The sequence below is a fragment of the Lissotriton vulgaris genome, chromosome 8 (assembly GCF_964263255.1).
Source record: "Lissotriton vulgaris chromosome 8, aLisVul1.2, whole genome shotgun sequence".
In the NCBI taxonomy this organism is placed as follows: domain Eukaryota; kingdom Metazoa; phylum Chordata; class Amphibia; order Caudata; family Salamandridae; genus Lissotriton; species Lissotriton vulgaris.
Window position 1 is genome coordinate 1368547720 of NC_141696.1, and position 548392 is coordinate 1369096111.

At 44.7% G+C, this 548392-nt stretch overlaps 2 protein-coding genes across 3 annotated transcripts in view; both read left to right on the top strand.

Annotated features, from left to right (window-relative positions):
* Window positions 1–51480, top strand: part of IL10RB (interleukin 10 receptor subunit beta) — a 432261-nt gene extending 380781 nt beyond the window's left edge. The window contains exon 8 of the mRNA XM_086935323.1: window positions 51188–51480. Within this exon, the coding sequence (XP_086791449.1) occupies window positions 51188–51379 (192 nt within the window). The 3' untranslated portion in view covers window positions 51380–51480. The remainder of the gene's footprint in view (window positions 1–51187) is intronic.
* A 49002-nt stretch (window positions 51481–100482) lies between these two features.
* On the top strand, window positions 100483–346439 carry IFNAR1 (interferon alpha and beta receptor subunit 1). Of its 2 annotated transcripts, none has more exons than XM_086935324.1 (11): window positions 100483–100689; window positions 173986–174118; window positions 183100–183281; window positions 195632–195786; window positions 233621–233765; window positions 254539–254656; window positions 274788–274984; window positions 298038–298195; window positions 308069–308213; window positions 333774–333931; window positions 345704–346439. In XM_086935324.1, exons 1-11 carry the CDS (start codon window positions 100590–100592, stop codon window positions 345899–345901), a joined length of 1689 nt encoding a protein of 562 aa, XP_086791450.1. In that variant the 5' UTR covers window positions 100483–100589; the 3' UTR covers window positions 345902–346439. The 2 variants fall into 2 exon arrangements, with proteins under 2 accessions (XP_086791450.1, XP_086791451.1); XM_086935325.1 differs by having other exon boundaries at window positions 100494–100689; window positions 333774–333970; window positions 345613–346439.
* The last annotated feature ends 201953 nt before the right edge of the window (window positions 346440–548392 follow it).

Sequence of the window (548392 nt, forward strand, 5' to 3'; positions counted from 1 at the left end):
GCCACCAGGACCCCGCACACAATTCAGCGAAGACATCACTGACTTCATCAGCCCACACGCCCTCCCCTCCGATGACTACATTCTACTGGGAGACCTCAACTTCCACCTGGAAAAGAAAAACGACAGCAACACCACCACCGTTCTGGACAACCTGGCCAACCTCGGACTCAAACAACTTGTTGATACCCCCACCCACTAGGCCGGGCACACGCTCGACCCAATCTTCACCTCCAGCAAGCACATCTCCTTCAACCACACCACAGCTCTCCATTGGAACGACCACAGCTGCATTCACTTCAACTACAAAAAGACCACGACCCACAACCTCCCACAACCAATTCCCCGAAGAAACTGAAACAAAATCACCACCGACCAGCTCTTCACACCGCTTCACCAAAACCCTCCTGCCAAATCATCGGACCCAAACCAAGCAGCCACCAACCTCACACAATGGATCACCCACAGCGGCGACGAACTAGCACCCTTGAAAAACCATCAAATCAAGCAAGGTAGCAAAAAAGCCCCCTGGTTCAACGATGACCTCAAGAAATCCAAGAAGTTCTGACGCAACCTCGAGAAAGCCTGGAGAAAAAACCCAACCACTGACAACCTGACCACCTTCAAGAACGCCACCCGCAAACACCACTAACTGATCCGATCCACCAAGAAATCAGCATTCAAGGATAGACTTGACAACAACGCCCACAACAGCAAGGAACTATTCAACATCGTCAAAGAATTTACCAACCCCACCGCCGGCACCAACGACATCACTCCCTCCCAAGACCTCTGCGACTCCCTAGCCTCATTCTTACACAACAAAATCGCCGACATACATAACAGCTTTGAAAACCAGTCCGGAGACCAGTCCACTCCACCCACCTCCGAACCAAAACCCCCCTCTAACAACCTTTGCGCCTGGAACCCAATCACCACTGAAGACACCATCTGCCTGATGAACTCCATCCACTGAGGATCGCTAACCGACCCATGTCCCCACCACATTTTCAACAAAGCAGACTCCATTATCGCACCCCATCTCCGAGACGTCATCAACTGCTCCCTCAACTCCGCTACCTTCCCGGAAAGCTGGAAACATGCGGAACTCAGCGCCCTTCTGAAGAAACCCACAGCAGACCCCACTGAACTTAAGAACTACCGCCCCATTTCGCTGCTCCCATTCCCTGCCAAAGTCATTGAGAAAGCCGTCAACAGTCAGCTCGCCCCCTTACTCGAATCCAACAAATCCCTCGACCCCTCACAGTCTGGCTTCCGAGCCAAACACAGCACCGAAACCGCCCTCATCGCAGCAACCGACGACATTCGAACACTACTGGACAACGGAGAAACAGTTGCCCTCATCCTAATTGACCTCTCCGCAGCCTTCGACACAGTCTGTCATAGCACCCACATACAACGCCTCAGCAACGTCGGAATACAAGGAAAGGTATTGGACTGGATCATCTCAATCCTCGCCGGAAGAACCCAGAGAGTCCGCCTCCCCCCCTTTAGATCAGAGACCACCGAAGTCATCTGAGGCGTACCACAAGGATCATCACTCAGTCCCACCCTCTTCAAGGTATACATGAGTCCCCTCGCATCCATTGCGCGCCAACACAACCTCAACATCATCTCCTACGCAGACGACACCCAGCTGATCCTCTCCCTCACCAAAGACCCAAACACCGCCAAAACCAACTTACGCGAAGGAATGAAAGATGTAGCCGAGTGGATGAAGAACAGCCGTTTAAAACTGAACTCAGACATAACGGAAGTCCTCATCTTAGGCTCATCCCCCTCTGCTTGAGACGACTCATGGTGGCCACCGGCCCTAGGAGCCGCACCCATACCAACGGACCACACACGTAACCTGGGCTTCATCCTGGACTCCTCCCTCTCGATGACCAGACAAGTCAACGTTGTCTCATCATCATGCTTCAACATCCTACGCATGCTCAAAAAAATCTTCCGTTGGATCCCCACGAAACAAGAAAAACGGTCACCCACGCACTGGTCACAAGCCGACTGGATTACGGAAACACCCTTTACGCCGGAACCACAGCCAAACTACAGCAAAAACTCCAACGCATCCAAAACGCCTCAGCCAGACTCATACTAGACATCCCCTGCCAAGCTCACATTTCCGGTCACCTGGCTCCCCGTCAACAAGAGAATAACGTTCCGTCTCCTCACCCACGCACACAAAGCCCTCTACGACCTAGCACCCGAATGCCTCAACACGCGCCTGTCCTTTTACACCCCCACCAGCCAACTACGATTGTCCAATGAAGCCCTCGCCGCAATTCCGAGCATCCATAGATCCACCATGGGGGGAAGATCCTTCTCCTACTTAGCGGCCAAAACCTGGAATTCTCTCCCCACCCACCTCCGCCTTACACAGAACCACCTCTCCTTCAGAAAGCAACTAAAAACTTGGATATTCGATAAGTAAAGTACCCCCCCCCCCCTCCCTCAAGCGCCTTGAGACCCTCTGGGTGAGTAGTGCGCTATACAAATTTTGAACTTGAACTATGAAGAAGAGGCCGGGCTCATTCACATGTTATGGTCGTGCCCGCGACTCCGAGGGTACTGGATGGAAGTGTGCCGGACGCTGAGGACGGTCACGACCCTCCCAGTGGAAGAGGCACAATGCTGCCTCTTGGGGTTGCGCAGAAGGCGGAAACAACTGAAGGCACAGCTGAAATTACTAGATATGGCACTGCTGCTAGCAATTAGAACGATTACCATGAGGTGGAAATCACGTAGACCGCCTGGTTCACACCTCTGGCACTCAGAAGTACTCAGGTGGGGGCGGGTTGAGGGGACAACACTTAGTAGGGAAGAATCAAGAGGCCTTAGGAAGTTCCCTATTTCCTTGGAATGGGAGGCTATGCTCGTTACACTGGAGGGAGAAGACCAAACAATGATAGGAGATAACGGGCGGGAGAATTAGATGGGATTAGTTCCGCCACGTCTGGCACACACAACAGTATGCCCTGGCCCCACTCGCATTCACCTATGTTAACCATTACCACACGACAAAGCGACCCATGTACTGGCACATATTAGCACCTATGCTTACTGGGAAGGGGCCCATTTTCAACTTTCCTTGTAGATGATTGCCCCTGACGGATGGCCAGGAGACGGCCAGTTCTAGGATGGAAGAGGGTGGGGGGAGGTGGGTGGACGGGGGGTTGTTCGTTTGATGTTATTACATTACCTCGTGCAGTGAATATCGTGACATTCTGAGACGATTGTTTATGTAACATTGTGGTGCACTATATGAATGTCACTGCTATAAGAGATGGAGATTTGAGTTGGGGAGAAAATATAAAACCCGGCTGTAGCACTAGGAATACTCAATGTACTATTATGCTTGATGCCAACCAGCTGTGAATAAAGTTTTTAAAAAAAACATTGCAACAAATCAAAGTAGCACAATAATATCTGTTTCATTTGCCAGTAAGTACAATGACTAAATTGGAGCCATTATGAACAGCCAAGTCAACATGTGGCACACGCCAAGTCAACATGTGAAACAAGCCAAAGTCAACATGTGGCACAACACAAGGTCAGCTTCCTCTAATTTGCTGTTAAGGTTCTTGCACAAAATGGCCAGTACCTTTTACATATATCCCTGCAAGCACCAACTCCTCATTGACAATCATTCCACTTGCAATAATTGGATATTCAGTGTTCACTGAAGCATCAGCAATGTTTAGGCAAGTTAACGTCTCCAAGTACATCTTGGTCGATGTTGATGACCTTAATTTATCAAGTTGCACAGGTACAGGTGTCGAATTTTTGATGCTGGCAAGGTCAATTGTTCCACTTGTAGACATTTGTCTGATTCTCTAACATTCTTTGACACATACTTCAAGATAACTGGCAAAGACAATGTGCAGTTCTTGCAAGGTGGCTTTGATATCTGTAGAACAGTCTGAACAACCTCTCCGATGTTTTGCATGGATTAAATCTTGACCATTTGCAATTTTGACAAATAATCTACAACAACAGCAGTTTTCAATTAGGACACCTTTTCAAATTGAAATTCTTCAGGTGGGAATTTTCTTTTATGGAGCTCTTGTACGAGTTTGTGCTTCACTGGTTTGGTTACAGCATCTCCATCAAATAATGCATTTGTTTGAAGATCATATGACAGAATGGCCTTGATAAATTCACCCCTTCGTTTTGCTACATCCATCTCTATATGTGCTTGCGAAAGTTGTTTTTTTGTAACCTGTTTTGTATCCATGTTCCAGGACATCTAGTAAACATGTCTTTTTATTGTTACCCACATATTGTTTGGTCACGAAGTTGCATAGTTGCACATGTTCAGTCATTTTTAAAGGGGTTTCCTTGCTGCTGCATGAAATGAAGAAGGCTGTCAACATTTTTATCAATGCTTTCCCACCAGTTCGTGGTGAGGAACAGTTTCACATTGGTCCAGTAATTTTCATTTGTCATCTCTCTAAAAACATTGCAAATGAAAAGGACTTCATGGTAAACTACTTGCCATTGAGCAACATATTCACTTTTATGTGTCTGACCCACAATTCTTTGGAGCTTTTCTGTGAGCTTTTCTGTCATCCCTGGATAGTTTCATATCTGGAGCCACAGCATTGGTACAGTCTTGAAAAAGCACAATGGTAGTATCATGTGTGCTGGATATTCCAGACAAAGAAGAGCTGCCTTTAAAATCAAAACTATCAAGAGCAGCAATTGTAAATCCTTTCCTGGTAAAGGGACTTGGAAGTGGTGTGCTGTGGGATTCACACGATTTTACAGCATGAGCTGCTAACAAGTTCCTGCTCCGTACTCTATTATTATAACTTGTTGATACACCAGTCCTATTCATTGAAGTGATTGGCTCTCTACTTTTTCACGTCATAGATTGCTGGGGCAGTCATCTTATGTAGCAGAGTTTACTTTTTGCTGTGATGTAATTCATAAAACATGATAACTTTATTTTGTAACAGTTTTTCTTTGCTGATATTAACCAATGATGTAAAAAATGTCAGGTACTCTTGTTGACTCCCATGATTTGTGGAGCTCTGGGGCGTCACAAGATTTGGTATAAAGTCCCAAATCAAAATTTTAAGGATGTTTCTTAAAATGGTTCCTGCTGATTTAACTGCATCCTGTAATCCTATTTTGGCAGGAAGAACTTCAGGAGTCAAATCAGCTGAACACACCATAAGTGGCTCATTCTTTTTGTTAGACTTTCAAAAACAAATGTTGATTTTGTACATTCTCACCAGAAAAACCTTAATTTCATTATTATGGATCAATACAGTTTCATCAATATTGACCATTATTTCTCTGATCTCCCTGAGTGTGAACCCATAGCCAGCACCCAAGAATGGCTTTGAAACGTCATTTGCTTTTTCAAAGAGTTTGAAATTAACTGAAGGCTGGCGGTTACATTGCTCCTGGGAGCTCAATGCGCATTCATATTTTTGAATGTATGCGCACATGCATTTTGGGTGGGCATACAAATCCACAGCAGGTACATTCACCTCTTTGTTTAGATCAGCTACTTGGCTGGAAACATCAACTTGGAAGAAAGATGGGCATACAAATCCACTGCAGGTACATTCCTCTCGTTGTTTAGATCAACTACTTGGCTGGAAACTTCGTCTTGGAAGAAGCTAGCTGCAGATCAAAACATGTTTGCCCTTTGAGACTCACATATTCTGTACTTTGTTCTTTCATCAGTCCTATTGGCCTTTGTTGCTAAACAACAGATAACACATTGAAATTCCTCTGCTTTCTGATCCGTTGTTGGAGGTGGACGAGGGGTAGCCACTGATCTTCTTAATGGATGGGCATTGGGTTTGGTTGTTTGTCGCTTTCTCAGAAGGCTCACATTCTTGTTGTGATTCACTAGTTTCTGCTATTTTTTTACACATTTTTTCCAGGCTTTTTTCGATTGTATACGACTTGTAGAACTTGTTGATCACTGATAACATTTTTGATTCTCTTTATTCTTTTGTGATGACCTAGCGCTTCATATGTACTCTTTTGTGAACTTTGTCTGGCCGTATTCTGCAGCATCTCGAACTCTCTTCTGTCACCGCAGTTGATGTTAGCTTTTCTTTTGGATTAGTTTGCCAGATGACACATTTTTCTTTGTTGAAGTAGTCCTTAGATTTTGTAGTTAGCAACACTCTGTCAGGAGATAAAGATCCTCTGCTGCCACCTGCTTCACTTGTGTTTATGAATTTGAATCAACGGAAAAGCTGAAACAAAAACAAGCATTGGAAATGCAATAAGGCTCGCATTAGGAAAGTTTGAGCTATTGGTCTTATAAATGACATTTTTTTTATTTATGTGTTATTTTTTAAAATAGCTAAATTAATAGCTTTGTCATTTACAATGCCAATGGTTATAACTTTCGCAAATGTGACACCTATAGCATTTGTAATGCAACATGTTTTGTATTTACGTGACTTAGATGTATTGATATAACAAATAACAAGTGCATTTGACATTGCATGTATCTGGATTTTAATTCTAGAAAGCACAACCCATGGCCACGGTCTTGTCGATGCACACATTACGCAACCATAATACATTGGAGAAAAGAAGTCCTAAGGCAACATTTTCAATCTTCTCTGCTAAGTTATAACATGGGGTCACAGCCTGTCGCTATCGAAAGGCATCGAGTTGAACCCAACCTTGCTTATTATTACTTTGAGGCACTCCATGCTCTTTTAGGATATTTGAGAGGGTAGAACACGTGAGGGACTGGCCGGGTAGCACTTTTGGATACATGACCAGAAGAGGTTTTCAGAATCTGACTAAAAGAAGAAAAAAACAATTCTCCTACGAGTACAACCATTGTAATAATACAGTATTTTAACCGAATAGTTTGGCGCGGTAGCGAAGGTTAAATAAAAGTGTCCATGAAACTAATTACCACTGTGCTGTCTTAAAATAATCCAAGCGTGTATTGGATTAGCTTGCAACATATATATATTTACCTTCACAAAGACTGTGCTGTTCCATTTACTGATTAGAACGACATTACCCAAGTCAGCTTGCTAGGGTAGGAATCGAGTGAGCATCAACGCTAAATCGAACCACTGCTGTAAACTCGGCGCTCGGTCGAGCCTTGCAACCAGCGGTGTAAGAAGCTCTGGCCCCCATCCAAGAAGGTCTTTCTTTCCAGTGTTTGACACACAGCTGAAGAGTTGCAATACAATAAATGGGCAAGGTTCCAAGGAGAATGGAAAGGGGCGACCACTCGGTCCCCCCGAACGAATGGTTGGGTGCCCCGATCCCCCGGGAAACCATTTTGGGCGGGAGGCGTGGCTCGGCTGGTATGTCCGAAGTGGCGTAGCCGGGGCGCGCCTTTTCCCACCCAGGAGGGGTTGTTCTAGACACCCGCAACGAAGACCACGCCCAGGAGGCGTACCGGAGGAGGGTCCCTGCCCTCCCGTAGAAGGATAAAAGAGCGGGAATCTGAAGAAGCGTCCTCTTGTTCCTGTGCTCTGAAAGCTGCACCCACTCGTTGCTCGTGAGCCCTCGACGGAACAAGCGGCAAATTTGAGAACTTGTAATCTTGTTGTTTCTCTTTCAGTGATTTGGAGTACGAAGGATCCAGGACCTCGTTGATCAACTAGAGCAGAGTACTCGAAGCCATGGCCGGCAAGAAAGCAGGAAAGGGCTCCGAGATGGAGAAGGTATTGCGCCATTTGTCGAACCGAAGGGCGAACATGGACCGAAAGCTCGGAAAAGTCGACTCAATCGGCCGGGGTTTGGCCGAAGTTAAGAAACAGCTAGCGGCCCAGAACAGGTCAGGCCGCCCTAAAAAGGTAACAGGCCCGGCCTTGCCGGGAGTAGTCCCTGAGGGTAGGGGGAAGCGTGTGAAGAGGAGGGCGGTTTCTGGGGAAGATCCGGTTCCCGAGGTACCCCCAGTCGCCCCCATTACACCGGCGGTCAGCCCGGTACCGAACCCAGATATAGGTTTACCAATCCCGGTTGTAATTACCCCTGTTAATGACGAGGAGATGCCCCCGGAGCTGGCCATACAGTTAGTGGCAGTGCTGCCCTGGCTCAAGAAGAAAGCGGGGGGCAGTGGCCGCGGGAGACCCGGCCGAGGAAGCTAGGCTAATAATCGAGCAGTTACGGCAGTCGAGAGAGGCCGCGACGGCGAATGTTCCTTCTGTTCCTCCACAGGTGGCGCCGGGAGGACCTGCAGGTAGCCGGGAAAAGGCGGCAGACACGACGGTCGAACCTGGTAAGCACACATTGCCAATGGCAGGGGAGGGTTCATTACCTTCAAGACGTGAAAGGGTGGCCCAGCACATCCCTGCGGCCACGAAGGAACTAATATGGGGGGAGAAATATGTCAATATGTTTTCCTTGTTGACTGACCATCGCAAGATGGAATATGCAAAATCCCAGAAGGATTTATGGCACCCCAGTGTATGGCGGGCCAAGATGGCGGAATTTAGGGTCGATGAGACTGTAACAAATTGGGTCAAGGCCTTTTCGATATTTACGGCAGTCATGGGGGAACGCAAACCAGAAGTTATGACCAAGTTGACCTGTTATCAGAATAGGATTATGGATTTTTATTCCATGTATGAGGGGAATGAGTGGAAAGGATATGATATGAAATTCCGAAAAGCGAAAGAGTTTGATGCGACTTTGACCTGGGATTGCCTCGACTCGGTGTCATGGCACAAGCAGCTCTTGCCTGGGGCAGCAGGTACGTCCTCGCCGGGCGGGAGCGGGTCAGGGTCAGTCCGCCAAAAACCTGCGGTGCCCTTTCGAGCGGGCGCCGGTGGGGAATATCAGCCCAAGACCGGCGGGAATGGCGGCAAGCGGGGGGTTTGTTGGAGCTTCAATAGAGGCAACTGTAGCAAGCCCCAGGGAACATGTAGGTTCCGGCATGCGTGTGCGGGCTGTGGGAACTCCTCACACCCGGAGAGTAGCTGCAGATCTAAAAACAGCGGAACGGGCGGAAAAGGGGGGTCTAAGCAGGAGTGAGGTGGTACTTTGTACACGGTTGCCTACACCTGTCTATATCATGGCACTGACTCCCTGGTTGAACAAATACCCTGATCATGTGTCCGCCGGGGTGTTGAGGAATGGATTCCGATATGGCTTCAACATCCTGGCGGGGGATTTTCGGGGTGACTCTTTTTGTAAAAATCAGTTATCTGTCCAACATAACCCGAGTGTAGCTGCAAGGAAAATCTCCAAGGAAGTCAGCTTGGGGCGGGTGGCGGGGCCTTTTCATCGCCCGGCGGTGGCGGATTTTGTGTGTTCTCCACTAGGGGTGGTCCCAAAGAAAGACCCGGGGGAGTTTAGACTCATTCACAACTTGTCTGCCCCAAAAGGTTCTTCGGTGAACGAAGCCATCGACCCGGATATTTGTTCAGTGCGGAACGCATCGTTCGACGATGCCGTGGCCATGTTAAATCACCTGGGCCCCGGAGCGCTGATGGAGAAATCAGACATCGAATCGGCGTTCCGGTTGCTCTCGGTACACCTGCGAGATCAGCAATTGCTAGGTTTTGCTTTTCAGGGGAATAATTACATGGATAAATGCATGCCTATGGGTTGCTCTATTTCTTGTGCCTATTTTGAAATGTTCAGCTGTTTTTTGGAGTGGGCATTCACTGAGGCCACAGGGCATAGGCATGTTATGCACTATCTGGATGACTTCCTGTTCTTGGGAGCAGCCGGCGATACGAAATGTGCGCAGGCGCGGCAGGACTTCTGCATCCTCATGCGGGAGTTCGGAGTCCCATTGGCACCTGGGAAGACGGTCGGATCATCTACTTCACTGGAGTTTCTGGGAATTGAGCTCGATTCTGTGGAGGGATGTTTCCGTTTACCGACCGAAAAGGTGGCCAAGTTTAGGGCTTCCTTGACACAATGCCTGGGCAAGGAGAAGGTGACCCTGCATCAGTTACAGCAAACAGTGGTTCAGCTTAACTTTGCCTTGAGGGTGATACCAATGGCCCGCCCCTTCTCACGCTCGATTGCACAAGCTATGGTTGGTCTCAGGGAGGGACACCACCGTACGAGACTGTCGGCAGAGGTTCGCCAGGATATGCGCATTTGGTTGGCATTTCTGGCGGACTTCAACGGTCGAGTTGTGTGGAACAAGCCACCAGCGTCTTCAGAAGAACTAGGTCTGTGGACTGACTCAGCTGGGAGCGTGGGATTTGGCGCCATCTTTGGTAACCGATGGTCGGCGCAAGTATGGCCAACGTGGTGGCACTCCAGCGGTCTGACAGGTAACATTGGGTTCTTGGAACTGTTCCCCATTTGGGTTGCTCTGATGGCATGGCCAGACCATTTCAGGGACCGCTCAGTGGTGTTTTGGTCTGATAATATGACTGTGGTTGAGTGCATTAACCAGCAGGCAACCCGCTGCAAGTGGATCTTGAGATTGTTGAAAGAAATTGTACTACTTTGCATGAGATTGAATGTACAGTTCAGGGCAAAACATGTGCCAGGCGTACTGAATCATGTAGCTGATGCAGTCTCTCGTTCACATATGCAGGCGTTCAGGGGCTATCTGCCCACAGCGGACCTAGTGGCGGCACCGTTCCCCAAAGCACTATGGCTAATCGGTGCCCCGGATTACAAGACCTCGTGGCAGCCAGTTTAGCCCCCAGGACAAGGAAGGCATACGAAGGAGCATTTCGTTCCTACTGCACATTTTTGGGTCCAACAGGGAGACAGAACTGGGGTCAGGAGGAATCCTTCCTGGGGTTCCTGGTAGCGCTGCACAGAGAAGGCCGATCAGCGGCAACGGCCAATAGGCATAGGGCGGCCATTTCATTCATGGCGCAGGTGCATGGCATAAGAGACCCGACGGGTTCCTTTTTGGTTAAGAAGGCGCTCCGCGGTTGGCAACGCCTCGAGGGTCACAAGCAGGATGCGAGGCGCCCGAATGGTTTAGACAGGTTGTCTCTGCTTGTAGCAAAACTGGATGAGACGTGCTCCTCCCCTTTCGAAGCAGTTCTGTTCCGGGCAGCTTTCGCTTTGGCATTCCATGGGGCTATGCGGGTGAGCGAACTCGTCGCAAGGAACAAGAAAGATATGGAGGGAGGTTTGTGCAGGGATCACGTCCAAATAAGGGGTGATTCGATGGTGATCTCGATAGCCAGGTCCAAGACTGACCAGGGAGCTATGGGAAATAGTGTTGTCGTGCAGCGCGCGCGAGGGTCCCCCACGTGCCCGATAAAGTGTTTAGAGGAATATTTGGCACTAAGGGCGGCTACATGGGGGGGGGAGTTTGCTTAGGCACAAGGATGGCACCCCACTGACAAGATTTCAGTTTCAGAGGGTGCTAGCACTGTCAATTGCTGCCGCGGGTATGGACCCGTGCGATTTTGGGACCCACTCCTTTAGGATAGGGGCTGCTACTGAAGCTACAGCCAGGGGTCAGAGTGCGGAGGAAGTAAAACAGCTGGGCCGTTGGTCCTCGAATTGCTTCAAAAGGTATGTGCGATTGCACATGTTGTAAAGATCAACTGACATGCACTCACGCTTCTTGTCTTTTGTTTGAATTACAGTTTCGCGAGCCTGTCACGCGGGGCGGAATTTGAAGTCGACCCAACATCAGGAGACCAGCGGTCAAGGATCACCGACTGGAGAAAGAGTGGTGTGGGTCGTGGGCCACTCATATGTGAGGCGCGCCGGGGACGTATTCAAGGCAGGTGACGCGACTCACGCATCTGGGGAATACGGGTACAGAGTGACCTTCCATGGGAAGGGCGGGCTCTGTTTTGACCAATTCCAATCGTTTTTTGAGGGTCTTTTAGGGCGGCAAAGGTCACCGCCATCTGTAGTCATAGTACACCTCGGGGGCAATGACTTGGTGACACTGGGTAGACGAGTGTTATTAGAACACATCCTGTCGGCTGTTAGCTGGTTAGCTAAAAAAGTCCCGGGGTGCACGATTGCCTGGTCCCACATGATCCCCAGGAAGATATGGCGGGGGGGCATTTCGGTGTCAGCGCTGAACCACTCAGTGAAAAGGGTTAACAATAAAATTGGTAAATTGTTTCGCTCTTCGCAGTTGCATAGCATTCCTCATGGGTGTATTCGGGGTGATCACATGTATCTGAATGATGGGGTTCACCTGTCCAGGGAGGGGAATGACTTAATCATAGGAGACTTCATAGCATGGCTAAGGGGTTTGAGGAAGCATGACCTTTAGGAGGAGTAGGGGGGGCCGGATAGTCGGTCAACTATCCGGCCTGTGGCGGTAAGGTCATGATCGGTGAGCAGTAATTTCAAGGTCCCTAGAGGGGGGCGCCACCCAGAATGGATGGGAGCGCCCGGGGGGAGGCGGCACCCACTAAGGATGGGTTGCCTAGGGGGAGACGGCCATAGGCCCCTCCCAGGGGGGAGGCGGCTAGATGCCCCTCCTACGAATTTCCCGGGGGCCGGATAGCCGCGACGGCGGATAGAGAGTGTGGGGATGGGGGGAGTCCACGCTGTCCTTCCTACAGATACCTCACACGGGAACTCGGACGACCTTTAAGATGGCGTCGAGTGAAAAGGGGGCCCCACGAAAAGGGAAGTTACAGTTGGCAATGAGGGTAAAGTCCTCTGCGCATGCGCCACTCACACCGTGAGGGCGGGATTTTGGTAGTAGGGAGCTGACACTGGTTAAGACCTTGCCGTTGGCCCTTAATGCTAGGATGTACAATTTTAATTTAGAACGTATGCATTGTCAGGATGCTAGACTCGGCTAGGAAACCTTTGTATTAGAGATCTGTTAAGGTTAGCCAAAGAACATGTCTTCATCGAAATGTAATAAATGTAAAATTGTACATAATTCATGAAACTTTTATTTAATGTTTTAAATTTTGTTTCATATTTTAATAAATACGGCCGGGGGGATAACTCCCCCCCGCCTTCCAAAAGTTCAAACCTGTGTCCGACTTCTCCCATTCATTGGGGATTGGTTTTGGGAGGGGGTGGCGGGCATCCCGGCCATATGGAAAGGGGCGACCACTCGGTCCCCCCGAACGTATGGTTGGGTGCCCCGATCCCCCCGGGAAACCATTTTGGGCGGGAGGCGTGGCTCGGCTGGTATGCCCGAAGTGGCGTAGCCGGGGCGCACCTTTTCCCGCCCAGGAGGTGTTGTCCTAGACACCCGCACGGAAGACCACGCCCAGGAGGCGTACCGAGGAGGGTCCCAGCCCTCCCGTAGAAGGATAAAAGAGCGGGAATCCGAAGAAGCGTCCTCTTGTTCCTGTGCTCTGAAGGCTGCACCCACTCGTTGCTCGTGAGCCCTCGACGGAACAAGCGGCAAATTTGACCCACCCACCAGCCCCTTATGGCAATGTTTGTTTAAATAAAGTTTTGATTAGTGAGAAATGTATAGGCCTTTTTTCCTTTGTAGAGAAGTAAAGGAATGTTTGAGATAACGATGTGATTTCTGCCTTTAGGATAATGTTTTCCCTTTGTAGGTGAGAGCAGTTGATGACACATCAAGGCTATGTCAGAATTTTTTCTTCCCTTAGTAGGTAAACAACTGTCGTATTTATTTTTTGGTCGGGCGGTAAGGTCATGATCGGTGAGCAGTAATTTCAAGGTCCCTAGAGGGGGGCGCCACCCAGAATGGATGGGAGCGCCCGGGAGGAGGCGGCCATTGGCCCCTTCCACGGGGAGGCGGCACCCACTAAGGATGGGTCGCCTAGGGGGAGACGGCCATAGGCCCCTCCCAGGGGGGAGGCAGCTAGATGCCCCTCCTACGAATTTCCCGGGGGCCGGATATCCGCGACGGCGGATAGATAGTGTGGGGATGGGGGGGAGTCCACGCTGTCCTTCCTACAGATACCTCACACGGGAACTCGGACAACCTTTAAGATGGCGTCGAGTGAAAAGGGGGCCCCCACGACAAGGGAAGTTACAGTTGGCAATGAGGGTAAAGTCCTCTGCGCATGCGCCACTCACACCGTGAGGGCGTGATTTTGGTAGTATGGATCTGACACCGGTTAAGACCTTGCCGTTGGCCCTTAATGCTAGGATGTACAATTTTAATTTAGAATTTATGCATTTTCAGGATGCTAGACTCGGCTAGGAAACCTTTGTATTGGAGATCTGTTAAGGTTAGCCAAAGAACATGTCTTCATCGAAATGTAATAAATGTAAAATTGTACATAATTCATGAAACTTTTATTTAATGTTTTAAATTTTGTTTCATATTTTAATAAATACGGCCGGGGGGGTAACTCCCCCCCGCCTTCCAAAAGTTCAAACCTGTGTCCGACTTCTCCCATTCATTGGGGATTGGTGTTGGGAGGGGGTGGCGGGCATCCCGGCCATAAGGGGGTAATGTGGAGAGAAGGGGGCGGGGAGGTTTGAGCGAGCCCACTGTTAAAATAAATAAAATGTAAAGCTACACATGAAATAAAATAGAAAGAAAGTCTTTCTGCAGCTGACTGGCTGCAGCTTGCAAACGAGCTCAATATGTTTGTAAGCCCAACACATCGCCCCGCTCACCCCACTGCATGGAAACCGAAGGCCCTGAATGGGCGCAGGGCAGGTCAGCTGAAAGGCCGGCGCATGACACGGGTGATGTGCTGACACAAGTCTGTATTTATTGCTATTGCAGCTATCTGCTTGCCCGACCACAATGCACACGACAACAGCAGCATAATATGGGGAGGAGAAATGCCGGCCTGAGGCAGAGCACACGCTGAGAAGCTTGTGAGAGGGGGGCTGGGCTGCCTTTGATGTGGTAATGCGAGGCAGGCAGGCAGGCGGCTGGTGGCATTGTGCACGCGCTTTTTAAGGCTTGCGCTTGCGCAATGACCTAAAAAGCACATGCACTGCGTGGAATCGCCAGTGGAATCGTGCTTGGTTAAACGCTGTTTAAGCCCCTATAGAGCTTCGCCAGCTGGCGAGCCCTAATAATAGTAAAATAAATTACTAATATTATGGCTAAATCATTATAGGTTGCTCCGAGGAGTAATTCTCTGTCTCTATAAGAATACTTGATCCCCAAAACCTATGTTTTGACACTCATTTTTTTCAGAGGGAACCATTTCTGTAAAAATTGCTTCATGCATCACTCGTAATGGATTTCTATCCTTTAGGCCACATTTTTCATAGGTCTGTAGATGTCATCCCTCATATGGTGCATTGCGAGCAACCATAGCAAGTGAGCTTGACCGCTAAAAGAGCTGTTTGGGGTGGTACCCACCACAGAAATTTGGGAAAAAAGGGACAAAAATGGTGCATCCTAGAACACATTTTTTTATTAAACACAGTAAAAGACCATTTTGAGGTATGTTAGCATCCTCCACCCAAATAAATGGCACGGCAGGAGAGGTTTTAGCACTGGTAGGGCTTGGTGTGACAATATGTTTGGGGCCACTCCCCCAAACCCCCATGATCTCCTCCTCCATAGATTCCCTCACTTTCACTCTTCAACAGTTCCCCTCAACTCTCCATAGCCCCTCTCTCATATATATTTAATTTGTTTTATAGCTCCTTTTAAACCAGTGTAGAGTGTCAGAGAACTATAAATCACACACACATACAGAGACAATGAATCATATGTGTAAATCAGTGTATAGAAAATGTTACACAAGACCCAGATGACTACAAGGTGTAGGATTCAAATATCTATATTATTAGGCATTTTTTAAGAGTGTTTGGTCTAGAGAAGCACAAACTCAGGATTCAAAACACAGCACAGTGATTAGTGTTGGGTTTACTAATAATTAATAATTTCTACCCAAACAAACCCTTTTAAGCAAAATTACGACAATGAAATACTCGGAAAAACATAACTTCCTAGCCTGCATCGTGCATTTTGCATGCTGCTCTTTGATTGCAGTTCATAGCTCACTGTGCTATATCACAATTGTAACTTATGGACTGCAAGTAACAAAAGTATCTTTATGACAAAAGAAATAACTCACTGAGCTATTCACATAAAATACAGTTCTGTGATCTGCATGATACACATTCTTTGCAGCAGGCATGTTAAACCACTGAGCTACGTTAAATGAGTCAAAACTGCCGCTAGACAAAACTCCAATCTCTCTGCAGCAAGAACATTGATCTCTAGAATTATCATAATATTTTTATTGCTGCCTGAAAACTTCTAAATATGAAAGGAACTCTGCAGCTGAGGCGCTTTTAAATTCATAACAATTTGCAGTACACAGTGCCCCCAGCTGAGTGATAATCCGGCGCACGGTAACAAAACCGGCCACCAGGAACAAAACCAGCCCCCCACATCCCCCTTCTAGGCTCCTGGGACTACACCAGGTGGGTGGTACGTTCAGTCCAGCCTTGTTTCAAGCCCCTTATTGAGAGGCATGTACAGTGCGTCAGGCAGCGAATGGGACCTCTCTGTATTAGGGTTACCAACTGGCAAGGTGCAAATTCAGGATGGTGAGTGTAAAAATTCAGGACAAAGGGACAAAATTCAGGACAAAAATTCAGGACAAAAAGTCAAAATTCAGGACAAAACTTCGGGACAAAAGGTACGTTTTACAGACACGTCTGAGGGGAGGTCGCACAATAGTTTAGTTTAGTTTAAGCTTTATTTCGATATGGTACATATCATAAAAGCAATACAAAACATCAATAGGAACAGTTCAACAATACACATTATAAAATACCCTACGGGATCATAGTAAGAAAAGCAGTAAAACATTTATGAATAAGTAAAAATACAATACAAGTAGGGAGCACATTACTGGATCAGAAGCTTCTTTGTGGATCTTATTCCCCATGCCCAGCCTAGGAATTTTGCCATACAACATGCAAAAAAGGGGTGGGCATCTGAGCGCAATATGCGTAAGGCTTCTGAATGTGATCTCGTTCCCAGGCTCCTACATAATGGCTTTAGCCATTTCGATCTTGGTGCTGCGTAGGCATTACACTCAAACAGTAGGTGGGCGACAGACTCGACCCTTGAGACACAGAAAGGGCAATGGGGAACAGTTTGTAGTGGTGGATTCCAGGTGGAAGTTAATAGTCCTAAAGGGAGTACACCCACCCTAAATTTGAAGTACAATGATCTGTTGCCCGAGTTGTGGATTAAATCTAGATAAGGTTCCCTGTAGGGGAACTCCTTAACTAGCAAAAACTGGGCAACAGATTTACAATGGTTTGAATTGCACATTCTCTTATTATCTACCCATGACCAATAGGTCTTCTTTAGGAGTTGTTTAGGCGGCGCTGATTTATTGACCCAAGCGTCTCCTAAACCCAACTCATAGAGAAGTCGTTTGACCTCCCTGAGCCAGGATATCTTGCAGCAACCAGGAAGGGACAACAGTTCATTTAGGGCGTCTGCATAACTACGCAGTTCAGGGACATTCCATATCCGGGACCATAGTAACAGGGGACGCAGTTTTGCTTGCTCACATATTGGGCGGGTGCCTGTGTCTAGCAGGAGGGGGATTGTAGGAGTACTGTGGGGTAGCCTCATAAGATCTTTGTGAAAGTTGTTTTCAAGATGGGCCAAGGTGTCAACTCTCTGGGTGCCCCACAGTTCTGCACCATACAATGCTGCACTCACAACCCTTGCCCTATAGATGTCTAACAGTGCCCCAATTGGTTTTATGGTTGAGGCACGTTGTTCCTTGAGCAAGGCTCCTGCGACCCTTTTATGAGTCAGAAACACCTTTTGGTGGTGTGCCTTCCAACTCATTGTGTCACAGAGACGTATTCCCAGATAGTCGAATTCCTTGACTCTTTCGAGAGGGATAGAGTCTAAGACAGGAGGGGCAACGGATTTCTTAGGGGGGTTAAGGACAAGGAATTTGGTCTTGCCTATATTTATAGCCAAACCCTTGGTGTCACAAAAGGTTTTAAAGCTCGAAAGCAATTTCTGGATGCCCGCTGGTGATTTCGAGATCAGGAGGGTGTCATCCGCAAATAGGAGCGTCTGAACTTTTCTTCCCGCCAGGGAAGGTGCATCCGAAGGATGTTGAAGGAGATGCTCCACCACTCCGTTACCATAAAGAGAAAACAGAGTGGGGGCAAGCACACACCCCTGGCGGATGCCCCTATCTACAGGGATACGAGATGTTTTTTCCCCCTGGACACCCTATCTGATCTGGGCGAAATTGTTTTCGTGGAGTTTTATAAGCAAGAACAGCAAATAGGGGGGAAGACCTAACCCATCAAGGACGTTCCATAATAGGGCTCGTGGGACCAGGTCGAATGCTGTTCGCAAGTCTATAAAGATTAAATACATACTACCCCCTCCCAGCACCACCACTTTCCAATATAACATTAGGAGGCGGAATGTCTGCTCGATGGTGCCTGTCCCTGTTCTGAAACCTGCCTGAAAGTCTGACAGGATATTTTCCTCGTTGACCCACTGCAAAATCCTACCCAGTACCACTTTACCTGCAACCTTTTGGGTTGAGTCCAGCAAACTGATAGGGCGATAATTGGCTGGGTCGTCCCTGCTGCCTTTCTTAAAAATAGGGACGACTTCAGCGCCCCTCCATGAGTCAGGGAAAGAGCCTCCCAGCAAAACCTCATTTAGAAGTGAAGCAATTAATCTGCTCCACGATGCTGGGTAGGTCTTCAGCAAGTCACCCGGGATGCCATCAGGACCTGGAGCCTTATTGGAAATGATACACCCAATTGCCCTTTCTACTTCCTGGCTAGTGAAGGGGCCGTCGCTGGTAAGAAAATCAACTCTAGGGCTGGGCAAGAAACCCAGACATAAATGTGGCGACCCCATTGGAACAGAATATAGCTTGAGGAAGTGGGCAAACCAAGCGTCACCAGGAATGTTGCAGGTTAACTGTTGGTCAATGGGCTTATTCCTTGCTCTCAATAAATCCCAGAACCCCTTTGAATCCTTCCTGGTACTTGCCTCTACTAGCTCCCGCCAAAAATTAGATTTGTGAGCCTCCTTTGCCTCAGCCACAGTTTTTTTATAAAATTTCCTTGCGGATCTGATAATAACTGGGTCCCTGTTCTTTACTGCAATAATGAGTTCCCTCTTAGCAGCTCGGCATTTAGGGGAATACCATTTATCTCTAACCTTGGGAACGCTATTCTGTGCAACCCTGGCATTGGATTGGGAAACAGTAAAAAGTTCACTCAGTGCTGCTACAGTCTCTATAAATATCGGTAAAACATTTTTACTACATGGACTTAATACGTCAAGCCGAGGCTCCACCACAGACAAGATGGTCCCGGCTTGCGCCAACCTTGCCTCGTCCGCTTTTACTTTTGCCCACTTCAGACGCCTGCCACAGTTTGACGGAACAATTACATGGGATGATTTCCAGTTGTGGACAGTCTTGTCTTGTTTCCCCAGCTGCCAAGGGGGAATAAGGGTTAAGGAAAGGGGGTTATGGTCGCTATCGCAAGACACTATAACCTCCATGTCTTGATGGAATGGCCAGAGATTATAATTCAACATGATGAAGTCAATTCTGGAGGTGTGACCCGTCCTGTTGTATGTATGAGCACCCATAAGATCCGATTTTGATCGACCATTTGTTGATCTCAAGTTATGTTCCATGCAAAGAGCATTGATGTCTATCGCACTTTGCGTCCATTTGGGAATCGGGTCGAGGGTCAGGATTGGAATACCTCTTCTTGTGTCCTCATCAAAAGTATCCAAAATGTCCTCCCTGGCCAGTGGCTCAAAGCAACAGTTAAAGTCGCCTGCAAGAAGTACGTAAGAGTCAATCTTGCAAGCAGCCAGGTCATTGCTTAGTCCTGTTGAAGATAGACATGATGCCCCGCCCCTTGAACCCCTCAGATAGAGGTTGAAAACTTCCAAGTTCCTTCCCCCTTGACAGTGAATTGTTATCCTCTGGAGGTCAGGGGATTGGGTGATCCTTTGGCTCACTTTTAAACCCAGAGCAATGTTGACCCATATGAGAAGGCCGCCAGACGGGCGACCCTTAGAACCACTTAATTGGCCAGCTGGAACAAAGTAGGTTGAGAAGCCTACTCTATGTCTAGGTTCTTGAGACCAGGTTTCTTGTAGAATACAGATGTTATAAGGCTCTAAGAACGCGTTCCATTCTGGGTTATCAAGATTGCGAGCAAGCCCTGCCACATTCCAGCTTACAATCTTTAGCAGGGGTTCATCTGGGGTAGACTGCCTAGGAGAATAGATAGGTACAGATGGATTTAACACAGCCACTCTAGATCGCCTTTGTGAATGCTCAATCTGAGGCGATTTAGGAGCCATAGTTACCCCGGGCAGGTTTCCCTTTAATGAAGTAACCTGAATAGGTGACAGGGGTAGGATATAGGATATAGGCAATGCATGTCCCAATAGATAATGGGCAGGATGCCTGGAGAGTCAATCTACCTCCTCTAGGCCTCCAAATCTATTTGAAGTTGGAAAGCCATTCCAGTGTGAGAAGGAATCCACATGGTTATTAGGGCGGCTTCTCCATGAATGGTGGTGAACCAATGACCAGTCATCCATTTGGTTATGTCTGGGGCGTGGCGGGTAAAAAAAGGACAGTGGCCTAGGAATAACAGAGGACCCTTCACTACAGGGCCATGAACATATATGCTGTGCCGTATGTGGGTCGTTAAAGGTTACCACTATACAATCTCCAGGATTGGTTTTCCTTGTTGGGCCCACCCAGGGAGTTCTACGAACCATCAGGACTCTACTTCTGCGGCCATTAGGGATAGGTCTATTGACATTAAGCCAGTGCATTATCTTATTTTTGAGAGACCAGTGGTTCTCGTGTTGGCCAATACCAATCTGGGGGACGCCCGTCAGCACAACCACAAAATCATTGGCCTCTGGGTGGAGATCAATGTAACCCCCTCTAAAGTTATTCTTTGTAGAGGGGTCCTGAGTAGGCTGGTGAGCCACTTCACTAGGATGGAGTCTGAGAGTGGCTCCAGGGTTGGAGTTAGCTGGTTGGTGTGTAGAAGCCCGTTTGGGAATCTTAGATTTTGTGGCAGTGGAAATTTGATCCACAGCCATGGTCCTCGGTTTGGGAACCGGCCGTGCCGTAGATTGTATTGTGGGGGGAAGTTGTGGGGCCTGTGGTATAGGAGCTAATGGTGTTGAGTCAACTACAGGGAGACCCTGGTTCTCAAGACTTCTCAGGCCGAGAGTGGCCAGAGCAATAATGCTCTTTTCCATCTCGAGTAGGTTGTTTTCAATCCGTGAGAGTCTGAGGTCTAAGGGGGAAAGGAGTTTTTTAAGCGTTTCCCAAACCAGATCTATGAATTCCCTCTCGGTTTTGCCCAACCCTTCTGCCTGAGAGCTCTCAGCCTCTAGGGAAATGGTAGGCGGTGCAACAGTTATCCCATCCCCCCCTCCCTCCATAAAAGGCTGCTTCCTAGGGGTGCGCTCTCCTTTAACGGTAGGTGCCGAACCTCTCGTCAGTGCCAGATGTTGTGTCACCGCAATTTTCGCCTTCTTGCGGGAGTAGGCAGAGCGGGAGTGGCGTTTCCGTTTAGGTTGTGCATCACTAGTGGCGTTAAATAACACCGGGGGGAAAGGGTTTGGGGTAGCATTCTGAGTGCAAGAAGCAACAGATACACTCACTTCATCTAATTTAGATGATTGAACAAGGGGCGGGGAAGGGGCGGATGAGAGCGGGGTCAGGTGGACATCAGCCTGTGTGACTACACAATGGGAGGTAGCAGGACGCTCCGGGGTAACCGCAGCGGCTATGTGGCCTAGGGAAGATTTTTTAGAAGTAGCTATAACCTGGGACAATCTTCTAGCAGCTGCCAGTTCTAAGGATACCCGGGTTTGGAGCTTAGATATTTCTTGATCTATAGCTATGTTGGTACGGGTAATGAAGTCATCCATGGGGCCACTAATTGGTTGGCCACCTTTGGAAGCCTTACTCCTAGTTATCCTAGTACACATATCTTACTATCAGAGGGAAAGCCAATCTAGCAGTGGAAGTGAGATAGTACTCAAGTGGGTTTACCTTTTGGCCTCAGTAAAGGGTGGGTAAAGAAAATATGACGAAAGAGGGTGGTCCAGTCCAGTCCGCTCAGTCCTCGAACGGCCTCAAACGGCCCGCTCTTTGCACGGTCTTCGCCCCGGTCGCTCCCGCGCAGCGGATGCGCAGCCCTAAGAAATAGGATAGGGCAGTGGGCGTTGCCGGCAGGGAGAGCGGCCACAGGTGTTGCACGCAGGGACTCCTGGGCAATGGAGGCCCTGCTCGCCTGCTCGCAGCCCTGCCGGTGACCAAGATGCCTGATGGATTGGGGCTCCCCTTGAGCTCCCCGCAGAGTGTCCTTCTCCGCAGCGGGACCTGCGCAGCGGGTCCGGCAAGTCATATTCTGTTACTGGCGGTGAAGGCAAAGGGAAAGAGTCGCCACCTTCAATGCTCCACAGTCCGTAGTCTGGTAAGGTTTCCCACTTCAGCAGGAGAAACGCTGTGGTTTTGAGCCGCTGTCAGGGGGCGTTGCCGGCAGGGAGAGCGGCCACAGGTGTTGCACGCAGGGACTCCTGGGCAATGGAGTCCCTGCTCGCCTGCTCGCAGCCCTGCCGGTGACCAAGATGCCTGATGGATTGGGGCTCCCCTTGAGCTCCCCGCAGAGTGTCCTTCTCCGCAGCGGGACCCGCGCAGCGGGTCCGGCAAGTCGTAGGCTGTTACTGGCGGTGAAGGCAAAGGGAAAGAGTCGCCACCTTCAATGCTCCGCAGTCCGTAGTCTGGTAAGGTTTCGCACAATAGTATGTAAGTAAGTAAATAGACAACTACCTAAGTACATGTCAAAATAAGTTTATATTAGGTTGACACAATCGCGCACTTCACGGTTTTAGGTCTGGGCCTGCGTAGGCTGCGCTTGCGCAGTCTCGCCGGTGAGATCTTATGTCTCTTAGTGTGGGGCTTGAACCCGCCCCTCTTCTCCATTGGCTGGCTTCCTAAACGGAGGCCAGCCATTGGAGAAGAGGGGCGTCTGTCAGTTTAAGCCCGCCCTTCGTCTGTGCACATTACCCTCCCTCCCTGCATCTGTGCACTTTGCCCTCCCTCCCGCCGTTCGTCAGTGCACTTTACCCTGCCTCCCACCTGTCATCTGTGCTCTTTGCCCTTCCGCCTACCCTTCCGTGCGATTTGAACTCCCGCCCGCCCTTCTTCCATACGATTTGCCCTCCCGCCCGCCCTTCTTCCGTGCGATTTGCCCTCCCTCCGGCCCTACATCTGTGCAATTTGCCCTCCCATCCGCCCTTCTTCTGTGCGATTTGCCCTCCCGCCCGCCCTTCTTCCGTGCGATTTGCCCTCCCTTCTTCCGTGCGATTTGCCCTCCCACCTGCCCTTCTTCCGTGCGGTTTGCCCTCCCACCGGCCCATCTTCCGTGTGTTTTGCCCTCCCACCCGCCATTCTTCCGTGTGCTCTGCCCTCCCGCCCGCCCTTCTCCCGTGTGCTTTGCCCTCCAGCCCGCCCTTCTTCCATGTGCTTGCCCTCCCGCCCGCCCTTCTTCGATGTGCTTTGCCCTCCCGCCCGCCCTTCTTCCGTGTGCTTTGCCCTCCCATCCCCCTTCTTCCGTGTACTATGCTCTCCCGCCCGCCCTTGGTCTGTGCCCTATGTCCTCCTGTCTGCCTTTCGTCCATGCCCTATGCTGTCCCGCCTGCCCTTTGTCTCTGCCCCATGCCCTCCTGCCCGCCCTTCATCTTTACTCTTTGCCCTCTTGCCCGCCCTTCGTCTGTGCTCTTTACCCTCCTGCCCGCTGTTCTGCGTGTGATTTTTCCTCCCGCCTGCCCTTCTTCCGTGTGCTTTGCCCTCCCGCCTGCCCTTCTTCCGTGCGATTTGCCCTCCCGCCTGCCCTTCTTCCGTGCAATTTGCCCTCCCGTCCGCCCTTCTTCCGTGTGCTTTGCCCTCACGCCTGCCCTTCTTCTGTGCGCTCTGCCCTCCCGTCGCCCTTCTTCCGTGTGCTATGCTCTCCCGCCCGCCCTTTGCCTATGCCCTATGTCCTCCTGCCTGCCATTCATCCGTGCCCTATGCTGTCCCGCCCTCCCTTTATCTGTGCCCTATGCCCTCTTGCCCGCCCTTCGTCTATGCTCTTTGCCCTCTTGCCCGCCCCTCGTCTGTGCTCTTTGCCCTCCTGCCCGCTGTTCTTCCGTGTGTTTTGCCCTACCGACCGCCCTTCTTCCGTGCAATTTGCCCGCCCACCCTTCTTCTGTGTGCTCTGCCCTCCCGCCCGCCCTTCTTCTGTGCGCTTTGCCCTAAGCCCGGGAGCTTTGCTCTCTCGCCCGCCCTTTGTCTGTGCCCTATGTCTTCCTGCCCGCCCTTTGTCTGTGCCCTATGCCCTCTTGCCTGCCCTTCATCCGTGCACTTTGCCCTCCCGCACGCCGTTAGCAAGTGGACTTTACCCTCCCTCCCACCTGTCATCTGTGCACTTCAGTGTGATTTGCACTCCCGCCTGCCCTTCTTCCGTGTGCTTTGCCCTTCCGCCCGCCCTTTTTCTGTGCACTTTGCCCTCCCACCCTCCCTTCTTCCGTGCACTTTGCCCTCCCGCCCGCCCTTCTTCCATGTGCTTTGCCCTCCCGCCCGCCCTTCTTCCGTGTGCTTTGCCCTCCCGCCCTTCTTCCATGTGCTTTGCCCTCCCGCCCTTCTTCTGTGTGCTTTGCCCTCCAGCCTGCCCTTCTTCTGTGTGCTTTGCCCTCCCGCCTGCCCTTCTTCAGTGCGCTTTGCCCTTCCGTCGCCCTTCTTCCGTGTGCTCTGTCCTCCCGTCGCCCTTCTTCTGTGTGCTTTGCTCTCCCGCCCGTCCTTTGTCCGTGCCCTATATCCTCCTGCCTGCCTTACGTCCGTGCCCTATGCTGTCCTGCCCGCCCTTTGTCTGTGCCCTATGCCTCTATGTCTGTGCCCTATGTCCGTGCACTTTGCCCTGTTGCCCGCCCTTCGTCTGTGCTCTTTGCCCTCCTGCCCGCTGTTCTTCCGTGTGCTTTGCCCTCCCTCCCGCCCTTCTTCCTTGCGCTTTCCCCTCCCGCCCGTCCTTCGTCCGTGCACTTTGCCCTCCCGCCCGCCCTTCGTCCGTGCACTTTGCCCTCCCGCCGCCCTTCTTCTGTACACTTTGCCCTCCTGCCTGCCCTTCGTCCGTGCACTTTGCCCTCTCGCCCGCCCTTCGTCCGTGCACATTGCCCTCCCACCCCTCCCTTCGTCCGAGCACATTGCCCTCCCTCCTTTCAACCGTGCACTTTGACCTCCCTCCCGCCGTTCGTCAGTGCATTTTACCCTCCGTTCCACCTGTCATCTGTGCACTTTGCCCTTCCTCCTGCCCTTCTTCCGTGTGATTTGCCCTCCCACCCGCCCTTCTTCCGTGCGATTCGCCCTCCCGCCCGCCCTTTTTCCGTGCGATTTGCCCTCCCGCCCGCCCTTCTTACGTGCGATTTGCCCTCCCACCCATCCTTCTTCCGTGCATTTTGCCCTCCCGCCTGCCCTTCTTCTGTGTGATTTGCCCATCCGCCTGCCCTTCTTCTGTGCGCTCTGCCCTAAGCCCGGGAGCTTTGCTCTCCCGCCCGTCCTTTGTCTGTGCCCTATGCCCTCTTGCCCGCCCTTCGTCTGTGCTCTTTGCCCTCCCGCCCGCTGTTTTTCCGTGTGCTTTGCCCTCCCGCCTGCTGTTCTTCCGTGTGATTTGCCCTCCCGCCTGCCCTTTTTCCGTGTGCTTTGCTCTCCCGCCCGCCCTTCTTCCGTGTGATTTGCCCTCCCGCCTGCCCTTCTTCTGTGCGCTTTGCCCTCCCGCCTGCCCTTCGTCCGTGTACATTTCCCTCCCTCCCTTCATCCTTGCACTTTGCCCTCCCTCCCGCCGTTCGTCAGTGCACTTTACCCTCCCTCCCACCTGTCATCTGTGCACTTTGCCCTTCCTCCTGCCCTTCTTCCGTGTGATTTGCCCTCCCTCCCGCCCTTCTTCCTTGCGATTTGCCTTCCCGCCTGCCCTTCTCCCGTGCGATTTGCCCTCCCGCCTGCCCTTCGTCAGTGCACTTTGCCCTCCCGCCCGTCTTTCGTCAGTGCACTTTGCCTTCCCTTGTTGTGCTTGCTTTCCTGCTCCCTGTTTCCTTGTTGTGCTTGCTTTTCTGCCCCCTGTTCCCTCGTGCTTGCTTTTCTGCCCCCTGTTCCCTCATTGTGCTTGCTTTTCTGTTCCCTCATTGTGCTTGCTTTTCTGTTCCCTCATTGTGCTTGCTTTTCTGCACCCTGTTCCCTCGTTGTGCTTGCTTTTCTGCCCCCTGTTCCCTTGTTGTGCTTGCTTTTCTGTTCCCTCGTTGTGCTTGCTTTTCTGCCCCCTGTTCCCTTGTTGTGCTTGCTTTTCTGCCCCCGTTCCCTTGTTGTGCTTGCTTTTCTGCCCCCTGTTCCCTCGTTGTGCTTGCTTTTTCTGCCCCCTGTTCCCTCGTTGTGCTTGCTTTTTCTGGCCTCTGTTCCCTCGTTGTGATCGTTTTTTCTGAATTCTGTTCCCTCGTTGTGATAGTTTTTTCTGGACTCTGTTCCCTGTGTGTGACTCTGTGTGTGTCTCTCTGAGTGTGGCTCTGTGTGTGTGTGGCTCTGTGTGTGTGTGGGGGGGCTCTGTGTGTGTGTGTGTGTTTGTGTGTGGCTCTGTGTGTGTGTGCGGCTCTGTGTGTGTGTGTGGCTCTGTGCGTGTTGGGCTCTGTGTGTGTTGGGCTCTGTGTGTGTGGCTCTGTGTGTGTGGCTCTGTCTGTCTGTGTGGCTCTGTCTGTCTGTGTGTGTGGCTCTGTGTGGCTCTGTCTGTGTGTGTGGCTCTGTGTGGCTCTTCGTGTGTGGCTCTGTGTGTGTGTGTGGCTCTGTGTGTGTAGCTTATTTTTTTGTAGGTGGCTCTATGTGTGGGTGGCTCTGTGTGTGTGTAGGTGGCTCTGTGTGGGTGGCTCTGTGTGTGTGGGTGGCTCTATGTGAATGACTCTGTGTGGTTGGCTGTGTGTGTGTGTGGGTGGCTCTATGTGAATGACTCTGTGTGTGTGGGTGGCTTTGCATGTGTGGCTCTGTGTGGGTGCAAATGCAATAGGTCTCGCATTTGCGAGCAATGAAGCTATTGGCATTGTAAGTGACAATGCCATTTATTTATATGTTTTAAAAACCAAAAAATAAATAAAAATGTCATGAGCAATGCCAATAGCTCTAACTTTAACAATGCCAAAACCATTGCATTGTAAATGCTTGTTCAATATGCCCGCAGCTCGCTACCTTAGACGATTCAAAATTCGCATTTCGATCCAGCAGGTACATTAGTTACCAGACAACGGTTAACCACACCTGAATATAAGTGAGGCCGCTTTTATTGTCGATTGAAAACTACTGGCTATACAAGGAACTTTGCAGTGCCAGCCCCCCAGTAATGAAACAGCCCCCCCCCCCCTGCTTTCCAGCCTCCCAGGGAAACACCCAGCGGCGGTGCGATCATTGGGGCGTTCGGGCGTTGCCCCACCAACCAATGCGCACCGCCATCAGAAACTTCACCGGCCGCACCAGATAACGGGTTGTTGTGAGCGTGCGTGCTCACGCTGCTCAGCAGTGCTACTGGCGCTGGCGCGCATGTTTGCTTTCGGGCTGCTCATTTTTCTGACCAGCTCGAACATGCGCAGTAGCCTCCCCCTTGGGAGACCGAGGGTTGCCTCATGCCGCAGCCCCCGGTCTCCGAATGGGGCAGGGAGTTACACTGCTCCACAGCCAATCCTGGATCTTCCGTCAAAGACTGCCTCAGTGCTGGGAGGAATGAGCACAGAAGCATGTTGATGCCTAGCTACTGTTAAACAAACTGTGTGATCGGTGGCACACCCTCAGATGTACCTCGGTTCCCCATTTAGCCAAAATTTGGAGCGCTTAGCAGAGACAACTCTGGACAAAGAAACCAGATGTACTTCCTCCTGATCTGAGGAAGGCTTCGACCTGCGAGCATGGCAGACATGTGTGTCTCGGGATTCGTGTCTCTGCCCCCAATGCTGGTGAAATAAACCCCCACAAGCCAGTAACTTGGAAATTATCTTGACTTCGAGTAGATCATTTGCATAAATGTAGAACAGATGTTTCCTAGGGGGTTACGCTTTAATTGTGGATGTTACCCTTATTGCTTGTGGGAAGCTGGACCCTCGGGGAATAATTCGTTGCTACGAACCATGGGTACTAGCAAACGTTTTCCCAGGGGCCACAACATTTGGTCTGTGGTGTCACCGAGTCAGTGGCGGATTCAAGTAAGCTGACCTCAATAAACATCCTAAAGAATACAAAAAAGTGATGGATGGAATTCTTGAATTCATCAGGTGATTACACAGGCTGCATTCCAATTTGTTGTTTTTGTGCACAGTGCAAACCATGTCACCTTAATTTGGTCCCAGCTATACGCAAACCAGTCTTCACCCTGCTCCAATCGGAACAGTTCAGCATGAACGGCCAAGCCAGTTCATGCATAAAGACATTTTTTTCGGGGGTGGGGAGTGGACGGGGTTTGTTCGGGTTCGCGCGCTACGCCACACCACTTTCAAATGTCACCAGCCGCCACTGGAAACACCCGATGCCCGGTCCGGCCACTCCTGCCTTACTACCACCCTAAAATGGTGCCCCTCATCTTCACTTTGACCGTCTTCATGTGCATATCCTAAGTATGTAGGGCAGGGTGTTGGAGTGCATTACATCACACACACATTACATAGAGACAATGACTCATATTAACATGAATGTCAATGTATAGGAAATGTTATTTAAAATAATGGGTGCTACAAGGTGTAATCCTTCTATTATCTACCATTCAGTCTATCACCATTCATTCTGTCCTTCCATCTGTGTGCACATCTATATCCAAACATATTCAACCATTTGCAAACCTATCCACCATATATCCTTCCATCCACCCCTTCACTCATCCATCCATTATTCATCTACCCACCCTTTCACCCCATTCAACCATACAGTCATCTATCCACTCTTCCACCCATCCATCTATTCACTCATCCATCCAGCCATTTACCCTTTCACCCATCCATTCACTTACTCATCCATCCACCCAGTCACTTATCCTTCCACCCAGTCACCCTTTCAGTCATTCATCCTTCCTTTCTCTCTCCATCCCCCTTTCACTTATCCATCCATCCACCCACCCATCTACTCATCCATTTATGAATCCATCCATTGATCCTATTACTCATTCTTCCTTTCACTCATCCATCTGTTCTCTCATCCATCCACCCTTTCAATTTTTCACTCATCTATCCACCCTTTTGTCCATCTACCCCCTTTCACTCACTCATCAATCCTTACATCCACCCTTTCACTCATCCATTCACCCTTTCACATATCAATTCATCAATCCATCCATCCTTTCACTCATCCATCTACCCATTCACTTGCCCATCGTCTACCCTTCCACTCATCCATCCATCCATCCATCCTTTCACACACCCATCCACCCTTTTACCCATCCATCTGCACTTCCACCCATACATCCATCTATTTACCTGTTCTCTCATCCATACTTCCACTCATTCACTCACCCATCCATCCTTTCTTTCATTATCTATCCATTCACCCTTTCATCCTTTCAGTAATCCATCCAGCCATTCACACATTCCTAAAACTTATTTACTCACCCACCTTTTCACATTGTGAGCTGAGCCTTTGTCTGCAGAGTTGCAGACAGAAGAGGCCCGCCAAGAACTTCACCCCTGCTGCAGTTCCTAAAGCAAGGGGTGGGGTGTGGTGGGGTGGGGTAGAGTTCACTATGCCCCTGCACATAGGCAATTTGAAAACGTAGAAGTCATGCATGATGCACAGTGCCAGGATGTGAGGTGACTGTGACATGGTGTTGTTTCCAGGGCCTTAAGTGGGGTTAAAAAAACTGGGGGGTCTCTTCAAAGGGGGTATTCGATATAATTAAGGGGGTGTCTTAAAACACCTATAGTAAAAATCTGAGCTTAGCATAGTATCCCCTACCCCCACACTGGTATTATGTTGTTTCTGTCATTGCATCAAGATATATAATACAGCAAGTATCATTACACCAACAACAAGGCAGGACTATTGGCTTTGTCAATGGTTGTTAGTTGCTTAAAATAAAAAAGCAGCAACCATGGTTTTGTTGAATATAATATTGAAAATACTTCAGTTTTAAAATGATGAGACTGAAAGAACGATAACCCTTCTTTTTCTTTTATTTTTCAAACATATTTTTATTGGCATTTCAGTTCAGTTCAGTAAATCTTTATTTCGATGATTAAAAAAGATCATAAAAATTCATTTATACAAAATCATCATTTACATTTCTGAACCTAAATACATTAAGACAAATGTTATACAATTAAAACATATGGGGCCCGATGAAGGTCGGTCGGTAACGGCCGAAAATCGGTATTTTCGGCCGTTACCGATCGGTAAATAGGTAAATGGTATGTAGGGGGCTTTATTTTACCGAATCGGTAAAATTACCGAATCGGTAATTTTACCGATTCTGTAAAATAAAAAATCAGTAAATGTACCGATCCTGAGCCACCCATATGTAGGTGGGACTCTTCAGAGTCCCAGGAGCCTTAACGAATCGGTATTTTACCATCAAATCCAATTTGATGGTAAAATACCGATTCCGGTGTGCATGTACCTGTGTGCATGCACACCTATGCCATGTGACAGGAAGACCTGCCCTTAGGGCATGTATGCCTGCCACATGGCACCCGAGCCTGTTTTGGGGGTGCCAGAGGGTGTCAAAGTGACACCCCCTGCACCCTTGTGTAAATCGGTATTTACCGATTCGGTAAATTCCGAATCGGTAATGCCCATTCATTCCTATGGGCTTCAAAGCCCATAGGAATGAATGGGCATTACCGATTCGGTATTTACTTAACCCTTTCGATGCTGATGACGAGCTCAGCTCGTCATCACCCACGGGTGTTGTGTGCTGATGACGAGCTCAGCTCGTCATGGAAACAGCAAAATGGTAATTCCCAGCACAGGAGGGGGAAAACGCCTAGCAGCCAAGGTGTTAATCGGTAAATACCGAAATCATGGGGGCGCTAGAGGGCGCACTGCGGCATGGCTGGCTAGCGAGTCAGCTCCGCCGGACGGTCGTGCTCTTCACGAAATCCGACCCGCAAAAACCCCGCCGGACTGCACGCAAAATATAGAATCGTGCATCGGAATGTGGGGCTGACGTCCTCAGACCCGGTGCCACGTCCAGCTGTGCTGTAAGAAGGAGAAACATCCGAAAAACCGGAGCCCCAGCGGACGCCGCACAAAATGGCCGCCCAGAAGGCTCGATGACCCGAGGTAATTGATGGCCCCTAGCACAAGTGGACCGCTGCGGACACCCGGCGCGGATGGATGTGCGGCTGCCTCGCACCCCCTAAGACTCGGGGAGCCTCCGCTGTCCCCCTGAACTCAGCGCCACACACAAACGGCGTGCGTTCCACTGAGGGCAAGATGGCGGCGCCCGTGGAACGCACAACACCGGCGGCATCTACAGACAATCCTGCAGGCTGGGGCACATCGCAAGCTGGTGGGGACACCAGCGCATGAGGCGAGGCGAGGCGGAGGCGCGTGGAACCAGCACAGGGTCTCCCCGACCAGAAAGCGAGCGCATGTGGAGCACTCGACATCGCGGAAATTCCGAGCACTCTGAGTGAGTACTGCCACACCACAACGGAGGCTTGCAGGAGAAATACGCGGAGACACCCAGCGTCCAAGCGGCCTCACAGCGCTCATTACAACGACAGCTCGAGGGCGACCACTCACACAGTGGGGAGTGTGGATGAGGACCCGTACCCCCCACAGTGCCACAACCAAGTCCAGCACAGTGAGGCTCCTACAGCACCCAACGTCCAAGGCCTTGCATAGGGCCTACATATCAACGAGTGAGCCCGTTGTTGTCCACGCACGGAGCAAGAGGGGGGGACTGAGACACCGGTGACCTGTGCTGATTGCACCTCGAGCCCATTATAGAGCAGCGGCCCCAGCTCTACTGAGTGACACCAAGCAAAGCGACGTCTCAGAATGGGGAAGCCCGACCGGAACCAGCCCAAGCTCCAATTCGAAAGGAGAAACCAAGGGAAAAACAACCCTGCGGAATCGGAGGCGGAAGGGGGCCGGGAATTACCAGAGGGCACGGGCATGGAATCGGTGCTGAGGGCGATACAGCAGAGTTTACAAGACATGAACGGCAAGCTGGATAACGTGGTGCAGAGGGTCGACAACATGGCGGCGAAAATTGAGCAGCACGAAGGGCGCCACGCGGAAGCAGAACAGCGAATCTCGAAGCTCGAGGACGAACAGAGCACCACAGCCAAGACATGCGAAGCCCTGGTGAAAACGGTGGAGGTCCTGAGAGCGAGGGTGGAAGACCAGGAAGCTAGGTCCAGGCGGAACAACGTTCGAATTTCTGGCCTTCCGGAGTCCACGAACACAGGGAAAATGGAGACCTACGTAGAAAACCTACTCAAGGAGCTGTTCGGGGCAGATCATCTTTCTCCAGTGTTCCTAGTGGAGCGAGCACACCGATCCCTGGCCCCAGTGCCGAAACCCGGAGCCACCCCGCGAATGGTCATCGCACGTATGCTGAATTACAGGGACAGGGACACGGTCCTGCGGATGGCGAGAGAGCGGGGGACAATCACACATCAGGGGAACACTCTGGAGTTTTACCCGGACCACACCATGGCGGTACAGCTGGCTCGAAAAGAATTTGCCCCCGTCAAGAAAAAGCTGAGAGATTTGGGCATGGAATATGCCATGCTGTATCCAGCAAAACTCAAAGTCCTTACTGGCGGGAAACCTGTCATACTGCCTACGGTACAAGCGGCGCAAGACTTCATCAAGCTACAAGGAAAGCGGAGGAAACAACAAGACCGCAATGAACCGACCAGCGATGTGGAATGAGGGCATTGGAACATTTGCGGGCTGGCGACAAGTTGGTACTACGTATACGCGGAACGGATTTTTCTATGCACGGACACCTGCGGATAACCGCATAGACAGTGAATGCAACGTGGGTGGTGGCAAATGGACCGGAAAAGCACTTACGGACATGCAGTGAGTGATATCCCTGAGTATGGGAAGCCGCGATGGTGCTGTTCCGGCCGTGAGTATGAGCAGTGCGCTTGCGGGCAGGTTGGGCTGGCTACTGAACTGAGCGGCGGGGGTGGGTGGCCGTGCCCTTGACCGGCCTCTTGCTTGACTAATGGCGGTGAAGGGTACACTGCATACTTTGCTGGGTGTCGCCTCGAGTTCGAACTAGGACTAGAGACAAAGGGGATGACAGCGTAACGGATATCGGATGCTTAAGCAAAGCCGGACAGGCCGGCGGGAGAAACGGGGTTGGTAGAAATCGCAAGTAAACTATTCACTAGTATAGCACACATGTGACCGTCCACATCCACTATGTGGATGGAGATGTGTGAACCTGGTGACACCCCCAGGAGGGTGTACCCCGAACTATGTTGGATGACGACAGTTCTGTTGAAGTTTATGTTAATACAGGGATGGCTTTGGCAAAGTTTGGGCGCTAAAGTGGGTGGGGGGAAATTGAGACAACTAAGTTCTAATAGACTGAAACCTCTGTGTCTGAGATGCATGGCGAACTCCTTTGGGGCGCACAGTCCGATGAACACTGTTCCATGTATGTGCTTAGCGTTGTCAATTCCACATGTTGCAAGGCACGGCGATGCATGCATGCGATTCAGCAGGCACGCAAGGTATTCGTTGTGGTTAATACATTTCCTTACGCGTATATATGTCTAGTAGGGGCACGCTTAAACTGATCACTTGGAATGTGAGGGGGCTGGGCAACCCGAAAAAGATCAGGCGGCTATTTGCGTATTTTGACAGACTGCACATTGATATTGTTTTTTTACAGGAAACGCACCTAGAGCGGGATGGATCCTCAACACTGGGGTCACGTTGGGCCGAAACAGTGGTTCACTCTGGCTATTCGACATATTCCAGGGGCGTTAGTATAATGGTCAGGAAGGGTACGGGCCTGGAGGTTACAGACATACAGCGAGACACTGCAGGGAGATGCGTAATGCTGGCCGGAAGGCTCAGGCGCCAACAGATCCTACTGGTGAACACTTATGGCCCTAATGTGGACGACCCGGGGTTTTACAGCAAAGTATGGCACAATATTGCAAGCATGACAACACCTCAAATACTGTGGGGAGGGGATTTCAATGTCACACTACAATACGCACTAGATAGAGCAGCGCACACATTAGAACAACATGGGAATGCTAGGACGGTGGTGGGGGACGCTATGGACGACCTACATTTGGTGGACTTCTGGAGAGTTCGTAACCCCGGGGCGACCGCAGCGACACACGTAAATGCGGCGAACAATAGTTGGTCCAGGATCGACTACTGGCTGGGCTCACAAGATATACTCCCATGGGTGACAGATGTTACACACTTACCACGCACACTCTCAGATCACAGTCCGGTGCTGTTAGAAATAGACATCCCCCACTACGATCCACCCCCCTTCACCTGGCGCTTTCAGGCGTCTGCACTGAGAGACCCGGTATATGTCGACACCATACATAAGGCAATAAGGGAATACTTTGATATTAACAGTCCGACGACGGAGGACCCAGGCCTGCTGTGGGAGGCCTTCAAGGCTACCATCCGGGGAGTATGCATCAGCACAGCGTCTGGAATCCTCAAAGACATTAGGCAACAACTACGCACACGTGAACGGGCCATACAAACCCTAGAGCAGGCATACACACAAACAGGAGACACTAAACTCTTGGGGGATATCCAAGTGCTACTAACGGAACATGCCAGCTTTGCGACAGACGAATTGAACTATGTGACCAAACGAGCAACCGCAAGGAGGTATGGCGAAGGGGGTAGACCGGGCAGGGAGCTGGCCGCTAAGATATGCGCAGGCAGAACTCCACAAAATGTCACAACCATCACCACCAACACCGGGGAGGTAATCACTGACACTAAAGGCAGCCTGAGAGAATTCATGAACACATATGGCACACTATATGAAGCACACCCCTCACCGTCACAGACGGACCTATTGAAATACATGGAGGACATAGAGATGGCTTGGCTAGCAGATGGACATAGAAAGTATCTGGAGCGCCCAATCACAATTGAGGAAGTCACGGACACCATCGGACGATTACCAAATAACAAAGCACCTGGGCCAGATGGATTTGTGGCGGAATTCTATAAGGCATACGCTGACACACTTGCACCGCACTTAGTACAGATGTACGGAACAGCACACGAAGCCCAGACTCTGCCGGCGTCTCTAAGAGAGGCCCTGCTCATCACGCTATTAAAGCCTGGCAAGGACGCAGATAAATGCGACTCCTACCGTCCGCTGTCTTTGTTAAACGTAGACACCAAAATCATAGCTAGTCTATTGGCGGACAGGCTAAAACCTCTCATGCCTATGTTAATCCGACCAGACCAGTCGGGATTTATCCCGGACAGGGCCACCACACACAACACCCGCACGCTGTTCGCGCTCGCGCACTATCTGGCACCAGAGACGAAAGCAGTGGCCGTCCTGTTAGACGCGGCCAAAGCGTTCGACACCATCGGCTGGCCGTTTATCCGCGCGGTGCTGGTGCGCATGGGATTCCCATGGATATTTCAGGGATGGATAGCGATGCTCTACACAAACCTGACGGCACGCATCAGAGTAAACAGATATATATCGGAACCCATACCTATCTGCAGAGGCACGAGACAAGGATGCCCGCTTTCTCCAATGCTTTTTGCTTTGGTGCTGGAGCCTCTAGCCTGCAAAATTCGACAACACTATCATCATTCGGCGATACAAATGCCCTCCCGTCCCATACACATTTCGCTATACGCGGACGACATGGTGCTGTATGTCAAAAACCCTGACCAACACCTGAATCCTCTCCTGAGGGAATATATCAAATTTGGTCAACAGGCCGGCTTACAAATTAACTGGGATAAATCCATGATATTAGCGCTCACAGACAGCACGCAACCGACTCCCCTGGATTATCCATTAGAGTGGCAAGAGGAACCCACAAAATATCTGGGTATATGGTTCCACAGAGACCCAGAGGTAGTCGTCAGAACAAATTATGGGCGGACAGTAGCATCCCTAGAGGATAAAATCAAAAAATGGAACAGACTCCCTCTATCATTGGCTGACAGGGCGGCGATAGTGAAAATGGTACTCTTACCGAAATTTCTCTATCTCTTCAACAACATCCCCATAAAACCACCCGCTGCTGTCTTCCGTAACATCAAGACGCTTGTGCTCAGCTTGCTATGGGCGGGCAAACAAGCAAGAATGGACCTGCGCACCATGACCTTGCCATACGCTAGAGGAGGGTTCAAAGTGCCAGACTTTTATCTCTATTATTTATGTGCGCAGGCACAATACGCACACTTCTGGTATCATGAAGTGCCATTTCTGACACACGTTGCGGTAGAGAAGGGCGACGCCGACCCAATTCCTCTGACTAGTATGCTCACGCACAAACGCACCAAACTACATGAACGTGACATTAACACAGTAGACGCAACGGTGGAAGCGTGGAGGCTCCTAGGCAAGGAAGCGAACTGTCTGCCCATATATGCACCTACTCTACCACTGGCGCACCACCCAGCCCTCTCGGTGACGCAGGAACAGGTGGGAATGGATCTGTTCAGGCGGGCCGGAATAGACGCATTGGGGGACCTATACAGGGATGGTGAATTCCAAACACTCGATAAACTGCACTACATCACAAACCCCTCTCAGCTGTTTACTTTCAACTTTTACAGGCTACATAGAGCAATACGTGAACACTACCCGTCATATCCGGAGGAGCCACCTACGCTTGCACCTTTACAGCTACTCCTAACCACTCCCAAGGCGTCTCACATGGTATCTAAACTCTATGCTAGTGCGCAAGGGGCAGTGGGGCACAACACAATCAAGGCAAGGGACAGGTGGAGCGCGGGGCTCGTTGAACCTCTGACGGAGGAGGAATGGGACTCCGCATGCATGTTGACGGGCATGCTCACCCCTAACGGGAACTTGAAAATAATCCATTACAAGTATCTACATCAGGTATACCACACCCCACACAGACTACACAAACACGGGTTACGAGAAGACTCCAACTGCTGCAGATGCAACCAGGCAGGGGCCGACTTCATGCATCTAGCCTGGCACTGTAGAAAGGTAGCGGGATACTGGGAACAAGTTGTGCAGGTCATGAACGAAATGCTGGGGGTAGACATGTCATGTGATGTAAAGATCTGCCTGTTGGGTATCACTCCGCACCTGCGTGCATTGAAGCGTAAATTCTGTGCGGTCGCACTCCTGTTGGCTAAAAGAAGAGTGTCAATCCACTGGAACAGTAAGAAGGCACCAGAGGTGAAACGCTGGATTGAGGACATGGTGTACTGCCGAGACACGCTTAATACATATGAGGAAGAACTGCCGATCGGCTCTAGGCCCAAAGATTACTGGGGATACCTGCGAGACTACTTACTTATACATGGCGCAGACAATTCTGTGGCGTGAGCTATATGAATGAATACATGTGGATGACAACAAAAGACAAACAGTTATACAGTGCAGGCCCCTGGGGGGGAGGATGCTGTGATGCAGAGGAAGGGGTATAGAGGTGAAACTACAAGTTGGGGACTGTATAGTTACGTTAAAGTTTTAGTTGACTATACAAAAAAAACCGAGAAAAGTAAGATTATTGATGTATAAGGTCGCGACCATAGCACTGATACGCGACGGACTTCTATCTACCAATACGCCGCCGGTCCGCTGGATGTCGGCTGATGGGCTGTGTAGTTCGGGAACAGTTGCTCGTAACCATGGTTGCAGGGGGCCGGCCCGATGTGGTTGTAGGCGAGTGCACCATGGATGGTAAACGATTTATATTCTGTATGTTAAAAAAGTGCAATAAAATTCTTACACCAAAAAAAAAAAAAAAAAAAAAAAAAATACCGAAATCATCCGATTCGGTATTCCAGCACATCTGGAATACCTACATGTCGCCACCATAGATTTACCGATTTTCAATTACCGAATCGGTAAAATTTGGTAATTTAAAATCGGTAAATCTATCCTACCTACATCTAGCCCAAGGTATTCTAAACAGCGTTACTCAACCGCTCGTATTTCTTAATTTTACTGCAACTTTTAAAAAGCTTATAATAGAGGATAAAGTGTGCATGTCATTTGCTCTTTGCAGAAAAAGTAATGCAGTCTTAGCATGGCAGAATTTTAACTCTTTCAAAATATCCACAAGAAATCTACGTCGAGGGATTCGATAAAATGAACATAAAAGTACAAAATGAAGGGTGTCTTGCGGAGACCTATTGTCGCAGCCGCAGGCACCCTTCTGCTCAATTGTTAAGGTAAAACCAGAGGGATAAGCTAAAATATTAGGTAACAAATTGAGCCTAAAACGACACGTTAAAATCTATCTTGCTGATTGTACATCAGAAATAAATAAGGTTCCATACCTTCCCCATTGCTTACTAAGCGATGTGCTACTACTGATTTTTTTAGTGAGTCAGTGTTTGATCTGCCCCGTTCATATTTTTCTAATAGCCGTTTTTTTATCTGGTGTTTGCAAGAGGTGGTGATCAGAATCGGGTCCCTGAAAAGTGTATGCTGGTCTATAATGTCTCCTTGACATAATTTAACCATGGGATACGAAGGCACTTATCTTTTTGTAAACAGTCTTTGACTATTATCCTGCTTAGTTCCGCCTCCGGGTTTACCCAGATATGGAGCCACGTCAGGATAGGTCTCACCTTTACCTGATCGGTAATATATGGCATCCCTAGCTCAGTGTGTACAATTTCTGCTGGGATACTCTGTGGTGTCTTAAGAATCCTCCGGAGGAATTTGTCTTCCTCTACTTGTAATTGTTTTACCTCCCTAAAACCCCAGACCTCTGCCCCATAGATAGCCTTTGCAGTGCTTATGCCGCTGTATAAGGTCATTATTTGTTCTGGTGACCAGCGACCCAGCCTATGGGCAGAGTTTAATATTACACCGTTTACAGAAGCCAATTTTCTACACCTTTCCTTAATTAAGGAATCAAACTTAATCTCCCCATCGAATGGAAGACCTAAATAAGAAAAGGTGATTACGGTTTCTAGGATGTGGGCCCCCATTTTAAATACATATTTCTTAGAGGGTTTTTTGACTGCCACCATCACAAAGGATTTGCTCAAGTTCACGGTCAGATCTAAATTGTCCATGAACTTCACGAATCCATCAACCAGATATTGCAAGCTCAATGCTGTTCGTGCCAGCAGGACTGCGTCATCCGCGCACAACAGTATTGGAATGTGACGCGTTCCTGCTTTGGGGCAATCAGTATTCAGGGCAACCAATGTTCTTTCTAGGTCATTTATGTACAATGAGAATAAAAAGGGAGCAAGGATACACCCCTGCCTCACTCCGCTAGTGCACGGGAAGGGATCAGTGCTCCCCCCCCCCCCGCGCTATAGCGGACCTTAGCAGTGGTGTTCCAATGTAATTCTTTTAAGATGTTTATAAGACCGGGATCAATCCCCAGGTTGCTCATCAGGGCCCAGAGTTTATTCCTGTTCACGTTATCAAAGGCAGCGGCCAAGTCCATAAATCCCATGTAAACTGTTCCATTGCTAGCTTTTGTGTATTTAGCAACTAGTAGATAGATGTTGAGGCATTGATCGCTGGTTGATTTACCCGATCTGAATCCATATTGTGTGTCTGCCAGGGTATGATGTTCTTCTGTCCATGATGTAAGGCGTTTTAAAACCGTCCTGCCTAATAATTTGGCTGATACTTCAAAGAGCGATATTAGTCTATAGCATTGAGGATTGTCCCTACTCCCCTTCTTGAAGATAGGGACAATTAGTGCTGTAGACCAAGATCGTGGGAGTCCGGATTTTATGGCTATATTTAGTACCCTGGTCATGATGGGAGCCCAGAGATCAATGTTACTTAGGTAGAGGTCTGGTGGCGTGCCATCAGGCCCTGGGGCCTTATTTCGCGTCAGACCTTGAATGGCCTCGGTGATTTCTTGTAAAGAAAATTCTAGTTCCGTAGGCCGAACCCCTTCCCAACCTCTACCGGAACTGTGTCGCAGGGGTGATTATAAAGGCCCTTGAAATGGGTCACCCACTGCTCGGGAAGTATATTAGTACTAATTGCAGGTGCACTGCTGTCTTGAAAGCACGGCCTATTGATACATTTCCAAAATTTATTGTAATCCCTGTTTTCGCCTGCTTCCCTCAGATCAGCCCATACTTTTATTTGGAGCGTGGTCTTCCTTTGTTTGACCTTAGTTTTGTAAATGTGTCTGCAGAGGGCTATTTTCTGCTTGTCTCTCGGAACAGTTTTAAGACAGCATTTTAGGTCTCTCAGTGCCCGAGAGCAACTAGTGTCAAACCATCAAGGTTGTGTTGAATTCTTTGTGGGTCCTTTAGTTTTCAGTAAAGTATTAACCAGAATGGTTAAGGACTCAAACGCTGAGACCACCTCACTTCCCTCCACTGTGGGTTCTAAGCAATCTTGAATCTGATTATTGCCTTTTACTATTAGGGTTCTATAGAATTCCTGGGTATTGATTTTTGACCACTCTAATCGTCTCCCCTGATCCGTTGGCCGCACCTCGGTGTCTGCCAGATCATTCCTTACTGAGAGACCATTGTATATAATTTCGAGAATTAGGGGGTTGTGGTCACTAAAAGGACTCCAGTCCGTTCTCACCTCTTTAACCTGTTCCTTAGCAAAAGTAGATATTATCATAAAATCTATAATAGAAGAACAACCTCTGCCTTTAAATGTAGGTATGAGAGTACCATCTTGTCCCAAGACCACCAAATCTATTGTATGTGTGAGGGCATAGGTGTCTAGTAGCTTCATTAATGAAGTGCCCTCCTTATTATGAACAAAATGTGGTCCACTTTCTATCGGGCAGGATGACCAGTCCGGGCTTACAGGGAAAAGTTTTAGACAAAGGTGACAGTTAAAATCCCCCATAACCTGGACAATTGGTTCCCCACCCCCTTTCCTTTCCTTGGTTTCTTGGTTTAATCTACACTCTAGTTCCTGAATAACTATGTTATTTCCATCTACAGGCCCTTAGTTGTAGAAATGTAATATCAACAACCTCAGTCCTTGCCCTTGAAATAGCGCTGCCTGGAGAGTATGTGAGGTCCAGGGTGGTTGTGTCCATGTTCCTTTTAAGTCAAGATCTACATACAAGGCTAACCCTCCCTTTGCTCTGCCCGATCTGCCCTCTTAGGCTGGGACAAAAAAACATTTATAACCTTCTAACTGGTAGGGTGAGGAATCAATCGCCCACGTCTCCTGTAGAGTTATTATGTGGAAGCCGCAGATGTACTTCCTCCAATCCTCATTTTCAAATTTCCCCCCCAGTCCCGCTATATTCCAAGACAGTAGAAGAAGCCCTGCCCTAGTTGATTTTCCTCCATTGGGATCTCATTTAGCCTGGGTTCAGACTTCCTTAGCTGAGTCACCCCATAGTCGCCCTCCCCTCCCGTTGTTATTTGGGGTTCTTCCGTTCTATCTACATCGAGAATTTCCCTGGTCCCCTTTTCATTGTGTTCAGTTTCCACCCTTGTACCCACCCTTTCTGGGCTATTTCCTAGTGGGGGTAGTCAGTCGTTTTCCTCTAGAGATTGTAACAGACTGAATCTGTTTGCCCACTGGGGGTAATCTAGGTTGGGTGTAAACTGACCTATTTGGTCATGCAATCTGACCCAATGTCTGGCTGGTGCCCTTCCTATGCTACGGTTAGAGTAGATCTAAGTATGAAAGAACCATCTGGTTGGATAGAAATATCCCAATGGTAAGGTGCGTATGGTACTGGTCTGATTCCTGTTTGGATTACCTAGAATATATTCCACTAGATTGGTGTCCCTAAAATTCACCACAATACAGTCCCCTGTGATGTCTTTTCTTCTACCACCTAGCCAATTAGCTAGTCTTACATGAAGAATCTCCCCACATTCCCCACCTTTCAAAAGACCTATGTATATTCAGCCATTTGATGATCTTGTTTTTCAGTTGTGAGTGTGATTCTTTCTCAGCAGCCCTAAGTTCAGGTACCCCAACAAAGACAATAACATAAGGGCATGTTTCAGGGGGCAGGTTTATGTGTGGTGGGAAGTTTTCTGGTCTATCATTCGGTGGGTGGTCTATTTGATTTGTTTCAGACAGATCTTGGGTTATGGAAATCCCTGTTTGCCCCGGTTGCGTACATATATGTTGTTGAGCCTTATCTATGTTCTTATTGATCTCCTTTTGATTATTCCCCCTCTCTGGAAAATCATGTACTTGTGCAATGGTACAATTGTTTTTACCCACCCTTTGACCAACTGGCGTAGCGGTTGATTGAATAGGGTCTGGGATGACCTTACTACTTGTGGGACCCTTTGACTTTCCCTGTTTAATCAGTTCATTTACAATTTTATCAAGCCTGCTAATAATTGGTTTTAGCTGGCTTATGATAAGGGATTCGAGGTGTTTTTTTAGGTCTCCGATTACCTTGTCCATCCATCCTGGTGGGCCGGAGTGGAGTGGTGCTACTTCGACAGTACTCACATCATTATTGTCTTTTAGACGATGTGCATTTGCGGTTGATTTGATTTTTCGAGGTTAGCCCTTTCTACCGCCCCGCTGTTTGGGAGTTTTGCGTGTGACTGTATTACTGTCCCTAGTAGTGTCTGTCCCTGTCTCTACTACCAACTGGGCACAGGGGATACCCTCAGTTGAGTTTCCCAGTATCTCAGTTTAAGAGATTTCTGATGTATTTGGATCCCTGGGTTGTGTGGGTGTGACTAGGATAGGTATTGGGGAGGTGGACAAGCTCCTTTCCATAAGCTCAATCTACCCTGAGACTTTCCTCAGCATCAAGTCAATGGCAGTGGGTTTTAATTTACGAGACAGGACTACATTTGGCTCTAAGCCTACGGAATCAGGTGTACAAGGTAAGTGTGCTTTACTTGTTGCCGAGAGCATTTTCGGTGGTTTAGACATAGTAACAATCAGAGGGGATGCAAGTATTTACACTTACTACACTATCCCCTGGCGCTGGCCTTCCACGGGGAAGCTAGTATATGGGCTCTCCCTGTTGTGGATCACAGTATACAAGCAAATTAGTTCCTTCAATTCTCACCAATACATAAAAGTCTGTGGTCTAAATTTCGAATCGTACTAGACAGTCAAATCAGCAATTAGTGGGGTCATGGTATCAATCCAGTAGGAAAAGTTCAATGCAAAGTACCTTTTCAGAGGAGTCAAGGGGTGTGGCCCAGCCCGGCCTCCTCTGGCCTCGGATGGCCGCAGATGGACCCGCCCTTGACCCGGCTTCACCCGGCTGCTCCCGCGCGCGACTCGCGGGCGAGAGCGTTTCGCACTTTTCAGGTGCCTCCGGGCACAGTGCTGGCATCAGAGACGCGACCTGGCCGCCGGGGCACCTGGGAGTTGTAGTTTCAGGCCCCCGCGGTGGTTGTGGGCGGTGTGGGCGGTGTTCCCGAGCTGCCGTTCCCCTCACGGCGCCTGCTGGGACCCGCTGATGCAAGGATGCACGAGCCGTTGCCCTCATGGCGGGATAGGGTGAGTCAAGTGTCTCAGTGAGCGCTCGGCGCTCCGTGCTTTTCAGGCGCCTCCGGGTGCAGTGCTGACATCAGAGACGCGACCTGACCGCCGGGGCACCTGGGAGTTGTAGTTTCAGGCCCACGCGGTGGTTGTGGTCGGTGTGGGCGGTGTTCCCAAGCTGCCGTTCCCCTCACGGCGCCTGCTGGGACCCACTGATGCAAGGATGCACGAGCCGTTGCCCTCACGGCGGGATAGGGTGAGTCAAGTGTCCCAGTGAGCGCTCGGCGCTCCGCGCTTTTCAGGCGCCTCCGGGCGCAGTGCTGACGCCAGAGACGCGACCTGGCCGCCGGGGCACCTGGGAGTTGTAGTTTCAGGCCCCCGTGGTGGTGTGGGCGGTGTTCCCGAGCTGCCGTTCCCCTCACGGCGCCTGCTGGGACCCGCTGATGCAAGGATGCACGAGCCGTTGCCCTCACGGCGGGATAGGGTGAGTCAAGTGTCGGCATTTAGTTCAATATCCATCAGGAGCCTTAACATTGATCAGTGAATATCATAGCCCAAAGGAAAAACCCATCCAAAGCATATTTAATCGTTTGCTTGCTACTGTCCATTCCTTTATACCATACCCCCTTTCAAATAACAGAGCTGCACAGGAACTGTATATGCGTTAGATTCATGCTATCCTACGGCTCACTTTTGCTTTTCTTAGTATATTGTTGGGGAGGAGCCTGTCATATGTCACATGAAGGGTGTCTTCAAATATGCGGTGGCGTCGAGGCTCTGCAGTCTTGCCATTGATGCAGATTGATGGCCCGGGGTACGTGGAGTTTAGGGTTGGCAGGGGCGGGCAGAGGTCAGCTGACTCAGCCATTGCTGCACTCCAATCGTATGCTATTATAGCGGAGGGGGGGGGAGTGGGAGGGGGGATAATGATATGTAGGGGCAGTACCCACGTGTAGCCTTTGTCTTTCAGAAGGGGTTACATAATAAGAAGAAAATGTAAGACCCTTCCCCAAAGTGTCTTTTCATGCCATAGGTATCAAGGTACACTATTTAGATTCAACGATGGATTCTTTATTGCCTAGGTAATATGCTTGAGGAAAAACTACATTTGCATCCATATCTAAAAGAAAATCAATTTTCTTCAATACTGAAACTACAGACTATCCAGAAAAATTATGAATTCAGAAATTGGGAAATGTATAGGGAAGTGGCAGATGAGAGAATGGGTGCGTTTGCAATCGAGCGGAATAATTTTGCATAAACTAGACTTGAAGGTGATCAGTAAGATAGACCTATCATATTTAGACTCTTCCAGTGTCTTCATCCTTCGTAGTATTGAGATACTTAAAATGAGTTACAGTTACTTCCATGGTTATTACAGAACTTTTGTTTCACAGGCTTCTTTATATGAACTGTATTCTCACATTGCAGCATGGGCGTTTTACCTTTTATCTAACAGAATGCCCTGCTGTACACAGAGGTACGAGGAGGCCGCCACATGCTGTCACACCCCAGACTGCCCCATTAACATTCTGTATGTGGCAATTAGCTGGCATACAGGATGACAATGGGCGGGTGGGGCTGCTCTTGTGCCCCAGGAGGAGTGCGAGGTGGCCCCATCAGGGGAGGGTGAGGGCTCTCACAGGGGAGTAGTGCTGCTCCCTCTGATGGCCAAAATTAGGGACAAAAGGCGTCCGTAAAAGGGATCCTCACGGACAACGGACGTGAGGACCAAATTACGGACGGTCCGTGAAATTTACGGACTGTTGGTCACCCAACTCTGTATTCCTTTTCCAAGCATTACTGTGTAGTTAAAAATAAAGAGAGTTCGATCCTAATTTGTACCAGCAGCATTCCCGATGCTTAAATGTGTAATTTATCATTTGTATTTTTTGATTTGGAAATAATCCAAGCAGTCTGACAAATACAAACATTGAACAGACAATAATACGTTCAGCAATTCATTAGAGAAGGACAAACTAAACAGAAGCCAAGGAGAGGAAAACTGAGGGAAGAAAATCAAGGCGAAAATAGTTGCCACTTTTATACCTTCATATCACAGTATATTATAAACTAGCAGCCCGTCCCGACCTTGTCCGGTAGCAATCAGGCTTCCCCGACCCCCGCCTGCCCCGACATTGGCCATCAGCCCGGGCCCCCGTCCGCCCTGAGCCCCGCCTGCCCTGACATTGTCCTCCGGAGGCTTACCTCATACAATTATGCCAGAGGCCCAGTGTTGCAGTGGTGGCCAGCAGCAGCGCCTGAGGCACTGGGGAGCTTTCTGGGTAAGTGGGGCTCTGGCACTCTGTTTGCAGGGAGGCGAGGATGAGCAGAGATTGCAGGGATAAGAGTAGGAGTTTACAGAGTATGGAGCGGCCAGCGGGAGCCGGGAGCTTGAGCACAATTATGCCAGAGGGTCCCCCGCCTGTCCCGACCCACGCTTGTCCCGACCCCCGCCTGCCCTGACATGTCCCCCGGAGCCTTTTTGTTGTAACTCCCCGTCCCCCGTGTGCCCCGACCCCCGCCTGCCCCAACAGTGTCCCCCGGAGCCTTACCTCAGCCGCCGCTCCTCAGTTCAGCGCTCCTCGCCGCTCCGCCGGTCCGCTGCTGCTCACCGCCTGTGTGCCACTCGTCAGTGCTCCTCCCCCACGCCATGTCCGCCGCTCAGCCGCCACTCCTCAGTTCAGTGCTCCTCGCTGCTCCGCCGGTCTGCTGCTGCTCACCGCCTGTGTGCCGCTCGTCAGTGCTCCTCCCCCGCGCCATGTCCCCCGCTCCTCCTCGCGTTCCTCGCGCTCCTGGACGACGTCAGCACGCAGGTCGCGGCCGGCTCTACTTCGAGTGGACTACTTTTTTTTAAATGTACATTTTTTAAATAATACGTATTTTTTAAATTTATAAAGCCTATTTCCATCTGCACACCCTGAGGATTCCAACGATGTATCGGGTGTGTGGATTGGCGCTGGGGGTCCCGAGTTTACCCGCCTCAATGCCTCAAATTTCTTCCTTTATAATAGTAGTATAGATTGCCTATCGCCTTTCAGCAGCCAAAGAATGCTCGATAAGATAAAATCAGGGATTGATCAAGTAGAATTAGACAGCGAAAGACAACCAGGTAGTGAACAAATAAAGATCGGGGCCCGAAGCTTGCCTATGACTCCGGCATCTTTATTCACTCACTTGTAACCAAAGGATTGCTACCTCTATCTCATATATCTAGCCAAATAATGTCAAACAATGGTGTACTGTGGGGGGCATCGACATCGCTCAATCTCTCACATTAAATATTGTGCTATTTCAATAGCAATAGAGACAATCCAAGAGTTACACCTATCTGCAATCTGTTCATGACCCAGCATGATATCCCTAATATTAAGTTGCAGATCACATTGTAATTGCTGTGAAATAAAGCGTGCAATGCCACCCCAGAGTTGTGAGATACTAATGATATCTGCAGCAGGGAGCCCACATCAAGATCAGCTTTTCCTACTCCCATTATAAACTTTGATCCTCTTCCTAATTGCATATTTTCTCGAGGGTGTAATACAACATGGATAGAGTTTTAAATTCTTGCAGTTTCAAATGTACCGAGGTCACACAAGAATAGACAACTTGAAAAGTACCCTATAAATCAGACTCCTGAAACTCTGCCCCTATTATAAGACTCCAATTGCTCTACAATCAGCCTAGATCATCTCCTTTATGCTAAGTCAATATACGATAGAGTTCACGAATATTTAGTTTACGATCACTATATATATCTATATATATATACTAGCAGCCCGTCCCAACGTTGTCCGGGTATGAATTGCTGCCGGCCAGTAGTATATTGTTTTGTAGGATTTAGTTTTGATAGCATTTCTTATCTGTGACAGGCCTGTGAAACGCTCAGATTCACAGTGCACTGCTGATGCACTTAAGAGTGCGCGTTCAGTAGTGTGTGAACTCGAGTTTCTCTACATTATTTTTCCTTGCAATATTATATGGCACGAACTCAACAACATGGCATGAGCACAATTTACATTACAGAAGAACACATTCATTTGTGGTAGGCATGGGGAGACAAAGCGATTTGCCTGGAATCACAGGATGTTGAGTTGATGCCGAGATTCGAACGTAGCTCCCCAGCTCTAAAGTTCGCAATTCTAGAACTTGTGGCGGGAGGTGTGCCTAAAAGTGTATGTCAGTGCTGGCCATCAATGAGAGAGACCTGTGCATTTTTCAAATCGGTAGTGAAAAAATATGGGTATGTTGCTGGAGATGTGGGCCGCCGTGCCACCAATGTACTTACAGGGGAAGGGTAAACACCCATTATTACGCAACTTTCTTTCCGCATACCATCACTCCGCATACTTTCATTACGAAAGTACCATGACTCCGCAATGCCATTATAATGCATGGCATTACATTTTATATGCTTTTACCACGAAATTCGTTGTAAATGCATGAATGGTAAAAGCATGTTTTTTTTAAATGTTTGGATGAGGTAAGTATGGGTATAGGGGTATATGTTTTGGGGTACTGAGGTATATGTTTTGGGGTGTTTGGGTATTTTAAGGGTTCAGATATAGTTTTGGGGTATGGGGTACAGGGGTAGTTTTAGGGTTTAGGCCTTTCCTCATCCTAAGAAACATCCTGTTGGCCCCTGCCCATGCGACAGGTATTCAAAACAAAGCACACTGCACTTTATGTTAATTTGTACCTTATTCTTGAATCTCAGGTTGGTTTATCCTAAACCAATGTTTATAAAATATGGAATCTACAATGTTGATGAGGCCATGAAATTGATTTATAATGCGAATTCGCCGGATATATGTATTTTAACTGCTACTTCTATATGTAAATCTATTTATTATTGGAAAAGTATGATGTTTTAACTCCGTTCTTTTATCTGTATATTATAATGCATTGTTTTTCTTGCCTGTATGCTTTCATGGTCATTTGTATAATATGAACCGAATAAAGCTTCATGAAATGAAATGATGGGTTCAGGGCTAGGTTTGGGTTTTGGGGTACAGGGGTATTTTTAGGGTTCAGGGCTAGGTTTTGGTTTTGGGGTACAGAGGTATTTTAGGGTTCAGAGCTAGGTTTGGGTTTTGGGGTACAGGGTTATTTTTATGGTTCAGGGCTAGGTTTGGGTTTTGGAGTACAGGGGTATTTTTAGGGTTCAGGGGTAGGTTTGGGTTTTGGGTTACAGGGGTATTTTAAGGGTTCAGGGCTAGGTTTGGGTTTTGGGGTACAGGGGTATTTTAGGGTTCAGGGTAGGTTGGGGTTTTGGGGTACAAGGGTATTTCTAGGGTTCAGGGCTAGGTTTGGGTTTTGGGGTACAGGGGTATTTTTAGGGTTTAGGGATAGGTTTGGGTTTTGGGGTGCAGGGTATATTTATAGGGTTAAGATGGGTTAGTGTTTAAGGGAGTTACCTGAGGATCCTCCAATCACCCTTGCCCCACCCACCCCGTACTTCCCCCACAACCTCTTTCGGCAGTGAGTGGTCACCAAGCATGGGGGAAGAATGGCCCGCCACACCGGCAAGTGGGGGAGAGCGGGGAGTAGGGAGCTAATAGCACATTTTACATTGCATTTATCTGCGTGCCTGTGCTTATTTGCTGGTAGCCTCCTCCATGCAACGCAGCATGGGCCCCCCAATCAGGGAGGAGGAGCGTCGCCCCCTGTTGCCAGTACAACAACGGTGAAAAAGAAAATGGTAATAAAATGAATTACCATTTTACTCTTCAGTGCTCCCTGTCCGAGCAGTCTGAGGGCAGGCCACTGCTGCTGACTGGCAGCAGGCGAGTGGTGCTCATTCCAGTTTAAAGTGTGCATGTCATTTTGGCCGGCTGTCTTGCAATGTCCAGCCTGAAATGCACACTTTGAAATTCTCCTCCCTGCTATCTTAGACAGATGGGGATAGCAGGCACAGGCCCAGTGCCTGTTGGAGTGTCGAGGCAGCCCATTCAAACCAATCCTGTCGCTGCTGTCATGCTGCTCATCTGCAGCATGAGAGCAGCATCGGGATTTGGAGAGGCGAGTTGGCTGAGGCTCCATGAGGTTGCGTCACGCCGTCGTCATTCATTAAGAAAACACAGAGGACGATGAAACGTGGGTGAGTATATTTTTTAATTTTTTAAAAATCTCAACCTCAACTCCAGAGCTCTCAGCCACAGCTTGTTATAAACACCAATCTGTTGAGGAGCCATGCGTGAGAGCTTTATTATATGAGCCTAAAGGCATTATGATGTGATGCAATGCCTGTCACTGGGTTTGGCTGTCAGTCGTCTCAACGCCCCTCCACTGTTCAGAGTCATCAGCCGCCACTGTTCAAATTAAAGGCATCCAAGCTTTTTGGTTTTGGTCTCATCCCAATGTAATTCCTTCCTATCCATCTTTGGTCCCCAATTGAAATTCTGATATTTTGGAACCATCTAAAAATTGAAACTGTTGTCCTCCATCTTTAACCGAGGACTGTCATAGATTTTCATTCCTCCTAGAAACCTTAACATGTGCGTGCCCACTGCATGCAAGCTCTAGTTATAAAAATGTTATTGATGATTTAGCATAATGTAATATTAATTTGCATTTCAGTAGTGCAGTACCACGTCTAATGTGGCATCATAGCATTATTCAGGGATTTGGAGCTACTGATGGATGGAGTGTTGGTTATTGTCACTAATGTGTATTATAGGGTGATACATGTCGAATAAGATATGTGCAGCAGTCTTGACTGGAAAGAAGTTTCGCAAGAAGAACTTAGGCGGGAGGCTGACAGCAGGAAGCTTGTGTGGAAAGCTGCCAACACTTGAGTGTGAGATTGAGGAAGTGGTTGATATGGGCGGCTAGAGATGCGTAGGGTTGATCAAGCTGGGACTCATACCAGAGTTAAACACGGTCGCATGGTCCAGAGAGCGCACTGTGATAAAGGAAGTTATGCGCATAGGAACAAAAGGTTCTTGATAGCTGTGGAAAGCAAGTAAGGGTGAGTATTCCCAACGTGGCCTGCAAGGGAATTGAAGAGATTTGATGACGAATATTGAGCGTTCTACCTAGATTTGTTGAATCTGGGTTGTTTATCTGAGGTTGGATCTCTGAGTAGAGACTTCCTCTTAGTTGTATTGTGTTACATCATGATAGGTAAGAACGTGGTTGGCAATACTGCATGGTCCAGTCAATCACAATGATAGCTGTTGTTATGTGCATTTGGACAACCAGATTTTGAGGGTCCTGTGGAAGCCGATGTGACCGGGAATACTCCAGATGCAGGCTAAATGGACCCACTGGCTTAAGTGATCCATGACCCAATGCCTCCATGATATTGCATTTGGCCATCACATCCCCAGGGCCCCTGGATTGTGCCCTAAAGGCTAGCACATTCATATCACCTGAAAACGGTATGAGGCAGGATCAAGGACATCCTCTGTCAGGGAGGTAGACATGAGCCTTAAAGGGACTCAATACTCACTCAGATGGAAAAATCTTGTTTGCGCTTATTTTCCAGAGTTCTAATGCAGTTAAAGCCATGTTGACCAATATATTCACTATATATATTAGGATGTATACATTTTTGGACAAAGTGTGTGACTCTTTTGAACTTTGTGAAATTTCGAGGCATGCCATAATTAAGAAATAAATTACTTTATTTACATGCAGTGTCTTCATATTTACAATATTTAAAGTCCTAAACAGTGGATTCACCCTCACATTTTCCCTTTTTTGTCAGTTTCTCAGCCAGCCTGTCTACGACATACCATTCCCACCAGTCAATTCTAAGGATGAAGTGGATGAATTGTGCATTGCAGTAACTGTCCTTTCAGAAGAATGTGAAAGCAAGCGACTGAGTGAAGAGAGCGCAGACAAAGGTGCTAGGACAGCTGAGCGGGATCTGGATGCCCACAAACCCTTTCTTTCCTGATAGCACCTGTGAATGCCATTACCATTATATTGCACTAAGTGGATCCAAGACACCAGCTAGGGACAGATGGAACTCAATAACCCTACTTATTTTACTGACTCCAAGCTGAAGTACAGAAGTAAATACAAGGGTGCCTGCTTTCAAACCACATTGAAGGTCGCCTTATCCTGAGTATGCCCCATGCCAGAAGACAGAAGAACAACTCTGCAAAACCATGCACTACATTTGTTGACCAACTTGTATTTTTTCCTTTGCATGTCCGTAATTTCTAAATATTTTTCTCATCTTAGTGCTAATGAACATATGATTTATTATTGGACTCCGTGAAGCTTATCCTTTGTGTACACCTTCGCCCAAAATGTTCTTGCAAGCGAGAAACAGGCCCAAGTTGTTTTTGAAAAACCTTCAATGATGTGATGCGCTTACTTCATAAAGCATTTTTTTCATGTGGAATTGTGTCGTTTGCCTGGAAATTCATGAAAAAGTTGCACTCAAATTGAAAGCAATTGCTTTTCAGCCAAATATAGTGTTCTACTTCTCCATGTTTGGGTCCATTTCACCTCCTGTTTTGCATTTCGAATATCCAACGTTGGGTCCCCATAGGTGTGGATCCAGGTCTCATTGTCAGGATAATCATCAGCTGAGTTAATGAGATCCGCTGCAATTTATTTTGTGTAAATCAATATATCCAGTGTGGTTATCATGAAACCCTGGAATAGATCTTGCCTTCCTGGACTAATGTTCATCATGTCTGTCATAAGTATTTATGTTAAGCAGATTGTAAGGTAATATCTCGAGTGTTAAAAATGTTCTATGTAGAACAAATGACAAATTATGTATTTTAATGGTTTGCAGTGTGTTTTGATATCCCATGCATCGTCTGTAAGCCAGTGTGGAGGTGGGTGTGAATGGCAATTGCAATATATTTGGTTTTCCGAGTGATTTAATTTCTGACAGCCTTGGAGTTTGTCTGAAGCAAATGTGGGACACATCTGTCTGGATGCTTAGTGAGGCCTACACAATGCTCGGCTAACATGGACATTTTACAAGTGTGCCTTGAACGCTGTGGCTATTTCCTCTTCTGCTTCTAGCTAATAAAGTCTAACACTGCCGATTTAGCAATAGCTTTAGTCAAGCATCCCTTGCGGTGATAGAAGAGGAATTTGTGCCATTCAAGGCAATGATTAAATGCAGTCAAGTTTTGTTGGTGAGTTGTTATCCTACCTCGTTACATGTTGGGGACCCCCAGTGAGGTAATGCATCCACACATGGGTTCAGTGTTTGACCTGTGTCACACATTTAAATCCCGTTGGGCCCATCCAGCCTTCCATCCTTCTGAGGTTGATAAAACGATTACAGCTGAGCCGGGTAACAATAAACATCTGTTATTTCAGCAGCAAGAAACTCAACACTTCGGTGAACATGGGTGTACATGCACTTTACAAATACACATGTAATGTTATTTTAGATTAAGGCAGTTGATTTAGAAGGGATTGCACAAATCGTATACATTGCAAAATATTGGCATAGACAGCAAAATAGCTTGCAATTAAAAGTCGCTGGGGAGGTTAGTAGGCCTCCTACCAGGCACACCAGTGTCAACTGCAAAGTCTAAGTCAAGTTTGTTGAAGGTCCAGCAAAGGGAATTATTAACTACCTCAAAATGTACAATCTATCGAAGATAGAGAGAAATAAAATCCCTGTTACGAAAGACTCCAAAAACGAATTGCTAAATGAAAGAAAATAACAAGCATTTGCAATGCAATTGGTCTCGCAATTGCAAGATTTTGAGCAATTGGCATTGTAAATGACAATGCATTTTATTTGTGTTTAAAAAACCTTCAGTAATAAAAGGCATTGTCATTAACAATACCAGTAGGTCAAAGGTTATAAAATGCAAGACCTACGGACTGAAAATGCTTGTTGTTTACAAGCGTCCCATGCTGCGCTTTCACGTTAACAGAGGCTACGCCCCTCTCTAAAGAAAGGTTTGCGGCCACTATTAAAGTTAAAGCGCGGTATGGGGCGCTTTTACCAAAAAAGTATTTGTTTGTCAAGTTGACAAACAAATGCTGTTTTTGTAAAAATGCCCCGTGTAAGCGTGCAATGCGCGCTGAATGCACTGAATGTTGCAGGAAAGCATATAGTGCCGGCAGTAGGAGAAACCATTAAAGGAAATAGTGCTTACATAGTAAATAAGACGTACAGTGTAACAACCGAAGTAAAAGGACAAGTCCTCATGGGAGGTTACAAATGAAGACAAGGCAGTACTAAGGAGGGACTAACACACCTATTTACCAATCAGAAGCCAGCATTTCACAAAGGACAATGACATAAGCCAATGACAAATATGGGTGGAGAGTGGGCGGGGCTTGAAGTCCATACTTCAATACAGCCCAGCTCGCAGAAGTGATGAAGGTGCCCCCTACAAATACACATTTTATATTAAGGAAGCCAAGAATGCTCACCATCTGCCCCAAGAGAAATGATAACTGCATAAACCTCTCCGCGCTTTAGCTCAGTTGCAAGGCCCAAATCAAAATCCTCAAACTCTTACAAATATCTGGAAGCAGAGGTGTCCCCATATACATTTCTCCCTTTTACACCTGACTGCTGCGACATAATCTTACCATACTTACGACTTTTGAGTCGGAAGGCAATCATTTTAGTGTCTATGCCCCAACTCGCACACTCTAGCAGCCATGTTGTCTCTCGAGACCTCCGGTTGGGCCTAAAAAGTGTGCATCTTCAAACTGGGCAGTCAGCCCCATGCAAATGGAGCCTACTAAGTCGACTTGAGACTGCAGTGTCTGGATATGCTATAACCTGGGACACTGGAATAATTGAATTATGTGGCTGTGCTGTTTTCCGCATCATTATGCATCGGCTGATTTTGCCACATAATCCATCACCTGCTGCATAATCTGTGGGTTTTAACAAAACAAATTTCATTTCTAGCACAAACGCATCAGAAGTTACTAAAAACGCAGCTACGCTTGCACTTTTCTGTTGCTCATTGCTATATTTGGGTGTGAAACTTGTACTAATGAGGGGAAACCTTTGCCAAGAAGTGTTAGCAAGGGTAAAAATGTCGAAATAATGAAGTAAAACTATCACAAAATGTGCCACATCACGCATCATAATTAGCTTTTTCTTGCTACAAGATTTAATCAACCCCGCATCACAACTTCACAACTTGGTCCTCTTCTGCCGCATAATTCCAGAGGCCCTGGCAAAATAACTCCTAACGTGCGCCATAGTAATAAACTGACCGGTGACTGTGTGCCACGAATGGATGTTGTTGTGCATACGTCAATATGCCCTGTTAGCTACAATGCCCCTGCGGTCGCCTGGCCGCTGTGCCAGTGGCAGGCTCCCCAGGGCCTTGCGCACTGCCCTGTGGCTGCCACCGGTGACAGCCTTAAGGCTCCTCTGAGCGCCGTCAGCCCTGTGTGTCAAAGATTTGATTAATTGATTCAGCGGGTGTATGGAAGGGCAGGAAGAGGAAGAAGGGGTGAAGAGACTTCTATCAACTCGAAGTCAGTCAATGAAAGATGGCACGGTCCCGCGGGGAGTGCTGAACTTCCAAAAACTTACTGCGCACTTCAAGGTACGGCTCCGAGCGATGCTGAGGAGACGCAATGGATGCCCGTGACAGAGCACTGACAAGAAACGGGGTGAGGAAATGTCAGACTATTAGAGAAGGGAAAGAGAAAATAAAGAAAATAAACTGAAGGTCATGCTGGTTGGAAAGGCTGAAGGATATATAAAATTGATGACAGAAGAAAACATTAAAACTGCTACTGACATTTGGAATATGTATGTTTTCAGAAAGAGCGACACGTTTTTTGATTTTACAATTTACGCTGTTATATATGTTAATAAAAAGAATACAGCTTGTTTATGTTTACTTGGATAACTTTTGATAATATGTGAAATATGATGATAACACTGCAGTAAATAAAACGTGGATTGAAGTTTGTTGATGGGGAATTTCTGAGCTTCCACCACCATTTTCTGCCTGTAGCCCAGATAATACAAAAGCTACAAACATAGCTGTATACCCAGGTTCTGAGGGACACAGGGTAACCCCATTATATTTAATGGCAGAGAACACAAAAGGAATATTACGAAAACAATGTACCAGTGCAAAAATGCAGAGCAAGTATATTTGGACAATTTTTGATGCTTGTGTGATTTGGAATGCGTTAAACTGATTTAGATCTAGTCCACATTAGAGAATGGGTTTTTCTACAGGGCAAAAATGGAGAAAACTAATTGTAAACCATATTTATCATATACATCATTACAAATGAAAAACAGATGTTTTAATATATAGCAAGCTTTTTTTTCACTATTTATATCTATAACAAGCTGTGGTTATCAAAGCCAGTCGGCCTGGCCTTTCACATGCCTACAGTTATCTCAAATAATTACCAGATCTCCTTTTCGAGTCAGAAAAAACTGTGTAATGTCTTTTAAAAAACTGCAGCCCTTCAGAACTTTATTAGATGTCCCTCTCAAGTCAAAAGCAAGTGCTCAACAATTCTGTCACAAAACTGCAATAACTCAGGCTGTTACTAAATGTCCCTCTTGAGTAGGATACAACTACTTAAAATGTCTTTCACCAAGTTAAGGGGTTGTGGCTTCAACATAAAAATGCACATATCCACTTTTGGTGCTCTAATGATATGGCCTGGATACCCGTCACCCCCTCCCAACACAATCCCCAAGAATGGGAAGACGGATACAGTTCTTGAGCTTTTGGAAGGCGGGAGGGAGTTACCCTCCCGGCCGTATTTATTAAAATATGAAACAAAATTAAAACATTAAAATAACAGTTTCATATCATGTACAATTTCATTTATACATTACGATGTTTATTGGCTAACCTTAACATATCTCTAATACAAAGGTTCTCCTAGCCGATTCTAAAACATCCTGTAAATGCATTTCTCAAAATTCAAATTATACATCCTAACATTACGGGCCAACGGCAAGGTCGTAACCGGTGTCAGATCCCTAATACCAGAACTCCCCCCCTTACTTGTGAGGGGCGGGCGCACAGAGGACTGTACCTCTGTGCCAACTTCCAATTTCCCTTGTCTTAACGGGGGCCCATACTTACTCGACGCCATCTTGGTGGTCGTCCGAGGACTCGTGTGAGGTGTCTAGAAGGTAGCGTAGACCCCCCTCCCACCCCACACTGCTTACCACATCCGCCGTTGCGGATGTCCTGGCCCCGGGAAATTCCAAGGAGGGGACCCGTAGCCCCTCCTCCCCAGGGAGGGGTCTTGACCGCCTTCCCTTTCGGCGGTCCCATCCTTAGAAGGGTACCGCCTCCCCGTGTGAGGGGCCAATGGCCGCCTCCCCCCGGCCGCTCCCATCCATAATGGGTGGCGCCCCACCTCTAGGGATCTTCCAATTACTGCTCACCGATCATGACCTTACCGCCCGACCAAAAAATAAATACGACATTGTTTAATCTACTGAGAACGAAATATACAGTTATACTAGCATTTCAAGTATAAACTTTTATCTCTACAATACACTTCTTTCATCACAGCTGCGATACTCGCCTGAGTTCATGCTAAAAGAGCAACCATTTATTGTATATCAAAACATCAAACTTTATTAGAAACAACCTGAAAAAGAGATAATATCATCATCAATCGACTTTATAGCAATACAAAACGCTGTCATCAGGGGCTGGTGGGTGGGTCAAAATTGGCTCTTGTTCCGTCAAGGGCTCACGTGCAACGAAGAGGTGCAGCTTCCAAGCACAGGAACAAGAGGATGCTTCCTTGGATTGCAGCTCCTTTTATTCTTCTCCGGGAGGGCGTGGACCCTCCTCCGACCGCCTACAAGGCGTGGCCAAAGGTGTAGGTGTCTAGGACAACCCCTCTTTGGCGGGAAAAGGCGCGCCCCGGCTACGCCGCTTCGGGCATACCAGCCGTGACACGCCTCCCGCCCAAAATGGCTTCCCGGGGGGATCGGGGCACCCGACCATACGTTCGGGGGGACCGAGTGGTCGCCCCTTTCCATATGGCCTGGATACCCGTCACCCCCTCCCAACACAATCCCCAAGAATGGGAAGACGGATACAGTTCTTGAGCTTTTGGAAGGCGGGAGGGAGTTACCCTCCCGGCCGTATTTATTAAAATATGAAACAAAATTAAAACATTAAAATAACAGTTTCATATCATGTACAATTTCATTTATACATTACAATGTTTATTGGCTAACCTTAACATATCTCTAATACAAAGGTTCTCCTAGCCGATTCTAAAACATCCTGTAAATGCATTTCTCAAAATTCAAATTGTACATCCTAACATTACGGGCCAACGGCAAGGTCGTAACCGGTGTCAGATCCCTAATACCAGAACTCCCCCCCTTACTTGTGAGGGGCGGGCGCACAGAGGACTGTACCTCTGTGCCAACTTCCAATTTCCCTTGTCTTAACGGGGGCCCATACTTACTCGACGCCATCTTGGTGGTCGTCCGAGGACTCGTGTGAGGTGTCTAGAAGGTAGCGTAGACCCCCCTCCCACCCCACACTGCTTACCACATCCGCCGTCGCGGATGTCCTGGCCCCGGGAAATTCCAAGGAGGGGACCCGTAGCCCCTCCTCCCCAGGGAGGGGTCTTGACCGCCTTCCCTTTCGGCGGTCCCATCCTTAGAAGGGTACCGCCTCCCCGTGTGAGGGGCCAATGGCCGCCTCCCCCCGGGCGCTCCCATCCATAATGGGTGGCGCCCCACCTCTAGGGATCTTCCAATTACTGCTCACCGATCATGACCTTACCGCCACAGGCCGGATAGTTGACCGGCTATCCGGACCCCCCCACAAAGCTCCTACTAAAGGTCATGGTTACGTAAACTCTTTAACCAAGCTAAGAAGTCTCCTATGAGTAAGACATTTCCCTCCCGGGACAAATGGACCCCATCCGCCAAATACATATGGTCCCCCCGGATACACCCGTGTGGAATACACTGCAATTTACCTGTACGGAACAACCTACTCAATTTGTTATTAACCTTCTTTACTGACTGGTTCAAAGCTGGCACAGAGAGGGCCCCCCGCCACACCTTCCGAGGAATCATGTGTGACCATGCGATTGTGCACCCCGAAACCCTTCTTGCCAACCAACTTACTGTGGACAAAATTAACTCGAGAAGCACTCGTCGACCAATGGTCACCAAATCATTGCCCCCAAGATGCACTATGATTACAGATGGCGGTGACCTCGTCCGCCCTAACAGTCCCTCAATGAAACTTTGAAACTGGTCAATACAGAGCCCGCCCCTTCCGTGGAAGGTCACCCTGTACCCGTATTCCCCAGCCACGTGAATCATGTCACCTGCTTTGAATACGTCTGCGGCGCGCCTCACGTATGAGTGGCCAACAACCCACACCACTCTTTCCTCAGCCGGTGATCTTTGACCGCTGGTCCCCAGGTGTCGGATCAACTGCACAGTCCGCCCCGCAAAGCCTGCTCGCGAAACTGTAAACCAAACAGAAAACAAGAAGCGTGAGTGCATGACATTAGCTTCACAACATGTGCAAACGCACATACCTTTTATAACAGTTTGAGGACCAACGCCCCAACCGCTTCACTTTTTCAACACTCAGACCCCTGGCTGTAGCCTCTGTAGCAGCCCCTATCCGGAAGGAATGGGTCCCAAAATCGCTCGGGTTCAAGCCCGCCGCCGCGATTGCCATTGTTAACACCCGCTGAAACTGAAACCTCGTCAGTGGGGTGGCATCGGTGTGCCTCAGCAAGCTTCCCCCCCATGCTGCCGCCCTCAGCGCTAAGTACTCTTCAACGCATTTAACCGGGCACATGGGGGATCCCGGAATGCGCTGGACTACCACACTGTCCCCGATTGCTCCCTGATCGGTCTTGGACCTGGCTATCGAGATCACCATTGTCTCGCCCTTAATTTGAATGTGTTCTCGACACAGTCCTCCCCCCGTGTCCTGCTTGTTCCTAGCTACCAGTTCGCTTACCCGCATAGCCCCATGGAATGCTAATGCAAAAAGCGGCCCGGAACAGCACCGTCTCGGATTGAGATGAACATATCGCAGGAAGTACGGACATTAAAAGGGACAATCTTTCCAAACCTATCGGGTGCCTTTCATCCACTCTACGACCCTCAAGGCGTTGCCACCCACGCAGCGCCTTCTGTACCAGAAAGGACGATGTGGGGTCCTGGATGCCATGACCCCGCGCCATGAAGGAAATGGCGGCCCGGTGCCTATTGGCCGTAGCCACTGATCTGCCTGCCTGATGTAGTGATACCAGAAATTTCAGAACATACTCCTCCTGCCCCCAGTGCTCCCCCCTAGCTGAACCCAAAAAGGACCAATAGGAACTGAACGCCCCTTCATATGCCTTCCTTGTCCTGGGTGCTAGACTCTCTCCCACGAGGTTTTGTAATCCGGGGCACCGAGAGACCAGAGAGCTTTGGGAAATGGTGCCGCCACCGAGTCCGCTGAGGGCAGAAAACCCCGGAAGGCCTGCATATGGGAACGAGAGAGTGCATCAGCTGCCTGGTTTAATACCCCTGGCACGTGTCTTGCCCTAAAGTGGACGTTTAGTCTCATACATAGCAGGACAATTTCCTTCAGCAATCTCAAAATCCATTTGCAGCGTGCTGCCTGATTATTGATGCACTCAACCACGGTCATATTATCAGACCAGAACACCACAGAGCGATCACGAAACCCCTCTGGCCAAGTTTTCAAGGCCACCAGAATGGGGAACAGCTCCAGAAACCCAATGTTACTAGTGAGTCCATTATCATGCCACCACACAGGCCAGGTTCACGCCGACCATTGATTGCCAAATATGGCGCCAAAACCTACACTCCCTGCCGAGTCGGTCCACAACCCCAGTTCTTCCGAGGAAACTGGTGGCTCGGTCCACACGACACAACCGTTGAAATCCGCCAGAAATGCCAGCCATATGCGCATATCCTGGCGAACCTCTGCTGACAGTCTTGTGCGGTGGTGCCCTTCCTTGAGGCCCACCATGGCTTGTGCGATAGAACGGGAAAAGGGGCGAGCCATCGGTATTACTCTCAGGGCAAAGTTAAGCTGACCCACAGCCTGTTGTAACTGATGGAGAGTTACTTTTCTCTCACCGAGACACATTTCGAGCGAGGCCCTGAATTTCATTACCTTCTCTTTGGGCAAGCGGAAGCACCCCTCTACAGAATCGAGCTCAATTCCCAGAAACTCGAGTGTAGTAGATGGTCCTACCGTCTTACCTGGTGCCAGTGGCACGCCAAATTCCTTCATAAGAGTACAGAATTCCCTCAAAGCCTGTGCACATTCCGTGTCCCCGGCTGCCCCCAGAAACAGAAAATCATCAAGGTAATGCATAACCTGTGTAAAGCCCGTAGCTCTTGTGAACGCCCATTGCAAAAAACTACTGAATTTCTCAAAATACGCACAAGAGATGGAGCAACCCATTGGCATACATTTATCCATGTAATAGCGTCCTTGAAACATAAAACCTAGGAGACGCTGATCATCTGGGTGCACCGGGAGCAACCCGAACGCTGACTCGATGTCTGATTTAGCCATCAGCGCTCCGGGCCCCAGGCGATTCAAAATGGCGACGGCCTCATCAAAGGAAGCGTACCGCACCGAACAAACTCCCGGGTCAATCGCATCGTTCACCGAAAGACCCCTAGGAGCTGACAAATTGTGTATTAACCTGAACTCACCTGGGTCCTTCTTGGGGACCACTCCCAACGGTGAACAAACAAAATCGCCAACTGGTGGCATGCCATATGGTCCAGCAACCCGACCTCGGGCCACTTCCTTCCCAATCTTTGCCTGCACAACCGCCGTATTTTGTTGAACCGATAGTTGGTTCTAACATTGTGCCTCCCCCCGAAAATCCCCCGCCGGGATGCGGAAACCATATGAGAAACCGTCTCGCAACACCCCGGCGGAGATATGATCAGGGTATTCGTTCAGCCAAGGGATCAGTGCCATGATATCAACAGGAGTAGGTAATGGTGCCCCTCGGTCGATTTTAGACCTGTTTGGCGCCTCCTCTACCTCCCGTATCACCATTCTTGGCTCTGCACGAACTTTCGGGGTGTGAGGACTGTCCGCACCCTGCACACTCATGCCTGAACTTGCATGTCCCCTGTGGCCTAGTGCACTTGCCTCTGTTAAAGTTCCAACAGACCCCTTTCCTACCCAAGTTCCCATTATTCTTCGCGTTCTGATCACTGCTTGTGCCCGCTCGAAAGGGCGCCCCCAAAGAATGGCGGGAAGGCTCAACCCCGTTCCCGCCCAAAGAAGGCGACTTCGCCGTGTTTGACCTCTCAAGTTTCTGCCAGGAAATGGAGTCGAAACAATCCCACGTCAGGGATGAGTCGTGCTCCTTGGACTTACGAAATGTGCTATCATAACAACACCATTTATTGCCCCCATACGATTCATAGAATTCCATGATACGTGTCTGATAAACGGCTAGTTCCAACAATAATTCGGGCCTACGTTCCCCCATAATTGCAGTGAACATTCCAAACGCCCTGGCCCAATTGGCGATCGTTTCATCTACTCTGAAACCCGCCATCTTTGCACGCCATACACTAGGATGCAACAACTCTTTCTGATTTTTCACATGCTCAATCTCATAGTGATCGGTTAACAAGGAAAACATGTTCACATATTTATCTGCCCAAATCCTTTCTTTCACTTCCATCGGGATATGTTGCACAACTTTTTCCCTCCTTGAGGGCAACGACCCCTCCCCCGCCATCGGCAATGGCTGCTTACCCGAACCAGTAGCTGTGACCGTTGTCGCTGCCGAACCAACGCCCGATACTGGTTGCTCCACTGGAACCTGCGGGGAAACAAGAGGACAAGGTGCCTTCGCAGCATCTTTCGATTGCCGCAACTGCTTCATTATCGGCCTGGCTTCATCAGCCGTGGCCCCCTCGTTCTCTCTGCCCAACCATGCCGCCAACTGGGCAGCCAGCTCAGGAGGCATATCCCCCTCGTTCACGGGAGTGACCACCACAGGGATCGGTTGTCCCGTGTTCAGGACCGGAACTGGGGCCTCGATCAGAGTGACCGGGCTCGCTGGAGGTGATTCGGGAACCGGAGCCTCCCCACCTGATGCCCCCTTCCTGGCCCTTCTACCTCTCCCGTTAGGGATTACTCCCGGCAATGCTGGTCCGATGACTCTCTTTGGTCCACCCGCACCATTCATTGCCGCCATCTGCTTCTTCATGTCCGCCATGTCCTTCACCAGCATACGAAGCATCTGGTCGGTTCCGACCTTTTTTCCGACCTTCTTGCCAGGCATCGTTCACGGATATTCCTCGAGGTCCTAAGTCAAGAAGCTTCGAAATCGCTGAAAGAAGAAACACAAAATTAAAAGTTCTCAAAATTGGCTCTTGTTCCGTCAAGGGCTCACGTGCAACGAAGAGGTGCAGCTTCCAAGCACAGGAACAAGAGGATGCTTCCTTGGATTGCTGCTCCTTTTATTCTTCTCCGGGAGGGCGTGGACCCTCCTCCGACCGCCTACAAGGCGTGGCCAACGGTGTAGGTGTCTAGGACAACCCCTCTTGGGCGGGAAAAGGCGCGCCCCGGCTACGCCGCTTCCGGCATACCAGCCGTGACACGCCTCCCGCCCAAAATGGCTTCCCGGGGGGATCGGGGCACCCGACCATACGTTCGGGGGGACCGAGTGGTCGCCCCTTTCCAATTGCGCTTTATTTTAAAAATATAAGTAAACATGCCAATGAATATATATATAAGGCACTCCTCTCTGGATTGAGAAGAAGCCCACACTCACATTCAGTGGAATAAATCCTGTTTAATAACTGGCAGCACTTGTTCAAAATAACAAGTGTTTAAAAATTACAGGAACGCATTTCGGCTGTCCTGCAGCCTTTCTCAACCTTGAAATACACCATGTATTTCCAAATTTTAAAGCTGCTCACAGGTGTTGCTGTTTACTTCAAACTGACAACATTTAAAGGCACATTTCCATCTGCATGCAAACACCAGTGGTAAACCGAAAATGTGTTTTCTTGTTTCAGCAGTTTCCAAGAAATGCAAAACATAAATGTTTTGTATCTTAGATTTCATTCTTTGTCATGATGCACGCTGCATTCTCAGCAAACTTTACCATTAATATTATGCCCTCTTCGCTGCTTATTAAAGTGCTTACAGGTATTATTGTGTGCAATTTGTTGAATTTTACAGGTAAGTATTACCTCAATGTCTTAACAGACATGTACATTTCAACAAATGCATTATACAATATTATATTATATATTATATTGTTGTGTTATGGTAGCCCTCTACCAAGATCGTGTTGACCACTGGTTCAGTGGTTCTCTCATTTAATGCCCCAATTACATTGCCTGTGTCCTATATTTTTGTAGTGCAATGTGCCCCTTCTAATGTACCATGGTATGGTATGCAAATTGTAAAGTGTCCTCGAAACCTATGAGCAAATAACATAAAGAAGCAAAAGAATGGAATAACCAGCCAATGCCTGAAAATCAAACTCCATCCTTAGGGGATTAGGGGCCTGCTGTGGGTTACAGACCCTATCATCCATGATAGGAAAGGTAGTCCATATCCTACCTTGCAGACCTGTTCATAATACAGTGCCGGTCAAGCACGTGTCATAACAATCTAACCCCAGTGGGTGCAGTGTTGCACAAGGTAATAATCATACTGGTGTATAGTGAAAACATTCTCACCAGTTTCAGCGACATGATTCAGTATGTGACTTTGTCAGAAAACAGTCCCAACGGCATGGTTCAACGTGAGATTCTAATGTACACCAATATCACTATCTTCAACTTGAGTGATTGGTTCTCAGCTCTGCACCTCATGACTTAAGCTCTATATAAGATACATTGCAGCACAAAGGAAAGAAAAAGTGAAGAGAACAACAGGGGTAAACATACAGAGTGAAGAAGAGAAAAACAAACAAGATAACCATTAAAATATGGTAAAATTCAAGCTGTTTCAGAAGGTTCTACCATCAATTGCTAGACATGATCTTGTATACGGGGCAGAATGTTTTCTGTACATATCACAGTACCGAAGGTACCACCTAAACACTTCAGCCCAAATGCACATTCATTTCCTCATCCATGTTCAGACCCATCGGTATCATGGTATTTAGTTCCAGGATATAAATTTGGCTCTAACATCCCTATGGCTATTTCTCTAGCTCCACCTCTAGCTGTAGAGTTTATTCTATTCATGGCAAAAATACTCAGAAGTCTAGTATCACTTTATTGGAATTTAGCTAAATGTTGTGCTACAGGGTAGTGCATGGTTGATGGCCCTCAGACCTTCCAAGACTCTTTTGCGTACTGAGTGGATTGTGCAAATATATGACATTAGTTGGCATGCGATACATCCCATGCCATTACAACATGGTTGTTACAATGACCGCGTTGTTACATCGCATACGATTACATCTCAAGTCATTACAACTATAAACTGTAGGGGGCGCGCTTGACTTAGGAATAGTATAATTTACTATTGCTACTCCAGTTTATGCAACAGCAGAGAAGGTGTTGGATTTACAATCCAACACCTTCTGCCCCCAAAAGCAAGTCGTTGTAACGACTTGCGATGTAATCGTATATGATGTAACAACACGGTCGTTGTAACACTGCGTTGTAATGGTATGTGATGTATCGCATGCGAACTAAAAGCTGTCTCCCGGATGGTGCTCCTACATACCATTTATTGCATGGGAATATGAGCACATATACTGTGAAATCTGCGTTATAAGTCAGATATTTATTGATATTCCATTCTTCATCTAGAAGAGGTGGAAGAAATGTACTTACTTCCTGACTGTTCTTACAGGCTTTACATTTCATGCACACAAAGAAACCATTTCTCATATTGGACATCCATGTGGTTTTACTCTGGACGGTACTTGTACAAAGCCTGCCTTTCAGACTCACCCCTCTTCTGTATGTAATCATGGGGTGATCACGTATCACGTTGTTAAGACATTTTTTGCTGCGTAAAATCTGCAAGTTCTTCCCCAGGATCTGTCTCACATGTTCCGATTTATTATTGAAAGGTGTGATGAATCTTATGTTGCCACTGTCATTGACAGTGTCACCTGTTCTTTTGGGGATAAAAATTTCCTGTCTAGTTATCGAGTTAGCTTTATCTAGTGCTGTGCTCAGTGCGGAATCAAAGTATCCCCTTTCACTGAACCTCCTCAACATGGTTCTACTCTCCAGTTGGAAATCTTCCTCAATACTGCAATTGTGCCTAGCTCTTCATATGGCATACTATGGATCAGGGGTTTGAGGTGACTGCTCGGAGCTTGCAATGGTGTGTTCCTGTAGTGGATTTTCTGTATAAACTCATAGTTAAACTATGATTAACAATTTTCACAATGCTATCTAAGAAATCAATGAATGTTTTACTCCTTTTACCCATGAATTTTAAATTCAGTTCATTCTCCTTCAGTAGACTCACTAAGTCCTCAGCTTCATCACTTTCAGCCTTCCATATTATAAAGAGGTTGTTGATGAACCCAATCCGTAAGACCACATGAGAGTTAAATGCATCAAGGCAGCCCACTATTTGTTCTTCCCACCAACCCAAAAACAGGTTAGCAAAACTGGGGGCAAAACAAGTACCCATAGCTGTTCCCTGTTTCTGTCTAATCTCTTCCGTGCTCATGATGGCCCCCGGCTGTCATGAGTCATGGTGAGAGTGTGCCCACGACGGCCTGGGGCCGTCTGCGCCACGCCTGAGATTGGAATGTCCCAGCACTGCGGCAAAATTCTTGCCGCAACAAAGGTGTTAAAGTAATTGTCATCAAATACAAAAAAGCTGTTCTTGAGGCAAAACTCAATCATTTCGAGAATCAATTCTGTTTGAAAAATGTAAGAAAATTGTCTGAATTTCAGAAAGTGCCTACAAGTCAGTGTTCCTGTCTTGTGGTCTTTGCTGGTGTATAGACCCCTACATCAAGAGGGACCAGCCCCAAATCTGGTTCCCAATGCATGCCATCAATACGGGTCAAAAAGTCTTCGGTGCCTTGTATGCATGAAGCGAGTGCGAGGATAAATAGGCATAGAAAAAAGTCAACATCTTTGGAGGTATTCTCCAGCACTTAACCCATAGAGGATACAATAGGTCTTCCCATAGAGTTGGTCTCATTCTTGTTGATCTTCAGAAGTATGTATAAAATGGGAATATGGGAATGTTTTCAAGCTGAAAATGTATATTCTTCCCATTGTATAAGACCTCTCTTTCTCCATTCACTCAATGCCTCAAAGTAGACATGAAAAGCTGTCAAGATCTCACTTTTTTGTACATTTTCATAACAGTCCTTAACACTCAATTATTTGAAACACTCCTTCAGATACATCTCTTTTGGCAGGATGACAACCTTGCCCTCTTTGTGCGCCTATCTGATGACAGTACTGCTGGCAGACTGCAAACTCTTTACAGATGCTCTTTCTTTTATGTCAAGAATGCCACCCTTCCACCTATGTCTCCTTCTGTTGGCTACAGCTAATTACTTCAGTTGCTGTGTGGTCACTGCTTCAAAGGTATTTATTGCATCGAATTCTAAGGTAGGCATGAAGGTGGGTTTGGCCTTAAACCTACTTGGACAACTCACCGCCAAGTCAATGTCCATATTGGTCGTTATTTTGAAATGTATCCCCTTTTGATTGCTCGCAAGGTCACGTTCAGCATCAGTTTGAAGCAAATTGATATCACTGATAGTTAAATTGCTAGGTTTCAGCTTAGTTATCAACATAGGAGAAGACAGTTTCTTGAGCGAGTACCACTTATGGAATTTTAACCTCCTGGTACATTTTTGTAAGTCAATGCGAGATTGAGCATAGTTGAAAGAGTTGGTGGGACAAAAAGAGAAGCCTAGTTTGAAAACTCTAAGCTCTTCATTAGAAAGTGTATGATTAGATACATTTACCGTGCTGTATTGTTTCATCATTGTCTTGACGTCTGGTCCCTCGTTGTGATTCCAATGGCGTCTATTGTCTTTGTTATGTTGTCCTATCCTTGGTTTTTCCTCCACGTCCTCTTCCTCCATCTTGTCATGTGGCCGATGGGTATATTGTCAACATCACTAAGTTAGCATGAGCCCTGCAGCCATGATGCAGCTTTTACGCACGTTACTATATGGCTTTATTTTTGCAAGACTTTGTTTATGCCTTTCACATGAGAACCGTCTGTTGTGTTCGTTCTCTGCCTGTTCCTAGAGTTTAGTATGAAAATTGTGAGCAAGGTCGATAAACAATGCCCCTTGTTATTCTGTTCTGGTCAGGCCCTAGCACCTAGACAAAACACACTAACTCAGCTGCTGCAGGAGGCTCGTACTTTGATTACGAGGATGCATGTTTACATAGTACACACTTGGTGAGGGACCTTTCCAGGGAGAAGAGCAACACGCAACTACGATGTAGAAATACCACCTACAGTCTAAGGTATAGGGTCTGCTGAAAAAAAACAGAGATCGTCTATAATATAATAACACTACTTCTTACCAGGGGGGCAGAGGTTAGGCACTATAGTCCTTTCTCCATTGTCTTTAAATGATGACTTCTCACTTCATGATTTATGGCCTAGCTTCAATGTTAACTATATTGGTGTTATGCATTTTTCTGCTTGTTGAGGCATGTATACTGCATGTTAGAGCATGATAGTTAAAATAAACATTTTAAACAATATTTGTGTCTCAGTCAGATCTTATTGTGGACAGGTACGAGAGTGTAAGCAAAAAGGTTTGTCTTGTTACCGCGATTCCTGAGAGATCCTGGAGTGTTGTGTTCTGGGGTGTCTAATCATTTGCTTCTCCATGAGAGTGTAGGAGATCGAATGAGACACTAAAACTAGTAGGTCCTGGGCTCGTGGTTACTAAGGTGGTAGAAAGGTATAGTCCCTATACATCGAGCTCCCATAATCCTGAGCATAGTTGTGTCTATGTGCAGAATCCCTGCAACAGTCTTTTCCCTATCACATGCCGAGTGGTGTTGTAGTCTCATTGATTTTATTATTTTTACACTAAATGTAATGCCCATTTATTCAATTTACCTGCACTATTGCAATATACGTATTATTCAAAGCCACAAAATAAAATGGATGCCATGGCAGAATGCCTAATTAATAATTATGTTAGCCCTTCTTTTTTGTTTATGTGCAGCAATGCATGCTCACACAATCTTTAAAAGATATAAGGAGGCGGCAACCACCCACCTGTGACTAAGGCGACTAGCTTGCCAGAATGCATTGGGTGAGGTTTGTGCCTTCGATGCACACTTTCCATGGTGAATTATTTGCTGAATAAATGTTTTGCAAGTATAATGGAGTGCATGTTTTCCTTGCTGAAGACACCTTATTTTTTATAAATATGTATATATATATATTCCTTGGAACTCACTCAGAGCCTAAAAATAACTTTATTTGAACCTAAAGACTCGAACCCGACTCTGCATGGCTAAACTACACGCCCCACAACACCCCGAGTGTCAAACACCTGATAAATGGAGGCGGGGCTGAGGTGAAATAAAAAACGCAATTGAATGCAGATCTTGGTGTTCGTGTGTTCATGCCCAGGAAGAAGGGGCCTGGAGCCCCGAAACGCGTTGGCGAAATATTATAAAGAACCAGGAAACCAAGATGCAAGCAGCACATTTATCCTGGAAGGTGGGGTATGGCGTGTGACTTCTCAATGCTTGGGGCATTTGGTATTTGATTAACGCACGGCGGCCCGGCCGTGGAGAAGAGCACCGCTGACAACTGAGGGAAACGCCTACCATCGGCTGTCGGAGCTGAAGCTTGGAACTGTTCCGAACTTACACAGTGCCATGTCCCTAGTGCACAATGGGCTTGCACCACCGTTTCCTTGGAACTCACTCAGAGCCTAAAAATAACTTTATTTGAACCTAAAGACTCGAACCCGACTCTGCATGGCTAAACTACACGCCCCACAACACCCCGAGTGTCAAACACCTGATAAATGGAGGCGGGGCTGAGGTGAAATAAAAAACGCAATTGAATGCAGATCTTGGTGTTCGTGTGTTCATGCCCAGGAAGAAGGGGCCTGGAGCCCCGAAACGCGTTGGCGAAATATTATAAAGAACCAGGAAACCAAGATGCAAGCAGCACATTTATCCTGGAAGGTGGGGTATGGCGTGTGACTTCTCAATGCTTGGGGCATTTGGTATTTGATTAACGCACGGCGGCCCGGCCGTGGAGAAGAGCACCGCTGACAACTGAGGGAAACGCCTACCATCGGCTGTCGGAGCTGAAGCTTGGAACTGTTCCGAACTTACACAGTGCCATGTCCCTAGTGCACAATGGGCTTGCACCACCGTTTCCTTGGAACTCACTCAGAGCCTAAAAATAACTTTATTTGAACCTAAAGACTCGAACCCGACTCTGCATGGCTAAACTACACGCCCCACAACACCCCGAGTGTCAAACACCTGATAAATGGAGGCGGGGCTGAGGTGAAATAAAAAACGCAATTGAATGCAGATCTTGGTGTTCGTGTGTTCATGCCCAGGAAGAAGGGGCCTGGAGCCCCGAAACGCGTTGGCGAAATATTATAAAGAACCAGGAAACCAAGATGCAAGCAGCACATTTATCCTGGAAGGTGGGGTATGGCGTGTGACTTCTCAATGCTTGGGGCATTTGGTATTTGATATATATATATATATATATATATATATATATATATATATATATATATATATATCCTTTAGAAACGGCGTTCCCTAGCGAGCACTCGGGCGTCATTAAAAAAAACCACAGTCCACGTACCAGTCCGCAAAAGTTGAATTTATTACTCCATAAATCAACGTGACGCGTTTCGCACTCCACAGAGCGCTTGATCAAGCGCTCTGTGGAGTACGAAACGCGTCACGTTGAGTTATGGAGTAATAAATTCAACTTTTGCGGACCGGTACGTGGACTGTGGTTTTGTTTAATGACACCCGAGTGCTCGCTAAGGAATGCCGTTTCTAAAGGATATTGCAAGCCGGTGGCTCCGCCGGAATGAGCCACCCCAGCTAAAGGCGAGGGGTTGTCAGAAGGAGCATTGTTGTGGATAATATATATATATATATATGTATATATATATATATATATATAATATATATATATATATATATATATATATATATATATATATATATTTATATACATATATATGAATTCGCAACTTGCCTCGTCGCAGGGGGAGCACATTAGAGCTGGTGCCAGCAACAGGACCAAGGCAGGATCCCGTATTTCTATCACCACAAAGTTCAAAAATGATGGCACTCCACTCGGGAAACTTTTCAACAGCATTTATTTCTTGGCTGCGATGACCTATGCGTTTCGAACGTTACATTCTTGATCACGGTAACATTTCCAACAATAAGTCCCTTTTCACTTTTGCATTATATACATATTTCTCAAGCAATGCATTGCGGGCATTGTAGTTAAATTAACATCATTTAACTGAATCAGGATTTCCTACTTAGTTTGTTAAAATATGTGGAAATAATTATGATAATCATAAGTCATATATGTTTTTGTCATTGTTTAACGGACTAAGTGCCCTTAATATGCCATGCATATGGTGTTGATGTTAACATATAGTGTATCAGTGAGACTTGGTTCCAGCCATGTGTGGTCTAGCGGTGAAGAATTAAACCTATGTGCTCATTTAAATCTACAGTGTATTCCGGTGAATTAATTCACTTTTAAAATATCAACTACTGTGATTCAGCAAGAAAGGAATGTTATTCTGTGTTTCTAGGGCTGAGTGCCCTGACCACCGCTACTATTTACCACTAATAGCTGGACAAGTGTTGCTGTGTGTTGTTCTAATCAAAATCATGAGAAAGCAATTTCTATTCATCGAATTTTAAGCATCAGTTCCATTATAAATGTACATGAAGTTCTGCATCTGTATTAAGTCCCATCGGTTGTGAGGTCTTGAACTTCATAATTAATTTAGATTCTAGTCTCCTTAGTTGCATTTTCCTGTCACCTCCACGTTCATTTGGAAGTATTGCAGCTAGACCGGAATATGTCATGTTTGTCCATGTATAACCAGGCTGATTGGTCATGTGCTTGGCCATTGCATAGGCAAGGTCCTTTTTCTGTATTGCCCTTGTGTGTTCCAAGATACGTTTTTTTAAGGGGCATGTCGTGCTCCCAATGTATCTTTTTCCGCACTGACATTGGAGCAGATATACCACGAAAGGAGTTTCACACGTGATTTGTTGTTTTATTTCAAATTTTCTACCCGATGGTTCCAGCAGCAAATTCGGTGCACCGAATCTGGCAGATCATTTGCTGCACAGTCATTTCGAACTGCGAAAAGACAAAGATTGGCTGGGATCCAAACAAACAGGATTCACAAAATGCCTAATATGTAAGGCGTGTAAGATTGAAAAAAATCTTAAAAATCTGCTGGAACCATCGGGTAGAAAATTCGAAATAATGAGAAATAAATATCACTGGTAAATTGGCCCACTAGAGGGCGAAACCCGATAAAATTACAATGGTAACCCGGAACTCGGACAATGAATGACTAAATGTATGACCAATTGGGGAATGTGTCAGGGTAAAAATAACCAGGACCTCATAACATCCAAATGACATCAGTAACATTGTGATAATATGATGCGCAATAATGTTTGCATGAGTAGATAACAATGTGTTTGTAAATATAATGCGTTGTACATATGAAATGAACTACGAAACCAATAATTCTTAGCTGTAATGACAGGAAGTCACGTAATAATCAGGTGGCTTTGTGTAACCACTCCTTAAAGGAAGTTAGTGGGTAGACTGAATATTGACCGTGATCAAGCCGTCAGTTGGCGGCGAAACGCGTTGGTAATTGAATTGACATTGAGAACTATGGATAAATAAAGAAATTGGAAAGCGAGATCCTGACAAGTGCGTGTTCATTTCCTGGAAAAGGGAGGAGTGGACGATTGAATTCGGCGGGGCTCTGCCGAGCAACTCGCACCGATAAGAGACGCGCCAGGGGTCAACCAAAAACGAGCCAAGTTGTTGTGATATATATATATATATATATATATATATATATATATATATATATATATATATATATATGTTCGCAGAAAAAAACATAGGTTTCACACCAGTTATAGTTAGGAATTAGCATTTAAAAAACCTATGAAATTCACGGAAAAAACATACGTTTCACACCAGTTATAGTTAGCTGGAAATTTTACTGACATAAAACCATTGAAATTCACACGTTATAGTTAGTTGGACTCACTATAACTTGCGCGTGTAATGCACTGCTGATGACATCACATATTACATCACTCATGACATGGTCAGTGACATCACTCATGACATCACTGATGACACCATCCAGCGAATGTGTGTCTTTCTGAAAAATAAACATGTTTTATATATGTATATGTAAAGGTCGATGGAAGAATAAATGTTTCAATAAGTGTCTTAATGGATGTTTTTTAAAAATAAAATTGATTGGTTAACTGGCTTATTAAGTGTATCATAGTGAATACATATATTAGCGAGTATTGTTTAAATATTTAAATGTTTGTATCAGTGTTTCACTTTGTGTATAAGTGGCTGCATGGGTTGGTGAGTAGCTACATGTGTGTGTATATGGGTCATTAGATGGGTTTTTTTAGTATCAGTATAAGTGTCTGTATGATTTGGTGGGGGTGTTACTTAGCACATAGATGCATCAATGACTGACTCACTGTTTGTATGTGTTTTGAAGACAGCATATGTGCCGGACTGTATGGGTGAATGAGTGTGTATATGTATGTGTTAGTAAGTGAATGACTGTCTTACTAGTGTCTTTATCAGTAACTGCATATGTTTTAATGTAGTATATGTGAGTATTGATGTATATAAGTGAGTATATGTGAGAGTGAGAGATTGAAAGAGTTCTTGTTTTAATAAGTATGTGTTTCTATAAGTGATTGTTTAAGAGAGTAAGTATGTGTAAGTTTCCTTAGAAGTAAGGTGGTAGTGTGTGTATAGCTGTATATGCAAAAAAATGGATGTTCAATAGTTTATTTGCATGTGTAAGTATGTGTGTGAGCAAGTTTTGGAAGACTGTCGGTGTGTTAACGGATGTATAGGTGTCTCACTACATATGATGAGTGAGTATATGTATGAATGACTATATAGAACTGTTGGTGAATGAGTGGATGTGTATATAAATGGTGGAATTACTGAATTGGTTGTTGTAACTGGTATAGGTATCTCCACTTTTTTGAAAATGTTAGTTTCTATTTTTGAATATGTGTTTCAAGGGTTACTTTACAGTGAAAGGAGGTCAGTCACTCTGTCACAAGGATGGTGTCATCAGTGATGTCATGAGTGATGTCACTGACCATGTCATGAGTGATGTATATGTGATGTCATCAGCAGTGCATTACACGTGCAAGTTATAGTGAGTCCAACTAACTATAAGGTGGGAATTTCAATGGTTTTAAATCAGTAAAATTTCCAGCTAACTATAACTGGTGTGAAACCTATGGTTTTTTCAGTGAATGTAATAGGTTTTTTAAATGCTAATTCCTAACTATAACTGGTGTGAAACCTATGTTTTTTTCAGTGAATTTCATAGGTTTTTTAAATGCTAATTCCTAACTATAACTGGTGTGAAACCTATGGTTTTTTTCTGTGAATTTCATAGGTTTTTTAACTTCTACTTCCTAACTTTATATAGGGCCTCATACCTATGTGTTTTTTAGTGAATTTCTAAGGTTATTTATTAGCAAATATCTATAGCTTAGAAAGGTATGTTTTTCTAAAAATGAATCCTATATTGTATATTAATATAATATATTTTTTTTAAAGTATATTCATTTTTTTTTTTATATTTCACTCTGGAGCGCTCCTGGTGCGCGTATCGGTGTGTGCCCCAGTGCGCGTACCGGGGCGCGTTCCATCAGTGCACCCAAAAAAAAAAAAAAATAATAAAATAATGAAGGAGTGAGCATGAGGAATCGGGACAAAGAGAGTGGTGTAAAGAGAAAGAGAGATAGACGGAGAAACACAGAGGGACTGTGTAATAGATAGTAAAACAGAGAAAAGGTATAAGAGGAAGTAACTGAGAAAAGGAAAATGAATAAGGGAGCAAAAGAAGAGAAGAAAGAGGAAGAAGACTAAAGCAGAGGTTCTGGGAGAATGTGAATGGGTGATGAAAGTAAAAGGAAGGAAAGTAAAGGATGGGGAATGACGGGTAGTGACGGAACCAGAGAAAAGGAACAGCGGTCACGGAGGGAAAGAAAAGAGCAGTGAGTGTAAGTAAAGGAAGTGAAAGAGAGTGGATAAAAGTGAATAAGGGAAATAAACATGGAGGATAAGAATAAGTGAGGGAAGCAGATTAAGGAAACAGGGGTGAGGTAGGGTGAGAGAAAAGTAGTGAGGTTAAAGCAAAGGGTGATGACAAACTACATTTTGTAGTCACACTTACCATATAATTAATGAAAACTTGCTTGCATGTTTAAACTACACTTTGTATCTGTGAAATACAAAAGAAAAAACAAGTTATAATTAGTAAAATATATATTTTAAAATAGAAGAAACAGGTCAAGACTAAGAGGTAAAAAATCTAAAAAAGTGTACTAAGAAATAAAGCAAGAGTGAAGGATACAAAAACAGAAATAAAGTAATGTAGAAAGACAAAAAAGAGGGAAAAAGAAATAGAAGGAGAACAAATTACTGAAGATAAGTAAGATACTAAAAGAATGTGAGATACCAAAATGAAATCAGGAAAGAGAAGAAAGTAAAAGGAAAATGAGTGAAAGGGAAAGGAGTCTAAATGAGGATCAATTAATAAGAAAGAGGAATGGAAGATGACTGAGAGTGAGTGAAGGGGAGTCACAGAGTGAAAGAATGAAAGGAATGAGGTTAATATAGAACGATAGAGGAAAAAGGAGTGAGAAAGTAAGTACACAGAAAGACAAAGGGAAGGACTAAGTGAACTGCAGTACAATGAGTGCAGAAAGGAAAAAGAGTAAAGGAGCAAAAGAAGGAAAGAGAGGGGAAGAGAACTAAAGCAGTGGTACTGAGAGAATGTGAGAAAGCTGAAAAGTGGTGCAAGGGAGAGAGGAAATGCAGACAGTTGAAATTGGATTGAGGAGTTGTGAAAGAAGTGGAGTAAAGGAACAGCGATGAAACAAAGTGAAAGAAAAGCAGTGTAAGTGAGTAAAGAGAGCTGAATAAGGGTGGAAAAAGGAAAATGAGTGTGAGACAATGGGAATACAATATAATTTACACAATGCAAACTATCGAATGACTTATACAATATGTTACATTGTTTATTTTTGCTGTTCTCAAAATATATTCAATTTCACTTAAAACAGTGAGTTCAAACTCTTCATCATATAACAGCGGGGAAAAAAACACAATCTAAAAGATTGTGTTTAAAAAAACCATATAAACTTACAAATCATATATGTACACTAATCTTTGATTCACTTACTTTTCCTTGAGGCCAAATAGTAGATAGTGAAGATCCTTTTGGTGGAAAAAAAGTCTGCTGTTCTCTAAAACTTCCATTTCATCGACTTCCTATGAAAAAAGATCTAAGAACATCATACTTTACACTTTCCTTATGGCCAAATAGTGTCAGATATATGAGTATATTTTTACATTTCTCTAATTAAACTCTGAAATTACTGTTTACGCGAAGTTTTCAAAGAAAAGCTCATATAACATTTTCACAATTTTTAAATATTCATATTCCCTTTTTTGATCACTCATGTTCAACATTTTCTATAAAACTGATCTCACTTACTATGACATCCACTTACAGTACCTATATGAGATAAATAATTTTAAACATTAGACTAACTAACTAACTAACTTTTATTAACTACTCCCGTCTTCAAAGGCCAATTACCTTTACTAAAACTTTGGTTTTAAAAACACTAGGTTTTTGATACAAGTTGTCAATTTAGTTCCATCAGGTCTACATCGTTGGAAAAATAAAATGATATACTGACCATAACTTTGTATAAATAATGTGGAAAACATTGGACACTTACATTGGGTACACACCATATTATGATCTGCTGCTTTAACTAGATTATTAAATGACACTGATTTACAGTCGGGTAAAGTCAAATATATAAATCTTCCAGTGTCTATTCTAGTAATACTTAATGAACTACAGTTGTGGCAGTCATGCTGCCATTGATAAGAAAGGCTAAAAAGATTATCTACATCTACACCTTCATCTTCCAAAACACCAAACATATACATTAAAAATACCTGACAATCCTGCTGAATGTTCTGTGAAAATATATCTTGACCAGAACACATATCTAAAATATTTCGAATTTCTGTTACACTTTCGATTTTTGCTCTATCACTGCTACATTTCTCAAACACAGAATTCAATAAACCACACAATCTTTGATCCCGATTTCCAACAATCTGTTCTTGTAAAGTTTGAAGAAAAAAAACAACATTAACCACTACATTAGCATAGCAGTTGACACCAGAACTGTTTTCAAACTGAAATCCAACAACATTTTCATCAGAATCCTTTTTCTTTCTGTTTTGAATTACATTTTCATCTACTTTTTGTCTTTTTGCTACTACCTCACTGTAATTATTCTCATTTCTTCTTTTTCGGCCTACCACACGTTTTTCAAACAGAGGATATTGAGGCAAATGTGGAGCATACTCTCTTCTTAACCTATTGTATTCTTTAACACAATCTAGATCTGCACACATCTTTGTCTCATCACACTCAATCAAGTACAATCCTGATAAAGTTCTGACTCATGATAATGCCACATATGCCATACCCTCTTTAAACACAGATCTTCCAATGTTCACCAAAGCACTATCTACACTTAAACTTTGAGATTTATGAATTGTCACCGCATATGCCAAACAAACAGGAAACTGTTTTTGGCGAACATATAAGTCTTTTACAAGCAAAAATCTAGCAGAACAACAACTGATTTGTTGTACTTGCTCAATGCCATCAAATTTTATTTTTAAAAATTCAATTCCATCTCTATTTCTATAATTCACAAAATCAACAACATAACCCATTGCTCCATTTACCAGACCTCTTTCAACATTTAAATTCCTTCTCAAAATGATACGACAATTTAAACACACATTCAGAGTCTTTTCAAAACCAGCTGTTTTAGAAATACTTTTCTCTAATGAATCCAATTTTGTTTTCAAATTTTCTGACAAAACAATTGTTTCACCCATTTGCTCTATTTTATCTATTGCTTCCAGTTTCACAATTTCTTCATTTTCTAACTTTAACATTTTGTTGTTGAAGATGAAACATTCTTGCAGAGTTGGCATCAAACATATCCCAGATTTCTTCTCAGTCATTTTTTTAAAAATATTCTCTGGAAGAATGTTTTCATTTGGATACAAATTTGAAATTAATCGAGCATGTAAAGCTTCTTTCCCAAGCTCACTTACTTTTCCGATTCTTACATCTTGTAGAATATTTTTATAATCTTCATCCTTTGCCTGTCGCATATTTTGAAGCAGTTTAGCATATTTAAAATTTAACCATATATTAACGTTTCCAATGCTTCCAAGGGACTTCCTAGTATCTTCATGCGTAAGCATTTTAAACACTGGTTGTCCTTTTACTGGAGTCAACTGCAGTAGATCTCCAAAAACAATAATGTGTTTTCCTCCAAATAACACATCATACTCTGTTCTAAGAATTTCTTGCATTCTCAAATGCACGAAAGCAAGCATTAGATTTGAGACCATGCTTACTTCATCAATGATAAGAAGTTTCATTTTCTTCAAGACTCTGGAAACTTCAGAACACGCATCTCCAGATAGCTTGTTGTAATGCAATTTATTATCATGCTCAACTGGCAGCATCAGTAAACGATGTAGAGTAATCCCTTTAATGTTATGTGCTGCCAGTCCAGTTGGAGCGGTTACAACGCAAGACAGCGGTGATTCAGTCCTTTTCTGCAAATAGGTTGCAATGGCTTTAATCAGAAAACTTTTTCCTGTTCCCGCTTCTCCACTTACGTATAGTCGAACAGGCTTAAATGATGTACATGAGCACACTTTTTTCTCATGTCTGAATCCATGTTCAATCTGTTCTGTGACTTCGTCATATATCTTTTTCTGCTCAACGTTTAGTTGCTTTACCAAATCTTTTAAGTTAACTACATCCTCTTGAGCTTGTTCCATAGCTCTTTCCACCTCATCCATGGCAGTTGCAGCTTTCATTTTAGATAGTTTAGTGCGATTAGACTTGAGCTAAAATCAGACGACAACTGTCACCAGTGAAATATTTGGATGAAGTCTAACGTAGGGATCTTGATATTATTATCCCCTATATTTAGATGTGGAAGTTGGACCAGCCCTGACGTGGGTCATGTTCACTAAAATTTACCAAGGTGCTACTACTTTGTTTGACTTGACTAATTCCCAACGATTTTAGTGAGTATTAAGAATGATGTATAATACAACGGAGATGAGCGTGTTTTAGACACTAGGAAATCGTACTACTCGTTAGTAAAACATCCCTTTTTTTTATCTATTTGCCACAGAACTTATAAACAATGTCGCTGTAATGAGCGAGCCAGTGGTAAATTGCGTATCTCGAACAGATAAACTGGTGAGCAATGAGATTTCCATATGCATGCAATATTTTATGCTTGCATTTTGGAGTTTTTAGGGTTTGGAGGTTAAGGGCTTTTCATATTTATCTTTATTCAATGCACTTAGATTAATACGCTTTTCACAATCTGATTTGATCACAAATAGCATTTGGCTTTTCACTTTGGTGGCTGGAATGAGGGCCTTTGAGATTGTCTTTGCACTTCTTTGGAATAGAAAACTGGGTCTTGTTTGGTGGTACTTATACACTGGAAAGTGATTTTATGATTCTTAATGAGCTCCTGTCATTAGTAGCAATATCACTATGATGATGCTCACAGTACAACTTGACGTTGCATTATTTTGGTTGTAAATATGTAATATACAATATATTTAATTTGTAAATTACTGTTTTTATTACATACTCTAGCCCTGATGAAGTCTAATTGCATAGACTGCTGTAAATAGACGAAACACGTGTTGGCTAGTGATCTGAAGAGATGCTTGTGATTTGAAAAGAACATTAAAGAAGAAGATTGATATCAAGTTTTGGAAAACGTTACTTTATTCAGCTGCTGTTTTGTACACGATTCAGATATGCTCGGGATATATTGTGTATTAATGTATAATTTCTTGCTTAGACTCTTTTCATGTGAAATGTCCTCCCACATTTCCTTCAGTTCTGTCTTTTCTTTTTTTGTGATGTAAGATGTCACATATCGAGCCACAGCAATAGAGTTGTCAGCAACGAACTGAATATCCATGTTAGCATTCCACATGGACAAAATCACTGGGTTGTAGTCGTTGATGTACTTGGACTCTTCGTTTCTTTTTAAATTATATGTATTTTTGGGTGATTTCCTCGTCACAGTATGTCGTAGAGATGACATCAAATTATTTACTCTTCCCTTAGAAATCACTGGTCGTGGAAACGTAAAACGATATTTCGTGTAGTACTTTTCCTTGTTTTTGAATTTTCGACGACAGTACTTTCCACAACGATGAGATTGAAAACGTAAAACTTGTTGCCTTAAACTGTTTTCTTCAGTAGTTTTCGGAACAGCACATGTTGAATATTCTTCAATGAAACTCATAACTGTGTCATCTGAATCAGTTCCAAATTTGGGTGTACGTTTAATCCATAACAACATATGTATATGATGAGCACCTCTCGCTTGATATTCCTTCCTCCAAAAGAAATCCAAAACCTCTCCAAGGGAAGGATTTTTTTTGTTGGTAATAAAAGACATCATAGCTTCAAATCTATGATTAAAATATCTGCAAACATTCACTGGATCCAAAGAACACAGTTCTCCAGGTGTTTTCAATTCTATATTTTGTATGTTTCCATTTGCCTCTCGTAGAAATTGAAGTAAGTCGTCCCATGCATACTCAGCACAGCTAAGAGTGAGGAACCATGTAGGAGTTCCTAAGTTTCCTAGCATACATTTCAATTCCCCATGACAACGGAACCAATACTCGTTTGTTCCACACTGACATGCCATGAGATTCATTAGCTGAGATTCCAAAATACTGTCTTGCAGATTGACTTTCTCCATAAAGTCCCTCGCCGAAACATTTTGCAGATGAGCTCCACTTTTCAGTATATGATTAACTTCATAAGAAAGCCCAGACAAATCACTTTCATACAGTAGATGAAACAAATACGGAATGCATTGACGAAACCTTGGATCTTCAGCATATAATCTTAAAGTCCGGTATTCAGCTGCAGGAATTTGAACTGGTCGATCGTCATATCGTCCACCTCGACCTGTTGGAAATAACTGTGGAAAACAACGAGCTTCCAAACTTTCTTCCCATACACTAATAGGACTTCCTTTTACTGCTTTCATTTGAAACAAGTCAATTGCATTCCCCATTACTTCTTTGGAATGCAAAGAATGAACGGTATAATGTTCATATATTTCTTCACTTCTAGACACATCAACTTTTTCAATTTGGCCAACTGAACAATCACTGTCTTCTTCTGTAGCTGTTTCCTCTGCTCCAACACTTACATCTTTATAGTACTCATTGTTTCTGACCAAATACAACGTTGCCTTTTTGACTTTCCTAATATCCACTAAATCTTGCCAGATTTTCTTACTCTTTGTCGGAACCCCATTAACTAGAATAACCAGGGGATCCTCTTCTACTCTTTCTACACCAATTGTATCAATATTTTTCTTGACATCTAGAGGCAAATAAACAACTCTTCCCTTTAATCCTCTTAGTAAATCTGTAGGAGGTAATTTCCCTATCTTAGGCTCCATGCGAACAATAGCTTGAAAAGGATGGACACATTGAATCAAAATTGATTCATAAGTATTTAAATCCATCAATTCAGAAGGAATATCTATCAACTGAAGATTATTATGAGCAGCTCTAGCAGGCATTCTATTTTCATTTAATTTATTCAAACAATAATTACAAATACGCTGATCAAAACTCAAATCAAAAGAATTCTCCACCAACAAATAACTTACAAAATCCTTCCATTCACTATTATTTTCCAATTCACATTTTGCATATAAATCAACTAACCTAGTCTGAATCTTATAATGAGTCCGTCGACAACCCACACAAGTTAAATTAGGCCTTTCACTTGATTTCACCTTAAACTTGGTAATTTCTGTACTTGAAATCTGTACATTGTCTTCCACATTACCATCCATTACTATATCCATTTCTACAATGTCCTTTGTTCCCAAAATAACAAAACTCAATTTCTTCACAAATAGTCTTCACATCTACTTCAGATCCATGCAAAAGAGCACTGTTTAACTGTTTAAGCTTAAGTGCTGGACTTTTTGCATAATACAACCTTCTCACTAATTTCCTCACCTTCTTATGATGCACTGCTAACATCCTAAAATGATGAAAAACACTCTGACATACTTTTCTAGAAAGACAAGCCAGTGAATGCCCATGCAACCCTGTGTTTTCTCTCACTCTGCAAAGATCTAACTCTTGCAAGATCTTCACTTTCTGTTTTACACTTTTCTTACTATATGTACGTAAGAAATTTCGAAGCAAATTGATTGAATCCTGTCGCACACTACAAATACTACTGCACTTCCATGTGTACACTGGACCCTTAGTACGTCTCCCTAAAACTTCATCAGCTAACACCTCTTCTGCATCTCTAGACACAAGTTTCTCTTTTTCCATCACACAACCATCTTTCACCTCATATGCTCGACCACTGGTGTCAACTGCATGCACCAAATCATTTTCCTGAAAGTAACTCTCCTCATTAAAAAATGGCTCAGAACTTGAACTATGCATCCATTCTCCAGAAAATACTTCACAAAAATGAGTCCGATTAATTATTCTTTTCCATCTACTGTTCGATTTGAAAACATCAATTGCCTTATTAAGTATCCTAATTCTATTGATTACTAAAATAAATAATTTTTTCTTAACTTCAAAAGCCTGATCAACAATCTTCTCTACACTTTTCTTTTTCTTGTAAAAAGCAGCTCTTTGTTTACCTTTCTTTTCATTTTTTAGCAAATTTAAAACTACCCTATTGTGAAACATTCGTCTACGAATGTCCCTAAATTGATTTAACCTTCTATTGCTATCCATATTCTTCTCTCCTGCTCCAATAGAGACATTTTTTGAGGGCCTCTCCTTCCTTTTCAAATTTGCTCTCTCCTTCTTGATCTTCACATTACCGTTAACATTTGTTTTTGTTTTACATATGTTGCGAAAAAAAGACTTAGTTGTCTTACCAGGACCTTTTTGGGTGTTTTTTGAAGTACTTGTTGTAGAGGATTCCTTTACTTCCGTTGCTAATTTTGTAATTTTCCGTATGGTATTTTTTCTTCTCCTTTGCCTTGACGGCGTTTTTGCTTACTTTTTAAATGTTGATTTCAATCTGTGGTAAAGAAAAAAATAACACATTATAGACCACTATTAGCAAACAACAAAGCAATCACAATAAGCAAACGATATAAACACTAATTTGCAACATATCTAAGTTTATACAAAGCAACTATATAACTAGGAGTAAGACAAAGAAAAACAGCTAGAGGGAGTAACACAAAAACACAGAGAGACTCAGACAAAGAAACAGGTAGAGGGAGTAAAACATACAAAAGGACTAAGACAAAGAGAGTGTATAATATGTTGAAAGACAGAAAAAGAATGTAATAGGGAAAGGAAGTAAGTAAAAAAAGGGAGTAAATCAGAAAAAGGATTTAACAGGGTATAAAACAGAGAAAGGGTGTAACAGGAACTAACACAGAGAGAGGGTGTTAGAAGAGAAAAGGTTGTAAAAGAGACTAAAACAGAGAGAGCCTGTAAAGGAAGAGACAGAGAGTAAGTTTCAGAGAGGGTGTAAGAGGAAGTAAATCAGAGACAGGATGTTACAAGAAATAGGACAGACAGAGGGTGTAACAGGAAGAGAGAAAAAAAGCCAGAAAGAGAAAGAGAAACGGTATAAAACAGACAAAAGGTGTAATAGAGAGTAACTCAAGACTAGAATATTACAAAGAAAAAGGTTGATTAGATAGTATCTGCATGATTCAAGAAATATATTAACACATTTCACAATCATGTCATCTATGTTTCCTCAGATTACTCATATTTTTGCATAATGCTTGGTTAAAACATTTTGCTGCATAGAGAAATTATCTTTTTAGAAACACAGCACAGGACCTGTGTACAAGCATTCAATTTCACTACTGAAACCTCACTGTTTCACAAAATACAAATCCCCTATCTTGCAAATGTTCATAGCAAGCATTATCAAAAAGCAAGACACAAACCAACAGCAAAGAAACTCAGGGCCTTATTTATGAAGGCCTTGCGCCACCGGTGCATCACTTCTTTCCCATGTTAAAAGTGACGCACTGGCGCCACAAGGCAATCATAAATAAGGTCCAAATGTAAATACCATTGATTTGCCACCAAAATCGTTTTTGGAATAACATTTAAGAAACACAGCACAGGACCTATGTACAAGCATTCAATTTCACTACTGAAACCTCACTGTTTCACAAAATACAAATCTACTATCTTGCAAATGTTCATACCAAGCATTATCAAAAAGCAAGACACAAACCAACAGCAAAGAAAATCAGGGCCTTATTTATGAAGGCCTTGCGCCACCGGTGCGTCACTTTTTTCCCATGTTAAAAGTGACGCACCGGCGCCAAAAGGCAATCATAAATAAGGCCCAAATGTAAATACCATTGATTTGCCACCAAAATCGTTTTTTGAATAACATTTTAGAAACACAGCGCAGGACCTATGTACAAGCATTCAATTTCACTACTGAAACCTCAGTGTTTCACAAAATACAAATCCCCTATCTTGCAAATGTTCATAACAAGCATTATCAAAAAGCAAGACACAAACCAACAGCAAAGAAACTCAGGGCCTTATTTATGAAGGCCTTGCGCCACCGGTGCGTCACTTTTTTCCCATGTTAAAAGTGACGCACCGGTGCCACAAGGCAATCATAAATAAGGTCCAAATGTAAATACCATTGATTTGCCACCAAAATCGTTTTTGGAATAACATTTAAAAAACACAACACAGGACCTATGTACAAGCATTCAATTTCACTACTGAAACCTCACTGTTTCACAAAATACAAATCCCCTATCTTACAAATGTTCATAGCAAGCATTATCAAAAAGCAAGACACAAACCAACAGCAAAGAAACTCAGGGTCTTATTTATGGAGGCCTTGCGCCACCGGTGCGTCACTTTTGTCCCATGTTAAAAGTGACGCACCGGTGCCACAAGGCAATCATAAATAACACCCAAATGTAAATACCATTGATTTGCCCCCAAAATCGTTTTTTAAATAACATTTTAGAAACACAGCGCAGGACCTATGTACAAGCATTCAATTTCACTACTGAAACCTCACTGTTTCACAAAATACAAATCCCCTATCTTACAAATTTTCATAGCAAGCATTATCAAAAAGCAAGGCAGAAACCAACAGCAAAGAAACTCAGGGCCTTATTTATGAAGGCCTTGCACCACCGGTGCGTCACTTTTTTCCCATGTTAAAAGTGACGCACCGGCGCCACAAGGCAATCATAAATAACACCCAAATGTAAAAACTATTGATTTGCCCCAAAAATCGTTTTTTGAATAACATTTTACAAACACAGCGCAGGTCCTATGTACAAGCATTTCATTTCACTACTGAACCTCACTGTTTCACAAAAGACAATTCCTCCATCTTGCATATTTTAATATCAAACATTTCCAAAAAACATGCCACAAACCAACAAGAAAAAATCTCAATCTGCTTCCTAATTTGAGGTAACGCAGGTGACATAATTCTAAAACATTCAAATATATTTCTTTACAGAGGCAGACACTATTAATTGCTTCTCAAAAAAATAAAAGCCATTCTTTTACCCCAAAATCGTTTTTTAAATAACTTTTTACAAACATAGCACAAGTCCTATGTACAAGCATTCAATTTTACTACTGAAACTTCACTATCTGCTTTCAAATCTTCTCCATAGAGCAAATAAGTCTATATCTAAATTAAATGAATCATTACTTACCTTTACAAATGCTTTGGGAGATTAAGAACAGTGTCAGACACACACACCAATTTTTCTTTAGCAGAGCAAAAGGTGTGCACTCAATACACTGAAACCAAGACTGGCAGAGAAAACCTCTAATTCTACACACATATGCCTCATTTCAACCAATCAAAACTCTTCCCTCACTTTTTTCAAACCAACACCCTTCCCCCTCTCAGACCTTTCTATCTGTTACCATAGCAACTCCCTCCTAACTGAACTCTTAGGTTCAAAAGTTTATTCTACAATGTTGCAAATTAAGTCAGCAAGAATGTTTGACCTCTCAATGCACCAGCTTATCCAGGGCATTATTGCTTTTAGTGACTTTTTCTTAACCATTCAAATTGTTTCTTTCACACAACACAACCATGCACCCTAACTTTCAGTTTTCAACTATCTGAATCCACCAATCATTGCTTGTGATTCAAGAGCAGAGAAACTCCAAAATTATTTTTTTGTAAACTCCTACTATTCCAACTGCCATTTCATTCCCACACTTCATCTGACTGCACCAGATGCTTCTCTCATCATGTATTCTTTGTGGATTATTGGACATAGCTACATCCACTGCGCTCAAAGGTATGCAGCTAGCACAAATTTTCACAAACTTGATTTATCAAATGTGGAAATCAAGTGGATTGGCCAGAGAGGATTGAGATGTCACCAATTGATACCATTGGTGAAAACCTTTTTGCATCTGCCAAATCCTGACCTCTTAATAGTGCACTGTGGTGGAAATGACTTGGGCACTATGACTGGGGTTGGTCTGGAAATGCTTTTAAAGGACACCTTTGATCAATTGATGATACTTTTTCCACAAACTGCCTTGGTATATTCCAATATATGCCAAAGAAAGAAATGGAACTGGTCCAACCAATTTTGTCCACAATTTGAGAAAGCACGGAAACATGTGAATAAATCTGTTTCTGCTTCCATGAGAGACTATGGAATGGGTTCAATATACAACAATAACTTGCATTACAACATGCCTGACATCTATAGAGGAGATGGTGTGCACTTCTCAGATGAGGGGAATAGAATAGAATATTCCTCCTGAATTTAAGACTGTGCATTGGAACCTACTTGTAGGAACTTCCACAGAACCCAAAGCTCTTTTCAGGGCTACCCTACCTCTGATCACTCATAATGTTTTTCACTATTTTTCACCAAAGTACGCTCCCCGGTACGCTCCCCGGTACGCTCCCCGGTGCGTGTACCGGGCGCTCACCCCGTGGAAAATGTAAAAATGTTTTTTTTGGGGGGGGGACATAAATGGGCCTTCTAAACCCCCCTCAGAAAACCTAGAGGGTCAGGAAGTGTCTACCGTGCCCCCTTCTACCCATTCCCAACGTTGTTTGTCCTCCATCTTGTGTCTCAATTGTACCGAAACACAAAATGGCGGACTCCCGTAACGCTGCTGGTGCGCGTACCGGGGCGCGCACCGGTAAGCGCTCCCTAATAAAAGGTGGGAAAGTAATTTACAGAAAAACCACTGGAGACACTTTCACCAAATATAGAATAGGCCCTACTACATAGCAGTCCCTACCATTTACCCAAATTTGGTGGAATTCCATTGAGACATTTAGGCTGTAGGCCGGTCTAAATATCCTGAGGTAAATTACATGACAAAAACACATATGAAGTGTTAGAATTTACAACCAATTAAAAAGTTACTTTCCTTTTCTACTATTATTTCCTGACATTTGATTGGTTATGTACATGAATATATATAAAAAAAAAGAGAGGGAAACACAGCCATTTTGACTACTACTTCCTGAAGTACATTTGAAAAGGAATTACACTGAGAACTTCAACTGCTTTCTCAAAGGTAAGTTGTTATTTTGGAAAGTGAAGTATGTTGTGCACTTTAAGTTAATTTGAGAAAAAATATTCTGATAGTTATATACTATCCCTCTGTATGCTCCTACCTGTGTTGTCCTCGCTGGGCATTTGTTTGTTGGCCGATCCCCCAAGGCCATAGGCCACGCCCACTTTTTCTAGCCACGCCCCCCGCCGAAGGCACTTAACAGCGCTGATAACGAGCGCTTGCCAGAGGCTTTTACACCTCCTGAGGCGCAGCCGGGAGAATGCTTTGTTAAAAACCGAACTTGTGCTTTTAAAACTGTTTGCCACTTGTGTGAGCGCTCTAGCGCTCATTTGCAACACAGGTGAGCCCTACTTAAAGCTCGCCTCCTGCGCGCAGCGGTGACGCGCAGCGGGAGCGCCGGACTCTCGCCGGAGTCAAGCCAGAGTCCTGCCCGTCTGCGCCCGTCCGCGTCCCGGAGGCGGGCGGAGCGGCGGTTGGGACTCCTTCTACAGGGATGTGTCCTCCTGGGACCCTCGTCTTGCGCTATTCCCCTAGCGAACTTCGCTCTTTCTTTCCTCGTGGCTCTGGCTGTCACACTGTATTCCCTGGTCGTTACCATGGGAAATCCCGTTGCCCGGGTTGTGGCTGGCGCCCGACCCGCTCGCTCTTTTTGCGGCCGAGCAACAACATCTCTAGTATGGGCTTCGGGTGCATGCTATTGAACACCAGGTCAGCTTGCAAACATGCGCAGGACATCTATGAGCTTCTCGATGTAGATAAACCACTATGCCTCATGCTTACTGAGACATGGTGGGGTGACTCTTCTAACCCTGACGTCGCTTTGGCAATCCCGCCCGATTACAACATCTTCAGAAAGGACAGAGCCAACGGAAGGGGAGGTGGAGTAGCGCTAGTGGTCCGGAAAGGAACCCCCTGCGAGATCCTGCCAGCTATTGACATCCGAGGCTCGGAGACCCTAGCCTTCTCTATCACTCTTTCGCCCCACCAATCCTTTAAGGGACTGCTTGTATATAGGCCACCTGGTTCTCCCGGCACCTTCTTTGAAGATCTGGATATGGTGCTGGTGGAGTTGGCCCTGAAAGCCGAACACTTCATCGTGGCTGGCGATTTCAACTTCCGGATGGATGATTCATCCGACCCGGCTGCCGCCAAACTCTCGGAGGCGCTGACCCCGCTGGGGCTCATCCCCTACTTTCAGGAGCCCACGCATGAGAAGGGACACACCCTCGACCAGGTCTTCTCGTCTGTCCCTCTCGAGGGTATAGAGATCATTCCTGTCTTATGGTCTGATCACTTTCTCGCCAAATTTGTGATCAAGGGCATAGTTAAATCAGTGCCTATCCCGGCACATCAACAGGGTCGTGTCCATAGGGCTTTCCATCGTGTAACCCCGGAGATGCTGGCCCAGGCAGCTGAGGCCCACCCCTGCCTTCTTTCAGGTGATCTAGACAGGGATCTGCAGACCATGCAAGACTGGTTATTGGATAGGCTAAACGATCTTGCCCCGGAAGTAACATCTCGCCCGACACCGAAACGGGTCTCTGCGCCTTGGTTTACCGCTGCACTGTCGGCTACGCGGCAGCAGTGCAAGGTAGCCGAAAGAGCCTGGCGGGCACAATATGACACTGTTGCCAAGTTGACATACAAAACGGTGGTTAAGGCTTATCACCGGGACATCCGCCTGGAAAAGAAAGCTTATCTAGCCAGGAGAATTGATGCTGCTTCCAACTCCTGCAAGGAGATTTTCTCCATTGTGAGAGAATTCACCTCACCTTGGTCTAATACCTCGGACCAAAAACCATCTGGTACCTGGGCCACGGACCTTGCTGACTTTTTTACGAGCAAGATCCAACGCATTCAGGAGTCATTCCTGGTACCAGTGTCTGCGGGCCAGACTGAACCTGACATCACCACACTGCCACAGGCCGGGCCAGGGGCGACGTTGAGTGTGTTTCCTCCAATCTCTGCTCCGGACTCCCTGGCTCTTATGGGCAATTTAAAATCGGGTTCTCCCCTTGACCCATGCCCTGCCAAGTTTCTGGCGAAAGTCGCGGAGGTGATCAACCCGTTGGCTAATCCGCTCTTAAATCTTTCGCTGAGGCTCGGTGTGGTCCCGCATACCTGGAAGCAGGCGATGGTGATTCCCTTGCTCAAAAAACCTGGTCTAGATCCGAAGGCCCCGGTCAATTATAGGCCCATCTCTCTGCTGCCGGCCCTCACGAAGATTCTGGAAAAGCACGTCCAAGGCGTGCTCTCCAACTTTCTTGAATCTAATGAGATCCTGCACGCCACCCAATCGGGCTTTCGTCCCCATCTCAGTACTGAGACAGCGCTCCTGGAGGTCTCGGAAACCATTAAAGGGGTTCTGGACTCTGGGGGCAAAGTCATGCTGGTGATGTTAGACCTGTCGGCGGCGTTCGACACCGTTCCCCATGATGGTCTTCTCGCTAGACTTTTCGAGATAGGCCTACGGGGGACGGTGTTCGACTGGTTTTCCTCTTTCCTAGCCGGCCGCCGGCAGTCGATCTGGGCCCCGCCTGATTCCGCCGTGATGCCGCCTCTGGGAGTCGGGGTCCCTCAGGGCTCTATTTTGAGCCCGACCCTCTTTAACATCATTATGACCCCATTGGCGGCGTTGGTGGAGGCGCATGGTGCCCAGATCGTATCCTATGCGGACGACACCCAGCTCCTCTTCTCTTGTAAGAGAGGAGGTGACTTTGATGGGGAGAGTATTCGGGATTGCCTTGGGGCTGTCTTTCACTGGTTCCATCTAAACAGCCTTAAGTGCAATTCCGACAAGTCCGAAGTACTCTTCTTTGGGTGCGACACAGAGCCAGATTGGCAGACCTGGTGGCCACGGGATATGTTCCCTCCGTCCTGCTCCTCTCAGGTTGCTAAGAATCTGGGGGTGAAGATGGATAACAGGCTTACCTTGAAATCCCAGATCCTGGGGGTGTCGGGCATTTGCTTTGGCATCCTCAGGATGCTGTGGAGGTTCCTTCCTCTGTTATCCGTGGAACATAGGACGCTGACAGTCCAGGCTCTGATTGGGTCCAGGTTGGATTATTCCAACGTTCTTTACCTGGGCCTTCCAGAGTACTTGCTGCAGCGGCTTCAAGTGGTACAGAACGCCGCTGCCAGGGCAATCTTTGGCCTCAGTAGGCGCTCCAGGGCCTCGGGCTTGCTGGCAACTTTACACTGGCTTCCTATCCGCAAGAGGATCGCCTTTAAGGCGCTGACCCTGGCCTACAAAGCTCTCCACAAGGAGGGAGCCAAGTACCTCCAAAAGAGACTGGTCTTTTATCATCCGACCAGGTCTCTGAGGTCGGAAGCCCTGCACCTTGCTGTTGTCCCCCGGGTAAAGAAAGCGCGCCTCGGAGGCCGCTCCTTTGGACTGCTGGCTTCTCAGCTATGGAACTCTTTACCACTGGCCCTGCGGGGAGCCACCAGCCTACTGGCTTTTAGGAAAGGCCTTAAAACTTGGCTGTTCACTCAGTAGCCGGTCTTCCGTGAATCTCTGGCCCACTCTTCTGTTAGTTTTTTATCTGGTGTTATGTTTGTATGTTGCAGTTTTGTCTCTTTCTCCAATAAAGCGCCGGGACACTCTTTTTGAGTAGCCGCGCGCTATAGAAATAAACAAATAACATAACATAACATAACATAATAGTTTTAGATTGAGATAGGCTTCTCTGTTATAGTTATGGATTGAGTTAGGCTTCTCTTGTATAATTATAAATTTACTTAGGCTTTATCACATACACTTTTTTATATTTCTAATTCCAGCCTGATACCATACACTGCCCAAAGATAACTTCACTGTTAAAAAATCAAAACTACCTGTCTGAACTTAAACCCAACAGTGCCCTATCTCTACTGATATATTTATTTTTTATGCAATTTACAGCAACAAAATGGAAGGAGAACAGAATATGTCTTTCGAAATTGTTTTGGACAACAACCCTGAAGAAAAAATTGCTGAGAATTATAACTTTGATTTTATGGATGAGTCTCTGGACATCAATTAGTTCAGTGTGTGGAATCAATAGAATCACAGAATGAAATGCGGACATTCCAGACAATATATTGTTAGAAGTTTTATTAAATTTTGAAAAAGAATCAGAAAAATAAATTTATATTTAATAATCAAAAATTGTTCGAGACATTATTCATTTTTATATGTAATTCATCAAGTAGTTCCAAAATGTTTATAATATAAAGTGAGACTTATAGTATACTGTGCAACTTTTTTGTGTTACATAGTAAGTTTGCTCATAGTTACTTCCTTTCTCCCACTATATTATCTCCAATGTGTATTTAACATCTCTTTATCATCTCCTGCCTCCATGTTGTTTCTGCTTCCTGACAGACTATGGTATGAATTCCATATACCACAATAACTTCTGTAACAACATGCAAGATATCTACAAAGGAGACAGTGTATATTAAATTTTAGACTCTGCATTGGTACCAACATGTTGGTACTTAATAAAAAAAACAACAACAAAAAGAGCAATTAATAAACATACAATTTTTGAAAAGTCTGTCATTCTTTTTTCCCCATGGTACGCTCCCTGGTGCGCTCCCCGGTGCGCGTACCGGGCGCTCCCCCCGCGCAAAACGAAAAAAAAAATGTTGCCCCGCGAGGCCCTTTTATAGCCCCCACATCAAACCTAGGGGTCAGGGGGGTCTACCCTGCCCCCTTATGGTCATTTCCCCCTTTGTTTTGGCCACCTCTTGTGTCTCGATCCTACGAGACACAAGATGGCGACCGCTCCGGACTGTTTTGAATGTTTACAGACACCCGAGAGCCAATCAGCTTTCCGTGCGCACCTCACGTAGCGCGCCCGGTACGCGCCCCAGTGCTCGTACCGGGGAGCTGACATAGATATATATTTTTTTTAACCTAAATTACTCAAAATCCACTGGAGCACATATCTTGAGACATAGCAAAGGCACATCGGGCTACCAGTCCCTACAATTTTGCCAAGTTTGGTGGTAATCCATTCAGCCGTTCGGGCTAAAAGTGAGTTCGACCACCCTATGGAAATTAACATGGGGAAAACACGTTTTGGGACCCCTCTTTTATCTCGGCCCCCGCTTCACGAATCCCCCAGGTCGGAGCTCGACGAGGCAAATTTGAGGAAGTTTTCAGGCAGATTCGTCAACCGACGCATAAGTTATTCACAATAGAATTTTGAGATTTTGCATTGAAAAAAATCCTAACCATAACTACCTACTGGCGACCGCCAGTAGGTAATATATATATATATATATATATAGATATATAGATATATATATATATATATATATATATATATATCCTGATTCCACTCTCGACGCCGATATCACCACTGCGTCCACAAACAATGAGAGAGACGGACTATATATATACTCTCAAACCTGCAAATCCTTAAGTTGTTACTAGCGGTCACTCTCGAGTCAAATGTTAAATCTTCATAATTCTTTTACTGAGCAGCAGTTCCTCAAGGTGTTACTAGAGCTCGTCTTGAGTCAGATGCAAAAGCATTTCATAAAGCTGCAGGTCCCCTAGTCCTTACTATGTATCCATTTCAAGTCAAAAGCAAACACAAGTCGTTACTAGGTCTCCTTTACAAGTCAAATGCAAAAGTATTGAAATTCTTACATGAAGCTGCAGTTCTCCTAGTCATTAGTAGGTGTCCCTATTAGACAGATGCAAATGCATTAAAATGCTTACATGAAGCTGCAGTTCCACTAGTGGTTACTAGGTGTCCCTCACAAGTCAAGTGCAAAAACACTGACATTCTTTTGTGAAGGTGCAGTTCCACAAATTGTTACTAGGTGTCCCTCACAAGTCAAATCAAAACAAAAAGAAAACTCAAATCAGAAGCAACTGCTTCAAATGCCAGAAGCAACTACTTCAAATGCCCTGTACTAAGTTGTGGGGGTCTGCTTTGGTATATAAATGTGCATACACACTTTTGCTATTTTGATCATTTGTGCTTGTTAACTATAGGACTAATTATTTGACAAAGATATTTCATAATAATGAGTCTAAATACAGATGTCAATACATGTATTGATTTTATATGTTTGTGATCACACCCTGAGATTCCTAGAAACTTTACAAATACCATTAGATAACATATTTTGGGTGTTTATATTTTGGTAAGCTTTGTCTTTGATTTGAATGGCATGTTTTCTGCATACTGACGGTGCTCTTACCGCACTCCATTAAAGGGAGATGCAGTTCCACAAGTAGTTAATATAGGGCTCTCTCAAGTCAGATACAAGTGGTTGAAATGTCAATCACAATCCTGTGGGGGTTATGGCGTCAACCTAAAAATCTGCATATACTCTCTAGCTTTCATATACTTTCTGTTGTTTTTAATGTGTTATGTTATTGTGAATTAGTTCTCCTTACCCAAAGCGCCGGGACACTCTTTTTGAGTAACCGTTGCGCTATACAAAAGTATAAATAACATAACATAACATAACATAGCTACTCTTATGACGTGCTAATTTTTAGCAGGATAAGTAAATACACCATATCTGGTTTATAGTGAGGAGTGAACATTGTAATTTACAACAAATCTCTTGGGAGTTATGAAAATAGTTGATGTAAGCCTACTTTACATAGAAACTATCAGTAATTGGGAAGTGCAATTGTCTAACAGTTTCTATTTTTCTATTTTGGGAATCTATTTTTTAAGTTTATGTGCAAGGAGCAAGACACTCAGAATGAAGGCATCCAATGACTGGAGTGGGCTGGTCTGTTGATGTGTACCTTCTGGTGAGATGGGAGGGAAATGTCAACAGGCCAATGGTCAAAAAGTGTTGATTGGGATCCCCTACATATGTATGTATTTTTGTATGATTGTATTATTATTTAGATAACATTAGGTTGGCAACACAGCTAAAGCTATTCTTAGGCTAGACCTAACAAAAAATGGAAACAATTACTTACACATAGTTCCATGTGTCTCACTTTTAGAAAGTGGCAATACTCTATTTTCCCTAATCATGTTTATGTAAATATAGCAAAACAAATGTTGAATCGTGTTAGCACAGGCACAGATGAAATGTGCTCCATTACAATTACCTGAGCAGAAACAATTTTGCAAATAGATTCATCATTGGGGTTTTTGTACTAGTGCAAAAAATGTGATATTGCACCAACCGTCATACCTCCTGCGGTCCTTTAAAATTCTCCTGCATTTTGGGAACAGATGTGGATAAATTCCAGAAACTGAACAAGGGGCAAGATTGTGCTTCTGATTCTGAGGAAATGGGCTAAATTAAAATAAGGTTATTTGTGGGAATGTTGTTTCAGCATTTTCCATGTAAATGCAATTTGAATGTAATTACACTTGAATGCAATGTTGGGGTCATTATAAATACACTATCATTTAAAAAGCAATTTATATCTTCCAAATAAAAAAATTCATTTTTTTCAATTTATTTAATGGAAAGAAATATATAATTGCTCCCACCCACAGAAAGTCTTGTGGCTAACTCAAGAAAGTTATTATTATGTGTAGTGTAGCAACAGCAGGAAATAAGACAGATAAAGTCATTTGAAAAGCCATTGCAACTCCTGCTGCTTTGAAAGTGAACTTTATGTGACTTATTCACTCCCTAACTGGTGGGCACACAGGCGAGAATGAAAATGCTGCTTCAAAGCAAGTGACCTTCTATTGTACATCAAAGAATGCACAGTCAAATGAGTAGTGGAAGCCACAGTGGAAACAAGAATAAACTATCTCAGGAGAAGCTGTGCAACAGCCATCAATGGGTATTTTTATTTTTTATAAAAATTGTTTTTAGTTTTATCGACCATCAGTGCTGAAAGACTGCATTAAAAGTGTGGTCGCCCCTAGGTAGTTAATAGTTAGGTCAGCTGTTCTTTAGGAAAAGCGTTTTTTGTGTTACTAACAACTTTGGCACCGTTTGACGAATCTCCACAAAACTTTTCATAAAGGTGCTACTTTTTAACTAGTTTGTGCATGGAAAGTTTCGGGGTGATCTGTCAAGTGGCGGCAGAGAACAAAGGGGGTACCAAAAACGCAAAATACCCATGCATTTTCCATAGCCTTTTTTAGACAAGGCTACAGCAAAAACTGCTGAATAGAATTTCACCAAATTTGTCAGGAACTAGATCGTGGTCTGCAGGTTGCGCTAGTTATGATTTGGTGCAAATCGGTTTAGCAGTTTTTGAGAATTTAAGGTTGAAAAATAATTGTGTATCTGGATGGTAGAGCCGCAAGAGGAGCGCTCTAATTGTCCCAGGGAGCTTTATTTCCCCAGAGCCATCTCACTCCAGAGAGAGTGAACACTCTGATTGGCTGTGAGTAACATGAGAAAAAGGTTGGTGGCAGCCATTACAGGACTCGGAGACTTAGCATCCAGTCCTGAAGTTATAAAAAAGAATAATAATATAAGGTGGCAAGGTAGAGATACCGTGATCCCCTAGGCCTCATGGGAGGGACCCAGAGGGTCCTCCTAGGGGCCAAAAAGAACAATTGGCAATTGGCTGCACAGCCTCCCTCCCCAAGCCATTAAAGGTTCTGGAAAACCCACCATAGAGGCCAATTTGGTAAAGAGATAAGGGGGGCCACATGACCTCTCCAAGCCCCTAAGCCTGGAAGCCCAGCCCAGGGCCGAAATTTTTAAAAATGGGGAGATTGACCACAGGTCCCCCCTCCCCAAACCTCTAAAGGCCCCTCACTGAGCCATTATTAGCCCTGGGGCATGGACTGCCTCAGTAGCTTTTTCCTAGAGAGCCCACCCTGGAACATAGCTGTTTCACTTCCCACACGAGCCTGGGCAGAGAATCCTGTGTTTGCTCTCAGTTGGCGGGCGCATATTTGAATTTCCTTCCAAGCAGGAGCAAACACCAAGTCCAATTCCCAGCAAGCGGAAGCTTTACAAAAGCTCCCGCCCACTGGGTGAGGACTTTTGATCTGTTTACATGTTTGCACTGAGGAGGTAGTGAAACAGATCAGAATATTGCTCCCACCTGGAGAGACCAGCATTAGGAGCTGCTCCCTCAGGATGAGAGCAATGCCGGCACCCGCTGCATGCAGGATAACGGCTGGGGCCGCGGGAGTTCTTGGGCCCCCCCCCCACAGACCCCAGCAACTATATGGTGAGTGACTTGGATGGGCAACAGGGCACCGAGCTTTGAGTGTTCCGGGCCCTTGGGGATTGGATCCGCTGGGCCGATAACAGCACGGGGTTGGGACTGCATGGCCCCCCTCACCTTTAATTAAATAAATGACCCCAGGGGATGGAATCCCTGGGACTGGTAACGGCTGGGGGAGGGTGGGCATGTGGCCCCCCTCCCCTTTATCTTTACAGATGGACATGGGGGTGGGTTCCCCAGGGCCTAAAGAGGCTCTTAACTTATATGTACAGCCCTGGGGAATGCAGTCCACAGGGCCTAAAGAGGCTTGGAGGAGCCCACGGCTTCCTTCATCCCGTTCATATAATAAGGTTCTGGGTATGAGGTCCCCAGGGCCTACTAAGACTCGGGAGGGATGGGCTATGCAGTCCTCTCGCGTTTAAGTAAAATAAAAATGTCCCTGGAAAATAGGGTCCCGAGGGCCTAATAAGGGTTAGATGGGGGGCCGCTGGCCACTCTCCCCTTCAAAAAAAAATAAAGCCCTGCCCCCAGGGCTTAATGGGTTCAATTAGGCTCAGGGAGCAAGTGGCCCCACTTACCTTTAAATAAGGTCTTGTGGCCAACCCCAAGCTACGCACTGCCAACGGTGGAGGGAAGGTTGGCTTTATAGGCAATAAAATATAACTTCACATAAAAAAACTATAAATTTACTGAAAAAAACACAAAGTTTAAAGCACAAAGGCTCCGACCCGATCTGCCCAGTCGGCTATTCATATGCAAAAGAAACAATTGATGGACGGAATGCTGGACAATGCAAACATTCACCCCCAGTCACAAGGGTCTGGGTTTAATCCATCATTCTTTTGCTCACCTTATAGGAACATAGTTCTGCATTCTGTCCATCAATTGTTCTTTTTGCATTTGACACCCGAGTGGGACGGGTATGCCCCGACGTGGGTCCTGTGCTCTCCATGCCACTGGAGTCAAGCTATCCTGGCTGATGAGGGCTGAAAGCTCGAAACCGGTCCTAGGATGCTTGTTTCCAGTCTGGGGTGAATGTATGACATTGTTCTGCATTCTGTCCATCAATTGTTCTTTTTGCAGTGGGTTCTTCATGGCACCCCTTGCCCGCTGCATATGAAGGTGTCGGCTTATCGCCCATGGACTACAGCTCACTCAGCACGGCAATCCGTACACGGCAACCCCACCTGGCATACAGGGTCGCCGGCTTACCTCAACATGCGGTCTACAGCCCCCTCTTCACAGCAATCTCTTCACAGCAGTCCTACATGGCATACGGGTTTGTCCACTTCTCATTGCACACGGGCAGTGACCTGATCGGTGCAGTGATGACCAGGGCTCACTGCACAGCAGCCCTCCTCTGGCATACGAGGGTCACCAGCATTCCTTGCACACAGGCAACTATCCGATTGGTGCAGCAGCCATCTCCTGACACCGCACTAAGGGGATCCACTCGCCAGGAGTCCCCACTGGACCTTGCTCCCTACAATGCTCTCCTCTTCCTCCCAGACCAAACTGGTCTGGGGCAGCAGGCTGGCACTGGTGCTCCAGGCTCCAGGGCAGAAGGTCTTGGATTTCCTGGATGATGTCCCCTCACCCAGCAGGGATACTAGCAGGCCTTAGCCCCAGTCCTGGTCACAGGCAGAAGTCTTGCAGAGCTTCTCCTCATCACACAGCCCGGCTCGCCCCTTGACAGTTGACAATTTCGGAGGTCTCAAGCGCCCTTTCTTGTTGTCTATTTCCAGACACCAAACGCGATTTACAGTCTGAGTCTTTGAAGTTTATTTAGGGGGTCTGTTTTTTTAATTGTCCACTTCTCCGCCCTCTCTTCCTTCTGAAGCAGTCTGTCACAGCAGTAGCGACTCCAAATCAGATAGCCCCACAACGCAGGCCATGGGAGTAACTAGAGCTTCACCACTGTGATATGTGTATCAAACGGTTAGCACCGGGCCTCAGTCCTACTTTTTATGATTAACTTATCAGCCCCATCTAGTTCCCAGGCTCCTTCCTTGTGACCTCTTTATGAATAGAAGAGTACCCTTTGAAGTGTACTGCAGAGCCTGGCTCTGTGTTCCTCCAGTGTGTCCTGCCTAGCTTACTTGAATTCAGCAATACACAAATCTTTCTGGGCGGATTCCTCTAACTCCTCATATTTCTCTTTTCAGCCGTGGGTCTCCCAAAATGGAACCCAGAGTCTGCCATGTATTACACCATTCACAGGCACACATTCACCCAGCACAAGTATACATCATACATGCATTGCACAGCATTAACTCCTTTGTGTATTGTACAATTCACAGGCACATATACACCTAGCACATGAATATATAAAATACACGCACTGCACAGCACAACATCTTTACTGTATTGTACCACTCTCAAACAGAAATACACCCAGCCCATGCATATAACGTACATGCACTGTACTACACCAAACCTATGTAGGCCAAGGGCCAACAAGGCAGAAAGCAGGCGGCTCCTATAAAAAGAAATCAACACGTTTTACAAATCCCCCCCACCGCTCCCCCCAGCAGCAGTTGTGCAATGAAGTTTGAGTAGATATGCATTTGGGGAGAAAGCTGCACGATAAAATCCAGTGAGATGAATAGAGAGTTTCATGTTTGGAAAAACAAAACTATGTGGAGACACAAACACTGAAAATAATAACTGGAGTGCATTTGACTGATTGAGTTACCGTTGCAATTATATACTTTGGCTATCAATTAATGCATACCTGACAGGATTTATTTATGCTTACATACCTAATGAGAGCCAGTGACTAAAACTGTCAGGCACTGACACATATCAGGAATTGACCAGTTTCTCTAGTCAATGCTCGTCGAATGGTCTGAGATCCGATGCTGTTTGTTGGCCAGTGTCTAGAGACCCATTATGGGAATTTGTGCACGTTCTAAATGCACTGAACCATCAGTCAGAGTAGCAAGGGGTAGTAGGATATCCCACGGTATCAGGATGGCCTGCTTTCAGTACTGAGTAGTGGTATACAACCTACCCACTTTACCATCCTGACACTGCAGCCCTACTCCTAAAAGTTTTGTTGAGCTGTCTTGCAGTCACTTCTACCTAATACTTGAATCTGTCGTTCTAATTAAGTGGTGGGAGTTGCATTGGCTGGTATTTTTTCAAGCAAAGGTGGCAACCTTAAATCCAGGTAGGGTGACTTTGGGGCTATTGCTAACACCACTCCCTTCTAGGATGCTCAACAGTATGTCTGTCCATCGGTGGCTCCGAGCATCAGGTGACTGATGTACCTACTTAATGTGACTACTGCAAAATGCCCTGTTTATGTGCCTACTGCCAAGCACAGCGCACGGCATGCAGTTTACAGTTTATTATTTTAAGTAGGTAGCTCAGTGGGTTACTGCTTTTGCTGCAGATATCCTTGTGGTTCCTGCGGGTCAGACATTATAATCCTTGTAATATAGTTTAGGGAGTTAACCAGTTTCTAGGAACCTTGTATTTGTACTTAATCTATCTAATGCTAAGGTCCCTAAGAAGATTTGCTTTGAGTGGTAATAAACACCCATTAGCCAGTGCAGAATCCCTTTACCTTTCATTGGCTGATAAATGCAAGTTTTTAATATTTATATACGACGAACTGTATGAATGTTTACTCAATACTGCAATGTATTTATTATACAAACCAAAGAAAAAAAACTATTTTGACTTGTGTCACTTATGCATGCTTGTCTCATTTGTAAATGTTTACAACCTCTCTCGCTCCTCCTTGAAGCCTTTCTTAGCCCCTTGCCGCCTCTTCCTCTACCCCTCTCTGCCTCCACAACAGTCCCCAGTTCTCGGATTCAGGTGACCGCAGGCGGTACAGGTAGTTCAAAGGCCGGACGCGCCCTGCGATAAGTTTTGCTTCCTCTCCCAGTCCTCAGATCGCCCCTCCCCTGACAGCCCCATCACGCCTCGGCTGACACCGCGGTCACGAGCACAGCTGGGCTGAGCGTCGGAGCTGCGCGTGCGCTCGCGCCTGCCTCCTGACGTGCGGTCGCACTCTGGCTTTGGAACGCAAGCTTCCCATTGCAGGCATGGAGCGGGCTCCATGTTGCCGTTCTCAGGTAGTGCTGGCTGCCGCCCTGCTCCTGCTGCTGGACAGTTCCTGGAGAGCGGCGGAGTGCGACGCCTCAGGTGAGACCAGTGCAGCTCCTGCCCGGTCTGTGGCAAGCTGCCTCCCCCTTCCTGGACTGTACCCAGAGTCCCAGACCCATCGCTGTAGTGTTGTTGTTCTCAGGTTTCTTCGAGCAGAGTGGGGTTTGGAACCCAAGGATTGACTTTCATACAGGCTCACAGGGTTGAGTTTTGGTGCAGAGTTGTAACTGTCTGTTTGTGGTGCCTTGTCGTTGTTCAGTTATGCCACATCGAAGCAGCAGCCTTTCATTTATTTATGTCTGGTTTATTTTCGCACCTTTAGACGAAAAAGACTTTCACTTTCTCTTTCTGTACAGCGAGGTTCTTCGTGCTCCCTGGGTCTTCCCAGTGTTATTTCATCCTATGCTTCGGGAGGAGGCTATAGTCATCCTGCATCTGTTAGCCTTTTCGTTTCTCCTCTCTGCATGCCTATGTTTAACATGGTGAGCTCGTGCTCACCATGCGTTGTTTTACTTTGTATATTTGATTTTGCTTTGGCAATTATGTTTCCTTTATAATAAACGGTTTTATGGATGCAATGCCATTATGTATTTTTTATAATCTTTAGGTATTTACGTTGATGACTGACACATTTTAATGCAACATTTATGTTTTAGGGTTTGTTTACATTATACAGCATTTATGTGTTAAGTGTTTCTGTGGCATGTGGTGCCAGAGAGGGGTGGACTTCGACCCGGGTGGGAGTCTCGTCTATAGGGATATGCTGGTATATGAGAGGGAGAGAATTTATGCCGGAATATTCTCGGACTAAAGGATTAGTCTTCAGACAATGGCGAGAGGCAGGAAAGTGTGGTATCCCGCTGCTTCGGACAGGAGAGCTATTACTCCAGCAGATGTGCCAAGTGCCATATTTTCAAGGCATTACTTTTTTTTAGGTCACATGGATGCCTTATTTTTAATGCGTAAACAATGATTTGCTCCTTGCAGTGCTTTAAATGGGCCGGTACTGTCCGGTATTGAATACAGGCTCTTTTTTATTTTATTTTTAAAGGGAGAGTACTGGCACTTCTCAAGAGAAATGATATATTTTTAATGTGTGAGTACCGGCACTTCTCAGAAACAAGCAGGTACTCTAGTACATAGAATCTGCACTTCTATTTTTCCATTCAAGCACTGCTCCCGCAGATTAAACATATGTTATGTGGTCTGCTTTTACACCACGTGGCTCTCCTTACAGTATGAAAAGGATATAGTTGGACGCACTGCGTGGTTGGTGGGAATATTGAAGTTTGTTAGGAGCACTGGAGTATCTCCCTCCGACCAGGGAATGATAAAATGCTGTGGTAGCACTGCTCGATTTGAGGAGTGTCCTCCGGGCTCACCACAAGTCCTTTTATTAAGGTTTCATCAATTTAAACAATCAATTCAATTTATTTATCCATATCTGTTTTTATTGTTGTGATTTCATCTTGTTATATTCACAAGAGACTCTTTGGTTCAGAGGAATCTCACAATATTACGAAGCGCACTCAAATAAATCCCAATGCATTTCGGCATGTAATGCCTTTTTCCAGGGGATAAATCTCTGTCAATGAAGAGAATAAAGTGTGTGTAAGAAAACGAAAACAACTATAACCTTAGTCAAGTGCAAGTTAAAAAACGAGTGCTTAAAGAAAAAGAAAAAAATTAAGTGAGAAGCTGTGCTCAAACAGGCGTATACCGATGATACAACAAAATGCTTCCATGCCGAGAGTAGTAAACGATAATAGAATATGAACCCCGAGGTGCAGATTGCCAAATAAATACGTGTGTAAAACATGCGCGTATTAAACGTGTGGGAAAGCGGTGAACTGAAATGCAGCAAACATGCTGTGCTTCCTACAAAAAGAAAGAACGTTAAACGTTAGTTAAAAACGGGCTCACCGTGGCGTGCTGATAGACAGTTTTTGTAGGAAGCACAGCATGTTTGCTGCATTTCAGTTCACCGCTTTCCCACACGTTTAATACGCGCATGTTGTACACACGTATTTATTTGGCAATCTGCACCTCGGGGTTCATATTCTATTATCGTTTACTACTCTCGGCATGGAAGCATTTTGTTGTATCATCGGTATACGCCTGTTTGAGCACAGCTTCTCACTTAATTTTTTTCTTTTTCTTTAAGCACTCGTTTTTTAACTTGCACTTGACTAAGGTTATAGTTGTTTTCGTTTTCTTATACACACTTTATTCACTCTCCTTACAGTATCACATCTCAGCCATTTAGAAAAGCTCCGTGGACTAATCTATCCATTTGTAGAGCTCGGTGTGTAACCTGACGATCACACCTGTGCGCGAGTCTTCCATCCTTCAGAGCAGTGCCTACTTTGTGCCGGTGGTTGTCGGTGGCCAGCACCAGCGCTCATTTTTATGGACCGGGACTTATTCAAATTATTGATTCCTTCTGCAGACCCCTGTGCTTAATTTGTGCCAACCCTGAGTTCTGGCACTTGCATACAACAGTGGATGGTGCAGCCCTATTATGCACACTTTGCTAAATTTTCATCAACTATATGCACAATGGATTATTACTTAAACAGGCCTGCTAAAAAAGGTTTCTGTTCTTGTGAGGAAGGAGAACCCTTGTGTGCTGCTTTTCCCCCGCTGGACTGCCTTTCTTTGCTGGGAGACTTCGCGGAACCTGCTGCGCGGATCCCGCTTCGCCTGTGTGTCAGGGCGCTTCCCTGAGGATTTTACCATCGGACACCGTGGGCAGGAGGAGGAAGCACAGGGCTGCGAGCGCCAGGCGAGGGACAGGGACTACATTGCCCAGGAGTCCCTGCGCTGTAATCACCTCCACCTGGTCGCTCTCCCTGTTTGCCCCGCCCTTGAACACCTCCCCTGCATATAAGGAGTAGTCCTTGCCGCTGCGCGGGAGCGCGCGCGAGAAGCCTGGGAGAAGGGTGGGACCATCTGTGGCCGTCGGAGGCCGGGCTGGGCCACCCAATTGACGAGTAGGACCAATATTTTTCTTGCTACTTAGGTGGACTACACTGACTCATTTAAATTTGTGCCCTATTGTGATCAAATATTTGTAGTTTTTTGTGGGGGGCTTTTAAGTAATGTCTCTTACGCAAAATAGCACCACCTTGGCACCCTCTTAGGCTGAGGGTGGACCAACCATCCTTGGCCCTTTAGACAAATTTTTTAATCGTGTTGTCCAAGATATTGATAAGGAGATCTCCTTAGCAGAAAAACGAGCCGAGCGTAGGCTGTCTATTGAGCTCCTTAAAAATTCTACAGAAAAACGCCTGCCGCAAGCCTTCCCGGCATTGGTTACCCCTTTGTCCTCCATAAGCCTGCCTGCTGTGTTTGAAATACCAAATGTTTCCCCTTCAATCATGGAGCCTGAGGGTGGTTCGCCACCGAGATTGGATATTACCACCCTGTCCACAACTCCATCTGTAAATCCCATAGACTCCCCATCTAGTATAGTTGAAGCTAGTGTGTCTGATTCAAAACCATGCGCAAAAAGAAAAAGGAGTACTGCTCCGAGGAAATGTTACTCCTCAAAACCCCCTAACAAGGTTAGGAAAGTCGCAAAAAAACCCTTACCTACCCAAAAGGAGAATAGTGGGATTAGCGAAAGTGGTGACCTATCAAATGAGGGGGGAAATGTGGATTTGGCAAGCTTCTTCTAATGATTCCCAGGGGAAGGGGTTGGCTGTGAATGCCCTTTCGACAGATCTACTGATACCCGAGTTGGAAAAGCTATTAAGGTCGCTTTTGACACCCATAGAGGTTCAAGTTAACAAGCTAGTCAACCATTTGGATCATTTTGAGCAGGCCACCTTAGACAATTTTTTCCACATAAAGTCATTAATCAAAACACAACCTAGATTAATTGAGACTAGCATGGTTCAGGAAACCACGGGAAAGACAAAAAACCCGCCTATTCTAGAATCAAAACCCCGGTCAGGCAGAACTACAAACGTGTCTCAGAAAAAGGGACCAAGTCAATCGCCCAACCCTGTAGTGCTAGCCTGTACGGGTACTAGTATAGGAGAAAAAGTAACTAAGGTCGCAGACCCGGTGCCACATGGCAATAATAAAGAGTGCCCGCAAAGTAGTACCACTGTTCCAAATAAACCCCAGCCCCACCAAGCACTCTTAAACCCCACCCTAATGCTGGAGCGGGGGGTATCAACGGTTCCAGGCCAAGTAATGCTGTACCCACTAACTCCCAGCGAACATCAAATATCCCTATTCCCAGCCCCAATGTCCCAGCAACCAGACATTCACCAACTTATCCAGCGAAGCGACCTCAAAGGATACCTCCTGTGAATCTTACCCCGGACTCCCATCCCTACGTCGCGGTCCTCACCAATGTACCACCTCTTTTGGCTGGACAAAGAGAAACCTTCCAGATGCTTAAAAATAAAGTAATGCACTGGTTAAGGGTAAATAGACCATTACCGGGGTAAGTGGATGGGTTGATAATAGGGGTAAGGAGGATTGACTGGATTGGCTACACTCTTAAAAATCTGGGGGGGGACTGTATTGTTATTAATTTTCAAGACCCCAGGGTGGCTGGTTGGATAACGAGGCAGGGTTGGGGTACAAGTAGTGGTGGAATTGGCATTGTGGACCTCTCCTTTTTTTACCCAAGGCAAATATGTGCCAAAGTAGGAGGGCCTAGGAACCCAAACAGCTCTAACAACCCCCCGATGGTAAGGATTGCTCCACCATCCATTACCCCACTGCAATGGCAAACCCACAGTAATGGTCTAAACTACAACTATCTGGAAGGCATGCAATGTTTGAATTGGGGTTGTTGACCAAAGTTTGACTATTGGAACAATAGGGGAGGTACATCTTGTTGGAAGTCTTGTTGGAATCCTGATGTCCCTGCATTGAATACTGATGTTGTGTCAAATGAAACAAATGATGGTGAAAGGACTGTACTTGAGGAGGAAGCTGTCGGGGGGTTAATGCATAACTCGGGGAGTGGGGAACCATTTGTTTTAAGCACTACTGTTTCTCAAGGAGTTGAACAAAACACCACGGGTGACGACCAAAACTGGGGAGAGCAGGGTGGTAGTCCAATGAACTCCCCTAGATTGCCCATTACAAGAACAGTATGCAGGGATGGATCTGCTCCAGGGAGTTTTATATCTTGGAATATTGCAGGACTGGGGAGTAAGCTGATGTCACAATCATGGATTGATTTTATTAATGGGTTTGAACTATGCCTTCTACAGGAAACATGGGCTTGTGATCCTATTTTTCTCCCAGGTTATTTAAATTTTTCGATTCCAGCAAGTAGAGGTGTCAGGGGTAGACCTATGGGAGGCCTCACAGTCTGGATTAGGCAGAACCTTGATACCACTGTGAAAATGTGGGATCTGGGTTGTAGAGACATTTTAATGTTGCGAATTTCATCAGCAAAGTGGGGTGTGGTAGATCTGTATAATGTCTATGCCAGAGGCTCCAATACTGGGAGTTCCCCCACTTTAGAGGCCTTATCTAATTCTCTGCAAACCAAGTCCCTTGGAAATCGAATAATAGTGGCTGGGGACCTAAATAGGACCTCCAAACCCTTAGATAGTACTGAAGATCCATTGGGGCAGGAGGAGGACAATCTATGGGAGTCCCTTATCTGAATCTAGCTCCTGTTAAACGCTGGACAAAGGATATACTTCTCCTAAATACTATGTGCTTGGAACATGGGATGAGAGCCCTCAATGGAAGAACAAAGGGAGACAAGGAGGGTGTGTGTACATACGATAATGGTCACAACAGAAGTAGGATAGACTACGTTATATGTAGTCTTAACCTCTGGCAGGGGGTTTGTGAAATGGAAATCAAGGGCAGGATAGAAAGTGATCACAACCCCCTTTGTGTGACCCATACCTGGTGGAAGTTACCACAGCCCAATCTCCAAGCAAGGGATGGGTTGCTCCCAGACATGGCAAATGATATGCGCAGACTTAAATGGCCATGTGTGTTGGCGAATGCAGCATCTATGGACTCTATCGCTTCCGAGGTGGATAACGCAATTGTCTCCATGGAACTAGCAAGCTCTACAGTCCCAGGATCTAGTACAATTACTGATATACATAACAATCTCTTCTCCCTTTTAAAACCCCATTTTGTGAGAGCATGTAAGGGAAATCGTACAGTACCCACCAAACCAGCTAGGTGGTTCAATCGAGAGTGTAGGGCAGCCAGATTAACCTTGGGAAATGCTATTAGAAATGGGGACAGGGCAGCAATTATAGCAGCAAGGAAACAATACAATACAAGCATTTCCATGGCAAAGAAAACGTGGGATGAGAAGTATTGGGATGAACTAAAAGAGGCCTCTAGAGCCAAGGATTCCAGGCTTTTCTGGAAGATAGTGAAGTGGGGCAGAGGCGGTACCCCAAACAAACCAGATAATAATGTTGCAGAGTCCGCTTGGGTGAACTATTTCAGGCCCCAATATGCAGAGACAAATGAGATGGTGGGAGGGGATGCAATTTCAGCTGTATTTCCCAAAGACAATTTGTTTTCCCCCAAAGAAGTTGAACTTGCAATAAGTTCCACACAAGGGGGTAGGGCCCCCAGTTTAGATGGGATACCCTCTGATGTTTTTAAAAATGACAAAAACAGGTGGGTTAGGTATGTGTTTTTATTGGGGAATGCCATCGCAAAAGGTGCGCTAGTCCCAGACCAATGGAGGGGAGCTATTATCATACCGATCCATAAAAAAGAGATCGATGCCTTCCGGCTAATTATAGGCCAATAAGTTTGATTGCCACTATCCAAAAAGTAATTGGGAAGATGGTGGTAAACAAACTTATGGAATGGGTGGACCATTGACCAGGTGTTTCGTTTTACTATGCTGCGGTGGGGGACGGTACTTCTTGGCAAGGGCAGCCTGTATGTCGCTTTTGTCGACTTGCAGGCTGCCTTTGATTTAGATCCAAGAAGTAAGCTCTGGACAGTTTTAAATCGGATAGGCATTCCAGCGGAATTGCTCACTCTAATTATGAGGTTGCACGAGTGCAATTTTGCTAAAGTCCAGTGGGGGTTGAATGGCCAAACCTCCATCGAGTTTCCAGTGGAAAGAGGGGTTCGTCAAGGCTGTGCCATGGCACCCTTGCTTTTTACATTATATATTAATGGGATAGTTGGCAGAATGCTGGACGCTAGTGTGGATGCACCTTCGTTGGCAGGCATCAGGGTTCCAATCCTGATGTTCGCCGACGATACGTTATTAATGTCCAAGACCCCGGCTGGGCTACAGCGTGCCTTGAATATTTTTGATGAGTTCTGTATAGAGCATGGCCTTGAAGTAAACATAGGCAAGACCAAGTTGATGGCTTTCTCCCGAGGATGTAAACCTCGCCCTAGGATACACATGAATAACATCGGGCTTGAGGTAGTAAGGGAGTTTACCTACCTGGGGGTACAAATAGCAGATAATCACGGCTGGTCCCACCACATAGAAAAAGCTGTTTTGAAACATCAGCAAATTTCGGGGGCACTACGGGTGGAGCACAAAAGATCAAAAACAAAGCCCATAAAACCTGTCCTTGCTGTATATGATGCATGGGCAATCGGGTCGGCCCTATATGGGGCTGAGCTGTGGGGTTTTACTAAGTTCACTTCCCTACAGATAGCAGAGAACAGGTTCCTTAGGGGAATTACGGGACTCCCCCAGAGCACCCCACTAATCCCTCTTAGTCTTGACCTGGGGAGAAGATCTGTCAGTGATCGAGCTAGATTGCATCCTATTTTATATTGGAGACGACTTTGGTCCACTCCCGAGATCAAGCATTATGCAGATGGGTTTCTGGCAATAATTAAAACGGACACCTTCCATAAAATACCATGGTTGAAAAACTTAAGGGTAATGTTAGGTGAACTGGGTCTTTCCAACCTCTATGATAATCCCGCGGGGGAAGTTTTCCCAAGCATGGTAGGCTTTGGAGGGGGGTAAAATCTGATTCGATGGGTGGTCGTTTCTTGGAAAGCAAAATGTGTCCCGTATTAGAACAGTATTGGGACAGCATAACTGTCCCTATGGACAGGAAGTTGTTTTTCCAGCTAAGATCTGGCTCCCTCCCCTGAGACATTTAACAGGAAGGTGGAAGAGTCTGAATACCTTGTGCTGCCCATCATGTGGCGCAATTAATGAAAGTGTGGGTCACTTCCTATTTGCTTGTAACGCCTATGCCACCCCAAGAAGGGTATGATTAGCCCCAGTTTGTAAGAACCTTGGGACATCCAGTGCTGTTGAGGCTCAGAGAATTATCTGTACCACCACGGAGGAGCCTATTGTCATGGGGATAGCTAAGTATTTGGGGTGGGCCTGGTCCATTAGGCGGAGAGCCCTCTCTTCAAATGTATTTTGATTATTGTTTTAAATTTGTGCTAATTTTTATATTGATCAAACTTGCACAACTGTTTTATAAATATGTATCTGACTAAATGTTTTATTATTAATTGTGGAGTTTTAACCCCTTGCGTGCGGGGCGTATTTTCCGCCTGTGCTGACTCCGCCTTGCGCGGGCGGAGTCATGACGGAACGGTTCCGTCATCAGCACAGCTCAACCCATGCTGATGACTGAACCGTTCTGTCATCAGCACGCAAGGGGTTAAAATATATGTTGTGCTTTTATGAGTATGCAACTCGAATAAAGCTTTCCTACACACACAGTAAAAGGTTTTGTTATTACTCGGCTGGGCTCCTCCGACACGCAGACTTCAAGCGCATCGTTCGATTTACTGCCTGTATTGCGTTAGAAACCCCTCACTTCACAACCTGTGTTTATTTAGCGGGCTCTTACTCTTAAAAAAATGTATACAGGCCATTAAGCTCTCAAATATACAGAAGAAAAAAAATGGTGCCGAATCCAGGCGCAGGAGATTACTGTTACATGTATACAAGTAAACCCGAAAAATGACCGCAAGGAATAAGAAAACTGTACAATAATCAGGAAAAAATGCACACCTGCACTAAAACAAAACACAGAAATTCGATGATTGTGTGTAATTACTTAACTAGTGGCCTTCCCACCAAGACGACTAGAGCTATCATTTATTTGCAAGAGGGGCAGGACCCGCATAAGTGGTGTATGTGGAAGAGGCCATTTAAATGGACAAATTAAGCACGGTTTCAGAGGTCAATAAAACGAGTACCATTAAGTTTGATAAAGAAGGGATACATAAAACAGCAGGCTCTGAGTTTATACAGCAGACCCGTCCTCCGAGACCAAAAGTGCTCCGTTTGTGACTTTAAACAACTAGATCAAAGCTCTTCTGGCTCAGCTTTTAGGCAGCAAGGCTCTTTATCAGGTCACACAGATGTCACTATGGCGTGATAAAATACCCCTCCTCTTGGTACTTAGATGTTAGCAGGCCCAGTTTTCATGCAGCAGATATACTCCTAAGGTTACACAAAGTTACAGGCTACCTCTTCATATAGCATGGACATCCTCGAATAGCACTCATTACAGGCTCGGCTTTAGGCAGCAGAGCTGTCCCCCAGGCACCAGTGCTGTCTAGGCCCAGGCTTTGGACATGAGCTGTGGGTAAGTGCCCCGAGCAGGGTCCTGAATCTTGTACGAAATAAATAGATGCAGCACAGGTGACATCACAGGGAGCGCCTTCTCCCGACGTCTCATCCAATGACGTCACAGAAAACGGTGTAAATATTGTGAATATTGTTTCAGGGGCTTATTGCAAGGTAGGAGCCGGGCCCCTGCACAGTTGGTGTTGCCAAGCATAGCGCCCACCACACTAGCCGTGGCCGAGCTGTTTACTTTGAGGCTATGCACCCTCTCGACAAACATTTTCCCGTTACCGTTTACATGGTACGTAACGTTGCTTGTTTATTTATCAAGCCCACATACGCTATAGCTCCTTGACGCCATGTGAATCCTGTCGAGAGCATATTTATCATAAAAATTGACAGAATTTGAAGGAGATAAAACAGTGAGCCAGAAAAAGACAGTGTGTCAAGAAGTAAGAACTTCTACTTGAAAAGAAAAAAAAACTATTGGAACTATTCAAACCTAAGATTTGAGCTTTCTGTGAAACTTAAGTAAAGAAGATTCTTGGCATAAGGACAGTAGCTTTGGCAATGCAGGGGGACGTTTCAGGAGCTAAGGGTGTGGCGGCAGGTCTGCACAGCCATGCCAGCCTAGCGTACCTGCCGTGATCCCTGAAGCTAGATACTTAAGGGGGCGCCTCTTGTTATAAATAAATGAATGCCCCTCTCCCACTGGCAGGTGTCTTACAGTATGGGGTGGGGGAAATTTTTAGGATGTTTCTATTTATTTATTTTATGCGATTTTTAAAGCGCGCAAATACCCTTACGGGTGTCTCGGCGCTAGCGTAGCAGAACTCTCTCTTGTGAAGAAAAAATGGTAATTTATGCTGAAAACAACCAAGTCTTAAGTTTCTTTCTGAAATTAAGAAGCGTGGGAGCGGTTTTAATATGGAGTGGTAACGTATTCCAAAGTTTGGCTGTCGATATGGTAAAACATCTGTCTCCCCAATTGGTCTTTCTTGTGCGTGGAACCTTCAACAGATGGGCTGTTGATGAGCGTAAAGTTCTTGAATGCTCAAGCGGGCAGAAAGCTGTTTTTAGGAATAGTGGGCCTAGATTATTGATGGCTTTGTAGGCTATGCATAAAGCCTTGAACTTGATCCGACTCCTAACTGGGAGCCAATGCAACTGTCTGATGTAGGGGGAAGTGGATGTGAATTTGGGAATGGTTAGTAGAATCCTGGCCGAGGCGTTTTGCACCATCTGTAGTCTATTGAGGACCTTTTCTTGGGCGTTCAGTAGGAGAGCGTTGCAATAGTCTGTTCTCGAGAACACCAGGGTGCTAATTAGAGTTTTACCCACAGACGGCGGTAGGTATGGAAGTAGTTTTTTAATCCTTTTTAGAATATAAAAGGATGAGGATACCACTGAGTTGGCATGTTGGAGGAAGGTCATCTTGTTGTCAAATATGACTCCCAGATTACGTACTTTGACTACCGGTTGGGGAGGCGCTCCCATCTGAGGTGGCCACCACTGGAGGGACCAGTTAGGTTGCAAGTTCCCGAATGTCATCACCTCTGTCTTATCAGAGTTTAGTTTCAGACAGTTAGATGACATCCAGGAACTTATTGCCTTCATTCCCTCTTGGAAGTTGGCCGCGACTGAGATGCCGTCGTTGTATACCCATAACACCAGTTGGGTGTCGTCCGCATAGGTTGTTAGGGCAATTCCATAAGATTTTATAACCCTCGCTAAGTCCGAAACATAAATGTTAAAAAGCGTCGGACTTAGCGAGGAGCCCTGTGGTACTCCGCAAGGTAGAGAAAAGGTCTGGGAGGTGTAATTGCCCAGCTTAACTGTCTGAGGACGATTGGCTAAGAACGAGGCAAGGAGTTCTTTAGCTTTGCTTTTTATTCCTAAGGCCGAGACACGGTCGATCAAGGTGACATGATCGACCGTGTCAAAAGCTGCGGAGAGATCCAAAAGTATTAATACCGCAGATCCTCCCCTATCCATTGTGGTCCTTATCTCATCTGCTGCTTTGAGTAGCGCTGTCTCCGTTCCGTGACCTTGTCTAAACCCAAATTGGGTGTCGTCAAGTAGATTGTTGTCATTAATAAATTTCGAAAGTTGCGTGTTCATGATTTTTTCGAAAATCTTTGCTGGGAAGGGAAGACGGGCAATAGGTCTGTAGCTGGCGGGAAGAAGAGGGTCCAGAGTGGGCTTTTTTAAAAGTGGCTTGATAATAGCCTCCTTCCAAACAGATGGATAGGTGCCTGTTAGGAACATTGCATTACAGATTGTGGTCAGAACAGGAGAAATAGCTTCCGGGATGAGATTCAGGATAGCAGGAGGACACGGGTCAAGGGGAGACCCCGATTTGGTACAGGTAACAAGATGTTGAATATGTTCCTGAGTGGTCGCTTCGAAGACTAAAAAGTTTGGTGAGTTATTAATAGGGGGTGCCTTAGGGATAGGAGAAGGAGAGGAATGAGAAAAGGTCGAAAAGATGGAACTAACTTTATCCTCGAAGAATTTGGCCAAAGAATCCGAGAGAGACTGAGATCCTTCTAAGCGCGGAGCAGGGGGGTTGGACAAATGAGTGACCACCTGAAATAATTCCCCTACCGAGTTTTTCGCCTGGTTGATTTGGGAAGTGTAATAAAAGGGTTTTTTCTGATGCAATGAGTTTTTTATAGTTGGAGAGGGCGCTTTTGTAAATCATTTTATCGGCATTGCTGAAATGGCGGCGCCACTGCCTTTCCAGGTTCCTGCAGTATTGTCTCTGTTTTCGTAAGGGTTCCGTGAACCACTGGGCTGAGGGGAGTTTTCTACTGCGGTGGGAAGTTTTGATCGGAGCTAACTTATTACAGGCTGTGTTTAGATTGCTCAGATAATTGGAGGACGCTAATGCAGGATCCTGTTCGTTAGGGATAGTACTATCATGCATCATCTCCGCTAGATGGTCAAGGTTGATATGTTTCCAATCTCTAAAAGAGACTGGGGTCGAAGATGTGGAAGAGAGTTTGATGGAGTTAATTTTGATAGAGAAGCAGACAGCTGCATGATCCGTCCAGATCAGGGGAATTACCTGGGTAACAGATATATGCGGGTTGCTGGTGAATAGTCCATCTAAGGTGTGTCCCGCTTGATGAGTAGGTTCTTTTACCATTTGCAGAAGACCGGCTGCAGCTAAATCGTTAATTAACAGTGATGTATCAGGGTCATTGAGAGCTTCAAGGTGAAAATTAAAATCTCCTAATAAGGTGAAATGTGGGGATCCTACCGAGGCCTCAATCAGATTGCCTATATTCATAAGGAACTTCGATCTAGACCCAGGAGGGCGATAGATTAACATACAATTGAATGATATTTTACCAGAGAGGCCAATGGTGAAGAGAAAAGCCTCACACTCAGAATATTTTGATTCAGCAATTGTGAGTTTAAGGTGGTCTTTATAAATGATTGCTATACCTCCCCCCCTCTATCTTTGACCCAAGTAGCATACATGGCGATTCCACACAGTAGAGATGCCTGCAGAGGGCCACCCTGACATTGTTCGGCCTCTCAATGGCAATGCCTCCATTGCCTTCACTGCTGTTTCCTCTTAGGAATCATTGCATTCCTTCTCAAACTAAACGAAATGGGTGAACAGAGAGGAGGGAATGTCTGCCTTTTTTGGTGGATGTCATATTGGTACCCTCCTCCTAAATGAGGTATAAGTTGCTAAATATGTCACTCTCACCTACCTGGCAGCAGCCAGACACAATCTTCCTGTGATCAGGAAAGTCATTGTACCGTAACCCCCCTATAAAGCGGTGCCCCCCAGAGCCCTTATTTAGAGGTCAGTTCTTTAATGCAGATCAACGCTGCCAACATTGGCTTTTCGATTTCCCCACTCCATTTCTGCTGAGCCTGTAACCTCAGGGACTACTCCACGTTTATACGGTTAAACTACCAGTGAATGATAAGCAACTCTCGATGGCTTTGTGAGCTGAGGGCGCACTGCTGGCCACGAGATATCTGCTGGCAAAGAGACCTCAGTTTCTTATCCTTCTCAGGTCGATTAAATTGAGTAAGAGTAACACAACAGAAAATTATACATGCGCCTTGATAGCGGTTCAGATGGGCTACATTTCTTGAGAAAAACCAAAGTCATCATCCCCTTTTGTATCACATTTCTTGAGAAGGCACTCACTGGAGAATGAAGAAATGTTCATTTTTATATGTATTTTAGGCTGCGCAGAATATGAAATAAAAACGCGAAAAACTATTTACACGCTGTTGCTTTCTTCTAGAGTCATGCAGTTCTTCTCGGAATTTGTTGGAAGTGATTTCTAGCTGTGAAAGCTGCATATTTTCAACATCGGCAGGATTAGTTTTCAGAATGAAGTTCACCTCCACCGCCCCTGAGCCACTCCTCTTGACCTCACCCCCACAGACTGTAGCCGCCCACTCTTTCTTCACTCAGCTCTTATTTCCTCATCTCCTCACTCTCTGCCATTCAGAACATTCTCTGCCCCTCTTCACTCTCGCCCCCTCATCCAACTCTATATAACCCAGCCCTCCTTGTCCTCATATTACATCTGTATCACTTCATTTTTCTCTCATTCTCAATTACTGAATTATTGCTTCCGCCTACTTCCGCCTACCTTTCATTCCCCCAGCCGTTCTTCTCCTCTGGGGTCCTCCTGCTCAGCGCCACCCCCTCTTCTTATCTTTCTGCCCAGTTGTTCCTTTATCGTAGCAAAGGGTGCAGCAGACTTCTTCTTACGATGGGCGTGCACCTTCAATATCATAAAGATGAATGCCAAAGGAAAGACAGCATACTTGTAATGATGTAGTAAAAGTTAACTACCACACTGTATTCCTTTGCAATAATGAAACTCAGGATGCATGTTAGGTTAGGACTGCACCACCCTCGAGGTGTAAGCAAAGGAGTATTAAACAATATCAGAACTTCTGAGTGGCCTATCAACTTGTAAGGGTCTCCAATGTTACCTTTGGCTGTCCAGTGATTAGAGGGTGTTAAAGAAAGTCTACCCGCATGCCAATTCGAAATCAGCACAGTGTTTGTTAAAAATTAAAATATATCTGTGAATCGCAGAGACAGGCGGCACCCCAAATGACCATAAGATGCACAAGCAGAGATAAGACTCAGTTGTGTACATGGCTCCTATGGTTCATGGGATTCAAATACAAGAACAGCATTCAGGTAAGAGAAGAACTGTAAGCTGTCGTTGCTGAGCAAGCTACTGAACTTTCTGGCTTCATGTGCCAGGCATGGAAAGGAGACATTGCATGTCATAGATAAACATAACTTGAATGCATGGTTAGGATGAGCAGGAAGATGGCTACAGAGGTGCACTGAGGCAGCGAGCTTAACATTGAAAACAGACTCTCGAGTATCTTGGACTAGATAACATAAACTCTGTTTTCCACAATTATGTCTGTAATAGGCTGTTGTCCCTTTTCAAGAATGGCATTTGTAAATCAGGAAAAGGAATGGCCACCATATTGAATGCTGTCTTGAAAAAGGTCATATTATTGATCATGATCAATAAATGTTAAAGGTTTTAACTGCACAACATATGTGGAATACTGTCATTATTTTCTAGTAGTAGAGGTTTTGTGTGTGTGTCTGTGTATTTATATCAGTCAGTCAGTCAGTCAAAATTTCTTTATTCGGCTTATTTAAAAACCATACAAAGAGATGAACAATAAAATACATTTCATCTAACATTTATCATAATACACATGATACAGAAATCTAGCAACAATTTTAAGATTTATAATAAACAGTTAAAAAAGTGTGTTTGACATTAATAACTAATCTTGGCAGACAGCTTTCGCCCTTGAGGCGGCTACCAGGAATTTAGCAACGCAAAAAGTAATGTGGGGGTTAGGTAGCAGTTGTATTTATATAAAATATTGATTGAGGAACCTGTCTGTCATGGCCGGGCTTGGCTCCGCCGCAACGCGCAGCACCAACAGCTAAGGTCCGGGCCTTGCTCTGCCTGCATCCCGGCCGGGCTTGCTCTGCCGGGGCCCTCCCACCAGTGACGCAGCAACAGCGCCAGGAGGCGCATCAAGGCAACGTCAGCCCCTCGTCCCGCAGGACGCGCCGGGCTAAGCCCGGGCAAAGGGCGGGCCCTCTGTGGCCCTCAGAGGCCTGAGGAGACTGGACTAGGCCAGGGACCTTATATCTTTTTAACTGGACTACTACTGTGTATTAATCACGTGAGACTTTATTTCATATTTTGTTATATTTCATATGAGTAAGTAGTGGTTTTACCGGAGTTTATACTTTGCTCCACAGTTATCTAATATGTCTAAATCCAAAAGCGATAAACCAGTATTGGGTCCCGCTACCTTGGATAACTATTTGGTTAAGAAAGTTAATCAGATAAATAATGAAAGACGCGCCTCTTTAGGGAAGGGCACTCTGATAGTGGACCTGCCAGAACTGTCTCCCACTAGAATGACTATAGACGCTGAGGCAAATACGAGTGGTGTTACCATAGCAGAACCACCAATGCCCATTACAGTGAGTGTCGAGGTTAATTCAGAACAACACGCCCTGCTAAGCGAGGAAATAGGTGTAATAAATGAAGCTCCACCTGTTATCAGGCCGATGCGAACCTGTAGGACAGCACATCAAAAACGGGGGGGGGGAGGCACAACGCTAATGCTAACGGTAAAAAAAAAGATAGGAAAGAAGCTCACTGCCCTGCCATAACCCCTTTTGTGTTTACAGGAAATAATGACATTGGTCTCAATCTGAATTCTGATCAGTTTGCTTCTCTCATTAAAAATCTAGAAGCAAAACTAACAATGAAGATAGAGGAGTTAATTAAACCACTAACCAACAAGATTGAGACCCTGGTCACGGAAGTGGCCAGGCTGGGCGGCCTGTTATCTACACACCTGACTGCACCAATTAATGGTAGCGCTAAGGTGGGTGGAAAAGGGCAGGATGTGGTGAAAGCTAAAGACCATTTGAACACGGGGAATACTGTTGCAGCAGCTGCCACTGGGAATTAAGTATTAAATATACCAGTCGCCCCAGTGGCAGCTGTTCCATTGACACAACCCAATATAGCCCCACGAACTGGTACAGCCCCTAGACCCCCCAGGTATAATCGATACCTGAATCTACCACCTGATTGTGCACCGTTTGTGGCAGTATTGACCAATGTTTCATCTTGTGATACCCACCCCGCCTCACCTTATGATGAATCTCATGCATCATTGAAAAATAAGACAGTGGCGTGGCTTAATAAAAATTGTGGTTTTCCCATTTCTTATTCAGAACAGATAATGGCAGTAAGGCGGGTGAACTGGGTAGGACCTTCTAAAAAGACAGGCAGTGGGGATTGCATTGTTGTAAATTTTAAACATCCCCAGCATGTGGCAACTGTCCTTTTGAGAGCTTCCTCACTAGTTTATAACGAGAACAGTATTTGTGTGCGCCCACTGGGATACTTCTACGCACATTTGTGCAAACCCACACCCCAACAAAGGCTAACTAGGCGGGTGTTTGAACCACAGACACCAGTTAGGGACACACAATTCATATATAACATCACCAATCCCTGTGGCTCTGGTAGTATGAATGATACTTATAACAGGATTAATAGTGTTGGACGCTATCAGTATGGGTCTACTGTTAACACACAGAACAGGTACAAAGTTCTGTCTGGACTTGAGATGTGTGATTGACGGGAGGTACCTGCGGCTCAGGGCACTGTGGCTTCAGGTGAACCTATACACACAGAGAACCCACAGGTCATAGCATCTGGATGTTATGTTGTTTGTTGGAATATTGCAGGCCTGGCTGCCAAAATGTCTGATGAAAATTGGGTTAACTACATAAAGCAATTTAAGATCATCTGCCTACAAGAAACGTGGGTGGTGGGGTGTGATCTCTTTCTGGAAGGGTACAAGGCCTTCTATGTGCCAGCCACACCATCGATAAGGGGCAGGCCAAAGGGGGGACTTGTAATTTTTGTTTCCATTTCAATATCATGTAAGGTACGTAGAATTGAATCACAGCATACAGGCGTGATGGGCCTAGTTCTAGCTGGAGAAAATTGTCGGGTTGGTTTGGTGAATTTTTATAATGCTATTCATGATAGTGCAGGCACTAATCAAATTTCTATACTAAATTCTTTTGTTACTGCTTTCTCAAAAGATCTTGGCTATAACCTCATGATTATGGGGGATTTTAATGTGCACCCTTGTGGTGATCCACTGAAGAAATGCTTAACAGAGTTGCATTGTGAACGTATGGGAGGTCTCCACATGGAACATACTGAGGAGGGGGAACTGTGTAATGACCTGTTGAATAACTTTGACCTCTCATTGGCTATGACACTCAGGGACCCGTTAAAATGTTTTGATATTCCTACTTTCAGAGGGCATGGTAGGGGCGCCTTCATAGATCATATGCTAGTCTCTCTGACGATGCAGACCTTCTTAGATTCGTTCAGCATTGTCTTAAGTGAATTCAGTGACCATAATCCTCTAACAATCTGCTTAAAAGGATCCTGGGTAAAAAAGGCAAACCAGTGCAGCAGCATAGGTAGGCTGGGAACAACAGATGGGAGGAGGCGACTCAAATGGTCAATGGTCTCCCCGGATATTCTCTATAAAAACATTGCTGAAAGTTGCACTGAGGATATCAAAAACTGTACTCTTGAGGGGGGAGATCCCAGGCAGGTTCTAGTTGCTTATCAAAACTTATCGGAGAAGGTGTCAGAATTACTAACTGTCCCCTACAAGAACCGGGTGTAAGTGGGTCCGAGGTGGTTTAGCCACGATTGTACTAAATCTGCACGCAAACTTAGGTCTGCTTTGTCAGCTACCCCGAGGAATCAGGAGGATGTAAAACTGTGCAGAAAGGAATATAAGGTTGTCATTGCATCCCGCAAGGAGTTCTTAAGAAGAGAGGCCTGGGATGAAATACTTGACCCATCCACCTTGAACTGCAGCACCAAATTCTGGGCACTAGTTAAAAAACCTTTCCTGGCAGAAGATCCAGGTGACGGACTTGACTGCTGCATAACTAAGGAAGAGTGGGAACTTCACTTTAAAAAACTGGACTATTCAGCGGATCCTGTAACAGTTGACGCTGTTCCCTATGCCAGGGGAGGCAATATTAAATTTGATAAAAGCGAGGTATTGGATGCCATAGAGGGTCTAACAGCAAAGAAAGCCCCCGGACCTGATGGAATTCCACCGGATCTTTATAAATCAGATCCAGATTTTTGGGCACCCATTCTGGTAGCTGTATTTAATGCTGCCGCTATATTGGGCTGTCCCGTGTCCTGGGGTTTGTCAACTATTGTCCCTGTCTTCAAGAAAAGAGACAAGGGCAGTTCTCTCTGCTATCGTCCAATATCACTAATAGATTCTATGGTCAAGATTATGGGGAGAATCTTATTGCAGCGTTTAACAAGTTGGACTGCTGATAACAACATTATGTCAAATTCCCAATACGGCTTCTGTGAAGACCGTTCTACTATAACACAGTGCCTTAACCTGTTTCTCATATTGAGTAAATATACTGTTGTACAGAAGGGAGCCGTCCACCTCGCCTTCATGGATCTGTCATCGGCTTTCGACTGTGTTAACAGGGGAAGGCTGTGGCAGACCATGAGGGAGAAAGGTGTAGACAGAGGGATTGTGGACTTTTTGGTGGATTTGCACAGTGATACCAGAGCTAATGTTAGGTTCTCGTCCAACGGGGAAACCACTGGAAATTTTAACATTAAAAAGGGAGTGCGTCAGGGCTCCATCCTGGCCCCATTTCTTTTTAATTTTTACATTAATGATTTAGATGCCGTACTACAGGAGGTAAAATCAGATTGTCCTAGAGTCGGAAGGCGGGGTATTCCTGTACTTTTATACGCAGATGATGCGGTTTTAATTTCAAGAACGGAAAAGGGTCTCCAGGCACTCTTGAATGCTTTCAATAACTTTATGACTAATAGGGACCTTCTGGTCAACAACTCTAAATCTTATATAATGCATGTTGGCCGTCAATCAAAAAAGAATTTTATTTTTAAACTAGATGATGTCCTGATCCCCATTACTCATACATTTTCATATCTTGGTGTCTTATTTGACACAAAGCTCAGTTGGGCCCCACATGTGGCAAGAAAGAAGGGGGAAATGACAAGGGTAAATGCCTCTATCTTTAATTTTGCCACCAAACTGGGGAAAAAGCCAAACACCGCCATGATGAAACTCTATAATGCTAAATCGATAGCTACCGTAGTCTATGGCAGTGAGATATGGGGCTATGTTAGTGGCGAACAGTTACAGGTTACTGAAAATAACTTTTTAAAGCGCCTGCTCTGTGTCCCAGCCAGTACATCGAATCTGGCGGTACACAAAGAGCTGGGAAGTCAGTACCTATCCGATATAGTTGGGTTAAAACCACTGACATGTTGGGTAAAATTATGGTTAAATCATGACATTCCGTTAACCCACTTGATAGTGAAAGACCTTGTATCTCATGATAACTCAATGTGTGTGCCCTGGCTTAAATATCTGAAGTCTCATTTTCTGAAGCTTGGACGTTTGAATCTGTTTGAAAACCCGAGTGAGATAGTAAAGGGTGATGTGGCAGCAATTAAGCGGGCTTTTTATATGGACAGAAGGTCCCAAAGAGAAGAGGTTGAGCTCATGAAACCTAATGTTAGGAAATATGCCATGTTAAGAACTTGTGATACTATGGAATTATACCTAACATGCTCCTTTAAATCTCATGAAAAATTTCTGCTGACGAGGTTCAGGTATAATATCTTTCATCACCTTTTAATCAGACCAAAGTCGGACATTTTTAACAAACTGGGGATGCGCTAGCTGGGGGATACCTGTTGGTTCTTTGTCCCCCGCCCTGGTCACAGCCGTGAGGGAAACGGCTTGGAGTGCGAACTTACCTGCATCCTGTCACGCAGCCTGAGCACTGCTCTGCTTCTGGACACCTCCCGCTTTCCTGCACCCTCGCGCCCACAGCCCCAGCACTACCACTACCAGGGGGCTGTGCGCGGCGCCCGCTGCAGCCGTCATCAGGAGGTGCCGGGGGCCTTGAAAATCATCCCGGTCCTCCCGCAGCGTGGGACGCGCTAGCTGGGGGATACCTGTTGGTTCTTTGCCCCCCGCCCTGGTCACAGCCGTGAGGGAAACGGCTTGGAGTGCGAACTTACCTGCATCCTGTCACGCAGCCCGAGCGCTGCTCTGCTTCTGGACACCTCCCGCTTTCCTGCATCCTCGCGCCCACAGCCCCAGCACTACCACTACCAGGGGGCTGTGCGCGGCGCCCGCTGCAGCCGTCATCAGGAGGTGCCGGGGGCCTTGAAAATCGGCCCGGTCCTCCCTCAGCGCGGGACGCGCTAGCTGGGGGATACCTGTTGGTTCTTTGCCCCCCGCCCTGGTCACAGCCGTGAGGGAAACTGCTTGGAGTGCGAACTTACCTGCATCCTGTCACGCAGCCCGAGCGCTGCTCTGCTTCTGGACACCTACCTCTTTCCTGCACCCTCGCGCCCACAGCCCCAGCACTACCACTCCCAGGGGGCTGTGCGCGGCACCCGCTGCAGCCGTCATCAGGAGGTGCCAGGGGCCTTGAAAATCGGCCCGGTCCTCCCGCAGCGCCTCCCGATCGGACGGAAGCCCAGAGGGCGCTAGAGTGCAGCCACAGTGAGCACAGTGAGCACAGTGAGCAGCAGCGGGAGCGGTGGCAGAGGGAGACGGAGAGCGCTGTGGAAGACGGAGAGCGCCGTGGTGTGCGGCGTGCAGCAAGTGCGGCAAGTGGCGCGCGGCAAGCAGGAGCCGCCTCCGCCTGGGACTAAGACCTGAAAAGGCCGATTGAAAAGGCCGCAACCCGGTGTGTCGGACTCCGGGCTTCAGGACCCCCACGCCACCCCAGTCATCGTCGCAACAGCCACACAGCGGCGGCGAGAAGAACGTGAACGAGGAGAACGCGGCGGCGGCGGTGGCAGCACGCGGTAATGCAGGGATGCACTAAGCGGTAAGCGGAGATCTGCACCCCCACCGCACTGCACTGCACCCGTCTGCTCCGTACCGCTAAACACCACGCCAACAACCATATTCACCTATATATCACTCGCCCCCCCCCCCCCGGCGTCAAGTGAAGAGAGCTGCCACCAGCGTTGCACATCAGCACCCCCTGCTACCTACAGTGCTGAAGATAGCCAGCTGCAGAGCAACAGAGCAACAGAGCAACAGCAGAGCAACAGCAAATAGTAGATAGTAGTTAACAAGTGCAGCAGCAGCAAGTAAGCGTGCGGCCAAGCAGCGAGCAGCCAACCAATCCACCAATCCACCAACCCTCCAGCTTAAAACGTTCAAGCAGCCAAGGAGTAATTCGGCGCTAGGTGCAAAGCGCGAGGACCCCTCTTGTAGCCGGCTGAAAAGTGAGCAGCAAAAAGCAAGAAGCAAGAGGCGACGCCAAGAAGCGCAACGCAGCCCCCTCACCACCAGCATCCTTCTGAGCAGACTTTGCACAGGTCCTCGCCTTGGCTTCCTCCAATCGAGCAGCAGCAATACAGGAGCCGGGAAATCACCGGCAAATCACCTAAGCCACCCAGGCCAACCGTAAAATGAGGACCAGAAATTCAACTCTAATCCAACCTCAGGAGAAGCCCCGGCCGCACAGCTCCGCCAAGAGAAGGAAGGCGAAGCTATTTTATCCTCCAGTACTTGAGCTAGGGGGACCTTGCCAAGTCCCAGGGCCCTGGGACGAGGAACATGCAGGGAGAGCGGGAGCGACTGGAGCAACCCCAACCTTCCCAGGACAAGACATCGATTTCATCATGGAACTGCCGGCTCCTTCCCTCCCAGCCCACTCCTCATCTGACTTCAGGGTGAAACCTCCCAGCACCCGAGCCCAAACTTGCACAAGCCCAGGCTCAGCACTAAAGACCGCTCAAACTGCCCTGCTGGGAACAGAGACATAAGAAGTTTTTTGAATCCTAAAACATCGTCTACTCCCACTTGTTCTAGCGCTTCGGACAGCTTTTTCGCTATTAAAGCAACAGAGGAAGAAGAGTTGAACTTAACAATGGCAAGCCCTCGGGCAAACAGGATACCTCTCTCGCCAACAATACTTACTCTCCAGAGTGGCACGTGCCACAAACTTTCGACACCGGATAAGGTGGCTCTTGGGCCCACCCATCCAAACATTACAGCCCAGACTCTTTCCCCTTCAGCGCACTGTCCGCAGAGCAGTCCTCCTGCAGCTACAGCGAGTATACATGTCATTTCAGACAGCTCCCTTGCCGACAAGAGAGGAGGCACAACTCTCCCCACCACACCAATGCACACAGAACCGTCCCATGACCCCCCGGCCATTGAGGAAGGTGTAACCCGCCAATCACTCGACAGGACCCCAAAACACCTACTGATCTTATCCAGACCAGGCCTCCAGGAAGATGATAAAACGGCATCTTCCCCGCCATCGGATAGCGGCCTTGTAAACCCTGATCATCTATCATCAATCAGTGAAGCCCTTGTCTCAATGACCGGAGCAGCGATAATGCACGCAGACAAGCTTGACGTGCAGATCAACATTCTACAATTAGTGGCAAATCTGATATCGGGAATAGACTCAAAACTGGACAGCTTGAACGCCCTGATACGTAGAGCGCAGGACAACACGCAATTCAAACAAGAGTCATGCAGTTGCAGCCCGATTCTGCAGAGCCTAGAAAAACTCCCAAATATTATGTCCACTCTAATAGAGGACCTCAAGGGTGAAGCATATAAAAAAAACGGTTTGAAGAGTATGCCTTCATTCACACAGGGACCCACCATGGCACACCCTACGGATAACAGCCCGTCCACCCCCTGCCCAAGTAGCTCGGAAATGCCAGCACCCTTGACTTCGCCCTCTGCTGGCAGTACAAGACCAACCCTGACGAAGGCTGAAAGTCAGGACCACCAACCAACATTCAAGCCGTCCAGCCCAGAGTTACAAAACCTGTCAAGGAAAAACAGGAAAAAACTAAGAAAACTCAACAAGGAGAAGAAAAATAATGCATACGCCACCAGCGTCATTCACAATTGGCTACGACCGAATAAGCAGCCTACCCCGGCAGCCCCCACGCAGACAGAAGAAGCCATAGGATCATCGACCGAAAACTTACACACCTTCACTTTAGTTCAGGACCCAAGCTCGCTAGCGCCGCCCAGGGCCTCTCAATCCGCGACAGCGCCAATAACACAAAAACATGCGCATGAATCACAGGCATCCACCCATGAGGAAGCCAAGCAAAACCTGCAGGAGCCTTGCCAATCCAGCTCTGATAACCCAGCGCAAATCAAGTTCACAATGAGCGAAGCAATAGCCTCCGATAACTCAAAAACTATTAATGTCACCATCGGAGACTCTCAGAGCGCCCCCTATGGGCTAATACCCTTTAAACCGGAGCAAGCAGTTGACAGGCTACGGAATAAGAACTGCTCCCCTAGCACAACGCCCATGGAAGCACCCCAAGCGACAATAGGGCCAAACCAGCAGACAAACTCTCACCTGCCTGGCTTGAGGATGACACCCCTAATTAAAACCCAGGACAAAATCTGGCTTAAAGAGGCCATTCCAAGCCAAGCAAATGCAGAGGACCGGAAAATCCTGCTATATCCAGAATACACCTCGCAAGGCAAATGGGATATCCTGAACCGAAGCAATCTCTTAATACTCTGCGCAAACCTGCCGGGATTGGAAGGTACAAAAACCAAAGACATCGAAACCATCTCTTTCCTGCCCCCCGATGCAGAAGAAAAAAATGAAACAACGGAACTAACCTTCACCAGACTAGACCTGGCGGAGGCACTGAGGAGTCAACAACCATTACTAGAAAGTTGGGGCATAAAGATAAAGGCAAAGCCGCCCCAAAAATACCCCTTAATTTTAAAAGCATCAATCTTACACTCTAAGCCAGACAATCAGGCACAGGGCATGTTTGTCTCCACACTCAGCTGGACAGCTCGTGAGGCTTGAAAGAGGTATCCTAACGGGAGGTCCCTCATAAGGAATCATTTGAAAACGACACTACACAGGTCGTATACCAGTGTCCTCCCAAACCGGGGGATGCTAGCAATCATATGAGCACAAGGTCCTGATGAATCGCCCTTAGGGCGTGAAACATGTTGACCGTTTTCACAACAAGGGTTGAATAAAGGTTTGGTCTCATTGTTCACCACTCCTTAATACCCCTTTACCATTTTAACAAAGCAGTGAGCCTGATCATTAAATATTTTCTCCACTTAGGACTCTACTGACTTTTTTTAAACACCCCACCACGCTCACTATTGCACCCCTTATAGGCCCCTCACACCCACACACCCGTTGGCTCGGAATAGAAGATCTCCGCTAAAGTGCAGCTTCACCCGCTGCCCGACGGGCATTGCACCGCCAGCCTGCCGTAGGAGCAGGATACCAATGATGACGCTGGACGGTCATTGGCTGGGACAACAGTTGTGGTCCTGCCATGAGCCTGTGTGAGGTATCCTTAAATTCTGAATAGGGTCTACACTCATGCACTAAAACCCCCACTTTTCACTGAGTGAGAGAGAAGAGAGGCTGAGAAATAAAGTTTCTTCTTGGCTCTCCCCTGGGGAACTCTGTACAACACCGTTGGTTGCTGTCTCCACACTCACAAATGCTCCATCCACCCATTGGCGAAAAACTGAGTCTGTCCTCCAGGGGTGCAAAGGTAGCATAAACAACAGCCCAATCGACGGTACCCCAATTAAGATCACAACAAACCTTACCCAAGGAAAACGATTGTGCGCAACCAGGGGACACCCCTGCAACGACTGGTCCTGGCTGTCATCTGCACTAAATCCCAGCTCCTAATACAGCCCGCCCCGCAAACTCAGCCCGAACACTTCAACACGCTGCTAGCGAGCGAGAAAAAAATCTAAAGAAAAAAGAGAAATCCACCAAGAGTATAAAAATATTAACGTGGAATGTCTCAGGACTCAAAAAGCTGCTATTAAGCCCAGCTGCTGTGAAATTCCCGTTGAAAGCAGACATTATTTGCACACAGGAAACCTGGCTGACTCAACCACTCTCGCTAAGAGGATATGCAGAATGCAGTCAAGCGGCTAAAAAGACCAACATATTCGCAAGACCATCAGGTGGAAAGTGCGTCTACATAAAACATGCCTTGAACATAGAATTCTTGGAACTATATAATCTACCAGACACTTTACAGGCGGGTATTCTGAAATTCCCCAACTCCATCAACGGAACCCCACCAATATTACTGATCAATATCTACCACAATTCGCAGGAGAACACATCCAACTCGCTCAAACTCGCAAATCAATTAGAAACTTTACTGCTAGGCTATCCACTATTAGACTGCATTATCCTTGGCGACTTCAATATTCATAACATAGGGGTTTCAACCAAGCAAAAACAACACCGCGGGGGACCGAAGCACTGAATGATTTCTTAAACTCCCACAAACTGGCGACGGCCCACACATTGCTCTTAAAGAACACCCCGGGAGCCTTGATCGGTCACACGTATAACAACCAAACGACGATCGATTACATCATCTTAAGCGATAACCTGCAAGACAAAATGATAAACTTCAAGGTTCACCAACGTAATGATAGCGATCACACTGCCCTAACAATAACCTTGAACTTATCGGTGCAATCACGACATCAGCCGATATGCGTGGGGGCATCGGACGGCCAAGAATTAACAAAACTGCCAAGAAGAATAAAATGGGGGCAGGCAGCCACAGCAACCTTTAACAACTGGGCAAACACGTGGGCAGGCTGGCCCCCGTGCAAACATAACCAGGAGACAATAGCAACATGGGAAGGAATCACCTTGTCCCTAGCGGCAGAACTTAGGGGAGGTGGAGACAAACCAAGGGCAATCCGCTGGCACCCTCCGACCAAACTCGGATTCAACGCAGAAATTAAAACTAGTGCAAAGGACTTAAACAAAAAACGTAAAGCTTACAGTAAGAAGCGCACAATCAAAAACAAAATCCAACTGCAAGAGGCCGCAAAGAGCCACTCTATAAAAGTGTGGGCTGCAAAGCGCAATCATTGCGAGGCACAGTGGCTGAAAATCTTCGATCTATTGAGCCCTGGAAAAACACAAGAGTTCTGGAGTTATATTAGTCACCTCGGTCGAGGCACAAATCATAGAGAAAACTCCCTTGAGGCATCTGTCTGGGTCTGCCATGTAAAAGCGCTTTACAAGGAAGAAGGATTAACCACCAAGCCTCACAACATGACATCACAAAAACTGGACCCGACCTCAACCACTAACACAACATCCCCTCCCGGAAAAGCACTAGTGTCCAAAATATTAAAAAAAATCAGAGCAAACGGCGCACCGGGCCCCAATGGCCTACCAGGCCACTTATTCAAATCAAACATCGAATTCTGGTCCAAAAACCTGACCCACCTATTCTCTGACTGTTGGCTGTCGGGGGTTGTGCCTGACTCATGGCGAGGGTCGCTCCTGCACCCAATTCATAAAAAAGGGCCCAAATCAGACCCAACAAACTACCGCATGATCGCCCTGTTGGATATCGAGGGTAAAGCTTACGCAAGTGCCATTCTGAAAGACCTCACAGACTGGGCAAGCGAAGAAAATCTCCTGCCACTCTGCCAAACCGGTTTCAGACCTGGGTCCTCCACCGTGGATAATATCACGCCACTCTCTTACCTAATCAATCGAGCACGGCTGCGCAAAAGCCTCCCTTTATTTGCCTGTTTCATCGACTACTCCGCCGCGTTCGACGGGGTAGACCGTACCATCTTATGGAGAAAGCTGGTCCACTGGAACATTGACCCTTCCCTGTTAAGAGCGATACAATCCCTGTATGAAAACACCTGGGTAAGAATCAAACTTTCAAACGACTCCGCAACTGACAAGATAGCCACGAACCGCGGTTTAAAACAAGGGTGCGTGTTGGCGCCCCTACTGTTCAACTTATATACAGCAGACATGGAGACAGCCCTGCTGGGGGCCACCTTAGTAACACCAAAGATCGGGGCAACCAAAATACATCTCATGCAGTATGCGGATGATCTCGTAATTCTGGACCACACAAAAACAGGACTCCAAAAAGCACTCACCGCTCTGGCTATATATAACAACAAAAACAGGCTGGTAGCAAACCCGACCAAATCAAAAATAGTCATCTTTGGGCACTACCCCAAAAAACAAAGAGTAAAATGGAGTCTCGGCCATTTAACCCTGGACAGCACCCAGAAATACCTATACTTAGGGGTCTCCTTCCACGAATCAGGGTTGTGCGGCACCCACTTAAAGAAAATTCAGGGTAAAGGTAAATCCATCACCTTTGCCCTATGTAAACTACAAGCCCTTATACACAGCCCTTCAGCAACGGCCATTCAAAGAGTCCTCAAGGCCAAGTTAATGCCTGCCCTTAACTACGCACAACAGGCGTACCCAGGCAAATTAAATAAGGAGCTGGAAAAAATCCAATGTGGGGCATACAAGAGACTGTATCACCTGCCGAAATGCACAAGAAACACTCTAATCCGCCTGGAATTCGCCCTTAACCAACAAAGCCTGGAAGAGATGGCAGCCCTAAGTAAATAATACTACCTCACAACAGCGGCACGCGACAACACACTAAAGGCCGTTCTGAAACACATTTTTACTGAACCAGGGAACCCCTGGTCAACAACCATCGAAGCTGCCACGACGCAATTGAACCTGGCGATCGAGTCATAGAACCCAGATCTTGTCAACTACACGACCATCAAACACGTGATAAAGAGGCAAGTGCGCGCATGTTCCCGGGAACTGGACTTGGAGTCCCTCAAGAAAAGAGCCTTCCATGAGTCTTTACGCCTGCCACACACCGTGCACAACCCCCGAAACCAACTCACGCAGGCCGTGGGCCTCCCAGCCCTCCACAAAATTCTCGCCTACAGATTGCATCCCTTGCCGCTCAATGAACTATATCATCCGGAAAATGTAGGCACAGGAGTTCGGTATTGCAGACTCTGCAATTACAAACGAGAGTCACTGGCCCACTTACTGTTTTGCTGCCCCGCTCTACGCGCTCCCCGCACCCTCTACCTTAGGCCCATTCTTAGGGACGCTGGGACACGCACAGCCAAGGAAGCAATTCATCACCTATATACCCTGAGCGTAGTAAAACAGATGGCCTCATTCGGAAAATTTATACATCAGACTCGGCTGGAGTTGATAGCCGCAAAGGCCACGCAGGAATAGAGACCTTGCCGTAGGACCCCCGGTGGCCCTCAAAGGCATTTGACCGCGTGTGCCCGCATGAACTTTGGGAACTGCCTATAAACGCTTGTCATCAAAAATTCTGTGGTTTTTCGTCCCTATGAACTTTGGGAACTTTTTTAACAAACGCCTGCTTACAGAAATTTTGTGGCTTTTTAACTTTCGTAATTTTATACCTTGGTCTTAATGTAATGGTTTTAAGTAACCACACAATAAAGATTCATTCATTCATTCATTCCTCCCGCAGCGCGGGACGCGCTAGCTGGGGGATACCTGTTGGTTCTTTTCCCCCCGCCCTGGTCACAGCTGTGAGGGAAACCGCTTGGAGTGCGAACTTACCTGCATCCTGTCACGCAGCCCGAGCGCTGCTCTGCTTCTGGACACCTCCCGCTTTCCTGCACCCTCGCGCCCACAGCCCCAGCACTACCATTCCCAGGGGGCTGTGCGCGGCACCCGCTGCAGCCATCATCAGGATGTGCCGGGGGCCTTGAAAATCGGCCCGGTCCTCCCGCAGTGCGGGACGCGCGTGGGCTAAGCCCGGGCAAAGGGCGGGCCCTCTACGGCCCTCAGAGGACCAGAAGAGGCCGGGACGGGCCACCCCACTTGACTTTTTCACAGGAGCAGGTACTAAGATGCTTCTAACCTATTGACAATTTTGGCGTTTCCATTACTATCTTAGTTATTATGTCCATCTGGGAGGAGCTCAAAGCCTTGTGTGGCACAAAGTACGTCCCTGATGCTTTAACCCCCCCTATTATGGGCACTAACTCTGATATTTCTAATGGCTTTCCACGGGACCTAGCTTCACCTGCAAATAAAGACCTAATTCAAGTATACGCGCTGCCCCTGGATCTTAATATTAAAGGGAAGCTTGTCAGTGAAACGGTCAATGAGAACCACGCAAGAACACAAAATTTGTGCACCAGCCCAATATCATCCCCCTCTAACCTAACAACATCAATGGAGGATATGTATCCTGCGGACAAATTAGACGACCCTGTATTGCCCCCCCCAATTGACTTTACTGGCCCTAATTGAGCAACTGTTATTATCTGTCATTTCACCTTTGGTCATAAAAATTAACGACTTGGGGGACAGGTTGACTACCATTGAGGAATTAATTAAAAAGAATTCTCCTCCAACCAATATAATGGCAACATCTGTCTGCCCTAATCCTCCCATTGCCCCCGAAAAGCTTAAGTCTGTTATTTGTAAGAATGGTGAAATTTTATTACATCCTCTCAATATACCTACCCCAACAGGCCCTAAAGTAATTTAAAAACCTGCGCTAAAAACTCACACAGCGGCTAGAGCCGCTCCAGTAAGAATGCCACGTATAAACTTACCTCCTGAAGCCGCCCCATATGTGACTGTCCTCTCTGGGGTCCCTGCACTCAGTCAGGGAATACACGAATCACATCAGGACCTGCTAAATAAGGTCATCTTCTGGCTACAAAAAAAATAGACCTTTGCCACCTGAGCTAGGTGGTGGAATCCTGAGTGTTAGGAGGGTGGGGTGGTTAGGTACGCTGCCCAAAGACATCGCTGGGGACCTGGTGCTAATTAAAATTTAAAAACAGGAATATCGTCCCCTACCTACGATTTTGTCAGCCCAAAGAAAGATATGGCCCCATTTGCATTTGGGACTTGCATGATTTTTACCCGAGCCTCCCACACATCCCGTTACAAAGGCCAACAGTAAAGAAATACTACTCCTGGGGAAGGGGATCTTGTGCCCTTAGCGCAACTAACATTCTAGCCTCCAATGGATTTGAACTTTTGCCCAAAAATTGTATTTTTAAGTCCCCACCACAAAGAGGCCACTCATCGAGTTCGAGTCTAATTGACAGGGTAGTATGTAACTAATAAGTAAATTACTGATAGAGGTTTGCCTGATGTTCTTCCCCGGCTCCTTAGGTTGTATGTATGACTCTTTTGTCCTTAGAGTTGTCTTATTGATATTGAAATGTTTTTATATTGATTAGCTGATCCGTCATACCTATTTAATCTTGTATTTTTTAAAAAAAAATTTAATAGCTGATATTAACTTTGTAATGAAATGTGAAGGTGTTTTTGTTTTGTTGTTGCTTTTATGATTTTAAACTAAAATCGAATAAAGCTAATCTGAACAAAACTGCTGCTCCCTGTGGCTGCGACGGGAAGTCTCCACAGGATATGCTGCATTTTATATTTTTATGTAGGTTTCATGAATACCCTCGAAAACGTTATCTTGTTACCCTTTTAAAGAAACTAAATTTTAATCAAATAAGACCTGCACTCATGTATTTACAGCTTTTGCACAATGACAGTGTTCTTCAGGTGATAGAATTTCTAAAATTAACTGTGAATATAAGAAAGTGCCTAGACGAGTGACTATATATCTCTGAAGGATGACGAACTTACGCACTTTGTTGTAAATTCGGTACCACTTGCACTTTAATTATGATTTCGCCTACTTACTCACTAATGAAATTTGTACCATCTGTTTTTTAATGAAATTTGTACTATTTGTCCTCAAGAAACTGTGATTTTAACTATGAAATGTTTATTGAATTTTTGTGCTTTTATGGATTGAAATATATCCGAAATTAAGTCTTATATTTAAGTATATAAAATGTAGTCACTGAAATTAAATGAGAAGAGATACGTTATAGTTTCTTCTCACTTTAACATACGATTGAAGAGTCAGAAAGTCCCTCAATAACGACATTGGTGTAAAATAAATAAATAAAAACCTACTATTCTCAGTTAAGTACCTGGCATGAAAAACATTTGGGATTTGTGCAGTTTTATTGGAATGTTGCGTGCAACTTTGTCAAATAACACCAATGTTAAAAAAAACAAAGTAAGCAAGCATCAGCAAAGCAAAAAGGTCAACACTTGCAATTGTGATCATGCACAAATCTATTTCCATGCTTCAGCTCCTATAAAGGCAGACCTGTTGGGTTTGCCAATGTTTGTTGGTGGCTGTGGTATTGGTGGATATGATAATAGTGGTGGCATTGGTTTTGTGAGGATGTATCGATAGTGTTAGTTTTGTCCGTGGCAGTTAGTGTTGGTAGTGATGGGATTTCTATTTATTTACGATTTTCTGTAGGGATGCTATACCTGGGAAGGTGTGAAGTGCACTTTACAAATAAGCAGATAAATGCAATGCTGGAATGAGAATTTGGGAGGAACCCAGAACACAAAAGATAAAGTGGGGCACCCGTAGCGCTTTGCAAAAAAAAACAGTTATGGTGGAGCGGGGACAAGTACATTTTTCATAGTTTCCTGAAGGTAAACGGATCTGAATAGAATCTTAAGAGATACTGGAAGGCAATTTTAGAGATTGGATGCAGCAATCATAAAGGACTAATTCTCTGATGCAGGGGGAGTCAATCCTTGATAATTTTTCTCTTTTCCGTAGATGTTGAGGGGTGCTAGTAGGAAGGGCAATCACAGTGAAATGTCTTGTGCATCAGACAGTCAATTTTGAACTGTTTTCTGGCATCAATGTGCAGCCAGTGAAGTGGTGGTGGTACTGATGGTTTTATTGGTGTTGATTGTATTGGTGGTTCTGTGTAGTTGTGGTATAGGTGGTGGTGGTCTGGTGTTAGTGGCGATGGTGATACTGTTGGTAGTATTGATATTGGTGGTGAGAGAGAAATATGCAAAGCCAACTATGTATAGTAAAGGAATTGGGAAGAAAGGATGAGCAGGACGGCTAACACTGTCTGCAGCCATACCTAAAAACGAGTTTCCTGTAGAAGAAAACCTAAAATTGACTAGGTTGTGCATAGCATGTATGCAAGTCTGCATAGTTTATTATCATTTTGCACAGGCTTTGGAATTTTCTGGTCTATTTGGAATGACTTGTAGGATCTACCAAAAGGTCGTTACTTGCTGATTATGCTGAAATGTTCTTTCTTTCAAACAAAACAGCCATTTGAATATCTTTGTCTTCACATCCTCCTGATTTTCATAAATTTAGTAATCCTAGAACATAGCATATCATTAGATTCAGCCGTACACAAATAAGCTGCTTCCAAAATATTATTATTAGCATTAAAAAGACTAGATTTTTTATTTATAAAGTAATCTTGTAATTAAACTAATTTAATGTGATTGATGTTTCTTTGCGTAAGTATGACACCTGCAGGTCTTTTTAACGGATTGGGGTTATACCCCCAAAAAAATAAATTTCCTAACTGAAAGTAAGATAAAATGTTGTCCCAGAAACTAATCTTGTATATAACAAGACAGAGTGCTCATTAGTTATCTCTACAGAGATAAAACAGTCTAACTTTTTAAGACAAAGGTACCAATTAGCAAACACAAATCTTCAGAAAGAGATCACTGCGCTTGTAGATTTGCGTTGTGTCGGTGAGAGAATGTCTGCCTAAACGCAATTCGGCAACTCTTGGTCAAGATTTATGCTTATTAGTAGGAGTACGTGCCCCCCTCTCCGTACACAGGTGTGTGGGATGTGCCGAACTCAAAATACGATTGTAGAGTTGCTACTTGTAACTTTAGGGGTATATTTTAGGTATAAATCCTCCATTGGTATTTTTACATAGTCTAGGCAGAAATACCCAAATTAAACAGAATAGGGATTCACCATAGGAAATTAATGCTCACCTGACATTCGTTTTAAGGGGAAGCAGAAAAATACAGCTCACACTCCAATCTCTGCCCTGTTTCTCTCGTGCCGTGAGATGTCGAGGAGCTTTGTGCGTCTGTTTGTTTGGGACATGCAGCTGTCTTTGAGTATGTCTAGAGTATTGTTATGGTAGATGAGTCATGCTTATTTCTTTTATAATTCATTAACAATTTACGTTTGTAATTTTCTAAGTATGTCCACCTGTTATTTTTATATTTGTACATTGATTTTTGTGTAGGTATATGTTGTGTCGAAGGTTGGGTGGCCATTTGTAAATGAATTTTATTTTTTGATATAGTTTTTCATTTCTACGACGTGGTTCCTATGGGTGTTTGCGAAGAGTTGTTTCCTTTAGGGATTCCAATTTTACTCTGTAGCTGTATCTTAAACGCTGTATACTGTCAGATATCAGTGGAACTCCAGGAAGATGCACACGGAGGCATATACTTTTCTTCCTGTTGCTAGGGCAATCCTAGTTCATTGCCATTGAATCTACATTTTCATCACGACATAATGCATTTGCATATATGATAAGCCCTTGCCATGTAACATTCATTTATTAAAGTTCCTGATGCTCCCTAGACACTCTTAGCTGCTTAAATACAAAAATAAAATGCTTTAGGCACTAACTTTGTTTCCTAATTACTTCATCCATTTTAGGATAATATATTTATCATATGATTGTGAGGGAGGACTTGTTACGAATATTTATATAAAAGCCATTCACACTCGGTCTGCCCTGGTCATTCATCAAAGAAGAAGAAAAATCCTTCAGATTCCCGCCTTTGCCTTTCACTCACTCCCTACACTACTCTCCACAAAAATTGATGCCAGTTTCTTAACCCCCTTGATTTTGTAATTTGCGTCATGTTACCTATGACCAAAGAGTAGTAGGTTACCTAGTAAGATGTCTAGTTTTGCTTTGAATTGGCAGCAGGCGTGGTCCAAAAAACATTGCCTGCTTTGCTGTGCTCTAATCAACACGAATCCCCGTGCACATTGGACTAAATTTGCAGAAGAAGACATCTGCATGCCACTGGTTTGGTTTACTGTGCTCCTGAGTTTTAATACAATTGATTCAGGATAGAGCCAAGATAGAAGGCGTCTGGAACCGTTTTTTACAAGTCATTTGCTATCACCTGTTAGCAACCAGTTCATTGATAATCTTTTTGAAGCCATTGCAGGCGTTTTCCTTTTTAGGTCTGACTTCTTTAGCTATCTGGATTACCTCATGTCACTATTTCTTAAAAAATGTAGTAAGCATATTAGTAGAACAGGGAGAGAGTGGTCTTTGATTAGCCCCCTTAAGCTAGTGGCCTTCATAGATTGTTCATGGGTTGCATTTGCTTGGATTAGCTGTCTGTCAAAGCTCTGGCATTTTGTGTCTGGTTACATTGTCCTGTTTTGGGTTTCCATCAGGTTTTGCTAATGGGGCATCAAGTAGTCCTTATCTTAAACTGCAGGTGCAACATGACATGTAGCTTGTATTTGAGATCTTCTTTGATGTATTTATTTTGCAAACGCATCAACATTTTAATTGTTTATTTTTTGTTTTTGCATTTGGTGTTGTTTGGATATCTTAGTCTGACATCAAGACACTGTTGTTTATTTCTTTTACTCCGCAGTTGTGAAAAATGTTGGATTTTTTGTTTCCAAGTAAAGATGTATGCTCAGCTAAGCTTTTTCAACAATGCAACAAACATAATGGCCTTATGTCAGGGTATCTGCTATGCAATATTTTGCTTGATGTGCCTTTTAATTTCACTATTTACAAAATAAACTTAATACATCAAAAAAGTCTTTATTGCTATTATTCATCATAAATGACAGAAAAGATTAATAAAATGCAAAATACAGCTGTGGGCAGTCATAAATACACATAACATTTATCGTTGCAAGTTACCGTTACAAATATAAATATCTGTAAAAAGATAAACTTCATTAAAACAGAATTAAATATATTCATACGCAAAAGACTTTTACAAATGTCTACAAGACAATAGATAAAAACCCATAAAAATTCCAATTTAAACATGCCAAGCCCGGGAGTGTCAGGACTAAGTAATAAAGCCTCCATTTTTCTCCCGAATGGCCCAAGAACAGCTCAGAAACTTAGCTACCCCTATCACTACGGTATCATTACAACTAGTTTTCAATAGCCTTTTAGCAGTTAGCGCAGAACTAGTTCCCAGGGATATACATAGGGGTTTGAGCCACGTGCTTAGCAGTTGTTGGTATGCAGGGCAAACATATAGTAGGTGGTCAATGTCTTCTGTGCACTCCAGGCGGAAAGGGTATTTATCACCAGTAACAGGTTTCCATTTACATGTAAACTCCCTAAGCGGAAGCGTCTCAACTCCGAACTGGTGGTAAAGCTTGCGATCTCTAGGTTTCGCTATAACATCCCAATAGCCTTCCAAACATGTTTCATCTTTGAATTCCCAGAAAACACTAGACAGGGATGGACTAGTCAAAGTGGAAAATCTCCTAACTTTAATATGATTCCAATAAGCTGCTCTATAGATTGCTTTTGGTTGGAAATCGACGGACACTGGGCTGTCCCACAGGTTCTTTATCCCCATGTCAAAGAGCAAAGCTTTGATGCTATTTAACCATGGAATCTTATTTGAGCTGTCCAATCCCCTTACTTCAGTCAGTCCCCTTGCGAATAGATGTAATTCTTGGGTTGTCCAAAGCCTTCTCCAGAAGACCAACATCCTATACCGTGCAATATCCTCAATTGCATGGCATCCAAGATCTAACAGTAGAGGGATACGGCGAGTGGATTTGAGGAGGTCCACAAGTGATCTTAGGAATTTATTCTGGGCTGAGGCTAAATGGGTTAGATTACTAGATCCCCAAATCTCAGCGCCGTATAAAATTGCCAGAGTGATTTTCGAGGAATATATTTGGACTGCGGGGGCTATAGGCTTAGTTTGTGACAGCCTGTGTTCCTTTATAAGTGCTCCCGCAAGCTGTGCATGTTTCAGCGCAAGTAACTTCACATGAGGGGTCCAGCTCAGTTTTTCACCAAAGGTGACACCTAGATAAGTAAAGACATTGGTCTGCTCCAAGAGCTTCCCGCTCATGAAAACTCTTGATTTAACAGACCTGGTCCGTGGAGTACCATACATTTAGTCTTTTCCACGTTGACCACTAGTTCATGGTCACAGCAGAACTCCTCAAAACGGGACAAAAAATGTAGTATGTATATTAGTAGAACAGGGAGAGAGTGGTCTTTGATTAGCCCCCTTAAGCTAGTGGCCTTCATAGATTGTTCATGGGTTGCATTTGCTTGGATTAGCTGTCTGTCAAAGCTCTGGCATTTTGTGGCTGGTTACATTGTCCTGTTTTGGGTTTCCATCAGGTTTTGCTAATGGGGCATCAAGTAGTCCTTATCTTAAACTGCAGGTGCAACATGACATGTAGCTTGTATTTGAGATGTTCTTTGATGTATTTATTTTGCAAACGCATCAACATTTTAATTGTTTATTTTTTGTTTTTGCATTTGGTGTTGTTTGGATATCTTAGTCTGTTATCAAGACACTGTTATTTATTTCTTTTACTCTGCAGTTGTGAAAAATGTTGGATTTTTTGTTTCCAAGTAAAGATGTATGCTCAGCTAAGCTTTCTCAACAATGCAACAAACATAATGGCCTTATGTCAGGGTATCTGCTATGCAATATTTTTCTTGATGTGCCTTTTAATTTCACTATTTACAAAATAAACTTAATATTCTCACTCATTTTCACAATACTCTTGGATGGTACTTAAAAATAAATTGCAGTTTATCAAGTTTTATTTCATATTATATCTTTATTACGTCTATGACCTATCAGTTGTTGATAGAGCAATGATTTTTAGGAATTACATTTTGTAAAAACATCAACATTTTTCTCCTACCAGACCAGTCCATTTCACTACTCTTCACTCTTCATTGGGAGCAGGTCCTTTTAGACTTGACACCAGTGCTTTTGTTTGAAGTGGTCTTGTTTTGCTGTACTACCACATGCAGAATCCTCTATATAATTTCCCTTCGTTGACACCTAGTCATCCTTTTCGGTTACCCTACATTTAATGTGTGTGATCTCAGGAGCATGCTATTATATTTTACTTTGTAGTGTCTCAGGCATTATATTTGAACACTTTTTTTTGTCACCAGGGAGTTTTATTTTAAGTTGGATGCTAATACCAGTATGATGGTTTTCCATTTGTCATGTCACATGCCCTTGTCTGTTAACCTTTGTTTCCTTTCAGTAGCTGTCACGTCTGCTTCGGCCTATTTCTTAACATAATTTAGCCATCATTTAATGTTTGAGGGGCTGCTTGCCTTCCATGCATTGCTAGATTTCTTTTCACTATCTAGCTAATGCAAAATCCACAGAATTGCAGGTTTGTTTAGCATTAGCACTCTTTGCTCTACGCCCTAGTCCCAATAAACCTATGTAAAGGAGTCATTTTTAATCTTTTATCAATTGCTTGTGAGATTTTTGCAGTTATTTCCTTCCAAGTATTGTTTTAGCTGTTACTTTTGAGATTATTGCAGGTATGGCCACCATTACTGTTTAAACCAAATTGCTGCTAAGCCATTTCCTCCTAGAATGGTAAGTCCTTTTGTGATATTTGAGGCTCTTCCCCCTTACGCCTTCCTATCTTTAATTCCAAAAAGTTGTTCTGGCCAAATTTGCGTTCTTTCTCACATCTTGGGGATTATAAAGGGATCCAGGATTTCTAGATTCCCCTTATGGGAACAGAGAAAATAGCCAAAATGTAGCAGAAGGTTAATGTTTATTGGTTAAATAAGGATAAAAGTGATGTGGAAGAAAACCTATTTCTTTTTTTTTTCTAAATTTGGCATTAACAAAAGTTTTGCTGAGCAAAGATCGCCCTCTTCCCAGTTTTCAAGAACAAACAGACTTGTAGAAAAAAAAGACAATTTTATCATAGTTATTGCAATTTTCTAAGCGGTAGTCTATTTTTCCTAATATTTGTGGTTTCAAACAACTAAGTGTGTTGTGAGAATTGGTGTGAAACCCAAGGGTGTTTCAGGAAAGGTATACATTTCTGGAAACCAGACAACATTTCAAATTTAGTAAGGGAGATGGCAAATTTAGTAAGGGGTGATTTGTGTAGATTGCTCATGCTTTTCCCAAAGAAACAAATGGTTGAAATAAATGCTCATGCTTTTCCCAAAGAAACAAATGGTTGAAATAAAAATAAAAATAATGTAAATAAGTAGGAAAAAATGCCAATCGGCAACACAGTTTTAATCTGCGACCTTTTTTTAGCCCTGATGGCCAATTTACAAAATTAACATTTCGTAATGCTTGTCGGCCCTTCAGGTCGGAGGCATGTATAGTGTTTGTTGGTTGCCCAAAAACATGCGATATTCAAAGCCATTAACTGAGCTGCAGCTTATGAAGATTTTTCTAATGAATGAAAAATGGGTATGAAGGAAACCTATGCATTTTTGAAATACACATAAGATTCTGAATTTAGGAGCAATGGTTATTTGTACACCTTTGTTTTCGAGGTAACTCATACTAACATGTGCTGCAAAACGTGTTCTTTCTTGTACACTGGCTTATATTTGGAAGCCACAAATAGAGAGCAATCCATTTGGTAATAACAAATATTCTATTATTCTTTGTTCCTATACTTTCCCCAATCTAGCTCTACAAAATGCTCTGTGGTTAGACACGGTTTAGGGATTGGGCATAGGAATTCCAGATATTCAGTGTTTTGTTCTGCTGACTCTGTTGTGGGGGCTGTGTATAAGTCAGTATAAAATTTGGTGAAAGTGTTATTTATTTCCAACTGTTTGTTCTATGTATTGCCCGCCTTTAAGACGATTGTGCAAAGGTGTTTTCTTGTGGTTTCTCCGTTTTGCAGAAAAGCTAGCAGCCAGCCCGCCCTGTCCCCGTCACTGTTCCTTGCTACATCCTCTCTGTAATTCACTCTTTTTAGGTGGCAGACCCGAGTATTATATTGATTTCTCGCAGATCACATGCACACTTTTGTTCAGTTATGGCCTTGAGTTATAACATACAAATGTTTTGTACTGCTGTCTGAATTGCTCTCTCTGTTGAATGTTATTCTCTTTTCTGTTTTGATGCATTTGCCTCTAATCATAACCTTAAAGGAGTCCCATTCAGTGGTTTAAATATTTGAAGTGCAAAACAAATATCAAAGAGCTGTGCTTGTGTGGTTTTAAATGTGACATCTAGCAGCACTTACTTTTTTAGTGGCCATGTTGCTATTGCAGGGAGAGTTGTGCCCTGTTCATTTGACATTAGCAGGGAGTTATTATCAGTCTTTGTTTGACCGAAGTACTCTATAATGCTGATTATCCCTTTACCTCCATGGGGCATGCCCAATCTGGTGTGCACTCTGTGTACTGTTGAATAAAAGGTGTCCTCCAGCACACCAAGGTGCATTTCCCACAATATGACTGACAGTTGCCATTGCAGTGTCCAAAAGTTAAACCTCTAGCTGATATTTGGGTTTCCTCTTCTAGAGTACCCTCCAGTATCATGATTTTGCCGACATTGTCTTCCTTTTTTTGTTTTATTCTAATATGCGATTCCTGGAACTAATCAAATTAGTGTGTATCTGTTTATGCCTACTTTGGCCCTAGCAAGGTGCGTTTCTTGCAGCCATGCTATATACACTGTTCTCCACTTCACAAATGCATGTCATTTATAATGTTAAGTGGGTGTGTCAGTCCCCTAATGTTCCATGTAAAGCAGTTATACTTATTCAACATATATATATATATATATATATATATATATATATATATATATATATATATATATATATATATATATATATATATATATATATATATATATATATATATATATAGAGAGAGAGAGTAATTATTACTATCTAGTGTTGCAATGTCCAGTCCTGCATCACTCACAAATGAATTTGTAGGGAGTTTCTGTCTTTTCGGTGCACTGGTGGTAGTGTATGACCGCTTTTGAAACAAGCTATCTTTGGACACCTGTCAAGGCTTTCTGTTGTAGCTTTGTATCCCTGTCTTGGTCTGGTTAACTGAATTCCCTACTCCATAGCCAAAGTGTGCCTAACCTCTTCACTATAGTATCTTGTATCCTCAACATCAAGCTTTAGTTCATCCCTCTGGATACATGAAACCTTTCTAGGTGGGTTCAAATGTGAGCTGCTACCCCAGGCATGTCCCCAATCCTCAGGCTTGTAGACAATTCAATTTTCACCTCCCATCACTCATTCACTCTGTAAAATAAACCACAGTACTCGGGAAGCTCACAAGTCTAACATGCGTTTAATGCAAAGTAGTCAATATGGTAGCAATAAGTGAAAGTTGTCATTTCAGTGGACCAGAGTATCCACTCGAAATCTAGTTGGAGGTTATCATGTAAAAATATACATGTTTCTCTCAATACAAGGTCAATGGAAATGTGGAAACGTGATTTCAACTGTTACTTCAACAAAACTATCTAATGAGCAGAAGGCAGAACCTCCTCACAAGCAAGAATGACCTTCAGGAGAAATCTATATAGCCAAATGTTGAATTTACTAGTTTTATGAAACTCATGCATCTCTCTGCCAACCCTCATAACGATGCTACAGTTAGTATAACATGCAAGAAAAGTTGCAGTTGTATAAAAATGAATAACATGCCTTCAATGCCTCAGAAGTGCATGGAACTTTGCTCACATGCTAAAGCTAATGTGCTCTTCAGGTTAATAAATAAACAATATTGAGATTTGGGCATATAACATAAAAGTGCATATTAAGGTATACACGTGTAATGATGTGTTCATAATAAAGCAGCTCGTATAAAGGCACAAAATATGTGAGTCTGCTTTCTTACCTCCATTAAGTATAATTTCTTACCTTTCCATCCCTCTGTTCACATGTTACTAATGTGGTGTCATCGGCAGTCACGGAGGTAACCTCCATGCCATCTCCCAGGGTTTCATTCAGATCTTTGAAGCCTGACTCTTCTTCTCTTCCTGTTGTTCCCTGTCGGCTCTCAGACCCGGTTCCTAATGAGTTTGTGTTTCTAAAATCATCTTCCACTAGCCAGGCTCTCTTATTTGCTAATTGTTATTTGGTTGGCTTCCTGGGAACAGTCTTTTTACAATAGCTTCAGTTTCTTTGTCTAGAGCTGTTCTTCTCTTGTGCCTGATGGGCACCTCCCTGCTATCAAGCCATCTCCATACTTTCTTAGGGCTTTGTAAGATGAACGTTATGTTTTATGGACTTCGGCTGAAATATCAAGGCATATTGGATGCCATGTTGTCATAGTTTCTTTTTGACACCCAGAAAGGATGACTTTTCCTCTTCCCTGTGGTGGTGTAGTATGGGAAAAGATATAATTTGCTCTCCACGACTGTGCATGGACAGTGTTGTCTTCCTGCTTGTGGTATATGATCTCTATCCCTGAAGTTTAGTAGTTGTGACACTATAGGTCAAGGCAGGTACTGGCAGTCATCCAAGGACCCTGCATGGCCTTTCTAAGTTGAAGAACTTGGAGGGAATGTTAGCGTATATGTTATCCATCCGCAACTCCACAGGGAATAGTTCAGCACTTTGTCCCTCTATCCTCTCTGGTAGCCCCACATCCCATATATTGTTACATCTTGATCTGTCTTCGGCACCTTCTGCTTTTCTTGCAGGTATTGCACAGTGCACTTTAGTGTCCTCATTTGCTCCTTCAGTCTTCCACAGTGGGTCTCGTTGCATACAGCATAGATTCAATTTCTGTCATTCTTTCAACTAATTTCTTGTGGACCTTTCAAGATGGACTTACATCAGTCTCCACTAAGTTTGTTTTGTTTCAATAGTACTTTTAGTCTCTAGTATTTCACCAAATTTTCAGTGTGCCCTTCAGTGCTAGTCTTCATGTTCTACAGTGGGTCTCCAGCATCCTTTGCTATGGTCATATGTGTTGTGGGATGCTCTTTGTTGTCCTGCATTGTAGTGCCTTTGTGTTCACCATACTGCACACATAGTACAGTGCAATACTATTATTCTCTGTTTTGTCATGCAGCTGCCCAGCACTGGGGTGGATTGCTGTTTTCACAGAGATTTGGCTTTTGCATTTAAAGGGTTTCCCCCACCACCAGCTGGCAAATGTCCACCAAAGTCTGGTTATAGGGTAAGGGGTTATGGGCCAGTAATTTGTGAAGTGTAAGGTGAAACGGGTGAGATGGCTAAGGGGTGCAAGTAAGGAGGTTGAAGTTAAGGGTTAAATATAAGGGGCTAAGTGTAAATGTAAGTGGTTAATGGTAAGGAGCAAGGGGTTAAGGATAAAGGTTAAAGGGTCAAGGTTGTGAAAGGTAATGCTGTAAGGGATTAGAGTAAGAGTAAAAGCTGAAACGTTTATGGATTAAAGGTGAGGGGGTTAGTGGAAGGGGTTAAGTCTGGGGATTATCAGTAAGATTAAGAGCAAAAATGTCTTATTTTTAGGTAATGGTATCAGTATTAAAGTATATTAATTCTTTCTTATCAAAGTGATAGAGTAAGTCTCCAGAGAAATGAACAAACATTGAGATGTGATGGTGAAATAGTAAAAAAAACATAGGTTGACAAGGAAATGTAGATGAAGAAAAAGCTTTGGGGAGATGGCAGACATACAGCAGGCGAGGAAACAGTTTGTATCTTTCTGTGGATGCCTTTCCAAACTGGCTTCAAGGTATGTGACCTGGGTCTGAATACGTTTGTGCCAATATCAAGATCCATTGGTCAGTGAAGTTTGGCAACTTGTGATGCTCAAACTGATGTGAAAGAGATGCGTGAGTGGAGAGGTCCTTTGTGAGAAATATTTGGTATGACACATGAGGGCAAAAAATGCATTGCGAAACGATCGTAATATCACAGGTATGGCACTGTTCATAGGTTGTTAGATATGTATGTGTTGGGGGGCTGTCCTATATGGTTACAGTTGGGTGTGACACTCGAGCCAGAGATGCACTCTGAGTTTGCTTCTGTGAGCCAGTTGATGCAGTTAAGCATGTGAGTGTGGCAGAGAAGTATAAATGAAATCATAGTGGCCCTCATACATAGCACAGAACTTATTGCCATAAGTGTATCATCTGGAATACTGTGTTACAGAACTTGGCCCTTCTGTTGAGTTGAATGTAAATAGCACAGAGGGAAGCATCTGTAGTTAAGTACACTCATTGGAAGTTGCACCCGTATATCCTTCATGGACAGATTTTTGAACCCTCTATGGGGATAAGTCAGGTTTTGCGTACTCTCTAGAATGGCAGGTGGCTCTGCCACACATCCAATTGTAATGACGAGTGCAAAAATTATCTAGGTCAAATTTGTGTCCAATTTTTCCCATATCTCGGGGATTCTAAAGGTATCAAGAAAATGTGAATTCCCCTGGAGGGAACCAAGATAATAACTAAAACAATTGCACATTTGGGTTTTTTGTTGCCAAATTGGGAAAAATTGGTGTGCAAGAAAACCCATGGTGTTCTTTACTAAAAATAACATCAGGAAAAGGTTTGCTGTGCTGAGATCACCATCTTCCCATTTTTTCAGGAGCAGGAAGAATTGTATAAGAAGGGGGGCGTGGCTTGGCTGGCTGTAAAATGGCCACACTCTGAGTGGGCTCTGCCGGCCAAGCTTCATAATCCGTCACCATCCTGCAGACAATTTGATAAAATCTGGCTTCAACCAGCATTTCCTGACTTGCTGTCTCTGGCGTAACCGTTTTCTCCCACTCCGGTCTCCTGGCGGCAACTAGAGACTGAGAAACATCGCCCGACGTCAGCGCCAACTCTGAGTGCTGGGGCCAACTGGGGCCGGCACACCCCCATTGTCCCCGAGCATGGCTCTCGGAGCTCCCTGCGGCCTGAAAGACAACGGGGGACCCTGTGTCGTGAGGCCCGATAAGTGACACCGTCGTGGTGGAGGTCTCTGGCGGGCCGCTGTGGCAGAGGCGCCATTTTCCACTTAACCCGGCATCACTACAAAGCGGTCGCGCGCGCCTAAGCGGAGTGACGGGACCGGTGAGCCCCCCATGTCTCCCTGCTGGTGAGGCCCCGAATCGGTGCGCATCCCCTGGCCTCCCACCTGCTGATGTGCGCGTGGTGCCCTCACCTCTATTATGCCCTTGCTCATTCCATCTGCAGCCCGAGAGTCATGAGCCATTTCATCACCGGAGGCCGCCCACCCTTTGCTGCTTGGAATTGCTGGGCTCTGGGCCCCCACCTGATTTGCTTCCTGACCTGCCCTGGTGGATCCATTTTTCGTTGTGGCGCTGCTTCGGCTCCTTTAGCCAGATCGTGACTCGGGTCGGCGCCCTGGGAGCCTTCTCTGCTACGCCGCTCAGCGGCCCACCTGGCCTGCCGCTCTTGTGCCCCCGCCGCTGGTGCCTGCCACAGTTGTTGCTCCTGACATTGCGCCGGCCTGGCACCTCATCAGCCGCCTTCCCCCGGAGAGGGACTTGCTCATTTATGTTAGCTGCACCTGTTCTGCCTGTGGCCCGGGCTGCATCTGCCAGCACCTCTGCACATTGTGGTCTCGCTCCAGCAGCCCTTCGCTAAAGCGCCTGTCTATCTCCATTTCACGCCCGGCGCTTACGCGGGAGGCTTTTGCTGCACAGAAGAACCATCCTGCACTCCTTCCTGACCCTCAGCCACCCGCACAACCCTGCTACCACTGGCTCTGAGGGGTGGTTTCCATTCTGAGGGATCACCTTGTCTCATTGTGGTGTTTTGTGCGCCTGCCTGCCCCCCTCTGTGTCATCTGCTCCGGTGAGGCGCTGCGTTGGAGAGGCATCTACTGTCATCACTGCTCCTAGAGGCCCCAAGTGTCAAAGGCCTCACCCTTTGACACTTCTACCGCCTCTCCTGGTCTCGCTCATACCTGTGGTGGGGGTGGGGCCTGCCTGCCGTACTCCCATCTGCAGCGCACCTAGGTAGCCCTACCTCTCCTCTGCTACTTGGTGTGGCCTGTCGTCTGGTTTGCATTATCATGGGGAGGACTGATCCAAAGCAGCCCAAAAGTGCATTTGAACAACGCAGGTCGACTCGCCAGGACGGCGCCAGCTCGCGATGATGACCTAAAGGCAATCATGCTTGATGTTAAATCAACGGTCACCGGCATTGCAACCCAACTGGACCTACTCTCCGCCCGCCTGGACTCTGTAAAGGCTCGGGTTGACTCCCACGACAATCGTCTCCTCCATGTCGGGTCTAGGGTCTCGGATGTCGCCACACAAGATCACTAGAAACTGTTGCTGATGAACAAAATTCTAGCAGTCATTCGTGAGAAAAATTAGGATTTGGAGGCGCGCTCTCGTCTGAGCATTCTCCGCTTAACTGGCATTCCAGAATCTACCAATATCTCTCGCATGGAGGACTTTGTGGAGCAACTTGTCCAGGAACTTTTCAGCGACGTTCTCTCCTCAGTTTTTATTGTTGAATGCGCACATCATTCCCTTTGTTCTCGACCTGGTCCCGGGTTTCTGCCTCGCCCCATCATCGCAAAAATCCTAAATTTTAGAGATCAGGACGCCATTCTCCGTGCAGCACGCGACATGGGCAAAATCATGCACCAAGGTAACTCCCTTTCTTTTTACCCGTATTACACTCTTACTGTGCAGGCTGCCCGGCGTGAGTTCCTCCCCGCGAACCGGATCCTTCAAAAACATGAGGTCCCCTATTCACTGGCCTATCCAGCAAAGTTGAGAGTCCGGCAGGGCGCAAAAACGCTTGTGTTGCCGGACCCCAGGGATGCCCTAGCCTTTGCCAAGAAACTCAACAAATCATCGCGCTCTTCTCCTTCTAGCTCTCCGCTCGCAGCTACTGGACACCTTAGTGATAATGATTGAAATGCTGTATCATGTACACCGTTTGTTCTCCTAAACGTTGTCTGATGTTCTTCAAGCTTGGCCACCCTGCTTCACTGCAGCGGTGTACGCTGAGCTCTGCCATTCCCTCACAGGATAATTCCCTCTCTTAATATTGTTACCTCTCTTCCCAGTTTTGGGTTCCTGGGGTGGGTTGGGGTGGTATCTCAGCCTGTTTGGGGAGTTGGAGTGTGTGCGGGGTTGGAGGTCCTTTTGGCATTGTTTTTTGGGTTGTTGGGGTCGGGTTGCTGGGTGGTGGTTGGGTCATTCGAAAAGCTACAATTGTCTGCACTTTACCTACCCTTACTTAGGCGGATTTTGAATCCTAGATCGATGAAGGTTCGGCGGAGTGGGTGGGGTTGGGCAGGGGGCTGCTGTAAGTTTGCCCTGCGTTTAATTGGGGTTGGGGTTTTGATGTTTTGTCTTCATTGGTCCTTTATAATCAGTTTGCATCACTTTATTGCTACTACTGTTTTACTTTGCAGCAAGTTGTTGCACAACATTCTCCTCTGTCCGAATGACACTGCTTCCCCCCTTTTTATTTCCTCTCCGGTATTTGCCCACTGGGGGTCTCCTTTATAATTTGACCTGCTCATGCTGCTAGTTTTCAACTTGTCCAACTATTTGCTAAGGGCGACCATCCTCCTTCTCTTTCGGGTAGAACCATTATGTTGCAGCACACCAACTGGTTTTACCCGATGCCTGCCCTATTAGCTTTGCGCCTCACTTCACCAAGGTATAGTACAACATGACTGAGGCCATTTGTTGGACCTGGAACATCTGTTGTCTTAACAATCACCGAAAATCCAGGCTCATCCATTCTCACCTGCAGCAACACAAGGTAGACATTTGTCTCCTACAGGAGACACACCTATGCCTGAGACCTCCTCCAGACTCCAATCGCGCTATTGGGGAGAATCACAGTCCTCGTATTATTCTTCTTTAGCCAGGGGGGTTTCCATTCTGGTACATAGCGGTCTCCCCTGTCAAACTCTTCAGGTACTTACGGATCCTGACGGTAGATACGTGATTCTACATGGCTCCTTGTTGTCTCAACCCATGATGATCACTGCTGTGTACGGCCCCCACTCGGACGATCCCAACCTTTTTACCCATATATGGCATCGTATCTCTTCCCTTGGCCCGGCGGCTCTTCTCTGGGGGGGGATTTTAATGTTACTCTCTCAGCAGCATTTGACCGTTCTGGCCCCCATTCTTTCCATCCTCACGCTGGCACTTTACTTCAGTCCATACTTACGGATAACTTGCTGTATGATGCCTGGCGTTGTAGCAGAGATTCTGCTCATACACAGAACTGTGCATAGAGACTTGGAACCTCAGTGAACTAGGGTGTGCCAAAACTCACCTTAGTATCCAAAATCCCCTACCAGACTAGCAATCAGTGTCTCATTGGTTCTTCCATACCCCCAATGATTAGACAACCCAGAACATGGAACTTAGAATACCTCAGGCAACGTAAAACACATGAACACTCTTTCGTTATACTCTCATATCAGTCCAAAACAGGGAGTAAATGAGGACACATGCAAGTTTTAAATATTTATTTCTAATGCCCTGTTCTCAGGCACAGTATCTTAGTTAATACAAGCAAACATATTATAAGCAACAAGATTATCAGCATAGTTACTATTCCATAAAATACAAAGGGAGAAAGCATGTTTAAATGCTAAATGGAAATAGGCTAGATTACACCGAGATATCACCCTCCATTGCTAGTAGGTTATTTTATATCTAAAGAAGGTCTCTTGGGATTACAAGGGCGGCCCCATACCTCTGGTCCTAGTAGAAATGGATCACATCATTTTCTACACCTGCTCTCTGCATGCGAATGTTCTCCAAGTGTGTGTGAGCATGCCTGCGCATTGCATTATTAAATGTGCCAAAATCAGAGGTGGCCACAGCTGCATATATGTTATGTCTAGAACGTGCGCTGATCAGTCCGAACAACAACCACTGTGTTGAAATAACCTTGAAAGCCTCGGCACTCACTGTTCAGACAAAGCTTATCAAGCAAGGCTGCTAGTATAGAAAAACATATTATTCTCATGTGAAGGAAAACACTCTGCTAGACTCTAAACATTTATAATAATGTGTGCCGTGTGCAAAGGCAGCAGGAAGGAAAAATGGCGTTTAAACTTCTAATAAGCTCATGCCAACTCAACACAGTGTAAATGCAAGGCTCATCTCCATGACACCCTCCCTTGATCCGAGCACGGATAAGACAACGGGCAAATTTAGAAAGCAGAGTTCAAGAACGACAGTCAGAACTAATTTCAAATTGCCTTAGGTAAAAAAAGTGAACAAAATGTCATAATTTTAACGTACTTCAAATCAAGTAATTTTAACCATGAACATTGTAAAGTCAATAGGTCTAGGTAGAAAAAAAAACGAGAAAAAAATATATATATAAAAAAAAGCCGATGTCCAATTTGCGACCTCGGTCATGGAAGAGAGAGAAGCGATGGCACATCTCAATCCAACAATGTATATGCAAAATATGCAGCAACAGCCTCCAATAGGAAGTCAGTGTTCTCATCAGAAAACATGTCAGCCATCCAATTCATCAAAGGGAAAGAACATACAAGTTCCTGAATTACCGGAGCCTCTAGCACCATCAGAGGACAACTCGGTGTTTCTGCACCATCAGGATTCAAGCAAGCCGGGCCGAAGACGGCTGAAATGCCAGAAACCGGTCCCCGGTAGCTTGTCTCCTTTCTGGTGAAGAATTGGCTTGGTAGTTTAGTCTGCCCTGTTCCCATGATGCACTGGGCCAGGGACAGACTGATTTGCATATAGCCAGGTTCTGAGCTGGGATGGTGCAGTGAGATAAATAACGGTGATGGATCAAGCCCTGATCTTTGGACTGGGTAAGAGTGGTCTGCTTAATTCAGACACTCTGTTCATCACCACCCCCTTTTCTGAATCGTTTTTGGCCACTACAGGTGTGGCAGGGTATACTCAGACATGAGTCCCTTTCTCACTGCACCATCAGGATTCAAGCAAGCCGGGCCGAAGACGGCTGAAATGCCAGAAACCGGTCCCCGGTAGCTTGTCTCCTTTCTGGTGAAGAATTGGCTTGGTAGTTTAGACTGCCCTGTTCCCATGATGCACTGGGCCAGGGACAGACTGATTTGCATATAGCCAGGTTCTGAGCTGGGATGGTGCAGTGAGATAAATAACGGTGATGGATCAAGCGCTGATCTTTGGACTGGGTAAGAGTGGTCTGCTTAATTCAGACACTCTGTTCATCACCACCCCCTTTTCTGAATCGTTTTTGGCCACTACAGGTGTGGCAGGGTATACTCAGACATGAGTCCCTTTCTCACTGCACCATCAGGATTCAAGCAAGCCGGGCCGAAGACGGCTGAAATGCCAGAAACCGGTCCCCGGTAGCTTGTCTCCTTTCTGGTGAAGAATTGGCTTGGTAGTTTAGTCTGCCCTGTTCCCATGATGCACTGGGCCAGGGACAGACTGATTTGCATATAGCCAGGTTCTGAGCTGGGATGGTGCAGTGAGATAAATAACGGTGATGGATCAAGCCCTGATCTTTGGACTGGGTAAGAGTGGTCTGCTTAATTCAGACACTCTGTTCATCACCACCCCCTTTTCTGAATCAAGATATATTGCGCCGCTGCAAAAACATACCAACCTCCCAAGACTCCATGCATTGCTGCAAAGGCCATAATCCCTTCGCCAGAACAAAGCAATTCATGAGCAACTAAGGGGCTCATAAGCTGATCATAATCCACATTGGGAGACACCGTATTGCAGAGACACAAATCCAGGGCCCAGTCGAAATCTCAACTCAGGTAATGAAAGACAGGCTGGACGCATGTGAAAAAGGAAAATCGAAACGATAATCCATAGGCTGCATTCAACGTAGCAAGAGGCAGTGCTCCATAGTATTCAAGCATTCGGGTGCAGAGCAGCAACAGTCGTGACAGATCGTCTCGCAACACAGGACGTGCATCCATTTTGAAATAAACAAAATAACAGAAGTATGCCCGTGACCAGAGCCAGCATTAAGGGCAATCCACCAAACAGGCTGGGAAAAAATGGAATGAAAGAATGCCGGGAACACAACAAATATAGTTTGAAAAGAAGTCACAAGGCCGCTGCTAACAACTTTAAAAAAAGTGAGCCAGCCCTGTGGTGGAGGATGCATTAAAGATAGTGTGAATTAATTCACCGAAATGCAAGGGCAAATCCGTATTTAATAAAGCATGCGGTGTTTGCCACGTGAAGGACAAATGTTTCACGAGCAGATGTGAGGGCAACTTTTTTCTAGGACAATAGAGCTCTTATACGACTCATCTTGTTGAACTCTGCTTTCAAGGTTGGAATCGTTGGCCAGATGGAAACATCAAGCTTCCAATGCGGAGAAGAAAACATTACATTTTTACAACAAACCACACGCTCACTAACCGTCACCACGTAAGGAATACCGGCTACCATCCCACAACAATCTTCATTATTTAAAAGTAAATAACTCCAGTTTGCCAGTAATGTGAATGTGGGTATGATAGCAGGTGCTGGTGTACCTTTCAAAATACAGGCTAAATTCGGCTCATTCTGGTTACAAGAGCCATGTAATTGGATATTCCTACACATTAATGAGTGATCTGGTGTTGTAGTGCAATCCTCACAGTTCAAGTAAACCTCTTTTCCCTCCCTGAGGCACCTATAGGTAAATGGTAGTGACCAAGCTTCATGAAGATAAGCGGTGCCCAAAGGTTCATATCTGCCAATTGCATAGTACTTCATACATGCCTCGAACTTGAAAAGGGGGAAAGGTAAAGTTATCAATCCGTGGATAAGCCACGTTGCCGAATTGGTTTCAGCCACAGAAAATGGTAGCGGTTCTAACTTTTCAATGTGTAACATAGAAAAAGTTGCATCTTTCATAGACATAAAACTTTGCTTTTCAGTCAAATTAAACGGGGCAAATAATGATGAAGTATTCATGTAGTGCCAAGGCACTTTCCCAGATTTTAAGATCTGCAATGTCCAAGCAAACTGCATAATAGAACGCAATTGATTTTGACCAAGGTACAAAACAGACACAATATCAACAACAGATGAGACAATATTATCTAATGTGTAAATGCGGAAAGAAAGCGTGTTAATGCTGTTATCTACAACTGCAAGCACTTTTTCTAAATTTGCTTGATCTATAGCTCTAATGCGGGAAGCTGCCTCAATCTGGGACAGTTTCCAGACTTCGTTGTAAATAGCATATATCCATCTTTTAGATCTGCCGGATGCCGGGCCTTTCACAGAATCATTCAGATCAACATCGTCAGTCAATTTAGATAAATGCATCTTAACTGACGCCAAAGTGGAATGTTTGAGCCAACTCTGACATAATTTGCCTACTGAATAGGTAGTCACAGAATGGCCACTTTCAAAACGGGGATCCACCCTGACCTGTGTGTAGCCTGGAGCCAAACCCAGAAAACGATGCTGGCAAGAATCAGCACTTTTGTGCCACAGCAACCAACCCTTAGGATCCAAACTGGAAATGTTAAAGGTAGAATTCAGTAATAGAGTCTGTAATTCTCTGATGGAAAACTTGGTATTATTATCCCAAACAGAATATTCTTCTAAATCGGGAAAAGATGGAGCATTTAATTTTTTAGTAGTTGCCAATCAAAAGCAAGTTGCCTGTGGAACTGTAGAATTCAAAAACAACATATGGTTCGGGATGAGGCATGCACATTGCAAAGCCTCAGTGCCTTGCACTTGCCAATCTTTAGAACCCCAACCAGTTTTAAGATCAATAGCATCTTTCCACAGCTCGTAGCCTCCAACAGCCAATTGGTCTAAAAAGAACTTCGAATACAATAATTTTGTGTGGGTAAGTCTAACCTTGGAAGTGGACTTTTCAGTCTTTTTAAAATAAAATGCATTGGGATTTGACTGATTAAAATCAGTAAAATAAGTTAATCTTTTTAAAAGGCAAGCGGAACTGCCTTGTACAGGAGCTGGACAATGTTTCCATTGCGTATAATTAACAGTATTTCTCCTGGTATTTGCTTTATGCAGGTAGTGATTGCCAAAGTGTTGGTAACAAAACAAATCACAATAATTTGCAGAATCTAAATACAAATCTTCCGCATCAAAGGCAGCATAATATTTCAAATCCGAAAACAAAGCTTTTACGGCCTGAACATCCCAATCCTCAGAACGTATATTTTGTTTAACCACATCTCCCATAGAAACCATTAGGACATTTGAGACATTTATAACCTCTGTGGGTCTGTGGATTTGAAATTTAATAGCATCCCACACAATCCTATCTATGACGGGCCAAGCAGTGATGTTAACAAAGCCAGGTCCCTCTTCAATCTGTGTGATGAGGAATGGGGAGCCAATGTTCCATTAATATGTTGAATGCATGTTCTCTCTTCAACATAGTGTCCGTTGACAAGGCGAAAAAAATACACCACAAATCCAATAGACATGAACAGGTAAATTGAAAAAAGTACCAACCAAATGTAGGTCCAAGGAGGAATCAAAAAATTTTTTTTAAACAATGTTGCAAAAACAGAAAGTTTTGAAGGCGTTTTCGACGTGTGAGAGTCAGTGTCAAATGAAAATCTGTATTCTGTAGCCTAACAAGTTTGCAAATCAGGCATCGATAAGTCAGTGGGGTAGGTATATTCAGTCTCATCAGGGCGAGCACCAGGTAGTGACTCAATAAAGGACTTGAAACTGCAGGCATCTTGAGGGCAACATCAGGTCTGTGGTTAGGAGCCGGGCCGAAAACAGAATTTCTCAAAATAGATGGACATGAGACTGCCGGAGTCATACTAAGAAAAATCGGCCACTCTGTGTAGTTTGGCATTGTCAATGGAGATGTACCTTTGTTCTTTACGACCTGGAAGTGGTGGTAAAATTACTGTTCTTGTGCCCTTCACTCCAAGCACTGGAACTGGCGCTCGATATGAGGGACCAAATTCTTTCTGGTTTTCGATCTTCTCTCGAACCAGTTCACCAACTTGGTTTAGCCAGCCAACTACCGGAATCTGCAACGCAGCGTCAGATGCGGAGGGCAAGTGTTCCCTTGCAAGACTGTCTCTCGTCTTTTGTAGATCCTGTAAAAATTGCAATGTTCATCTACGTCAAAGGAGGCAGCGACTGCCGCCTGGTCTAGACCGTCAAGGTCCGGTACAAACATCTTGAATACCAAAGAGCATTTCGTATAGGGTCCGCCCACCCAGAGACCTTCTAGGGAGATTATTAAGGGCACGCTGCATGCTACTGAGGTGGGCCAGCCAGTTCCTGCCAGTGCCTATAATCCTAGCTGTCAAAGACTGCTTTAAATCTCGGTTCATTCGTTCCACAACACTATTACCCTCAGGTCTGTATTAGAGACGAAAACTTGACTTGGACCCCCAACGAAGCCATGGCATCCTTGTACTCCTTAGAGGCGAAAGCAGGACCCTGATCCGAATGGAAGGTACCACAGGCAAAAATCCCTACAAAGACACGCAAGTCTCTTATGACAGTTCACGAATCAGCGCTGCGATGTGGCCACACCCACACAAAGCGTGTGCATGAATCAACTGCTACTAAGATATACTTATACGCAGTATCAGAGGAAAAAGGACCGCAGTGATCTAAATGAAAACAACCAAGTGGTTTATTAGAAATGTACAACTTTGTCTGGGGCGTACGCGCAGCAGTCGAAGGTTTAATCTGCTGGCAAATGTCACATTGAAGGACATAATCACGCGTCTGTTTGTACAGTCGCCGCCACCAGAAACGTTGCTGTAACTGAGATACAGTAGCGGAAACGCCCGCATGGGCAGACGCAACACCTTCATGGGCAGCTGTAATCAGTGTGGACCTGTGGTCCACGTTGGGAATTAATCTTTCACCAACGTCCGGTATTTTCACATATGGAACTTTATCAGGACTTAAGTGGTATGAATACTTTGAAGGGAACCCCTTAGGATATTTACTTCCCTTCTCAGTCGCAGCAACAGCCGCCAAGATATCATCATCAATCTTACTTTAGGAATGTGTAACTGCTGCAACCAAATACGTTGATACTGCTGATTTAGAGGCCTCATCGGCCAAACTCTTGCCAACAGCGTGTACTCTCACACGCTGATGACAGAGAGAGTGAATTACATACACGAGTGGCAACTGCTCTTTAAGCTCAGCTACTCGGACCCAGATCATTTTATGTTTGACTGTGCTACCCTTGGAGTCAGGAAAATCATTCTGAACCCAAAAGAACAGGTTTTCATTGTTAGACTGGACACAGTAGTGAGAATCACTCACAATAAGAGTCGTCACACTAGGATCAGCGTATTCCAATGCAAGCATTCGAGCACAAAACTCTGCCAATTGTGCGGTACAGTCCCCTAAAGTCTGCGTGTGCACAACTTTGGACTTTAATTAATCATTCGCCATGGTACCTACCACAATGGCACAAGCTGAGACGTATGAGTGTTTAGACCCATGCCAACTTGCGCTGAACCATCAGAGTAAATGATACAATGGAAATCCTCCAAAGGCCGCATAGCCAATGGTGCAGGATGAACAAACTCATACTGCAAAAACTCTTGTGACTGTAAGGAGGCATCAAAAATAAACGTGACATCCCGAGACGTCAAAGATGAAGCTGCCCATTGTATCCACTGTGGGTGCAAAGCTTTAGAATTTGGTACACTGGCCTTCGTTACTGCCTCTAGTGCAGGATACGGGGTAACAACCAACATGCGTTTTCCCTGCGACAGTGCACGTTCCTTGAGAATCGCCATTTGCACTGCTGTCAAAACTTTTTCCACAGTGGAAAATCGCATTTCAGCCGAAGTGTACAAGTGTGACTTGTAAGCAATAGTTACTGTGTCTCCTTCGTTAAAAGTAAGGGAAGTGAAACCCACCGCCCCAGGGATGATTCTTATCACCAGGTTGGTGTGGTTATCACAAGTCAGTAAGAATTTAGGGGCACATGCATCAAGCGATTTTGGAGTTGCAAACGGTGCGAATCGCAAAATTCGGCCGTTTGCGATTCCAAAATCACTTTTTGGAATGCAGTAAACAATTTTTTAGAAATCGAATTTTTTGCGATTTCTAAAAATGCGATTGCATTTAAGGAATCGCATTTTTGCGATTCCTTAAATGCAATGCATAAATGTTTTTAAAAATGCGAATTCGCAAATAGGGGGAGCAAATTAGCACGAGGGTGAACCTCGTGTTAATTTGCGAAATCTTTAAAAAATGCTCCAAAAAGCATTTTTGAAAGTGTCATGTTACACACACACACATGTCCTTTGGACATATGTGTGTGAAACTTGCACTTAAAATAACATTTCAAGGGTGCAGGGGGGGTGGTCCTTTGGACCCCCTCAGCACCCTTGAAATGCATTATCAAATTTCGATTCGCAAAATGAAAATCGCAAAATGTTAATGCCTTCCCATTCCCATTGATTCCTATGGGCCTTATTTTTCGCAATTTAGGAATCGCAAACGGGTGCAATGATGCCTGTGCCCCTAAGTTCAGCCTGCAAAGAATGCAAAATGGCTGAATGTTCAGGCATCCAGCATGATTTGGTAAAAGTAGGTTGTATCAAAGCATACAAAGGCTTGATACGCTGGGCATATTCGGGAATATACGTATGCCCGAAATTAAAAAATCCCAGCAAGGACTGTAATTTTTTCAGTGTAGTAGGAGCGCGCGTTTCTCCAAGAAGTGAGGAGCCAATCCTCGACCTTCATTGTTGAGCTCGTAGCCCAGGAACAACACTGTGTACTCTGCAATATGAGACTTTGCAAAGTTGAACTTGCAACCGAAGTCCGCAAAGTTCCAAATGATGCGGTCCACGCGACAAAGATGCGCCCAAATTTCATTGTCTGTGAGATAGATGTCATCCACATACGAACACGCATCCGGGCCTACTCTCTCCAAGAGAGAGACAATGCGGGCAGCAAACACACCTGGACTGTTTTTGTAGCCCATTGCCAAGCGCTTAAATTGGCATTGTTTACCGCCACTGGTAAAACTGTTCCATTGGGAACTCAGACCAGACAAGTTATGGGCAAAAAAACCATTGGATATGTCAAGTGTGGTTTTCAACTGTTTACGCACTAGGCTATCCACTAAGGCAGAGAGCCGTGGATATTCTGTACTGCACAGGTACGGCAATGCGAGTTCAAATGCCGGTAATCCAATACCGCCAAGACGCCCACGGGTATATGTTGCGCTTTAGGCATGTCAACAAATAAATAAATAAAATAAATAAATAAATACTAAACGGTACGAACCGTCAGGCTTGGTCACAGTAAAAAGTGGGTTATTCATCGGTGACAGACAACTTCAACCACTCCTTGATATTCCAATTGTTCAAGGATTTCCGCATTGGAAGCCTTAGCTTCACGTCGGATGGGATATTGAGGTTGAGGCTGTGGCATAGACCGCAAGGGAATCTCGTGTCGCGGGGAAAATGTATCCCACCCACAGTGAGTGCGGTACAAAGCTGGCGCAAGGGCCTTAGCCCACTCTTCTGCAAAATTCAGCGCATGCTCCTTTGACACTGTGTGCACGAAAACAGGGAGGATTACTGTTGTAATCTTCTATTTCCACCTTAGAGTTTAGATTCATGTCTCACCATGTTCCACATTCCAGCTATGTCTCAATGTTCCCTTTCCTGGCAGTTGCTGTTGGACTGGCCAAGGGAAGAGCCACACTTTTCTTACTCAGCTTATTCACCCTGAATAAACCTACTTGCAACTCAAAGATTTACTCGTGCTGGCGCTTATTTCATCACAACATCTTTGGCGACGATTTGACCAGTCTCCAACTCTTTCTGAGTAAGAGTGGCGAAACCTACGCGTAAGCTGCAAGAAACGGAAAACGAGAAGAAATCGTAAAACGGAAAGAGCGCGCATTTCAAGTTGCTTATATTTTCGTGTACCTGTACTTTGAATTCACTGTGAGTACATTACTTAAAGAACTAAAATTACTTGATTACCGTTTGTCTGCTGCTCGAGCGTCTTTCAAATGATGCTGTGTTGGTTCGTGCTTGCTCGAGCGTGTTTTTTTTTTTCTGACGCTGCCTATCCTGCGCTTTCTGTGTGCCCAATTTCCTACGGATCAACTCACGCACACCGCGCAAGGAAAACAAGCCCAATCTGACATCGAAACTAACGTCAATTGACGTAGCGGCCATTTTGAGTCGTCGGAGTCGGATCTAAACTCCGGGTTGTTTACATTTTATCTTTTCATTCACGAACCATCTCTAGCAACGAGCGGAGCATTTCTAAAACGAGCAACAAACGGAGAACTGCAAGTTTAAAGTATTAACAGGTACTAAACGAAAATTCTTATTTTACTTTAAAAAAAAACGAACCATTTACAGAGTGAAATTTAATTTGTTGGTTTACTTTTGGATTGTCGATCTACATGTTACCTCAGTAAAGTATTTAATTTTACGCACATTTTATTCATAATGGACACAGCAAGTCCTGCAGTAACTAATCCTACTACTGGACCCATTCAGTACGTTATGGAAAGTCAGAGTTCAATAATAACTCCTCCAATTTTTCTAGCTTCACCTGGGCCCCTATCCATTGAATGGGAGGATTGGTTACCTATGTTTGAGAACTATATTGATGCCTTAGATGGGTCAAAATTTAGTGCTGCAAGAAAGAAAGCACTTCTTTTGAATAACATAGGCAAGGAAGGTCAACGCATTTTTAAATATTTGCCTATAGCTACTCTACCATCTGGCAATCCTATTGATGATGTATATGTTGAAGCAAAGAAACGCCTAGAAATCAGATTTGCAAAGGAAGTTAACATAGTTATGAACCGCTACCAGTTTTATACTCACAGACATGAGGAGAACCAATCCATTGATGAATTTGTATCCAAACTTAGAGAGTTGTCTCTTAAATGCAAATTTGGAGAAATGACTGATGAGTTAGTGAGAGATCAACTCACAGTGCAATGTAGATGTAAGAAAACACAGGAACGGCTATGAGCTGCGAAGAACCCTTCACTGAAAGATGCCATAGACATTGCCAAAGTTCTAGAACACTCTCAATTTTGTATGCGGGAGTTGAACAAGAAAGAAACTAGCAGTGGAACTGTTTCATCTGTTTCTGGTACAGATGATGTTGCAGCTGTTTCAAGATCAGGGAGATTCTTTCAAAGGGGAAGACAACAAGTTAGATCTTGTTATAGATGTGGGAACTCATCCCATAATGCGGACTTCCGAAAATGTCCTGCTTTGGAGCGTAACTGTTTGAAATGTGGTCGCAAAGGCCATTTCTCTAACATGTGTAGGAAGTCCTTTAAACAGCGAGTAGCAGTCATTGATGAAGGCAATGACCAAATGACCTTTAACACTGCTTATTCTTCTAGTGCTTGTACCACTAATGATTTTTCTCCACAGGTTGATCGAATCCTGCTTGTTGATGATCCAAATGATGATCCTGAAAATCAAACTCGTAGGAAGAATAGACCTAAAGCAAGTTTTAAAATTGACAATGTTACTGTAGATTTGATGGTGGATTGTGGTTCATTGTACACTATCATTCCTAAACACACTTTTGATAGACTTTGGCCACATTGTACCCTGCTGCCTAAAGACATAAACCCCGGGGGGTATCAAGGAGAAACAATTAACATAATTGGTTATATGAAATCATTAATTGAGTTTCAAGACAGATCTATTGTAGGGAAGGTCTATATAGCCAGCAATGGTCCACCTATCTTAGGTTGGGTGCACCAGTTTGACCTCTCGATTATTGTAAATCCGAGAGCGCCGACGCAGGTCATGGAAGTAGATGATTTACCCCTGGAGAAAATCTTAGAAGAGAACAAAGAAGTATTTAGAGATGAGCTGGGGTGTTTCAAGGGGTACGTACATAAGATAATTTTAAAACCTAATTCTGTTCCTATACAACATAAAGTCAGAAGGACACCTTTAGTAGCAAGAGAAGCAGTTAAAGACATGCTTAAAGAAATGCTTACAAATGGAGTGATTGAGCCCGTTGAAAGCTCATCATGGGTTTCTCCCGTAGTGATCACGGAGAAATCGGACGGAAAATTTAGGTTCTGCATAGACCTCAGGTCCCTCAATCAGAGTGTGGTTGTGGACACCTTTCCACTCCCAAATATAAATGAGCTCATATTAGCATTGAGTGGGGGAACATTTTTCTCAAAACTAGATTTGAAGAACGCCTACCACCAGATAAAATTGCATACAGATTCCAAACCTCTCACGGCCTTTATCACCACTGAAGGTGTGTACCAATGTGTCAGGATGCCGTTTGGTCTCTGTTCTGCGGCCAGTATTTTTCAAAGAATGATGAGTGTGTTATTTAAGGATGTGAGAAATATTGTTGTCTTCCAAGATGACATCCTTGTATTTGGTAACACGATTGCCCAACACAATTTTACCCTTCGTGAGACTTTGTCAAGAATTAGAGAGTCAGGCTTGACACTTAGACAAGATAAGTGCAAATTTTTAGTGGACAAAGTAGATTATCTAGGGTATGAAATTTCTGATGCAGGAGTAAAGCCAAAAAGGAATCTTGTTGATGCCATTAGATTAGCTCCTGTTCCATCAGACAAGGACAAACTCAGATCTTTTTTAGGTTTAGTGGAATATTATTCCAAATTTGTAAAAGATTTCTCGTCAAAGACGACTCCCTTGAGGGATTTAATGAAGAAAGGAGTTAGCTTTTTATGGGGTACTTCACAACAGGCCTCCTTTGATAACATCAAGAGAGATATCTGTGAGGCTGGAATTCTCACTCCTTTCGATACGAAACGTCACATTGTCCTTACTGTAGATGCCAGCGCTACAGGTTTAGGTGCTGTTTTGGCACAAATCCATGGTAGTCAAGAAAAAACGGTGGCATTTGCCTCGAGGAGTTTGACAACCTCGGAGAAAAATTACTCTGTGATAGAACGAGAGACTTTAGCTGCTGCTTGGGCCTGTGAATATTTCAGGACCTATTTGTGGGGGTCAAAGTTCACCTTGAAATCAGATCTTAAGCCCTTACTTAAAGTTTTGTTACCTGGAGGTGATTCAAGGTGTTCTGCAAGATTTGCCAGGTTAGCTTCTCGTTTACAAGAGTATTGTTACAATGTTGAGTACATTCAGGGATGGAGAAACACTCAAGCAGACTGCTTATCGCGTCTGTCTTTAGACTGGAAGACAGTTGATGAGGTAGCTGTCCTCAAAAAACAGAATGAGAGTGCTGTTGCGTGTGTACAGGATGTGTTGAGCATATGTGAGCCACGAACTTTGACCAAGACTGAGTGGGTTGATGCTATGGCAGCATATGCTTCCATGACTGAGTTAAAGAAAATGATACTCACTGGCTGCAAAAGAGAAACCTCTATATCTGTCACCAACAGACCGTTTGTTAAGATACTAGATGAGCTTTCATTGTTTGATGATACCGTCATCATGCGTGGTGATTTGTTTGTCCCACCGTTTTCCTTGAGAAGTGGTTTAATCATGTTAGCTCATGAAGGACATCTAGGCCAAACAAAGACTAAGCAGAGACTTAGAGTAAATTGGTGGTGGCCGGGTATGGATGCGGATGTGAATGCTTGGATAACTAAATGTGAAGTTTGTAAGGAGAGTGATAAGCGTTTAAAAGTTGGTGTCCAAGCTTCCTCTGGTCACATTACCGATCCTGGTCTGCCGTGGCATACCATATGTTTGGATTTCATAGGGCCGATGAATGGTTTGAAAGAAAATCTTCGCTTTGGTATTGTAGTAGTTGATGTGCATTCAAGATGGGTAATCGTCAAATTCACCAAAGACATTACCACTTCTACCACCATTCAGGCTCTGAAATGTATTTGGAGAGAAGAAGGAATACCGTCTGTCCTTATAACAGACAATGGTACACAATTGACATCAGATGAAATGCAAAGATTCCTTTCTAATTGTGGAATTAAGCATAGCCGTACCTCCCTATACAACCCACAGGGAAATGGTATGGTTGAAAGAGTCAACCGTGTGATTAAGGGTGCCATACAGATGGCAACTACCAATAGACAGGATGTTGATTTAGTTGTTTCGGAAATGTTGTGGGCATATCGCTCCAGTGTTCATAGTGTTACATGGAAAACTCACTTTGAAATGATGCGTGGGAGACTACCCAACACTAAGCTTGTTCCGACTTGGATGAGAGACATTATTTCTGGCAAAGATGTTTCTGCCAAGTCACTTCAGGTTACATCACGGGACCACATTGTTAATAAGGTTAACTGTAATAGGAGAATTTGTCCAGGTGACTTGGTTAAAATACGCTCTGGTAGACCTTCTTCCTCAACTAAATTTCTTGGTCCTTTCAGAGTTAAGGTTACCTTGCCGTTTGGAGTAATGCTTGATAATGGAGAAAAGTGGAATTATAGAAGAGTCGCCTTGTATCAAAAGAAAAATGGTGCCAGTGACGTTTATCCTTTATCTTATAACTCTCCTGCTAGTAACACATTTTTATCCATGTCTGATGATGATTTTCATGTAGATTCTCAGGCGACTACTTCATCTTGTGTTGATGTACAAGGAGGAGGTGATGCTCCTGCTCCTTCTCTCTCTGTTCCTGATTCCTGTCTTCAACGGAGACGTGTGCTTAGGAGTTGTCATCCTCCAAGTTACTTAAAGGACTATGTTTGTACATAATATGTATTAGCACCCTGTGCACCAAAGAGCTTACTGACCCTGTTTGTAAATAGGATGTATTGGTTTTCTATGCATCACTGAACTCACTTCTGCTTATTTTCCTGCCTCCACCTTTCTTCCTTTCCCTTCCATTTTTGTTTCTTTTGTTTCCTTTATATTATATAAGAGAGGAGGATGTGTTGTAATCTTCTATTTCCACCTTAGAGTTTAGATTCATGTCTCACCATGTTCCACATTCCAGCTATGTCTCAATGTTCCCTTTCCTGGCAGTTGCTGTTGGACTGGCCAAGGGAAGAGCCACACTTTTCTTACTCAGCTTATTCACCCTGAATAAACCTACTTGCAACTCAAAGATTTACTCGTGCTGGCGCTTATTTCATCACAACAATGACCTCCTCCCCTCTCATAGCTGCGAGAACAAAAGGTGGGGGCCAGTCAGCCTCCGCTAACAAAATGTCATAGGTAGTTGTAAGATTCTCCCAAAATACCCCTTTTATGGTACGTTGCATGTCACCTTCAATTAAAAGGACAATTTCAAAAAGTCTGTCAGGCGGAGCTACTCTAGTATCAGCTGTCTCCACAATAACATATTGGTCAGTCGCTGTCACCTTCAGTAGTGAACGCAGGGCCTCTCGCACTATGGTAATCTCCGCTGCGCTGTCCAACAGCGTCAGGGTCCATGTCTGATTCCGAAACTGCGTTCTCACCATCTGTGGCATATCTCGCTGTTAAAGCGGCAACGTTCTTTTTCTGAAACTGGGGTCTTTTCTGCGAAGAATCGTCCTGCTTGCCTTTTCCGTCTTTCGGGCAGGGCTGGTCGCGACTCTGCTGGCCACCCCGAGCTCTGCCGATGCTTCCACCATCGGCCGATGATGCCGATGTGTCCTGTAAAGAACGAGGAGAGCGTTGATCAGGAACCTGAAATCTACCAGGTGACTTAATCGGAGTGCGGTCGCGCAAGTCATATACGCGCTCAGTAGACGCAGGCACTGGTGATGCGGGACGGGACTCCTGTTTCTTTTGCTGTTTACCCTGTTTTTTTATTCTTACTCCAATTCTGCTTTTGAGATTTGGGCTGATCAACCTTATCAGACTTCGGAGCCTGAGTCTGTTTTTTCTCTTTCGTAGAAAAAGGCTTGAGACCTAAACTATTACGGCCAATGGTCTTCTAGCCGCCATAATAATTCTCAGTAACTATCGGGGTTTGTCGGCATCTGGGACATCGCGTAAGGCATTAGCCACTTGAAAGTTCAGCGCATCTCCCTTCACATTAGAAAGGACGAGATCGGCTACTACATCAAACGTGCCAATGAGTCTCATTCCCAATTCAACCGCAGCCTCAGGTCCGTGCTCGTCCTGAACACGCTTAATGACCGTTGGAAGGACAGCCATTGACGGAGTGCCGAAGCACCTCGTGTACACTGCCGCAAAAATTCTCCCTCATGACTCAGTCACCGGCTTCTGGTACCAAGTCTTTTGGTTAACTAATTGAAAGAATCCTGTGCTTTTCAACGGGACTCGAATTAGGAAACAATGCTTCCAGCTGGTCAAACTTTTCGGCAAGCCAGAAAGGCATATCATCCTTTTCTTGGGGACGCCTGCCCATAACCGCATTGACCATCAAAGGACTAAGCTTCATTCCGCTCAGTCCAACTGGAAGGGCCGCAACACTAGGGGCCCCCGCCCTGGAAATTGCAGGTAATATATTGAACTAGGGCCCGAATAACACTAATAGAAGAGTTATACAGGGTCCGTAACTCAGCAACGGTACAATGTAAAACTAAGTAGCATAACTGGGTAGTAATTAAAAAAGAAACCGTTTCGAAAGATTCAAGCTTGAAAAGACCTATGTAACTACAGGTAGGTTTGTCCGACACTACTATTATCCGGAAACAATAGTGAAGGGGTTAAGGACTGATTGAAGTACTACTCAAGCGTCATTTAATAAGACCACCATCGTTGGGGCGCCATGTAGCAAAAATTCTGCTACACAGAACTGTGCATAGAGACTTGGAACCTCAGTGAATTAGGGTGTGCCAAAACTCACCTTAGTAGCCAAAATCCCCTACCAGACTAGCAATCAGTGTCTCATTGGTTCTTCCATACTCCCAATGATTAGACAACCGAGAACATGGAACTTAGAATACCTCAGGCATCGTGGAACACATGAAGACTCTTTTGTTATACTCTCATATCAGTCCAAAACAGGGAGTAAATGAGGACACGTGCAAGTTTGAAATATTTATTTCTAATGCCGTGTTCTCAGGCGCAGTATCTTAGCTAATACAAGCAGACATATTATAAGCAAGATTATCAGCATAGTTACTATTCCATAAAGTAAAAAAAGGGAGAAAGCATGTTAAAATGCTAAATGGAAATAGGCTAGATTACACCTAGATATCACCCTCCCTTGCTAGTAGGTTATTTTATATCTACAGAAGGTCTCTTGGGATTACAAGGGCGGCCCCATACCTCTGGTCCTAGTAGAAATGGATCCCATCATTTTCTACACCTGCTCGATGTGCCAGATTGATGTGCCTAATAGTTTTAAATAGAAGACAATGATTTGTTTTTTGAAGAGGAGTTATACCTATATGAGATACCGGGATCTGCAATAATGCAGACTTCCCACTGTAATCTTGCTTGCTTGCTTGTGATCTGCATTACGTTTGCCACCAACTACAATGTCAACAAGCATTTGCAATGCATTAGGTCTCGCAGTTACCCGAGTTTAATCTAATGGCATTGTAAATGACAATGCCTCTTATTTATGTTTTTAAAACAAAAACAAAAGGCATTGTTATTTGCAATGTCAATAGCTCAAACTCTCATAAATGCGAGACCTATATCATTACAAATGCTTGTTTAAATGTGCCCATGGTACTTAGTTTAGGAATAATGGGTATCTTTACAACTCTGAATTTAGGGTTCCTTTCTATCATGTTATTCGGGGGGCAATTTATAAAATGTGATTTTACTTGCACACTGGCTTACATTTGGAAGCCAATAATAGAGGAAAATTCAATCCATAATAATGTTTTTAATACTTTTCTGCGTTGCCACACTTCTCGTTATAAAAACACTACCTAGGCTGCAGGTGTGAAACTGTATGGCTCAGCCAAGCACCTGCAAATCAAAATGCTGTATAACGCAACGTGTAGCCAACATTTTCTGTCAAACAAATGACCTATTTTTTCGATTGGTGTAGCTACGGTATTTGGGGCCTTGCTTGGCTGCAACTTAAGGAAACCTACGAAACTGAGACATTTCTGAAAACAAGATCCCCAGAGGAGGCCAGAGAGGTGTACCTTGCATGGATCCCACACATTTTTCTTACCCCCGCTGCCCTGCAAACCTGAATCTTTGCCTATTATCATGCATTTTCTGCATATTTCTGGGAGGTAAATATCCAGAATTTGTAGGGATCCACAAAGTTCCTACGACCCAGCATGTCCACACTTACATTAAAACATTACTGCACTGTGTAGCATGGAGAGCTCAAATGTCCCCAATCAAAATCAACCCTTTTTTGTGACGTGAAAAGAAGTAGAATTTGTGCCCAGGTTCGGCACCCACCCAGGGAAGCCATTCAAACCCCCATATTTCTGAAAACTAGACAATCAAGGGAGTCCATGGTACATTTTTCTTTTGCGGTACCCTAATGCCTAGGAGAGTCTTCCCCACCCCTTCTTTCTTAAGATCTTTTATCCCTGGTGCCTATTGGGATTTCTGCCCATTGTTCCCCATGGAGCAAATTAGACGTAAACTGCCCTAATCAACGCCCAGGGTGGCAGATAAACTGTTGTGCATGTTTTAGGGTGGAGACACTTCCCAGTGCCAGCGTAGGCTGCCCACCCCTTCCTGTTTTGAGACTTTTTCTTGTCCCTGGTGTCTTCTGTGATTTCTGTTCCCATGTTTTTTTTCTTTTAGACATATACTCCCCCAGATTGCTCCCTGGGTCAGTGGAGCAGAAAAACTGTTGTGCCCCTTATGTTGTGGGGATACAGCCCCAAGCTTGGGTGAACCACCACATCTCCCTCTTTATTTTTGGGCGTTTTTGGTCCTGGAATTTAGTGGGCTTTCTGGGTGCAGAAAGACTGTTGCACCTTTTCTGAGGTGAGAGTGCGGCGTGGCTTCATAAATCGCATTGGGCGCCACCTCACTCATAAATATGCCCCAGAGTTCTGAAATCTAAAGGGCTAGCTGTCTAGACTATGGAATAAAATGTTATATTATCACGATAGTGCAGAAGAAAGAAATGCACAGTGCCTCATATGTTAATGTGGTTACGTAACAAGTGTTTAGTACACAAGCACTTTGCAGGCTAATAATATTTACTAATACATTTTAAATAGGAAGATACTGCAGTCATAAAATCAAAACTCCACCGGGTGTAGAATTTGTTGTTTGCTAATGACTTACTGCTCCTCAAAGAAAATATATCTAACAGAGGAAATGCATAAAAATGGTCTGATAACACCAGTACAGTCCCTTTTTAAATTACTAAAGCGGGAAGTCACTTTAGATTTACAGAAACGCAAATGCTGCCAGTTGACTCTGGGAATTATTGCAATGCAATGTTACTTTCCTCTCCCTGCTGCTGGCTGGATCACACTGTACTTACGTTTGGTAACAATCTTTCTGGTGGATATTCCTCAGGTTTCAGAATTGATCCAGAAACTTATAGAGCAGTTCTCATGCGTGCCAATAGGTGGCGTCATCTGGCTCTGCACTGACATTGTCCCATTCAGAAAGTGATGAGCAAAGCAAAATATAAGTGCTACCCTGGGTCCCTGACATTAGTTGCTTTCTAGGCTGTCTGCATCCTCAGACGCAGAGCACATCAGAAGAGTGATATGAACAGTGTGCAGATCTCTAAATTGGGACCTTTGTAAAAGGAAAAATTGTCCAGTTTGCATAACGGGCCGGTGAAGAATCTGCGGCTAGATAACACATCCACCAAAAAGATAATTACCAAAGGTATGTAACCTGTTCTTCCAATGGATAATTCTAACCGCATATTCCTCACGTTGTAAAGTGTCAATTTATCAGGTATGGTACAATCCACAAATTTGTCCCAAAGACACAGATTTTTGTGGAGGGATACCTCACTGCCAAGATGGTATAATGACCTCCAGGTGCAGTTCGAAGGGGATCAACTGTTAATGCTCACTCTCCAAACATGGAGATGTAAAGTGTGCAGGCCAGAGTGCAGCACCCTGCCCTGCTACTTGAGGAGATCCTCCCGAAGTACCACATTCTCCTGGCCCTATCTGGTGCCACTAAGATGATTTGAGCCCAGTTTTTGATTATCTTCAGAATTTGGGGAAGAGGAGGCAGTGGCGGGAAGGCATACAGATGGAAAGTGTCTCCCAGTGAGAGCTTGTTTGGAAACTTCAGCTCGCAGAAGTGGTCACACTGCACGTTCTCAATGGTCGTGACAAGATCAAGCTAAGGTTCATTCTATTGCTGAAAGATGGCCTGTGCCAACCTTGGGTGCAACTGCCATTCGTGATCCGCTAGGCACATGTGTCTGAGTTCGTCCACCTTGAAGTTTAAAGATCCCACCAAATAGTTCACCATCAGAGAACTGCCTTGGCAGTCCTGGCACTTCCAGAGGCGCAGAGACTCTTTACACAGAACCCAAGACCCCACCTCACCTTGCATGCTGCATTACTACATGGTGATGATGTTGTCCATGAGCACCCGCACCAGCCTTCTATTGATGGTGGGCAGGAAGGCATTCAACGCCAAGTGAATCGCCCTCAGTTCCAATGGGTTTATTTATTGGAGGGGAGTCTCCTCTTGAGAGTGGAGACTTCTGATTGTCACCTCTCCAAGATGGCACCCCGAACCCAGCAGTTATAATCACTGTCATCTCTGTGTGGGGTAAGAAAAGTGATTTGCCACTGATCCATTTGTGGTCCATGCTCCACCACTGCAGATCTTTTGCAGTCTTCTTCGAAAACTGGATACAGTAGAAATATTTCCCAGATGTTGTGTCCACTGGGATTTGAGGTCCCACTGCAGAGCCTACATGTGCCTTCTCACATATTTCACTAGAAGGATGCAGGATACCAACAATAACAGAAACCTGAGAGTCATCTGCACTGACATCCAGGAGAGAGGTTGAAATATTAGAATTATAGCCTGAATGTCCTGGACTTTCCACCCTGGCAGAAAGGCACGAAACCATACCATATTCGGAATAGCTCAGATGAAAGGGAGTGTCTGTGAAAGAGTCAGATGTGACCGTGGCACGTTGAGAGTAATGTTCAAAGAGGTTTGGAGGTTTTCCGTTGTCAAGAGGTGGTTGATGACTACCTGGGACAAGCCTGCCTTTAACAGCCAGTCATCAAAATAGGGAAAGACTGGTAACCCCGAACTCTAAATGTATTCTGTGACCACTACCATCACTTTTGTGAATACCTGAGAGGTACTGGTGAGGCCAAAGGGGAGCACTGAAAACTAAAAATTCTCCTTTTTGCACCTCAAATGGCAGCTAGAGCCCATGGGCCTACAGGGCGGAGGTGTGAAAATAAGCATCCTAAAGGTCCAATGCCACCAACCAGTTGCCAGGGTCTAGGGGAGACAGGACCTGGACTAGCATGAGCATTTTAGATGTGTCCTTCTGCAGGAAAGTATTGAGAGGGCAACTATCCACCATAGGCAGTTTTCCCTCTTTGGCATTAAGAAGTAGCGGGAGTAACACCTAGTTCCTACTTCCAAGGTCAGAACTCTTTGGCCATGAGACAGATAGATAGCTCCTCGTCAGCCCCCCTGAAGGCTGTGGAAGTGTGGCAAGGTAGAAAGCAATCGAAGAGCATAGCACCAATGGACAATTTAGAGGTGTTAGACATGGGGTTTATGGTTGGCAGAGGTATGCACCCTGTCCAAGCAGGAACCACAACTCTAGTCAGGGTAAGCTAGATACACACCAAAAGATAACCTGTGCCTTCCCTCTGATAGGTTGGCACAGAGCAGTCAGGCTTTTCTAGAGAGGCAATGTGTAAAGTGTTAGTGCAACACATACACAGTAACACAATGAAAACACCACAAAAATGCTCCACACTGGGTTAGAAAATGAGATCATATTTGTTATGAGTATAACAAGACGGAAACGACAAAAATCCAATAAGTAGAACCGGAGTTATGAATTTTTAAAGAACAAATGAAAATATAATGCTTAGAGTTTTTAAGCACCAACCAACCTCAGAAATCTCGTCATGCTAGACCGGGATAAATCCAAGTTCAGGCCGACCACGATGGAGCACAGACTGGCTACAGGACCCACGCAAGTCTCGCTGAAGCAATTCCATGTAGTTGGTGAAGCCTCGTCGACGAACCCCTTGAGTGATGTAGGCGATGCATTGTTGTCGATCCATGCAGTCTGTTGTTGTTGGACTGTGCAGTCAGTCGAAGCGATGTCCTGAAGCAGCAACTCTGACATCAGAGGAGATGCGTTGGTACCGATCGGCCCAAAGCCTCTAAATGGGCCAGCTCAAAATCAATGACTTGAGATGCAGGTGCTACTTCTCCAAATTGAGACATGGGTTAGCAAAACAATGAAAAAGGCCAATTATGGAAAACAGAAAAAGGTTCGAATTGGCCTTACTAGGGAGTTTTAGAGGAACGATAATTTACTAAATGGTACTGCAAGTCCTATCCCACCACTGCCACCAGTGTTAGAAATGGGACAACATAACCTGTGGTCACCCTCTAGTAGCTTGGCACAGAGCAGTCAGGAATATCTAAACCAGCAATGTGTAAAGTATGTGAGCAACACTGTTAGACCTGTCAGCCCTAGGGTGGTCTTTCCCTGTGATTTTTGCCCTTGCCTCATTTTTCCCACCTTCTTTTTGTTGGCCCATAGGTCTTCGGGCACCCTTTTCATGGCTAATCAGTGTTAGGGTGCAGGTGCTCTCTACTTCAAACATGGCTGCCACTGACCCCTGCTACTGCAGAGTGGTCTTTTAGTGTAGCACCCTAGCTGCCAGGAGCAGGCTGGATCCCCATACAATGTTGCAATACCAGCCACCCAGCCCCTGTCCATAGGTAGAGTGGGGAAGCTCCTGGAACCTTCCAGAAGGAAGGCGGACCTGACTTTTCCCGCCTTAGAGAGTGGTCACCTGACCTGGGCATATATAAGCAAGGGAGGGAACTTTTTCTAGTCAGTTGGGTCATCACTGACCTGGGGAACCCACGCAGGAGTTTTAGGCGGGAGGGCCTAGTTAGGAACCTATGCTACTGGGAGTGACAGGATTTAGGTGCTGCCTCTTAAGCTGGGTGAGGTGTCCTAAGCTAGCCCCCTGATCTGGCCCAGTGGTAGGGAACCCCAAGGTCCATCTGCAGTGACTGAGGAGAAACTCTTCAAGCCTTCAACTCAACCCCCCTCTCTCAGCAACTTCAAGAAACCAACATCTAAGGGCGCAGAACCATCCAAGCGCCAAGAAGATTACTTTCTTTTGACCAGAGACTGCTGGGGGATCGACCAGTTACTGGTCTGTGCTGCCCAGCGCATTCTCTGCCGTCATCTGGGCCCATCTGGCCCTGCCTGTCTCCCCCTGACTGACTTGCTGTACCCCTCATCCTGTCTGTAGTCCCTGATGCCCTGTTAGGACTCTAAATTCTCAGTGCCACGGACTTTTATCCGGCCCTGAACTGCCTGCTAAGCGCTCTCACCCCAGGCCCTGCCGAGCTGCTGAGAGTGCCCCACATAGAGTGTCATCACGCGCTCCCTGCATTGACCGCACTGTCCCCTGAAGCGCTCGGCTTCTGTGCCCTGTAAAGCGCCGTACTGTCTGGCCTGGCTGCGGTACCTCGACCTGTGGTGCGCGAGCTAGCGCTGTATGTGGGACCCGGACTGCTGCCTCCACGAGGCGCTAGCATTCCCCTACTCACCGCCGCAGTCCCCTGTGACGTGCCGGGTCTGAAGCGCTGTGACCCCCCTCGGCGGCCCCCGGTACCAGGAGAGGGCTGCCGCAGTGTGGCCGGGCCCAACCCAACTGAGAGGAGGTCCCGCGGCGGCCCCCGGAGCCTGAGGAAGGCCGCCGCGCATTCCAGTCAGGCCTCGTTAGGCCTGAAGCCATCACTGCCTCCATCAGGTGACGAGGGCGCTCGGCCTCGTCATTGGCCGCCCCCCCGTCTTTCTGTGCCGCGATTGGTCCCGCTGCCCGGCCCAAGCTGCTCCCTCATTGGCTGACACCGCCGGGCCCCGCTGACACAGCCCGGCGCCCGAAGAGAGCTGTACCTCACCGCGGAGGGGGCCGCTGAGCCTGAGAGCCCCCTCCGGTTGCCCCCCAAACGTTGGTCGAGCCTTGCCCCGGCGCCAGGACTCCAGAACTGCCCCGGCGTCGCACCGGGCCGGAGGAGGCCCCGGGAGGGCTGGAGCTCTTCCTCCTGCCCCAGAGTCTACGCAAGGGCCCCGGAGGGCTGAAGAGCACAAGGTAACCCCCGGGGAGGAGGGCGGTAGGCCGGGAAAGGCCCGAGGTCGCCCCTCCCCCGGGGTGAACTGAGACTGGGCCCCGTTGGCCCCCCCTGTAATGTGCCTTGAGAAGCAGGAGGTTCGGGGATAGACACGTTCCCCCCTATATTGTTGAGCCTGCCGGTTTCCGGCCTGAAATGTTCATGGTTACACCTATTTACAAGCCTAATAATGGAATGGTGATTTATTTCACTGTACTGACTTTCTTGCAGGGGCAGGCTTCTACAGTTCCCGATGGGGCCTAACTGTGATACTTATTGATTCATTCTAATGGTATTCTGATGATCTGATTCTGTGTCGTAAAACGATCAGTATTCACAAGAAGAAATGCTTCCGGCTGTGTTCTTTGAAGTTATCTGTTGTACTTAAAGTACTTGATGAAATGTTTTATCACTTTCTATGAAGTGCGATTTGAAAGGCGTCCATGAGAGGTTTAATGTGGTACTTTACTGCAATGCTATGGTCGCTTCTTGTAGGATCCTCCAGGTTTATGAAGTACCCTCTTTGCCTGCTGAAGAGTATAATGCGACAGGCTGTGTATTTAATGTTTCACTGCTCAGAGGAGCTGGTTATTACTTTGACAAGTCTTACTGAAACTTCCTAATGAAATACTTTAATGCAATGCTAATGAGTTGCTAATGCATGATTTGCTCTAATCTAAAATCTATATAAAAGATCTTGATTTACAAATACAACTAATGGTGTGGTCTCCATTGTTGCGCCCACTTCATGTTACATTGGATGAGTGTGTTAAGTACCTGCTTTACACGCAAGCCCCTGGCTGCCTTCCTGCTCGAGCCATGCTACCCCCTGGAGAGCTGGCAAACCCAGTTCTTACAAACACAAACACACACAGAGTAACACAATGAAAACACAACAAAAATACTCCACATAGGGTTAGAATAATAGGTTTTGTGAGTAAAACAAGACCAGAATGACAACAATCCAATGAGTAGAACCGGAGTTCTTAATTCTTAAAGAATGAATGAAAATATAGGCTTAGAGTCTTAAAGCGTCAACCTGGGATATCTATTTGCACTAGACCAGGTGTGACGGGTTGGGGTCGCATAGCAGGAAGACAAAACAATAAACTGACTGGTGGTCCGCTATACCGGTCTCCCCTACTCTTGTTCCCTTCCAGCACGACGAGTGGATATTGGAAGATAAATCTCTATTGTTCCCTGCAAACACCGAACAGGAGGACGGCTCTTTTAACTGGGGGTTTATGCCAGAGGTGACTCCGCCCACAAATGACATTAGCCCGCGCCCGGCGTTATCTGCGAAAAGTTCCTCGTTCCCTGTGTGCCCAGACACCGGAGGAGAGAAGGATGGTGTACGGGAGTGTTCGAGGTGACGAGAGGACAAGAAGGAGAGAGCGAAGAAGACCGAAGACCGGGTCCGGCTGGAATCAGCTGAATCTCTTCACATTCACCCAGTGATTTCGGCTGCTATGCTGCAAAAGCAGCCGACCTCTCTGGGTGACACTCTGGTCCAAAATGAAGAATAGGACGGGGGATTACTGATTTGCTCCTTTAATTCCTAATTTCTAAGGGGGTATCCGGTACCAACTTGTAAAGGGTCGGATTTTCCCTGCTCCCAGGGTTACTGGTAGCCCCGGTATCAGTAACTCCTTGGGGACAGGGAAAATCTAGCGCATTTATTGAGCTACTCATAATGAGGGCCTAAGTATTTAAGCAGTATGTGGAATGGGAATGGGTAATGCTTCAACCATGAATTATAAGGAATAATGTACCCTCTTCCATAGATGAAATGAAATGTGAAATAAATAATTCCAGGTGCAATATTTTGCCATGTTCACTCTTAACAGAATTTATTTTTTCTTGCTGAAGGCTTACAGAATCTGGAGCGGCCACAGAATGTTCAAATTTATATCGAAGATCCACAGTTTACTGTAAAATGGGACTGGCTTTCGAAATCTAGTACAGATGATTCCAATGTACTTTTTTCAGCATACTACCAACCGTAAGTTGACAGTTTATCATTTTATTCGTACCAATGCTGTCACAATGTGTTGTGTTTGATCAAAATACAACCACTTAAGGCTCCTTATGTTTCCTCTTGGAACTTTGTGAAGGTCTGTGGTGAAAGTTTCCAAACCATATTTTTGTTCATTAAAACTTCATCTGGTTATTCCTGTCTTTCACAAGTTACTCTATGTAGAACAGTTTACAAGAGAGCAAAGAAGACAAAAACCATAGCCCTCTCCGAATAAAGTATTTCAATACTTAATTATTCACACGCAATAGATAAACGTTCTGCCTTAAACTATGATTAAACAGATATGGTAAACTAGGAAGGAAATGTTGAAATGGCAACACATCAAACAATTTAATTAATTCTCTTAATCTACTTGATAACGGTCTATAAAAAATCCCTCATTTTCTCATTTTCCATGTGCATCATTAATTTTAAAATGCATCCTGGCCAACCACACTGTCCGTTTTCATACACTACTAACTACCCTACAGCATACTTAAGTTCTCACAATTGAGCTTATTTTTATGCCTCCAAAGGTTTTTATTTAAATCTTAGTTTTTTTGATTGTTTATGTGCATGAGTTTGTTCAAGTCTGGTTAAGCAGCCGCATGTTGTCATATGGCTACCTCTTAGCATCTGTTTTGCCTCCTGGGCATAGCAACAACAGGTATCTTCTGCAAGTTATAGTTCGGGGTACATCTTTTAATCCATTCTCTCATAGTATAATGAGAATGTTCATTGGCCACATATGGCCTTTTCCTGCAGTAGAATTTTAGGTTTGTCCGCTTTCAACGGGAGCTTTGTTCTTAGAAGAGTTTCTTTCATTGCCTTTCTCCTGAGTCTTAGCATGTTCACAGCAAGGCTTGTAAATTCCTACTCCTTTTTAGGTCTCGCACCTGCGATACAGGGCGAAAGCCCTGTCGCAGCACGAGACCTATTGCTGTTGGCTCTGCTTACAAGGAGCCAAAAGGGAGACAAGAGATGGGCAGGCGCAGCATGCCGGAATAGGATCAGGTCGCGCGCGTGAACACGCGCTCCGATTCCGGCATGCTATCCACACACACACACACACACACACACACACACACACACACACAGACACGTGCGCGCGCACACACACACACACACAGACACACGCGCACACTTCCCACCTCCCCCCCACTACCGGCATGCGATGTGCCTGTCTCCCTTGCAAGCCTCCAGCACAATGGCATTTTCCTCGCGCCACTAAGACCGCCTCCAAGCAAGCCAGCCCCGCCCGCTTCCCAAGCCAGACCCGCGGCCCAAGCCAGCATACCTCCCCCCGCCGCCCAAGCCAGCCCCCCCAGGAAATGTGCAAAATCACCCGGTGCTGCGGCGCAGTACTCCAGCTCCTCCAACGCAGCACAACACGGGGCTCTCCCATTAGGCATGGGAGTCCTTGCTATTCACTGGTCTTCACCCGGACCCTCTCCTGGGACCCCGGACTTGTTATTCCTTGTTCTGGTCTCGCTATCGATGCAGCGCTAGCGAGATCCTGTGTCGTCGAGCAGATGTGCACGTGCACGCTCATGTTCAGATGTGCACTTGTTGTGTTAACAGTCGCTGGCCTTGTGCGGCATCACGTGTCTAGAAAGACTTGTTTATTTATATAGAGTTTCACAATATCAAAGAGGCATATGGCGCTGTGAGAAACTTTGAGGTTTTCGAACAGCCTGTAAAGTTAGGGCAATGTTGAACACATTCCAGACTGTTTGCTAATTTGCCGTGAATAAGAGATGATGTGCGCCCTTCGCTTGAACATGGAAACGATCTGACTATGGACGGGTCTTAGACACTAGGACAGTATGTTATCTGAATAACTGTTTTAGGCAAGTATATTTGCAAACAGATATTTCATCTTTGAATACAGTTTGTTTAAAAGTTGCCACTTGGCCCGTCATAAAAGATAGCAGAAGATGGCCACATTCCTTCAACCGTCTGGCGACGCCACAGGAAATGACATCATTATTCACAAGATATTTAAGTCCTTCGACTTCGAAATGAATTACATCGTAAAAACGCTAAAGACTCATGAATTCTGATGTAATTTTGAGGCTTACAGAACGATATATAACGCGGGCATTGTGCCTTTGAAGGGTGACTATGAAATGATGATTCCTCTGACAATACCTAATGTGCAACAAAACACCTGGCCATCCGTTCCTAGCTGATTACTTTAAAATGATAGGGAGTTTAAGCAGGAGGGCAAGGTGCTGTGCACGGTGCGCCACTCCTTAGGGTCAAGTTATGCGAAAACCGAGGATCACAGGAGCTTCCGTGAATTTGGCAACTGCTGAAAGCAACTGTGATGCGGACCCTAGCTGAAGCCAGGAGCTGGAGATATCAGTGACCCACAAGTGCTCCTATGAATAGATACTTTTAGGGCGGTATACAGATGCGAGTATACAAACGTGCTTTCAGGTCTCCTGTAAACAACTTTCAAAGCTGGCGGTCTTTGAATAATCAACAAAACGCCGACAATGCTTATTACGCGCTTAGACGCTGAGTCTCCGCTGTAATCAGGTGGAGGGGAGTGCAGTCTGATGACGGGTGCTGTAATAGCATGGGGCGCTCCGAATTACACAGCAGCGCCGCACGTGGCGGTGTATTCACTGGTGGGGGCCGTGCTTCCGGCTGCAGAGGCATACTCTGGAGATACGTGAAGGAAGTGTGGGGGAATTAAAAGGCGTCCAATCAAAGGGCCCATTAGGGCATAGCTCGGGACATTACTTGTGAGCATGACAGACGTGTCGCCCTCAGGGCCGGGAGTCCTCAGACGTGAACCGGATAGGAACCCTCATTTTTTTCCTCCAGAATGTGTTATTGATTTTCAAACCCCCAACACCTTGAGAACGAGTTTAAGCTATTGGCATTGTAAATGACAATGCCTTTTATTTATATTTTAAAAACGAAAACAAAAATAAAAGGCATTGTTATTTGCAATGTCAATAGCTCAAACTCCTGTAAAGGCAAGACCTATTGCATTGCAAATGCTTGTTTAATCTGTGTTATGCACACAGTGGATATGTCCGTATCTCATGGCACTATTCACAGGGGCCCATCCGTTATAATCCCTTATGATGTGCTTATGTCTTTGCCCACAACTCTCTACAGGAAAAAGTTAAGAACCCCAGGTAAGCTGCAGTCTATGCAGTACCCAGATGTGGCTGAACCTGGGTGTGAGCACTATTTAATTATTTCTACTAACTGGAAATATTCCACTTTATTTGCACTAAATTATTAGTCCTGAGCTGAAATGCAGTGAAGCAGTTGCCATCACGCTGAAAATCTGTTAAAGCAAATGGTGAGAGTGAGTTTGTGTGTGTGGTTGTGTGTGTTTGTGTAGGTGTTACACTCCCACCGAGATTCCCATCTCCTGCTGCCCCAAAACAGTTTTAAAGAATGCTAAATGAACTCAATGGAAACTGTGCCGATCTTAAAGTAAGCCCAGCTGCCTTGCCTTTGACTTCCCAGCGCTTGTAAGCGCTTCGCCTGCTCCCTCACCCTTGTTTGGGGTTTTAGACCGCCCTCGGCTGAGTGTTGACGCCGAGGGCAGGGATCGCTTTTCGGCCGCCATCTTTGGGGTAGGACTCTCAGCCCTCGCGCTCTAGTAGCGCTATATAAAGCTCCCTTTTCCCTCCGCGCAGCGGACGCGGTCAGCGGACGCGCCGGACCTGCGCCGGAGTCGTGCCAGAGTCCTGCCCGTCTGCGCCCGTCAGCGTCCCGGAGGCGTTCGGCGTGGCAGGTACTTCTGGCCGTTATGCTTTCCTACTCCGCTCAGGAGCTTTACTCCCTGCGCGCCGCAGATGCTGCCTGTCACTCAGTATTTCCTGGCCGTTTTAAGGGGAAACATAAGTGCCCTGTATGTAAGTGGCATCCTACCAGCAACCTCCTTGCTACCCGTCCCACCACGGATTGTAGCATTAAACATCTTTGTCTAATCCTTAATACGAGGTCGCTATATAGACACACTCAGGAGATTTTTGATCTCCTTTCTACGAACAGTCCTACTTGTCTGATGCTCACTGAGACATGGCTTAATGAGTCCTCCCACCCGGACATAATGGCAGCCATTCCCTCTGACTACATCATTCATCTACAAGACAGAGACAAGGGAAGAGGGGGAGGAGTCGCCCTAGTTGTGAAAAAATCTTTTTCGTGCATGGTCACGCACACAAACACCATCGCAGGGGCTGACTCTCTAGCTTTCACCCTCTCCCTATCGCCCCAGCAAGCGCTGAAGGGTTTTGTTGTTTATAGACCTCCGGGCCCTGTGGGTTCGTTTTTTGACGATCTCCAGCAGGTTCTGTCGGTTCTTGTTTTAAGATCTGAGCAGTGTATATTGGCTGGAGATTTCAATTTCCACATGGATGATCACCAAGACCAAGATGCTATCAAGCTATTGGATATTACATCTACCATGGGCCTGTCCCCCTATCTCTTCGGCCCGACCCATGATAAAGGCCATACACTTGACCAGGTCTTTTCCACTTCACCTATCACGGCTGTCACACTTTTACCGGTCTTATGGTCTGATCATTGTCTCGTTCACTTTGAAATATCCTCCACTGTGAAACCAATGGTCAGTGCTACGAGATTACAGGGTAGCAGCCATAGGGCGCTCCATCGGGTGACACCAGATCTGTTAGCTCAGGCTCTGGTGGATCATCCTCTGTCTTATTCGGAGATCTGGAGAATGACCTTGTGAGCCTGCAATCCTGGCTTCTAGCTAGATTAAATGAGCTCGCCCCACTACAGCCTGCCAGGTCTGCCACCCATCGGATCTCGGCCCCTTGGTTTACGGAGGAATTGGCCCATCACCGTAGGCAATGTAAAGTCGCAGGACGGGCTTGGAGAGCCCAGTACGATTCTGAGGCCAAACATAATTATAAATCTATGATGAAATCCTATCATGATTTAATTCTTCAGGGCAAGAAATGCTATTTTGCCAAAAGAATTGAGGATGCGGCAAACTCCTGTAAGGAGATTTTCTCAATTGTTCGAGAATTTACCACCCCGCGCTCAATCTCAGCTCAGGACGCCCCGGCAGAGACCTCGGCCAACACCTTTGCCAACTTTTTTACCACCAAAATTAGGCAAATACAGGACTCTTTTCCTCCGAGTTCAATGGTTGACCCGCTGACTCTGCCGATTGAGACAGCTCTTCCGTCGACTTCAGGCCCAGTCCTGTTACACTTTCCGCCCCTTACGGTTTCCGCATCCTTAGCTCTGATGAGGAACCTTAAATCGGGCTCACCGCTAGATCCTTGTCCGGCAAAATTCTTAGCGAGAATGGCAGATGTTGTCAACCCTATAGCCAATCCCATTCTTAACCTCTCCCTGAGTCAGGGATTTCTGCCTCAATCTTGGAAACAGGCCATGGTCTTACCTCTTATTAAGAAGCCCAATCTGGACCCAGAAGTGCCATCCAATTACAGGCCAATTTCGCTCTTTCCAGCACTCACCAAAATCTTAGAGAAACACGTTCACGGCGTGTTATCTAACTTCCTGGAGTCAAACGATCTACTCCATGAGTCCCAATCGGGTTTTCGCTCCAACCTAAGCACCGAGACGGCGCTCCTGGAAGTCTCTGAGATTGTGAAGGAGGCGCTGGACACCGGAGGCAGGGTGATGTTAGTTATGCTAGACCTGTCGGCGGCGTTTGACACCGTCCCCCATGAGGATCTCCTCACTAGGCTTCATGACATCGGTCTAGGGGGGACGGTGCTCAACTGGTTTCGTTCCTTCTTAGCCAACCGCCGACAGAAGGTCTGGGTCCCACCTGGATCTGCCGAAATGCCGCCATTGGGAGTCGGAGTCCCTCAGGGCTCCGTACTGAGCCCTACCCTATTTAACATCCTCATGACCCCTCTGGCGACATTGGCAGAGTCCTATGGGGCCCGGATCGTCTCTTATACTGACGACACCCAGCTTCTGTTCACCTGCCGCAAGAACGAAGATTTCGATGGAGCAAGTATCTGCGAGTGCCTTGGGGCTGTTTTTAACTGGTTGCAACTTAACAGCCTCAAGTGCAACTCGGATAAATCCGAGATACTATTCTTCGGATGCCCATCGGAACCAGTCTGGCATGGTTGGTGGCCCGCTGACATGTTCCCCCCAGCTCAGTCATCTAAATGGGCCAAGAACCTGGGAGTTAAAATTGACAACGAGCTCTCGCTCAAATCCCAGGTGTCCACTCTTATGGGAACGTGCTTCGGGATCCTCAGGATGCTTCGCAAATTCTTTCCTCTTCTATCCGAGGAACACCGGAGGATAACTGTCCAGGCACTTATAGGATCCAGATTGGATTATGCAAATGTTCTATATCTGGGTCTGCCAGAATATCTCCTACAGCGCATGCAGGTGACCCAGAACGCTGCAGCTCGAGCGATTTTTGGCCTGCATCGTCGCACTAGTGCCTCAAACCTTCTTCTATCCCTCCATTGGCTTCCTGTACGGAAGAGGATAATGTTTAAGGCCATGACTTTAGCCCATAAAGCCCTGCATGCCAACGGTGCAAAATATCTTCAGAAAAAACTGGATTTTTATCGGCCTACACGATCCCTAAGATCGGAATCATTGGCTCTGGCAGTAGTGCCACGGATAAAAAGGGCCCGACTGGGCGGCCGGTCCTTTAGACTTCTTGCCCCCCAGCTATGGAACTCCCTACCGCTGTCCTTGCGGACCACATCGAATCTGCTGGCCTTTAGGAAAGGTTTAAAAACTTGGTTGTTTTCTGGTTAGTGTGTTTCTTCTTTTCTAGGTTTCTGTTTTTAGTTACTGTTATGTTTTCCAGTTCTTCTTAAGGTCTGGAGCACAAAGCGCCGGGACACTCCTTTGGAGTAGCCGTTGCGCTATAAAAGTCCCTTTTAACATAACATAACATAACATAACAAGTAGTATGTGGGTCTTTCAAGCCCGCCAGAAATTCAATAATTTCAACCCTCCTCAACCCCAAGAAAAATGTAAAGCATGTTTTTCATGACATAATAGGTACTAGTGGCCCTACAAATAGAGAATGGGTACACCCCCTCTACCGACCTGACCTTGTCTGATGTAACCGGCACGTAATAATCTTTGAAAAATATAAAAAGAAATATCTTTTTACAGGTTCCTTCTTGCTTTAAAGAATAGGGCTTTCATTTCCAAATAGATTCCTTACACTCTGTATGTCAGAACATCTAGAGTTCTGCTAAGCTTCGTACCTTAATGAATGGATGAGTGAAGAACATTTTATTTAGCACATAATGCATACAACATTGTCTGATGTTTCATTACACCTCCACTTCCTCTTGGATGACTGCAAGAGGTACCGACGGACAGAGCGGGGCCTCCATTTCCCGAGTAGGTTGCCGGGCGAGGTGAGGTCTTTCCCCACATAAAGTTGGGAAAAGAAAAAGAAAAATTAGCTCTCCAGGATACATTGGGGCTCCAAGGTCCAAGGAGAATACTATTTTGTAAAGTATCTTATAAATCCTTTTTTCTTCTTTTTTCACTACACTCTAGATTTGCAGTAGCTAGTACATCTATTGGTCCTGACGAAAGCCGGAAAGTTACTCCAAACTGGCTGAAACATGTTGACCGATCTGCACAGCGCCACTCTATAGTTATAATTTTTCTATGTGGGCGTGGTTTTAACCTTGACACTTAGACAATACTCATTAAACACAATTTTTGTCTAAGTAGTCAATTTTATCTTCACTTTTCACTTGAGCACTGCACTTAATCATCTTTCCATCTTTTGAATACTATCTTGGCTAGAGTGTACTTACAGATCCATATCCGCACCGTCTTCTGGATGGTTGGGGCGGCATCAGGATCATGTACCAACTCCCACATGACGATACTCCGCCAATAAGGGTGGTCGGATGGGAATTTCTCAGCCTGATATGATTAATTCTGTATAGTTGTTAATCATCAGCCTCTGTATTAACACACACTTCAGACCTAGTCTCTCTCTTTTGTAGTTTACGTTATACAATAAGGGAATGGGACACTAGGTCGATAAATATTTCCCTTGCCCCTCTTTTATAGTATTTTTTGTGTTCATTACAATTATACCATAATTATTGATCAGATTTCTTTTTTAAACACTGCCCTCTAGTCTTATTCGATCTAGTGACATTCTAGAAATGTAAACAAAATTAAAATCTGAACAAATCTAGAACCTCCTTTCCCACGGACAAGTTGTTTGCTCATGACTCCGAATGGAAATGGCATTTGGAAGCATGTTGGCAAAGGTCCAATCTCACCTTGTCAGCAAGGTCATACTTTGCTAGAGCGTCATTGGACAGTAATCTGCAACTTTCTCATAGATCCCTTAACCCCTTCGCTGCTGGCCCGTTTCCGCCGCTGTGCGGTAAACAAATGAACAGGGGCGGGCCATGACGAACCCCAGCCGTCATCAGCACACGAGCACCGTAGTGCATGACGGATGGGGTTCGTCATCAGCATACAAGGGGTTAAAATGCACAGATGCAGAGAATATTTAACTTTGATATGTTTCACAAAACCCTGCACTTATTTTCAGATGCGAAGGAGGGGTGCACCATTATAGTCACCCTTCAAGAATTAGCTTACTTTTGACTTTTTACCTTGTGACGAAGCACAAACTATATACATACTATGCCTAGCTACTCTCCCTGCACAGATGAGGGCAAGAGGAATACATATCTTGGTTTAACCTGCCTGACTGAGGTGCCTCTGTTATGAACTCAGAAGATAGAGTGTTCACCTACTTATCTCTTTGTAATGTTTGGCCTTTTTACCTCCACATCGTTTGTAATTGTGCACCATGTGTTGTTTTGACCTAGTTTTGACCTTTTCAGGTGTATATTAAAATAACGAATTGAATTGTTTAAAATGCATGTTTATGTTTATTGTGCTTTTTCTTCTTCAGTTAGTAAAAGTGATTTAATTGATTTATATTTTGTTTCTTTTTCAAGAGTAAAGGGAACAAATACAACATGGCAAGAACTATCCGGATGTCAAAATGTTATTGTTACACAATGTGACTTCTCTACAGAGCTGGATTACTTGGAAACATATAAAGTTCGTGTGCAAGCAAAAAGAGGAAGTGCAACTTCTCGGTGGTCCAAAATTCTCAAATTTGTTCCCTGGCTGATTGGTGAGTCAAAAATAAAATCAAACTTTCACAGTGCTTGAGTTTTTTAACTGTCAAAACTTTTAAATTCCTACACAAATACACAAAGGTTGTTTGATGTGTTTGAGTTCTCCAGATATTTTCCACTGATTCTTAAATTTAGAATAATTCCAGGGTACCTGATTGAATTTGGTAATATTTTGTTAACATTTATAAAAGGTTTAAACATTTCTTTTCTTTAGATTAGCAAATGAAAAGACATGTTTATGGAATTTAGAAGCCCATCGTACAGGCCTCTATGTTTGCCAATCTAATTGTAAAGCCATTTGTGCTATGACATCCAATAATGCTTGTTACTGAAGAATTAAAACTCAGAGTTTTTCCGTACACACAGTGGAGGACTTCTGGAAGGAAGTATTTGTTTTTAATCTTTTTTTAGGTCTCGCGCCTACCGTTGCAGAGCGAGACCTCGTGTACGGGATTCAGAAAGCTCACCTCATGCTCGTGCGTGTGGTTTTGCTTTCCGCGGCTGCCATTGGCTTTTGCATGCTTTTTTTTGTAAAACACAGCACGCAATTGGGCAAAGGTGGATGCTTGTCCTGCGTTTGCTCCGCCCATTCCCGTTGGTGGCTAGCACGCGCAGCAGCACGCGTTCGCCTCGCTGCAGCTGCCGCGCTCCCTCGCCCCCGCTCCTATGTGGTGCGCGCACAGCACTGGTTTCTCAAGATGTTCCACTTTCCTGCCTTACTTGGTATGTATGCGGTATCTGGTGTTATACACTTTGGGAATGCTTTGCTTTGATTCTGCTGGAACTACGGCTGAACTCAACTTTGTACAGTGTCTTGCCTATGTAATCCTATTGCCTTCTTTACATTCCATCCACGTTGCATCTTTGTCTGCAATGTGACACAATGTGACAGATATGATATGTTATCCACGAAGTGATTGCTATGCATTTTTCGGTTTTATTGTGATGTGCTCTTATGCCTCTGTGCTAAGCATACGCTATATAAAATCACAAATAACTAGCTAAATTAATAAATAACCATTTTGCATCGTGAATATTTCTGGATTCACTATGCTGTGCATATTCCGCGGTCTTGTGGTTGGGTCCGGATTCGTAGTCTTTTCTTTGTTTTTTTTTTTTGCAGCCCAGGTGGGCGTCGGCGTCACACCTCCTCGGGTGCATTTCCGGTGACGTCGGCATGCTTCCTGCGGAAGCTCCCACTCTTGGGCGCCATCTTCAGATTCCTTTTTCCGCAGTCGGGTCTGGATCGTTCCCGTTGGGCTCCAGACATTTTTGGAGAAAGTACAAGGAAAAGACTGAAATTGGAGAAGGAATTCACCAGAAGACTACGGAAGACTTCGCCGATCACTGACCAGCGAAGAAGAAGGAGAAATCATCGAGAACTTCAACGATCGTCGACGTCCACGCGTCCAGGGAGGCCCTGAACACTCGATGATGGACAACACGCCGTTCAAGTTCTGCCGTAACTGCCACCACAAGTACGCGCAGAAGGACCAACACCCGGTTTGCAACCTTTGCCTACCGGTAGACCACGGAAGCGAGGACTGCAACGCCTGCTCCGCCTTCGCCCTGAAGACCCTTCGTTTGAGAGCGAGCCAGAGGGTAGCGCACGCCACCCTGCAGGGAAAAGCCCCGACGCCATCGCTGTACGAGCTGGGGATGTTTTCAGAGGAAGAGGACAACGCTGCCGCCGAAGACGACAGCTACACAGTCGTAGAGACCGATTACACGAAGACTTCTGATAAGGTAGGAGACTCTTCGTTCCCTAAGAACCCGAGAGACTCTGAGTCTCGAAAAAACGAGGGCAAGGCCCCGAAAGCGCCGACGTGAACTCTCAAGTAGGACGAGCTGAGGTTCTTTTCCAGTAAGTGTGTCAGGTATTTTCACACTGTGGAGTCCTTCTTCATTTTATTGTGAAGCCTTTCTTTCCTGCACCACATCGTGAATCTTTTCCATTTTGCAACATAGCACTTCCGTGTGCTGGGCCTTCGTGCCTCCCGAAGGACCCTGAGGGTGCTTTCTGGCAGTCTCAAATGTGCGAACTCTATGTCCTCAGGAGCCATGCCACTAGGCTCAGGCTCTCTGGCTCTGGGTGCAGTACCTCTCCGTTGTGCATGGAGAGCAGATCTTTTCTCCTGCCGAATCTGTGGGGTGCACTCTGTGTCATCTCCATGATCTGCGAGTACCATGTCTGCCTGGCCCACTGTGGCGTGACCAGTATCAGGGTCATGTTGCTCGCTCTGCACTTGCTCAGTACTCTGTGCATCAGTGGTATCGGGGGAAAAGCGTAAGCAAATGTCCCGGACCAATCTATCCATAGGGCATTCCCCAGGGACCCCTCTTCGGGTTGTCTGGATGCGAAGTCTTGGCATTTTGCATTCTGGCGTGTTGCAAACAGGTCCACTGATGGCGTTCCCCACCTGTTGAACAACCACCTTGTCTCCTGAGCATTGAGCTCCCACTCGTGGGATGCCGATGTCTGTCTGCTGAGCCAGTCTGCTTGAATGTTCTCCTTCCCTGGTAGGTGTATGGCTAGCAGATCTATCTTGAGGGGGATGGCCCATCTCCATATCTCCTGCACCAGCGTTGAAAGCGTGGCTGACTGTGTTCCACCCTGCTTGTTGATGTAGAACATCGCTGTGGTGTTGTCTGTCTGTAGTAACACCTTGTGCTTGTACAGTCTTGTTTGGAAGGCTTTCAGTGCAAGGAAGATTGTCTTCAATTCTAGGTAATGGATGTGCTTTGTCGCATCTGTTGGTGTCCACAGTCCCCTCACTTTGAGTTCCTCCATGTGAGCGCCCCATCCCTTCAGGGATGCGTCTGTGGTGATGGTCACTGTTGGCGTTGGGGGCGTTAGAGGCTTTCCCCTCGTTATGTTCTCCATGGTCCACCATGTCATCTCCTTCTGCACTGCGTGCGTCACAACCACTAGATCCTCCCAACTGCCTGAAGCCTGTGACCATTGTTCCTGGAGCCATTCTTGCATGGGTCTCATGTGAAGTCGTACATTCGGTACCAGGTGGATGTATGATGCCATCATCCCCAAGATCTTTCTCGCAGTCCTCACTGTCCGAGCTTGTCCCCTCCGGTAGAGGCGAGTTTCCCTCACCAGTGCCCTTGCTCTCTTCTCGCTGGGGAACACCTTGCCCTGTAAGGTGTTGATCTGTGTCCCCAGGAAGATCTTCACTTGTTCCGGCTCCATTGACGATTTCTTCCAATGGATGGAGAACCCCAGGTTTATGAGCGTGCTCGTCACTGTATGTGCGTGTTGCTTGCATTTCTGGTACGAGTTTGCTTTCACCAGCCAGGTAAGGGTATACGTGTATTCCCTGCCTTCGTAGATGTGCTGCGACTGCCGCAAGGCACTTTGTGAAGACCCTCGGTGCTGATTTTAGCCCGAAGGCTAGTGTTGTGAACTAAAAATACGAATATTGTGAGACCGTTTATCGGTATCATAAGACGTTCGTTGGTAGGTCTCGGTCGGTTATAACAAACGCAACGTCTCCATTAGATCTACAGTTCCGCTGTCTCCCTATTTAAAATATGCCGTGTTTGAGATTTTTCACATAATTTCTTCGTGAATTTAAATCTTTCGATTTTCTAGAAGATTCGCGTTTATTGCTGTCAACGAATATCAATTATAATCCTTTTGAATCTGATACGGTTTTCTTTTGCTGTTAAGGCCCTATTGGAAAGTATATTGAACCCTTTGAAGGATTCTACTAGTAAAATCTACATTTTATTATTGGCATCCATGTATTGAGGCTAAACATATACATTCCAAAATGGCTGCCTTTTTTACCTAATGTTTTTTTTTATGGTTATGCTTGCATTTAACTTTTCACTTGATCATGTGATGATCACGTGATTTTGGAGTCTGCTGCTATTGACAGGTCTTGACAGTTTTGTGTTTTAGGAAGAAAGGGACCCCTATGTGGAAACTCGCTAAACATAGGGAAGTAAATTAGGGAAGAAAGTTTAGCTAGACAATATGTCAAAAAAGAAATACCTTTCTGAAGTCTGCAGTCACAATGGACTATAAATTAACAAACCACCTTATTCAAACATAAAAGGCTATAAACTCATACATTAATTCATCATTTTCAGTTTCTTTTTTCAAGTGATATTATATTTTTTGTTTGTTTTATATTTCATAGATAGTTACATAATAATACATCATCATTCATCATAAACAGGAATACAAGGGACGATGGACGGTAAAAAGAAATATTCAATTCGTCGAATAATTCATTAGAGGATCTGCATCAGATGGTCATATTCATAAGCTCCATACGGGCATATCATTAGCAGCAGAAGGCCCTAAAGGTCGAGGTTACCTTTATTTCACTTTAACAACTTTCTAAAGCTAGTTCCCTTATTGATAGCAATATTACCTCTGCTCTTTTTTCCAATTCAAGGGTTCTCCTCAAGACCATTTACTTTTCACATGCCTGTTGCTTTTCTGTGATGACGTAAGTTGCTATTATTGTGGCGTTCTTCTGCACCCCATTTAGGCTGATAATCTTTTTTTCGGGAGATGGCAGCCAATTATTTGCCTTGGAGTATTTAAATGAAACAGTTATTTATCTTCAGAGTACTTCCTTTTCTTTATGCCACAAAATATCAAGGCTTTTTTTCAGCAGGAAAGAATGTCTCAACTTGCCTTTAACCCCTTGCATGCTTCGGCGGCCCCCGGCCTTCTGAAAGTCATGGTGGGCTTGTGCGGAGGACGACCGTGTGGCATCCGAATCCCGCCCACTATTCGAATCGCCCGCACAGGGTGAAAATGTGCGCAGCATGCAATGGATTAAACCCTTCTGTAGTGGTAAAAATGAACCCTGTGTATTGTTTTTTTACTTGAAGATTCTTGCATGCCTGAATGAGATAGTAGGAATGTCTTTTTCCACTGGTGAACCTGGTGTGCTTATCTTTGTGAAGTTTCAGTGTGTTGCTGTTTCATCAGAATCTCCGTAATTTGGTGGCAAGTCATTATATACACAAAAAGCGCATGTGCCCTAGAGGCCTAACTTTTTGGGGGCCTACCACCCTTACTTCGTGAGGCAGTCCTCAATCATAGATGGTTCTCAGTATCGGCCCGGTTATTGTGGTGTCTGTACAATCTCTCATGGGTGTCATGCGTCATCATTGGTCATCCTGAGCTCGCCAAAGAATTCTCTAGTGGCAGTCGGACCCTTTCTCAAATTTTATTTGTGGTGGAGGAGGGATGATTAAAAAAGTAAAGGGACAGAGGAGCGAATTAGGTACTCTTGTCCATTCTAGGTCGACATGTTTCAGCCATGTGTGGCCATGGGTGGCCCTCAAGGGATCCGTGATTTTCTTCAGTACAGATAAGGAACCCTAAATGTCCCTATATTATTCCCTATTGCCTAGAATACACACACACACACACTCATGCTGGAGTATACAATACCAGAATCCCACTTTTTGGTTAGGTTCATTCATAGGAATTTCTGTGTCTGTTTATACGTCCCTAATTTTGGAGGTTAGTTTCCTTATGGGGGGTATCTTTTAACAGTCACACGTTCGTCAAAGATTGCCCCCTGCACAGGTACCTAGTTGTGGCTCCGTTCTCCTCCAAGCAGTCAAGTTATTATAAGCAACTTATTTTTATGTTGTAGTAAATTGCAGGGTATTGAACTCTTGATGTGTCATGGTAAGATCACATGTGCGGATGAGGAAGTAGTTTATTTTACGATGTCCTTTCAGCTGATTTAATGCCCCAGCACACACTATTTGTAAAGCTAGAATTTGGTGCTGATGATTTTAGGACAATTTTGGGTCACACTCTTGTGTCATAGTCTCGGGCACAGCACACTGTCTTTCTGCCTTCCTGAGTTGATCATTTTCCTAAGTACTCAGTCACAATAGATTTCCTTCCAAAGGGACTCAAAGGTTGAGTCCACCAGAAAGTGGTCTACATAAATTTGCTAAATGAGTTGCTGATCAGCAGTGTGCTGTGCTCTGCTGAGAGTGACATCTAACCAAAGTAGTACGGCTGTGTTGGAACCTAACCCCAATAATCACCTGATCCCCAATATTTTAGCAACCCCAACTTTTAACCAATATAATTTGGCTTCAGAATCTCCAGTTGATCTAGCAGTTATAGACGACACTTCTCATCAGAAAAATGTGATTTAGCAGAGTTTAACAGAATTAAATATTAGACATATAAAGGTCTGAGGTCTGAACAAAAATAGAGCAAAAAGGGTATTTATTAAAGAATTGTAAAAAATGCGATGAAGAGGAAAAATGCATGGCTTGTCATGAAGGCCCAATTACAGAAGTACAGATAAATACAAAATCGTAAAACTTTATAATCCCTGGTAAAGCATAATTTAAGCAAAAATTCGAAGTATCAAACTCACAAAGAGCATTGACAGCATGAAAAGTGGCCTGCGAGGAAAATGGTAAAACGAATCCCATGCAAGACTGAATCCTCAAGGGTTTTTAGACAAATGGCACAAGCTATTATTAGAACACTAGCAGCCCGTCCCGACGTTGACCGGGTATGAATTGCTGCCGGCCAGTAGTATATTGTTTTGTAGGATTTCGTTTTGGTAGCATTTCTTATCTGTGACAGGCCTGTGAACCGCTCTGATTCACAGTGCATTGCTGATGCACTTAAGAGTGCGCGTTCAGTAGTGTGTGAACTCAAGTTTCCTTACTTTATTTTTCCTTGCAATATTATAAAGCGCGATCTCGACAACATGGCATGAGCACAATTTACGTTACAGAAGATCACATTCATTTGTGGTAGGCACGGGGAGACAAAGCGATTTGCCTGGAATCACAGGATGTTGAGCTGATGCCGAGATTCGAACGTAGCTCCCGGGCTCTTAAGTTCGCAATTCTAGAACTTGTGGCAGGAGGTGTGTCTAAAAGTGTATGTCGGTGCTGGCCATCAATGAGAGAGACCTGTGCATTTTTCAAATGGGTGGTGAAAAAATATGAGTTTGTTGCTGGAGATGTGGGCCGCCGTGCCACCAATGTACTTACCGGGGGATGGTAAACACCCATTATTCCGTAACTTTCTTTCCGCATACCATCACTCCGCATACTTTCATTACGAAAGTACCATGACTCCGCAATGCCATTAAAACGCAGGGCATTACATTTGATATGCTTTTACCACGCATACATTTACAACGAAATTCGTTGTAAATGCATGAATGGTAAAAGCATATTTTTTTAAATGTTTGGATAAGGTAAGTATGGGTATAGGGGTATATGTTTTGGGGTACTGAGGTATATGTTTTGGGGTGTTTGGGTATTTTAAGGGTTCAGATATAGTTTTGGGTTATGGGGTACCAGGGTAGTTTCAGGGTTTAGGGATAGGTATGGGTTTTGTGGTACAGGGGTATTTTTAGGGTTCAGGGCTAGGTTTGGGTTTTGGGGTATAGGGATATTTTTAGGGTTCAGGGGTAGGTTTGGGTTTTGGGGTCAGGGGTATTTTAAGTGTTCAGGGCTAGGTTTGGGGTTTTGGGGTACAGGGGTATTTTTTGGGTTCAGGGCTAGGTTTGGGGTTTGGGGTACAGGGGTATTTTAGGGTTCAGGGGTATGTTTGGGTTTTGGGGTACAGGGTTATTTTTAGGGTTCAGGGCTAGGTTTGGGTTTTGGGGTACAGGGGTATTTTTAGGGTTCAGGGCTAGGTTTGGGTTTTGAGGTACAGGGGTATTTATAGGGTTCAGGGCTAGGTTTGGGTTTTGAGGTACAGGGGTATTTATAGGGTTCAGGGCTAGGTTTGGGTTTTGGGTTACAAGGGTAATTTTAGGGTTTAGGGATAGGTTTGGGTTATGGGGTACAGGGTATATTTATAGGGCTAAGATGGGTTAGTGGGTTAGTGGTTAAGGGTGCTGGGGTATTTTAAGGAGTAAGGGTGGGTTATGATTATGCGGTGCAGGGGTATTTAAAGGGAGCAGGGTGGGATTAGCACACGATATGAGACATGGCATGAAGGGCGGATCGTACCACACGCCCCCAGCGTTTGTCACGCCCCCAGCACACGCCCACAGCACAATGCAGACACGCCCACAAGGGACTACTTTGCTGGCACGGTTCTTTTACCTTTTAAATGTATATGGTGGGCGTCTGCATAGCCTATGTCCTTCTGCTGCAACTGCCCTTTCCAACGCTGTATTGGGTGTTGTGATTGGCGCTGTGGTTCCTGAGATTACCCGCCTCAAAGGTTTGGGCTCTCTCTTTATTATATTAGTTTGGATTGGAATGTTGAGAGCTCCATTGAAAACAATGGAGTGCTCCGGGCTTATAATGGCTGGTATAAGCCTGGAGCTCCAACATTCCAATGTTTCTTTGTTCACAGCTCTGGCTTGAACAAAGGATTTAGGGAGCCTGAGGGGATTCCAATCCCCTTGTGCTCTCTGAAGCCTTTGTTTTATTTGTTAGAACATTCTGCCCTCTAGTGGCAGAATGTTCTAATAGCCTTATAGCCCTTCATAGCTGGGCTACACCGTCTGTTAAAGTCCCTCTCCCTTGTTAAAGGCGCCTTTAATAGCCGGTATAGCCCGCTATGGTGGGCTTTAAGGCTATAATAGATTCTGCAAATCCAGCATGGTATCAAAAACAACAACAATATAATTAAAAACTATGCAATTATTTAGCACTAACCCATTTCTTAAGATAAGAGTAAGTTTCCACTTGCTTTCTTCAACAGCTTCCCCTGAAGACGTATAATACAAATGAAACAGTTTTTAAACAATGACTTATAGAACTGGCACCATCACGTCTTCAGCGGACCTTCCAGCAGAAGTACTTAAAAATTATACTATTGATAGATCATTGAAGTGTCATTCACAATACAAGCTTTCTAACAATGTTTTATATCACTAATACATTGACATCATTCACTTAATGCTCCACTAATACAAGGGGAGGGATAGCTTTTTAGCGGGACACTGATTGGGATGGTGAATTAACAGGGGAAATTGAATCGAAAACTAGAAATTGCATCAATTTGAAAAATAATGGCGTATTACAAGAAAATGTGGCATAACATTATTTACTCTTTTAAGTGACCTAGGTAGATCCTTTCCAGTGCAACCTCATTAGTTTATCTGTTACAACTTAATTATTCAAAAATCATTTTCACACAATATTTCAACATTTTGCATATTTTGAAAATGCTATAACATCTTTTAGGTGACGGCCCACACCGTGCAGTGACCGTACTATGGACAGATGGCCACAGATGATATAGACATGGGGTACAGCCTTTTTACCTTCAGCGCAATAAAGCAGGATGACTAATAGGCCTCTGTAGTAAATAGACGCCTGGAACCCCTAGTTCCTCTTTCGAATCTGAGAGTCTTTGTAAGTAGCGTGGATGAGATGCAAATGAGGGGATGCGGTACACCGTGCTGTGGGTTCCTCAGAGCATGTGAGGCCCTAAGAATGTGGGTTGCTGGGATTTGACAGCTTGGGCAGAGAAATAGCATTCTCCTGGTTGTGCTGCATGTTCCTGTAATTCAGACCTTTCTTCCCTTCCCTTCTACTGGCCATTGTAGCAAGAGTGTTGTATGCCTGGTTCTGATTCACAGCATTCTCCATAGTACCAGTTGGGACAGAAGAGCCTGTGGCTTTAAAGGATGATTCAGTTTTAAAAAAACACCTGTGGCAAATGGCAATGCCACAGCATCACTAAAAGTAGACATACTGGGTTCTCATCTCCAGCCCTTATGACCAGCTCTACTAGAAGGGGGCTGATGCTCTGCAACAGATACCCAATTGGCTGAAGGAAAGTGAGTTGAGACTAAGAACTGAATCTAACCTCCTCCAGTTCAGGAAGGCTCTAAAAACCCTTCTCTTTCCGTGATGCTTACCCCTTCCGCTGCCGTACCCTCCAGAATTCAGGTTCAAGTGCTGGGATGCTCAAGGGTTACTACGCGCTCTACAAAAACCTTAAATAAATAAATAAATAAATAAATCCACTTGCCATGGTGATACTATGGGATATCTGCTATCACCATCTGAAATAGACATTAGGAGCATAATGGCATGTTTTTAAGACACCAAATTTTAAGTAAGATGTGCTTGAATCAAATTATATTGACGCAACAAAAAGTTCACGACATGTATCACTACAGTTATGTTTTAATTTTCAAGCCATACCATGCTTCACCTTTGCTTTAAGTGGAATCTGTGCCACGCTAGAGAGGATGTACCAGGTACAGGAAGATTGGTTGCATCTCATCACTAGTTGGTACCAGACTTTAATGATAGTGGGGAAGGCGGAGGTACATTGACATTTGTGCTGATGTGCATATTTTGAGAATCAATACCAGAAGTGTGGAGTGCTTTTGAAACCTGTGATCAATGCTAATTCTCAGTTAGACCAAGCATGATGGTTAAAGACAACAAGTGCTCTCACCTACATCCACCACCAGAACTGAGAGATAAGAAGAGCTCAATACATCATCATGGGTGAACAGCATTTGTAGCATAGCTTGCCTGAGGTGTCCTTCCATCAACCCACACCCTGAAATGTACATGCTGCTGTTGTGTGCTGACTTTCAAGTGTTGATCTATTTTCTTGTAAGGCAGGGAAGAAACGTAATTTGACTGCATTATTCAAGGCTGAAAAGTGAGTAAAGATATACACTTTTATAGAGTCAATTACTGCCTGTGATCAATAACTTTATTGTGCCTCATTTGCATATAATCTCTACACCATGGCACCCTTCAAGCTTATCACCGTCAAATGTCATTGCGTAAGAAATGCCAGAAGCGGACCTTCTTCATGGTGGCAAGAGACAGAAAGAATTTATAACTGAAGGACAGATGGAAAAATACATGGTATTTGAAGTAGAATATTAGCACAGGGTATATGTAAATGAAGTTAGTTAATGATCACAAGACAAGCAGATCAAAATCTTATAATACATGAAGCATTCAGCTGTTGTGTGCATTTAAGAAATGCTACTTTTAAAAACTCCTCAGCACTTTGGTGCTTCAGTAGGAGCTGGGCACAGCAGGTTCCATATAGATACTCCTTCTGCTGCCAGATGTAGTAGTATGTTGGGAAATAGGCAATTCTTGTTACAAGGCGTAGCTGTGTACCATTGTGATTCTTAGTCCCTAGCGAACATGCTTGACAATCTAAACTCTGCAATATACTTCTGAAATTGAAATCTTAGTATTGAAGATTTTAGATGAAAAAGGACATCTCGAGAACTTTTTTAAAGAATGTTTCTTCAAAAAAATGCACAACTTATAAGGCTAACAAGTGAAAATAAATAACCCTAAAAACAAAATGCATAAGTTTTCTTTGATCCACAATCTCAGGAGAACATTAATGCACTTCACAGATCCCATATAACACCTGACATGCATCAGTGTTTGTTATTTGTAAGTTCCATTGTTTGTTAACATTATTCACCGACACATAAGATATCTCACCACTATAGAGTATCAGCTTTACCACAAGCTGAAAGCACACAAATTCGTCCCAGTAAAATTTCTAGTTATCTTTCGTAGCTGCATTGTGTTACTGAAAGTTCAAGCTCAAGCAGGTGTATAAATATTCGGCCTGGGCAGTAAATTCCGTTCCGTTCCACGGAGAACGCAAAATTGCCCAAAAGTCTGCGTTCCGCGACTGCGAATTTTTTTGCTTCTTCGCGTTCTCAAATGCGTGTTTGCGAGATATTTTCCCCGAGCACGCAAACAGCGATTGCGAACAGTAAAAAAGCATCGCGAACAAGCAATACCGCGTGTTCACGGAATTTCTGCTTGTTCGCAGAGATTTTCTACCATTTCACGGAGATTTTCGTAACGCGATTACGCAAATTCCGCCCACCCCTAATAAATAAACAAAACAATCACAGTTGTTTTGAGGGAATACACTTTTTTGTGGAGGTACACATCTTCTGCCATAGTCAAAACATCTACTCCTGGCTCCCAACATGTGGACCACATAATGGCTTGTTTTATTAATGTTTTGTACCACGATTTAAAAGGGTAAAACTCTCATCATGCTAGTGAAAATTTGTTCTTCGTAAGTAGTCTCTCCAAAGATGCATTTCCCTTGTAACCATTAATATGTTCATTTTCAATAGGCCACAAAGTCTCTTTGATCACCGACAGAAGAAAATACATTGATGGCACATGTGTTTCTAGTACAAATAGTGAATTGTCATGAATCCAGAAAATAGGTAGAACCTAGGTTTGGAACTTAAAATTGACTTGCTTAGTGATCTTTTTAATTACGTTTGCGGATGTGTGCTTTAGTTGCAATATTTACCACGAGAATGTCTTTAATCATATTGAATGCACTTGCTTTCATCTAAAGGTTTGTTTATATTTGTCTTTTTAGCTCAAATCGGCCCACCTACAGCTGTGCATTTAAATTCCGATGGCGGCTTGATAGATATCAACATTTCTGCACCAGGAAGTTTAAAAAGACCAATATTTGATCCAGCAGACTTCATGTATAAGTTGGTCATATGGAGAAATGATTCCAATGAAGAGGTAAAGTGGAGTTCTTGCACTTGAATGTCAGCACATCATTTACATAGTAATTTAAGATCTGTCAACTGTTTTGGTAGCACCTACTTAATTGTCTCTCAGAAAGGTGTTTTTAATATTTGTGCTGTTCCTTGACATAGTAGAATGAAGCTTATTTTTGATATGCATGAGAGGAGTGTGGCAATTTATATACCAGTTCTGCAAAGTTAATGGAGCTGATAATTTGAGATGTAGCTGAGGCCTCTAACATTTTGTCTGACATCCAGTAGGGTTGAATACATTTATTTTGGTATTTGTCATATTCTTGAACACAGATTTACAACATTGATCATACCACAATAAAAAATGCCCCCTCATTGCTGTGCACTGACATTAGCATAGGACAAGATGACCTATTAAATCCAGTATCATCTAAATCCGTTTAGGGTAAATATGCATGCAATATACTGCCAAAAGCTCCTAGCCTCTCAGTGGCCTTTCTCCTTCTCAACCACCCGTCCCCATTCCACCTCACTCCTGCCCACACAGGTGTCTTAACAAATGTACCTGTACCATACCAGTGCTATCTTATATGACCTTTACGGTGGCCTCACATCAGGCGGTTCAAGCAACTCAGCGAGCATTGCCACCTATGAATGCATATCATCTGTAAACTTTCTCTGCAGGTTTTCCAAATATTACTTTTTTCTGCTCCAATCCACTCTGCCATATCTCTCAGCCAGTCATCCAGCAGTGGCGGGCCAGAGGAGATCTATCAGATTGCTTGCCTTCGTTTAGTAAACACCAACCCCAGAATATGAATTTCTGACTACTTTTTCTTTTTTTTCTCGTAGCGGGACCACACCAAGCATTGCAACCCATGGCCCCATTTAGCCTAGTAAGCACTGTCTCCCAGTAATCAGTTGCAGGACACCCCAGACCATGTGTAGAAAATTAGCTCCGGGCATTAAACCACGGGGACAGGAGGACGACCCCTCTAGGTGAATAGCATGTAGCGATCTTTGCAGATAAAATCTCCTGGTGCACAACATTCTACGTATTAATTAGAATCTAGCGTGAGTGGAGGTCCCCGTCATCCCCTCGTGTATAGGCCCTCATTTTGTATATATTAGATTGTCTTCCAGGGACTCATGCCAACTACCCTGCATCTTCAGGGTGTGCGACAGAGAGTTCTCCCAATGGGCACTGTAAACGTGAGAAATCAACTTTCTTCCATTAGCCATATTAAGCAAAGTAACTAGTGTCTGTGATTCTGGAGATACCTCTGGCAATATTGGCCAAATTCCCCTCTCTGTAGCTGAAATCTTAGTGAATTGCAAGAACTGCCTGTAGGAAGGTGGCTACCTGACTATGGTTACCCCAGATTTTTTGCCTTGTGTTTAGCTGGTTTTCGACTTAGTTGGCCTGGGTCCCTGCTAATCAGGGCTCCAGGCTATCTGCTCTCTCTGTAAAATGTATTCCATGTACCCTAGGTGCATAACTAAATTGGCTTAGGTCACCTTGTCAGCCCCTGTACAGAGCACTATAGGTGCCCAGGGCATAGGTGCATCCAAGGCCTACCAGGGGCTGCAGCATATCTTTTGCCACCCCTGGCTGGCTATCCAAAATTGACACAACTGGCTGATCACTCAGCTGGGGCAAGGTGGTGCAATCACCCCTTGCTTAGATATAGTATGCCTATATCTAAACCTAACTGGACACATATATACCTATAAGTCACTCCTATGGCAGGCCTTAACAATCCTGGAGGAAGATTGCATGGTTTTATGTGAGATGGGGTCTAGCATCAGCTGAGCCTGTCTGCAGCTGTCGGGACCAATTCCCTTAGCTGTTCCGGGATAATGCCATACCATATACTATTAAGTGCATTGTAATCCATTGCGGTTATATGTTAACTTTGGTTTGGCTTTATCAAAACATGTCGTGTAAGGTGTCATACGATTTGGAATACTATCCCCTCGACAGTCCTGTCGACGGGGATAGCATTCCACCCCTCTAGAGGGAGAAGACATGTTACTTTGCTAAAACGCAGTTGATTTTAAAAGAGCATCAGCATCACAAAATGGACGCTTCTACCACAGACACAAGTCGACCTCCAGCTGCTGACCGAAACTCAGCCGAGGAGACCTGGACAAAGGCTTTCCTGTCGCGGGGAGGTGTCACACCACCCCAGACATGAGATAGTGGATTGTAGCAGGGAGGTTTGAAAGAAACCGGACAGTGCCTGGGGAGCACAAGGCTTCCCCTTGCATAATCCGGTCAAACCGGTTCTGGGGCACACCAGCCCCAGTCCCAGCGCGACCCTGGACAAAGGGAAAGGGGTGTAACCACCCCCTTCCTGGGTCCCACCCATAGGAGGGACCTAGCAGGTAATCCAGCCCACCAGATTGGTATAAGAGTGGGAGCAATGCCCAAGCATTCAGATTATACTGACTGAAACTTATGAAACGAAACTCTGGACCCTTCGACATCCTACTTGACGTAGAAGACTGAAGAATCTCCCTTGTGGTCAAGGAGTGACCACCCTGTGCAAACAGGCACCATCCAGCACCTCAACTTTTGCTTTGTTGCAGTTCCCGCCGGTACTCGAGCAACAGAGTTCGACAAGACCCAGCGTTCCTGCCTTCTAACAGCCCGATCCACAGTCCCTGCAAAGCTCAGACCCGTGGAGGTGACCAGAAGCGTGGGGCCGGCCATCTTGGAAAGACCACGAGGCGCTGACTGCGCCGCTCCTGAGGCATCCTCGAAGCTGTGCATTGGGGTTTGAGAAGCCCCCGCCCTGAGCCACTGCTGCACCGAAGCTCACCCCTCTACACTCACCGAGTGCTGCGTGGGGCCCTTCTGCAACTTTTGGCTCAACGCGTTGGTCCGGTCACTTGCCCGTTGGCTTGTGGCCCCAGAACTGACGAACCTTTGAATTTACACCACCAGTCCGGTTGCTCTGGACTGGCCCTCACTCCCCTGAAAAGGAGTACCCTCTCTGACTTTGCTAGTCCGAGAAAGAAGCGATCTTCCAGTCCTGCGTGGATTGCTCTTGCCAAGGGTTGTTTGCTCCAATCCGGAAGCCGACACCGCCGACAGCGAGAGCCTTCGTGGGACAGCTCGTGATCCACTCCTGGACATCCTCGGTGCCCCAGAGTCCACGTGGCAGCGGAGAGAAGCTTCTCGACAACCACCTGATTGCGCCTGACATTGCCTGGTTCCTTCCTGGTTCCACCCTGGTTACTGCTGAGTGACCCAGACTCTGTCTCCTCTGCTTTCAGGTACTCTACAACTTCGATCCACCCTTGGATCACACCGGACACTTCTCCTTCCCGACGCCTGCAGCATCTTCATCTTCAGGCACCATCGACCTGCGTGACGAAACCCGACACTACTTGGCACCTGTGCACCCGCTTCCTGTGGGTGAGGTAACTCAGCAACGCCGTGTTCCCACACTGGTACACACCTCTAGTGTATGTGTCTAAAGTTTTGTCCTTCTAGGTCAGTCGGAAGGTTTCTAAAACCGTAACTTTGTAACTTTTACGCACTATTGACTTTGCATTGGTGCATGCGTGTGCTTTAAGCGCTGCACCCGAGTCCCGTGGGCTTTTCCCGACTTCGGCATTGCTAGTCCCGATTGGTCCCAGCGATTCCCTAGGCCCTAGGCCTAACCACTGTTCGATTGGTATCTCTTATACCACTTTTTAGGTTTTGCTTGGCGAAAAGATGCGCTCTGCGCATCTTTTTCGCGCAGGCGAAAACCTAATGAGTACTGTAGTGGAGTTTGGAACGGCCCCCGTCATTTATTGGCTAGCTCCATAAATGGAGCCTAGCCATTGGACGATGGGCCTGTCCGTCAATGCCGGACCAGATTCGGGGGCGTTCCCGAGATTTTTTGGCTTTTGGCGACGTCACGCGACGTCAGCCAAAAGCCGGGAACGCCCCCGAATCTGGTCCGGCATTGCCGGCACCTGATTTTCGAGTATTTCGTTCCCTCTGTGTAGTCATGCGGCGGTGGGCGGGGTTATTTCGGCGGTGGGCGGAGTTTCGTTTTTCGACCACGGCCGCCGGAGGAAGCCCTGGTGAGTGCGTGTTAAATCTTGCCTTCCCGCCCCCTCCTCCACCTCCCCGTGTGTCCGTTCCGCCCCCCTCCCCGTGTGAAAGTGATTTGTTTCTGGAGCTAGGCTCGGGTCCATTCCCGCCCCCCTCCCGCTTCCCGCCCCCCCCTCCCGCTCGGAAGTGCGTGTGCAGTTGCTCATCTTGCCTTCCTGCCCCCTCCTCCCCCTCCCCGTGTGTCCGTTCCGCCCCCCTCCCCGTGTGAAAGGGATTTGTTTCTGGAGCTCGGCTCGGGTCCATTCCCGCCCCCCTCCCGCTTCCCGCCCCCCCCTGTCCTGTGCCCGTTCCCGCCACCCTCCCTCCCTGTGCTCGCGGTGCTTGTTATATCCATGAAAGACGTGCCTGCAGTAGCTTCACTAGCGTCTTACTATCCAATTGTACGAGTTTCTGGGTTGATTGACGGCAACACACTGGGCCACCGTGCTGTGACTCCCCCTCCTCGGACTTCCGAGGCAGAGAGATGCAGGTAAGTGCGAATCGATTCTTTTTATGTTTGGTGCATGCGTGTATATTTGAATTTTTGGGAAGGAGTGTTGTGAATGATGTGTGTGTGTGCACGTGTGTAAATGTATGGGTGTGAATGAGTGTATGTGTGCGTGTGTGTCCCGTCCACCCTCCTCTCTGCTAAAACACTCCCTGGTCCCTGATCTAAATACTGGCTAGGGAGTGTAGTAGGGAAGACTGTTGCCCTAGGCTGTTGTAGAATCCTAATTGGACCTGAAAGCAAGCGGTGTGCTTGACACTTCAAGGCACTAGTCCATAGCTGCACGCCTTCGAGCGGAATTCAGGACGGCGCCTGTCTATTGGGATAGGAATTTACATGAATAATTCTCTGTCTCACTGACTCCGCCTCTCATCATTCACTACACACCTGCTTACAAGCTGCAGCGACTCAGCCTCTCATCATTCACTACACACCTGCTTACAAGCTGCAGCGACTCAGCCTCTCATCATTCACTACACACAACGCACAACTTGCACTACGCTCAGCGGTGCGTGTTTGCTGCTTTAATGAAGTTAGTAACGTATGATTTGTGTTGTGCGCACAACTGTTTATTTCACACATCGCTCCCCGCGCTAAAGTGTTGCTGCTTTCTTAGCAACACTTTTTTTGTTATTTGGTTTAGAATAATGCCAGCGGTGTAACTCCCACGCACGTTTATCGATTTTATCATGTTATTTGACATTTCTTTCCTCTGAATTGTTAATTGTGTTGTGTACTTTCTGTGCTGCTGTATGCGGACGTTTGGCCGGACAAACAGCACACTTGCCGTGTCTGTGTTGTCCTTATGCCTCTTGTGCGGCACGCGCTGATGCCCTTCCAACTTTGAATGAGAGAGCATCTCTGGCACTTAACAGTAGGAAACGGGAAGTATGGTACAGGACGTGGCGTTGTGGCCCGAGCTATCGCCGCGGGAGCCAGGATCGAATTAGAGGGGGGGGGGGAGTGACCTTGTGTTATGTAACTTATGCTCTCCGATACCTGCGGGTCGAGCTCGCGCTATGTGCCTTCTCTGCTGCATGCCATCGCTGAACACTCGTTGCCCTCTCTGCCATTTCTATTCACAAACTGCCCCCGTTCATACACTGCCTCTCTTCTGGGCCCCATCTGAAGACTTAATGCTGTCTCCACTCGCAACCACTTCTGCTCACACACTGCCCTCACAGCTCCCTGTCCCTTCTCCTCACACACTACCCCTTCTCCTGTGCTCCTTTTTGTCTCTGATCAATCACTGCCCTCGCAGCTTCTTGACCCTTTAGTTCACACACTGCCCTGCCCCTCGCTTCCTTAGCTCCAGGCTATATTTCAAAAACATTAAAACCAGCATGGCATTTAGATGTGGGAAAAGTATTTTCCATTCATAAATATCACACCATTATTCAGCTAGGGTGACAGATTTTCCAATGTTGTGAATATTAGTTATAGCCTAGGTTTGGATAATTTTAGCATGACCTACCTACCCCCCACAAATAGACGAATACTTGCAAACATGTAGGCTTGTATATTTTTAGATTTCTTCAGCATGTGGGCTTGCACACAGTGCATTAACACAGGGTTACTCTAGTGAGAGATACAGGTGACTTTCTTGGGTGAATGGAAGACGCTTGTCTCTAACAGAGGCGTAGGTGAAGCGCTTTTCCCTGGGGAACCATATTCTTTCTATGGAAAAAGAACAATTGTTACATTTACAATTTCACATGATATTCTCTTGTTTTCCACCTCCTGGAAAGTCTGCACGAGTGAGTTGTGCAGGTTTGAGCTTTAAAGAAATCTATGATGGATTTTATGGAGCAATTTACGGAATTTGTGGTGGGAGAAATAATCCACTAATTTGCCATATGGGTGAAAGCTGACCATTTTCCAAATCACTGACATGCAAAGCAAAATTACGGTATAAAAAATGCATAAATTGACTGCAAGTAAACCTTGAGAAGCAGGCAGAATTCAGGTGTTTTGGGCAGCTCATGTATTTTATTGTGAGTCTTCCTGGCAGCAGGATCATGGAGACTCACGCAAACAGCACATCTTTTACAAACTGCCCACAGAATAGGCACTTGTTTGCAGTCTCAGACCTTAATTTGTACCTATGGCAGGCATACAAATATCAGCACGGTGTGATCCGGAAAAAATGTCTGGCCTTAACCACTTTTCCTATTCTTTGTATAGTGTCAATAAATATTGCTGTGCTCCTGCCCTTGCTGTTCATGCTTTGCCTGTTACTGAAGCTCGTTGAAACATTTTCAGTATACTAAAGTCAAATGCCTGATGGGAATGAAATAATGTACTCCAGTGAAACTGATGGACAAGGTTTTAATTTAGTATTACATGTGGCTCAAGCAGTAACCAAATTGGTAATGGAGTGGACCATTTTGTAACATTTAAAAACCGAGCAACACAATGATTGTATGGCACAGGTGACTACTTAAGGTATTGATTGCTGTACTTTTCGGTCCACATTTACAATGTTAAAAACACAAGTTCCGCAATACGAAATGCTGCTACATGAAAAGCCAGCACTGCCTGAAGGCAGGGAATCTCACAATAGGCCATGTGATAACTTTGTTAAAAGTATTAAAAACAAGTTTCAGTTTGTGACTTTAGGCCTTTATTCTTGAAAGCAATCAATTATCGAAGTGGGAAACCGGCATAGATTAAAATTCTAGTGTAAGTCTTGATAAAACATTACTTCCTAATGCACTGAGACCCTCTTGGGTTCTGACTAATGTTATATAGCGCATCCTGCAACTCCCACCGCTCATGTACTTACGCTGCAGAGAAGCAGCAACTGACCGACTCCGAGCAGAATACAGCAATCATGTATGAAGTTTTGTTCCTTAGCAGTTCCCAAGCCTTTAATGTGCTTTCAACTGCTGCAAAGTGGAGCTAATCAGCTGAAATATTGATTGGGCCCCACAGAAGTTGGTGCCCATGTTCAGGGCATGCACACATTTATCTTTACACATGACCAGGTGACTCCGGGCCTTTATTGGGGTTACTTGAATGGGTGTATTTCTATGCAGTTCTTGTTTTGGGCTGCTGTATAACCACCATGTGTTTCTGTTCTGTATACTGCTGGAGTATGCTGTTCTGTTTGCGAGGGTTTACCTTCTCTGAGTGAGTTCTGATGTACATACTGTAGTTCTTCATACGGACTTTATCTTTGTAAACCGCTTGAACCCACTCTTATGTTTTAGCATTTGCGCTTTTGGCATAGCAAGCTGTTTGGTATACCTTATTTGCTGTTTTGTCGTTGATTTCTCCCTGCTCTGTGTCACTTTTTTCTTCTTTACACAGCAGACTGCTAAATGTCATCGTACGACGACATTGTAGATCTTGTGTGAATGGTAATAGATTTTACTGCATATTTGTGGCTTGGTGAGCAGTAGAGGAGCACCAAGCTTCGGTGCTTTGAGCATAAAAAAAATCATTACTAGAACACCATGGTTTGTAGTAGTATGAGTGGAGGAAGTGTTTGCGTTCATGCTTTTGTACATGTATGCACACGTTAGTGACGCCATGAGTTGTGGTGCCAGGGTATGTACCTGTGGAGTTACATGTTCAGTCTGGGCATCCACTTTTTTGTTTTGACGTAGCAATTATATTTATTCCCCATGTTTACATGCTTTTTACTAAACTCATTTTCCTGCAAACCCAGCAAGCCTGTCTGTGAACACCCTCAATAAGACAGTGGTAGTACTCTTCGGAAAGGACTCTCCACTCTGTCCCCAGCCTGCTTATCTGAACTTGGACCCATCCCGTGCTGCTAGGCCAGGAACCTGGGAATCATTGTAGTCAACAAACCAATGTCCAGTCACCTGATTACCTCTTCCTACTTCCACAAGACTTCCCTCAACACCCTTATCCAAATCTTCAGATGCTTTCCTTCTACACCCAGGCACCCAACCAGATTACCATCCAGGCGCTCAACAGCAATCTAGTCTAAAGAAACACGCTGTATGTCAGATGCTCCACCCAGCTGACCAAACTGCTCCAGATCATTCAGAATGCAGCAGCCAGGCTCACTCAACCACACTCCACTCGCCTCAATGACCTCAGCTGGCTTTCCATGCACACTAGTGCACTGTTCAAATTACACACACATATAAAGCACTGCATAATCTAGACTCCTCTTACCTGAATAGCCACAGCAGCTTCCACACCGCCTCTAATCACATCTGCTCAGACAACCTTCTACTTGTTGCTGTCTCGCATCCGACGAGCTAGAATCGGCGGTCCGCCCTTCTGGTACCTGGCTCCTAAAGCCTGGAACAAACTCCCACCTTCATATTAGGGCTGCTAGCTCAGTCCTTGAATTCAGGAAGAAACTGAAAACATGAATCTTCACGTAGGCCCTGTTAGACCTGGCACCATTGGCCTGGGTCTTCCTTCCGTTTTTGTTGTTGCCCCATGTATTTTTGCTGGTATTAGATGCTTTGGGCACTGTGCCACTGCTATTCAGTGCCACAGTGAAAGTGCTCCCTATTGTAAGTTGATGTACTAATCGGTGGTTCCATGTTTGGCTATTTGGTTTACTTGTAAGACCCCAGTCTAGTGCGCTGAGTGCCCAGGGTGTGTAAATCTAAATGCTGCTGGTGGGCTTGCAGCACTGGTTGTGCCACCCACGGAAGCAGCCTTGTAAAATGTGTCTGAGGTCTGCCATTGCAGAGCCTTCGTGCAGGCTGGTACTGTCATGCTGACTGGGCAAGTGCACCCACTTGCCAGTCCCTAAACCTTCCCTTTTCTTCATATCAGTCACCCATATGGTAGGCCCAAGGGCAGGGTGCATTGTAAGTATAAGGTAGGACAAGCCCTGATGTGTGTGGCATGTCCTAATAGTAAATTGCAGCCATTTTCGCTTTTAGGTTTCGCCTGTCGAAAGCTGCGCACTGCGCAGCTTTTCGCGCAGGCGAAATCTTATGTGTGCGTTGTCCTGCCCCTCTGTTCCATTGGCTAGCTCCATAAATGGAGGCTAGCCATTGGAACAGAGATATGTCCGTCAATGCCGGAGCAGATTCGTGGGCGTTCCCGAGAATTTTAGGCTTTTGCCCACGTCATGCGGCTGTGGGCGTGTTTTTTTTATTTTTTGAAGCTTTGTTTTCGCCATTTCGGAAGTGTCCTTTGCAGGGGTGGGTTGCGTGATGTCCCGCTGTCCGTTCCCGCCCCCCTCCCGCTGTCCGTGAGCCCATTCCCGCCCCCCCCCTCCCGCTGTCCGTTCCCACCGTCTTCACTTTATTGCTGTCGCACGTATTTATTTATTAACATGGCGGTTATTAGTATATGTAAAAGGCTAACACAGGTACACGCAAATCTGCTCTCGATTCGTTTTAGGCTCTGTAAAGAACGTCAGCCCGGATTTGTACAGGATCAACAATTCTTTGTAGTTTCAATGCCCCCTCCCTTCTCAGCCGGGACAAGCCCCTGCCCTCGGAGCACACTGTGTTCACGTTGTTGTGCGGCGTCCAAAGGGGCACTGAACCGCTGGTAACTGGCAGTGCTGGGGTGTATTAAACACACAAACCCTTGGTTACAGGACATAAGGATTATTATAGTGTGAGTGCAGAGTGCAGAATGCGCCGAGTGCAGATTGTGAAGTTGTGAGTGTGCAGAGTAGTGAGTGCGCAGAGTGCAGAATGCGCCGAGTGCAGATTGTGAAGTTGTGAGTGTGCAGAGTAGTGAGTGCGCAGAGTGCAGAATGCGCCGAGTGCAGGTTGTGAGTGTGCAGAGTAGTGAGTGCGCAGAGTGCAGAATGCGCTGAGTGCAGATTGTGAAGTTGTGAGTGCGCAGAGTAGTGAGTGTTTTTCGACCACGGCCGCCGGAGGAAGCCCTGGTGAGTGCGTGTTAAATCTTGCCTTCCCGCCCCCTCCTCCACCTCCCCGTGTGTCCGTTCCGCCCCCCTCCCCGTGTGAAAGTGATTTGTTTCTGGAGCTAGGCTCGGGTCCATTCCCGCCCCCCTCCCGCTTCCCGCCCCCCCCTCCCGCTCGGAAGTGCGTGTGCAGTTGCTCATCTTGCCTTCCTGCCCCCTCCTCCCCCTCCCCGTGTGTCCGTTCCGCCCCCCTCCCCGTGTGAAAGGGATTTGTTTCTGGAGCTCGGCTCGGGTCCATTCCCGCCCCCCTCCCGCTTCCCGCCCCCCCCTGTCCTGTGCCCGTTCCCGCCACCCTCCCTCCCTGTGCTCGCGGTGCTTGTTATATCCATGAAAGACGTGCCTGCAGTAGCTTCACTAGCGTCTTACTATCCAATTGTACGAGTTTCTGGGTTGATTGACGGCAACACACTGGGCCACCGTGCTGTGACTCCCCCTCCTCGGACTTCCGAGGCAGAGAGATGCAGGTAAGTGCGAATCGATTCTTTTTATGTTTGGTGCATGCGTGTATATTTGAATTTTTGGGAAGGAGTGTTGTGAATGATGTGTGTGTGTGCACGTGTGTAAATGTATGGGTGTGAATGAGTGTATGTGTGCGTGTGTGTCCCGTCCACCCTCCTCTCTGCTAAAACACTCCCTGGTCCCTGATCTAAATACTGGCTAGGGAGTGTAGTAGGGAAGACTGTTGCCCTAGGCTGTTGTAGAATCCTAATTGGACCTGAAAGCAAGCGGTGTGCTTGACACTTCAAGGCACTAGTCCATAGCTGCACGCCTTCGAGCGGAATTCAGGACGGCGCCTGTCTATTGGGATAGGAATTTACATGAATAATTCTCTGTCTCACTGACTCCGCCTCTCATCATTCACTACACACCTGCTTACAAGCTGCAGCGACTCAGCCTCTCATCATTCACTACACACCTGCTTACAAGCTGCAGCGACTCAGCCTCTCATCATTCACTACACACAACGCACAACTTGCACTACGCTCAGCGGTGCGTGTTTGCTGCTTTAATGAAGTTAGTAACGTATGATTTGTGTTGTGCGCACAACTGTTTATTTCACACATCGCTCCCCGCGCTAAAGTGTTGCTGCTTTCTTAGCAACACTTTTTTTGTTATTTGGTTTAGAATAATGCCAGCGGTGTAACTCCCACGCACGTTTATCGATTTTATCATGTTATTTGACATTTCTTTCCTCTGAATTGTTAATTGTGTTGTGTACTTTCTGTGCTGCTGTATGCGGACGTTTGGCCGGACAAACAGCACACTTGCCGTGTCTGTGTTGTCCTTATGCCTCTTGTGCGGCACGCGCTGATGCCCTTCCAACTTTGAATGAGAGAGCATCTCTGGCACTTAACAGTAGGAAACGGGAAGTATGGTACAGGACGTGGCGTTGTGGCCCGAGCTATCGCCGCGGGAGCCAGGATCGAATTAGAGGGGGGGGGGGGGAGTGACCTTGTGTTATGTAACTTATGCTCTCCGATACCTGCGGGTCGAGCTCGCGCTATGTGCCTTCTCTGCTGCATGCCATCGCTGAACACTCGTTGCCCTCTCTGCCATTTCTATTCACAAACTGCCCCCGTTCATACACTGCCTCTCTTCTGGGCCCCATCTGAAGACTTAATGCTGTCTCCACTCGCAACCACTTCTGCTCACACACTGCCCTCACAGCTCCCTGTCCCTTCTCCTCACACACTACCCCTTCTCCTGTGCTCCTTTTTGTCTCTGATCAATCACTGCCCTCGCAGCTTCTTGACCCTTTAGTTCACACACTGCCCTGCCCCTCGCTTCCTTAGCTCCAGGCTATATTTCAAAAACATTAAAACCAGCATGGCATTTAGATGTGGGAAAAGTATTTTCCATTCATAAATATCACACCATTATTCAGCTAGGGTGACAGATTTTCCAATGTTGTGAATATTAGTTATAGCCTAGGTTTGGATAATTTTAGCATGACCTACCTACCCCCCACAAATAGACGAATACTTGCAAACATGTAGGCTTGTATATTTTTAGATTTCTTCAGCATGTGGGCTTGCACACAGTGCATTAACACAGGGTTACTCTAGTGAGAGATACAGGTGACTTTCTTGGGTGAATGGAAGACGCTTGTCTCTAACAGAGGCGTAGGTGAAGCGCTTTTCCCTGGGGAACCATATTCTTTCTATGGAAAAAGAACAATTGTTACATTTACAATTTCACATGATATTCTCTTGTTTTCCACCTCCTGGAAAGTCTGCACGAGTGAGTTGTGCAGGTTTGAGCTTTAAAGAAATCTATGATGGATTTTATGGAGCAATTTACGGAATTTGTGGTGGGAGAAATAATCCACTAATTTGCCATATGGGTGAAAGCTGACCATTTTCCAAATCACTGACATGCAAAGCAAAATTACGGTATAAAAAATGCATAAATTGACTGCAAGTAAACCTTGAGAAGCAGGCAGAATTCAGGTGTTTTGGGCAGCTCATGTATTTTATTGTGAGTCTTCCTGGCAGCAGGATCATGGAGACTCACGCAAACAGCACATCTTTTACAAACTGCCCACAGAATAGGCACTTGTTTGCAGTCTCAGACCTTAATTTGTACCTATGGCAGGCATACAAATATCAGCACGGTGTGATCCGGAAAAAATGTCTGGCCTTAACCACTTTTCCTATTCTTTGTATAGTGTCAATAAATATTGCTGTGCTCCTGCCCTTGCTGTTCATGCTTTGCCTGTTACTGAAGCTCGTTGAAACATTTTCAGTATACTAAAGTCAAATGCCTGATGGGAATGAAATAATGTACTCCAGTGAAACTGATGGACAAGGTTTTAATTTAGTATTACATGTGGCTCAAGCAGTAACCAAATTGGTAATGGAGTGGACCATTTTGTAACATTTAAAAACCGAGCAACACAATGATTGTATGGCACAGGTGACTACTTAAGGTATTGATTGCTGTACTTTTCGGTCCACATTTACAATGTTAAAAACACAAGTTCCGCAATACGAAATGCTGCTACATGAAAAGCCAGCACTGCCTGAAGGCAGGGAATCTCACAATAGGCCATGTGATAACTTTGTTAAAAGTATTAAAAACAAGTTTCAGTTTGTGACTTTAGGCCTTTATTCTTGAAAGCAATCAATTATCGAAGTGGGAAACCGGCATAGATTAAAATTCTAGTGTAAGTCTTGATAAAACATTACTTCCTAATGCACTGAGACCCTCTTGGGTTCTGACTAATGTTATATAGCGCATCCTGCAACTCCCACCGCTCATGTACTTACGCTGCAGAGAAGCAGCAACTGACCGACTCCGAGCAGAATACAGCAATCATGTATGAAGTTTTGTTCCTTAGCAGTTCCCAAGCCTTTAATGTGCTTTCAACTGCTGCAAAGTGGAGCTAATCAGCTGAAATATTGATTGGGCCCCACAGAAGTTGGTGCCCATGTTCAGGGCATGCACACATTTATCTTTACATATGACCAGGTGACTCCGGGCCTTTATTGGGGTTACTTGAATGGGTGTATTTCTATGCAGTTCTTGTTTTGGGCTGCTGTATAACCACCATGTGTTTCTGTTCTGTATACTGCTGGAGTATGCTGTTCTGTTTGCGAGGGTTTACCTTCTCTGAGTGAGTTCTGATGTACATACTGTAGTTCTTCATACGGACTTTATCTTTGTAAACCGCTTGAACCCACTCTTATGTTTTAGCATTTGCGCTTTTGGCATAGCAAGCTGTTTGGTATACCTTATTTGCTGTTTTGTCGTTGATTTCTCCCTGCTCTGTGTCACTTTTTTCTTCTTTACACAGCAGACTGCTAAATGTCATCGTACGACGACATTGTAGATCTTGTGTGAATGGTAATAGATTTTACTGCATATTTGTGGCTTGGTGAGCAGTAGAGGAGCACCAAGCTTCGGTGCTTTGAGCATAAAAAAAATCATTACTAGAACACCATGGTTTGTAGTAGTATGAGTGGAGGAAGTGTTTGCGTTCATGCTTTTGTACATGTATGCACACGTTAGTGACGCCATGAGTTGTGGTGCCAGGGTATGTACCTGTGGAGTTACATGTTCAGTCTGGGCATCCACTTTTTTGTTTTGACGTAGCAATTATATTTATTCCCCATGTTTACATGCTTTTTACTAAACTCATTTTCCTGCAAACCCAGCAAGCCTGTCTGTGAACACCCTCAATAAGACAGTGGTAGTACTCTTCGGAAAGGACTCTCCACTCTGTCCCCAGCCTGCTTATCTGAACTTGGACCCATCCCGTGCTGCTAGGCCAGGAACCTGGGAATCATTGTAGTCAACAAACCAATGTCCAGTCACCTGATTACCTCTTCCTACTTCCACAAGACTTCCCTCAACACCCTTATCCAAATCTTCAGATGCTTTCCTTCTACACCCAGGCACCCAACCAGATTACCATCCAGGCGCTCAACAGCAATCTAGTCTAAAGAAACACGCTGTATGTCAGATGCTCCACCCAGCTGACCAAACTGCTCCAGATCATTCAGAATGCAGCAGCCAGGCTCACTCAACCACACTCCACTCGCCTCAATGACCTCAGCTGGCTTTCCATGCACACTAGTGCACTGTTCAAATTACACACACATATAAAGCACTGCATAATCTAGACTCCTCTTACCTGAATAGCCACAGCAGCTTCCACACCGCCTCTAATCACATCTGCTCAGACAACCTTCTACTTGTTGCTGTCTCGCATCCGACGAGCTAGAATCGGCGGTCCGCCCTTCTGGTACCTGGCTCCTAAAGCCTGGAACAAACTCCCACCTTCATATTAGGGCTGCTAGCTCAGTCCTTGAATTCAGGAAGAAACTGAAAACATGAATCTTCACGTAGGCCCTGTTAGACCTGGCACCATTGGCCTGGGTCTTCCTTCCGTTTTTGTTGTTGCCCCATGTATTTTTGCTGGTATTAGATGCTTTGGGCACTGTGCCACTGCTATTCAGTGCCACAGTGAAAGTGCTCCCTATTGTAAGTTGATGTACTAATCGGTGGTTCCATGTTTGGCTATTTGGTTTACTTGTAAGACCCCAGTCTAGTGCGCTGAGTGCCCAGGGTGTGTAAATCTAAATGCTGCTGGTGGGCTTGCAGCACTGGTTGTGCCACCCACGGAAGCAGCCTTGTAAAATGTGTCTGAGGTCTGCCATTGCAGAGCCTTCGTGCAGGCTGGTACTGTCATGCTGACTGGGCAAGTGCACCCACTTGCCAGTCCCTAAACCTTCCCTTTTCTTCATATCAGTCACCCATATGGTAGGCCCAAGGGCAGGGTGCATTGTAAGTATAAGGTAGGACAAGCCCTGATGTGTGTGGCATGTCCTAATAGTAAATTGCAGCCATTTTCGCTTTTAGGTTTCGCCTGTCGAAAGCTGCGCACTGCGCAGCTTTTCGCGCAGGCGAAATCTTATGTGTGCGTTGTCCTGCCCCTCTGTTCCATTGGCTAGCTCCATAAATGGAGGCTAGCCATTGGAACAGAGATATGTCCGTCAATGCCGGAGCAGATTCGTGGGCGTTCCCGAGAATTTTAGGCTTTTGCCCACGTCATGCGGCTGTGGGCGTGTTTTTTTTATTTTTTGAAGCTTTGTTTTCGCCATTTCGGAAGTGTCCTTTGCAGGGGTGGGTTGCGTGATGTCCCGCTGTCCGTTCCCGCCCCCCTCCCGCTGTCCGTGAGCCCATTCCCGCCCCCCCCCTCCCGCTGTCCGTTCCCACCGTCTTCACTTTATTGCTGTCGCACGTATTTATTTATTAACATGGCGGTTATTAGTATATGTAAAAGGCTAACACAGGTACACGCAAATCTGCTCTCGATTCGTTTTAGGCTCTGTAAAGAACGTCAGCCCGGATTTGTACAGGATCAACAATTCTTTGTAGTTTCAATGCCCCCTCCCTTCTCAGCCGGGACAAGCCCCTGCCCTCGGAGCACACTGTGTTCACGTTGTTGTGCGGCGTCCAAAGGGGCACTGAACCGCTGGTAACTGGCAGTGCTGGGGTGTATTAAACACACAAACCCTTGGTTACAGGACATAAGGATTATTATAGTGTGAGTGCAGAGTGCAGAATGCGCCGAGTGCAGATTGTGAAGTTGTGAGTGTGCAGAGTAGTGAGTGCGCAGAGTGCAGAATGCGCCGAGTGCAGATTGTGAAGTTGTGAGTGTGCAGAGTAGTGAGTGCGCAGAGTGCAGAATGCGCCGAGTGCAGGTTGTGAGTGTGCAGAGTAGTGAGTGCGCAGAGTGCAGAATGCGCTGAGTGCAGATTGTGAAGTTGTGAGTGCGCAGAGTAGTGAGTGTGCAGATTGTGAAGTTGTGAGTGCGCAGAGTGCAGAATGAGCCGAGTGCAGATTGTGAAGTTGGGAGTGCGAAGAGCAGAATGTGCAGATTGTGAAGTTGTGAGTGCGCAGAGTGCAGATTGTGAAGTTGTGAGTGCCCAGAGTGCAGATTGTGAAGTTGTGAGTGCGCAGAGTAGAGAGTGCGCAGAGTAGAGAGTGACTGCAGAGATTAAGCTAATGGCAATGTAAATGACAATGCCATTTATTTATCTGTTTTCAAAACCAACACAAATACAAATTGTCATTTACAATGCCAATAGCTCTAATTTTTCCAAAGGCAAAACCATTGCATTGTAAATGCTTGTTTAATATATGGTTCGAGTGGCCACCCGGCCTCATCCATAATTGTGCAACTTTCATATGTTTAACTGTGCTTTAGTTTAAACGCTTGTGCCTCTAGACTCATAAAGAGTATAGAGGATTATTTTAGTAATAAATACATATATTTTTATAATATATAACTTGTGTGGTGTCCTTTCATTTAATATTACAGGATTGAGATTGGTAAAACAGCTCGCTTAACACGACCTCTTGAGTTAAGCCTTTAAGGCTGCTTAGTCCATGCTACCATAAGGATAGCTTGTCTAATAAGGTTGACTTACAACTAGACACCATAAGGGTTGTTTGGACTGATACAAGGTGCCCCCAGAATTGGAGACATCATATATCAGGCCAACTTCTCACACTGCCCTGGTCCTAAGTTAAAGGTGTCTATTACTTCAGCCAGTGTAACAAATCTATCATTGGGATATAGGTCACAGAGAGACTCACAACCCTCAGCCCACCATTGATCAATGGACATTATTTATGCGATATTTGCGAAGGCGCTCAATGTCCAAATACACATTTCTGGTTCAAATACACATTTCTGGTGCATATACTGCGTGTTGCAGCACTCGCCTGACTACCCTCGGCCATATATCCGATACACCTGACCAGCCACGTATGGTACGGAGCTAGAAACACCCTTCCCCATCACCATGAGCTAAGCAGGGATACCTCCCCATATTAACCCTCCAGGAACCGTTTCTCCCAGTTGCCTCCTTCATCCAGCCAACATAGCGCATGTTGCAACTGGGCCGGCGGGTAATAAAGCTCCATGCATGGCATCTCCATTCCCCCCTGTTTTCAAGTCGGTTTGCCTGTGGCTAGGTTTACCCGCTTCCTCCTGGTCGCCCACAGCAATTCTACGATCCGTTTTACCTATTTCAACAACAACCTTTAGGGATAGCGTACATGGTACCCTGGAAGGTATATAAACAAGGTAAGATATTCAACTTGACAAATGCTTTCTTACCCTTCAGAGATAATGGAGAGTATTCCAAAATTACGGGAACGGTTTCAAGCCATCGATTACTCTGCCTATTTTTAGGGTGGTGAATGACACAGCATCCCTAGTAATTCCGATCCCAAGGTATCCAACGCTGGAACTTTCCCACGGGACACCCACATTCGGGAGTCTCTGTAATGGAACCTCGCCCAGAGCCCCAAATGGGAATAATTTGGACTTAGCCCAGTTCACATAGAACCCTGATATCTCCCCAAACCCCAACAGGTTAGCCAACATAATAGGGACTGAACATTAAGGTTTACGCAGATACAGCAGAGCACCATCTGTGTACAAGGATGTGTGTGGTTGCCCCTATATCTAAGTCCTAGATCTTCGAAAATGGTCACACAAAGAGCAGTGGTAACAGTGGGCAGCCTGGCCAGGTCCCTCTGTGTAGTGAGAAGCACTGCAATACCGTTCTTCCGATGTGCACCTGTGTTATTGAGCCAGTTTATAGTAGCTTTACCCACCAGATAAAGGAATCCCCAAAACCCAATTCCTTAACACCTGCCAAAGAAATTCTCAGACAGTGGAGTTAAAAGCCTGCTCTATGCCAAGCGGTGTCAAGGCATGCAAACTGTCCGACAGGAGTGGGGTGTGCAAGATTAGAGAATGATGCATTAATCTTCGTGATTCAAGTTCAGAAGATATTCCAGCAATCTGGATGCCAGAATCTTACTAAGGATCTTTTAATTTCACATTCAGCATTGAGATAGGGAGATAGGATGAAACATCCTTAACATCCTTATCAGGTTTAGGAAGCATTACTATGAATGCCTCCCCTCTTCGACTCTGGAGATACATCACAGTCATAGGCTTCATTGTAAATGCTAATAAACCATCTGTAAACACCCCCGCTTCTTTCTGATGCAGCTTAGCTGGGAGTCTGCAAGGCTCTGAGCGCTGCTACAATTTCTTCCTTGACGATAGGAGCGTCCAACCGCTCCCGGCCCTCACCTGAGGGACTGGCCAATGATAGACAAATAAGCTGCCCCCTCCCCAGCAGGGCCCCCGTTTGGTTCATCATACACCTAGTGCAAATGTGGAACAAATAACTATGTGATGCCTTGTTGTGTATACAAATCCTTCCCTTACTCGTCCCTCACCCCCGTAATGGAACCCTCTGGACCGTGTTTTTTTAGGAGAGTGGCAAACATCTTACCTGCCTTGTCTCCCTCCGCCTGGAGTATCTGTCTGTGGTTGGTATGAACAAACTTATTCACATGGTCCCAAGTCTCTGATAATTACAGTAACCTTGCCGGTTGTGCAACTACACATCCCTCCAGGGTACCTAAACGCTTTTCCTTCAAATCCAGTGTCTGCAGAAGTTGTTGCTTAAAGCCATAAACTGCCTTTATACATTCCCCAGGTAAAACCACCTTCATGGCAACCCATTCAGTGGTTCTGTGTGCAGTACTTTCACAGTTCCCTCAAAAAAATGGTCCAGTACTTCTGAAACGTTGTGAGCAAGAAACGGGTTTGACAATGCCTCCATCCTCATTTTCCATAGCAGGACCTCCTGGGGGCCCTCGTATCCACACTGTAGGTGATCAACAATAGAGAATGGTCTAATAAATATTGTACCAAATAAGTTATCTCTGCCAGATTATGTACCATACTAATGGACACCAAACAATAATCCAATCTACTATGTGTCAATGTTGCTAGAGTGTAACATGAATACATCCAGTCTTGGGGTGATGTACCCCCTAGACCTCCTGCAACCCAAGTCCTCCCATGAACTACCGAAGGCCACTTGTCATGACCAACTTGTGTCTGTCTTCAGTGGAGAGCAATCCGCAGTGCCGTCCAACACACAATTTAGATCCACAACAAACTGTACCTCTATACCCAAGTAGTCAGCAGCTGCTTTCATCACTGTCCCAAAAAAACTGCCGTCATCTACATTCGATGTGTAGATACTCACGAAACATATCTCCCTAGCATCCAGAGTCCCGAATAGAATCATTTACCTTCCCTCAGTGTCCACTTTTACCTCTCTGGTGCAAAAATGGAGTCCACCCATGCACAGCTAGAATAGAAGGTCGCAGATATTTGTCCCCTCCATCTCCATCTCAGATGTCCTATACAGTCCATATGTGTGTTTCCTGGAGAAAGGCTACAGAGATCCTGTAGCACCTCAAATATTAATACACTCTAATCCTTTTGGTCATCTGACCCAAGCCGTGGACGTGCCACGTTAGGAACTTCCACTTAAGTTCCATTTGATATTAGGTGTCATAGTCCATTTTGCACCAATCTCCATGCATTTTCTCAGCCTTTCCCAAAGCCATACAAGTCTATACTTGTAGTAAAAAGTCCTCCACATTAGAGCAATTCCAGTACCCCGAAACTCAGCAACAAAGTTCATGAAGAACCCCAGAAACTCCCCCCCCCCCCCTACCCTCAGACCGTGAACCCAAACAACTCTGGCCCACAACTAACAGCTGATAAGCAGCATGCACCGACCCAACCACCCCACAGAGGCCTGGGTCTCAACCTCCCCAGGAGCATCTCGCAAAGAGCGTACCATCCAGTGGGAGCGTCAAGGCCAGAAGGGTGCTCAAACCACCCTCCGGTGACCGCAGCCCTCGGCTGCTGCCCTCCTGCAAAAGACTAAAGTTCATGTGCATCTATGTTGCAGGTAAGTAATAGCGTATTTACCCCTATTCCTCCCACATTGAGCATATACCATTGCAGTCCCTAAATCATTGCAGTTGTACCACAGGAGCCAGCCAAATCACAGCAAATAGCACCACCCCTGGCAATCAACTATGTCCAACCACCCCAAGCACCAATTCACGGTGCACACTGTCCCAGTGTGCCCCGCTCTTTTAGACTAGGTCCCGGCTATCATTCAGAATCTTCCTCACACCTTCTGTGCAGGCAGGTTTCTCTGGTACAAAGTTGGAGTATTCAAGTTTGCCGCCCGGACAGACCACAATTGTGCCATATTCCATTCATGGCCTTCAAACCTACAGAGTACCTCCTTGGGCATGCTAACTTCCAGCTAGAACCCCCACCAGAGGGCTTGTTGCCTGAGAGCTGTTTTTGTTTTGTACCGCTAAGTGTGTCCACCCAGTCACTGGCTTCCCCAGGGGTGGCGAAGAAGAATACCTTTCCATTATATTGAACACGAAGTTTAGCCAGCAAAATCAGACTGTAGCGAAAGTTCAACTTACGCAGCCTCTTTTTAATCGACATGTAGTCTTTCTGAAGGAAGTGCACTTTGCGGGTGTAGTCTGGGAACACCAGGATATTATTTCCTTTATATTGCAGGGACCCATGTACCCTAACATGCTGAAGGATGGTATTGTGGTCCCGATAGTTAAAGAGATGAGCAATGATGGCCCGTGGAGGTGCCCCAGGCCGGGACATTGGAGCCAGTTCCTGATGAGCTCTTTTATTTATGAAAAACTTTGACTGTTTCTTAGGCTGCAAAGCGTTTGTAAGACAGTCCTCCAAGAATAACTAAGTAGATTTCCCTTCAGCGTGCTCTGGGAAGCCTAAGAAATCTCAAGTTATTTTAGCATGAACCCTCTTCTGAGTCTTTAATCTGCTCCTCCATCCTTGATGATTGAGACTGAAGGATAGCAACCTCCTTCTTTAGGTCTGCCACATCCTGCTGCAGTTCCTTGACTTTCCCTTCAATGTTTGTAAATCTGCCCAAAGGCAGTTTACCTCGATGGCTACTTTATCAATTTTGATTAATATGGGCTCACAGGATCCCCTTATCTCTGCCAGGAGGTCTGCAAGCATCAGAGCTACCCCTACCCCATCTGGTGCCTGCTGGGGCTGTTCCTCAACAGTGCTTCCCGCCTGCAGGGGGTGAGTATAATTGTCAATTTTATTGCGCTGCACCAATTTGGAAATGTTGTCCTTCCCCCATCTCAAATGTCTGGAAGACCCACCAAGAGTGGAGTCGCATTCAGCCTCTTCCCAAAGACCACGGGATGGGCTCCACAAACACTAATCAGGTCAGTGACTTTGTAATCCAATGGCAAGAGTTCACCCTGGCCCACCAGCAGCTACCCAAGCTTTCTGAGCATGTAGAAGCAATTCCAGGGCCATGGATCAACTTGCCACCACCAGCCCCATTCCACAAGGCAGACAGGTGTACCTGTCCAGGTCAGTTAAAGCCATTGACACCATGGTCCCTGTTTATTCTCCACTTTCCCAGCACAGGAGCAGGCCCTGTGGCAGGATCCTTTAGTTTGTGATGATCGTCGCGGGGGAGTCAGATTCACGGCTGCTGCAGGCAGTACACCCCACATGGGGCACTGAAAACAGAAGGTGTCTTACTCCATGCCCTGTGGAGCTTCCGCAGGCCTATATCCTTGATTCACAGCCCCCCCTGTGACTGGAGCTGCAGCGGCCTCACTCATGGTCACCAGCCTGTGCTCAATCGGCCAGGGCTTTCTCCAGATCGGGCTCTCGTGATCCCTCTGGACGCTGTCCGGGATGCCTCCCTATCTGCGCTGGGCACCCGGGGGTGGCTATACCCCATCTCAGCCGTCCGTCCACCACGTCTTCGAGCGAGCCGCTCCCAATCCTCTATCTCGTCTCTCATGTCACAATGGCGCCTCCTCTCTTAAAGATTATCTCGAGGAAGTTGTCAAAGGAAGTTGCATTTCGGACAGGGAGCCCAGAGCGGGTCAATTAACAACTCGGACCCAGGATTGCTCAGGATTTCATTTGTGCTGGTAGGAGCCGTTATAGATAGCGACTACTCTTGCTTAGTCACGCTTCCTCTTCTGACATCCAGTAACAGTTCAAAAGTACAGTTGAATGTTTTACTAGAGCATGTTTCAAGTTCAGATCCCATTAATATAAAATATATATCCACTAGATACTTTCCTGGATACTTTCCTGCATCTTGGGATTAGCAGCAAAATATCTGGAGTACAACCCTCTGTGGATTATATACCTAAGCTGTGAACCATTTTCTTTCTCATTACTATGCCTCAATGTGTTGTCTTTGTTCTTGGGATTGCACTCTGTGTTGCCCATGGCTGGACCCAATTGTATATTCCCTTTTATGTTTGTTGCAGTGGCAATACCTCCAAGCTAATCTAGTATTAAGTCATAACCACCTCTTTTCTGCTTTATATCGGAGAGCGCTTATTGCACCAATCTCTAATGGTCTTGCATAAATCTACATTTTCCATAGAACTGCAACCTGTATTAGCCCTATAGGTCTGTTTCTGCTGATATACTGTTTAAGCATGTATTCTCTGTCATGGGATATCCGGCAATATTTAATGATACTTACTATCTCATCTATACGATGTTCCAGAAGGCTTTTTCAGTGGTAGAAAAGACAATGAATGCCTATGGTTTATCTTTTAATATAAATGTACATTACAATTCATTAGAATTAGGAAATTACTGGTGCTTAACCCCTTTATTAGTCTGGCCACAAGCAGCTTGATCTGGTGCACAGATCATGTGATTATCGCCCCAAAACCCTGGTTGAGCACCCCTTTAGCTATTGCTTGAAAAAAGTCTCATTCACATTTTGGAATAGGCTTGCAGTATGAACCATTTACATTCCTATTCCTTGTTACTTCATGTATTCATGTATAAGGTATTCTCCATGGAATATGTATGGTTAGTTTTCTCTTTATGTTCCAAGATGCTCCAAGCTAAGACAGCAATAGGTTTCCTTGTTTTACCTTGTGAATCTGATTTTCAAGTCTTCTTTTAAGGTAGAACACTCGGCTTTGCTTGTTGCCGCTCATCTTATTTAAGTCTTTATTGTAGAGTAGATATTAATTGAAGAGTCGGTTTGTACCTTTTTCACTGTGGATTTTGCCATACCCCCAGCCTTAAAGGTTGTCTCGAGCCTGATAGGTCTCTGCTCTTTCACCTAATTTTTGTGAATGAATGACTTGTAACTATGTTCCCAAAAGCCACTCTGCATCAAGACAGATAATACTGTAGATTTATTTTTTCAGCCATCGAGTTTGCACTTGTTTTGAAGAGTTCTTTTGAAAACTTAAAAGCTAATATTCCAAAACCGTAGAAGTAGAAAACTGTGGAAGTCGACAACAGAGCTGCAAATAGCACCCTACAGAGTCAACCAATAATGCATAATGTTGTGTAGAATATATACAACTTCTTTCACTGTGAGCCCAGGGGGTTTGCAGTATGAAAGTAATTTAAATAGGGGGAGGCCCTGGAAAACACCCCATCAAATTTTGTCCCATTCTACAGTGCAAAAATTCCTTCATCAGAGACTGTCCAATCTGCTTATGGAATGAGGCTAATTGCTCAGAACGCTGGATGTTTAATTGTAAAAAGATAATGTTGGGAGCACTGCTTAATATAGAACAGCAGTACTAATCTGATTCCCAGCTTGGTGTGTATTCAAAAGAATACAATGATCCTGTTTGCAGGGAAGATATGGGGGACCTCAAGCTTTCTGCCATCATCAATGTTGAAGTGGAGTTGCAGAGACATTCGCCTAACAGCTCAAGAGGGTTTCAGTTCTGGAGAGCAGTATTCGCTAGAATTTCCCCACAAATCCACACTGCAGAGGACAAAAGCTATACCCATGGACCATACCAGATGACATCCGGTATTGATCTTGAGAGGGTCAGCTCTGTAAGGAGTCTCAACTTCAGGATAAGGGACAGATGTCAAAGGAGGACCACACCCCTGTAAATTTCTACCCTGAAAAGAAGTTTGGCTTTAAGACAAGTAAGACGTCTTCATCGAAAATAAAATAACACCTTAAACAAGTTAGTACACAGAGGGACATATAGTTTTTGGACACATTGCCTGTTAGAAAAGGAAGATACATATTGACTATAACAATGGCCAAATAATAGCCAAATCACTATAAGGATGTTCCTCCATCACAGCCTAAATGTGGAAAACTAACTTCTGAGAGGCTATTTCTCAAAAAATGAGGGCTTTCACCAATTCCAAAGAAAAAATTGAAAGTCGTAGCCCCCTCATATACCTACTCAATCTCAATAAAGGGACATATGTGGATGTGAACCCAGATCTCACACACACACCATGATCCTCTAGCAGTAGATGAGATTAGGGTGATGATGTGCAAAATAAATACTGCATTGACTGCAGATGAAGAATATTAACCATGTGAACACTTTGTTATCTGTTGCTCATATAAAGGGGCCAACAGTGGCTTTTTAGGCAACATTCCATTAGGGGCATTTACAAAGCAGTTACATTGTCATCGATTCGCCCTTTCAGATGGCACTTCTGTATGATGTAAAGGATAGAAGATAAGCTCAGGGTTGACAGTCAATAACGCTCTTGTCAATTCAACTGCATCAACTTTCCACAAGTCACTGTTTTAGATGGGAAAGCACACATCTTTGTAATTGGTGCACAGCATTTACAATAACACATGCTTCAATCGGAAAGTGTTACTTGTAGCACACACTTTACTGCATGTAGTGTTTTTGCAGCATGTACTGTTGTAGATTAACATGCGTGCAGTCACCTTCATGGATGTAGTTGGATGTTCTCTTTAAAACACTTCAAGTCTGTCTGTGAGCTGGTGGATTATGGGGCTCGGAGATAATCAACCGTCATTGAGGGCAGGCTTGAAACTAAAAGCTGTCTGATAAGAAATCAATTTGTACTATTCCTAAACCCAATGTTAGAAGTCAGGCAAATGTGCAATACACTAATCTGCAGCTCTTAAAGCTACCTACTGAGTGTTACAGTTAAGCAACATTTCCAAATACATGATAGAGGATTTATTTCTTGTCTTTTAGCTGCACTTCTCACATGCTAGCAGCCACAAAAATGCATGTTATGTTCTAGTCCATAATGTCAGCTAACTAGTGCAGGTCCTGTCATCCTCACTGGATGGGAATAGCCATTACCAAATTATCCACAATTGTGTGTATTAACCCCTTAGTAGCTCTTCTAGGCCCCCACCCCTTCCAATACTGAGCCCTTTTGATGTTTGGGGAACAATGATAGGAAGAACATCAATATTTCCGTTCACTATGAAACTTTGCGCTTAAGTCTTCATACATTTTTTATGCAGAAGTTATGCAGGCCATATTTGCATCCTTTTTTAACATCTTGTATATTTTAAAGGTTTGCAGAGTCTGTGGATTCCCCTGAAGGGGGCCAACCAAATAGCCAACATATAACAAAATGTTAGGGTTTTTTCGAATAATGGGAAAAATTGCTGTCCAAGAAAGGATATCTTTTTTTCACTAGAAATGACATCAACAAAAGATTTGTTTTACAAAGATTCCCATTTCACAGAGTTCCGGAACAAGCAGAGTTGTAAAAGGAAGCCATTTTTTTACTTACATTTTTGCATTTTTCTTATTGCCATTTTTGTGTAATTTTATTGTGGTTTATACCTATTTGCAATTTTTGGTGGAAACAGGTGTGAAACTGAAAGTGAACCTGGAAAGCTACATTTCTGAAAACTAGACAAACTTCCATATTCAGCAAGGGATCTTTTGCAGAGATTGCTCATGGTTTTTCCAAAGAAACTAATTGTTGAAATAAAAAATAATGAAAATAGGTTAGGAAAAAATAGCACTTGGTGACAAAGTTTTAATCTGCTTTTTTTCCCCGATGGCCAATTTACAAAAGCTACAAAGAATAAAACGTCCCTACATGGACACCCAATGATCCTGGCCCAACTATGGTATGTATTGTTAGGCACTAGTTGCAACCTCATATCCACCACAATGTTACACAAAAAGTCATTCCCCTTTTCTTGTTTGTAGGAGTAATGTAGGGAGAAAGAAATAGAAAAGATGTGAATAAGTAAAGAGAGAGTGAGATAATAGTTTAAGACTGGTAACGATTGTGGTCTTGGGGTGCATATCTGCATGCAGGGGGTTCATTCTGGTTGGTTGTTTCTTACGGTGAGTCAAAAGTTAGTAAGGACTTGTCCAGTGGTTTCCATAAGTCTCTAGAGGTGTTTTTCCAGGGCGAGTATTTTATCGCCAATGAGTCAGCTCCTCGTAAGTAGGTGATCCATGACAGCCATCTGCTGTACGACACTTTGGATGTGTCTTTCCAGTTTGTGAGGATTAGCTTGACTGCAGCGATTAAGAGGAGGTCCAGGAGTTCTCTCTCCCCTACTGTGGGGAGGTCGGTACGGATAGGGGTTGTGATGATGGAGGGGAAGTCTATTGGCACTCTACAGTTCAGCACTTTGTCTATGAAATCAAAGACCATTCCCCAAAACCCCTTGAGAGTCGGGCACAGAAAGATCAGGTGTTCCAGGTCCCCCTAGCGCTGTTGCAGTTCCAGCATGTATAGTTGTCCCTGAGTCCTAGCTTGTGTAGACGCTCCCCGTTCCAAAATGTTTTGTGTAAGAGCCACAGTTTTGTTTGCGCCAGTGTTGGGGTGATCTTGGCTTGTGTAGCTAATGACCATAGACTGTTCCATTCTCGATCATCTAGTGGTGGGTGTATGCGTATATTCCACTATTTCTCTGTCTTTTCATTGGTGCTATTCTTTTTCCCGGTGAGGGTTTTATATATGTGTGAGACCTGGTGCCCTAGTCTATTTATGTTAGCGACATATTGGAAAATGGAGGGTTTTGTATTTGATATTTTGGACTTTGTCAGTGCTGTTTTGATCTTTAGGAACCTATATAGGTCTGAGTCATCTAGTTGGAGGGATGATTTTAGATCTGCAAAGGTTAGTGGTGCGGAGTTTACTTCGAGTTGGTAAGGGTGTGAGATACCCTTCATTATCCGTTGTCAAAATGGAGTTTTTTGCCTTTGTATTTTATAGCGTTATTCGACCATACGGATTCAGCCTTAGAGCCTTTGATACTCACCTCTAGTTTGCTGTCTAGTTTTAGTAGAGCAATCTTAGTGTTTTTCCTTATTGGGTCACTCCCGAGTGGGTGTGTGTTGGCTGTGAGGAGGGCAAGTGGGTTGAGGTTTTTAAGTAATGCCCTTTCTAGCTGTAGCCAGGCTGGTATGCAATTTGTCATGTGCTCTATCCAGTGTGTGCCCTGTTTGGCTGGGAATGCTAGTTGGAATGCTTTGAAGTCTGCCAGATTCACCCCCCCCCCTTGGTTCTTGGGTCGTCTTAGTTTTTTCATGCTCATTCTGGCCTTTTTATCTCACCACAGAAATCTGGAGCACAGTTTGTCCAGTTTTTGGTGGAATTCTTCTGAGAGGAATATTGGGAGCATGCTTGAGAGGTAGTTCACCAGGGGGGTGATCATCATTTTTATGGTCTTGACGCTCTGTATTCACACCGGCGGGCTTCCCAAGGTGAAGCGATCCCTGTTTACTGTTTGTATAAATACCATAAATAAATTAAAAATAAATAAATAAATAAACAAAGGTACGTCAGTAGAGCACAGGAAAGCATAGTTGGGCCAGGGTCATTGGGTGTCCGTGTAGGGACGTTTTATTCTTTGTAACATTGCACCCGGTCCCAATTGGATTCGAGGGTATCTCCCTTTTTGTTGTGACCAATTTACAAAATCAACATACTGTTACATTTGTCTGACTCTTCTGGTCACAGAGATATATTGTTCTTGTTGGTTGTCCAAACACAGTCAATATTCAGGGCCTACATCTGAGGTGCAGCTTTTAATGATTTTTCATTGTGTCCTGACCATACAGCAGTTCACATGGTACTATCTAGTGAATGAAAAATTAATATGGAGGAAGCATGTGTATTTTTGAAGTGTATACAAGGTACTGCATTCAGTAAAAGCAGATTTTTGGGTCACCCATACTATAATATAATTAGGAAGGCAATGTGAAAAATGTGTTCTTTCTTGCACATTGCTTTAATCTGGAAGACAAAAAATGGAAATGCATCTAATTGCTAATAAGAGGTGTTCTACTATTCTCTGTTACTACACTTCTCCTGATGAAAACTGTACCACAATTGTGTAGGTGGGCTTCGCGCCCACGACATAATAAACTCCAAAACACAACATGAGGACATTAAATTCTCTCCATCAAGTATCAGCCCTTTTTGGTGATGTAGCTAGCTCCAGATGTTGGATCTGGGCTTGGCCGCCACCCAGGGAAAACTACCAAACCTGGACATTTTTGAAAACTAGACACCCAAGGAGTCCTAGATGGTGTGACTTATATGGATCTCTCTACATTTTCTTACCTATATTTTCTTACCCACAGTATCATGCAAACCCCAAACAGTGGCTACAATCACAAATCGTCCTCACATGTCAGGGAGAGAAAGTTACAGAATCTGCAGGGATCCCCACAATTCCAGTCACCCAACATATCCACAGTAACTCAATTTTGTGACTGGACATAGTGCCCTCGATAAGAACGGACCAAACCAGGAAACATGCAAAGACCACATTGACTACTTATGGTTACAGTTTTCATCCATACCTGTTGCGGGCACTAGGCCCAGCCACAGAAGTGGTATGCTCTTCTTATCGGGAGAAGTGTGAGAATACTAGGTAGTAGGAATTTTATAGCTCTCTGCATATTTCAAAACTACCCCTTAAGAAATGTGAGGAAATGCATGATTTTAGCCAAAGTTTGAGATTTGTCTTGTATTGTGGGGAAGAAAGTGGGCCCACCATTAAGACCGCTCTAGAAACCTCTGGGTGTTCATTTAAAAAAAAAATCAGGGCTTGTTCTTGTTCCCTCGGAGCCCATCCATTACTCAATTAGAGATTCCTTCCGGTTGTTTTTGGCATAACCAATAGTGACCGATTCAAAGAGCAAATACTAATACCAGTATCAAAATCTTGTACTGGTTGTGAGTAGTAAATCTTTGGCAAGTCACCAACCACTTCACTGGCCATTCACAATCCTTTCATGGGCCACATAGAAAGCCATTCACCCTCCCAGCCATGGGCTCACCATGTCTCTCATAGCAACAAATCCACTGCCATTGAAGGGCCAATCACTTTCATACACCCACAGAACTAAAACAAAAATCACAATGCCACTCGTCTAGTCATAAGCCAGCTTACATACAAATGGGCCTCCAGCAAACCATTACACACATAGTACCAACCAACAGCCACATATACTGCCAGCCAATAGCCGCACAAACATACAACCACCCTTTGTGAGTGGTTAATGCCATCATCTCTGTACCACTCCTGCCTTCTAACTACATGAGATCCCTATGAAAACATGCCAAGGCTAATATTCAACTATCTTTTCACGTCTCTCTCAGTGTCCTAATACTGCACAGGTACAAGGTGCACTTTACTAATGCCTTCTTGTGGAAGCAGCTTATTCTCAGCAATAGTTGTCTTTCATGTACCTTCTATGCACTCCCTGTGCAAAATTCAGCTCCTTCCACAGTGTGATAGTACGTTGGAGGTGTCTGAAGATGACTTAATTGATCCATGCATCAGACTCTGTGAACATAACTATATTTGAAAACTGAGTAGCTAAGCTGAGACAGACTCTCTGAAGTACGCTTGAGTCACTTCCCGAAAAACTAAGAGCCTTGTAGTGTGGTACATCCTGGCTACCATTATGTGCAGAGCACTGCCTGTAATGCACTTGTAAGACAGCGGAGAAACATCCACCACGTTTCAATGGAAGAGGAAGATGGCAAGCTGCTACAAGCAAAAGCATTGCATACCTATTTACTGTAGTCAGTGTTAACATGGTGACTCAAATCTAATTTAAGAAGAAAAAGTCTTGGATTATGCCCCTTCTTTCCAAAATAGAAGGAATAATTTGTAATCTTCTGTCTCTGTCCTTACAGAGTGCATCTGCGATATTAGTGACTCTCTTGCTCTGATGCAATTCTGCAGAGTGCTGATCCTGGAGCCTTGCTACGTCCTTCACACAAGATGAAGTAGAGGCTACTGCTTCTACAGCAGTAATTCAGTAACATCCAAGTGAAAGTCAAAGAAGGATAGTAGTCTTCCCCTGGTGGTCTGCTGATAGACAAACTATGCATTGTCTATTGCCAACTGGATCAGAAGAGTATTCAAGTTATTAATCCATGTGCAGGTTTTATGATTCACATTATATGGTTTCAGAACTTTTTTATTTTTACCCACTCCACACAGGTACTTGCTGTATTCAGGTATACAGATGGGCTTGACATGAGCCAACTGACCCCAAACTGTGACTAAAGTGCTGTCATTGTGAAGCGTAGTAAACATACCTGCCGATTTGAGAATTTGACAGTGAACAGTTTGTTGTAGTGATACATTGCGCTGACCTTTTTTGAGCTTCTTACAAGCAAACTCCTGAAGGAATCCTTTGTGATGCTTTCGTATTGTACCTCAAGCCACAGTGCCAGCTTTGTACAGTTTGTAGAACAGCTGGAATCCTGTTATTCACATAAAAGTTATACCCTTTATGAAGGAGTGATAGTGCAAGCTCCCATAAAATCTTGTCACTAATTCCAAACATAGAAGAACAGCTTGTAGGACTTATTGTGGTGTTCTTCCCTGTATAAGTTCCCAGGTTATATACATAAGGAGATCTCTCAACGTATACATCTTATTCTGTAGGAAGTCTTTTGCTTGATATGTAGTGCCTGAACAGCAGGCTCTCTTTGTATAGGATCAACCACTGGCCAACCGCTCTATTTGGAGTATAATTCTCTGGAAGCTTGGCATGCAATAGCACCACGACAGTCTGAATTTGACCAAACTATCATCATCTGGATGGTCCCAGGAAGTTCTGCTGTGGTAAATAATTTTACCGTATCATTTTTCCATATAATTAATTATCAATAAGGAAGCTCATTCAAATGAGAGGCAGAGTCCGTGGGATCTGAGTCATACGGGCTTTAATGAAGGATCCTCGAGGATCGGATATCATGTTCCATCATCACTAAGGTTCAGGAAGGGACATTCAACGTTTTATTAACATTACACATTATATATAGTAAAACAGTACAATTGAAATGAATGCAAGAAGGCGTAACAGGTGAAAAGAGAGAGATAAGAACACATGTGCGTAACAGGAGGCGTGTAAAAAGGCGTACACATGGGCGTGCACTGTACATGTCAGAGAAACGTCACAAGAAACGTCACAAGTGGGTGGATGCATAGAGAAAGTTTGCAGGATCAGCAGAAACCTATGACCTGGATGCGCGCGCAACTGAGCATGACGTGTAACTGGGGAGAACTCGGGGCTTTGACTTTAGCACTAGTGGAGGAGACTGGTGTCTGGGATGTCAGGGCAACCTGTACCTATAACATATCTGGTATCTCATGTTTTGGAGGATGTAGTGTCTGAAGTAAAAGGTCTCTCGGGCAGAGGCCATTCAATACTGAATGCTAGTGCGTGCATACGTGTCTTGGTGCAATGCGCGGGGCCATGGGCCCACCATGGTAACAGATTCAGTAAATCACTTGCAAGGAGGACAGGAAGGCCGGGCCCTTTGCTCTGTAGCCGGGAATATGTTTACCTATTTTACTAGACTGGAATGTGTTTTCGAGGAGGCTGAGCAGATAACTGTAGGTAAAATACGATTTTGGCAGGCAGTCCAGGCCGAGCCGGGCACCGCTTCGCCGGCAGGAAGTAAGGCAGGGGTCAGGGATGCATACAGTTTTCAGAGACAGGAGAGATGAGACTCGGGGCCTCGTTTAAGGGCCTAGCTCGACTGAGCCAGGAAACATGGAGAAAACGTGTGCGAGATTCAGAAGTGTACCATGTAAAGACGTTGGCACCATAGGCCTGGAAGCCTAATTAACAGGATTTTCTTGCAGGACTGGATAGCTGACATGTTAAGGATGGACGCAAATGCATATGCGTCTTTCTGGCATGTACAGGAAGGAAGTTACACAACATACAAGGAACATGGGTGCATGGATAGGGTGCGAGTGGGGGACACATTAGCTACCTGAAAATTTCTATTACCTCACTGCAGAGGTATCATTGAAGTGCAGCAAATACAACAGAATCAAAAACCTTTCTGTGCTTATGACCGGTGGGATGCTGGGTGTTGCTCAAACCATAGGAGTAGACCAGTAGGACTGTGTGATTTCTTTATTTTGTACCATTCCCATGTTGAGTGTAAGGCCCAGAAAGGTTTTCAGCTCATCTTGCAAAGTGGCAGTCCACTGGTGTGCCCTAGAATGAGCCCCCAGAGGGCCCCCATGCGCCCTCAGAAACCGCAACACAAATTAGTTTAGTTCACAATTTCCTTAAGGAAGTCATCATATAGAAAAGCATAGAAATAGTCAATAGACAAAGAATTAGAAGTTTTGACTTTTATCCATATTTACAACAAATGGGAAAGTTTTTGGCTAACCTAAATTTGGGTCCTGCCTAGCGTGCACTGTCCCGTTGCTTAGCGTGGTACCTTTCTGCTGGCTGGATTGGACCTCCCTGCCACTGTCTCTCAACTGCTCAGATTGGGATTGCAAAGAGATATCACAACTGCCGTGGGCATGTTCCTCAGAATGATTGGAGAATGAGTCATCAGACAGAACTCCACTGACTGAAAAATCACTTCTGCTCCATGACCCTCTACCTCAGATGCTGTCTCAGTATCAGTCCGTGCCTCAATGATCTCCACTATTTGAGTTAGGGGCTGGGAAGCAGTCATTCGACAAGATGCCATCCCTATTTTCTATTTATAACTGTCCTTGTTAGAATGCAGAGGTATTCTTGGAAATTAATGATGTGTGTATGCTATGAACAGAAAGAATGTAATGTACTGCAACGCTTGAGAGAGTAGCATAGTGTGATAACAACAACAACAATCTAAGTAAAAAGGTAGAAACACTTATCTGACTCTACTCCACAGTGTGAAGAACTTCTATAAGGATGCTAAAGGAGAAAAATGTTACTTCAACTAGCAACACCCAATAAGAAAAAGCAAATATTGCCATAACTATCTCTTGCTCCAGTAGTAACTTCTTTGTGTCCCTCTGCTTCTGCCCACTCCAGCCATTGAGCAAATATTGTGCCAGTCACAGTTTACTTCCACTCACATCAGCATACATGGATGCTAGAGTAGGTACAGGCCAGAGCCCCTGGGTAGTTTTAATCTGACGCTGAGAATATCTAGGGCTAGAGCTGCTCAGGCAGCCACACTTGTATTTCATGAGTCATTTATTCATTTGCTGAGCTGTAGCCCAGCATGATGTGAATGTGGATTCTACCAATGCTGGTAGACCAGGTACATGATTTAGGAGGGTAAATCCTATGCATTATGTCTCATGCACTCAGACAAACTGAAGCGAATATTTAAACTTTAGCTGCAGTCATTGTGTCCTCACAAAAGGCACTATCCACCCAAACATGTAAAACTTGAACACAGCATGCATATTAGACTCCGCCACCCACGCTGTGAACACACAGGGGAAGAGAAGGGCCCCAGTCGTACGATGTGGATCAATTTTTACTGGCAGAAGATAGTGCAGTCTTTTCCTAGGGGAATAGATCAACTACCTGTAGAAGTTACTGAATATGTGAAACTAGAAACTTCACTAACTTCCAGAAATAATGGATACATGTAGGAAATGGACACTGTTTCCAACTTATAATAAACCTGTACCAAGTTTCACTGATACATCTAATATTGACAATGCATCCCCTATTGTAACTGTCCTGGGTGTGCTCCACAACTACTTTGCATACTAATTTCCCACCCGTCCTGTTGCCAAATGGGCCTCAGAGCAGGGGGTGGCATTACCCAGGTCTGGGGGATGCTGAGCTAGCATATCAAATGCTTCATTGCTTTGAAGTCTCCGGCCTTGGTATGTTGGTTGCTAGCCATCCTGTTTGGAGGAAGTGTGAACACCCCCTGCCAGAGTAGGCATTGTTCCTGATCTCTGAGAGCTGGGCTCTCACCGCCTAGGGTCAGGTCAATGGAATCAGTGTGGTTATATTAATATGATATGTTTGATACCAAACATCCTTGGTTTCAGTGAAGCCATCCTGTAGATGGGTAACTAGTATTCACCAGTGTCCAGTACATATAATGAAGATGGCTTCCCTGTTCACCATGTCTATGAATCGATTTAGGCATTATACGGGCATGTCCCCACATATAATATGATGCGACCCTGCCTAAAGGCTCTAAGGCCTGCTGTAGAGGTGGCTTACAATTATTACATGAAGTGTCTGTAGGCATGACACACAGGAGGCGTGCTACGTTGTGTCTTCATTTTTGTCTGCAGCCTACAATGACACTTTGCATGAGTGTGGTGAGGGGTCCCTTAGGGTGGCACAATATATTCTGTGGCCCTTAGGGGACCCTCTTTACTACCCATGCCCTAGGTACCGGGGTACATCTACTAGGGACTTACTGGGGCACTAAAGGTATTGCCAATTGGGGAAGCAATTGTACAGATTTAGGGAATGAGATCTGCACTGAGGATATAGATAACAGCACCCCAGTACACTTCAGTCAAAATTGCATCAATTACCTGGCAAAATGTGGGGGTGCCCACATCAAAAAGTGGCACTTTCCTACACATCTCAATTTCACGGCCTCGAAACATCGTTATTAACAGTTCAGAAAACAACTTTGGGCAACTTGTAAGCTTGGTCGAAGAATTAACAGATGAAAGAAATCTATGTGTGAGTGCAATATTGTTAGAACTGGGGGTCTCTAGTTGGCAGAGGTAGGTACCACTTTCCAAATATGACCCTTGCTTCTAGTCAGGGTAAGGAGGAAACACTTTTTAGATAACCTCTGCTCACCTCAGCTAAGCTGGTAGCCACTGTAGCCAGCATCCCCCATGATAGCTTATGGAGCAAGATAGCCTTGCAGCATTGAAAAACGAAAATGGCTGTAATTCACTACCAGAGCATGCCACCTGCACATGTACATCCTCTACCTTTCACATACACTGCACCCTGTCCAAGTGGGTACCTTGGGCCTTCCATTGGGGTGACTAATGTGCACAGGAAGGGAAGGGTTAGGCCTGGTCAGTGGGGATACCGACCAGGAGGACATGGCAGTTCACAGGCTGCACACAGGCGCTGCACACAGGCACTGCGGTGGCAGGCCTGAGACACCATTTTGGGGCTACTCCTGTGGGTGGCACAATCTGTGCTCCAGGCCCACTAGTAGCATTTGTCATCACCAGCCCTGGCACACCCAGTGCACTTTACTAGGGACTTCTTGGTGATACAAATATGCCAATCATCTATATCCAATCATAATAACAATTTACACAGGGAGCACTTACACTCTGGTACTGATCAGCAGTGGCAGAGTGTCCAAAGCATCTAAACCAGCAAAAACGAAATCCAGCACAGCATCAAAAATACAGGAGGTAGAGGCCAAAAAGACAGGGGAAACCACGCCAAAGATGCCATGTCTAACAAATATAATAAGCCAATCTGGTGTGTCAGATATTACTTAGGCAGTGAGGGATTGATGTCAAGCAATAACATCTGAGGCACAGGCAAGCAGGTGTAGTAAAAGACATATTGATATGTGCTTGTACACTTAAAGTTGGTCAGTAGAAAGGTGGGCATCAACAATAGTGACACTTTTTAGACACACTTCTTATGTATAAGTCGAAATGCTACATCAGAGCAGTTATCTAGCCAGAAGTCTGGTTCAAATGACACACACCCTTGAAGAAAACAAACATTTATCTAATGTGTCTAATAGATTTAATATTGGGCAACAAGAAAGTGGAGAAGCATCTAGTATTAGTAGTGGCTTTGCTACCTACACCCGTGCCTTGCCATACTAGAACAGTTAGAAGTCAAATTTCACATGGAAAATCCAATGTAACATCCCATCCAGTTGTAAAAGGAACTTATAGAGCTACTAGACGCAAATGATTACATTAGTTTGAAAACAAAGTGAAGGAAATATAGTTTTATGTATCATTATGTAGCCAAAGAAAATGGGATAGTTTGTGTTATTCTGTACAATATAACGCATTTTAAAATGACTGTGTAAGACGTTTCCTGTCCTATGATCCCACTAGGAACATAGAGAATATCTAAGGCCTGGAAATTGCCAAAAATTCCGCGATCCGTGGCTTCGCGGATTTTTTGCTTGTTCGCGCTTTCAAAATGCGTGTTCGCAAGATATTTCTACGCGAGCACGCAAGCAGCATTCGCGAACAGAAAAAAAGCACCGCGAACGGGCAGAACAAGCAATTCCGCGTGTTCGCTGAACTTTTGCATGCTCGCGTAGATTTGTTACCATTTCGCATAGCTTTGCGTAGCGCCTCTACGCAAATTACGTCCACCCCAAGAATATCTAAGTGTTACCTCTCACTGCGAGGTTGAGCCCACCTCGCTGTGAGTACCTAATGATGAAGCATGCCACATGATTACCATATAGGTGAGGGTTCCATAAGAACATATGTAGTTTGCCTGGTGAGCTCAAAGGAGAAGGGCATAGTAACTACTTGTTTTTAGGGACACCTTCCACTCTCAGTTTCTAACTCACATTAGCAGCTGAAATAAACTCGACCTTCCTACCCTGAGAGAGCCAGTGCTGAAGAGTACTTCATGGTCATTTACTTTGAACACAACAGTATAGTGGACCAGGACTCCAGTGGTAAATATTGTTAATGCTACAAGGCCAGTAGCCACTGGCTGCCTTGGTGCCCCCAAGCAAGGGGGCTTGCTAAGTAAAATGTTTCATTGTGAATTCATTTTTATTAATGCTGAAGGTTTATAGTGATTCTTAGCAAAATGTATTAATGTTTGAAGCAAAAGAAGTATTGTTATTTCATTTGGATGTTCAGAGATGCAAATACAATTTTGTTTTGTTGCCACAAGAGAGTCTGTTTAGTTTGTAAAATCCACTTCTTTTTATCATTTCACAGGCTACATTCCTAGATATATGTTCCAGGTATTATATTGATGGCCTTGAACAAAATGCGACTTATTGTTTGAAAGTTAGTGCAATTGTAATTGATCATGAACAAGGACTGTTTAGCCCCGTGCACTGCATACAAACCACACAAAAAGGTAAGCATAATTTTATAATTTAAACAGTGTAACTCGGCAACACTCACCAGTATTATAGTTCTCTGATATTCCATTTATTTTAATTACTGTAGGTCTTTTTTGCATATGTTATGTTATGTTTGTTATGTTAATTCTGCTTATATAGCGCATGGCTACCCCAGCAATGGGGCGTCCCAGCGCTGCGGACATACCTAGAAGCAGTGCAACACAACAGAGAAAGTGGAGCTAGATGGAAGAGAACAGCCAGGTTTTAATCTGTTTGCGGAACAGCAGGTGGTTAGAAGTGGCCCGAGCCCCAAGGGGGATCGAATTCCACAGCTTCGGCGCCAGATGCCTAAAAGAGCGACCACCAGCTCGGCACCTACGGATCTTAGTCGTGCGTGCCAGTGACAGGTCGGCTGAACGAAGGGCGCGCGAGGGGACATAGAAGGAACAGAGTCCCAGCAAGGTTTGAGGGGCAGTATTATACAGGATTTTATGAATTAGACAAAGGCTTTTGAACTGGATACGTTGTTTAACGGGAAGCCAATGTAACCGATGGAGGATAGGGGAGGTGTGGCATTTTTTTGGCAGAGCGAATAGAATGCGCGCCGCGGCATTCTGAGCTCTCTGAAGTCTGTTAATCACCGTCAAGTTAGAACCTAGCATCAGGACATTGCAGTAGTCTAGATGGGATAAGACTAGGGCCTGAATTATAGTCTGGCGGATGCAAGGCTCAAAGAATCTGAGGATAGGTTTAAGAGAGCGCAGGCGACCATAGCAGGTGCCTGCCACTCTCTTGGCATGAGTTTCCATGGAGAGTGAGTTGTCCAACATCACACCCAGGTTTTTAACAGCCTCTTTAGGGACAGGAGAGGGTCCCAGAGTGGGAGGCCACCAATGTGCATCCCATTTCTCGGTATCCTTACCTACAATGAGTATCTCCGTCTTGGAAGAATTTAGCTGGAGATAGTTCTGTGACAGCCAATTCGATATGGCCAGGATATCTTCCTGGAACTTAATTTGGTCAGCCCCACTGTTCTTAGAAAAGGAGAAGATGAGTTGTGTATCGTCCGCGTATGATGTTAGTTTGATGTTACGATCCCTGGCCAGCATGGCCAGGGGGCGGACGTACACATTGAACAATGTGGGGCTGAGCGCAGAGCCCTGCGGGACTCCACAGTCCAGGGGATGTATGCTGGATGAATACGGCGGGGCGTGCACTTGGAATGAGCGGTCAGATAAGAACGACGTGAACCATCCCAAGGCACTCTCCCTGACTCCGATCTCCCACAGTCTCGCAAGCAGGATCCTGTGGGAGACCGTGTCGAAGGCCGCGCTCAAATCCAGCAGAACCAGGGCAGATGTCTCACCCTGGTCCAGCCCCTCCCTCAGATGTTCCGTAACGGCAAGCAGAGCAGATTCCGTGCTATGTTTAGCACGGAAGCCGTGCTGAGATTCGTCCAATATTCCATTCGACTCCAAATAGGTTGTTAGAATGGAATTAACATGGGCCTCCATCACCTTGGCAAGATATGGGAGGTGACTTCGGCTCAAATAACTATGATTTAATTTCAATAGAAAATTGAATAGCCAATTTGTTTTAATAACTGTATTAAAATGTTTATTTTATGCTAGGGTCACATGATTCATTGTCTACTTATCTTTCTGTAAATGTCTTGATTCTGTTCCTCACATGTATGCGAAAAATGTTAATTGACTGCTCATTAAAAGGGGTTTGAAACCACACATGCTACTATGTAAAATTCCCATCTCATTTGGAAATGGCATAATCTTTGGCTTGGACAGCAAACGTGTCAACCTGTTGATACTATCTTTGAGCACAACATACCGACCTAAGTTCCTTGATTTGTGTAGGGGGATTTGAACTCCTACTTCTTTTACATAACAATGCCTGAACATTTTCAGCTGTGTTGAGTTTTTCCCCATTTTTCTGCTATGAGAGGGTTAGGCTGTATGCTTATTTGCCATTTGTGGGAGTTGGCATAAATTAATTCTGTTCAGCCTCACTATACTTATCCTGTAAGATGCATAGTTTGCAGCTAATTTTCTCTAGTCCTGTATCATCTAGGCAACTGCTAACCTGTGAATTATTTTCCTTTTTTTTGCTGAGATTCTAGAAAGCTTAGCTGACCAATAGTGCAGGTGTAATGACCAGATTCTCAGACCAGATAGAACCAGCTCACTGAGCAACATCAACCTGGCCAAAACGTAACCACCTCCCTCCTCAGGACCATCTATCCGGGCACCTGGGTACCTATCTGAGGATGGGGAACTCGCAATATACAAGCTCATATCATCAGAAATACCACTAAATCTATAGGGATACTAAGAATACTCACTGATTACTAAGGACATCCATGCCTTACACCACACTCATACCTTATAGTCTCGCGACCACATGGGTCCAGACTAATCTACCCTGGGGCAGTTCTGATTATCTACCATTACACACTGATTACCCTCAGTGCTCACTCAAGCCGCAATCTTGCGGGTATACACACTGAGCTGCAGCCCCAGTGCTCACTCTTTATCTGGTCCACAATCCGGCAGACCTAAGCACCAGTCTCCTACCTGGTGTTCTCATTAACGCCACTTTCCCTAGAGGCGATCTCATTACACACCAGTGTCCTCCCTGGTGCTCTCATTAACAAGCCACAATCCTGTGGGTATACACACTGACCACAATCAGTGCTCTCACTAACGCCACTTACCAATGACGACCACTTTCCTATGAATACCTTCACCTCTCTGTCTCTCTATGTTTGGAAGTCTCTCTCTCTATTCACTAAGGGCTTGCTACTACAATATTAGAAATTGGTATGGCTTTCCAAATTACAATATGTACCTTCTGCTCTTGGCATCAAATGTTCCTTACCTCCCTATTTACTCAGTCACTCCTTACCTGATCGGGATTCGCATCTGTTCATGCAAACAATGTCTGACTAGAAGAGCAGATTACCCTGATTGAACAAGAATACAAGGCACATGTCGGTTCACTAAGAACAGGGCTCTCTGTTTATTTTAACAATGATAAAATGCACATACAAGGTTATCAGTGGGGTTTTGACTAACAGGAACTTTAACACACCGCTGAAAGAAAAGGATTAGACATACAATAGCCTAGGGAATAAGGACAAGATTAAGGTGTAATTGTAAAGGGGACTAGTTTAGACTACCTCACCTATTAGAAGGAAGATTTCTCTCTGACTCTGGTGGGATCAGGCTCTCTCTCTCTCTGGTGGAATCGGGGTTCTCTGTGTCTCTCCCTCCGTGACCACAACACCACGTCTCTGGTTCAATTGCTTCAGCTGACAACCTTAGCTCCTCCATCTGCTTTGATGCTCTCTGCACTGCTCTCTCTCTTCAGCTTCAGCAATCGTCTGCCTTCTTTCTCCATTCCAGAACTGCACTCTATTCTGCAGCTCCAGCAGACATCCTGTTCTCTCTTCTGCAAGAACCAAACTCCTCTGGCTCCAGACTGCACTGAACCCAAACGGCACTGAACTGCACACAAGCTGGACTGAACTGAACTGACCACTCCTCCTCTCCTGCAGCTCGCTATTATGGATTCCTCTCCCCTCATGGAAATTTCCAACAGAGAGCTGCCTCCCACCAAATTCCTGTGCTAGCTCCAAGGCTTCCACGCAACCGCAGTGGCCAGCTGCTTGTTACGTCTGGGCCCAAGAGAAAAACACATTCCTCGGATAAGAAGCAGTCCTGACTGGTTTTCCTCTAGCGCACAACAGCCTTAACTATAAACATTACCTTTACCCCTGAAGCCTCTCAGCTCCATCAAAATGGAGTCCCTCTAGTTCTGGGCCTATACGCCTGAGAAGGATGAAATAACCCTTAGCTCTGTCAGAGTACCTACATAAACCATACCAATGTGTAATATAAAGTCAGGACCACAGGATCCAACCTCTACTATAAGCAAAAATGACAGGCCAAAGCCAATAGGCAATAGATGGCCTCTTCTATGTCTGAAAGAAAGGGCCTAAAAGGGCCAACACAAGCTAGGAATACATATCCTAGATGTGAGCAAGATTAAAGTCTATATTACTGCTAACTAGGGCCAAAAAGCCTGTCTAAACAGCAGGTTAGGTACTAACGGCAGTGTAGGAATTCACCAAAGAGAGCATAAGAATGGCTAATAGGTCAGAGCAATTATGCCATACATCAGTCAGCAGAACCAATTAGCACCAATCGGAAGCCTGCATTTTTCTAATGTTGACCTCTGGTCCTTTCAGATTGGAAGATTAAATTAAGGGGTTACCTTGTCTGAATGCTCACACACCCTCTGGCTTTTTGTCACTAAGAACCAGACATAGATGTTTGCTCTAATTATAAGAAAGATTAGAAGACTACCAAATTTGAAAACAGCGTATTATTAACAGAAGATGTAGAAAGGAGACCAAGCTGAATAGATAATGGATTCCAGAACACTGGTAAAAAGACCAGAGAACGATCTCTTGCATTATTCTGTTTCTCAAACGAAGTACTTTCAGCAGGGCCTAGTATTCAGATTTTCAAGGGCAAGATGGAAGACCAATTTGCATTTAATTAAAGAAGGTAAGCTCAAACCAAGCGCCTTTTGAACTAAGCAAAGCATCTGCCCAAAAAATATGCAGCAACCTTAAAAGTGTAAATGTGCGATCAAATCTCCTGATTTATGTTGTATTCTCTTAATGATTTGTAGGTGGACCTCAAGATCTTTTGGAAGCCCCTTTTCATAGTCTAGTGAGGTTCCACTTGGGTAAAAGCATCCAGAGTTTTCTAAAGGTATCCAAGTAATGCTACATTTATTTGAGTTTAAGCTGGAAAATATTAGGAAGTGACAATTGAAATTTGAGAGCATAAGGAGAAGATTCCAGTTGAAGTTGAAGGGGAGATTCCAAACCACCTTCATTGGGGATTGGTAAATCTCTATCTCTGTTATGTTGTGTGTATTTGTATAGTGCACAGCTCATGTGGGAGGGTTTCCTGGTTTCTCTGTGGGCCAAAACTCGCTATTCACAAAAATCTGCATTGCCTCACTGAAATGAAATGAAAAGGCAACTTATAAAGCGCGAACATTCACCCGAAGGTGTCAAGGCGCTAGCTCATCAACTGAAATTAGCTGGACGATTCATGGCCCCATCAGAGGTTAAATAGCCAGGTCTTCAAGGCCTTCCTGAAGGCCAGCATGTGTGTTTCTTGTTTTAACCTTAGAGGAAGGGCATTACAAAGTCTGGTCGTACCGACCAGAAAACTTCTTCCAACCCAGGAGGATTTTTTAAACCTGGGAATTATCAGATTGTGGGAATGGGAAGAACAAAGATTGCGAACAAGTACATAAGGCTGTAGATTATGTTTTAAAAAGCCCGGCCCAATATCATGAATGGCCTTAAACGCAATGCAGAGAGCCCTAAACTCAACCCTCCTCCTCACTGGCAACCAGTGTAGTTCCTTAAGCACTGGTGAGACAGATTTATGTCTTTGGATATTCAGCGGAAGACGTGCAGCAGCGTTTTGCACAATCTGTAATTTGGACAGGTACTTCTTCCGAAGGTTGATTAATAAACTATTACAATAATCAGCTCCTGATAGCACCAGAGCTGCTACCACTAACTTCTGTAGTTCAACCGGAATGAATGGAAGAATCCTTCTCAGTAATTTTAGTGTGAAAAAAGAAGGGGCTGTGACTTGATTGACATGATTTTCAAACGAAAGCAAAGAGTAAAATATGACTCCCAAGTTTCTCACCTTATTTGTGGGCGTTGGTAATAGGTCCAATTCTGACGGCCACAAAGTAGGGTGCCAGAAAATAGTATGGCCACCAAAAAGTAGCAAGTCAGTCTACTGAGGTTCAGTTTCAAGCAATTGGCGGCCATCCAATCCCCAACCTGACGAAGACAGGTGTGAAACTGTACAGCAGTGTCATCAGGGGAGCCAGTCACAGAGACTACAATGTGGGTGTCATCGGCATAGGAAATAGCTGAGAAACCCAGCGATCTAATTAGTCTTGCCAGTGGTGCGACGTATATATTAAAAAGGGCCGGACTTAACGACGACTTCTGAGGCACTCCGCATGGCAATGTAAAATTTGGTGACTTAAACTCACCAAGAGCCACAAATTGTTTCCGATCAGATAAAAAAGATGCAAGTAAAGCAAACGCTCTCTCTTTAATACCGATCCCCTTCAAGACTTCCAGTAATTTTAGATGGTTCACCATATCAAATGCAGCAGAGTGGTCAAGCAGCACAAGTGCTGCATTGCCTCCTGCATCAATGGTCAATTCGGAAGCTGTGATCAGTGCCAAGTCGGTGCTATGAGGCTTTCTGAACCCAAACTGGGTTGCATCCAAGAAAGCATTCTTTATATATTCTGATAAAGCGCCGTTCATGGCTTTCTCATCCATCTTAGCAGGCAGAGGAAGCCTAGAAATTGGACGATAATTGTTGGGATCTGCCCCCCTCACATTTGGCTTCTTCAACAGGGGGAGAACAGATGCCAGTTTCCAGCTTGTGGGGAATATGCCCAATGAAAACATTTGATTAAAAATTGGAAACATCTGTTCGGGTAATAGTTCTGGTAAAAGATGGTACCTTTTAGGGGTGCAAGGGTCCATTGGGGAACTAGATTTAGTGTCCTGCAAAAGGTTGATAACCTCATCAGTAGTCAGTGATGGAAAGGACAAGAATTCTGGGGGGGTCACTGAAGTCTAGGGGGACTGAGGGAATTTTGCTGAATACACCAGATGCAGCTAACTTCCCCTGCGGCGATGAGTTTCCTTGAGCAGGGAGATTGGAAAAACCACTGTAGACTTCTTTAACTTTATCTTGGAAAAATGTGGCCGTAGAAAAAAGTTCCTTTGTGGAATGTTTAGGGGTTAAAATGGCTGTGGTAAAATAGCAAGTGATTTCCTCCTGCACCAATTTTTTATATTCCAGCAAAGCTTCTTGTAGACGATTCTGTCCTTTTCATCATAAGAGGTTCTCCACTTCCTCTCTAAACGGCAAAGTTTTTAGGTCTCGCTGGCATGGACTGCGCACATGCGCAGTCTCGCTCGTGAGATTTTATGATTTAGAGGGGGTTTCAGTTATGGGCTTTAAGCCCCACCCTTCTTTCCCATTGGTCGGCATCAGCGTTTATGCTAAACAGTGGCCAGCCATTTAGAAAGAGGTTAGTGTGACGCACATTTTTCTCTTTTTGAGACGGCCCACTTGGTTGGGCTCGTCTGACTTCCTTTTGGCGTAAAAGGTTTCTTACCTTTATGGGGCCATAAGAAACCTTTTACACCAAAAGGAAGTCAGACGAGCCCATCCAAGTGGGCAGTTTCAAAAAGAGAAAGGTGTACTCATAGCGCTTGTTTATTTCTACACTTTAGTTTCGATGATGCTATCTTTACTTTTCATTTTCTTGTTAAGTAGTCTGTCTTTTTCAATGTTTCGGTGGCACTTCGTCTTCTTTCTTCCTATCCTGTCCTTTCTCTGTGTTCACCACTCTCCACCGGGTCTAGTGTCTTCATTTCCGCTTCCTGTTCTTCGCAAGTTAAGCATGGGGAAACAAGGGTGAAGATTGCAGCCCGAAGGGAGAAGCGACGGTGTTTGAACACAGGAGTCCTTTCTGGTGTGTAATCTGGTGGAGAGGCGGTTCGTTTGCAGTGTAATTACTAATGCTCCTGCTCGGATGCATTGAATCCCCGCGCACCCTTGTGGGTTTGTTTACAGTCTGCAACTTCGTAAGATTCCCACAAAAATTGATGGACTTTTAGCAGAAGTTTACCATAGCTTTGTGCAACAGTATCAATAAGCGACAGAGTGGCAACTGGCAGGTAGTACTCTGCACTTTAAAGTAGGAGCAAAATTCCGCAACACACAACTACACAGAACAGGACTCTTACTACCCACTGATATGTGATTAGTCTTATCAGAATATAGAAGTCCTGCTTACTGAGGGATTGGATCACCAAAAAGAAAACAAGCATTGGCATAGCCAATAGGTCTCGCCTTTGGGACCTTATAAGTATTTAGTTATCCAGCATAATATCCTTGGTGCAACATCATCAAGTGTTGCATGGCTAAACACTTATAAGGTCCCAAAAGCGAGACGTATTGGCTATGTCAATGCTTGTTGTTTATGAAGCCTAAGGTGTTCTGAATACCATGGTTCTGAGGGTCTCGGCCTATGGCTAAATGTAGATTTAGCTGATGACACCTGATCTATTGACTTCCTAGGCCATTCATCAAATACATCCGCTGCCTTATTTGGATCCTCTATAACGTTTAGAGTGTTCTAAGATAAGGACTTTTTAAAAGTGTCAGCCACAATCTTATTCCAAGGTTCTACATTTTCTCATTGTTTATTTTGTGAATTATCTACCTGTACTTTTTGAAACCAAAGTGAAAACATGACAGCCTTATGGTCTGCCTTGGTGCCCCCAATGTGAGATGCATGAAGACTACTACTAAACTATACACACATTGCAGGGACTTGAACCATAGGGCAGAAAGCCTAAAATGGATGGTACTCGAGTCGCATTTCAAGATCACATACCAAGCACTCTTTAAAATTGATCAGAGATGGGTGCATCGCCTGTCTATTGACACTGGCAGCCTGAATGACAACATACCCTGGGCTACTTTGAGAATAAGTAGCTTGTTACTTGGAGCACCCAATTAGACTCTTCTAACAGCGTCCACGAACATGCCCTAGTGCTTTCTTGAGTGTAAATCATTTAACTGTTACTGTGGGCATCCCCGCAATGATGTTTTGATTCTGGCCAGCCTCACTGTGACCTAACGATACTGCAGCGCCAGGTACATGGCAGACACTTCTGTCATGACACTTAACACCACGCGCTGGCACCCAGAGCTCACCCTGGGTAATACCCGACCCACGGTCTCCCCATATCGGCCACGCTCTATTTGTTTATTTATTTATTTCCACTCGGGGGTCCCTTTAAACTGCTCAGTTGACTTTCGCACAACAGGGTGACCTTCTTCGCTCTACCCCGCCCAATACAGAGTGTTCCCCGTTATTTGTATTTTAATATTACCTTATACCTCCCTAAACACACTTTAAGATGGCCGACTCACTTGCATGGCCACCACCCACTACACTCGATGTCCTCGCAACATGCACCACGTGACCTGCGAATGAACGCGTCGGCGTCATACCACCTGACATGGCATGATTACAACTTTGTGTTTATGCACCGCGAAGCAGACCGGAATTCTCTCCGGCTTTCCAGCTCCAGCGCAGGGGTAGTTGACCGGCCTTCGTCCTAATTAGGACAGGTGAGTGCGTGGTTGGGGAGATTTAGCCTTTGTGTGTGGGGGTGATCGGGTCCACTTTACAGGCACTACGTGTGCACTGTGTGCTCTGACTATCGGAGGTCTAGCTGGGCGGGTCGGCATTACCACCACCGGGTGCCTCACATTTTGCTGGGTATTCAGGTGCATGATGCCCCTGCTGCTGGTACTGGTGGTGGTGTTGGGGGGAACGTGACACACACCTCAGGCTCGTGGCCCGGTAGTGTTGCTCGCTGCACCCACTCTGCTTCCTTCCCGGGATCTAGCCTCAAACCCCTCCTGGATACTCTGACGACTGCGGAGGGCGCCTTCTCCAATGCGTAATGGTGGGTGAGCCATTTCCCTCAGTCTACCCCTTTTAGCAGTGCCTCCACGGCCCTACTCGCGGCTGTATGGGATACTGCGATCCCCTCTTCCCATCCAACGTTATGTTGTGCTATTTATTTATTTACTTTGCACTTTCTTCTCCCCCCCCATATACAGGGCACCCGAAACGTAGGTGCCTCCTGTTAGAAAGACCGTTGAAGCAAGCGCTTCCATCTAGTTGGGTGAGACATGTGACAATAATTGTCACTCATCACATGTATTTGCGTTTTCCTCCAGTCACTTAGTTTTTTACCCTTTCTAGTAAAGAACACATACTGTTGATGTTTGCTCTTGATAGATGAACCACGTGGGGAGGGGGGATAGTGATGACTTCTCTTATCCCCTTTCTTGCTTTTGTTTTTGTCATCCCTGTCTAGGTTCCACTAGAATTGGCGGGACTTCGTGCTCGCACATTAGATTAGTGGTAGGTAGGAACCTTTCCACCACGCCACACTTTGTAGATAGTACATGGTCCTGTTGAAATGCACGGTATCACTCTGAACACACTGCGTGAAACATGTCGACCATTTTAGTAGAGCAGAGCATTGCTCTCCTGGACCTTTGAGCCAGAGAGCATCCTCTCTTTTGTTTTTTAACAAGGTGGATTACCACTCTATTAAACTTTCTCTGTGGACTACCCAACCTTTTTTACACCACCCACTCACATCTACACCTCCCCCTAGGGCCCTCACACCCACGGCACCATACGGCAGGAACAGAAGATCTCCGCTAAAGAACCCCTTTATGGGTACCCATCGGGTATGGCACCGCCAACCCGACGAGGAGCGAGTCCATACTATGAAGCATGACACCTAGCTTGCTGGGTGTTTGAGGACTCTAGTTCCGACAAGGAGTATTCCCCTCCTTTGTGCCTCCAGCCACTTTGGTTCAACCTTTGCCCCCGCCCCCCCTTTTTCCTTCTGGGGAACTGCGCACTCTTTTGATTCACTGCGTTTGGGCACGTACGCTGGACCCCGTTAAACAGCCCTCCTTGTCCCTCTCTTCGTTCTAAGCCTTATGGTCTGACCCCACCAGCGGTAGGGATGGAAAACATTGTAATGACTTATTACTGGTGAACACTCCATCAAGTAATTGATCTCCAGAGTGCGTACTACCAGTCACCTTCTGCACAAGGCCAATGCTGTTTGCAATATCAATAAATTGCACTGCATCTCTATCCAGTAAGTACTCAAGATGTAAATTGAAATCGCCCAAAAGTGTGAAGTCGGATGATTGGGATATAACATCCAGAGAGCTACAAATATCCTTCATAAACTCAGCCCGGGGCCGATAACATAACATCCCATTGAAAGTGTAATGGTTATCCATTAAAATTTTAACCTGTAGGGATTCCATGGTTGGCACATTGTTTTGAGAAGTGAAAGTTCCTTTTTATACACTATGAAATATTACAGCCAGCCCCCCTCCCCCCTCTTTTGCCTACACGGTCTTGTCTAAACAGTGTGTACCCAGCTGGGACCGCCGTGGCTAGATCCGGATCTAGGGAAGCTTCCCCCAATGTTTCAGTAATAAAAGCAATGTCGAAAGCGTGTGTCTCTACGAACAAGGCAAACTCAGAGGCATGTCTACAGAGCGAGTGCGCATTGATAAGCGTAATTGCCACTTCCCTCACCTCAACCACTTTGCATGGCGCTTGAAAGGTGCTGAGTGATGTTTGTAATAGCCTAGGGGGCTGAAATGAAACACAACACTCCTTGTACTGAAAACCTGTGATCAACGTGCACTGCTACCTCATCAGTTTAAATGTGAAGCCTCATCAACCCCTAGGGGCATCTAATGCATTTCTTGAAACACAAGATAGATGTCCTTATCTGTGAATATATACTTAAGGTAAAGAAAGTAAATTATTATTTGATGGAATTTATAGGTGTTAGTAATTCAATTTAAATTAATTAGGGATTATTGTGAGTAATTATATCAAATATAATGTAATTTAGGTTTATGTTTATATCTAGGGTGATTAAACATTTTATGAACTTTAATGTAATATGGCTGACATGGAGTCAGGGTCTGTGTAGTGGGATTGGTGATGTGGCAAAATAGGTTTCAAATATGTAGTTGCAGTTGATGTATGAGCTCTGATATAATGGTACCCTGAGGTAATAAAATACAGCGATATTTATTGTAGTGTGTACTTCTTGTATACGTTTAGGCCCTTTCCAGCCAACACATATTATCATACTTTGGCAAAGCCACACAAATATCACAATTTATGAATAAAAGCCCTTTGCTTGAATCCCTGTTCCAGTGTATGTCGGCCGAGCTCTTCTTTTTCACAGGTCTTGAAGCATATTGACTCAAAATAACTTCCTCCCCTTTTCCTGTTGCAGAAATGGCATAGAGGGACAAGTATACCTCTGCTGATGTATTGACAAGCCAAAGTCAGAGCTTTCTCATTGCAGTCAAAGGAAACATTTGAAGTGCAGGCAGGTTAAGTGAAGTCTTCCCCATCTTCTCTAGACTATGTTAGAGGATTGGCGCTAGTGTCTTTTGAAGCTTTCAGATCCTGCTATTAGAGTAGAGATGCGATGTTCTCCACCCTCTAACCAGCTACAATAGGCCTGTGTGAAATTGTAACTAATAAACATTAGTCTTGGAAGAATTTTGTGGATATGGCATTGGGTGGGCATCCACCAGAAAGTTGTGTATTAGGTATGTCGTTACGTATCAAAGAGACACAGGGTAGCAGCGCATTGCATGACCCATTTTTCTAAATGCAGTGAACATTGCGCACTCAGCACGTGGGGCCACAGCACAAATTTGTCACAGTTCCTGCAATAGAAAATGTCTAACCGTTAGAAAGACAGAAATTACACAAATTACTTGGAACCCAATAGTCTGGATTTCCACAAGAATATGCTAGAGTTAAAAAAATAAAGTCACCTTGCCCAATCTGTAATCATAGTCATACGTTCTATGATATTGAGTTCTTGGTGTGCTGAGTTTTTTTGCAGGCTGTATAACAATTCGTTTGTTTTTGTCTTCAGTCTTCAATACAATGATTGAAAAAGTTTTTGGTTCAGTTTGGAATATCTCTGTTGTATACGATATTGATTCCTTGAAAATGTGCTGCTAGATGGACATTTTTTACCTCTATTGTGGGATCATCCTCAAAGTCTCTGTCTCCACCACGTATATAGATTCCTTTCCCTGAGTGAGTGAGGCTCTAAATTCTGCATCTCTGAGAAATTAGATTCTTCCGGTGTGCTTCCTATGACACATTGAGAGAGATGACAAGAAACTAAATGGACTGTGATTGAAGACATGCAAAAGTGGTGGTGTGAAAAAGACACAAGAAAAGGAAAGGAAAAAAGGAGGGAAGAAATGCTTAAAGAGGTGAACTGAGGGAAAAAAAAAACAAAGGATAAGTCAGCATGGGTAAAGGACATGGGGCCATATGTATCAAGCCGTTTTTGAATCACAAAGGCCGAAATTCGCAGAATTTCGGCCTTTGCGACTCGCAAACGGCCGTTTTGCTAGTTTTGGAATGTATGAAACATTCCCAAAATAAGGAATTGCAAACTTGTGCGATTCCTTATTTTTCCATAGCATTTAGGGAATCGCAAATTTGCGATTTCTTAAATGCTATGTATGTAGCAATTTTAGCTTGCGAATTTTGTTTAAGAACTCGCAAATTACCACCAACTTTCAGTTGATGGTAACTTGCGAATTCTTCCAGAAATGCACAAATTGGCATTTTTAAAGGTGGCATATGATGCACACACATGCCCATAGGGCATGTATGTGCGCCATATGCACACATGTTCTTTTCAGGGGTGCAGCAGGGTGTCTTTGAGACACCCCTGCACCCTTGCAATAATTCTCAAATTGCGATTAGCAAATTGCGAATTCGCAATTTGAGAATTATTTAGCATTCATTCCTATGGGCCTCCTGGCCCATAGGAATGCATTGGAAATTATTCCTTAATTGCAAATTCGCAAAATGCGAATTCGCAAATAAGGAAGCTTAAGGAATCGCAAATATAAAGCGATTTTGTTCATACATACCATTTTGCATTTCCTAAATAGCGATTCCTTAAAATTCGCTATTTAGGAAATGCAAAATAGTTTGATGATACATATGGCCCATGGTTGCATGAATGAACACAATGCCAGTGGCATCACATATCAGAAGTGTGGACCAGCATTGAATGTGAGATGCAACAAACTAAAGGAAAATAGTCACGGAATTGATGCATAACTGCACTTGGGCTAAGGGAGCTCATAAAAAGGATAATCACAGCACAATGTGGCAAGAGGTGGCGCAGAAGATGAGCAATCCTCAAAAGAGAAACAGAAATGAGATTGCCCATTTGATGAAAGGATCTCTGGGAATAAAAAGCTCAACAGAAGATTAGGAAGAAAATATAGGCTACATGAAATAGCAAAAACATATCAAACTAGTGTGCAACATCAATTGTAAGAGGGGATGCATGTGTCTTTAAATTACTGTTGTCACTGATGTGTACCGTCCAATAAAAGTTGACAGCCTGATCGTGTTTAAATGTGCACCTGTATCTGCATAGCCAAGACCTCTAACTTTGATGCTAACGTTTGTGCCCAACTTTGCTTCTGATTAACTGCTGTCACATTTGTTTTTTCCAACCCACGGATGAGAAAGCTGCCCCTTCCTAGACATACTTTGACATTATTAGAAAGGCTGTTAAACTATTGAGACTTAAACAATGTGGACGGGCCCACTATGTGTATGTAATTTAGATCACTGTGAGTAGTAAGAACATGGACCCATTAGATGTTCTTAAAAGACCCCTCACACACCAACCTGGTTGGTGTCATGCTTCATCATTGGGGTCCCAACCGGGGGGCCGAGTGCCTCCCGGTTGTGCTACAATGCCTGACTCCAGCAAAGCTGGTGTTGTGCAAAAGTGTGATGTAAGGTGAGGTATTTACAGTTGCAATTATCTCTGAGGATCCTTGCCAAAAGACTTTAATAGTGGCGGCTCAGGATATAGTTAAAAAATAATATGTGTCATGCAAATAGTCTGGACTTATCTACCGTAAGTTGCTGTATGTGTGGCGGTCTACATGTTTGAGTCCGTAAAAACTATTGCAAGGGCTTTCTTCAGGACCAAGAAGGTGGGTGAAAGTGAGTAGCAAAAGGTGGAAGTTCCACGTAAAACCTTGTGGTACCTACACACGCGCGTGTGTGGCTAAAAGTGTCTGCGTACTTACTGACACTTGAAAAACCTTTAAGGAAAAAGGAGAGACACATCAAAACATATAATTTCACAACAATAAATGCAATCTTCATGATGAGATGTAGTCAAGTGTCTCTGACTACCACAGCGATTATAGCCCAAGCAGGTGGCTGTATGCAGGTAGAACGATGCAAGCCGCATTCAAGATCATAATGGATAACAAGGGCAAGCTAGTTTAACTGATACATCATCTTTTAACACCTTCGCTGCTAAAGGAATTTTCCTCCTGTGCTGTCCCTCATTGAAATGGGTGTGTTCGTGACAGAACCATTCCGTCATCAGCACAGCCCAACCGTGACTGATGACGGAATGGTTCCGTCACAAGCATCGAAGGGGTTAAAGGACGATCCATAACAATGTTTTCTAGTGAAAAACAATGATTGAGAGAACAAACAAGGACCCATTCCTGATTCAAAAACAAGTAATGAGTAAATTGAGAAAAGCCAGGATGTTGGTGCCAATCCAGTTTATCAACATTTTAGCCAGTCTGGTGGGATGGACATGCTAGATTTATAACCCTGCTTTTAGAGGGTAAATTAGAAATGTTTAAAGCACACATTTATCTGGATACTTCTTGGTGCAAGCACAAATTTAGCAAAATTGTTATGTGGTCACCTACAACTGTGGACATTTCTGACAAAATGTAGAAATAATGTCCTCTCTAAAGTCCATATGGTTACTAATTAAATGAAGTTGAACCTGGATGTGATTTGCAAAGCAGCAAAAGAAGAAAATATGCCCTTTTGGTGTCAGTTTCCTCAAATATGAAACAAAGACAAGAAGTCTGGATGCACAATGTAGTTGGCTATATGGGGATAATGCCTAAGGCTGAAGCCTGCCCTGCAGTAAAAGTGGGCCCAATTTGATAAAAGAGTTTTAAGGTCTTAAAACACTGTCTCCCAACCCATCCTCCTTCAACAACTCAACAAAGTCTGCATATGAAGGCCCGCCTCCGCTGGATCTGCTCCTTCCTCGCCGAATGCACTTACTAACTAAGGCCAGCCACCTACACCTCGACCACAGCCAACCTCTTGTGCAGAGTACACCAAGGTTCATCTCTCAGCCCACGCTGTCCAACACCTAGATGGCACCGTTCGTCAGCATCATTCAATCTCATGGATTCAACATCATCTCTTTTGCCAGGGACACCTAGGGTGGTACTCTTCAGCTAGAACATTTCCATATAGATCTCTACCCGGTGGGCAGCAGATCTCAGACCCATACATGCCCGGCTAGTCAAACCAAGGACAGGGGTATAGTCGTAGACCTCAACAAAGTCTTTAAATGGACCCTAAACAGCATAGGAAGGGCCGTCACCCAGGCCCTCATCACCAGCAACACGGACTATAGCTACACACTCTATGTCGACATCATCACCCAACTGACCACAACACTTCAGGTCATAAAAAACACAGCAGCCAGACTCGCACGTGCTCCCACCATTCCATCACCTCGCGTCCACAAATGCACACTCTTAAAACTCCTCACTCACACTACAAAGTAAAGTACAATGTATTTCTCTCTTGCCTTACCAGCTGCATCAATTTCGACACCCTGACCAGAAACCCCTGATTGACCTGCCTTCTGCTCGCACACATACCCAGCATTCGCCTGATGTGCTCTCTATTATATTGATGAGCAGGGACAGTATATGGATGAACAGGGAGACGCTTAATATTCTAGAGTAGGGGTATCCAACCTATTCTGTATTTAGAACTACCTATATTCAATTAAAATAATCCCAAGCTACTAATATTATTAGTGTTGTAACAGTGATCCCATCATACAAGATCACTTTGGAAGTCACCATATGCAAGGATAGTAGCAATGATCATGTCAGGACATCAGGCAGGGTTACCAGCAATAATGATAAAAAAATTGGAATGCCTCTACAAGGGTAATACATAAGAGCCATAGCTGCAATCCCCTGGGCTCCAAACACTACCATATGAGTTCTGAAAATACATAAATTTTTGCTCTAATACGTGTTTTTCAATTTTGGTTCTAGATGTTCTTTGAGAATTGGTCGTATTTTTGTTTGTCCAGCAGACTGCTACATTCAGGAGTGTTTTGAGTTTGTCAGTCTAGACAGCAGAACTGTAAAGTGAATATTTACCCAGAGCCCAACTAGGCAGTTTAAGAGGAAATGACTGCAAGTGCATTTTGAGCAGACGGAATAACTGGCAAGAACCTTTTTTAACAGGTTTTTAGGAGCAGGTGAACCTCACCAAATCCATCGATTTCAAGGGAAATACCTGGGTACCCAGCCAGGAATGGAAGACACAGCTAAGGTTTTGGGTGCATTGTAAAAGAACAAGCAGGAGTTGATACAACATTTCCTCAAAGTTTAAGCTTTGAGATGAAGGGTTGACTTACAGTACAGATTTTAATTGCTGGTTGATATTTTCAGTGTGCTAAATAGATATTTTAATGTCTTGATTAGTCTTGTATGCTTGGTGTTTTGAAGGGGCATCTGGTTGTGATGTGTATGTGTAGCTGGGTTCCATTTGTGTAGGATTTGGCATTAACTGTTTTACTACTAATTCCTTTTCTTGTAGGGCACATTCTGTTTCCACTTGGATACTGATCCTTTTTCGACATCTGATTTGATGAGGAGTAATTTAGTTGTTGTTGGCTTCAGTTTGAGCTGCCTCACCATCAGCCAGTCCTGGATACGTCTAGGCATTCTTTGGGATGTTCAGCGCATTCATTATTGTGTGCTGTACATATTGAATAAAAGTGATATTTAGAGAACTCATGTGTAAACCTAGCAGCTTGATTTAAAGATGCAATATGATGCAGAGTATTAAGCTTTCAAGAACTGAAAATGATGCGAACCAAGAGTGCGATACGTTAATGTTGATTTTGAATGAGAGCGATCATCATTAGCCACATTAGTATTTGGCCACAGTGCCAAATACTGTGAAAAGTCAAATAATACCAGGAGCTGGGCATCTCTCTCATCAGTGATTCATAGAGCATTACCCATCACTTTTAGTATAGTAGTTTTGGTGCTGTGTACATTTCTGATGCTAAATCTGATATTATTTAGAGGGGAGTAATTTGTGTGTTGGTTGAGTTGTTCTGCAGTGTAACTCTAAGGAGCATGATGACAAAAGGGATGTAAACAATGGAGTGGTAGTTGTCAACTTGTTTGGAGTATGCATGAGTTTTTTTTACTTCCTGTACCTTTTTAGATCTGGTATTAGAAAAGGCATTTTGATTTTAATGAAATTATATTTATATTATACTTAATTCCAGGTTCGTTCAGGCAGCTCTCATCATCCTTTGGTGTGTTATTGTGACATTGACATTTGTCTTCCACCTATTGCAGCATACAGTATTGAACAATGGGTCATTTCACTTCAACCTTTGACCAACAAATGTGAGTGACGGATTCTGCTCTTTCACAAGATACACATCCACACACACTTTTGTTCTCCTAAGTGCCAGAGACTGCTATAGCAAAGTGTGCTTTATGAGACCAAAAATATTTTTGCTTTCACACAATTGTTTTTCATTGAGGGCCGACAGCTTCCTTAGCAATAACGTTTTCCAAAAACCATCACAAAAAAACATGCATTAACTAAGCCAAAAGGCTGGCGGTCAACACAGACCTGTCGGCTTTGTCTAAGCTTGTTTATTATTGTGAAGCATGTCCCCATGAGAGAAGTAGAAGTGTATGACTTTACCCAGTTTGTGATTAAGAGGTTCTAATCAAGGGGGACAATAAGAAGTCAGCACCATCTCTAGAGGCTCGAGTGTGAGAAATGACGCACTCAAGTGTAGAGTTGGTAATGAGGGAGAAGAGCCTGCTTTTTTTCAGAAGCTTCTGCGTAACATCCATTGAGAAGAAAGTAGAGGTGTTTTAGACTAAATTTCTTCCATGATCTTCAAAATGTTTTTGTGCACGGAGGTGGCAAGGTCCAGGTAGCAGTCACTAGGGGAAGTATTATTGGATGATGGAGTTAGTTGGGGATTCAGGATGGTAGTTTCTTTGCCGTATTTGTGTCTTATTTCAGTTGTGCCCATGGCCTTTAAGAGGTTTTCTTTGTAAGGTTTCTAGAGTTTCTGAGGATAGATTCAATGGTGGGAGATAAAGATTTCGTTCAGTGACATTCTAGCCACAGCAGTATTTCCATTCTCTTTTGTGGTTTGCTGGGTGCCGTTAAATTGTGTTTTTCAAATTAAGATTGATGGTTTCTTAAATAGAATGGCATTATTTTGGTCCAGGAGTTTGGAGGTTTTAATCTTTAAAGTATGTTGCTGAGGTCTTGATTTGTACTTCAGGAACATTGCTCAATGAATATGATCTGCAACATCAAAGCCAGAAACCAACGTACATCAAAGGTTTTGCGCTGAATGTCATAGCAACTCCTGCATCACTCCTCACAGTAAATGACTCCTCAATCATCAGGCCAAGTCTCTTCCTTCGCTGCATAAAATGTCAGAAACAAGATGAACCTTTTTACTCCTGCCCCGGTGCGCCAGACAGTTCACTAATGGTGCGTCCAGGATCTAAGAAAGGTAACTTTACTGTTAGAAACACAAGAAGCAATGGGCCCAGTAAGGGACAAATAAAAGGAAGAATTTATAGTCTGACCGCCCGACAAGAACATCAGGCTGCAGAGAGCAAGATGGGCTATCAACCAAAATAATATCATGCCCAAGACCACCTGCATGGGTGGATCTGGCATAATAAAAATTTATAGCATTAATAGTTGTGTTCATTTCTGTGATGGTGAATCAAAAGTGACGTCACAGTGAACATTAATGTAGCGTAAAAGAATGCATTTGGGTATGTAAGTCGGCGGATTAGTAAGCAGAGAAGTTGGGACCCTGAATCATTCAGATTCGCAGTGGTGTCTATCATAAAGTAAAGCTTGCCAACAAAAGTTAGGAATGGCCATAAATGTAATGGTCAGAATTTACTTCTGAGACTTCAGATGATGCATAACATTAATCTGACTCTCCTAAAAGCTGTATTGGATTGGGGTGGGTTATTTATATTGGCTAGTCTTCAGCATTAGTTTCGTCTTTTGTATGAGTTCAGTGACTTTTCCGCTGGAAGTATCTGGTTGCCTGTTATTACTGAAACTTTGTCTCCGGGGACTAGTAGGTTAAAACATGGAGTAAGTTAATTACTACGTTCTTGCTGGGCAGAGTTATGACTGAGTGGTGCATCTAACAGCAGCTGCATTTCTATTGCTGGCTTCTAGATTTACGCAGGTGGGCTGTGGCAGAGAGCATCTTCAGAGCTGCCTGACATGGATCACATGAGAGTGACCCAGGGCTCAGTGTATGGGATATTGTGCTAAATATGCATGATTTTCTATCTTATAACTTGCTCTCCTGAAATTTATGCGTTTACCCCAGAAATGTATGCTTCATACTGTTCCAGTTTATGTAAATTATTTTGATTTTTTGGGGTACCTGATTAAATTACCAATGTTCCCTCTCTATCAGATTATACTGTATGTTATTATTTCAGTGTGCTGTATCCAACAATGTATTGTATTTATGGCACCAATCTGTGATTCATCTTCATTGTATCATTTGAAGAACTTCCCCTACAACATTTGTTTGGTATACTTTGGGTTCCGGGTATGACTGATGTATACATGAACCCAATAAAGTGGGTCAACAATACTGCCCACATGTGTTTAGTGTTGTATAAATGTAACTCTGAGTTCTGTTGCACAGATACGCGTAACCATGTAATAGCAACTTGCTGTATGATTATGAATATTTATTTTGTGTTCAGAATGAGGAACTTTCTTTCATTTCAGTATTCTTCTGTTCCAGTTTGTTTGCTGTCTCTATTATCGTGGACTCGTTCACTAAATCCTTTTGTTTTTTCCCTTTTCTAGTTTTGAATTCTCGACCACAAAATGTTCGGGTCAATGCTGTAAATACAGATGTTGTTGTTCAGTGGGACTGGGATTACTCATATGATAACAATGTGAGCTTTACAGTAGAATACACCGAGTAAGTATTGTAGCTGTTACTTTATTTATATTCCAATGTAACCTTGTGTTTTCAGTAATGATGTTGGAAAGAAAGCTCATTTATCAGAAGTATCTATAGATAAAGCCATGCATGTCACCATCATGTTTCCCTAGTGACAGTGTCAGTCTCTAAAGAGGATTGAAGAAACATTGGAAGAGTTGTGTGCATTCGAACACTGTTTCGCACATGCATGGGCCATGATAATATAGAACCTAGAGATAATATGAAGAGTGGGAAAAGTTTGGTATTGAGTGCATACATTAACCTCTGACAGTGCTATTCCCATCATTAGCCCCACTCTCAGCAGCTCCATGAAGAGCACACTAGGCTTTGCCATTACCCCATTAGACAGCAACCAAATGGATTTTGCTGCTCCCTGCTGGGAGAAAACTCTCCTTTTCCCACTAGTCCTAATTTATGACATCAGTATATGAAAAGTGTTACAGCAAACAAATGATGGACGGAATGCTGACAATGCAAGCATTCTCCCCCAGTCAAAAGATCTGGGTTAAATCCATTGTTCTTTTGCCCACTACGCCACCCCAGTTTGGACCCAGCCATATGAAAATCAGTCTTGACCCTGTGCCTCGCTCATTGTGCCACTGGATTCAAGCTAGCCTGGCTGAAAAAGGGTGACATACCCTGAAACCGGTCCCAGGATGCTTGTTTCCGGTCCAGGGACGACCTGGTCTGGCAGTTCGGGCTGGACTGTTCCCATGGGGTGCAGGGTCAAGACTGATTTGCATTTGGCTGGGTGCAAACTGGAATGGCATGGTGAACAAAAAAAACGATGGATTTAGGCCCAGATCTCTGTATTGGGGTGAATGTATGACCTTGTTCTGCATTCTGTCCATCAATTGTTGTTTTTGCATAAGAATATGAAAGGCATGCTTATGTCATCAGTGGAGGACTTTTTTTAAATTTAGAAGTGTAACCAATAGGCCATTGGTTACATCCCCACTGCGCACTCTTTGTTGGTTCCTCTTTTTAAATAAGGACTCCTGTGTTTGCTTTAACAACGTCTTTATTGTTTTCAATATTGTTTTTTTATTATGATTATGTTCATCATAGACGATTTTCAAATGTTTCCATAAACTTGTTTTTATCTCCTATCATATGCATTTCTCTTCAAACATATATGTATTTATGCTCCGATGCATTTCGGGCAACATCTGCCCTTCCTCAGGGAGCAGTGGCTGTTAGGAATACAAATGTAATTAAAATCACAATCCACGTTTTACTATACATATTCCCATGTCATCACAGTTATGTACAATGCAGGTTCACACCATGCGGGGATTTTAATAAGGTGTCCTAGTGTGTTGGGGATTGATGTAACCAAAGTGCACCCGTGTTGTGAAATACGCAGAAAATATGCAGAATAAAAACGAACGCACTCACATAGGAGTCTGTGTACGTCTTCTCTTCAAAAACTGTATGAAGGAAAAAATTACCGCGAGTCAGTCTAACCGCTCCACTTGGTAATGGCTAAGTTAACCGAGTGGCACTCGGTGCGTGTCACTAACCTTAAGGAAATTCGGCTGGAAGTGTCTCGTGAAGCTTTGTCAGGTCACGCCGTCTGCCGGTATGCGTGCTCCAATGTTAGTACAAGCGGAGTTACTTCCGTGTTATGCTGACGCTGGGTATAGATAGGGACAACATACTATGCTGCACGAGTCTGGGAAAACAGACTATGTGTTCGAAAGACACTTGTTTAAAACCAACCGAGGTTGGTGATACATCACGGAATTGGGAGTGAAGTGTAAATGAAATGTAAATGTCGATGAAATCGAAATGAAGATAAATATAAAAAATGAAGATAAATATAAAAATTATGTTTAAAGAAAAAGTATATTGTGTGACTGTAAGCTCGTCTCCCATAATGGAGTAAATGTGTCATGTGGTGTGTATAGGTTCAGTGAGTGATCCTGAATAAACATTTTGTATTGAATTCACACAATTTTACACCCTATTGACCATATTGTAGGCAATGATGCCTACTTCCAAAATAAATCATGTTTAACACCATCTTCTAATTATATGGACATTTCAGATTATAAATAACAAGACAATTCGATCCGTTCATTGAGTCCGTTCGGTTTCAAGGATCCCAATTGATGGATCCAGTGATTCTCTCTTCGCAAGAGGAATTGGTTATTGTCTCTTCCTTCCTTTCTTTCAATGGTTTCCAACACCAGAAATTTTAATTGAGAAATATTATGGTGAGCTTCCATGAAATGGGATGCAACCGTGGATTTGATGTTCTTGGTGCGAATGTTGGATTTATGTTCCACTATTCGTGTTTTGAGTTTTCTTTCCGTCTTACCGATGTATACCTTTCCACAGGGACATTTTAGCAGATAAATGACGTTAGAGGTGTCACAGGTTGCTGTGACGTTAAGTTTGATGTTATGTCCCCTCATGGGGTGTGTTATCACATTGCCTTGGATGACATTATTGCAGTTACTGCAGTTATAACACGGCCGTGTACCTCTGTGTGATATTGAATGCGGTTTCTTTTGTTTAAGTATCTCTCCCAAATTCTTGCCCCTAGTGTAAGCGAACAGTGGGGTTGATGTGAAAATATTATTGAAGTCCGGTTCCAAGTTTAACATTGGCCAATGTTTGATTATTGTTCTTTTGAATTGACTGCTTGATGTAGAGAATTTAGAAACCGCTACAATCCTTTGTTTGTCTGCTCTGACTTTTGGAGTGAGTAACTCTTCTCTTGTTTTCTTGAGTATGCTTTTTTCAGCATTCTTGATTATCGGTTCTGGGTATCCTCTCTCCTTGAAACGCTCTCCCATTTCCTTTATTCTAACTGTTGCTTTCTGAGGATCTGAAGTAATTCGTTTGACTCTGGCCATTTGGGATAATGGAGGGTGATCTTTCAATGAGTTTTGATGAAAACTTGAGTGATGTAACATATTGTTACGATCCGTTGGTTTTCGGTAGATGTCTGTTGTGAATGCTTCTGGGGTGAGTTTAACTTCCACATCTAGAAACGTTACTCTGTTTTTAGAGGTCTCCCATGTCAATTGGATGCGTTCATCGTGCGTGTTAAGTGCTGATAACGCTTCTTGTAATTGTAATTCAGTGCCTCTCCATATGATGAAAATGTCATCTATAAAGCGTACCAACATCTTGGTGTTCTTCTTCCATAGTTCATTAGAAAATATGTGTTGTTGTTCGAATTGTCCCATAAAGATATTAGCATATGCCGGTGCGGCACAATTGCCCATAGAGGTACCAGCCAACTGTTGATACCATGTATCACCATATCTGAAGTAACTTCTATATAAGGTGAATAGCATAAGCTCCATGAGGAAAGTTTGAAAGGATTGGTCCAAGTCTGAATGGACTAGTGCTTGTTCGATTGCCTCTATTCCTGAGCGTGTGGAATGGAGGTGTACAATGCTTTCACATCAGCTGTGCATAGCACTAGTTCTTGATCTGTCTCAAGGGTTAAGGTTCGGAGTTTATTCAGAAAATCTGTTGTATCCTTTATGTGAGTGGGTAGTTGTTTGACCATAGGTTGTAAATATTTGTCAAGAAATTGACCTATTGGTTCGTGTATACTGTCACAAGTTGACACTATAGGTCTCATTGGTGGATCCATGAGGTTTTTATGAATTTTTGGGATCATGTGTATACATGGACTTTTTGGGTTTTTCTTGATCAAGAAGTTTTTTGTTCTTTCATTGATTATGCCTTCTTCTACTGCTTTCTCAATGATGATTTTTAGTTCCTGTGTGTACTCATTGGTGGGATTATCCTCCAGTGTCATGTAGGTATTGGTGTCTGATAGATGTTCCATTATTTTATTTTCATACATTGTTGTATTCATAATGATCAGAGCTCCACCCTTGTCTGCTTTAACACATATGATTTTATCGTTGTTGGCCAATTTCCTTAGGATATCATTGTCTTTTTGTGTGATGTTTTTTCTGTGTCTTTTATTGGGTCTTATTTTGTTCAGATCTTGTTTCACCATTTTTTCAAATAGATCCAGCGTTTTATGGCTGATGGGTGCCTGAAATGCACTGTGTGGTCTCAATCCTCTTAGTTGATCAGACTCCTCCTCTGTTTTTTCTGGGAGAATGTTATCGAAAAAATGTCTAAGTCTCATTTTCCTCATTAATTTGAAGAAACTTACTTCAAGTTCGAGTTTGTCAGTATCGGTAGTGGGGACAAATGATGTCCCTTTCTGTAGTAAGTTTTTTTCGTGTTAAGTTAAGTTGTGGTCTGATATGTTTATTACTAATTGTTTTTGGCCTCCGTCTTCTTCTTCTCCTTGTCCTTCTTGGGTGCCGTCATGCTCCTGGTGTTTGGATGTTCTTTTTCTTTTGTTTTTTCCCCTCCTGGGTCTTCGGGTTGTGGTAGACCCTCCTCTAAAAAAGCACTAGTTGTTGCTGTTGTAGTTGGTCTTTCCTCCGTTCTAGGTGTTGTTCGGGATGTGCTTTCCTCAGTTCTGGGGGTAGTTCGGGAAGTATTTGTTTGTTGAGGTCTTCCTTGTTGGGGTCTATTAGAGGTGTCACTTCCTGATGATGATGTATCAGTGAACTGTGTTTGTGGTCTGTTCCTTCTTCTCTGGGCATACACCTCTGCCCAGGTGTATACCTCCCCAAGTTTATAATCCAAGGTGTCCCTTTTGAATTTCCTGATCTTACGTTCATTTATCTCTCTGAAATGTTTTGCTATTTGATCGTTGATCTCTTCCAGAGTTTTTGACCATTCCTCTGTTGTCATCATGCTGGTTAATTCAATTGTTACCTCGGCTATTTCTTTCGTGAGTTCTTCCAAGATCCCAGATAGTTCCTCAATAATTAATAGGATTAGGTCCAGGGAGCATTTGTTTAAAATTGCGTACCATCTATCTTTAAAATTTTTGGAGTTTTTGCATAGCGAAGGTTTCAAAGCTATGCGGAGGCCTCGTGGAATTCATTGTGATCGTTTGTACCGTATTAGTGTGCTGGCATGGAGTTTTTGATTCACCTCTCTTTTTGATAAGTAAATTAATTGTCTCAGCTGCTGTTCCTTGGTCTTATTGGTGGTTGATTGTGTGAATTCCTCCCGTATGAGAGCATATATTTTGGATGCTTTATCCTCCTTAAAAGCAAATGTACTTGCTCTTGCATCTGTACTTTTTTCTATTTCCTCATAGGACATGTTTGAAATGCTATAGATTGAGTGGCGTGCTATCGATTGCCTCTGGCGGAATGATAGTATGTAGACTTTAACAGACTCACAGACAGCTGGAGCCCTAAGCCTTCGTCAGCGGGATGAACAAGCGCTTTTGTGGTCAAGTCTAGTTTCTCTGGGGCTCCAATCAAAGCGGGAATAACCAATAAGGATCTTTGTTTGGTGGGGACCCCCAATCTCTAGGGCCCATATGTCAAATGAGGTTAGGGGACTGGATTCCACAAAAAAGAGAGGGGAGTGTTTAGGCACCACTTACAGGTTTTCAACACACTTAAATAAAGGGCATTGTCATTTACAATGCCAATAGCTCAAACTCTCGCAAGTGAGACCTATTGCTTTGCAAATGCTTGTTTAATAAAGTAGTGGCCCATGGGTCCCTAGGGTCATAATGGCACTAGGAAGGGGGTCAGCGCCCCCCCTTTTGTTTAAACTTTGGTCCCGGGGGCTCAATGAGGCTCGGGTGGGAAGGCACGTGCCCACTCCCCTTTGTAATTCACAGCGGATCCTATCTGCAATTTCTTTTCTTTTTTTTCTTTTGGCATGCTGTGATCCTGCAGCTGTTCTGCGGGATCGTGAGATTTAAAAATAAATAAATATAAATAGTGCCCCCTTACATTAGTTTTTACATATAACTTCAGAACAGGGGGCTAACCCCCAGATTCATCATGCTCCTCTTTTGCGAGTCCTTAATAGCGATTATTAAGAAATCGCTATTAAAGACTCGCAAAACGGGATGCATGTAGAAATCGCAAAGTTTATAGCGATTTCTACATCTTCCTTATTTGCGATTCGCTAATTGCTAATCGCAAATAAGGATTGACTCCCCATTCATTCCTATGGGCCAAATAAGGATTGACTCCCCATTCATTCCTATGGGCCAAAGGCCCATAGGAATGAATGGGGAGTCAATCCTTATTTGCGATTAGCAATTAGCGAATCGCAAATAAGGAAGCGATTTCAAGGGTGCCAGGGTGTCCAAAGGACACCCTGTAGCACCCCTGAAATGGTGATTTACACTGGTGTTGCTCATACACATGTCCAAAGGACATGTGTGTGTGTAACATCCAACTTAGAAAAATGCACTTAAGTTCATTTTTCTAAGTTTCCGCTATTTACAACGAGGTTTGATTTCGCGGTAAATAGCGGCCCAAAATTGCGAATTCGCAATTTTTAAATGTTTCATGAATTGCATTTAAGGAATCTCAAATAGAGATTCTTTAAATGCAATTCCTCGCAAATTTGCGAATTCTATAATAGCGATTTTTGCATTTTGGATGATGAATCCCAAATGCAAAAATTGCGCTCGCAAAGGGCCAGATTCTCAGAATCTGGCCCTTCGCGAGCCGGTTTTCCGTTGATGAATCTTCCTGTAAGTCCCCAAGTCCTGTAATGACTGCCTGCATTATTTTTCTTCATGTTGTAGGCAGCCAATCAGAGTGCTCACTCCCGCGCTAGAGTATTAGCTCAAGGGGAAATAAGCCCCCTGGGCCAATAAGAACGTTCTTTTTTTTTAACCATCCAGATATACAAATATTTTTGATCTTTAATATGTCTTAAGTTACTTAACGGATTTACACCAAATCATGCTTCCTGTCAAATGTGGTGTAATTCTGTTCAGCAGTTTATGGGATATCGCTTTCTAAAACAGTCTGTAAAAAATGCTTGGGGATCTTGCATTTCTGGGCGCCCCCTTTTTCTCGGCCCCTGCCAGGAAAGACAGCACAAATGCAGTATACTTGCCACATTGTTTATTATCGACACGTATCGATGCTTATGCCTTGCTCATGTTTTCCCGTGAGTAAGGCATAATTGCAGAAACAGGTTGGCATGGCCGTCATATTGTGGTAATAAAATCTGTGGTATCCTGCATTTGTGCTGTCTTCCCTGGTGGGTTTAAAATTGAGATATATGGATATATGGTTTTCTTATCCATAGCTTATTAGGAGAATTAGTGGTCCTCACATACAGCCAATTCAGTAGTTGGCAAAATAGCTATCAGACAACAGTGCCATTGCTACTTGACATCCTTGGAATTTCTTGCTTAGAATGATCCCAAACATGCAGAATTTTCTTTAACATACTATGAGTGAGCAGTCTTGAAACTACTGTTGTCCGACACCTCCTATAAGACAGGAACTTTGTAGAGCACCTCAAAATTTTAAAATGCTTAAGAGTACTGTACTTTTTTGAAAATATTGCCTATTCCGATAGGTGTCAAATGTTTTCTTCTTGAAATAGTGCAGAGCACAGTATATTTTTCTAGACATACAAAAATAACTTAAAGTGGGTTTTCGAGTCTTGTTAGCACTGACAAGGTTAAAATTGGTAAACACTGGAAAAATATTACATACTTTAAAGACCTGCAAAGAAGTAGATACTACCCCAAAACATTGTAGGCTAATACATAACAGCAATGTATATGCGGATTTGCCTAGTTGTTTAGAAGAAAATCAATTTTGTAACCAAATAGTGGAGTTTCTACATTGCTACTTGTAAGAAACTTTACAAAAATGTATATTTTATTTTTAATGCAACTTTTATCAGATAGATTTTGGGAACTTCATATGGGCAGCTAAAAGTGAGGAACAGGTGGGTAAACGTGCATGCATAGTTTCGTAAGGAGGTAGCCATTGAACTATAAGTTTTTTTAGTTGTGAGCACTGTGCTAAGCAGGTTGGAGCAGTGAGGAGCCTGTGAGATTATGATTATAAGAGAAGCTACATAATTTGAATTTATTGACAAGCCATAGAGTTCTCTGACTGCATTTCTGAGCAGCAGCCATCTTGCCCATGTAAGTGATGTCTTCAGTGACACACATGCCAACAGACACTCAGATGCTACAAGACTTTTGATACAACAAGTTATGGAAATAGGACATAATCAGTTGGTCAGTGAGATAAAAGAGGAAGTTCTTTCTGTGTTGCACTTTTTGGATTTATTTTGCAGTTAACAATAATGAACGTTTATGTATATAAAACATACGTTTCACGCATTAAAAGTTTTTTTCTGACTGGAAAATTAGGACAGAGAAAAGAACCAGGCCAGGCCAGCACAGCCTACAAAAGGGAATTCTGGAAGTTTGGATTAAAAATCATGGACAAAGATAGTAGCAGGGTGCTGATGAACATGACAAAAATAAGGGAATGAATGAACTGTGACACATCCATCCTTCTTTATATATAATTCTAATAGAAACAGATTGCAAGACAAGAGCCACGTCATCTTAGCTTGAGAAGCTCACAGAGTAATCTCTGGATAGACCACCATCTTAGAAAGGGCCCCCTTTCTTCAACACATGGTGTCAACGAGGCATACAACAAAAGCCAAGTTTGTTCACTGTGCATTCTGCCTTTCCACCGCTGCTATTTCGTCTGAAATTCCTCAGAAGTCATGGAGCACCTCTGTGGGCGACTGCCGAAACACCTGCACAATCGGAGCCTCAAGGACACCCAGACGTGTGCTGAGCACAGCAGCTACAACGTGTTTTCGGGTAGTGCAATAAGTGCTCTGTCTTCCCCTACATGATCACTGCATCAGGTAATATCTAGTTCCTGGTATCCATAGACTGCATCCGGTGCTGTTTCCCAAGATTGCCAAGTTACCCCTGAGGTCCATAGTACCCAGATAACAGGTCCAGCAGTGAGGAACTTTAAGAAAGACTATCTGAACAAAAAGCAGGTAGGTTTAGCATCTCCTTTAATAAGCACCTCAGCCACATTCCAATGAGTAACTGCCAACATTTCGAACAATACCTCACCCCACAGAACCATTCCAGAAGCGAGCTCCTGCAACAGAAAGAAAGAAGGTTCCCGTGCAGAAGCTTCGACAAGATGCTACACATCTTTCCTCCGAAGTTCAACAACAATAAGAAAAGACAAAAACAGAAATACAAAATAAAAGGGAATGCGAGGAAAAGAGTAAATACACCGAAAGTTTTGCCTTTAAAAGCTGATTTAAATAATATTTTGTAATGTGTGTCCCAAAAGGGCCTCGTCAATTAAACAAAGAAATATGATCCATATTCCAAATGGGTCCATCTTCTCCACATCCCCCACTCACTTGTGACACAGCAACTGCTTTACCGACATCATACTGAAATGTCATCCTTTCCTGCTTGCCAACCTCCCATTTATTTACTGCCCCAGAGTCCCATCCCACCGAATTGTCCCAATCTACAGATACCTGTGCTAAAGGTTAAAGAGTGTGAGGTCTCCTATCTCTCCCTCATTCAGGCCTTTCCTGTAGTTGCCATATACACCCACCTAACCATTTCACCACCTCTTCCATCTAGGAATTACCAGAATCTTTGGCTACTTGAATTATTTTTTAATATTTATATTGAGTCTTCTTATGAGTCCATTAGCCTCAGGGTGAAGTAGTGCAATTTTATTGTCAACGAATCCTATTTTCCGTAAAAGCCTTTCCACATCCTGTGAAAATAACTGGCCTATTGATGGTGACCAAGCTTCCTAGAAATCTCTCCCTGATAAAAACTTCTGTTAAAAAAAAATCAGCTTCAAATTATGTTTCTACATTACGTGCAAATTTCACCTTAGGCTAAAGTGAAAATATGTAAACGAGAACGGAGATGTGCACGATAGTCCTTTCACCATGAACAGTACCATGGCCTATTAGGAATTTTGTGGCAAATCATTAGCGGTGTTGAAAGTTTTCTTGCTTTGTTGCTCATGTTACATGCTATACGATCTCTAATCGTCCTTTCCACCAGTGAAACCATGCTTGGCCACCAGTAGTCACTGCAGTAGTCACTGCAAAGTCTAAACTTCATTTTGCTGATTCCCTGGTGACTTTCATGTGCTACATCTGACAATTTACTATGTAATGGAGTCGGTGGCATCAGTTTAGTTCCTCTAGTTAACAAACCATCCATAAGACCCAATTCGTCTTTAACTCTACAGAAGCCAAGCTTACATAAATCCTTTTGCGCCCATCTAGAGATTAACTTGACTTTTACCTCTTCCAAGACAACATACTTGTTCAAGTACTTCCACCCACTCCTTGTGTCACACAGAAGTCCAACTCACAAAACACATTCCTACAAATTCATCTTTCTGTGGGCCCAAGTGTGATGATTAAAGAAAAATGATTTCAATGAGCAGTGGGTAAATTCAGTATATCTTTTAATAAGCACCTTAGCCAAAGTCCAAAAAGACACTGCTAACATCTCTAACAGTACCTCACCCCACAGCTTTAGAACCCATCCAGAAGAAAGCACTTCCAGTATAATGAAGGGAGGTCCCACTACAGAAGCTTCCACAAGATACCACAGGCAGCATTTATGTAGTTTAACTTGCTAAACTTTTCAGAGAGAGAAATGTAGTCTCCGTCGGTTTAGACGGAGGCTACTCAGTGCATTGAGCGATGAATCTGTGAGGCCTCTTTAGAGCCCATGGCTTGTCAGAGATTTTTATATGCAGTTGCATAAGGCCATTTTCAATGTTTAAAGTTGTTCACTATGTTTCTGAAGACGAAGGAGGCCATTCATATTTCTTCTCTGCAATATTTCCCCTTTCAGAATAGTTTCCTATAGTGAAGCCTATGGACTCAGCATATTCCATAACACTTCACCTGCTAATAGATGTGTGGCTGTTTTGGTATTCTCAGCTGTTCTCTCTACTCATACCTGGTCCTAGGGAATACCTTCCTCATTGTTTGGCCAGAGATGTTCCCAGAGGCTTTCCCTTCTCATCCTGTGATTCACAAAACCATGCAGTGGTTCAGTTGCATCCAACCTTGCATTCATATTTAGTAGCATGTTTTGGACATTTTAAATCTGGGACCCTTTTTTTGTCTCAAACAGTACTCGTGACAAGGTCCATGTTTCGAAAATAGCATGGTATTGTGGCATTGAAGTACAAGAAAGGCAGCCAGGACGGAGTCCACCATATTTAAGCATGGGTCTCTCTTTCACCCTGTTATGTCTTTGTCTCTCTCCCTGTTATATCGCCATTACTGTTGTGAAGGTTGACCTGTAGGACCATTTTTCGGACCATGTGCATTGATACATGGTATGTAATTTTTTGTGTCTAGTCCCCATTAAAAGACGTTAACCTGACTTCATTACTCTGTAAGGGAACAACCCCTATTCTGAGTTGTGATGTGCAGTGGACAGCACCTTAATTTGTCAACTCTGTGATCTTCTGACACTTCCCGCATTAGAATCCTATAATTTATTTCGGAGATGCGACTCGCCATGCAATACAATCCTTTATTCTTAAGGCCATTTAAGATCTGCAGATAAAACAGGTGATCGCTCTGCTGTTCATAAGATAACAGACTTCACATGCAAAGTTAATAGGCAAGCCAAGGTCTGCATGTAACCTACTGCCACAACCTTGAATTCCTAAAACATAAACAAAACATGCTTCGATCATACCAGCCAACAATATACCATCAAACGCAATTCCCTTTTGATGCAATGAATACATTAATATTCTGACTAATTCAAATCTCATTCTTTTAGATATCTATATACTCTAACTTGACCAGTCTAGGTTATCTCTGAGAATTTCGACAATAAGGTTGTGGTGTAAACAGTGATTAGTTATTTGTGTATGGAAAGAAAATATCTACCCACATTACTTTTGAAGGGCATGCGCTTTGTTAATTGTTGATTTACATGGTCTCTGTGAAGTGGGTTCCCCTCAATAGCAAATGCTCTGTGTGGGCTCAGACCAATATACTCCTGCGACCAAGACTGCAGATGAAATTGCTAACAAAATTTGTTAGTATTCTTTTCTATGCTTAGGTCCTACAAAGTGGAAAGCAGTACTTCAAATTGTGGAATTTTGAACCTTTTTGAGAATTTACGTTGACAGCGCTAAATAGTTCTACAGTAGATTTCGATAGCCACTGCTCCTTACGAAAGAGGTGTATCTTGCAAATGAAACTCCTAGCTTTCCATTTAATTTTGCATTGCATCTTGTATCCCTTATTACTATGGAAAACGTTTTTGGCCTTTTGCAAAGCTTTTATTTGTATAAGAATTGTAAGACTCCATGCCGTGCAGAAGGAATGTCTAATGAATGCGATGCATCGATTGGCCTGGTGACATAATGAAGCAAAAGCAGCACAGCATTTTATTCTTAGACTCATCCACAGCCTACATTTAGTCCACAAAACAAACAGTAGCCACCTCAACTGAAACTGATGCCACATTCCACAGTAGCTCAAAGCTGTTGAGCAAAGGTAAGAAACAGTTACAGAAAATAAGACTCAAAGCATGACAGCCGTGTCGTGAGGCCTCAATAGTATTGTTTCCTGATTAGTCTCCAATAGTGTGTGAAAACGACCAGCATTGTTTTTGCCACAAGACACATAGACATACGAAAAGTGTATTCATGCAGTTTAACAACAAACCTTACGCTTTGCCAATACCACTTCCATCAAGGAAGTCCACTGTTGTTTTCTGACCCCTTTGAACTACAAATGAGCTCTCCCACAGGAAAGTTTTAGAGTACTCCACTGTATATGAGCATACCAGTGCTTCTCTTTTCTGTGTAGTCTAAAGCTTCCTGCAGGTGTTTACATCTGTGAAGCAAAAACCACGGTATTCTGCTTACACATGGGGGTAAAACTGACAACGGTGTTGTATGGTTTATGGGCCTCTTTTGCGTGTATGTTAAGTTAGCATGGCTTATTCGAGGTTTACACGCCATTTTTCCCTTTTGCTACTTTTGCGCACAACACTGGATAGCTGTTTTTGCTGACTTAGCTTGAATGAAGGTCTATACATGGGAAAGGGGTTGTTTTTCGACATCTCGAGACATACATCGTATCCCCAGTCAGTACAGTGAGTGCTAAGCCGCCAAGGTTATCATAACGTGAGCCTGTTTACTGGCTTGTCCGTGTAACACATTCTAGACACAACAATTTGGCAGCTGCAAGCAGAAGTAGGATTCTGGCGCCTTTATCATAGCACATTTGCCAGAATTGCACACACTTGGAAGATTCAAGGCATGCAGAGAGACTAACCGATCCTGATGTAATTTACACTTACTGAGCGGACTAGTAAATGGGGTCCCCCTAAGATAACTCCAGAGACCTTCTATAGTTTTATAATACATAGTTCCTAGATAGGGAGGGTGTTTTAAATAGGCGCTTTTATCACCTGTTTGTACTATCATTGTAACATGATTCCTCCTTTTGTATTTTATGGAATTTTAACCATGCTGTCCGTATTATTATTATCCATATGTATGCTGATGTTGATTAAAATACTGTGCTTGAGATCCCGTCGTTAAAATAAACATTTTAACCTTACCGTGTCTCTATTTTACTCCCGTTGTGGACTGGTATGAACGTATAACAAAAGAGTGTCCTCACTTCCCACCATTCCTGAGATGATTCTAATTCCCATGTTCTAGGTTGTCTAATCATTGGTTTCTTTGCTATAGGACAAATAACTAATGTGACACTGATTGCTAGTCTGGTAGGGGATTTTGGGTGCTAAGGTGAGTTTTGGCGCACCCTAATTCACTGATGTCCCAAGTCTCTGTGCACAGTTCTGTGTTTTGCGCAGAATCCCAGTTACAACGGAGACTAAATTATTATCCACCGTAAAAATATATCGACCACTGCCTACAAATGCTGTCCATGCAAGTTAACTGCACTCTAGGTTTTCCATGCATAAGTAGGCCTTTTATGAGCCAAACTGTTAGATGATTCAACGTATGAAAAAAATCCAAAAAACATATCTAGACTAGTATTTGCAAAGGCCAAAATATAAGATGAACTGTGCTCTGATTTTCCATGTATGGGACATCATCTGTTGCTTGCATGAAACATTTCTTAGCCATCCGTCTGTATCATCTCAGTTTAGGTCCCATATACTCTGCTTTCTGGCTAAACATGTGGTCTTATCTAGCTATAAAGGAATACCACTTTCACACAAGAAGTTAAAATTCTCTGCCACTTAATTATTCCTTCCTCATCTCCAACAAAATGGCATAGCCAGAGTATCACAGTGTGGGTTTATTAGTAGATTACAACCAACAGTCAGTGTGCAACCTGCAAAGTAAGCTTTCCAGCTGAATTGGAACCTCAACAGAGACACACAGTAGCACTACAATTTTAAATAAAGACAACAATCAACAGAACCAAACATAAGGTAGTACCATACTTGGGAAACAGCATGACAATCCTGATGAACTCATGCCTAAAACAGTGGCAGTGGCATGCTCATGCATAAACAATGCATGTGCCCTGTTCTGTGTGTAAGTTTTCGTGCTCTTCAGTGTTTTATACTGTGTACCGTGTTCTCACACAGTAGAAATGCAAGTGAGCCTCACTAGTGCTGTTGAGTCCGCAGTTTCTCTGGGGGAAACAGCCACTACAACGCAGCTGTTTCCACGCTATACTTAACCATGCATGCTTTACAACGCATGCGTGGTTACCACGTATAGCCTTTACCACGCATTCCTTTACTACGAAATACGTAGTAAAGGAATGTGAGTAAAAGGAAGAAATAAAAAAGGGGGCTTGAAGGTGGGCTTGGGGGGGGGGGTCTCCCCCCCCAATAAAAACAAACACGAGAGGGTTTAATTAAAAGAAATAAAAGTCTTACTAATAAAAAGCTCTTCTGTGTGTCAGTTTTTCAATGAGCCTCAATACCTACGTAATAACGTACGTGCGTCTACGTACTGAATATAAAAAAAAAAAGAAGGACCACATAATCAGAGAATGAAGAAGAAGTCCAACGATAGAAAAATAAGGAAACTGTGAGTAATTTTATTTATTATAATAATTTAAAATATTAGGCATATTTAAAAATAGATTTATAGTTATAAACAAAATAAAAACAGGCGGTAAAGGTGTGGAAGGATTGGGGGCTGAGGGCGGAGGGAACATATAAGGTATTGGGGCAGGGATCGGAGAAAGCATTTAGCAAGAAAATACCATTATCGTGCATAGTTATACAACAAAAATCGTTGTATAACTACGCGTGGTAAAGGTATTTTCGTGGTAAAGGCATATTTGTGGTAATTGCATTCCGTTGTAACGCATGCGTGGAAAAGGCATGCGTTGCAACGGAATGCGTTGTGACGACATACAACCTTTCTCTGGTGTGCTTATTCCATGGGTTTCTTCGATTACCACCTTTGGTAACTAGAATGCAATGTCATATGACATAGACCTTGAATATGACATCATAGAATCTGAATGGGCTGGGAGTGGCTGGGTAGAGAGGTTGTGAGTGACTGTTCCTAATGTTTTGCGAGTGATAAACATTTGTCAACTTTAACACCTTCAGAAACAATGATGTCTGCGCCTGACAGGGCACGGCAAAGGTGAGGTATGGATTTTCTGGGGCTCTGTCAGATTTAACAACCACAGTTAAGGTTTGTGCTTGTACTTGTTAATCATTTGTCGAGGTGGGTCGAGGTCAAATTCATGCTAACACTAGATTGAGTAATTTCCCTATTCTTTGAGATTTTTCCTAAGGAAAGCATCTGAAAATGTATGCTAACTGATAAAGTAAGCAGTTCACCTCTTCATGTGTGTGTGAGTTTCTCAAGCAAAAATGGTATGGAACATTTTAGAAGCACCTTGTACTCGCCCCAGAGCAATGGAAGTTCAAAGTTTTAACCGGGTGTTGTTGGAGAGCTACCAGATGTAATAAAGGTGTAGTAGTGGCTGTGTGTTTTTTTTTTAATGGTGCAATAAAACTACTCCACACATTTCCACTGGTAGGTCATCTTTTGAATTATTGGGTAGACTAGGATTGTATGCTTTTGATCCAGCGCCACAATAGAAATTCTGTCTCATTAAAACTACCTATCACCACAATACTCACCATTAAACGAAATCTCTCATAAGGCCCATAAGAAACCGAAACAGAATTTGGGCAACTGAATCATGTGGCCTAATTAATCAGATCTTGCTCACAAACTATTCACACATTATATACAACTACAGTTTATCATCATCATAACCATGGTATTATAACGGAAACATTTAATTAAGCCACTTAGGCCAATGAATCAACTGATGGTAACTTAGACAACTAAAATAAACAAGACCAGCTTGTCACTTTATAATCTATTTTATTAAATGTATTTAATCATAGCAAAATGCATTTTTATCTTTTATTAGCATCATTTTTAAGAAAGGCACGTTAGACTGGCCCTTCAAAGTAGCTCAGAATGCATGAATTTAAAGCAAAAATAGTTTAATTCCCTATCTTAAAACTCGCTATACCCTGGAAAGGAAAGTCATTAAAAGCATTTATCTTACGTGCGCCAAGAAAACGGACAGCACTTCGCCCTCAGGAACAAGACAGACAAGCTCCTCTCAAGGGGCCAAGTTTTTATCCCTTTCTAACTCACTAATCTAAACTAAATGTAACAATTCACAGTCTTTCAGCGTTCCGATTGGCTGACAGCCGTCAGTCCACAATTAGGTCACTTGTTTCTGACCAAGTCCGGGGCTCATCATAAGCCCTTATTGTTCTTAGATTCACCATCCACTGAGCTTCCTCAAAAGTGTAACATTCAATCCGAATGCAAAGTTCACTTCCTACACTTGGCAGGCTTTCCAAGGTTTTTGTCCTTGGTCCTTTCAACAAGAACACGTTCAACTTGACCAAAAACGCTTCCGCATTAATGTTTGTTTATTAAAGAATGTTCTTTCAGCACGTGAGTGAAGGCTTCACTCTGGTCAAGTTTCATATCGTTTTTCAGCACTGCCAGCCATCTTTTTCTTAGGCCCATTCGAAAACTAATGTTTAAACAAACACAAAACAATAATTAATTCAAGTAATGATAATCATTCTGTTACCCACGCACCATCACTAATGTTAACCCATTAGTCTATATTATCTAGCTTTAAGCACAGAAAAGAAACACAAAGTAAACAAAAGCACATATAAATAGGCACATGCTATTAGTTATGCAGCCGCGTTTAATATAGACATATACAGTAGACAATTATTTTATTATTTCTACGAACTTGCAGGTGCAACATAAAACACATAATGTTAATCCCTTATGTAGTGTGGTGCATTTTATTCTAGGTTGGTTTAGGACATATCACGCAAAAATTCATTAATATTATTAATTAAATTATGGAAGTTTAACTTCACGAGATGAAATAAATTAATTTCTAAAACTCGCTCCATCACTTTGCATTCCTATTGGTTATATGCATATATTTCTAAGGAAATCCATTTTCTCAAAGAGTGGGGAAAAAGCCAGAAAGTTAATGCCAATTTCTGTAAATCTGATTGAAAGGATGAGGTTGTCCCAGTTCAATATAGGTGAGCTGGTAAGAATAAAGGAACCAATCAAAATAAAAAAGGGGTTGTCTAGATTCTGTGACGCTATAAGAGTGTTGGATGTTTATGGCAATAGTGTAAAGGTGGAAGGGGAACAGTAGTGGCACTATAGTAGGTTAGCAAGGATCCAAAGTATTCATCCACATGTTGCCAAAATTCAAACTGTCTTTACCGGAAGGTTATGATTTTCAAAGTCCTTCTAGAGTTCTTTAGCCCCAGCAGTGCATTTTTGGCATTGTGACAAGAGATGCATGGAGACGCAGCAATCAAGTGTGTCATCCATCATGACGTTTCGTGGATAAGGATTGGTCATTTTGCTAAATTAATTAAAGTGTGGAATTGAAAAACTCTGTCTTGCTTTACCTGTTCTAGTTGGTGATAACCACTCTACATTATGAATCTTTATATTCAACTTTCAGTATTTAATGTATATGTATTGTGATTATTGTTTTCATTGTGTTCATATGTTCTTGGTATTGGCTTTTCAAGTCAAGTCAAGTCAAGTCAAAAGATCTTTATTCGGAATAAAAACATCTATAAAAGTGCATACAGATTACAATTTCAGACAGTACAGTACAATGATATAACACCGACAAGGAGCATAATTCGATCAATTCCACAAAAACACATAAATGTCCCACTTTATTTAAAAACAACAGTATATACTATTAAATTTTTTTTAAAACAGCTAAAAAGAATAGCGACAGTATGAATAAATCACAATCAATATTGTGCAAAATGCAAATATGCAAAATGAAATAAAATAAAGTGCATGGTGCAGTAGTGCAAATGTGCGGAATATTATGCATCAATATGTAAAGTGGCTCGTGACCGAACAGCAGATTTAAGAAAGCAGCTCACTCTGAATATTACTTCATCTGATCCCAGTAGTAGTAAGGTTCTCAGTGCTGTTCTAAAGTTGGACAACTTACTTTTACGGCAGTAAGGCATTAAATAGTGAGCGGAAAACAGTTTATAAAAATCACAGAAAAACAGAAAGTGCATGAGACTCTGTTTCATATTTGGGTTACATGGACAACTTAAGGTTTCCAAATGTTTGTTGTAACCCAGGGGGAAGTTTAATAAGTTTACAATGCTCCCATCCCGAAAACGAAACAGTAGGCTCCTGTTCCATCTACCAAGATGTAAACGTAGGTATCTCTGTGGGGGGCCTGGGTGACTGTTTGAGGATTCAAAGTAACCCATATATTTTGTGACAGTACACTTTAAAAGGTTCTTCCTTTCACGCTCCTCTCTGTATGAATCGTATAAGGCCTTTTTAACAATGGTCTTATGTGAACAATTTATTAAACTGGGTGAAGTAAACAAATAACCGTGCCCTATACTCACTAAACATTCTTTTACAGCTTTTAACCACGGAATACAGTATTGGCTTTTATTGTTTGCAAATGAAGGAACGTGTGCTGAATAGAATGTATATAAGTTGTGCATTTATCATATAGAACTTGAATATGTTCTCATGGAATGTGAGTGGGCTGGGAGTGGAGTCAGTTCAAAGACTGCCTGAAGACATTACATCCACCCTCTTGCTGCGCCTCAATAAAGCCTGTAACTGGAAACGTATGTGAGAGCTGGTCATTGCACCAGCCGATATCTGGCTCATCGACTGGTTCTGCTAGCAACTCAGTCAAGCTTCTTGAATAGTTTAAAGCTAAGAGTCTGGTAGCAACAAATGTAAAATGTAGGTGGTAGGGTATAGCTCGAATGTCATGCCTTCTCTTGGCAGTCAGCTTATTAAACAGGAAACGCGCAATCTGACCCTGCCTCACGGTAGTAAATAGTTGTCAGGAGTGATGAAAGGGACACTGTTGACTGAGGCAACTAGAGCTTCCTTTAACATCATGTAGTTATTTCTTTTGCAGTGTTTTAACAAATGTGCAGGATGTGTTCATCATTCAACAAAGTAAGCTTTTATGCCTTAGTGCCATGTTGTGATGCCCCTTTGACCTCCTAGTTAGGGTTCACTTCTTAGGTGCCACCTATTTTTTCTGTTTAAGAGAATACATGCCTATGCTATCTTGCAGAACTTAGTTGTCGAAATATTTTTTCGTTCAAATCTGTTTTATTGAAAGAACAAATCAAGAGGAACAATACTACAACCAAATAATCATAAGAAAGAAAAAAATTAAAAGGAAAGTAAAGAAGTAGAAAAAAAGAGGAGAGGAACAAGCGAAGAGAGGAGGAAGAGGAAGGGAGGGTTATTTGCAAAAAAATCATACTTTAAAAAAAATTGAATTTACATTTATGAAATGTATCCTTCCAAAAATACAATTTGCACCTAGGAAGGTGTGTTCAGGCAGTGTGATGTACAATTTTGAAAAGCTTCTCCCCATACAGTCTTCAACATCGACAGACAGTATGTGGTTTAGTGGCAAGATGTTACCTGTGCAGTAGGTACAAGACTTAGCTGTAATTATGGTGTCTGGTTCAACAACATTTCATCCTTTGCAAGTTTGCTGAATCTTCATGGTACAATAGCTTGATTTTTACTAAAACGTTGGCCACATACAACGGGCTGAAAGCTGGCATTAAGCACTATTTAAAAAATAACGGAACTGAAAATTTACAGCTTGTTATCCATTTGCGTTTTAGGGAACGATGTCTGAAATATAATGAAAATGAGCCTACCTGGACAACTGTCTTGCACTGTGAAGATATTGTCGCCAACGAATGTCGTGTGTCATCGGAGTTTGACTTCTATGGAGAGTATTCTATCCGTATACGAGCTTCAACTGGAACAGGGCCACCAGTTTGGTCCAAGAAAAAAAAATTTAAACCCGAGAAAGATTGTAAGCACACTCGTTTCTCTATCTTAGTAATTCTCATATTCCCATAGGCACCTTTTCTTCATTTCTAAGGTTAAGAAACACATTTAGGATTGCAGGTATCAAACCTGAAACTTTGCATGTTCTTCTTGGCTGTATGTTACAAAGCAGTCTACACCAATGAAATGTTTGATGGGGGCGGCATGATGTCCATTCACTGACCAGCTCGTTATAGTAGAGCCTACTGTGCAATTTTGTGTAACTGTGTAACTTGGCTCACATGCTTGTCACTGCTTCTAAACACACAGAGATTGGATGAAGCCCAGAGAACTCCTTTCAGATATCGGCAGAACATTACTCGAGCAAGCTGCCCGACTGGCTTCAGCAATGATCATGTAGATTCCACTTTTACTCATTATCCTTTACCCTCTCACATCCCTTTCTTCTTAAATATCTTCCATTCATTTGCAAAAAAAGGGGATGGTGCACATAAGATAAAGTCAAAGAAGGCTTCGGATTTATCCAAAATTCCTTTATTCTTATCACTCCTTAAAATCTCAACCAACGCGTTTCGTTCACTTGCAACTTCATCAGGGCTGAAAGAATATACAGATTAAAAACACCCTGAGTGTACAAGTATAAAACAAACATATATATGCATATATAAAAATACCTACTACGTATAAAAAGACCACATAAATACACATATGATATAAGATTTCAGGCATTTTCAATAAGCAATAATATGACAATTTTGACTGAAAAAGAAATATCACACAGGTGGGAAAGACACAGTCAACTTTTTTTTCTTCTTTTTTCTCTTCAAAAAGGGGGGGACACATATAAGACTAATATTGATATAGAGACACATGTGTATGTGTTCTAATATACCTGCTATTAGACACATTAGGTGTAATATATACATAACTACATGACCCATAATTGACATAACATAAAAATTATCTCAAACCCAAAAATTATTATCTACAAAACATTCTTGACTCACAAACGGTATGTTGTCTAAGACGTCTCAAACAACTCTGTGCATCAATAGCTACAGATAGAGTTTAGAGGGGTGATAATAATCAAAACAGAAAAAGGGAGGGAGGAAGAAGGGAAAAAAGGAAAAGAAAGAAAAAAGAAAAATAATACAAAGCCTAAGTACCAAATACATCAATGATAAGTATCTATAACACACATATTTAAAAACAAGAGAGATCCAAGATCTCAAAAAGAAGAATTGAAAAAAGAGAGAAGAGGGGGCGGTTTTAACTGTTTAGTTAGAAGGATACAACCACATCTAAAAAAGGATGGCATCATCACCAATATAATCGGTCCATAAATGCTACAAACAAGCCCTATCCCTCACCTTGTTTGGAGATTATAAATCCAAATAGGAATATTGAGAAGGAGATAAAAGATATTGACCTCGTTCTAGACAAAAAACTGAGGAAATCATAAGATTAAATGGACTCACTACCTTCCATTCATAATTGACATGCAAAGCTATCGACATGGGTGTGCATTGCTCTTGAACCTCTGGAAATTATAAATCATCCCACCCTTCTGCTTCACCAATGACCTACCACACAGTCGCAGACCTCATGAACCCAAGTCCCAAGGATCTCATTATGAGTTGGCCATTAAAATGGGGTAATAATACCAGACCCAGTAGGAACGTTACCAGGTGGTTTTACAAACACATTTACCGGTCATTACAAGTTTTAGGTCCAAAGTAGGAAATAACTCACAGGGCCCATTTTTACTTTGCTATTTACTGCTCATTTCCCCTGAATTCCAGGCAATTTTTGGCTCATAAATTCCACCAGTGCTAGTGCTCACAAATTCCAAATTCTTTATGCAGGTCGATTTTCTGACCAGGAAAGCAAGAGGTGGTACTCCTAATATCACACATGTACCACTCTGCACGACTCGAACACAGAACATAAGAGACTTCAGCATGTTCACATCAAAAACGTTATCACAAGCCACAGTCAGCTGAGGCTGTCCAGGGTCCTTGAAAACTTGTTTGTGGGCACACTCCTTTAAAAAAGAAATTCGAGATAAATGCAGTGCAGAAATACTGAACGTTTTCAGTTTTTTTTGTGCTTGATGTTGACCAATTACATTTTTGTGCTTAAATAGACTTTCTGCTCTTGGCATCGGTATTTGCTTACAATTGATACTCAAGAAATAAACCAGAAGTAGCTCGAATCCAGTTGTCAAACAGAACAAAGAGTGGAAACTGTATAGTGTTTTGTTTTGCCACTTCATAGCAAATTATTGATTTCATGTTGAGTGAAAAAGAAGTGCTTTACTTTGTACTCTAAAAGTGTGTGAAGCATATTTTAAAGGTGATTTTTTTACTCTGCTATCTCACACCTAGTCCTTAATGCTGCTCTGTTTCTAACTGTCAGTCACATGTGGGCATAATTGATCTGTGACTGGCTCTATTAAGAAACAATTAGTGTGTGAAATGGTAATCTTCGATACCCAAGAGTATTGGACACCACCCATGCCAGTAGAGCCTTTGAACACCAAGGCTCTCTCAGTGCCATTGTGGTGTTTGATTTAGGACAGTCATGACTTTTTGTTTCCATCTGCTGGTATTGAAAGTGGATGCTGGGCTCTGAAGTTGAATGAACCTAAAGTGTAGGGGAAGCTCTGAGGGGACCTAGGGACATGGTCATTCTTTTGTCTATTCTGAATTGAGTTTTTGCATAGAGTGAGCTTTGGTTCTGCCCCTTGTTCAGGATTGTTTTTCTATTTCAATTCCCTTCTTCTGATTTAAAGATTTTCCTCCTAATTATTGTTTTTGTCCCACCCCTATAGTATTCGTACCTCACCCTGGCTTTTGAATGGATGAGTTGTATTCTTTCACTGCTGACTTCAAGAAACTATTTTCCTTTTCTTTTTCTTTTTTTTTGCAAGAATTTGTGGTTTTAGCACTTTGTGGAAGTACACGTCTCTTTCTATCTCTCCCTTAGTGTGCTCATGGCTCTTTCCCTCATTCCCATATGCCTCTCTCCCTCATCCTCTCGTTTTATCCTCTGTTGGCCCCATCCTTAACTTCCCTACCTCTGTTATTCTACATCCCCCTTCCTCTGACACCCCCCAGGATACCCTTGGGGGTGACAGTTGCGCTTAATAAGCAATAAATACATACATACATACATACACTGACCACTGCAGTGACTTGCCACTGCTGTGACTTGGTGTCTATCCCTTTCCTGCCTCTGTCCCACTCTCTACTAATGGCTGCTTTAAAAATTGCACAAGCATTGGCACATCAATAGTCATTGTCGACCATCTTGAATTCGTATTTTCTATAATTCTCAGATGGCCATCACATTGTGTGTAGACACAACATGGCGGACATCTAGGAGGTATCGAAAATAGTGTTCACTCGTCTTGGAGTGTTGTTTACAGCTGGTGTCCCAGGGCTGCAAATGCTTATGTACATGAGACACATAACCTGTTTATTTCCTTTGGGCAAGTGTCTCCCCAGGGGTGCTAAAGATGTGCAGTCAAGGCTTATTCTAGGAAGGGGTAGGGATTAGAAACAGAATAATACAGTTAACTGCATGTCCAGTCAGTGCTCGAACCTTTTTGGAAGAATTGAACTTCATTTACAGTTGACATTTATGTAGGAGTTTACATTTTGATATGCGAGCAAATATTATAAGATGCTAGTACTTTGTGCCCAAAAACAACCCTAAACATGTTTGTAGTATTTGCTCACTAGGCAGTAGATTTTACTTTAACATTGAACCCCATGGCCAGTACTAATCTATGGGTGAATCATTTGAGTGCGCTCTACAGTTTTTGGGGATGTTCGGGTAGAGGTGGCAGACACTGGATTGCAAAGTATCAAGCTTAATGTGATGTCTCCTCTTCTACTCTAGGGTGTCTGTAGGTCCGGTTGCAAGTCACTGTAACTTAATGGGTTGGTGATACTGTGACTGAGCTCCCAGTAAAATCAGTTTCAAAATTATAGTAAACCTAAACAAGCATTTGCAATGCAATAGGTCTCGCAGCATTAAAGTTTGAGTTATTGGCATTGTGTATGACAATGCGTTGCATAAAATTTTTAGCATACTTTGAATTGGTGAGCAGTTTGAGTTTGTGCAAGAGTGCTGTTGCTCACAGCTGTTATTATTCACGCAGCTATAATGATGCACCCCACACACGGGGCTGACGCAGTTATTATTCACAAAGCTCTGATGATGCATCTCATGCACGGGCTCACAGCTGTTATTATTCACGCAGCTCTAATGATGCACCTCACCACGGGGCTGACACAGTTATTATTCACAAAGCTCTGATGATGCACCTCAGGCACGGGCTCACAGCTGTTATTATTCACACAGCTCTGATGATGCACCTTTGGCACGGACTCACAGCTGTCATTATTCACACAGCTCTGATGATGCACCTTAGGCACGGGCTCACAGCTGTTATTATTCACACAGCTTTAATGATGCACCTCACGTACGGGGCTGACGCAGTGCCAAGGCAGTGCAGCATCTTCGCTTGCTGCGCTGCGCTGCATGAACTCTTTGCAAATATACCCCTAGTTAAGTATGTTGCGAGGATTATTTGCGAACATCGCCTAAGGCACCATTAATTAAGAAGCAATTGCCTGATTGCACAGCCGTTGACATGTGAACTCGCATAGCTCGCCACAACCTACCTCTCAATCAAAGACGAAGCTGCACACCAACAGTTCCCAGTGAGGCCGAATTACACATGATGCATGTGCCCAAGGTCACAGGAGGCGTCAGATGAGAGCAGAGAAGACTATAGTGACGGATCGCGCAGTCCAACCCTTTAATACGCGCGTTAATGAGATGAGTGATGTGAGTAAACCACTATGGGATTTATTTACAAGCCCCTTGCGATGCCAGGAAGTCACTTTCTTCCATATTAAAAATGACTCACTTGCAGCGCAGGGTGCCTGTAAATAAGTCCCTATCAGTGCGCTTCACACGCACTCATATTTAGCAATCCCACATTTCGAGTCCGCACTTGACGCTGCACTACCTGAGCCCCTGCACGTCCCGTAGTTTATGAGTAGTCTGTAATACGCATTGGCAATTATTGTTACAATCAACAATATAATCATTTTGCTGTAGCACACGTACAGCTGTGTGACGTAAAAAACCAAAGCTGTTTCATAAGCGACCTGCAAGCAAAATAATCCAGCGAACTGGCATTTCTCTTGGAGGCAATTAGGTGTGTTAGAATTCTGGGTTTAAATTTAAACTCAACATCCCATTATGAGGATAAAAGCGTTTTCCACCAAATCACAATTTCGACTGTTAAAAGAAAAACAGCGACTTTTCAAAATACTACAGAGGCAGAAAATAAAATAACCATTTGAACTAAGGAAGCGCCCAGCCTTGCAATATTTTTCAGGAAAGATTTTAGGATCTAACCAGAGCAAAGAAAATGTTCCATAATTGAGTGGTCATGTTCCTGTGTATATCTCGGTAGAAATCGTACGACTTGATTAGCGAGCATTTGCAATGCTCTCATCCGAGAATTATGCCTTACATGGGTTTGGCACACTTGTGCACAGGTGGCAGTATAGGGTTACCGATGATGTAATAGGGCCGCAGGTCAAGCACGCCCTAGCGTTTAGAAAGTGGTGTCACCAGAACCCTGGGAGGGCATTATTTGACCCCAATTCATGTGTTTACATAAATATGCTTTTTAACATGCAACACCTTTGGTGGGGGCTGGACTTCCGTCTTGTGCGCGAAGCCCACTCCTAAGAAGACGTGCGCACGCAAAACGAAACCTATCGTGGGGCGGGACTTCCGTTTTGTGAAGCCTGCGCCCACGGAGTGCCTGGAGGAGCAGTGGTGATGCGGGGCTCCCATGCCCGAGGGAGAGCCCCGCCGTCGGAGGCTGCACAAGTCCGGAGTGCCGGTGAGCGGGGAAGGGGGGGATGCCTGTATGTGTGCGTGTGTGTGTGTCTGTGTGTGCGACGGCAGAGGGGTGGGGGGGGACGTCTCTCCGTGCGTGTATGTGCGCTTGTGTATGTGTGTGCGCATGCGTGCAGGGGGAGGTGTGGCTGTGTATGTTTGCGCTTCCCAGGAGACAGCCACGGCGAGCGCGTTGCCTTGGAGACTACCCCCTCTATGGTTCATGGGCTGTGTAGTCTTTTGTTTAATGATTGTGTTGTTATTTTTTCTTTAAACTGCTATGCAAATAAAGTGAGAAAAGATATGCATAATCCTCGCCTCCGTCCTGCCATAGAATCCACAAGTGGGTTTCCTTCACCATAGGGATAATAATACCAATGATGTGTCCTCTCAGTGTTAAGCTGGAAATCTATTCACTGACTCTCCTTGGTACGAGAAACCAAGCTGTCAAGTCTATCTGCCCTATGCTGGCTCTGTGTTGTTTGTCTTTGTCTGCTTTTTAACAGATTGATGCTGCCAGAGAGGCTCTGGGTTTCAGCTTATGCTTATCACGGATCACAGGATCAGGCCTGATAGGCCAATATTTTCAAAGACTGTGTTTAACTGTTGCACATCTTTTAAGAGCCATTTTAGACCGTCATATTTTAGATAAGCTTTCAGTTTCTGAATACAATATTTACAGCACAACAGTCTTATTCAGCTCACAAAAAAATGTGTCACTCCAAGTGTCACACGTGAGGTATTGAAATGTCACACATAAACACAATGCAAATATGGGAATGTCACACATATATACACAAACCAAAAACTTGGCAGCTATGCATAAGCAAACTGACAATTTGGCAGTTATGTGCAGCCTGCCCTCTGCTGAGAACTGCAGTCAGGAAGTCTGTCTCCAGTTAGTGCCCTTCCATGTCAGGTATTTTGCAGCAGTGTTGAGATCTTCTTAGAGTTGTTCCTTGCTCAAATGGGTGTAATTTCTGAGGTTTATGTTTTGCTTGATTTTGCTCGGGAGAAAGTGGTACTCATAGTTATAATTGTTGAAATGTCACTCGTAATTACACTGAAATTATGAAAATGTAACGCATAGCATTCTGAAACCTTGGCCACTATGAACACAGTATTGAACGCACTTGTAGGCCCTCGAGAGAACGCCCTAGGACCCCCTGTATCACGTGCTCCCGTTCAGAATCATTCTAACCAGCCTTTTCAAAGATGGCGGCTGCCTCCGCAGGCCACGCAGAGCCCCGCTCCGTTTTCTATGTTCATGCCGGCTGCTATCTATGCTAATCATAGAGGAAAGCAGGAAGTGATAGGCGGAGTCCCCGCCGCGCACTGATCGATGGGATCACTGGAGGTCCTCCCTCCGGCCGCGCACGGTGCAGGCTGGGATAGCGGTGGCGGCTGCGGGCCCCGGCTGACGGAGCACTGGGAGATAGTAGCGGGAAAGGAGTGCGGAGGACCCGGCGGCAGCCCGCAAGGAGCGGCTCACAACGGGGAGGGGGGCACCCGGCACCAGCGAGCGACCCCGCCCCCCCGGGATGGGAGACAGCCGGGGTGAGCTGGGGCCGCGTGCGGGGCACTGTGGGAGCTGGGGGGAGGGGTGACAGAGCGCCAGGGTTAGCCCACCCCCACTCAACATATAGTGTCATGCATTTTACCCCCCGCCCCAAAGCCAACTCCCCTCACTGGAGAATCTCCCCCCCCCCCCTCTGCAGGCACCGTGGGGCGGGGGTCTTATGACACCCCTTGTTTATTGTACCCTCCAGAACCTGTCACCACCGCAAGTATGATTGTGTCCTTTCCAGTCACTGCCACTTGCTTTATGTGCCCCCCTCAGGGGAAGGGGGGGATGCCTGTATGTGTGCGTGTGTGTGTGTGTCTGTGGGTGCGACGGCGGAGGGGTGGGGGGGACGTCTATCCGTGCGTGTATGTGCGCTTGTGTATGTGTGTGCGCATACGTGCAGGGGGAGGTGTGCCTGTGTATGTTTGCGCTTCCCAGGAGACAGCCACGGCGAGCGCGTTTGCGTGCGCGTGGCCTGCGCCGATCGCCTTTTGCGAGATGCACGCGGCCAGGTGCTTTCTCCTGGGAAGCAGACCCAGTAACAATAGATCTCGGCGAGACAGCGCTTACGCGCTGTAACGCTACGAGACCTAAAAACCACCACCTAAACTGGAACAGAAATTAAAGCAGGTACATTAAGGGCTGCGGAGCTCTTGCCCTTTCATTTTTCAATCCATGATGAATGTCTGTCAGGCTGAGAAAAGGCAGCCTGACAGACACTCACCATGTCAAGGTTAGGTAACCAGGCGTTTACATTTGCTAATGTGCAGACACCTGGCAACCTTCAGACAAGCTTGCTGGGCTGAAGATTTACAAGTCCTGAGGGCAGTGACGTCCTCAGCCTGTCAGAGCCCTCCCTTTCATGATGAGAGGGAGCATCACCAGTAAAGTTAGCCCTGGGCACTTCATGTTTAAGTCCTGAGGTGCCCAGAGCTGACCGTCAATGATGCCTAGGGAAGGTCCTCCTCCCGTTGGCTGACCTATGAAAAGGTTATCCAAAGAGAGGAGACTGCTGGATCTTCTAATCTTCTGTTTTACCTTCTTTCCACGAAGACTCCAGCTCCTGCTGGTGCCTGCATTATTCCCCGTTCCTCTGCTCCTGCTGTCACTGCGGCAGCCGAATCAGTGCTTCTTCCAGTCTTTGGGGTGCATGCTTGTATAAATGAATGCACATGTATTTGCTCATGGACCCTATCCAACACCTCCTTCCCCAAAAGTATCTTTCTTTTCATTTTTTATTTTTTTTCAGGCACAGAACATCATATATTTTGTTCTGTTGCTTTAATTTCTAAGTCACATTCTTTGCAAAAAAGGGAGAACTTGTCTAAAAGACTGGATAAACACTGTGAGGTTTTCTACAACAACAAGGTGTCAACTTCAAAAAGTAAACATGGTGTTTTGGAATCCTTCACCTTAAAGAGTCGTTTTTACAATTTATATGGTACAGGATACAAGCATTTGTATACAGGAGGAAGAGCATAGGGGCCAGAACGCACCCTTGATGTTCTCCTTTCCTGATAATGGATGTCGTCCGGCAATTCCATTGTGGGGGCCCACCTGACTATCACATAATTATCAGAGTACAAGGCCTGAAGTAGGTTCAATAAACCTACTGGAACCCTCATCCTATGCAGGACCTCCCAAAGTTTTGCCCTCTGGACAAGATCAAACGTGGACCGAATGTCCACAAATGCAATGCACACCATCCTCTTGTCATTGTCAAGTACTCTCCACTCGAAGGAAAGGAACCGTGCAATTTGGTCAATTGTGCTAACAGTGCTTAGAAGTCAATAGCGCTAAAAGGTTACTTTAGGTTGTTGTAGACCGGGGTAAATCCAAAGTTCAGGCCGACCGCAATGGAGGGCAGGCAGGCAAGGTGACCCACTCAGGGCCTGCTGAGAAAGTACCTTGCATGGAGCAAAGCATGGATACTGAGGGCATGATGTGTCGATCTTTTCCAACCAGTCTGGTTGCTGCGTCATTATCAAGCTTAGGTGAGATGAAGACAATGCAGTGTTGTCGAGTCGCGCAGAGCATCGTCATTGGGCTGCGCAGGCTGTGGAACCTCTGTCGGCGAACAGTCTCTGTGACTAAGGGTGATGAATTGGTTTCGATCTTCGCAAAGGTACTGATGCATCAGTTTAGTAGCAGAACAGCTGCAATCTCACATATGAGGCCCAGAACTGGAGAGGGCTTCTCAGGCAAGGGTAGGACTTACAGATGGCAGAGTCCAGCAGCACCAGCCGAAATGCAGGAAGTCTTTTGCATCCCTGAGACTTCAGAAAACAGTAGGCAAGCCCTTGGAGATCACTTGGAGGGAAGGCAGAGTCCAGATTTCCTTCAGCAGAATCAGGGAGCAGCAGGGCAACAAGCAAAAAGGAGTCCTTCCAGAAAAGCAGTCCATTTAAGTCCTTTAAGCAGCACAGCAATCCTTCTGACAGAGGTTCAGTTCAAAATCCAGAAGTGTCGGATTTTATGGGGTCAGAGATCCAGTACTTATACCCAAAAGTGCTTTTGATGTAGGGGGGACTTCAAAGCAGCTCTATGAAGTGCACAGGGATCCCTTTTAACCCAGTCCTATCTGCCAGGCTATCTTTTTGTGTGGTCAAGACACTATATATTCATCCCTGCCCAGGAAGACTCATCAGAATGTGGATGAATGTCGATGAGTGCTCAGAATGCAGATGAGCCTCACCTTCCTGTGTTTGTGGCTGTCTAGGGCAAATGCAGAAAGTGTAGCTGTCACCCAACCCAGACTTGTATTGGAGACAGGCTGTAAGGCACAAAGAACAGTAAGTGCAGAGAAATGTACACCTTCTAAAAGGGGCATTTCTAAAACAGTAATGTTATATCCAACTTCACCAGTAAGGAGGATTTATCATTACCAATCCAAAGATATTAAACATGAAAAAGCTACTCCCCTCTGATCGGGATTTTCAGCTTAAAAGTGTATTAAAAAATTCCCAATGCTGATCTACGAGAGGGGTAGGCCTCACAGTAGTGAAAAACAAAATGGGTTGCTTGTCACTACCAGGACATGCAAAAACATAAAAGTGCATGTCTTACCTTTTACTTGCATGGCACCCTGCCTTCGGGTTACTCTGGGCCTACCTTAGGGGTGTATAAAAGAAGAGTTTAACGCCTCGCAAGTAGTTTTAAATGCCAAGTCAAAATGGCAGTAAACTGCACACGGGCACTGCAGTGGCAGACCTGAGACAGGTTTGAAAGGCTACTTCTGTGGGTGGCACAATCAGTGCTGAAGCCCACTAGTAGCTTATGAAATACTGGCCCGAGGTATGTGGTATACCACTTTACAAGGGACTTACCGGTACATCAAATATGCCAATCAGGTACACACCAATGTCATCATGTTTGGGGAAAAACACATTCAGTTTAGCACTTGTCAGCGATGGTAAAGTGCTCAGAGTCCTAAGGCCAACAAAAAGAATCAGCAAAAACAAGATGCAAAAAGTCTTTGGAAAGACCACCCTAAGGATAACAGGACTAACACATGCATACTCTGTCTCAAATAGACACCAGTCAATGGGCACAGTCTCCTAGTCCCACACCTGTGAAACACCTGCCATTCCATTTAATGCACACCAGACAAGACAAGGGCCCTGTTCATGACAGGTTACAGTTGAAAGCCAGTAAGCACCTTGCTCACCAAGGATGGAGGGAAAATTACCTATACCATTGAAATATGATTTGGCTTTGGCCAGCTGCCTCGTAGATTGATAGGAGAATGCTGTTGCCACCACAGGTGGTGGGCACTTTGGATAAACATCCTAACTGGCAGATCCTATTGTCCACTGCAGAGTATCACACAAATATCTTGGAGAGCCTCCAAAGGCCTCTCAGATTGTTCTATGTTCCATACAGTCTCATACAACCATACAAAATCCACTCTAAATCTTTATTATTTGGTTACTGCACTTCAAATTCAATCTCTGATCATCTAGTCATATCACCACCGATATAGGTTAGGTAACAGTGAAAATTTAAAAACACCCTTCCACCCCCTCCATCACCATGCTGCTTTGCTCCATCAAACTAAACTATCTCTTTAAGGGCCACACTCCATCCAACCTCATTTAGATCTAGACCAACCATGGACATTAATTAGGGTTCCCCGGGGGTAGCAAATGCTACCCCTGGCACTGTCCTTGCTACCCCTGGTCTCAGGGGTCAGGCAGACCATAGCAGCAGCAAGTTAAGTCGGCTGCTTCCTGTAATTTCCAATCCTTGCTTTGTGTGCACAGAGTCCAGCGGAACCACAAAGGTTGGCAGAGGTAAAGTTAGATAGAACTTTACTCTCTATTTGTGGTATTGTTGTCGAGTAGTAAGGCAGTATCAGAGGACAGTGTTAAGCATTTGTTGTACACACTCAGTCAGCAAATGAATTCACACACTCAAAGAATGAACTTCAGACCAATTGTTTTTGTATAAAAATATTCTTTTAGTTATTTTATTCCCTAGAACCAAGCAAGCCTGGCACAGGTAAGCAATAAGTACTTAACAGTAGTAATGCTATTGAAATACAGTTTGAATGATAATTGTATATGCACTTTGGTTTGATTTACAGTATGGATGCAGAGAAATGCAATACTTAGTAAATGCAGTACATAGACTTGAATAGGCTTTTTAGTAAAATAGCAGGTAAGTAACTTTTGAGATTACTAGGCTCACACAGAGGAGTATACCTAGCTACTACTCTGGATATTTCCAGAAAACAGGTAAGTTAAATCGTTTTTATTAGATTATGAAATTTTAAAGAATTTCTTTAGCTTCTCAAACTTCACACTTAAAAACTTTTCACAGAAAAACAGTCAATGTTATCCTATGGAGGAAAATAGTGTTATCGATTTTTAGGTAAGTATTTGGTAGTGGGCGTTAAAGTTCTGGGGGTAGATTTAGGGGGCCCCCAGGGTGCACTCTTGTTACACCCTCATCGGCACTAGAGCGCCCGGGTGCAGAATGCTGAGGCCCAATGTTATCCAATGGGGGATAAGGGGGGATAAGGGGGCCTCCAGTTGGTGGTTGCTGACTAGCAGCCCACTTTGCTGTGGGAGCAAAGCACCTTGACTGTAGCTCAGGGCAAATGGGGAAACAAATTAGCACCAAAGGTGCACCCTCAGCGGCACTAGGGCAGCCATGTGCAGGGTGCTGTTTCGCCGTCGGACGCCCTGTTGTTTTCAATGGAGATCCTCCAGTTTACAAAGACACTGCAGGCTTGGGGACGAAGGTCGTCTGGGTGTGACCACCACTTCGAGAGGTAAGTTGGGAAGTTAGGGGTTGGTTAGGCACTGTCAGGACCACAAAGCCATGGGGCGTCGGGTGCAGGGGTGCCTTTTGGGGTCGGATCTTCTTAGCAGCTCCTGGTCGTGGTTAGGGGTGCCTTCTGGATTTAGACTGCAGGCGTCGGCTGGAGTCTTGAGGCGGGTCAGGGGTCACCGGATCTCGGGTCAGGATCGCCGAGGTGACCTTCTAGTGGTGTTTGCCCACTTGAGCTGGGGCCTTGGACAGTGGGTGCAGAGTGATGCGGATTCGCGGTTTAGGGAGAAGGCCAGAGGTTGCAGGTGAACAAATCCGGTGTTCACAGGAGACTAAGTCTTTGGGCATGAAGGCAGGCAGGTCATCTGGGGTTTTCAAGGTTGCTGGCTACAGGACACACAGGGATTTCGCAGGAGCAGCTTTGAGGGGGAGACAGGCCTGTAGGGCTGGGGTCAAGTCAGTGGGTGTCTTCCTCTTGTTAGCTGCTGCACAGCTGTTCAGTCCTTCTTCTTCTTGTAGTTTCTTCTTGTTGAGGAATCGAAATTTGCCTAGCATTGTAACAGTAAGTTTCAATTCTATTAAGGACACGGAGGCGAGGATTCTGCTTTTTACCTTCTTCGCTGTTTATTTCACAAAACTCACAGCAGCCAAAAAGCAATAACTCAAGCCCTACACCTTAAAACACAGGGTATGGGGTATGGGCTAAAACATAATACAAAATTTTCAATAAACTACAAGTCCCATGGGTAGCATTAGAGTAGTCCATAACGTAGTCCTTCCTTAGTGTCCACTGTAGCTAGGTAAGGCGTCCCTCTCATGACCACTTCCTCTTTCTTCGCGCGAGTCACGCTATGATGTCACTAGTCCTGCTTTGCGCCGTCATTTTCTATGAAAGACACACAAAAGCGTCAGCGGTGAAAAGGCCAAACGTTCCTGTGCGCAAACTCAAGCAACAGTCTGAAAACATCAAGCCTGATAACCACAGAACTGGAAAACCTCAGTACTTACTGCATTACGGGCGGGTTGTCTCCGCAGGTGGCTCGGGAGGGATAATCCTCGCCTCCGTGTCCTTAATAGAATTGAAACTTACCGTTACAATGCTAGGCAAATTTCGATTCTATGTCAGGACCGGAGGCTTCAGATTATGCTTGTTTAAAGCTTACTTACCACCAAATGTGCAATATCCACCACCGGTTTGAAATAAAACCGCTTGAAGGTGGAGTCAGAGGCATCAAGTCCTCTAACCGGGCACCCAAAGAGAATGCCTTTGAAGCCATGGCCCCCCTTGCAGAGTGGGCACCAAACTGTTTCGTGTCTATACCTGCTTCCTGCATGATCCACCGTACCCATCTGGCGATGGTGGGTGAAGAGACAGCCTTGTGCGGCTTTCGCAGCGCGATGAGCAACTGTCGCTCGCCCGGAAGGCGAAGTTCAAGGGTTAAGTCCTCATAAGCCTTCAAACATTGAACCACACACAGTTTGGGGGCGTCCACAAAACCCGGATAAGAAATCGTTCTTGATGCACTCTTCGTGCGGGGCCCAACGTGAAGACTACCCCGTCCGGGGAGAAAACCCTCGCCGAGACATCCAAGGCGCGTACGTCAGATACCCGTCTGCATGAAACCAGACACAAGAGCATGGCCAACTTCGCCGAAAGTTCCTTCAAAGAGAGATATTTGTTCGGTTGCCATGACAGAAAAAGATTAAGGACTAAATTAACGTCCCAAAGAACCGAGTACCGAGGTTCTGGAGGTAAAGAGAGGCGAATTCCCCTCAAAAGTCTGCAAACAAAAGGGTGCTCTCCTAACGGTACACCCGCCACCGGCTGATGGCCCGCCGAGATCGCCGAACACATCGCATTCACCCTTCGGTAGGCCAGGCCAGCCGAGGCTGATTCCACCAAAAAATTCAACACCGGTACGACGCCCGCGACCACGGGATCCAGGTCCCGTCGAAGACACCAGCAGGACCATTTATTCCAAGCGGAGCGGTAACGCTACCTGCCCAGGCCTTTGAGAGGAAACTCTCAGCCGGTCTCGAAAGCCCTGGGAGCGACCATCGTCGCCCGAAAGCCTCCACGCCATGAGGCGAAGAGAGTTCTGAATCACCAGATGGTGGGGTTCTCCATCCGCGTTGAGAAGAAGACGTGGAAACCGGGGGAGTAGGATTGGAAACCAGACTTGAGATCTCCACCAGGGAGTCACCATGACCACGTCCGCTCGCTGGCGGCGAAGATGGGCCGCCGCCCTCACCACCATTGAGAACGGGGGAAAGGCGTAAGACTTCTCCGGACTCCAGTCCTGAAGGAAGGCGTCCGTGGCTTCCGCCAGAGGGTCCGGCCTCCAGCTGAAAAAACGCAGGAGCTGGTGGTCCAGACGGGATGCAAAGAGGTCCACTGAGAAAGGGCCCCAAAGGTCGTCCAACCACCCGAAAACCTGCGGATCCAGCTTCCACTGACTGGAATCCCTCAGGTGCTGGGAGTGCCAATCTGCCACTTGGTTGTCCTGACCTGGCAAGTATTCCGCCGTAACCGACACATGATGTGCCAGGCAGTATTCCCAAAAGTCCCTTGCCAAGTCCGACAGTGCCTTGGAACGAGGGCCTCCCAGGTGGTTCACATACCGTACCGCGGAGACGTTGTCCATGCGAAGCAGGACGCAGGAGCGAACCGTGTCTTTGGTCCAGCAGCGTACCGCGAAGGACCCCGCCAACAGCTCCAAGCAGTTGATGTGCAGCTCCTGCTCTCTGGATGACCAGGCGCCGCCTGTGGAAAACTCTCCACAGCGGGCGCCCCAGCCGGCTCTGCTTGCGTCGGACTCTGTCACCAAGTCCGGGACTGGCCCCAAAATCGCTCGGCCGTTCCAGGCTTCCATATGGGCCAGCCACCAGGCCATTTCCTTCTTCACCTCGTCTGAAAGGGGAACCACCTGATCGTACGTCAGTCCCCGGCGGAGGTGGTGCGCCTTGAGGCGTTGAAGGGCTCGGTAATGAAGGGGCCCCGGGAAGATTGCCTGGATGGAGAAAGATAGCAGGCCTACCACCCTAGCAATCTGCCGGAGAGATGTGTGGGATCTTGAGATCGTCTGACGAAGAGTGTGGCCAATCTTCCCTAGCTTCCTGGAAGGAAGGCTCAGGGTGCACTGCACCGAGTCCACGGTAAAACCGAGGAACACCACCGACTGGGAAGGAACGAGAATTGACTTTTCGCCGTTGATCACAAAACCTAGCCCTTAAAGCAAGGATATAGTCTGTCGTAATTGAACGTTCAGCTTCACCGGGCACGGAGCCATCAACAAGATGTCGTCTAAGTAGACAATCATCCGAATTCCTTGGCTCCGCAAGAACTCTATCGCTGGATGGAGGAGCGTGGTGAAACACCAAGGCGCCGAGGAAAGTCTGAACGAAAGGGCCGTGAACTCGAAAACCCGGCCTCTCCATTGGAACTGCAGAAAACGCCGATGCTGGGGATGGATAGGGACCACCAAGTACGCATCTTTGAGGTCCAACCGAACCATCCAATCGTTCGGGAGCAACACATCCCACAAAAGATGGATGCCCTCCATCTTGAAATGCCGGTACACCAACCAACCGTTGAACTCTTTGAGGTTGATCACCGGACGCTTCCCTCCATCTGTTTTGTCTACCAGAAACAGATTGCTCAAAAACCCTGCCGGGTGTCGTGTCGAGCAACAAATGGCTCCTTTGCGAAGTAAGTCCGAGACTTCTTCGTCGACTAACTGTGCATCTCCCTGAGAGAAGACGATAGGGAAAGGCGGCCTGTTTTGGCGGGGCCGGTCGTAAAACTCCACGTGAAATCCACGGACGGTCTGTAAAACCCATGCGTCCGATGTGATTGCGGCCCAGGCCTCTGGAAACAAAGCCAAACTCCCTCCCATGCGGACCTGGTCCGCCGATATAACACTCACCGTTGGAATTGTTCCCAGTGGAATTCTTGAATCCACCACGTCCTCTGAATCGCTGACCTCTGGTCGGGTAGAAGGTGTTATAACTTTGCGAAGCGTTATACTGTCCTCGCCCGGAGCCTTGGTTTCTGTTGGTCGCCTGTTGACCACCAAGGCCGGTCGCGCGGCCCCCTCCGCGACCGGTCCCCCTGGAGAAACACTGCTGGGAAACCTTTTTAATGCTGGTCTGGGCCCTATCTAGGGACGTGAAGGTGTTGACAAACTTCCCCAGCTCTTTAATGAAAGGGTCTCCAAAAAGGCCACCCTGGGCCACTGCCCCCGCCTCAGAAGAGGCCAGATCGCCCAGTTTAGGGTCTAATTTTATTAAGAGAGACCTCCGTCGCTCTGTTGACAGGGCACAATTCGCATTACCCAAGAAAACCACTACTCTTTGCGCCCAGTTAGACAGGACTTCAGGGGAAATGGCCGCACCTGACACCTTCGCCTCCTCGGCCATGTCCAGGATTTTTGTTATGGGACCAATGTCATCCAGGAGTTTATCCTGGCAGGAACGCCAGGAGCGATCAATCCCTTTGTGAGGATCTTTAACGAACTTCTCCAAAAATGTGGCCATTTTGGGTTCTAAATCCGGAGTCAGGGCAACCTTCCCCTCTAATGTAGGCCTGGGACACTCCCCTCGCAGACAACTCCTCGCTTCCTTTTCCAAGGGCTTGGGGAGGCGGCTCGCGCCGAACTTCGCCACCTTCACCCCCGGAGTCCAAGCAGCCGACCGCGGATGCATAATTTCATCCGGGTCAAGCATGCCCGAACTATCCTGAGGGAGATTGACGGCCGAGCCCGAAGGCCGCCAAGAACGCACTGACCCATCCTCGTCGTCCGTGTCAGCCGGTGAAGCCGGACCTGAGGATAAGGGAGCCGATTCTGAAGGTCCCGGTGTCTGCGGAGGTGCAGGGGTGGGCTCGGTCGCCTTGGCTAGAAACGCATCTCGCAAGCGTTCAAAGGCGTCCTTGTCCACACCCTGCACCGCGCCAGCCACTCCTTCCCTACAGGGTTTCTTAGGGGCTGGGGGTTCACTCCCTACCGGGGCTGGTGTAGTACTAGGAACCCCTAAGTGAGCTTGCGTCACTCTCTCACACTCTTGTATAATTCGCGCTGAGAGACACTCTTCCATGGGCCCTACAATTTCCGTGACACACCTGTATATGGAACTATCTACTGCATGGTAGAATTCATCGTCAGTTAAATAACTCTGAGATTCTTCCTCCTCATAATACTCATCACCCATAGTCACAACCTGTATGGGCCAAAGCACAGTATCGTCAATTGGGGAAAAAAACCCAGGTAGGGCAGCCCAAAGATCAGGGTATCAGGCAGTAGCCTGTGCAGTATTTAAGGAGCAGACTGAGGCTGCCAAAATGTCTGGTCCGGTAGCACCGGAATATGGGGGCACCCAACCCCTAGCGTGCTGACCCTCTGAAGCAGACCGGGTCACTGCCACCCCCCTGCACGTTAATAAGAAATGTATGCAGGAAAAACTCGATGAGGTGCTCACCAAACGCCCGCAGGCGGCAACGCGGTAGAACCGCAATACAGACCCCAAGCGGGGCGTTCAAATAAGAGTGGGGGCTGATACAGACTTAGTAAACCTGAGCGTCACGGTGAGGTGGCCGGGGAAGCTCCGCGGAAACGTTCTCCTCAGCGCGGTCCTCCCTGCCGAAAACCCGCGCTGAGGAGATCGAGACGTTATGACTCCCCCTAGCGGCCGGAGGCGACCGCAAAAGTGAATGGAAATCGCGTAAGAGCACCGAGTGCTCCCGCGACCGGTGAAGGGCTCTGAAAGACAAAAAACAGAGCACATCACAATCGTAATACCAACAGAGTAAATCCAAACCTCTAAACACCCCACAATATAAGAATTAAATAAGGAGAGAGGCAAAAACACTTAACTGGCTGCGAAGCAGCGAAGAAAGAGGAAGTGGTCATGAGAGGGACGCCTTACCTAGCTACAGTGGACACTAAGGAAGGACTACGTTATGGACTACTCTAATGCTACTCATGGGACTTTTAGTTTATTGAAAATTTTGTATTATGTTTTAGCCCATACCCTGTGTTTTAAGGTGTAGGGCTTGAGTTATTGCTTTTTGGCTGCTGTGAGTTTTGTGAAATAAACAGCGAAGAAGGTAAAAAGCATAATATGAAGCCTCCGGTCCTGACATAGAAGCAAGGTTCAGGGGTGCCCCTAAATTCTATATTTAGGGGTGTTACAGGTAGGTGAAAGGCAGGGAGCAATAGGTCCCTTCCTTGGGGTGGGTACACCCCCTATTATGCCACCCTCTAGTGGGAGGGGGCATGAGTCTGTCCCTGGTTGGCTGCGTCCAGCCATCTGCAAGATGGCGGGGACAGGGAGTTGTGCTTCACCTCACCTCCCCCACCTGAGGGGTGGAGTTGGCAGAGGTGAGCACACCTCTCTTCCTTACTTGTTTTTCCCACCAGTTCTCCCGCCCAAAGTGGGGGTCAGACAACAGTGGGGACCAGTTGTTGAAAGCAGCAAGCGGCCTGGAGAAGCTCACAAAGACGGCAAGCCTTTGAAGCTTCCCCATCGTGAACCCTGCCCATCCTGGGGAGGAGGATTTTCACCCTTCTCAGGATGTGCATTGTTTCAGGCCCCAGAGAGCAGCAGGCTCTCGACCCAGGGGTCCAGAAACATGTCTGGTGATGGCAGCTGAAAGCAGCCACTCAGCCTGGACACTAATGGTGGGTTACTTTTCAGGGGGCATCTCTAAGATGCCCTCTGTGTGCATTTTTTATTAAATCCCACACTGGCATCAGTGTGGGTTTAATGTGCTGAGACGTTTGATACCAAACTTCTCAGTATTCAGTGTAGCTATTATGGTGCTGTGGAGTTCATAATGACAAACTCCCAGCACCATATACTCTTAATGGCAGCACTGCACTTACAATGCCTAAGAATAGACTTAGACACTGTAGGGGTACAGGGATTATGCACCTGTACCCTCACCACTGGTATAGTTCACCCAGCTAGAGGGGTGACTGATCTATGCCAGGGCAGTGGGTTGTAGGCATGGCACACAGAGATGTGTGCCATGTCGACTCTTCACTTTGTTCTGCCCCAAAACATGCATCCTGCAAACGCAGTGTGTGTGTGTAAGGGTACAGGACCTCTAAGGGTGGCACAATAAGTGCTGCCGCCCTTAGAGGTCTTCCCTGGTCACAGTGCCCTGGGTACCTGTGGTACCATTTACCAGGGACTGACCTGTGGCCAGAGATGCCAATTGGGTTAGTTTTGGAGAAAGAACACAGGTGCTGTGATCCTGATTGGCAGGGACCCAGGGCACATCAAGTGAAAGTGCATCAGTAGTTTGGCAAAAAGTGCGGTGTTACTGCTACAGAACCCCACCTTCCTACAGCTATCCTATCTCTTGTGTAGCACTTTGGAGACTGGTAAGGAGCTGCAAGTGGAACCAGGGCTGGCTTCAAAGCTGTGAAGTCTTCAGGGGCCAAAAGCTATGTGGATTTACATCCAGAACCCCTCGAATGTGGGAGAATTGACACTCATGGCAGCAGCAGCTTTTGCTCATCCCCCCCAACACAGTCTTGCCTTAATACACATATGTAGGAATAGACATACATTCACAAATGTTATCTGTTATTCATCTCATTCATCTTAGCATAGGCACAGCATTTATCCTTGAGACCGTGCTTTACCCCTACACCCCCCTTCCTCCTTTGATAGACTCATCCCGGTGTTTTCAACATCCACAAACACGGCTCACACATGATTGATGGCGGCCTCTCCATCTTACATGAATTCACCATCCATGTCACTGATCTTGCCCCGCACCCTCCTTTTAGTGTCTCTCAGCATGCTGCTTATTCTCACCTACCCATCGCATCACATTCTATTTTATTACTCATTTCCCTGGCTAAAACAAGGGCTTTATTGATGTCTGACCACCTTTTACCAGAAATCCATCCCACGTTTGGATAGAAAGGTTGGATGGGGCAAAATAATTTGTTGACTAACTTCCACTTTTTCTAGACTGCTCTCCTAATATTTGATTGGTTCTCTATGATGAAAAACAAAAATAATACAGAGTGCATGGTTAGACATTTACAGGTAAGTGTAATGTACAAAGGGGCACATGCATCAAGCCTGTATTTTGTGATTACCGAATAGCGAATTTTACCCATTCGCTATTTGGGAATCTAAAAATGCAATTCATGTAGTAATTGCAAAAAAACAATTGTGATTCCTTAACATTACCTAATAGCGATTCGGTAAATAGCGAATTGCTATTAGGTAATGTGACTCCTTTGATTTCTATGGGCCTACAGGCCCCTAGGAATGAATGGTATTGCATTTGCTAATTGAGATTACCAAATTTGTAATCACAAATAGTGAATGCAACGCCAGGGCAGCCCCTGGGCGTAAGGCCCCCCTGAAGCATCCCAGAAAAATGCAAGTGTGCACAAGTAAAGCACACACATGCCCTAAGGGCATGTGTGCACTACATGGCACTTTAAAAATGCATTTTTGTGCATTTTTCAAAGTATGCACATATTACCATCAGCTCTGGCCAAGGTCATATGATACTTTGGGCTGAAGGCTTTGTCCTCTGCTGATGACACACAAATTGCTGTGTCTATCACCAATAGTATGGAGTCATCCGTAACAAATTTAAAAAAATTGCATGCAGGCCGTGAGCTCCTGGATTGTAGATAACTATCTTACACTCAATGGTGACAAAACAGAGGTCTTGGTCTTTGGTAGCCAACAAGCCATATGGTCTCACGCCTGGTGGCTTAAATGCTCAGTTTAGGCCCCTGTCTAGGTCCAACAGCAAATATCTTGGTATCATAGTTGACAGCTCACTTTCTTTCACCCCCCAAATAAACAGAACTTTTCCACTTGTTTTGGGTCTTAAGGAAGATTTTTGCATGTCGTTTCTTTTCCTCTCAAAAGCAGGCAGTTGTCACCCTGGTCCTGTCTATATTGGATTATTGTAATGCCCTATATCTGGACATTAATTAGAGATCCATTCACAAACTGCAGGTTGTACAGAACGCAGCAGCCAGGCTAGTGATGAATCTTCCGAAATTCCCCTCATCTCAGCATCTATTCGCAAGCTGCACTGGCTTCCTCCATGTCGGAGAATCTTATTCAAGGCTCTCTGCTTCGTTCACAAAGCCTTTTAGAACTTAGGCTCCGAAAGCACCAAAAGGCTTTTCTAACGATATATTCCTACCAAGCATTTATGATCCACCAGTAAAAACTAGCAGGTAGTTCCTAGGTTCATGAGAGCCAGATTGGGGGGAAGAGCTTTTTCTGTCTCTAAGCTCTGGAACAGTCTTCTGCTGTCAATCTCCGGACAAAAGTCCCACTCTCTTTTCTGCTAGGCCTAGAAGACCTGGCTCTTCACCGCCTAATTATTGGAAGCCTTTTTGTACCTGCGACCTCTGGCTCTATCCGCATCGCCTTAATGCCTTTGGGCAAAGTTTGCGATTTTAAAGACTAACATTCGTTCATGGTAATTAGCGTTTCCTAAATGCACAGTTAGCATTTAGGAAAGGCTTTTTGCATCTACATTTGGGAATCGCAAATTGCGATTCCATATTTGCATTCGCAATTTAGGGAATCGCAAAAAATTGCAATTACCTAAATTGCGAATTGACCAAAAGATGCTTGCATCAGAAAAGGCCATTTTGCGATCGCAAACAGCCGATTTTTTGCGAATCGCACTCTTTGCGATCGCAAAATGGCTTAATGTATGTGCCCCACAAGGTTCTATTTGCCAGTGTTATGCATAGGTAGCTCCTCCAGTGCAGGTTTTCTGTATGCATTCTGGGATTTGTAGTCCTGTTGATCCTTTTATAAAATCAAGACTGCAAGTCCCAGAATGGAAGGGAAAAAACCTGGACTTTATCATGGACTCTAATTTACTAGTTCAACTTTCATGCACATGTATACATTGGTGTTTAAATACGATATTATTTTGCATTAATTAAAGCCATACTGCTCCATAGTTAATATTCAGATTTCACAAATGGCATTCAGTAATGTTAGCCTTCAATGGTCAATTTCAATGTAATCGTTTTATTGTACAACCACCGAGTAAAGTGAATTAATATGAGTTGAAGTTGCGCTTTTCAGTGTCCTTATTTTCTCTCAAAAGTTTTAAATGTAATCACAATTGCATGAATTTCTTTCCATAGCGGGAGATGATACTGATTTGTTAAACATATGTTTTTGTAAAAATGGTATGCATTTTGCATTACACTGCTAAAAATGTGGAGTTCAATTGAATTGCCATTTATTGCATGTTTTCACCATACATTCCAAAATAACATAGTTTCTTACATTTTAGCTGTAATTGGACCACCTTTAAATGTAATGGTAAACCTCAGCGGTAGCATACTTGAGATTACAATGAGCCCTCCAGGAGTGTCTGCAAAACAACCCATGACGAAATTCTATAATTTATCATACAAAGTACTACTGTGGAAAAATTCTTCAGAGCTGGAGGTAAAAAAAGAAATACATTTAAAACTGATGTTAATTTATATTTTATACATTGTACCAGATAATATAAATATTTACTGAGCACCATTGCTTAAAACATAATTGTAAACAGGGTGTCTCTGAAATATACTTAAATATCATTCTTTGTCTCACATAATTCCTGCATCATATTGCCAGATGTCTTAGTGTTTTGATTTTGTGAGTGCCTTTGCTGCCTTCTAGTTCACTTATCACCCATCATAATGCTACTTTGTTTTAATCTAATTACATGTCCACTGATTTAAAGCTTGTATCCGTTTTTTCTGCAAATAGAAGATCTGTTTCATCATATCTGATGTTTTCCTCTTTGTACATGGTTAAGCACTTGACAGACCCACCTTGGGGATGAAAACGGGTCTGCTTGGCTTTCTGAAGCTATGAAATAAATAATTAATTTGTGTTGTTATTGTAACGCTCACTGAACTCCTGGTGCTCATGACTTCTAGATGAGCAGAATAACTTTTAAAAGAGTGAAGGTGCATGGGAGGAGCGTGCCATAAATATGCACCAGAAAAGCGAAAGAACTGATAAGCAGATGGATTGTTCTGAACTAGGAACCTGCAGGATAGCTTTCAAGGAGGCCCTGATAAGCAGAAATTGATTTTGCTCCATGGATCCAGAAGAATAAATTGTCTTGTGGTTTGCACAGAGGGCTTTAAAAGAAATTCTTTTTGTGAGTGGGAGCCAATGCAATTTTGCCTGATGAGGTGTCACTGAGTCATCTTTGTACAGACCTTAAAATTAGTAGGAAGCTGCATTCTGGAAAATGTGAAGTCTTTTAATGAGATAATGGTAGCCCAAAATAGATTGTGTTGAATTGAATTGACTGTGTTTCCTAATCCAGTGTGTCTCAAAACATGGCTTTAAAACAAGCCTTCTACTGTCGGGATGAAGAAGGGGAAACATTTAATCCATTTGTGTGTATCAGAAAACAAGTGGCTACCATGTTCTTAACCTGCTGAGAAAAAAGACGTTCTGAATGAAAGATATTACCATACATTGTGAACAGAATTAACAAAGACCTGAATAGACCCAAAACTAAAAACCTACCAGGCAAAAGTCCAGAAGAGGCGTTGGTTGCCACTCAAGTTTAGAATTTGGATCTCATCTCAATTTAGAGTGTTGACTGACATTCAACCTGCTAGTGCATTCATGCACGTTTAAAATGTGGTGGTGGAGTCAATATGTCACTCGTGTCCAGATCACAATGGAAGAAATAGTAGTAACAGCTCAAAAAGGGAACTTACGTCAAATGATTCAAACAAGTATAATGGAAGTTTGTAGGGGAACGTCAAAGATTTCCTCACTTAGTAATGATGTACTTCTAACGCTCCCAGGCACAGATAGCTAGAAAAACGATAAGCCATTAGAACAGCCACCACGTTAAAACATATATTTAAATATCAAATTTGCTAGGGATACAGCGATTCTATAACAAACTAGAACACGCACTAAACATGTACACCAAGTACTTCTGTCCAGAAAAAAACCCACCCTGTCCGGGAAAATCACCTCAGTCTTGTCAGATCCCGCCACAATGAGCGTTCAATGTGAGACACCATTAAAGGTGTTATGGGCCCCCGCCTATTCAAGGCGTGACGCGAGCGTCGGAACGTATAAGCGTCTTCCTAGTTACGGCAATTTCCCACGGCCATTATTGTAGTTTGTTTACAATACTTAGCGCAACAAAATTACAGGTGCCCGTATAATTACCAGTATCCATAAAATATGCGAAATGTAAAAAATGTGTTGCAACAGTCCTGCCCAACATTGAGACATGGACATGCCAAATACTCTAATATCATCAGCCAAAATGCCAAAGAAAACAAGCCGTGCACCGTAATTAATCAGCCACACCAGCCAGATAGATAGAGAGAGCAGGACATAAAGGATGTCCGAAAAAGTTGATAACAGAGCAGATAAGTGCCTCAACCGTTTGAGAAAGAAAAAACAAGTTGAGGATATTCCAAACAAGTACATGGAAGATACATCCATAGGCACAGAAGTAAGTGTTAAACTATCAAAAACACATTTTTTTCTTTTTTTGGTTAGGTCAAAAAGATTTCATATCTAGAAACAGCTACAGGATAAGACAGTTCCTGTGTATGCAGAACTCATCATCAATTTGATTATACACCTAACAGATGTCTAATGATTTCTCTAGACATTTTTAACATACTCTCTTAATAGTGTGTAACAGTTCGTAAAGTTTCTATATCACCGAGAAACCGTACATGTAAAACATTAAGCTTACCACACAGTTTGTGAAAGATGAGTGCACATCGGGGATGACCAAAAAACAATATTATGTCAAAAACGCGTATTATGTCAGAATGTTATACACAATTACAACAAACATATGTCATAAGATGAGACACAGAACTTATGATTAAACAGTTTAAAGCAGGTTAAAATCTCTGTAAGAAAAAACAGGAGGATAGACCAGTTTTACATAACAAAGCACATTAATACATTTTGTCAATGCAGATCGGTCATGATATTCTATCCTTCACTTCTGTGCTACAAGGGTTCACCAGTACTAACAGATAACATTAGTCTCTAAGAGGATTTGTGCTATTATTGTTTATTGAACTGTCGACTCAGTGGAGTCACTTTAGTAACTTGTTTGGGTTGTGCTCTGTCAACCAAATTTTCTTATATGTGTCTGTATGTATGTTTATATAATATATGGAGATTCGCAGTGTAACATCTTATTCATTACCATTGCTTAGAGGCGGATAGTCCATGATTCATGAGAGATAAAGGCTTGTGTGTCATGATGCCCCTCGCTGTCCTTAACATTGGCAATAAATAACATATAACACTCTGCACAGCTGCATATTTATAGTTCATGCCCCGCTTTATTTCATGTCCATTTGTTTTAACAGAAAGTATTTAACTAAAACAAGAGGTTAATATAGTGCAATAAGGTAAAATTGCATTGAAGAGACCTACCTTGTATTTATTTCCCTGTATAAAGTAATTGCTAAACACAATTTGTGATTCAGTACACCGTACTCTTCTAGTGCTAATCTTACTGTACTTTAGTAATAAACTCAAACCTTAGCACTGTCTTAATACATTTGTGAATGTGTGAATTTAGTCTAGTTGTTGTAACTAATGTGTTATACAGCCTCATTACTACAATGGAATATATATGAAGTCAGGTCAGACTTTCCATAGGAGGAGCGTTTTTGTATTGGAATAACTTTGCCATAGTTTGATGAATCTTCACGAAGCTTTGCTACAAAAATGTTCATCCACCTAAGCTCATTCCTATAAAGTTTTTGGGTGATCTGTCAAGTGGTGACCTATTAAAAAGGGGATCCCAAAATTAAATTTCCAAATGCAGGAATGTTAGACAGCGCTATAGTCAAAACAGCTGAACAGATATACACCAATTCTGATAGAGAATTCTAACTGCAGATTCATCACCTTATGAATATCTCCCAGCTGGCAGACTAAATCCAGAAACCTTTGAGCAATACGTCTGGGCACTGGTAGGTAGCACTTACCGGCTCTGCTCTGACGCCATCCCGCTCCGGAAATAATGTGCAGGGCCTATATAGGCACCACTCCCACATGCTGATGTCAGTTTCTTCCTTTCTGTGCCACACCACATGGATGTAGGGCTATCTCTCATCTCATTGAGACAATATTTCATCCAAAATTCTTCATTGTGCAATTATAACATCACCTTCCAAATCAACAAGTTTTAAACCATGTAAGGACTGTCACAAATGAGTGTCTGTGAGAGTTTCTTATCAGCTATGCACTTGGTGCCTTGTATTCAGCCAAATCTCTAAGGGCAGAAGTGACTGAGTGTCAAAGACCATACAAGATAGCAAAGTGAAACTCTACGTCACCAAGCACCAGAAGACTCTGTGACAAGATCGGTCAAAGCCAAAGGGAAGATCTTAGTCCTATTCCTAGTCCAGAAGTTTCAGGATTTGTTCCTGATGCAGGTTGTCATTGAGCTCTAAGTCTTCAGGTAAGTCAAAGACAAACACAAAAAAATTCAAGTAAGACCCTTTCCTCCACACACATGCCACTGAGAAGGTGCGAGGGCATCACCATGCCTCTTGATATCACTCCTGAAATTGAACGACCTCCGAGCCTATCCCGCAACTTGTCCTGGCACAACAAGAGTTTCCAGGGCCACCTGTGACATCAAGGCAGAATTCCACAACGACATGCTCCAACTCTTCGGGTACTTACCTGTTTCCTCTGGCACGCCTTTGTGTATCAAGGAACTGAGATACCGTTCATCAGGCACACCACCAGCCGGTTCACCCTCCGTTCCAGTTGAGCCCTCCTAACCCATTCATCACCAGACCTATTCCGAAGCTGGTTCTGGTTCCCATGCCAACTTCGGCTCCACAACCCACACCGGGCCCCGGAACCTAAACACCGATGCTGATTTCATTAACTCCAGAGGCCAAAGTGCCCATTGTGCTCTCAGAATCCAAGTGGACACTAACGTGACTTCGACTGAGGTTAGCGCTCAGTTTCCATCGAAGCACCACCTCCCACTTTCAGTGTGCCACCCCAACAAGAAAAGACACATACTTTGCATTCCTTATTTTGCACAGATTCGGACAATGATTACAATGCAGATGATGAGATTGGGCAATCATACCAAGAGGAAAATTGGTACAATGAACTTGTTAATTCCCCGGAGTCAGGACTTATTTCACCTCCTGGTCCTGCCACTAAGGAGAGTGCTTCATATGCCAATGTCATGGTTAGGGCGGCTGAAGTTCTTGGCCTGCAGCTCCCAACCTTAGAGTTAAAAAACGATGTCTTACAGGAAGTGCTCCAGCTAGGGCAAACATCTCTTGAGTCACTCTTGATCCTCAAGGAGGCCCTTACAGATAACCTTTTGGGGGTTTAGGCCAAAACTTGCTCTTGCCTCCCTGAGATGCAACCACCCTGCTCCGGGCGACGCTGCATTTGTGTCTCACCACCCTTCACCCAAAACCTTGGTGTTGTAGGTGTCTGCAAGTCAGATTATTTATTTCATTTTGAGTTTTGTATAGCGCTCGGTAGAGCTGAAGCTATCAGAGTGCTTTACAGAATATGTGAACAAGTTCAATCAAACTGTATTTGGGTATTCATGTGGGTCAACATAGCTTATCTAGTGGGAATAAAACAATATAGCATTATAAGGTAGTGGTGTTAGCAACAGTTTAACCTCATAGATGCTATTAAACATTCCTCCCAAGTGCTGCGCTGTCCATTGGAACCAGTGCTGAATGGACGTCTAATGGTCGTGCGCAGCACTGGGGAGGTAGTGCTGCCGTCGGCCAACGCACCGAGGCAGCACTTAAGGGGTTAAATGCTGAATGAGTCAGACAACCACATCAAAAGTTCCTGTCGATGGGATTGAAACTTTCGGAAACGTAGAACAGCTTAGGATCATATTGAAATAGTTGTTAAGCAGTAGAGATTTGAGATCCCGTTTGAAGCCAGAAAAAAAGGGGGTGTAGCAGAGGTATTTAAAGAGTGAGTTCCAAATCCTAGCAGCATTTCCTGAGAAAGATCGCACCTGGGATGTTTTATTTTTTCGTTTTGGAGTTATGAGAAGAAGTGATTTGCTGCTTCTAATGGACTGTTATCTTCCAGCTTTAGATAGTTTGGATTCCAGGTATTTGGGTTTTTTTATGAAGAAGTTTGTGGGTGATACAAGCTGTCTTGAAGATACATTCCTTCTATGAGAAGTCAATTGAGACACTTGAGGGCAGGTGAGATGTGATCAAACCGTTTAATTCTGTTTAGGAGTCTGGCAGCTTCATTGAGAGTTGCTCTAAGGGTGCAAGGTGACCCTTTGGAGTGATGATGGTGTTGCCATAGTCAAGTTTTGAGAAGACTAGTAATTGACCATCTTAAGATCATCACGGGAACAAATGGTTTGATTTTCTTGAGATGTTTTAGTGTGTCGAGCGCTCCTGTGGCCGAGTTGTTGATGTGCTCCTTCATTGACTTGTTTTGTCCAGGATGATTCCCAAGGGCTTCACTGAGTTCGAAAGTGAAAGAGAGCAGTTTAGTGGAACCGAATTCTTGAGCCATTCTTGAATTGGTAAGGGTTTATCTTTTTAGATGATCCTGAATACCTTTCTGACTATTCCCCCACACCCCACCATAAGAAGTCCAAATGAGTGGAGACATTTGGGAAGAGGGTAATTTCTTCCACCAGCTTTGCCCTCAAATCTGTGAACGTAAGCTGCTCCTGGGCCACTATTCCAATCTCAGTGGATTCAGTGGCTCAAGTCCTCCCAGATATCCCAGACGACCTCTGACCTATGCTAACCCAAGCCATACAGGACTATCATAATGCAGAGGACCAGTTGTCTGTCTTATGGCAGGAAGTGCAAGTCCTTTTGGCCAAAAGAGCTATAGAGAGGGTGCCTTTCCCAGAAGTAGATTGTTTTTTTTTCCTGCTCGGGCGTCTTCGTTCTATGTTTAACATGCGCCCTCTCAATGCCTTCCTTCAGAAGGAAAAATGCAAGATGCTCCCACTGACCCAGGTCATGGCTGCGCTCCACCCTAGAGTCTGGATGGCGGCGTATGACCTGCAGAACTCCTATTTCTACATCCCCGTCCTGCAGGTCTTATCAGCGCAAACTACAGTTTGTGGTGGAACAAAAGCATTTTCAGTTTGCTGTGCTCCCGTTTGGTCTCAATAGTGTCCCTTGGGTGATCATGAAAATGAAGGCAGTAGTAGCAGTACACCTTCAGATGTCAGGGGTCCCAGTCTTCCCCCGTCCTCGATGACTGGTTGTTGAATGAAGATTCAACCCAAGCAGTCATCCACCAGATTCCAGACTATAGAATCTGTCATCTTTGGGGTTTACTATCAATGGAGTGAAGTCACACCGACTCCTTCTCAGATGCTCCCCTTCATCAGAGCCATTCTAGACACTTCGGGTTCATGCCTTTCCCCCAGAGAGAACAGTCCAGGACTTGCAGGCCATGGTCCTGCTCTTTTTTAGCCTCTGTCCCAGATTTCAGTGAAGCTGACTCTGAGACTACAGGGGTTGATGACCTCCAGTACCCTGCTGGTCAAACATGCAGGTGGCATATGTAGGCTCTGCAGTGGGATCTGAAGTCAGAATAGAACCAACATTGAGGGGACCTCTCTTACAATGTCCAGATTTTAGAGGAGACTGCAAAAGATCTGGAGGGGTTATTAATGGACTATGATTGGGTCAGCAGCAGACCGCTGTACATACCCCACACAGAATTGACTATGGTGACCAATACGTACTTTCTGGGATGCAGCGGTCACCTGTGAAAAGTGGAGGTCAGAGTCCTCTGGATTTGATATCAGTCTACTGGAGCTGAGGGTCATCTTCTTGATGTTGGAAGACTTCTGTCTACCCATTAAAGAGGCACTGGTGCAGGTGCAACTGACATCACTGCCATGTGATATTGCAACAATCCGGCTAGGGTGGAGTTCTGGCCCGTGCCAGAAGGTACTCTGCTCCTGAAAATGGCTGGATCATCAAGGTATTTTCCAATAGTGAACCACCTGGCAGGATCTTTGAATGCCGGGGCGGGCAAGCTGAGCTGTCGACGCCTATTGTATCATGAATGGCAGTCACACCCAGAGGTGGTACAATGTCTGTTCCGCTAATTGGGAGAACCTTGGCTCGATCTGTTCATAACCACCATGCACACACAGCATTAACAGGTCTGCTCTTTGGAGTTTCCAAGCCGCCTCTCTCTAGGAGATGCAATCTGCCTAGAGTGGAAGTCAGGACTCTTGTGCGCCTTCCAGCCAATACTACTCCTGCCCGAGTTCTAAAGAAAATCAGTAATAACTGGGCACCAGTCATCTTAATGACCCCGCGCTGGGCACAGAGAGTATTGTATCCAGTACTCCTGGAGTTGAGAATGTGTTCTCTGTTCAGGATGCCACTCCGGGAGGACCTGCTGGGTCAACAACAGGGCAGGGTACTGCACTTGCTTCTTCGCTTTGTCCATTGATGTGCATGGATATTGAGAGGGGACAGCTGAACACTTTCATCCTTCCTCCAAGGATGGTTGATGATATCTTGGCCGCCAAGCATCCCTCGACAAAACTGTACAGACTTGTCACACTAGATTAACCCCCTCCAGGCCAAGTTATCTGACATTGTGTTTTTTGTTATTTCTTGCCCGGCAAGACCTTGCTATGGGCACAGTTATGGAGTACCTTTCGGCTCTTTATTTACGGCTGCAGGACCAGCCCTCATTATCTAAACAACCAGTTGTGATGCATTTGCGGAAGAGTTTCCAACACTTGTTTTCTCCCTCTCCTTTTGTCATGTCTCTGTAGGACCTTAACTTGGTCTTCATATATTTAATATGCTCTCCCTTTGAGCCTCTTCACAGCTATCCTTTGTGGCTCCTCACCCTCAAGACTGTTGCCATCACCTGAGTGCAACGAGTAAGTCCGCTTCAAGCTCTCTATGTTAACCCACCATACACCACCTTCCTCCCAGACAAACTGGTTCTGTGGACCAGAGCATCATTCTTATTAAAAGTTGTGATGTTCCACATTGGTCAGGCCATCACCTTTTTGTCGTTCTATGCTCACCCTTACACCTCTATGGAGGATAAGGGACTCAATTACTTGGACCTTAAAAAAGGTCTGAGCTTTTACATCGATCATACCAAAGACCCTGAGTGGAGATCTGCTCTTCGTGGGGTTGGCTTAGGCGAAAAAAGGCAGGGCCATGAAGAAGTGGACCATCTCCCTTTGGGTCGTACTCTGCATCAAGATTTGCTAAGCTCTGGCCAAAAAGCTGCCTCCGGAAGGTCTGCTGCCCATCCCACCCGGGCCAAATTTGCTGCCACTGCATTGGCACGTGGAGTTCCTATCCAGGACATCTGCCAAGTTGCTTCGTGTGTGTTGCTCCATAAGTTCACAGTGCACTTCAGTGTGAACAGTCAGGTTTGCAGAGAAGGGCATTTTCCCCCATTCAGCCCTACAGGACTTCTTGGGTTGAGACAACACACAGACCCACCTCCTAAAAGGTACTGCTCTATTTTCTATTCAAAAAGTGAGGAATCTGTGGTTTAAAGTTTGAAGCAGAGTTCTCACTGACCCTCTCATCTGCCCTGTTCTGCGAATTGGGCTTGTCTGCTAATGAGATCCTTATCTAGGAACCTGTACACTAGTCAAAGTTAATTTGCTCTGTGTCTGGGGTCATCGACAGCCTGTAAAGCAACTGACACCAGCGGGCAGGAGTGCACCTATATAGGCCCTGCACGTTAATTCCAGAGTGGAGCAGCGTCTGTGCGGAGCTACATAGCGGCAACTACCAGCGTGCAGAGAGAGGTACTGATCAAAAGTTGTTGGATCCAGTCTGATGTCTGGAGAAATATCCAAAACATAAGGAATATGCGGTTAGATCGAATCTCTACCAGAAAGAGCTTTACCTAAGGTAAGTAACTTGTTCACTTTGCAGAAAGCTAGACCTTTAACCAAAAGTAAGCTTTATGTGATTTAGTGTGAATCTGTTCACTAGTTTTGGAGAAATTAAGGTTCAAAATGTATAGACATATTAACAGCAGGGCTGAAATTCAAAACTTTTACGTAATAGATAGAGGAGGTATATGAAAATTAGATTCACATCAGATAATAGCAATTAAAACAGGTTTTAAAAGTGCCTTATAAGCTATTGAATTTGCCAGATAGAACTTATATGTTAGATATTTTAGAACAATGGTATTAAATTGGTTTTGCAAATGTTACTAAATATGTCTGAATTGCATTGCTAAATGTTTTAGTTGTGTGACCTAGAATGGTCACCATGTTAATGTTAAGTTCCTCTCTGTTTTTTGTCTTAGAAAACTACCAAAAGTGGACCAGAGCCATTTTTCACCATCTCCGACTTGGAAGCTCTTACATTGTATTGCCTAAAAGTGCAAGCAGTTACTGAAGAAAATAAAACTTGTCTTTTTAGTGCCATTGAATGCATCACCACAGCTGCTGGTATGAAATGAAAAGTTATTGTAATATTACAATTTTAAGTGTACCATACTGTTTTTGTTCGGCATGACCTGTTTTTAGCTGATTCATTGTTTCTACAAAAAAGAATATATCATAGACCATGCTAAGGTCCTACACTCTACTGATGTCATTTCCATATATATTTTGCGCGTGGTCAGAGGTTCATTGGGAAGAATGTGGAATTCAGTAGTTTACTGTATTTACATCTGTTATTTTTTCATGCTACACTATTGTAGCTCTGAGAAAAGCTTGACAAGTTTTTTTTTGTTTACACATCCCACATCTGAGAGAATACTTACTGCACAACAAATATTGTTACGGCTATAAGTCAAACAAAAATCTGATCAATTGATGAATGAACAGTATTAATGTGTTTACTTCTTAAAAGTCTTTTGTTTTGGTTTCCCGTGTGCATCAAATAGTTTGTGGCCAAGTTCCTTGAAGCTCACACTGTATAAGGACTCGGAATCCTACTCAGATTAATCCCTTCGCTGCAGGGGTAATTCCCCCGCTGTGCTGGGGGGAAAGGGGGGGCGCACACAGCGCCCGCATGCTCATGACGAGCTGAGCTCGTCATGAGCTACAGTGCTCCTGTGCTCATGATGAGCTGAGCTTGTGACAGGTGCATTGGCTCCCGTGGAACGCTCAGCACAGCAGGGGAATTCTACCCGCACCTGAGCATTCCACGACTCATGACGAGCTGAGCTCGTCATGAGCACCGGAGCACCGTGCCTTATGACAAGCTCAGCTCGTCATGAGCATGGAAAAGGTAAATTTTTCCATCGTTTGTTTTGGTGTTGTTTATTAGTGCTCTCTCTAAATACTGTAAGATTGAGGCACGGCATTGGAGAACAGAAAATGTCGAAAGCAGTTGTGAAATTGAGCTTGAGTAGCGATTACTAGAAAAATCTTTTTCACCACCTCGCCAGGTTTTCATTCCAAACCACCAGTTCATAGGAGATGGATTCCTGTGGGTTTAACATGGAAAGCTCATTGTCCTGATTGTCCTGTGATGCCTTTTATAGTTTAGTTCAGGTCGATACTGCAGTTTCTGCCTGAACTAGAACTCCCAGTTGCGCAGATCAACACACCCTGAGGACTCTTCCTCAAGCACATTTCGCTGGGAAAAATGTGGGTAATTGTGTGTCGGTGAAGGGCTTGGAAAGGAGTAAAAACATGCAGGAATCTATGCAGGAACACTGTTTTCCAGGTTGATTGCCCATATCATATGGGAAGAATTATAATAGTAAAGCAATTCATGCACTCAAAATTATCACTTCTACAATATATGCAACTCAGGTTGTTTAATGCTGATGCTGTATTCCCGCATTACTTGGCTTGTATTTGGGCTCAAAGTAGCTCAGTCAGGTACGACTCTGACAAAAACACTCATTCCTCAGAATCACCAAGAAACACAATTTGGCGTTTGAAGAAACCACTTCAGTTGAGCTACAAATTACCTAGCCCAGAGAATACTAAAAAGACAGTCAGACATGCCTACAATAATTTCTATCCCTCAGTCACCATCAGCGCCCCCGATTCAGAGGTTGCGAAGGAAGTAGAGCAGGGGGAACAAACTAACGGAAGGACCGATTGATTCCTGTAAGTATCAGATGGATTCCATAAAGAGACAACTTTTGGATGCTTATTCCCTTAGGACAGTGCCCTCAGGCGATGCCTCAAGCTATGACCCTCATATTCAGAGGGCATCTTTCCACCACAATATTGCCATGCAAAGAAAAAGGAGGAAGATGTATAGAGAAATGTTGTATTGGACAGAAAAGACAAATACATGCTTACTATTTTGAAGACGGTCTTAAAATCCATTACTGGACATTTGAATAAAAAATGAAGACTGGATCTATTACTACACAAATGAAGACAAAATATATTATCTCCTGGCTGACTTAGTGATTAATATGGGCCAGTAAGAAGCTTTCACTCAGCGGCTGGATGGGGTGAACCTCTTCCCAATCAGGTGTGTGTGAATTTGAAGACAGCATGCTAGAAAATAGAGGCAGGTGCTGCCATGACTCTGTGGACAGCCAATGTGTATGCACTGTAGAGTGGTATGATAGACATCAATTTATGAAATGGAGGGTATTTTTCACTACGTTCCTTGAAAATGCTTTTTGATGGTGAGCTTCCTTTTTACCTAAAGGTGGGTGAAAGGCTTACAGATATTAAGAAATACAGAGAAACTGTAAAATTGATTTGTTTTTGGTAGCAATATTGCCCATATCATAACAGGACAAGATGGCCGCTGCAACGTTGTGCTGAGAGGTCACACTTTCTCCCTCTCCCACAATGAATTGATGTATCGAGAAAAAACACTGTGCTACCCATGAGGATTACTTCTAATGGAGATCGGATGCTGTTGGCTTAAAGGAGTTCTTCTTAAGAAGCAAGTATTACGAGTCGGACAGGCTTGGGTCTGTGTAAAAAAAGCAATACTGAGACTCTTAACAGGGCACCATATGGCTCCTAAAATACCCGTTCGTGTGGTTAACCAAGAGAAGGCGAGCGAGAGGGGTAAAAAGATACCTGACACCCCAACAACAACAGCGAAGACCGGGACGACTATTAGCTCAAAGGCAGATACCCCGGCAGGAAAGAACGCAGGCGCGATCAAAAAAGTATTTCCCCCCCTCCGCAGGAGAAAGTAAAGAAAGGAGAATTGTGAAGCAGAGCATGATCGCCAAAACCAACAGTACTGGGGAGATCCGTTGCATGAACAAAGGTAATCCAGCAAAAGGAGACGAATATAAGTCGCGAGAAGCAGGAATGCGGCAACCTACTATGACGGAGATCCTGACGGTAAAACTCCCCGAAGCAGCAGCCGTAGAGATGCCGGATTCCCTCCCTGTAGCAGACGCTGTCACTCGGGCTGCAGGAAACGTCCTCGAGGACGTAGCTGACGGCGAAGATTCCGCGAGGGTGGTTGCTAGGCAACGGGCGGTGCCGGCGCTGAAAGTAAGCCAAGACATTACAGTAGCGCAGGCTGGCGGAGTAAACGCTGGAGAGGAGCAGCCACAGACACTCGACAGAAATGAAGGTAAAGGGGAGAGCGGAGGGGAGCTGGATAATGGCGTGGGGAATACGGGAGGCACAACAGCTGATATGCTCGGAGACCTAATGTTAGTGGAAGAAGAGATAAATGCCTCAAAGGAAAAGACTGGCTCATGGGGAAGCCGAGAGAGCTTAGTAAGTCAGAACCTCTTAGGGGAATTAAACAGTAGCAAACATCCCCAGGGGGGTGGAGACTGTACTTCTCTAGAAGGGGAAGGTGAATTCTACTCCGTGAATGAAGATTCAGAGTCAGCATCATCATCAGAATCTAACACAGAGGAGGATGATCAAGAGGGTACCGAATCAGGTATTAGCACGTCTGAGAAAGAGTCCACAATGATGAAAAGACATGCTAAAATTGAGAAACGGCTTCTATGGGACTACTCAGCAACCTCGCAAGTATACCAGGAGGAAGATGCACATGAAAGTATGGCGGAGGGAGCTTCAGCTGGTAACATCCCCTCCCAGCGTGATCCTTTTCATACCTTGTTCGTGACTCTTAAACAGATGCAAAGCGAAGCAAGGGCAGAGAGCCGCAGAGCGAGACAGGCATCAAAGAAAATTCAGAACAGACTAAGGAAGGTTAATAAACTATACGATGAACTGGTGGATCGGGTAACAGAGGTTGAGGAGTGCACAGGCAAGCTGGAAGATGATGTTGGGAGATGGCAGTCATTCAAGACAGAGCAGGAAAAAATGGCAGAGGATATGCGTTGGAAGATGGAGGACTTTGAAAATAGACAGAGGAGGAACAATGTTCGTTTACTGGGTGTGGCGGAAGGGTCAGAAGGGCAGGATGTTAGGCAATTCGTGATAAAACTTTTGAAGGGTGCATTTCCAGAATCCCAGTGGCAGTGGGAAACAGAAATACAGAGGGCGCATAGGTTCCCATTCACAGTAAGAAATGCTGGGGGTACAGGAGGAGCAGGGAGGGATGGCCAGAAAAATCATCCTAGGGCAATGTTAGTGTATATTGGGAACTTCCTACTCGGAGAGGAGATTTTGAGTAAGGCAAGGCCAGAGAGTAGGAGGACCTTTGAAGACAATACCTTTTTTGCCAGGCCCGACTTCTGCCATTTCACTGTAGAGAGGAGGTGGAAGTTAAGGCAGATGATTGCTCCCTTTCAAGCCCTCGGTATGGAAGCATATCTACTCTACCCAGCCAGACTTAAAGTAATTGTTAGAGGAAAAACCTGGATGTTCACCTTTGAGATCAAAGCTGGGCACTTTTTAGAAGAAATGAGGAAGCAGAAGGGGGGGTAAGAGATATAGATACCTACACATGAATCTGGATTAGAGAGAGGGGGTTCTATGGGGAGCACAGTAAAGTAATTGAAATTAGTGGGGGAGGGAAGCGACTTGCACAACCTAAGGCGGGCACATATAGGTCAGTTGACCTATTTGCCTGTAAAGGGGGCGGGCAGAGTAGGGGTGGAGAAGGAGGGGGGGGTGGGGGGTGGAACGGCAATATTTTTTTAAAGTTTTGGCACATTGTGATGTATTTAAGAACTATTGGAAGTATACACTCTGGTTTGATGATGACAAATAATGTTTATCTTGTGTGGTATTTACTACTGTTAGTGCAATGGCATGTAGGATAGCATCAATCAATGTATGTGGTTTAAATGAGCCAAATAAGAGGATGAGAGTTGCAGCATACTTAAAAACTTTGCAATTAGATTTGATATGCCTACAAGAGACCCATATAGAGTTAAGTAGGACATATCTTTTGGAGCAACTAGGGTTTAAGGTGTTGGCAAGTTCTAAACAAGAAACTAGGACCAGAGGGGTAGCAATTTTGGGTAGACAAAGAGATGTGGTAGTAGGGATGAAGAAGGAAGATAAATGGGGAAGATGGGCTATTGTAGAAATATGTTTTAGGGGGCAGAAATTAACACTAGTTACAATTTATGGATCTACAGAAGATGACCCAGATGTATTCCAGTTCCTTGATGCGGAGTTAGCCCAGTGGTCTGAACCCATAATATGTTGTGGAGATTTTAATATTCACGACCTAGAGAACTCATTTACACGAACAAATGCGATTTACCGAGGTAGGAAAAGGAAAGTATTTAGGGCTTTAGCAGATATGGTTTCACATAATGCCCTGGTTGACCCTTGGATAAAATTACATCCCCACCTTGATGGAAGTACCTTCTTCTCCGCCCCACATAAAGTAATGGTCAGGCTTGACTACTTTTTGATAACTAATGGCCTATTATCCGAGACACAAGTGGAGAAGCTACCCAGGGTGATTTCAGACCATAGTCCGGTGATTCTTACCATTAAAATTAACCAAACACCAAGAACACCTACACAGTGGACTTTCGAGAGAGGCCTTTTAAAGGATCCTGCATATAGGGAGCATATGATAGATTGGATTAAATTGTTTTGGGATTTCAATAGGGGGACAGCAGCCCCAGGAGTGGTCTGGGACACATTTAAGGCGGGAATAAGGGGAGAAACAATTAGTTTCGCCTTGGGAAGACAAAAGAGAGAAAGGGAAAAGAGAGAGGAGGTAGGACAGAGATTAATAAGAGAGGAAGAGAATTTAAGTTGGGCTATAAGACACAATCTACCCTTAGAGGATTGCCTACTCAGAATCATAGCGTTAAAAGCTGAAGCAGTGGAAGGACTCGCTAGGAAGGATGCAGATAATTTCCTGACTAAAAAGGAAAAGACATACGAACTTAGTGAGAAGGTGGGGCGCGTGCTGGCAATTAGAACTAGGCAGAGAGCGGCTGAAGCGGGAGTAAAAGAAGTAAGGGATGCACAGGGGAATATGGTTGTGGAGACTAATTTAATAAGAGAAGCTTTTAGAAAATTCTATGCAGATCTATACACTTCAGAAGAACCACCGAATCTAGAAGAGATCGATAAATATTTGAGGGATATCTCACCACCAATAATGCCCGATGAAGATAGGGAAATATTAGATGGACCATTACAGTTAGAAGAATTTGTGGAAGCTCTTGGTAGCTTACCGTCAGGTAAAGCGGCAGGGCCAGACCAAATTCCGCTTGAATTTTACCAAATATTCAAAAATGTGCTTCTGGCAGGTATGTTCCTGATAATGCAGCAAGTACAGGTAGGGGAACCCAGTCCGGAGTCATGGGGAGGGGCTGATATAATAGTAATTTTGAAAAAAGGGAAGCCACCAGAAATACCGGGGTCATATAAGCCAATCACATTAATGAATTCGGGTATTAAAATATACTCTAAAATCTTGGCAAAAAGGCTGGCTGGGATCATTGAGCAACTGGTAACCCCCATCCAGCATGGATTCATTCCTGGAAAAGGGACCACGCAACATGTAAGGACCGTGGTTACGATGTTTGACTCTGCAGATATCTTAGGGGACCCTGTTGCAGCACTCTTCCTAGACGCCGAGAAGGCATTTGACAGGGTCGCCTGGGATTATCTTTGGCAGGTTATGAGGTGGTACGGGATGGGGGAACCTTTTATAAAAGCTATACGGGTACTGTACAACGCCCCAACAGCAAGAATAAGAGTGAATGGAGGGCTTTCTGATAAGGTAAAAATTGCTAGGGGACTAGACAGGGATGTCCCTCTTCTCCCCTGCTGTTTGCGCTATATCTTGAACCACTACTGCGAAGGCTCGAAGCTAATCAAGAGATACCACCAATGAGGATAAATAACTGTACGGTGAAGACCTTAGCCTACGCAGATGACGTAGCAATTTTAACCCCTAACCCCACCATAGCTATAAAAGAGGTGGAGATAGAGGCTCAGATGTTTGGAAAGATATCAGGGTATAGCTTAAACAGACTAAAAACGCAGATTATTAAAAATAGATATACTGTATGTGTTGATGACAGGGTGGTTAACTCCGCAGTATATCTAGGGGTGCTAATAACGGCGAGCTTGGACAAAATAGTAGAACTGAATTTGGCCCCTCTTATTGATAAAGTCAAAAAAGATTTAGAGAGGATGAACAACTTGCACCTTTCTCTTATGGGATGTACGAATGTAATTAAAATGTTAATTTTGCCTAAATTCTTAGTTTTCTTTCGCTCTATCCCTTTAGTTTTTGAAGTTAGATGGTATAATTTGTTAGAGAGGGTACTTAATAGATTCATTTGGGCACATGGGAAAACCAGACGGGCCTACAGGTTCATGACCCTCCCAAGAGAAAGAGGGGGATGGGGGGCCCCTGATTTCAGGTTGTACCAAATGGCTGCAGCATTACAGTATATGCAGGGGCTAATTGGGGGTGGAGGAAGCGACATTGGGGTTACGACTATGTCTACGGAAGTCTATTCCATTACACTGGGGGTAGAGGCAGAAAATAATTTCTTAAATAGAGTGGAGTTTGGATACCACAAAAGGACTAGATTTAAGACGGTAGAGGCAGCATGTAGGATATGGAATGCATTTTTTTTAAAAATGGGACTGGGAAGGTACAATAGATATGTTAGGCTCTACAAGAACAAATCTTTCCCGGCAGAAGTATTTGCAGATTCGACAATGTTGGGTTGGACTCAAAAAGGGATAATGCAGATTGGGGATCTAATGGATGGGGAGGGGATAGTCCAGTTTGCAGATCTTGTTCTTAAGTATGGGATTGAGAGGAAGGACTTCTTCAAATACCTACAGGTAAGGAGCTTCCTCTGTCGTATGCAAGGTGGTAGTGCGGGGTTTAATAGTAACGAAGTATTGGAGAAAATAAAAGTAGGAGGGGACTGCACAATTAGATCATTTTATGCATGTTTAGTAAAAGGTAAGATAGATGACTTAGAGAAAGTTAGTAACAAATGGGTTGTAAAATTGGGTGGGGAGTCTGGAAACTTTCAAGAATCCTTGGACTTGGGATGTAATATTTTGTGTTCGGGTCCTCTGCAATCGCAGCATTACAAGACTTTATTTTCGTTGTATCATACCCCCGCTAGAATAGGTAAATGGGGAGGCTTCACTGGCACTACCTGTCCACGCTGTAACGCAGGGGATGCAGATATTATTCATATGTTTGCTACCTGCCCTCAGCTCTATACCTTGATTAGAAATGTAGAAGATTTTCTTGGTAACACTCTTGGCATACGAATTAAATTGACACCTATGATGATATTGTTTGGGAGAGATAATCAGGATGGATTTGACCAGAAGGAATTTATGTTTATAGCTACTGCAGTTTTGAGACTGACAATAGCAAGAGTATGGCTAGACAAGACACCCCCGGGAATGCAAATATGGTTGGCGAATCTACTAGCTAGTTATAATCTTGAGAACGCTATATACGCACGTAAGGGGAAAAGGGGGAGGAGTCTTGGGTGGAAAATTTGGGAACCAATAGCCAAATGGAAAGAGAGGATGGCACTATAAGATAACGTAACAGAATAGGAAATTTAGAATCTTAAACTTTGTTTTATAATGTCTTTATGTTAGTATATTGTTTAAAAAGCTCAAACCAGAGAAATGTAAAATTATTGATGGGGAAAAAAATTGGAAAGAAAACGTTAAAGTGTAGAATGTAATTTGTAAAATGTACAAATGTATGATGTGTAATACAATGTGTATATGAAGAAAAAGTTGGGGGGGGGGGGAATAAAATATATTTTTAAAAAAAATAAAAAAATAACAGGACACAAGTACACTGTCATAGTCCTTACCAGTTACAGTAAACCTACCAACATCAATTGCAACAGCAGCAATTGCAACATTCTCAGCAGTGCAAAGGGGCCATATTCAAGTTATAAACTGTTTCCCCACACTCACTGTTGTGCAAAGTGGGAAATTGCACCATATCAAATCAAAGGAGCTGTTCCTAGTGCAGGCCCGAACCCGCATCTGAACTGGGAGCTGCACTACAGTGAAAGGTGGACTGGCTGTTTGAAGCTGCCAGACTGCCTTTCACCTTGAAGGTCTTAACTCTGCCTTCATTTCAAAGGTCAGATAGCGATCCTCTTGCAGCAGGATGCAGTGAGTAACTCCTGCCTGCCTGCAGAGGGATGCAGTGTTGGTGCCCCAGGTCCTCCTTTCCTCCCTTTGATGGGGTGCACTTAGAGGTAGACTGGGCTGAATCTGCACCACCTCTACGTGAAGCATACTCAATGTGCCTCTCGATGGCCTATTTTCCTTGGTGCCCGTATCTGTAAAATGGAGCGGGTGCAAAGTCAGTGTTCCTCACATGCACAGGTTTTACACTCAGGCGAATTAGAGAACATCCGGTTGAAATTGTATTGGCGCACGTTTAGGTTAGTGCGATCTATTTTACTTTATGAGTCATGTAAGCATCTGCAGGCCCTTCCGCAACGACAAATGAATCTGAGGGTAAGAAAAGTGGGCTCAGGCACCCATTGCAACCCTGAGACACTTTCTGTAAAAGACCCCAGTGATCCTTTTCATTTTATTTTCCTCCCGTGGATGATTTCACAACGCTTGTTGTGGATGCCTTAGATCTTTGCATACGGGTTGGGGGAAATTGTCTCAGATTTGTGGGCACTCTCAATAGTCAGCAAAGGGTTAAAACATCACGTTGTAACAGTTGCCACTTAACCATCCATTAAGAGACAGAATCAACAAGGATCATTTGGAGTCTTTACTTGGCAAAGGGGTTATAGTAGAGGTCCCAGTCTCAAGAAGACAGCCGAATATACTCAGTCTACATTCTGATTCTGACGATGGATGGTGCACTGAAAAGGAACTTATCTTTAAGAGTTCAGAAAGTATGCACAAGGGCAACAAATTGTAAGATGGTGACATTACACGCGGTTATCCGACTTCTGCAAGAATAAAACTGCATGAAAAAATTAGATCTGAAGGACCCATTGCTATGGATCCAGAGCATCACCAATACCCAAGATTTGTAAGTACAGTTTTTAATTGCTAACATTCTGCATAAAGTCAGCACTGAAGATGTTTCCCAAATACCTAACACTTGTTGCAACAAATCAGTGTCATTTATGTATTCATTTCTGCCCGTAACTGGACTTTGATTAGCGAAAGGAAGAGAATTTAGAAATAGCAATTCCGACCCAACAGAAATATGGTTTTCTGCACAAGCTTGGCTTCGCAATTGACTTGTAGCCTCATTTGTAGTAAAATCCAAATGTAAACCTTCTTGGGATCAACTCTCGATTCAGTAGTGAAAAGTCCTACCATGGGGTAGGTTTTAAAATGGATTCCTCTTTACAAAGTATTCCTGTTAGAAACGGGGCTTCCGTTTGGCTAGGGTATGAATAACTCTGGGCGGTGAACTCCGCTCCATTCGCTGAGATTTCTGAGCTCCGCGTAGCACGCGGAGTTTCCAGAGAACAAGGGAAATCCATCTCCCAGCGACATTTTTCCTTCCTCGCACTCTCCAAGGTCTGGTTTGTGAGCGGGGGCGAAGAAAATTAACCCCCTGGTGAGATTTCTCTACGCGGGTGGTTGGATTTCTCAATGTGAGCGGTCGCGGCAGATCGAAATAACTCTTGTTGAGAAACATTCCGTTTGCGTTGAGAAAGCTGCAGCTTGAGTAGGAAATCTACTCGAGCAGCAGAAAGTAAGCTGCACCCTCTTGCGCTGTGAATGGTACCATTTGCAATGATTTTACAGCGTGGAACAAATACCTGACGTTCAAAATCACAGCGGACGGCATGACTCTAACCCCCTTTGCCGCTTGCGGAACTCCCCATTGCGCGCAGAGTTTTTGTCACTTCACAGATTTTTGCATAGCAGAACTCCGCAAACTCCGCTGAGGCTTCAGTATGCACCTAGGCCAGGCAAAACCCACCACTCTAGTCAGGATAAGGGAGTTGCACACCCAAGATAACCCCCAGCTCACTCCCTTGGGAGCCTGACATGAGCAATTGGACTTATCCCAGAGACAATGTATAAAGTGTTTTCTCAACACATTCACACCAGTGACACAATAAATACACCACAATATAGACTCCACACAGTATTATATAAACAAACACAAACCAATAATTACTTTGCCAACTAGGCAATTGTCAAAACATCACAGTGCAATAAGATAAAGACTTCTATGTTGTACACATCATGAAAAGCACCATTACTTGGGCATACAAGACAGATCCTGAAATAGTACTCGTCATCCTGTCAATGCTAGAGAAAAACATCATATCAGGGTATGAAATGCAGCAGTTAGGTCAAGCAGAGAAAGCACATGAGTCACCAAAAATCATTATAGTATATCAATGCCCCCAGCATTATTGACACTGTGACCAAATACATACTCCAAGGTAGGTAGACACAAGGATAGTCCTTGCTATCTTGCTCAAACCAGAGCAAAAACATAATAAATCTCCACAATACTCAGTAAGGTACCATGCTGTGTTTATTACAGCCTTTCCAGAATAACCCTGGTTATTCTGCACAAAAAGAGACCACAACATTAAAAATCGTGTGTGCCCAAGCAGAGATATGCTCCCTTAAACAATCACTGATGCAGAAATGCAGCCAGAAAAGTAAAGCAAGGCAAACTTTGTAAGGGGCTCTTTCCAGAGCCTTCCTAGTGATTTGAATGGTCACCGCCTAAGGGTGCCCTCAGCCAAACACACTGTAGCGAGGAGCACAGTTTAATCGTGCTAGTACTCAGGCCAAGGAAGTAAAGTTAGCAACACCTGTGAGGCACATAGTGTGGCAACTCGGACGGGTAAAGAATGCAATAACGGGGAAGCTGGATGCACTCTCACTCAAATTCATCATAGCCTTGATTACCTCTGGTTCAGGCTGTATGGGTTGGGGAAGGGAACAAATCTGGTGAGTCCTACTCTCCAGCCCTGAGCAGTGCCCTCTTGGTTTTGTCTGTGTCACTTGGGGTTTCGTTGTGGTGAAGTGAGTCCTTCCAGAGATGTGCTGGCCCCTGGGAAACCCCTCGCACACAAGGATTCCCAACAACGAGGGAGCACCAAAGTGGATGCCTGCTTGTCCCCGGGGGGACCACTGAGTGCACGCTTGATCAGAGTGCTGATGCATGCCAGATCGCACGTCTCCACGGCGCGTCAAGCCCCATGATAATCGGGCTGAGCTTTTGGTGGATACAAATGTAGCAAGATCAGGAGCAGACCAGCACGCCTCCCACGGTAGCTCACTCTGCTGACCGACTCACAGACCACAAGAGTCCCATGGCAGAGGTGTACTGAAGCCACTCTGGATGACCCTGGAGTTACAAACAACCATGAGGCTGGCCAACAGGCCCTGAGAGATCCCTGGGGCACCCAAGCAGGAATGTAGGCAGCAGGCCAGCACACAGAGTCCTTGTAGGCAAAGAGGCCATCCTTCTTGCAGCCCAGCATGCCACAGGTCAGCACAACAAACAAGGGGGTCCAATGGTGGTTCCTCCTGACAGCTTAACTGTTCCCACTGGCAAAGTGCAGTCTGTAGAGCCAGCAGCATCTGTTTACAAGTCCTCGCATTGTCCAAAAACATGGGGTCAGAGTCCCTGTACTTAAATTCAAAATATCTTTGATGTGGAGTTAACTTCAAAAGAAATCTTAGAGGTAACCAACACCACCTTTCATTTCCAACCCTGACTCCAGACATCAGTAGTGGGTAAACAAGCTTTGTGTGAGGGCATGACACAGCCTGTACAAATGTAAGTGTACCCTGTCTCCCTTTCTCCCAGCCCAGGAAGAGCATTCAGTATGCAGATGCAACCCAGTTACACACAACCCTTCCTGCGTGATGGCTGTCTGGAAAGTATGCACAAAGCCAAGCTGCCACTCTGCCCTAGACATGGATTGGAGCCAGGCTGCAAACCACAAAGAGTCCTAAGCACATAGAAATGCCCACTTTCTAAAAGGGGCATTTCTATAATAGTAATGAAAATTCCACCTACACCAAGAAGCATGATTTATCACCACTATTCCAAACATGGCAACACTACTCCTTTCAGATCAGAAATTACCACTTCCACACATATAAAGGAATTGCTAATGCTAACCTATGAGAGGAGCAGCACTCACGAAATAGGGTGTTTGTCACTACCAGGACATGCCATACAATACATGTTCTACCTTTTACCTACACAGTACCCTGCCCATACATCTACCTAGGGCTTTCCTTAGGGATGACCTATATGTAGTAAAAGGGGAGTTTCAGGCTTGGCAAGTGGCCTTAAATACCAAGTCACTGTGACAGTAAACTGTGTATGCAGGCCCTGCAGTGGCAGGCCTGAGACCGGTTTGAAGGGCTACTTCTGTGCGTTAAACAAGCACCACTGCAGGCTCACTAGCAGCATTTAATTTACAGGCCCTGAGTATATGGGCTGCCACTATACAAAGGACTTACAGGTAAATTAAATATGAAAACCAGGTGTAAGCCAATAATACGAAGTTTAAAGAAGAGAGCACATGCACTGTAGCATTGATTAGCAGTGGTAAAGTGTCCAGAGTCCTAAAGCCAACGAAAACAGGTCAGAAAAAATACCGGAGGAAGGCTAAAAGTTTAGTGATAAACCTGTAAAAAGGGCCAGGTCCAACTATTCCGATCACTGACAGTGAGAAAAGTGATGCAAATGGTTAGGAATGTTTGCATCTGTAAATTCCCATTTACAGATGAAACCTCTGCAAGAGGGTCGTTAGAGTGTGCACAACAGATAAGATCATGAACAAGCAGAAAGGGCTTTCCATCTGTATCTGTGAATCACCAATCATCCCCCCAAATCCTCCTTTTGTCTGACAGGTCGTAATGTTAACCTTCTGTGGCACTTACTTTTTTATATGTGGGGTTGTTTGTTCTGTCTCTACTTATTCCTTTACTGGAGTAACCTACTCTTCCATTTTTATCATTTAATTAAAAATAAAAAAGTGCCTTCCTTTGCTTGCATGCCATTTACAAGGGGCTTCAAACAGTGCATTGGATGCGGAGGTGTGTGTTTATGAAACTATGATCCTTTAAGTTATTTCACATTCAGCGCTAGAATTCAACCTAAGCTGCTTAGAAGCCACCTCCTGGCTAGGCCAAAGGAGAAGCTGATTCAGAATGAGACCCTTTACTTAGTAGCATGAAGGAAGCTAATGCATTTCTGTAAGAGGGGCCCATTATAAGCCATAGGCACCAGGCCTCTTGGTACTTGTTAGAGTGCCAGATGACATTTTAAAACCAAATATGGTACAGAAAGTGTCAGTGAAGTGCCCCTTTATTCATTCATGCAAATCCAGTTTGTGGCGCAAATTTCCGCGATGTGCAGGCATTTTAATTAGTGGGCGAGATTCAGACGGCCCCCGGCCGTCCTCCGCACATGCCCACCGTGACACGTGACGGCCTGTCACGAGCATGCAAGGGATTAAGACAGTATCAGCCAGATTCATCAACCCAAATTGCGATTGCAATAGCTGCGAAATAGCTATTGCAATCGCAATACCAAGATTCGCAATTCATAAAACAAAACCTGACCCAAATGCGAAATCGCAAAACATTATTTGCGAATTCGCAAAGATAATCGCAGAATCAAGGTGGTACCCCCTATGCGAATCGGAAATTGCGAGTTCCCAATGATTCTGCGATTCAAATTGCGATTTTGCAAAATAATCGCAAACCAAATGCATGAAATATTGCAAAAAGCTAAAAACCTCAAAATCGCTATTTGCGAGGCGCAAATTAAGGAGAACCCAAACCGCAAGTCTTACCACTCACTGAACATCCAGATGGTGTGCAACGCTAAGACAATCATCACTGACATAGTGGCACAATACCCGGGGAGCACGCATGGCTCCTTCATATTCCGGCACAGCGGCATGCACACATGACTGGCCAGGGGAGACTATGGTGAAGGACACCTTCTAGGTAAGTACACGTGCCAACAAACACTACATCGAGACCATGTAGCTGCGCATGACAGGCACTCACCCTCTGCTCCTTTCATTCAGGTGACAGCGCCTATGGCCTCCGTGAGTATCTTCTCACCCCATACCTCAACCCTGCCACACCACGGCAACGACGTTACAATGCTGCACACATTTGCACTCGGAATTGCATTGAGCGGACATTCGGACTTTTAAAGAGCAGATTCCGCATCCTACACAAGACTGGTGGGGTCCTCAAATACCAGCCTGAGGTCTGCTGCCGCATCGTGGCCGTGTGTGCAATACTCCACAACATTGCTACCAAGCGGAGGATACCTGTGGATATCTCTGGTAGTGAGTCGGAAGGGGACAACCGCCAACCTGCAAACGTGCATCATGCACGCGGGGAGAATCCTGCTGAAGGACACAGGCGCCGCAACCAAATCACAAAGAACTGTTTCTAGTGCACCCATTCCCCTCACACAACACTGCACTCATGCATGACAAATGTAATAATGGCATAAGTCGGATTTACGTGAGACCATAAATTCTTATTGTTTATTCACAATAATATGGCCTTTGTTTTCCATGATATCACATGCGAACTGTATTCCGTCATACAGCCCCATGAAGGGGTAGAGGGCTTGCTTGTTGAATCAGCATGGCCCTGCAGGCAAAGTTAAATGTTATGTTATGTTATGTTATGTTATGTTATGTTATGTTATGTTATAGCCATACTTTTAGAGCGCACGGCTACCCCAAGGGGTGTCCCGGCGCTTTATCAAAGAGGCCTGAGAAACCCAGAGACACAAAGGCAGAGACGCAACAGTCACAGTGATCACATGGAGAAGAGCATGGTCTTCAGCTCCTTCCTAAAAGCTAGGAGGTTATTAGCTTTACGGATGGAGAGAGGGAGCTCATTCCAAAAACGAGCTGCCACATATTGAAAAGACCGGCCTCCCATCCGGACTCGTTTGACAGCAGGTAACACCATTTTAGCCAAATCGGCTGACCGCAACATCCTCCGCGGAACATAGAAAGCGATGCGCTTCCTAATGTAGTTGGGGCCAACAGAGTGGAGGGCTTTGAACGCCAGCGTGAGGATTTTAAACCTGATTCTGCTAGAAATAGGTAGCCAGTGCAACCTATTTAGCAGCAATGAGGCACTGGCTCTCCTTGGCAGGCCGAATATGGCTCTGGCCGCCGAATTTTGGACAATTTGCAGTCTGGACAGAAGGTACTTTGGCAGGCCTGCAAAGAGCGCATTTGCGTAGTCTAAACGAGACCCCACATGCGCCTGGACTACAGTCTTACGGTATTGCAGGGAGAGCAGTGGAAGGAATTTCCTAAGCATCTTGAGGATGCCAAAGCATTTCCCTGATAGCCCCAAAATATGGGGTCGAAAAGAGAGGTCGTCATCAAACACAACTCCAAGGTTTTTCACTTGGGATGATGACTTCTCAGGAGGGAACATGTCCTGGGGCCACCACGACTTCCAGCCAGGATCGGGGGCACAGCCAAAAAAGAGCAGCTCAGACTTATCCGAGTTGCATTTCAGGCTGTGCCGCTGAAACCACGCAAAGACTGCACTCAGACAGTCTTTGATTCTGTCGCCGTCAAAGGCCTCTCCCTTCCTGCAGGTGAACAGGAGCTGGGTGTCATCAGCGTATGAGATGACCCGGGCCCCATACGCCTCCGCTACCCTCGCCAGAGGGGCTATGTAGATGTTAAAGATGGTGGGGCTCAGAATGGACCCTTGAGGCACCCCCACCTCTAGCGATGGCATTTCCGCGGAGAACGGTGGAGCCCAGATCACCTGTCGACGGTCGGCTAGGAAGGATTGAAACCAATCCAACACCGTCCCCCGCAGTCCTATCTCCCTGAGTCTTAAAAGGAGACCTGCGTGTGGGACGGTGTCGAAAGCCGCCGACAGGTCCAGCATGACTAACATAGCCTTTCCCCCCCGATCGAGCGTCTCCCTGATGGCGTCAGTCACCTCCACGAGGGCTGTCTCCGTGCTATAGTTAGCACGGAAGCCAGACTGAGAATCATGCAGCAAGTTGTTATTCTCAATGAAGGTGGTAAGAGTATGCTGAACATGTTTCTCAACCACCTTCGCCAGAGCAGGGAGGAGGGAGATCGGTCTGTAGTTAGCCAGCTGCAAGGGATCTAGCAGAGGTTTTTTGATCAGCGGCAGAATGAGTGTGTGTTTCCATTCTCGAGGTACCACCCCGGAGCTCAATGACAAATTGAGCAAGGGATTCAGCAAGCTGTTTACTGCCGATGCCACCTTGGCCAGACACTTGGCTGGGCAAGCATCCAGAGGTGAGCCCGATTGAAGCCGGGATAGTAGCTCAAGCGATGTTTCACAGGACAACTGGGGAAAGACCGATAGTGTGGGCCCGGACTCTACCTCTAAAGATGGTGCCGACCTCCATTTGCAACCTGAGGCATCGGCATCCATAGAAGGATCCACAGGGGGGGAAGGATTCTTGAATCTTTATAATTTTTGTGACAAAGAAGTCAGCAAGCTGCCTAATCCACTCTTCAGTATGAGAGTGTGAGAGGGCACCTGCAGCTGGGTCTACAAACTCTTTCACAATTCTGAACAATTCCCTACTCATGTTGTCAGCTTGGTCTATTCTGTGCTCGAGATAATCCTTTTTGGCTTCAGCAATCTGTTTGTGGTACAGTTTTATGACATCACGGTACTTGATTTTCTCTACAGGATCGTACTTGCGGCGCCAGAGTCTTTCCGCCTTTTTACAGTCTTGGCGCATTTTTCGTAGTGTGGAGGTAAACCAAGGAGCGGAGTCATGGCAGGGTGCTATTCTAGCTGACTTCAGTGGGGCTAGCTCCACAAATCTTGCTTGCAACCAGTTCTGAACCAAAGTTAGGTCAGCTTCTAGGTTCCCTGTCAGTTTACACGGATGTTGACATAGAGCATCAGAGAGCAAGTCAGCTGTCACTAAGTGAAAAGCTCTAGACTGTCGAGTCACCTCCTTCTGTGTTCTTTGGCTAGTCCTGGACTCGTGTGCTATAGCAAAGTTTATTAAAAAATGGTCTGACCAAAGGACTGGGAGCGGCAGGGACACCTCAATAGGCACCGTAGAAAAAATTAGGTCTAACGTGTGGCCTTTAACATGGGTGGGACTGTCAATAAAAGGGGCAAGCCCCAGCAGTGCAGTGATATCCCGCAATTTGGACGCTTCGGCGTCTGTTATTGAGTCCATGTGTAAATTTAAATCGCCCAGCAGCATACAGTGCACTGATCGCATGCAGGGTACGGACAGAGCCGACTGCAGGTCCTCGAAGAAAGAGCCAATGGGCCCAGGTGGTCTATAAATGAGAATCCTTGTACAAGTCTGTGAGGCCGATAGACGGAGAGTGAAGCCAAGGGCTTCACATCCTGCGATATTATCCACAGGGAAAGAAGAACACCCCAAGGCATTGTCCACTATCAGGGCCACCCCTCCTCCTCTGCCCCCAATTCTGTCTTTCCTTAGGATGGTATAGTTGGAAGGAAGGGCACAGGCAATATCCGGTTCCGAACCCGCCCCCAACCAAGTCTCAGTTAAAAATAGACATGATATTTTGGAGTGTGCAAGGAGATCCCAGATGTCCGAGGAGTGGCAGGCCAGGGACCTGGTGTTCAGTAGGGCGCTGTGACAATGCAAAGAGGGGGATGAAGGAGCAGGAGTTGGCGAAGGCGAAGGGCGCCAACCACACGCAGAACAGCCTTTACCCAGAAGGCGGCCTCCGGGGAAAAGACATTTGCAGCCCGACCGGTGAGGACGCAGAGCGAACAGGGCAACAGCGCTGTAGGTGATCATCCTGGAGCGGCAGATGACAACGCCAGCCACCGGATCGAAGCGACCCCCCTGCTCGATGGAGGAGCTGAGGGCCAGAGTCCCGCCTCGCACGCCTCCGAGACGCTGACGAGCGCAGACGGGCAGGACTCTGGCACGACTCAGGCGCAGAAGGGCGCGACCGCTGCGCGTCACCACTGCGCTCTACTGGCGAGCATTAAATAGCGTTGTCTCGGCGTCCCAGGTGACCTGGACGCTCCAAGATGGCGCTCGCGCTTCTTCCCCAATCAAAGATGGTGCTGACACCCACAACCTCCCGGTAACCCGGACCCGCCAAACAGCGGTGGTGTTTCCTCAAATTACTGTGCAGGTAAGGGCCAGATCAAAATAAGAGCAGGGGAGAAGGCTGTAATTTAAAAATAACAGAAATCCAAAAACGTGGATTTTTTAAAAAGTTTTCAAGAGCAAGCAAACGCGCGACCAGCGCGACCAGCAGCGAGGCGCCGAAGTGATTCTCGGCCTCAGGAACCCTAAACAGGCTCACCTCAGAACCAGCTCGCCCTAAATAGCGTCGTCTCGGCGTCCCAGGTGACCTGAACGCTCCAAGATGGCGCTCGCGCTTCTTCCCCAATCAAAGATGGCGCTGACACCCACAACCTCCCGGTAACCCGGACCCGCCAAACAGCGGTGGTGTTTCCTCAAATTACTGTGCAGGTAAGGGCCAGATCAAAATAAGAGCAGGGGAGAAGGCTGTAATTTAAAAATAACAGAAATCCAAAAACGTGGATTTTTAAAAAAGTTTTCAAGAGCAAGCAAACGCGCGACCAGCAGCAAGGCGCCGAAGTGATTCTCAGCCTCAGGAACCCTAAACAGGCTCACCTCAGAACCAGCTCGCCCTAAATAGCGTCGTCTCGGCGTCCCAGGTGACCTGGACGCTCCAAGATGGCGCTCGCGCTTCTTCCCCAATCAAAGATGGCGCTGACACCCACAGCCTCCCAGTAACCCGGAGCCGCCAAACAGCGGTGGTGTTTCCTCAAATTACTGTGCAGGTAAGGGCCAGATCAAAATAAGAGCAGGGGAGAAGGCTGTAATTTAAAAATAACAGAAATCCAAAAACGTGTATTTTTTAAAAAGTTTTCAAGAGCAAGCAAACGCGCGACCAGCAGCGAGGCGCCGAAGTGATTCTCGGCCTCAGGACCCTAAACAGCTGGCGTCACTGGTGCCTCCGTCCGGACGCACCCAGTCGCCTCTCCGTGTCCTCCACAACACTGTTGGCCCGTGATACTGCAGTGGGCCTGCTGCTGCAGCGGCGTTCCGTTACCAGCGGCAAGGACATGCTGCTGTGGTTGGAAGTGCCCTCGCTGGCATCCTCCACCCCCCCACCCCCCTCCCCCACCTGCTTCACCATGGCCAGTCGGCTGCAGACTCTGCACAGCTGCTGCCACCTGTTCAAGGGCCCTGGCAACGTCCTGGCAACATTGGACCATCTGCACCTGCATTGCAAGGGAGCGGCGGGAAAGTTGTGAGGTGGCATTTCCAATTATGTGATTGGACCTGGTGTAGGCAGACAGGCGGGTCAGCAGCTGGCGGTGGAGGCGGCGGGTGATATCCTGCTGGGATACCAGGATCTGGCTGTTCTCACGAACAACTGCTGTCATGCCCTGCATGCATTCTGTGAGCTGGCCCACATTTTGCACCGTCTTATGCAGCTGCAGGTGAATGGCTGCCAAGTGAAGTGCCTGCTTCTGATGTACCGCGAGCATGCAGCGTTCAATGGCCAGGCCAGGATCCCGTACATGGACACCTCTGCCCGTGCGTGTTGAGGCGTCACGCTGCTGGCGCGTCAGTCCACTGGACTGTGATCTTACTGTGGCTGTACGCCTTGTCTGCCTCCTGTGGGCTCTCCTCCACCGGTGGCAAGTCGCTCCCCCAGCCTCTCAGCGATTCACTCTTTGGCACGCCCTCTGAGGTCGTACCACCTCTTTTTTAATTTGTCTATCGAGCGCTGGGTTACCCCGACTTAATTGACCTTTGCGCGGATGCCCACCCAGATGCGGCGCTTGTCAGCCTCAGGCACCCTCCGGGAGTCCTTACCAAAAAGGCGAGCAAGGTCCTTACAGACTCCCTCAATGAGGAACTCAAGTTCCTACTCAGAAAATGTCATCTTCCTCTTCCTTCCTGGGGCACTGCTCCCTGCTGCTTCCTGGGACATTTTGAAAGTTGTTAGTGTCCTGGTGTGGTGCTGCAAGTTGTCTGTAGTGGAGCTCTGGCCAGTACTGCTTCCACTTTCAGGCTCAGTGATCAGAATGAGGGAGGGAATAGCCTACTTCCTGGTTGTGATGTCATCAATGGGCTCGTAATTGCGAGTTCGCAATTTCAACATGGTCAACGGGCGAATCTGCGATTTTTCTGTGATTTTCTGGTTATCGCTATCGGCAATTGCGGCCGATTACGATTCGCTTTTTGAAATCGCTTTTGTTGATGCATCCCATTCTGCAAATTCTAAATTGCGATTCGGTATTTTTCACAATTTAAAATTCGCAGAATATGGCATTGATGCATCTGGGTGTATGTGTATTAAAACTTTATACACAAATTATTGATTACATAATAAAGGATGTAACAGAATAGAAACTAGAAATACCCTATAAAAGACAATACTTTAAAACACCATACTCTTTCAAAATAAGGGATGGCGACTAAGGAGGGCTTAATCACAAAAATATTCAAAGACTCCAAGAGCAGTTACTTTGCCACTGTCAAATGCAAAGTTTTATAGAGTCTCCTGGCCTGAAGTAATTAAGGGCAGACAAGCAACATATGGGACACCTCTTCCCTATCCTTAAGTTGTATTCGCTAACTTCATTGTGCTCGGAGCTACTCTCTTTTCTACCCTAGAAACATCAAACATTCACAGTCACCTAGTTTAAAAAAAATATTTCACCCGATTTTGGCCTCACCCGTTTAAATCTCAGAGCGTAGCTCCTTTTAGAATAATGTGGCTAAATGAAAATCGGAAGCAGGTACCCAAACAGAAAGAGGAGAAGATCATTAGCAGTCAATTTAATATTAAATACAGCCCCAGCGGATGGAAATGTTATGCTGGGGTTGGTCAAGGTTCAAGATTGGCTTCCTCTGTGTGAGAGTATGAAAACAGGATTTAAAATGAGACCTGAATCTACAGGTGTCAAGCAAAGCATTTCAAAACAATAAAGTATCTGTCTGCCCAGGGAAACAACCTTTACAACGCAACTTTTACAACGCACTACCATCACAACGAAACTTTTACAACGCAACATCCATTACAACGCATGACACTACAACGCATGACACTACAACGCATGACACTACAACGCATACCGCTACAACGCATGTCATTACAACGCAGTCATTACAATGCATACCATTACAACGCATACATTACAACGCTAATTACCCTTACACTATCCAACACTTACCCTAATGTTGCACCCCCTGGAGTTAGAATAGTAATTTTTACCCCTACACTTACCCTACTGTTGCACCCCCTGGAGTTAGAATAGTAATTATTACCCCTACACTATCCAACACTTACCCTACTGTTGCACCCCCTGGAGATAGAATAGTAATTTTTACCCCTACACTTACCCTACTGTTGCACCCCCTGGAGTTAGAATAGTAATTATTACCCCTACACTATCCAACACTTACCCTACTGTTGCACCCCCTGGAGTTAGAATAGTAATTATTACCCCTACACTATCCAACACTTACCCTACTGTTGCACCCCCTGGAGTTAGAATAGTAATTTTTACCCCTACACTTACCCTACTGTTGCACCCCCTGGAGTTAGAATAGTAATTATTACCCCTACACTATACAACACCTACCCTACTGTTGCACCCCCTGGAGTTAGAATAGTAATTATTACCCCTACACTATCCAACACATACCCTACTGTTGCACCCCCTGGAGTTAGAATAGTAATTTTTACCCCTACACTATCCAACACTTACCCTACTGTTGCACCCCCTGGAGTTAGAATAGTAATTTTTACCCCTACACTTACCCTACTGTTGCACCCCCTGGAGTTAGAATAGTAATTATTACCCCTACACTATCCAACACTTACCCTACTGTTGCACCCCCTGGAGTTAGAATAGTAATTTTTACCCCTACACTTACCCTACTGTTGCACCCCCTGGAGTTAGAATAGTAATTATTACCCCTACACTATCCAACACTTACCCTACTGTTGCACCCCCTGGAGTTAGAATAGTAATTATTACCCCTACACTATCCAACACTTACCCTACTGTTGCACGCCCTGGAGTTAGAATAGTAATTTTTACCCCTACACTTACCCTACTGTTGCACCCCCTAGAGTTAGAATTGTAATTTTTACCCCTACACTATCCAACACTTACCCTACTGTTGCACCCCCCCCCCTGGAGTTAGAATAGTAATTTTTACCCCTACACTATCCAATACTTACCATACATGCAATGTAATGGTATGCGTTGTAATGGTATGCGTTGTAAAGGTAGTATGCGTTGTAATGGAATGCGTTGTAAAGGTAGTTTTTTAAAATTCGTTGTAATGGCATGCGTTGTAATGGAATGCGTTGTAATGGATGTTGCGTTGTAACGGTATGCATTGTAAAAGTATGCGTTGTAACGTCATACATCCGTCTGCCCATGCACAAGTAAACCCACAGAGGCTAAATAAAGTAGTGGGGTGTCTTAAAATACAGGGGAGGAAAATACTTTTCTTTTCATATACACCCCTCACTCACTTTAGTAGTGACATTCTTTATCGTTGGGTACATCATGGCTGCTAAAAGCCAGGATGTGTTCGATATTATTCCAGGGAGATTTTTGTATAGATATTCTTTTTTTTCTGACCAGTGTTTAATATTACCACTAAAAATGACACATCCGTACCCAGGTATCCCTCTATTCACGGGGTGCATAAGCACTATAAAAATAATTATACTTATGATAATTAGGGGGAGGGGCAAAAAAGGAATACTATGGTCCTATGACCCTCAGCTTGCCAATATGTTTCTGCCTATTCTTATGGCCAAAATTAGTCCAGTGCATTTTCTGGACAAAAGTAATGTCAGTGTCCCGGTCCGATTCTAAGGTTCATTACACACAAAGGACATGCACGTATAATTGCATGTAACAGGGAACGCTACTTGCCTGTCCAGGGACTTGTACAAAAGTACCAGAAACACCAAATCCATACGGATGTATTAGTCAAGCCCCATGGGGTGCGGATACTTGTTTGGTCAGACAAATTCCAAGAGTCCCTAAACCGCAGTGTACCTACTTGGTACTTCACTTCCCGGCTCGTCATACTCCTCTTTATTTCGAGAAACCCTACTACTTTACCTAGACTCTGTGGGTTTACTTGTGCATAGCCAGGCGTGTGCTTTATTGTTTTGAAGTTTACGTTCCAGGAGAATGCATCTGAATATTTCCTAACTTTTCAGAAGGTCTTCCCTCCCTTCCGAGTGGTTTCTTTCCTTTGTGTCATTGTCAACCAAAACATAACTGATTGCCCTCTCTGGCAGGTATGTCTTGATGTTGCCATTCCTTCTCCATGCCTTTCCATTTTCATGAGCGAGATCGGGGAAGAAGTGGAGTCTGTTCCTTTGTGGCATTCATCACCAGCTGTTGTGTCTGCTGATAACAGGTTGACCTTGTTTCGGAAAAGAAACCTACAGATCATTGTTGCTCTAGAGGGTGCAGCAGTAGTTGCCCCAGAGGAGGAGTCTAACATGATGACCTGCTAAAAGTCTTTGATTATTATGAAGGGAGAGGGGGAGCTTTCGAAAGATCTTGATCCTGTTGTTGATTGGCTAAGTAGGGATTAAAACATGTTCATGTGTGACTGGATCATGCTCCACTTGATCTGAAAAAAATCTGTAATAGTGTGGCTTGGAAGTGTCAAATGCAACCAAACGCTAGAGGAGGTGTAATTGTCACATAAAAACAGAAATACATATCCCAAACATGCAACAGCAAATTTACAGTGTCACACTCCACCCACTCTGAATCTTGACAGAGGATTCTAATTCCTTTTTGGAGCTACTATTATAATTGGGGCATTGTTCAAGTCACACTGTGATTTTCAGCACAGGCCAGTGCCTTCTTTGGCTGCACTTATGACAGTCCTTAATCCACAGTGTAGGGATGCAAACAGCAATATGTGAAATGGGGATCTATGTTTTATAGGTGTTAGAGAAGAGGGTGACTTAATGAATCCTTACTGGTGAGAATTACAGCGCTGAAGCATTGGCCCCTATTCCAGATGCCGCCTAAGGCACCAGCATGCCCCCACTCCCCACCCAATATTGAATCATTTCGTTCAGCAAGACCCTCTGTCTGTCTCTTTATAATTCTCTATTTGTATTCATTGTCTTGTGTCTCTTGATTTCCTGGAATGTTAATTTGGTTTTTCGATCTCAAAACGTTGTGGATTTGAAGGAAACTAAGTTTTGGTAATCTGCATCAGTAGGTAGGAAGCTCCATATGACCATTTTGCAAAATCGACAGTTTTTGCCTTCTCCCTTCTTCTCTGAACTGACACTGTGCTGCTCAGTGTCTGAGTCAGTATACCGTGGAGGCCTCAGAGTGCTATATGACGGTTAGCTGTGAACATCTACGTAGTTTCATGTGGAATTGTTTAAACAAAAACACAAAGGGGTACATTTTTTCGCCATATTTTCATGTTGCCTGTTCTTTCGTAAGAACGAATACATTTGTAAAGGTGTATTTTTCACAATGTAGTCTTAATACTGCCTTTTAACGATAGCAGCTAGTATTTCAATGACTGTTTACACAATATGTTTTATCATTTCCTTATGCACTGCATCATTCCAAGGAATCTTAAAAAATCAATATTTATTTTCTTTCTTTTCCATCTAGGTGAATCTTCATTTTGGAAAATGCTGGCTGCCTTTGTAGCATCTGCCATAGCTGTGGTTTGCATTGTGCCAGCCTTATTTTTCTTGTCTCGTTACTTAAAACAGTGGATCAGTTACGTGTTCTTCCCAACATGCACTTTGCCTTCAAACATAAAAGAGGTAAATCATTTCTATTTACAAAACAAAGCCGAAAATGGTGTAACTAAATGTGAATGGCAAGGAGATATTCCGTCTTGTTTGTTATAAATGTTTGGCGGTACAGTTTATGTTAGTAGCATGTTACAGTTCATCTTGGTGGTGATGAGGGCTTGAGCTGTTGTTTAGTGCGATTGTTGTGGGGGCCTTGTTTAATTTGTGTTAAATTTCTTTATAGAAACGAGAAATGTGTTGTCCCTTCTACCTAAGTCTGTGGTTTGTATCCTACATGGTGATGTCATTGACTTATAATAATAATGATGTTAGTTGAATGTTTGTGCTAAGGATTCCACCAGAGGCATTTTGGGGAGCTCTGATGAGGATGTGATAAATTGGTCTTGGTTTAGTGTAGGACCTACTACTGTAACTAAGCTTGGACTTTGCATGAATATATCAACTTATTTCTACTTGAAATATGTGGGTTTCTTTAATTTGCATAATGTCTTTAAACAGCAAGCTCAGCTTAACCACTACGGAGCTGCAGCAACACAGTGGCCAATGGCATGAAAGGTTTTATGAGGGCGGTGATTGGCCTAGAGTGAGCTCTCCAAATGTTCCAATATAGAGCTCGTCTGAAAGGCCTCTTGTCAGTATCTAGTTGGTGACTGAATGAAACATTGCAATCCTGTCTAAAGAACTGTCGGTTTTAATGGGAAGGAAAGGGGAACCTGAGTAAAAGTTGAGGTAGCAAGCCTGCATTAGAAGTTACTAAACACAAGTTTGGAGATAAATTAACTTCATCATTCCATACTCATGGCAAAGCATGTCACTCAGTAAACATAAATGAACTCAAACTCTCCACATCTACCGCAATGCTCATGGTACTCACTGCACCTGGTGTACTCTCCAAAATATTTAATTTGACAACTTGTTAATCTCACTGTTGCTCTTACCTTTGCTGTTCCACATATTTGTATTCTTACTTGGAATGAGATCGTACTCTTTAACTTGTAAAGATGCTTATAAAGCTGCTCTTAAAAGTTATCATTCAGCGTGTAAAGAGGCACGCATTTTTTATGTTGCCAATACAATAACTAAGGCATCCAATCGTTCTTGGGCTCTATTCTCGGTAGTGAAGAAGTTAGCTGGCTCTGATACAATCCCTCCCCCTCCTGTCCTTGATGAAAATCAATGCAACAACATTGCTGACTTCTTTATCCAGAAGGTTGAACTCATTTACAAGTCACTGTCTACCCCTTCCCCTTCCTTGTGTAGTGTGGCTTCTGCATCTGACCCTACATATCTCAGTAAATGTGACCAGATAGCCAAGATTTTTTCTTGGCACCTATTTGATGAGACGTCTTTCCAAAATTGTTTAAACAGTATTAAATGTGGGTCTCCTCTTGATCCTTTTCCTATTAACATCCTTCGTCAGCTCTCTGCCACATCTAAAGGCGTCCTTATAGATCTTCTCAATGCCTCTATGCGGGAGGCCTTGGTACCCCCGAGTGGAAGCGAGCCATGGTCATTCTGTTGTGAAAAAGGCCGGAGCATCATCCCTACAAACTGCATTTGAGCTCGCGAACACAGAGTACTTTCGATACCTTCAAGTCCGTCACTCATTGCTAAAGAACATCCCACGTGGTACACTGCCCCCACAAGCCTCCACCCTGGAGGATAGACTGTTGGATGGACACTTGCCTGAACATGCAATCTCACTCACATATAAGAAACTGAAAAATAAACTCCCTGACTTACATCAGGGCCTCAAAGGGAGGTGGGAGGCTGATGGTTTGGAAATTGATGAAGGGAGTGGAGATGTGCGCTGGCCTCCCCTAAGGAGGTAGCTATCTCATCCAGGCTACGGCTCATTCAACAAAACATTTTACACAGAGTATACATCTCCATCACCAGACTGAAGGGAATGGGCAGGAGTGAGGACGACGGGTGTAGAAGGGGGTGCGGAATGATTGGCTCCTTCTTCCACATGATATGGGAGTGTCCGGTATTGCAGGCCTATTGGTTGAAAGTGGTGCGCTGTATGCAGGATGTTTGGGGGGGAGAATTGCGCCCAGAGGCGAAGCGTTGCATCCTGAACATTTGGGAGCCAACGGACCTACCAGCTAGAGGCAAACTGTGGGTCACACTCGGCCAAATGGTGGCGAAATGTAACATTGCGAGACTCTGGGGGGCAGTCACGTCTCCGCGTCTCCTGGAATGGAAGCGTGACATGGACTGGTGCATGTTACAATAAAGAACTGTATATGTAGCCCGGGGGTGCCCCCAGAAATGGGGGGAGATATGGAGTAAATGGAATGACTACAGAGGCAACATATGCGAACCCCCCCAGCCTAGACGTGCAGCGCTTGAGGTTGATGATTACGTGTCTAGATGTGCTACAATCCCATTGCTATAACATTAATATAATTGATTGTCCCTCATGTGTTCTACTGTACGCCTTCGTAGCTCGTTTGTGTGACCACAGAAGTTATTGTTTGTTCTTAAATGCAATAAAAAGATTTTTTTTAAAAGAAAAAGGCCGGAGCAGATCCTTCTGTACTATCTAACTTTAGACCTATATCTCTGCTTCCGGCTTTCTCCAAAATTTTGGAGAAACATATCAACACTCAATTGACACAACGCATAGATAAAGTTGGCTTTCTTCATTACTCACAATCCGGGTTCAGAGCCAACTTTTCAACTGAAACCGCTCTGCTTGGGGTTACTGAGAAACTGCGCCAGCATTTAGATCAAGGGGAAACTGCGGCACTCATTCTATTAGATTTGAGTCCTGCATTCCACACTGTGTCGCATAACACCTTGCTAAACGCCCTTCGGTCTCTTGGGCTGGACTGCACTGCTCTATCCTGGTTTGCTTCATTCCTTTATGGTCGCACTTTCCAAGTCTTCTCAGCTAAGGCATCATCTGTGATCTGCATATCAGCATATGGAGTCCCACAGGGATCTATTTTAAGCCCCCTGCTCGTCAACATCTATGTCAGACCTCTGGCAGAGATTGTGGAAGAGGCGGGTCTTTCCCTATATTCGTATGCGGATGATACGCAGATTGTCTTTTCGCTTTTCACCACTAAAGACGCTACGACATCTGCCCTTCAGTGAGGCCTACGGCAAGTGACAGAGTGGATGCGCCTTAACTTTTTGAAGTTAAATGGGGATAAGACTGAGGTCCTTATCCTGGGAAAGCACAAGGACCAATGGGGCCCTCATCATTGGCCTCAGGAAATGGGCTCCTTTCCCCTACCTGTTACCCATGTCCGTAATCTGGGCATCATTATTGATGATAGTCTCTCTATGAGACAACAGGTGGCGAGTGTTGCTGCCATTTGTTTCACGATCTTGAGGTGGCTTCGTAAGATCATTTGGATGCTTCCTGCCTCAACCCAACGCACGGTAATCCAGGCACTCGTCACTTCTCGCCTCGATTACGGCAATGTTCTATATCTCGGTAGCTGCCAAACGGTATTGAGAAAGCTACAGGTAGTTCAGAACTCTGCAGTATGCCTTCTCTGTCAAGATGCTAGACAGGCTTCCATCTCACCGTTTTTATGTGACTTTCACTGGCTTAGAATTGATCAAAGAATTACATTTAAAACCCTATGTTACATCTTTAAAATCAAACAAGGTGTGGCTCCAGCGTATCTGCAAGCGCTCATCCATCCTTACATTCCTTCTCGTCCCCTGCGCTCTACTGCCCATGGAGACTTCGTGATTCCCAGATTTAAACTTGCAAGAATGGGAGGCCGTTCCTTTTCTTGTCTTGGCCCCAAAATCTGGAATTCTCTTCCGGTGTCCTTGAAGAATGACCCGTACTATCTTAGCTTTCAAAGAAATCTTAAAACTTGGCTCTTTTAGTGGCAAATGGTTCTTGATTGCTCACTTCTAGCAACTTGTGTGCTAGGTGCCGGGAAACCCTTTTTGGGTAGCTGTGTGCGTTACAAAACTAATTTAATAATAATAATAATAATACCTAGGATGTTGTAAAGTGTACTGATTCTTCATGGAACAGCAGCACTTTTTAGAAACCACAAATAAATAGTGTTTTACTCTTCCTCAGCTGGAACCATATCACAGTGGATTTTATTTGCTGAGAATGTTGATTCACTAAGAATAAAAAAAAATGTTATCCTGGTAGTCACTTCTTCCCACAACTCAGATATGATAGGATAGAAACTTGGACATGAAGATAATCTCTTTATTGAATATGGAATCTCCAGCATTTCCCAATATCCAGTAAACTAAGCATTTCAATTTTGCACAGGTTTCTTTGTAAATATCTAGTACAGTCCTCATCCGAGATGTCACAATTCAGATCAATTTTCCAATTTCATTTATTTTTCAGCCAACAATTGTAAAATGTCCTTTAACATAAATTTTCATATTCATTACGTTTTCTTAAATATTCTTGTCTGAGCCAGGGGCCAGGTTTTGTAGAAAATAGTTACCCATGTTTGGATGATTTAAATCAGCCTCCTTTTTCTTAAGCCAATACCAATGATCTAAATGTTTCCTAAGTACATTTTGGCAATGATGATGTCTATATTTCAGTTCTTGCTAGAAAAAAATCTTGGGTTGTGCCTGAGTGAAGGGCTGCAATATGGCTACACTTGGGTGAGACTGTCAGCTGTGGAGGCAGTCTGAAGGGAATACACCCCTAAGAGTGCCCATCGAAGTGGGAACCTTACCTTTCTTACATCTTAACATAGAGAACAACCAGAAATTGTTCTAATTTGGCTAGCACATTGAAAAATGACCAGTCATCTCTGCTGATGACGAGTGGCTTGGTCCTCTGCCAGTGTTGGTTGCATGTTGACTGGGCCCACACTTGACTGCCATATGTGCCAATCAGATCCTCCAATGGTGGTCCCCCACGAAAATGAGCTAGCGCAACACTAGGTTTTGACATGACCATGACCCTAGGATATGCGCTCCCATTGGTGTAATCAACATGGCCTGTAGGTATCCTGATAGTTGGGTGGAAGGAGGAGTGCTGGACCAGGGTAAGTGGTAGGCCCAGGGTAGCACATGATCGCTGGCTTCCAGCTGGTTCAGAAACCCACAGGTGTGGCACAATAAGAGCAGACACATAGGCGCCCCAGAGACACCGTGCTGAACTGAGATTCTGGACCAGACTTTGGTTCCATGATACAGACCTACTTTGCCTTGCTGGCCTAATGGTCCATTATCCTTGAAGGAACTTATGGTATGGGTCTACTAATGCCTCTCCCCCTTGCCTTAAGACCAGGTTTCATTTGTGGGATGATGTTGGAACCATTGCACTCAATCTGCTTAACAACTGTATATTGTTGGCTTTTTGAGGACAGCTGTGTAGGGATTATATTACTAAGAGGTGTGCTGGCTGTGACTGCTTCTCAGCACCTGGTTCAAGATGCCGACCTTCTTCAGGTTGGTAGCCCTGGTGGGGGAGTGGGTAGATTTGGGGCTGCATCTAAAAGCAGCGCAACAGTGGGATTCCCACACCTCTTGTCTTGCACTTCCTTGTGCCCATTTTGTTGCATAAATGAGAGAGGAGATAGCTGATCTAGCGTGAAATTCGACAGAGGCATAAAGAGATGGCCGGCTCCTGACAGTGCCCGTGCTGTGCCACTCAAATATTACCCATGGCCTACTCAGTCTCCTCTTGGGTCACCATATTCCCTGAACTTGCAATGAGGGAACACTGCTACGGGCAAAGCATGACCACTACTAACCATGGGCAAAAAAGACCACAGACAGTCAAAGCTGGTTTTGAGAGCAGGTGCTCAACAAAGTCCATGGTCCAGGACACACAACTTGATGGCACCCTGTTCCAGCCGGGCATGGACACACCAATGGAACAAAACCTGCGGGCCATCCTAACCGATGTAAAGCAAGGTCTGTCATGGTAGACTCCAAGAGTGAGTCTCTGATTGACAGAATCGACTGGATGAAGGAACGGATTTATAAACACGAGGACTGCAAAGATCACCTGGAATGGCGGGTGTTAGATGCAGAAGACCATGCCAATGGATGCAGCGAGTAACTCCAGCATATAAAAAAATGTGCAAGAGGTAATCCAAGCTAAAAATGAAGACCTGGAGGCTTGCTTTCCCAGCAACAACCTGCGCAAACTGGGGCTCCTGGAATCTATTGACAGAATAGATGATTATGTAGAGAAGGTGTTGGAGAGTATATTTGATTAGTCTGCAGTCACCTCCATGTTCTCTGTAGAATGTATGCTCAGATCTCTTGGACTGTCCCCTTCTGAGGGCATAATCACCCAGTAGATAAAGTTCAAAGACAGCGATACAGCCTTGTGCCACAGGAAATGCCAAGACCTCACATATGGTGTTACTGAGATATCAATGTAATCAGACTTTACCCTTCCGGGACAACCAGCAAGAACAGAGTTTCGTCCAATCAAGAGGAAACTGCAGCCAGCAGTGATGCAGTATACCCTGCTGTACCCTGCAAACTATGCATCAAAAGTCTGCGCACACTCTCTGATTCCAAGCAGGCCACCAGATTTTGTAGCAGCGACATCCGCACCTTACAGAAATCAGAAATGGAGGGGCAGATAGTGCCTCCTATCACCCAGTAATGCTGACTGATAAACAGATCTCACTATCATTGTAGACACTGTCACTGCTGATAGCACGGTTATGTTTACTCCATACAATCAGTTTTACCTAGAAAGCAATAGACTTAGCAGAATATTCATGTTTTTTGGTATGGACCGGAGTGGCCCAGAGTCTTCTGGACACCGCTCTCAAACGCTAGGCCCTTGTGGAAACTGCTATATGAATTTGCCAGTATACTTCAGTGATGTTTGCAGTCATTGATGCCTTGTAGCACATTTTATTCCCTGCATTCCTCAGCCGCCCACTAAGTCTTGAGTGGAATGTGTGCCCTGCATCCTGTGGGAACAAATGACCATGCAAAACTTGCCAAGTATTAATTTATCTAAACAGGCACAACATGGATATTGGTCTCCAACAAAAGAAAACTCAGCGTTCTGACCGAATGACCTCTATGCTGCGAAGCATTCATCACTGAATAAGCCAAAGGTGTTGTAATTGTAATCACAAAGAGTACCCTAGTGCATCCTCAACAGATAGAATGAGACTGGGAAGGTCAATATATGATCCTGCCTGCCATCTTACTGGGTACAACTGTCTATATATACAGGCCTAACATAGACAGCCTTGATCTCTTTTGAGAGGTTTGGCGGAAGATTCCACAATTCAATCCACAGGCACCCATTTGGGGAAATTACTTCAATGTGGCCCTTGATCCTTTGTGTGACTGATCCACACCACCACCACACTCTGGTTGCTCAGAAATTTCATGTGATTGTGTCTGATATTAGTGTCCTTGATATCTGGCATACCAAACACCCTTACTCCAGAGAGGGTACTTATATCACATCTGCTCAAAATACATGGTCCAGGATAGACTACTGGTTGGTAACTAGAGATGATGGATCATGGACCACACTGATCGAACATTCACCCAGAAGTCTTTCCCACCTTGCCCCAGTTCTTTAAAAAATTGCCCTCATAGCATAAAGTCTTTTCCTGGAGACTGGTTTACGGGACTGTACATCTGTGCGGAAATAAATACGACATTCAGAAAAAAAACTTCCCTCAGTACCCAATCAGTGGTTAGTTCAAGCACACTCTAGGAATCCTTTATGGTGGTGATTCGTGCAACATGCATGACCAAACAGTTTGGTATCCTAAAGAACATGTAGGTTAACTTAGTAAACCTGAAAAAGATGTCCATGCCTTTTTAACAAGATCACTGCACCTCGGTATAAACTCAGGCACTAAGGGAATTCAATATTTACCTGGAATACTAAAAGGAGGCAGCTGAAAGTGAAGTAAACTACCTAGTCAGGTACGGAAAACCCAAACTTTATAGCGAGTTAGGCAGGCCACAGAATACTCTGGCTAACTTTCTGTGACGCCCAAGAGCTAGTTCAGACTTTATTCAAATGTGCTCAGATGCTTAGTAGACCTTGTACAAGGCAGAGGGAATTCTACAGAAATTCACAAAACTTTCTTCTGATCTATATCAGTCCAAGGCTGACCCCACAAGAGAGGATATGATTTCCTTTCTCGACATCATGGAATAGGCGGGACTAGATATTCCATACCACCAATAATTAGATGTGCCAATATCCATAGAGGAAATCATCCTCATTATTCTAAGCTTGCAGAGAGAGAGGCCCATGTGGTGGCTGGGCTGCCGCCTGAGTACTACAAGGAATATGCCCATATCCTAGTACTTTATCTCCTATATGTGTACAAGGAGTCCAGTGAAACTGGAAATCTCCCTTCCTAACTACATGAGGCTTTAATTATTACGATCCTCAAGCCAGATGAACCGCCTGAGTGATGCGACTTCTTCAGTCGGCTATCACTTACTAATATTGACAACTTAGGGCTAGATGTAGGTAATTGTAAATTACCGATTCGAAAATACCGAATTTTACCGATTCGGTATTTTCGAATTGGTAATTGCTATGTAGATAAAAAATAGGTAAAAATTACCGAATCGTTAAGATTCGGTAATTACCAAATCAGTATTTACCGATTTGGTAATTGCCATTCATTCCTATAGGCCTGGAGGCCCATAGGAATGAATGTCAATTACCGAATCGGTAAATACCGATTCGGTAAAATAGGGAAAGAGTCAAGGGTGGCAAGGTGTCACTTTGACACCCTGTTGCACCCCTGATTAGTGCTTGTGTGCACATGTGACACATGTATGTCTGCCACATGGCACAGTTGAAAATGCATTGATTTGCATTTTCAAAGGTATTCCTTATTTACCACCAACTAATAGTTGGTGGTAAATAACGAATCCTTAAAGCACATGAGCACTGTTTAAAGTGCTTCCTACATGTCATTTACCGATTCGGTAAATACCGAATCGGTAAATGATGATTCGGTAAATACCGAATCGGTAAATAGTGATTCGGTATTTACCAAATCTATAAATTGCCCCCTTACATCACAAAAGCCTATTACCAGTCGGTAACGGCCGATTTCGGCCATTACCGACCGGTAATACCCTTCCTACATCTGGCCCTTAATTTTGGCCACGGTTGTGGGTTATAGAAAACTTCCTCTACTTCATAAGTTAATACGATCTGATCAATTAGACGTTATGCCCCGGCACTCCACTTCTCACAGCCTCAGCACCATTTTATGCATTACTACACATGTGTGATCCCCAATTGAATGCTGTGGCAGTGCTTCTTGATGCTACTAAGGTATTTGACTACTTAGAATGGATATACTTTTCATGATACTGAAATGTATTGGCTTTACTCAATCTGCAGCACAGATTTGTCAAAATGGGTTACTACCAAATCCTCTTCAGATATCCAGAGGAATTAGGCAGGGTTGTCCCCATCCACAATCCTCTTTGCAATTGCTTTGGCACCCTTTGCTGCCAGACCTTTTGCCGTCAGATGCTTCTTCACATCTCTCCCTGTGCACAGGACGGTATGACTGTGACACTGCCACAAACATCTCACCCTTGATCAAAAAAATTCAAGAGCAAGAACATCCAATGCCAGTTGATCACATTATAGTAGAACTATTGGTTTGTATGTCCCTTTTATTTATGAAACAGGGTTCTTGAGATGGCCATTTTCTTAGGTTGTAAATTAGTTATTGATATCTTGGGTTGGGGATGGAGATATATTGCTAATATGTATCAATGAATGTTTTTTCACCGGCACCCTCTAGGACTGATTGCGTTTTGCAGCTATCTGTAACAATTTCAATAATTCTCTCTACTGGGTGTTATAATTTGTTTGTTTTCCTGAAATTCCTATCATAAAATGAATAACATAAAGTCTTATATCACAGGCACTGTCTTGAGCATCAAACGCATTCATGCCTTAGCATTAGCACATGTGGAAAGGTAAGGAGAACGAAGCAGAAAGGACTCACTAGCCACAAAATATAAGAGAACAAGTCGACAGATGCAAATTGTATTGTTTTGTGTTTGTTGAGATCCTCATGTGATCACTCAGACTCAGTCACCAGAGGCATGGGCCCTGAGGTCATAAGTATGATGACAAACATGGAATTTTTTCCTTCCTTCTTACTCAAGCCACACAGTATGTGTTTTTATTTCCTGTTGATTGTGGAGGACATCAATCTATTCCATGATTTTGCATATCCTTACAACAATTTTCTGTAAGCCAGAAGATTCCCTATCCATGTCTTCAACGTCGTCAGATCACTTTCATATGACGTCTTTGTTATATTTCTGCGCTAACTGATAAGAATGTCATGACTGCCGCTCCGGCTTTTCAAATAATGTATTCCATACATCTACAAAGGTTTACCATCAGCCTCATTTAGAAGCCTGATTGAGTCGCTGGCCCTGGTGATCAAAGAGCATAAATCATCAGATGGCCTTGGCAAGTGGCCTATGTGAATACCATAACCTGTGTGTTCTTTCCCTTGATGAGCAGGCTTCTGTACCGCTTTCCATCTTTCCGTCATCCCCTTTCGGAACTGCTGTTGCGGGAAGTTGAAAACCTTTAGATTTGTGTCCCTTTTATCAGATGCGTAAGGGCTTTTACTCCTGCGTTTCTTTGGGGTGGATAATCAGAATAAAGAACTCAATGCTATTTTGAACCTGCACCGTCTCAGCTTTTTCTGGCTCAATGATACATTTATAGCGTTCCCAGTTTTGGGGTCATGTGTTTTGATATAGCAGCACTCAATGTGGTGACACACGACCTTTGAGGAGCCTTCTCAATGAATAGAATGCGTACATGAATGCTGTGCGCTATTTTTCTTTTTAGGTGGGGCACTTCTCACTGGAAACAGTTTACCCCAAGGACTAGACCAAAACTTGGTGCTATCTCTTTGCATCCTGGGTAGGCAAGAATGCCGTGTTTTATGGGTAGTGTGGGTGGAGGTGCTGTTACTGATCTCATTGGAAAAACCTGCCCCTGACTCCCATTATAATGTGATTCACTAACTGTTTGGATGCAAGAACAGCATTATATGCCTTGTGTTCCACTATGGAAATCAATTTTGGTAATGTGACATGCTGGAATTAAGCCTTTGTACAAACATGAATCTGCTCCTCGCCTAACCTTATTTGATGTTTGATCGCTTTCTTTCTGTACCTTTAGCCTTTGCCCCTCCAACCAAATCGTGAATATCACATTGATGTTCATGATCATCCACAGTTGAAGAGAATCCCCAATACCCTAGGTGAATGCACTGTACAATGGGAGATGAAGCTACTGCAGAATATTTTTTTAACATTTCTGCCACAAACCAAGACAAGTCAAATTGGTTTTGAGGGGAGCGACACCCTCGACATCATAAAGTGGGGAGACCGGTGGAGGTTCTTCCCAATCGTAGGTCACTCCAAGCTAATTGTGTCCCTAATTTGTAATAGAGGACCAGTAGATCTGCCATTGTGGGGGTCTTGTGAGCAGGGACTCCTAAAATCGTTCCAAAAAAGAAAACTAGTGTCACTAACTGAAAAATAGCAGTGATAGAGGACTTCACACAGGTGGTGAAGCACAATTGTCCTTTCAGATGTCCTAAGAACCACCACTACAGTGATTCACTTTAACATTCTCCAAGAGTAGGGATGCTCTCAGTAGGTCAACAAATGCATGTTAATTGGTCACAAATGCTGGGAATGCATGATGTCAATAGGTTTCCCAGTTTGCTTTGTACAAATGTGTATTTGAATTTCCATTATGAACACTGTAACTATGAATTAATGTTTTACCTTATTTGCCTGCAGTGCTTGGAGGACCACCATATGAACAATGCATTCCCAGGATTTACAGAGGAGCCTAAAGAAACATGTTGTGAAGTGGAGATTATTAATCCTGAAGAAGGTGCAAAAACTTGTCACGGCCTTGAAAACAAGCACTCTAAACAAAGTAGCAGAGATTCAGGAAATTATTCGAATGAAGATGAAGCTGCAGCTTTTATATGACATTAAAAAAGAGGACTTACACTTCAACTCAGATGGATGCAGGAAATGCTGTATTGCACAAATAATGCACAATCTCATCTCAGACGTCACTGGAAAGATGAACACTCATGCCGTTTTGTGCAGTAATGAATTGAGTGGGTGCCCGCAAGCTTCCCAGTCCAAGTGAAAGTGCCAGTTCCGTAAATGACTGTGAATGACTGATTTGCTAAGGCCACTATATGGTGCATTTAAGTGAACAACTAAGGCAATCTGTCAAGGACTACACGCCATGAAGGTCTATCAAGTTTCAATTGCAACTCCCACCAGTAGCCAAGGTGCAACCTGCAATTAATAGTACATGTGAAAAATGTCAAGGGTCTCTTGTAGAGGGTCTTAGACAGGCGGAAAATGCCACAGGGGAAAAAACCTCACTGGGAATCTTGTACCTGTTGAATGAAGATTTATACAGCCGAAGATGTGCAAAATACATACCTGACATCAGGGAATGGAATATGAATTGAAAAGACCAAGCAGGTTCTTTCCAGAAAACCAATCAAAAGGGAATTATAACTTCAAGGAACAAAAATCAAAAAGAAAAAGAGAAAGCAAATTGGGGATGAGTGCAACAAAAAAGAATATAGGGGTGAATGTGTTACAAAACATCCATCATTCGTTAAGGCCTGATTTTGTTATATATATATATATATATATATATATATATATATATATATATATATATATATATATATATATATATATATATATATATATATATATATATATATATATATATATATATATATATATATATATATATATATATATATATATATATATATATATATATAACATGTGGACCCAAGGGAAGTGGCGCGCATGCTGGCAGAGCATACCCACTGTCATCAGCATACCAAAAGGTCCAGTAGACGCGCTCTCAGGGCACAGTGCACTCAAACTAGAATCGTTACCGAAAACTGTTAAATTACACAACGTCTTTTGGCTGTCCCGCAGCCTTGATCACATGTATTACAGCCACCACTCAGGTGCCTTTTTAACATTGCATGATGAAAGGGGAAGATGCACACAGGAGGATCTAAACAAATCGGCCATATTAGAGTGGTTCCGAAAGAAGTCAGAATGCAGACAAAATGCCTGTGGTGGGTAGATGTACATGTAGATTTACCAGATACATCAGGTACAATACACTAAATGATGACCCAGTTACAGCAGCACAACCAGTTTCCTTTGCCACCATTCTCCCCACAAGTTGTGGAGCACCCCTCTGGGTGACTGCAACCACTGAACTGCTGGTGCCTCTTAGTGGCCGCAACCACTGAACTGCTGGCACTGACGAGGCTCTCAGGACGCCCAGCCAAGCATAGAGTGCAAGGATCTACTGTCTGACTGTGCAATACGTGAACTCAACACTAGTTGCCTGGTAAGATCCTGGCATGGTTGTTAGGCATTATTGGAGAATATTTCTTTACCAAATATAAAAAAAACTCTACATGAACCTCTTACACACACTCATAAAAGACAGCTACGCTTGCTATTTGCTCTGAGCTCCGCTGTGAGGCAGTGCCGTCCCAATGCATGGGCATGCTGGGCAGGTGCCCGGGGGCTCCACGAGCGTAGAGGCCCCGTGCTAATCTATGCGCAGACCAGAATTTAATATGTTTATTTTTTATCGATAATGTACATTTTGATTCCTGTGAGTGGTTGTGTAGACAGATCCCAGTGCACTGCTTTGCCCAGGGGCCTATAATGCTGTTAGATGTCTCTTGGTGTGAGGACTTAAAGAATGGCCATGAAAAGAAGCACAAGTGTGAGAATCCGTTTTAAAGAAAGTCTTCGCTGTGTCCTCTACAATTTTACTCACCGGTTTAGAAGTGGAGGAGATGCTGCTTTACGCTTTATGAGCAGCCTGTAATCTGCAACTGCTACCTCTAACAATCTTTCTGCTTCTTTTAGTCTTGTAGATTCACATACTATCCTCCCCGTTAACAGGACATCTGTACAGGGAAAAATATTCACATACTCAGAAACCTACCTGCAGATGGGGAAAAGATAACGTAACCTCCGGTGGAATCTTTATCGTGAAGCATTGTAGTTTTCAAGAAGCAAAATCACACCAAAGGCTTAAAAAGAAAAACAAGCTGCATTTTGCTTACTCACCACTAGATGGCAGGGTAGCACACAGTGTTGGAACTACCTTTCGGGCCTCAAACCAGTTTTCACAGACATGTAATGTGTTGCTTTTTAGCTTCAAGAATTCCACTCAGAAGCTCAGCGAAATGGTATCATTTGTGCATTCAAAGTTACATTTGGTCCAAACTTTGTCTAAGCATTCAGCTCAACAAAAGTTTCAAATGGCAAGCATTTTGGTCAAGTTGTAGCAAGATTTTACTGATGCCAAAGATTTAACGTCCTGCTCAAGTTAACTATGCACGATGAAGGAGAATGAATGCGATATATGCGAGCAAAGGTGACTTGAATGCAGCACTCGGATAATGTTCCTGCGAGGAGCTAAAACGTGGGTGCTCAATTCTGCCATTTCGTGTTTTAATGAAATGGCTCAATTAATTAATTTAGATAAGTCAAGGAATTATTTTTTTATTTTGTTAAGTATGTAAAATCTGACTTGTTCAATAATTATTGAGCTGCATAAAAGTTAGATTTTTTTTGTCACAGGAATTTTGCGTATAAAGTTTCTCATAAGCTTCTAATTAATTAGGAAACCTATAAAATCGTTTACATGGGGTCACTAAGCATGTTTTTTAATTACATTTTTACTGAAACTTTTTTAATTCAATTTTATTAATTAGACGCGAAACAAATGAGTACACAAAACATAGACTAAATCAGTACATAAATGCATCTTGAGCATCATACCTGCACATATTGGTGTGTCACATAACAGGTAACTGTGCATTATTGGCCTACATTGCAATCAAGGGATTCTGGGGACCTTTACAAGGCCAAAGGCTTCGTAGTTTATAATGTCGCCTGACCCCTAGATGAGAATATAGGCCCATATTACACATGTTTACATGTTACTGGTTATGCATTTTTTATATGACATGATTTATTAATTGGTTTAAGTACTCTTTAGAAGTATTTACAGCATTTGAGCGCCATCATTTTAGTATCTTAGTTTGGTGGAGTCTGGGCGTATATCTCTCACTAAATTGAGAAATGTGTGTTTTTGCTGGGAATAATGAGCTAACATTTAAAATGTGCTTTATTCACAGATGTATATTATTATAAGTCAAATTTTAAGTGCAAAGCACATTGTAAGAAAATAAAAAACGTGCATTCTAAATTGTGGTTTTCGTTGTAGTACATTGACACAATGGAGTAGGTTTAACAAGACATATATAAAGAAAGAAAATAAAGTGTAAAGTGCAATAGGGGACAGTGTACCTTTTTGCTGACTGGGCTGTGCATTTATAATGTGTATTTTCTCTCTCTGAGGAGGATCCATTGGTAGATGGTCGAATCAAGGCTGGGCCTCGAAGGGTAAGCTTGTCAGGTGTGTTGATAATTGCATAACTGCCATTGTGAAAGTGATGAACTATTGTGTTAACATTTTCATTTGTTTAGGAATGCTAAATATCCTGCAAATGAATTCAGCATTGTTACGTGTGGCAAATAATTAGCGTATGGGTAAAGGCGTGCCTCCTGATCTGTTTAACACTGTTTTCTCTCATCTATTTCTACGAAGATTACCACCGGGGAAAAGAAGGAGGGATAACAGCATTCAACAGTGCAGGCTTTTGAGCAATGCCACTGGCGCCGATTTTAAAACGCAAATGGCGTCCCCCTGACCTTGGCACCCGGTGCAGTGCACCGCCCAAAAGCCGGCACTGGTCAGTACTTAATTGTAAAGAAGGAAGTACGGAAGCTCACGTTTGTTTTGGTGGGCTGTGAGCAAGTTGGAGTTACATTTTTTCTTGCGCTGCTTTACTTTTGAAGATGTGAAATAGTGTATTTCAGGGCTCGAGAGGCCCAAGGGGTGCTATGTGCACCAAAAGAATTTTGGAGAGCCATGATTTTTTTGGGGAGGTATTGTCAGAGATTGTCAGAGATTTAAGTAATGTTAGTAAACCTATGTATAAGGTGTTTACCCAAAAGCATTAAGCAGCTGTTCTGGTAGGAAAGAACGATGATAGTGGTGGTTCAGGGCAATATGAAGGGGGTTTGACCACACCACCAGCATCACTGTCTGTGGTGCACCCCAAATCTAAGCACTCGTCTGTTTTTATGTATAGAGCAATACAACTAGTGCAATCAATCACAGAAAAGGTGATTGGAGGAATGCTTGTAAATAGTTTAACCCCTTCGATGCTCATGAGGTACACCTCTCGTACACTCATGACGAGCTGAGCTCGTCATGAACAATGGGAATCAATCATTGTCAGCGCACGGGGTAAATCTGCACCGCACCGATGGTGTTAACCACTGGCAATCACTCAGAGTAGCATTCCAACCCATCGTTTTTGTGCCCACCTTTCCACCTCAGAATAGACCCATCCATAGGTAAATCAGCCTTGATCTTGCTTCAATAGGAGCGATCCAGTCTGAACTATGAAGCCAGGTCCTCCGTGCAGGGCCGATTCTGTGGATGGGGACCTGTGTGCATTTCTAAATAAACAAAGCAAAACAAATGGTTTTAAAGCATACTTTAAAACCATTTGGTTTTGCATTGTTTACTTAGAAATGCCCTGTAGCCAGTCCGGCCCTGCCTCTGTGAACCGGTTCCAGTGGCGCATGAGCATCGGACCCATCTCAGTATATCCCTATTTGGCTGTTAGATGCTTTTCTAATATTAATAGTGGAGGGCCCTCTTTGTTATGGTCGGAAGTTAATAACACAATAACAAGTGCTCCTAGTGACAAAACGTCTGGCAACATTTAATCATTATTTTATATGCAGTTTCCCCGACCAGCTTGGCGTTGAATGTATTAGCATTAGTTTAAAGGTAATTTGTCACTGGCTTTGCATGCTTGAACTAGGCAAAAGTGTTCGAGTGCCACGTGTTGCATCACTGGAGCCCTGGTGACAGCATGAATCAATGCCGGGAATTATACCCCGGCTTTGACTGTCTAGAAGAATAAAGTATATTTCTAAATAATCGACAGGTGCTAGGCCTTGAGAGTTGCCAGTTTTGATGCAGGTCCCAAGAGGTGCCATTCCAGCAGGATGAAATGATCCTACTTAAGATTAACTGATAAATCTTAAAACCAGGGATGGAATGAAAACTAGTTATCCTACCAGGCAGGAGTGCATAAAATATACCCTTTCCAGATTTCATTATCTTTAAGCTGACCATGGTTGCTTCCCATATCCAGGAAGTTGTATTCCTGGGCAGGGGAATATTGGATGACTGTCCCCCAATTATGGTAGTGGAAGGGAATGAAGTCAGTGAGCGGATCTGTCTCACCTAGCTTGTCGGGAGGTGCAAGACCAGGAGCCCATTGTACACGTTTGGCAAAGAGTTCCCAATACTTGCTGGAAAATGTGAGCTCCATGACTTCTGAAATGACTGTGGGAGGCTTATGAGAAGGGCAACCAAACACTACAGTCAGCATTACACAAAGTCAAAAGATCCAAGAAGCTTGAGACCTGCAAATGAAACTTATGGAATGGGAAAAATACATGTTGTCTCTAGCGCTGCAGTTAAGTAGTATTAGACACGGGGTCTTAAAACTGGGGTAGGGCCCCTTTAGGGGTGTCTCAAGTTATCCCAGGGGATGGGGATGCGCCAGGCTCTAGCCAAAAGAAAGATTATGCTGATAATGGTGCTTTGTTTTCCGTGGTGAGAGGGGGCAGTGTGTGTGGGGGGTGGAGTTTGAGCTGCAGTATGCCACTCTGTAATGGGCCATCACTAACCTCTTTTGTCATGTATATCCTGGCTAGGAGAAGGTGTCAAAAGGGAAGGGACTCCAAATATCCTTCAAACCCCCTCCCACCATTTATAATAATAACAAAATGGATATTTGCACACTTTAATATGCCCTGCCTGACCAGAATACTGTTTCTCAATCGTGTATTTGATTGCATTTTTTAACAATAACAGCACTTACCTGCAATATTTCAATACGTCTAGACATATTTAAACTTTGCCAGTTTAATAGAATAATTGTAAAACTTTTGAGGGGGGGGGGGCCATGATTTTATTTTTTACTGGGTGGGGGGGGGACGTGCTGCATTAAAAAGTTTGAAGACCACTGAGCTAAACATTACACAATGGAGATGACTATCATAAGCATGCTTTGGACGCAACAAAGGACCATCAGAATGTACAGAAATAATTATACGAGCCGGGAACAAGGATGGTAATTGTCAATTTGGCTTAGCAAAAGGGAGGACAAGTCGTGGTGGGTAGACGCGATGTGTGACAATAAAAGGACAAACATTGTGGGAATTAAAACATACCACAAGAATTCAAACCAAAATAGTACCACTCTACAAGATGCAGACATTTTTTCGAGCTTGTTGATGATAATGTAGAAGAGTTGATTAAAATGAGATGCTGACAAAGTTGCTGATGCAACAGTAGAGTTATCTAGAAGGCTAGCTAGGAACTTAAAATAGCATATTCTGGTCCTGTTTAATAGTTCACAAATGGAAGGAAGATTTCAGGCAGACCTGATACACGCAGCTCTAGAAATCATATATAATTATAGGAATATAGAGTGCAAAGCTTTGACCTCTTCTTTTGCTGAACATTGAGACCAGGATACCAGCATATACACTGGCCAATAGGCCCACAAGGCTTTGGATGGATTAAGCTTAAATGCACATCTCCTAAGGCAAGAGTCAGAGTTGATAGGATCCCCTTTCTAAGTATTACCCTAGAAAGCAACGAGTCCAGTTTGCCTCCTCTCATCCTTTCTATTTTCTTTGGTAAATGAGCCCCTCTCATGTTGGATATCTCTTGATTCACTGAAAGAGTCTCCCCAGCACAACGCTGTTTTGTATGCTGGGGACACTATTCTTAAGTATTAGCAGTAGCTGCCCGTGGTGGGAGTGCTGCTTGGCGCAGACATGGGGCGGGGCGGGGGAAGGGCAGGGTGGCGGGTAGTAAACTATAGATTACAGACGATTAGAGGTAAGTAAACATATAAATAAATTAAAGAAATTTCGTTGCGCGCTGCACCGCATTTGGCAATGCAGGGCGCACCATGAAATAAGTTTTATTTATTTATATGTTTACTTACCTCTAATCGGCCGTAAACCGTAGTTTACTAACCCCACCCTGCCCCTCCCCCACCACACGTCAGCGCCCAGCAGCACTCCCACCTCGAGCTGCTACAGAGTATTTGACATCTTTAGATCTTGTTGTGGACATTCAGTTTCCAATATCAATTGTCAAAAGTTCAAGATCTACCCAGTAAAAGATGAGGGAACCCAAACTGGTGAGGTTTCCTATCATGGCAGCAGAGAATGGATTTGAATATCTGTTGCTAGGCAATGTATGAAATCAAAGATGCTTCATTGAGTGTAACCTAACCATGTTTTTGACTGATTTTAGACATGTGCGTCATTGGAAGGATCTCCCCATATTTTTAGCCCAGCAAAACGTAACTTTTCACAATAACTACATCGCTCAAATTTTGTTTGCATCACAAAATGTTGCATTTGGGGACTCCAATGATTTTTTCTTTGAAGGTAGAAACATCCCTTATGAAGTGATAACAAATTGGAGTTATGCTGTATATTTCCATACTGGTGCTCACCAGAGGCGTGTGGTGTTGGCGCAGTCACTCTCGCCCCAGTAAGATATTGCTTCTGGAGTTCTCAAACAGCTGTAGTCAATGATAGGATATTTCCTGCACAGAAGATTCCCATCGTCAGATGGCATGGAGCATCTGTAGGAGAGGAAAGGCATATCTTTTTCATTGATGGGGAATATCTTAATACTGTGTGAGCCCACAAATATGGAAAGGAGTCATTGCAGTGATAGGTTAGAAGAGCAGGTTTGTACAAGAAACTCCACTGTAGGAGAGAAGCTAAGCTTGAAGACTTAATTCAGTGGGATATTACTGGAATATACAGAAGTTGGGTTATGATGAGACATGATGGGCATTATGTCACCAACTCAAAATAGAATTTGACATTATAATAATAAGTTTTTATAATTAACCTGCAGGTCGGTCTGTCTTGCCCCCCACAGACTAGCCAGAAAGTCTGAGGACATATCAAAATGTATGCAGCTAGTTTTGAGGGTGCAATCGGAGTAACTGGAGGGCAGGCCTTTCTACAAAACCCTCATAAGGCATACACCACACTTATTATAGCACCTCAAAAATAAATAGGAAAAGGACTTGGGCTACCTAGAGGGTGAAGAATGGAGAGAGGAGCTAATCCATCCAATGGAAATTGGCATTCAAGATAGTTTGTGCGTAGTAAAGCTTAACATTCTACAAAGAATTGTTTCCACATGGTCCTACCAAACACCATTAAACTGATCTTTAGCCCTGTGTGCCGTAAATGTGGAAAGGAGGAGAAAACACCTCCATCAAGCCCTCTCGGAATATAGTGTTCTGAATTGTCTGGAGTATTGAAGAAGGTTGTGACACCAATGTTACAGATAAAGCTGTGACCCGTCTGGGTGCAGTCATATATTGTTTGTCCGTGGTATATTGACTACACCACGAGACATTAAACAAAAGTGAGGACAGAAACTGCCCTCTATATCGTTGGCTCAAACAATGTTGTGTAGGGCAGAGGCTACCTTAAAAAATATAAGAAAACTTAGAGAGGCATGGAGGCAATATCATTTATGTATGTAGATGGCACAATGTTTGATAGATATGTTGGGAGGTCTGTTACTCAGAAGAGAGTCGCTGGAAAAGGAGAATTGACTTGAGAAGCTGAAAAAATAATATCCATTTTAAAGAGATGTTGAAATCGCTCTGAAGCAGATGTAGCCCTTAACTCAGTGAATTTTCCATTATATTCTGAACACGTCATGTTTTTTGAACATTTTGTCATTCTTAGCACTTTTGTGATGTTGTGGAACACAAAGATAATGTCAATTTACATCACACAAAATGGAATCTCTGAATACAAAATTGATGAAGCTGAAGAAAGCAATTGAGACCAAGGTGCATGTATTAGTATGTTACTATGTTAAATAATGTCACAAAGTGTATTCATGGGTATTGGATGCTTCTGCTGTGGTGGTGCTGAGTGATGCTGTGGTGATGCGATAGATAGAGTGCGATAGATAGATAGAGTGAGGGCAATAGATCGATACATAGATAGATAGATGGAGTGAGGGGATTGATAGAGTGGGGGCGATAGATAGATAGATACATAGATAGATAGAGTAAGGGCGATCGATAGATAGAGTGATGGTGATAGATATAGTGAGTGTGATAGATAGACATCTAGAGTGAGGGCGATAGATAGACAGATAGAGTGTATTTATGTTGCATTGAGTAGAGTGTAAGTATGAGGTGTGTAATTATATGGCACTGAGTGGTATTATGTGGATTGTATTTACGTTGCATTGAGAAGAGTGTAATTATGTGGCGTGTAATTATGTGGCACTGAGTGGTAATATGGGGAGTGTATGTTGTATTCAGTAGAGTGTAATTATGTGGCGTGTAATTATGTGGCACTGAGTGGTATTTGGAGTGTATGTTGCATTGATTGCAGTGTAATTATGTGGTGTGTAATTATGTGGCACTGAGTGGTATTTGGAGTGTATGTTGCATTGAGTGCAGTGTAATTATGTGGCACTGACTGGTATTTGGAGTGTATGTTGCAATGAGTGCAGTGTAATTGTGTGGTGTGTAATTATGTGGCACTGAGTGGTATTTGGAGTGTATGTTGCGTTGAGCGCAGTGTAATTATGTAGCATATAATTATGTGGCACTGAGTGGTAATGTGTGGAGTGTATGTTGTATTCAGTAGAGTGTAATTGTGTGGCATGTAATTATGTGGCACTGAGTGGTATTTGGAGTGTATGATGCATTGAGTGCAGTGTAATTATGTGGCACTGAGTGGTATTTAGAGTGTATGTTGCATTGAGTGCAGTGTAATTATGTGGCGTGTAATTATGTGGCACTGAGTGGTATTTGGAGTGTATGTTGCATTGAGCGCAGTGTAATTATGTAGCATATAATTATGTGGCACTGAGTGGTATTGTGTGGAGTGTGTGTTGTATTCAGTAGAGTGTAATTGTGTGATGTGTAATTATGTGGCACTGAGTGGTATTGTTTAGAGTGTATGTTGCATTGAGTGCAGTGTAATTATGTAGCATATAATTATGTGGCACTGAGTGGTATTGTGTGGAGTGTGTTGCATTCAGTAGAGTGTAATTATGTGATGTGTAATTATGTGGCACTGAGTGGTTTTTGGAGTGTATGTTGCATTGAGTACAGTGTAATTATGTGGCATGTAATTATGTGGCACTGAGTGGTATTTGGAGTGTATGTTGCATTGAGTGCAGTGTAATTATGTGGCCTGTTATTATGTGGCACTGAGTGGTATTTGGAGTGTATGTTGCATTTTGTGCAGCGTATTTATGTGGCGTGTAATTATGTGGCACTGAGTGGTATTTGGAGTGTATGTTCCATTGAGTGCAGTGTAATTATGTTGCACTGAATGGTATTTGGAGTGTAAGTTGCATTGAGTGCAGTGTAATTATGTGGCGTGTAATTATGTGGTACTGAGTGGTATTGCGAGTGTATGTTCCATTGAGTGCAGTGTAATTATGTGACGTGTAATTTTGTGGCACTGAGTGGTATTTGGAGTGTATGTTCCATTGAATGCAGTGTAATTATGTGGTACTGAGTGGTATTTGGAGTGTATGTTGCCCTGAATGCAGTGTAATTATGTGGCGTGTAATTATGTGTCACTGAGTGGTATTTGGAGTGTATGTGGCAGTGAGTGCAGTGTAATTATGTGGTACTGAGTGGAATTTGGAGTGTATGTTGCATTGAGTGCAGTGTAATTATGTGGCATGTAATTATGTTGCACCGAGTGGTATTTGGAGTGTATGTTGCATTGAGTGCAGTGTAATTATGTGGTGTGTAATGATGTGGCACTGAGTGGTATTTGGAATGTATGTTGCATTGAGTGCAGTGTAATTATGTGGCACTGAGTGGTATTTGGAGTGTATGTTGCATTGAGTGCAGTGTAATTATGTGGTGTGTAATTATGTGGCACTAAGTGGTATTTGGAGTGTATGTTGCGTTGAGCGCAGTGTAATTATGTAGCATATAATTATGTGGCACTGAGTGGTATTGTGTGGAGTGTATGTTGTATTCAGTAGAGTGTAATTGTGTGGCACTGAGTGGTATTGCTTGAAGTGTATGTTGCATTGAGTGCAGTGTAATTATATAGCATATAATTATGTGACACTGAGTGGTATTGTGTGGAGTGTGTGTTGCATTCAGTAGAGTGAAATTATGTGGTGTGTAATTATGTGGCACTGAGTGGTATTTGGAGTGTATGTGGAATTGAGTGTAGTGTAATTATGTGGTGTTTAAATATGTGGCAGTGAGTGGTATTTGGAGTGTATGTTGCATTGAGTGCTGTGTAATTAGGTGGCATTGAGTGGGATTTGGAGTGTATGTTGCATTGATTGCAGAGTAATTGTGTGGCACTGAGTGGTATTTGGAGTCTATGTTGCATTAAGTGTAGTGTTGTTATGTGGTGTGTAATTATGTGGCACTGAGTGGTATTTGGAATGTTTGTTGCATTGAGTGCAGTGTAATTATATGGAGTGTAATTATGTGGCACTGAGTGGTATATGGAGTGTATGTTGCATTGAGTGCAGTGTAATTATGTGGTGTGTAATTATGTGGCACTGAGTGGTATTTGGAGTGTATGTTGCATTCTGTGCAGTGTAATTATGTTGCATATAACTATGTGGCACTGAGTGGTATTGCGTGGAGTGTATGTTGTATTCAGTAGAGTGTAATTGTGTGGCGTGTAAATATGTGGCACTGAGTGGTATTGTTTGGAGTGTATGTTGCATTGAGTGAAGTGTAATTATGTAGCATATAATTGTGTGGCACTGAGTGGTATAGTATGGAGTGTGTGTTGGATTCAGTACTGTGTAATTATGTGGTATGTAAATATGTGGCACTGAGTGGTATTTGGAGTGTATGTTGCATTGAGTGCTATGCAATTATGTTGCATATAACTATGTGGCACTGAGTGGTATTTGGAGTGTATGTGGCATTGGGTGCAGTGTAATTATGTGGCATGTGATTATGTGGCACTGAGTGGTATTTGGAGTGTATGTGGCATTGAGTGCAGTGTAATTATGTGGCATGTGATTATGTGGCACTGAGTGGTATTGTGTGGAGTGTATGTTGTATTCAGTAGAGTGTAATTGTGTGGCACTGAGTGGTATTTGGCATGTATGTTGCACTGAGTGCAGTGTAATTATGTGGTGTGTAATTATGTGGCACTGAGTGGTATTAGGAGTGTGTGATGCATTGAGTGCAGTGTAATTATGTGGCGTGTAATTATGTGGTACTGAGTGGTATTTGGCATGTATGTTGCATTGAGTGCAGTGTAATTATGTGGTGTGTAATTATGTGGCACTGAGTGGTATTAGGAGTGTGTGATGCATTGAGTGCAGTGTAATTATGTGGGGTGTAATTATGTGGCACTGAGTGGTATTTGAAGTGTATGTTGCATTGAGTGCTGTTTAATTAGATTAGGTTGCACTGAGTGGGATTTGGAGTGTACGTTGCATTGAGTGCAGTGTAATTATGTGGCAGTAAGTGGTATTTGGAGTGTCTGTTGCATTGAGTGCTGTTTAATTAGGTTGCACTGAGTGGTATTTGGAGTGTATGTTGCGTTGAGCGCAGTGTAATTATGTAGCATATAATTATGTGGCACTGAGTGGTATTGTATATAGTGTGTGTTGCATTCAGTACAGTGTAATTATGTGGTATGTAAATATGTGGCACTAAGTGGTATTTGGAGTGTATACTGCATTGAGTGCTGTGTAATTATGTTGCATATAACTATGTGGCTGTAAGGGGGTGCCCGAGGTGCCCCCTGGAGTTCAAGTAACATGTGACCCCCCCCCTCTTCTTTCCACAGCCCACCCAGGATCCGCCCTCATGGCACCGAGTTGAAGAGCGCTACAGTTGTGACGAGGAAGAACTGGACGGCGGCCCCTTTAACTGGCTGCATGGACCTGAGGAGGAGTGGCCGGACTCCGCCTTAAAAGAAGAAGGTACGCCCGACCAGGTGTGTCTATACACCGGAGGAGCGGTCAGGAGGAGGAGCGGCGAGGCGTGGAGCAAAGAGGACGAAGGCGGCGAGTGGTGGGAAGACGATTCGCTGGAGTGGAGACTGCAGCAACAGGACCTACGGGACGATCCGACTACGGAGGAGGAGACGCCCAGAGAGATCCAGGGACGGCGAGAGGGACTACGAATCCAGGCGGCATATCCAGACGTCAGGCAGGAACCGGTGGCGGGTCTGGAAGCGATCCCTGGGGACGGAGAATCGGGAGAGGAGGAAGCTGCCGGAGCGAGAGCAGAGGAAGGAGCCGGAGCGAGAGCGGAGGAGGCAGCCGGAGCGGGAACGGAGGAAGCAGACGGAACGAGAAGGGAGGAATCATCAAAGCCGGGAGGCCACCGACATCGCGATTCGCCCAGCCATTCCCCAGGAGGGGCGTGGCTTCGCGAGGTACGTTCTCGTATAGCGGGCTGGGTGGGGAGGAGGACTAGGCAATACTAGCCGTCCCCTCATCACTAACAAACCCTATGGTTAACTCTTGGGAGACCCCCCCTAGCACGAGCACAGTACCATACCATAGTCACGTGTGATTGTTGTGTTCACAAGACGTCCCTCACTTCCCACCACACCGGGTGATTGGGTAACACAAAGAAAGGCCGTGAACCTAACGTGCTTTTCCTGTTTCATCCACATACCGACGGAGAGGAGGGCAAGACGGAGCCTGAAGGGGGAGCACGAAGACAGACATTAAAGAAAAGAAGGGAGGAAGGTGTTCTTTCCAAGAGTCGTGCAGAAAGAAGTCGTTCCCCAAGGAAGTCTGGTATAAGATTGAAGTGTACTGATCAACTTTTGTCAAAAATAAAACCACTTAATACCATCACAAAAACACGTCTCCTGCCTCTCCCTACTGCCCCGGTTACAGTGGTGGAGAATGCGGGCATAGGGACCATCTGTTTCACCAAGATGGAGGAGGTTGTACAATCCCTCATCAAAGGGCAGGAACGGCTTGAGTGGGCCATTCAGCAGCAGATCCTAACGGCAGAGGCGGATAGAGAAGTAATGAAGGCTGCAGTGACCGCCAGGGCCCTGGACCGGGCCCAGCTTCCCTGACGAACCCCCATATCAGCGGGGTATCCCTACAAAAATATCAGCCGGGGGAGGATCCGGACGCCTTCCTGCTTAAGTTCGAGCGGGCGGCTCGAGCTTGTGGGTGGCCGGTGCCCAAATGGCCGTTCTTCCTCGCGCCCCTACTGGTAGGAGAGGCACAAGCAGCATATCAGGTGGCCAATCCGACGGGTGATACGGCTTACACGGATGTGAAACAGATTATATTGGATCACTTGGGCCTTGACCAAGAGGCGTACAGAATAAGGTTCCGAAAGGAAAGGGGAGTACCAGGGGAATCCCCAAAGACTTTGTTTGTGAGACTGAAAATGCCACTCAGAGGTGGTTGCGGCAGCACCACCACCTCACCACGGCCAAAGCAGTAGACATAGCTACTACTTTTTCCAGGGTACAACCGAGACTCTCCCAGACCTGGGAAAACGAGAGACATAAAACCATCGGAAAGGGTGAAAAGAAACCTGTAAAACCTCCGGAGACAACTAGGCCAAGAACATGGAGAACAGAGGGGCCCCTGCCTAACGGGCCTCAATGCTTTGACTGTGGCACATGGGGACATATTGCCCGCCTTTGTCCCCGCAGGAAACAACAGGAAGAACCGATGGAAGTAGGCTATCTTCCCAGAGCGGTGTTGTACTCCAGTGAAATGGGACAGGCATTCAGAGTAAGTGTTGGGGGAAACGGCACCTCCCTCCAGGCCCTATTAGACTCTGGCTGTCGCCAGTCAGTGGTACAATCCCGGTACGTGCGACCCTCCCAGATAGTAAGACAGGAACAGGTCAATATACGCTGTGTACATGGACGTACAGTACGTTAGCGGGCGCTGGCTCGCGAGGTTTCCGATCACAATAGTAGAAACATTTCCCTACGGTGACTTAAAATTAGGCCCACCCCTTGTATCACTCTGATTCACGTCCCCTTTGTTGTTTTTTGTTATGTTGGTTTGTATGAATGTATTGGACGTTTGAATGGATTGCAATTTTTGAATGAAGTGTTGTATGACCTGACTAGTACAACCACCATCGACTTGTCAACACCCTTAGAATGTCAGAGGAACAAACATTCGCCTACAGTGAAGAACATATCAAGAACTTATTGAGAGACCCTCCTCAGTTCGGATCAGCAACCTTAAGTAGTAGTGCTCAAACAAATAATGAATCAGACAAGCTAATACGTATAAAGAAAAAACAAATTCGCACAGATTTACATGGCCATTACCTTCTTCAACACCTCAGATCTGGCACAATACCATCTGGTCTTATTGTAAAAAACATACCGGTGATCTTCACGGAGGACGCTATTTACAAAAAAGGTTTTAGTTACATTGAAACAAAATGTAGTAGAGACCTCATGGTGCTAACTATAGAAACTGCACAGAGATTATCAAAACTCCAACTAGAAGAAATAGAAGCTCTTGAAACCGAAATAAAAGCAAACCCCTTGATCCAGGACTCTAAAAGTTTACTTGATAAGGTTGAAAAGGAGATTCTTGAGTTTAAAGATTTCACAGTACAGCAAAAGGAAAGCAATTTTGACCGAGATAAACGTAATTTCAGCTACGAAAAAACATATCCCTATCTTCAACAAGATTTTTACTCACGCCCTGAGTCACGTCGGTTCCTTACGGACAATCAAGGACGATCACGCACAAAATACTTGACTTTTTCAGACACCTCATCGTCATCTGCAGGTAGTGAGTCCGATCAAGGCAATTCGCGTCCTCAATTTATACGGAGAGGCGGATATCAAAATCAAAATCAATATCAACAACGATTTCGCTCTAATTACCAACAAGCGAATTTACAACAACAACAACAACCTTTTTTTAGAACAGGACCAACAAAAGACCAGAGGCAAAACAAGATTCCAACAACCTTGGGAAATGTCAACAAGGCGACAAAATTACAAGAACTGAATAAAACGTCTATTTACAATCTTTCAAATAAAATACTCACCTCAAGTGAAACAAGTGCACTTCAAAAAGGACTCACTTTTGTACCATCCAAAGCTACCGATTTCGTGAGGCTCAAACTAGAGTTCATTGAATTTTGTCGAAAGATACGTTAAATCATTTTCTTCGCAGAAAAAGAAATGGGTCCTCGAACAGAGATTACTGGATTAAGGAAAAAATCCAATTTTACTCCACCCATTCACAAACTACCCAAGGAGGTCTTGTACTTTTAAAAAACAGTGTTATCCGCCATTGCCTCTCACGAGAAAAAGAATAAGGGATTTGTTTCACCAAACTTATCTCGTCAAGAAAAACAAGCATTGCTTTCAATCAAAAATGACGCAAGCATTATAGTAAAACAAGCCGATAAAGGCGGAGCTATCGTCATCTGGAGAACAATGGAATACGTGGCAGAGGCCACAAGACAGTTGACTGATGAGCAGTGCTACCGTAAAATCAATTATGACCCAACAAAGGAACTCCAAAACGCATTATCGGATATTTTGACTAGAGGACTGGAACAAGGCTTTTTGGGTAAACAAGAATACAACTATCTTTCCAATAAACACCCACGGATCCCTCTGTTTTATGTACTCCCCAAGGTACATAAAAACGAACAAAAACCACCGGGGAGACCGATTATTTCGGGTTGTGGTTCACTTTTTGAACCTGTTTCTAAGTTTATTGACTTTTTTCTTAAACCTTACTGCACCCAGGTCAAGTCTTTCCTTCAAGACACAACGGATTTTTTGAATAGATTACACTAACTTCCATTCAACCCAGAACATGACCTTTTAGTTAGTATGGACATTGTTTCTTTATATACCCAAATCCCCCAGGATCAAGCTTTAGAAGTCTTAGAGATATTCCTGAATAAACGAGACATGCCATCCAAAATTCCAACAGAATTCCTTTTGGAGTTAGCAAAAATGGCCCTTACCAAGAACTACTTTAAGTTCAAAGACGATTTCTACTTCCAAATCCAGGGAGTAGCTATGGGGTGCCCTTTTGCCCCCGAGGTGGCTATACTATACATGAGTCAGTATGAGAACACATTTATTTACAACAACAACCCCTTTCGTGAGTGGATTGGTGGTTGGGTCTGATTCATCGACGATGTGTTCTTCACATGGACTGGGAATAATGAACAGCTTGAGCTGTTTCATACATGGCTCAATGAAAGAACAAGAAACATCAAATTTAGCCTTGAATCATCTACAACACGCCTCTCATTTTTAGATGTTGAAATGTATTGCTCAAATGGCCAATTAGTAACAACTTTATTTAGGAAAAAATCTGACCGCAACAAGGCCTTGGACTTTTCCAGCAATCATCCGAGAAACCTAAAACAAAATTTACCAATAGGGCAGTTCCTCCGAATACGGAGAAATTGTACCTTCAAGGATGAATATTTGTCACATGCAAACATTCTAAAAGAGAGACTATTAGATCGTGGATACCCAGCCAAATTGCTGAAAAATGCAATAAAACGAGCGTGGTGGACACCGCGTGAAGAACTTCTTCAAAAGAAAGAGAAGAAACAACTAAACCGGACGGTTTGTGTATCAACCTTTTGTCCTGCATCCAATTTTTTGAAAAAAATAATACACCAAAATTGGCATTTAGTAAAAGAAATCAACGAACAGCTAAAAGAAGTGCCACTTTTCGCTTTCAAAAAAGACACAAGTATAGCCTATCAGATCGTCAGAGCGGCCGTACCCAAACCTAAGACAATGACTCTACGAGACTATGTAAGCCTACCCCCCATCACAGGCCATCACAAATGTGGCACTTGTCTATGTTGCAATTCAACGATCGAAGGTGACCTTTTTCAACATGAGGGCGTGTCATGGAAACATGACCAGTTCACTAATTGCAAAACGCGGAACATAGTGTATGCCATCACCTGTACTTGTAACAAGCTATAGATTGGAAAAACCAATCAAGAAGCCGGACATAGAATGTCACAACACAAATCCCGTATAAAAAAGAAAGTATTAACAGCTCCACTTGTCCAGCACTGGATTGATGAATCTCATGGGGATGAGGATTTCAAATGGACAATTATATCAAAAATAGAACCAGATCCACGAGGTGGTGATCTGGAGGCCAAGTTAAGACAGAGAGAAGCTATGCTAATTCTTAAGTTTAATACCACCATTACAGGCTTGAATGAGATGTCCGAACTGTATCATTTGTGAGTCAAACTGTATAATCGATGCAAGGCCAATCAGCCCTCAGTTTTAGACTAACTGAGCATATATGATGTAGCCCCCAATTTTTGACCATTTTAAAATACCCTCCTATAGTGGCACTATAGAACCCATTTTTAAAGGCACTTCCCGATTTTCTAAAGAGTCCCTGCTGCAACCAAAGGATACACACATCCCTTCGTGGTGGGCTTCCGAGCGTTAGAACTACAACTCCCATGAAGACGTTGGTGATCACACGATAACAACCATGGTCTTTAGAAAAATGAAATACCCATATCTGTTATATAAACTAAGCATCGGGCGTCCGATGCGCATATGGAATACCCTTTGGCTCATTGCCATTCCGAAAACGTAACCGCGAATTACACCCGCATTGGAGGGACTTCAATAGTCAGTGGAGACTACATCTCCCATGAACACCGTGTTTACTTTATAATCATTTCCGGTTCACCACGGAATTGAATATGCCAAACTATACGGCGTCTTCCGTACGAGAGAGCGAGGAGCGAGTGAAGGAGGATAGAGCAATTACTGAAGGTAAATGACGCTGCTCCTGCCTAATGCCCCACTCCACGGCGCCCCACACGAGCGCAATTTGTTATATACACCACTTTCAATTCACGTTGTTCGCTGGTTGGCATTCGTATTACACACTTTGACCATGTGTAACCATTCGCTTTTAGAAGTCTCCAATCTAACAAGAATACTGGACTCGTTTTCCGTTTGCAATGTGATTTACCGGTTTTGCGGTTTATACGCCTTTCTAATCACACGCTCAGTTGCTTTTTTCAGGATTTGCCTACAAATTGATTGAAAAGTTGGGTCACAATTCACCATTTATCCTTAAATTTACTTTTGGACTATCTAAAACAAGCAATCATGTAAGTCGCTTCCATCTTAAAATCATTGTACCAAAAAAAGCCTGAATTATTTTTTTTTAAAAGTACTGCAACTGACTTAGAATGGCCCATCCTTTCTGTTTCAGACTTCATGACTTGAACACTGTTACTTGAAAATACAGGTATGATACAAGATCGTGCTGATCAGTATGCGAGTTGAAGGTCTCTCATGTGTGGTTTTGACTGAGTGTCTGTTTATTTATGTTTTTCAGATTATGTCTGTCGGTCCTGAAGAGAATCCCTGAGTTTAAGCAGGGATTCGAAACGCGTCGACCCCCCCTTCTCCCCTTTTCTGATTAATTCTGTTTTGCGACCAACCTCCCTTCTTTTGAAAATCTGTAAACATAAATTTAGTGTGTGGTCGTATATGGAAAAAGATATATCTACATTGGCACGTTTTCATTTGTATGTATAGGCCTATCTATGATTAGAGCAGAGATTCTGCAATAGGCCCTAATTGAAATAATTTGAATTGAAATAGAGGTTTCTCACTAGCCTCATTACTTCTATATGTTGTCTATTGTCTGATTGTTGTCTAAAAGCGTCATTTTCATGTGGTATTGGTGAATCAGTATTTGGGTATTGATACCCCATTGTCTTTGGTTTTTTGTTTTTGTGTATTGAAATAATCATTTAAAACAAGTGTGTTTTACATGTTGAACATTAGATGAGTTTATTGTCAACACTCATCCAAATTAATCTCTTGTTCAAATTGACTGGTTTACCTTGTTTTAAAAGCAAGTAAAAAGAAAAAGAAAATAAAAATCCAATGAAATAAATTATCTTTCATAAAATTTTAGACTGAAATAGTGGTCTTTGGGTTAAGTAAACTTCTGCTCAACACCTTGTTAAAAGCACAAATTACCGCACAGTACTGGCAATTTCTTTGTTCATTTTGTATCTGGCACAGCCTTACTGTGCTTTTGCCAAAACCCTCTTTGTTACACATCTAGTAGCAGGGCATACGGGAGCCGAAAAAACCTCGCAAAACCTACTACGCCACTTCTATTGGCCTGGTATATATAAGGACACCATAAAGTACTGTCAGGAGTGCGAGGTATGTCAAAGACGGAATATGACCAGGCCCCCTTCGGTACCCCTACAACCCCTGCTCATTATAGGGACTCCCTTCGAACGAATCGGAATGGATCTGATCGGTCCCTTACCCAAAACCCGGAAGGGTTACCAATACGTCTTAGTAGTGGTTGATTATGCCACCCGATTCCCTGAGGCCTACCACTGACAGCAACCACAACCAAACTGATAGCCGACAAAATGCTAGAGTTGTTTTCAAGGGTGGGGTTCCCGAAAGAGATACTCACAGACCAGGGAACCCCCTTTGTTTCCCGTTTAATGAAGGAAGTTTGCCAGCTCCTACACATTCAACAAATCAGAACGGCGGTATATCACCCCCAAACCGACGGGCTCGTGGAAAGATATAACCGAACCCTGAAAACGACCCTCCGGAAAATGTTGGAGATCAACGGAGCAGAGTGGGACCAAGTGTTACCCCTGGCTTTGTACGTAATCAGGGGGCAGAAACAAAGCAGTTTGGGGTTCTCATCATTCGAATTGTTATATGGACGGCAACCCAGATCCCTCTTAGAGATGACAAAAGAAGCTTGGGAAAAAGAGACCCCGGAAGAGACGCTGAAGACCTTGGAATACGCGAGGAACGTCAGATCCAAGATAGGAAAACTGAGAGAATTGGCATATGCCAACCTCGAAAGAAGTCAACAACGCCAAAAGACTTTTTATGATAAAGGAAAAAAATGGAGACGATTGATGGTTGGTGATTGGGCTCTGGTGCTCCTGCCCTCCTCCACCCAAAAATTCAAGGCTGAATGGGGAGGCCCATATCGAGTCTTGGACACAATTGGAAAAACGAGTTACAAACTTCAAGTAACCCAAAGGAAGACACAGGTATATCACATCAACCTGTTAAAAAAATGGCTGGGCCCCCCTCCCACAGGGGTACACTTGACGGAAGACCTTCCACCGAGAACCTCTAGTACTATGGACCAACTAGTCGTGAATGACGACCTGAGGGACAGAGAAAGACGTGAGCTGAGGGAAACTCTTCAGAAACACTTGGGGGTGTTCTCCGACATACCCGGAAGAACCACGTTGGCGTCGCACCACATACGGACAGAACCAGGAAAAATTGTAAAAATAAGGCCCTACAGAGTCCCAGAGGCCAGAAGAAAAGGGATCAAACAAGAGGTTCAAGACATGTTGAAACTAGGCGTTATTCGCCCATCGAAGAGCAACTGGTCGAGTCCTATAGTGTTGATCCCCAAACCTGATGGATCTCGTCGTTTTTGCATGGACTTTCGCGCTCTCAACGAAATTTCCACGTTCGACGCCTACCCGATCCCACGAATAGACGAGCTGATAGAGAAATTAGGGGAGTCCAAGTTTATCAGCACCATCGATCTAACAAAAGGGTACTGGCAAGGGGGAGGAGCCAAGATGGCCGCGGAGACGGACGTGTGATCTCCCGGCTCCCCGAGCCCTTGTCTCCCGCACAATAATCCTGCTTCCTATCCTGTACCTGTGTACCGGCGGAGTGACAGGGGAAGTTTCCTGATTCCGGAGGTGTCCCTCCGGTGTCTCTACCTGCCCGGCAGCCTGAGAAACGTCGAGAGCCACGCAGGGGACGACCCTAGCCCTGGACCCGGGACCTGCTACACACAGCGCCGCCTGGGACTACCGTGGCTACAGGGGCCGATTACCTCGGAGCGGCGCCGTCATCCTGGGCTGACCGACTGGAAAACTGGCCTCTACGTTGGGCGCTCGGGTGACTGGGACTGCTGGCCGATTGTAAGCCTGACTTGCTCCTTCCCACGGCGAAACGCGGCAGGATAACCACCCATTGTTTATCGTATGCTGGGGGCGCCTCAGCAGCCGTGACTCCCTCGCTGCCTCGCCTCTCCTGTGCCGATCGGCGGAGAGCCCCCCCCACTGCATGCCGCCTGCGACTGCGGACCTATCCTGCTTCGAGGGAGCGGACCATTTCCTCCTGGCGCCGGCTCTGCCTGAAATCACTGTTTGCTCCGGTGGTGGGTCCATGACGGCCGGCTCGTCTGTGATAATGGCGGATGGCGCCATTGCTCCTGCTCGAACTCTCCGGCTTGCACCTAGTTGGGGAGCTGACTTGACTGAAACGTCTCATACCACGGAGGTACTGGAGGAGCACGCTCAAATTACCCTTGCCTCTGTCTTCCTGGCTCTGACTAGACTGCGGGGTGAATGGCGCTCGTGCTTGCTGCAGCTGGAGGAGAAGATTGATGGCTGCCTGTCTGGTTCGGAATACACTCTGCCCATCCTCTCTCCCTGCTCTACTAAACAGCCTCTGCTAATCCCGGTCAGTGAAACATTGTTGCCGGGGACGTGTGGAACTAATCAGCAGCTTCGCGGTGTCAGGAAGAGCGAGCTGCATTATTCCCGCCTGTGTACTGCTACAATGTCTCTCTCCCCAACACGGAGCGCAACCTCGCCCACGGAGTTCCGGGGGCCGATGATGCAGTATTTGCCTATCCTGCCTGACTGTGCCTATCTTTTGGGGACATTGTTATCTTCCGCTATATGTGGTACTGTGGCTTTCGTCATGCTGCTTTATTTAAGTGTTGGCTCTGGTTGGGACTGGCGACTTTTACTCAGTCCTCGGTCTTTTCTCTATTGCCGAGTGTGGCCATTTTGTCCCTTTGTTTTTGTGGGGGTGGGCTCTCCCTTTCTTCTCGCAATTGCTGGCTTCCCAGGAGGGGCGGGCGCAGGGGGACGTCCCAGATCGGGCCAGGGCTAGGTCTTACTTAGTGGGATGGATGCTTGGGTGGGCGGGGACTAGGTTGGGACTGCTCCTGGCTTTCTTTGCCTGTTCCATTAGAATTGTTCCTCCCCTTCCGCATGGCGCTGACCAATTGTTTCGCACGGCGTAGGGGTTGCAAGTGGCTGGGAGTCCGGGAGATCGGTTACTGTGTGGGCTCCTCCCCGCCTCCTTCTTTGGGGAGTGGTAGATCAGCTTGTTCTTTTCTTCCTCCCTATATTCAAGAGTGATAATTTTCATTTCTCATCGTCTTCTTTTTTCCTTTCTTCTACATTTGTTATGTTATGTTATGTTATGTTACAGCGTTCTTTTATAGCGCACGGCTACTCGAAAAGAGTGTCCCGGCGCTTTCCACCTGCATCTCAGAATAAAAATAACACAACACAGCAAAAGAATGAGAAAAAGAACTGAAACTGAAGCAATAAGAACAGCCTAAAGATTAAAAAGCCAGGTCTTCAGGCTCTTCCTGAACTGGAACAAATTGACAGTGCTGCGCAGCGAAAGAGGAAGCGAGTTCCACAGCTGTGGGGCTTTGCAGCTGAAAGAGCGCCCTCCCGTGCGGGCCTTCCTCACCCGAGGGACCACCGCTTTGTAAAGGGATTCCGAGCGCAAGGAGCGGACTGGTCGATAGAAGGCTAGTCTCCGCCGCAGGTATCTAGCCCCTGATCCAAACAGGGCTTTGTGCATCAGAGTCAGGGATTTAAACTGGATCCGCTTCCGGACAGGCAGCCAGTGTAGCGCCTGAAGCAGCCCGGAAGCTCGGGCTCGTCTACGCAGGCCAAAGATAGCCCGGGCGGCAGAGTTCTGTACCACCTGTAGGCGCTGAACTAGGTAATCAGGGAGGCCAAGGAAGAGGGCATTAGCATAATCAAGCCTCGAACCGACAAGAGCCTGCACAGTAATACGCCTGTGCTCCTCAGACAGCAGGGGCAGGAATTTACGGAGCATTTTCAAAATTCCATAACAGGTGCCAGCCAGACCCAGAATGTGTGTTCGCAGCGATAGCTGGTTGTCCAGCTTGACACCCAGGTTTTTAGCCACCAAGGAAGACTGTGCAGGAGGGCTCATGTCGGACGGCCACCAATGCTGCCACTCCGGATCGACACTGCAACCAAAAAACAGAACCTCAGACATTTCTCTTGCTGTTTCTTCCCTTTTTCTTCCGTCTTCTCTTCTCTTGCTGTATTTCGGGTTTATAGGGCGACAGGCACGCTGCTAGGGGGGGGGGGGTAGGCCATAGCCTCTGCATGTGTGTAGGGTGGGGGGTTATATTTCATTTTTGTTAGTTTCTATGGGACCTATTTTTGTTTCTTTTATAATTTTACCTCTCTTGGCCCATGTTCAGGCATACTGGGTGATGGGTGGCTGCGGAGATACGAAGGGGATGTAGAGTGCTACCCTGTAGCGTGGATAATGTGAGGCCATCCTGCCTGGTCGGGACTTGCTTATCGATAAGTGAATTGATTAGACACTGTAGACAATGTTGTGTCCCACCTGCATGGGCCTTGCTCTTACTTTCCTATTTTACGAGTACGGAACACCACGACCTGAACTCAATAGTTGCACAAAAAAAAATCAAAATTTAACCTTCATTCCTCCTGTGTCACGGTATTGCGGCGTTCTCCAGTTTGATTTCTGCTTAATAACCCTGTTCTGCTGCATTACTGTGTCGCCATACTGCATGCTATAGTGCTATATGAGAGTTTGTGGCCGGCCGGAAGGTTGTAGGCCCGTATTTGTTATTTACTTCATGCACAATAAAGGTTTTCAAAAAATTTAAAAAAAAAAAAAAAAAGGGTACTGGCAAGTACCCCTCAACGAGGAAGACCGCCACAAAACCGCTTTTTCAACAGATGACGGACATTATGAGTTCACAGTTCTGCCATTCGGACTACACGGCGCCCCCGCCACTTTCCAAAGACTGATGAACAACGTCTTAAAAGATCTATCTGCCTTCACTTCAGCCTATCTAGACGACATTGTGGTTTTCAGCCCCGACTGGGAAACCCACCTAACCCACCTTCATAGAGTATTGGATACGCTGAGAGAAGCGGGTTTGAAAGTCAATGCCAAGAAATCGAGAATGGCTTATCAGAAAGTGAAGTATCTGGGCTACGTCTTAGGCCAAGGGATGATCGAACCCCAGATAGAAAAGGTCCGGGCCATAGCAGATACCCCTTTCCCTAACACAAAAAAGGACATGAGAGCATTCCTGGGGCTGATAGGATATTACCGCAGGTTTATACCCAGGTTTGCCCAGATATCGGCCCCCCTTACAGACGTGTTGAAATGCAGAACCCCGGAGAAGGCCCTACAACACCCCACGGTCGACATGCTGGCGGCTTTCGCCTCCCTAAAGAGGTGTATCACATCCACTCCAGTCTTGTCATCCCCGGACTTCACACAGCCTTTTTGTTTGCACACGGATGCCTCGGAGTAAGGGATCGGGGCGGTGCTTTCCCAACGGAAGGAGGAGGGGGCGGATCACCCGGTGTTGTATATTAGCAGGAAACTGTTCCCCAGGGAGATGAAGTACTCCACTGTAGAAAAGGAATGTCTGGCCATCAGGTGGGCGGTTGACAAGCTAGCTTATTACCTGGAGGGCAGACCGTTTACCCTATTTACAGACCATGCCCCCCTGGAATGGATGGCCCGGAACAAGGCAAACAACGCAAGTGTTATGCGCTGGTACCTGGCCCTACAGCCGTATGCCTTTACGGTGCAACACAAACGTGGAAAGGACAATACAGGGGCTGACTTTCTTTCCCGTTATCCCCTTCCCGAACTGAAGTGTTCAGGGGGGGAGGTGTGTAAGGGGGTGCCCAAGGTGCCCCCTGGAGTTCAAGTAACATGTGACCCCCCCCTCTTCTTTCCACAGCCCACCCAGGATCCGCCCTCATGGCACCGAGTTGAAGAGCGCTACAGTTGTGACGAGGAAGAACTGGACGGCGGCCCCTTTAACTGGCTGCATGGACCTGAGGAGGAGTGGCCGGACTCCGCCTTAAAAGAAGAAGGTACGCCCAACCAGGTGTGTCTATACACCGGAGGAGCGGTCAGGAGGAGGAGTGGCGAGGCGTGGAGCAAAGAGGACGAAGGCGGCGAGTGGTGGGAAGACGATTCGCTGGAGTGGAGACTGCAGCAACAGGACCTACGGGACGATCAGACTACGGAGGAGGAGACGCCCAGAGAGATCCAGGGACGGCGAGAGGGACTACGAATCCAGGCGGCATATCCAGACGTCAGGCAGGAACCGGTGGCGGGTCTGGAAGCGATCCCTGGGGACGGAGAATCGGGAGAGGAGGAAGCTGCCGGAGCGAGAGTGGAGGAAGGAGCCGGAGCGAGAGCGGAGGAGGCAGCCGGAGCGGGAACGGAGGAAGCAGACGGAACGAGAAGGGAGGAATCATCAAAGCCGGGAGGCCACCGACATCGCGATTCGCCCAGCCATTCCCCAGGAGGGGCGTGGCTTCGCGAGGTACGTTCTCGTATAGCGGGCTGGGTGGGGAGGAGGACTAGGCGATACTAGCCGTCCCCTCATCACTAACAAACCCTATGGTTAACTCTTGGGAGACCCCCCCTAGCACGAGCACAGTACCATACCATAGTCACGTGTGATTGTTGTGTTCACAAGACGTCCCTCACTTCCCACCACACCGGGTGATTGGGTAACACAAAGAAAGGCCGTGAACCTAACGTGCTTTTCCTGTTTCATCCACATACCGACGGAGAGGAGGGCAAGACGGAGCCTGAAGGGGGAGCACGAAGACGGACATTAAAGAAAAGAAGGGAGGAAGGTGTTCTTTCCAAGAGTCGTGCAGAAAGAAGTCGTTCCCCAAGGAAGTCTGGTATAAGATTGAAGTGTACTGATCAACTTTTGTCAAAAATAAAACCACTTAATACCATCACAAAAACACGTCTCCTGCCTCTCCCTACTGCCCCGGTTACAGTGGCACTGAGTGGTATTTGAAGTGTATGTTGCATTGAGTGCTGTGTAATTATGTGGCGTGTAATTATGTGGCACTGAGTGGTATTTGGAGTGTATGTTGCATTTAGTGCAGTGTAATTATGTGGCGTGTAATTATGTGGTACTGAGTGGTATTTGGCATGTATGTTGCATTGAGTGCTGTGTAATTATGTGGCGTGTAATTATGTGGCACTGAGTGGTATTTGGATTGTATGTTCCATTGAGTGCAGTGTAATTATGTGGCACTGAGTGGTATTTGGAGTGTAAGTTGCATTGAGTGCAGTGTAATTATGTGGTGTGTAATTATGTGGCACTGAGGGGTATTTGAAGCGTGTGTTGCATTGAGTGCTCTGTAATTATGTGGCGTGTAAATATGTGGCAAAAAGTGGTATTTGGAGTGTATGGTGCATTGAGTGCAGTGTAATTATGTGGCGTCTAATTATGTGGCACTGAGTGGTATTTGGAGTCTATGTTGCATTAAGTGTAGTGTTGTTATGTGGTGTGTAATTATGTGGCACTGAGTGGTATTTGGAATGTGTGTTGCATTGAGTGCAGTGTAAATATATGGAGTGTAATTATGTGGCACTGAGTGGTATATGGAGTGTATGTTGCATTGAGTGCAGTGTAATTATGTGGTGTGTAATTATGTGGCACTGAGTGGTATTTGGAGTGTATGTTGCATTCTGTGCAGTGTAATTATGTTGCATATAACTATGTGGCACTGAGTGGTATTTGGAGTGTATGTTGCGTTGAGCGCAGTGTAATTATGTAGCATATATTTATGTGGCACTGAGTGGTATTGTGTGGAGTGTATGTTGTATTCAGTAGAGTGTAATTGTGTGGCGTGTAATTATGTGGCACTGAGTGGTATAGTATGGAGTGTGTGTTGGATTCAGTACATTGTAATTATGTGGTATGTAAATATGTGGCACTGAGTGGTATTTGGAGTGTATGTTGCATTGAGTGCTCTGCAATTATGTTGCATATAACTATGTGGCACTGAGTGGTTTTTGGAGTGTATGTTGCATTGAGTGCTGTGTAATTATGTGGCTTGTAATTATGTGGCACTGAGTGGAATTAGGAGTGTATGTGGCATTGGGTGCAGTGTAATTATGTGGCATGTGATTATGTGGCACTGAGTGGTATTTGGAGTGTATGTTGCATTTAGTGCAGTGTAATTATGTGGCGTGTAATTATGTGGTACTGAGTGGTATTTGGCATGTATGTTGCATTGAGTGCAGTGTAATTATGTGGTGTGTAATTATGTGGCACTGAGTGGTATTAGGAGTGTGTGATGCATTGAGTGCAGTGTAATTATGTGGTGTGTAATTATGTGGCACTGAGTGGTATTTGGAGTGTATGTTGCATTGAGTGCTGTTTAATTAGGTTGCACTGAGTGGGATTTGGAGTGTACGTTGCATTGAGTGCAGTGTAAATTATGTGGCGTGTAATTATGTGGCAGTAAGTGGTATTTGGAGTGCATGTTGCATTGAGTGCTGTTTAATTAGGTTGCACTGAGTGGTATTTGGAGTGTATGTTGCGTTGAGCGCAGTGTAATTATGTAGCATATAGTTATGTGGCACTGAGTGGTATTGTGTATAGTGTGTGTTGCATTCAGTACAGTGTAATTATGTGGTGTGTAAATATGTGGCACTAAGTGGTATTTGGAGTGTATGCTGCATTGAGTGCTGTGTAATTAGGTTGCATATAACTATGTGGCACTGAGTGGTATTTGGGGTGTATGTTGCATTGAGTGCTGTGAACTTATGTGGCGTGTAATTATGTGGCACTGAGTGGTATTTGGATTGTATGTTCCATTGAGTTCAGTGTAATTATGTGGCACTGAGTGGTATTTGGAGTGTAAGTTGCATTGAGTGCAGTGTAATTATGTTGTGTGTAATTATGTGGCACTGAATGGTATTTGAAGCGTGTGTTGCATTGAGTGCTCTGTAATTATGTGGCGTGTAAATATGTGGCAAAAAGTGGTATTTGGAGTGTATGTTGCATTGACTGCAGTGTAATTATGTGGCGTCTAATTATGTGGCACTGAGTGGTATTTGGAGTCTATGTTGCTATGAGTGTAGTGTCGTTATGTGGTGTGTAATTATGTGGCACTGAGTGGTATTTGGAGTGTATGTTCCATTGAGTGCAGTGTAATTATGTGGTGTGTAATTATGTGGCACTGAGTGGTATTTGGAGTGTATGTTGCGTTGAGCGCAGTGTAATTATGTAGCATATAATTATGTGGCACTGAGTGGTATTGTATATAGTGTGTGTTGCATTCAGTACAGTGTAATTATGTGGTGTGTAAATATGTGGCACTAAGTGGTATTTGGAGTGTATGCTGCATTGAGTGCTGTGTAATTATGTTGCATATAGCTATGTGGCACTGAGTGGTATTTGGAGTGTATGTTGCATTGAGTGCTGTGTAATTATGTGGCGTGTAATTATGTGGCACTGAGTGGTATTTGGATTGTATGTTCCATTGAGTGCAGTGTAATTATGTGGCACTGAGTGATATTTGGAGTGTATGTTGCATTGAGTGCAGTGTAATTATGTGGTGTGTAATTATGTGGCACTGAGTCGTATTTGAAGCGTGTGTTGCATTGAGTGCACTGTAATTATGTGGTGTGTAATTATGTGGCACTGATTGGGATTTGGAGTGTATGTTGCATTGAGTTCAGTGTAATTATGTGGCGTGTAAATATGTGGCAAAAAGTGGTATTTGGAGTGTATATTGCATTGAGTGCAGTGTAATTATGTGGCGTCTAATTATGTGGCACTGAGTGGTATTTGGAGTGTATGTCGCATTGAGTGCAGTGTAATTATGTGGCGTGTAATTATGTGGCACTGACTGTTATTTGGTCTGCATGGCTCATTGAGGGCAGTAGTATGATGTAGCATATAATTATGTGGCACTGTGGTATGATGTGGAGTGTATGTATGTTGCATTGAGTTGTGTGTAAACATGAGGTGTGTAATTATGTGGCACTGAGTGGTATTATTTGTAGTGTATGTTGGATTGAGGCAGTGTAATTATGTATTAGTATCAGTATGTTGCATTGAGTAGTATTGTGTGGAGTGTATGTTGCATTCAGTATAGTAAATATGTGGTATGTAATTATGTGGTACTGAGTGGTATTTGGAGTGCATGTTGCATTGAGATCACTGTAATTATGTAGCATATAATTATGCGGAACTCTGTGTGATTATATGTAGTGTATTTATGTTGCATTGAGTAGAGTGTAAGTATGAGGTGTGTAATTGTAAGGCACTGAGTGTTATGTGTTTTCAAACTTATGTACATAAGATACATATGTATGCATATATGTATGCATTCATGCATTTATATACGTATGTACACCGCAATGTGTGACTGCGCAGTGTGAGACATTGCTGTGTGTGTGAGGCAGTGCAGTGTGCGTGTGAGGCAGCGCAGTGTGCGTGTGAGGCAGTGCAGTGTGTGTGTGAGGCAGTGCAGTGTGTGTCTCGCAGTGCAGTTTGTGTGTAACTGTGCAGTGTGTGTGTGATAGGACAGTGTGAGTGACACACATTAGTGTGTGACTGCGTAGTGTGAGACATTGCTGTGTGTGTGTGACAGCGCAGTGTGTGTGAGGCAGCGCAGTGTGTGTGTGAGGCAGCACAGTGTGTGTGTGAGGCAGCGCAGTGTGTGTGTGTGTGAGGCAGCGCAGTGTGTGTGTGTGTGGCAGCACAGTGTGTGTGAGGCAGCGCAGTGTGTGTGTGTGAGGCAGCACAGTGTGTGTGAGGCAGCGCAGTGTGTGTGAGGCAGCGCAGTGTGTGTGAGGCAGCGCAGTGTGTGTGAGGCAGGGCAGTGTGTGTGAGGCAGGGCAGTGTGTGTGAGGCAGGGCAGTGTGTGTGTGTGTGAGGCAGTGCAGTGTGTGTCTCACAGTGCAATTTGTAATAGCGCAGTGTGTGTTGGGGCAGGGCAGTGTGTGTGATGCAGCGCAGTGTGTGTGAGGCAGTGCAGTGTGTGTCTCAGTGCAGTTTGTGTGTAACAGCGCAGTGTGTGTGTGAAGCAGGGCAGTGTGTGTGATGCAGCGCAGTGTGTGTGAGGCAGTGCAGTATGTGTCTCACAGTGAAGTTTGTGTGTAACAGCGCAGTGTGTGTGTGATAGGACAGTGTGAGTGACACACAACAGTGTGTGACTGCGTAGTGTGTGACAGCGCAGTGTGTGAGGCAGCGCAGTGTGTGAGGCAGCGCAGTGTGTGAGGCAGCACAGTGTGTGTGAGGCAGCGCAGTGTGTGTGAGGCAGCGGAGTGTGTGTGAGGCAGCGCAGTGTGTGTGTGAGGCAGCGCAGTGTGTGTTTTAGGCAGCGCATTGTGTGTGTGAGGCAACGCATTGTGTGTGTGAGGGAGCGCAGTGTATGTGTGAGGCAGTGCAGTGTGTGTGTGAGGTAGCGGAACGTAATGCGTGCGAGCCAGGAAGTCTGTGACTGAGATGCACCACTTTGTGAGGCTCAGCAGGAGCAAGTGGGAGGCGGGAGTGGGAGAGGGGAGTAATATAGATCAAAGCGCCTTCCAGTTGTCAGTGGCCGCAGGCTGCCAAATGGTGAGCGCGCGCCCGTCGCACATGAACTGTGTCTGATCCACTTTTTCGGAGCATTTCTGAAGTGCATACATAAGCTCTCGCTTCGCGCTAGCGCGGAGACGAGACCTAAAAAGAATGTGGTATCACAATTTACAACCCCAACTAGATAGGATGACTAAAGATTTCAGCTTCTGGGGCTCCCATCTTTAAGATGTCTACTATGTCAATTTCAGAACTATTCCACAGGCCTTCTTAAATTGCGATAATGCCTTCTTGCAGATGGTGACACAATCACAGGCATGCCAGCGGTGCTTCGTATCCTCAGGGGATTTCCTATACGCTGTGTGGGGCTGTTCCATACTAGAGTTTTTCAGGGACGGTTGCTGATGACCCTGGGTAGGGTCCTGGGGTGGACTCTACCAAGGAACCCAAAATAACCCTGTTTCACTTTTCACAATCCATCGAGGGAAACCAATATGAGCGGGCCCTTCTATGACTAGGCCTGGTTGCTGCTAAGAGAGACAATGCTAAACACTGGGCCGACTTGGTGGCACCCCTGCTGGAGGAGTGGAAAAAAGGGGCTGGACCACTGCATTGCAATGGAACAACCTATTATTTAGGGCAGGGGCCGCCTGAGAAGTACAGTAAGGAAAGGCTGGGCAGGATATCTATGCCTCAGAGGGATGGGGCGAGGGATACATATGGTGACACCGAAAGGGGAGGTGGTGGATAAAGGAGGTTGGATACCTTTGTCTCTGGAAACTGTCATAAGCATTACAAAGGAGATGTATGGGGTCTGAAAGCTGCTGTTGTAGTGTGTAAAACCAATATAAGTGTTATTTAAAAAACAAAAATGAGGGGTGAGGGTTGCTTCCTATCTGTGGTGTCTATGGTGAGGACCAGTTGTTCTCACCACTGGTGAAGGCCTTGTTTTCTCTCGGCCCAAACTGCATGCCGGCTGCTCTGTGGTTTTCAGGTCTCTAAGGTAAGGCACATGCATTCCTAACCCTTGCTGCATCCATCACTGCCCATCAGCAAGAGGACCAGGAAACACCAACCAGCTGCTGAATCAAGAAAGGATAGATGTCTGGAGTGGATGTTTCACTCGTCTAAGTTGTTAGTAAATACCCTTTTAATTAATTATAAACTTCATCAATGTAGCCTTCTCCATTTCATGTATGCTTACAGGTGCACACCAATTCCTCAATTCGAAACCTTCCTTACAGGTTGTTAATTTTTTTTACTTTTACTTAACCTTTGACTCTCCTGTTACCTCAAGAAATCTGCACACTTGGTATGATGTTCCACCTGATAATTTTGGGTCCAAGCTTTATCATGTTATGGATTCCTGCTCCCCTAATGAGCAAGTTTAATTAAATGATATCATTGGGTTCGAGGCATATGAGCTGCAGATTGTCCACTATGCATAGATCGTCATCTGGTGTTGGACTCGGCTGTTTTCATGTTTTTGTCTTCGAAGAAGTCTTCTATTCACAAGGTTGGTGACTCCTCCTTTGGTCGACAGTGCACATGGGCTTCGGCTCCGTCGTTAGATTGTTTTTTTCTGCCATCGGGTTCGGATGTGACATGCTGCGCTCCGGATCGCAAATCACAGTTACTGACAGTATTGTCTCGATCATGTGCCTTCAGCGCGCACCCTCAACAACTTTCCATTAAACTTCGCCGCCTGCGAACCTTGATGCGTGTCGTTGGGCCTACCTGCGCCGATAAAGACGGACGTCGATGGAACGGATTCCATTTAAAAAATGTCCACAGTGTGGTGCTAAGTTTCCACACTTGGACCTCCATCCTGTCTGCAATCTGTGCCTCTCTCCGGAACATCGAGAGGACAATTGTGAAGCATGCCTCTCATTTAAATCAAAGAAGACCATCCGGGATCGTCGAGATCGATGCTGCGACATGCATCGAGGCACAGGTTCCATTCAGGACATTTTCCATCCAGGACCCGACAACCTTCTGGAGCCAGAAGAGATTCTGGACTCCGAAGCAGACGTCTCCGATGCCGAAGATGACATCACCACAGCTCAAAGGGACGTGAGTACTGAAACCCCAGCCCCACCAAGCCCACCCCAATGGCATCGGTAACCCCTTCGCCTTCAGGCTCAGGTTCACACCGTACATAAACTGTGAATGCCCAATCCCCCGGCCCAGCACGAAGGATAAACAAAAGCCATCCGGTTCGAGCCTACCATCCGGTACCGAAAAAACACCCTCGGCACAGACGGCTCAGTCGTCCGAATTGCCACGCCCTCTTCCATCGGCACTGGCAAAACACTCCGCACCGAAATCTACAAAAGATTCCTAGGCACCGAAGCACTCCGAAAAATCATCAGCGCCAAAGCAACCTGATAAAGCATTGACGCCGAAGCAGCCAGATGCACCACCGCACCGAAACAGCCGCATAAAACCTTGGCCCGAAGCAAACAGACAAATCTTTGGCACCTAAACATACAGAAAAGACTTTGGTACCATCAAAACACAAAGCGCTAAAAGCTTCGGAATCTGGAAAGGATGATGTACCGGACAATGTCCCAAAAACATCCAAAAACAGCTCCAAAAGACAGATCTTCGATGCCAAGCAAGCCTGTTGAGTCTGAAGAGCTTTTCTTACCCGATCCAAAGCAGACTACTATCTTTATTCACCCAAAGACTGTGCGCATTGCACAAGGACATGGGTAATTAGATGAAGACATAATGCCATTAGATCCTGATGATTCACCACAGGAACCAGGTCCCATGGCATGATTATAATACTGATCCTGATCTAACAAATGATCCAGATTTCTACCCCTCAAAACCATCCCCACCGGATGACAATGTGGGGTTTGCCCAACTGATCAACAAAGCAGCTACATACCATAAGGTCAAACTTCGTTCAGACCCTGTAGAAGAAGATTTTTTATTGGAGACTTTTGCCCAATCACAAAAATGTACTCATGTCTTACCCATGCTACAAGGCCTTCTTAGACATGCTCCTAAGGTGTTCAAAGACCCAGTTAGAGCTAGGGTTCTTAACCCCAAAATTGATAAAATATACAAGGTGCTCCCAGTGACCCTATCTACATTAAGGGCCAACTTCCCTTAGATTCACTAGTAGTTGCCGATGCACGTAAAAGGGGCAACTCCCAAGGTTCAGGTGACACACCACCTCCTGATAAAGAATCTAAATTATTAGACGCATCAGGTAAACATGTGGCTTCTCAAGCTGCTAATTCATGGAAAATGGCAAACACACAGACCCTTCTAGCAAGATACGATAGGGCTCATTATGATGAGCTAGAAAAGTTCATTCAACATCTGTCCCAAGAATATAAGGACAAGGCTGATGACCTTATACAAGAAGGCAAACTTATAACCAATACCTCAATCAAACGTGCGCTTGACGCAGCAGACATCGTGTCACGTTCAATAAATACTAGTGTTCTGCTACGTAGACACGCCTGGCTCAAGGTGTCTGGATTTAAGCAAGAGGTGCAAAATACGATCCTAAATCAACCATTTGATCAAGAGCAGTTGATGCATCTGTAGAAAAAATAAAAAAAGACACAGAAACAGCAAAGTCTATGGGATCCTTACAGTCACCGTCTGCCAGAGACTCCTTTCGTCGCTCCTTTTATAGAGCAGGTTCCAAAACCAATACATCAGAACACCCCACATCATCCTATAAAAGTCCAAACCAGGGCTCCTTTTCTAGGGGATACAATAGAGGAGGTTACAGGGGTAACAACAATAAGGGTAGAGGCAGAGGTAATGACACCTACAGCTCCCGTAACAATAAACAGTGACTTCCCTGCGCTTCCCCCCAATTATCCCACTCCTGTTGGGGGACGCATCTCACAGTTCCTACCTGTCTGGAATTCCATCACAACAGACGGGTGGGTCAGACAAATTATTCAGTATGGTTATTGCCTGGAACTCACTTCTACACCCCCTCCCCCCCAACATTCCTCCAAGACAGCATCCAATGTCATTAGGACACCTAACGCTCCTCAAACAGGAAGTCTTAGCAATGCTACAAAAAGATGCAATAGAGCCAGTTCCTCAAATTCATTAGTGGACAGGAGTCTACTCCTTTTATTTCCAAATCCCAAAAAAGGACGGCTCTCCAAGACCAATACTGTACCTCAGACCGCTCAACTTTTACATTCAATCAGTCCACTTCCACATGCTCACTTTACAACAAGTGCGTGCACTACTACGGCAAGGCGGCTTTCTCTCCACTATAGATCTAAAAGATGCCTACTTCCACATTCCAATACATCCCACTCACAGGAAGTATCTCAGATTTGTGGTAGATGGTAAACACTACCAGTTCAAGGTGCTCCCATTCAGAGTCAACACAGCATCCAGGGTTTTCACCAAATGCCTTGCGGTAGTTGCAGCCCATCCCAGAAGACAACAAATTCATGTCTTCCCCTACCTAGACGATTGGCTCATAAAAGCAAACTCCCACCGCAGCTGTGTTCAACACACACTCTAGACAATACAGTTGCTTCACAGTCTAGGATTCACAGTAAATCTAGCCAAATCCCATCTCCAACCGTCTACAATGCAACAATATCTAGGGGCAACAGTAAATATTCCACAGCCCTAGCATATCCCAAACCTATCAGGATAAATGCTATACAAACCCTAGTTCAAATATTTCAGCCACAACACTCACTTCCAGCAAGAGTGTTCATGCAGCTAATAGGAATGATGGCATCTTGCAATTTTCTCGTCCCTCATGCAAGATTGCAAATGCGCCCATTACAAGAATGTCTAGCACATCAGTGGAACCAAGCTCAAGGTCAACTAACAGATCTGGTGTTGGTGGATGACCGCACCCATCGCTCTCTGCAGTGGTGGACTACAAAAAATATTTCCAAAGGACGGTCGTTCCTTGAGCCAGTTCTACAGATAGTGCTAACAACAGATGCACCGCTCACCGGCTGGGGAGCACATCTCCAAAACCATACCATTCAACTACCTGGAATTGTTGGCAATCTCTCTAGCGTTGGAGTCGTTTCAACCACAACTCCTAGTCAAAGCTGTCCTAATTCATACAGACAACATGACAGGAATGTATTACATACAAAAACAGGGGGGACACACTCTCTCCAGTTACCCCGTCTAGCACAGAGCATCTGGAGGTGGGCCATTCCACAGAAGAGATACCTCCTAGCAGAACATCTACCAGGAGTACACAATCAAAAAGCGGATCTGCTCAGTCGTCAAACACAACAGATCCACGAATAGGAACTTCATCCCCAAGTTCTTCTTCCATTCTTTCACATTTCGGGACAGCCAAACATAGATCACACACCAAAACGCAAAATGCCCAAGGTTCGCATCCAGGTATCCACGCCCATTGTCCAAAGGCAATGCGCTATGGAGGAATTGGTCAGGAAAATTTGCTTACGCTTTTCCGCCTCTCCCACTGATCCATTGCTAGTGAGGAAACTTCAACAGCACTCCCTCATAATGATCCTTATTGCTCCAACATGGGCAAGGCAACCATGGTACTCTGTTGCAGCTATCAGTAGTACCACATCAAAAGCTGCACCTCCCACCCAAGCTTCTCACTCAGAACCATGGAGAGATAAGGCACCCAGATCCCAATCAGCTCAACCTTGCGATTTGGCTCCTGAAATACTAGAGTTTGGCTACCTCAACCTTCCGGCAGACTGTATGAAAGTTATCAAAGAAGCTAGACGCCCTACAACAAGGGCATGCTATGCAACAAAATGGAAGAGATTCGTCATTTATTGCTCTTAAGTGCTGCGACTTGCGAAAGAGACGTAGGAGCACTGATTTGTGGAACTATGTGTGGTGCAGTGTATGGTGGAGTGGTGAATTTTGCTAGTAAAAATACCTAGCTAGTAAGCTAAAGTTTTATTCCTGCTCCTAGCTGGTACAGTAAAAAGGGGTAGACCTACTGGACCCCGGCTCGACCGCATGTTGGTTGAGCCGGTGTCCAGTAGGTCTAACAGATGGAGGGCAGCCGAGACAAGGTCAACAGGCCCCTCCACCCGGGCAGAATATGGGGCATATTATTGCTAACTGAAAAATACTGCGGGTACAGCGCTAACCGTATGTATAAATATAAAAACCACACACATTAGGTGTGTTTTCTTTCTAACATATATTTTTTGACCACCTTAAATTAGGTTTATACACAGGAGTGGTACACATGGGGCGGGCCCTCATGTTTTCCTGAAGAAAAAGTTAGGGGACACCTTGAAACATGTCGACAGGATATTAGGGATCATGACCACATAACAGTTCTTTTTCATTTTATCTACCCCTTTTTACTGTACCAGCTAGGAGCAGGTATAAAACTTTAGCTCACTAGTTAGTTATTTTTAATAGCAAAATTCACCACTCCACCATACACTGCACCACACATAGTTCCACAAATCAGTGCTCCTACGTATTTCGAAAGTCGCAGCACGCCTCAAGCAGTAGATGCTTGGGATGGCCCCAATAATGAAGCATGTCACCTAGGGGCAACCCTTGGTGAGTGAGGGGGCTCAAGAAAATAAATTTTCTTTTCTGAAAAGGTACACCCAAAATCTGGGAATACCTTAAAACCTTTTCTGGCTGGGTTTCCACGGTCCATCATATATGGATCTTTGTATTGTACTTTAAATTTAGGAGGTTGAGCCTGTTCATATCCTCCTTCTCCCTCCTTTTTGAAAAGATGTCAAATTCAACACTTTAGGAACTCATGTTTCTTGTAGGATATTTTTTCAAGGAATTAACCTGTTTTGAAGTTCAAGGTTCTTTGCCATTGCACTTTAATCAGTGAATCTTTTTGGCCTTCTACCATCACTTCGATGAATGTCCTACAACAAAATACCACATTCAAGGAAGATATTGTTGAGGATGTCAATTAGTGTTATTAATAGCCCTTCTTGATACCAAGACTAATCCCCTTATTAGAAGTGTGTGGTGTTTCCACTGATTATTCCCCAAATTACCGGTTAGATATGTAAATGCACTAGAATGATCCTTCCGGGATTATGTTATAGAGTCAGCCCTTTCCACTGTGGTCAGATGCTTACTTCGTAATCAGAGCCCAACGCCCCAGATATGATCTGGGTGCTAACTGCACAGCATACAATTTACGGTAATCAGGTTACTGGATATTTTTTCTATTCCACTTTATATCAAACATCTGTAGTATTTACTGAAAATTGCAGCCGTAAATACACAGAGGTGACTCACCTTGTGAGTGTCAGATATGTTTCCAGCAGCTTTTTCTTGCCACTGGAAAGTTACTGAAACACTGGTGGTGCTAGTGTTACCACCAGCTTTTCTCCTTTTTTGCATTTCAAGCTTGTAATATGGCAGGAAATGCTTGTTGGTAAAGGCATTGCTCGCTCAGCAGTTTCCACTATATTCATCAGACGTGATTACAATCGTAACTAAAGCGGGCTGAGTGCTGGGACAGGGATAAATGAATTCAGAGATGATTGTAGGAGGTGGTTCCTGGAACAACACAACACACACTGCTGCCGTTTGCCTCTACACCAACACGTACATCTCCAAAATCCTTTATTAAAATCCTGAAAAAACTAGCCGGTGGTGCGTACATGATGGTCTTTTTAAGAATCCAGGTTCTAGATAGACAATTTTTACCCATTTAAAATATTTTCTTATGGTTAATGGCACAGGAAGATGCCATCAAAGCACTTGGAAGAGGGACCCATGTTGCTTTGGTGTCTTGGCTTAAGAAGATTAAGGACAAGACAACAGCACCTCTCCAGAGGGATATTCAGGAATTGGAAAAGCAGCATAAAAGGACCTTGTCACAGAAACTGCGGCACATGGTTCTGGCGACCAGGAGTTAGTTATAGTAACTAAAGCTCAGTAACGCAGAATATTCTTTATCGCGAGTGAACTAAAATAACTATGATGGTAGTAATAAAGCAGGTTAACTATTGGCATTCACACTAGGGCACTGACTGACTGTCCAACCCGATGTATATGCATATGTTTTATTTTCTTCTCTTTTAAATCTCTCTGCATTTCCAATGCTTCTCTTTTATCAACTTACTGTTTTAATTATGATAGTAATATGCATCGTTTTTGTAAATGATTTTAGGTAATCATACAAGAAAGTATTCATTCATTCATTATTGGCATTCACACTTAACGAAAGCAAGCCAAATCTTACATTTCCCTAATGAAAGGGACAGAAAGCACAAAGCTAACTTAGAGGTGGAAAAAGGTAGAAGCTTTTCACAGGTTCTATCAACCATTGTACCTGAAGGAGGAGGTGATAGATGATATCAGGAGGGCCAGACTAGAGGGCTTATCAGAACAGCAGAAACAGAGCTTGGATGCCCTTCTCGTCCCTGAGGAAGTCATTTATGCCATTATTAATTTGTTTTTACTTGGTAATGCTTTGAGCTTGGATGGCTTCCCTCCCTCTTTCCATAGGACATTGTTGGCCGGAGTTGATGGAGATACTTACCAAGTTGTTTAACCTTTTTGCCACATAAAGGCCCTCAATGTCGAAGGTTATGATATCTGTCATTAGAAGCTGGAGAAGGATCTAGACAAGTGGTTCAGTGTGATCAAGATTTTTGCAAAGATTCTGCCTGGGTGCTTGGAAGGGATGATGCCCCAGTTCATTCACCTGGACCAGACGGGGGTTATAGCATGAAAGCAGGTGGACAATAATGGTCAACAAAAGTCACCTTATATTTGGGGGTGCAGCCCTCACCCACACTGCCAAAGCTTTACATTGGATCACTGAAATAATATCGACGGACACAATATCGACTTGCCAGAATATCGTGGACAAAATATCGACAGTCAAAATATCGAGTTTGTATCTACAAACAGGTAAGTACAAAAATATCGAGTACAAAATATCGTTAACAATAATATAGATGTAAAAAATATCGACTTTATTAAAAACAGTGTTAAATTAAATTAATATTAAATTTAAATTACTAAAATATACTTAAAACTACTTAAATTAAATTATAATAATTAAATAATAAATTAAAATAATAAAAATAATTTTTTACAATCTTATTAGTTGACCCTGAACCCTAAAAATACCCCTTTACCCAAAAACCCCAAACTGACCCTGAACCCTAAAAATACCCCTTTACCCAAAAACCCAAAACTGACCCTGAACCCTAAAAATGCCCCTTTACCCAAAAACTGAAAACTGACCCTGAACCCTAAAAATACCCCTTTACCCAAGAACTGAAAACTGACCCTGAACCCTAAAAATACCCCTTTACCCATGAACTGAAAACTGACCCTGAACCCTAAAAATACCCCTTTACCCATGAACTGAAAACTGACCCTGAACCCTAAAAATACCCCTTTACCCATGAACTGAAAACTGACCCTGAACCCTAAAAATACCCCTTTACCCATGAACTGAAAACTGACCCTGAACCCTAAAAATGCCCCTTTACCCAAAAACTGAAAACTGACCCTGAACCCCAAAAATACCCCTTTACCCTAAAACTGAAAACTGACCCTGAACCCCAAAAATACCCCTTTACCCTAAAACTGAAAACTGACCCTGAACCCTAAAAATGCTCCTGTACCCAAAATGTATCAATATTATTTAATTACCAATTAATTATTAATTAACAATAACAATAAAGTAAATATATTAGAACATTAGCTGTAATTATTTTAATAATTAATATTATTTTTTCCAAATTAATTACTTAAAAATAACACAAAATTAAATATATTAAAAATTTACTCTAATTAATGTAATTAACTAATTACAAATAATTAATTAACAATTAATTACTAATACAAAATATGTTCAAAATTATATTAATTGATTAACTAATTAATATTAATTAATTATCAATTAATTATTAATTAAAAATATTAACAAACATATATTAATTAATTAATTATTATTAAATTACTTCCCACCCTATTCCCCTATAAACCCACAACCCGCTACAGAATTACATTACGCAATTATTATAAAAACAAAATTAATTTAATAAAATATTTTATAACATTAATACACACTATTCACACATATTATTACATAAAAATACACTATAAAATATTATATATTATTAAAAATTCGATATTTTTGCTATCTATATTTTATACAGTCGATATTACTTCACTTACCTGAAAAACGATATTTTTGTAGTCGATATTATGTCCAGTCGATATTTTGTCCAGTCTATATTTAAAACTCGATATTATGTCCAGTCGATATTTTGGAGTCGATATTTTGTCTGTACACCCTTTACATTGCTAACTTCATCCCTCTAATCAAAGATGTACAGCAGACGTCCAAATATTGCTTAAATGAACACTATCTTGGTTCGGTAGAATAGTGACTATTATAGTGGTGGTCTTGCTTAAGTTATTAATCCTTTTTGAAACACCCATAGGGGATGAGAAGTTGTTCATAGATCAAATCCAGGTGGTCTTTGTAGGGGACAAGAAGCACCAGTTCTTCTACCATCCGAAAAGGGAAGGACTGGGGAACCTCAATCCTTCATTCAGTTATGAAGCAGCAAAGCTGTAGTATCTGCTGGAGTGGTCACAGACAGAGAGAGAGGGGCATTGGTGCTTTATGGACCACACACCTGCGGGTATGCCTTGGGGGAGGTGCCTTGGCAGTCACTTGGGAATAGACCCCAAAAATGCTGAGGCCGCCATTAGCATGCTCTATGCTGATGGTATGGATCAAGTGGGGGGTCTTACTTTAGAGGAGGATGGGGTGACCGGGGATCCCACTGCATACACTCCTATCCTAGGGTATCCAGCATTTCATTCAAAAGGAAGGACCTTTACACATGGCAGCATGAGAGATGCAGCAAGATTGGTGATATGTTTGCAAATGGATCGATTCACCCATTCGAGCAGATTAAGAAGAGAAATCTAGATAAGAGTATGTGAGGCATTGTTATTTCACTCCCTTCAAGAAACATTCGGAAAGGGTAGACAAAAACACTCAACTCAAAGTTATTTAAACTTATGTAGGAGAGGGAGAAGGTTTATATAGAAAGCTTTCAGGCGGTTCGGGAAAAAAGAACTGGGACAGACATTCTCCTAAGACCAGTTGGCAATGACTATGATGAATGCAGGAGGCATTTCACACACCCAGGGGAGTGAAGCAGCAAGATCTTGCTGTGATAGCTCCTTACCCCACACCGCCTACATGTGATTAACCCACATGAATTTGAGAAATGTTGTTGATGCTATGGCCAGGAGGGCTTGATTTTACGTATCTTTAGGAGTTGTGCTCATACTAAGGCGTACCGGAATAGGGTACTGGGGTCAACACAGATAACCATGGGGATACAGGTCTCTTCTTTTCCACCAGGCCAATAACTGCTAGGGATTAAGTGGGGGTTCCAAAAAAAGATCCTACATGATCTCATTGTACTCCTACTATCGGCCAATGAGGATCTAACTTTATAAATGTACACTATTGGCACCGCAGATGTATGCACATTGTGGCAATGGAAGAGATCACACTTGTCATTGCTGAAACATTTGCCAATGTGTGGGCATTGCTCCTGAAATATTGTGCTATTGATTATAGGGGATTACGTGCACGAGTATTTATTTATTTATTTATTTATTCAGTATAATAAGTGTGTTATAAATTGTGCTCGTCTGATTGGCTCCCAGAGCTAAATACTTTCACCACACCTTGGGTCAGGCCTACGGTGTTGAAAGCTCAAGAAGCTCTATTGAATCCTAAAGCCCTGAACGAACAATACCAGCAAAACTTCAGTAAAACACATTCAGTGCCTTTCGAAGGAGATCATGTTGACTGGCAGCCACCCATCACAGTGAGCATCCTGAGTTAGATCTATATTCACAAATCTATACATTTGATTTAATGTAGCATGGATGCTTCACAAACCCCTCTCTTCTAGGAAATACTAAAATGGAGATGACATCCTTCATCTGCCTCCTTGTGGCACCGGTCAAGTAGAAGTTGTATTTCATTGCCAGGCATATACCTAATTCAAGCCAGACAAAATACAGTGCCCAAGTCAATGTCTCTTTTCTACTAATGTGCTTCTTAGCCTGCGTTCTGAATGTGCTCCTGCTGGGAAGTGTGGAGACAGGTCAAATCTCCTTTTGGTAGATTGACTCAATTACCATTCCATTTGTGCAGGTTGGAGCTGGAGTGGGTGCCCAAGGAGCAACCAGAACAGGCTTAGACACCGCAGCAACCCAGAGAAGACGTGCCCAGACATTGCGCCTGGAACAAGAAAAGCTGGAGTCTGCAGTCACTGCGGAAAAACAAATCTGGCTCTTTAAAAGGGCCAGTGTCAGGTCCGTTCGGGATGCTCCTCAGGATTGGGTCGATGCTATAAGGGGGCCCACCGCTAGATCAACACAAGTCTGACTGTAAATGTGCCCAGACTGTTAAGGCGATCAAGCGGGGGAAAAGTTGGGTCCGGAGGAGAACAGCTGGGCTCTTGTAACCGTAACCTGAAACCACAGAAACAAGGGATAAGTACTGCAGTACCCTAAACTGTGACATATACTATGTAACAAAACACCTGTTACCTCACCTGTATGTCCCACAGGTGTGCCTGTATGCAGGAAGGATCTAAGGGCGGCTTCTATATCCCCTGGTTATACTACTGGAAAATATAATACAGAGAGCATTAGCAAACCCCCAGGTTCCCTCCCTTCCTTAGTTCTGAAATATTAGGCCAGCAATGAACACCTACCCTTGTGAAGGATAAAGATAACTTAAGATTGCCCCAGAGCACCATTCAAATGAAAACAAAATAACGATCACATTCCTGGTAACGGTGGTAAATAACAAAAGGTCTCTCTCCTCCGAGGAAATGCTTAGAAGAATGACCTCAGGGTGTGCAAGACGCGACTGCCCCCAGGATCTCTCCAACATTCCCTATAATGTAAGAGTTAGGAAAACAAATCATATGCCCAGCTTAAAGTATGTGTATAGCGTCTCTACAGATCCTGCTCTGTAAGCGCTTCAAAGTGGTTAAAGAGTACTGAAAGGTAAGGCGGCACCGAAAACAAGGTGTCCTGCACTAACCGGAGCAAGACGCTCCCTGTAAGTACACAACAAACGGATTCTGTAAACACACTAGGAATGTAAGTGCCCCACTCGGTTCCGAGAAAAAACCTGTCGCTGGAATGATGGAAGGACACGGGCGCTTCCTAAGCCCCTCCGGGTTAATCCATATACGAGCGGCACCACACCAAAGAACACCACGTTGTAGGCGCTTCCGAAGCCCCACCAGTATAATCCACAAACGGGTACTGAAAACAGGAAACGCTGAACCCACACGCATAAAGCGGCGTGTCCCTTCAGCGCAATCCAAAAACTTGCCTCTGCCGATATCCACGATCCTGATTAACGAATCCAGAGTACACGAACCAAGGCACAAACAGGAATAATCGGCAGCGCGTCTTCCGCCAGACTTCCTGATAATCCCTTACTGCGTCGCGTCATAGGAGCGCGCGGCGCAAAGGATCATGGGATATGTAGCTTTCCCATTCCGTTTCTCCGGACCGGGCAGGCAGTGATTTACCAGAGGTCGGGGAGGGTGAATCGTGACAGTACACCCCCTTTCACAAAGCTCACTGACTGCCACCAGGTTTACCAGGATGTAACAAATGGAACCTCCGCACCAGTCTAGGCGCATGAACCGCACCCACCGGTTCCCACGAATCCTCCTCGGGACCATAACCCTTCCAAGACACCAGATACTGGAGCCTCCCCCTGACTCTACGGGAGTCCAAGATGCTCCGCACCTCGTACTCCACTTCCTGTTCTACCCTCACAGGCGCAGGGGCGGTATGACTCGGACCCTGGGCAGGCTTGATCAGCAAAACATGGAACACAGGGTGTATTCTGAAATGTGAGGGGAGTTTAAGTTTCACCGCTACGGGGTTGACCTGATGAACCACCTGGTAAGGACCAATGAATCGGGGATTGAAAACACTGAACCTTTTGAAACGAATGTTCCTAGTGGACAGCCACACCCAATCCCCTTTCTTGTACCCAGGACAAGGCCTACGATGTCTATCGGCCTGCGCTTTGTACCTAAGCTTAGCTTTTACAAGGTTGTTTCTGGCCTGCAAAACAGTCTTCCGTAACTGCACCAATCTTGTCTGTAACTGTGGAATCGGGGCTTCAACACTTGGCACACTCAACGGTACAAATCTGGGATGGAACCCATAAGTACAGAAAAACGGGGTACACAAGGTAGAGGAATGTATTGCGTCATTATACGCCACCTCAGCCGACAATAACCATTCCACCCATGCTTCCGTAGAGGTATCCACAAAACACCTCAGGTATTGTTTGAGGGTCTGGTTTAACCTTTCGGTCTGCCCATCCGTTTGCGGATGAAAGCTGGTGGACAAGGATGAGGCAATGCCCAATCGATCACACCAGACCCTCCAAAATTTGGCGGTGAATTGTGACCCTCTATCCGAAACAATGACCTTAGGTAAGCCATGCAACCGAACAATATGTATGAGCAATAACTGGGCTAATTGACTAGCTGTGGGTACCCCTCTACAGGCAATGAAGTGGCCCATCTTGGTCAAGTAGTCCACGACTACTACTATAGCTGACATCCCATGATCCTGAGGGAGTCCCACCACAAAATCGACTGAAAAGCTTTCCCAGGGACTCACAGGCGTGGGCATTGTTTGTAACAGCCCTTGTGCTGGTCTATGATCGCTTTTGGCCTGCGAGCAGACCTCACATCGTTGAACCCAAGCAAACACATCCGGCCGGATGGTGGGCCACCAGTAAGTGCGTAGCAGCTTTTCCAAAGTTTTCCTCCCTCCAGTGTGTCCTGCGCAAGGTAGATCGTGGCACCACTTAAATACTTGTTGTCTCAATGCAAGAGTGGGGAGAAGCAACTGAGACCCCTTCCTTGGCAGCCCTTGACGTATTTTCCATTCCGGGTGCAACCGAATCCATGTCTTCCAAACAAAGGTCTGAATGCCTTTCTTGACCTTGTGTAAAACTTCCGCCGTATGAATCACCCCTATCACCTGTTGAGGTTTGATGATGCTGGTTTCAGGAGACTCCCGCACTGCAGGGTGGCTTTCTTGACGGGTAAGAGCATCAGCTTTCCGGTTGTCACATCCCGGGCGGAAGGTGACCACGAAATGGAACTCCGAAAAGAAAAGCATCCATCTCAGTTGTCTGGGTGTGAGATGGCGTGCGGCTCTCAGAAACTGAAGATTTCGGTGGTCTGTATAAACCGTGATTTGGTGTGTGGCACCCATCAGCCAATGCCTCCACTCTGTGAAGGCGTCTTTAATAGCAAGCAATTCCTTCTCTGCAATCGTATAATTGCGTTCTGCCGAATTTAGCTTGCGTGACATGAAGGCAATGGGATGTAGATGACCTGTATCTTCACTCCTCTGCGAGAGAACAGCCCCCACCGCTAGTTCAGACGCATCCGCCTCTACCACGAAAGGGAGGTGTGGGTCCGCATGAATCAGCACCGGAGCAGATGTGAACGCGGTTTTCAACCGATCAAACGCTGTTTGCTCTTCGGTTCCCCATATAAAAGGGGTGTTCTTCCGGGTTAATTTTGTGAGAGGTGCCACCAGATCCGAAAAGTGAGAGATGAACCTCCGATAGAAGTTAGCAAAACCCAGAAGTTTCTGGATATCCTTGACAGTGGCGGGTTGTGGCCACTCCACAATGGCTCGTACCTTCCTTTCAGCCATTATCTGCCCTGATGGAGTGAGCATGACTCCTAGGAATTCCACTGTTGTGACATGAAACTCACATTTCGTCAGTTTGCAGTATAGTTGGTTGTGCTGTAAAGCCTCCAGTACTTGTTTCACGTGTTGGATGTGTTCTGGTTCGTCATTAGAGTAGATTAAAATGTCATCAATGTAGACGACTACAAAGATGTCCAGGTAGTCTCGCAACACCTCGTTAAGAAAAAATTGGAAGGAGGCTGGGGCGTTGCATAGCCCAAAGGGCATCACAAGATACTCAAAAAGCCCATACCTGGTTTTGAAAGCGGTTTTCCATTCATCGCCTGATCGTATGCGTACTAAATGGTAGGCTCCCCTGAGATCCAGTTTTGTATAAATCCTGGCTGATCGCACTTGTTCCAGTAATACAGGAATTAACGGAAGAGGGTATTGGTTTTTGGTGGTGATCGCATTTAAGGCCCTATAGTCTATACAGCAGCGTAATTCCCCATTTGCCTTTGGAATAAAAAAAAGGGGGAAGCTGCTGGGGACCGTGATGGTCGGATGAATCCCAAAGCGAGTAGATTGTCCAAATATTCCCGTAGGTGTTTTGTTTCGGGTTGAGATAATGCATAAATACGACCACATGGAACCACTGACCCGGGTGTTAAATCTATGCGGCAGTCGTATTCTCTATGTGGGGGAAGCACTTCTGCTTTGGTTTTACTGAAGACTTCTTCATACTCCTGGTAACACTGAGGTAGTTCCACTTCTTTTTCCGCAGCTGTGGAAATGGTGTGCGTAACTGCCAATACCATAGATGGTCGGGGGTTCTCCTGGATGCAATGGTCGTGGCAATAAGAAGAGGAGAATTCCAAGGATTGTTCGTTCCATTTTATATTGGGTTCATGTTTTTTCAGCCAAGGGAGTCCCAATATTATACCATAATTAGGGGCCTGGATGAGGTTAAACGACAGCTGTTCCTTATGATAACCCCCATACCACATCTCATACTCCGGGGTATGCTGTGTGATAGGACCGGATTCCAACACATGACCGTCTACTGCAAACACTTCTTCCATGACGGGTTTATCTACTGGAGTTACTCCCAACTTCCGCGCTTCTGCCAAATCCATGAAGCAACCTGTTGCTCCGGAATCTACCATGGCACGTACATACTTAGGGTATTGATCAATCCATAATTCAATGTCTATAAAGAACAACTGGTTTCCCACTCGGTTTTCTTCGGTTATCGAAGGGATGAAATGTACACTTGAGTCCCTCCCTTCCTTAGAACTCAAGCCTCGGAGTTTTCCGAACCCTTATCGACAGTGGATACTGCTCCTTGACCCGTACGATAGCGTCCTCCTTTCGGTTTCACCGGACATTCTCGTAAAAAGTGGCCTTTCTTTCCACAGTACAAACACAGCCCAAATTTGCGACGATGCTCTCTTTCACTGGTAGTGAGGGATGCTCTCACCACCCCAACGTCCATAGGTTCGGGTTTACCTTCAGCTTTATCCCCGCTAGTTGGTTTCTCCCCGAACACCAGGGGTCTGTCTCTTCTTCCAGTCTCTCCCTTTCTCTCTCTCAATCTGTGATCCAAGCGTAACGCCAAATCGATAAAGGCTGCACATGTGGTAGGCTGGGGTTCAACTTGTGCTATTACATCTTTGAGATTGTCTGTGAGCCCTTGGTAAAACAGAACCATCTGTTTGGCTTCAGGCCAATCAGTTTCAGCAATCAATCTCCTAAAATGATTTAGGTAGGTCACTATATCCGAATTGCCTTGTTTAAGAACAAGCAACTCCTTATCAGCTGAGAAGGTCTCAGCTCTCCTATCAAACGTTTTCTCAAATTCGGCTCTAAACAGATCCCAATCATAAAGGATTCCATCATTATTCCTGACTATAGGTACAGCCCACTGGGCTGCCTCTCCTCCCAAATAGGAGATCAGAAGGAAACACGTGATTGATTGGTCAAAAAACATTTGGGTTTACAGGTGAAGTGCATCATCACCTGGGTCATAAACACCTGCACTTTCTTTCTATCTCCCATAAACCTTTCTGGGGGGGCCAAAGGAACTGGAGAAGGCATTTCTACTACCAACGAGGTTGGCTGAGGGGCAGGATTACCTGCATCAAACGGGTTCCGCTGCATAGCATCCATGCGTGCTTGCAACGCAGCCGTTTCCTGGCGGGAGGCGGCCAACTCAACCTGTACTAAGCCTAAGGCTGTCACTACCTCATCTAAGGTAGCCATCCCTTGTATCAACCCAACCGGGAGGAGCTGAACTTTTAGGCCGATTATTCTGTCAGGTCCGTTCGGGATGCTCCTCAGGATTGGGTCGATGCTATAAGGGGGCCCACCTCTAGATCAACCCAAGTCTGACTGTAAATGTGCCCAGACTGTTAAGGCGATCAAGCGGGGGAAAAGTTGGGCCCGGAGGAGAACAGCTGGGCTCTTGTAACCGTAACCTGAAACCACAGAAACAAGGGATAAGTACTGCAGCACCCTAAACTGTGACATATACTATGTAACAAAACACCTGTTACCTCACCTGTATGTCCCACAGGTGTGCCTGTATGCAGGAAGGATCTAAGGGCTGCTTCTATATCCCCTGGTTATACTACTGGAAATTATAGTACAGAGAGCATTAGCAAACCCCCAGGTTCCCTCCCTTCCTTAGTTCTGAAATATTAGGCCAGCAATGAACACCTACCCTTGTGAAGGATAAAGATAACTTAAGATTGCCCCAGAGCACCATTCAAATGAAAACAAAATAACGATCACATTCCTGGTAACGGTGGTAAATAACAAAAGGTCTCTCTCCTCCGAGGAAATGCTTAGAAGAATGACCTCAGGGTGTGCAAGACGCGACTGCCCCCAGGATCTCTCCAACATTCCCTATAATGTAAGAGTTAGGAAAACAAATCATATGCCCAGCTTAAAGTATGTGTATAGCGTCTCTACAGATCCTGCTCTGTAAGCGCTTCAAAGTGGTTAAAGAGTACTGAAAGGTAAGGCGGCACCGAAAACAAGGTGTCCTGCGCTAACCGGAGCAAGACGCTCCCTGTAAGTACACAACAAACGGATTCTGTAAACACACTAGGAATGTAAGTGCCCCACTCGGTTCTGAGAAAAAACCTGTCGCTGGAATGATGGAAGGACACGGGCGCTTCCTAAGCCCCTCCGGGTTAATCCATATACGAGCGGCACCACACCAAAGAACACCACGTTGTAGGCGCTTCCGAAGCCCCACCAGTATAATCCACAAACGGGTACTGAAAACAGGAAACGCTGAACCCACACGCATAAAGCGGCGTGGCCCTTCAGCGCAATCCAAAAACTTGCCTCTGCCGATATCCACGATCCTGATTAACGAATCCAGAGTACACGAACCAAGGCACAAACAGGAATAATCGGCAGCGCGTCTTCCGCCAGACTTCCTGATAATCCCTTACTGCGTCGCGTCATAGGAGCGCGCGGCGCAAAGGATCATGGGATATGTAGTTTTCCCATTCCGTTTCTCCGGACCGGGCAGGCAGTGATTTACCAGAGGTCGGGGAGGGTGAATCGTGACAGCCAGTGCCTAGCGGTGCCACCAGGGGTATTGCTGAAAGAAGAAGCCTAACACCCTGACACCGAAGAGAAAGATGGAAATTTGAGAAGATTCTGGCCTCCAGAAGATGAGCAAGGACCTGTAGGACAACTCAAAAGTATGCCCCAGAGGACTCGGGAACAAGGACAGTGTCAAGAAAAAGAAATAGTCCCTTTGCCACCACAGCCACCAGGAGAAAGCCAAACCAGCCAAGACAGTGGTCTGGAGACAGGTCACCGGGCAGGCAAGTGATCTTATAGTGCGGAAGGGGTGTGCATACAGGGTCTACCCTACAAAGAGGAGCAGGAGATAGATACAGTGACAGCAGGGATCTGAGACATATATCCTGATAATAGGGACCAAAATATGTAATGTGATACGAGGGTTCTACAACACATATGTTTAAAAAAAATTATCCTTTAGATGCACAGTGTCAACATTTAATGTTACTATGCGAAATTGTCTAATTTCTTTCACCTGCTTAGAACCATATGAGAGGGGCTCAAGCCAAACGCCAATATAAGACCCTCGTTACGAGTTGCCCCATAAGTGATACTGCTGTAGGCAACTATAAGTGGTCCGATGATTCCAGACCCAGAATTATTGTGTCTACATAAACTGGTTTGGTATTAGTACATCAGGCCCTCAAGTCTGCACTACGAACTCCATCCACCTACTCCATAAAGTATACGGGTGGGGGATGCCTGTTGCTGTCTTTCATGTCCAGCCCCCTTGACAGCTCAGTCCTCTAGTAAGGGCAGGTGCTCAGTTGCTCTGAACAAAAACCATGTTACACCATTTCCCATCGCACCTGAACCTCAATTTCGTCTAAAGATTTTGGAAGATCTCCACTTAGCTGCACAATGAAGTCATAAGATGGTGGCAAGACTCACTTGCAATATATGATGATTTGAAAGGATACTGTAACAAAAACGAGCAGCTTTGCACTTCAGAGAAGAAAGGAGCGAGTGAAATATATATTTTGGTGAGAGGAGGGGGCTCATCATAAAATGCAAGGAGATCACTGTTTCAGAGAGTCCAAGGGAGGATCCAGCAGGGATGCTAATAATAGTAAGAGTGAGGACATTACACAAGATTGTTTGCTTTCTTCTCTTCTCAAAGAGTACACGAGCAAACAAGGAAATGCAGTCCTGGACAAGTATTGATTTCGTAAGTCGAGATATTGAGATATTGTTTTTGACACAGATCCAAAATTTATTTTCTTTATTTGAAAAGGGCACTGGATGATCCAAGACGGAGTTCAATGGACATGACACTGATACTGCATGAACCGGAGAAGGATTTGAAGAAGCAGGTTTATGTTGTAAGCTGGCAAGCAAAGGAAATGCTCCCACTGACGAAAGGTTGTCAGCAGCAACTGGCGGTGCCCCAAGCCGGGGTGCGTCACTGGCACCACAGGAGGAAGTTGCAGCCGTCACGTTGTTCTCTAAAAAAAAAAAAGTGGTTTGCTTGAGTTGAGTAGAGAATATTTGTTTTCAGTGTGAGAACTTGCACAGTAACTGGTCTTACACAGAAACGTCTGGTGTATGCATATATCCAAAGTCTCACACACTGAGACAGTTTCACTTTTATGTGAGCTTTTAGAAACTTTATATGGTGTGGTATGTTATGTTATCTTACCTTAAATTATGTTATCATATCTTATGTTACATATATTTGTAGAGCACATGACTCACCAGGCGGGTATCCTAGCACTGATAAGCAGGGGCGGTGTGGGGCGAGCCAGGGTGAACACCAAGGTGAAGAGCCATGTCTCATAGCACCAGAGAGCATGTATCTGGGGTTTGCGTGAGAGCAAATACAGTCACCCGCCACCTAATCTCTTTCGTGTAGCCTACTCCTTATCTCGGTGACGTTCAGTTACATAGCTGTGCAGCATAATTTTTGATGCTCAAGTGGCTGTGAGAAAGTGCGCTTCAGATAAAAAAAAATTAAAGTGTGATGTAGATAATTTGCTAGGATTTTTTTTTTTTTTTTAGATATAGAGCATGTTTTGTGATTAGTGTCTGTATTGTATTGTATCGTCCTTAAGGTTGTGTAGCAATTTATACCCCACTGAGCGGCGTCAAAGTATGTTATCGAACAGGTATTGTTCCCATCCTTGTCTGGCTTTCCATTAATATTTCATAAGTTACTTTGGCACCGTTTAAAGACTATGCATGAAATGCTCCAAAAAAAGCTCATCCAATTTGGGTCTGGCATGGCAAGTTTAGTGTCGATCTGTCATAGTGTTAGGAGGAGGGATGTCAGGTTTTAGGAGGGTGGAAGAGGGATCAAAAAGTGTATTTTCCCATTTTAATGCCCCTAAGATTATTTGTTCTCTTCTGCAGCAAAAGACACAGAACAGAATTGGCACTACCCTTGGCACAAAATCAGAGCTGGACTTGAGAAAGTGCCTTTACTTTAATTTGTGTAAATCCGTTCAGTAGTTTTTGCTGAAATAGCATTGCAGAAAATTTCTTAAGTGGACTTTAAGGGATTGAAATGTTTTAGATTTCGGGACCGTTAGTCCCCAGATAGTCTAAGAGCCCAAGTTCTTAGCCTATAGGAGGCTGCAAAAACAACAATGTTTTGACTTTTTTGAAAACATATTTTATTAGAAGTTTTTATATTTAACATCCAGATGAGAACAGATATTTTTACTAGATACATCAATTGCATTTTTTGCAGCATTATAAAATCACATTAGTCCTTCCTTGGTAGCGGTGTATTACATCATAATTATCACATTGTCCAGTTGCCAGGACATGTCAGAAATAATGGAATCCTAATAACAGTATTATCAAGTTATAACAGTTAACTTAACCCTACACTCCCACCCTTCCCTTAACTCGTCTGACCTTACCCCATCATAACAGGTTTTCAGAAAAGTGCTGCCACTTGCTCACCTCATGCCAGTACGCGTTTGAATGTGCAATCTTGGTGTTATGCTACCCAGGGCTGCATGTAGGTTTCTCCCTTGGGGTTGGAAGGGTCTGCACTGATGGCAAGAGGTCTGAGTTCTGCACTGGGGGACCGGCACTGGCGCTAATATCTTAAAGGCTTCCAATATTATATCCTATTCGAGATCACCTTTTTGCGCAGCCAATGGGCTTCCTCTCTCCTAATTGCTGCGCTTTCTGCACTGCCCCATCGCACCACCTCCCATGCCACCCATAGAGTGTCGGTGGTTGAGCCGACTTCCACCGCATTGTGATGGCACGTTTGGCCATGAGTAGGGCTAGGTCTGTGGAGCGGAGTGGCACTTTCTGCGGCTTGGATCGTCGGGTCAGTCCTAGTAGGCAGTTACCTGCCATGTGTGGCACAGTAATTCCCGTTGCGGAAGCGAGCATTGCAAGCACGTCTGACCAGTATTTGACTATCACTGGGCACATCCATAGCATGTGCGGCAGGTCTGCCTCCTCTAATTTGCCCCTGGAACAGTGGTGTTGCGTGTTCAGAAACATGTGCTCTTATCAATGCGGGGTGAGGTATGACCTATGTAGTACCATGTACTGAATGAATTTAAATGTGGCGTTCCAAGGGATTTGTTTTGGGTATTCTAAGATCATGCCCCATTCCTTGTCTGATAGCTCTTTTTCAAGGTCCGCAGACCATTAATTGCCTAAGTCTGTCAGAGGAATGTCAGTGTGCGTTGTAATGCCTCTGTATAGCCCCTTAGTAAGATGGCGTCCTTCTCCCATTAGGTAGATCGTATAGACCAACTTGTATTGTGCAGGTGCTTCCCTGAGTGGGGCCCAGTGTTTCTTAACATATTAGAAAATCGAAGCATGCATGAGGTACAGTCTTTCAGTGACCCTGTGTGTCTGGTAAAGTCCCCATGGTCCATAAGGGTTCCCTCATCAAACAGGGCGCCCACGGTGGTGACACCACTCTCAGCTCAAGCTAGAAGTCTCCATTTAGTGAGCAGGCCAGTGGGTGTAGGGATGCTCAGGAGCAGGGTGTTATCAGAGTACCGAGGGCAGCGGCTCATGTAATGGAGGGATTTTTTCCAATATGTGAGCGCGGTGCGGAGGAGTGTCGGGGCGCTGGGGGGTATAGCAGTACGCGGCAGCAATAATGTGTGTAGCTCCCCTCGGTCGATAGCAGATGTTGTGTAATCTATTTCATGCAAATTACACCATGCCAGCCAGTATGACAGCCATTGCACTTGGTGCTCGTAACAGTAGGCGTGGAAATCTGGGGCACCCAGGCCCCCCTTGAACAATGTATTGACTTTATTTGGATGAAGGATCTTCTTTTTGCCTGTTGCCCATTTTGGTTTTGTGAACAAAACACTGTACCCACAGAAACAAAGCCTCTGATTGGCTGACTGTAACAGACAAAATACTGTTGCAGCCACCACTTCAGGATGCGGACCTTGGGGCCCCATGTCCTGAAAAATAAAAGGTAAGGGGGCAATAGAAGCATACACTGACCCCTTATTCAAGTGGAACACCTTAACCCTCAGGTTAAAATTAGAACAAAATAGGCATTTGCAGACCTTCAGCTTGGTCCCAATGTCTGCGAAGCCTTCCCCTGGGTCCACAAACCCTGCGGCAAGAGCTCTTTGACCCTTGTTGGCCCACCTCTTGGGTTCCTGCTCCTAGAATCTTGTCTGTGAACCTGAGAAGGCTCCAAGAATCTGCATGGGGGTCCAAATGTGCACATTTCCTCCCTCCACCCGTCTCCTGGTCCACATACCTCCTAAAAATGTTTTCAGTATTATTAATTAAAAAAATGAATAATAGAGAAGAAATAAAATAAAATGTACCAACCCACATGTGAATGATGTGCACAGTTCAGGTTGCCCGTTCGCAGTGGGTTGAGCATTGACTGTACCGAAGTCCATGCCCTGTAACCAACCCCTGCTGCAAATGGTAAAAGGCTTTGGACTTTGGATATAATTTCTTAGAGGTAGGATGTTGTTTATCATTTTTTTTAAATGACGTTTATTAGAAAAACTACTGTTATAATGAAGTTATGGTTTGAATTGGTTATTACACCTTCATGAATGTTTGGAAAACCCTCAGAAATTTACTTAAAAAACACAGGGGCAGATTTACAATGACTGGTGCATCCCTGCATATCAGCAGGGATGCGCCAGTTATTGTGCGTCATGGCAGACACCTCTTGCGCCACCATGGATGTGGTGTATTTACAATGTGACGCACCATGGGGCAAGAATAGACAGACGCGTGACGCATCTGCTGCCGGAAAGGTGACGCATTGCTGGAGTTGCGTGCCCTTATGCTTAACATGCTGCGTCAATCCTTACGCCCGCTTCAAGCAGGTGCAGGGTTTTGACGCAGCATGGCAGTAAAAGTGACTGAGTTCCCCCCGTGACAGAACGCCCACTTGTGGCACAAGGCTTTACAATGTGACGCATCTCCCCTAGATGTGCCACATTGTAAATACCCCTCAGCATGCCGATGGCTTTGCGCCACCGCTGCGTCACAAAAGTAAAGCAACAGCGGCGCAAATGTGGCGTACGGGCTTGTAATTCTTCCCCACCATTTATGTAGGTGAACATGGCTAGCGCCCGACGGAGATAGTCGCATAGAAACAGAGCTTCGGACTCGGGCGGCTTTCAAGCTGTGGCAGCTCCTCCACTAAGGCAGAGTAGCGTCGCCCCACTGCTTTTCTACAGTGTGAACAAAGGAAAAATATAATGATAATAACTCGCTGTTATTATCTAGCTGGCCACCTTCTTCCATCGCAAGATCGCAGACATCCACAACAGGATCAACGCCATGACCACCCTGGCAACCACTTAGACCACCGCTCCCACCACCACCACCCGCACCTACCGCCTGCTCTCCTGGACCAACATCAATGACGACGACACCATCAAGATCATGAACACCGTCCACTCTGATCCCCGGCAGACCCTTGCCCACACCACATCTTCAACAAAGCCAGCAGCACCATCGCACCCATCTCCGGAAAACCATCAACATCTCCTTCGAGACAGCGACTTTCCCAGAGAGCTGGAAGCACGCAAAGATCAACGCCTTACTCAAGAAACCCAAGGCGGACCCCAAGGACCTCAAGAACTTCCGACCCATCTCCCTACTCCCGTTCCCAGCAAAGGTCATCAAAAAGGCCATCAACAAACAACTGACCAGCTTCCTCGAGGAGGACAGCATCCTGGACCCGTCCCAGTCCGGCTTCCGCAGCAACCACAGCACCGAAACTGCACTCATCACCGTCAACGATGACATCAGGACCCTGCCAGACAACGGAGAAACCCCGGCCCTCATCCTCCTGGACCTGTCAGCCGCCTTCGACATGGTCTGCCACTGCACCCTATGAACACGCCTCTACGACGCCAGAATCCATGAGAAGGCCCTGGACTGGACCTCCTCCTTCCTCTCCGGCAGAACTCAGAGCGTCTGCCTCCCACCCTTCTGCTCTGAAGCCACCGGGATCATCTGCGGCGTACCCCAAGACTCATCCCTCAGCTCAACGTTGTTCAACGTCTACATGGCACCACTCGCCCACGTCGCATGACATCAACATTATCTCCTACGCCGACGACACCCAGCTGATCCTCTCCCTCACCAAGGACCCCCACACCGCCAAAACCAACCTCCACGAAGGAATAAAGGATGCCGCCGATTGGATGAGGATCAGCCGACTGATGCTGAACTTGGACAAGACGAAGGTCCTCATCCTCGGATCCACCCCCTCGGCCTGGGACGAATCCTGGTGGCCGACCACACTGGGAATACCTCCAACACCAACCAACCACGCACGCAACCTAGGGGTCATCTTCGACTCCACTCTCTCCATGACGAAACAGGTCAACGCCGTCTCCTCCTTCTGCTTCAACACCCTCCGCATGCTTCGCAGGATCTTTAAGTGGATGCCCACCGAAACTAGAAGGACGGTCACCCAGGCCCTCGTCAGCAGTAGACTGGACTACAGAAACACCCTCTACTCAGGAGCTTCGGCCAAACTACTGAAACAGCTCCAACGCATCCAGAATGCCTCCGCACGCCTGATCCTCGACATCCCTCGCCGCAGCCACATCACATCCCACCTGAGAGACCTGCACTGGCTCCCTGTCAACAAGAAGATAGCCTTCAAACTCCTCACCCACGCACACAAGGCACTCCACAACACCGGAACAGCGTACCTCAACAGCCGACTCAGCCTTTACGCCCACACCCTCCAGGTCCGCTCCGCAGACAGTGCCCTCGCCAACATCCCCCGCTTACGAAGAGTGACCGCCGGCGGCAGATCATTCTCCCATCTCGCCGCCATGACATGGAACACCCTCCCCATCCTATGGCAGACCGAAGATCTTCTGACCTTTAGAAGACTCCTCAAGACCTGACTCTTCGAACAGTAGCAGCTTCCCCCCCGCGCCTTGAGACCCTCACGGGTAGGTAGTTCGCTTTACAAATCCTATGATTGATTGATTGATTGATCATTTTGTTTTTTGCTGCTTACAATTTTAAACAGGAATTACAGCCTGGGTGGAGATCATGCCCAGGCTCGTATTTCCTGCCTGAGCACCCAACCATGGCACTCAGACCAATCACAACGCTGAATTGCAACATTGTGATTGGTTTAGGGGAGCCTGGGTGCTTCCTGGGTGCTCTGTTCCTGTGCTGGGAGAAATGCTGAAAGACGACAAAGGAGAAACGTGGCGAGGAGGTACTTTTTTTTACCACCTCTCCCCTCCCACCCTACGCCCTGCCATCCCCGATCTGTACCACCACTGCTGTCAAGGGCTGAAACATCTTTACTAAGGAGTGGTTTGTCCCACAAACCCCCAACCCCTGATGATGTGAGGGTGCTGCCGCTCAGATGGGGTTTTATTTAAAGCAATAGAGCGGTGAGGAAACCAGCTGGCGAACAAGATGGCGTCTGTGCAATGCGCGACTCTACTGCTCATTCAAGTGTGTCTGATATATCTGTGCTGGTTGAAGTCTATTCAGGTAGGTGAGCATACTACCATTGCGCTGGCCATATTTTAAGCCTACATCACTTCTACAAAGTTTGTTACGCACTGGTATTTTTTAAAAACGTTTTCCCCTGAACTTTCACAATAGGGCCTCTCTTTCTGAATCAGTCTGACAGACGGCCTGAATTTTTATTGCAATGTCGTTTGGGCAGCCTAAAATGACTGTAATGGAGGCAATAAGCACCCTTAACAGAAGCGGTTTCACCACTCATTACACTGCCTCCTTTGGTATCAAATTTTCATTTATGGTGAACCTTACGATGGGAGGAGGCTTCTATTCTTCAGTTTGTCTCAGTAATGGTGTCTGAAATGGAACTTGGCTATACTATAACATGTTTTGACATTTTTACTTGCGATGAGAATAATATACAGAGCCCCAATAAATTCCTGTACTTCAATGTGGTGCCACTCTATTGTTTTTTAATCAATGGGGTCAGAGATAATAAGGAATGGAAATGAAGTCCTTGCGACAACATTTCTAAGAGCAATTCTGTTGATGTTGCTGTATTCATTTAGAAGTGCTGTATGGAATCGAAAACAACTACATTTATAATGCAAACTGTGAGCAGAAAGCAGGGTGTAGAAACACCTCTCAATTGCCTCAAGACACAAGTTATTCCTCAACATGGCGGAATAAAAAGAGAGAGAACCTAGGATGGAACATAAAGGCTCTAAGACCAAAGAGATCAGAAACCTGGTCAGAAACATACCAAACAAGACCCTCCTTCTCCAGACGTCCCTGTTAAGGGGAAACAAGTTCTCTCTAACATCATTGAAACCATTCTCCTGAAGCTAAATTCACTACATAGTTTGACACAAACCACCAAAGTCTGCACAGAGCATATACAGATTGAAATGGACAAGATGTTCAAATTATAGTCAATCGAATGGAGGAGGCTGAATCTAGGATTAGCAAAGTTGAGGACACTCCGAATTCTTCAAACGCAGATCTAATGTCATGGAAAGTGGTGTCGTGTGAAAAAGAAAATTGTGCTCTAGAAGACTGAAATAGGAGAGGTAATTTGAGAATTTTGGTTTGCTAGAGAATACATATATCAGTGAAAAGTCCTGTGTGCCATTTTTTGAGTCATGGCTCCTACGAGTCAAGGAGTTACTTTTCAATCTCAGCTTTGAGTTAGAAGGAGCTCATAGGGTTCCAACATGTATAATCTCTACTTCAACTAATCACCCAAGGGCTCTTCTATTTCGCCCATTGCAGTATCATCATACCGAAATGATATTAGATCATATAAAACGTATTAAAGCCATTGACTGGATGGGTCATTCAATGGGCATCTCGCAGGAATATGACAAGCTTACAGTGGACCGAAGGACAAAGTTCTTTGCACTGCAAACTGAGTTTAGATCCTTGAACATCACCTTTTCAATTATAAGTTCAGCAAGATTGTTCACAAAGAAAATTCATGGATTTTTGATGAACCTAGAGATTTAGAGTCCTTTGTGAAACAGTTATTAGATTATCTAGGGTGCACTAATCGACCGTGTCATGTTTCAGGTTTGCAGCTCTGACTCTCCGATAAACCTGTACATGTTACTTTTCCTCAATCGCAATTATTACTTTTCTCTCAGGTATTTGACTTGTTATCTTGGTCCTGATATTATTATGTAATGTTCTTTTCTCCATGCATTGGATAATATCCACCTTTATGAATATTGCTCATTGCCTTGGGATAGATGGTAATGTGCGAGTTAATTATATCACATACTGGGTAACACCCTTCCTCATGAATTTTGCTCAGTTTACTGAACTGGATTAATTGATACACAATAGTTCTTTTATACACTGAGTTATATCCTTTTTCAAGAATTTTTTTGGGAATGATCTTCTTTTAGAAGTAGATCATTAAGATAATTTTTAGATAGACTGTTTGCCTTTTATAAACGTATAAAGTACTTGAACCTTTTCATATTTTACACCAACTGTTTAACTCATATGACTTGGGCTTTTACCCTGTCTACTTATTATCAGGTATTGGTCTGATGTTATAATGTTTCTACTTTTTTCACTTCCAAATGTCATATTTGCAGGATGTTTCATTGATTATGTTAATAAATGATAAGGTTGGAATTTTTTTAACCTTTTGTATTGCTTGGGTCTGGACCTTTTGTCTGTGACTGAGCTCCTGTTCCAAGGCCTACATGGTTCCTTTTCTGCTGTGGGGTGGTTTTGTTGGGTGTGTCAAGGTATGGGTGGTGGTGGGGGCATAGGGCTTGAATTGGAAAAAGAGTAATTTTATTTAATTACAGTGCAATGATAACATTTGCTATGATGTCACTCTCCTTTTCTTCTGCTCCTCCTTTTCCTCTTTCTCTGTACTCTTCCTCTCTTTTCCTCTTCTATGGAGGATCTTTCTTGCTGTTTATCATGTTGTGTTTCAGAAAGATTGTTGCATAATGACTCGAGCATCATTCAAAATCATGTCTCTTAACACTTAAGGACTTAATCAACCAATCAAAAGAAATACGTTTTTAGATTACTGTCAAAAACTGATGAGTGAAGTGACCAGATCTATTTTGACGGTAGCTCGGCATATGCAACATAGATGAGTTTCAGATTGTACATGTTCTCGAGCATTTAACAAGGAGAATTGAGTGTTTACTCTGATCTCAAAATAAGCCAACTGTTCAATTGATATGTTTGCGCATGATGATCAGGGTAGATGGCCACCTTCTAAAATCATTTTTTTATCTGTTTTCATTGCAAACATTTATGCTCTTACATCAGATGACTTATCCTTCTAGTCCTCTCTGAATCAAAAACGGCATGAACTCCCTCATAATAGTGAACTTATCTTGCAGGGTGATTTTAATCTGGCATTTGATACCACCACACTGGACAGACCTTCACGACCCACAGATAGACCTAACGGATCTCATAAACAGCTCCATAAACTGGCAGAAGATAATGATTTAATTGACATTTGGAGACTGTACTACCCAAAAGGTAGTGATTTTACCTTTTACTCACACATTCACAATAGCCTGTCCAAAATAGACAATTTTATCATTGGCAAAACATTGGTCCATCAGCCCCATATCCCACTATTGAGCCCATTCTCATATCAGACCATGCATGTATCACACTAACCTTAAATTCATCTATACAGCAATCTAAATCTTGTTTGAGAAGAATGATTGATGATTTGATTGCCCAATCTCAAACCCATTTTTTTAAAAAGAGAATGCCACTTTGGAGATGGACATTGAAACAATATGGGATGCAATGAAAGCTACTGTTAGAGGTGAGATGATTTCCATAATATCAAATAAGAACAAGAAGCTAAATGCACAACTAAATCTTTCAAAGAAACACTTTGCTCTCTGCAAAAAAGGCTAGGGAATTAACCCTTGATCCTTCAGCAAAATCCAAATGTAAACATCTTAAATATGAATGTAATACAATCTTAAGTGATAGAGCCCATATATGGTCTATTAAATCTAAAGCTAATAATCTTCTTCCAGCTCTCGAAGATAAGAATGGTTATTTACAAACAGATTAAGCTAAAATCGTTGAAGCACTCCAGGGCTTTTATTCTGACTTATAAAACCCTCATCAAACCGGAAATACATCCAATTTAGAAACATGCAAAGCTTTCTTAGATCCTCACCAGCTTCCCACACGGTGGAACCAGGTTGAAACGGTTAAGATGATGCTTGCAACACAAATCAACTTTTTTCTAAATATGTTTCCAGACAGTCTTTCCATTTCTTTTCATTATAAAATTAATGCCATCTCATCATCTTTTACATGGAAAGGTAAGAGAGCAAGAACACTGCTTCATATGCTTCAGACCGACAAATCTCACAGTGGTTTAAATGTTCCGAATTTTAGGAACTATCAAACTGTTTTTTTGGCCAGGCAATCCATCTTATGGCTTCACCCAACAGCTGCCATCTGTCCAGGGTGGGTTGATATTGAAACAGAGTTGGTTCACCCTCTTTCACTTATTAATACTTTGTCAATTAAACAAATTAAAGTACCTCATTCCTTTCAAATCATTAAAGATTTGAAAGAATATTAGCTATTAAAAATTTACATAGATGCTTCCTTCATTAAATTTAGGGGGTCAGAGCTCGCATTTCTATGGTTTAATAAAGCTAATAAACTAGACCCGGTCTTATCGTTCTGGAAGAATTGGTCTTCTTTAGGAGTCCTCTATGTTCGAGATATTATTGAACCTGACAATCTTATTTTATTTGCTATGCTATCTGAAAGGTTAAATCTTTAACCTTTGGACTACCAGCATTTCCTACCACTAAAAGTGTCACTAAGAGGATAAAGGGCCCCATAAGGATGACTGTTTAATCTTTCTTCAGAATCTTGTGTCCAAGACACATACAGCGTCAATAATCTAAAAAAACCTAACAAAAGATCTCCAAACCGGAGACCAATAAGATTTATCGAACATGGGACAACTCATGTTCTAAATATAATATTGAATTCTTTCCTTCCAATAAATGGGACAATATATGGAGTTCTTTACTGCGATATAAAATTTCCCCTCTTTTATCACAGTGTAAATTTTGGAATGCTTATAGATCATACTGGACTCCTGAACGTTTGTACACACAGAGACTTTTGCCCTCAGCTGCTTGTTGGCATTGCAATAAACCTCTGGGTCACCTAGAACATTTACTTATTTACTGCAGGTATATTCATCCTTCTTGGAAAGACATCAAATCCACATTGTAATATTTTTAATGCTAGCCTGTCCTTAACTCATACTTTAGTCTCTTTGGGCAAACACGCTTGTTTTGAATCACATTTGATTAACTCTCTAGCTACATGAGACTGCGTTCTCATTGATATTCTGCTAAATATGGGTATTAAATCTATACTTTTCAACTGGAAGAATTACAATAGCATTTCATACCATACATGGTGGGCTTAGGCATGTTTTATCAGAAGTGCAGATAATATATTTCACAATGCTACTTTTAACAGCAAATCCTCTCACCTAGTATGGTCCAAATTGGATGTTTATCTGCAAAAAACAACCATCCTTGAAAGTCACTGAGTTTTTAACAGTACTTAATACTTGCTTTCTCATCTCTTCTCCTATCCTTTCTTTCTTCCTTTCCTCTTCTTTACTTTGCACAACTTTATAAATATTTATCAGAGTGCAACATCTTAATAACTTACCCAATAATTGTGTTCATGGACTTTTTCTTATGTATGGTATTTACTATTGTTGGCATACTGTATAATCATGAATTCTTTTATAAAATAAAAATTACTTGAAATCAAAAAGAAAAATACAGTTTATATGAAGTTATAATTTGTAAACAAAACTTAATAAACATTGACATTAGCCACTTATGTTTAGCTCAACAATCTATAACTCGCACATCAAATGTAAGGATTATGACCTCACATTATTTAAACGTCACCCAAGGGTACATAATCGTTAAATAACAATAAATAGTACCATATTCATTGTTGCCTCATGATAGTATTAATGGTATTGTGATGGGTATTCCGGCCTGTAAGGTGAGTTACGGCTTTTGTGATTACATCTGTAACATCAGGGTGGGGTCATGAGCATTGCTGTTGTTTGTCTTTCTGACAAAAAGAAACTAGACTAATTCCCTTAACAAAAATCACAGTTAGCATGTAATTGCCCTTTTCCACTAAACAATGTTATTGTCATGCCTTAGCTTGCCTGTTTTCAAATTCTACTTTTGGATGTCTGAAGTGGCTGTTAAACTGTCATCCCCTACAGAAATCATGGAAAGGAAAGGAATTAACTAGCACTAGCAAAGCCAATAGGTCTCAGCTCTAAAAGCTAAGCTATTGGCTTGGACAATGTCCTTTAACTGCTGTTCACGTGCATAATGCATGTATTATGATGCTTGTGCACGCATGGCCAGTGTTTTCAATTACAGGAAGCCCATTCCAAGATGGCTACCGATGTGCATGTGTCACAACTCATGTGAGGGAGGCACAGAGAAGGAGAAGAGTGTAAAATCATGAGAAGAGGACAAGGGATGATGTGAAAGTACAGTTGAAAAGAGTAGATGAAAAAGGAAGGTGTGGAGGTTAGGATGGGTAAAGCAAAGATAGGTGGAACAGGGATCAATGGTGGGTGGAAAAGTGGTAGTAAAGAAACAGAGCATGAAGAGTGATGATGGACAGAGAAAATGGAATAAAGATAGGGGAAGCAGGAACAGTGTAGGTGGGCAGCACATTTATGGGTACAGCTTGTGTCGTAAAGATGGGTGGATCGTGAGTAATATAGGGGACTAAGGGAGGACAGGTGTGTGGAAAAAAGGAATAAAGATGGGTGGAGCATGAGGAGCAAAGAGCAGCAGAGAAGAGCTAGTAATTAGTGGTAGAGCAGAAAGAAGAAATAAAGATGCGCATGGGATATAAAACAAGTGAATTGGGGAGTAAAGAGAGAAAGACAGAAGGAGTAATAATGGGCAGAACGGGTCAAAAGAGGTAAAGCATGTGGAATAAAGAGGGAGCAATGGGTAGAGCAGTGGGTATAGGAGATCGGGGTGCAATTTGGGTTGAAGGAAGTAAAGAGAAGTTAAGCAGTGGCATAAAGAATTTTTGAGTAGATATGGAAAGGATGGATAGAGATGAAGATGTATAGATGGGAGTATTGATTAGTAGAGCAGGAGAACTAATATGGGTAGATGAGTAAAGATACAACATAGAGCAGAGAAGTAAAATGTGTAGCACATGAGATTAAACTTAAGGTAGATTGAGAGGAACAAATGGAAGGGGGAGTAAAGAGAGCTACAGCAGGGGGTAAAAAGTGACGGATGAGGGGAAGTAATAATGAGTAAAGCAGACACATTCATGATAGGTAGAATGAAGTAAAAATAAAGGTAGAGCATTGGAGTAAAGAGATAGAGCTGTGGGAGCAAGTGGAATGACATGGGTCAGAGCCTGTGGAAAAAAACAGCAAGAGAGTAAGGAGGAATAGAAAGGAAGTATAGAAAGATCGAGAAAACAATAAAGAGCGTTGAATCAAGGAAAGTAAAGTTGGGATGATCTGGAGGAGTAAAGAATGGTTGATCAGACAGAAAATTTGTCAGAGCTGCCTGGGGTAAACATTAGTGAATTGGGGAAGTAATGAAGGGTAGATGAGTAAAGGTTAAGCACGGAAGAGTCCGTCCTGATCATACTTAACATTATATGTGTTGTTTCACTATGGGTATTAACATGTAAGATGCAAATGCAGTGTTTATACTTTTCACGTTTAGCATGACCATAGCTAATGTAGGCCTCATTTTATAGTGGTTGACATCTGGTTGCCATTCCTTCTGTGTCGAACATCTTTCTTTATTTCAGGAGAAACCTGAGTCAGCAATCTTAAGGGATGTATGGTTGTTTTCTGTTCCTATATGAAATTGTTTCCTTTATGCAATCTTTGTGAAATGTACTGACAAACACCTGTAGAGAACCTCTCAAACTGAATGTTTCTTACTGTGTTGAAGATTTCTGTAAATCTGAAAGAGGTTTAGAGTGAGTTAAATGTGTAACGGCTTGAGAAAATAATGAAGTTGTCTTATTTGCTTGTACTTTAACCTGTTTGGTTCTCCTCATGGGAATCGTGTAGGTGTTAGAAAATTTTAGAAATGTGTGATTTAAAGTAGGCCTTGTCGGTAAATTCCGTTCTGCTTGTGGAATTTGCAGAATTTGGGTATTTTCGCGTTTTCCGTAAAACGCAAAATTGCCAAAAATTCCACCAGCCATGGCTTGGCGTATTTTTTGCTTGTTCGAGCTTTTAAAATGCATGTTCGCAAGATATTTCTCCCCAAGCACGCAAACAGCGTTCGCGAACAGGAAAAAAGCATCGCGAATGGGCGGAACAGTCAATTTTGTGTGTTCGCTGAACTTTAGCGGGCTCGCGGAGATTTTTTACCAACTACTCAAATTACGCCCACCCCTAATTTAAAGTAATGCAATGTGCACAAGAGAGCAGATACCCTTGTCAGTCACCCTTAAAGCAGATGCCTTTCTACTTGCCTGTAGATGCAGATTCCCTTTTGCCCTCACTTAGCAGAAGATGCCCCTAGAGTGGATGCCTTTCCATGGCTTGCAGAAGCTCCTTTGCCCTGACTTTGCAGGGTCGAGTGCTCTCTTTATGGGAGGACTGATCCTGCTCAAAATTTCCTTTTGATACATCTTTATAATTGTTTGTTTTTGCTTTATCAACTTTGAATTGCATTGAAGTGTACACTGATTATCGCATTCATTGACTGATTATTGATTACAACTAATGTTGCTATATGGTTGTACTTGTACAAACCGAATAAAGCATTTTGAAACTGATTACAACTAATACTCATGATTTGCATCTGTAACTTTTCTAGTCGTTAAATAAACCTTCATGGTTTTGAAACTTAACCACTCTCTGTCTTCCTTGTGGAGCCAAATGTGCTTGTTGAAATGTATTGAATATTAATGCTTTGTGAACTTTCATTGGAGGGCCCTGTTTGAACCTGAATTTAGCACCAGAATTTATCTGGAGCTAAGCGCCCTTTCAAGAGCAAAGGGAGTAAAGATATGTAGAGATGGGCAGTACAAATGTAAAGGAGCGGGAGTAGGGATTAGTGATGGGGGAGTGATGGAACAAGCAGACACATTAATGATGGATAGATTTAAGGAATGTCTGACTAAATATCGAAACCAAAAATATCGACATACAAAAATATCGGGACAAAAATATCGAAGTCAAAAATATCGGAATCCTATCCCTAACAAGGTAAGTACAAAAATATCGAAAAAATAATATCGTAGTACAAAAATATCGAAATTAAAAATATCGTTTTTTTAAATGTATTAATAATAATGTTAAAATAATTATAAAATACATATAATGTTACAAATATTAAATACAAATATTAAAACATAATTAAAAAATTAAAACTAATACATATACATTTAAAATAAATTAAAAACTTAATAATTTAATGTAATTTTATATTTTGTAATTTCATTTAATTGATTCAATTTAAATTTATTTAATTTTTACCCTGTACGACTGTACCCCAAAAACCCAAAACTGACCCAGAACCCTAAAAATACCCCTTTACCCATGAACTGAAAACTGACCCTGAACCCTAAAAATACCCCTTTACCCAAAAACTGAAAACTGACCCTAAACCCTAAAAATACCCCTTTACCCAAAAACTGAAAACTGACCCTGAACCCTAAAAATACCCCTTTACCCAAAAACTGAAAACTGACCCTGAACCCTAAAAATACCCCTTTACCCCAAAACTGAAAACTGACCCTGAACCCTAAAAATACCCCTTTACCCAAAAACTGAAAACTGACCCTGAACCCTAAAAATACCCCTTTACCCAAAAACTGAAAACTGACCCTGAACCCTAAAAATACCCCTTTACCCATGAACTGAAAACTGACCCTGAACCCTAAAAATACCCCTGTACCCATGAACTGAAAACTGACCCTGAACCCTAAAAATACCCCTGTACCCAAAATTAATTAATATTATTTAATTACCAATTAATTATTAATTAACAATAACAATAAAGTAAATATATTAGCACATTTGCTGTAATTAATTTAATTTAAAAATTAATATTATTTTGCACAATTAATTAATTAAGAATAACAATAAATTATATATAAAAATTACTATAATGAATTTAATTAAATAATTAATAATAATTAATTACCAACTAATTAATCATTATAAATATGAAAAAAATTATAATAATTAATTAAGTAATTAATAGAAATTAATTACCAATTAATTATTAATTAAAATATGTACAAACATATATCAATTAATTAATTATTATTAAATTACTTCCCACCCTATTCCCCTATAAACCCATAACCCGCTACAGAACATATTTATCAATTAATAAATTAATTAAAAATAATTTAAAATTAATTCTCAATTAATTAATTAATAATTCCTAATAATTAATAATTAATTTAACATAATTAAATTACTTCCCACCCTATTCCCCTATAAACCCACAACCCGCTACAGTAGTAAAAGACAATATTTAATAAAATAACATTAAAAATAAATAATAAAACATAATAAATACAATATAATATACACTAAATTTATTTAAAAATTGATATTAGTAACATCAAAGTTATTAATTTCGATATTATTAACATCGATATTTACAACTTCGATATTACTGATATCATACCAATATCGATATTTAGACTGTCGATATTACTTACCTTCGATATTTTTGTATATCGATATTTAAACTTCGATATTTTTGCATATCGATATTTAAAAATCGATATTTTGTCTGTGTACCAGATTTAAGTAAAGAGCTGAAGATCAGTGATGCAAACAGAGGTAGAGCAGAGGGAGTAAAGCGAGGTGGAGTAGGAGGAGTGAGGAGAAGTAAAGCAAGTGAGCAAAGAGAAATGGAGCGGGGGGGGGGGGGGGGGCAAAGAACGCACTGAAAAGACAAGGATGAGTTTATTAGGAAATAATAGACCAACGCTGAGCTGGCCCCAGCACAGAAGAGACGGAAATTCGCCAGAAGTGCCTGGTTGGAGCGCAGGGCAGGAAAGAGTTAAAGGAATACGAGTTTGACAGGTGGTTACAGCAGATGGAAATCAGACGGACGGCGTCAATTGTCCGGTGTGCAGACGCGGTCTCTTCTCCGCTTGGGGCCTCCTGAAGAGGCAGGCTGAGGCTGCTGGCTCGTCTCGGGTTGCAGAGCTTAACAGTTACTGGAAAAAAGGTGAACTCGGCCTCCTGTGGCCAATGAGTCTAGCAACCAAACACTGGAAACAAACGTGAGGTTATGCGGAAGGCAGTGTACTGACAAGCCCGGCAGCTATTCGCAGCCTCTTTGGTAAACTCTTGCCTCTTTACCTGCAGGCGCCTGGAAGGCTTCAAACTGCTACCAGGGCTGGACTAGTACACTGGGAACTAAAAGCAATCTTCGCAAATGTTGTCATAGCAACTCCCCTATTACCCGGATTAGGCAAACTCAGCGAGTGAGTACAAACTCTTAAAAAAAGATTTACATGTTTTTTGGGGAAAGGATGCGTTTTAGAATACTTATTTCATCATGCACTACCTTTACCCCATCTCCTTTTTCCTCACAAGTCATTTCTTCATTTCTTCATCTCTATCATCATCCTCTAGATGCCTTTTCTTGCATTGCTTTTTTCCCTAACCATATGTGATTTCTCCTCTTGCCTCTTTTTTCTGCTCCCTCCTTACAAATGCTTTCTCCTTCTTCCCCTTTGTTCTTACTCTTGTCTCCACCCTTTTCTGTATTCCCCTCTGTTGGAAATTGGGTTACTGGTTGAGGGGAGTGAAACCCTACTCAAGTAGAAACCATAATCTCTGTCAGGGTGAAAAGTAAGCATGCCACAAATTACACTGTGCTTAACACGCTTAATTTAGAGACAGTGTGTAAAGTCTTTCTGCAGCATTTCAAACAGTCATAAAGTGAAAACACAACACAAGAAAAACACCACACCATTTTAGAAAAAATAGAGTAAAAAGTAATACATTGTTTAAGATCAAAACAACACAAATCCAGTCAATAGAACCAGTGATATGCAATTTAAAAAATACAAGTGAATATATCGCCAAAAAGCACAAATCACTAACTGTGGTTATCCGGCTGCGCCGGACTGCTATGGAGTGGCGACCAAATACAGGGATCCATTTGGGCCAGCTAAACAAGAGTACTTTAAATCCTGGTTGCGGAGCATGGCGGGATCCTTCGTCAATGATGAGTCTCGCAGCAGATGCAATGTGAGGTCTTGGTGGGGCGATGCATTGCACAAAAGCGGGTCCAGGGAGCTGAAAGGCTGCGATGCAAGGTTCTGCATCGTCATAGAGGATACCGTTGACAAAGGACTTGCGATGCACTGTACTACTTCGAAGATGCGTCACACACAGCCTGGTTCCAGAGAAGTTGCAGGCTTGCATTGCAGAGTCATGCATCGTCTGCGAGGATGCCGTTGATGAGGGGCTAGCGCTGCGAAGGTCTGTGTTGAGGGTGTGTTGTGCAGCGCCGAGTCCACAGAGGCTGTGGGCTGCGATTCGGACTCCTGAGTCGAAGATGCATCATATGTCGGGTCAGCCCAGCTGCTTGGACCACAGCTGGGCTGCCAGAGCACATTCAGGCTCACTGTCAAGGGTCCAGAACTGAGGTGGCACCACTTGGGAGGTTAGGACTCACAGCAGACAAAGTCCAGGTGCTGGGTTTCAGGTGATTACAGCCTTCTGTCCCTGAAGCTCTGGTGAAGAGGCCAAACAACTAGCCCTTAGAGTCACTCTGGTGGTCCTAGGTTCAAGATACAGGTCCAGTCCTTCAATCGGGCAGCAGGGCAACAGAGCAGTAGTGCTTCTGACAAAGCATCAAAGCAGTCCCTCTGAGTCTTCCACAGGTCCAGAGATGTACTGATGTGTTGGGCCTGAGGGTCCAATATTTATACTTGGTGCCAGCTTGGAAGTAGGAGAAGATTCTGGAAGTTTCAAAATTTCACCCCCTTGAGGTGTCATGCATCCCCTTCCCCCTGCCCTGGCATCACCTTATGTGGGGAAAGAAAAAACTGGTGACAAACCTTTTGTGAGTGTGTTCAGGCAGAGCCTTTGTGATGTGCATGTGTGGCAGACCACAGCTCCTCCCCCTCGGTAAGTCAGAGTGGCCATCCTACCAACACCTATGGCCCTTAGTTTTACTGACTGGGAGCAATACAGAAAAAAACAACTACCAGCTGCACCTAGTCATGTGACCCAGTGGACAATCTGCAGCTACCAAATGGTTAGGACAAAAAAATGCCAACCTTCTACAAGTGGCATTTTCAGAATTGTGACTTAAAATCCGACTTTACCAATAAAGAGGGCTTTAAATTATAATTCTTTAGACAGAAAACTCGGTATTCCTACCTTCTCTTATTTGTGAGCAACTACTTATTAAATGTAATAAGTGAACTCAATGTGATCCTATGGGAGAGGTAGGCCTTGCAATAGCAAAAAACGAATTTAAGGATTTTGACTACTAGGACATGTAAAACTTAAAAGTACAAGTCCAACTTTTTAAATAGACTGCACCCTGCCCAATAGGCTGTTTAGGGCTTACCCTATGGGTGACATATGTATAAAAATTGACAATTCGGGCCAAGCCAAATGTTTATTTTGCCAGTCAAAATGGCAGTTAAAACTGAACACACAAGCTGCAATTACAGGCCTGGGATGTAGACCTTGGGTGATAGGCGCTATACAAGTATAAATACAAATACAAATACAAATATATTTAAAGGGTTACTTAGGTGGGTGGCATAATGAGTGCTGCAGGTCTTCTAGTATCATTTAATGTACAGGCCCTGGGTACAAGGATTACTACTTTACTAGGGACTTACAAGTAAATTAAATGTGCCAATTGGGGGGAATATTACAAAAACCTGAAAAGGGGCATCCCCAATAGATGAAAAACCAAGCTGATGAAATCAACCAAAGACACCCAAAGAACAGCTGAAATAATTTTAGAAAAATTTATTTTTAAATAGTCATTTTTTTATAAGATTCTCAAGACCAACATTAATTTAGGTCAACTTCTTGTACATAAAAGTTCATTAAGTTGTACAGTCATAGATAAACATCAGCCCAAACACTAATAAAACACTAAAAGCATGACACACAATTCAGTCATTCTATCATTCATCCACAAACTCTCTATCACACAGACCATATATTCATACTCAATCAGAACAACAAAACGTCATACAGTAAGGAAGAAGCGCTGACGTGCGTTTCGGAAAAAGAGAATAATTTAAGAAAGTCCTTCATCAGGGCGCATGTACTCAATCCAAAGATCTGCGCGGTCTTTTAAGATCCAATTTTACAGAACAAAGTCAGTGTGAGTTTTTGTTCACATTCTCAATTTAGGGCTAGCGGAGAATATCTGTGGGTGAAGAGGGAAAAGACAAGGAAAATGAGTGTATATAAAAAAAACTATGGACAACAGTTCCAGGTCACAATACAGGTCAAGGCAGTGTGCAAACATACCTATTAAAACAAATGGACTTACATCATTCATACTAAGTCAAAGAAAGATCTCAAAGGTAACCTTAGAGTCCCAAAATAGTGAAAAAAAGAAACATTTAAAATCAATAAATGCATGAAAAAATCTTCGCCTAAAGGATGATGGTATACTCATCTCTAAGTTAGATGTTGCTGACCTTGGCTTGAGATTATACCAAGAATAACTATCAGGAAGGTGTTCCAAAAAATGCATGGATTCTAGAGATGGTAGATAAGCAAACGACAAAGTTCCATGTTTCTGTTTATAAAAAATATTAAAACACAGAGGAGTTCTCCTTAACAAACCCTAAAGAAGAGCAAGGTGTATCTACAATATGTTAGAAAAGTGGCCTAGGAGGAGAAAAAGCTCCTATAGGTTTTCGGCGTCCATCCGGCTTAGAAAGTTACATAGCATACCTGTTAATGGTGTTAAAACAAGTTCGGAGAATTCGGTTTGGTGTGCGGCGTAGTCCTGGTATTCTCCTAATAGTCGAATTAAATATGCAAGATGGAAGAATTCAAGCGGTATCCTCCTAAAGTGGAAGGAAGGAGCAGCGTATTTATCAAAATATCCCCGTTTGTGCGTTAGTGACTAATCAATCAAGCGGGGGTACTGAAAAACCGTGGACATAGTTGGACAGAATACACAGTGTGGGGTTCTCTCTTTGAGGGTATATTACGCATATAAAGAAATAGCTGAAACGATTATTCGATTCTATTTGGATAGTTACATACCATACCTGTTAGTGGTGTAGCAACAGGTTCGGAGAATTCGATTTGGTGTGCTGCGTCGTCCTGGTATGCTCTAAATGAGTTGAATTGAATATGCAAAATGGAAGAATTCAAAAGGTATCCTCCTGAAGTGGAAGAAACGAGCAGCGTATTTATCAAAATATTCCCGTTTGAACGCTAGTAACTAATAAAGCAAAAGGGGGTAATGCAAAACCATGGACATAGTTGGACAAGATACAAAGTTCTCTCTTCGAAGGTATGCTACGTATATTAAGGAATAGCTGGAACGATTATTGGATTCTATTTATAAACAGACTACGTATGCCTCAAAAGGCTAGTGACCCCAGAAGTTCAGCGTCAAGTCGACAGACTTTCCACTGATATATAACAAGATATCATGGGAAAGATAAAACTCTGAAACCTGAAAGCGCATAAGAGTACGCGAGTGGTTGATTCATTTAAAAGTTGAACATTGCTGGTCGGGAGGTCACTGATCCCAGAGGCATTCTGTCCTACAGGGCAAAGAAAAAAACAAAGGAAGGATGGCTTAGAGTGAAAGTGAACATATATCGAGTTGGTCGGAAAAAGTAAAAAGTGTGGAATAGAGGAGTGAAATACCTGTTCAATAAAAGGGCGCATAAAATGCATCGGTTCAGTGGCGGGCAGCCTCCGCTTGCGTCCACATCCAGGATAGCAATTGGAAACAGTGAACCTGTGCTTCCATAAATACCATTCGCAGGATTCTAATGTAGGACACCTGAGGTTAGTGCTGTGTCGGAAGACTAGAGCGCTGACCTATAACGTGCGGTAACGGGAAAATGGCGGTGATAGATCGACTGACAGCGCTAAGATTGTGACATGCAAGCGAAAACGTTCCGCTAAGAAAATTCAATTTATAGAAAAAAAGGGTCAAGATCGCGAATAATAAATAAACAGCACTGAGAAAGTAGAAAGTTTGTATTTAGTTACTAAATGTATAAATGCAATGGTCATAGAAAACAGACTAGTTACTGAATGCAGAATTGCAATGGTCATAGAAAACAGACTGGTGGAGGGGAAATTTAAAAGTGATGGCGATCACTACAGTATAATATCACATAGTAGAAAATCTCTGTTGTGATTAAGTGATCGCATTTTCCCACGGTAGATTTTCATTCAAGCCTGTGGTGGCCGTGTTAAGGGTAAATATCCAAAACACTTCCCTTTTGCCTCTGAGAGCATCCACATTTCCATGTAGGAGACACTTTATGTGTTCCAAAATGAGCCATTTAAGGTCATCCAGTGAGTGTTTCATGTCATTCCAGTGGGCTACGAGGGGTGCCCCTGGACGTGAGTTCTTGATAGATGATTTGTGTTCAGAAAAACGTGTTCTGAACTCTCTCCCTGTCTCGCCAACATATCCTTTAGAGCAAGGGCAAAGGAGAAGATAAATGACATTTTTTGTTCGACAATTAGTCATTTCTTTAAATTGGAATTTTCTTTTTCCCCACATAAATACAGGGGTAGTCATGACATGATCGCAAGTGTGGCAGCCGCCACACCTGTGGCTTCCAGTAATCGGATTGGTGCCAGTGACACTTTTTTGGCTAAAGCTAGATGTCTCTGGAATGGTGGCTCTAACCAGGGCATTTCTCAGATTTCTATTTCGTCTAAAGGCGAAAATAGGTTTTTTGAGTTGCTCGGCTGTCTTGTCTGTATTCAAAATATGCCATTGGGAGTTGATGATGGATCTAAGTTTGTTGTTGAAATTATAATGTGTAGTAACAACTACTAGTTGTTGTTCCTCCTTCTTGTCTTTGGGGCTCAGGAGGGCTTTGCGATAGTAATATTTGGCCCTCTTGTAGGACTCCCTTATCAATCTGTGTGGGTAACCCCTTTCCAGAAGTTTGTTTTTGAGTTGGGAGGCATGGATTTCAAAGTTGTTGATATCCGTACAATTACGGCGAAGCCTAAGGAACTGGCCGAATGGGATACTATTCCTCTGACTCCGCGGGTGAAAGCTGTCGTAGAGGAGGAGAGTATTGCGGGCAGTTGGTTTGGTGTAGAGAGAGACTTCAATTTGCTGATTGTTAGTTTGGATCCATACATCCAAGAATTCAATTCTGGTAGTGCTGGTGTTGGCAATGAATTTCAGATGTGTGTCACAAAGGTTGATCCACATTAGGAATTCATTGAGCTGTTCCTGTGGGCCCTTCCAAATAAAGAAGATATCGTCGATAAAACCATTGTAGTTGGTAACATTTTCGAAGAAAGGTGCAATCTCATTGAAAATGAATCTTTCTTCGAAGGCTTCCATATATGCATTTGCCACATTTGGGGCACAAGCCGCACCCATGCTAATGCCGAGCACTTGTTGGTATGTCACTTTGTCAAACTCAAAGTAATTTTCTTTGAGAACAATTGGCAGACATTCCAAAATAAACTGTTTATCTATGACTGAACAACGTAATAAATTTTCATGTACAAGAAGTTGACCTAAATTAATGTTGGTCTTGAGAATCTTATCAAAAAAATGACTATTTAAAAATAACATTTTCTAAAATATTTCAGCTGTTCTTTGGGTGTCTTTGGTTGATTTCATCAGCTTGGTTTTTCATCTATTGGGGATGCCCCTTTTCTGTTTTTTGTAATATTATCTTCCCTGGTGGGTTGCTCCCCTTACCTATCTTCAGTTTAGGTTCACAGGGTCCCTCTTCCGTATTTTTGCGTCAATTGGGGGGAAGCCAATGTTACCATGTTTTGGGGACCACAAGCACCTTAGCACTGGTTAACAGTGGTAAAGTGTGCAGAGTCCAAAGGCTAGCAAAAATGAAGTCAGCAAAAACAGCAGGATTGAAGGCAAAAAGTTGGGAAAAATCACACAGAGAATATCCGGTCCAACATGTATCCCCACCCCAGCCGGAGGCAGAGAGAACTACCCACCCTCATTGGAGTTTCCATTGCTAAGGCAGAAGACCCTGGCAGGACCATCAGCATTTGAATGGTCAATTCCAGGAACATAAAGTCCATTCCCTGTAAGAAGATGGACCGCCTCAACTTTGTTGGGATTCTCACCACTCATCTGCATTAGTCATCTGAGGAGTCTGTGGTCTGTCTGAACCCAGACGTGAGCCCCAATCAGGTATGTGTTCAAAGTCTTAGTGCCCAGGCCACTGCAAATGCTTCCCTTCCTATTGCACTCCACCTCTGTTGCCTGGGAAGCAACCTCCTGCTGATGAAGGCTACTGATTGGTCTAATCCCTCTTTGTTTAGCTGTGAGAGCAAAGGCCCTATGCCATGCTCTGAGGCATCTGGCTGAACAGTGAACTCTTGAGAGAAGTGAGGAGCCTGGACCATGGGTGTCATGCACATGGCCTTCTTCAGAGTGTCAAAAGCGTTCTGGCACGCCTCCGTCCAGATCACCTGCTTCTGCAGCTCTGTCAAGGGAGCAACAATGATGCCATACTTCTTGCAATAGTTTGAATTTTGGCTTGGAAGGACTGTACCTTGCCCCCTCCAATCTGGTACCCCAAGTTGAATACCTAGCGTTGCCCTATCTGGCACATAATGGCCTTGATAATCAGGATTGCACTTTGCAGAGCCTGAAGCACTTTCCCTATGTGGCACAGGTGGTCACATCTCCAGGCAGGAACAGATCTCCACCTCTTTCAAAATTGTGAGCTCCATCTCATTCCCGAGCAAACAATCCAGAGGCATGGATGGACTCACAGGAGCCTGAGACCCTACCCGTTCAAAGTGAACTGGAGCCGCTGGATAGTGACTCTCAAGCTTGTCAGCTAATATATCCTAATGGGCTACATTAGTGTTTACCTGCTCTGAGAACACCAGATGAAACCTAACAGTAGCCATACTGGAGCCGGTGTCTTTCAGAGCCATTGATGGTGACCCACTGCTTGTACTTCCTAGTATTGCTAGGCATGTGAGCTTTATGCACCATCTATCCGTCACCCAGGGACACTAGGGTTACCACTTCACTTCCCCCCATACTAACTGAGGCAACATACTGCTGAAGCACTATGTGCGGCAGCCCCGGTGCCGCCCACAAGTGGGAGAGCAGTGTCCTCTTAGGACACTTAGCATCACCCTTGAAGTGCCTGTAAGTATGGCAATCATAGCACTTAGGTGAACTTCCCTGAAGATTTGTTATCAGGGAACCCATTCTTCTGCTCAGGAGGGGATTCAAAATTCTGTCCCATGGAACAGTTTTATGGATCTGTGGAGAACTCCCTGTTTTTAGTTTGATCTTCCCCTGTTCCTTCTGGTGGGGACCCTGTCCACCTTTTTAGCGATCCTCCAGACACCTTCTTGAGGTCCCTGGTGAAGAGCCAGCGATCCACCTCCTGAAAAAGCTTCCTGGGGTCAGTGACCTTACTATCCACTAGGTGTCGGTGCAGCTCTGTAAAACAAAGACAGATCATGTGCTCTCTTCCCATCAAATTGTACAGCCCTTGGTAATCCTTCACTTCACTGCCCTTCACCCAACCATCCTGTGCCTTGCAAGAACAATCCACGCAACCCACCCAGGACTGATGGGGCAGCTTCTGGCTGACCTTACGCCACTGCCTGTACTTTTCTGGCAAGGGTGTCCTTCATGGAGGGATACCTCATCCTGTCCCTTTCCTTTCTAGGTATACACCTCCAGAGACTGACCCCTAATTCTTTTCACTGCATCTCCAGATCAACTTCATAGGCTTCACACTACTTATCAATATCATGCCCCAAAACAGAGTTAGGCACCAGATCCTTGGGAATGTGGACCTTCTTTTCTCCGGAGGGCACCTCGGGTGTGCTTCCACCATTACAGCTTAAGTTTGCCTGCATTGCTGTGAAGGGCAGCTCTCTGAGGCTCCTTTCATGAGCCAGACAGTCGAAAGCACATTTTTTCTCCATGGCAAGATTATTTTCAATAAAAAAGTCCTTTCTGCCTCAGACTTTCCCTACTCTGTCTCCAATCTGAGTTTGTCCATGTGCAGCTCTCTCTCTCTCTCTCTCTCAGCCTTTATGTTCTCCAACTCCTCTGGGGGACAGTCAATTGAAAAATGTACTGCTTCATGGCCTGGCAGGGGGCACCACTCCTGAGAGAATTCTGCCACTCCTCTGGTGCTGCAACTCAAAACCTGTGTTCAGGTCCTCCTCTTTTTCCTCCACATCGTCCTCCCCCTCCTGGTCCTCTGCTGCTGCCCGGGATTGATGAACTTTCGCTCTGGCCCTCGGAGCCTTCTGGAGCTCGAGCTTCCTTGTTTTCTTCTTGGCTGGAAGTCCCCTATCCATACAGAACTCTTCCAGCTCAATCACAGTGGAGTTATCGAGGTTGGCAATCTCAATCTACATCCTTGCAGGTTTAACCACAGGCACAGACACTCGGGTAGAATGAGGCTGAATGTGGAATAAATCAAAGACCTAATCAAGGAGAATTTGAAAGAGACTTGAAATGGTATGAAATTATTTATGGGGGACTTTAGTTTTATACAAAATCACAGTTAGGCACTGCATAAACACAAGTAATGAATCACACTGCTGAACACCAATGTAGGAAATATGATTACTGGTTCAGAAGGGTGAAACCCTACTTATGCAACAACCATAATTCTTGTCAGGGTAAAACACAAACAAACCCCAAATTAACCTGTGCACAATCCTCTAGTAGCTTGGCACAAAAGTAGTCAGGTTTCACTTAGAGGCACTGTGTAAAGTATTTATGCAGCTCACAAAAAATAATAAAAAAACACAACACTAAAAAATCCCACACCAATTTAAAAGCATAGAGTGAAATGTACTAAATGATTTGACACCAAAACAACAGAAATCCAATAGAACTGCAGATATGCAATTTTGAAGGTTTTGTGAAAATCAAGCGTTCAATCAATCAATCAATCAATCATAACACTTGTATAGTGCACTACTCACCCGGAAGGGTCTCAAGGCGCTTGGGGGAAGGGGTCCGCTACTGCTCGAACAGCCTTGAGTTGTCTCCTGAAGGCGAGGTGGTCCTGGGTCAGCCGAAGGAGGATGGGGAGGGAGTTCCATGTCTTGGCCGCCAGGTAGGAGAAGGATCTGCCTCCGGCGGTGGCTCTTCGGATGCGTGGTACGGCGGCGAGGGCGAGGCTAGTAGACCGTAGCTGGCGGGTGGGCGTGTAGAAGGTCAGGCGGTCGTTGAGGTACTTGGGGCCCAGGTCGTGGAGAGACTTGTGTGCGTGGGTGAGGAGCCTGAACGTGATCCTCTTGTTGACGGGGAGCGAGTGCAGGTCCCTCAGGTGGCTGGAGATGTGGCTGCGTCGGGGGATGTCCAGAATGAGTCAGGCGGAGGCGTTCTGGATGCGTTGGAGTCTTTTCTGTAGCTTGGCTGTGGTTCCGGCAGAGAGGGTGTTTCCGTAGTCCAGTCGGCTGGTGACGAGGGCCTGGGTGACCGTCTTCCTGGTTTCGGTCGGGATCCATCGGAAGATCTTGCGAAGCATGCGAAGGGTGTGAAAGCATGATGAGGAGACGGCGTTGACTTGTCTGGTCATCGAGAGGGAGGAGTCCAGGATGAAGCCCAGGTTGCGTGCATGGTCTGTTGGCTTGGGAGCGGTGCCCAGGGCGGGGGCCACCAGGAGTCGTCCCAGGCAGAGGGCGATGGTCCCAGGATGAGGACTTCCGTCTTGTCTGAGTTCAGTTTCAGGTGGCTGTTCTTCATCCACTCTGCGACGTCTTTCATCCCTTCGTGTAGGCTGGTTCTGGCGGTGTCGGGGTCTCTGGTGAGGGAGAGGATCAGCTGGGTGTCGTCGGCGTAAGAGATGATGTTGAGGTTGTGTTGGCGTGCGATGGCAGCAAGAGGTCTCATGTAGACGTTGAAGAGGGTGGGGCTGAGTGATGATCCTTGCGGGACGCCGCAGATGACTTCGGTGGCCTCGGATCGAAACGGGGGGAGGCGGACTCTCTGTGTTCTTCCAGCGAGGAACGAGATGATCCACTCCAGTGCCTTCTCTTGGATGCCGATGATGCTGAGGCGTTGGACTAGGGTGCGGTGGCAGACAGTGTCAAACGCTGCAGTGAGGTCCAGGAGGATGAGTGCCGCTGTTTCCCCGTTGTCGAGCAGGGCTCGGATGTCGTCGGTGGCTGCGATGAGGGCGGTCTCGGTGCTGTGGTTGGCTTTGAAACCGGACTGCGAGGGGTCAAGGGATCCGCTCCTCTCGAGGAAGGCGGCAAGCTGTCTGTTGACGATCTTCTCGATGACTTTGGCAGGAAAAGGGAGGAGCGAGATGGAGCGGAAGTTTTTGAGGTCGGTGGGGTCCGCTGTTGGTTTCTTCAGTAGAGTGCTGAGCTCGGCATGCTTCCAGCTCTCCGGGAAGGTGGCGGTGTTGAAGGAGGTATTGATGACGTCCCGGAGTTGGGGTGCGAAGTTGGAGTCGGCCTTGTTGAAGACGTGGTGGGGCAGGGGTCGGTTGGAGATCCGGAGCGGATGGTGTTCATCGTGCGGGCTGTGTCTTCAGTGGTCACCGTGGTCCAGGTGCGGATGGTGGCGGTGGGGTGCGTTGGTTCGACGGTTGGGTGCGTGGATAGTGCGCCGAAACTGTTGTGGATGTCGGCAATCTTGCGGCGGAAGAATGAGGCGAGAGAGTCGCAGAGATCTTGTGAAGGAGTGATGTTGTTGTTGCCGGTGCTGGGGTTGGAGAACTCCTTGACGATGCTGAAGAGTTCCTTGCTGTCGTGGGCGTTGTTGTCCAGTCGTTCCTTCAGTGATTTCTTCTTGGTGGTGCGGATGAGCTGGTGGTGCTTGCGGGTGGCGTGTTTAAGGGCGGTCATGTTGTCAGTGGTCTGGTCGAGGAGCCAGGCTTTCTCGAGGGTGCGGCAGGTCTTCTTGGAGTCCTTGAGTTCGTCGGTGAACCAGGGGGCCTTCTTGCTTCTGGGTCTGCTGGGAGGGTTCTTCAGTGGTGCGAGGTCGTTGGCGCAGGCGGTCAGCCACTGCGTGAGGTTGCGGGCTGCTTCGTTGGGGTCCGTTGTGCTGGCAGGTGGGTTCTGGCTGAGGGAGGTGGTGAGCTGGTCCCTCCCGGCGGTTGAGAAAAAAAAGCACCAACCGCAGTTTTATGGTTGCGGTAGACTGGGTCGAAGTCACAGGGTCAGGCCGACCGTGATGGAGCATGGGCCGGATACAGGACTGGGTTCAGTCTCCTCAAAATTACCTAGAGGCCTAGGCAATGAGATATAAAGTCCTTGGGTCGAGCTCTACAGACTGGCATTGAGGAGCCGTGGAATAGGGGCTGTGATGCGAGGACTGGCATAAAGATGTGCTGCACAGCTGCGTAGTCAATAAATGTCACAGAAGAGGTGAGATGCGAAGTCCTGAGTTGTCATCGAGGAAGCCAGTGGGACTTGCAGAGACATACGCTGCATCAGCGCAGGGGACGAGATGCATCATGTTGGGGCAGTGTTGGCATTGGGCTGCATTGGCCTTGATGAAGCTGCATGGGGTTGCGAAGGCTTGCCCTGAGATGAGTTGGCATCGAGGACAAGCTGTGTCACACTGGCCCGGACTCGTTGGATGGCTGTGTCGTGCTGTGTTGAGATGCATGGAGTGCGTCAATGTCAAAGAAGCCTATCATGTCCACGTTGTTTGAATAGGGTGCCAGCCAACTGACCCTTGGAGATTTGTTATGTTGATGGAGTGTCACTTTGTCATCTGTGTTCTTGATGGAAAGTTCATGGAAGGAACGGCAATTGGAGGAAACTGAGGAGTGGGCAAAACCTTTTTGATGTTGTTCCTGGATTGTACCAATAACCCCACTTTTCATCTAATTTGGATCAAGTCTCATCTCTCCCTTTGGTGGGACGCGGCAAGATTCCTTGGAGCCCTGGGTCCACACAGGCAGGTTTGGTTCAGCAGGGCAGCTTGTAGCCGCAGAAGAGTCCTGGTGCATCAACAGCAGGCCTTTGCCAGCAAAGCAATTCTTTGTCAGCAAACAGGTCAGTAGGGCACACTTTACAGCTGGATAGAACCTATTTGTGGCAATGTCCACAGGGCCAGAAGTGATCTGAAGAGTTGGGTCTTGGGGTCAAATATTTATATCTGGTGTCCACTTTGAAGTAGGAGAACCTTCAAGAGTCCTCCCCCAAAAAAGGTGTCTGGAATTTCCTGCCTCCCTGCCCTGTCTGGGGACACAAAAAACAAGTGTGAAACTTTTGTGACTGTGCTGAGGTAGTTATGTCACTCAGGATACAGGCTGCAGGCCCCAAATCATTTCTAAAAGTGGCATTTTCAGAAAAGTGATTTAAAATCTAACTGTACTATTAAAATAGGTTTTAAAAATACAAGTCTTTCTAAACTTAGCTTGAAGTTTTGTACTTGTTCCACACTGAAAATTATCACTTATTAAATGTAATAAGGTAACCCAAGGTTATCCTATGGGAGAGGCAGGCATTACAGTAGTGAAAAAGAAGTCCCCTAGGGACTGTTGACTGCCTACCTTAGTGGTGACTTGTATGTATTAAAAGAATGGTTTAGGCCAGGCAAGCAGTTTATTTTGCAAGGGCGAAATGGCAGTGTAAACTGCACACACAGGCTGCAGTGGCAGGCCTGGGATATGTTTAAAGGGCTGCTTTGGTAGGCGGCACAATGGGTGCTGCAGACCCACAAGTAGCCTTTCATTTACACGCCCTGGGTACATGTAGCACCACTTTACTAGGGAATAACAATTAAATTAAACATGCTAATTGAGGGAAGCCCAATGCTACCATTTCGGAAGAGCACAAGCACTGGTTAGCAGTGGTAATGGGTGCAGAATTCTAAGGCTTGCTAAAAGGAAGTCACCAAAAACATGAGGATTCAAGGCAAAATGTTGGGGAAAACAATGCCAAGGATGTCAGGTCCAACTCTCAGCATTCTTACTGTAGACAAAAACTTATACTGTAACAATAAATGTTGCACTCAGCAGAAAGCCAAGTATAATGAAAGTCAATAAAAGTCTGACATCCATATGATTCAATTTAACACAAATCTCCTACTTTATTTCAGTTCTCTTTCACATATCTTATTTAACACTTGTTTCCCAAGAATATAATTTGTGCTGGCTAATCCAATTAAACAATATCCAAACAAATTTATCATACATCTATAGCAAATAAGTTTATACAAACACCAATAAAAAAAATCAAAACAATCACTTAAGAACATTCATAATTAAACTTGTACAGCTTCGTAGACAATACAGTCAAAGTAAGTGAAACCTTGACCTTGTATACGACCAAAGTAATACATCCAAAGAAATTAAAACGATTGTCAGAACCGACTATTTAATGTCACGTGTTTAGCTGCATCTTTAATCGCTGCTCCTTCAGGGCCTAACAGGTTAATATGAAGATCAGCCTTCATGCTCTCAAATGGATCAATATTCTTGGGTCTGCACATTCCCAAGCATTAACATTCGACCAGCTACGTAATTGCAGGTTCATAAATGAATGGTTCCACATTTCTCAAGTGTAATCGTCGCACAAGTACATCTCCCAGTCCAAAACCTCCACATTCAGGAGCCGCGCTGCTGTACCACATGGCTAAAAACAAATTCATTAAGCCAATACATCTCGCATAGGCAAGACCTATTGGCTTTGGCACTGCTTGTTTTTATATTTAGAGCAACAGTCGCTGTACCACAAGTCGAGTAGTGTGCAGTATTCTGACTTTTTGCTTATGCACCCCTCTGCTTCACTGTACATAGAACATATTTTCTGTAGCAGTAAGTTCTTCAATTCCCCCAAGAAATGGACTTGTATGTATAGGCATTTATGTGTGACCATGATACTATTTGAACCTGCTAAAACATGAGCACAATTTGTTACTTATATTGCATTTTCACCAAAGCACTTTGCATAGAATTTTTATACATACAAGTATTGTTACCCAAAGTAAAATTAGTCTTCATTTTATCAACCTTGAAAGCACAATAAAATAGACAGACGTGGCACAAATTTTAAAGTGCAAATCTGAGCTCACACACAAATTGCAGCAGCGAACAGTAAACTCACTGAGCTATCCTACTAACTTTTCTGAATTATACCTACTAATCAGAAATGCCCGGCTGTAGGAATCGTCTGACATTCAATAAAGGCTAGAAACGTACAGATTTTCCTATTCAAACATTGCAGTTCTGCTGAGATACTGTCCTGTAAAAATATGATTGACAAGTGACAATAATGAGAGTCTTTGAAAAGAATGGAAGCCTTTAAGGGACTCTTTAATACTGTTGCATTACATCTATGGCAGCTCTGCTGGCGCTGGTTCACTAAAGGTATAGTAGCCCCGCTGAGAAGTGGGTACTACCCAATAAAGGTATGACAGCCCTATTGAGAAATGTTTGTACAGCCCATTAACATTAAGAGACCTGCAGTGTACTGCCACACACATGAAACTGCTTATCAGCCTTGCAGAGGAAAGTGCAGTAACCATGCTGAGAACTTTTGGAACTACACCCCTCTCGCCCCCCTGCCCCCTCCTCCCCCCCCCCCCCCCCCCCCAAAGAAAAGATATGGAAGCCCTTCTGAGAGGTGCTTGCACTGATCAGTAAAGTGCACACACTGACAATAATGAAGCTAACATGATGGGTTCCTGAATTAAATATTGCATTGGCAGCCTGCCATCTGGCTCTTACCAAATGGCTTTAGCCCCACCATAGTAATCCCCTCTCCCTGTGATGCTTTGTACCCGTGATATGTTTCAATTTCCAGCCCTGGGGTAAACTATCCCTATGCTTTCTGGAGTCACAGTACAGAAAAAGAGCTTCAAACTGTCCTTGTGGGTATGGGTGTCTAAACCCATCAGGCAGCCCTGCCACTTGCTGCCAGCTTCTTGGTGGCCTAGGCTCTAGGGTAAGGACGGTGCTACTGCCTGAAGTTTGTGCTCTTGTAATGAGAGATGCAGTCAGTGTTACAGCAAACAAATGACCGACGGAATGCTGACAATGCAAACTTTCTCCCCCAGTCAAAAGATCTGGGTTAAATCCATTGTTCTTTTGCTTACCACGCCACCCCAGTTTAGACCCAGACATATGCAAATCAGTCTTGACCCTGTGCCTCAGGGGAACAGTCCAGCCTGAACTGCCAAGCCATGTCCTCCCTGGACCGGTAACAAGCATCCTGAGACCGGTTTCAGGGTATGGCCCCAGTCATGCCAGAAGCCTCCGCGTGTACCACATCACCTATACTCTCTGCCAAGCCGTCTCTTACAGAACTGGAAGGTGCTGATGGAAACTATCTCCAGCGTTTCTCCAAAAGTAATAGGCACTGAAACCCTAAGCCTTGCTTTCAGGCTCGAGCAGGGTAGCTGAAGAGAGTAATACTGCCATGATGGGTGAACTGGACAACTAATTGTTGATTCTGGAGACCTGCAGCATCTACATTAGGCAGAATAAGAACTGGCTCCAGTGTCTTCCAAAACGAAATTTTAGCTCCCAAACCCAGCTTTATCTACTTATCAGTGGTTACTCCTGCTCTTGGTCCAATCCACTTGTCTTCTTTTAGAAATATAGGAGAGACCCCTCCAAAAGGTAGAATCTGGTCATTCTGTCAAGACAAATTGTTGAATTTGGTGAGCCTTTTGATTAAAAGGTACTGGGCTGTAGGTTCCTATTGATTTGGTACAGAGATCATCATGAATGCTGAGTCATGCTAGCTCATCTATTTACCACATTCACGAAAGGGTCTGCCTCTAAAAATATGAATCCAGTAGGAACCTCTTTCCAGGCAGGACTAGAGACCGAATGGCTTCTATTTGGAGATAATTCTATTGAAGAATAAAACAAATATGTATCTGCATTTCCCTGTTATCAACAAGATGCTGACTGGCGTGCAGATTGTTCACACAGCGTCATTTTGGCAGGGCGGGTGGGGTTGATCTACTGGCCTCTTTCATTCTTGCCTGCCCACCAAGGTTATTATCGCATACTTCAGGAAAGCTATACAGCGTCCCATATAAATGTCATCACCCAGAGTGTTAGAGGCAGTGGAAAAAGGGATTATGATGGCCAAGTAGAAGCAATGCTTATCTGTGGCATCAACATCTCCCCTGTAGATGCCACAAGTAAATATCGCGCCTTCTTCTCTTTAAAAAGTGGGAGATCACATTCCCTTATTCTATCCATGGGCTCAACTGCTACCCGCGGCTTGTCCTTTGGCACCCTGGTACTGCACAAGCGACCTTGGTTCTAGGGCATCATGAAGTCATCAGCTGGATCAGAAACTCCAAGTGACTGGTACACTTCCTGTAGTCCCCTCCCCTTGCCTTTACTCAAGCATGTTAGCAGCAAATAGAAGGCTGCTGCAATGCTCCAGGTGGGTCGAAGGGTCGCCTGTGTGATGTTGCTGGGGGACAAAGGGTGTGTTATCTCCCACTCCCTCTCGCTGGCATTTGGTGATTTGACATCAATGGTTCGTTTCACGACTGGACCTAGCTGACTCAAGATTCCTGAGAGCCAAGGGCAGTAAAACATTATGCAACAGAATTTTGCACCTCTTTCCAACAATGCACCACTTTCCAACAATTTACTTCAACAATTGCTTTGTTCTTTCAGTGTCATAAGCATCATTCGTTCAGATACCAGTGCAGGACCTTAGTGCCAAAAGCAATAAGAGTACCACCTTGCACAAAGGCAGTTGTTGGTAAGCAACCTGGTCTCATTCCATAAAAAATCCATAGTTAGAACCGTGATTAATCCCAAGGATTTTAATGAATTTGTCCTTTATGGACATTTCAAAATGGAGATATGTCTTTTAAGAGAAGCTCTCTTTGGGCTTTGTTCAGTGAACTTGAACTTATCGGGTCTGTATGTTACTGGTTCTGTTTCTCTATTGTAACACATGATTCTGACACCAGTTCTCTCTACTGTTTGGCCGTTCCCCAGATTCCTGGTCCTTTATAGAGTTGTTGCCGCCTGTAGGGGTGACCCTGAGGGCTACAGGAATCAAGAGGTTCATGGCAAATGATCTGTTGTTTCATATCCATTTGTGAATTGTGGCAGATATAGTGCGAGATGTGGGTTTGTAACAAAAGGGCACACACTTTTGTCATTCCATCACAACAGGTAGAATTCCTGGGTTTCCTGATCGTTATACAACAAGCAATGTTGTGTCCACCAAGATCAAAGCTACTTTGCAACACACAGAAGTTAAAAAAGGTGTGACAATGCTCTCTTTCATTTCATCAGCTACCTAGCATCCTAGGCCGTCAGCAACGTCCTTCCAGGTTGTCTTTCCAGCCTTGCAAATTACAGGATCATGCTAAGGCTAACAATTACTTTATTTTTTTTGTCAACGTTTTTATTACATTTTACACATATTTTGTGATAACAATACATGTGATAGCTTTTCCCTCAGTCTCTCACTTAGACGCTGTAATGAAGTTAGATTTCAGACTTAGTCGGATGGGGGGTCGCTCCTTTCGAGTGAAAGCTGCAACCCTCTGGAATGCGCTCCCCTTGGAAATCCGCCTCTTGGATGATTTAATATCCTTTCGTAGGGCCCTGAAAACCTTCTTGTTTTAAATGTTCCCTGTTTTAAGTGTTCTGCTTTTTTGCTGCTGGATTTAGTGTTATGTTGTGTCTACCTTTCCCTGCGCCAGGACGCTCCTTCGCTGGAGCAGCTGTGCGCATTAAAAATGTAAATAACATAACATAACATAACATCACACCAGTAGATTGTTGAAAGAAGATGAATTTATTCTTTAAGTTGTCTTGTATATAAAACGTCCTATCCACACAGCATAGAAACACCAACTGACAAGAGAACATTCTTGGAGAGCCTCTCTGAATAACATTCTAGAACAGCAGTAATAAATAAGCATAAGTAAAAACAAGTAAAGATATTACACACCTTTCCCCTTAACACAATTACTTCAAAACAAAATCGTGAAGAGGCACTGGAATTTTCTTAATACGACAACTCCTCCGCAACATAGGTTCTTTGACACGTTTCATTATTTACTTTAGGTATAACAGAGATTTTGTTATGTAATGGAGCAATTCTATTTAAATTCCATATGCGACCATCACTTAACTTGACAGCATTATGAAAGCATTTCTTAACAACAAAAGGGAAAGAAAATTTCGACAATCCACCAGATTTCTGTGGTAAGCGAACTTTCACTCTGTCACCCACTTGTACACGAGTGTGAGAAACAGCATGCCTATTGTCAAAATAATTCTTCCTTTTCAAAAATTTCAATTTTTGTGAGTTAAAGTGATCATCAGATTCAGTAACCCCTGAATTTTTTTCAGGAATGGTGGAAAGATGTTTGTCTCTCATCCATGACCGAAAAAGATTAGTATTAGGTCTGCGTCCTCTAAACAGTCCTCTAAACAGTTCGAATGGAACTTTATTGGTTGTAGAATGAGGAGTGGGAAGATAAATTCTCACACGTTCAGCAATTTCTAATTTACAGTCTTTTCCCTGACCTTTGGCCAATTGTATAGATTCCTTGAGCACACGGTTAAACCTCTCTTCCATTCTGTTTGTTTCGGGATGATAGAGAGAGCATCGCTTATGTTTAATACCATTTCTTGTTAAATACTCCTCCATTTCTCTTGAGACCAACTGGACTCCATTGTCAGTCAGAAGAGAGTCTGGAAGACCCTCCCTGGCAAAGATGTCCTCTAGAAAGTTGATAACATCTTTGGTTTCTGTGCTCCTTACAACTTTACAACTTTTATTTCTGGCCATCTAGAGAACATGTAAATTAAAACCAAAACAAAGTATTGACCGGAAGAACCAGAAATAGGTCCTATAAGGTCAAGAGCAATTTCTTCCCAGCACCTGGTAGGTTCTTTGCGTATTATCATCGGTTAAACTCTCGTCATTAATGCTTTGTCACATGTATTACACACTGCACAAACTCTTACAATCCGTTCAACTTGAAGATCAATACCTGGCCACCAGAAATGCATGCCAATTCTTTCTTTAGTCTTTGAGATACCTAGATGTCCTAGATGAGCTTGTTGAATGATTTTCGATCTGACAGCAGTAGGAAGCACAAGTTTCGTACCCCTCCATAAGACTCCAGAATTGATGGATAATTCATCACAAACATACCAATATTTACAAACATCTTCATCTAGACCTTTCATACTTTTCCACCCATCAGTCACCAAATGGGATACTTTCATAAGGACGGTATCCTCACTCAAAGAGTCTCTCCAATCTTTCTCACTTAAGACATCCGTAATTATTTCACATACTTTGCATTCCTCGTCATCCCACAAATCACCCTGATTCTCAGAATCAAGATTTGAATTGATTTGAACAAGACGAGAGAGACAGTCTGATACTTTGTTTTCTACTAATACACAGCTCCCTCCACTTGGAGGAAGACTCCCCGGTGCTCTGCACTCAATTGACAATAAAGTCTAACAGTTTATACATAGTTCATCAAAAAGTTAAATCCATGAATTTGAAAGGTTCCTCCAGTTTTTAATCCACACTCATTAGTTTCATGAGTAGTTCAACAATGCTTGAAAAATGGGTTCAATAAACATAATCCAAGAAAGGTATCATCCAACGTTAACAATCCCAATGCATTTCGGGCTAATGACTAGCCCATCTTCAGGGGAATGCTCTACAAACATAAAGGAAAACATCATACTGTCACTGGGTGGTTCGTAAACATCAAATTGTTACTAAAGAGTTACTAAAGATACCATGCTGTGCAGTTATATCAACTGATGTGGGGTGGTATGGAGTCATCATACTCAAAACGTAAACCCGTGCAAAAATCAAGGAAGTGATATCAATTCAAAAGAAGTGAAAGTGAATTAGTAGCGCGCAGGATTTCGCTTAAACTCAATATTGTGAATGCGCTATATCGCGAAGGTGGTAAAACAACGCTCACTAGAACCCATGTGCTCAATAATATGCGGAAGGTGATTCAATGCGAAAAGTAAATCAATGTGCCCAAACAAACAATGAACATAGAGCCTTTGCGCACAACACTCATCCGTGTACCAAGGTCGTCAAGCCTGCAAGAACGTGAAACCGTCTAAGAAACACACTCGGTCACCGTGTATAAACGCAACGCATTTACAATAGTCCTCAGTAAAGGTACTTACATGGTGAAATACGTCGATTCCTTCAATCTGCGACCAGCTAGAAGCCTCTAACCGTCAAGGTCTCAGGGTGTTTAGTAAACGCGCAGTGTGTGGATTAGTAATAAACAAAGGACTTAAAAATGTAGAAAGAGCCAGTGCCATATTGGAAGGGTAAAATACGTGCCGAAACTGCTAAACAAACTAACGATAGGAGAAGCAGAAGCTCCGAAGTCACTCAACAGTATTAAACAATCACGTGCAAAGCGAAAAGTAATTACACATATAGAAAACTAACGACAGAATAAAAAGATATGAAAATATATAAACATAATCATACTTTTCACTTGGTTACTGGAAAACAATGCATGATCTGAGTAACACAAAAGTAACAGTTAAATAACAAATGATGCATAGTCTATAAGTAGCACAGAAATTCCATCCTGTCATTTAATCCGTGTGGCTGCATCGTCGCCAGGAAGCGGATCCAAAAGTTCTCTCTCTTTAATAACGTGTTTTTGTTGTTGTGTGTGGGTATCACTTGCTCCAATATGAGATATTTTAATTGGGCTACTGTGTGTTTTTGTTCCAGAAAATGTGCAGCTACTGTAGATTTGATGTTCCCAGTTCTTATGTTACTTTTATGTTCCAATAATCACACTCTTATTTTTCTTTCAGTGTGACCGACATAGCACTTCCCACAGGGACATTTCAACATGTAAATTACATTGGCAGAATTGCAGGTGGCGTTGACTCGCAGTTTGATGGGTTGACCTTTCATGGGGTGGTTGGTGACATTACCTAATATGCAATTGTTACAATTATTACAATTGTAGCAGGGTCGAAGACCCTTAAATGTTTCTTGTTTGGACTGCTCTCTGGGTTTTGACAAAATCTCTTTTAAATTGCGTCCCCTTGTATATGCAAACAACGGTGGCTGTGCAAAGGCTCCCTGAAAGTCAGGTTCCAGACTAAGTAGAGACCAATGTTTAGAAATGATGTTTCTAAATTGATTGCTAATCACAGTGTACTTGGACACTACCACCATCCAGGAATTTTCAGTTTTAAGTCTGACTTGCAGAAGATCATCACGATTCATGTTCCCGCACCGGGTAACTGCCTTATCCAATGTCTGTTGTGGATAACCACGTGCTTTGAATCTTTCCACCATATTAGATATTTCTTGTTGGCACACATTGTCAGACGAAACGATGCGTTTGACACGCATCAACTGTGAGAGAGGTAAATTCTGTTTCAACCCAGGTCGATGGAAACTCTGGTAATGTAGGATTGAATTGCGATCGGTGGGTTTACGAAATATGGTAGTTTTCATCTTTCCTGCTTGTCGTTGGATCTTCACATCTAGGAAGTGAATGCACTCTCTGTCAAGGGTCCATGTAAACTGTACTCGATCATTGACTCCATTCCATGATTTCAAGAAATTCACAAGAGCGTTCTCTGTTACTGCCCATAAGATGAAAATGTCATCAATAAATCTTAAATAAAGTTTCCCACAATCTTGCCATGATGGTTGAGTCAAAATGTGTGATTCTTCAAAGGATTTCATAAATATATTAGCGTACGACGGTGCCGCACAATTTCCCATGGCGGTTCCGCATAACTGGTGAAACCATTTGTCAAACACAGTAAAGTAACTGTGGTATAAAGTAAATACCATCAGTTCCATGAGTAGTACCTGCATGTCAGCATCCAGATCCGAATTGGATAGTTCGTTTTCCACAGCTGTGATCCCTAGGTCATGCGGTATGGAAGTGCACTGCGAACAAACGTCCACTGTGCACAATACCAACTCTTGATCCTCCAGCAAATCTGAAGCTTGTTTCAATTTGATCAAAAAATCAGTGGTGTCTTGAACATGTGACCTAGTTTTCAAAACGGTTGGAAATATCTGTCCAAAAACTTGCCAGTCGTTTCATGAATACTTCCTTTCGTCGAGACAATCGGTCGTAATGGTGGTCTCGTAGGGTGCTTGTGCACTTTAGGCAACATATATAACACAGGTGGTTTGGGATTGTTAGGTGTCAGGTAGCGTCTTACTCGATCAGTGATCGTTCCATTGTCAAAGGCCTGCGTGATGATTTTAATCAGGATAGATGCAAACTCCTTGGTCGGGTCAGTTGATAGCGGAGCATAGGTGTTAGGGTCCAATGTGTGTGCCAGAACTTGTTCTTCATAATAGGTAGCATCCATAATGACAAGGGCGCCTCCCTTGTCAGCTGTTTGACACACAATGGATGGATTATTCGCAATTTTTTGCAGAATGTTCTTCTCCTTTTTGGTCAGGTTATCCCGCTTGCTCCAAGCTTGAAAGTACTGACCTCTAATTCCAAGGTGTTAGTTCTGGTGGTTGGTACAAAGGACTGACCTTTCTGCAAAATACGTGTTTCCTCATCATTCAACTGTGTCTTCAAAATGTTGATCACCAAATTATCCTGACCAGTTATTTCCGTCGAGGGCCCTTTTTGGCTTTGGGTTGCTCTTTTTCTACCTCTGCGGGTTTTTCCCCGCCTGGGTCGGAGGGTTGATCTTGACCCTGCTCTAAAAAATGAACCGCAGTGTTAAAGGTGCTTGGTTGTTGTCGCTCAGTACGAGAGGATGGTCTAGTCGAAGTTTGTGCTCTGGTGTCACCATCAGATGAGGAAGTTTCATTTTCCGAGTAAGGATTATAAGGGCGATTGGGGCGTCGGCGTCGGCGGGCGTACACTTCTGCCCAAGTGTACACCTCGCCGAGCTTGTAATCGATGGTATTCCTTTTATATTTCCGAAATTTACGTTCCTGTGTCTCACGGGTGTGTTTTTCCAGTTGGGCATTCACATCCTCCAACATATTAGCCAGATCTGCAGCTTCTTAAGTAGGTAGAGCAGTTGTTTGATGTTACTCTCTGCACTGCGGGTGTTTTCTGCAGCGACTACTTCCTCCTGGATCATTCCATAGATTTTATCAGCGTCACCCGCCGTAAAGACGAAAGTATCAGCCTTAAGTTCAGTCATGTTGGATACCAAATCATAATTCATTTTCTTCAAAAAAGCATGCTAAGTCCTGGGGACAGAAAATAGTGGACTGACAAAGAATTGAAGAAGGACTTGCACAGCGTGGTGAATCCAAAAATTAATCCCTGTTAATGGTCTGTGGCGTGCTACCAGAGATGACGCTGTCTGTGCCTGTCAGCGTAAGCAGTAGAAGACTAATACACAGCTCCCTCCACTTGGAGGAAGACTCCCCGGTGCTCTGCACTCAATTGACAATAAAGTCTAACAGTTTATACATAGTTCATCAAAAAGTTAAATCCACAAATTTGAAAGGTTTCTCCAGTTTTTAATCCACACTCATTAGTTTCATGAGTAGTTCAACAATGCTTGAAAAATGGGTTCAATAAACATAATCCAAGAAAGGTATCATCCAACGTTAACAATCCCAATGCATTTCGGGCTAATGGCTAGCCCTTCTTCAGGGGAATGCTCTACAAACATAAAGGAAAACATCATACTGTCACTGGGTGGTTCGTAAACATCAAATTGTTACTAAACAGTTACTAAAGATACCATGCTGTGCAGTTATATCAACTGATGTGGGGTGGTATGGAGTCATCATACTCAAAACGTAAACCCGTGCAAAAATCAAGGAAGTGATACCAATTCAAAAGAAGTGAAAGTGAATTAGTAGCGCGCAGGAATTCGCTTAAACTCAATAATGTGAATGCACTATATGCGAAGGTGGTAAAACAACGCTCACTAGAACCCATGTGCTCAATAATATGCAGAAGGTGATTAAATGCGAAAAGTAAATCAATGTGCCCAAACAAACAATGAACATAGAGCCTTTGCGCACAACAATCACGGGGATGATTACATCCGTGTACCAAGGTCGTCAAGCCTGCAAGAACATGAAACCGTCTAAGAAACACACTCGGTCTCCGTGTATAAACGCAACGCGTTTACAATAGTCCTCAGTAGAGGTACTTACATGGTGAAATACGTGGATTCCTTCAATCTGCGACCAGCTAGAAGCCTCTAACCGTCAAGATCTCAGGGTGTTTAGTAAACGCGCGGTGTGTGGATTAGTAATAAACAAAGGACTGAAAAATGTAGAAAGAGCCAGTGCCATATTGGAAGGGTAAAATAAGTGCCGAAACTGCTAAACAAACTAACGATAGGAGAAGCAGAAGCTCCGAAGTCACTCAACAGTAAGATTGAATTTACATTTGTTCTCACGAAGCATCAAGCCGCGAGACTTAAATCTAGACAAAACAGCTCTGAGTCTTACATCATGTTCCTTTTCTGTTGAACCATGTACAAGTACATCGTCCTGATATATTTTAACGCCTTTTAACCCCTGCAAAACGTTCCACGGCCCTTTGGAAGACTGATGCAGCTGAGTTGAGACCAAAAGGAAGGGGAGTAAATTTATATGTCCCAAAAGGTGTAATGAAAGCAGTCAAATTCATGGAATACCTATCTATCTCGATTTGATGGGTTGCTGTCCTCAGATCTAAAGTGGAAAATACTTCTGCCCCCTCTAATTGGGTCAACATCTCAGATATATTAGGTAGAGGGTACTTATCTGCAACAACTGCACGATTAAGGTTGCGAAGATCAACACACAGCCTAATCTCACCAGATGTTTTGCAATTTAAAACGACCGGGGCCAACCAGTCACTAGCCTCTGTTTCTTCTATGATACCCTCCTTTTTGAGTTTCTCCAATTCACTTTGCATAGACTCTCTTAATGCTAAAGGTACGCTTTGCACTTTACAAGTGACTGGAACAGCGACAGGTCTGAGGATAATTTTATGAGTATAGTCAGAAAGACAACCCAATTTCTCCCTAAAAACCTCTTCAAACTCAGAGCGTAAGTCTTGTATCTGAGTGGCGCTAACCAACTTCTTGACATCTTCAATTTTACAAACTGAAATGTTCTCAACAGGTTTAGTTAAAGGGATACAAGAATCTTTCATTACAATACAAGGGTCAGCACCAGGAACTAGCATCACACCTAGATCAGCTTGATGAATCCAGCTGATATTACAATCGCCCCTTCAGGAAATGTATATTTTACCAGCGGAAAGTTTTCCTTTATACTCAATTTCACATAAAAATTAACCAAATAATTTAATTGGTTGTCCTCATTTTTGCTAAGTGACCTATTCTTCCACAGGTTTTACACTTGGCTGACATAGCAGGACATGCTTTGTCATTTGCAAGATGACCAACAGTGTCACAGCGAAAGCACTTTACAGTAAAACCCTTCTGAAAATTCACATTTTTAGGATCTTTAGGTTCCGTAACACTTTGTTTTGTTACACTTTGTACCTTTTCACCACTAGCACTAGATTCTTTTCTAACCATTTCAACAAGGTCAAGAGAGTGTTCTAGATGTTTAGCAATAGAGACAATCTGATCTAATTTAGGATCGTCTTTCTGCCACAACTCGTCTTTCACCTTCTCTATGTTACAACCCAACATAAATTGTTCGGGGATGCGTTCTTCAGGTGTGTTATCAAACTTGCACGTTGAAGCTAATTTCCGTAGATGAGTAACATACACTTCAACTGACTCTTGTGGAAGCTGCATACGTCTCCCAAAATGGTATCTCTCTAAGACAGTACTCACTTTTGGAAGATAGTGTATGTCCAATTTCTTAAGACCAATCTCAAATTCATTCAGACCGTTAGATTCCTCATCATTCAGTTCAGGAAGATGCTCAAAGACGTCCTGTCCCTCCGAAACCAAGCAATGCAAGAGGAGCGCAGATTTTCTTTCCGCACTTTTGAAACACCACAAACTCTTGCATAATTGAGAAAAACCTTCTTCGATTTTGACCACTTAATAGAAGGTTCCCCAGGGTCGGGCAATAAGAAAGAAGGTGAAGTAATATTTTGCATGGTCCAATAAAGTTGAAGAAGTAATAAGTGAGATTCAACTAACTGAAACTTGGTGATGAAGATATATGTTAGATTAAAATAATAAACACAAAATAAAGGTGTGTTTATCACCGAAGATAAGAGATAGCCACAAAATTGTATGTGTGTTTGTCACCAAATGGGATCTGTCAATGATTGTTGGTAAACACAAGATAGGAGGTGTGTTTATCACCGTTAAAAAGATATAACCACCAAATTCTAGGTGTGTTTATCACCGTGCCAAAGTAATAAACACAAAATTATAGGTGTGTTCATCATCGTATTGAACTTGCTAGTGCTTGTTGAAATAAACACAATATTCCAGGTGTGTTTATCACCGTACTGAACTTGCCAATGCTTGTTGAAATAAACACAAAATTATATGTGTTTATCACCGTTTTGAACTTGCCAATGTTTGTTGAAATAAACACAATATTCCAGGTGTGTTTATCACCATAATGAACTTGCCAATACCTGATGAATAAGGCGTCTTTTGATGCTTATAATATTTGAAGATAACTCCTTGTGAAGAAGAATGAACACAAGCTGTGTTTTGTTATTTATGATAAACACGAAGCAAGTGGTGTGTTTATCACCGTAGGAGCAAGGAAACAGGAGACAGCCGAAGACGATAAACAGCGTCTTTATCTGTAACCAGGCAACAAGGTCTTAGAGGAGATGACCAGCAGCGCGACAAGATGTAACAAGCAACAGTCTACACCCACGTTGAAAGAATGCGGTCATTGGCGAGGAATCAGTTTCACGTGATGGCAGGAGATGACGAGCTGAAGAACGCGCTAGGCAGGAGACTCTATGACTACACCTCAGAAGCCAAAAGAGAGCGCGTGGGCAGCGCCAGTGAGGAGGTAATTTAAAAATAACCAATCCAGGTTGAGGAACGGTACTTCTCCAAGTTTAGAAAAAAAATATTAAGCAAATATATTTATCGAAAAAGAGGCAGAGTTCATTACACGCATGTGGAATATTGGCGTGTCGGGGTTTAGTTTAAAACAAAGCAATTAATGTAACGCACAGTTTGCTTATTTGCGTGTCGTTATCACGAAGGGAGACTCTCTTTGTTTACAAAGTCTAGACAAAGCAGGTTTAATAAAAAGCCACGAGTGCTTTTTCAAAAAATAAAAATTGACAGTACCTTGAGCTAGAGTTGTTAAATAATAATAATGCTTTACTACCCAGTTTCGATGGCAGTCGTGTTAGGACGTTTTCAATGATGAAAGGTTTCCAACGATGAAAAGGGGTTCAAGCCAGATCGTCGCCAGTGTAATGAAGTTAGATCACACCAGTAGATGGTTGAAAGAAGATGAATTTATTCTTTAGTTGTCTTGTATATAAAACGTCCTATCCACACAGCATAGACACACCAACTGATAAGAGAACATTCTTGGAGAGCCTCTCTGAATAACATTCTAGAACAGCAGTAATAAATAAGCATAAGTAAAAACAAGCAAAGATATTACAGAAGCTAATGGGTTTAACAGCATCTAAGGGTTGAGGGAACAATGTTGAGACTTTACAGATGAGAGTCAAAACCATCATTTTGTCAAAACACAACTATCGTAATACTGTTCCCCCCTCCCCACCAACCGCCCCTCCCGAATGCTTCAAACATGCAAGGAAAAAAAATATGTTATCAAAACCATAAACATGAATAGAAACACACAAACAAAAGAACAAAATTGTGGGTGCATGGAGGTTACTCAATGAGCCTAGAGGACTGGTGATTATTGGGGGATGGTCTTGTAGGAAAGTTGAATGTGGCAGCATGGGGGTAACTCACATCATGGCTCATGAGGCACAGTCGTTTCCCTTGAAATTCAAAGAGGTGCTTTTGTTCTTGCGGGACAAGCAATCAATGGGAGACCTTTGGATGGATAGGACATCAGGGTCCTCCATCTAAATTCAAAGTTTTTAAAGTAATTTCAAAAGATGGCCACCATTCTCTCAGTTGAGAGGGCCTGCCATAAGCGTGCGTGCCATTGTGTCAGCGATGGCGCCTCTTTCTTCTTCCAGGTTGCTGCCAACGCCATTTTAGCTGCCCCATGCATAAACATATGATAGCTCTGCCACCCTTGGTTTAAAGATATCATACCTCAAACCCAGCAATGCAAACCCTGGGGAGTCAGGGATTGGATACACCAGGATGTCCTTAACTTGTGCCAGGATTTCCAGCCAAAAAGGGTGAATCACTGGACAGTGCCATCAAATGTAGAAAAAATCACCCAGTAGTCCGCACACTCTCCATCAGAGATCCGAAGTATAGGAAAATATTTTTTCAGGTTGGTGGGATAGAGATGCCATTAACAATTATTTTTAGGCCATAACCCTCCCTTACAAAGGGGGTCATTAGGATGGCGGGAGGATCGCCACCGCCCGTCTGGCAGTGGCGATCCGTCTGCCATATTCCACCACCCGCCTACCATTTCCCCCCGCCATATTACGATGGCGTTGGGGACCCCGGAGGACGGAAAGCCCGCTCGCCTGTTTCCACCTGTTGCAAAGGCGACCAGGCAGAAAAGGGCTTCAAAATGGTGGCGGTGTCTGCAAGACACCGCCATCCATATTAGAGGGGTGGCGGTGCAGGGCTTTCCATGGCGGAGACCCCGCCATGGAAAGTCAGGCGAAGTTTACTTTCGGGGGCCCATTGCAGTGTGGTAAATATAGTTTACCGTACAAGTTTTTCCATATAATTACAGACAGGTAAAAGAATAGCTCAATCAAATGAGAGGCAGAGTCCGTGGTGTCTGAGTCATACGGGCTTTAATCAGGATTGCTCGAGCCATGGAAATCAATTCCATCAATACAAGGGTTCGGGGGATATGCAATGATGGCAAAAAGATGTCAACGATTTATTAACTGTACATGACATATATAGTAAAACACACAATGGTAATGGATACAGTAGGCGTGACAAGTGAAATGTATATGATAAGAACACATGTGCGTAGCAAAAAGGCGTGTACAAGGGTGTGCACGGAGGCGTGTGCTGGAAACGTCACAGAAACGTGTCATAAGTGGGTGGGTGCATAGAGGATTCTGCAGAGTCAGCTGAAACCTATGACCTGGATGCGCGCGCAGTTAGCATGACGTGTGATTGACGTGTACCTGGGGAAAGCTGAGGGTCTGACTTTAGCACTAGTAGGGGAGACAGAAGTCTGGCATGTCAGATCGACCTGTTCCTATAACATGTCTGATATCTTGTATTTGGAGGATGTATTGTCTGAAGCAAAAGGTCTCTCGGGCAGAGGCTATGCTATACTGAATGCATATGTGTCTAAGTGCAATGCGCGGGCCATGGGCCTACCAGGGTAACGGGAGCAATGAATTACGTGAAGAAGACAGGAAGGCTTGGCCCTTTGCTCTGCAGCCGGGGATATGTTTACCTATTTCACTAGACAGGAATGTGGTTTCAAGGAGGCTGAACTGGCTACGCTGATAACTTGAAGGCAAAATACTGTTTTGGCAGGCAGGCCAGGCCGAGCCAGGCACCGCTTCGCTTGGCAGGAAGTAAGGCAGAGGTCAGGGATGCATCTCCATGCTGCAGCTTTCAGAGGCAGAGACAGAAATGGTTCGAAGGCAGAAATCAGGGCCTAGCTCGGCAGAGCCAGGAAAAACGTAAAAGTGCACCATGTAAAGACGTTGGCATGGCATGGTTAGGAACTGAATTATCAATCCATTCATGGTGGATCTGATAGAGGACATGTTGACGTTGGACGCAAATGTATTTGCGTCTTCAGATTCGGTTGCGGAGGGAAGTTACATGCACTTTAAACTCGTACATGGAGACGTTGGGGTACACGTTAGGGGACATATCTGACCATAAAAATTTCAATTACCTCATTCCCTCCTTGTCCCCTACGGACCCTTCAGGATATATCTATTTTCATGAGACCATCTATTTGTTCATATAACATCATCTGTTCTTCTTTCTTTATTCGGGAATGGGAACGTGAACTTGGATGGGGAACACAAGCTGTGGCGCAGAAGCCGCAAATCGCTGGCCCACATTGAAGACGTAGACAACAACTGAATACTATGGCCAATATAATTCCTAGGAATGACAGTAGCTTCCATCCCCAGGCTGTTATTACGCTCCAGAGCCAACCAGACCAAGTCCAGGAGCCTGGGTTCTGATGTATCTGATGGGCAATTTCGTGAAGTCTGGTAATGGCCTTATAGACTGATGGCGCGTTATTAGGAATAAACACGCAACAACTGGATCCGATGACTCTACAAGCTCCGCCCCTATCGGCCAGGATGACGTCAAGGACAAGGCGGTTCTGAAGAACAACAAGTCTCATAGCAGACTGCTCCTCTGTTAAGTTGCCCAAAGCGGAAGTAGTCTCATTCACTACTGCTTCGAGTATTCTGGTTAATTTGCGTATCAGTTTACTATTTGAGACAGTGCCTAAATAAGGAAAGAATCCTTTATTGAAATCTGTATATTGTCCCATGTAGTTTCTGTCTGATCAACGATTGGGAGACCTCTCTTGTGTCTAACGAGATCGAGGCGGGAATTCCTGTGATAGTCAGATGGGGCTAGAAAAACTGGTGGCAATAGGAATGCAATGAAACAAGTACCATCCCAGTCTAGAGGTAAACGGACATAAGCTGTATGACCACAAATGAAATAGGAATGTCGGGAAGCTTTGAATGTAGACTTGCCTTCATCACTGAATTCGACCACAGTAGTACAGACACTATGGCCTAGATGCACTGAACCATTTTTTCTGACGCATAATGTACCTTTTGCTGGTAAAACGGATATAGATGGCAAGTCTGGACTAGTTTCTGACTGAACGTTTAGAATCATGAGGTTAAGTGTAAAATTACCTAATCCATACACTTCATTTTCTAGATCGGTCCCTGTCATTTGTGGGAGACCCTCTTCGTTTGGGAAACATGCTTTATTCATGACAGTGTTTAGATTTCCCCATATCCACTTGCCTTGGGAAACTCTGGATTCAGTGTCTAAGGAGGATATTAAACTAAACCATGCACCACAGGAACCATTATGTGTAAACGGGTAAGGAAAGAGGGGCAGAACTCCCTTGTAGTTCTGATAGGGAGGGAGTCGGCCACATATCCAACAATTGGTAGCATTGTTGATCTGGTGAGAATGGTGTAACATACGAATGAATGTATTGTTGCGCAGCGCAAGTCGATAAGACAATTCATGTGGAGGCAGTTCACTAAACGTGTGCTCTGCAGAGATATTAGAAAAAGAATGTGCAATGGGAAAGTACATATATAACATCCAACTGATGCCAATTAACGTAAGACTCAGAAAAAACATAATAAGTAACGTACAGATACAACGGCTTCGGAGAATTTTACAATAACGTCTTTTCTTGATCTCCTGTCTATCTCTCTCTCTATTGGGGTCTAACTTATACATGTCAAGAAACTGTCTAACCGCTTCACCCAGGAGGGGACTTAAACAATTAAACTGTCTGACTTACTAGACCTCAATTTCATTCGGTACTCCTGTTGAGGAGTTTTCTCTACCAGGGGGAGTTTAGTATCAGTCTCTGGAATGCTAGAGTCCTGGGAATCAGTCTTTGGCGGAAGTCCATAAAATTTTTTCACATGGCTGGAGTGGACCCAGCCTTTCCTTCCCTCGATCTTCACTGCAGTCCTGGTGGTTAACAAAACGATCTTCGGTTCTTTCCAGCGGGGCTCCAGAGGGCTTGACCGATCGAAGTTGCGAACTACGACGACATCTCCTGGGACCAGTTCATGCGGTTTCACCTCGGTGTTGTCTGGGAAGGCTGCCGCAACCTGTGAACGACATGATAGTAGTGCCGACATCAAGGAGGCAAGGTAATCTGTCAGCATAGTACTGTCAACATCGGTTATTTTACGTGGCATAGGCGTCCCCCACATATTAGGAGGTCTACCGAAGACCACCTCATACGGGGATAGCCCTGTCCTAGAATAGGCTACCATTCGCATATAAAAGAGGGCAACTGGTAAAGCTACTATCCAATCTACTCCTTTCTCGTTACACACTTTGGCAAGACGGGTTTTCAGAGTCTGATTGTGTCTCTCCACGAGGCCTGCTGCCTCGGGATGTCGGACACAGTGAAACTTCCATTGATAACCTAATAGAAGTGAAACCCTGCTTCATGAGTTCGGACGAGAATGGCTGACCGTTATCTGAATACACGACACGGGGCAAACCGTACCGTGGGAAAAACTCATGAACCAACTGCTTGGCAGTGGTCGGGGCAGTGTAATCAGGGACGGGATATGCTTCTGTCCATCGGGATAGGGCACACACAACTACGAGGACATATTTGAATCCTCGGCATCTTTCCATCTGGATATAATCCATCTGGAGGACTTCAAAAGGATGGTCGGGAGGATGAAATCCACCTCGTTCCACGGGAATACCTTTTCCTGGATTGAACTGACAACAGATCATGCAGGTACGCACTTTCTGTTTTGCTGCGGCTCGTAAATGTTTGTTAAACCAGAGGTTCTGTAAACTGTCTAACATGGCTTTCTCTCCCAAATGTGCTGGACTGTGTGCAGTGTTGATGATAACTTGAACCATAGAGTCGGGGAGAAACCATGTGGTCTTTCCCCTCGTCATCCATCCCTGTTCAGTCTGGACCCCTCCTTGTTCAGTCCATTTCTTTATTTCATCTGGAGTAGCATGTGTCTGTATGTCGATGACATCTTGTGTGGGATCCCTGACTGTCATGCAATGTGTCAGTGAAGTTACGTCAGTCTTTGTCATATCAATCGTTTGAGTATGAGTCAGTGCTGTATGTTTAGCTGTTCGATCTGCCAGGTCGTTACCCTGGGAAATAGTGTCTGTGACTTTTGTATGTGCTTTGCTCTTCATGATGGCTATGGCTGTAGGCAAATGTATTGCTTCCAACAGAGCTTGAATGAGGGGGCCATGCTGGATATTGGCTCCGTGAGAGGTCAAAAAACCTCTCTCTTGCCAGAGGACACCGAAGTCGTGTACGACTCCAAATGCATAACGTGAATCTGTGTATATGTTTACTTTACGGTTCTTGGCTCGTATACAGGCTTGGGTCAGAGCAATGAGCTCTGCTGCTTGAGCTGACAGGGTGTCAATGCGATGTGTTTCTATGACTTCAGTTTCAGTGGTCACTGCATATGCGGCCACTAATTCTCCTGTACTTGTTCTCATACATGAACCATCCACATAAAGTGTCAGGTCTGGATTGGGTAATGCTACATCTGTCAGGTCTTGTCTAGGCTTCGTAATTGTATTAATGACATCCACGCAATCATGTGGAGTAGGATCTGTTGTGCTCGATGGTAAAAGTGTAGCAGGATTTAATGTATTGCAGCGTCTGATTTCTATGTGTGGTTGAAACAATGTCAATTCATAACCTGTCAGTCGTGCTATAGTCAAGTGTTGAGTCTGTGTCCTGTTTAGGAGAACCTCCACAGAGTGTGGAACCTGTACTGTCAATTGATGTCCCAATACAATGGAGTCACTTTGTCTGATTGCTAGAGCTGTTGCTGCAACTGATTTTAAGCACGCAGGCAAGGCCTGGGCTACTGGATCCAATGTACTCGAAAAATAAGCACACGGTCTGTGTTTGTCTGCTTGAACCTGAGTGAGAACCGGTAACGCTGTGCCATCGCGTTCTGTGACAAAAAGTGTAAAAGGTTTGCTGTAACATGGTGTCGCTAAAACAGGTGCTTGACATAAGGCTTTCTTTAATTCGTCAAAAGCCTGAGTATGTTCCTGAGTCCATGGGAGAACAGACGAAGACGCTGCCTCCTGTGTTGTCAACTGTATGAGTGGTTTAGCTAGAAATGCATATTGGGGAATCCATTGTCTGCAATAAGAAGTGAGTCCAATAAAGGCTCGTACTTCCTTCTGTGTCTTGGGTTGTGGAAGATGTGCAATTAACTGAATGCGATCAGGTGTCAGCTGCCTACCCCACTTGGACAGCAAGTGCCCAAGGTACACCACTTGCTGGGCACAGAATTGTAGCTTCGAAGGAGACACCTTGTGTCCCTTGTCTGCCAGGAAATACAAGACTGTCAGTGATGCATGTTCACATTCTGGTTCACTACGGGCGGTGATCAATAGATCATCGACGTATTGGAGTAGGGCAGTGTTGGCAGGCATGTGGATACTGTCAAGTTGTCTTTTCAATGCTTGGCTGTAAATGCTGGGGCTTTCTGTGAATCCTTGAGGGGCGCGTGCAAATTTGAAGCTACGGCCATTTAAACAGAATCCGAAAAGGTACTGGCTTTCTGGATCAATGGGAACACTAAAGAAGGCGTTCTTGAGATCGATTACAGTAAAGAACGTCGCCTCTGAATCAATAGCTGTCAATAGTGACGAAATTTCTGGGACCACTGGATACTGTGGTACATGCATTTATTCAATTCTCGTAAATCGATCACCAATCGATAAACTGGAGGTGCATTCGGATCAGTGCGTTTAAGAATCGGAATGATAGGGGAATTACAGACATTGGATTCGGTTTCTACAACCACTCCTTGTGCAATGAGCTCGTCAATGATTTTCAGTAAAGCCACTACAGCATCAGGTGGTAACTTGTATTGTCGGATTCGGGGTAGTACAACTCCTGGCTTGAGTGTAACACGGTATGGTGTAATGTGCATACAACCTACATCAGTGGGGCCTTGTGCCCATAAATGTGCAGGAACATACTGTAACCTGGGATCAAAATCTCTCAATACATAATGACCCTTAAAATCACGAAGGAACAGCCTTACTCCTTCCGGAGAACAACAAATTACAGCTCCTAGAGCTTTTAGAGTCTTAATACCAAGTAAGTTTTCTGGACATGATTTCGTGAGCAATAAATCTGTAGTACGGGATAATGGACCAACTGCAAGGGGAACTGGTTTCGATATTTCATTAACAATAGGCTTTCCTGAAAATCCAAGGGAAACATTCTGTGAGCCTGAGAGGGGTGCCCCTGGAACCTCGTCATGACTGATGGTAGTTCTGCTTGCCCCTGTGTCAATCAAAAATTTTCTATCCTTTCCTAATACCTGACTATGTACATAAGGACCCTCTTGATCTACAGGAACCTCAATAAGAGGCAAGCCAACCTCCCTCTCTAGGCTGTTTCATGTGTACTGCTGATAATCGGGGTAGTCGGACTGTGCATACTGGTACATCTGCTGTGTAACATGTTGTGTTGCGGCAATGGGCTGGGGCTGTGGTACCGCTACGGTCTGTTGTGGAATCTGCATAGGCTGTATATTCTGCGGAATATGTTGTTGGACCTGGTCCTGTCTGGGTGGACGTGGTCTCTCTTTAGTTTTACCTGTGGCTATATTGTGTTTCAGAACTGCACAATCGTTTACATAGTGACCTGGCTGTTTACAATAGTTGCATGTCCCTTTAACAGGAGCTGCCGAATTATTGGACTGTGTCGTACCCCTTTTCTGACCATTAGCTGGAACTGACTGAGCAACTAGCACTTTCATTTTCGTGTCTTTCATACGTCTCTGTTCGTGATCATGTTCCTCCCTGATTCTGTTCTGGTGGTACTGTAACATTTGTAACATTTGGGAAGGCGTATTTGCTTGCCATGTGCTCTCGACTTTCAATACACGGTTCTTAACCTGGGGCAATGAATTCTCGACTAATTTGGTCACAAAAAGATGTTGGTAAGACTCGCTACTTGTTTTCAGGCCACTATTAATAATAAAACATTTCTCAAATCTGGAATAGAATACAAATCACTAGTGTCTTTGTCGTGTTTCTGTTTACAGGCTGAGATTGCATCCCAGTCCTCCTTTTTAGTTGTCAACAATCTTGGCAAAACCTGTACTAATAATCCTGGTAATGCTTTAGTTTTGTCCCCAAGACCTAAACCTGGGGTTCGACCAGTTTCTTCGTTTTCCAATTCAGTCCAATTAATCTTTTTATCTCCCACCTCCCATTCTTTTTCCTTGAGTTTCTCGTAAATACCGGCAGGCAATAATACTTTTAATATTTTCATAATATCGGGATATGTGTAATCTCCCATGAGTAACATGTCTTTTATTTCACGGTGAAGCCCTGCTGGATCTTTATCATGACTCGGCACTATTTTCTTCATTTCCAATAATTCCATTTTAGTTATGGGCGTGTATACAAATACGCGTTCTAGTGTATCATCTGGTTTCCGGATTGGATGTACTTCTCGTAAAGGGTTCTGTCTATCGAAGTGATATGGTAATCTTACTGGGGGGTGGGACGGAAACAAGACGTGGAGTCAGGAAAGTTCTGTATTTGTGACGTTGTTCTAAAATGATGTCAATTAAATCGGTACCTAGACCTCTCCATCTTCTCAGGAGTAAGTCTTGCAATAGATTATGCAACGGACCTGGGTCGGATTGTTGATTTTCATACTGTACAATAAGATGTTGAGTCATGTATATACCAGCTAGTCGCTGTTCTTCTGGAGTGAGGCTTAAAAATGTTTGCACTACTAAATCATCTTTATATATACTATCATCCCCGGCCCATTGGACTGCGGACCGGGCTAGTTCCTGATCACGTAAGGTATTGAGTTCACGATAACCTACTCTTTCTTTCAGGATTTTATCAGTAACTTGGAAAATATGTTCAAGGGAACATTGCTCTGATATCGGGGAAAGGTAACGTTTCTTGTTTTCTGAACGAATGGGTCTGTCGAAAGGTCTATCAAGAGAATACTCTTTAGGGAGTTTTGCCCTACCTACATACGCCATTAGGTCTTGGGTCGCTGCTGGATTCTCTGGTTCTTCCTCCTCTGAGGATTCCCTTTCGTCTGACTCGGGTGTTTTATCAGCTTTGCGTCGGGCATGTATGGCCACTATTTCTTTACGGATTTTTCTGGACATGGCCTCTATACATTTCTCTTTGTCAAGCTTACAATCTGCAATATTCTGACTCCATTTTGTCAATCCTTCCATTTCTTTTTGCGAATACCCTGGCTGATCTTGTTCCCTTATTAAACAATTAATCAAAAATCGCAAAATTAACCCTTGAGTCTCGACTTTCTGATATGCCATGGCTTCACGAACACATTCTGGACCCTCCCCTGATCGAATAAAGTGATATATTTTGTCTAGATGTTCTGGCATTTCTGGTAACGTCATCAAGTAATCTGTAACACGTCTTAAACGAAATGATGCTAACAACAGGTCCCCTTGTTTGCCAGGGACAGGATCGTATCTACAATCTCCAATTATTTGTTTGAGATTTTCAGCTGGGCTTGCTTTAGGTGTACGCTGCATTGCTAATTCTCTCATTGTCAATCGATGTAATTGTGGCGGGGTGTGATAGGGACCTCCTGAGGCACCGCCTGAGGCATGAGCATGACTGGACGTCATTGGGTGTGGGAAAGGTACATTTAACGGGGACGACTGACTCTGAGTCGCATCTCTAGCAAAAGGGTTAAGAGGACCAATAGTAGGGGGACCGGTAGGGGAAGTGACAACAGGTGCGGGAATTTGCTGACGTGGAGGGGTCGTGACTTGATCAGCAGGAATATGCTGTGACAGATTATTATTGGCAGGTTGTACGGGTACATTGGTATATGCGGGAGCTACATCATCTAAATAGGAAGAAAGGAAAATGTCTGCTGCGGTCTTTTTATGACGTAATTTAGTCGGAACCAATGGAGGTGGCAGTTCATTTGGTATTTCCGGGGTCGCCTTGGGCAGGCCCTCGGCCAGAACTGTATACAGTCCTGTTATAAGGGCATTACTCTGTCTGTCGTGTTGTTCCATTCTGACTCGCTGTCCTTCTTCTAGTAATTCTTTTTCTCTAGCCTTTTCGGAATTCTCTCTACTTTTCTCTGCTTTTCTGAGTTCTTTCTCTGTCCGTCTATGCGATTCTTTACGCCACAATTCTATAGCATCTTTCTGTGATTGTCTGGCTTTCTTTTTCCATAATGCTTCTTCTACTCTCATGATGCACTCGGCATCCCATGTCCCTGTAACGGGCCATCTCTGTTTCTCTTCCAAGTCCTTCGTATAGTCCACCCATAAGTCTAAGTACAGTATGGCATCTAAGCCATGCTTATGGTACATAAAATGTCCTGGAGTGTCCCTAGGTGGGATGGGAACTGCTTCTTCAAGTATCCCTTTCCTAGTTCCTATCTGTCGTAATTTCGAAAACAAGGGCATTGCTACCTCTATCTAGACGCAAACACGATAAACACAGTAAAGAAATGCAAACAATCATTCATACCACGACATTAAACACATTAGAACATTTCGAACAGATACTGACTAATAAGTACTATAACACGAATACTGATTCACTGAATAACTGAATTACTAGATGTACTGCTAAACAGTACAGATACACTGCTAAAACAGTGCAGACCGGATCTGTGTACCCAAACCCGTCTTGACCGGATACAAATTAATGCACCCGTCTTGATGCGTCCCCAGCAACGGTACTCACCGGGAAGCACGGAACGGAAGGCCTCGGAAACTCGACTCGACTGGACTGCTACGACGTCACTGCTGCTGCGCACTACGCATGCGCCCGACTCTTCGGACAGGTGGGCCTCTGGACACCTCGGACACTGCTCTCTCGGCTGGGCTCTGGTCGGGATCCTCCGCACTCCTCACCGCCTCGTCTGGATGCTGTCCCGCAGTCTCCGTCACCTCCGTAGGCCTGAGGGAGATACAGGAAAACCTGCAGATGCGCATAGAAGTCCGTCACGGGTGTGGGGTGGGGGAGGGTCCCTGTTCGGGCGCCAAATTATGTGGTAAATATAGTTTACCGTACAAGTTTTTCCATATAATTACAGACAGGTAAAAGAATAGCTCAATCAAATGAGAGGCAGAGTCCGTGGTGTCTGAGTCATACGGGCTTTAATCAGGATGGCTCGAGCCATGGAAATCAATTCCATCAATACAAGGGTTCGGGGGATATGCAATGATGGCAAAAAGATGTCAACGATTTATTAACTGTACATGACATATATAGTAAAACACACAATGGTAATGGATACAGTAGGCGTGACAAGTGAAATGTATATGATAAGAACACATGTGCGTAGCAAAAAGGCGTGTACAAGGGTGTGCACGGAGGCGTGTGCTGGAAACGTCACAGAAACGTGTCATAAGTGGGTGGGTGCATAGAGGATTCTGCAGAGTCAGCTGAAACCTATGACCTGGATGCGCGCGCAGTTAGCATGACGTGTGATTGACGTGTATCTGGGGAAAGCTGAGGGTCTGACTTTAGCACTAGTAGGGGAGACAGAAGTCTGGCATGTCAGATCGACCTGTTCCTATAACATGTCTGATATCTTGTATTTGGAGGATGTATTGTCTGAAGCAAAAGGTCTCTCGGGCAGAGGCTATGCTATACTGAATGCATATGTGTCTAAGTGCAATGCGCGGGGCCATGGGCCTACCAGGGTAACGGGAGCAATGAATTACGTGAAGAAGACAGGAAGGCTTGGCCCTTTGCTCTGCAGCCGGGGATATGTTTACCTATTTCACTAGACAGGAATGTGGTTTCGAGGAGGCTGAACTGGCTACGCTGATAACTTGAAGGCAAAATACTGTTTTGGCAGGCAGGCCAGGCCGAGCCAGGCACCGCTTCGCTTGGCAGGAAGTAAGGCAGAGGTCAGGGATGCATCTCCATGCTGCAGCTTTCAGAGGCAGAGACAGAAATGGTTCGAAGGCAGAAATCAGGGCCTAGCTCGGCAGAGCCAGGAAAAACGTAAAAGTGCACCATGTAAAGACGTTGGCATGGCATGGTTAGGAACTGAATTATCAATCCATTCATGGTGGATCTGATAGAGGACATGTTGACGTTGGACGCAAATGTATTTGCGTCTTCAGATTCGGTTGCGGAGGGAAGTTACATGCACTTTAAACACGTACATGGAGACGTTGGGGTACACGTTAGGGGACATATCTGACCATAAAAATTTCAATTACCTCAGCAGGCCCCCAGGCATTGGGGGTGCACTTGGGGTGTACCCAAGGTACCCCCCTCCACAATGTGGCAGGCACCGTGCAGTGCCTGCCACGTTGTGCATGTAAATGCACGCCATGCATATATTGCATTGTGGCGGGTGCTGCTTACAGCACCGCCCGCCACAATGCAATGTATGTGGGTTGCCACTGCCACCATGGCAGGGCATCCTAATTTCCATGGTGGGACCGCCGCAGTCGATGGCGGTCGGTCCCGTTTCCCGGTATGGTGGCGGCCGGGCAGACAAAGTCTGCCCGCCATCGTAATAGGCCCCTAAATATTCTTGAATGGCTAAATGACAGAAACAGTCCAGTGGTGGTTCAATCATATGCATGCCTGGAAACTTTTTCCCCGGCTTCTTTTTCACACTATATCAAAAACAACAAAGGAGTGTATAAGTGTAACTTAAAAAACCCATAAACCCAAAAACAAAATTCTGTGTATTTAGCATGCCTGTTCCTAATAGTCAGGAGGCGTCCACCCTGTGGCCAGGGATGACTATATCCAACAGGGCAAGGCAAACAGCATTTTGTTTAGCAGGACCCTCACTCACCACTAGTTGGTGACATGCTTCATCATCGGGTCCCCGCTGGGGTGACCGAATGTCGCCCCAGCGTGCTACAATGCCTGAGTTACAGCGGAGCGGGTTTGGTGGTGAGTGTACTAGTGATTAAACTCAAATGTGTGTGCAGAGAGAGTGAGTGCAAAATTAAAAAAATACAGGGTTGAAGCCCAAACAAAATATTTAATGCAGGCCAACCCGTATTAGGGTTAAAAACGTGAATGTCGGACAACCAATGGTACTGTATTAGGTGACCTGTGTCCTTAATTACAACAACTGGTCAACATGTTTCTGCTGTCAAAAAAGCGGGATCGCGCAGCCTTCGTCAGGACCACACTAAATGGCACTCCGGGGGTATGCACGCTCTAAGGTACACCCTCCCGTGAGGCACTTATGTGAAAAATACAAAAATTCGTTAAAAAGAAGAAATTACTCACGGTTATTAACCGTGGCGGCGCACTGTGGAGTACAGTCGCCTAAAGGTACCTGTAAAGGAAAGAAAAATGAAACAAACTGACACTTAGAACATAAACAACAATCAGACATGTAATCCAGCTTAGTCACACGTCTTTGTGACTACACCAAGGCTCTTTTATGCCCCCATGTCGTAGACCCCATAGTGCGGTGAAAGGCTCATGATCCCCCTTTACTGAGGAAATCCATAGTGCCCATGCCAAACTGGTTTGTCACGCATGGGCAGGGACAAACCTTGCGTTCCCTGGGGGTGCAGATACAGTGTTAGTGTCTGCACTCTCAATTTAACACCAATTTTGTAATTAGAACACCCTGCTAGTAACCAAACAAATACTTATATTGGAAAAATCAAGGTGACCATAAAGAGCAATTAACAAGACTCACGAAAAAATACGAATGAAGGACCCCAGTGAGGAGCGTTTTATAAATGTGACTGAATTTGTAAATACTGCAAAAATGGGCTAATGGTTTTACTCGCGTGAGGTAAACGCGAAGAAGCCCACGTGACCAAAGAAATACGTGTGGCAAGTATAATCACACAAGTATATCCATTCATGCCAAGTTTGGAGATTATTCACTCATTCCGGTCCTCAAAAGGGGGACTTACGAATTTCAAAAAACTCGTAGACTTCCTGGGTCAGGGCAGCGTTGGGCAATGTTCACGCCGCGTCCTAAAGAATGAAAGACATAGATAATCACCCTGCAGCGTTTTCGTGCAACCGCTGTCTAAGGAATCGGTAGCGAGACTCCTCTGTAATCCAGCCAGCCACTTACTTTCACGCCTGCGACTCCCCGCCCAGCACCTACTTCAAGGGACCGCCGTCTGCCCGGAAGGTAGAGTAGCAATGGAGCCGGGCTGTTTACATCCTCGTTCATGGATGTCACGTGACCGGCGTACAGCGACGCTGGTGACGTCGGCCCCGTTTGCGAGTGGTAGGGATTTAAAGGGGCAGTATTCTGATGCCAGCCTGCAGGGTTCGAGACCCCCATATCCCCACCAAAAAAGAAATTTATAACGCTGTGGGAAATTATAAAAACTACTATAATCCAAAGGCAAAATTGTGCTTACCGTAGCGTAACAAAGTACAGACATAGCGTGATTAATAAGTACATTAGTGTATCACCACGTTAAACATGGTAAATCACTAATTTAGGTGGGTTAAGCTGCATTGATTCGACCAGGATATCTCTTAAAAGGCACCCCCAAACAATGTTTTATCAACAGGCTATTAGTACCCCAATTGTGTGTGGGGTAGTGTCTTATGTGCAAATGATTTACAAAAGGGGGGCAGACCAACAGTCAATATCCACTAAGCTGATAGTTATTGTCAGGTGTACATGAATAAAGAATCCTTTTTCTGAACTCAGTGAGCCCCTGAATTTCATTGATCACGGGCGCAAAAGGTCAGAACACTCACACCATAGTGTCCTATAAAGCGAGGAGCTGCTTTTGAGAATGCACAAGAAGACTATCGGGGTTAGTGGAAAGAGACGTATACCCCTACTCATGAAGCATCTGTATACCAGTAATAAACAAATAGTCAGCCCTTCAGTTTCTTTTCAATACTGACCCCCAAGGAATATCATCATTCAAGCCAGCCTTGTCGGTTGATAAGCGATAAATCCATCGCTGTTCCTTTTCAAACAAATGGGCTTCTGATCCTACTGGCACTTGTTCCAGGATGGTCCAGCGCATGTCATTGGGAGTATGTTGCTTTTCCAAAAAATGGGTAGTCATCTTAGTTGTTGTTTTTCGGCAACGAATGTTACTGCGATGCTCACCTATTCTTATTTTGATACGTCTGGACGTCATGCCAATGTATTGTAAGCCACAAGTGCACAAAATTAGGTAAATCACATTGGCTGTATTACAATTCGTGTGACCACGTTGTTCCCAGACTTGGCCATTTGAAAGGTTCAGTGTTCTGGTGTGGGTAGTCAGGTGACATATACTACAATTCCCGCAGGGGAAGTGCCCCTTGACTGCTGGCAAACCCCAGGCATTAAGCACTGTTGACCCTGAATTTGTCGGAGTGAGGTCCCTGGGGCGAGTGTGGACCAGAGAGTCTTTCAAGCTGGTAGCTCTCTTATACGAGAATAAAGGTTTTTCCCACTCGTGTCAATTGCTAGTCAATATCTTCCAATGTTTGGAGATGCTCCTGCTGACAGCATTGGATAGTGGGTTATATGTTGTTACGCAAGTATGTGGGACTTCTGTATTTTGGGTCCTTGGACTGGTATCAAGTAGCGTCTCTCTCTGCTGGTTTCTTGCTCTCCTCTGACTGTTATCAATTATCCTTTGTGGATATCCCCTGTTTTGCAATTTAGTTTAGTTTTTCACACTCCCAGGTCTAGCCTTTGAATCACTGCCGTTCTGAGAGTTTGGGGAGCTCAATGTAAACAATTTCCATCTAAAAAAGTGCACATGTACATCACCTGTTTTGAATTGATTGCAGGTTGGATCTTCACAAAAAATGGAGCCAGTTTCTTCTGCTTCATGCGTCAATCATCTAAGAGAACAAGTGCTTAATCTGAATCTGTGGATGTGGGTGTGGGCCACCGGCATTAATATTTGGGGACCAGTGTGGAGTTCCTGCTTGCACCCTAAATGAGGATACTGGACTCGGGTTATGTGGGCAGGGGTCGTTTATTTAACAAAGCATAAGCGATAAGGAAGAGCGCCAAGCGTCTTATCCAAACCGCGCTCCGAGCCGCTCTGATGCGCGAACCACCGTTCGCGCATGCGCACTAGCTTCGCGCTCTAGTTTGGGCGTGCTGCGTCACGCGCACCCCTGGGGAACTAGAGCGCTAACACTACATATCTCCTCTTTTTATACAACATTTTAATACAGTTCAAAGTTCAATCGTCCTCTCATTCAAAGTCTCTGAGATGTGCAGGTCTGACTACCACTCTTCCAGCACGTGTGCGCCTTACCGGTGTGGAGGCTTCTCGGACATCTTCCGTTGCGGGACTCACCACTTCTTCTCTTCGCTGACCCAGTTCGCTTCTCCTAGACGTCACCCCTCTTCCTCCTGGTGTCCCCTCCACACTCGGTCTTTCCAGATCTTCTCTCTCCACATGCACATCTTCTCCCCCTTGGTCTTCACCATCTGATGTCCTACCTTCTACATCACTCCTCTGATCTTGTGGGTCACTTCCTTCCTCCACCGGCCACTGCATAATTTTATTGATATTTGCCATGTGATCCTGGGACCACACCTTCCGTCACTGAGTAGCGCAGCTCTATCATACACTTCTTCCACTTGCAGGGGTGGGCTGTACTTGCTTTCTCCCTTCTTTCTCAGTACCGCCTGCTTGACTCTCACCCACTCCCCTCTCTCCAGAGATGATTCTTTTACATTTCTTCTCTTGTTGTAATGCTCGGTGTACACTCTCTGGGCTTTCTCCAGATTGTGCTGGACTACAGCCGGTGACCATTTGCTGGTGATAGTTTTTTCTCTCCAAACTACATTGTCTTTCGTGAAAGGATGCCTGCCTTTTAAGATTTGGAAGGGGCTATACCCTGTCGAGGTGGGGGTGAACCTGTACGCCCACATCATTCTTTGGATTTCTGCTTCCCAGTCCTTGCCTTGCATAATTGCAGCTTGTATGGACCCCATAAGGACCCGGTTAAATCTCTCCACCTGTCCGTTGCTTGCTGGGTAGTACACCGAGGTGTGCTTGGGTTTGATTCCATTCCTTTCTGTGTATCGGTACCATATTTCTGATGTAAATTGCGGGCCATTGTCGGTCAGAATTGTTCTCGGGATTCCCTCTCTTAGGAACACCGAAGTGAGGAACTTGATTACCACGTCCGAGTCCATTTCCTCTTGCACCTGAACTTCTGGCCAATTGGAGTATTTGTCTACCAAAACGCACAGGTATTTAGCTGTTCCTTGGTTGTCCAATACCGGCCCTAAAATGTCAACTGCAACCTTTTCCCAGGGGTTGCGGGGCTGGTCGAATCTCCCTAACACTGGTCTTAACGGTTTAAGTACTTTGTCCGCTCCTTGGCACTGGACGCAGTCCCTCACGTGCCTCTCCACTTAAATGTCCATTCCCGGCCACCAGTACATTTGTTTCACCCTCGTTTTGGTTTTTACTATACCGAGGTGACCTTTGTGTAGTTGGCTCAGCAGGGTCGAGATCAATTTCTCAGGGGCCACTACTTTGTCGCAGCGATACAAAAAGGTTCCAGAGTCGCTCATTGATAACTCCTCTCGCACCTCATAAAATTTTCTGAGCACCTCTTTTAGCCTTTTCTTTTCCGGCCAACCTTTGACGAGATAGTCCTTGACCTCCTTTATGTCTTCGTCCTCCTCGTAAGCTTGCGCCCACTCTTGTTTGCTGATAGCCCTTTCCGTGTCCTCCATCACAGCTACCATCTCCTCATTCTCTGCTATTGGGTTTGGCGCTTCCTCCATGGCTGAGGCCCTGCTAAGGTAGTCTGCCACTTTGTTGCGCGTCCCCGGTATGTACACCACATCATATGTGTATTCCAGCAGTTTAAGAGTCATTTTGGCTGTCCGCGGGGTGGCCGTGGCATGTCCACTCGAGGTGAGCACCTTGACTAATGGTTTGTGGTCAGTCTGTAAACGAAACCTCGTGCCCCACAGGAACTTCCCCATGGCCCATGTGGCTGCCAGCATTTCCTTCTCGATCACACTGAACTTCTGTTCCGTGGGAGACAACGCTCTGCAAGCAAAGCTGAGGGTTTCTACTGTGTTGTCTTCTCTTTCCTGTGCGAGGACCGCTCCTAAACCCTTTTCGCTGGCATCGGTGGTCAGAATTGTTTTCCCCGAGGGATCGTGTCCTTGTAAAGGCACCGCATGGCTGATATTTCTCTTCAATTCTTCAAACTCTCTTTGCGCTTCATCGTCCCACTGGAACGCTGTTTTGTCTCTTATTAGCTGTCTCAATTTGTAGGTTTTCATGGCAAAGTGCTGGACGAACTTGCTGTAGTACTCGGCCATTCCCAGGAATGACTGCACCTCGTCCTTGTCGACCAGAGCTCTGGCATCGCAGATTGCCTTCACATTCCCTCTTTTAGGGGTGATCCCCTGTCCACCTATCTCGTGTCCTAGGTAGGTGACGGACGTCATGCCTAACCTGCACTCCTCTCATTCTGCCGTCAGACCTTTCTCTTTTAGCACGCTCAGTACATTGTTTAAATTGCTGTCATGGTCCTCACGGTCCATCCCCATAACCAAGATGTCGTCCTTGAAGTACTGGATGCCTTCGACGTCTTTGAACAGGCGGTGCATGAGCTTTTGGAACACTGTTGCGGCGGACGCCAGCCCGAAGGGCATCCTGTGGAACTGATAGCATCCATAGGGCGTTATGAAGGACGTGAGTTTCCTGCTAGATGGGTGCAAGTCAATTTGATGATAGGCGGACGTGAGGTCTACGGTAGAGAACCACTTCACTCCTCTCGTTTTGGCCAACATTTCTTCGATCCTGGGCTGCGGAAATTTCTCTACTATCAGGCACTTGTTTAACTCACGCAGGTCCACGCACAAACATACTTTGCCGTTGGGATTCCTGGCAACCACTAAGGGGGCCAACTACTCTGAGCTGTCTATGGGCTCGATTATTCCATGTTCTTCTAGCCTGCACAGTTCTTGCTGCACTGCTTCCCTCACTGCTATGGGCACATTTCGGACCTTGTGGGACACTGGCCGGGAGTTCTCCTTAAGTAGGATCTTATGCATGAATTTCTCCAGCTTTCCAACCTTCCCTCCGATCACTTTGGGGAAGTCTCTTCTTACTCTCTCCAGGTCCGGCCAATTTTCACTGTCAGTCAGCAGTACTTGCTCCATGCCTCCTGGGTTCAGCTTAATTCCGAGGTCTCCTTGATCCCTCCATCCTAAAACCGAGGGGCCTCTCTCTGTCACGTACAATTTGCATACTGCTGTTCTTCCTCTGAATTCGAATTTCAGACTCCGGTAACCTACCATGGGGATCGGGTTGCTCGTGTACGATACTGGCGGTATGTCGGGTGGTTCCAATTTGGGACCCAGGCTGGGCTTGAACTCTTCCTCCCATACCGACCTCTGAACTATGGTGTACGGGGATCCTGAATCTATCGCAATTCTGATCTTCACTCCCCCTATCAGCATGTCTGCACGCGGTTTATCAGAGCGTTTGCTGTCTATGCCTAACACTTGATCCTCAATGCATAACACTAGGTCTTCTTCATCCGATTCCTCGCCAGCTTCTTCTTCTGGTTACGATTGTGCTATGTATTTTACCACTTATTTCTTCCCTTTTCTTCGACATACTTTCTCGTAGTGTCCTATCATCCCGCAGAACATGCATTTGGCGCAGAAAGCCAGGCAGCGTTTGTCCTGGACTGCGTGGTTTGCACTTCCGCATCTGTAGCACGTGGACTTGCTGTACGTGAACGGCTTCCCAGACTGTCCTGGTTTTTCTGCCCATTTGTTAGTTCCTCTACTGTCTCCAGGCGCCATCTTATGTCTTCCTGAGGGCTCAGCGTCATCCACCTTGTTGACCATGATCTTTTGCGCGTTTTCCCTTTTTTTCTGCTTCAGCACAACGCTTCGAGAGCTCGCCTTTCTTCACCACCGCAATCACTTCCTTTAGCGTCGCTTCTCCGTGAGCCCACAACTTATCCTGTACTGTCTTATTGGTGGTGTGCATTATGATTTGATCTTTAATAAAGTCATCTTGGAGTGTTTCGTACTTGCACGTGATCGCCAGTCTTCTTAAGGACGCAACGTAGTCGTCTATCGACTCTCCCTCTCCTTGCTTCCTCTGTTGAAGTTGAAACGATCAATGGAGACACACACCACTGGACAATAGTGAGTGTCGAGGTCTTCTAGCGCATGCTTAAAGACGTCTACGTCGGCTGCCTGCCGAGGTGCAGGCACTATGTTCGTGAACACTCTTATCCCCTCGGGGCCCAGGTTATGTAGGAGTATTCGTTTCCTTCTCGCGCTGGAGAATTCTTCCCCGCTTTCATCTTCCAAGGCTGCAAGGTAGTTCTTGAAATACTCCCTCCAGTCCTCCCATTTCATCTGGGGTTCACCTGGTTTGGGTAGAAACGGAATTGGCGCCGTGAGTGAGGAAGCTTGGTTGCTCATTCTGGCCTGTCCTTCCGGTTCACCCTCCTGGTTCCTGGGGCTGCCTGGCGCGCTGGTGTTTCCTCCCTGGTTCCTGGGGCTACCTGGCATGCTGGTGTTCCCTTCTTGTGACGTGTTGGGACGGGGTTCTCCTCCTCCCCCTTCACTGCGGTCTCCCCTTTCCGCCAGGGCCTTAGTGGGGCACTGCCACTCTCCTACCGTGCTTCTGTACAGGACGCTGTGGTGCCCGGCTCCTGGGCACGTGGTGGACATTGCCTTGACTTTTGCGCCTCTGCAGCGCCCTTCCTGTGCTTCCTGCCGTCAAATTCCACCTTTTTTTTTGGGTTGCCAGTTTGTGCCTTGTGGTGCTATCCTGGCTTCTCCTTCTCCTCCACTCCTTTTTGATTTTTTTTTTTTTTAAATGGGATGCTGTCTGTGGGAGATCCCACTCCTCGTCGCCACTGTGGAGTTCCTGCTTGCACCCTAAATGAGGACACTGGACTCGGGTTATGTGGGCAGGGGTCGTTTATTTAACAAAGCATAAACGATCAGGAAGAGCGCCGGGCGTCTTATCCAAACCGCGCTCCGAGCCGCTGTGATGCGCGAACCGCCGTTCGCGCATGCGCACTAGCTTCACGCTCTAGTTCAGGCGTGCTGCGTCACGCGCACCCCTGGGGAACTAGAGCGCTAACACTACAACCACCACTTATGCATCAGATAATTACCAAGAGTAAGAGAGAGAAAAACACACAAACGAGAAAGATGGTGGAAGAGAAAGACTGAAAAACCGTCACATATGGGGCAGCAGGAACCTGTAAGAGTGAGATCAAGGGGCTGGGAGTGCCTGGTAGAGGATTCAAGAGGCCATGATGTAGTTTAAGACTATTAACCTAGGGATTTGGCGCACCAATGTTTAATTGCACCGACAGCCGGGCTTCTGAGCAGAGCTTCGGGGGCTTCCCTTTACAAATTAATCACGGGAGAGAACCAAGCCAAACCTCTGACTAAAGTGGCCAAAGTGCTTGCCTATGCAGGCGAATTTGGATGCAGGCAGAATACACCCTAATGCTCCACAAGTTGACACAAACTTAAACTCACAATACATAACAGATTCAAGTAATTGGATGCTTCATAGACAGCGTATTTCGCTTATTTTAAGAAATACGCTGACCTTTTTAAGTGGGCCTTTTTTAGCACCTTGGCTGAATAATTGAATATTTTTAGATACGCAGATTTTCATCTGGACGCCGAATGTGTTCATCGATCGCAGCTGGGGTATTTGTGGTGCTCGTAAAATAGAAGCCTCTTCTTGCAAAACAATATTTGGTTGACGTTACATGTACAAACCTTTGGAGTTAAACTCAGCATGTATCATAGGAAGGCTACACCAACCCTCAGGAGTAGCAGTATCACCAATAGGACTCTGAATACCACTGGAATGGGCACAGTCCTGCTCCTAACCATGTTGGACTATGTAAAGTTCACCTTGATCCTGTGTGCCATTATTAATTGTGGCATCTAAAATGATCTGAAATGTAAATGAACTATTGTAGATAGGTGAACCTGCAGAGGTGTCAAGCCCTGTCAGTGCTAGAATCCCCTCAGTGGCACTGCCTCTCACTGAAATTGTGTACAAGATGATTAAGTGTATCTACCCTTAAGTAAGCAAAGCTCAGAGTCCTTGTTTTCTCTTTGAAATGTCTGGTTTTATTTTTGTAGTTATGTCACTGAAAATGTGTGTTCAGAAACTAAGATTTTAATGGGGCAATGATTGGCTTAACTAATAATAAGGAGCTTACATTTTAAATGACTACTTGAGTCTAAACTAGGAACTTTTATTGCTGTTCCTCATGTGAGAGCAACATTTATTGGTGCCAAAGGACACATAGAGCTGTAACTCATTGATAATCTATATTGATTGCTTTCTATGACTTTAATATCTCTTTATATAACCCTGCTGTCTAAGACCTAGTTCTGTAAGATTCATGTGACTTAAGGGGGATTTCTTCTGTCCGATCCACCCTGCTAGGGCCTCTGATACCTAAGAGAAAGCTCTACTGTGCATTTAGCATGGAGGGGGGTTTTGATGTTGTCAGAGGGCCCTGACCTGAATTCTGGATCCACCGGGAGTGATGAACCACACCTTTTCAAATCCTCGTCCAGCCACATACAATGGGAAGATGTTGGTTAACTGTAGACAAGGGAAAGGTTTACGGGCTAAGGCAGGGCTGGCTCTAGGGCGGTGCAGTCGGTGCCACCGCACCGGGCACTGACTTGGAGTGGGGCGTCATTTTTGCAAGTATATTATCACTCAAGCACCTGCTGCCACATTCTTGGCCTCCAGCAATTTTCCGGCATAAATTAAAATGTCAAGGTAACTCTGGTGGTGAATCATCTTCCTGGAAAGAGACCAGAGGTTTGTCTCGTGGAAGTTTTGACTCACCCTAAGGTAGTGCAGAGGGTTAAAATGCCTGCTGCTAAGAACGTGCACTATGCAGATAACAACGTGCATATAATATAAACAGGTCAGGTGGTTACTGCTTCTGTTAGAGAGCTCCTTTTGTAACTTGTTGTTTATAAGATAAAATGCTGATATAGAACATTGAGCTAATTACTGTCATCAAAGAGCTGCATGCAAACAGCAAAATATATGATTTAGGTATATATTTTTTGCCCAGTCTTTCATTATCCTAATCTTGTAAAATGGGTTCATTTGGCTGGGAAACTATATTATTCATAATATATTCATATTATTAAAGAGAACCCCTAACAATTATGATACGTTTTGTGTTTTTCCAGAATAAGGGCTCTTAAAATATATTACCTACCAATATCGATGACATGTCACTCCTTCACTTCATCTTTTAGTCCTGTCCGATGTAACATTTCCTATACACTGATTTCCACACATATGATTGTCTCTGTGCAATGTGTCTGTGATGTAGAGTGCTTTGACACCTTACACTGGTCTGAGTGGTGCTATAAAACTAAATGAATCTGAGAGAGAGTGGTTATGGAGACTTGAGGGGCACTGTTAAAGGGTGCTAGTGAGGGAATCCGTGGCAGAGGTGGTCATTGGAGGGGCGCCAATAGACATTGTCTCAAGGGGCGCCATCAGTGTTAAAGCCGGCCCTGGTCCAAGAGAGACAACAGAGACACTGAATATCGCTGATTTGACTCGTCACTCTACAAACAGAACTCGAAATCTGATAAGTAAATATTGCTGGCAGTCAGAGGCACAGCGAAAGTACATGGCAGGGGTGTAACACAGGCCCCTGCAGCCCTTGTGGTGCAGGGAGACCGCCAAACATGTAGAGGGGACCTCAACCCTTAGGGTGGCCTCCATTGGCCCAAGAAAAAATGAATATCTGTCCGGTTTGGGAGAGTCTGGGGCCCCACGTCACATTCTGCATGGGGTCTGCGTCATTATGTGCTACACACCACTGTCTAGATGGCAACATTAATTTATTTATTTACTTAACACTTGCTTTAACAAATAATCTATTTCAGAAATGATCTACATCTCAGACTGTGGTCTAGTGGAATGCTGACATTCCTGGAACTGAAACACAATTAATATCTATGACCTGAAGGTCACAAGAGCTTTGAAATTATCTCACTTCCTTCACTGATAACGGTAAGGACTTTCTAGCTGTGAGAGCACGCGCTCTGGGTTGAATAGATAGTCAAGGTTATTTTTTTAAACTATAATATAAAAAACATTGTCAGTTCACATTTATACCATACAACCACTACCCTAATCTCATGTTGCTACCCTAATACAATACGTGTCACAAGTAAAGCAGCAAAGACTTTTTTTAAAGTTTTTTATTCCAAGGTATTTTATTAAGTTTAGGCAAAGACATTATCATTTCTGTGACAAGGTTAGCCATGCATAGTTTGTAGAAGCAGTGTATACAGACACTTTTGAAATATATGTTTTAGCTAACCCCATCTGACTTGACTTGCTGAAAATTAGGAAAAGGGTGATTTAAAGGGGCCATGAGAAAAGTATGAAAAGTCTTGTAAAGGGGCCATCCAATGAATGTCACAAAAGATACCCAAACCCCAAATGGCATCCTCAAACAAATAAACAACATAAAATGGCAGTTGTTCGAGACTGGGCTAAGAGAAAGGGGGTTATTTCTCTAGCCTGGATGGCCCCTTTAAGGAGATGATGATCCTTCCCATTCACCATGCACATTAGCAAAAATCTACAAAAGAAAATTGGAGAATGACAGTCCTTCCACAAGGGAAATGTGTTAGCACACTATGGCTGGATTCCTAGGAATACTTCTCGTGTTTAGTTTGAACTTCAAACATGCTTTCAAAGCGTAAACAAATATGCTCTAAGCTAAGGTTTTTCATTAGTTCTGGTATCAAGGTCCTGGCTGCAGCAACAATGTATAGTGATTACCTAACAAACACCCTGCACCACAAAGGGCTTATACTCGATAACTTCTAAAACATAGCTGTCATTTGCAAGCATTATGAGAGTTCTGTGGCTTAATAGGAAATGCGGGGGCATATTACCAAGCATAAGCGATAATTATCGCTATGCTTGGTTAGCGGCAATAATTTTATCGCCGTGCTTTGCCTATTTTTATCGCTTAGGAGCCTTGCTATTATCAAGGTTTATCTCCTAAGCGATAAAAATCGGCCGAAATTCATGAATATCGCTGAAAAGCCTGCGATATTCATGCATTACCGAGCTAATGCTCTTAGCCATGTTTTCCACCTACCATTGGATAACATGGCTAAGAACTGCTCAGGGCAGGCGTTAGCTTTTGGAGATATTCGTGCTTAGCACGAATATTTCCAAAAGTTGGTAATCGGAGATAGCGATGTTAGTGACTGTTTTCAGTCGCTAACATCTTGGCACGCCCCCTTTGCATGTCATTACCGATAATTATCGCTGACATGCAAAGTGGGACCCTAAATGCCCGCTATCACCTACAAGCTATCGCTAACTGGTGTTAGCGACAGCTTGGTAATAGGGCGATGAAATTATCGCTGCATTAGCGGGAAAAAGTCCAGCTAATGCGGCGATAATGGCCCTTGGTAATATGACCCGCAGTTTCCTGGGTAACACTAATTCATAGTGTGTCCTTCGAAGATGCTCTCCTAGAGGCGCCAGTGCATCGCATGGGTGACCAGCCTTTCCTTCCTCTGAGTGCCAACAGAACCTACAAGATTTTAGTATTGTGCTTGTGCGCCAAATCAGCGCAGAAAGGTAAGTGCGAGCCACAGGTCAGTACACATGTGTAGGGTAGATAGTGATATATGTGTAACTTTTCATTTTCTGACCTTACACCTTCCAAGTCGATTCACATTCATGTTGGTCGCACTATAAGGATGTGTGAGGCTAAACCTTCAATACGGCTCTGCATCATCTATTTTTGTTGAGTTTAGGATGTGAGTGCTCCGGATTTTACAAGTAGACTCAATCATCACAATTATGCTACATTCAGTTCTTTGTTTTGTATATGCATTGTTTACAGTAAACAATCCTTTTTTGGTTTTTTTAATGCAGCAAACTTTGCAGTCCCTTTGCAGATTAGGACAGCCTGACCTTAAGATGGCCACCTGAAGTGTTACACGAATAACATCATGATCTACAATCTTATAATGTTCAGAGCAGGTCACCCTGTTGTGCAAAGGTAAAAGGCACCCATACGTCTGTGGGTTTGTACTTTTAATATTCTGCTCTAATGCAGCTTTGATGCTTCTACTGCTGACTAGGTGATATGCTTCAGTGCACCCAAGAGCACCCCTGCCCCTGCTGTTGGGCCATTGTTGAAATACTAGTTCTGCACCCTTGGCAGCCCCTAAATTTAATACGCCTGTTGACTTTGCCAAAGCCAATAGGTCTAGTTTTTAACTGAAAATGCTAGCCAGACCTGTAAGCTTTGTTACTGTTTGTTATTAAAGGACCTAAACATTTTAACTGCATTAGTGGAAAAGAGTACTTTTTGGTTGCAGAGAAGCTTCACAGACATGTTTCATGAGTTTGGTTACTTTGCTTTTTTGAGCTTGAGGGATTTGTAGTTCTTCCTGCTGTTTATTAGGAAAAGAGTTAAGCATGATATTTTAATCATGTGTTGATATCTAATCAGAAAACATAATTAATTCCAAGTAATGAAAGGTCATTTAATAAATGGGGTACATTGGGGCGTAACTGCAGCCAAGATGGCTGTCGCAAAACTGTAAGCTCTGAGCCTGCCCCCACAACCATCCAACTCCATCTGGCACTCTGTGCCTTACAATTTAAGGTCGAGATGGTGGAGAGCAGTCTCCAACTCCCCTGTTGCAGACTGTACAGTGTATAGGTCCTGAAGCCACATTGCGGTGAAGTAGCAGGGGAGGCGTCGACCTGGGGCAAAGTGGTCAGACGGCACACGTGAGGCAGCGCAGCTGTGAGAGATGGTGCAGACAGGCAGCTGCTGTGGTGACCTGTGTCTTAAAGATAGAGGGGTCCCAGACTGGGAAAGGAAATAGAATCATAGAAAGTTCAAATCTAAATTAATCAATGTACAAGGATTGAATTTCAACAGTATGGTTGTTTTTATTCACAACATACCGAAACCTACAATTGGTTTATACAGTGTAAATCGAAAACAGTCATTAGATTGTTGTAACACAGTTGTGCCCACGCGCGCAAAGGGGAAGGGGTTGGGGAAGTGCTGGTGTTGTGAAGGAAATCAGTGAACAGTGCAGGAAAACTTAATTGGTCAAAAATCAGATAGAATTGCATTTCATTCTATATACAATCACAAATTATTTCAAGTGGCTCCCCCTCCAGGGGCCACCGTAAGCAGCTTTGGCAAGTCAGAGAAGGTTAAAGAAAAACAGTCTTCTATGAAAGCTGAATTAATCCTGCTTATGGACAGAAGCTGATATTGTGGTAGGTATGGTCTACGTTTCGACCCTTGGGATAGTAGGGACAGTTCCCCTTACGAAGCGGGTCTTCATCAGGACGAGGGATGGGGTGGGCAAGGGTCCTATAAGCGATTAAAAAACAGGATTTAGGGAGAGGGTCAGATGAAAAATCCCCATATACACTTAACAGTGAACGCCCCATCGGGCGTGATTCTAGGATGTTAGAACACAGAGTAATAATTAAACAAAAATGCCATTCTACTGTCACATGGATGATGGACGAGTTACATTATATTAAAAAAGTATTGAGAAAACATGAAATCGTTTGATCGTTGAGCACAAAGCAAGGGTTAAATCAGGTATTCAAAATGGTGTTAAAAATAGGCTAGGAGGTACATGGGTCATAGGGTTTAGTCCATAGGAAAGGGGTCGATTTTACCTTGAATCCGATGCAATGACTGGACCTCAAAGTGGTTGAACGGCAGGTTCTGCAATATAAACGCATCATTTGTAACCTCCGTGTAAAATGTAAACAGCGTTGGTTATGAGTCTTTGGGCTTAAGGATGTTAAACTAGGCTCACCTCGCGCTCAGTGGAGCCGGCACAGTCCGTAAAAAGGAAGCCTCTCAGGGAGTTGAATCATCCGGCTGATGCTGTAAGGAGAATGAGCATCGTATTGGTGCAGTGGAAACACGGGAGTTGCGCTGTTGTTTTGCTAAACTATGAAGACTACGGCGGAGTGGCTCACCTTAGCATCAATTATCGATGCATTCACTGGGGGGGGGCCGTGGGTAAACCGCATTCGTCTCAGGGCAGCAAAACTTGTTTAACTCGCGTATGCGCTACTGATTATCCAAGACGCGTAGTTTAATGGGGCAACCCCTCTGGAAATGGCTGTCGGAAACAGCTGGCCTAGCGGAGTTCCAGGCTTGGGAACTTATTGGAATATCCACGCTTGGAGGGATGGGCGCATGAGATCCTTCCAGGAGCTCGCTGCGGAGTTCCATCTGCACTTCTCGCAGTTCATGCAATACCTTCAGCTGTAAATACATATGAAACAACCTCTTATCTGACCTTTCTAGTTTCAACACTGGTAATTACTCAAAAATAGACATTTTGCCATGAACCAAGTCTCATCACAGAAACTGATTTCTTCCTAGTTTTTTTATTTGTTTTATATTTCTTCATTTTTATGTACTTTTTGAATATATTAAACTCATGTGATCATAAAAACATTTACAAGTAAAGACAAATTCAGCTGGGGGTCGCGTAACTAGTTAGCATGGAGTCTTCGAAAGTCGGAGGTTCGAAGACAATCAGATACCGTTGTAGTTCCGACCATAAACGATGCCGACTAGCGATCCGGCGGTGTTATTCCCATGACCCGCCGTGCAGCTCCCGGGAAACCAAAGTCTTTGGGTTCTTTAGGTTCCGGGGGGAGTATGGTTGCAAAGCTGAAACCTAAAGGAATTGACGGAAGGGCACCACCAGGGAGTGGAGCCTGCGGCTTAATTTGATACAACACGGGAAACCTCACCCGGCTCGGACATGGAAAGGATTGACAGGTTGATAGCTCTTTCTCGATTCTGTGGGTGGTGGTGCATGGCTGTTCTTAGTTGATGGAGTGATTTGTCTGGTTAATTCCGATAACGAACGAGACTCCTCCATGCTAACTAGTTATGCGACCCCCAGCTGAATTTGTCTTTACATGAGTTTAAAATATTCAAAAAGTACATAAAAATAAAAAAATATAAATGTTTTGATAAACAAATAAAAAAACTAGGAAGAAATCAGTTTCTGTGATAAGACTTTGTTCATGGGGAAATGTCTATTTTTGAGTAATTACCAGTGTTGAAACTAGAAAGGTCAGCTACGAGGTTGTTTCATATGTATTTACCCTTCTCCCCCTCCTCTTAGGCCTCAAATTAACTAGGGGTTACCTTTTGTGCATATAGAAACCTTCAGCTGTGCCACCCTTTGGCGGGCTACAGGGACCAACTGGGAACCAACCCAGAGTTTACCCCCCAAAAATGAATGTTGGTGATTGAGGACCTACGCGGGGGTGCCTTGCTTATTTATTTATTTATTTATTATGCAACTTATAACGCGCAGACTAAACCCGAAGGTATCAAGGCGCCTATCAAAATCAATAAACAATAAACAGAATATACAAAGCACCACTACGGGTATGCACGTGTAAAAAGGTGAGTCTTAAGCGCGGATCTAAAAGTTTGCAGAGAGGGACTGGATCTTACTTCCAAAGGGAGGGCATTCCACCACTTAGGTGCCAGGAAGGAAAAGGCCTTACCTCCCCATCTTGCTTTTCTGACACGGGGTACAGAGAGGAGAAGTTTGTGACTGGAGCGAAGATTTCTACTGGGGTTATGCCGAGAAAGAATGGATCCCATGCTTGTAGGGCTGGGTTTAGCTAAGGCTTTATACACCAGGCACATGGATTTGAAAAGGATCCGGTATTCAACGGGGAGCCAGTGCAGTTGTTTTCGGGCTTCGGTGGCAGAGGCACGTTTTGGTAGGTCAAGAGCAAATCTCGCTGCCGCGTTCTGGACCACCTGCAAGCGCTGTAGAAGACTCTTGTTCAGCCCTGCATACAGCGCATTGCAGTAATCCAGTCGCGAACCCAAAAGAGCGACAGCAAGTTGCTTTCTTGCCTGGGGTGACAAAAAGTGCCTGATTTTCCTCAGAATGTGGATAATCCCCCAGCAGGTCGAAACAGTCCTGTTGACCTGTTGGCACATACTAAGGTTGGGGTCGATCATAACTCCCAGGTTTTTTGCTGACAAGGTGGGCTCGGGACATACGCCCAGCGAGTTCGGCCACCACTCCGCCGACCAGATCGGTTCCTTTCCTCCAAAGACCATCACCTCCGTCTTCTCCCCATTCAGTTTTAGTGAATTGTGGATCATCCACTGGCCAACTGCCTCCATGCAAGATCTAAAATTGGCGGCAGTTGACGTAGCTGGCTGGGAGAGAGAGACTAAGATCTGGGTGTCGTCCGCGTAGGAAACTACCTCCATCCCGAAAGATCTAATGAGTCTGGCAAGGGGGGTCACATAGATATTAAAAAGGGTAGGACTGAGCGCTGACCCTTGAGGGACCCCACATTGCACAGACAGGGATGGAGATAGAAACGATCCCAGCATTATCCTTTGTTCTCTATGGTCGAGAAAAGAGGAAAGGAGTCCCAGAGCAGGCCCGCGGACCCCAATCTCCCTCAGGCGAGATGTTAACACCACAGGAGACAGGGTATCGAAGGCCGCTGTGAGGTCTAGAAGGATCAGGAGGGAGGTCTGACCCTCATCAACTCTAGTGCGGATGGTATCCAGCACTATGGTGAGGGCAGACTCGGTGCTGTGTTCCCTCCTGAAACCATGCTGGGAGAGATCCAAACAGCCCGAGCTCTCCACAAATGCAGCCAGATGTTTATTTAGATGGGCTTCGAGCATCTTTGCGGGAGCCGGAAGCAGTGAAATGGGGCGAAAGTTCTTTAACACCCCGGGGTCCAGAGAAGGCTTTTTAAGCAAAGGTTTTACTACAGCATTCTTCCACTGCTGGGGAAAAATGCCTTCCTTCATCGCTCTGTTCATGATGTCAACCAGAGGAGGAAGGAGAGATTCTCTGCACTGCTTGAGGATCTTTAGCGGGCAGACATCCAACGGAGAGCCAGATTTGGTTTTATCAAGCAGGATTTCAAGATCCTGACAGGAAAGGGGAGGAAAGGAAATCAAATCCTGATGTTGAGAGGATTCAGCAACACTGGGCTCAGGGAGAGCAGGCAGCAAAGGAACGGCGGTCAGGGATTTTTGGACCTCCAGAGCAGCATAGATGTCGGCGATTTTTGACTGAAAAAAGGCAGCTATCTTGTAGACGAAAATGGCCTCCAAAATGCTTGGTATTTTTATTTTCATCGGTTCTAATACTCTCCAGAGTGACTCTGTCAAATATGTCGTACTCCGGAGCCTGACTGCCTTCGGTGTGGTCTCACCACGGGCTCTCTTTATCATGTGCTCTGGGCCTGCCTGGTGTCTCAGGGCTACTGGTGCAAGATCACCAACCAGATTGTAATGGTAGTCGGTTGACCATTGGTCATCGACCCCATGATCATACTGCTGGGTATAATGGACACTGTAGAAGAGACTCCAGCTACATTCGCACTAATTGCAACAACATATAGGGTGCCCAAGAGGGATCTGGAACGGCATTGGAGGGACGAGTGGGCCCCACCCATGCCAGAGTTGGTCAGGGATATGGACCACTGTGAAGCTCTGGAGGGATTGGTATCTAAGGTATGCGGGGTCCCACAGAAGCAAAAGCGCACGTAGGCCCTGTGAACTCAATACAGAGGCTCTAGAATTGACCTGGAACATAATGCATGCATAAGACTATGTCTGTGCCTGTACATGTCTTTTTGGGGGAAGAGGAACACACTGAGCTCATTACCTTTATTTTATTATTCTATTTACTGCCCAGTACGAACGACAGGCCTCGTGGCTGTGCTTCTGATTTATGTTGTTTGTGTTAACTCTGCAAAATCAATACAATGTGTTATAAAGAAAAAGGGATAAATCCAGGCTCCACTTGAAATTATCGTTGTTGACCATAATGTAAAATAAACATGGGATGCACTGCCCTTTTAGGGTTATGAACTCAGAACGTTTGTGGTCAAATGCGATCACCACATGACTTTCTGACACCAAAGAAACTAGGGCAAATGAAAGCCACTCTAACCACTTGAGAACCAGACTTATGACACAAACCACATAACATAAATCCCCTGAACAAAATGCATCAGCAACAAATAATTTAAACAATGCAACAAACAAGATTTTTGGGCTTACAGATACATTTTCAAACATGACTATAATACTTACCCACACATCTGCTTGCATGAAAAGCTTTATCATAATGAGGCTGATTTGCTGCTAAAGCGAACCCAGCACATAAGGGCACAAAAGTGGCTAAGTAATTTTGGGTCAGATGTATGAAGCTTTTTTGCGTTCGCAAAAGGTCCAATTTGCAGAATCAGGCCTTTGCGACCTCAGAAATGTTTTTTCGTTCTTTATCAAACCCAAAGTGTCTTTCTGTAACACGTTGGGTATTTAGAAGGGGCGTGTTTAGGCCGTCCCTTCCAAATGCCAATTCGGAATGGGATGTAATACAAATAAGTAGTAATAATGTTTATTGCATGAGTAATAAAAACCTTTACACTATATGTTTAGATTCTGCAATATATAAATTACACAAGCACATAAAAAGCGATAAAATACCTTAGAATAAAACTTTCCACTGTGTGAGGATTAGCAGCAAACATACTCAGTAGTTATCAAAATGGCTGTAAATCCAGCATTCCTTAGAAAGGGAGAGATTTAAGACCATAACGAATAGCACCATATTAAGTGATTTTTTGAAAAAACAGAAATACTAAAAACTGAAAACAAGAATGTTGGAATAACGTAGATGTAACCTTAAGGGTTCACAAGGAGGGAAGGAGCCAACACTGAAGTGCGGTATAACTATTTATTGTGTGGTTTCAACAAGGTCAAAAAAGTCCGGATTACAAATAGTATCGAACACTCGTAACACTCGTTAGGAAGGCAAAGACCGTCACCAGATGCTTGAGGTCTAGTTAACCTGAAAGGTGCAGTGTGCTGTGCTCAATAGATCGCAGTGCCTGGCCAAGTCCCTCCCTCCTCCCTCGGTTACCTGGTCCCCACACTTTTAAAAGTCAGTAGAGTACGCAATCGTTCCCGTACCTGGTGTAGCCAAGCGTCTTCCTGCGCGTGGCTGGCCGGTGAGTGGGGACGGTGGCCTCCTGGCTTCTCCTGGGACAACGCCTCCGGATTGTTCTCTCGGTCCAGAGGTCGGATACTGGCTTCCCCGCCTTCCGCTTCTTCTGGGGTCGTTGCTCCACTTGCGGATCTCCCTCCTCTTGCGTCCTCAAGTAATGCGGTTCCCCTGTTGCCTCTCGGTCCTCCGTCGTCCTCCACGTCTCGGTTTCCAGGGTGGTTGGCTTCCCGTTGGCTTCTCTGCTCCAACTCACGCCACGCCATCCACAGCTCCGCATCTTCCGTGTCCGCCTTTGTGCTCCCTGGGCCCGTATCTGATAGGCTCGCGGACTCCGTCGTCATAGGGGCGGAGTTCCAAACCGGGAAGTCCAGGCTGTCCTTAAAGGGCCCGGACCAGTCCTGCAAGGAAGATTGAGAGTCCGTTACGGGGCAGGTCTTGACCCCGTGACAGTAGAATACCTTGAAACAAGCATTTACAAGCAATGGTTTTGCCTTTGTTAAAGTTAGAGCTATTGGCATTGCTCTTGACATTATATTTATTTATGTTTTTTTAACATAAATAAATGGCATTGCCATTTACAATGCCACTAGCTTTATCTCTCGCAAATGACACACACAAACACACACAGAGCCCCCCCACACACACACCCACACAGAGCCCCCCCACACACACCCACACAGCCCCCCACACACACAGCCACACAAAGCTTCCCACACACACAGCCACACAAAGCTTCCCACACACACAGCTACACAGAGCCCTCCACACAGCACAAGCAGGCAACAGGGGCACACGGAGGCACAAGCAGGCAACAGGGGCACACGGAGGCACAAGCAGGCAACAGGGGCACACGGAGGCACAAGCAGGCAACAGGGGCACGAAAACGGAGACACAAGCAGGCAACAGGGGCACGAAAACGGAGGCACAAGCAGGCAACAGGGGCACACGGAGGCACAAGCAGGCAACAGGGGCACACGGAGGCACAAGCAGGCAACAGGGGCGCGAAAACGGAGGCACAAGCAGGCAACAGGGGCACACGGAGGCACAAGCAGGCAACAGGGGCACACGGAGGCACAAGCAGGCAACAGGGGCACACGGAGGCACAAGCAGGCAACAGGGGCACACGGAGGCACAAGCAGGCAACAGGGGCACACGGAGGCACAAGCAGGCAACAGGGGCACACAGAGGCACAAGCAGGCAACAGGGGCATGAAAACGGATGCACAAGCAGGCAAGAGGGGCACGAAAAGTGAGGCACAAGCAGGCAACAGGGGCACGAAAACTGAGGCACAGGCAGGCAACAGGGGCACACGGAGGCACAAGCAGGCAACAGGACTGGCACATGACACTGAGAAATAAGGATCTAGTAAAGAGAATGAATAAAAACAACTGTCATCACTAAACAAAATACATTTTTCCTCTGTGCATTGCTGACTTATGGTCCAATATCTAAGCACACGGTTTCCCAGTTCTGACTCCCTAGCTACTAATGCAACCTGACTCTGCTTTACAATACAAGCCAGCACAACACTCCTTCATTGACTCCAGCAATGGATCTACTATGAGCTCTGTCAGTCTGACCCATCTGAATCCTAGTTCTCATTTCAAAATTAGGATCCAAGACAGCTTTGTGCTAATGCATCATTATAATCACTTGGCCCAGTGAAAGAAATGATATTTTCCAAAAGTGCCGTAAACACAGACAATGCACGCAACCACATAAACACAAATCAGTCTACATTTTAAGACAATTGCTACTCTGGAAGTGGGAACTAGTACAGGAATCCTAAGCAGAGCTCAATCAGTGCACACGTGATACCTCTACTGTTTATGATCGCAACTGAGGCAGATGAAAGCTCAAAGTTTCTACTTGATTCACATAACACCAAGAGCACACACAATACAAGAGCACACACAATAAGGTCTACACAAAAGAAGGTGGCTGGCAAGTGTATGCTGTATCTTTGGCTCCTAGGATTTGCACCTAGTGGCCCTTAGATGACAATCTTCGCTTGTATGTCAACAGATTATTCACTCACTAAACCAAAGAAAGCACCATCAACTAAAAGCCATGTATAACATATTACTGCAGCGACAGGTTAAAGCTCTGCAGTTGGTACATTCCCACCAACCTTACTGAGTGCCGAAACAACAGTGGAAATCTCGCTCAGATCCACAGTGAACATAACTAACGGGCCCCGCGCTAGTTAGTGACCCTTGTCCCCAGAATTGTTCATCCTATGCTCCTGGCTCAAACACACTACTCCACAGGATACCAGTCTTTCGATGCAATGATACAATATCAATTTCAAGGCTTTCGCTTAGCCTACTTATCCTGAAGCTGGTGTATCACGGATCACGGATGCAGCATTGGCAAGAACAAAACCTTCACAGCAGAACTTACCTTCATTTGGAATAAAGATGGATAATGTCCCTAAACAGCAGGGAAATATATTTCGCAACTATTCTGCAAGTGGTTTTACATTCAGGGTCAGAGCATGACCGGAATGAGTGAAAATTGAAAGAGGCATTCAAATCACATTCCATTTACTCAATTTGCTCACAAGTCTCTTTTCTAGACGCATCCCTCAGCATCTTTCTCCCTTTGGCACTATGCTGGAACTGATCTCCCAGTGAGAGATTAAATGCCACTAGGATTACATGCATCAGTCTTTTGCCTCTGTATGTGTCATTATGCCTACGTGTCTTTGACTAAGCCAGCAACCGCTCTCTCAATGCGCCTTTATTATGACTTGCATCATGCCTTGGTTTCCTTGTGCTAACACACGCATAGATCTCACAATGCACCTACACGCAGTACACACTTGTATCCGAGCAGCAGTGAGTCATCCACTCAGCCATGACAAAGCACTTCTACCCTAACCTGCTAGATGATTGTATTTCAGTACTGAGTCATATCAGCCTCCCTCAATACACTTAGATTCCGATTTGCAGAGTAAACTTATCTTGAAGTTCCGAGGTAGAGTTTACAAAATGCACACCAGTCCGAGTACTTGCACTAACCAGCACTCCTACAACGCACATCTAATCTGCACCGTATAAAGCTCTACCACTACGGAAACTCTCACAATACTCCTCGGTCCTGACTAACAGTGTGCACTGGAAACGTAGTACGAAGATTTCGATTAATCGCTTACGCTGACATTGCACTTTATGATATGACATGGACTCTGATGTATTGGTACAGATACAACCCCAAGACACGGGAAGGGTGGGTTGGGGCAGGAACGGTGTTCATAGAATAAAAAGGTGACATATCCAGCAGTGAGGCGTGAGATCCTCGTGTGTGGGGCGCTATGGGGGGTGGGGGAGGGCGCAAACGGACAGCGGGAACGGCGCAAGAAAAATAAAACAGCACTCACTGAGGTGTTTCCCAAATAAAGTAGACACTCACCTGGAGAGGGAGGCGGGGATCTGCTGTAGGAGGGGAGGGGGAGAGCGGAGGCCGTGTTACAACGGCATCGGGACCGGCTGCGGCTCGGGAGGCGGGGATCTGCTGTGGGAGGGGAGAGGGAAAGGCTGTTGCAAGTACTATCCTAAAGGTGGGTTATCCATTAAATTCATTTGCCCTCTATTAGCCTCATGGCTGCTTCTTGGCCATTTGCAGACACATCCTTGCAGGATCAGTTGACAATCTAAATTTAAGCGCAAATAGTCATTTTCAGTAGTCAATTTGAAACGAACATTTCTAATGCACAAAGTGCACACTAACTTCCCAGCTGGGCCCTAACGCATATACGTAAATTAAAGACACGTATTTGTGTTATCTGCACATTGATGGTTTACGACCACTCTCAAGCACAGAGGGAGCAATTGGATCAGAACATAAAGAGTAACTTGAGTCAAACTGTATGTGAGGCTGAGGGTCACATCCACTGTTCCTCCTTCATAGCATTCGTGGTCACAAGACTTTAGCCGAAGGATGGCCTAAAGAGATTGCTTTCCACTTGTTTTCTGAACTGAGATCTGGTTCGGCTTTAAGGCTGGGATTGAAAGAGGTCACAAGTCCATCACCCTGAACACCCAGAGTTCGTCCTCCACGTTTCAGTCTTCTGAAGGTTTGTTGTTGCATCAGGTACATTGGCCGATCTTAGGTTCATGGTGGCAATTAGAGTGGGTCGGGTGTGGGAAGGTGGATATCTGAAACATGTCTCCGGTGGCCGGAGGGCAGTGGCGTGGGAAGTTGCAGCATAGCGCTGGCGGTACACGGACGGGGGGGGGGGGGGGGGGGGGTTTGCAAACGGACAGCGGGAACGGCGCAAAAAAAAACCAGCACTCACTGTGGTGTTTCCCAAATAAAGTAGACACTCACCTGGAGAGGGAGGCGGGGATCTGCTGTAGGAGGGGAGGGGGAGAGCGGAGGCCGTGTTACAACGGCATCGGGACCGGCTGCGGCTCGGGAGGCGGGGATCTGCTGTGGGAGGGGAGAGGGAGGCGGGGAGAGCGGATCGGGATCAGCTGCGGCTCGGGAGGCGGGGATCTGCTGTGGGAGGGGAGAGGGAGGCGGGGAGAGCGGATCGGGATCAGCTGCGGCTCGGGAGGCGGGGATCTGCTGTGGGAGGGGAGAGGGAGGCGGGGAGAGCGGATCGACATGGAACGTGTTGTGAGGAAGACGCCGACCAGCAAACATGCGCGAGAGACCAGGAAATGCCGACGTGGGCCCAGAATACAGCGTGAGTGAAAGATCGCTCATTGCAACTGAAAACAGTAATTTTATTAAATGCACCTCGGCTCACCCTTACAGCAGGAAGGCGGGTGCCGGCAATGCCGGCTGTTCATCAAGGGGGAGGGGGGCGGGAGAGGACACGGACGGCGAGAGACACTGGAGCAGGAAGGCGGGTGCCGGCAATGCCGGAAGAGAATCGGGGGCGTTCCCGGCTTTCGCCTGACGTCGCGTGACGTCGGCAAAAGCCAAAGAATCTCGGGAACGCCCCCGTGTCTACTCCGGCATTGACGGACAGGCCCCTTGTTCAATGGCTAGGCTCCATTTATGGAGCCAGCCAATGAATGACGAGGGCCGACCCAAACCCACACTACAGTTCTCATTAGGTTTTTGCCTGCGCAAAAAAGATGCGCAGAGCGCATCTTTTCGCGAGGCAAAACCTAAAAACAAGGATAGGGGCTCAAGAAATCCAAAGGGATAGAGCACCAGAAACAGTATTAGTTAAAAAAAGTTTACCCTTAAGATTCTTAGTTACATATACTCATACACTCATACATCTCACACATTCAAAAGTTAAGCTACTAGAGCAACTCCAAAGGTCAGGGATATGAAGCTATATCAAAGTTTATTCTTTACATTTATTTATACGTTAAAAAATAATCAATTGATAACAATCAATACAATACAATGCAGTTTAAAAATGATGCGCAAAGTGTGATACCAAAACAATAAAAAAATCAAGGTATCAAAAAAACATTAATAGCAGTAGTTTTCAGAGCATCACAATACATTCAGCGGAAGGAAACCTACCACATGCAACAACAATGCACCCTTGCTACATTAATCTGTTTTTAACTAGGAACATTGCATGAAACAAGAACTCTGTTACTATGTCAATTGTCCTGTTACATATTTAATTTGTATGTTTGCGTCGACGCGTTCCGGCGGAACTACAGATTTATTTCCACCATTTTCAGGACAATTTAATAAAGAGATCCTTCCACCATTTCGTCCATAAATGTATCTTAACACAAACTCGTGAAGACAGATCCTGATGTCTTGTCCTCGTAGTGTTTAATCCTGACAATGTTATCAAAGTCTGTCTACTTCACACAGATCCTTGTTCTAATTCGGGTTACTGTTCAAGTTACTGTCTTTTAGTTTAAAAGAATATCTTCTCAGAGATGTTGTTCTGTTCTCATTGGTTAAGCAGATTCTTCTTCTAGCTTAGTCTCTTAGATAGCTGGATAATAATTCACAGTCTGAGTATTGTCCACAATGTGACATCTGCGCGCGGCCCTATTCCGACCAATACTTTTTTTCTCTCTCTTCAGACGTGGGGCTATATTGCTCCCGAACGTCCGCGTGGTCCAAGGTCCCATGCGGTTCTCGATTAAGCAGTCGCCGCCATTTATGGTTCTCGATTAAACAGTTGTGATTACTGAGAGACGATCACCATCTAGCTAACAAATATCTTACTTCAAAGGGGATTGTAATTAAGCTGATAAAGATCTTCGTCGTTTTCGGTGACATAAATTTCCAGATATTGTTTAGGTTTTCGTGAGCAACTCCTATGACTGATATGGAGAATAACCTCCTTAGATGTCTTCAACAGAATGTTCGATTTTTCCGGTTGCTTATTTTATAAAACCCTAACAATGACACATTCTTAAACTGATCTAAGGTGTGTGAACATTGTCTTCATAAGCTTTTTTTTAATTTTTTTATATTAATTTTGAGAACAAACATTTGACAATACAAATTCCAACTTAAACAGCAGAATTGGTTATTAAGACAAATTAGCAAACAAAATTATTTATCAATATGAGCATACGGTACAACAAAACATTCATTAAAATTGAGAATAAGGAAAGCAGAAAACAAGGAGAAAAAAGAAAAAAAATCAGTACACCAAGAAATCGTAATTCTTTTAGCCGTCCCATTCAGCCACCGGCGCCCAAATCCTGGTTGCCAATTGTCGCCTCCTCCCCCCTTAACACGAAAAAGCAGAAAATTCAAGCCTATGAATAGCTAACAATCTTGCTCACCAGTGCAAGAAGGTTGGAGCTTCCGGAGATAGCCACTGAGATGTTATACACAGGCGGACCTGCGACATAGCAATAAATATAAGGGCTGATTTATATATATAGAGAATTACTACCTGCTACACTATTACCAACATTAACCCCAAATATCACTAGTGCTGGGGTCAGTACACAGCTAATCTTGAGTGTATTATTAATAAAGCGCTCAATATCTTCTAAAAACCCACCAAGGGATGGACAGGAATTAAACATATGGACATGTCAGCTGCCAGCAGCCCGCATCGTGCATAAGCATTACCCTTTCTGGCACCCCATTTTGCAATTTTAGCGGGCGTGTAATATAAATCCAGCATTGCCATATAACTTTGAGTCTTAAGTGATCCTGACACAATAACCTGACTGGCAAGTTCTAATACCGGGGTTAAATTAATACCTGCCTTTCCAAGTTTCAATTCCCACTTAGCTCTTTGAGCTGTCAAATCATCCGGAAGGGTTGATACTATATACTGATATAACATTCCTATTCTGCTTCTTTTCTTAATCAATTCAATAATTGGTACTTTATCCAGAATACCTGGTGTTTTCTTCAGATGTTTATAAATAAAGCTTTGAATCTGCTAGTACTTAAAAAAATCGCGTGGAGATAACATAAATGTATTCTTAATTTCGCTATAAGATAAAACTTGTCCATCCTCCACCAAATCGCCCAGCCCATACACGCCCTGCCTTTGCCAACTATACATAATATGATCTTGAAAGATACTAGGAAACACTCGGGTGGCTTTAAAAGGCGTATACAGATTCATATTTGGGATAGCTAGTTTCCTCCTAATTATCCGCCAAATAGTACATGCAGCAATCATAACTTTAAAACGGGTTCTCTTATAGTAGCTGGGCTCCAGGACCTCCAGCAAAATACCCTTTGCAGCAGCGCCCAGCCCTATCTCAAAGATAGTAGGGCAGTTACATATTGGTACATTCACTTTGTCTCCACATATCAGCACTCCCATTACTTGTAGCATTGCTGCCCAATAATACATGACAAGACTAGGAACCGACCAGCCCCCCGATCTCGAGGAATCCACTTAGCTGACCGACGTGAGCGCCTGTAACCCCACAAAACCCTATAGCAGACCCTATCTGCCTTAGTCAGACTGCTTTGAGAAAATAAAAGAGGGATGGTCCTAAACAAATATAGAAACTTAGGAAGGACTAGCATTTTAATAACGCTACAACGTCCATATAAAGATAAATGTAGACTGTCAAGTCGCTCTAAATTAGTGTTCACTGCATCTATCACCGGTAGGATATTTAAATCCAGAATGCTGTCCACTACAGGGCTTATACGCACCCCTAAATACGTGGCTTCAGGAACGACTGGGGCATGAGAAACTGACATGCCAGGCGTCTGAACCACCTGAGTCTTTGAGACATTGAGCTTATAGCCCAACACTGCCCCAAAATGCCCTGCTAGCTCCTTAAATTCCCTAAACGCAGATGGAACGTCAGATGTTATGCCGACTATATCATCTGCATAAGCTAACAGATTATACAAAGTATTACCAGCTCTTATCGGTACTATACTCTGATTAGCCTCAATTTTAGAGAGAAACGGGTCTATATACAGGGCAAACAGCAGGGGTGAACAAGGACACCCCTGCCGCGTGCCCCTAGTGATAGAATAAAAGCTAGTCTGCTGCCCAGAAATACGAAGTTGGGCTCTTGGAGAGAAATATATCGCACAGATCGCCTGTCTAAATTCTACAGGAAATCCCTTCCATTTAAGTACGGCCCACAGAAACCCCCAGGAGACCCTGTCGAACGTCTTCTTGGCGTCCAACAGGATCAACCCGAGGGGAGAGTTCGTAACATGAGCCCAGTCTAATAATGCAATAGAGCGCCTGACATGGTCCGCCGTGTCCCGACCCGGAAAAAATCCATGCTGGTGCACAGAGACCAACGGAGTGATCACTTGCGCAGGTCGGCCTGCCATTATTTTTGAGTACATTTTCGAGTCACTATTAATAAGTGAAATCGGCCTAAATGATGATGGAAGCAACTCAGGTTTACCTTTTTTTTTAAACAGCACTATGGTTGCATTTTACCATGATTCAGGCACTATGCCCCTCTGGGCTGCTCTGAGTACCTCAAAGAAGAACTGTCCAATTTCCACTAGAAATGCCTTATAAAATTCCAGTGGAACTGCATCTGGGCCACAAGCCTTACCGTTAGCCAAGGATTTTACAGCGAGCTCGACCTCCTCCCATTGAATGGGCGCGGCCAAGAATTCAGCCTGTTCCGGAGAGATATTAGCAGTCTCTATATCAGCTAGAAAGTCCTCCGCAGCCCTCTATATCTGACCTAGAAATATTTTCTCTATATAAAGAGGAGTAAAAAATCCCAAAACACTTCATTGACCTCCTGGGTATCACGTATTATTCCACGTTCATCTTGAATTTTTACAACCTGACTCTGTATGCTGAGTTCTCCCCAAACTCAAACATCTCTGTGCGATATTGTAGATACTTCAATGCTAGGTCCTGACCGAAGGACTCCACCAACCGGGCTTTCAGAATTGCTACTTTTTGTTGACTGGGCACTATATCATGTCCATTCTTAATATTTAGAGTAAGTTCTATTTCTGCCTCCCTTAGCTCTTTCACCCGAGTGCGCGTCTGCTCTTGTTCTAAATTCCACCTATAAGAGGAGAGACTTTTAGTCTCACCCCGTAGTCCAGCTTTCAGCGTATCCTATACTACTTGGTCTGAAGCCGACCCCCTATTAATATTCAAAAATTGGACTACCCATTTTTTAATGTGTGCACAGTACTCCTCTTCAAATAATAGCTTCCTTTCAAACGTCCACTCCCTAGGGGGTTTCCTAATTCGTGGCCATGGACATTCGGCAATCAGTGGGTTGTGATCCGAAAGGAGCCGTGGTGGACAGAAAATAGAGGAAGCAGCAGCCACCTGTTTTGAAAGAAAAACATAATCTAACCTAACATTTTTATTGTGGGGAATAGAATGATACGTAAATCCATCTTCCATTTTATTATGTAGAAACCATAAATCTACAAGACCATGTTCCTGAAGGAGAGCCTGGAGTGCTTTAAATACTTTTGGCTTTCTCCCCACATAATTATGATCTCTGGCAAGGTCAAAGTCACTTAAAATATTGATATTGATATCTCCACACAAAAGAAGTGGGCTAGGCCAAGCTGCCAGTTCAACATCTAAATGCTTGAACACCTCTGGATCATCTAAATTCGACCCATAGACATTGCAAATCGTTTAGGGTTTACCACCTATACACAATTCAACTATTGCCCAACTACCCATTCTATCCCCCAATGTCCTTTTACAGAGACCTACGCCCCGCTTCATAAATATGGCGACCCCTCTATTCATAGAGGTCTGTTTGGAACAGACTAGAACCTCATACCCAGGCACCCTAAGACACTCCCGCTTCCCCCATGGTACATGTGTCTCCTGTATACATAGTATACCTACCCGCATAAAATAAACAATTTTAGAGAACAGAGCCCGCTTGTTAGCATCGTTGAGACCACATACATTCTAAGTGCCTATAGCAAATTTATCCTGCCCCATCAGAGGATAGAAAAATCAAGAGAAGATAAACTTTCCTCAGCCTTAATAATGTACCGCAATACCTACATGTCGTCATATAGACAGACTGTACTGCCAATTCTGCTAAATAAATCTATTTTTTTTTATTTTAAACCCTCCACAAACGCCCTCCCCCCTTGCCCCACCCCGCAACACCCTTCCCCACCCCCCCATACCCCCACCACCCAGAATGAGGCTTAAGGACCATATCCTCAGCGATGTCGAGGTGCTACAACTGCCCCCCCCATCAACTTCCCTACCACACTCATGTGTCACTCTCTTTCCCCCCTCTCTTTAAGCCAAATTGTTTCTCCTCTTGACAAAATTCACTTAGTTTTGGGCACCCTATTTTACGCCAAATTAATGAGAACTGTAGATTCGCATAGTTTCAGAAAAAATAACCTCTCTATTTCCTAAAGCATAAAAGAGAGCTCCTCCTACACTACCTACACGTACGAATCATTACAATTAGCATCATTGTCTCATAAACAAATAACATCACAGAGAAAGTAGAGAACCCAATTATATCCAAAAGCTTACATAAAGAAAATGCATTTCCTCAGAAAGAGATAGACACTTATTAATACTTCAACAAATAGCCTAGACAGTGATTACCCCTACCCTCCACCAAATAAACCCAGTGCAGTCCAAGAAGGGGTTATATATTCCCTCTATCAAGATCCAATACTGTGTGCTTTACTTTTTAGCACTTTTCTCCAAGTCCTTTAAATAGTCCTGCGCCACCCTGCCGGATGTAGAGAACCTCGTTTGTCCATTAATGATGACCTTTAATTTAGAGGGATTGAGCAGAAAAACCTGGGCTCCTGTTGCTTGAAAGGGAGCAATTAATTTCCGAATTTGCCATCGTTCACTGACAGTCGTCGGGCAAAAGTCCGGGCGAACAAAGAACTCACACCTCATACCAGTTCATTTTTTCTCCGGCCTTGCTAAGTCATAAAGAGCTTCACGCAGCAAATAGTTGTTCAAGCAAATTAATATTGCCCTTGGGTATGAGTTCTGGTCACCCTGTCTTTCTCTCCCACGCTGTCGCACTACAAAAGGAAACATATGAGCACGGATTACTTCCATTTCCAAGTTCCATGCACTCAATTCTGGAAACGCTTCCTTAAACAACTGGACAACAAATTTGCGAGGATCTGCCCCCTCTCTTGTTTCTGCAATTCCTAACACACGTAAGTTGTTGCAACGTGCCCGATTCTCTAGGTCTGTGAGCTTCCAGTCCACGTCGAACTTAGATTTCTGTTAGGACTCTACTGCCGTTTGTTGCTTCACTAGGGTATCTTCTACAGAGTATACTCTCTCCTCTACTTCCACCACCCGTGAAGTTACTTATGCACAAGTTTTTATCAGCCGCCGCACAGTGTTCTGGAGTTTCCTTACAGCTCCTTGCGTGCGCTGTCCCTCAACTTTCGTTTCACTGCGATGAGTCATGATAGTCTTATAAATCAGACCAAGAGTGATTGAATCCTCTTCCAACTCTTCATCCAAGTTAATCTGTGCTAAAGGCTGGATTCGATCCCGCTGTACTCCTTCGCTGATGTCCGTTGTTTTCCTTACTGTGTCCTGGGACTGTTCAAATTCATCTCCTTCATCATCATCTGGGAGGTCCCCCCAGTTCCCAAGATTGCTGGAACAATCCAAATCATGTTCCTTATCAGACAAGGTTGTTAAATCCAACATAGAATAAAGTTTGCCATCTGACTCCGATTCCAGCCCCTTGTCCATACCCTGAGTAGATAATTCCCTATTTGATCCTGGCTGTAAGACACCATCTTCTGCGGTCAATGCCACTGTTGTTACCACTGTCGGAGCTGGTTTTCCTTTTGCCACTACCGAGCCCTCTTTTCTGCCAGCGCCCACGGTGGTGGTAATATAGATACTGAGGGGAGTTTCCCCGACATTTTTGTCTGTGTGTTCCAGGCCTTTAATAGGGGTCTCTTGGACCTGGTGGGCTGCTGAATCACGATACTGACTCTGTATAACTCCTAATGCCCCTTGCGCCCCTTGTGCTTGTATTTGTGAGACACCTGCCAATCCAGTCTGAATGTTCACAGTTTGCCCGTTGACATTTCCTGCTCCTGCTCCTGCACCTGCAACCATACTATCGGAACTGCCATTATCCCTGGATAGAGTCAACTTGCTAACAGCTCCTCCACCATTATTCTTTATAGTGTTCCCCTTAGTTTTGGAGCCATTATTAACACTGTCCACATTGGTGTTCTGTTCTCCTCCCGTTGGAGTCTCAGCCGGTGTCTCAGCCATTGCACCACCTCTATTCCTCGCAGTGCCCCTGCCCTTCAGCGCCATCCTTGCAGAAAAAGGAAATCTATTACAGATTTTGGAGATTTAGCAACAGGCTTTTCAGCCCCCCAATACTCAGGGCACTAACAACAGTCCCTTCGCCGGCAATCCTGAACAATTGCCTTATATAGAGCAGCACTGACCCCCGCACGGAGCTGCACTGAACTACAACCAGCGTTAAAAGTTTAGTGTTAGGTATATTTTCTTTTTTTTCCCCTTTACCTTCAGTACTTCAATGCAGACTGGACACAGCGCCAGAACCCGTCGCTTCTCAAATTGACATGCAAAGATCCTGTAACAGATTCTGAGGCTGTGCGGGTATGTACGCCAAACTTTACAACACACAGAGTACACCGATGGCAATCCCTTGACTAGAACTTCTCTAGTACTTCTCTGATTTTTTTAGTCGCTGCAGCATACAGAACTGTCCCAAGCTGCCACGAAACTTCGGACATCCGCGTTCAGCCTTTATACTCGAAGAACGGGCCGAACACAAAACACCAGCAGTCCTCCAAAAGACTAAGAAAACCAAGCGATGATCAGCCGTGCTGAGCCCAGCATAGTCGTTGCCTCAATGCTTTGCGTTCCGCACTCGTTCAATCAATTACGCCCAGCTCGGTCCGCTCACCCCTTGCGCCGCGGACACCGCCCCAAGCCGCCGGATAGGTAACCCTCGGCTAACAGTGCGCCTTCGACACGGCTGTAACAAGCCTCAATTCAGCCGGGAAAAAACAGCACTATGTCCACTGGAACAGGTCAGTAACTGGCCGGTCAAGGAGCGTTCTCGGGCAGGTATTCGGGAGGGTAATCATCACAGGTAGGAAAGTTGAACGGGGCCATCAGCGGAGCACCTCACACGGCCACAGTAGCGGCCGCCACCTTGCCTCCCTCTGTCTTCATCAGCTTTTAGGAACAATGCAAAATCATTTGTATAAAGCTTGAGCTCTCCAGTCAAAATTAAAAGTGGAACTATCTGAGGGTCAATGTGTATTAAGATTGTTAACGACTCTAATATTAGTACAAATAAAATTGGTGACATGGGACATCTTGTTGCATACCTCGACCTGAGAATGATGAACACTCTGGATAAGTATCATAGACATTTTCAATTCTTATTTTTTAATTACAAGTGTTAGGTTTTACATAAAGAAAAATAAACCTTACAAAATTGTTTCACAGTAACATAATACTCTTCAGGTTGACTCAACATCAGCCAGTTTCATGCTCAGGAACAAGAAGAAACAATAGATTTGGCTGGAGACTTATTGTTACATTTGCAATCTCACCTTCCTTTCCAACCCACCTGTTAGAAAAAGATTTGTGGGGGGGTGTGGCTAGCGCCCGACGATGATGGAGGCTTCCCCGTAGCTCACTCCGGGAGGCGCGGATGACGGGAGACCCAGCGTGACTCCTGCACAAGATATATGCCTCGGACCTGAAGAAAAAGATGTCGGAATGTGAGGGGCACTAGAAGAAACCCTCGTTTGCTCTGCTTGAATCCTTTAAGAGGCTCTCTGGTCACAAGTGAGTGCAGCGCTCTTCAAGGGGATCGCGGCCGCCATTTTGTACCACCGCCGACAGAGCCTGGCTCCTAGCGGTTCTGCCTTGCGGCGAGACTGTGTTTTCTTTCGGTGCTACCGCTTTCTCCTCAAACGTGCGCCTTGCCAAGTGCATTGTTCTTTGCCTCACACTGCCAGCACTATTTCATTTAGCGCTTTCCATACGCGCTTTGGATGTTTTCTCCTCAAGGCATAACGGCTACTTCCCCCATCAGCGTTGCCGCAGCCTCAGTTCGCGCTTTACCGCGGTTGAGCTCTTTACCAATAACAGCGCTTTATGTACTGGCCTCTCTTCAGGAGCAACGCTCATTTAGTTCCATCTTAACTTTTTAAGAATGCTTTGACTAATTCCTTCAACTGACTTTGTGTCATAGTTGTTGTTGTAATACTTTATTCGATATTTCATATATCATAAAAGTGCAAAAACGTACATTAATTATTCAATAAAAAAGTATCACACATATATTACAAATTATCTAAAATCAGTTAATAAAAAGACACTTTTTACATGTGGATGGTTAAAAGGGTCTAGAATAAATTTTCAGCAGAAGAAATCATTTGAGAAAAGATTAAAATTTCTACTTTTTGGAGTCCAGCAACCTAGATCTTATAAACCAAGCGTTAGAGATATACTTGGCAATTCCACAAACTATAAACGTGGAGGATGTGTCGGTTAGAATAATACGTAATGCGATCCTGAAATCTCTAACACCCATCTCTCTACACACAGGTTTTAACCACCTAGCTCGTGGTAGCTTGTAGGCCATGCAAGCAAACAAAAAATGTGGTAAGGTCTCCATCTTACATGAACAGCCTGGGCAGTTAGCATCATAATTTCTCGCACCTTTCCATCCTGCTACGAACTTTTTCAATGGTAGGATTCCATATCTCATTTGGAGAAAGAGTGATCTGTCTCTAGGAACTTGGATATAATCCAAAAGCGGCTCTAATTTCCTGGTTGATTTAAACTACAGAAATTGCTTGGTCAATGAACAGTGCTTTGTACTTTTTAATTCCTCTGCCTCTACCCACTCCCCATAGATTTTTTTGACAATTTGTTTATGAGGTGGTAATTGTAAGGCCCAGAATTCTTCCATTCCTAGATTCATCACCAACTGTTTCAGTTTGTTAAGCCATTTTATTGGAGACGTTCAGAGTAATTAGTTCGTCTAACACCAAGGCGTATTTGGCCAGATCAGGTCTTCTTCTTGGGCGCACCCAAAACAGCAAGGGGCGAAGGCGTACTATATCCCCAATGGATCTCTTACCCAAATCGACGTACACGGGTCTAAGAGGAGTTGAACTAGGGAGTGAGACTAAGTCTCTTACAAACTTATTCTCAGCTTTTACCAGGTCCATTGTATTTTCTCCTCCCCACAGTTCAGAGCCATAGACTGCTGCAGCCAGTGCCTTCCCTTCATAAACTGTGAGGACTGGGCCTATCGGTCTACTAATTAATAAACGCTGATTCCTCAATATTGCTCCGGAAACCCTTTTGAGGTTCAGGAGCATTTTTGCTAAATGAAGATCCCATTTCATGTTATTACATAGTCTGACTCCCAAATAATCAAATTCTTCAACTATTTCCAATACAGACCCATTCAAGGTAATATTTGGTCTCCTAACCTTTCTTTTAGCTAACACCATCAGCTTTGTTTTAAGGGTATTAATTGTTAGCCCTCGCTCATCACAGAACACACTCAACCGATCAAGAAGTTTCTGTAAACCCGATGGGGTTTTGGACATCAGGAGGGTGTCGTCAGCAAAGAGGAGGGTCAGTGTTTGCTCCCCTGTCAGGACTGGGGCATCCACAGAGTCCTCCCTCAAATGATCTACCACCCCATTAATAAAGAGGGAGAACAATGTCGGAGCCATAACACAGCCCTGACGAACCCCTCTGCTGACTGGCACCCTCTTTGTAAGTTGACCTTGACTACCCCATAGTCATAGTGGAATTTCTATGCTACTTGCAGCTCACAGGTGGTTTTACCAATGTGTTCAGCGGTTTATAAATGAATACTTCTCCCTCATCGAACTGTGCAGTTTAACAATATCTTTCACCTCATGTTTTATACTACATTTCTTTTTCATGGGTAGTCTGTATACGGTAATTCATTTGCTTCTATTTATCTATGCATTTACATAGGGCGCATGCTGAGGTTATGTATTATTAGGCTTGATGGGGCATTGTTCAAACATGTTTAGACTGTTTCCCTGACTTACCTATATAAGTTCTGCTTCTGCTTACTTTAGCTAGTCTGCGCCAATTTGTTTTCACAATCTTCACACGTTTTATTTGCGTACTTTTTGTATGGGGAGATTACATAAAGACTTGCGCAAGCCTTCCACCACTGCTAAGAAGGTCTCAGGTCCTACGGGATCCCGTTATCAGTGTTTAGCGATGGAGGACTTACCTGATGCCGTTTCTACAAAGGGTCCATCATCTTCAATTTCATCATTGCCTGTCACCAAAAAATGCAAAATCAAAAGATTAAAAAAAGATCCTCCTTCGCCTCCTTCTCAGACGTCTTCTACTACTACTATTGACTTATTATTAGATTAAATAAGGGCCCTGTGTCCCTTTATTGAGGAGACCAAATCCACAATATAACAACTTTCAGACAAATGGCTCTCTGTAGATGAACGGATTACTGTACTCAAGCAAAATGTTGCATCAATGGAGTCCTCTGTTTCCAAGGTAGATCCAGTATGTGCACAGGTTTTGATTTTATATAAGCAGATCGAAAATTTGGAAAATAGGAGTAGGCGGAATAACCTCCGTCTTTATGGCCTTGAGGAAGGACTGGAAGGATCTGATCCCATTGCCTACTTTAAATCCTTTTTACCAAAGCTCCTTCATTTGCCAGAGGGTACTAATCTTAATATACAAAGGGCACATCGGTTGGGCTCAATCAGAGGCACGTCTTCCTCTGTTGCTTCAATGAGGAAACCGAGAGGAGTGATTATGTACTTCCTCGAGTACACTGACTTACTCACAGTTTTATCTGCAGCGAGAGCTATGAATCGCATCACATGGTTTGGCCATCCCTTATTCTTTTCACAGGATTATGCCAAATCAACAGCTGACCGACGTAAGGAGTTCTTGTCTCTTCGACCCCAACTGCGTTCCTTGGGAGCACAATATGGATTTTTTCATCCTTGCCTTTTTAAGGTGACAATTAATAACAAGACTACCACTTATGACGACCCTTTGAAGCTGAAAAGTTTTCTTTATTCGCATTCCAGTGAGACGATGGATACTGCTTCTGCCTCAACCTCTTAGTAATCTTCTGTCATTGCAATGGTGCTGCCTCTCTGTTCTGAGTAAATATTTTTGATGGTTACTTATGTTTCACAGTACACATTGTATGGTATATTACTTGTTGATATGTTTAATCTCATGTTTCTTTTTCTTACACAGATTCTTTCCCGGTTCTTCTGGTTCCTTCCCTGTGTTCGTGAGGTCCGTTGGGTCTTCTCCCTTCCTTCGTCTTCCCATTTGAGCTGTGGCCGCGTCATCATTCTTCACGTGGCCTCCACCCTCCCACCATTTGCTTTGTCTTGTTCCAGATGTTATGTAAGTTTCCTGTCTTCCCCTTTTTCCTAGTGTTTTTTGCCATTTGGTTCTGGTTCTATTTTTGGTATCCCATTCACTTGCTCTTTTTTTCTTATACCTTCTCTTACTCAGACACTTTGAATCTCTTAAATGTTTCTCCTCCTCTTCTTTGGTTTTATCTTTGTCTCTTTTACATATTTTCCCTAGGACATTTATCTTCTTCTTCTCATTTCACCACCTCTTTTCCCAATTGGTTGACAGTGCATTCCTATTCTTTTTTTTTTCTCAATTTTCTCTGCATGTTTTCTTATGTTTTTTTACATTTCTTTCTTCTGTTCTTCTCTACTTTCCACTCTTATTTGTTCTCTATTTCTCTCTCTTTTAGTTTTACTTCCTTTTCGCTTCCTTGTTTGTGCAGAAGTCATAACCTCTTTTTTTTCAGGTTGTAGATCTCTTTGCTTTATCTCTCCTCTTCCTCTACTACACCTGAACTTCCCTTCCGTTTTTACTTTGCTCTCTCTTGTTGTATATTCTTTTGATCTTACCAATTTTTTCTCTCTTTTTCCTTTTTTCATCTCTATTCTACCTCTGTTTCCTTTTTACTCTTCCTTCTTCATGGGTTTTTCTCTTAATTTTTCTCTTAATTTCACGGTCGCTCCGTACGCTGCTCCCCGCTCTGCCCGCCACCCGACCAGCTTACTGCCTCTTCACCTCGCTCTTTTGTCTGCCATTGCCTGCCTCGAAACCGTAAGTAGCCAGTAGCGCTAGATCGCCTGAGAGGCTGGGACACTGTTGAGCATTGTATAATCGTAGCGCTCTGTTTGCCTATCTACGCTGTAACTTACATTTTAAAATTGCTGCGCTGCCTGTCTAAGTAATTGCTGCCTGATTTTACCCGTGCCACTGCCATCAGAGTTGCGTTATTTACCTCTGTGCCCCAATCTGGTTTCGATTTTGGCTGAGGCCATTTTGTGCTTGTTGTTGTTGCTTTCTGTGCCTTCCCTGCCCAGATCTCCGCCCAGCTCCCGCCTCCCAGCTGACCATCCCTCCCACTGACACCATAAGCCCCGCTCCCACGCTGCTGCGCTGTGACGTCCTGTTCTTCACAGACACGGTCGCTCCAGACGCTGCTCCCCGCTCTGCCCGCCACCCGACCAGCTTACTGCCTCTTCACCTCGCTCTTTTGCCTGCCATTGCCTGCTTCGAAACCGCAAGTAGCCAGTAGCGCTCGATCGCCTGAGAGGCTGGGACACTGTCGAGCATTGTATAATCGTAGCGCTCTGTTTGCCTATCTACGCTGTAACTTACATTTTAAAATTGCTGCGCTGCCTGTCTAAGTAATTGCTGCCTGATTTTACCGGTGCCACTGCCATCAGAGTTGCATTATTGACCTCTGTGCCCCAATCTGGTTTCGATTTTGGCTGAGGCCATTTTATGCTTGTTGTTGTTGCTTTCTGTGCCTTCCCTGTCCAGATCTCTGCCCAGCTCCCGCCTCCCAGCTGACCATCCCTCCCACTGACACCATAAGCCCCGCTCCCACGCTGCAGCGATGTGACTGTCCTGTTCTTCACAGACACGGTCGCTCCAGACGCTGCTCCCCGTTCTGCCCGCCACCCGACCAGCTTACTGCTTCTTCACCTCGCTCTTTTGCCTGCCATTGCCTGCCTCGAAACCGCAAGTAGCCAGTAGCGCTAGATAGCCTAAGAGGCTGGGACACTGTCGAGCATTGTATAATCGTAGCGCTCTGTTTGCCTATCTACGCTGTAACTTACATTTTAAAATTGCTGCGCTGCCTGTCTAAGTAATTGCTGCCTGATTTTACCGGTGCCACTGCCATCAGAGTTGCGTTATTTACCTCTGTGCCCAAATCTGGTTTCGATTTTGGCTGAGGCCATTTTGTGCTTGTTGTTGTTGCTTTCTGTGCCTTCCCTGCCCAGATCTCCGCCCAGCTCCCGCCTCCCAGCTGACCATCCCTCGCCCCTCCCCCTCCACTATCCACTTATGACAGATGCCTTTGCGCGCAGCGTTCACGCGCAGCGGACGCGCCCCATGCGCACCAAAGGTACGCCAAAGGTAAGCCCGTCTACGCCCGTCCGTGCCTGGACCGCGCCCAGCGCCAGACCCCCTGGTCCTCACCATACCCACCCCACTCGCTTTACGTATGACGCCGCCACCCTCCTCGCCCTTAACCCCGGACACACACCACAATGCTACGAAGCTGCCCCGGGACGTACCCACGGTCCCTTCGCCTGCCGATCCTGCAAATTTACCAGCGTTAAGACCCATACCACATCCACTAACCCCAAACACAGCTCCGACTCTAACCACCTGAAGTGCATCCTGCTGAACACCCGCTCGGTCCACAGACACGCCACTGAACTCTGGGATCTACTCGACACTACATCACCGGACGTCGCCTTCCTTACTGAAACATGGATGACCTCATCATCAACACCCGACATCGCCACTGCCATCCCGGACAATTACAAGATCATCCGAAAAGACCGCACCGTCCAAACAGGAGGAGGCATCGCCATCGTCCATAAGAACACCATCAAAATCACGACCAGCTCCGACGATAATCTTACAACCGCCGAACACCTCCACTTCCAGATCCACACCAACCCTAGGACCACACTCAGAGGCACCCTCATCTACAGACCTTCAGGAACCCGTAAACAATTCAGAGAAGACATCACTGACTTCATCAGTCCACATGCCCTCGCCTCCGAGAACTACATTCTACTAGGAGACCTCAACTTCCACCTGGAAAAGAAAAGCGACAGCAACACCACCACCCTTCTTGACAACCTGGCCAATCTCGGCCTCAAACAACTTGTTGACACCCCCACCCATGTAGCCGGACATACGCTCGACCCAATCTTCACCTCCAGCAAACACATCTCCTTCGATCACACCACAGCTCTCCATTGGACGGACCACTGTTGTGTTCACTTCAGCTACAAAACCACCTCGACCCACAACCCCCCACAACCTATCCCCCGAAGAAAATGGAACAAAATCACCACCGACCAACTCCTCACATCGCTCAACCAAAACCCACCCGCCCTCTCATCGGACCCAAACCAAGCTGCCATCAAATTCAAACAATGGATCACTCACAGCGCTGACGAATTAGCACCCTTGAAAAACCATCACACCAAGCAAGACAACAAAAAGGCCCCCTGGTTCAACGATGACCTTAAGAAATCCAAGAAGCTATGCCGTACTCTCGAGAAAACATGGAGAAAAAACCCAACCACCGACAACATGACCACCTTCAAGTCAGCCACCCGCAAACACCACCAGCTGATTCGATCCACCAAGAAATCAGCATTCAAGAATCGACTCGACAACATCGCCCATAACAGTAAGGAACTATTCAACATCGTCAAAGAATTCACCAACCCCACCGCAGCCTCAAACGACATCACTCCCTCCCAAGACCTCTGCGACTCGTTATCCTCCTTCTTCTACAACAAAATTTCCGACGTACATAACAGCTTCGAAAACAGTTCCAACGAACAATCCTCCCCACCCCCTCAGAACCTAAACTGCCCTCTAACAACCTCAGCGCCTGGAACCCAATAACCACTGAAGACACCATCCGCCTAATGAATTCCATCCACTTTGGCTCGCCAACCGACCCATGTCCCCACCACATCTACAACAAAGCAAACTCCATCCTCGCACCCCATCTCCGTGATGTCATCAACTGCTCCTTCAACTCTGCTACCTTCCCAGAAAGTTGGAAACATGCCGAAGTCAGCGCCCTCCTGAAGAAACCCACAGCAGACCCCTCTGAACTTAAAAACTACCGCCCCATATCCCTCCTCCCATTCCCGGCCAAAGTCATTGAGAAAGCCGTCAATAGCGAACTCGCCGCCTTCCTCGAATCCAACAACTCCCTCGATCCCTAACAGTCCGGCTTTCGAGCCAAACACAGCACCGAAACCGCCCTCGTCGCAGCAACAGACGACATCCGAACACTACTGGACAACGGAGAAACAGTGGCCCTCATTCTACTCGACCTCTCCGCCGCCTTCGACACTGTCTGTCACAGCACCCTCATTCAACACCTCAGCAACATCGGCATAAAAGGAAAAGCCTTGGACTGGATCATCTCGTTCCTAGCTGGGAGAACTCAGAAAGTCCAACTTCCCCCATTCAAATCAGAGGCCACCGAAGTCATCTGCGGTGTACCACAAGGATCATCACTCAGTCCCACCCTCTTCAACGTTTACATGAGTCCACTCGCTTCCATCGCGCGTCAACACAACCTTAACACCATCTCCTATGCTGACGACACCCAGCTGATCCTTTCCCTCACCAAAGACCCCAACACCGCCAAAACCAATCTTCATGAAGGCATGAAAGAAGTAGCCATATGGATGAAAAACAGCCGCCTAAAACTCAACTCAGACAAAACGGAAGTGCTCATCCTAGGATCATCCCCCTCTGCCTGGGACGACTCATGGTGGCCTTCGGATCTGGGCTCTGCACCCATACCCACAGACCACGCACGTAACCTAGGCTTCATCTTAGACTCCTCCCTCTCGATGACCAGACAAGTCAACGCCGTCTCATCCTCCTGCTTCAACGTACTTCGTATGCTCAAAAAAATCTTCCATTGGATCCCCACCGAGACAAGAAAGACTGTCACCCACGAACTGGTTACGAGTCGACTAGACTACGGAAACACCCTCTACGCCGTAATTACAGCCAAATTACAGAAAAAACTCCAACGCATCCAAAACGCATCGGCGAGACTCATTTTGGACATCCCTCGCCAATATCACATTACCGGCCACCTGAAAGACCTCCACTGGCTTCCCGTCAACAAGAGAATAACATTCCGTCTCCTCACCCACGCACACAAGGCCCTCTACAAACTAGGACCCGAATGCCTCAACACTCGACTATCCCTCTACACACCCACCCGCCAACTAAGATCCTCCAATCAAGGCCTCGCCGCAGTTCCGCGTATCCAAAGATCCACCATGGGAGGTAGATCCTTCTCCTACTTGGCGGCCAAGACCTGGAACTCACTCCCCACTCACCTCCGCCTTACACAGAACCACATCTCATTCAGAAAAGAACTTAAAACCTGGCTATTCGATAAATAATGAACCCCCTCCCCAAACGCCTTGAGACCCTCTGGGTGAGTAGTGCGCTATATAAATTCTTGAACTTGAACTTGAACTCTAGCTTATTTTTTATAACATATCTTTGCATCTATTATGGACTCATTACTTTACTGCACATGCTATGTCTTTGAATATAATTTCCTGGAATGTCAAGGGTATCAATTCCCCAATTAAGCGTCAACGCATTTTATCTCACCTAGCCAAATTGAATGTTGATATTGCGTTTCTTCAGGAAACCCACCTTTCTGACATAGAGTCTGCTAAGCTTAAAAGAGGTTGGGTGGGTGAAGTTTTTTATTCGCAAGGTGATGGTAAACGCAATGGTGTTGCAATTCTCTGTCGCAGGTCTCTCCCTTTCACTGTCATTTCCCAAGATTCTGATACTAATGGCCGATGGACACATGTCAGACTATCGCTTAGAGGTGTTCTAATCTCTCTCCTTAATGTTTATGGCCCCACCAATGGTGAACCATTGATGCCACCTATGTCCCTATTAAATCGCACAAACTTTTTACCCAAGCTATATCCCAACATAAGCTTGTTGACTCTTGGCGACTCTGCAACCCGAATTTGCAGGAGTATACCTTTTACTCACCGTATCATCGTTCACAATCATGGATTGACTACATTTTTCTTTCCCATGATCTTACTCAAACGCTTAATTCAGCGGAAATTTGTCCGATTTTGCTCTCGGATCATGCCCCTGTCATAGTCAGGCTTGATGTGCTTCCTAAAGTTAACGATTGCAAAAAACACAGTTGATGGACAGAATGCAGAACAATGTCTTACATTCACCCCAGTACAAAGATCTGGGCCTAAATCCATCATTTTTTTGCACTCCACACCACCCTAGGTCAGACAATGGCCATATGCAAATCAGTCTTGACCCTGTGCCTCATGGGAACAGTCCAGCCCGAACTACCAAGCCATGTCTTTCCTGGACCGGAATCAAGCATCCAAGGACCGGTTTCTGGCTATCAGCCTTCTTCAGCCTGGATAGCTTGACTCCAGTGATGTTGAGAGCCTGGGACTCACGTCTGAGCATACCCAGCCCACTCGGGGTGAAAATTGCAAAAAACACAGTTGATGCACAGAATGCAGAACAATGTCTTGCATTCACCCCAGTACAAAGATCTGGGCCTAAATCCATCTTTTTTTTGCACTCCACACTGTCATATAGTTACTGCTTTTCTATATATTGTGTTAAGTTAGCATGAGTTTATTAAATGTTTAAACAACATATTTTCCTTCGGCTTCAGTTTGCACACGACACATAATTGTTATTGTAGCTTTCAACCTAGACGAAAGATGTGATTTATTTGAGAATAATATGTTATTGCTCTGATATCACTTGTGCTTGGTACACTGTCTGCACACTGAGAACTGCAGCCTCTAAGAATAACCTAACACAAGGTTGCTGGGAGGCCTGATCCTCGCACCACATTAGACATAACACAAATAATGTTGCTGCCAACATTGGGCTCTAAGCGGGTTTAAGATAGAGTTACCGAGAATGCAAAAACACACTTGATGGTGCTTCGCATGAAGAGAGCTGGTAGCTGATGATGTGATCTTCTCCTACTGACATTTAGAGGTATGGGCCCGCCCTGCTAAAACCCAAATGAGACCTTCTTAGATATAATATAGTATGCTAAATAGGGTGCGCGAAATATAGGTGATACAGATTTCTATAGATTTTTGCATTATAATATGCTATCACCGTTCGCTTACTATGGATTAGTGACTATGCTGATAACTCTGATTTTTATAATATGTATGCTGGGAGTTATATAAGATACTGCGTTTGAGAACCTTGCATTGAAAAATAAATATTTCAAACTTGCACGTGTGTTCTTTTACTCCCCGTTGTGGTTTGAAATGATTATAGAGCGAAAGAGTGTTCATGTGTTCCACGATACCTGAGGTAACCCAAGTTCATGTTCTGGTTTGTCTAAGTCATTGGGAGTTTGTTATGACCAATGAGACACTGTAGCTAGTTTGGTAAGGGGATTTTGGATACTAATGTGGGTTTTGGGTCACCCTAATTCACCGAGGTTCCTGATCTCTGTGCACAGTTCTGTGGGAGAACGGAAACCCTGCTATATGGTGCCCATACGTTGTTGGCCTTATATCATGACACTCGAGTAGTATATCATTCAAACCTTAACCCCTTCACTCCCGTTTCCGGAAAACGGCAGTGTCGGAAAAACCTACCTATTTTTGAAATAGGTATTTTCAAGCTTGAATCTATCTAAAACGGTTTCCTTGAATTGCTACCCAGTTGTGCTACAAAGTAATCTTTGTTTTTTCACGTTCCTGTGCAGTCATGGCACAAGCCGTAGACATCCTGCTGCGTAGTCGCATTGCGGTGCGTGATCATTTGCGGACTTATGATGTACCTGCGGAAGGCTTGGCTGTGGTGCTGGTGGTGAGTGCGGAACATGCTTACCCGTACGAACTGTTTTATTCGTGGGTGACATTTCCGCCGGTGGACGCAAATTCTGGTGTGTTCCACTCGTACACTGCGTCACCTGTACCTGCTGAATATGCTCTGTACAGAGCACAGGAAGTACCTATTGATGTTTGGCAGCATGGAGTTTGGTTTGGTGGTGCCCTACCCCACTCTTTAACCACTCCGAGGTTAGGTCCTTTGTCCATTCCGGGCGCAAATTGGCCCGCTTTGGCTGAATTTACGCCTCCCCCTAATCACGCCACTTGTAACGTGGGTGACCTTAGGCGACTGCATGTAGTCGCCATTGCCGTAATTAGGGCCCTTGTGCATTACACCAGTCGTAATATTCAAGGGGCAGCCCCTAGAGGTGCAGCCCTTCCGGCAGGGCAGGCTGGTTTGAAAATCAGTCCTGTCATTGTGAATTCCATTATGGGCAAGAAGCCCCTGGATAAGGATGAATTTCCTTTCTGGCTTGCCGAGAAATTTGACCAGCTGGAGGCGGTGTTTCCTAATACGATTCCTGGTGAGAAACACCGGATTCTTACGCTTAGTTTGCCGAAAGATTTGGCCCCTGAGCTTGTTGACTGTGAGACCTGGGGTAAGACTTTTGCGGCTGTATATTCGAGGTGCTTCGGCTCCCCGTCTGTGTCCAATCTCTCTACGGTCCTTAAACATGTTCAAGATGATCACGGGCCGGAATCGGCTGTTGAGTTGGGTTTGCGCCTATGTGGCTCCTTTGAAGTGGTTCGCGGTCTGATCCTTGCGAATGTCAAGGGGGATGCAGTGAACTTTCAGGTGGCTAATGCTTTGGCGCTGGTGCCCAATGCCGAGAAACCCCGACAGTTAGCAAGGATAATTGTGGCGGCTTATAAAACCGTGGGTCGCAATAGTAAGGGTAATAAGCCTTTTTCTACTAAGAAGAAGAAGCAGCCCCAGGGACAAGCTTCGGAAACTGACGTTCAACCCAAGTCCAAAAAACAAAATTGGCCTAAAAAACAGAATCAGGGTAAGCAACAGCAACAACAACAAACACAGGTTTCGCGCCCTGCGTCTCCGTTGCCTGCGCAGTCGGAACGAGTTTATGATTTGCGCGACCGCGCGATGATTAAATCACCTGAACGTTTTCATGCTTCTGACCAACGCTCTCCTCGTTCCTTTCAGGACTCATCGGCTCCGTCAACCAGTGGTGGAGGGGGCGGCAGGGGCCGGGGTGGCCAGCAAAGATGTGCCCAGCCCCGCCCTCGCAGCGGTGCAAACAAGCAGGAGGGCTCTACGCCTCAGAGACCGCAGTTTTCCAAGAAGAAAGTCGCAGCCTTAACGGCGCATCGATATGCCCCAGATTGTGAGAACGCGGCTTCGGAATCTGACTTGTGCTCTGACCTTGCTGGACAGCGCTGCGGAGATTACCATAGTGAGAGAGGCCCTCCGTCCACTACTGAAGGTGACAGCGACTGACACTTATGTTGTGATTGAAACAGCTGATACAAGGGTTGCTCCCCCTGATAGACTTTTTGAAATTGTCCTGTTAATTGAAGGTGACATACAGCGTACCATAAAAGGGGTATTTTGGGAAAATCTTTCGGAGGCTGACTGGCCCCCACCTTTTGTGCTCGCAGCTCCACGTGGGGAGGAGGTAATCCTCCCCAGTTTCGCGAACACTGTTTCGAGAGTGGAAGCGCTGCACTTTGCAGAAGAGTGGGCTCTGGCGCTTGCACCGGCTATGTACCGCAATCAATGTGGCTGGGATAAATTGTCCCCAAACCACGAGATTCCTTTACGGTCTCAGCCGCAGCCTCAACCTAAATATCCCATACGACGTGAAGCCAAAGCTTCAGTCGCAGCGATCCTTGAACAATTGGAATATCAAGGTGCAATTGAAACATGTGTGTCACCGATGAATAACCCCCTTTTTACTGTAAACAAGCCGGTCGGCTCTTACCGTTTGGTTTTGGATTACCGGCATTTAAACTCGCATTGCCGTAACTGTGCAGTACAGAATACTCACGGCTCGGCCCTTGTAAATAGTCTTGTGCGGTTCAAAACCACGCTTGACATTTCCAATGGTTTTTATGCCCATTCATTGGACAGTCTAAGTTCCCAATGAACTTCTTTCACATGCGGGGGGGTCCAAAAAATGTTTCGGCGTCTCCCAATGGGCTATAAGAATAGTCCTGGAGTATTTTCCGCCCGCATTGTCTCTCTGTTGGAGAGGGTCGACCCAGATGCTTGTTCCTATGTGGATGATATCTATCTCACAGACGACGAACTTTGGGAGCATCTGTGTCGAGTGAACAGTATTATTTGTAACTTTGCAGACGTGGGTTACAAGTTTAATTTTGCAAAATCGCACTTTGCAGAGTACACAGTGTTGTTTCTAGGCTATGAACTAACCAATGAAGGAAAAGGCTTGGCTCCTCACTTCCTGGAGAAATGCGCACAGTTGCGGTCTCCGACAACACTGAAAAAATTACAATCTTTACTGGGCTTTTTGAATTTCGGAAGAGCTTACATTCCGAAATATGCCCAGCGTATCAAGCCTTTGTATGCTTTGATACAACCATCTTTTACCAAATCATGCTGGCTGCCTGAGCATTCAGCTATTCTGCAGTCTTTGCAAGCTGATTTGCTCGCTTCTGAATACTTACAGACTCGTGATAACCAGACCAACCTGGTGATAAGAATTGTCCCGGGGACGGTAGGTTTCACGTACCTAACTTTTAATGAAGGAGATACAGTACCTATGGCTTACAAGTCACACTTGTACACTTCGGCTGAAATGCACTTTTCCACTGTGGAGAAAGTTTTAACGGCTGTTCAGATGGCAATTCTTAAGGAACGTGCCCTGTCACAGGGAAAACGCATTTTGGTTGTGACCCCGTGTCCTGCCTTGGAGGCAGTTACGAAAGCCAGTGTACCAAATTCTAAAGCTTTGCACCCTCGGTGGATTCAATGGGCTGCATCCTTGTCATCCCAGGATGTCACGTTTATTTTTGACGCCACTTTACGGTCGCAGGAGTACTTACAGTATGAATTTGTTCATCCTGCTCCTTTAGCAATGCGGCTGTTGGAGGATTTCCATTGCATCATTTACACTGATGGTTCGGCGCAGGTTGTGCATGGCTCTAAACATGCCTACGTTTCCGCTTGCGCCATTGTGGTCGGTGCCATGGTGAACGATGAGTTCAAGTCAAGTGTCGTGCACACGCAGACGCTTGGAGACTGCACCGCACAATTGGCAGAGCTTCGTGCTCTGACGCTTGCATTGGAGTACGCAGATCCGAGTGTGACGACTTTGATCGTAAGTGACTCTTACTACTGTGTCCAGTCTTACAATGAGAACTTGTTCTTTTGGATTCAGAATGATTTTCGTGATTCCAAAGGTAGCACATTCAAACATAAAATGATCTGGGTCCGAGTGGTGGAACTCGAAGAAAAGTTGCCACTCGTGTTTGTGATTCATACTCTTGGCCATCAGCGCGTGGGAGTCCACGCTGTCGGTAATTCGCTTGCTGATGAAGCAGCGAAGTCAGCAGTATCTAAATAATTAGTTGCAGCAGTCACGAGGTCCAACAGTAAGATAGATGATGACATCTTGGCAGCGGTTGCTGCTACTGAGAAGGGAAGTAAATATCCTGCGGGGTTCCCTTCTAAATACACATACCACTTAAGTCCCGATAAGGTTCCTTATGTGAAAATTCCTGAAGTTGGCGAACGTTTAATTCCCAACTCGGATCGCAGGGCTGCTTTGATTACAGCGGCTCATGAAGATGTGGCGTCTGCGCATGCGGGCGTCTCAGCCACTGTAACTCAGCTACAACAGAGGTTCTGGTGGCGGGGTCTGTACAAACAGACGCGTGATTATGTCCTTCAATGTGACATTTGCCAGCATATTAAACCTTCAACTGTGCGCGGCCGCCTCAGACACAGTTGTACATTTCTAATAAACCACTGGGGTGTGTTTATTTAGATCACTGCTGTCCTTTTTCTTCTGATACTGCATATAAGTGCATCTTAGTAGCAGTTGATTCATGCACACGCTTTGTGTGGGTTTGGCCTCATCGGAGCGCTGATTCACGGACTGTCATTAAGGATTTGCGAGTCTTTGTAGGGATTTTTGCCTGTGGTACCTTCCATTCGGATCAGGGTCCTGCTTTCGCCTCTAAGGCGTATAAGGATGCTATGGTTTCGTTGGGGGTCCAAGTCAAGTTTTCGTCTCCGTACAGACCCGAGGGAAATAGTGTAGTGGAACGAATGAACCGTGACTTAAAGCAATCTTTGACAGCTCGAGTTATAGGCACTGGCAGAAACTGGTTGGCCCACCTCAATGGCGTGCAGCGTGCGCTTAATAATCTCCCTAGAAGGTCTCTGGGTGGGCGGACCCCATACGAATTGCTCTTTGGTATCAAGATGTACGTCCCTGACCTCGACCGTATAGACTGCAAGGCCCAGGCCACGGCCTTTGACGTAGATGAACATTGCAATGTTTTACAGGATCTACAAAAGACCAGAGACAGTCTAGCAAAGGAACATTTGCCCTCCACAACGGATGATGCGTTGCAGATCCCGGTAGTTGGCTGGCTACCCCAAGTTGGAGAACTGGTTCGAGAGAAGATCGATAACAAGAAAGAGTTTGGTCCCTCATATCGGGCACCGGTTCGAGTTCTTGGAGTGAAGGGCACGAGAACAGTCATATTACCACCACTTCCAGGTCGTAAGGAAAACAGAATAATCTCTATTGACAATGTCAAGACACACAGGGTGGCCGATTCTTCATAGCATGACACCGGCTGTAGCCTGTCCTTCCATGGTGAGGCATTCTGTGCTGGCTATTACTTCTGGTGCAGATCAGGAGGTGTCCCTCGAGATGCCTGCTATATCCAGTCCTTTATTAAATACTATTCCTGTTACTAACATTGATGAGCTGAACTACACCTATCCTGCTGATTTATCAATGCCTGATTTGCAGACTCGTTTGGCCGTCCAGTCCAGATTCTCTTTTGACTCTGTTTCGGAACTTTCAAAGAAACCCTCGACTATTGCAAAATATGCCACCTTATTTAAAAAACATTTTTTAATTCCCCCTTGGACATACATTTGGTTGATCCTATTTTCATTTTATCTTTTTATGTCAATTGGTTTTGTGTTTTATTTTTTCCGCCTGATCGATGGCCACTATGTCAAAGAGAGAACAGGAATTCAGTACCTTAATGGAACATTGGCCCCTCTTTCCTCTTCACATTCAGCACACAGACTGAAACATGACTTGAATACAGTCAACTTTACTGCTTCGCCTGTCCTTGATGGGATTGTGTGGGATGCGGTTAGATTTCAGATTCATGGGCCCACTGAAGTGATTAATGTTCCGAATGTGCTTAGAGTAAACATGGGGGATGTGATTAAACAAAATATACGTTCTGATGATTGGGATATTCAGGCCGTAGAAGCATTATTCTCTGATTTGAAATATTATGCTGCTTTTGATGCTGAGGTTTTATATTTAGATTCTGTTAATTATGGTGATTTGCTTCCAACATTATGGTAATCATTTTCTGCATAAGACAAATTCCAGGAGGATTGCTGTGAATTACACACAGTGGGAACACTGTCCAGCTCCATTAATAGGCAGCTCCGATACATTTCTGAAAAAATACACTTATTTTACAGACTTTAATCAATCAAATCCTGAGTCGTTTTATTTCAAGATGACACAAAAGCCCATGTCCAAAGTTAGACTTACCGATACAAAATTGCTGTATTCGAAGTCCTTTCTAGACAAATTAGCTGTAGATGGCTACGAATTCTGGAAAGGAATAATTGACCTTAAATCGGTTCGAGGTACCAAGGATTGGCAGGTACAAGGCACTGAGGCTTTGCGCCGTGCATGTCTCATCCCGAATCACATGTTGTTTCTAAATTCTACTATTTCCCAAACGACATGCTTTGGATTGGCTACTTCTAAAAAATTAAATACACCAATTATCCCCGAATTGGAAGAATATTCAGGTTGGGGTAATTTTACTGAATTGTCTATTCGTGAGTTACAAACTCTATTACACAATTCATCCTTTAATGTATCCAGTTTGGATCCGAAGGGTTGGCTGATGTGGCAAAGAAGTGCTGATTCTTGCCAACGTCGTTTTCTGGGTTTGGCTGAAGGGTTCACACAAGTCAGACCTGATCCCCGTTTTGAAACTGATTATACTGTCACCACTTACTCTGTGGGGAAACTTTGTCAGAATTGGTTACAACATTCCACTTTAGCTGCAGTTAAACTACATCTGTCTCAGTTGACTGATAATGTGGATTTAAATGATTTTATAAAAGGCCCGGCTAAGGGTAGATCTAAACGGTGGATTTATGCGGTTTACAATGAAATTTGGAAATTTTCACAAATTGAGGCGGCTAAGCGCCTAAGGGCGATTGACCAAGCAAATTTGGAAAAAGTACTTGCAGTTGTCGATAACAGTATTAACATGCTTTCTTCCCGAATTTACACGTTGAACAATATTGTCTCTTCTGTAGTTTACATTGTGAATGATGAGGTGTCTGTATTGTACCATGGTCAAAATCAATTACGTTCTGTAATGCAGTTTGCATGGACACTACAGACTCTGAAAGCGGGTCGCGTGCCCTGGAGTTACATGAACGTGTCATCCCTATTTGCCCCATTTAATTTGACTGACAAGCAGCGCATGCTTTCCATGCGAGATGCATCATTTTCTATGTTACACATTGAAAAGTTAGAATCTTTGCCCTTTTCTGTAGCTGAGGCAGCTGCTGCTACATGGCTTATCCATGGTGTTATTACTTTGCCATTTGCTTTGTATAAATTTACTAATTGTATGCGATATATTGCGATAGGGCAATATGAACCACTAGGCAGTGCTTTCCTACATGAGGCATGGTCTTTACCATACACGTACAGATGCCTGAAAGATGGAAAGGAAGTGAATCTGAATGGTGAAGAATGCACACAGTCGCCTGACTGTTCACTGATATGCAGACACATCCAGTTGCATGGTTCTTGTAATCAGGACCGGCCTAATTTGGCCTGTGTTTTAAAAGGCACACCAGTTCCTGCAATACTTCCCACATTCACTTTTCTGACAAACGGTAGTTATTTACTTTTGAATAACGAGGAGTGTTGTGGGTTAATGGTCGGTATCGCCTATGTGGTTACTGTATCAGAACGTGTGGTGCGTTTCAAGAACCTGTTATATCCACCCACCCATGGGAATTCAGATGTTTCCATCTGGCCGCGCATCCCAACCTTGAAAGCGGAGTTCAATGGTATGAGCCGAATAAGGGCTCTTTTGTCTCAAAAGGAAGTGGCCCTGAGCTCGGCCCGTGAAACTTATGTCCTTCACATAGCTAACACACGCACAGAGGTGCAGGCACTTTTAAATACTGACTTGCCATTTCATTTCTGCGAATTAGTTCATCAAATCTTTAATGCTTCCTCCACGTCTGGCTTAGCTAATTTTTTTAAATTGGTTAGCAGTGGTCTCGTGACTACATTTGAAAAGATTTTTGGTGTCATCCCCGCTTTCTTCCATTCAATATTTTCGAGTTTGTTTGGAGGATTCCCTGTTTTGCTGGCGTTAGCTGCAGGCGTTTTAATATTATTCAGCTTCCTAAAACATGGATGCCCATCCTGCACAAGAAGCCGCTCAGCCCCTTCTGAAATTGTTTCGCAACCGGATGCTTGATTACTATGGCACCCTGCAGCTTGCGACTTTAAGCACGGCATTTGGATTATCGTTTCGATTTTCCTATTTCACATGTGTCCAGCCTGTGTTTCATTGCCTGAGCTGCGATTTTGACTGGGCCATTGATTTGTGTCTCTGCTTGCCGTTATCTCCTGAAGTCGATTTTAATCACCTAATGGGCCCCGTAGTTGCTCATGAGTTGGTTTGTTCTGGCAAAAGGATTATGGCCTTGGCAGCGATGCATGGACTAATGGGTCAGTGGGACATCCCCGCAGCGGCACATGAGTTTCTGGCACATAGCGTTCTTGAGAACCCACCGAGTTGTCCTCTGATGTTGCTAGAGGGTCCGGTGCTGGAGGAGCACGTATGTTCTTTCCCATTGCTTAATTGGATGGCTGAACTGTTTTCGGATGATGACAGTGATTTCATGTTGGAAGCTGTGGCTACCTATTTTGCATATTCCATCCACCCATGAGTGGCTTTGGAGACTTTCACTATACTGGCACGTGACTTTTTAGTAATTCTGAATGGTGCCTTTTCTCTTACGGACATTCGACTTTTATATGTTCTAGGCCTGTGATTTTATATTTGGCCTCAAGTTCAAGACTTTTATTACATTTTTTGTTTGGCCACTATAGGCATTCATACATATTTTGTATTGTTAATTTCTATAAACATCTACATACATTTAGCTTGGCTCAATATTGTTGAACTCTGCTTTCATGTTATGCCTTTATTATAATATTGGCTTGTTCTTTTTGACCGTCCTCGGATCATTGGGGGGGTGTCATATAGTTACTGCTTTTCTATATATTGTGTAGCATGAGTTTATTAAATGTTTAAACGACATATTTTCCTTCGGCTTCAGTTTGCACACAACACATAATTGTTATTGTAGCTTTCAACCTAGAGGAAAGATGTGATTTATTTGAGAATAATATGTTATTGCTCTGATATCAGTTGTGCTTGGTACACTTGGTACTCTGTCTGCACACTGAGAACTGCACCCTCTAAGAATAACCTAACACAAGGTTGCTGGGAGGCCTGATCCTCGCACCACATTAGACATAACACAAATAATGTTGCTGCCAACATTGGGCTCTAAGCGGGTTTAAGATAGAGTTACCGAGAATGCAAAAACACACTTGATGGTGCTTCGCATGAAGAGAGCTGGTAGCTGATGATGTGATCTTCTCCTACTGACATTTAGAGGTATGGGCCCGCCCTGCTAAAACCCAAATGAGACCTTCTTAGATATAATATAGTATGCTAAATAGGGTGCGCGAAATATAGGTGATACAGATTTCTATAGATTTTTGCATTATAATATGCTATCACCGTTCGCTTACTATGGATTAGTGACTATGCTGATAACTCTGATTTTTATAATATGTATGCTGGTATTATATAAGATACTGCGTTTGAGAACCTTGCATTGAAAAATAAATATTTCAAACTTGCACGTGTGTTCTTTTACTCCCCGTTGTGGTTTGAAATGATTATAGAGCGAAAGAGTGTTCATGTGTTCCACGATACCTGAGGTAACCCAAGTTCATGTTCTGGTTTGTCTAAGTCATTGGGAGTTTGTTATGACCAATGAGACACTGTAGCTAGTTCGGTAAGGGGATTTTGGATACTAAGGTGGGTTTTGGGTCACCCTAATTCACCGAGGTTCCTGATCTCTGTGCACCGTTCTGTGGGAGAACGGAAACCCTGCTACAACACCACCCTAGGTCAGACAATGGCCATATGCAAATCAGCCTTGACCCTGTGCCTCATGGGAACAGTCCAGCCCGAACTTCCAAGCCATGTCTTTCCTGCATTTGTCACCCCGAGTGAGACGGGTATGCTCAGACGTGAGTCCTGTGCTCTCCATGCCACTGGAATCAAGCTATTCAGGCTGATGAGGGCTGAAAGCCCGAAACCGGTCCTTGGATGCTTGTTTCCAGTCCAGGGAGGACCTGGCTTGGCAGTTCGGGCTGGACTGTTCCCATGGGGCACAGGGTCAAGACTGATTTGCATATGGCTGGGTTCAAACTGGAATGGCATGGTGAGCAGAAAAACGATGGATTTAGGCCCAGATCTCTGTACTGGGGTGAATGTATGACATTGTTCTGCATTCTGTCCATCACCTGTTGTTTTTGCTTTTGTCACCCCGAGTGAGACGGGTATGCTCAGACGTGAGTCCCGTGCTCTCTGTGCCACTGGAATCAAGCTATCCAGGCTGATGAGGGCTGAAAGCCCGAAACCGGTCCTTGGATGCTTGTTTCCAGTCCAGGGAGGACCTGGCTTGGCAGTTCGGGCTGGACTGTTCCCATGGGGCACAGGGTCAAGACTGATTTGCATATGGCTGGGTTCAAACTGGAATGGCATGGTGAGCAAAAAAACGATGGATTTAGGCCCAGATCTCTGTACTGGGGTGAATGTATGACATTGTTCTGCATTCTGTCCATCACCTGTTGTTTTTGCATTTGTCACCCCGAGAGAGACGGGTATGCTCAGACGTGAGTCCCGTGCTCTCTGTGCCACTGGAATCAAGCTATCCAGGCTGATGAGGGCTGAAAGCCCGAAACCGGTCCTTGGATGCTTGTTTCCAGTCCAGGGAGGACCTGGCTTGGCAGTTCGGGCTGGACTGTTCCCATGGGGCACAGGGTCAAGACTGATTTGCATATGGCTGGGTTCAAACTGGAATGGCATGGTGAGCAAAAAAACGATGGATTTAGGCCCAGATCTCTGTACTGGGGTGAATGTATGACATTGTTCTGTATTCTGTCCATCACCTGTTGTTTTTGCATTTGTCACCCCGAGTGAGACGGGTATGCTCAGACGTGAGTCCCGTGCTCTCCATGCCACTGGAATCAAGCTATCCAGGCTGATGAGGGCTGAAAACCCGAAACCGGTCCTTGGATGCTTGTTTCCAGTCCAGGGAGGGTCTGGCTTGGCAGTTCGGGCTGGACTGTTCCCATGGGGCACAAGGTCAAGACTGATTTGCATATGGCTGGGTTCAAACTGGAATGGCATGGTGAGCAAAAAAACGATGGATTTAGGCCCAGATCTCTGTACTGGGGTGAATGTATGACATTGTTCTGCATTCTGTCCATCACCTTTTGTTTTTGCATTTGTCACCCCGAGAGAGACGGGTATGCTCAGACGTGTGTCCCGTGCTCTCCATGCCACTGGAATCAAGCTATCCAGGCTGATGAGGGCTGAAAGCCCGAAACCGGTCCTTGGATGCTTGTTTCCAGTCCAGGGAGGACCTGGCTTGGCAGTTCGGGCTGGACTGTTCCCATGGGGCACAGGGTCAAGACTGATTTGCATATGGCTGGGTTCAAACTGGAATGGCATGGTGAGCAAAAAAACGATGGATTTAGGCCCAGATCTCTGTACTGGGGTGAATGTATGACATTGTTCTGCATTCTGTCCATCACCTGTTGTTTTTGCATTTGTCACTCCTAAAGTTGACGGGCCCAGGAGATGGCGTTTTAACAATACCCTCCTCTTGGATCCCAAATTTTCCGCTTCTTTCACCGCCGTTTTTGATTAATTTTTTCTGTTTAACGATGTTCCGCCCATTTCAAAACACATTGTTTGGGACGCTTTCAAAGCAGCTGCGCGCGACTTCATTATTAATTATGTCGCAAAGAAACGTAGGACTGCTCGCCAATCCACTAAAACCCTCCTTCTTGACATTAAACGATTGGAACACGCCTATTTCACCTCGCATTCCAAAGATAGTCTGACAACTCTGGTCGCTGCCAAGCTTAAATTTTATGAAAAGTCTACTGAAGATGCCTCCGTATATTTACTTAAGTCAAGTGCTAAGTTCTATGGTGGTAGGAACAAAGCTGGGAAAATCCTTGCCAATTACCTGAAGGTCAAGCATAACAAAATGACTATTGAATCTGTAAATGACACCAATGCACACTTACAACACAAGGATGCTGACATTCTTGCTACATTCTCCCGCTTCTACGAGACCTTATACACCTCTGACACCCAACCCTCCCCTCATTCTCTTACACATTTCTTCTCAACTATTAAAACACCTGCACATTTCCCTCTTGATCTTTCCTCTTTGGAGACTGACATCTCACAGAAAGAGCTGCTCACCGCGCTTCAGCGTCTTAAACTTAACAAAGCTCCTGGTCCAGATGGTTTTACCTTTGAGTTTTACCTTCCTTTCTCCAAATTATTGATTTTGAAGCTGCATTCCCTTCTCCATTCCTTTGCTGAATTAGGTGCCTCCTCGGGATCCTTTTCAGATGCACACATTTGTTTAGTACCCAAACCCAGAAAAGACGTGCAATATTGCAAGAACTACAGACCCATATCCCTTGTTAATATTGATTATAAAATCTTCGCCAAAGCATTGGCGATAAGGTTAGATCATTTACTTCCTGATCTCTTAGGAGAAGAACAATCCGGCTTTGTTAAAGGTCGTTACATCACTGACAACACCAGGCTTTTATTTAACATAATGTCAAAATCATCCCACCTCCAGCATTCCTTCGCGGCGATTGCCTTAGATGCCGAAAAGGCTTTTGACAGGGTTGAATGGCCTTACCTCTTCCATACTCTCGGATGGTTCGGGTTTGGCCCTAAATTTATTTCCCTAATCTCATTGTTATATACTCACCCATGGGCTGCAGTTTATGCTAATGGTCAAATCTCCCCCTACTTTGACCTTGGTAGAGGAGTTCGCCAAGGATGCCCCCTCTCACCCTTTCTTTTCAATCTTGCTTTAGAACCTTTCTTGTCCAGACTGTGCCAGAACCCTGATATTCATGGCTTTCATACAGCAGAATCCTCCATTAAACGTGCTGCCTACGCAGATGATATTTTACTCTTCATTTCGAATCCCACGGTCTCCATCCCTGCTTTCTTGGAGGAAGTACGGCATTATTCCTCAATCTCTGGTTATAAGCTTAATAATGATAAGTGTGAGATCCTTCCCCTGACAAAATTCACCTTTAAACCTGACTTTAGTGCCTCCAATTTTACTTGGAGCCCTTCCCACATTAAGTATTTGGGTTTGCACATCACCCCTTCCATCCCTGACACTGTTTCCCTTTGCCTTACTAAGTGTACTCAGAAATTATCCGACCTCACAGCCAGGTGGCATCCTCTTTACCTGTCTTGGTGGGGTAGTTTGGACACCATTAAGATGATGCTTTCCCCCATTGTTCTATACACACTCTCCAATATCCCCATCTCTATCCCACCCAAATTTTTAAAGAAAATTCATTCAGTCCTGTCCTCCTTTTTATGGCACAACAAAAAACCCAGAATGTCCCTTGCTAGGCTCATTCGCCCGCTTCTGAAGGAGGAGTTAATTTTCCGGTCTTCCCGGCTTATCATAAGGCTTTTTTGTTACATCAAGCCTCCTTTTGGTTACAGGACCCTGATTCCCCCTGCCCTCTGTGGACCAAGGTCGACCTCCTCTTCCTCTCCCCTTTTTCCTTTGCTGAATATATTTCTTTTTCACGCAAGCCCTCCTCGATTCCTACTCTCATTCATAAATTCACTATCAAACTCCTTTTATCCTCTAACCCTCCCCCACCTGCGAATATTGCCGATTTCCTTTCATCCACTATTTGGCATAATAAATACCTCTTAATCCGAGGTAAACCCTTTTACTGGAAATCTTGGAGATCAAAGGGATTGCTCTGGATTTCGCAGCTCTTCTCACAATCCACTTTTATGCCTTTTCACACCCTCTGTTCCACCTTTGATTTGCCCTCCTCCTTTGCTCCCAAATATCTTCTCCTCCAAGCAGTGGTCATGGAGGTTCATGCGAGACTCCTGCAGGCAACCCCTCCTCCTACTTCACCTGACCTCACTCTCCAACTTCACTCTATCCTACAAGCTCTTCCTAAAGCTTCTGTTATTTATAAGCACCTTTATGCGCATACACTCCCCAGACCCAAATCCAAGGTGGAGGAGCATTGGGAAAATGATCTTTCTACATCATGGCCAATATCTCTATGGGACAAGATTTGGACAAAAGTTCGTAAAACCTCTAGGGCGGCGTCCTTTACGCAATCTATATTTTTCATATATAACCGATTGCTTCAGACTCCTTCTACCCTCCACAAGCGATTCCCTGCCACCCCAGATGTATGTCTTGCTCCTTACCCAATGCTACTCTGTTTCATATGTTGTTCCTATGCAAGAATGTACATGCCTTTTGGTTACAGGTTTGGGCACAAATTAATGTTATCTTTCACACTTGTATCCCCTTCTCTCCCTCCCACATCTTTTTGGGAAGTCTTTCTCCTTGTTGGGACGAGACCGATCTTTATGTTCGTATTGTTGATTTACTACTGGCTGCTGCGTTTCAAGAAATTACTATTAATTGGAAGTCTTCCTCTACCATTACTTTCCAAGCATGGTGGCATGGCCGGCCCTAGGCATGTGCAAACTGTGCACCTGTATGCGAGAAAAATCCTAGGACGTCTAGGTATATGAGTGTACAGATGAGACAAGCCAGTTATCAAGAAGGAATAGTAGGGGAGAATTAGAGAAGTTATATAAAAAGTATATTTTTATTTTGTATATTTAAAAATCATATTAGAAATGACAGGGGGTCAAACCAATATGACGGGTTTTAAAATCGCTTTGTCAAAATTACATACAATAATCATAATGAATAAACATAAAATTCATAGTACATAAAATAATGGAATATATTAACAAAAGCATACAAATAATCACATCAAAAATAAAACAAGCATAAGAACTCGACGCACGTTTCGGCAGGAGACCGCCTTCTTCAGGAGACACAATTTTAATTCCTGAAATACAGTTTAAAAAATATCTGTGTTATCTAGACATCCATAAGGTTTGTAGTGACAACATATACAAGTATCATTAACATACATTTAAAAACCTGCATTCCTGACTTGGGCACTGACCTTGACTATTGTTATGTACACTCAAGGCCTTTAATGGGCAATATATTTTACCAATTGTACAGTATCTGACTCATTCAAGGCTCCCATACCTTGGTTTATAAAGACATCTCCTTATAATGAAGGGACATAGCCTTAGGACACATTCTAAGATGGTAAAGTAGAATCACTTCTAGTTTTTTATATATCGGAATCAATCCTTGTAGTTCACAGCATGAGGTAATTTCATAACTTGAAGTTTCAGAATAACTGTTTGTTGAAAGAAACAACATTACTGATCTAAAGCAACAATGCTCAAACAACAGGGTATACTCACAAAGGTGGACTTCTATCCGTGCAGCAAAAACACCCAAGGGGGGTCTTCATACAAACGTAATGTGTATATGGAAAGGGTAATGGTAGTGGGATTCCTAGTGATGAAATTCACATTGTTAAAAGGTGGTCGCATAAACTTATTTTTCTTAGTAACAGACACATTTGGCGTAAGAAATTGCTCTTGGCATGTGGAAGGCATTACAGGATTTATTTTTCTCATGACGCTGAAACAAAGTATTGTGCCTATTCATACATATGGTACCCATTAGATGCCTCTGTCCTATAGTCCTAATCGTATCACATGTAGAGATAGCTTCTCCAGTGGTTACAAGAAACTTTCAGGTACCATCTATTTATTACCAGGTAAAAAAAGAGCGATAGTAAAGGAGAAAAGGACAGGTATTGACTAGTTAGCACTGTTAAGTAATATAATGGCGCCATAAAGCAAAAGACATGGTAGTGTCAACTGTGTACCTTATGATTCCATGGACGAAGGATACATATTGCTGACGAAGTTATTCATTAAATAGGTACTTGATAACCATGTTCGAGGTGTCCCAGACAGCGGGTACTGTAAAAACACTATGGGTAAAAAAAGAGGAAAACAGAATATACTCATTCCTCATATATTATGACCATGGTCACTGCAATGGTAACTGCACTGGTCTCGAAATGAATGCATGAAACAAAAGGGGAAGATATAGTAATTACCTATAGCCAGAGCCTACATTAGATGGTAGGTTTGACGCTTGAAACAAGGTCGCTGTTGATGGCACCTTGTCTCGATGGAAGTTTAACAGGCTCTAAAAAAACGAATTTCAGATTTGTAAGTATTATATTTGTACGTCCGGAAATTAGTAGCATATTGAGGTATTACTCTACACATCCGTGTAGTATTGGCTATACTAACTAGTTATCAAATGGTTTTTAATTAAGATTACCTTGGTGTATCTTAACACGAAGTAGTGCCTGTATTCAATGAAGTTTGAAGTGGTGACTTTAAAATCGCGCCTTGTGATGTGGAAATATAAAACACTCTGAAAGACATAAAATCAGAGTGCTCAATTAGTTGCTAGTCGATCTAATAGCATTATTGTAATACATTACTGCACAACAGAAAGCTGTAAGCTATCTGAATGTGCTTTCGATCTTTCCTATGGCTAGGGCTTACCGTAATGGAGTTGAATGCTGGCGGACAGCAAGATGTAGCTGCTTCGTCTTCCGGCGTGTAGGGGCTCGTCCTCCCTAGCGATACAATGTATCGAGTGTTGGAGAGCTTCCGTATTTAAAGGAAGAAATTTGCGCGCGAAAGAAATCGCGGAGGATGCTGGTAGTCGGGTAGAAGAAGGACTATGTTCCTACTACTCGATCCTGATTCAAAATGGCGCGTAAAAAAACGGCGACCAATGTCTATAGCCTGAAGTTTTTCATATGTTTAATAAACGGTTGCAATTGCAAAGCAACATCCCAAAAATTTTTTATATGGAAGTTGGACAGCTGTATAAAATTGTGTAATGAGACAGAACAAAAATTATAAGGCATTATATGGCATGTACTATTCAACTTCACCTAGGTTATTAGCATTATTTAATTATCACCATGATGGCCCGTAACTACATTCCCCAGGTAGGGGGATGAGTGGCACTACATATATTTTTTATATATACGGTAACTATATCGAACAATCACGGAGGAAGCTGATAGTCAGATCGAAGAAGGACTATGTTCCCACACCTCGATCCTGATTCAAGATGGCGCGAACAATGTCTATAGCTCGACGATTTCCCTGTATTTAATAAAAAGTTGCAATTGTAATGCAACTTCAAAAGAAATAATATATATGGGAGTGGGACGGCTACATCAGATCGTGTGATACGACGGAATTTAATATATATGGCATGTACTATTTAACTTACACTAAATTGTTAGTATTATTTAATTGTTACCACGATGGCACGTAGCTATATTGCCAAGGTAATGAGAAGCACTACATATATTTTTTATATATATACAATAAGTATGTCAGATAAGTAGAACGAAATTCAATAACAGTCCATATTTGGAACCTATATACCCTAACTCAAAATAATCTAAGATTATGTGAAGACTCTAAAGAATTCAATCGGGAAGGCAGCAATATAGGTTGTTTCGGAAGATAGAAACTGTGCACCTGCACAGGGCCGCCAAACCCGAGGGGCCGCCACGACGACCGTCCGAGCCGAGGATCGGATCGGATTCGGAACTTGGATCACTGGCGCAGTGGCGTCCCCCTTGCAGGATTTGGCGGCCTCCGGACAATGGCAGCGACGGCGCGCGTGAGCGCTGTTGTTGTTTACAGTAGTCAATACTAGTCATTGGTTTCACTTGAAGTTGCCCAGCCCAGGCAGCCAGCCAGCAGTTGGGTCCCAGGGCCGTCAATCTTCTTACCCCTATGACGACGTAACGGCCCTGGGACAGCCCCCGCGCGCTGTGCGCAGTGTGCTATTTAGCCGCTCAGTGACGCGTCACGGTGCTGTGTGTGGTCACGTCACGCTCCGCCCCGCGGCGCCTCACTGGGAAGTGCGTCAGTGAGCGGTGCGTCGACTCCGAGCTCGTCACGGTCACATCGTCGTGTAGAGAAGAATTAAAAATCATAAAGAACAAATAAATTAACCGTCCTTGTCCTGTCGCCCGATCATCAATAGAGACACTAGAACACCTGTCCGACTAGTCTCTTCCCCGAGAGTCCGTCGACTCCGACCCTTCAAATAACGCTGGTGAGAGACTGTGCTCACAAAATATATTTATAATGACTTGTAATAATCGCCGCTGCCTGTCTTTCCAGTTGAGCTACCTAGTAATGAATATGATTTATCATGAGTGTACTGTTAATAACATCATTCTGATGTGCAGCGTAGTCGTCAATAGTACTGAATGGTATTGGTTTGTCTCTGCGCCACATTATGTTCACGAAACACGACGACACGCGTGTGTAACTATGTGAGGTGCCTGCCTGATTTGCTTTTGAGAGAGTAAGACTGTTCCTTGTGTCACCCCAATGGTTGGTTCTGTATTAAGATAGAGTCATCATAGACATTAAAAAGGTCAAACTGCAGTTAGACGTCACATCGGGTTTAAAGGCAGGGTCTTCGTCGGTCGACAGCACAGCAGGACGAGAATGGATTTCAAAAGGTTTGCCAGCCAGGCCTTGAGTACTCAGCATATCCATTACCCAATCAGATATACTTTGTCTTATTATCATGCAAGTCTGTCTTCAGCCTGGGGGTGGAAGATTCAGATTGTTTAGCGTTAGGGTGTCCACGTCTGTCCAAGTCGAATGGCACATCAAATGTTCTTTGCTTTGTGTGACTGGGGTAAGATTATGGGAACACCTTGGTTGCAAAAAGTATTCTTTTATGGGCAAAGAAACTTCAACTGGAGCAGAACATAGATGCTTGTGTGCCACATTGCATTAGTCACTAAGAGCGTGTAAACCCTATCCTCAATGACGTACCATGGTACAGAGTGAGATCACAAGTGAATTCACAACATGCTTCGTGGCACTGTGGGGTGGGTCCTGAATGCCTACAGAACTGAATTCCTCTCTTAAAAGCAAGGATCAGTGGCATGAGATGCACAGGGAGCAACAGAAAAAGAAATGAGTGTAATGTTCAAATTCATCTCTGCCACTGTTCGTTATGCAGGCCGTGTCCCGGTGCATCATGTTTGTGTTATCTTGCCAGTATGCCACTACAGACAGAACTCATCCATGTGGAATTCATTCCTGTTTCTACTCTGCTTCTTTAAGATGGCCTGTTTTATTGACCTGAGGATTTACCATTCATCCTTGAGTGGCCACACTTTTTTGACGATTGTTCCAAAGATATGGAATGGAACGGAAACCATTAATGCAGCAAGTGTTCGATATTTCTACCCATGGGGTGGCTGCAATTTTTCTTCATGACTTTCCCATGAGCCTTTGGAGCTGATCGAGAGTCCTGGTAGGAAGTGCTGGATTCCTTTTCTGCTTTCCCAATCACTCAGTTTGATTGTAAGTGCTGTTAGTGCCTACATTTAGCAAAACATGGCCATTTCCCAAGGTGTCACCTTCACATGAAATATGTCATGTTGTGCATCTTCTTCTTGCATTGTTGAACCTAATGCATTCAGTATCACCATGCTCCTTACGCTGATCCCTCGTAGCACTTCCTTTTTTTTCTTTAAATATATGTTTATTTTCATTTAAGAGAAACAACAGCCCAAGGTGCAAGCTTTTGTACACACGAATAACAACAGTCTGGACATGTTGATTCTATAATATTCGAGTGGGCCACAGCTGGCGATTTATCCATAAAGGCTTCATATAAATATATACAGTGGGTTAGCAATCTGTATCACTTACTCTTCAGCTCTTCTTAACCTTGTGTTTAATCATGAAAGCGCCGCAAGGCCTGCCGGGATAGATTTTTTGGTAAACTCAGACAACCTACTCTTAACTCTGGCTACGAGAATCCAGGAAGATCATACAGGTACGCGTCGGGGGCCGGTATTCATAAAAACGGGCCGCTAAATATGCTAATTATATTATTCCAAACAGTTCGTTGGCGGCAGGAGCGTGGCCGTGGGCCTAGTTAAGTTTGATGGAGCCCTTCCGCCCCCTCTGCGCGGCCATCTGTCTCTCTCAACAAAATGTATGTATCAATGGTTGATTTGCCACTGGTCTGGTTCCTGCGAAGCAAAAATTGTTACCAACTGCCCTTGTTGGTCGGTAACGTTCCAGATTGTAACTGTTGGCAGCTGTAGGCATCAGTGGGAGCAGACAATGACCCCATGGGCCATGGTACACATCCATTTTGCAGTGTGCCCAATTCTTTGGTAGCATAATAACCTCTGTCCCTTTAAACAACAGTGATTGCAAAAACAGCTCTTTGCAAATGCAGAGATGAGAGTCTGCTAACTCACGCAGGTCTCTAATCATGCAACTGCGAAGTGAGAACAAATATCTGCAAAGGTAATCGAGTGATTACAAGTGAGTTGAACTTACAGTGGCCACATATAGCCAAGTTTTATTATCTGGAATAGGTTGAAGTTATTGACTCACTTGTATTTTCACAGATAACGAAACACACTGCCTTGTAGACAACTACTGAAACGCGCCGCTTCTCTCGCCTCGGTACTGCCTGCTGAAGGACCCGGCTCAGACTGAGCACTATTTGTTGATTTAAGTTAACTTACTGACAAATATGAGAGTCGCATGTGTCTCCTCTCCATTTTTTGTAAGAACACAAGAGAACAGTGAGGGTCCAATCTGTGGCCTATGGGAGTGTACAGGACTTTAAAGGAGCTCTCTTTCTTCGGTTCAGAAATTTCCTTCCATAAACATTTTTTGCTGGCTTTGAAGTAGGCTCAAGAGTTTTATTGGTGCAGAAGATTATTATTTCAGGAGATTGCAAAACTGCTTTATTGTAGGGGGAAATCGCGGCCATTGATGGCCTATCTCTCTAAAGAAGGGCACTAAAACGTTATTTAGTCTATGGTCAAAATAACCACATTTACGGTACAAACCTATAAATTGGATGGGAGAACGATGTTTATGCAGCAAAGGGTTTCCCATTCTTAAGGTGAGGGCAATGTGAGGAAAGTTTGCACTGCGTTCATGCTACAACTCTTTCCTGTGGCAGTGAAGCTCCATCTTTTTGGTACTCAAGATAGAATTATTGGCTTCGTCAATGCTTATAGCAAAGACGCTGTGTTTTTTTTTTATCAAAGAAACTCGCTTTTAAGGAAGCCAGCTCACTAATCCCTAAACACATTCAAAAAGGCCGCATTTTGCTGCATTCAGCTCCTTTTGCCCATATTTTTATTATATGGACTGGGAAAAATGTATACTGATTTTCGGCCAGCAGCAAAGCCTGACGTATTGCAAACACTCTGACAGACAGGTAATCAACCTTATCTCATGTTGCCTGAATGTACAGTTTGAAACATAATACCTAATCATAAACCTTGCACATCAAAGAAGTTCAATAATGATGTTCTTTCGATTAGACCTTTCAGTCTTCAGATCACTTACAAATTATCTGGAGCTCCTACTGTTTATTTGTTTTTTACTTTAGACTGTTGCCAGAAGCATTAAAATAATTATATTGTAATAACAATAGAATTAAGATTGGATAAATTAACTGGAAAGAAACCTGAATTCATTTTCCCTGACAGCTGGCAGGCCCTTGTCTGAGGCTGATGTAAAACAAACTGGATTTTTTTTTTTTGTATGACAATGAGGCGATCATGTACAGCAAGCATGCGTTCTCTGCCCAGATGGGTGCTGTATATTTAATTGGATTGTACCAGCTTTTGACAACAATTCTACTATATGTGTAATGGGATAGTGCCTGCAGCCGTGAGTGCGTGTGTGCGTGCATACACATTTGTGCGTTCGTGAGCACGCGAATGTGTGGTTGTTTGCGTGAGTGTTTGTTTCTGGCTGCCTTTTATATGCACTAGCCGTGCTTGTTGAGTTGAAGGGTGACATACGAGCAGAGAGATACTCCTTGGTTAATGGCAAAGTTCCCTCGAGCATACAATATGAACATAAATCTGATTTATATTAACGATGTTGTTTATCCGGACCGGAAGATTAAAGTGTCTTAGATTTTACGTGTCATATTATCGCACATATTGCTCGCACGTGCCCCTTTTCGATAAGCGGCGTTGTTTTTGAAGGCCGCTGCGGCGCTGGGGTATTGGTACAGTGCCCTCTCACCAGTCTAAGGGACTCAGGCAGCTAGCTGGTGGCAGCTATGACTAGTGAGTGGAACAGGGGGGGTTATTTACAAGCCCCTTGCGCGACCAGTGCGTCACTTTTAATATGGGAAAAAGTGGCGCACCGGCGGCGCAAGGGGCTTGTAAATAAAATAAGCCCCAGGGTTTTTACTGGTATCCTTGGTCCATGCGGTAAGTCGTGAGGGGGTGACACCATGAGTTACCCGCACCGGGTGACACCAACCCTATTGACGCCACTGTATATAGGCATAGAAATCATAACCATATTTAGACTTGGCCCATGCAGTACAAATACGGCATGGCTACTTCCACTACAGTAGTTCAGAAAATCCGTAACGTTTTCTTGGAAAAACTAGTCTTCAGCAGTCAGGGACTTCCCCTTGTTTGAATATTGATTTATCCAAGAACTCATAGAGTTTTCAAAGAACTGCGAGTCTTTAATGACGTTATTATGCCCAATGTTACGTCAAACTCGGCACCTTTAAGGTATAAATATGCCCACACCTGCCCTAGCAAACACACAGTGCTTTGGAGCAGTTCGACTATCTACTTGCTCAACGCAGCTCCGAGCTCGCTACAGTAAGTGCAGAAGGAAGCCGACCCTGCTAGCTGGCAAACACAATTAAGTCTAGTATATTAGATAGACACCTAGTCGACTTAAGTCCTACCTACGTCAATTCTATAGTATATGCTATTCCAATGCGCAGAGCCTATTGGGAATATAGGAACTACACAACAACGTGACCTATCAGAGTCCTAATTTCTTTAGGAAATATCCTTTGATTTGGTAATTTGTGGTTTAAATGAAAATGACACATCAAAATCTTTCACCAGCCGCCACTGCTGATTGCCTTCTTTTTTTCCCTCCCCACTTTCAGGCGGCCCATTGTATTGCAAGCAAAATTAAGAGAATTCAAGTTCACGAATCTGGTTCTTCGAAACGAAAGAGAAAGGTGGCTCAGCAGGCTTTCGTAGCGTCACAGGAAGGAGCAATCCTGAACTTTCTCACCCAAGGGAAACCTAAAGATGGAGAATCCTCTGGCCAGAGTACTGCTGATGCACCAGGTAAAACAGGCGGCGCTGACGACCATAAACAAGAACAAAAAAATGATGATAATAATATCCATGAGCAAAATGATACTCACAAGCAGACCAATGAAAATGAACAAGGTGACTCTGACATTGATACTAACATGCAGCAATTACCAACTCAGGATGAGGATCCTGACAATAGACCATCAGACAGAGAAACTGAAACATCATTCATCGGTCCATCAACATCTGGTGGCATTCTGGAGGAGGTTCAGAGTTTACAGACGGATGATGCTGGTAGTGAAGTCTGCGCTGTTCCCATGATGCACTGGGCCAGGGACAGACTGCTTTGCATATAGCCAGGTTCTGAGCTGGGATGGTGCAGTGAGATAAACAACGGCGATGGATCAAGCCCTGATCTTTGGACTGGGTAAGAGTGGTCTGCTTAATTCAGACACTCTGTTCATCACCACCCCCTTTTCTGTATCGTTGGTAGTGAAAAGGAAGCCAAAGAGCAAGACCATGTTACATACCTGTGTTCTGAATACGATTTATGTGATTGGAGTGATCCTGCTTCGTGGCCGAACTCTCTTACTGATGCGCAACGAGTTCTTCTTGTTGAAAGGGGTCCCTACAGAGACCCAGATTCTAAAACAAAGTATCCAAGTGATGAGCACTCAAAAAGTAAACGTTGTTTTTCTGTTACCATGTTCTCACGGAAATTAAGGAATGGTGAAATTATAGATAGGCGCTGGCTTGTCTATTAAAAAAAAATAATGCAGTATTCTGTTTTTGCTGTAAATTGTTTTCTGACGCAGGGATCATATTTACTAATAATGGAAATGACGACTGGGCACACATGCACAGTTGTCTGTCTGATCATGAATCCTCTTCAAAACATATACGCGCCGTCAGCACCTGGGTTGAATTAGAAAGAAGGTTAAACCAAGGACAGACAATAGATAAAGAACAGCAGAAGTTACTGCAAGTGGAAAGTGATCGTTGGGGCAAGGTCTTGGAAAGGATCATATCCATTGTTCATTTTCTAGCAGAGCGAAGTTTGGCTTTTCGTGGTACAACTGATACTTTGTTCAAACAGAACAATGGCAATTTTCTAGGTCTTGTTGAGCTGCTAGCCAAGTATGACCCATATATGCAAGAGCATGTGCATAGAATTAAATGCGCTGAAATCCATGCCCATTACTTGGGCAAGAATATTCAAAATGAAATCATTAATCTTATGGGAGCTGCAGTTTTGGACAACATTATTGCAAAAATACACAAGAGTAAATATTTTTCTGTCATTTTGGATTGCACACCTGATGCAAGTCATCAGGAGCAAATGACGATGGTCCTTCGAATTGTGAACGTGGAAACAATGCCAGTTGAAATAAGTGAATTTTTCGTTGGATACTTGCCTGTTGAAAGCAGCACAGGTGCTGGTCTCACAGAAGCATGTTTGCAAAAACTGCAGGAATTGCAATTGCCATTTCAAAATTGCAGAGGTCAAGGGTATGATAATGGGGCAAATATGAGAGGCTGCAAGAGTGATGTTCAGAAACGTTTACTTGACATGAATCCAAGAGTGTTCTATGTTCCATGCGGTTGCCATAGCTTGAATTTAGTACTTAGTGATATGGCGAAATCATCCACTCACGCTGTGACTCTTTTTGGAATCTTGCATCAAATTTACATACTGTTTTCTGCCTCAACACAGAGATGGCAAATACTAATTAAGCACGTTAAAGATCTGACATAAAGCCCATATCCGAAACTCGATGGGAATGCCGTATTGATAGCATCAAGGCTGTCCGTTTCCAAGTGGCCGCCGTTTATGATGCCGTGGTTAAAGTATCAGAGGAAGCGAATGACCCAAAGGCCAGAACTGAGGCAGCCGGGTTGGCTAAGCAATTAAGGAGTTATGCATTTCTAGTATCGCTGGTGATTTGGTATGACCTTTTGCAGCAAATAAATCTTGTTAGCAAAATCATGCAAAATAAGGATATGCAACTTGACATTGCATTGAAATGCCTTGAAAAGACTGTCCAGTTTCTGGAAAGTTATAAGGAGAGTGGTTTGACATCTGCACAAGTTTTAGCTAAGGAGTTGGCGGAAGAACTGGAGATGAGCTCAGATGAGATAAGTTTTCCTGCATCTACAAGTTTGCGAAGAAGAACGATTAGGAGACAATTTCAATACGAGAGTGGTGATGAGGGAATCTTAGAACCAAAAGAGAAATATCGCATTGAGTTCTTCAACGTCTTGATGGATCAAGCAATTATGTCCATGACTTAAAGGTTCACTCAGATGAAACATCACTATGATTTCTTTGGATTCTTTCACGACTGGGGGAAAATTGCTAGCATGAACGAAAATGAATTGATGAAAAGATGTGCAGATTTTAGCATCGTGTTAACCGACAGTTCTGACTCAGATGTTGATCCCGGAGATTTACATACCAAGCTTCGAATGTTCTCCTGCTTGGTGGCAAATAATGCAACAGCTTTGGAAACATTACAATTCATTTATGAAAAAAAACTGCACACTGCAGTTCCAAATCTTGCAGTGGCTTTACGCATTGCGTTGACAATCCCAGTTACAGTGGCTTCAGGGGAAAGAACTTTTTCAAAACTGAAATTGATAAAAAATTGTTTGAGGACATCAATGGCTCAAGAGAGACTGAATCATTTGGCCCTGTTATCAATTGAACATGACATTACTAGATCTCTGGATTACGGACAGCTTATCAGGGAATTTGCAGCACAGAAGGCTCGTAAAGTTGACTTCCTTTCATAAAGAAGTACGCAAGATGTTTTCCATGGTTTTAATCAGGCTCGCTATGTTGCTATTTAGCAAGTATGCAGAAATGAAAAAAACAGGTGGTAAGATAACGAAAGAAGGTGGAAACAATATAGGAGAGATAGCAAACAGTAAAACACAAAAAGTAAAAAAGTAAAAGAAAAAGTTAAAAAACATAACATAAACATTTTTTTTTTAAAGCTGGGTATTGCTGCTACCTCCACGTGGTGCCTGGTGGAAACAGCAAAAGCTGGCAAAACGCAGCAGCAAATTTCGACAAAAGTTAAACGCTTGTTGTGTCACGAGGTGGCTATGCAGTGTCTGCAACGGACGTGGCCATCCGCCAAGCGTAAGACACCATATTCGATATGGCATCGATATTACTGTTTCCGGGCAAAGAGCCACCGATTATTTCTCTGGGGGGTTGTGGGGGTCTGGTGCCCCTGTCATGGCCCTGGCACTGCAGCTGTCTGTGCGCCCAGTGCCTCATGTCGTGTGTCACAATGCCCTCCTCCTCCTAAATTGTATCGTTCTGAGACGAATTCGGAAGGGTAGGAGCAGCGACAGGTGCTGGTCAATCATCTAATGACTTATCTGGACGTATTATTAGTAAAACACCTTCCTGAGCTCCGCCCCGTCCGGACCCCCTCTTCCGGGGGCCCCCGCCTACGCTCCCTGCACAGGGCCACCATGAGCCTAGAGCCGGCCCTGATGGTGGTATAATGTTTGTCACAATCATAGGCTTGATACTGCTTTTGTTTTTTCCTGCCCAGATGGCAGCTAAACGTGCAGATTTGTGGCTTCCTGTTACGATGTATTTGGATAATTGTACAACTCGTTCCTTCTGTCTGCGACCTGCTCAGCAAGAGGTTTCCAAACCCCCTTGATGCCCTTTTTCATTCCACTTTCTTTGTTAACATAGTTATTTGAATAACCTCATTTGCATTTACTTTTATTGTATAATTATTGTACCTCTTCTTTTTATTCTTATTGCCCATGATAAGTTTATTGTCATTCCTTCATCCCTATAATGTACACTGCTTTTTCTCTTGATGCTTTCCCTTCCCTCCCCTTTCTTTTTTCCCCATAATTCTTTTATTGTATTATGTATTCATGCCTTCTATTATGATTAATAAACTTCCATTGAACTAAAAAAGAAAAAGATTTGTGGTTGGCTGAGGTGTGCGCCCTGGCCAGACAAGGACCACCACTCTAGTCAGGTTAAGCTAGATACACACTAAATGATAACCCGTGTGCACCCTCTGGTAGCTTGGCACAGAGAAGTCAGGCTTATTTAAAGAGGCAATGTGTTAAGCTTTTGTGCAACACACACATGCAGTAACACAATGAATACACTACAAAGAGATTCCACACATGCTTATAAAATAGATTATTATATTATAAACATAACAAGACCAAAACATCACAATCCAAAATTAGAAGTCGAGGTATTGAAATTTAAAATAATAAATGCAGTAAAGCACTTAGAAGCAAGTAGCACTGAAAAGGTTACTTTAGGTCACCCTGGACCGGGGCAAAGTCAAAGTTCAGGCCGACCTAGATGGAGCCCCAGCCAGCTACAGGACCCACTCAGGCCTCTGTGAGCAAAGTACCTTTCCTGGTCGCAAGCAACTAAATGCGTCGATGTCGAGCCCCGCTGGCACAGGATGCATCGATCTTCTTGACGTAGTGAAGGCGATGCGTCAGTTCCAAAAATACGTAACGGAGTCGATTGACATCAACTGATGTTCCGGAATCTTCCACGTATGCGAGGGGATGCGTCGATCTCACTAAGTTGCAGCGGCAGTGACAGCTGTCCGATGTATCGATCTCAGAATTCAAAGCGCTAGTTTTGAGGCAATGTGCCGATTTTACTCCGGCAACAGGATTGGTGCGCCAGTTCTGCTACATACAGGCAGGAGATGTCTCGATATTTTGATTTTTTGGCACCCACATCTGAGGCCCAGAACTGGAAAGGCACCTTAGGCAAGAGTAGTTCTCACAGAAGGCGGAGTCCAATAGCATCAGCAGAATTGCAGTAAGGCTTTGTGTCCCTGAGACTTCAGAAAACAGGAGGCAAGCCAGCAAGCCCTTTGGAGATCACTTTGGATGGAAGGCAGAGTTCAGCTCTCCTTCAGCAGAGTCAGACAGCAGCAGGCAGCAGGACAACAAAAGCAGTCCTTCCAGTAAATCAGTCCAGTTGAGTCCTTTAAGCAGCACAGCAGTTCTTCTGACAGAGGTGCAGTTCAAGATCCGGAAGTGTCTGATTTTAAGGGGTCAGAGACCCAGTACTTGTACCCAAAAGTGCCTTTGATGTAGGGGGTAACTTCTAGAGAACTCTCTGAAGTGCACAGAGGTCACTTTCAACCCAGTCCTGTCTGCCAGGCTATCTGTGGGGGATATTTAGTACTTTGTGTGGGGTCAGGCCAATATGTTGAAGTGTAAGTGTAAGCCCCTTCCTCCCGTCTGCCCAGGAAGACCCATCAAAATGCAGATGGGTGCTCAGAATGCAGATTAGCCTCACCTTCCTGTGTTTGTGACTGTCTAGAAGGAATGCACAATGTGGTGATGTCACTCAACCGAGACGTGTATTGGAGACAGGCTGCAAAGCACACAGAGTTTTAAGCACAGAGAAATATCCACTTTCTAAAAGTGGCATTTTCTAAAACAGTAATGTGAAATCCAGCTTCACAGATAAGGAGTGTTTATCATTACCATTCTAAATATACCAAACATGAAAAAGCTACTCTTTTCTGATCAGGAATTACCACTTAAAATGTATAAGGGTATTCTAATCCTCCAGCCTATGAGAGGGGTAGGCCTCACTGTAGTGAAAAATGAAATAGGCTGTTTGTCACTACCTGGATGTGCAAAACATAAAAGCCCATGCCCTACCTTTTACTTTCACTGCACTCTTTCCATAGGGCTACCTAGTGCCTACCTTAGAGGTGACTTATATGTAATAAAAAGGAAATTTATGACTTGGCAAGTAGTTGTTAATGCCAAGTCTAAATGGCAGTAAACTGCACATACAGGCCCTGCAGTGGCAGGCCTGAGACAGGTTTGAAAGGCTACTTCTGTAGGTGGCCCAATAGTAGCATTTAATTTACAGCCCCTGGGAACATGGTATACCACCTAATGAGGAACTTGCAAGTAAATCAAATATGCCAAACAGGTGTAAACCAAATATACCATGCTTCGGGCAGGAGCACATGCATTTTAGTGCTGAGAGTCTTAAAGCCTACCAAAAAGGGTGTCAGAAAAATAGGAGGAAGGCAAAACATTTTGAGGTACCCTACTAAAAGGGCTGATTCCAGCACCACCTGTGCCACCCACCCCATCCCACTAGCATACGACAGTAAAGAGAGGCTTAATCACGTGTATGTCCTGGGTGCCCTAATTTTGTCCCATTTTGGGGACATTCTTTACCTACCCACATATACAGGTTTCACTGTTGTCAGACACAATTTCATCCCTCACTTCCCATCAGGGGTGATGCCCATTTACTCAGGCAACAATCCTTCTGGTATACAGGATTAATTTGTATTTGGGCATGACCACCCCCCATCTCTTAAATTGTCACGTGGGAGGTCAATGCGCCATCAACTGCCAGAACTGTAACCAGTTCAGTGAGCACCAGATCCCAGAATGGATAGACAACACTACAGTCTTAGGCCCTGATTTTGACTTTGTTGGTGCTGCACCAGCTCTCCGCCTGATTATGAATTCAATTCGTAATCAGGCCTTTCTTACAGCTGTCCACTGAAAAAGGGTACCGCAATGGGAATGGCAAAAACGTCCCAGCATGGAATGATCTTTGAAGTTCATGCCGTGCTGGTACTGGGGGGACACATGTTGTGTCCCCCTCAATGCATCTCCATGGCGGGGTGGCATGTGTTTTTCCCACCACCAGCATTTCCGTGGCAGGCTCACTGCCATGAAAAGGCTGGCGGTGGAGGAATTCGAAATATGCTAGGCTCGACTGAGCCAGATTTGCTCAGCATATGATTTTGCACCACCTTCAGGGAACGGCGGTTCCCTCTGAACAATGGTTCCCTGGTGCAGCCAATGGCCCACTGCCGGAACAACGCAGAAAGTCGCAATCCGATAGACAGGCCACCACGAGTATGGCGGTCCATGGACCGCCAAACTCGCAATCATGCCCTAAGAACGTGCGATAGAAAGCACCCAGATTTCCTTTCTCTTGCAATGTGTACAAGTACCACAAAGATTCAGTCAAACGGTGAACAGCTTTGAACCATCGCCATAGACCCTGTGTAAAATCTTATTTTGGATGAGTCTAAATTTGATTTTACAACTTCCGCTCTGGGGGCGAGAGTCTCCATTAGCAATCAGTCCCAAGCCCATCTATCTCAAAGCCCCACGAGAGGAGTAGAAATAGTCCCTGTAGTCAGTTCTACCTTCAGAACCCTGGTCTCAATAGGTATTATCAGTTTCACCCCGCTTCTTCTTCAACAACCTTTCCCAAAGGTGATATACTTGTAAGCTGTACAAAAGGATTTTGGTCATACTCTGCCCATGGATGTGGACTCATTAAAATGCCAGGAGTAGAGGAAGTGACATAATGCATCGTTTGACCTCCAATAACATCACGTTTCACCTCATTTCCAGCAAGGAGGGCATACAGTGGAAAGTGGAGATAACAAACTTGATTTATGAGCCCTGTTTACTTTTAGTTTCTGCTGCTGCCTTCATTGCTGTTGAGAACAGGATAGCAAGGACAGTGCCAGGGCTAAAAAAAAGGCAATCCAGCAACTGCTACCCTCAGCAATACGCAATAGTATGGCATATATTTAACATGATGCATCATGTTTTTATATTTTTTTTAAAGTCTAATATTTATAACTATAATCATAGAAGCCATCACAAAGGAGGTAGAAAGTGCCTATATTCGTTTTCTAGTGGGAAACTAAGATGACTATAGAAATCTGGTGGCCGCACACAAAATATAAGACATTGAAACTCCTATGAATTCAAGCAAAGAAGCCACAAATGTTTTGTTGGTTTATCCTGCATGATAAGTAGAAGTCCCACATATGCTAGGTAAGCCTGTGCACTAAATGTGGCTCTGGAGGGCATCCCTCCCCAGCGCTTCATTTATGCTGTTGGTTGGTTTCCCGTACTCCGCACCGGCACTTAATTGTCGGCACCAACTCTAGTGACAGTCAACCACATGGTGGTGCTGTCTTATTCATTTTTAGATGAGCACAACAACCGTGTTTATTAAGCCAATATGCATTGAAAATTAATAATACTAGCCTCTCATGCCATTATCATAGCTTTGTGTGGCCTGAAATACTCTGAATTCTCACTCTTGTAGGAGTGCAATGGTTAGGTGTTATGTTGGCAGTGTCGTTGGGAGCGCTGGCAGGGTATGGGTGGTGAGAGCTGCCGTGAGCTCCCGAGAAGGACAATGGCACTTAATGTTTTACAAATTAAGCACTGTAACCCTAGTGACGATGCAAACATCACAAGGAGTCAGACACCATGAAGAATGTTGGTGAGAAAGATAAACTGATCTCAGATACCATGAAGAATGTTGGTGAGAAAGATAAACTGATCTCAAGACATTTTAGACTCTGGTCTTCTAGAGAGGATGGGGGAGAAACACCATCTCCTTATTCAAGTAGAAATCAGACATCAGCTTGAGATGGAAAGACTGAGAAAGGTGAAGCAACAATCCCTCATGTAAGAAGTACAGTTGGTGTTATTTGCCTAACAGTACCTCCAATTCCCCCAGTCACTATGTAATGGTGAAGGTGAGTCAATCAATCAATCAATCAGGGATTGTGCTGATTTTGCAGTGTTTTTCGATTTTTGGGGGTGTTCATGGGGAGGGACAGGCCATGTGGCTGGTGGCCATTTTGAGTGCTGCTACGGGCACTGGCCATGTGCTCGGAGGCAAGTGGCCATTTTGAATGCAGACTTTGTTGTTAGGCCTGCAACCATTGTGCCTACTTTTCAACCTTTATGCCCAGGGGTAGTGAGTCTTGCATGGGCCTAGTCTTTCTGTGGGTTGTCTTGAATTTAAACATCATGGAGGGCATGGATGGATTGGGATTGTGCTGATTTTTCAGTGATTTTCGTTTTTTGGGGCTGTACTTGTGGCCTTTTCACCAGGGGTATTTGAGTCTAGCATGGGCCTAGTCTTTCTGTGGGCTGTCTTGAACTTAAACATCATGGAGGGCATGGATGGATTGGGATTGTGCTGATTTTTCAGTGATTTTCATTTTTTGGGGCTGTACTTGTGGCCTTTTCACCAGGGGTATTTGAGTCTAGCATGGGCCTAGTCTTTCTGTGGGCTGTCTTGAACTTAAACATCATGGAGGGCATGGATGGAATGAATTGTGCTGATTTTGCAGTGTTTTTCGATTTTTGGGGGTGTTCATGGGGAGGGACAGGCCATGTGGCTGGTGGCCATTTTGAGTGCTGCTACAGGCACTGGCCATGTGCTGGGAGGCAAGTGGCCATTTTGAATGCAGGCTTTGTTGTTAGGCCTGCAATCATTTTGCCTACTTTTCAACCTTTATGCCCAGGGGTAGTGAGTCTTGCATGGACTAGTCTTTCTGTGGGTTGTCTTGAATTTAAACATCATGGAGGGCATGGATGGATTGGGATTGTGCTGATTTTTCAGTGATTTTCGTTTTTTGGGGCTGTACTTGTGGCCTTTTCACCAGGGGTATTTGAGTCTAGCATGGGCCTAGTCTTTCTGTGGGCTGTCTTGAACTTAAACATCATGGAGGGCATGGATGGATTGGGATTGTGCTGATTTTTCAGTGATTTTCGTTTTTTGGGGCTGTACTTGTGGCCTTTCCACCAGGGGTATTTGAGTCTAGCATGGGCCTAGTCTTTCTGTGGGCTGTCTTGAACTTAAACATCATGGAGGGCATGGATGGAATGGGATTGTGCTGATTTTGCAGTGTTTTTCGATTTTTGGGGGTGTTCATGGGGAGGGACAGGCCGTGTGGCTGGTGGCCATTTTGAGTGCTGCTACAGGCACTGGCCATGTGCTGGGAGGCAAGTGGCCATTTTGAATGCAGGCTTTGTTGTTAGGCCTGCAACCATTTTGCCTACTTTTCAACCTTTATGCCCAGGGGTAGTGAGTCTTGCATGGGCCTAGTCTTTCTGTGGGTTGTCTTGAATTTAAACATCATGGAGGGCATGGATGGATTGGGATTGTGCTGATTTTTCAGTGATTTTCGTTTTTTGGGGCTGTACTTGTGGCCTTTTCACCAGGGGTATTTGAGTCTAGCATGGGCCTAGTCTTTCTGTGGGCTGTCTTGAACTTAAACATCATGGAGGCCATGGATGGAATGAGATTGTGCTGATTTTTCAGTGATTTTCATTTTTTGGGGCTGTACTTGTGGCCTTTTCACCAGGGGTATTTGAGTCTAGCATGGGCCTAGTCTTTCTGTGGGCTGTCTTGAACTTAAACATCATGGAGGGCATGGATGGAATGGGATTGTGCTGATTTTGCAGTGTTTTTCGATTTTTGGGGGTGTTCATGGGGAGGGACAGGCCATGTGGCTGGTGGCCATTTTGAGTGCTGCCACAGGCACTGGCCATGTGCTGGGAGGCAAGTGGCCATTTTGAATGCAGGCTTTGTTGTTAGGCCTGCAATCATTTTGCCTACTTTTCAACCTTTATGCCCAGGGGTAGTGAGTCTTGCATGGGCCTAGTCTTTCTGTGGGTTGTCTTGAATTTAAACATCATGGAGGGCATGGATGGATTGGGATTGTGCTGATTTTTCAGTGATTTTCGTTTTTTGGGGCTGTACTTGTGGCCTTTTCACCAGGGGTATTTGAGTCTAGCATGGGCCTAGTCTTTCTGTGGGCTGTCTTGAACTTAAACATCATGGAGGGCATGGATGGAATGGGATTGTGCTGATTTTTCAGTGATTTTCGTTTTTTGGGGCTGTACTTGTGGCCTTTTCACCAGGGGTATTTGAGTCTAGCATGGGCCTAGTCTTTCTGTGGGCTGTCTTGAACTTAAACATCATGGAGGGCATGGATGGAATGGGATTGTGCTGATTTTGCAGTGTTTTTCGATTTTTGGGGGTGTTCATGGGGAGGGACAGGCCATGTGGCTGGTGGCCATTTTGAGTGCTGCTACAGGCACTGGCCATGTGCTGGGAGGCAAGTGGCCATTTTGAATGCAGGCTTTGTTGTTAGGTCTGCAACCATTTTGCCTACTTTTCAACCTTTATGCCCAGGGGTAGTGAATCTTGCATGGGCCTAGTCTTTCTGTGGGTTGTCTTGAATTTAAACATCATGGAGGGCATGGATGGATTAGGATTGTGCTGATTTTCCAGTGATTTTCGTTTTTTGGGGCTGTACTTGTGGCCTTTTCACCAGGGGTATTTGAGTCTAGCATGGGCCTAGTCTTTCTGTGGGCTGTCTTGAACTTAAACATCATGGAGGGCATGGATGGAATGGGATTGTGCTGATTTTTCTGTTTTTTTCCGATTTTTTTGTGGTGTATAACTGAACTGATGTTCCTCTGTCTTCCATTGTTTTTAGGTGCACAAGACTCAAGAGAACCACCAGTGCCAGGAAGAAGTCCTGCAGCGGTGTGTGTGTGCAGCATAACGTCACGCGACGTCACGTCTGGCCTCAGACAACTCTACAATTCGTGCAACTGCGGCCTGCTGTCTGACCTGCTCTGAAGAAGATGGCCCCAAAAAAAGTTCTCCGTAGCTCCTCTAGCAAGAAAGTTGCTAGTAAGGAGCAGAAGAAGCAAGTTACCAAGGAGGCTGGTGTGCCAACCGCCACGTTTTTTGGGAGCAAAAAAAAAAGTACGCCTGCAGCAGCAGCAGGATCTGCTGGGGACCAAGCTGGGAGCAGCACCCCTGCTCCATTGGGTTCAGTGCCTCCACCGCCACGCCAACTTAAGTCAAAGCCCTTGAGTGCTTCAGAGGTAGTCAGTGTACTTCTCCAATCACCATCGACCAGTGATGTTGGCTCATCGCAAGAAAGTAGCAGCAATGTCCCTGAATCAACACAGGTTGTTGTAACTCATCTGACAAGTGTTGAACAACCACAGCCGCAAAAACAACACCATGTGCAAGTACACGCCCAAGTACATGTGGAAGGAGAGGCAGCAAAAGGAGATGCGCAAGCAGAGGTGCATGGAGGGTCACAAGTGCCCACAATAGTTGTTCCTCCCGAAGTAGGGGCACATCAGGAAATCGACAATGAAGCCGAGGTAACATTGGAAGCCACTCCTCCTGATGATCATTCATTGTCTTCCACATCCCTAGCAAGGAAAAGATCAAGGGGGGTGTCTACATCTTCTTCAAGCCCACCTCCTTCTGATGATACGGATCCAGCTTGGGAACCACCACTGCGGTCTGAGAGTGAGGCACACCATGATCTGACAAAGGTACCTAAGCGTAAAAGGAAGGTCGTCGAAAAACTCATAGCTATGGAGTGTGATGAGGCTCAACAAGAAGTGACAGATACTGCTGGTGAGGAAGCCTCTCACGATGACGACGAGCCAGTCATCACAAAGGTCACTGCAGCCCCACCGGGCATGCAGCAAAGAGACATTTTGACCCTATCCCGAGAAGCTGCTGAGCGTGATGATGATGTCGACGAGGAGGCAATGGAAATGGAAACACAACAATCATTAGATTTGGAGTTAAGTAGTACACCAACACCTACCGCTTCCATATTTCTTCCTCGCAAGAAGGTACCCACCTCGACCTCAATTCGTGGTGGTGAAAGTGCAAAACGTACTGAAGTTCGGCAATCCACATCCTTCACTTCATCTGGCATTAGCAGCAGGACCACCACCACCAGTATCGCCGCCTCCTCCGGCCCCCAAAGACATTTCAAGTCTCCAGTTTGGGACTTCTTTAGTGTTTGCCCAAAAATGGAAAACGTAGCCATTTGTAGCATTTGTAAGCTTCGAGTTAGTCGTGGTAAGCTTGGTTCTAACTATGGTACCGGAGGCCAGAGAGGTCATCTTAGGAGAGCGCACCCTGTCCAATGGTTTCCGCACCTAGAGGCGGTCAAGGAAGCCGGAATTGCACGTAATGAAAACGTTGATTTTTCATCTGATGATGACGAGGAGGAAGAAGACGATTCAAACACTTCACTTACACCCAGTACCCCTGTCAGCAGCACACCCCATGTGAGGCACACTAAGAGTGTGGGAGAGAGTGAGACATCAATGCGGAAAAGTTCATCAGCGAGCGTAACTGGGTCGAAGATATCATCATCATCCCGTAAATCCTTGGTCCAGGGCAACATTAAAAAGATGTTGTTTACAGAAGCGCAATATGAACGCAACCACCCACTGACGCGTCTGTATAACACTAAGCTGGCTAAAATGCTAGCTCTGGACCTTCTCCCTTTTTCTTTTGTAGAAGGGGTTGGTTTTCTAGAATTAGTGGCAGCGCTCTGCCCTAAATGGAAGGTTCCTAGCCGGTTCTATTTTGCCCGAGTTGTGGTTCCAGCACTACATGAAGATGTTCTGAAGGTGATTGGGGCAGCTTTGCAGAAGAGTGCTGTTCACACTATACATATGACAACAGACATGTGGACCAGTGGCGCAGGCGCTGATTACATGTGCATCCCTGCACACTGGGTCTCTTTTTCAGGGGCTAAAGCAAAGCTAAACACATGTGTTGACACGGACATTGTTTTTAAAGCTGCTCGGAAACATGCAACACTAGCCATGTTTGGTTTGGAGAAACGTCACACAGCAGAAAACATTTTGGATGTCTTTAACACAAAGGTCCTTAACTAGCTGTCCCCACTAAAACGCCAGGTTGGTTATGTTTCCACGGACAATGGCGCCAATATAGTTAAGGCCATGAGGGACGGTAACTATTTCAGAGTGCCGTGTGTGGCGCACTGTATAAACCTGGTTGTCCAAAAATTCTTGGGTAATAAAGGCAGTGCAGCGTACAGCGTATTGGACACCTGCCGAAAAATGTGCAAGCATTTCAGCCATTGTTTTAAGGCCCGGAAGCAGCTGAGGAGCCTGCTATATCAACGCAAAATGCCAGTGAAAGCACTCGTCCAGGAGGTGGTAACACGTTGGAACTCAACCTTCTACATGCTTGAGCGTCTGTATGAGCAGTATATGGAACTCGATCAATATTTCCTTACAGAGGGTACAGAGGAGCTGAGGATGGGTGCGGCGCAATGGAACATAGTTCAAAGCCTGACACGCATGCTTCATCCTTTTGAGTTCTTCACGCGTGCAGTCAGCAAGGAGGACTGTAATTTGGGAAAAGCTATCCCATTGTTGTACATGCTGGAGGACCAACTGAAGGAGGTGTGTTCTGTGTTTGAAAAAGATGTAAAAAACCAAGACTCTTTTCTTCTGGCTGAGAAATTATTAGAGCTCCTACAAGGTGATGAACGTCTTAAAAAGATCCACTCAGAAGAGCATTACATTTGTGCTACTATTCTGGATCCACGCTACAAAAAAGGCGCTGGCAGGCCAAGCATTCTTTCCTTTTGATGATGAACATGTTCCAAAGTACAAACATTGGCTAGCCTTGTCAGCCAAGAGGTTTGAAAGAGAACGGCTGGAAATTGAAGGAAATGGCAGTACATCCGCAGGCCATCCCCAGTCAAAATAATCCACTTCTGCACCTGTGGCTGTGGCACAAGTGACCTCTCAGCCGTTAAAGACACCGGCAACCGGATCATCTGCACGAGACACAACAGAAACATTGGAGGCTGAAGAGGATTGGCTAGCTCTGCGTGGGTTTGGTTCTCAAAAGGTCAGAGGCACAGCAAGAGCTAAGCAAAGTGGAGGAACCTTGGATGAGGACCTTGAGTCAATGGTGAAGGACTATCTGAATGACTCAACAGCGGTCTATGTTAATTCTGACCCATTGGCGTATTGGCATGGGAAAAAAGAATTGTGGCCACAGCTCACCAACCTGGCTTTAAACTACTTGTCTTGCCCACTCGCAAGCGTGTCTTCTGAACGGGTTTTCAGTGCTGCTGGTGGCATTGTAACTCCCAAACGGAGCCGTCTCTCGCCCAAAAATGTGGAGAGGTTAACAATGATCAAGATGAATCAGCACCTCATACCATCAGATTTCAGAGTACGAGAAAGCGTGCCGGATGAAGAGGAGGTGGCCAGCAACATAGATGAGGGAATTTCTACTCTGTCAGGTGACACTGAGCTCACCCTGCCTGAATTCGCAGAGTATGATGACGAAGCCTTATTCTCATTCCTGGACCGTGATACCGAGCCCTGAAAATGAGACAACGAATCAATAACTTTCTTTTTCGTCCTTATTCACTTTTATTCCTGTGTGTCTGTCTTTCTTTGTTGTGCACAGTTAATATATTTCAAACTTTAATCAGATAATCACAAAAACAAGCCCATCAGCAGAACTGTCTTCACTGGTTTGCTAATTGATTTGAAGGTGCCGCAGTCTGCATTCCTCAGGTTCACAAGTTCAGAAGAACATGCTCCTCTATCCTCCTCCTCCAGACTCCTATTTCCATCAAACCAGAGGGCTGGTTTACGCCCAATGAAGAAAGACTCAGCACTTGTGGGGCTGTTTTTGTACCTCTTTGCAGGTGAGTTGACGGCTCTGGGACCATTGTTGGGAAGCTCTAATACCGGATAAAAGTGGTTTGGACCAAATCCCAGGCGGAAATTTTTTTGTGTTTTTGATGACTTGCTTGCCTTTGAGGTGCTCTTAGGGGGGGTTCCGTCTGTTTGTGGGTGAGTTTCGTGGTCTGGGAGCACTGCTGGGACACTCTAATCTTGATTGCATTTGCTTTTCAGGAAATCCGTGGTGGCAACCCCGACTTATGGCCTAGCCACGCAGCGCGTTTGGACCGAAGGCCGAGAAATATTGCAAGTATGAGATTTTGCTTTTGGCCTGTTTGGGGGTGTTATGCTTCTTGGCGGGTGGGTTGGCGGGTCTTGGGGCATTCCTGGGAAGGTCTAATACCGGGTAGAAGTGGTTGGGACAAAATCCAGGCCGATTTTTTTTGGGCTATTTCTGACATTTTGCTCAATGTAGCGTTTTCGAGGGCCTGTTTGGGGGGCTTCCTGGTGTTTGTGGGTGGGTTTCGGGGTCTGGGAGCACTGCTGGGGACACTCTAATCTTGATTGCATTTACTTTTCAGGAAATCCGTGGTGGCAACCCCGACTTATGGCCTAGCTACGCAGCGCGTTTGGACCGAAGGCCGAGAAATATTGCAAGTATGAGATTTTGCTTTTGGCCTGTTTGGGGGTGTTATGCTTCTTGGCGGGTGGGTTGGCGGGTCTTGGGGCATTCCTGGGAAGGTCTAATACCGGGTAGAAGTGGTTGGGACAAAATCCAGGCCGATTTTTTTTGGGCTATTTCTGACATTTTGCTCAATGTAGCGTTTTCGGGGGCCTGTTTGGGGGGCTTCCTGGTGTTTGTGGGTGTGTTTCGGGGTCTGGCCACACTGCTGGCTATATATACTTTACTTTGCAAGAGGTTTGAAGCAAATCCATGGTGGCAGAGGGGAGTTAGGGCCTAGCTGCAGAGCGCGCGCGGAGTGATTTGGGAAATTTGGGAAAAACTGACTGTCCCCATTTTTGTACTTTTGATCTTTGGATGTTTGGGGGTCTTCTACTCGTTTTCCCTGGGCTGTCGCCTCTGGGGCTTTTGCTGGGAAGCTGTAATACCGGATAAAAGTGGTTTGGACCAAATCCCAGGCGGAAAATATTTTGTGTTTTTGATGACTTGCTTGCCTTTGAGGTGCTTTTAGGGGGGGTTCCGTCTGTTTGTGGGTGAGTTTCGTGGTCTGGGAGCACTGCTGGGGACACTCTAATCTTGATTGCATTTGCTTTTCAGGAAATCCGTGGTGGCAACCCCGACTTATGGCCTAGCTACGCAGCGCGTTTGGACCGAAGGCCGAGAACTATTGCAAGTATGAGATTTTGCTTTTGGCCTGTTTGGGGGTGTTATGCTTCTTGGCGGGTGGGTTGGCGGCGGGTCTTGGGGCATTCCTGGGAAGGTCTAATACCGGGTAGAAGTGGTTGGGACAAAATCCTCGCAGAAAAGCCTTTTGGCACTTTTTGTAACTTAGGGTTCGTTAGGGTTAGCCCTAGCAGCAGGATTGCATGTGTTTCGGGGTGTTCTAGATTTTTGCAACTGAGTTCTGGGGTCTTAGAGCACTCGTGAGAATGTGTAATTTTGGTTGCAAGTCATTTGAAGAAAATCCATGGTGGGAAAGGGGGGATTTGGCATAGTTAAAGAAAGCCTTTGCCACTATTCTTAACTTAGGGTTCGTTAGGGTTAGCAGTATTTCTATTGCATGTGTTTGGGTGGGGGGGTTTTCGAGTCTTGGAGCGATGCTGGCTATGGATACTTTTGCTTGGTTGCTTGCAAGTGGTTGGAATGCAATCCACGGTGGGTAAGGGGGTACTTGGGCCTACTTTTACTTTCAAAGTATGTTTTGTCACCAGTTTTCTGCTAGGCATCGTTTTTTGAGATTTGATTGGGGGTCTTCTACATTTTTGCGACTGGCTTTAGTAAGGGTCTGGGACCGTGGGAGCACTGCTGGGAAGATCTAATTTTGTTCTAAAACACAGTTTACAGTACACCTAGCTTGAGGGGAAAGATCCGCTACATTAATTTGCCCCTACTTATTTATCCTTCAAAAGGTGACTCAGACAGAGTACGCACTTTCAAAAATATTGTACTGTCTACTAGGAAAATCAAAGTGTGACTTTTTGCACTCCACAGCCTACATACCTTTTATTTATTTATCAGTGGTGTTGTAATATTATATCACTTCCTGTTTTTCGTTGAATAATTACAGGCCGGGTTTCAGTCTCTGCAATGGGGAAAAAAGGATGGAGTCAGGCTTCACATTAGCGACCCACAATTCAGCATCAGGCAGGCAGTGGACAGGGTGTCTTCTGGTCACCAACATTGATGGACGAAGCGTCAGCTGCAATGGAGGAGTGCCGCTAATGAGAGGAATTTTTTTCTGAATGCAACTTACTTACCAAATTCAACAGGACAACTACAACAACATACAGATACAGTATCCTTAGTGTTTTTCTCTGACTGTGACTGCATTTCTTGGATCTCTCTCTGCTTCTAAATTGATCCCTTAACACATCACTTAGTCCACTCCACTATCACATCTGCACCACACATAGTCATTTGTAAGTGCTCCTACGTAATTCGCAAGTCGCAGCACGCCCCAGCCCGTAGAGGACTGGGATGGCCCCAATGATGAAGCATGTCACCAAGGGGCAACCCTGGTGAGTGAGGGGACACCTAAAAAAAAGCAATTTCTCCTTTTCTATCTACTATACCTTCCAGACCAACCCCATTGAGTGTTGTGAATGGATTTATAGTGACCAGCAAGGCTCTCAGGTATCTGGCTACAGAGACCTTATGTTGAATATAGTTATCAATATTTCCACACACGCCCTGTACTGTCGCATTCTTTCTTCCACAGTTGTCGAAAGTACTACTTAATTTTCACTGACATGCATGCAGTAGTGCATGCACTTTCAAAGATTGATGGATAGGTTTGTACCCAAAGATTTGTTTATGTTCAATTGTTTGTCCATGCTGTGCTTTTTTTACAGGGTGTCTTCTGGTGACCAACATCGATGGACGAAGCGTCGGCTGCAATGGAGGAGTGCCGCTAATAAGAGGATTTTTTTTCTGCAGGCAGCTTACTTACCACTTTCAACAGGACAACTACAACAACATACAGATACAGTATCCCTTGCCTTTTTCTCTGACTGTGACTGCATTTCTTGGATCTCTCTCTTCTTCTAAATTGATCCCTTAACACATCACTTAGTCCACTCCACTATCACATCTGCACCACACATAGTCATTTGTAAGTGCTCCTACGTAATTCGCAAGTCGCAGCACGCCCCAGCCTGTAGAGGACTGGGATGGCCCCAATGATGAAGCATGTCACCAAGGGGCAACCCTGGTGAGTGAGGGGACACCTAGAAAAAGAGCAATTTCTCCATTTCTATCTACTATACCTTCCAGACCAACCCCATTGAGTGTTGTGAATGGATTTATAGTGACCAGCAAGGCTCTCAGGTATCTGGCAACAGAGACCTTATGTTGAATATAGTTATCAATAATTCCACACACGCCCTGTACTGTCGCATTCTTTCTTCCACAGTTGTCGAAAGTACTACTTACTTTTCACTGACATGCATGCAGTAGTGCATGCACTTTCAAAGATTGATGGATAGGTTTGTACCCAAAGATTTGTTTATGTTCACAATTGTTTGTCCATGCTGTGCTATTTTTTCTTGTCTCCCAAAACCTTTCCCAAAAACCCCCGTACCCATCCATTTTTCAAACCCTAACCCTCTTCCCCCGGGCTGTGTGGTTTTGATTGATGTGTGACTAAATTACAGCAATAAATCCACACACTTGCTGGGGAGGATAAGGTGATAGCAACAGGCTGGTGAAGAAATCCGAGGATATATTCTTACTCTGCTTGACAAAGACCCATGGCTAATGTCAAAGAACTTCAACCGAATTAGTTATACTTTAACATTTGTTAGGCTACAATGTGGCACTGTTCTAGTGTACTTCTGTCACCTGCTATATTCTCTATTGTACCGTTGTATTGCTCAGGAGGACAAACCAGATTTCATTTTCTTTTTTTTCATAGGCATGCAACTGCCACTGTGTCACACCACTAGTACCACCGCTATGAGGAAATTTTATCCGCCCAGGATTGCCAACCTTATTTGCTGTTTCCCGTGGAGCCAGCCCTGGGCCTAGCCCTACTTGCAAACAGAAATTACAGGTAAGATAGGCGTTTGGTTGGAGGTAGTATAATGGAGTATTAGGAGAGACGAGAGATTGGATTGACGGTAGTACTACTAAAGTCCTAGGACTATTCAGGAAAACAAACTTACTGTTAAACCCCCACCCACCAGACTCAAAAGCAGTAAAAAACAGGTATGGTCAGATAAAGTTTCAAAAAGTATATTTTTATAGCCCTAACAAAAGAATCTCCCGCAAGACCCTCCCTAACCCCAACGATTGTCCTTCAAAAGTCCCCAAAAATCCCAACTCCCAATTCCCACCCCCCAAAAGTCTCTAAAAAAGGGGCAAGGGACACTATGGCAGGGTGCTGTTGGAATTAGCAGCCAGGGCATCATGCTCCTTGCGGAGGGTGGCAAGTTCGAAGCGGAGCCCTCCACCACGTTCTTATAGTTATGGACCTCCTGCTCCAGGTAGGACAGTCTGAGGGATAAGCGGCGCCGGTGTGCCTTGCAAATCCTGTGAGGGGCAGCTGCTTTCTTTGCTGCTGGGCGGTGGCGTTTGGCTTTGGTAGCCCGGCTCCGTACCGCTGGAGCACTGCGCTGGCTGGCAGCCCGCACGGAGGAGGATGCAGCTGTCCCAGTGGACGTTGTTGTTGTACCAGACTGCGTCTCCTCCTCCTCCAGGGCCACCAGCCGCCGATATTCAGCGACAGTGGCATCCAGCCTCCGTTGCCGGGCCATTCGAGCCAGCTCCTTCCTCCTTGATGGTGTCTTGGATTTGGAAGGAGCAACTACATGAAAAAAGAAAGACATAGTCTGTAACCAATGCTCCTTAAGATTAACACAAAATGATTGAGCAGAAAGTTGTCACAGTACAAGTAGCAAATTGAAAGCACAGTACATAACTATTGAGGACAGTATCTATGTAACCTCCGACTTCTTCATCCTTGCTCTAACATTAGTGGGAGTTTCAGGAACAAATTCTACGAGCACTATGGACTTCCATTACAGTCGACTATGACAGTACACCACTCTTATTCTTCTTCTTCTCTCTTGTTTAGGAAAATTGGTACGTTATCTTATGCAAGCCGGCATAATGCCAGCGCAGTGAACTTGCACCCGAGAAAAACAGACGCACACCATGGTGAGTGAGACAGACTTGCGTTACTGTACCGGTCCAGTACATGCAGGTGGTGAAGCTCTTACTTTTCTATTACGGGTGGCACTGAGAATACTCTGTTAAAAGGGCTACTGCTTAATTAATTTAGCTTTCACCCTACAGTGCAAATGAGTATTAGAAAAGGAAAATGAAGAAGCTAAATTATCTGATTATCTATCACTTCACATGGGATGTATTTGATGACATATGGGATGACTTTAGGTGCTTTGCTTATTATTGAGTGAACAGTGATACCCCCACACATGATTGACGTACTACTACTAAACTAAAGTTATTAAGGGAGGTAGGGAGTGTCCACCGTAATAACCGGATATATGCTGTGCTTGCAGTTGCAATACAAACTACTGCTACTATTCATGGAAGTATTTGGACAACGTTACAACTTCTTTTCCTTGCCTTTCCTACACTGGAACGGGCGTGCGGGTGCGGTGTTACATGCTCTTCAAAGTAACACTTAGTTCATCCAGTGACCGTCTACTCTCTCTAGATACACATATGCTATCTAAGAGTCAGATAGTACCATGAATGATCCAGGCATCCATCCATTCAAAGTATATTGCACACATACAGTTTCTGTCTCACCCACCCAGGCTGTTCTCCTTCCACCCATCCTTGCTTCATCATTCACCCAGCCATGCACCATACCATTTTCTTACCTTCCCAGCCACCTCGGGGACCAAGCAAACACATATCATTCTTCTTTGCCAGTCATCATTACATTTCTCGTGCTTCCACACTTACTTACACCCTTCTTTCGCTTTTCGTTCATCCCATCCATCAAGTTCACCTCAGATCTGATTGGGATTCTTCTCGCCAAAAACTTCACAGCTAAGTCGAAGTACATTTAGAGAAGGCTACTACCTGCTTTTTTTATAATACACCCGTGCAGAAAGCACACTCTGCAGTCTTCAATCTCAATGACTAAGGAATGTATAGCTTACCTCTGCCCGCCACCACCGTGTGAACCCTCACAGGCATGTCCTTGTCCGGCACTTGCACTGCCTCCTCCCCAGAGTTGTCCTCCTCGTCCAATGCCACCACCACCTCCGCGCTGGCCCCGTCTCCAGATGTTCCACCTACAAAGTATATTTAATAATGTTAGAATACACCACTCACTACTATATAATATTTGGTCTAGGAGGAAGAAAGAAATGTGAAAAAAACAGTGTACAATTTAATAATTTATGACTGTGTACTCTAGAGTAAAAATGTCCCTTTTTCCAGGGAAGGCTGTTGTCTTGCTGCACTTTTTGGCACAACTGATGAATGTTTGCTTTTTACTTTTTAACACGCACCACTTTTTCTCCTAACAGACAGAACCTTGACTTCTAAGAATATGAGCAGGATCAAGTTCAAACCAGGTGAGAGCTCGGCTCGACCACAAGAAATGTGTCCAATTAATCGTCAGCACTAAGCACCTTTCCATTTTCAGTTACACGTTCACTTTTATGACAAACTTGAATTTAATAAATGTGTTTACTTTTAATAAAGCTTTTAAACTTAAATAGACTCTGTGGTTTTTGGTCCTCCAGACTAGAGTGGATGAGCTAAAGGTTTTCGAATTTTTGCAAGCATGAGTCCGTGCCTCTGCCATCGGTGACTTTGGGAGCTAAATGACTCTGCCACACTATCTAGTCAGTAAGGAGATTGGGGGTTCAACTACAAAGTCTGTTATCACTGAGGTATGTGGAAAGTCTAACAGTTACAGTACCTATTATAATTGATAAGCTAAGCGATGCATTATTTAGTGTCCATAGTTCTGTTTGTGCAGATTTGTCCCTGCAACAGTAGTAGAATGGATTGTCCTCCTATCCAAACCAAAAGTAAAGTAGTATCTTATTCTTTCTTGGTGGTGGTCATTCACCTTTTTATTGTTGGCAATGGTCAAAGCATAAACATTTAGAATACTTGAAAAGACATTATGGACAATCCCAGAGGACTGCACTCAGTGCATAGAGCTATTGCTGACTAGAATGGGAGTCCAATGGAAATGCCAAATGTGCAATCTTAGTTAGCTACACAGACAGACTAATAAGAATAATCTAGTAATACCACACGGAGTCATAGTCGAGGCAGGATAAGAATTTAGATCCTGTCTACAAGAATATCAAAGACGATTTAGAAAAAATCGAATGAGGAACGCTAGGAAAAAATAAGTACT

Excerpts from the sequence above, each read along its gene's own strand:
- IFNAR1 (XM_086935324.1), top strand. The coding sequence starts at position 100,590 with ATGGAGCGGGCTCCATGTTGCCGTTCTCAGGTAGTGCTGGCTGCCGCC. Across the intron at positions 183,282-195,631 it reads ATTTGTTCCCTGGCTGATTG|CTCAAATCGGCCCACCTACA; the intron begins GTGAGTCAAAAA and ends TTGTCTTTTTAG. Across the intron at positions 333,932-345,703 it reads TGCCTTCAAACATAAAAGAG|TGCTTGGAGGACCACCATAT; the intron begins GTAAATCATTTC and ends ATTTGCCTGCAG.